The sequence below is a fragment of the Cygnus atratus genome, chromosome 8, assembly GCF_013377495.2.
Source record: "Cygnus atratus isolate AKBS03 ecotype Queensland, Australia chromosome 8, CAtr_DNAZoo_HiC_assembly, whole genome shotgun sequence".
Taxonomy (NCBI): domain Eukaryota; kingdom Metazoa; phylum Chordata; class Aves; order Anseriformes; family Anatidae; genus Cygnus; species Cygnus atratus.
In genome coordinates, this window is record NC_066369.1 from 6,861,218 (window position 1) to 7,330,952 (window position 469,735).

Sequence of the window (469,735 nt, forward strand, 5' to 3'; positions counted from 1 at the left end):
AGTACATGCTTACTCACTGCTGCTTTTTCGCTCTCCTTATTTTTTCTCGTGTTATGTAAGTTAGTCTCCCATGTCACTTAAATTAATGTGCATATATGGTACTTAGCTGTTAATAGGCAAATACCATTTTTAGATCAAAGAGTAGCTAATGAATAAGAAACACTTATTCAACAGTTGCTGACTGTAGTAATTTGCTGTTATGTATTGCATGTGCAGTCACCAACATACAAAATTATAGTATCAATACCAACTAATTGAGATGCTGTATATGGTAGCATTTAATGTGAAAGATGACTTGCTTTAGTCCGTGTTTTCCACTATGATTCATTGCTTTTTCTCTAGAACATATGGAGGGATTCCATTGCAGCCCTTTTCTTTGCAAGGGCTAGCATGAGCATAGCAAGGACTTGGCAGATTTGTTTGTGTAAGGATCACAGGAATGTAGAGGACTCCACTTGGGAAAAGTGACTCTTTCCTCTGCAAGTTGGATGAAGATTCTGTTCTCTAACAGAAAAAAAACAATATATATATATATATAAATAACATAATCTTTTAAGACTATTTCTTTAAATATTGTAGATGGAAACACAAACTAAATATTTGGGAATGCTTGTGGGAGACTTAGAGTTATCACATAATTTTAATTCCAGTAAGGAAAAGATGGAGCACTTCATACGTTTCAAGGACTTTTCTGGAACAATAAATACATAAACAAACTAAACTAATAAAATAAACTAATAAAAAATAAAGTAAGCTATTAAACGGTTAATTTGGCCTACTTCAAATGAGCATTAAACTTTTTATTCTCCTTATCCATGACCTGAAGCATCAGTCAGCAGAAACCAATTTTCATCTAACACACGGGCAAATAAAGAATGATACAATTGTATTTACGATTTAAGGGGATTCTGACAGCACTGGTTTCGGTCAAGCTGGAAATAACATGTAGTGGTGCATATATCAGAGATATAATCCATGTAATCTAGTTCCTGTTGGCTGAAGCTACTCAATTGGTGTCTATGGAGAGTGTATATGCTTGTCCTCAGATTAGTCCCTGCAGAGGCCGAGGAAAGAAATAGTCTATCACACCTCTGGACTGAACGCTTTAATACCTTCCTTCTGTTGCACCCTATGGACCCTGAGACACTTATTGTTATCAGAAGCAGAGTTCATGGAGTAATGCTGCTGGTGGATGCTCCAGTAAAAGAGGGAATAACCCAAACCAACAATACAAACCACTTCAGATTTCTGTATGACAAAAGTTCCCAACTAGTTTCATAAAGGCCCTAACGGGGCAAGATGACGGAGACTTCCCTACAGGCGCTAATGCAGGTAGACAATAATTTCATAAACTCTACAGTGGGAATGCACTGGAGAAAGTGCCAGGAGGATTTTATTCTCTGTGTGCATGTATGGGACATGCATCTTTCCCCTGAACAAAGAAGTGAATATAAAATGTTGGCAGCTGTGGAGGGTGGAAGCCATTGTCCAGACCCTGAGGGCACCAACAAGACTTAATGCCCCGAACAGCCTCACCTGGGCCCCCTGTCACACCTTCCCTGGGCCCAGGGCTCTATTTAAGTTCAGCCCAGGGCTCTTAGTCCCTATCCCAGCTATGTGTAGGTCTAGGGGTCCTTGCTGATGTTCTGGGGCCTGGCTAGGACTCCTGTTGTTACTACCACCATGTCTTGGCCTTGGGCCTGCTCCATCACCAAGCCATGGCCTCCCTTATTCATGATGAGAATTGGTATCATTTTGAGGAGTAAGATATGTATATTTGTTCCTCCTTTTCTGGAGGAAAGAACTTGGGATTCAAATACTGCATAACTATAGTTCATTTCTATAAATGACTAAAACTGTGTGCTGCTTTGTCTTGGGGAAGGTAAAATGGCTGCCTACCACTTCCTGGGGGCTGCTGGGTGACTTACACAGAAGCTGCTGAACCCAGGCAGAAGTCATTATGGGTGGCATTTGGTATCTCAGTAAAAAAAAATCCTAAAGCTTCTTCTCAGCTGCTGCCTCCAGCAGTAGGCTTAGGTGTGGTAGCACAGTTTGTGTGTATTTCTTCAGTGCTGCAAACAACTTTCTGCTGTGAAAGTGAGTGCCCTAACTGATTGTAGGGAGTTAGCTCTCCTTTAATGTGTTTAGACCATAAAAGGTTGTTTTCCCCTTAATGTAAGTTGGTTGCCCTTGTTCAATCTCTGTTGGCAGTAAGAAGGAGATAAGGGGAAGATAGTTAAAACAGGCCAACTCTTCATGTGTGAGCTGCTGCTGACTGGATGGCACAAATCTGTGCTGGGGGCCATGGTGGCTGTGCCCTGTGCCAAGTGGGTTCCTGTGCTGCTCCTTCCCTGCATTGGGATACAGCTGCTGGGCCCCATTAGGGCTGCGTCTGCTCCTGGAGAATCCTTCCCCTAATATATTTGTGCCTGAATACCATGAAGAGTTAAGAATGTTTGCATTTAGATCATTATCAGATATTTGTGGATGATATGATGATTAAATACGTAGCTTTCTTCTGAGGGGGATGTCACTCTTGAAGCCAAAGGAATTAAGAAAACAGGTGTGGAGCCTTTCTCATACTTCTTTGCTCAGCCCTACACAAACAGCAGTCCAATGCCTCTGTGTAGTCTGCTGCGGAATAGTTTCCTTTCAGCACTTGTTTGTTATGACTTAGCAAGCACTGTAAACAATCCTCTTCATATGATCTAAATGATTAGTGTAAACATTGAAAAACAGAATTTTACTGCTTGCAGCTGGTAATCGTCTACTAAAGGAAAGTAGAGCTTTTATAGTTTTTTTTTTCCCCCTCAAACTGAAAAGAAAACTTTAGGTTTGTTTTACTGTGGGATCTTGAGCCACTGTTGGTGTGAAAGGTTTTTTTTTGAGGTCTACAGACTCCTTTTACTATTTCTCTGGCAGTGTTGGTAATGTTTTCCCATTTGCTCTTGTATATAACTTGTGAGGTCTAACATAGCATCTAAAACTTGTCACTTCCCTGAATTCTACCCTTGTCTAGCAAGAGCTTTACAGAGCAATTTAATAGGTTAAAAAAAAAAAAAGGCTCTTAGCTTGGGTAGTCTAGAGCCTTTTCTTTACAACTCATTCAGCCTCTGTTCTGGACCCTTGTCTCCAGAGAGCTTTTCTCCCCTTCCTCATTGCCAACAGGATGATAAGCCACCTGCCTGCCTGGATCAGTGAAATTCACTTAGTTCTCGCTCAGAGGGATCAATATGTGCTAGTGGTGTATGGATTTCATGTGAAAACTGCCTGCTTGATACAGATGCATTTTTTTTTCCTTGGGGTAGTGCTCCAGGGTAGTATGCATCATGAGCTCTCTTGCTGTCTGTACATATGGAAAAAATAACCAACATTTTTGTATAGCAATAGTATTGTATAACAATGGAAGAGAAAAGAGGAATCTAATTGCAAAGTGAATATTGTTTTGCTGAGAAGCACAAAGTGCATCTCCTTTACCTACCTTTCTAACTGCCTGTGCCTCATTGTAACTATTTAATAAAGACCTTAGACTCTAGGGAAAGGTTTAAGATCTGGTTTGATTGGATATCAAGGAGCAATATTGCATTTATAACTCATCTCTGGTCTTTCTGCTTTTTTTTTTTTTTCTGTCAGGAAAAAAAGCAACAGAATCAGTTAAATAGTAATTAGTCACTTCTTATGCTGCTGCAGAAGAAAAGACTGATAAGGGTTAAGATATCTGTTTACTTCTGTTTTCCTGGTTAATTATAAATAAAACCTCTATTACCCTGTGTGACTTCTGTAAAATTCCCCTTATAGGGTTTGATTCCAGCTCCTCAAAGGCATCACTCTTGTTGCTGTTAATGGGTTTGAATTGCGGGAGGAAGGGCTGTGCTGCTCAGGGCGCAGCAGTGTGCTGAGGCACCCAGCTTTGCTCTGGAGTTTTAAAGGTTTCATGTATGAATTTTGGATGTCTTCCCTGTCTTCTGGATTCTGGTTCTCTGCCTGTGATAATGTCACTTTTACATAGTGAACCAGTTACAAATAATTCAGTTTTTGAAGATGGTCTTGGCTTCCCAAACGCAGTTTTAACAGCCAAGCACTGTTGTGTGGTTAACGTTTTGATAATGCAAGACTGATCCAAAGTGGTGAGGCAGGTGTTTTATTTTTGTGTTATACAGAGAGTGTGCTTTAATAGAATCCCTGGAGCATTTAAAAAATAATATGCACAATTACTTCATGTTTATTAATGATATGCCGATGCTAGCAGACCGAAGTTGTTTGTAGTAATCCTGACTCTGCACATGGACTAAATATTTGAGTCTGAGCTCACAGAAAACCCTGGATTATGCAGGTGTTTCTATTTGTGCTCTCTTTGTGAAAGGTAAATATAGTCTACTCTGAAGTGGGAAGTTTGGTCTGTCATACAATTATGGCTGTAAATATTAGTTGTGACTAAAGCAAATGAGTCAATGAGCTGTTTCATTGTCTTCCTTGGTACTGTGACTGGTCCGTGCCTGTAAAATGATGGCACAGTCAATGCTCTGTGGTTTGTGTTGCTAACTAAGGCTATGCAAAAACAATTTTTATCATTTACACCATGGAAAGTGTTACTGCATTACGCCGCTCGTGACAACAGGAAAATATTTCCCAGCAGAAGGCATCCAAATTTGGGGCAGGACTTTGAAATGCTTCTCTTAATTATCTTACATAATTATTGCTTTAACGTGTGGCAGATTGATATGTACCCTACGATGCGCCTTAGAGCTGCACCTGTCTCTAGAGTAAAGGAAAATAGCTTATACACCAAAAGCACAATAGAAAAACTAAAGCAGTAGTCTTAGTCTTAATTTTATTCAAATTGCTTGAAGAATAGTAAGAAAAATACCTGGGTGATACTTTCAGAGGTGAAATATCTTTTGCTTGAAAATGCAGCATTGGGCTCATGTTGTAGAAGGAGAAAAAGGCTGGTGGTCTTACTGTGTGCATGAGCGTTAGAGCTGAATGTGAGCAGGAGAAATAGAACACCCTTTTTCTTGTTTTGTCTGGTCTTTGTGTATGCCAGGGAATCACCTTCCTAAGCAGTCTCTTCCCTTTCCAGGCAAAGGGAAACCTCTGGTACACGGAGCTGCTTGGAAAACTGCAGTTGAATCCCTGCTATGCCAAGGGTTTGGAGGGAGTCACTTGTTGGGCTTTGACTGGATTTTCATGTTATACTGGAAAGGTGCTTGAAGAATATGGCAGGCCTCAAGAATCTAAAGGACACACACAGCTTAAAAGATTAAAAATACTCTTGAGTGTGACGTGTGGAAGGACTCGCTCCATACTGAGATACCTGTGTTGTAGGTACCTGTGTCTGAGCTGCCACCTACTCTGCTTGCAGTCAAGTCATTGTGTTCTTCAAGTACAGTTGATCTCTCTAAAACATCTGACTTGCAATGAAGTTATTTATGCTTTTGAAGTGCTTATTTTTCTGTGTGGACTGTAGACAGATTCTGGCCCACATAGCTGTGGTCCTGAGATCTGTGGTTCAGGAGATGCACTTCCACCCACCTTGTCTCTCCTATTGTGTGCCAAGCATGCTGACAGCACACTAAATTAAGTGCGCCGGATGTTTCAAAATATACCACTTTGCTACTGTAATTATAGCTTAACATAAAAACGAATGCACTTTGTTCCCTGTGTTTCTAGGTTACTGCTCAGCAGCTATGTTTCAGCTGGACACTTGAGCCTTAGAATGAAAATGTAAATTATCTCAAAATAAGCAACAGCTCCTTAGCAGGTGACATATTCTGCATATAAGGTTGCTTGGTTATTAGATGTTCATTGGCCTCTTTAATTGGCTTTTTTGTTTGTAGCATGGCAGCGGAAATGTATCTAGAGCATGGGTACAAAGCAGGGGAGCCTGATGGACTGCTGGAGGAAGGGTGTGCTGCCCGTGAAGCACGGGGATGGGGCAATTTGTGGGAGAAGCACAGTAATGAATGCTCAAGGCTAGCAGCATGCAGCAAGGAGGAAAAACTGGGTAGGAAGGGAAGATTCATAATGGAAAAAGCAATATGTTAGCCTGTCAAAGTTAGCTTATAAGGAGCGATGTTAGAATACAATGGCAAATACAGCTGCCACAGCGAGGTGTAAGATTTCTTGCTATGTATGGGAGTCTTCCATGCTATGTTGGAACGCTTTGAAAGGCTGGAAATGATAGCCTGGGTACTGTGTGTGTGCAGGGGTTCCCCTAGGTTGTAGCGGTGGGACTGATACCAGATGGAGGAGTGCGCAGATTTAAATATATACTCATTTCTGGGATGCCTGGGACTTCAGAGTGGTTTGACAATCATACGAGATGAAGACAATGAATCAGCACTAATAGGCTAGTTTTACGTTGGTAAGTCTGCTGACAGTATTGGAATTGATCCTGGATTTTTGTGATGTAAGATCAGACCTAAGAAGAGTTCGTGCTTGAAATTTGGGCTTCCATACTCTGTCAATTTGTATCACAAAGACTACATTATTCAGGCATGAGTTTTCACATTTAATATCATATTACATATGTCCCTTGATGAATAAAGGACTGTAATGTAATTGGGTTCAACCATCAGGTTAAACCCTCAAGAGAACAGAGTTCAAGCTGTTAATAAATTGCTGCAGAATTCCAGCATAAAATTGAAGCTTGGTAATTCCGTCTGTTGTTTTAATAGAGATAGAGAATTATTACTTAAATATTTCAGAAAAGCTCAGCTGAGTAACAACCAGAGATGTAGTGGGATGTGATTATTTACAAGCCTCTGAGCTGCCAACTCGCTGTGATGGCATGTTAAGACATAAAAATGACAAAGAACGATTTAAAAAACTTCATTTTATTTTTTTCTGTATACTTTCAAGCTTCCTCAGAAATTCTTTTTTCTGTGACTGAGAAAAAATTACAAAACTTACAGACCTTCAGCTTCACTAGGCACTGTTGCCAAAACCTTGCAAGGCCCAGCCTTGAGCTGAGTGCCTCATCTGTAGCATCTTGCTCAGAAGATGTGAAATTCAAGAGTTTCATTGGGTGATGTTGGAGTAGCTGGCAAGGGAATGAAGAAAATGTAACTGATGCTGGGCTGCTTTGAAGCTGAGTGGTAGGAGCTGGCTGGAGAAGGGAGGAAAAAATGGGTGAGCAAGCAGAACTTGTGGAGTAGGCAAAAATATTGTTCATTAAAGAACTTGAAATGTAGGCATTCTTAGTTTTTAGTTTGTTCCGAGAACAAACTTGTGCTCAGTTCAGTTCTTAGAGCGTAGAACTGCTTAGCTATGCAATACAGGAACTATAGCTGCTGTGCGTTAAGTTTGAGAGTGGCTGAGGGCTGATGGAGGCAGATGATGTTCGCTTCCACAAGGCTTTCTCTGTAGGATGCCATCAGTGGAGCGATGGGAGCGCTGTGCCCCTTGATGCCCGTTAAGCTGCTCCTCTTGGTGTCAGTGCCAGCTGCTCAGCCGCCTGGCCCGGAGACGAACGGAATGTGGGCTGCGGTGGTCAAAAGCAGTACTTACCTTTTTGGCCATAACCGCAGAGCCTCTGCTTGCTGCTGGATTAAAACTCAGGCAGGCAGCAGAGGATGTTGCCTATCAAGCCTGAATGCCGCCTTCATTACGAAATACAAGCCTGCTTCCTAGGTGAGGGGGTGTCAGGATTTCTTTCAATTAAAATTGAATTCATGTTTCTGTGCCAGGGTGTACAACATTTTTGCATAACAGAAGGCTTCTTTGTAGAAGTATATTCAAAGACTTAACAGTGTGAGGTTTAAAAATACATCGTATTGAATTTTTTAAAACCACCACGTTTTCGTAACTGGGTCATCTATCCATTAATTCATACCCTTTATTGCAGAGATATTAATATAGACTTTTTCACAGCATTAATCTCCTGTAATATGAATCTTTTTGCTTCTAAAATAAAAACCATTAAGCATTTGTTGGCTTGTGCAAAAATACAATAACGTGATAGCCTGATTAGATGTTATTTCATCTGCTAATGGTGCACAGTGGCTAAGAAAGGACTTAAATAAAATGGGAGAATTGCTCTATTAAATAACAATTAATTTATCCCTCTGAATCTATCCTTAAATAGACCTCCCACTTCCTTGGCAGCACTTTTAGGAACAGATTAATGAAAGCTGGGGATGATTTGCATATGCAAATTACGCGTGCAATTATTTTTGTAGTCATGGCAGACATAGGTGACAATGCAACTACCTTCCAGTTTTTGCCAGAATGTAGATGTGTCCTGTTGGATTTGGTGAGTTAATGCATGTGTTTTCAGCTCCTCATGTCTGGAGTGAATGAGGAAGGGTGGCAGAGGAGCTCCGGACTGCAGTCCGTATGCAGGCTGCCCCCTTGGCTGGTCAAGCTCTTGGTTCCTGTGCTCATTTTCTTCATCTATTCATGGAGCTGCTGCTACACCGAGCTCTACCTGAGCTACAGGAGGCTGCAGACACGGGCCTCAAAGAGCTGGAGCAAAGCTGCTGTCAGCCCTGGCTGAGGAGGTGGGCAGGGGCTGTGGTGGCCTGGGGCTGGCCATGCTCCCACACATGCAGGGGGATGTCCTCCTGACCTGGGGCTGCACATCTGTAATAGCACCGAGCATCTTGAAGGGAAGCGTCACAGCTTTTTTGTGGATCTGGAGCCGTGGTTTTAATGCAGGAGCTCTGAGAGGCATGGGGACAGCCTTTGGCTGCAGCAGTAACCTCACCATCGCAGGGAGAAGTCGCTGCTGCGGAGTGAGCTGGATTGGCGCTTGCACCCTGTGGGGGCTCCATTCTTGTGATGTTGGTGAATTTTCTCCCATCGCTTCAGGCTTTCTACAGAAAACAGCCTGTGTGTCTGTACGCGTTGCCGTAGCTTCACAGGGCCCTTCATGAGGGCGCAGCGATGCCCAGAACCACCGCGTGCAGGTCCTGTGCTGGTCTGCAGCAAATTGGGTTTGCTTCAGTGGAGCTGCTCCAATTTATGCCTGAACAGAATTAGGCCTTCTACATGTTTGGATTCAAATTATTGCTTGTCACAGCCACAGTGCAAAGTCATCTGACATGAATTCATTGGAGTACCGGGGATTGTCTGTGCTCTCATCTTGTCTGTTACTGTCAGAGAAATGCCCCAAACTGAAACATACCCAGAGCCCCTGCGCAGCGGCTCCAGCCTCTGCCTGCAACTCAGAGGAAAGGAAAATCTCTTGTAGGTAGTGAGCAGAAACTGGGTTGTAAATAGGGCATGAACTATAAGAATGTTAAAAATAATTCAGAGCTAAAGAAATAGCTTATGAATGCTTCTTGTGAGCTTTGTACATGCAAGCAGGTATTAGGAATTGCTGGGCTTTAGGCAGATGGAAAACTTTGTGTCTAATGTTTTCAATTGGCTGATTACCCTATCCATAAATATCTTTCCTTACCTTGCTTGCTGCTGTGTTATGACTTCTTACAGTATGCTAGGGACCCTTCTTGCTCTATTTTGATTTTTCTTGGTCACTTGTGGGTGAAATTCCTGGGGAGGCTGGCAGTGAGGGGCTGCGGCTAGGCTGGCAGGCCTGAGAGGGCTCTCCACAGAGAGCGGGCTGAGGCCTGGAACGGGGACTGGAAGTCTGGGGTCTGAATCCTGGCTGTGACCAGGATGCGTGTATGTGGATCTCATTCAGTATGACGAATGTGACTTATCATTGGCACTTAGACTCTAAATAGTGCTTCTTAAAAGTGAAAAGTAACTTAGTTTTGATGCTTTTTCTTCATTGTTGGATGGTTTAATACCAAAGGGTTATATACATGCTGGCATCATGCTTTTTCTTCATTCTTGAGTATTAGATGGTTTAATACCAAAAGGTTATATACATGCTGGCAGTTACAAACTCGTGATTTTAAAAGTTGAGGAAAATTCAAGAGAAATTTTGTGGTCCTCTTCAGACTCCCTTGCCAATGTTTGCATTATCATTCACATGCCCCTGGCATGCTTTAAGGGACAGTTGCTTGAATCCTGTAAGAATAGGAACATTTTAAATGGCAAAAGACACATTAAAAATCTTTCATTTCATAATGGAATAATTTGTCTAAGATATATATGTAATGTAAAATGTATTTACCAGAATACATTGCTAGCTAATGGACAAAAGGTAAGATTTTTGTGTTCTGTGTAAGAAGGTATGCTGTTCTGATCCAACAATTTCTCTACTTTTTCCACAAATAGAGAGGAAAGTGGGGATTTCAGATAGCTTTCTTGTGCCCTTTTTGCCCTTCATTTCAGCACTGTGGTCCTGTGGCTTCAGCAGGTCCGTGAGCCGCGCTGCTCTTCTAACTGAGGTGATTTTAAAAAAAAATCCTTGTGAAGTCATCCATGTGCCAGGAGCTGAAGGTTTGTGAAGGCTGATTGTTTTTTGTAAAAAGTTTTCAGGTTCTCCAGCATGACGCACTGTAAAGGTGCCTAGCATTCAGCAAACAGCTCACAATCTAGGGCGCTGTAACTGCGTAAGGACTCTAAAAATACCTGTTACCTTTGTCATTACATTGTGTGGAGAAAAGGCCAGTGGGACCATTTGTGGGATGAACCTCCTGTCTACTGAATTCCAGACTTCTTTTAAAGGTGCTGTCTGGTAGATCCTGTATGTCTATACACAGCACTAGCGAACAGGATCATGTATTTGGGGAGTTTGTGCTTATTTACAGCCTGTCTCAGTCCTCATCCCATAGACTCTCACAAGCCATTCTGTCATTGATCTCCGGGGTTTTGTGGAGCAGTTAGTCATCCAGAATTAACTTGCTCTGGCTGGCTTCACAGGCTGAGGTAATGGTACTCAGGTTTCCCTGGTCCCCGCTAATGTGCTTGCAGGGAATCATTGCCACTGGTGGAAAAAGTGAATCAAAAAGTTAACCCCCTTCTCTGATTTCTTTTTTTTTTTTTTTTGGTGGGCCTCTATGGATGTTTATTTTCTTCAGTAAACACAGGTGAGAGCCTGCACTGAACCTTAGAGCCGTAGTAACTATTCAAAATTACTGAATGCTTCAAGGTTTGGAATATTTTGACTAGTAAATTCAGGATTTGCAGCTGCATTTGCATTGGAAGCTTATCCCAGGAGTGATCAAAGGCAGGGGAACTTTTGCTGCTGTTTAGAAATAAATAAATAAAAAATGACCTAGGTGGTCTTTGACAAAGGTGATCAAGGAAAGGAGTACTTTCAAAAGCACCCACACTCGTTTCTGGAAGTGCTGAGCAGTTACCTGGAGGAGGTGGATAAGTGCCTTGAAAAACCAACTGCTGCATGTATCTGTGCTTTCATTGTCATCTGAAAATAACCCAGTGTCATCAGATAGCCAGAAGCTTGACAAAATCCGTTCAGTTTTGGAACTGACAAACTCTCAAGCTTTTTGAAGTGATTAAGCTGACTTTTAGTTGGAAGATAATGGTAAATATTAGAGGGCTGTGGTTGTTTCGGTCACAAGTAAAATAAGGTTCAGACATCAGTATTCATTTAAAAGGTGATGTTCCCATGCCATCTGGGATTAGTAAAGGCTACAGTTCTGCAGTTTCATGAATCATTCTGTATGTCTATCCAGTATCGCTGGCTCTCAGCACTATTCATAAAAATAGAAGTCCTCTGCTTCCTTTGAAATACAGACTTGAGAGTGTAGAGGGCTCCCTGCTTTTGGTTAGCACCTCATCTGAACGGGGAGTGGACAGGGAACCTCTCCCTTTCTCCCCTGTCCCATGGAAAGGGCAGACCAGCCTACTGCCGTGTTATCCTGCCTGCCGGTGGTCCTAGCTGTGAAGCCAGAAACAATATTCTGCTAAAACTCTTCTTGGATGAGCTGAAGATCAACTATTCAACAAAGTTTAGTACTTGCTGTATGTAAATGTAAAACACCAGCACTAGAATCCTCCCTGGACTACTGCTAAGCCCTTGAAAACTACAACAAATATTATTGAAACAAGCAAGCCCAAAACAAAACCCAACATTTTAAGGCAAAACAAGCCCTGGGCAAAACTAAGTACAGCCTCAGCATCCGTTATACATTACAGGATGCTCATTCTTATAGCTGCAGGTGATCTAGGTACTCCATAGCAACAACCTTGAAGCATTTTTATTAAAAACTGGACTATTAAAAAGTAATAGTTGCAGGGACTCTTCAAACAAATTTAATGTTTGACAGACTCCAAGAATTTTGGGAACTAAACTTATTTTTGCAATTAGATACTCCCCTAACTGATTTTTAGAGGGAAACTTTTCTTTTTACCCCGAAGCCAGCTCCCAGCTGAGGGACGGGTCAGCGGGGTGTCCCGCGGCGCTTCCCAGAGCAGCAGGAACAGGTTTGCTTCAGCAGGGGCAGCCGAAGCCTTGGCACGGGGGGAGCTGCCCAGCCTGCTGGTGTGCTCAGGGCACTGGTAAGGAAAATTAATTAGAACGTAACAGAACTGAGAGCTTGTACAGAAATCCCAAGTGAAATTAGCAGCTCTGTTGGTATTTTCCACTTTGGAAAACGTTGCTACTTACATTACTATTAAACCCCCCAACATTTTATAGGACCCTTTATGCTTATAATTGCAAGCTAGGTGGTGTCGAGCACCCTTTTTCAGCCACCTGGGTGGAATGGCAGTGGGGGGTCAGTCCCGCAGCTATGCTGGAGCCCAACACAGCCTGATGTGACAGTCTTCTGGCACCCGGTGACAGCCAGGCGCTGCCCCAGGGCAGCTCCACGCTTCGGAGCTGCTCAGTCACTCAGCCGGCGTGTCGGAAACTGACTGCGACGTTTCTGCACTGGAATGAAAATAAACGGAGAAACTCCAAACCTGCCCATGAAATAGTTATTTTCTGCTTTGCTGCGTTACGCACAAAGTCTGTCCTCCTCCCTTTGGCCAGCGTGGGTTCCTCCCACGGCCGGGGCTAAGCCTGGCACGGCTCCACGTCCCCCCTGGCAGCAGTCAGGAGCACTCTGCCTTTCTTCCGAGTTCATCGAGACTCAGGAGATTAATTTGGAAGGTGATGCCAAAGCAAGGGAACATACCTCTGAGGCCAGAAATGAGGTCCTGGTGCTGGGCTGCGAGATGGTCTCATCTAATGCTGATGTTGGTGAGGGAGGGAGACGTTTGTCTTCCCAAGGAAGCTGTAGCTCTGGAAGGGGTGGTTGTGCCAGTGTCCTTGCTGCGTGCCTGCCTGCTTGTGGGCAGCAGTGCTCCCGTGCACTGCTCAGGAAGCCACAGCTCAGCGTCCATGCAATGAGAGCAGAGGTCTGGTAGGGCACTGGGGCAACACGGCTGAACCTTGTCCTTGGAGCGAGCGCACCGGGCAGGCTCCTGTCCCTGAATGCTATTTCAGTAGAGCACAAAATAAGGTTCTCTTTAAACAGAAGGTCAGGTACTGGATTGGACAAGCCATAATTTAAATCTTAAAAAAAACCCTACCAGCTACTGCCCCTTGCTGTTGAGCCTGCTGCTCTCAGCAGCGATGTTCAGCTCCGGTGGAAAACTCTCCTCGCTGCTGGCCCCTGGCCAGAGGCCATCCTGCTCCTCCTCTGCCAGCTCTGCGTATTGCCTGGCCAGCTGGGGGCTGGTTCAATTTAAAGAAGAAAAAAAAACCACTCCAGTCTTTCTAAGCTTCTTCCAGATGATTGTGTCCAGTCCCTAGCAGAAAGGTGCCATTTCCCCTTCCCTCTGGAGGGTGATGCCCAACCAGACCACAGGTGCCAGAAGCAGGCGGGTGGGCAGCTTCCCTCCCTCTTGCCCTTCTGCTCTTTAGCAAAGCCTCACGTATGGTATGGGTGGCGAGCAAACCAAATCGTGATGTGTTGAGCTTTCTCCTGACTCGGGATATGGATTGGCAGATAGAAAGGCTTTTGAAAATGTTGTTTCAATTTCCTCTATGCTAAATGGAAAAGATTAGCTGGAGAATATACCAGGACTCATCAGAGTCATTTGGTCTCCAAAGCGAGACAGGACTCCTTACCAACTCTGTGTAAGAATGCTGGTCTGCATATATGCGTAGGTGTAATAAAAATCCTTGGGAGTATGGAAGATGAAACCTCGGCCTCTCTAAAATCAGTGGAAATTGCTGAGTGCAATGCAGATCTTCCACTGTAGAAGTCAGAGAGGCATCCATCAAACCACCAGGCTGTTGAGACCTAGAGTTCATAGGAATTAACAGCAACTTTCTGGTGTAGATTTTTAATTTTCTTGTTTTCTGGCGTCCTGGAGAAACACCAAGCTGCGTACACTAGGTCAGTGCCTTTTTCCCTCTTAACTGATGAGAAAGCAGATGCTGAAGTCTGCTTTGTCTGGCTGGTAACAAAAGGAAGTAGTCACTCAGCCAGGGGAATGTTAAAAGAGAAAGTAAATGAAGACTTAGAGAAAGATTAAGAGCATGTAGATCTCAAATAATGGGGAAATCTGCATCTCTGTCATAGCAGTAACAAGCCCCTGTGCTCCTGCAAACCATCACTTCTTTTCCAAGTCAGAGGAGAGGCTCTTCCTTGTTCTCCTGTCAGACCATGGGATGAGAAGTGCTTATCCAAGTGAGTTTTGCATTTACTTGCCTACGTTGCAGTATGGTGCCATCTAGAAAATGTCATCCTTGTTTCTAGTTTTTGAGCCTAAAATCCCAAGCTGTGATCTTTCATCTGGGCGGGCTGGCGTGCCACACAACCGCAGCTCTGTATGTAGCCTCAGCTTCGTGGAGCCCTCTGTGACAATGCAAATGCAAAAACCTTTTGCAGGATTTGAAATGCTGATTGCATTGGTATTATATAGGACATTGGGGACATAAGAGTCATCTGGCATTAGCTTCATACTGGCATATTTATATTCACATTTTTCTATTTATGATTATTTAGGAATAGGATCAGGAAATGGATATTGAAACATACTTGCCAAAAGCAAAGATGACTGAAACAGATGACGTGATTCTTCAGAGCAATTTTGTACAATCAGGGAAAGAAAGGAGTAAAGGAGAAAAACAGTTTACATGTCAGTTCTGTGAACTTCAGGGTTGAGAGGCCAGAAAGCACAGTGACAAACAACCTAACCCAGGCAGCAGCGAGAGTGTACTGTGAGAGGTGGTGACGATAAACTTGGCCACAAAGACCATCAAAAACCCTGCAGCGTAAAAGATCACGGTCCAGAGTTACCAGGTTACTGGACTGAAATCAGAACTGAAACTGGATGCCAGCAGGATCAGACACTTTGGCTCCACAGAAGAAAACTGGGCAAGAATAAAGATTTTTTCGTCCAAATGCCATGGCTCCAGTCCCTGGCTCTGGGAAAAACATGCACAAGAGCTTGGTTATTGTTTTCCCTGAAGCTGTATTGTACAACTTGGTAAAGTGCAAGAAAGTGCATTTACTTATTAGGGTATTTAGAAAAGGGGAGAGCAGTAAGCTAAAGACAGGAGCCTGAGGTGGAGGTCTGGAAGGACCTTTGGTCACTGGTTCCTTGTCTAACCCAAGCAACGACAGTCATTATTCTTTCGTAATGTATTATAAAACTAGTTGGGTGTTTGCTCTCTCTGCCCCTACTGGGAGGCTGTTTCAAAACTTTTCTAAGAAACCTTATTTCCTCTCTAAACCTCCACAAAGCCTTTTTTTTTTTTTTTTTAACACAATTGTTTTAACTGAGGCTGATAGCTTTCGGTGCTAGCAGCTTCCAGGACGGTTGGGAAATTGTGATCAGCTGCCCTCACAGCCTTTGTTTTGCTAAACTAGATGAACCATTGGTTTGTTACTACTGGAAATACCTCACCTGGCATAGGTGGTGGCTGTTGGATTTGTTTTTCTCTGCTGTGTCAGCCTTATCAGCTTGTATTAGCTACCATGCTTACTCCTAAAAATTGTTTTGGAAATGGCTATGATTTGGCTACTCCTGGAGCCCCTTCCCAAGCTTTCCCAGCTTACAAGTTCCAGATCGATTTAGCACACTTCATTTAAGGAAACTTCAAGGCTCCTTAGTATTCATATTTTTGCTTTCTTCAGGATGGTTTAGTTAGTTTCCCCTTCCTGAAGTATGCCCTTTTGAAATAGAAATCATAGTTCTAGACCTACATTTGTTTCTTTTTCCATTTAACTAGAATCCACTTCTGATTACTTAATTCAAATGTATTTTGAATGTGCAAGTCTTCTATAACATCATTTCTGTTGTGAAGTCTAAAATAGCCTTGTTTGTCAGTTCAATAATTATTTCATAAAGAAATCTGTCAGCTGCCATGTTCAGGAATAACTCTGATAAATCATTAGTAGAAGACACTGGTTCATATAAGCAAAGTTAAAAATGCTCATTATAGAACTGTTTGTATTCAGCTTTCTAATAAGAGAGTGGGTTTCAATAATAGGTTTATCTTGGTGACCTCTCTAGAACTTCTCATACTTCTTCCAAGTTATTTAAAACAAAATTTAAAAAATTGTCTATGCTATCCTTTCTTATTTTAGTATAGTTTATTACCACATTGAGAGATAATTCTACCTCTTTGTAGTATTTTCTTTCTTAAGCACCAGCTGTAGGTACCTGGCCGGGGTTAGGGTGACACGTTCCCTAGGTTTTGAAAATCTGTACATCATCTGTGGTCAGTCACACATCAGTGAGTTTGTGTCTTCATTTTTCTGTTCAAGTTTACTATATTGTATAAATGACAGTAAAGGCAAGCAACCATTTTAAGCCACTCAGAAATATGATATATAACTTGGATGTTTAAGTTTAAATATCCGTTGAGCAGCTAAGCTTGATGGCTGTGGTTCTAGGACTTTACACACTCGTGGGTAAGTCCGCCGCGTAGTGTCACTGACTGCGAGGTGGTTATGTGCTGCAAGAAACCATCTATGTGAGTGAAGTCACTGCGTCAGGCCTCCAGCTAGCACCCTCAATCTCATCTTGTGATCTGAGGTGGCCTTAAATGAATAAATCTATCTATCTGTGCTAATTAGCTATGTTATAACACTGACCTAGTGGGAAGACCTGCTAAACAACTAAGGGACTGCAGAAGGACGCTTTGTTACCTGAGTTCTGTTGGATTGGAAGAAGCTGTTTTTCAGACAAAATAAGCAATTGTTCACCATAGTGTTTGGTGCTGATCCGAAACACCGGGGCAGAAGCGGCATTTATGTGGTCTGCAGTTGCCAATATCTTGCCCTGTGCTATACAGTGAATTGTTTAATCTTCCTGTTTTAGGTTCTCTGCCTGGTGAATAGAGAATAATATTTAGCTTTCTCGTAAAGGTATGATGTTGGGATTAGTTCCTGTAGGCAGCTGAATTCAGCAGAAGAGGAGCTTTATAAATCAGGCAATCTAGACTTAAATTGCAATCTGGATTCCTCCTTTGGGACTCCTTTGGAAGGCAAGTACATTGAGACATTTTCTCTTGGCTTATGGTACAACAAAACTGCTGTACAAATATTAGCCAGTCAGTTTTTTTTTAAAGCATTTTCAACATGTCCTGTTTCTTACGGAGCCTATTATGGCTGACAAGACGATCAGAAAGTTGGGCTTTGAAGCATAGACTGCTTGTTCCTTGTTGCTGTTCTTCAGCGTTAGTCCTGGTTTGTTGCCGCAGGTTTACAGCGGAGCTGCTGTGCACTGGTAGAAATCTCTTGGAAAACATCTAATATCTTAATTTATATCAAACAACGAGGACTACTGTTCATGCTGCTTGTGGTCTTCATCATCACAGATGTCATCTTGATATCCTTTCTAATCAGCCGGGTAGAAATGCTTTCAGCCTGGGGTGTGCATACGAAGCAGAGAAAGAAGCAGTCAGAGGCTGCCTGGCAGAGGTGGGCTTCTCCGCGGTCCCTGGGGAGCAGGGGCAAGAGGCAGGCCGGGGGGTGGGTGGGAGTCGTGTTGAGGTTTTCTGTTTTTTTTTTTTTTCTTGGAGGGGGGAAGACAGGCAGTGCCATTTTGCCTGTGTTCCATTTTGCTTACTAAAGCTCTGCAGACCAGTAGCATATGTCCTTGTTGTAAACTGTAGGAACGAACTAAGGTGGCCCTACACTTGCCCCTGTGGGTTGTTTGTGTCTGACTGTATTGCCCTGGTCCACTTGTTAGAAATTGTTTTAATCAGTGTGACTAACTGAAGCCAATCTCTTGATGATCTAAGCCAATGGAGTCTTTTTAGCAAGTTTTGCTAGGCACCAGAATCTGGCAGCCACCCCAAAAGTGTATGAAGCACTCTGGAAGAGAAAAATTCTAGCCGGTTGCTAAAGGTAAGATTTTAAATGTGTAGCTCTTTAGATAAATGGAATACTGGAGATACTCCTGAAAATACTTAGGCATACACTTGACCTTAAGCATACACATAATTCCATTAACGTCAGTGGGACTATATATATTTCTAAAGTGAACCACCTGTGTGTTTGAGAAGACCAAACTATTAAGCTTCTCTGCATGCAGAATTTTATCCTGTGACTAAGTCTTTGTGTATCATGCTGTAAATTTACCCTGGAGCTTGCCATAAACTCAGTGCTTTTAAAGAGTATATTTGAAGAGCTCCAGTAGAGTCTCAAGGCAGTTATAATAGTGTGCATTTGATTTACAGCATGCCATTGAATTAGAAGGGTATTTGAAAGGGGATTTATGTTAAAATAATGTAGACAGTGATTTAGAGTGTGGATTGTGGCCATAAGTATGGGCAAAACAGAAGAGTTTATTGCAGAAAACAGCTCATTGCCTTCTGCGGAAAAAACACAGAAGTAGAAAATTTGGAGATTGTCAGCTTGGCTAAGTATATCTGTCAACTAAAAATACTGGTCAACACATGGCTTTTCAAAGTAAAGATGACTTTCAGCAACATTTTGTGTAACCAGCACTGGATAGAATCATCAATGAGCTGGAACAGTGATTTGGAAAGGCAAACCATGAAATCAATAAACCAGCTGGGACAATGAGTCCAAGAAATACACATTTCTTGGAAAATGACAGAGCATTCTGGCAAAAAGAGCTATAAACTAGAGTAGAGCTGAGAATTTTGCCAAATTCTTCAACAATACTGTGATGGCTCCTGAATAGACACATGCTTTGACCTGATTAGTAAACATTTGGGTTTTATACAAAAATGCACAACGAAATCTTAAAATAATATTTTCAAGTCTATTTTTTTATAACTCTCTAGATCCCTGTCAGTATTGTTTCTATAGTTTCTTATTGGAAGCCTAAAATGCAGAGCCAAAACATCAGCTGGCATAAATCACCTAACTTTTGTGAAGGTAGACTGATGTTAATGATCTGGGGCAAAATCTGTCTCCTCTGACATTTCTATTCCTGCGTGTAAGTGCAGGCTGTTATTTTGGACTCAAGAGGATTTTAAAAAACATGAAGCTGTTCTAAGAAATGGAAAAATATTATCAAGATAACAATGAACTTTACATGTGGATGGAGAAGAGCGTTCGCGTATGCAAAGTGAAAACTGGAAAAGCAAACAAACACAAACTTGTGTCAGGAGAGGAAGACCACAGTGACTCATTTGGTAACGAAGTGCGTTTGAATGAGCACAAAATGAATTTCCTGTTGCTGCACAAACATCCTTCAGTGTCTAAAGGTGCAATAGACGGAAGCAGCATAACCGTGTATAACTTTTTGATTCGGAGTGCTCTCTATATTTCTGTTGCAAACAGCTGATTTTGGGGGGTGCCAAACTTAACAGCTGACCTCTTAGTTTGGGGGCTTTTTGTACTAACGCTTGGAAAACAAACCAGTAATGATTCCCGACAGGAACTTGGGCTGTGATTCCCTGCTGACGGAATCTGATCAGACAGCTTTGCCCATGAAAAAGATCATACATTAATGCTTATATTCCAAAGTCCTGGTTTAAAATTCACTGGGCTCACTGGGAATGGCGGCGCTGCTTTCTGTGACAGCAGTCTCATTGGTGAAGTTATTGGTTCCCCAGGAGGAGTCTGCAAGGATACAGTGGATAAAAACTGATACGGGACAAATGCTGAGGACACAAGGGTCTGTGCAGTGAAGTGATGCATGAAGTATTTGTGGGCGGGTGTCTGGCAAGCTTCGTTAGCGGGCCAGGGGGAGCATTCTGCCACCACGAACGGGTGAAGGCAACTGTCTCTTGGAAACTTGACAAAGAGACCTTTGTGTTCTCCTCTCCTCTTTGGTTTAGCATCATCACACTCCTCTCCCTCCCCAGAAAATACCCCCATGGACAGCAGAGGACCCTGCGTTTCTGTTTGGGTGGAAGTACTGGTCTCCTTCAGCCCCCCCACCCCTGCCACACTGAATCAGTCTTCTGCTGGATCCACATGGATTCACACAAATTATGGCAGAGGATGGAGGGACCTCTCCTGCTCTTGTTTCAGGCACGTTGTATATTCAGCCAGGCATTTCAAGATCAATTTATACATAAGCTAGTGAATTAAAGTTTTTTTTTTTTTTATGGGAAAAAACAACTTCATCCCAGTGCTAAAGGCTTTAACTGGTATCTGTGCCTCAGTTCAGCACAGGAAGAGTTTGATGGCAGGAGAATAGAAGATGGATCTGAACAATAAATGGCAGCAGAACTGCATAGAGTGCTGGAGACTGAGGACAAGGAACTACCTAAAGAGAGAAGGAATCTGCTAACATAGGAATACGAAAGAAAAAAAAACACAGTGAGGAAAATAATTTTGAGAATATTTTGGGAAAATATCAGAATGGACAAGGTTGAACTGAGTGTAGTCAAGTCAAGATTTCTTCTTTGAATGTTCACATTGTACAAGTAGTTTAGTAATATTAACTTTTTACCCAAAAATGATTGCAGAACTTGTGAGCATCAAGAAAATATTCTCTGAAACATAAAATGCTAATTGACATTCCCAGGGTAATTCTCAGGCAGAGAGGACATTTACAAATTGTAAGTATTCCATAGGTACAAATGATTAGACAGGGAAATCTAAAGACATGCTAAGGACAGAGAGAAATTTTTAAAAAGGTTAATTAATCACAGTGTATTTAATTTTTTTTTCCTACTTTTGTGTATATATCATTGTTGTTTCATGTCATATAAAAGCAAGCCGGTCCATTTAGAAAAGAAAGTGCAACTTTTTTTGTCAGAGAACATTGGCAGGTTTCCCACCACTAGTTCTTATTCCTTAGGACACTGTCTTTTTCCCAAGCACCTGTTAGTTCTGTGATGTTTCTGCAAATCCCCTCTGTTTGAGGAAAAAGACAGCAAATTAACAGCAAAGGCAGCAGAGAGAAAACTCCCGAGCAGGTCACAGCTCAGTCAGTGCTGTCTCAGTTGTTCAGTCTTCTATTTGCCTTGCAGTACAGCTGCAGGACATATGTTTTCAATATAGCTTCTTCTAAAGCAGTGAGGGGATTGCAGATTTGGTTTTATGGTATCAAGAAAAAGATTCTCTGGCAGATATTTCCATGGCCTGGTTCTGCAAGTACTCATTCTTGGATGCATAATTGTGGGAACAGTCACCAGGAAATAGGGGAGGGAGTTGTCTGAAGACCCTTGCTTGTCCCTAGTTAATCGGCTGGGTGTTAGCATGGGCAGCTCTGTAACTTCAGCAGCAGAGCAGCTGTGGCAGCAGAACCCTGCTCTGTGATATCTCAGCAGCTCTGTTGAGCTACACGTATTGCTCGTGCAGCAGGACGCGGCAGATGGACTGGGGGGATGCTACTTGCTGTGCGCGTTAAAGGTAGTTCACGTTGGTTCCTCTGTTAATGTCCAGATTTGTTGGAAATACTGCTTGACTTCTTCAGCAGGCCGGAAATCATCATACAATAAAACAGAATGTGTTATTACTTTAACAAATGATTTCTTTTGGTTACTGTTGTTGCAAGTTGGTGACCGCATAATTAGAAATTTAAATTGTTCACTGATAGCATAACAGTTTTCTTGCAAAAACAGCAGAAAGCATCTTTAGGCATTTAGATCAGTTTACCAACACCACAGGCTATTTAAAGCCCCTCTCGCCATGTCTATTATGAAACAGCTTCTATGACATGAGTACTTTGGTAGCAGAACACTTTGCACTGTATGTAATTTTAATGTACTCTATAGATCGCAAAACTGAAAATAAGTTGTGTTATATCAGAATTACAGTATACCGTGTTTTCAGGATAAGTGAGGAGCTCATTAAGGAGGTCCTACAGTTCAAAACATGTTTTATTCACTTAACCAGTGCCTGGAAATATCCTATAGTTTTACTATGGAAAACAGAGAAAGGCATTTTTTCTTATGATTTTTTTTCATTAACTATATTGATGGATTAGACCTAATTCCACTCTCAAGTTTATAAATTGGAGAAAGAAATGTCTTTTGCAAGATTCTGCCTGTGTTTTTTAACACGTTCGAGGAACACTCATATGGGTTAGATCTCCTGAGTCTGCTAGTGGCTGATGTGTTCTATGAGAAAGAAAAATGACATATTGTTTTGTAAAACTATTCCCTGTGTCCTCCCACTTGCCAAGCTTACTATGTTATTTGAGGGGAAAAATACAGTTCAAAATGGTTTGTAATTTAATAGGAAATGTGGAACAAATGATTGAAACTGTGGGATCACATGTCTTTAATAGATATACTCACATGAAGTGTAAATGATGGCAACAGGAATATTTATTAAGCTATCCAAAATATTTTCACTTGGCAAATTTCAGACTAACTGGTCTGGGGAACTGCCCTGGCCTTGATGAACCTACGTACATTGAATGTTAATAATCAATACCAGATGAGATGAGAAAACTATGAAGCTCTGAATGATAACAGTTTTCACAATGCTTTTCGAAATGCTCTTCGGTGATCTTTGCCACAGAAGCAAGGTAGAGCCTGAGCACAAATCACTGTGTTTGACAGCTGGCATCAAAGAAACTAAGGAGTTAGCAGAACAGTAGGAACATGCCTTTAGACCACCTGATGCAGTGAAATTACATGCTAACACAAACAAGGTCCTTGGGAGATACTGTTGCTTTGTTTTTCAGGACATTGCAACAGAAATAAAAAAGCTTATTCTTGTAAATGAGCATTTCAAGATGACACTTTAATGTAGCCCATCAGTTGTCATGTGCTGCTAAGGCTGTCTTGGGGCAGAAGTATCACGAGAAGAACTGCTTCAAGGAGTGGTAGTGACGAGGAGGATGTGGTGGTCCCCACTTCTTCAGAGTCGACACCAAATCCAGGACTTAAAAGGATGCTGTCTCGCTTGATGTCTCAGTGTCTTGCCTCGAAGGCTCCGTCTCACTGTGTCAGCCTGCATCGTCCTGCTGGCTGCAGTTGCACCACAGTTCTAGCTGCATTTCCTGCTCTGTGCTGCTGGGTGATGCTATAGCGTGCGTGATGAGTTTCATCCTCCCTATCTTCTAATGTGTCTGCAGGGTTATGAGAGGTCTAAACATGCTGCATGCATAGACATGAATTACTGTTCAGTTCTGTTTTATCTGAGTGCCTCTTTATGACAGGTGCTGGTGCTCACAGAGAGCTTCAAGCACCTGGTATCCGCATGAATGGGAACAGGGCCGTGCACGAGCAATCCAGGCAGTTTCTGTAGTGTATTGAAGACATTTTCCTGAAGCAGGTGATTGACAGGGGACTAGGGGAGGTGCTCTGCTGGACTTGTTACTCACAAGTGAGGAAGAACTGGTTGAAAAGGTGCAGGTTGAAGGCAGCCCTCTTATCTGCTGGTTCCCCAGGTGCGCTAGCGGAATCTGTGGCGACGTGCAGCACCCACAGCCAGAGACAAATGCAGCTGGGGAGTGCTTCAACCCCTTGGTTGTACATGGGTCAGCGGGACCAGGAGGGAACATCCAAGGGGCTGACAGCACCGGCTGGTGTTAGCAAAGGCCAATGCAATCTGCATGGCGATTGTGGCAGACACCAAGCCCCACGCTCCTGTGACAGCGCGTCAGGGAATGAGCAGCCAGGGGCTGAGGTGGCGGCGAGGCAGGCAGGGCAGTGGACTTGCTGACAAGAAGCCAGGACATCGAGTCTCTATGACAGGATCTGGGCCAGGTCTGGAACCAATCCATCAGAAATTGAGTCAGCAGGGCAGGGGTGAGAAACAGGGAGGTAGGAGATGGGGCGCTGGTGTTGCTACAGTGCAGCTCCAACGGGGCCTGGTGCAGAAACCCCAGGGTACATGCAGCTCCCAGGGAAGCAGCAGGCAGGCCCTCACCAGGGCTGCCACTAGCTTTGATCACAGCAGCAAAACAGCTGACCTGGAGCTGTCAGCTGAGCTCCTGAAGCAGCTAGCATCCTAGAATGAGGTGGTCACTCAAGGTACAGGTGGGGGTTCACTGGCCAGAAAGTGGTACTGCAGAAAAAGACCTGGGGAATCTGGTGGGCAGTGTGGTGAATGTGAGACAGCACCATGTCCTTCCAGCAAAAACGGCCAACCGTGCTCTGGGGTTTATCAGCGAGAAGGTAGGCAGCTGCTGAGGGGAAGTCTTTGGTCCTCTCTTTAGGATTTGTGGGACTGGATCACTGCATTCAGCTCTGGGCTCCCCACCCCAGAAAGACACTGATGCACTGAAGCAAGTCCAGTGAGGGCCACCAGGATGGTGGTGGCTGGAGCAGGTGATGCACGAGGAGAGGCTGAGAGAAGAGTGCTTGTCCAGCACTGAGGAGAGATGGTATCGGGGAACCCACTGTCATCTGCAGCTACCCAGGGAGGGCACAGGGCAGGTGGAGCCAGGCACTCCCCAGAGATGCACGGAGGTATTGAAGACAAGTTGAAACATGAGGAATTCCAACTCGATACAGTAATTTATTTATTTATTTATTTATTTATTTTTGGTGAGGTTGGTCAGACACTGGAGTGGGTTGCCTGGGAAGGCTGCAGTATCTCCACCCTTGCAGATATCCTCAGAACCTGACGGGAGACGTCCTGAGCAGCCGCTCTTCCACAACCTGCTCTGAGCAGGAGGCTGGATGAGGTGACCTCTGGAGGTCCCTTCCCACCTGTGGGATTTCATGTGGCAGGGAGATGCTTTGGTGCAGTGTCAGTTTGGTGCTAGGGGAGCACACGGAGGTTTGCACTCAGCAATACTTCTAACTGTCCCAGGAACAGAGACATCATTCTGCTCCAACATCTGTTAATAATAGGGTACGAAGCAGAATGACTTTCTAATGGAACTATTGAGAAAAGCAACAGATGGAGAATTCTGTGCAAAATAAGTAATAACAATATGATTTAATTTCTGTGCCTGTCTGGCACTCTAAGAACAAAATGGCCTGATCCTGCGGCAGACTTCCAGAGACACTTGAGAACTGCTGAGTACCCTTTATTCCCATTTACATCAGCGAGGGCTGAAGTCCTGCAATCAAAAGGCGAGGTGGCTGGCTGCACTGGGGTGGCTGTTGCTGTCTTTCTGAATTCTCAGGTGCACCTTCTCAAATGCCAGACAGCATGGAGTCCTACTGTTTGTCTGCTCTTAAACTGGATCTACAGCTCCAGTGGTTGGAGTAGGCAGCTGGACTATCTCCAGTAATTAATGTCATCAGCTGTACAGTGCATGGAGGTACTGCCCCAGGACAGTCTTGCTTTTCTTGAGCTGTCATGCCCTTCTGCCCATCTTATTATAGCCAGTTATTAAACTCAGTATCTTCAGTAAGTATCCAAATAATCATGGCCGTTTACTTTATTAGTTGATTACTGGAGATTACACTCACATCTGCTGTGCTTAGAATCTCTCAGTTTAGTGCCTTCAGTATCTGATCCAGTGATGACTCAGAGATGGCAAATATATATATATAGTGATCTAAAGCCATCTGTCTGAACTGTTTATATCTATTTAACACAAAGATAACGGGGTCAATTGTCCTTATACCTTTATATGAAGAAAGCAGCAGCAGATGTGTGTGATATTTCAGTGATTTATCTGAGATCCAGTTGCATGACTCAGTTATAGCAACAGAGGTGTGGGAAATCTTCTTCAAAAAGCTTGCTGTATACCTACATTATGATTCATGTGTTGTGCAATGTCACTATTTTTTCATTACAGAAACAGTATTAAGCAATTAATTTTATGTTATTAGAGGAAAGGTGCCTTTTTCTAAGAAGAAATGCTATTGCTGAATTATCTGATAAAATCATGAGTAAAACACAAGGACAAATATGTGGCCTAAGACACTGGCACTGTGGGCTTCATGTTCTGTCAGCCACAATACTAGCACATGGACTAGAGAAGCTGCAGGACGTCCTGATGGGGAAACCTTACGGTGCTTTTTATTCTATGTGCAAATAAATATAAGAATTTGCCACCACTATTGGCTAATTGTAAGTTCAATACTGCTTGTAGATCTGAGAAATAGGCTTTTTATTATAACTGATTTCCATACAAAACATATGTCAGTGTATAGTTTTTCATAATTTTGCCAGTGCATACAGAGGGCCTTAATCCATGATAAATAAACAGCTGGAAACTGTTCTTTTAATATTTAGTATGGCCTGATTTACTCGTTTGGAATCTTTTTGGAAGACACAGCAGACAGTTTCCAAAACAGCTTGCACACTTCTAACACACTTTCATTTTAATAAAGTTCAGTTCCTAATTTTATGTATATTTGGCCTCACTGCAAGAAGCCACATTCAGAAGATTACAACAGTATGACTTTTTCTTTTTTTTTTCTTTTTTTTTTTTTTTTAATGGCTGATAGAAAATAATTTCTTACTGTCTTGAATAGAACTTTAAAAAAAAAACTTTCAAATACAGCAAAAAATCTTGCTCCATGGTAATTATAAATGAGTACAAGATTCATCAGGTAGCCAACAACCCACAGCATTTAAAATACATATATATATATATATATATATATAAGAAGTGTGAGGAGTATATCCTTGCCTAAAGAGAAGAACTGAATTTATTCAGCAAGAATGTGTTCAAGCTGGTAAGAATTTTTTACTTTCAAATGACGTGAATGAGTGATTTCCTTCTACAGAAGCCATGCATATTGAAAGGTATCGGCTCACCCCACTGCCTCACTAAAACGTTCATGCTTAGAAAACTATCTGCTGGACTGAAAAAATCTCCACAGTAATCGCTAACTGTGGGAAAGAGCTGGATACTTTCCCTTGGCGTGGCCATCAGTGTTTCTTGAACCTTCCTGGGAGGTTTTTTTTTTTTTTTTTGACAGAAGAGAGCAGTTCAGTTTCTCTTGTCAGTCGTTCATGTCTTTGAACATGCTTGCAGGGGGGCAGCTGAAGGTGCCTGACTTGTATCTGAGCAGAAGCTGGGCAAAGACCACTGCTTGTTTTCAGACACTCCTGTGAATAATCAACGTCCACTGAGAAATGCTCGGTATTCGCAGGCCGAAGCTGGATTTGGGCAGTAGAGCTGACAGGTGGTTTGTTCTGCTGTTAGGTTGTCAGGTCTCCTGTCTGAATAAATGAGAAATTCACACAAGGAATTTTCCTAAATTGTCTATTAACTGAGATTAGCATGCATGGAAAGATTATTTATCTTTTTTTCTAAATTTATATACAGACCACTGGTAAGACATTAAGACTACATGGGTAAAGCAAATGTCTGGTTAAACCTTCTGAAGGCTTGTAAATATTTACTAGTTATGTACTTGACATCTTCTGCAGGCTATGGCACTAGCTAACAAAAGGCACTAAAGATCAGATTGTGAGGATTTGCAAATGCTACCTACAAACAAATGCTTAATATAGCCGTATCATAAACATTTAACCTTTTGAGTATTTTAGCTCTTAAAACTCTGTAGTCTGGATGTGCATTCATATAAATTCCTTCAGCCTCTTTGCTAAACTTGCAATTTAAAGTTTTACTAAATACAATTTTATTTGTAGCACAAGCGTCTGATTTCAGAATCAAAAGAGATTATGACACTTGCTTTACAGAAAATGCATAGAATATTTCAAAACCTTTTCCAGATAGCAATAAAAACAGCTAAAAAGAAAAAAAAAGTATCATGCTTCTATCTCATACAAACTGGGTCATGTATTTTGAAGTCAGATAGCTTCTATGCAACGACTTGTCCTGTAACTGATCGTGACAAAAATGTTCATTTTAAATCGGCATACTAATGTAATCTGATGAGTTTGACAGCTACACCAGTTGACCTGATTAAGAAGACCTGCTTTCTCAGGCTCCTTGGTAGGACATATTGATTACAAAGCCTGGAAATCATCATTCCTATCTAAGCAGTGATCTCTACCTGGGTGCTCACTGATTAATTTATGACTGTGTTTACCTGGGCATGTATGTTTGGGCAGATTAGCCTTTGCACGTAGCATTGCTGAGGGGACATTGACAGCTACTGGGTTGTTGCACCCCTGAACTTTAATGGTGGCATGACAAAAGTTTCACGCGGAAGTCCTACTGAGTCACATCTCTACCTTTTCAAGGTATCACATTTACTTTGCGTTTTTCTCAATTCAGAAACTGTTCTTATGCAAGAAAACTTAAGCTTCTTACTTTTTTGTTTGTTTAGAAAAAATAATGCTAAAAGATGAAAAAGATGGTTGGATGAATTGTGCAAATAGTCAATAAATACAAAGAATCATTGTAGACTTATTTACTATATACGTTTAGTTAATCTTCACAGGCTTCTTGAAAGAGGTCTACTTTGAGTCAATGACTGTCTAAAGAAGCTGAATTATGAAATGACTTGGTGTAGGTATCTTGTGTTTCTTAAGTATTTTCTCTTAAATATTGTCTCATGTTAGTGTTATGGCTGAGAAGTTTAATCAGTAAATTGATGTTTGCAAATTTGCAGATTTGGAGGATTTCGTGTAGGGAGATTACATTGTTTCTGCATTTACAATTTGTGATGAGTATGCATAACAAACAAGGGGGTAAGAAAATCATCTCCAATCCCATTAAAATGAACAGCAAATTCTCTGTGAGGTCAGTATTTTGCTCTAAGAAATGTTTTCCAAGTCTGTGAGGTGTGATTAGGTGATTACATTGTTAGGAGATGCACTGGTAGCAGCTGAGATAGCATAAAACAACTTGAAGTCACTTGAAGGAACAAGGGCTAAAAGCAATCCCCATATTGGAAGAGTTTGTGGCAAAAGAAGAGGTAATTCTTGGTACAAGGTATATATTTCTGATCATATAAATGTGTTCCAGGAAATATTTTGTTATAACCATACAATAGGAAATTGCATCTCTTCCTATCTTGCCATTTTTGACAAACCTGTTTACATTCCCATGAGGGAACATCTTTTTTCCGCAAGCTCTGCTAACAGCGTTCTGCAGGAAATCTCCTTGCTGGTTTCAGTAGCATTTAAGAGGAAGATTTTTTTTTTTAATTTGTAGTATGTTTTACTATTGAATGAAATATACCTGACCAAGGAAGGTTTCTGTAGTACTTAAGATCCCTTAATTCGTTATGGCTGTGCTCTGGCTTACAGGGGTGATAAGAGCTCTCTTCTAATTCAGAACTGAGCAGGAAAAAAAAAAAAAAAAAAAAAAACAACTTTGGTGGAGTCAGTTGGAGTGCGAGACTTGACCTGTACAGAGGTGGAGTCAGTCAGTGATTCCTAAAACCCCCATAATTTCCTAGGATTGCCTCTGTTTGTAGGGTAAATCTTGCAGTCCCTGCGGGTTCCTCCCATGAAGCATACTTGCTTGCAGTTCACATGGGGAGGATTCAAATTCACCCCATGCTAAATGCTTAACAGAGAGCTGCTTGTTTCCACAGGCTGTGCTCTTCCTTTCTCTCTGTCCCCTCTACCTACTCCCTGCCAAAAGAAAATCACCAACTGTGTGTATGTAATGGTTTCAGCTTTAAAAAAGTGGTTGGATTCTCACGTAACTTTTCTTGCTTGCTCCACTGTTCCCAAGTGACGTGATGTGTGGCCATTCCTTGTCTGTTTCTCATATCCCTTTTTGAGATTTGAACTGCACTCTGCATAACTTTTATAGACCCAAACCCACATGGTTTTGATTTGGCAGAGAATGGCAGATTGCTCCATATTAGAAAGGATGTGGATGCTTGTTTTTGAATTTTGTTTGGTGTTTTTCAACTACGTCTCCTGTTGTTTCCATACTGAATTTGGTTATAAACTCAAATGTGTCCTACACATTTTGGTACGTTGATCCTTGAGTTAGAGCTGCCCTGTCGCTGTTTCCATCCTCTCCTTATCTGATTCGGGTGAAGTAAGCTTTTGTGTGTCTTTCATGCAAGCTCGTACTTATTGCGATGCGTGAATCAGTCAGGGAGAAAACGGAGACTTGCAGGTCCCGTTCGAATTGCAGCAAGCTCTCTTTTACTGACAGCACAGAAGGGCCAAACAGTGGGTATATATACCTCTAGGAGCTTTAGGCCTCCTTCACGTTATTACAGTGATACAAAGATGAGTAATGAGTATTTACTGCTGGTCAACTACAATTAAGATTGAGTAGGAATCTTCATCTTTAAATTACAAAGTTTTTAATTGCTCATATCTATGAAATAAGTGTTCTTCTTCCCTGTCCCCCCGCCTCCAGCAAATCCTCTTATATTACTCCCTACGCTAACCTTTTAAGGAGAACTTAGGCAGACTTCAGCCATTTTAAAGTTATACAAAGCATAAATAAAAATGCTTTGTCTTCTGGATTACCTGATAGAACAGCCAACACTGAAAAGTCCAAATACCACTTGTTTTGTGGTTCTAATTTGGAAAGGAAAAAGAAAAATTAATGAAAAGTAAGCTAGATGTTCGCAGCTTCAGAGTACGCTGAAGTAATCCATTCTTTGTGTAGCTATTAGAATTTTCTTTCAGTTTCTCCTTCTGCCTTAACCCTTTCCCAGCGTTAAAACAAGGCAGGAAGAGGTGGTTTTGAACACCAGCACCTTTCCTAAAGCCTTGTTTTTCATTAAAAAATAGTAATAAAGTAACTCTCCAGCTGCTGTGGTTATAAGGCAGTCTTGAAAATAGGAACTAAGTGTAACCTAGGCATAAAGGTCTCCTTAAGTTTTCGCAGAGACTGGAATAATGGCTCTGAGAGATGTGAGGCTCATCTTGTCAGGGTTTTATCTCGTGTGCCCTCTATTTTGCACGTGAACTTTCTCTACTCCTCCTGCAGGCAGGCAAGGCGTGAGGCAGTGTATCTATCACCTTCAGAAGATCCGGGCATTTTACTCTTAGTGACAAGGCATGTAGGTACTCTGGGAAAGAAACCCTGCCTGTTTTGTTTTTTTCCTCCAATTATAGTAAAATAAATTCTGAGGGACCTGATGGTCATATCTGCCCAGAAAGGCACCGGTCCTAGAGCCAGGCCAGGGCTGCACAGCAGATGTACCTGACAGGCTGTCAGACGGCTCTTCTGTCTGGAAAAGTGGCAAGCACCAGCAGTTTAGAAGAGTGAAAGAAACTCACAGCAGCCTTATAAAATATTTAATATAATCCAAAATACTGGTTTACTGAAATCCTGAAACACAGCTTTTTGTCCTCCTTCTGGTACGCTTCAAAATCGAGTTTTTTCCATGAATAAAGTGTCTCACTGTTTGGGCAATCACCCAATCCAAATTCAATCTAGCGAGATTGTTGGCCATTTTTTGCAGCAATGAGTTTCGAAATCTGTGTGTTTTATAGTGCATATGGGGACAGAGACGGAGGGCGGAAGGGAGGTGCAGAGAGGCGTACAGGCGCTATTCATCTCCCTTCCCATGTGCACTCTCTCAGTGTGCTGCACCCAGCTTGACTCGCTGCTGCTGCTGCTGCTGCTGAAGCCCTTTTATTTCTGCAACTTCCCCTGTGTACAGGATGCGGCCGCTCTGCCTCTGGCATCGCAGCCCAGTGGCTTGGGCTATCCGCAGTAGGGTCCCTGCTTTGCTATTCCCATCTCTGGGTGTGGAGCACGGGCAGGCACCGCACCCACTCTTTCCCTGCCCTTTAGTCCAGGTTGATCTTATCAGAGAAGTTAAATTTAGCAGCGGTGTGTTAAGGCTGCCTGCTTCCAGGGCCTCTCGTGGTGTACGATCCAGATTTCATGATTTCTCTAAAAGCAAAAACCCGAGCTATATGAAGTGCATGGTTATGTGTTACGGATGCAAAGTCCCAGACAATTTCATTTACTTCAGGGGGAGCTGCAAATGCTGTCTGCTAAACACAGCCAAGACTTCTTGTAAAACGAAGGCTGGGAAAGTAAGTACTTGAAAATCAGGAAACTCCCAAAGCTAACGTTTCTGCTGCAACATTCAGTTGGTTTCACTGCACATTCTGTACGTTTTATTATTATTTAATCTATATCCTGTGAGGTGTGTAGGATGTGTAATGAAGCCAAAACGATATTGCTTTGGAAAAGCTAGTACTTATAATTTCCTGGCTTTTGAATATTTGATTCTTTCAGCCTCGGTAATGCATTAATGCTGTTTTATGTATTTAATATATAATTGGCCTGAATCTTTTCCTTCTTTTTAACTGTTGATATTATGATTGATTTCTGGGGGTGAAACGAACGAAGCTTTCTCTTTGGCCTGGTGTTGCAGAAGCAGTTGTATGTATGTATGTATGCGCTTTCCCTTGCACCCATGCTATGTTCCTGCTGAAGGGAGCTCGGCGTAGGTGGGCGTTGGGCTGCTCAGCGCATCTCAGATGAGCGAGACTTGGAAGACTCTCAAGGATAGTGTTATTTCTTCTTCCAAACCGACTGGAAATACTCAAGGGCGTAAAGCTTTTTTAGGTGTGTTTACACGACTGCGTTTACTCCAGCACCTCCCCGAGCTGCTGCAGAGGCCGTGCAGTGGGGAGTTCGCTGCGAACTCCGCAGAAAGCAAGGCCAAGTTACCGCGGGTCAAGCCAAAGTTTATGGCCTTTAGCATGAAAATACTTCACTTTTTCACCTCGTATTAAAAGGGTCCGCGAGCGAGACACGCTCTCCGGCCTCCCCAGCCGGCCCGGGGCGATGCTGTCAGCCGGTCGCGACACCCCTGTCGCCGACAGAGCAGCGGGCAGCGGCGGCCCGGGGCCGGCTGGGCGGCCCCCCGGCTGCCCCGGGGCCCGGCGGCGGAGCAGCCCCGGGCCCTGAGGCTCAGGTGCCGCCGTGCCCGGGCCGCGGCGGGGCCTTCCTGGTTGCCAGAAGGTGCCGGAGCCGCCGCAACAGGAACTGAGAGCCGGGGGGAGGAGGCGGCGCCGCCGCCCCGCCGCAGTCGCGGCCCGAGCCGGGGGAGCGGAGCAGCCATGGGCCGCCGCCCGCCGCCGCGCTGAGCAGCCGCCCCCGGGGCCGAAGGGGGAGCGGGGCCGGCGCTGCCCTCTCGTCCGTCCCTCCCCGCCTCCCTCCGTGCCGGCCGGGGCCCGCGATGAGACCATGGACAGCAGGTTCAAGTGAGTCGGGGGCGCCGCCGAGGCCTCGGGGCCTGCCGGGCCCGCCCGGCGCGGCGGGGGAGGAGAGCAGGGGAGGGAGGCGGCGGGGCGCCCACCGGCCGCTGAGTGACAGCCGGGCGGCGGGGCCGGGCGGAGGGGCGACCGGCGGCAGGAGGAGGAAAAGGAGGTGGCGGTGGGAGCCCCGCGGCCACCCCTCGCCGCCTGCCAGCCCCGGGGGCCAGCGGGAGGAAGCGGCCCCCCGGCCTGGGGGGGGGGGCGCCCCTGGGCTCGATCGTAAAATGGTGGCGGGGTCGGGGGGCCGGGCTGCGGGGCCGCTCCGCCGCCTTTCTGTGCCGCCGCCGTGGCAGGTGCAGCAAGGGGGGGACCGGCAGCAAGCGGGGGACCGGCTACAAGGCCCCGTTCCGCAGGGCTGCAGGAACCGGCAAAAATCGCCGCCCCGCTGGGTGGGCAGGGAGAGGGCTGCTGCTGAGCAGCCACCGGGAGGGGAGGCGGCCGACAGCCCTCGGCTGACACTGCCACTTATAGGTGTTGTGGGTGTGAGGAGCGAACTTGGAAAGGGTTTTCTGGAAGAGCAGATTTAGGGTGGTGTGGTGAAAGGCTGGAGCCGAGAGCTTCCCCCACCAGTGTACCCGGTAGGACTGGAGCGGGAAGCCCTGGTTCAGTGTTTGCCACACGGTGACTGATTCACCTTAAAACAACCCAGGGATGCGTGGAGGGGCAAAATGACCTCAGCTTGGGCAAGGTCACGGGGAAATGGCACTTCATTTAAAGGAAGGACACGGACGGTCCACTTTTGGAGATAGCCAAGTGAAGCCAAGCCTCTCCAGTTTCACTCTGAACCTGCTCCCAGCTGGAGTAACAAGGCGCTGACCTGAACCCCAGCGTAACCTCCAGCCCCCTGGACTGAGGGGTTGTAACTCCGAGCAGGATTGGATTGCTTACACGCAGGATCTGTAGATCCTGCATTTTTCCAGCTAAATACTTGAAATTATAATGCAAGGGAAGATTGTGATATGGGAGGGTTATGTCTCGGTAACCTGAATTAGACTGTAATTGCATATGTCAGGTGATGATGGTGCTGAGGTCAGTGAAAGCACGAACTGAATCAATTAATTTGTGACAGCTGAAATTTTCCCCAGCTCAGCCTTTGGATTTCATTCAAAGCTGCCTTTAAAGAAACGACAGAGCATTAACTTGCTGCACCCTTTGTTTGAAGCGTTCTAGAAACTTGGAACCAAGTCCGTTTTTTTTTTAATCTACCTGAAACTCCAGTAGGAGCATTACCCGAAGAAAGGAGTTCAAGTGCGAGCCTTTTATGTGGTTAAATAGATAATTGATATGGGTGCGGTTATACCACTTGTTTTTAATATAAATAGCAGCGTGCTTGGTAGCCAGAGAGAGCTGGATGGTATAGCAATGGCAACTTGAACTATTTTAATAACAATGTAGTTTTGGATTAGGATGAGCACTACCTGCTTTAGCATGTGCCATTCATTACCATCAGGTGTGCATTTACCAAAAGGACGCAGCGCTGGCGGGGGTGGCTGCTGCAGGCGGGGAGGCCCCATCTCCGCACACCCTCTGGCTAGCTGGGTCGGGGATGTGTCCATCCCCAGGCACTGCCGCAGTGTTTTCTCGCTCGTGGAATTGTGCCTCAGATTCAGCCTATAACATTGACGCTGGCGATCAATATCTTGTCAAAGAGGAAGCTCAGTGATTCTCGGCCTTATGGTGGTGATCAGATGCATCCAAAGGATAGTGGCAAAAGTGCGGCATTAAAATGGAAGTTCAATGATGAACCATTCCTATTAAGTAGAAACAAAAGGCTACCTGGGATTCCCTTTAGTGTGTTTCAAATTGATCATTTGATAAGGATTTTAGTAGTACTTTTTTTTTTTCAACTGTTAAGTGTGGTGGAGCCGCCGAAAAGATATTTTGATGCATAAGGCAATGACAGTATCAAACAACCTAAATTATGTGATTTATTTATCTTCTTTGTTCTTTTTTTTTAATGCTGTACAGGAAAATGTGACTTCTTAGTTCTGTGGAGGAACCAATCTGATTTCTAATTTTATTTTAATGAAATTTTAATTTATTTTAATTTATTCTGTACAAACAGAACAGAAAAGGTGTAACACTGTAGAAAATGATTTACGCTATCTGAAACATCTGTATGATTAATCAATTGTGTTTGTTTCTCCTAGGGAAAATCCAGAACGTACCTTTGATTTGGTACTGAAGGTAAAATGTCAAGCATCCGAAAATGAAGGTAATGTACTGTGCCTATTGGTATTTATAGAAAGAAGAGATGGAAAAAAAACTCGTTTGTATCCTGCTCTAGTTTTGTCTAATGTTATGAACTGCTTTCAGATTGGGATTGTATTAGAAAATGACTGTGGTTACTGTATTGCCTTTTAAAATCTATTAATGTGTTAATTCATAGTTGTCATGCTTTTTTTTTATTGTTATATTTTCCTTTTGGTTGTTGTAAAAATATTTTTGCTCTGAGAAACTTGCAAAGCTTGGACTTGAAGCGTAGCTTCCACAGTTCTTAAGAAAACGTTGATTTTTGTGTAAGATTTCTTTTAGCAGAGCAATTGACTTCTGCCTATCGGTGGACTATTCATTTCAATTAGTATCACAGTGAGGAAGAAAGTTATTTTCCAAACAGCAAAAATAAATTTTTTTCTAGCTTGTGTTTGGCAGATGCTTTGGTGTGGTACATGACACAAACAGCGATGAGTTCTGACTTGCACTTGTATTAGCCGTTGGTTTCACAGCTCTACAAGCATGTGATAAAGAGATCTAGTACTACAAGAGTTACCTGAGAGAGGTTTTTTTCATCTTGGGTGTGAAAAGATGATGGGATTTCCAGTGCTAAAATTAAAGTAACCTCTATAATTTCCATTAGGGGAACTCAGGTCATGTTATCATCCAAGGTTACTGGCCTGCTAGAAACACCGGGAGAGAAGAAGTCTTGTTGGGGTCATGTAGCCATGTTAGCCTGTGACAGTTGTGTCTTAATCACAACTGTAAGTACAATAAATTACACTTTAAAATTGAGCGTATTTCTTATCCTGCTGTGGTAATGGCTGCTGTTTCTTGAGTTTACTGTTCTAGTAAGTTAGAAGCCTACGGAAGAGCTTATAGAAGTATATAATCCCTGACTATTTCATTTTTTTTTCTTTAGCCAACATTTTCATTCGTGGTGTAAACGGTACCTGCCTAGTATGTCTACAAAGCAAGTTTTTGTTGAAGCTAAACAATCATAGCTATTTAGGTCTTTCACTGACAGTCACAACAGGCTTTTCTGTACCTACTCTACTTTGTACTATCCGTTATCGATACCTCAAGTTCCTCTGCTCTTTTTTTTTTTTTTTCTTCCTTATAATGTTGTGCTTATTTAGTTGTAGAATGACATCTTGGTCCTGTTGCAGTCCTCAGTTATTTTATTTTATATATATATATATATATTTGTGACCAGCAAGCATCCTTCACTTACTGTCAGCCTTTTTGATTTGCTGTTAGTACAGTCGTGGTTTAGGGAATCAGACTGGGTTTCCTCACTCCGGTCATTGCTGTGTTTTATTTTGTATCGTGGTACACTTGTCTTCTGTTTGCTCACTCTTGCAGTTTTTACCTTGCTAATTTCATAGATGACAATTGTGAATCCTGCTTAGCTACTCTACTTCTGATAGATTGCTCCTTGTATTGCAGCTTTAGTCTCTGCCTCCATCTGACCTCCTTTTTGGAGACCCATTCGCATCTCAGCTCAGGCCCAGCATCAGGCAGCAGGTCTCGTTCAACTTCTCTCGTCCTTTCCCTCCTGAGAGCTAGACTGTTGATAATCCTGCCAGGTCTTCATCTTGAAATCTGGAAAAACATGTTTTTCCTTCTGTGATCAGAATGTGGACCTATAGCCGCCTAGTTCCTTTTATCTGCCTTTTGACCTGTGCCTTTTGTTTCACTTTATTCTATCTTGACCATCGTAAGAAACCGCTTTTTGTTACCTGTGGCTCCTGACTGACCACCTAGGCCTGAATTCTGGTTTTGGTCCCTTCCCGTGCCTCCGTAGGTGGGCACAGTATGCTGTTCACCAGTTGCCTTCTGTGGAGAACAGCACCTTTAGGAAACCTGTGTGTAGCCGTGAACAGAGTTAACGTGGAGGCTGTGCTGCGGGTGCACCCTCTTCTGTCCCACTTCTCAGCGCTGTCCTCGCTGCCCCGCATGGGCTCAGTTGCTGCTCACCCGAGAGGTGACCTCGTGGATAAGGAGTGGGGTAGCCGAAGGCATGGAGGAGGCATGCAAACAGGGTTCGAGTCTGTGTGGTGTGACCAGTGAGGGGCTTGTAGGTGTTGCGGCAGGCCTGGTGGTTGTATCGATTCCTGTTGCAGTCCCAAGGTAAGGACAAACGCTCAGTTTCTGTTTGCCAGTCAAGCTGTGATGGCTGATTGTTCTGGTTACCATCTTCCTGCACTTGGTGAGCCACCTGGGATTTGTTTTAATTTCTTTCATATTATACCTAATTCAGATAACAAACTCTTTCCAGCGAGGGCCTGACATTATATTTACATGTGGTGCTACGACTACAATAATGTATCAAATTAACATATCTGAATGTTAAAGTTATTTAAAGGAAATTCACAAGGGATAAAAATGTAATGTCTTCACCACCACTTTAGAAACAGAGCACGAGGCTTGTCATGCTAAACAGGGAGCTTTCAAGGTTGGTTTATTATAAGGCCTAACAAATTTGACAGTTAGCCTGTATTGTAGGTCTTGCCTTTAAATAGATTTTCATGCTAGGATAATCTTTTGAATATATCATACTTGAAAATGTGATCCATTCACCTGTTTCTTTGCTCATGCCTTTCTTTCTTATGAAAGAGATTTGTGTTTAAATAGGGGCTTTCTCCCTCGCATCCCATCTGCTCCTTGTACTTGATCCTGAAGCTATGTCAGGGTTGAATCTGTGACATCACTGTCATCAGTGTTGCCGTGGAAATATCACAGCCACCAAATTCTGATCTCCCTGCGTGAGTGAGCAGCAGGAGAAGCCGAGTCAGGAGAGAGGAAGACCTTACTGTGACCCGTGTATCTTGAGGCTTTTTCTGTTCAGGCTTCGCTGTAGCATGCATTCTCCTGAATTTTAATTTCCCTTTGCCAGTGTATAACTGTTCTAACAAATAAAAACTGAGGTAGCCCTACTGAATGCATAACTGTTAATAAGGTGATGGTTTTTATTAGGGTACTGTATGCCTGCATCAATGTGACATGATGAAAAAATTTTCAGTTAAAATTAGCATGTTTTTGGAAAAGAATTTTTAGATAACTTCTTAATTACAGCATAGCTCTTGAGGAATGTTATTTTTTTTCAGATCTGACAGTGTCCTAGGGCTCTTCCAGCTATAAAGGATCATATGTACATGAAATGTGGCAGGGTTTATTTGTATTATGAAATTTCATCTTAAATCTTTCCACTAATGATTTAAAATATTGTTTTCTGTTTGATGTAGGCACTTGAGGGGTTTCACGTAGGTTAATATAAATTTATCACTCTGCGTGTGGCATGTGACTCCTCAATTAGCTCTAGGCTCAGTTGGCTAGCATGGCACTAGTTATAGTTGGATCCAAATCTTGTTTTCCATTGGGTAGCTATTTTCTGTCATGTAAGGGTTGCTTGCTTACTCGAGTATTTATTCCTTAATACTGTGTTGTTGAATAAGTGGATGATGCTTTTGGGCTGCTCTCTCTTGCTCTTTCTTTTTTAAACTGCAGAAGTGCACAATAACAGCGCTGGACTGAGTAAAATAGTATACTTGTAACCTTTTCTCATTTGTGAGGCAGGAGAGAGAGAGGGGTTACTTCTTAGATAAATATTCTTGTATTTGAGCACTGCATTGAACTAGTAGCATGCATTTTAACATTTTTGCTGTTGTTGATAACCTTTATTCTTTGAGTTAAAAATCTATTTATTAGAAGGGCTTAATGCTTACTGCTAGCACAAAACAGAATATAGTTCTCTTACTGATATAGAATGTTGCCTACTGTATTTTAGTGTAAACGACACTTTAGATGTTAGACCACATCTCAGCTTTACCTTGTAAGTTGCATTTCAGCTGTATTTGATTAGACAATTGAGGCATTTATTCCAAAGAGGGGGAGAAAAGACTTCAGGAACATTGTATTGTAGCCAATGTCAAAACTTCCAGTCCTCTGCAGCCTGGTCAAAATTGTGAGCATCGATTCATGTTGTATGTTGAAACAGAGTGACTGATTAGTGTGGCAGGTTTTTCTTTGGAAAATTTATAGCATGGTTCTCACAGAAATTTGGAATGAACTAACTTCTGTTCACCATAGTTTGATAAGCAACTGGGAGATGGTGCTGAACTATTGTAACTGCTCAGTGCTGCAGCCATAAATTTGGCTTGCAGTGTCGATAGCATCTTGTGCAAAAGGTTTGACGTTGCCTCCCAGGCAGTTGCAAGTTATCGTTAATTCTCCCCTATGCTACTCCTTAGGGAACAACAAACAAAAGAAACAGCAAAAATGTTTGCCCATTTTTACATCAGCAGCTGGCCGTGTTAGATTTTCACTTACAGAGCCAAAGGACAACTTGGAAACAGGTATTATAGAAACTGTCATGTTATTTTAAAGACTAGCATTGCTCTTTAGGGTAAAAAGATACAAGTTCTTTGCTCTTTGGGCTGAATTGTACTTCCTAGATATCAGGAATAATGTGCTCTTATGGTCTTCCTGAGTGTGTAACCTTATGTAAGACTTGGTTCAAGATTGTACGACAGCTGCACATACAGCAAGACACATACTTCTGTCACTGTCCTGTCTCCCTTGAAAATGTTTGATCGCACCTGGCACTAGAAGATACACTTGAGCATAGAAATTGGCTAACCAAAGCAGTCTGCAGCTTCTTTTTCCTCTTCTTCTGTACACACCCTTTCATTGTAAAAAGTAAACTGATTTTTTTTAATTTTGTTTTGGGGAATTGATGTTTCTGAATTCTGAACACGGGACGTGCCCAAAGTAATGATTCCAGTGTTATCTTCAAGAGTACTGTGTATTTTCACTATTTATACGTGAACATATGTATATGCATGCACACATCTGCACTTTAGATTTTGGTTAAATATGCAAAGAAAATGTTGATAATTCAGCTCATTCTATGAACTGTACGCCGTATACCGATTTTATTAAAACTGTGTTGCAGAGGCCAAACGCAAAAGGCAATGCAAGTGTAGGAAGAAGTAGAACAACTATGTGCAACAACTTCTGTGAACATAAGGTCTTCTGCATTTTTTTTCCACGGCTTCCCAAGAAGAAGATGACTCAAGCTGGTTTCAGTTTGTGTGGTTAAGAGTACAGTTTGCTACACCTTCATTTTCTTCGATTATAGCACATACAAAAAGCAACAGAAAGAATTCTAGGCTAGAAAAGGCTCCGCTGTGAGCGTGCCTGTAAATCTAGGGAATTAAACCACTGGATGTCTTGGTTTGTGTCCAGGACTGCTTTAGTCCTGACTGAAGTTTTTCAAGTTTTACTTAAAAATCCCTTTGAAATAGCAGTTCGCTTTGTCTTCAGGTAAAGAATAATTGTTTGAACAAGGTTTGAGATTTGTCTGCTTTGCTTCTACACTGTAGGGCTAGATGCACCATTTTTGGAGAAGATTTTTTTAAGTTTGTGGTGAAAGAAGAGAGAGAGAGAAGGTGTTTTTAGGTTGTGGTGAATTGCATAAATAGCTCCTGTAGCTTTTCTTGCCTATGCCAGAATGACAATAACATTGTTCTTCAGTAAAAGTTCTTGCTACCATTAACTTATCAAGGAAAAGGTATGAAAATTGGCTCAATTCTGTATTGGTGGAGTTAAGAACTATATGAATTAAGTCCAGGAATTAGTCCAGAAGTTTAAAAGTCCTTGTATGGGCTTTGATTATAATCTATAAGTTACTAATAAGGTAACTTACCCGTGAATGGGAATTTTCAACTGCATTCAATTTTTTTCCAGAGTTGGGACCTTCCAGGAACTACCTATCTTGCTTTGGTAGGATTTCAATTAAGAATCTTCCAAAGCTGATTTCAGGATTGTGGTCAGAGCAAGCATTTACTTTTTTTTTTTTTTTAAGTTTATTTTCTTCACTGTAGAGAGATGTTTATGAACCACAAACACTCTGAGCCTGTGGGTGTAACGTGCTGATCAGATAACTCTTTTCCTCTGCCGCTTTTTTTTTTTTGCAGAGCATCACTCGAACATGATTTGAAATAATAAAATACTGCAGACTTCTTCATGCATTATGCTGATAGAATTATATTTTTAAAGAGCAATTAAAAATTTTGATATAATCTTTTTAAATTGCCAACCTTATTTCACTGTTGGTTTTAATTGGAAGGGCCTACAAAAAGTTAGCTTTGTCCAATATTTTAAAGCTGTTATGTTTGTCAGATGACTCTGAAGAGTATCTATACATTGCTATGAACTGGCTAAACTTTCTTACGAGTCGTATATTTATTTGTAGATTTTCAGTCTCAAATATTGCATTGCAATGTGAGAATGAGAAAACATCTTTAACTTTTTATTGGTCTAGAATGAAATTTGTACAGTGCCATTCTGAACCTGGGCTATCTGAATATAGTCTTCAATGAAGTTTTTGTATTTAAAAAAAAAAAAAAAAAAAGGCCTTCTTTCTAGACCCCTCTGACATTTCATTAAATTTAGCCCCCCACCCCCAATAATCCCCCCAACTCATTAGCTTCATGTGTTGGATTTTAGGTTAATGCTACTTCCACATAATGTTTTCAAACGGTGGTCTGGTACATAAAAGGCTTGGAAGAGGATATTTAACCTAGTCTGTTTTCTCCGCAGGATTATTGATTTGATTAGGAGCAGAATGTTTCACAGTCATTTGTTTAGGATTACAAAGATGTTTTGAGGGCAAATGCGGATAGTGCATGAGTTTGTGCATCTTTGTCATCTAGTTTGACAAACCGAGGAGTGCAAGGCAGAATTTGGCTGAAGCTCTCATGTATGAGCACCAAATGTGCTATAAGACCTTCATAATTTATAATCTTTTGTATAACTTAAAGCCCTCCAGTCATATCTAAATGAATGTATTCATTATATTGAAACTTTTAATTTAATTGGAAAGTTCTTCAGGGTATGAACAACGTCTTCCTGTATGCTCGGACTGTCACTAGCAAAGAGTGGGTGTTGTAGAATTAGGAACAAAAACAATTAAAGCAGCTATGGTTTTGCGTCTGTGTTTAAGATTTGATGTGTTTTTTGTTTTGATTTTTATGCGAAACAGAAATGGAGGGTTAGTTATTCCAGCTTTCAGCTTCTGTTCACAGATGCAAAAATGTGGAGGAAAACGTCGGTGCTTTTCAGTGCTGTATTTCCTATAGATTTTTTTGCCAACCTACAGAGATTCTTGGATGTATGTGTAATTTGGAGGCGGGTGCAGATATGCGTGTGTAGGAGGGGGAATGGTGAGAGCTGCTGGAGAAACAGGTCAAGGAGGCTGTGTCCCTCCTATCTCCCCTGCGTTCTTGGCCCAAGAGAGGAGAGGAGACCTCAGTGCGGAGGGCTGAGCCCGGTGCTCAGAGGACAGGGCAGGGAGGGCGGCCGGCCCCGCTCGGCTCCAGAGGTTCCAGCAGTCGTGGGTGCAGGGGCAGGCTGTGAGCTCCCTGGACGCCTGGGGGAGAGTTATTTCTCCTGGCCACGTCGTTTTGTTACCTCGTGCCACAGGCCACTCTCAGCAGTGTGGTCAGCTTGGGGACAGTGGATTGAAAAGGGAAAAAATCCAGTGACTTAACTAATACAAATATATTTTTTTTATAAAATGTACTTCCTATAAAATTCAGTACAATTGACGTATTAGTATTAAAATAAGCAAATAGAAGCCCCAGATGACAAACTGCATTGTGCAGTGTAGTCCATCAGTATAAAAGCTGAAGCTCCTGTGCTTGTTTCACATTTAATTTTAGTTTCGTTTTAGTGCTTAACTATTTGAGATGGCTGCCTGGGGGATAGTTTGCAGGCTTTTCAATTGCTTGCATTCAGAAGCGTTAAGAGTTCACAAATTTTTCTAAGCTAATGTCAGCATGCTTCTGCCCTCCCACACGCTGAACAGTCCATCTTACACAAAGTTTATCATCCTTTAAGGAGATAGGCTATGCTGATAGCTTTCCATATATAGCTAAATGGCTTGTCTTCTCTGTGTGGAGGACTTAAAATCTGCTTAAAAAGCTTTGAAAGTTGAACCCATTTTTAAGGTTTGTAATGTTTTTTGCAAAGCCATAAGGCACTGTCTCTCTAGCACCAACTTGAAAAAGCTGAAGCGTGGGGTTTCTTTTCTGATTCACAGCAATGGTCTGTGTAGTTTTTTTTCCTTCCCCACTTGCGATAGTAGTGGGGGATGCAGTACACATGCTCCTCGTGTAGCTTGGAATCGATCCTTCTGTTTGTAAATAAAGTAAAGCATGATCAGGGCTACAAAGACAACTGTTACATAGGCTGTTAATGGAAGCCTTTACAACAAAACAAAAAACCCTCCTGCAGACAAACAAAAACCCTAAAGCCAAAGTAAGTTTTCACAGTAAGGTGCTGGTTTTATTCCTTAAAATAACTTTGTGTAGTAAGAGCAATTTGTGTGCAGCACCACTTTGCAATCAGTGTGTTAAGTAGCTCTATTTTTATGGTAGGGTGACTTGTGATAACTCCAGGATCTAGGTAAATGCATGATATTTACAGACACATACTTGAAATGGAAGATTCTAAGTGATAGAGGAAACAATGAAATGCTGTAAGAAACAACTTCTTATATTTGCCTTTGATATTTTCCTTGTATTTTGGAACCGTAGCTCTACATTTGGAACCAAGGAACTTGGGTGGATGAAAGCTTCTTATATTTTATGAATCTGGTTTAGGAGAAAAGATTAAAACATAATACTGAACTTCATCTGGAAAGAAGAAGAGAGAAAGCAGAAGTGGTGAGGGGAAAAAAGGTCTGAACAAGATTTTGGGTGTGGTGTCTGTGCTTCCTGAACTGGGAAAGCCAAGGCAGCAGTTCAGAATCAGGCAGTTGTCCATTGCAAAATTCTTAGTCTTCGTTTGAAAGGTACTGTCCAAGTATTAAATCCTTAACTAGAAATCAGGCTTGAAGAACACCATTAGATTATGTTTGTTGGAGCTTGAACGTGGGTCTGATTTCTGTTCAAATTTGGGCGGGTATTCAGAAGTAGATTTAAATCTAGCTAAAAGTACAAGCTTGTGTCTGAGTCTGAGAACAGAATATAGCTTAGGGTTTCTGTATTTATTTAGGGTATATTTAACTTTTTTTTTTTAGTTAATTTCAAGTTTTAATCATCATAGAGGTATAATTATCATAACCAAGGTATTTTGCCATAGATGTAACCATTCACCGTTGCATTTTTCCTTAAGCTCAGAATAGGAAAGAATGACACAGAGTGATTAATGCTTCTGCTTGCGTTCAGAGAGCAAGAAATTCCTATTCATCCAACTTTAGATGTGGTTCACATCGAGGGTTTTATTTCTTGTATTGGTTGAACCTGTGTTAGAACACATATAAATATTGTAAGATTACGGTGCCAAACTTTTCCTTTTGGGAGGAGGCAGACCTTTTGCTCTGTTACGTGACATGCTAAATGCAGAAGTCTGCTGTCTTGGCAATTAACCTCAGTATTTATCAGCCGGTATTTAACTTAGCTGTGTTACAGGAGCAGAGTTGTGCTTGACACAGAGAGGCTGTGATGATAACTGTTACAAGCACAGCACTGCTACCCCCACGAGTTGCAAAGGAAGGCTTAACTTTTTTCAGGCAGCTACTTCCAGGAGCACAGAAGTGCTGCTGGAGGGTGCTGCGTGGGGCGGGCATCCTTCCTGCTTCGGTTGCCTCCTGGTAGCCTCGCGTTGCATGGTGCTCACCGTTGGGCTGCCAGGAAATATTTCTCACATGAGTCAGATAAGCAGGAACTGGTGGGATTTTCGTGCCTTCCAGTGTAGCATAAACTGTTGTTTCACTTCCCGGAATTAATTTGAAGTTGTTGAATGTGGTGTGTTTTTAAATAAATATGTTGCCAGATCCAGAATCTGGAGGAAGAAAAAAAAAAAAAAGCTAGAGATGCCCTTCCTCTCTCCTGCCGTCCTTCTGTGGCACATTGCAGTGAAGGCTTTTGGACTTCTTGGCTGCTTTCAGAGTGCTGTTGTTGAATCCAGGTTATGTTAAACTCCTGTCTATTACTTGAGAATATGGCTTCAACAGTTTAGCTCGAGCTTTCCAAATTTCTGTTCATGCAGTGAAGCTTAGCTCTTAAGGAAGAAACAAATACTCAAGGTTATATCCCTGTCATTCACAGTGACTTTAAGGCATAGCACATTTGGATGTAGATTAAATTTTCATTTTGTGTAAACAAAGTCCTGTCTAACAAGCACGGTTATGCTAGATTGGTGTCATGCAGTAATTTATAGAACTGAAAATAGTTAACGGTATTGTGACACAACATGGGAAATTTTGAAAAACTTTGTGCAGGAAAGAGTTTTGCTGGTATTCATATTCTAGGTATCTTCTCCCTGCTAAGAACATTGCCAGATGAAAAATGACTTCGGTTCCCTAAAGCAGATGAATTGCTTGCTACTACAGCTGAAATTAATGAGCTTTTCATTGTGTCACAGGTAGCTGTGATGAAAAAGTGGTTGTATACCAGCACAGGTAAAGTCTTCTGATACTGGAAACTTAATTTGGGAAGGTTCTGAGCATTCAGTTGCTGATTCAATCAAGCACTTTTAACTGGTGCATCTGAGTAAGCCCATTTTAGTCTGGGAGTGGGCCTGTCCCATGCAATGTAAGCACATGCTTACATCGGCTTTGGCGTGCGGTCAGAACCCCGTAGCATCTTGCAAGGTCTACTCTAAGAAACTGATACAAGCCTCAGCTGGGGAAAAAGTCAGCTCAAACTGGTGTGTGTAGCTAATAAGGAAGCAGCTGAAAATGAGAATTATCTTTCTCAGTCTTGATATAATATGCTGTATTTTACATGGAATAATTTGAAAGGTACTCACTTGTATTCTGGTGATTGTGTTAGAAATCAGTGCTATGGACGCTTGAGATAAAACAAAAAAAACAAATGGTGAACTGCCTCTAAATGCCTGGCTGAAAATATATTGCTGGCTGAAAACACTTTCCATTGTCAATTAAAAAAAAATAAATTAAAACATGCCCTAAATTCTCTGGCAGCCAGCGATGGTGACTATCTTCCTTTGAAATACACAGTGTTGTGTGGCACTGCCAGATGCTGACAGATCCAGCAGACTTCTTTGTCTTTTACGATACTTGTCAGACCTTGCAGTCCTTGGGGGAAATTTGCATTATTTATTCAACAGTGAACAAAACAGAAATCCTTTCAGCTCCTGTTATTGGGGGTAGTGATGGAGGAATGGCTAAAACAGAGAAAACAATAATAAAAATAAACCCAGCTACCGGTGGAGGAGGCTGGAGACGTAGTAGGGGGCGAGCTGGTGCTGGCCGTGGGGGGTGTGAACGTGGTCTCCTTGTACGTGATCTGCCGAGCGTGTTTTAAATAGGTGAGGAAGATCTGAGTCTGCAGCATGCTTCGGGGCTGTAGAAAGAGCAAAAGAGGTGCTTTGCTCCCAGGCCGACGTTAGTCAGCTCAGGCCGGCGGCGTGACCAGCTCGCCTGGCATGGAGCGGAGAGGTGGCTCTGCTCCCAAACCTGCGCTTCTCTGGGGATCCTGGGAAACTCTGTGGCAGTGACACGTGGTCTCCTGCAAACTGAAAAATGCTGTGTGGTCATCTGTGTAAAGATGGGGACCTTTTCTTGTGAGGTGCTCTCTTCCATAGGAATACTCGGAAGAGGCTTTGGCTTTCTGTTTTAACAGTGGATGTGCTTCATGTGCCATCCAAGCTTTAAGCTGCTCAGCAGCCCATTTACAGGGAGACAGACGCGTTCAGGATAGAAGCTTGCCTCTGTCTGCCATCATTTCAGTGAAGCGTGGCCTGGGGTCATTTTTGGTAGCATTGTAACCAGGTGAAGTGAACGTGTAGCCTTGGTACATGCAGCTGTTCTGGTTTCTTGCTGGGCACATAAACCAGGCAGTGCACAGGCCAAGTCAGGGCTGCTCACGTGTCCTAAAATCATAACGAGATTTTTATAAGCCAGCAAGAATGCATCTTGTACAGTCCTCGTTATATCTTAATATAAACAGGGAAACTTGATACTGATGTATGCAGCTGGGGTGCTGCTGCTCCTGCGTGCATCAGTCCTGGGAGTTCCTCACCTAAGCATCACCAGTACGTTTGAACTGTCAGCACACCTGGAGGCGTTCGTCTGTCGGCAAGCAGGACAGGAGGTCTTGCCAGGACAGAATGTGCCAGAACAGCATCAACAATAGTTGCAAGCGAAGAGATATTTTGAAGTGCTTTGTATGCAATGAGACCAAAATCTTTTGGATGTTTTAATTAATTATTTTATTTGTAATATTTGTTTGATCTCTGTTTAGTTAATGTTGCTTTGGAAATGTAAAAGAGTGTCTGTTATTTATCATAGCAGTTACTATAGTATCTCTGTGCCTGTGGGTCAGAAGGCAGCGAACATTGTGAAACAGATACAGATAGCCTAATCTGAGATAAAGACTGAAACAGTTAAGTGTTATGGGAAGTGAGGAAGTGCCTTTTACTGATTGATGTTCCAGAACCACCCCCCATTTTTTTTTTTGAAGTCCCAGCAGTATACGTTTGATTAATCTATTTGATGGGAATATTAGAAGTCATGTCATATATGAAAAACAAAAAGAAATGATAGCGTATGCTGTGTGTTATCCTAAATTAATAATCCTGTGACAGAACAATAGTGATCCATTACAATAACATAATACATCTTGGAAACCAAAGAAACCACATTTGAAATGTAAATCGATAGTTCTAAAGTTTAATTACCCAATAATATTCATGCTTTATTCAACAAGATTTCTGGAGTTTTTTGTTTAACTCTGCAGTGTATCAGCTAGACATACCGGAATAATGTACGTGTTGCAAATATGCTTGGTTAGGCAGAAAGCCAGATTTTAGTCTCAGATCTGCTTTGAACACCAGTAACTGAGAGATGAATTGGAAGTCATTATTTTCAATTTCATTAGGCTCTTCTAAAGGGAATGTTTACTGTATAGCAGGGATGGAAAAGCAGGGGTTTGTTGAGATCCACCAATTGAATCTTTGAATCTGAAATTCTCAGACATCATATGATATAATAATTATATTCATAAATTATATGGGCGGTGAAACAATAATGCTTTTGCATAAATAGCCATGTTAGAAGTTGTGGACGTTGATATAATGCAGAGGTGTATGAATGAAATCTGCTTTATGTATCATAAACCCTGGTCCTGTGCTGTGGGAAATAACAAGTAATTCCTGTGCACTGAGAGCTGACCATACGTGCCAGAGACATGGTGGTACGACAGATCGGATAATACGCAGTATTAGCCAAGTCTGGTTTGAAGTAAACAAAGAAGAGTTTTATAAACAATAAATGAAGTATCTTCGTAACTTGTGGGATTAGATAGCTTGGTAGTTATTAATACGATATAAAATCTTCCAGCTCTGGAACACGTTTATAGAGCTACCTCTGATGGATTGTGTTGTTTGTTTTTTTTTTTTCCTCCTTTTGAGTGTCCTGTTATTGTTCATTTTTGTTTCCCCCTCTGCATGTGTAAGATTGATGTTTTCATTTGGCTTAGCAACACTAAGGGAAAAGGATGAAGAAAACTCATTGTAAGGGCCAGACGTAATCCTAGATCTCTGTTGAGTTTTGCTGATGTTGAGCTTCAGCCAAACTGGAAAAAAAAATGGTTGCAGAAAGGTAAAATACGTGCTAGCAGGCAATGAGAGCACCACCCACCCCAGAAGGGGAGCAAAGAAAGCCAGCAGCACATCGCTGGAAGCCTGAGGTAAAAAAGCGAGTGTTGCTCTTAATACGCATCCAGGAGGTATTTTCTGAAGAAAAGAGAAAAGATGGAGCTCTTTTTTCCTCTTTTCTTTGAATAATATTTTTTCCAGGAAATAGCTGCTTCAAGTTTGAATCGAGTGGCTAACACTAGTGTATTTCTTGGTGGTAAGTCTCTTGTGCCAGTTGCAAGTGTTACTGTATTCTGGTCTATAGCCTCTCTTTCCCTGGCAAGCTAACAGAAAGCAAAAAATTAGCTCAGCTACTGCCTGGCTGCCCAGGCCTTGTGCTGGCACAGGCGAGGTTGTACTGAGGGGATGAGAGCTCCCGAAGCTGGCCCTGCAAAACTGGTAGGTGTGTGTGCTGGTCCTCGGTGCTGGAAGTTAGGATGCAGATGCATTATGGGGATATCTGTGCTTTCTGCTTTGGTTGTAGAAGAAACACCTAGATTTTTCAAATGGAACGAAAATGTCATTTTCCTGTTAGCTTTCCCTTATCTCTGGAGTAAATATTTGGGAATTATAATTTTTAGAATATCAGAAAATGACCTGAGACTGTTTATTTTGTTGACTAGCTCCTAATTAGCAGTATAACCTTAATGAGCAATGTCTTTGGCTGTGGCTGAAGAACCCTTCAGGACTCCCCTTCAGGCAGGAGCCCAGGCGGGTGATGCCTGTGGTCAAGCAGCCGTCTCGCCTTACGTGGGCTGTCCGCTGGAAAAGGCAGCGGGGAGCTTTTGCTGTATGAACTTGTAAACATGTTTGAGCAGTAAACAGCCTCTAAAAAAAGAAATCGCTGCTTTATACACTTGTTTCATTCAGAGAGGGAACCACGATTGTGTCCTCCTTGAAGCACTTAAATATTTACTGTTGAAAAGATGAAGCAAGACTATGTACAATCACTGCCTTAGCACCACAGCAGCGCTTCGGCTGCAAGTCTCTGTGAAAGTTATGATTTCCTGCTGACCTGTAATGTGAAAAAAGGTGTTCTAGGCTCTGTTGAGCTGTGAAACTTACCATTAAAACATGGTTAATGTTGTCCTGTGCAACAGCATGTTTACAAGATTTCAAGCTATTCATAATTGAAGGAAATCAGAAAATTCACAGCTAAAAAGTATGTGCAGTTTGCCCATAGCTCATCAAACCTGCCCCTAGGTGCTTACTGCCCTGTTGCCCTCCAAGGAGCAGCACCAGAAGGGAAGATGCTCTGCTTTCTGCCCACACAGCAAGGGGCTTGGGCGCATTGTATGGGAAGCTCCACGACGTGGCACTTCTGCCTCTGGGCCCTCGCTGTGGTAGGGTAAGCTGAGGAACTCGTGCCACCTCTCCTGTGGTCACTTACTTGCTGTGCACCTCTAAACCTCTCCTGACTAAGGAAGCCAGCCAGGCGCAGGTTTTGGTGATGGAAATCCAGAGAGTAATCAACGATGTGAGAGGGCGAGCGAGCACCCTGGTGCATGGCATCCCTCTTCGTTTCCTTGTTCTTAGAGGGGACAATATGGCCAAATCTAGGTTCTTCGAGAGTTCAGCATACCACACAGATGTATCAAACTTCAGTTAACAGAGTTTATTTGATTTCTGTCTCTTTTTACGTGAAGGCTTGCTGGGAGTTGTGAGGTAGATCATCAGACCCTCTTAGTTCAGACCGAAACTTCTGTTGCGTTCGTAATACGTTCATAATATTTCAGACCATCCGATGATTGCTTCATACCAGATCACTGTTACTTTTTACGTAAAATATGCCATTTTAAAATAGACTGATATTTTAAAGAACTATAAAGACGGGTGTTTATCATGTTTCTGTTCTTCATTACCAAAGCCTTCCTCCTGACTACTTAGCAAAGAAGTAAGGAACACTACCGTGCAGTTTTTTCCAAATGCCTGTAGACTTCCATACCAAAAGCAAAACAATGAAGTGATGTACTCAGCCTAGAACCTTTTTTGGGAAGAACTGAACTGTTTGTAGTCAACATTTTCTTAAGTGGTTTTCAGGTATTAGTGGAGAATTATATTCAGTAACCTTTTTCTCTTTAAATTTAGCTACAGGGTTTTGCAGTGCTTGGAATGACTCATGCATTGTACCGTGGCTTAAAAAATTACCCCGCTGTAAATTTAGAATTCTAACTCCCATTTTTAGAAGCAGCTTAAGAGGCTGTAACTGACTAATAGAGATCAAAATGATTAAAGAGGCCCAAAAAGATGGTAGGTAGTACTTTGTATATCTGTCATTGTTAAGAAGGATTTTAGATATAAGACAGTAAACTACACGTAAATGTGCGTGTGGTGTTTCTAGTGTGATACGTGTATAATTGTAAATTAATTTGATTATATGCTTACATATCAGGAATGAATAACAATTTAAGTAATGTTATCCCTAAGTATACGTGAAAACAAGACAGTAAAGAACAGCACATAGATGAAGGCGACAAAGTAGGTCAACCAAATCATCTGTGTGGGATGGTTCTTAAGTAGGTGTTTTATGTGTTGGGGTTGTAACTTTCTGTTGAAAAAATGTTTCTTGCCACATCAGAAATGAGATTTCAGCATTTTGTTCAGCAGTTTGATGGAGTATCCCCTTATCATACAGCAGTTGGTTCCTCGTTTTGCTGTGTTCTCGTTTTTGGTTTTAATTTTGTGTGCAAGTGTATGTGGGAGGAAGTTGTGACTGACGCTGTTCATTGGAGATGCTGTGTAATTTGAAGAAAAACAGAAATCTATTCTTAAATTCAACTTCTGTGTTAGATAAATTTTCAGTGCAAAAGAGAGATGTTGCTTCACATCATCGGAACAAGTAAAGTTTTGTGTTTTTTTTTCACTGTAGATCAGTCATGTGGGCCTTCCTTGTTCTTTAACGTGTACACGGTCTCTCTGTGAATGAGCGCGCCCACTTGTGCAGCTGCTAAAACAGCAGTAAATAAAAGCAGCTCAGGTAGCCAGGCAGGTGTTGCAGTTCAGTGCTTTGGAGATGCTGGCCAGCGTGACCTGAATTATCCAGCAAACTTCTGAGCCAAATGGGGCTCTGCCTTCCAGAAGAGGCGGCACGTAATAGAGCTGATACTGCTGCAGTGAGCTCAGTGCACCATCGTTGAAAGCGATGCTAGGGACAGGACACCCGCATCCCCAGCCTAAAATACAAACCCTGTCCTGCCGTCTGCAGCTTTCCTGGTGTGGGTCAGACACCAGGCTGCCTGGAGGGGAACAGCTGTGCCCTTGCTCGGCAGATGAAGCGGGACCTGGCTGGGGCAGGGCTGGAAGGGCTGTGTGGTCGGCTGGTTGCTGCCGCCTTCACCGTACGTGGGTGTCTCTGGTGCACCCCTGTCCTCTGCAGCATCCTGTGGCAGTCACTTCTGGAGCTGCGCTAGTTTGAGGGAAGAGTGCCCTTCTACTTGTTTTAAGCCTGCTGCTGCTGGTTTAATTGTTCTGTAGGTTTTGTATTACAAGAAGTACGGAAGAATTTCCTTTTCACCTTCATTTGCACCACTGATTTTTATCCCCACATCTGCCTGGCTAAACCAAAGCGTGTAGTCTGTTGAGCCTGACCATGAACAGATGCTTTTCTGTCTCAGTGTTGTTCTTTGCTATTCTTTTCTCAATCTTTTAGGGTTTTGGGGAGAGGATGTGTGTCGTGCTATGGGTTTCTGTAGCAGCAGCACACTGAAGTACAACTTTTTGGCCTGTGCTCTGAACCAAGCGTTTCATCAGCCTTAGCCAGGGTGAAGGAGCTACTGTTTATTGGTACCTCTCTTTCTCATAACAACATTGTAAATGCATAGAGTTGTAAAACAAGCACCACCACCCACAAACCACAGATTTTTAGTTCTGTCTGTTTTTAAAGCTTCAAATCAGTAGTTCATCTCGTTGGCTGTAGTGCTGGCTGTCAGAACGTTTGCCTGTTTGGAGTCATGCCATGGTGCTAAACGTGGGGTGGGGTGGGAGAAGAGAATATAAAAATGGCTCAAATTGTATTTTCAGTTTAGGATGAAGAATTTCTGATGTTCAGTTGTAGCTGCAGGGAGAATTTCAAAGTGTTTTGATTTTTACCATGTTAGTATTTTTTTCCCCTCTCAGTAACCTTGTTTAGAACTAAAAATAGTAGTGAATCACAAGTGAATCCATTTCTGTTATCACACTCCTGGGTTAATGCTCTGGATTTGTCCCTTCTCAGACTGTTTCTTCTCAGATGTTTTGTCTATCTGAAATCAGTTAGCATATATCCTCTCAGACTGGCCTGTGTGTGTGTGAAAATGTGCATCTTGTTGAGTCAGGCACGTAATAAATATCTATAAATGGGGAAGTTCTTCAGTACCAAAAGTAGGATTATAGTATAAGATCCCCCGTTGCTGTTCTTTTGACAGTTGTGTTGTTTCAGGGAGCTATGGCTCCTGTGTAGTACTGCACAGAAAAGTGATTTTTGTTTTTTTTTGTTATAGTTTCAAATGTAATGTCCATAAGTTCTCATCTGAGAAATCTCTCTTCTAGTTGCTGATTAAGTAAAACTAGTTTAGTACAGGCCTGAGGGTGTTCGTGCTCTTCTTTCGGTGCAGAAGGCATTGCTGCTGGTGGCTGCGGTGTGCAGTACTTGTCTCCTTGGGAAGTGGCCCACTTCTCAGGCTTGGGAAGGGTCCCAGATCCTGTAACATACCAAAGGTTGACTTGGATATTTTTCTAGCTAAAGGTATTGGCAGCTGCCTCACCTAGCAGTCTCTAGGTATGACTGCAGCTATCCTGTGTGACTTCTTTATTTAAAGGTCATTACAGGGAACATTAAAATAGGTGGGCTTCCAAAGCATGACTGTCCTGTGTGGCAGGGGGTGGTGGCGGCGTCTGCCTGAGAAGTGATACTCCAGAAAGACAGAGAAAGGTATCTCCTTATTTTTGTCTCCTTCCCAAGTGCAGCCTTTTCTGCCTGTTCAGAGAATTGAGCTTCCTGGCATTCCCGTCCTGTGGCGGTGCAGTTGCTGTAGCTTTTGTTCCCAGGTTCTCCAGTCCTGTTGCTTTCCACATACTGCTGCTATGACCAGGCCCCGAGGGGCAGTTGATAAGGGGTAAATACGACTATTTTTGCTCTTATTATTATATATTTAACTTTTTCTCATTTCATCAAAAACATGCTTTAAAAGACAACCATATATAAAACAAGCAAACACCTTCACCCCCCCCCACCCCCCCCATCAAACAACCTGTGCCAAATCCATATGCCTCTTACGGTGGGACGCTCTGGCTCTCTTTTCAAATAGCTTGCTGAAACTGGTGAAATAGATGCACACCCTGTGGCTTCTTCTCCCAGCAAAGCCCAGGAAACTCTTTCCAAAATACACATTTGAGAGAGGCTATAAAAGCTCCGCAAAGATGCAGAAATCAGTTTGTCTGCAATAATAAATTCTTTTCGGTGATTCACTGCATCATGCATGTATTCAGACACTAAAATACTGCTCAGATCTAGTTGTTTTTTTCTTCTTTGTTAGTTTGTTTCCTGGCCTGCTTTGTGGATCTTTTTTCCTCAATAGGAGAGGATATGTTTTTATTTGTTTAGTTCACCTCAGTAAGCTTTCTGGCCTCTGTGTTATTTATGCTCTGGAAATGAAAGTGTTATAAAGAAACAAAAGATAAATCATTGCAGTGTGTTTTTCCCCAGAAAATCCCATAGTTCATTTACACGCTATAGATACATTTTCTTGCCTAGTGTTCTCCTTTTTGATGGCAATTGATGCCGAGCACTTACACGTCTTGTTCCACACAGCCAAGTGTAAATACTTCTGTTGCCATACTTCTGTTGTTTTAACTGATGAAGATAATGAAGTCAGTGGACACAACTGATGCCATACTTCCAGTTAGGTCCAGAAGATGTTCTTGTTTTCCTATGCCTTAAGTTTTGCCTTAGTGTGTCGTTGGTGAATGTTGATAACCAGAATGCTAGACACTTGGGTGTAGTTTAATAATCTGTGTATTATTTTAAAGACACACATAAGCAATAGCTGCTTGCTAATAAAATGCATTTACTGACCCATGAGTGAGTTGATCCCTATGACTATTTAAAGCTTAGGTCTCTAAAAGTTTTTCTCTTATCTTTATGTTAAACAATGGAAAGTTTTACCGTATGTTCAAATAACGTCTTCATCAGGTTCACAACAGGATACCATAGTTAATTTTCAGTTGAGTGCTTTACAGGATTTTCTTTTTGCTGGCTGGTTGGGTGAAAGTCTAGACACTGTGAGACGAGGCGTTAGAGGGGCCTCACAATATAGTTATTGTGAATGGTAAGTAGGAGCAGCTTCCTCTGATGTACGGACTCTGTGCCCAAACCAGTAGTACAAAGGCATAGCTTTTGTTCCAGGGGATAGGGGCTAATCCAAATGCTGCACTCTGTGAAAAACCTTTTATAGGAGGGGGAGAAAAACTTGCCTTGGAGGTGAAAGGTCAGCAGTTTAACCTCTGACCATAAAATAAGAGACTAGTGAAGAATGGGCTGAACAAGAAGGAAAAATACTTCAAGTACTCTATTCTTTGTTTATCAAAAATGGGTCAAGCAAATGAGTGTCAGGAATGGTTACATGAGTTCTAATGGGACACAAGCGATTGTGAAGATGTGCACTAACTTAGCTGCACGCTGCTGCAGTTTGTAGCTTGTGTCTTTTCTGAGACTCCTGGTAAAGACATCCATCCCCACATGAAAATCTAAGCCATCAGCAAACCTTAAAAACCACAGTCAACTCTGCTCTCCTCCTCTCCAGCCCAGATCAGATTATTTTTTTTTTTTAAACCTTCGTTTGCATAAACTAACGTCATTTACCTTTTGCCCTTTGAACAGTTTCCTCTGTTTATGGGCTATTTTTGAAGTTCATAAAGAAGCATAACATTTCTCACCTCCTCACGTACTGGCTGTGCAGTGAGATGGGTCTCTGCAGTTAATGCCGCGGGACCTGGGTGGTCAGAGCTATTGTACAGCAGCAGGGGAGAGCTGTTCCCAATCTCCCTGCAAAGGGAATATGGAGGCTTTCGCCTCTGATCTCATTTTGGTATTATCAGTGCTGGGACTTTAGTCACAATCCAATTAGAAATGATGGGAGTTATGTTAACTAATAGTTAAGCCTCCCATATTCTCAGGTCCACCGGTTTGGGCCAATTGGTTACGCTGCTGGCAGAAGATACCAAGAGCGCTTAATGCAGTTGGTGCCTCAGAGCTCCCTGCCTGGAACACAGCCGTTCCTTGTGCTTCACTACGCCCAGCCCTTGAGAAGCACTGCTTTATCTTGCCCTGTCACTCCCAGCATGCCAAAAAGCAAGGAAGGCATAATGCCTAGCTTCTGCACTTCTGGAAGTTTTATACCTCACTGGCCAGAGATGTGTTTTATATATGAGGTAAATTCCTCTTCCTGCTTCACACAAAGGGATTAAAGCTAGGCTTTGTTGTTGACCCTCTTCACATGTCACATCTTCAAACATTTGCTTGTGACCTGGACAGCTTTAGGCCCCTTGCATTGAAAGAAGTGATCAGAAAGCACCGGCATTCCTCAGCCAGTGGCGAGCCTTCTCAGTGCTCAGTGAGATGCATTTTGGTACATGCTTGGTTTTGTTTGCGCCTGGACATAGCATGGCTTCAGACTTCATGCTTCCTCAGATCCTCAGCGAAGCTCAATACTTTGTTTCTCAATTTCATAGACATCCATCTCTCTTCTTTTTAATAATATTAGGGATAAATGTCTCAGAAAGACATTACTAAATGTACTTCCATGACCTGACGCATGTTCAAATGAGGGAGAAGAGATGCAATTCTCTTTAAATTCTTCAGAAACCCTTTGGGTTCACCAGTGTCAAACTACAGTGCTTTAGTGGTGGGCTTTTCAAACTTGCAGAGCTGTTTAATAAATCGGTTTTAAATGAAAGACTTGGGATTGCAGCTGTTGCTGGATGTACCTTTGCAGGTGATTCCTATGGCTAGGAAGTGAAATGAAGAACCCATTATACATCGCTATTTGGCTTGCTATTAATGGGTTAGTTTTGTAACTTTTTCAGTATGAATTGGTGTGACCTTCTAGGCTTTTCATATTGGATGGAATCGAAGTGTTTTCAACCAAAATGACTGCCTTTTTCCCTTTAGTGAAAAGCAGCAGGAGCCCTTGTGTTTTAGAGGAGGTGGCCTTCCACTGTTTTGTATTTGAATTTGGAAAACAAGGGATACAGATTTTTTTTTCCCTGTAATTACTTCTGGAATTTTTAAAAGCAATCTAAGCCTCTTCTGTACCTTGTGAAAGATGACTGGTGTAGCACTCTATGCAGGGTAATGTATTTCAGCTTCTCGTGCATTCTGTGTTGATGGTTGTTGCTGTTATGCAGGTTTATAGCTGTGTTCTGAAATATAAGCATCAGATTTATTTGGTGAATCGATGTTTTTGTATGAGACAACCTTAATTCATGCTGTTATTGATTTATTGAGAAGTCATTCCTTATTCTTTCATGTCAATAATAATATTTTTTTTCCATCTTGCTGGAATTTTGACTGGTAGATATCTGGTGCATATATATGCAGTATGTATGTTTTCCCCTTCCTCTTATTTTTTTTTTTCTGCTGAAATGCTCTTTTGGAAAATAGAATTAAGGTCCTCATTTAAGAGGCAGGTTCAGACCAATGGGCAGTCCGTCGGCCTTCCTTCCTGTAGTCCTTACCCACCTGCCCCCAGTGGGCCTGCAGCTCTTGCTCGCTCATGGGCCTGCTTCCTCACGGCCTTCTGGGCTGCCTCTTGCCCTCGTGCCCTGCCCGCGTTTCGGGTCAGCGAGGACCTGCCGGGCAGCTGCCTGCCTTGTGGGATGCCTTCACTGACAGAGTTCCTTCTGCTCTGTGTCCTGGTACTTGTAGGGCAGCCGGTTTGGAGGCAAGCTGCTGAAATAGGAGAGGACTTGTGATGCTGCCTTCTGGAAAAGCCCAACTTACAAAGTGCCTGCTGAGTTCTGAGCCCACGTAGGACATGCAAGTGCTGTGTGTTACTTTGAACTGTAGCTTTTTGTATTCTAGATGAAATACATTGTCCACTGTTATCGCACTGCTAAAATAATTTCCAGTATTTTCTGCGTGATTCTGCTGGATGAAGCAGGCATTAGACATTGAGCTATTCATAGGATAAAGTATTTTTTGCACTGCAAATGCATCATAGTAATTTTGTAGCTGAACATCAAGTGAAATTGTGAAAATTTACTACTTCAAAAATCAGTAAGGCAATGTCCCTCTTCTGCTTTGTCACTGAAGTACATGATTCCAAGAAATGTCCTGATGTTTCCTAATTATCAAGTGTGCTTTGGGATTAGTAACCTGTGTAGACTGGAACTCAGATCTCCTGCCTCCAGGACAGCAAGACACAAACCATTCTGGTTACAGCCCCTTTACATGTGCTGGGATGTAGTTCACATTCCCTGTTTTCCTGGCCCCATCTGGCACCTAGCAGGGAGTTCTGACCTGCGTAACTTAAACACCTGTGAGAAAACCCTTTGACTTGTTTTCTTCTGACTTGCTTTTACTTGTCTATATAAATAATGCCCCCTGCTTTAAAATAACTAACTCTGGATGGAAATATCCTTTTTTATGCCTCTAAATGTTCTTCTGAATCAAAAATAATTGCTTTTTCCAAGATCTCATGATATTTGGAAACGTAAGCAAATCATCTCTCTGCCTTCATGCTGTATCCAGTGAGTTGTGGGCATCAGCTTTGATGTGTACCCTATGTAATCTGTGTTTGTATTTCCCTGTTAGAATTCCTGGATGGAACCATGAAATCCTGGATCTGAGAATAGTATTAGGACCTTACAGAGCATTAAGCATCCTAATGATTTTCTTTGCTTCGATACATGTACTTTGCATTCTGAATGACAATGTATATGTTTTTATATTTCAAACAAAGGGATCAATGGGGAAAGGACTTAGTGGAGGTCATGCAGCAGGTACCTGGCAGGACTGAGAACCAGAGGGCACATCTTCCGCCTCCCGGTGTGCTGCCTTACTCACTGCACAGCATGCCATCTGTCTGGCAGCCTGCGTCCGCCTTCTAGTCCTGCTAAACCAGGGAGCGACAAATACTGTTAACGAAGCTGAATAAAAAAGAATATCAAATGAGTGGTTTGTTATTTTTCTTCCTGTCCTCTTTAACTACTTTACGACTCTTTGGAGCTTTGAAGCAGTTAGAGGGAAAGGCACAGAGAGGTGCAGCTATTTCAGAGTTACTGAAAGATCAGTCTGTTTCCCTGCAGGAAAACACCAAAGAAGTAAATAGCATTAACCTTCCACTGCATGTGTTGTTCACCTTTGAAAGGCTTAGCGAGGGAAAAATCCCCAATTTGGGAAGGTCCCTAGGAGTGCTGTGGAGTCTGTGCTCCTGTCTTGAGCAGCCCCCTTGGAGGGGATCCAGAGGGTCCCCGTTCCCTGGGCCACCAAGTGCCATAGCCACGGTGCCACTGCTCATGTGGGAGCCTGAGCCCCTTGCCCCTCGCCTGCGCTGTATGTAGCCACTGCCCAGGAAACTTCTGTGGAGACCCTTTCTTAACATTTTCTTTGTTTTCTATGGGAAAAATAACAAAGTTGGGTAATTCTTTGTAAGTGGATGAGCAAATGACTAGAATATCTTCAGTAACTACACAGCTGCTAGAAGGGACTTGTAACTTAAATGCTAGGGAATTTTTTTCCCCCCTGTACATGGCTACTGGATACTAAGCCATGAGTGCTTCATGATAGAGTGAGAATCTCAGCCGATTAGAGGACTATTAGCTGCTGGAGTAACACTGATCTTTCTGTAAGCAACCTCTTAACCTGTTTTTCATGTTTTGTTCTTCTCAAAAGTTCAGTGTTGACTTTTAAAGATTGGTATGTGGAAAACGTCAAAACATTGATTTTCAGCTGCATGCTGCCTGTCATAGACAGATCAGGGCTGAATGCATGTGGTCCAGCCTCTAAAATTTTTTGTTGTTGATTCTTGCCTGCATGGAGGGCCCTTGGGACAGATGGCCCCTCGCTGTTGATGGTTCGATTACAGCGATCACCCACAGCTTCTGAGGAGTGCGAAGAAAAGAAATTGCTTTCTTTGTCAAGGTGTTTTCAATTCAATTCTCACCCATTAGCCCTGTTTGGTTAAGTTTTGAATTACTCCATCAGGTGACTGATGAGTTTATTTTTTCCCCCAACAGTATTAAAATGGATTTGGTATAAGACTGAGAGCAAAGGCAAAAAATAAAAAAGATTTGTACTTATTGATCAGTGCTCCTTTGTCTTTATTCCAGTTTAAAATATCATGAACAATCAAGATAAAAATGAATACTGAATCAGAAGTGGCTAGGAAATATATATATATGTAATTAAAATACATTTTAATTATTTTAAATCCATGAGCTGTTCACACACAGGACATTATATGTAGTCTGTGGCTAAACAACATGTTCTTATGGTTTTAGAGCTTTTAGTAGCTTAGAATCATAGAATGTTTATGATTGTTTTAATTTAGTTTATAGCAGATTAATGTCTTAGAGAATTACAAACTGTCTGATGTAGTTGAAGCTTTCAACATCAGACACAGTGTGGATTATGGTGCCGCAGACCTCCTGAGGAGCAGGAAATCACCAGGCCAGGTCTGAGCTGTCAGTGCTATCTGCTTCCATCCTGTCCCACCGCAGCTAGCAAGCAAAAAGTGAAAGGTTAGAGTTTCATATTAATTGTAATGGGAGAATGAAAGCAAGGTAAGGGTAGAGAATTTGAAACTGTTTTTGTAATGTGCAATTATGTTCATTCTCTTTTGCATGTAAGCTGAGTACTACTAAACAGTCTCCAGCCTTGTCTCTCAGTTTATCATATATTCACCCCATCTCTCTGATTAAAGTAGTATCTGTAGTAAATAATTGAAATGTCATAAATAATCTAGAATAAAATAATGAATGGAGGATCTAACCCGTTCTCTTTAGATCCATCCTTGCTTGCAGCGACAGGGTCAGTGAGGTTGGCTCTGCAGAGCTGCCCTTGGTTGCTGCACCTGCCAGTGGCTACCTGAGTTTACCTTCCTTCCTCCTTGCACTTGGTGAAGGCAGGGCCCTCTGGGAAGAAGAGACAAAACATTGGCCAGCCTCTGATGCTGGAAGATGTGCCATGTTGCAAGCTGCAGTTTCAGCTTTGCTTGCAGTAGCCTAGCAGGAGAGAAGGCAGCCCAGGCTGCTTGCTGCTGCATGTGTAGCGCCCAAACCCAGCATCAGCCTCTCATCATGCTTAGAGCCTCAGAGAAAATGTTCCTCTTGATACATATTTGGATAATGATGTTATATATTCCATAATTATGTTACTCATTCCATTATTCCATTGTGTTATGTGTTCTAGTATTTCTCTGTCCTGAAAAAACTTTTATCTATCATCATGTTTTACTGCTTCCATTAGTTGGTATTTAAGTCAAGGGCTATAATTTGTAGGGAAGCCCTGCCCTCAAATATGAAACAATTGGGCTGTCACCAGGATGTGGCCCTCACCAGCAGAAAGTGGAAGGAACGTTGCTGCACCAATTAAGCAAGAAGTGGATGTTCATTATACCTTCTCCAGTCATGAGGGTGTTCCCCAGCAACACTATTTTCTTGAAGAAAACAAGAGGACTAGACTAATGTCTGCTTTGAAAAAAAATTATGGAAGCATTGAGTTCTTGGTGGAATTTTTTGCTTGTTTAATTCTATTTTAAATTCTGTAGGCGAGTAAACTGTATTGTGAGACTTTCTGAAAAATGTTTGTTAAAAATGGCTCGAATATTTTTTGGTATTTCCTCCAACCAGGAAGCTTGCTTGGCAGGGTTGCATATATCCTCAGTTTTATCTCCAAGCTGATACTAAGCTGATCTGTATTTCTGCTAGGGATTTAGGAAGTAGTAACCCAAGCATCCATAAGCTAATGGATATGTAGTCTCTTTTATGTTCCAGAACTGTTTTTGATTTTTCTGTATGCACTCTGCATGGGTTACACACAGCAAATATAACGTGAGATAAGATGTTTTTTCTCTCTCTGGTCAGCCAGCACTGATGTGGAAGAGCTGAGCAAAGGGCCACCTCCAGCCCCGTGACTGTGTGGTGGCTTGCTTCTTCCTAACTTACCGAGTGGACTCAGGGCTTGGCAATAACATACTGGGAACCCTTCTGGATCTTTCTCAAACTCTATCTTGCTAGCATTAATATATGAAAAAGCCATTTAACCCACAATATTTTTAAAGAACTCTAGGTCCTTTACCTTCATTTAAAACAAGCAAGACCCTGCATAAGGTGTCTATTTCCAAGGGGGTATAGGCATCCTTAGAGAGCTGGATGCAAAACTTAGATTTGGTTGCAAACGTGAATGCCCTGAGTCTTACTGTTTTCAGTTATTGTTCATTTCATTAGATCACTGCACAGCCTCTCTCACTGAAAAGTCTTTGACCAAGAGACTCGGTGATGGAAGAGCAGAAATACTTAGTTTTATAAACTTTCCTTGAACATTAGTACTGACTGAAGGCATAGTTGGTGCTCACTTGCTTGGTCTTTTGCTACCCCTTCAGTGAGCTCTGAGGTACTCATTGTCATGAGCTGTAATTCACTCATGATTACGAGTGAAAAATGAGAAAATTAAAAAATAACACTGTAGCTCCAAAAGGTGTACATTTCTTACCACATTTTACAAGATTATTCTGAAGACTTAGCGGGTAAAATAAAGTCCTGCTTATCTTGCAAAAAGGCCAAACGAAGGCTGGACATATTAATTCTATCTGTGTGCTGTCTGTGCAGTGAACTCTCACCCTGATTAAGGTTTTATCCTGAAGCATGGCTAATAGCATTGCAGCCAGAAGGCCCCTTTCTTTCTGTCCCTGGCTAGCTGAAACGACTTTCTGCTCTGTCCTTCTGGGGTAGCAAGTTCTTGGCAAAAAGGGATTGACCTGCAGCTCTGAAGGAAATGCGAGTTGCGGCTAGAAGTTTTGACCACCTATCTGCTCATAAAAGGGAAAACACATAGTTATTTCCTAGTCTGAGTGTCTGTTACAAACGGAAGCACTGTGAAAACGCTGAGGGGCCTACAGGTCAAGTGCCCGTGGGGCCTCTGCAGTGCAGTAGGCCGAGCCTTGTCAGCTGTTAGGTGGAGCAGCTTGTTCAATATTTGCACATTGTTTTCACATCCTTACTTTTCTGAGTACTTTGAGAAAATGTTATAATGTAAGTTAGAAATGGAAATACCTGAAAATAATTCTCTGATAGATTTTGTGATTGGCAAATCTGTTGCATGGCTTTACTGTGTGATGTACACGCATTAGATTCACACACTTAAATACGGATTGTGAAATACAAATAGATCATGGGTAGAAATGACCCGTGTTTCGAAGCTGTGGTGTTGCTGTGGTGTCACGGCGCTGTGAGCAGTGCCTGAGCTGGACTTGCAACTTGAGGAGTGGGTTGTGTCAGCGCAGCGCTGAGAGGAACTTAGTGGAGAGCTCTCATCTGAACAGCGGCTGCCACGGCTGCGGGTTGCTTCTTTGTTTTCCCGTCTAGTAGAAACAAAACGCTGAATTCCCATAAACGTGACCACTGGTATCCTGAAGCCATTTAGTAAGTTCTGTGTCTGTGAAAAGCTGCAGTTTAAATCCTGAGGCATTTGTTAAATCTGTGAGTAATTTGGTTTACTCGTAGTCTCGGGTACTTTGCAAGCATGAGTCGTAGAGAAACTATTTTAAGTCGTGGTACAGTTTTCAGCTTACTTGAAAGCCTACCCAACTTGGGTTTAGCTACAGTTAAAAGCAGTTTCCTTAGGAAAAGCTCCCTACTGGGCGGAAGGGATTTTCGTCTTATCCAGTCTTTGTAATTATGTGTCTGAACCTGACTGAGAAGTCATTGATACAAAAACCACATTTCTGTTTCATCGTTGTGTGTTTGCAAAGGCTTACAAGTGACAACTGCTGGGACCATAAATGCGGCAGGGTGCTAAAATGTCTTTTTTCTGTGCTCCTTTGCTTATGGAGCTTAGTGCTTAGTGTTTGTTTGTTGACACTTCTGTCATTTAGTCCACACCTTAGTTTGCATTAGAAAAGTTAAAAGGAAATATGTCAGAAGTCATACTTTCCAAATTTCTCCTTTGGTTCCAGTGAGAGTTAGGTAATCTGAGCAGTTTCTCAGAATGGGATGTAGGATTTGCAGTCAGCAGAGAGCAAGGAAGAGGCCACTGGTGAAAGGAGACCCACGACTCCTGCGTTCGGCCAGGCTGTAGCTTGGTTTTGAAGGCAACTCAAAGTTCAGCACCTCGCTACAATGTGCTACTGAGAGTACTGTGTAAGCACTTAAAAGCCTAGAAAAATCTGGGTGTATTAAGGTATGGCTATAAAAGGCGGTAAGTGGGAGCTCTGTAAGCTCTCTTGTAATGGAGCTGAGTTCCTCATCAGTGGTAGCTGAGCACCAGACCGGGCCTTGGTGCGGAGCACGCTGCTCTGCGGTGGGGCACTTGTTGCCTCCGTGTCCGCTTGCTGGAGTGGCAGCTGGGGGGAACTACGGAGGTAGTTCCGGAATGCTGATAAAGTATCAGTGAAAAAAAGTAAAGGTCAGGTGTGAAGAAAGAAAGAAAAGGGCTGATCCTTAACATTTGATACAACTTTGTAAATACATTTTAATTTATGAAAAGACTCAAAGGTGTGGATGCCTTCTGTAGCAAGTTTTCTGTGGTATAGGTAAAGTAAGAACAAACTTAACATTCCTATGAATTTTTTTTTTTTTTCCCCAATATTCCTTTGAGCAAAAAAATACCTGGACTACGTGATTCGCATAAAAGTGCACTTTCAAGTATTTTCTAGTGGCACCCTCATTTGCATATCATCTTTAATCTGTCAGGTTCTAAGTGTCGGAGAAGTTAGCAAGTGTTCCTTACTTCCACCTTTTTATGAAGTTTCCTCAATATATTTTGTCCTTGTTCTTTCTTTTGATTACTGAAGCCTGGAAGATAGTGTAGCTCCCTTCCCACGTTTCCGTGGCGTTTCGCCGCCGCTCCGGCTGCTGGAGCATGCTCCACTTTGATCCCCAGCACCCAGGAGCTGAGGACCACCACCGCCCTCAGATCTTCCTGACAGCAGCACCTCGTGCTCCTGCTGCACCTCTGGCACTTCATGTACAAAACTATTCGCAATTTAAGCTGATATACAGAAGTCTTTTTTGCAGGAAGTCATCAACGTGAATTCACAGATGAAATCTGATGAAAAAAGAGCAAAGACTTGCATTGCACGTTATGTTCATCTCTTACTTTGTTTCTGAATAACTCATGAAATACCATATCAATACAAAAGCATCTTAGTACTGTTTCAGTTTTCTGTCAACTTGTTCTCAGCACATAGCAGACTTTTGACTTTGAACGATAGTAGTATTATAAATGTAGAGAACTTTTTATTACTGAGAACTACTTATTCTGTGAAAATCAATTCTGCTTGTAACTTAAATGTATGTTTATAAAGCAGTTCCCTGAGGTAATGATAAGCCATTTCAGCTTTATTAATCGCATTCTTGTGTTCACGTTAGAACAGCGATCTGGAGCTTCTTTTTCAGACGAAAAAGAACAACTGTCTGCAGTAAGTTTAGCTTTGCTGCCTGCTTTTACCTCCCTGAGTTTTTTCTCCACCCCCATATCTCTTGACCCCATCTCTTCTTTTCCCTCTGCACTGATGGCTTTTTTCCGAAGAATATCTTTACAGCATCAGAGAAAATATAGCTGGAGAGGTACTGAGCAGCCATCTAGCCCATTCCTCTGTCCCAAGACGTGACCAACCCTGCTTGGCAGTTTTTGTCTATCCTGCTCTGTAAAACCCACAGGGATGAGGATTCCACCTCTCCAGGCAGAATATTGAACTACTTAATTAATCTGTTTCATTTTACCTTAACTGTGTTTTTCTGTCTCAAATTATTCTGTGTTGCTATCAAGAGAATTACCTGAGATGATGTTTCTCAGCATGTGTTTGTAGTTTCTCTTTCATTACCAAACAGAATGTGAGCTAATTAACTTATCCTGTTGTATTTTTGGATGATGCTTATAATCTGCAAGCTTAATGATACTGAAGAGCATTCTTTAGTTTATATTTAACCACTCAAATCTTGGGAAAATTACCATTCAGTAAGCTTTTCCTGTTGTTATTTATCGTAGTTCCGAATGCACTACTTTTCTAATTTAATTTGTCATGAGATATATTACTTCTATATTTTCTTAGCTTTGTTACAGAAATTAAAATGTGTTAAAAGTGGTTTTCCTAAAAATATGGATGACATCCTATAGGAAGTTACCTCTGTGAGAGCAGATTTTTGGAGAGGAATTACATTACCTTTAGGATATGCAGTGTTTTCCTCTTCTTTTAATATGTAACTTTTTTTTTTTTAAATGTGCCTCTTTTTTTCTGTTTATGTTGAGTACTCTGATTTTTGGTCCCTCAACATTCCTTTCCATGCTGGTCTGCCTTTGACTTTCACCAAGAATCTGCAGCACTGGGAGTAGCATCAACTCCTAAATGCGGTCCTCAGGAGCTTAAATAATTCTCTTCTGAATCATGTTACAAAAAGTATTCTTTTAAAATGTGTATAGATATGATATACATGATAGATTGCAGTGTAATAAGCTATGTCTAGTAATGTGTACGTGACCTGTGGCTTCGCGTTGGTGGAAAAAAGCAGGTAGAACACTGCTTGCTTTTCCTATTATCATCCCAGAAATGATAAGAGAGAGACGGTTTCGCTGCTCAGGAAGTAGGCAAGTCAGTCCTCATACTCTCCATTTGGCCTTTGTGCGGTTATTTACAAGGATGGTCTATGTTACTTGCTGTGTCTATCTTCTCATGGGCTTCTATGTAGTCATACAGGATCCTTCCAGCTCAGCTGCAAATATCTGTTCTGTGATCCAGCAGTGCTGTAAAATGAAGGACCTCACAGAATCTGCATCACGTCGTCTGTAACTTACCGAATTGTTTAAGCAGTGGTTTTGGAAAGGGACAGTGGAGGTGCAGCATACCAATTTGTTTTGAAAATTTATGCTTAATTCCTTTCTGGACATCCAAAATACCGACTTTTAGTTGGCTTTATCTAAAATATGTTTGTTTTCAGGGCTGAGCATTAGGTACTATAACTAGTTCCGTAGTGTTTGGTGAGTTCACTCTTCCCTCCCTTCACTCCTGCCCAGGTGCGTTGTGTTGTTCTGCCTGCCAGCACTCAGAAAAGCCTTTCTGCACTTCAGCACAAATGTTGTAGAGGAACAGACCGGTGATTCAACCGGTATTGTATTTCCTCCTGTAACGTTAAAACTTGCTGGAGATTACAGGGATGTTGGAGAGCGTATTTAAAATTCAAAATGACAGAGAAGTCGGGGGACTGTGCTTAGGATGTAATGCTATTCAGTTGGGACGAATATAAGGTACTGCTCTGCAACAGAAATAATGAGTAGGAGAAGCAGAACAACTGACTACATGTAGCAGTTCTCAGTAAGGAAATGTAATAAATTACAGCTGGCCACAAATGAGGAATATCATGCTTTTTAAAAACATTAACATAATGCTGAAATTTATTTAAATTAACAACAAAAAAAGTGGGGGGTTAGGGGAGAAGAGCAACATAGCTGTGAAGGAATCCTGCTGTTCTGTTCAGCGCTGATAAAACTTTGGGTGAAATGCTTCTGGATAGATGTAGGCCATTTGGAAGTGGTTCAGAGAAGTGCAAGGGTGATAGCCTAAAAGAAAAAAAAAACATGTATGAAGGAAGCATAAAGGAATTTGGGATTGTGTAGCAATGAAAAATTAGACTATGGGAGAGAGAATAGACAAGGGTGTGAAAGATCTCTGGAAGGAGAAAAGGCATAGTGTTCTTCATGAGGAATAATGGCCTCAGATTGCACCTGGGAAGATTCAGGTTAGATTTTGCAGAGAGTTTTGAATGATCAGAAGGAAGTCTCACAACAGACTGTCTTGGAAAGAAGGGAGGATTAAAATAACACATGATCATTGAGGTCCCTTCTAACACTACATTTTTAAATGTGGGAGTGCACAACTTTACATGTCCACTTCTGTTGGCAGAGAGCCAGCGTGGGTGAGGCCTGGCGGGCAGGCCTAGTGGGCGCTCACACTGCCTCCTCTCGGCTCGCTTACAGCCTCTGACAGCTGCTGCTTTTCATATTGCTACTGGGCTGTGGACCACCTCCTCCTGAATAATGTGCTTGTGGAGACAGAAAAACCACGTGTTTTAACAGATATTGCTAAGTTACAGTTATTTATGAGAGTTTTAAAAAGGGTCCTCTCTGGAGGCTTCCAAAGCTAAACCTGCTCTTTTTCAGAAGGGTTTCCCCCTTTTTCTCCCAGGCTCTGTTGGGAACGGTAATGCTGTGTGAGAGAGTGCTAAGCATGCTCCCTTGCCCCCAGAGCGGGGCCCTGGTTAAAGGCAGACAAGTCCTCGAGCTTCAGAGAGCCCTGCAGCGGGGCCCTGCTGGTGCAGAGGGGCCGGGGGGAGCCCAGTGCTGCTGCCCTCCTCCTGCCCTCCGCCCTGTGCTCCTGCTCTTCCCTCCTGAGCAGGGCATTCCCTGCCCACGCCTCTCTTCCCCAAACCCTTCTCGCTTCGTGCCACTCTAACCAACCTGTCCTTGCACGACCCCAGGTAGTGCTTATCCCTTGTACTCCCCCTCCGCCCCAATTCCCAAACACTGCCTCTTCTTACTCCTTCAGTACCCTTCTCCTCCGTGCCCATTCATGTAAATCATGAACTCACAATAGATTCGATATTCATCATGTTACTTTTATTTTTCAGCTAAATGCCTTCCGTTAAGCTTCTTTTAAGGTGGGAATTAACTTTTGATTTATTTCTAAAGATATAACCCAAATTTACAACTATTTATTTGTACTTTTAGGTGCTTGTGGAGGAAGGTTGTTCTGAGGTTGTTATTCAGCGTGCATACTTTAATTGATTGAAGCCTCATTTGGTGATTGTTAAAGCGCTTACCTTGTAACCTACTGTATTACTGCCTTCCAGTTGTATGAGGCCAAAGGTTTTTTGAAGCTTGGTATAGACATGGTATCTTGAGTACTTTTTTTCCTGATCTTGTAATGATTTTAGGTTATCTGTTCTGAATTGATTACCCCCCTCACATTTTTAAATTCAACCTGGAGTTAAGGCACATATGTGAAATAAGTTTTCAAATGAAATGCTTTTTCAGAAGCCAAAGCATTGCGCCAGCATTTTTTCCTATTCTCCTTTCAAACTTAGATAATGACTATATGCGATATTACTCTGGCATCACTAAATTAGAAATGTCATTATAGCAAAATTTTAATTAAACTCATGACCTTTAATTAAAAGCTCCCTTTTAGGAATTAGAATCTGTCATGTCACTTTCTGCAGCCTTGCAGCAGCTGCAGTGATCTTCCTCCTTGTTAAGGGAATGAGGGCTAGTGTTCTCCTCTCAGCACACACATATATTTAAGGGTTGTGTTAGATGCTTATAGTTTGGGAAGTCACACGGCATCGGTAAATACTGCGTAGGAATTCTATAGGTAGCGCTGCCCTGACACGCGCTGTGTGACCGGTTCGCGCGCTGGCGGTGTACTCGGAGAGCCCCCCAGGGAGGTGTGCTTACCAGTGCCGTGTGACACCAAACAGAGGGACTTGCAGGTGTTTCTGGCACGTGCACAGTGCGTATTTTCAGAAGAAATGTCTGTCGTGGATGCAGTAGGCCTAGGAATAAGTGATGTGTGTACATACACGTGTATATTTACATGTGCAACGCGAACATGTTTTACTAGCATGTTACTCGCCTCTTACTAGCACATTTGCTCTGAAATGGTGCAAAGCACTTGTCCTGGGAAGCCTGTTAGGAATGAAAAACAAGGAGAAACGTCATAGACCCTCAGCCGGCTATAACAACAGCTATTTCTGAGCAATTCTCGTCCTCTCACCCATAAAATCAGCATAAAATTGACCTAACATTGCCAGATCAGATGGAGTATCTGGAAAGTAATCCTCAGGGAAAAGAAAATTCAGTCTTTGTAAATCTGAAGATAAAGTGCATAAAGTTGCAGAATCGGATTATACTTTCTCTTTTTATTTCTAAATCAGTACCCTTTTGTCCCTTCCTCTGCAGCACTTGTCTGGAGTTGCCACAAAGATGTCAGATGCTGTCTGAGTCCAGCTCCAAAAGCAGAAACAAACATAATCTTTTGAAAAAAGTCCAGTCCCTGACTAGGATAATTATCATAAGATCCTAAGGCTTTTTAGAGGTGTTAGAGTTTCAGAGAGTGAAGGAATACGAAGAATATAGTAACTTTCTTTTTGAGGCAAAAGTCGCATCGGATTTTTTTGCTTAATAAAAGTGTTGCAAGTAGCTACTAAAATAACCACTTTAATAATCCATTAATAACAACAGCAAAACCCAGCTCAGGGCAGTTGGTAAAGTCTTAGAGTATATTTTTTTCCTGTATGTGTAGCAATGAATGCCTTCTTGATTTTAGTTAGGAATATTTGCTTGATTGTTGGCTATTTTGGGCTTTCAGGAGAGAGTATTCAGAGCATCGTTCTCCCTGGTTTAGGTTACATGAATTTAATTGCCTTCTCATAATGTATTATGCCTTCTTGCCTTAAAGCCAAAGAAAAACAAAGAGAATGAAAACACATGTTATACCTGCAGTTCAGTGAACTGGAATTTCCTTTAACGTTCTTGTCTTTATTATTTTAGGTGGGACCAAAGCAGTACCAGAGAGCAGTACGTCATATGAAGTGTAGATAGTAAAAGGAGGAGGACAGTAGGTTCTAGCTGCAGGTTTTGTGTCTGCTAGCAAGTTAGGGCACTGAAAGAAGTAACTGGAGGCGTGTATCTCGTTGCCAGTAGGTAGAGGGTGCTCCTGTGAGATGCTGGTCTATTTGTTCCAATGTGAAGGCATTATTCATTTTCTGACAGAAAAAATAAAAGGTAATTAGATCCAAGTTTTGCTTAATTCTGAGACTGTGCTTTGTTCCTTACTGTGATATTTTAAAATTAACCTTAGAGGTTTCGCTTTTGCAATTGACTTCCTTTTCTGAAGACTGATGTTACACTTCCACGAAGAACAGTGAAAGAAAGTAATTGGAAAATTTCTTCTAGATTTAGAAGTTTATGCAATAACTATTTTACAAATTGAAACATCAAAAAACCCACACAACCCCCTTTGATTTTGTTATATGTTGCTAAACTATTCAATAACTAACTGTATATTATGTAAATGCAGTTAACATCTGCCAAGCCGATCTGTTTCATGTCTAAGAAAATGAGAGCTTTAGACTGGCGATGCATTGTCAGTCGTGCTTCCTGTGAGATGATCAGCTCGCCTATTGACAGAAAATAGCTCCGAGTTCTTCAACAGAAGAACCTGTAGGTGGTAGAGCAAGAATGGGGCAGAAGGAGCAAGCAGTAAGGAATGGGACTTGCCATAGCTAATAACCAGCTTGGATTCCCAAGGCTCTAGCAAAGGTGTGAGGCAGTGCTGCTGCCCGGTGAAGCTGGCCTGCTCTCTTCCCCCTGTAATGCCTTGTCCCCCACTTTTCCTTCCTCCTTCTGGCCCCAAACCAAGGTTTTTGGGGAACTGGTCTAGTTGATGCAGACCTGAAAAAGCCCAAATGGCTGGTGTGAACTTGGTGAGTTCCCTGGTGTGGTTTGCAAGGAGCTGGTGGGGGGAGTGCGGCAGGATGGCTCATTTGCAGAGAAATTCAGGCTTGAACTGTTTGTGGATGTATGGCCTTGGATTTGCAAGCACTTTAAAGATGTTATTTTTGATTCTGTACAACATACAGTGCTTCTTAGCAAGTATTTTCTGAATTACTTACCATGCAGAATTTATCTGTTAAGGCGTTTGCTGTTCCTTGAGTTTATTGGGGATTACTGTTTACCTGTAATAACTTTCTTTTTCATGATGCTAAATCAGCATAAAAATGCGATCACTAACAGTACAGGCACTGAGACCTTCAGTCTGGTCACTACACAGAACATGTCTGTGACTTACGTACACAAAAAGTAAGAGAAAAAGCTTTTCTGCTTAAGTGATAACTGTACTTAGTAGGTCCTTTAGTATACTTTTAGACTGAGTGCTCTTCTCACTTTTCTCATTTCCTATCTGCTTCCAAAAGTTCTCGTTACCCATGGTAGATGGAGGAAGATTCTTTGTGCAAAATATATGAATTTCCATAAACAACTGCTGTGGAAGCCTCCCCAAATGTTCTTAGGAGAAAAAATATGGTTATTTGATCATTTATTACAAATACTTTTTTTTTTTCCCAAAATAATTAGTTTTAATCAAAATTCAGTCTAATTAGGTTGAGTTAATTGACAAATTAAGTTTTGCAGCATGTTCAAAAAACATTTTCGACCATTTGTTTAACACCTGGACCAGGGTGAAGGAGGGGTGCTTGCTTCAGTCTTCAACTTCTTGTGAGCTGTCCAGTGGCAAACACAGGCACAGCGGCTGCGTGTAGGATAGGAGAATTTGAAATCAGCAACTGGGAATGAAAATACCATCGAGGATGTTTCTCCTCCTTTAAAGCTTCATATGGTTGCTGCTGCAAATTGTGGGAAGATGAAGAAGGGTAGAAACCTCTGTACTTTGCCAAAAGTGGAGAAGTCTCCAGTTCTGATGTAGAGCATAGCAATAAGAAGGAAGTTTCTGATTTATCAGGCAGTGCTAGCTTTAAATGTGAGAAATGGAAATCCGAATGTTTCACAGACCTTGTCTCTTCCGAAGACAGGAATCCCAGCAACTCCCAAGGTAGCCAAAAGGTTGCAGTTCTCATCAGGCAGCTTCCCCTGGCTCTTACGAGTGACTTTCTCAGTTTTCCTGCCCCTGGGCACCTGGAGCTGTCGTCTGCAGTGTAGTGAGTGCCTGGAGTGCTTGCCTGACTTGGGCTAGGACATGCGTGGGAACTGGGGAACTCACGTTCTTGTCCAGGTTTTGACATGACTTGGGTTTCACTTTTAGGAAGACAGGTAATTTCACTCTTAGCATGTGAGCAAACAATTCTACTAATTGAAATCATGTGAATTTGTGAATATTTGTGATGCAGATTAAACAAGATAACCCAGGGAAGATACTGTGTTGTATGATATTAAAAGCTTTGGGAGGATAAAGAGTATAATTCAGTTTTTGTTGAAACATTGTGGTTCAGATTATTGTATTAGATACATTCAAAATAATATTATTTGTAGATTAATGCATAGCCTAAATAACAACAAGAGATTGGTTTGATAATCTGTTTGATATTGATTGATATTTGATAATAATAACAAGGAATATACAAAATATAATAGGCTAATGAAAGCTTTAAGATATAATGAAAATGCTGAATTTAAATGGCTCCGAACAGAAAAATATTCCAATTTATCTATTCAATCTTTTCCTTGAGAGTATTGGTTATATTGGTACTCTTTAAAATTACAAATGACCCTTTTCTGTACCTCACAGAGATTTTTTTTTTGTTTTCCCCTTTGTATCAGTTCATATTGTGATATTTTTTTTCCTTGAATGAAAAGAGGTTTTATGTTTTATTATTTTTTAATTAAATTAAAATGTGAAAATTGAGTACATGCTTAAAAAATTAAGTACTTAGGTCAAAAAGAAGAGTTAAATATGAAAACAATTCAGTACATTATAACCTATCGTACGTAAAACAATAAGCATGGTTTCATAAATATGAAACGTCTTTTTAATAATCCAGTATCTTCCTTAGTTTTTTAGATACATTTTTGTACTTGCCTCAAAACTTGAAGCTAAGCTGACCCTCTCTTTAATATTAATGTACTCTGACTGTAATACTCTGTTCCTTTGCCTCTGATTAATGCTGTCTGTCAATTATTTACAGATCCAGTGGTACTGTGGAAGTTCCCGGAGGACTTTGGAGACCAGGTTGGAAACATGAGATTGAACTTTTTTTTTATGTTAGAATAATGATTTAAAAAAAAAAAAAAAAAGCTCTCCTATTCAGCTATAGAAAGGCAGATGCTAATGATAGCAGTAAGGAAGTCTTCACCCAACTGGTGGCTCGGCGATTAGAATGCATTTGTGACAGGAATATGCAATAGTAGATTCTGAGCAATATATATAATACTGATTCAGTGTATCACCCTGTTTTTTAAATAGTTTGTTTTATAAATTGTTTCTGTTGAAAGTATTGGGATTTTATTTGTTTCAGAATTAAAAACATGGAAAATTTGTAAACAAAACTTTGCTATTCATCTCAGGAAGCCAAATGTTGTTATAAATTGTGTCAAAAAAAATCAAAACAAAAAAGATGAAGAGCTTTGCAAGGTTTTGTATGTCCTTTTAATGTCAGAACCTTTGCGTTCTGTTCCTTTAGTCCTTTACAATGCGCAATTTAGTATATTTTTTTTAATATTATTCTAGAGATACTCTAGTTATTTGCTTGGGGCAAAAAAAATCGTCAGACACTCATAAGAGATGATGCGCAAACTTACTGAATTTGATATCGTGAAAACCCTAGTTTTTAATCTATAATTAATCCTCAAAGGAAAGTTTACACATACAAGGCTGACAGATTATTTCACTGCTTATAATAATGGCAGAGCTGTTGTTATTTTTGTAGTATTTTTTTTCTTAAACTGCTTTTATTAAATTATTAATAATAAAAATAATGAAACAGGTATTATTGTTTCAGCAACTTGTAGATGAGTTTCTTCAATTGAAAGATTTTTATTTTCATAAAGAAAACACACAAAAACACTTAGCAGAATAAATGTCTCTGTCTTTGCTCTTCTTTTTAGACTGATAAAGAGTCCAACATATTCTACATTGGTAGTATCCCCACAGTAGATGATCTAGAAATAGTTTTGTACACTAGATCCTGATTTTTTTTTAAAATCAATAATACAAGATTCTATAAAGACAGCGGTAAGGTGATTCATGACGAAAGGAATAAATATACAAACATAGAAGGTAGAATGTCTAGTTAGGGAATAACATCAGTCAAACACGTGCAGCTTATAAGATGATGATAAATGGAATATGAGGAAAGCGTGCTCACTTTTTTAGCTCAACATCCAGCAAGTTTTGATAATTTTCTAAGCTGCAAGATGATAGTCTTCATTATGATTTAAATTCTTCTTTTCTGGTTTGTTTTGTTCTTTTTCTTTTTCATAAGACTTCATAAGACTTGATCTTAAAAAAAGGAAAAAAGAAAAAGAAATTATGTATGAAGAAAAATGGGAGCTTATTCAGTGAATCAAAGGTTATTCAAAGAACAGCTGGTGTAGAAATATGATTAGAAGGTGAAGCCCACTGAAGACTGGAAGGGAATCATATAAAGATGCAATAGACATACCTAATCTTAAAAACAAAACAAAACAACAACAAAAAAAAACAACAAGAGTCCTCAGGCAGTGATCTGCCTTCAAGCTCTGAAAAACCTGCACTTATCTCGGTGGTATAGGGAATCTAATATTTCAGGTAAATTGCTTCTGTTCCTGGAAAACAGTATGTTTTAATCCTCTTCCTTGCAAGGGAAATTTTCCTGTTGGGCTCACTGGATTTGAGCAGAATATATAGCAGCTTCTACAGCAAACTTTTGAGCCAAATGGTTGAGCGCAGGCTGTAGAAGCCTTCTGTGCACATGTGTATGTGTACGCATGTTGAACTCCATAGGTTTGGATTGGAGATCTGTATATCTACCAGATCAACTTTTTTTTTTTTTCCAGTGAGCTCTCGCAAAAACTACCAAGGTTAATTTCAATGAAAATCTGTTGGGGAAATTATTATTATTATTATTTTAAATGTTCTATCTCCTATTTTTCTCTATCCTATTTTCCAGTCATTTCTATTTTAAATGTAAAACGTGTGAGTTAGTTTTTGGATGTATCCCAAGGAATCATCTTTCCTAAAATCCAAGGGCTGTCTGTTTTCACAGTGATGTGATAACAGCGGGCAAAATATTTTCCTCTCTTCCTGAATTTTTCTGCAGTTTATCATGTCACCTTTTTGTTGCCTTCACAATGCAAAGAAAACTTGTCTGTGCTATTTTGATATATTCCTTCTCTTTCTCACATTCTTCCTCTCAGTATGCCTGAAGTTTCCAATGCTTTCTTATTCCTATACCTGTCTTATTCTTGCAGCCAGTGTATAGCACATCTTGATAAATTGTTGTATTCTAAAAGCTGAAAGGACCGTAGAGTCACAAGTTACTGTTTTACTGGCATTAAGGCTGTGAGCACAAGTTTGGCAATGTTGAAGCAATTCTGATCAATCGCTGCAGGAAGAATTTGAGGGTTCTGGATTTAAGCATATACAAGTCTTCAGTTTGAACAGTTATCCTCACAAGCACACATTGGGATGAGGAGTTGGTTATATTTAATGGAACATATATTTATATATTATATATATAATATGTATATATATATATAATATATATTTAATGGAATGGCCATTTAATGGAATATTTTATATTTAAAATATATTTTGAATATGTATGCCTACAGGCTCTATCGTGTAGTGTATTCAGAACTCCCCTTGGGCTCAATGAAATTTTTATGATAAGATGTGTGTATTCATCTTGGAATTCCTCTTTTGTTTATTCAGACTGGTTAGATTGGAGTTTAGTTTCAGCCTTGCAAGCTGATTTTCAAAAGAAACCCTATATAGTGAAAATTATAACCCTGTAATTTATGGAAGAAAAAATCTAATAGTTCTTAGAAATCAAGTATTTTCAAGTGCTTTAGGGAAGCAAACCAAATTAAAACAAACAAGCAAAACCTTTGCTTCCAAAATGAAATACTTCGTAACTATTTAAAAACAGAATGTGTTTTTGAAACAGCGTAACTTCTTAATCTCACCCGACATCTATAAATGCTGGCTGTGTTCTCTTGGCAATGGCAATAGAGGCGATGGCAGAAGCCCTGTTGATGGCAGATGTGTCTAGACACCTACAGTCCTCTCTTTGTAGCTCTTCTTCAAATAAGAATGTTCAGGATCCCAGTAACTTCATCAAGCTGAAGTGTTCCTGGGAAAGGAGCTAGTTCTGGCACGAGGAAAGGACAGCAGGAGGGTGCTGACGGTGCCAGAAGGCGCTAGTGGCTCTTCCACGGGCAGTGCAGGTTTCTGGTAGGTAACGTGTGTGCAGCTGTGGCTGTAGCCATCAGCAGGGACTGATCCTTTACAAGGGCAGTTTGAATGTGTATGCAGTGCACTGTAATTACAAATGCAGTTCACTATTACCGTATGTGAGATTTTTCAAGCTTTAGTTTGGTTTTTTTTTTTTTTTTTTTAATGTTTATAGTTGTGAAAGATGAGACAAGGATTGAGGGAAGTCTGTGTATCAGGGTTTTTCTGCCCTCTACACTAGGCTTCATCCTAACCTTTGTGTTGCCTTAACCTTTGAAGCATTTGAAGTCTGACATTTCTTAACAGCAGTAGTAATTACGGCTGTTCTGAATATTATTATAGCTGTGTAAGAATTCAGTACCTTTTTGATCTGGCTAGTTACTGGCCAAAATCGATTTCCACCTGCAGTAAGTCCTAGAATCAGTATATGATGTACTGAAAAACTGATTCACTGAATAGATTTTTATTCTTCTGTCTTTATAGTCACACAATTTCTTTCCTTGGTCTGCTGCTTCTCTGCTAGTGAAAAACATCACACCTAGAAAGATGATGCTAATAGCTAATATGGCAGGAAACCAGAACCCACTTTAGTAATAGGAGATACGACAACGGCTGGTGGACTAAAATTACGGATTAAAAAAGAATTGAGTGTCTGCATTAGACTGTTGATTACATTGCAGATTTTATCCTATCTTCTCGCACTCTCTGCTTTCTTAGGTATGCAGACTAAACCTGCCTTTTTGTCAGGCTTTTCTCATACCCTGCAGATGAGTAACCCATAAGGAATATGGCGTCCCACGTGAGGCATCTCTTCTTTTCCGTGAAGTTACGCTAACATTTCTCATGTTGTTATCTCGTATTTTATATCATATTTTCTGGGTTTTATTTTCAGTGTAGTACATGATGTGCTACAAAGTTAAAAAGTCACTGCTGAATTGTGAGCAATAAACCTCAGTCCTTAATCTGTGGTAAACCAACTACTGAAGCCAGTTATTTAAGTTTATATACATGCAAATCTATCAGTTTCATACACAAATTATATTTATATATAAATGTATATGCGTGCATGTCTGTAGATACCAGTTGTTTAAGACTAAATCTTGTGTAGTAATAAAATGTTAGCCTTCCCTCAGCAGAGCACTGATCTCACGCTTTACTTTGAATGTATGTATTAACTTCTGAAAGCTAAGCCTAGTTTAAATGAATGGCTGATGGAAGCCCAAGTGCTAAATTTCTTGGAGGACTAAGTACTTAATTGCACAGGTGATGGCAGCAATTATATAAATAAGGTCAATATGAACGAGATTATATATTTGTTTTAAAGATTTAAAGAATAGCATAGGTTTTATTAAAAAAAAATAAAAAAATCAAGAAGCCTGCTAAAGTCACTTGTCTGGGTCAAAATAATATTTGGAAGCCAGTTGTAATGATTTTGTGTTCCTCTGTGCTCTCCTAAGAGAACAGCATGAACCCAGAAGGTACGAGGCTGTTTACATTCTTTTCAAGGCTGCAGGCATGCTGTTAAGGGATGCAGCTCACCGTCTTTCTGCATTTGATGGCTTTGTTCTGTTATTCTGATGAGGCATTAAATACATGTTTCAAATGTTTATGTTAATTAGATAGGTACTTGCTGCTTGCTTTTTTTTTTAAATTCAATTTATTATTTTTTATTAGTAAATCCTAAAAAGGGTTTTAGGATTTTGTTGTTTGTGTATTAGTAAGTTTGATTCCTCCTTTCTCATGCCGGTGTATCCAAATACTAATCAATCTAATCAATTGCTTCTTTTCAAAAGTATTTTGGTCTAAATGTTACATGCTATTGTTTATTTAAGGATATTTAGGAACTTGAATCCCTGCGTAACTTTCAGGAAAATGATTAACTGAGCTGAGATGATGGCAACTCTGTGTGTTGCAAGCAAGCTCTGTCAGGTTAAGATAGTTTTCTGTGATTTCCTGAATCTTCAGGGCTTTTTATGTTTGAAATGTGCCTTGTTCTTATTGAAGAATACTGTGTCTGTATGGTAGCAATGCTTTCCATATATGCAAATCACAGTTGATAGACTACCAGCAGAAAAACGTTTTAAGGTGTAGTTATAAATACAAGAGAGTTGCTAAACTGCACTGTTCGAGCAGAGATGATCTATCCTGTTTTGGTAAATATTCTATGGAATAACTACTCATCTAGACATGCTGGGAGTACCCAGGATTGCTGAGACTCCAACGTCTCTCAAGAGGTAAATGTTCCAAGATGCATTCTCAGTGACTTTTTTATTCATCCCAACAGATAGAATAAATCTTTACTTTGACACTTTTATTTTTAAAAGCGTAAAAGCCCAGTACTGAAAACTTGAACTTTCTTGAAATTCAGAGAACAGGTGGCAACTTCAATTATACTTGTTTTCAGGATTGCAGCAGTTTTGTTTTATAGTGCTTTTAAGTTAAAAATGTTGATCAGCATATGGTACTGGCTAGCTGCACCTCTACCAGCTCTTTTGTTATCTTGTTATTGTTATAGGTCTTAATGACAGTTGTAAGCTATAGTTCTGGATGCAGGGGTTAGTCCACCCTGGGGAGGAGAGGGAGAAACAGCAGTGTGGATTATGGAAATATGAATTGATCTAAAAAGCAGCTCTCTTGTAACAGAATGGGACTCAAAGAAAGACTGGGGAGAAGCTGGTGAAAAGACGATGGAATATGATGTGAAAATGATCATTTGAATGCTTTCCTTTTCATTCCCAGCTGCTGTGTTCTGGTGAAAAGGCATGCATTTGTATATCTTAAGGCTGGGTGAAAAAGGGCCAGATGAATGGAATTACTTGTTAGATATGTTTTCATTTTGAGTCAAATTATGTGCATTTTAATAGACTGTATGCATGTTAGCCATTTTTTTTGTCATACAGCTGTGATATTGGGGGACTGCGTTTTATAAAAATGTTTTCTCTGTTTGTTCAAATAAGTACGTTATTAATATTTGACTGTCCTTCGCATATACTGTATCGGCCCACCGAAAATAACCGTTAGTGATTTGGCTTATTCTTAAAGTCTTCAGTGATGTGCCAAACCAAAGAAGAAAAAATTAATTGATGATTGAAACAGTGATGACAATCATTTGGAACATCTTCCAGAAAGACTGCCAAATTGTCATGTGTGATGCCGTTGTTGATTGACCTCAGTTGCCCTCAGAATATTCCAGTCTAACGTCACCTTATTCTGTATTCTATGCCTCCTTATACTTTCCCATCTACTTGCTGAATTTCCCCAATCCATTTTAGCTATCCTTATGTTGCCTTTGTTTTACATTCAGCATTGCTTTTTTGTCTCAAGCTTTGCTGTTCTTTAAGGAATATCCTAGCAAGCTCGGTTTCTTTTTTATTTTAGGTACTGGCTATAATATTCTTGAATCCAGTGTTTGGTTCTTGACTCTTGAAGTGTCACCTCAAATAATTAGTTTATATTTTGTTAAATGAAATAACTTTCATTTACATAGTTCTTACATTAGGTAAGTGTCTGGGGTCAAAGATCATAACCTAAGTATGATGAAATTCCAGGGCACTCTGGTCCCAAAGAAAGCTGCTGGTCAGACACATCGGGACCTGGAGAGGCAGCGGGCTTTGCCTGCAGCAGGATCAAGGGGAGCGTGGTTAGAGGGCAGCAGGTGGAGGGGCCCAGAATGTGTGGTCTGGGACCTTGGGCAAGGAGTAAGTGAAGTTGAAGCAGCTCCAGGAAGGTGATTAGGACAGGAAATACAGTAATCCATCAGAATAGAATAATTTCTGGTACTCATTACTTCTGTATACATTTTCAAGGCTTTGTGAACTATTGCACCTAGAACAGTAAAATCTTTTTCTTCTTCTCAGCTGAATTTCTGTTTTTTTGTGAGTCAGTCTGTAACTACAATGAGTGGTAGAAGTACAGTCAATAACAGAAGATGCACATCTGAGAAACAGTCATGTCTCTGAAGTTACAGTGCGTGCTTAGCTCTGCCCTTTGTCCTGCGGTACGTACTAATGGCCACTAGTAGAGAAAATACACTGGGCCGGTGCAGGCCCAGTTCTCAGACGTCAGACTAGTTAAAGTCAGGAAGAGGGAAGACCTCTTTCAATTTATAGAGAGATCCTGCAGTAGGAACGAGATCGTTGTTAATTTCTATGCGGTGAATATTCAGGTTATGCTTGTGAGTATGTTCCCTGCTCTTGGGCAGTTTCGTTTGGGATGCAAGGGAGACAGCTGACGGTGTTGCTGCACATGGTGGCCTGTGCTTCCTGGCCTGTTGCTGGGACTGCCTCCCTCTCCTCCAGCTGCTCGGGGCTGGCTTCTGCTACAGCAGGTCTTGGCTGATCTGATCACTTGGTGCTGAAGTGGCTGACGGACATGCACATGCCAAAATACCAACCTGAAACTGGTGCAAAATAATCTCTAGCGGAGATGCACTTGTAGGGGGCCAAATGGTCCTGACAGGCTCAGCCATAGGTGAAGTGAACGTGCGTTGCCTATTTCCTTGAGGAAAAATGTATGTCATTGTGTCTGTTGCCTTTATTTCTGTGTGGTAGAAGTCTATCTGTATCTCGTTCTACAAGGGATAAAGTGCAGTTTTAAAATTATGCTTGTTTCCTTCTTCCCTGTTGCTCTTTGGTGGTCTTGCAGTTGTTCTATTTCTTTTCTGTGTTTCAGCCCTGTCAATAATATCTGAGTTTTTGAATTCAGATATAACTGAATAATGCTTTTTCTTCCAATCATATTGTATTGCTGTAAGTGATTCTCATTGAGCTGTTTTATAGTAAAGCTTAGAATTTGGCCTGTGCTGCCTGTAAAATGAGGCATAGGTTTCCTTTATTAAAAATGTTGCAAATAGTTGTAATTATGAAACTATAATCGCAGCAGGTTCCTTAGAAACTGATTTCCTTTCTCAGTTCCTTTTCTTTTGTCTGTAGATTCATTTAGCTCAAGAAATTCAGCCCACGTACGTAATTGGTTTCACTACCCTTTACACTGTAATGTGGTTCACCTACTTCCCCTGCTACTGACACAGGCGAGCAAGCCAGTGTGCTCCTCCATCGTGCTATAAATTTAGAGGTGGGGAGCCCACTCAAGTGTTAGCTTTTGGACTGTCTCACCTCATTTATCTGCGTAAGTCGCTCTACTACAGATATTTTCTCTTGGCGTGACACCCAAATTATTCATTAATTTGTGTAATGCTTCATTTATATTAACAGCTTCTAAGTTTCTGAGTTGCCTGCAAGCTCAGGATTTCATCACAGCACGAGTATTTTTTATGAAAAAAAAAAAAAAAAGGTGGAAGGTTTTGATCCTGGAAGAACATCACCTGGTATTGTAAGACAGTTTCACTCCCCAGCCTCAGCAGGCCAGTTCTTGCATATTGTCCATCTGCAGCTCTGGTGCGGACCCCTCTGTGCACATCAGTAGTAGGTATCTACTTGGGCAGACCAGTCTTTCAGTAGAAGCTTTCTAGTCTAGGCAAGGAATGATACCTTACTGTCTACAGAGATTGCTGCTCACCTTCTTTCTGCCTCAAGACTCATTTTGTCTTTTAGGTAACTAACACAGTGCTTATTATAGTTTGAGTTTAGTTCAGAAAAAAAGAGCCATTTCATATGTCACATTCAGGCTGCCGTGCCCAATTTGCCTGTTGTAGTCATAATGTTTGCTTCCTTATGAAATGTTCCTTGGTGAAGATTTACATTACATGGTTAGAAAACTGAAGGACTCTAAAAGCATAAAGTGGTATTTCAAACAAGATGGTTTTGGTTTTGTTTTTAACCTATGAGCATGCAAAAAACAGATGTTTTATGGAAGAATCCAAACTTTTTACTGAAGATGCTAAGAGGAGACTTGAAAGAACATGGGTAGGTATCAAAAATGTTTGTTGGTTGTCTATCCAAAAGTTTGGCAGCCACTGATCATCTCTATTTAGAAAACAGCATGGTGCCATGCACATATAGAAAGCATTATCTAATTTATAAAATAAACTTGTTTATATTTTCTCCCTTTTGCTTCAAAAAGAATCATCTTTTCCCATATCTGACTCTTCATTCTGGTTTCCTAGCTGCTGAGTGTTGTGTGTTCTACCTTACTACTTCCCATCAAAAATGCAGTTGTTTTTTGTTTGTTTCTTTTACATCTAGTACCATATATAGTTTGAAGTCTTCAGTGAAAAACTAGAAATTATGGAGGAAAAAATATATTTAAGTTTGGAAAAAATGGAATTGAAATGAATCTGAAATGTATCAAGTGTCACAAATAGTGTGTGTCATGCTTGAAACCTTATGATTTATTCAGTATATTTTATTTTTATGGAAATGTAGCTGCTATTGTAGCATGCTCTTGGAGTTTTTTTGTTTGTTTGTTTGTTCTTTGTTTCCTTGATGAATGAGAAGAAAATCTTGGAAATAGCAGTCTTTTGACCTGGGAGTGAAGTACACCTGATATTATTTTGCAGACATTTTCGAGACTGCAAACTTTAAAGCGATATATTGAATAGGTAGAGTTGGATATGTAGAAAATAGGTTCATTTTTATCCTGAGATGTCAGAGTATTCCAAGATGGAATAAAAAAACCTAATGGTTATAGAACAAATAAATAACTAATTTTACTGTGTGATTTGTTCTGTGGTGGTTACTTTTTCACCACTGGAGAAAACAGCATCTGAACGGGATGTGCAGGAGGTTCTTAGTGTTGCTGACAAAAACGCATCTTAACTGGTGGTGTAAGCAGTGGCAAATCTTAAGACAAATTGAGTCAAACATGTTACTGTCCTCTGTGTGGAAATACAGATGGCTGATGACATGGTCTTCGAAGACTTACCTTGTACCTTATGTTTGGATTTCAAAAGTAATGTCTACATTTCTTCCGGTTTATGACAACTTCTCCATTGAGTTTCCAGATAATGTTTGAGATGCTGTAATTGAAATTGTATATTAATAAAAAGTCACTCTTCATTTTCCATACCACATGATGATAGAAAATTTTCTGTCATCCTCATGTCTTTTTCATACAAAATGCAGTGAACTAACTTTAAGATCTGCTGTCTGGAAAGTTAAATACTGCCCCCATAGGAATCTCAAGAGTAGAGATGGAAGAGCATATTTCCTCTTTCTCCTAGCTCTCTGATATTGCCTAGGGAATAACAGTCTCTCTGACATGAATACGGGAAGTAAGTGGATACTGTTTATTGATGCATGACATACAAATATTATATGCTTGCTAGGTCTGGATGGAGAAGTATTATTTCTCTTGCTCTGTATGCTTCACAAGTAAGAGGGGTACATGCTAACATTTCAATCTATGCTTATTCTAATAGGAACTTCCTTTGAGAAGAAGAATATTGTCAGTTTTTGTGTTTTTATTCTGAGCTCTGGGAGAGTCGAGGGTTTTCTTTAGTGAGTAACTTAACCTGTGCTGAAGTTCTTATTTTCTTGACTATTCTGTTATATTTAATTGAGCCTGTTGTTTGAAGTGAACTTGGGGTCTCTGGATGCTACAGTGGACAGTGAAATACGATTTATTTTTAACTAGTTACAGGATGAAATTCAGGAGCAATTAGACAAATGGAGAGTCCAAGATTTTGTAACTTAGTAAAAATCTCTGAACTTTTAAACTCACTTCAGTTTGTTTAGGAAGCTTTATTCTTCAGTCTTTCAGGACAATGAGCTTGATAATGCCTTTTAAAGTACCTGGGGTTAATTAATACATGTGCTCTTTCCTCCTTCTAAAGTGAGGAATGCTCTGAAACCAGTGAAGTCTCATACAGGTCAAATGTGTTGGGATTGAGTTAGGTGACTAGAAATGTGAAAATGGTAACTAAATTGCTTCAAACTGGAGATTTCTGAGCTTTATAGTGTTACGGTTTCAAAAAACAAAAAAAAGCCATGTAATTCTTGCAACAGTGAAGTGCTGTAGCCTTAAGGTACATTTTTCATTTATTTCTCAAAAGAACTTTGCATCTCTACCCTAAACCATTTGCATTTGATTTGTGTATTCTTTGCTTATGTGACTAAGAAGTGTTCAGAAAGCAGCTGATAATTTTCTTTACCTTACAGAATTACTGGACAATTGCAGAATGATGCACTTCGGAGAGAGGCACATAAAGGTTAAAAATAGTTATGGAGGCCTGATAATGACTTCCATACTTTAGACCTTTGGATTTCTGTGAATGTAATCTAACATTAATTTTTTTTGGTTATTCAAACCATTTGGGCCTTTCTTTATCGTAGCTACAATTTTCTGATGAGATTTTTACCAGAGGTAACTGCTAAGTCTTTGAAATATAACTGCTGCTGCTAGCTTCACAGGGGTCCCTGCTGTGGGTGTGTGCAGCTTCAGAGAAAGGAAAAGGAAAAGTCAGTGGAGAGGACAGAGCAGCTTGCCTTTTCATGGACTGTTTTATGGAGCAGCATTAGAATTTCACTCTAGTAGAGCCATAATGATGAAGGGCTCAATGCTGCAAGATGCTAAGTGGTCTGGCTTTGATTTAAGAATCAATCTAAATCTGTGCTTAACTTAAAGCATTTAAATATACCCACTTAAGTGACTGCTTTCAGTCAGAAATACCTGTCATGACAATCTTAAATCTCAAGTAGATCTCTTGTTTGCATGTTTAAACTGAAGTAAGGTGACTGAAAACTATGGTACGAAATGATGAAAAAAAGTCCCAGAGAGTAAGTTGGGTTAAGAGTGAAGACAAGAGGACGCTAGGAGCTGGATATGGAGAGTATGGGAAACTGGTGAGAGAGCCAGAAGAGAGACCTTCATTCTTGTGTTTCAACAGAAGATGTTTAGAGAGGTGAGTACGGAGAGGAAGTTCTAGGAGGAAGAAAATAAGAGTTTTGAAGGACGATTAGATGAAATAGTAAAGTAGAATAGCAAGTAGCTTTTGTCAGCAAGATGGAAAAGAAGAAAATGTTTGTTAACGTGATTAGAAGAAAGATAAAACTGGCAAAAAAGAAAATATCTCCTTTCAGTGAGGGGGTAGGAGGGTCTTCACAAAAATAAGGTAGAGAAGTAAAAAAGAAATAAAAACTAGGAACAAAAAGGTTGAAGAAATATAGAAAAAGTGCAAAATGTTTTATGTCTGGGTGGATGACTATTTATTTGTCTTATAGTTCATATTTCCTTGGCAAATTTCAGCCTCAAAACAGAATGAAGAGAGAATGATAAATAAATAGTTATTTGGCCACTAGTTATATGAATGGTTTTGGTAACCTGGTCAGGATAATGTAGTTAAATAATGCAAATTATCTTGCTTACTACCTGTTTCATTTAGGCCATGTCTTCCTGGGTGTGCTGACATGCCTCTGGAATGGATGCGGTGTGACTGTGTCTTAGGGTGAGGCTGTTCATTTCCTGAGAGGTGCTGGTTCCTAGGTAGAGCTGACCTAGGTGCGAATTTACCTGCTTGCTTGGGCATCATCTTATGGCACAGATAAACACGGAAATATCTGGAAGGTAACAGGACTCTTTCTTAACGACAGTGTCTAAAGTGCTGTTCATGAAGTGGTTCAGCATTCTGGGCACCTTGAAATGTTCCTGTTGGAGAATATTTTCAATCCTTTTACAGGGATGCACTTGAAAAAATTGGGGTTCTCTTTCCCGTTCACTTAAATGTAAACTGCAGAACATTATAAGGAAAAAAAAAATACTAGGGGGAATAGTTCCACATCCTTCTAACCTTAGAAATTAATCAGGTTAAACTTACGCTACTTAGTATCAAGTGATCAACTTAGTTTCTGTGGATTCATCAAGTCATCAGGCTTTGTCTACCTTAAAAGAAAAATGTAACCTGTTGAGGGGTGTAAGTTGAAGTGAAAAAAAGCCTCATGCCTACGTGGAGATGCGTTAAATATGCTGACTCCATAATATATATCAAAGCTGGTAAGAATTAGCTGTATGTATATAGAAACAATCACGGAACACTAAATAATTCTTACTTTTTAAGCATCTGTTATATTATCTCTGCGTAGAACCAGTGAGTGTGACCAGGCCAGGCTGGAGCTGTGTAGTGCAATTGGTGCAAGTGAATTAAATAAACCACTGGGCCATGCACCTGTGAGAGGGCAAATTTCTACAGCTATGCTATAGATATAGAAGAAATATTTTTCTTAAATGCTGTTTTGTTTAAGCTTTGCATGAGGGAAGCAGCATGCTGTAGTTCATAAGTTCATATGATAATAATTTTGTGATTTTATTTTTCACTGGAGTTTGTGTACGGAACAAGATGGTTATCCTTTGACTTGGCAATTAAACTCAATTGTATATGCAACTGTATGTGTTTATTCAGTGTTTCAAAGCAAGCATATATGCTTTAACTTGCTTTTTTCCAGCATGTTTCTCTTTTTCCTCCTGTACATAATTTCTTTCCTTTCTGAAACAGTGACCATTTTTTTTCTGAATGCTCCAATTCTGTGTGAGCCAAAAGTGGAAACAGTCATGAGACATCTGAATGAAGGATGGTTTGCTTTCTGAAGACTTGTACAACCTTTTGTTTTCAGGAACAAACACATGCTTTTATGAAGCTTTTAATATAAAATACAATAAATGCATTATTTTTTTTTGAGGATGTGTGTTTTGACTCAAGTGGAAGTCCTGGCCAGGCTATGGATCCGTGGAAAGGGTGACCCATTAGGAAGCAGAGCTCAAATTTTATTGAATAAAGAGGTTACTGAAAATGTTGACTTTAATTGCACACTATTAGTGACTGCGTATGTGAGTGTGTATATAACAGTCACTCGCATTTTAAACTTGTCTAGAAGCATCTTGGAGGCATCTTGTTTTCTTCCATTTTAAAAAATCTAAATAGCACCTGTAATTAAGGGAGAAAACGGAGCCCTGGAAGCGAGGTAGGACTTCCATCCATTGATCTGTGTAAACCCGGCTTACACTGTCAGGGGAAAAGCAGTCAACTGCTGAGCTGCTTTGTCACTGACATAAGCTGAGAGAGGATTTTTTTTTTTTTGTCTATACTGTTTATACACCAGTCTATAGACCTGCTGGCTGGTTGAATTTTAAAGAGTGAGGAGGTTTAAAGACTTGTCCCCCGAGGGATGCTCCTGCCAGTTGGGAAGCGAGCGGAGGCTGCTCTGCAGAAGTTGTGTGCACGTGTGCTGCCGGGGGGGCCGGGCAGAGCGGGGGCACCTCGCCGTCCCGCGGCCGGAAAACTCACACATCGTCTTCGGGTCACTTGGTCGAAATGCTGAGCTACTACCTTTGGTTTTGGTTTTGTTCTTCCTGCGTGATAGTTTATGCTGAGAGGATACTGTGGGGAACTTGAATGAATCCATTTCCGTACCCGATTCTAAGTCTAAGCTCATCAGGCAGCAACTCAAATCCTCAGTAGTAAGGAGAAAATGACTTCCTATAGTGTCACAACAGGTGCGGATTTGGGGAGAGTTTAAACAGAGCATAATATATTATTTCTTTGGAATGGGAGAAACAGTCTTTGTGAGCCTGAATAAGAAACTGGAAGTGTTTAGGAAATTTCTGAGTCAGAAGTTTTGATTAGTCTGTTCTGCTTTCCTCTGTCAGTTTATTATTACTGGTACCAGCATCATGTAGGCTTGTTTCCTGCCTGCAGAAATTCAGATGTTCCGCTCTGTTTGCTGCTCCTCGTGCTGCCACAGTGGGCACTCAGCAGCCGGGTGGTGCCGGAGCACTCTCCGTGTCCTGCTCCTTAGAACCCATTTTTTGTAATTGAGTTCATAAATACTCCTTCCCAAAGCACAATGCCTTGCTTTCCTACCCTTCTTTATCTGTGCTGAGAAAGCTGAAGTCTGAAGGATTTCTTGAACTCTCTTATGTGTCTTAGAAACTCGAGAAAAATTGACTTCCTTACAGCCTAGTGGAGCACATCATATACCTTTAAAATATTACAACTAACATGTGCATGTTTATTTAGAGGCTTTCTTTTTCTCCTTTCCTAAACTATTCATCCCTTGCTGATTAACTTGCATGGATTCTTCGTGTTTTACACTTTCGACTGAGCCATGCAAATGTTTGAAGTAAATAGTCATTGTGGTGTGCAGGAATTTAAATACATAATTTCCCCTAATGGGAGTTAACTGCAGCACACAGTAAACAGCGTGCTCAGGTGGGAGAGTGCAAACATCTCAGATCCAGTTCTGAAGCCCCCATCAGCAGCCCCAGAAATCTGCACTCAGCGTGCATTTTTCTGAAGACACACACCTCGCAGGATGACTTGTGTACCCCGGTATATTTGTCTCTTTGTTGGCCTGGTACAAAAGGAGAACTGTAGCTTTGCTGACCAACTGCAATGTCATCAATTGTCCCTTCTTAGCTGACGTGTCACAAAAGGTTTTTTTTCCCAGTTGGGAGCAAGGAAATAACTGTTTTTTTCTGGGTTCCTGTAAGAACACTGTTTAATACTTTCTGCTAACAGATCTGGCAATTCACTTTTTTTTTTTTTTAAGAGAAAATCATTGACTAGCTTGACAGCATTTTTATATTTTAATTAACACATTTTATTTGCCACTAAACAACTTCTTAAATAAAATTCTGTGAGAAAGAGCGGCATTATCCTTTTATATCATGGTATAAATGTGTAGCTCTGGTAGATCTGTCACCCCCTTTTTTTATGAATAGTGAGGCTTGCTTGTGAAAACCAAAGGGTTAATCATATAAATTTCTCCTTTGGACCAGCAGAAGATTTCCATCATTTTCAGCATTTGACCATGAAGGATGTATAGAGTTGTTATACCTCTCTGTAATTCATTCTGCTGCCAACTTCATTCCCTTTTCTCTGCCTGCATTTTAATTGAAACAACATTTGTATTTTTGAGCCAGGATCTGTCAGAAGTCCCTGTGGCTAGTCTGTGGTACAAGTAGCAGCAGACGTGGCTTACCCATATGGTGTGGTGCTTCTTGTAAAATCCATATGGCCTTGTTGAAGGGAATCCCAGCGGGGATGTGAAGGGTGTTAATACCCTTCAGGCCAGGCCTTTCCCTCCTGGGGCTTCTATGGCATTGTCTTTGCAATCTGCCGAAGCACAAACTTAATTCCTTTTTAATAATCAATTATTTCAGTCCAGGAACGTGTGCTGTATTTTATGCAATCTTATATTCCTTGAGTTTATTGTTTGATATGAGCATTTTGGGTTATTTTTTAAAAGCAAGCTGTAGGGCAGATGCTAGCAAATAGAGATAAAAAGCCTTTTCAAAATCCTAACTTTATTTCTTTTACTTGTGTTTACAGGAAGTGCTGAACAGCGTTCCAAAGTTCTGCTTTCCTTTTGACATTGAAAGGTATGTGGTACAGTTATTATTTATTGAAAGATATTTTATATAAAATGATACTTAGCATAATTGCAAGGAAAGATATAAGGAACAGGAAAATACATTATACTTCATAAGCTTGCACCTGTAGATGAGAAGAACATGTTCTTTGTTGTTCAAGTGTGTATTAAATCCTTAGGAGAAAATTATCACAGCAAAATGCAGAATTTTAGGGATATGTTCATCAGGATAGAGCAATATTCTGGCTCCCAGTTTTGTCCATTATAATTGTAAACACCATCTGCCTTAATATAAGGATATAACATAGTTTCCTTCAAACAGCAAGCATCTTGAAAAAAAAAAGAAAAAAAAAAAGGAATGTTACATGCACTGGTATATAGAAACTCACTGACCAGTACTGAGAACATGTTGTTCGAGTTCAAAGGAATTAAGACTTCAATTGCTTGGAATTAACTGAATATGCAATTGATTTTTCTCAGAGTAGATTCAAGACCGTTATTTATAACTAATTAGCTCTTACCTTTCTGGTATCAGTTATAGTGTGGCTTCCATGTAATGATGCCTGTCATTTAAATGGTTCATATGAAACAATTTTATTAATTAAAATATTTTTGTGCTTGTCAAAATGATTAATGGTAAGTAATTTAATCAATCATACTCAATTTCTGAAACTCATATTGTCCAACTCAACAAAGATTGAGTTAAAAGCTTAATTTGCATAATTAATGAAAAGTACACCCAGTTAGCGTGTAGGTTGAGCTGGTTTCAGCACAACATTGGCATCAGTTGTGTATGAGAGCCCTGCAAGAAGCTACCGTCAGTGCAGTGAAAGATGGTGTGTGGATAGAGGAAGGAAGGAAAACACACTGGAAAAATAAAGATTGTCACAAACACAAGTTTTCGGAAGTAAACTATGTTCATTTAGTCTTTTATAGTTGAATTTAATTAAGTTGTTTGATTTTTGATCTGGTTAAGCTCACTGTCTTTTAAGCTGTTTTAATGCCTTAACTAATACAGTTGTCACTGTTGGCTTTAAAGCATTCAAGTCTTTAATGTGCTTAAGATATATACAGAATTCTGTTTAAAATTGGTAATGAAGATGAATAATGGAAATAAAATTTGAGGATAACAGAAAAAGGTGAGGTTCTGTTGCTGCCATCCAGTGGCAAGAACATTATCAGTGGTAGCAAATAATTATTTTCAACAACTTAACTTGTGTTAACTGTTTCTGTTAAGCCATTCAGAAGACACTTAGTGGCTTGTATGAGACTGATGAGCTTAATCAGAGAACTGTGTGAATATATTAATTTATTTTAACTAAGTATCCAAAGTGTGTGTGTGGGGGTTGTGAGTATAAAAATTAAGGGATGTTTGTTGTTTGTGTGTTAATGGTTTTAATGCCCTTTGTCCTGTCCCCCAAAACTTTTTGAGTCTTGGTGTATATTTGGCTCATATTTGCTTGAAAAGCAGTGGTCTCATAGAGATGAAATTCCTACAAAATTCATAAAACTTGGCAGTTGGACAGAAGATGGGGAGAGAGTCTTGGAAGCTGAGTTACACTGACAGAACACAAACCTGGCTCGTTCTGTCTGGCCCGCCGGCTGCTCCGGCAGAGCACTGCTGTCTTTCAAGTCAGCCACTGGGAGCTGAGTTGTAGGGGATTTGTGAGAGAACTAAAGGCAATGTGGGGTCACAAGAGAGTGAAAGAGCATGGACAGGGAGGAGGGGCAGAGCTATTGTGGGGAACAGGATAGAAATGTTGGAAGCCCATTCAAGAATACGGGCTGAATGTTTACTGCCAACTATTTGTGGGACAACTTACGGCTGTGTGGTGTTTATGCTACTCAGTTCAGGCATTTTTATAGTATACACATATATTGCTACTTTTTTTTTCTAAAGAAAGCTGTTCAGGTGTTCTTTTTCTCCATTTTTTTTTTTGGAAAAAAATGGGACTGATACAGACAAGTATTGAGAAAAAACATTGCTATAACTCCTTTTCATGTGGTTTTCTTTTTGATGGATGTTGAAGATGTGACAAACACTTAGCTTTTTTTCTAGCCATGAACGTGCTTTTCGCTTGTTTGGTGAATGTTTATTTATTTTCTTGTATTGAGGACCATGATAGACCATACACTGAGTGCCCCCCACGTGTTTTACAGGCAGTTTCAATGACAAGTTCTGTACAGAAATCTTGGATTGAAGTGTAACACAAAGTTTCTGTTTCATTGATTGAGCGTGTTGTACTCTAGGGAACATAGTTTCTCAAACTGTATTATGTGTACTATCCATATATAAACCGCTTAGAGCACCTTCTGATCCTCCTAAGAGCTAGGAATTACCAGTGCAAAAGTGGAACTTCCACTGATGCTGCTGATCAAGATAGCTGGAATAAAGAACATGACTTTGTTCCATAGATTGCTTCTGGGCTTTCTCCTACCATGCAGCAGAGTTTGAGTGTTCTTTTTATTAAATAGGTAAATACAACTCATTTAAGTAGTAAAGCTCTATTCTTTAAATTATGGAAATAGCAAAGTTAAAGCCCTGCTAAAGCACAGTGGTAAGTCCATCATCACATATTTAACTCCACCTCACCTGTGATTAATTAATGAATGAATTGAGAAGTGAACGAAAGAAAATGTATTTTATTTTGTTTATTTGCTATGATGCAATGATCACAGACTGAGATCCAGATTTGATTCTGTCATAGTGCTTACTTCATCTCACCAGACATACTGACTTTATCTTTTATGTGGATGTAGTAAATAGCTGTACGCTATTTGTTCTAATTATCAAAATTGCATACTGTGAATGGTGATTAAAATCTGTAGGTACTCCCATTAAATTTAACCTGAAAGTCAAGCCAAAGAAGGCACAATAAATGATTGAAGTAATTGTGGACCATGACTTAAACTTTGAGTTTTCTATATAATTTTTTTTTATTATTGAAAGCAAGCGCATAATTTTTTGCTGCCTGGTATGGTTTACCTTTTATGTTGAAGGGATTAAGAAAGGAACTGTAATAGAAGTTCTTGAGCATTTATCCCAATAACCAATGTCTTCTTTTTGGGGGGACTAAATTATTTTAGACTTAATAAGTAGCACAATCGTATACCATTTTAAGAGTTCATTTGTAGATATTTATGACTTTGTTCCTTTTTCTTCTGCTACACACTTCGTTTCTCTGCTTCTGTTCATATGGAATTGTACCATTTGAAAACGAAGAGGTTTTTCATTTCCTTGTAATGTTTGTTAAGCCAGTTTTTTTCACATTAGAGAAATCATACTTCTTTTCTCTTGTTCCTTGCATCCTTTATGCAAACTCTGCATGATGTTCTTCGCGTCTTTCCACTATCAGCCTTCTGTATTTTCCCTCTCAACCTAAAACCTGTGTGTAACTTTGCAGAGCCCGTACCTCGATCTCTAGCTCCATCCATTTAGCTGGGTGATGGAGAAGCATGCCAATGCTCCCCTTGTTCTTTTTGGCCCCGCTTCAAATTCAGTCCTAAGTTGCAAGAAGTCTGTGTAAGGACAGGAGAAACCCAGGTAGTGGAGTCATGGGTCACAGAGCAGGCTTCGAAGTGGAGACAGTAGTCTCCGATTTGGTAATAGTAATAAATGGAAGAAGTCCCAACCTAGGGTTACTGGTTCCCTGAAATTCAAAGCCCTTTAGAAATTCTAAAATTTGAAGAACTCATTTCAAACATACTTTGTTTCCTAAACAGATTAATTTGGAAGAAGAGCAACTCTAATTGAGAACAAGGGATAAATGTAATGGTCAGACATGCTGTTTTTTGTTGGAGGAAGAGATTTAATTTCTGCCTTAATCAGTTCTCTCAAGGCAGCCTTAAAATGCAGCATGCACAATGGCAATAGTATAAACAAAAATCTTTCAAATGATTGTTTACCTGCTCCATGCATATCAAAGAACCTTTTCTGCATTCTGTAGATACTTAGGGAAATTTTAAAAACTATTTTTATTCATATAGTGAACTGTAATAACCTTGAAAGAACCCATTGTAGTCTACAGAGTTAATAAGTGTTTACACACATCCTTTGCTGTTGGTGATTTATTGTTGTTGAACTAAGACTAAATGTAAGCATGCAATGCAGGAGCTGAAAGGAAGTAAAAAGCAATGCAGAAGAATGAGTGAGTTCGGTGACAGTTTGTGGCACCTTGTGCCTGCTGTCTCCCTGCAAGAGAGCAGATCCCCTTGTTTTGACATAACCCACTAGGCTGCCATTTTGAAGTTTGGTCAGTTGATCCTGTGTTCTGTCAGAAAGTATAGGTAATACTTTCTGTAGGTAATTTCACTAAGTAACAATTGTGTTTTACACATGATGTTAATGCTAAGGCAAACTGCTAGAAGCATCTTTGCTGTGAGTTGGTAGCAGTTACAGGAGCTGTTACGTGCCACCAAAGTCAAAACTTCACCTCAGAGGCATAAGTCTCATAGCCAAAATTTGTCCACATTATATATGATACATGCAATAGATACATTAAATCTGTAGTGGTAGCACTTTTTGAATGTTTTATGTGTCAGGTTTATACATTTTGGTTGTCTACTGTTGTACAGAGATCTCTGGTCATCATTAGGTTGTTACTGTAAGGCTTACATATAGTCAGTTTTTCTTCTGATGAAGAGGAGTAAAAAAACAGGCATCCTTGCTGCCCCCAGCTCTTATGTGGAGCTCTCGAATTAGCAACCCGGGATTAAATCAATATTTTAAACTCTAATCAAAAAATGTGGTGCAGATGGACGATCGCTAGGTTCTGCTAGCTGTTCCTTGAAGCAAATGGAACCAAATGGAAACTTTTGGTTGTTTGTAGAGATTCAGCTTTGGAGTTTTCCTCAGTTTGAACATCCGGAACAAGTTACTTACACTCTTTTTGAAGTCTGCAGGATGCAGTTTTCAAGCTGAGCTGTTTTCACACTGACTGTCAAAACACGGAGTTGTATCTCCTAGAGAAGCCAAGGGAAGATGTTGAGTTGGAGGCGGTGAGATGGCACTGGGATTGCCTCCCACTGGACTGCCGTAACTTGGCTGAGCTATTTTTAATACAAAGAGAATAACAAAATTTAAATCTTGTTTTTAAAGTGGTCTTGTGTAGTGACACTTTTATACACGCTTTAATTGCAACACTGGATATTTTCCCATGTCATCTACCAGTGTTGGCAAGGGAGGAGGCAAATAACTTTAAGCAAGGGACCCTTACTGGTGTGAGGTTTTTCTGTGGCTAAGGAATTGTTTTTAAGCAGCAATGGAGACGAGTCATTGCCTGACATACATATACACAGTACAGAAAAACCAAAGCCTGCATAGATGGACATCTGTTAAGAATAGCTTTTTGTAAATCATTGATCATCCCCTTGGGTTAGGGGACCGCGGCCTGCCCACGCCAGACTAGTGGGTGACCGCCAGGCCCAGGTGAGGCCGCAGCAGAGCAGGGCACGGGTGAGGGCAGGAGGCAGCCAAGGGCGCTGTGCACGGTGTGGCTGCCAGTGCTGCTGCTGCTGGGCATTGTAAGCACCCAGTGAGGCACCAGGCTGCAGATTTCTGTGGAGATCTGCTTGCAGGAATAAAGAGACAGGTGCAAAGATGTGAAATAGCAAACTGGATCATTGGCAGGGGAGTAATAACATGCTGTTATTGATGGTTCTCTGTTGTGTCTGACATAATATACAGGCAGCATGCAAGGTATGTAAAAGAACCTGAAAGATGAAGCACTGAGAGAGCCGATGAGCATTTACTGTTTCTTAAAAGCACGCTGGGTTGTTCCAGTTTATTGAAGACAATCGAGGAAAATACTTGTAATGATTTAAGTGTAATTACCTAATGTAAAAGTCCATTTACTATCATGGATCTCCAGTGGTTCTACTGGACCAGGATAAAGATAACTTGTACTGTTGTTTATATTTAGCACAGGCTTTTATTTTGGCCTTGTCACTGAATGTTCTGAAGGGACAAGACCAAATGGAAACAAGTGGGAGATTCTGCAGTCTGGGTAGTAGCATCACTTGGCTAATATTTAAGTTGTTGTCATGTATCATTAAGCAGTATAGTGTGCGTGTGTCCCACATAATTTCTTCATCCCTTTTATTTTCTTCTACTTTCGTCTTTCTGAAGGGAAAATTTTTATATTTTATTTGTTGGAGCTTTTTGAAAAATTGCAGGGGATAAATTAAAAAAAAAAAGATGCACTTAGTGGAAGATGGTGAGATTTGTGATGGTTCTCAGCTTCTGCAGGAATTCATTTTCAGCTTGGTATGTAAGAATGAACCATACCTGACATATGTTAACCATATCACTCACTAGCAGCCACATAGGTATTCTGCTGAAGAAGATAAATTAAGAATGAGAAAATAACAGAGGAAAATAGAATTTCAGGCAGAACTACTGCATTTTACGTTTTCAAATCTCCCCGCACTTCCCGTTACAACTTTGCTTTTATTTGCTTTTAACTATGCCATACATTATCTTTTGTGGTTGAAAATGACGAGACTCTAAAGCTTGTTTTCTTTGGAAGGTGTTGGAAAAGTGCAATAGGTATTTCTGTGAGTAAACTGAAGATGCAATTGTGTTCTGAAATGCTTACACTAAATTCTATGAAAATCACCAAAATTTGACCACATTGAGAAGCCTTTGGAAGCGTTCCAGTTTTAGAGTTTAGTAATGATGTTTACTGACCAGTACATTCATCTGAGGCATACATTGTAATTCTTGCTTCAGAACTGGGCGGGACTTGCCTAAAGTTGTTGTCACAGCACTGGACGGCATAGCTGAGAGCTGCTCCGTCCTCTGCTGTCCTCTGGCTGAAGCTGACAGGTTGCACAGGAGAGAAAGGTGTCTGGCTCAAAAGCGAAAGGAGACAGGAGCCACGTCACAGCAGAGGAGGTGCCCTGATTGTAGAAGGAAATTGGGAAAAGGTTTATACTGTCAAACAGAAAGTGGGGGTAAGGAATGGAGGTTAGGACTAGGAACTGCAGAGTTTGAGGAATCAGAGGTGATGCTGAGAACAAACCACATTACCCTGTGCTGGCTGAGCAGGGAGCTTGGGGATAAGAGGAAATGGAAGACCACACAGGGAAATATTGTGCAAACTTACTCTGTCGCAGGTGGTATGTGTTTTGGTATAGTCTTGAAGATGCTGTTGTTTATTATTTTAGTTCTTGTGCTATTTGTTTTTGATTATTTTCTGTCTTTTGCATTTGCAGAATAGAAAAACTTGCACTGGAAAATAGGCTTAACAAAAAGTTTTCTATTGGGCAATACATAATGGAAAAAAAGTGGAAGAAGTGTAGGTGTGCATGGGAAAGCTACAGGTCTACAGAAGAAAAAAATGCTGGTTTTCTAATGCATGTCTTAAGCCAAGCCTGTGCTATGAAATTAATTAAATTATTTGTAGAACTTCAGACCTTTGTTTTGGTTGGCATTTTTCACTGTTGAGGTGTGCTCAAAGCCAGGAAGCTGCAGCAAGCTTGTGCTGCTCCTGCTTAGGCCTTACTTAGGAAAAGACCTTAGGAAGCGGCCTGCCTACTGAGCTCAGGGCAGTCCGGGGCAGTGTCCTGTCTCCAGCAGCACAGGCAGGAACATTCCAGTCTCTCTTTATGCAGCAGCTCCTTCCTCTCATCTTTATCTACCCTGCTCTATACTTTCTGTAACTCCTGTGCCTTCTTTTTTGTGATACGGGGTCTGAACCTCACATAGTCCTCAAGCTGGGGGCTCACCGAGGTGGAGGTGGCCAGATCCAGTGGATGGGGCTGCCGGGATGGTGGCAGGAAGCACGGATGAACAAGAGAACCGACCTCTTTGGTGCCCAGGGGAAGGTGTGGGGTGGAGGAGGCAGCCTGGACGGAAGGAATGGAGAAAAGGGTTTTCTGAGAAGGATAGTGAGGTTTGAACGTGGAAATGTTTGAGACCAGTGACTTATATGCTAGTGTTTTTCATGATTTGGTGTTCTTAAACTCTGTATCTAATTTTTCAGGGTGTCCCAAAACCAAGTAGGACAGCATTTTACCTTTGTGCTCACCGACATTGAAAGTAAGCAAAGGTTTGGATTTTGCCGTTTGACGTCAGGAGGCAAGGTCTGCCTCTGTATTCTGAGGTAAGTTGGGACAAGAAAAAATGAGTATAGAAGTGAATATAGGAAAAATACAATGAAAAATGATCTTTTGGAAATCTTCTGATAGTATTTTGTGCTTATCTGTCAGTATACCATTTCTGTACAACAGTGTTACCATTGATTTCAGCTGAAGAACAGTCTCAAGCCCCATGTGACTGTGTTCTTGAGTGAGGCTAAATGATTCAATTTCTGCTTAAAAGCTTTGCAGGCTTTGAATGTTATCTGTGTATTCTTACTTTCTAATGTAATCTTTGACAAGTATCCGGTCAATTTAACAATGAAGTGTGCTATTCTGTATTCCTGTCCTTGGAAATATGATTTTTGGGTGTGTCTTCTATCATCTTTAGCCAGACTATTTCTCTTATGAGAAACTCCAGAGCCAAATTAATTGTCAATGTACAGCATGCCGGTTTGGTGCAGAACAGACACTGAAGAAGAAGAAATTTACCCCAGCAAAACATTTTGTTTTTCTTTCTGTTTATTCTTTGTTCTCCTTGAAGATAATAGTTTTGGTAGTGAAAAAACAAACAAACAAAAACCCCAGAATTATTTAGTTAAAGCCTTTTTGTACTGTGCTTTATCATAAGGCCAAATTGCCAGTTCAATTAATAGCCTACCAGTCTGTAATGTTCATAGAAAAAATGGGAACATCCAGTTCGGAAGTGCATTAGGAGACCCCAACATCTGGGATTTTAAACAGGTTCTAAACTAATGTTGAGAGCCTGTGCACTGGACTTTTTGGGGGCAGGTAATTTAAAAATAAGTATTTGCTATAAATACTGTAAAAAATTTACTACCATATAATAAAAATAACAAATGGAAAAGATTTTATTTTGGAAATTAATTGGCTTTCTGTGATCCTGACAATACTTCTTTAATACTACTCTAGAAGGATTTAAGTCAGAATTTTGGAGCATATAATAGCTGTTTTCACTGTGCTAGGTTTTGTTGGTAAGTCTTGTTAAGGCCCAGAGAGAATATAAGTGTATGCTCTTAGCGGTTTTTTCTGAGCTAGCCTTTTCTTCCCTCATCAGACTAAAAACAAATGTTTTTTTACTTGTACTCCTAACACTGTCTGGGTAGCTTCTAATGTTGCAGTAACAATTCTTTAATCGATTACGCTCAAGTACGTACATTTCAATACTGTATGTAGTGCTGCAAAGCAAAGGATGCAGATTCTCAGTTGGTGTGAACAGAGGTATTTCTGTTAACATTTCCACAGAGACATACATCAGTTAAAGATTAGCCAATGGTCTGTTACTTGGCAGAATAACTAGGAATATGAAAAGTGGCAAGCTATAATTTTTCACCAAACCATAATCAAAACATTGCCTTTATTGCTTTTATTGTGACAATTTCAAATTTACAATGCTGAATGCATAACAGCACTAGCTTCATGGAATTGTACTTCTAGATTGGTAGCTCTTTGCTCTCCAATTTGTATGCCAGTTTGAAATAGTGTTTTGTTCAGACAGAAAGAATGTATCAGTATTTTCCTTTGATGCATTTTAGTACCCAGTCTGATTTCTGCTCTAAATCCAGGATTTGTTAGGAATGACCAAATGAAAGGAGACTTGCTAGCAGATTTCTTTCAGCGTTTCATCTGACTCTCCCTTGTAAATGTTAATTTATCTTAAAGTAACCAATATCAAAGAAAGTTTAACAAAGAGTTGCTGTCTTTATGCATAAAGATGTGTACGGGTATGCACACTTGCTCTCTTTTCTTCCATACTTCAAAATAGTGTCAATGTATATTCACGTTCTGAATTTACATGTAATGACTTGTGTATGAACAGTTCAAACTACTTGTGTCTGTCACAGATATGTACATAACAGTCATGGACTTTATATAAACACACAGATGCAGGCATACAGAAATACCAGGTCAAACTACTGCACATCTGCACATCTCCATATGCATGTATTTGTGTATCTCCACTAAGAAGAGGAATACATTCACACTGCTGGTTGGGGCTTTAACAAAGACAAACTAGAGAAAGTCAAGTATAGAAGACTTAACTAAATGGCAGTAGGTAACTGAAATCTAATTTATAATCTCTGAAAAGAAGAACAGGAACAAGCCAATCACAGCGATGAGAAAGAAATCCATAAAAATTGGGGCAGACTGATGAGTAGGGAACAGGATGGCTTCTCTCTTCTGAATGTCTTTTGAGAATGGTACTATGTCATATGTTAACCTGTGCCAGGCGTGCTAAAGTACTGGGATTTGAACTGGTTAGTGGGATTCTCAACTGTAAAGGGAAGGAAAGGCTTGTCCTCAGATTTTACACCACCAATGAAAAGCTGCTTGTGAGGTTAATTCTTGTAGTTTATCTCTTTAAAATTCTTTCTTTATCTGAAACATTAATTTAAGGAAATCAATTTTGAATTTGCAGCCACATAGTCATACTTAAAACTGGAGAATTTAAATCAGAATATACACCCATCTTGTAAAACATACAGAGAAATTTCATATGTACATTTTATATACACATGTATAAGAACAATATGAAAAGAATTGTCTCCCAAATCAGAATGTTCTGTTCAAGTTCTCTGTAAGCATGAATACAGTTAAATAAAAATGCTCCAATGTAGCTATCCCAGGCATTTTTAGTTGAAGAATTTAACCGTGGTACAGTATTTTCTAAAGTGATCATACGTAACTTGACTGCAGTTGCCAATTTCAAAATGCAAATGAGTGCATAATCACAGTAAGATGAGAAAACACATTTTGGATAATTCTCCAGAAGTTATGTGTGATTCCTTGAAAGTCTTTTTGTTAGTTTGTTTTTCTCTTTCAAACTGCATGGCTGCTTTGTGAAGCTCTCGGTGTGAATCCCTCTGTGTCACCTCTTCCATCTCTACAAACTATTGAACTCATGTAGCCCCTTAAGAACAAGAGGTACCACAGCAGGAATATTGTAATATACTCATATACTATACAGGGTCTTTTCTTCTAATTTTACTTTTTATATGCTAATTTAAATAATAATTTTGGCAGCTCAGATTTGAAGTGGCAAAGTAGAAACATTGATTTCATTTCTGAATAATACAAGGAGACTTAAATCTTTTGGTATTGTTTCTGTATATCTCTGCTGTTTGTAGCAGGAATAATACTTTGTGAATTTACATTAAGCTGTTTTTGAATTGTCTGAATGGTTTTAATACAAAGTTCAAATAATTTGACCGAAATTTGTTTTGTTAAAATCTTGAAACTGTTGATGGAATCTTGAGGTTGCCCTTATGTATCTAGAGAAATGGAAAATGCATCATTAAAATTTTCAGTCTTAGGTTTCATTAATTTTACGACTGTAAAATTGTCACCTACGTTTCCAAATGAAATGCTCTAATAAGGAAGACAGGTTTATGTGGTAAGCCTTTGTAGTTCTTCAGTTCAGACCACGCTTGAAAGTTTCTCACTCTTCCTTTAGGCAAATCCCTTAGAAGCAGAATGTTTCAATTTTACACATTTTGTGTCAATTTTCCAGACAGAAAAGTAGCCCCTAGACATTAGACATTTAGCTACGGAAAGGCAGTTTCCTTAGTTTTATTTGATTACTAAAAGTTAGATTCCTGCTGATAGTTCAGGACTGTTAGTGGTTACCTGACTATTTGACAGAAAACATTTCCTTTCCTTTATTTAACCTTTGACTCATGAATGTAAAAGTTTTATCAGAGCTATAGTAGAAGCACAAGTGAGGTGGAAGTCTACTTACTGCAACAAGGGTTATGCGTGACTTTGAATAAAAGTCTGAGCTCCTGCCTTGTGGCTCATTTGGATTAAAAGAAAATGTTAAGTATGTTTCTAATTAGCCATGAAATATCTTGTGCTCGTGTTCTCATGACAGGCAGTGGCTGTACTCTTAAATAAAGACCACTGTATTCTAAACCAGGAAATAGATGTCTTTTAAAACAATACTGCTTAGGTTTTGATATTTTACCTTATTGTGGGAATAATGTTTTGTGGCAACTTCATAAGAATATGAAGTTGTTGTATGTTTGTCTTATATGCTTGTTTCTCAAAAGAGTACTGGATGTAACATGCAGTCTGCAAAGACAATGTGTGCAATTAAAAAAAACAACACTCAATAAGCCAATGATGTTTTCATAGTTTAAGAAACTAAATTATTTTTATTTGAACCTTACACTTCTAGATACATTAAAGCCCTGCTTTTCCTCAGTTTTATCGACTGCAAAGGGGCTTCACTGATAACCTTTTGACATTTTTTAAGACAGCTAATTCATTATAAAATAGAACAATCATAAATAATTTTATGAATGTGTGCGACAGTAACATCTTTCTAGTAACAGACTTTAATTTTGATTTTATCCACTGTTAAGGTACATGTTAGTGTGACAGTTCTGAGTTAGCAGTAATATATTACAGGTCTCCTCTATTAAGTTCAGCAATTCTAAAGCCATTTTTGCAGAGAGTGCATTTCTGTACTGACGTGCTTGAAAAAAATGGTTACCCAACTTAACAGATGTCACTGGATATTTTGACTTTTCCGTACATAGACTTGTTCTACTGTGCTAAATAAAGATTAAATAATTTTTGCAAGTTTTGCCAACACAACAAGCTGAGAAGATTCCTTTACCCTAATGCTTCTGTTCTGTCACGCACACAAGTCCTGTATACAGCACTTTATCCAATGCAATATACTTACTGGATAAAGATGTAAAGCTTAAATCATGGGAATGCTCATCTATGAATAAATCTATTTACTAGAGTAGTCCAAATAAGTTAATGGGATTATTAATACAAGTGCTTGCAAAACCAGCCTGTGATATAACAGGAAAAGAATGTTGCTTGACAGCCATGAAGATGTTTCAAAATGAAACGAGCTTATATTTGGTCTTTGCGTTGAGAATCTGAAATCCCTCCTGACTGATAGCTGTCTGAATTATGAACAAACACAATCTGTGTTTGTTTACTTTTAAAAGCAGAGATGCATTGTGTACACACATACAAACACACACTTTATTGTTTGCAAACAACAACTGTAGCAATTCTTTATTGTACTGAAATAATAGCAATTAGTAAATACATAAAAGAAAAATATAAGAACTTGTTTGCTTTGCATTAGGTCTTCATATTTTTTTTTTACAGTAAAACAATATAATTAAAATTACTGGCATAAACTTTTGCAGTTGAACTATGCTTTGTAAGAGCTGAAGATGTGGGAGAAAAAAACAGGACAGATTTTGGTGGTCTTTGGTTTCATGCCATAGAATATAATGGAGCACTTGTTTTGATTGGTCTTAATTTTTCAGGTTTAAGTGGCATGTTGAAATTATATTAACCTCATATCTGTGGTTATAAGGCTGGAAGCAATTCTTTTTCCAGTATCTCAGCTCAAAAAGGAAACTGGCATTTTTAAACTATGTTCAAGTAGTCTGTTTTTACAACATATTTCTTTGTGGTTTTGTTACGTGGAGACATGGAAGTGCATCATCAGCCTGATTTTGCCAAGGGAAAGAGTTCTTGTATTGAGTACTCTGGTCAGCATGGCGTAACCGTATGAAATAAAAATCTTCCCTGGCTTTGTGCTCAGGTTTATTAATTTCAAATAATGAATTTGTCCTTGTTGGGCATGTATTTTAAAAATTGCATTTAATTTTTCTTTTCAAAGTAAGAGGGGAGCTGAGATCATAGATATAAGAAAGAAATATGGTTAATATTTTATCGAAGTAGGAGCATTTATTTTTATAGCATGCTGTTCATAAATACTCATTATGAAAAATGAATGATCAGATAAGATTTTAGAATAGTCTGCAGCAGAAAGAAATATGCTTGGGTAATATAGACTTCTGCTGCTGAGGTCATGGCAAACACTGGCAAGTTCTTAGATAACGTAAACTACTTGTGTCCAGTGTTATGAAAGTATTTTGCAATTTAAATCTTGTACCTCGGACAAAATGCTTGAGCTGTGTCCTGACCTCTGCTGCAGTTCGAGACTGATAGAATTGTTCAGTGACTCTTGCAGTTTTATTTTCCTGTCCAAGATAAAGCTAATGTGATTTCAGAAGGTAACAGAACAGGAGTCTGAGCTGGAATAAAACTCCAAGATGAGTTGTTTTAGGAGCTGTTGCAGTGAGTATTTTACAGGGGTGTGTAGCAGGCCCGTAAGCAGTGAGTGGCCATATGCAGGTGCAACGAAGTAAATGTTACGATTATATACAAATATTCTGAAAAGCAGATGCAGTAATGTCACACTTGAACTACTGTCAACAATACCAAGTATTAGAAATGTCTGTGAGCTTAAAGAGATTGATCAAGTTTCAATAATTAGCCATTACAGTGTATGGTAAAGTGTGATAAAGATATGAATACACTGGCTTAAAGATGTTGTTGCCTCTGTGTTCATTTGCATTTGCAAGAGTAAATTTGTGATGGTTCTGATTATTATTATTTTATTTTGTTTTAAGAACTAGCAGTTAGGCATTTATAAAGATAGCAAAGTAAGACTGCTATAAAATGCGTAACTATAATCATGTTCCCAAATCAGATGTCTGCTGTTCTCTTTCTCTGCTGTAAGAACTGGAGTCTATTTCTAAAGCCTGGGCAGCTGCTTACTGAGAACAGAGGTGTTAGAAAAAAATGTACCTCTTCACTCTGCTCACTGGGCAGGAGTAGCCTTGGCTTCTGAACCAACCCATAGCAGCTTTCCCTTTCCTGTAAGGGAAAGCGTTTAGGTTGTGCATACTGGGCTTCTCAGTTGCAATTAGCCTAATGTTTCCTGAAGTACGTTTTTGTCATTTCAAGGTATAACCACAGCATGCATTACAGCTTTTAAAAATGCGCCGGAATTATGTCCATGGATTTACACTGTGCTAAACAACCAAATATGTAGTATTGTTACGTACAGGTATAAAATGTAATAAAAAAGTTTCAGGCTTTATTTCTTCCCCCACCCCCGTCAAATCATGAACAACTAATATTATACTATTCATGGTAATGTCCTTTGTGATAAAGTTCTTAAAAAAAAAAAAGTGTTATTACTTCTGTATCAAATGCTTGAGTAGTTATTATGTGGTTCTGTAGCATGCTGTCTCTGTTGATGTCTCAGCTAAAGGTAACTGTTCTGTAAATAGAGTACAAAAAATAGAAATGATGGCACCATGTTTGGGTTTCTCTTCTTATGCTCTTCAGTTATGTTATATTTATCTTGGATTCTGTTTAACTGTTTGGGAATGTTGCGCATATATGCGCTGTGGACTTGTGTTAAGTCTGGTAATTACTCGTGTTAGTGTGCTGTGAGCTGTTGGTGAAGGCTCACATTTTTAGAATTTGCTTCTATGTATACGAATTACTTTATTGGGAGACCAGTATTCTTGTCTATGATGTGACATCTGTGGTATTCTTTAGCAGTGCACAACTTGTCAAGTATGGGGTACTGGCTCTGCCCAAGTAAAAAGGTTTTCAGTCTTCAGGGAAGCAGCAGTTGGGGCAGTCTGGCCAGGTACAACAGAATGTGGAATCTCAAAACTGCAAGTAAAGTTGCAAACAAAGCTACTGAAACTTGTAACATCAAAAGGTAGTAGGAATGTGATTTGAAACTGTCTGACAATGCTTAAAGTGAGCTCTTATGCGTTTAGAATAACGAGAAGCAAAAATATGAGCTAGTAGTCTACATTTACGTGGAACTTCAAATCGTTGTCCATTTTATTGTGCAAAGTGAAGTGGTATACTTAATGCATTTGAAGTATTCAGACATCAGCTTTATAACAAACAAAGCAAAACCAGAGGCTTGCAAAATAGATATGTTTAATAGATACAGTGTAAAGAAATATAGCTTTAGTAGTATTATCTGTCAGTGATGCACCATCAAATTGAAATTCATGGAGAAAAGTTTTATATGCATTTCATTTGTATGTAGAAATAAAAAAAAAAAGTGCAAGTCACATTAATTATAGTAGTATTTCATAAGCACTGGAAAAATACACTAATAATTTATTCAAATGGTTTTTTTTTCTTCCTCTTTTAGTTACCTGCCCTGGTTTGAGGTATACTATAAGCTCTTAAATACCCTGGCAGATTATTTGGCTAAAGAACAGGTAATTTTGCATATTCTGTTTCTTTGTGTTAAAGATTTTCCTTGTAATCATAATCACTATTTCAAGTGCTATAAGGGGATTCTACACTCTTTAAATCTTTTTGGTAGAATTCAGAAGCAAGTCGTTAAATTCATTGTATTGAAATTCAAACAATCTGAATGTACAACCACCCCTATCACTTGAATACCACATTAATCTTAAAAAGCTGCTGAGAATCTACCTTTATAAAGTGTCAGTCTTAGCATAAACAAGTCCTGGATGAAGTGTGAGCAAAGTGTCACATCACTGGAGAACTGTATGATGTATTGATTGTAAACTGTAGATCTCCAGAACTATCTGATTATCAGTTACAAACACTTTTTTTCAGAACTGCATAAAATATGATGTACTGTTTCACCCTTCATATTCACTAAGAACTACCTCTCGTAATTCTGTCATCTCAACTAGCAAGACAAAATTGCTTGCAACATTTGGTGAAGAATCCTGATAGTTTAGTTTGCATATTCATGAGCAATTAGACATATTCCAGGATTACACGGGAAGGGAAATACTGGCATCTGTTTCACTGAGAACATTAAACCCATACCTTTCTACCTTAACTATATTAAAGTAATAGATTGTAATTCGGGAGGAGGAGAGGGGGGCATCAGTAGTTTGCTGTATGCTGTAGATTGGAAAAGATGACGTTTCAAGAATAGATGAACTGTAGATTAAGCAATTATGGTGCATTATAGCAAATGCACTGTATGATGACTTTTTTATGTAAAATGAAAATGCAGTAGGAAAGTTAGGTGCTAGTTGGGTTAGTTAAATGTATTCTCTATTTATGGTCTCATGAATGGTGTACTGAATCTTTAAATGGAACTTTTATCTTTGGCCCTAACAGTAAAATGGTTATTAAGGTTGTATTTGGCAGAATTTTGGGGTAGGAATCATTTTCTCCTCTGCTTCCTGATCAGTAGTTCTGGCACTGCAGTTATTACTACAACCAATTTAAGATGCCAGGTTAAGTGTGTGTTGTGCTATATGCTGAGGAAATTGTTTTGATGGGTCAGAAAGCTTTAGTGGTGTGCGGAAATATTTTGTTGTAATGTCTAAATTCATTAAATGAATATGTATATTCTCATCTATATATAGCTTGTTGTACTGTAAATGGTAATTATTCTCTATTATATGACAATTAATCACCTTTAAAAAATATTCCCTATAGGAAAATGACTCAAATGATTTGTTAAAATCATTGTATAGCCATCCTGTGCCAAAGGCAAATGCTTTAGTCAGTTTAAGTGTGGTAAGTATTCTCTGTATTATTCCTACTTCTATTGTCTGCTACAAAATAGCAGCTATGGTTGAAACAAAAAAAACCACCTTTGTAAATAGTAAACTTACATTGCTTCCTATAATTAACTGGCTTGGACAGCCTTTTTAACCTTTCATTTTTCCTATGCAGAATAGAATTTGTCTCTGTCTGAAGTTGTTCTCTTAAAGTCAGTCATAAAGAAGCAAAAAATTGAGGTTTGCTCTATGGATGAAAAAGTAAACAGCAGCGGGGTCTGGCAGTGCTGGAACTACTTTTTTTGCTTCCAGCTGTTTCATGTAGATAATTTTGGTTTCTCTTGCTGTGAATCATGAAAAACAGAATTTGTGTTGTTGCTTCCCGTGTCTGAGTAGGTAGACTTATAAGACTGGACACGAATCTATGTAAGCTGCCTTCTTTCCCATCTTCCAGAATGACTGCACACACAAGTAAATGTGCACAAATAGCTACGACTCATTTGAGCTATCAAGTTGCAAGACACAGAAGTGATTTTTATAAAGTCTTCCCTTACATACTGAAAGATCATTAGATTATTTATCTTGACATTTCCTGTTACTTGTAATCCATTTAATTTAGAACTGAGCCCTGTACTTTACGTAAAGTAAGAGCAGGCTTTAGAAAACCGTTTGGCCCTCTTAGGAGGGCATATAGAAATGGAGAGGCTTCCACTGCCAGTAGTTGCTTACTCTTGCTGCTTAAAACCATGCCGCTTTTATTTTAATCTTTCAGATTTCAGTTTCCTTGCTATTCCTTTTTTCCTAGTCTGTAGAGCCCTAATATTTTTCTTCCTTGACCAGTACTAATCCAATATTTGTATTTAGAAGTCCTTCCAGTCTTGTGTGTTGTCTTTCACCGGAACAATATACTTGGTTTTAAAGCTACAGATGATTTTTTTTGTTGTTTTTTTTTTGTTGATGCCAAAATGTTTTTAAGTTAATTTTCAGAAAGTAACAGAAATTAATTTTTTTTTCAGAACTACAAAATATCATTTTATACTAGTCTATAGCGCCCTTCAGTATACCAAATACTATTTTGCCATCATTAATTGCAGTATTATAACCAATTCTAATTTGGCAACCCTAAAATACTTCATAACATGCTTTAAAAATTCTCCTGTGTTTTGGTTGGACATAGAGAAATTTTAAAGATTATTTTTGTTTCATTTCTTGCAAAGCATTGCTGCCTACTGCTGTCAGTGTGTGTTTCATCTTGCATAGAGCTTGCCTACCTCAGAATGAATGTTGTGAGCCTTGGAGGTTGTGGTAGATACAGCTGGAAACACTGGGATGACAAATTGCTTGCAATAGAGTTCGTGCTTGCTGGTTGTGTTTCAATATTATCTAATGTTTGATTTTTATTTTTTTCTCAACTGTCTCTTGTTCCCAAGTAGTTTGTTCCATTAAAATGTTTTGTAATCTTTTTAGCTGAACAATGATCATCTAAATGCAGGCCCCTTGCCAAATACTTGGCTGCAGGTACAGTTGAGCAAATACTGTGGGTTCAGACAGGGATGAGCAGGAAGGAGTAGGTTACCTTGAAACAGAATGGTTTTTTGGATCTACAGGCATCTGTTTTCATAATGCTCAGTGCTGCAGGGAGTAGGGAAATCTTTATGGCCACTTGCAACTCTAACTTTGTGTGTCTACTTTTTATATTGACGTCCCTATCTGGCTCCTTGTATATTGTATAAATAGGCTAGACTGGAACAGTCAGTGGTAATAGACTTAAAAAGAAGCTCCGGTCTGAAAAATAATTGTAGAAATGACACCATGAGTTTGCCTTTCTTTGTGCCGGGATGAGTCTAGATCAAATTTCATGATGCAGAATTAAAAGATTCTTCCCTCCCATTTACTCAGATATGCAGGGTAAGGCTCATGGACACCGAAGTGGGGTTTAAATAGCAGACCACAATAGAAGTTATGATTACATGTATGTAATCATGCATGATTGCACCGGTATCCGGATACATGGTATTTCCCAGTAATTCTTGGTAAGGAGGACACCAAAATGACTTGGTCCAGTTGAGGACCATGTTCTCTTCTCACAGTGCATTCCAAGTAACAAATACTCCACAGCTGAGATTTGTAATGAAACCAGAGCTTAAATATCATTTGGTTCACTTTTATTTTACCCATGGAGGGCCAGGACAAGTGCTTTTTCTTTTGTTGGAAAAGCTAGCTAAGTCAAGTCTGAATTCAAATAGGGGAGAAATATAAAAAATAAAACATATTTTCAGCCAATATTTTAAACTTGGAAAGCATTAGAGTCAGCTTTGGTCTATTTGTTGAAAAGCTAAAAAGTCAATTGTTCAATCTTTCTCTCATGTTGCCTAAGAACCAAGAGATGATTTTTGCAAGTCAGCAAGTTTTGAAAAAACAGCCTTGTCTTGTATCGGTGAGTTTAAAAGGCACTATCTAAAACCTATTGCAATGAAAGAAATAATTACTTGCTATAGGGTATCTCTTTTGATTTCAGGCTTATTTATACTTGTCCTTTGGGAAATTTTGCTGTTGTCTATAGCCTAAAAAAGCAGTCTAATATTAACGTACCTATTCTGTTTAAATCAGCCTAATTTCAGAGCTAAGTACGTGTGTGTTGTAATCCTTTCATCAAAAAAACCCACAACCAAAATCAAACCCTTAAACTGATGAACAAAAATTGAATTTTCTAGTGTCCCTTTTTACAGAAAACTTTTTACAGGACAGCAACCGTTAATTTAGTATCTCTTCCAAAGTCATGCTTCCTAGGGGAGTTCACAAAGATGTGCAAGGACTCCATACCACGTTATTTTTGCTGCTTTATGACTCTTAATGACTGCAGTAATGCCTCTTTGCTTCTCATAGTTCTAACTTCCTTTTCTGTTTAAAGAGTGAAATATTACTACTTTGTTAATTATAAGTAATTGCTTTTGAAACTTATTAAATTCATTACTCAGAAAATTTTTTGTTAAATTTTCTGTGACCTTATTATGTATAGGAAATAATTTTCTGTTCTCACCATACTTATGAAGAATATAAGCATTGCATTAATCTGAATATTTTCCTATTCCTGATTAGAGAAAAAAGTCTTACATGTTTTTCCTCTGTTGAAGCAAAACAATATATTGGAATATTAATTGTGTAAATGCTATGATGTTTATGGGATGCCTTTTTTAAACCAGTGTTTTTATTTTTATTTATTTTTATTTTTTTAAACTCTTGCCAGAAGACCTAATCTATGGAGAAAGTTTTCTATTAAATGCATCAAGCTGGTTTAATAAGAGCCTCCTACACAGAGTTGATCGTATTAATAAATATTTTTTTTTGCTTGAACAAAAGACACAATATCTTACAGACTTTCTTAATGTTTTAGTGTATGTTTTTCAAGTTTGACTTGAAAATGGACTGTTTGTGTTATAAATCATCATATAGCAGTGCATAGCTTAAGGAAAACAGTTTAAGAAAAATGGAAAAAAAAAAACATTAAAAAGTAACAGAAGATAAAAATCCAATAATTATCACATTTGCTTAGTATGCACTTAAGATTTTTTGTCCTTCAAGATTTAGACTAATTATGCAAAAATGTCTTAAAATTACTGAACTAAATCCATGTTTGATAGCTACTAAGAGCACTGGATTAATGAGAATAATTTAAATTACATCTGTTTTCAGTTTATTTTATATTTACATTCTAAATGGCCTCAAACTAAGATTCTAAAATTACTAATGTTTTTCATAAATCATTGTGGAATGTCAAGCTGTCAGACCTTGGATTTCTGTTAGCACATTTTTGATTCAAAGATGTTTGGAAAGAGATAAGAACATATATTAAGTAATAATATTTCTATTCTAATTAACTTTCATGTAAATGATTTTTCCTTACCCATTCTAAATTTACATTTTGTCCATTAACATTTTTTTTTGTATTTGCAACTGTAAAATCAATGCTTAAGCTAATCAATGCTGTTCTCAGGCTTGAATTAACATTTAAAGCTGTTTTAATTTTAGCGTTATTTCAAAACTGCAGCACAGTGATTTGTTCATTTGGTTTGTCTGCTATGCTAACCCAGAGATTGTCATTTCATGTTCTGATCTGCTTAATTCTTTGTCTAGTAGTGGTAAGAATACTGTTGGAAAAATGGCTATTTGCTAAACAATGATGGGGTTGGAAATCCTAAATGCTGGAATGCTGGATTTTTAAAGAAATATTTTTTGTTTGCTGTGTACATAAATTATTAATTATTTTTCTCCATTGATTAGCACTCGTATTTCATTACTCCTGATATAACTGGATTGCCAACAATCCCTGAAAGCGTAAGTATGCAGTTTCTTTTTTAAATATTTAGGAGAAGTATAAATCTCATTCTGTGGGTAGGGCTGAACTCTGCTTTTATCAATAGGAGATTTTTTTTTTCTAGGACTGTTTTCAGAATATGATTAATGTATATTATTATAACCTTTAGCTAGTAAGGTTACTGTTGCATTCATTGTTAACCAATATTACAGCATTATACAGGGCATTTTAGCACACCACTATATCTGCCTTTTGTTCATAGTTACTCAGTTTGTTTGCAGTTATGAGGATTATATATGCAAAACATATTCTACTCGTGCAGCTAGTGTTGTTTGAATACCTGCCCTTTAAACGGTGCATTATTAAGCTGCAAATACAGTTATCAAGATATGCAGTTTATTTTTTTGTGTAAGAAGGCATTGTTTCAGGCTTTCTGAAAACATGCTGTACCTGCTCGCATTTGGGTGGTAACCGTGCACCAGTCAAGGGTATTATTGTTACTTTTTTAATGAAGACTTGCATTCTGTGGCTGATAAATCCTTGATGGTGCTGCCAGTAGACTGCAAATGCAAGATGTCAAACCCTGTCCTCTATGGTGTGTTTAGATAAAAGCTACTTAATTAGGTGTTATCCAACTTCCTGCTTTTCCAGTTTTGCATTGTCTGGAATTGAATATGGTTATCTAGATCTGCATTTTTACACTTTGACACGGTGGCTTCCTCCCGAAAGCTAAATGGTTCGGTAGCTGCGGTGGGGTCGCTGTGGTACAGCACCACACTGTCCCTGGGGTGCACGTGGGACAGGCAGGGAAGGGCAGCAGAGGAGCCACGTGAGGACAGGCTGGGAAAACCCAAACCCGAGAGGAGCATGAGCAGCGAGGAGGGTGCAGCTCAGGCCTGGGCCTGGGCTGAGTGGAGATGCGTGGCCTTTGTTGCAATCCAGACAACTACAGGAAGGTGCTGGATTGAGAAGATAGGACCCATAGTGCAGGGGCTCTTGGGGCAGGACAGGGATTCATTTTCGGCCGTTTATTTTCATTGATTTCACCCCATAGAGTGAATTCTTCTATTTGTAAAAAAATCTCATATTCAAACTCATTATTTGGTCTTCTACTAAAGCATAGCTTTGGGAATTAGGAGGTGTTTTATATGTTCATCTTGAAGAAAAAGGGGGAAGGTTTCACTTTGAGTCTCTGGCTGATTGAGGATCTTACAATGGTGTTGCTGTGGATTTACTCTGCTGATTCTGTGGGAGAAAGGAAAAGTAAATATCAAGATGCCTTCGTATACTTATTTTTTACTCTGCTTATGGAAGTCCCATCCTTCCAGAATGATCAAAATGGATTGATACTAGCGGAGGGTAGGACAAGTAGGCGGTTAAGAGATGTGGTAATTATAATAAATCAGTAGTAAAATGGCTTTTCCTTTTTCTTTGTTCTAAGTTTCACAAACTTCAGAAGCAGTAACTTTACAGCTCTAATGCAGAAATAACTGACTGTCTCCCAAAGCAACATTGGTCTGTACAAGATTGCAGACTTTTTACCACAACTTTTGCAACACAGAATCAGCATATCATTATCAACTAAAATGTTAAAAGGTGTCCTAGATAAGTTGGACTCAAATTATCATGGTGCATCGGCCGCTGACGATCGGTTAAAGGTAGCACTTGAAGGACCACAGTTTCTTTCTAAATGCTGTATTTGTAGCATTAAAGCTCTCGCTTTCATCTCTTCCAAAAGTTTATGCAGCATGGACCAAGAATAACTCCGTACTCCATGTCTTTGAATTAATAATCCATTTGTGAATTTATGTGAAACCGGTTCAGTCACTGGATCTTCTGTCATTTCTTTTCAATAACTTTTTCACTTAATATTGAAATGCATCCAGAAAGGAGGTCAACATTCTGATCATCACCCAGCCTTTCACTAAGGCTAGGTTTTCCCCCAGTCCATCTCTGTAAGGAGCCAGCACGGCAGCTGCTCAGCGGCAGCTCAGATCCACACCGCACTCCCTGACCGCGGAGGGCAGCGAGCCAGGGGTGCTGCAGGCCGCAGCCGCCTCCCGGCCCCATGGCGCAGGAGCGCTTGCGCTCCCCTTGGGCCTTTACCCCGCTTGTCGTGCCCACGCTGGTTTTTGGGGCTGTAATCCCTTGCTGCCCTGTGTCGACCCCACATCTGGTGCAGGCTGGCAGTGTGACTGTTCTTTGGGTTGGTCCTTGCAATCAGTGGGTCTCCTACATTAACATTCAGTGGTGTGTTGTTTCTGAGAGGAGGTGGGGAACTGTTCTGATTGCAGGTGTATGGTAAAGAATACGTGAAATTAGGTAGATAAACTAGATATATGCTTCCTATGTTGTGAGGTCTGTTGGTATATTTTCATACATGTTTTCCAACACGTACAAAAATTTGCTGTTTTTCTGGGCATTTTTTTTTTGCTGGTGGCTGTTTTGGCATTTTCAGAGTTTCAGAATTTATATGTTTGGCCATATGCCATGCAGAAATACTGTGAAGTTCAGCTTGAGCATAGAGATTTCCACCCTTTTACCCTCACTTCCCCCTTCTTCCCCCTCCTCTGTGTTGTTTGAACTGTGAATAAGAGGTGCTGGTGGCTTTGCTTTTCATTAAACCCCATAGAGGTAGACCCACTACATTCTAACAGGGCTTCTGGCTGTTGTTGCTGTTTTTTTTTTTTCCCTCCCAACAAGCTGGTTTGCTGTACTTGAAGTAGAATAAAATGTGTTGACTTCAGGAGAGCAGGCAAAAATATTATGGTTTTATTATCATAACTATGATAGAACAGTTATTGTTGTGGTGGGGGATCTCTTCCTGGGTTGAAGTAATGGTTATCTTAATAGCATATGTGGCTACTGATATACATTTCTTATTTCTTCAGATACAGAAATAATACAAATCTAAATTTAGAAGCATAATCAAATAAGCAAAATATAGTTTTCCATTGGTTTTAAAACTCAGTCAATTATTTTTAGAGCATATAAATTTTAATGCTAAGTCATATTTTATATATATATATATGTATTTTTAAACCTACTAATTCTACTAATTGGTCAAAATTTTTGAAGTAATATATGAATGTTCCTCTTAGCCAACACTGTTGCTATATTGTTAACATCTTATTTATTTAAACAGAGAAACCTTACTGAATATTTTGTTGCTGTGGATGTGAACAACATGCTGCAACTTTATGCCAGTATGTTGCACGAGAGAAGAATCATTATTACCTCTAGCAAACTAAGCACTGTAAGTACTTCACACATCTCCTTTTAAGTAGAATATATTGAACATTTCACAAAATGACCTACAGACCTTTGTGGTTTTAGATATGTTCCATGTGTACTTATAAGACAATATCTACATACTTCTCTGATATATGGTTTTAGTCTGGCTCTTGAAGTACAAAAGTCTGATTTATATAAGACCTACTCAGATACATTAAGTCAGGTTAATTATTTTTCTTATCAGGAGATGAGAGTTCTTTAACTCTCCTGAGTTCATTTCTGTGCCTTCTAACCTAAAAAGAATTCTTAAGGGCTATTATAAGATCTTTATTATTCACTTGTGGCTTATTCCATTGGAGCTACTTGAAAGAAATCAAGGGGGCATAATAATAGCTGCTATCCTAACCTGGTAATAGGTAGATTCATCTTTGATAGAGTGGTTTGGGAGTGCATACTGTAATAGCTCTGATTTGGAGCAGCTCTTCAGACTTATAATAGCGTACAACTCAAAATAGCTGCTGCTGCTTCTTTTTTTTTATTTTTTTATTTTTTATTAAAGGTTTGAGGGTACTGTCCACATTATTTTTTTTAATGCCTGCTTTAGGCTGCTTGATAAGAGCGTTGCATTTCATTTTGAAAGTATATCTAAATATTCAGGCATTATTCTGTTTTACTATTTGCAGAATCTTATGTGGCTTTAAAATACCCTGCGTTTTGAATATATTGCCAAGATTCACTTTGCATTACTATGAGACTGTCACTTTATAACCAACTTTTGTCATAGAGCATACTTGTACACAATCTTGTACAAACTTGTATGCAATAACCTGTTATGCTCAGTCGGTAAAAATACCTTAATTTACATTTTTCAAAAGTACCTCATAAAACATGTTGTTTAATACTGTTTCTGTGGTGGAAAGTCAATGTTCTGTTCCTGAACACGGCTCATTCTTCTACCAAATAGATGAACAGTTATTTTCAACACACAGGGACAAGGTTGGATATAGGATTAAAAACTAACATTTTCAAAAAATTGCAGGTGCTAATTTCCAGTATATATGTGTGGTGTGTGTGTATATAAGGAGTGAGAATTTTTGGACTACAGATAGTGGATAAAACCACTTTAAATTCTTTTGAGTTGTACAACTCCCCTCCCCTCCCCTCCCCTCCCCTCCCCCTCCCCCTCCCCCTCTAATTTTTTCCAAAACACTACAATGTTAGGTCCCTGAATCTGCAATCGCTGTTGTAGTGAGGGGATGCACAAGGCCAGTGCCTCATGATGTGGTGATTTGCAGAATATGGAACTAAGTAACCCTGTGATGCTTAGGGAATGAAGGAAACCTGGGGTCATATAAGCAGAGGCCAAATGATCAACTATAAAACCTAAAAAGCAGTGCGTGAATGAATATAATCAGTCTTCAAATTACTAGGCTATGATATATTTTATTAGGCACTAAAGATTTTATCTTATGAAATTTCCATATTTTTCTTTTTTCTGTGGAACTGTCTAGCGGAAAATTTGGGCTTTACAATACAATAATAGGACTACTCCAGTGGGCGAAGGCAATTTCAAGGGAAAGCCCTTAGTAGAAGTTCTGGCAATGTGGCAAAAGCATGGATTTTTTTTTTCCAGTTTGCCAGTTTGGGACACAGCTTGGTATTAAAAAAATGAAAGACAAAATACACCGTAAAAAACCTTCAACTGTAACGATGCCCCAGTCAAACCTCTTTTACTGCTCCAGTAGTGAGGAAATAGGAATTGCGTTGGCAGGTCTGTGCCTGTGGAAGATTGGTTCTGCAGGTGGGCATGCATCAGTCTGCCTCACAGGATTTGCAATCATACTCTCAGCCTACATTTGGATCCTCTTAAGACTTGTTTTTCTTAGGCTCAACATCTCAGCTGGTCTCTGTTGCTATGATATGACAAGAGGAGAGACAGTATTAGAATTACACTGGGCTGATGTAGACTACCTTATTTCCATGGTCAGATTCCAAACTATTTAGAAACAATTACAGATTAACAGATGTAATACAGTCTTTGTGAGAAACTTTCACTTCGGTAAAATTCAGCTGTTTATTCCAAATCTTTTCATGAAGTAATAGTCATCACTGAAAATAATTTATATTAATCTCCTGGATGAGGATAGGTAGTGATAACAGACTTCCATAGTATCATTTGGATGTCCTGAGAGATGTCACCAAGCTGTAAGTGTGAGTAGTAGAGTGCAGACCAAGTCTGAATAGAGAGAGCACATCAATTTCACTTCCTTCTGGTTATTTTTTTTAGTGTGCTAACATTACATAAGTTATAGTTAAATGAAATTACTGCTGTGTCATGTAGCATTTTTCCACATAGCGCTTGGTAAATTTTCCCTTACACCAGTGAGGTATGGTAAAACAAGAGTAGAGCTGGCTTGTCAGGAGCTTCCATGAGAACGTACTAAACTCTTTCATAAACGGAACAAGAACTATGCTAGGCTTGCCTCTTTACAGAACAATATAATTTAAAAAGCAAATTAAACACTTCTTAGTGAAGAATTCAATTGAATAGCCAAGAATGATTAAATATGTTTTTGGCATAAGATGATACTTCAAAATGTTGGAATGCTTAATATAATACAAAGAAGCGAATGGAATATATGTGAACATTGACATGTGCTAGCTTTATGCTGTTTTGCTATTGTGTGTACAAAACACAGCAGGCTGGTACTTTGTGTTGCAAGAGATGCAATTTAATATTTCTAAATTACAGCTTGATACTTAGAAAGATAATTATTTCAAAAACGGTGCTCTCAAGTACAAGTTTCTGTTAAGGGAGTTGTGCCTTATCTTTGGGGCTAACTGAATACCAAGTGTTTATGTTAGTTCATGAGGACTGGGCTGTGATGTCACCTTCCAGTTATCAGCTCTGTTTCGGTTCACTATCTCAGGGCAGTGACTGATAACAAAAAAAAAGAAAGAAAAAAGGCATAATTCAAGGCCTTGCTTAGTTTGTCCTCACTGTTCTTGAGGGAGTGGGGTGGGCAGGGAAGGGAAGAGTAGAAAACCATATTTAAGTCTGACGTCTCTGTCCTATGAATTTCATGCTTTCGTTATACTGAAGTATATCAGTGCAGGGAGAAAGTGGATGCTATATTTAAAAAGGTTTACTTCAGTGGAAAAAGAAACAGAAATAATTTACCATTTTCAGCTGTTGTACAGTGTTTTTAATTAAAACAAAAGATAATTATCAATTTATCTAGAGGTGCTCTGATTCAATTTTCAGCTTATGTTTTATTTCAGCCAAGCATGCATCTTCTCATATTTACAATCACAATGTATTCTTTACATCTTTCTTTAAACTGATTTTCTGTGTTTATTACCCCCTTTAAAAACTCCTTTGGTGGACATCTTTGTCTACTTGTCATACCAATTACTACAAAGATATAAGTGGAAACTTCCCACTGCTCCTTTCTGTCATAGCTTCTGGGTCATTATTTGTCCTAACTGTTGATTCTTTTATTAGCTTGACTTTCCAACCACTTTAATAATGTGATTATCACCAACCTCACAGCTTGCTTGAGGCTTAGAGTGAGATAGATTCAGCTAGCCTGAGGATTATGTTCTGTAAGATCTGTTTGTAGCAAAAATTACCATTTCTGCTTTTGAACAGTAAACTATAAAAGAGAAACAAATTATATGACTTTGGAATAAATGAAAGAATGAATGAAACAAAGGAATTAATTTATTCACAGAGGTGGCTGTTAGTTGTTTCATTTTAACTGTAAAAGGAAGACCTTTTGTAAATGTCATACTGTATATTCTTACACAGCACCCATCACAACATCTGCATGTATTCTTGTTAGTTGTATGGAGCTGTAAGAATTTCAGTACAAATAATTTTTTAATTCAATCTACGATCAATTATTAAAGTGCCGGGGAAGGCTTTTGCAGGAAGGCTGAACTACAGCATTGATTTTATGCATGCTGGAGGCAGGCCCTAGATGTTGAGGCCCCAAGTGCACCTGCTGTGGTAGTCTACCAGAACATCATACCATACTCTCATGTATTCAAAGCAAAGGAATAAATCATGATTTTACAACAGTGCATCAGTTGACTTATTGCTGTTTTGTGACCGGAGGTAGGAAGGATTGCTGTTTAAAGCCATGTCATCGGTTCTCAAGTCACTCAAGCATGAAAGCTTGTCATATGCCTCTGTAATTGTACCTCACCAGCCTTTCTCTAACTAGTCAGCTGGGGCTGCGCGTTTTGTCTCAAACACCCGGCTGGCCAGTGTCTGACAGGAGCTTTCTCGTCATCCTGTCAGTAGTATGTTAACTAGAATGTATCTTCTGCGGCCTGCAGTGGCAGGTGGAAAGGATGCTACACTTTAAAGCAAATGTCTAAACGTTATCTCCTTTTTGACCAATATTTGTTTTAGGTAATATGAGTCTGATGTGTTTGAGAGCACTGTGGCTGCAAAGTTCTGCTTTGTGCTGGCTGTAGGCTTCACTGGAGCTCCTTGTAAAAAGGAACATATATGTCAATAAAAGATACAGACTTTTTTTGTGTGTGTGGTGAAAGAGCACTGAAAAAAATTTGCCCACAACATACATTTGTGGAATTATTTTTACTGCTGCTTACATTGAAAGACAGCTTTCTGCAGTTCCACTTGGTTGCAATAGTTAGTTGGTCTGAACAGTAGCTGCATATTCCTTGCCTCTGTAGTCTTGTTGAGGTACTGTCACGCTATCTGTGGTCACCTGGGGACTGGGAGGTTGAGGAGGCTCCTTGGAGAATGTAATACAGCTGGACAGCTGTGAGGGAGGGCAAAACCCTCCTTATTCTGACACATTATCTTTGTGCATTGCTTTGCTCCTTCTGCATCTGACCTGAAATCCAAGATTCTTAAGTTTATTCCAAAATCCATATGTCCCAAGGCAGTAATATCGTCAATTGAAACAGAAAACAACTCTTGGGTTTGTCTATTTCTTGCACTTCATTTAAATCTCTCTGTTGTGCGTATGTTGCAGATTGCTGGATATACTTAGAAAATCAGCCAAGCAGTGCTTTGTGACCAGGCCAGATCGCTGCGTGGTTTTGGAGTGCAGTGTGTGTTAGTGTGAAGCCTGGAAAGACAGAAAGCTCTTTTGTATTTTTTTATTTGAGTTCAAAGCTGGCTATTTGCGGAGCTGTTTCTCTGGCGTAAGCTAAAAAGCCAAAACAGTGGAAAAATTGGCTCCATACAGGCCTTTCAGGTTGGGGAAAACAATGGTATTAGGTGCTGTCATATATCTTAGTGACAGCATCACGTTGCCTTGTGCTGGGGTTATATTCCCAGTTCTGATTGAACCAAACTATAGCTTCCATTTTTTTTGTTGTACACTGCAGTGTGGTTGCAATTTTATCTAAAAATGTATTTATGAAGTGTTTGATTCTTTTAAAATAATACTGTCCCAGTAATACAAAAATTATAAATTTGAAACTAATTATTATCTCAAATTCCTTTGAGGTAGTACATATCGGGCAGAAATATGCAAGACCTAAATGTAGTTCTTGGAAAACAAAAAATGGGTAGGAATGTGTCATTAACTTGCAAAGCAGCACAGTTATTCTGCTGATACTCGGAGAGCTCCCAGAAGCATTGTTAGAATTCATTTTGGAATAATAGGTCAATTAGATCATTTGAGTAGATGAAGAGTAGTGTCATTTAATTTTTAAAAGTTAGGTATGAGTAGTCTAAGACACCTTGACCAGAGGTAAGGTAAGGTAAGCTGGACAGGGTGCGTGCTGTGGGTGCAGCTGAGGTCCTGCTAGGACATAGGCCTGCAGTCTGCTTCTAGCAGCGAAGTGAAGGGAGCAGGTAAGGGAGGCATCAAAATTGAGCCAAGCTCAGGAACTGGAAAGCTCTCCCAGTCCAGAAGTTCAGAAAATCTGCAGATTGCTGTTGCCACCTGTGTGCAGAATTGTATCACTGGGTTTCCTTTAAATCAAAACAAATACTGTAGAAGGAAAGCATACAGACTGGCATACAGACTGATTTACACATTCATTTCAAAATAAAGTTTTTCGCTCGTTAGCACTTTCAAAAAATAGAACAAATCCAAGATGAAGATATGGGGCAAGAGTTGCTTCTTTTGATTCATGTAATCTTTGGCAATTCAGTAAAAACTGGCAAACCAAAATGCCACGTAGAGCTGGAGCAGGCCCTGCTGTGGGCATTAACCCTTCAAGAGAAGCCTTTTGTGGTTGGGCTGCATGGGAATGGGAAGTGAAAGGGTCTGCATGCTGTTATGGATGGCAAGAACAGTCTCAATCCCTTAAAAAACAAACAAACAAAAAACTGCAGAAGTCATTGTGGTTGTGTGAAGTGAAAGATGTGAAGATGAGTTACTGAAGAGTATTTGAGCGTAATACCAGCTGTCTGGTCTGGTGTACCATTATGGCAAGGTTTCTCCTTTTTCACTAACTGCTGCTTTATTCCCCCTCCTCCCCCGCAAATTCACCAATGGTGAGATGAATTATAACATAGTCAGTGGTTATCTCTACTCTTGCTTGCAGTAAATAAGTTGTCTGTCAGCTATTCGCAAGGAAGCTGTTCCCTGCTGCTTCTTAATTAGTGTATGGCAGAAGAACATACCATGGAGTTACTCCGGGGGAAGGAAACATGAATAAAAATTATTTTCCTGGAAACTTTCCTTTGAGAACCAAGAAACATTTGCAGAACTCCCTTATTTTACAGGAGGGTAGCTCTTCCTCCATGGAGACAGAGTCATGATAGAGGAGGAAAGACGGGGGGAGTTACAAGATGGTCAGAAAAAAAGAGACATAAAGATGTATAGGTTCGTGTTCTTCTGTCTGTGTGTTTTTGTGAGAGATGAGGAGATAAAGCAGCTAGGAAATAAATTAATGACCAAATAAGAACAAACAAATTGTCAGGAATATACAAGATGAAACGAAAGAATGAGGAAACTGAAATTATTCAACATGATGTAAATAAGCATAATTAGTTATGGGATAAATGAATATCAATAGGAGATATGTTAACCTAATCTGCAATGTGTTAGGAATAAAAGCTGACTTGACCAAGTTTCAGATGTTTCATTTTTAACCTAAAAAAAAATTACTAAAAACCTTTGTGAGATGATGAAATTGAGTAACTGAATTAAGTTAAGTGGCTTTTCTTATGCCAAACACACCTGCTTGGGTATATACATACCTCAGATAATCCATAAAAGCGCATGTAGGTCCTTAGTGTAGGCACAGGATGCCAGCAGTATTCGTCACCGAGTCCTCACCTGTCTACTACCACTTCAATTTTATTTTCTGTTCAGCTTCCATTATTGAGAAACATGTCATTCCTGGAGCCATAGGCAAGGAACAAACCGTGTCTGCGGTCTTTTCTTTTCCCTTCCAAACTAATGCACAAGAATGATGCCATAATGCTGCTTTGTGAATGAAGAATTGCAAGAAAAGAATGAAATTGATTGCATATGAAGTGCTGTCAAATTCATGAACAATGCTTTTCTTTCTCTTCCCTTTCCTTCCTCCAGAATAAGGATAAAAAGAAGTGAATTAATATTAAAACAAAACCAAAAACCAGGATACATGCAGTTTTTTAAATGAATGTTTCTTTTCCATATTTTGTTTTCACAATGGGTAAAGTTAAAATTTTCATCTGTGGGCTGGAAATACATTTCCCTTTACCTCTCTCCCTTATGTGATTAAGGAGCACTGGGGGCTTCATCTTGCCAACAGGAAGAAAATGCATTATGGCTCATTTAAGGTCTTCCCTTTTTTCTTCTTAGAGGTTATGGGGATGGCAGATGGGAAACTGTTAGCCAGGAGCTAAATTAAAAAAATGCATGAGAAATGCCTTTGGTTCTCATGGCTTGGATAGTATATTCTGGTCTCTTTTGTTGCTAATTTTTTTTTAAATCGGTGACTTCTGTCCTCTTTCCAAGGACAGCAGAATAGATGAAGCTGATGATTTAGTCCAACTATTTATTCTTTAAAGCTGGAAAGGGATTTATGCTCTGTTATAAAATGGCCAAAGCAAGGGCTCCCTTCCCACTATTAACATCCAGCAGTTTTCACCTACCTGTTCAAGAAATGGATGAGAAAATGAGTTTTAGCAGATGTTAAGTATCTGTTACAGGTTTGGGGCCTGATTTTATTCTTGACCAAACAAGAAGTTTGGAGTCCCCTGTGACAAAGCTGATAATCTTAGGAGTTGTAATAAGGTAGAGGAGAGGCTTCCTTTCAGCTCTATGACCATTCCTCTCTCAGTGGTTTCACAGTAATTCTCATACGCTGGGAGTACTGAGGTAGCAGCAGTAAGAGCTGGGCCAGGCTGATGGTAGCTACTGGAATAGGGATAGTGACCCTCTACAATTTATTGCTACAGGTACTGCTAAGTAGATGAGTTAATTAAACAGTATCTTCGGCATCTTTCAACATATGTGTGGTCAAGACAGTGGGAGGCAAGCAGTTCTTTAGCCCAATGGCTCTGTGAGGGAGGAGGGAAGGAGCATACCAGTACCCATTTCTGGACGTGGTGTTGACAGAGATTGACAGTGTTTGAGGGATTTTCAGGAAATGGTTTTATCACAGTAATTCTTCAGTTACTTACAGTAGATTTTGAAGGGCTGTATGGTATCACAGGTTAATTTTACTTTAGCGTTTTGTCTAACTTCTGTTGCCATTTTTGGCTTTCAGACAAGATTCTGCTAATCAGATTCTGTGTTTCTAGCTTTTGCATTGTGGCGTGTGCAAATCTTGTCACCTGTGCTCTGCTTCTCTTTCTACCTTTGGTTACAGAAACTGCTTCAAATAAAATGATTTTAATAGATAGAAAGTAAGCACCAAGCAAAAGAAAATATCTTAAGCAAGATACTGAATAATTGTTTTAATGTTACTCATTGAAATTTTTTAAATAATAGGTATCAAGTAAACATAATAAGTGAGTCTGCAGAAAATCTTTCTGTTCTGGACATGTTGTAGGGCTTTTAGCAAAAAAGAAAAAAGGACTACTCATTTTAAAATCTACAGCAGAAAGGTTCATTGCTAAATTGAATATTGAATATTGTGTGCAGCAGATACACGCATTAGAATTATTACAGCTACATGAGAGAGGAGAAGCTGCAGTCTCCATGTTTCCAGGAGCAGATAAACCTGCTTTAGTTCAAGGCTTGAACTAACTGTTCAGACTATTCCAGTTCAGCACAGTGTGGATTTGGAACAACAGTTGTTCCTGAGCGGCTGCTTACTGCCATAAGGTGGAAAGGAGCTCCTTGTGCATCGTTTCAGTCTTGCTGCAAGTTCATAGTAATCAATTTACTTTAACTCAGTAATGAATTTTGCAAACAGACTTTGTAATGTGTTCTTCTGCTGTTTGGAGAGACAGTATTATCTGCCGGCACATAGTTCTCACATGTTTTTTACAGGAGAGAAAGATAAAATTATTGTGCTGGAATCGCTGCAGAGCTCCGGATAAAACACCGCATGCTTTTCTTGCAGGGTGATGAAAGCTTATATGGTTATGCTGACTAGAGTGTCTTAGCAGAATAGATCAGAAACAAGCTGAAACTTTGTTGTACTCAATGTTAGTAAATTCATTAACTAGTAGAATGGGAAAGATTTTTGTGTGTGTGTGTCCTATCAAAAGGCAGGGTTTTAAAATTAAATTTGTATTTTTTATTAGAAGATGTGTTGAACACTAAGAAGTTTTGTTAAAAGTTGTTTCTAAGCTAGTTGAGATCCATTGGCTTGAGTTTATGTAATTTAAAGTCCTTTTGTTTCAGCCAATTTTTAAAAACCCCTTATTTCAACCAATTTTTAAAGCCTTATTTATATTAAATAAAAGTTTTAATCTAGAAGAAATTGTTTGAAATGAAGAAAAAGTCTAAAAAAGTGAAAAATATTGGAAATATTAAAAAATCTGTTCAATGTTGACAAATGGGTTTCAAGAGACAAAAGCTTTATTTAAAAATTGCCAGTCCATTTTATTATGGTTTAAAACACAACGTTGCTAGGTGTTTTCTTTCCAGTGCAGTGGACTGTAGAAGTATATCTCAAAATCAGTCGCTGCATACTCAAGCTGTGTAGTGAGCTATCAACTATGCAGTAACTAGCCCATGCAGAAACGTTCTGATGCATTCTTAAAAAATTAAGATTTTTTAACAAACCGCAGAGTTCAGCAGTGCTATGTTTCTGCATATACATAAAAATTTAGTAAACTGTATTGGAGAGGTGTTTTCACTTTGTATATACAAGCTTATCTGATCTCCAGTAGTAGCTGGCAAAATAGGTAAGGTGGTACACAGCCTTGAAAATGACCTTATTATTTAGGATAACAACTATTTGTCTTCAAAAAGAGATTTTTCTAATCTATGCCATTTCTCTTAAAAATGTGCTTAAAGGTGGATTGTCAACACACAGGCTCCAGACAAATGCCTTTTTCTCTAAGTAGCATAAAGATCTCACCAGTCATACTTCTCACCACTTGGTCGAGCAACAGATGCTCATTTCTGCACCTTGGAGCTTGTGCTGCGCTGTCTTCCTTTCCCTCTCCTCCTCCAGCTTCCCGCAGGGTGCCTGCTCATGCTCTTGCTGGCTCTGCTCCCAAGTGCAGCTGCTGTTAGACATCCCCTCCCCAAATCTGGTGGTCGCCTTTATAGACCCCTGAGGGCCCATGCAAGCAGTCGGGCTCTACCTGCTCCTGCGTGCTTTTCAGTTCACTTAAACTGGCTACTTAGGACTTGCAGCATTATTCAGAGATTTTTAGTATTCCCCATTTTCTTCTATTTATAAATGCAAGTATGACAATTAAAAAGTACGTTATTTAAATAGCTAATGCCTTTGAGAAATGCAGCCACTGTTGAAACACTAAAAAACACAAAAAGAAGATTTACCAGAAAGTGTGAAATATTTTTATACGAAATCTACAATTATCATATGAGTATTTGCTTAAAGACAGAGTTGGCATGGTATTAAAAATGTCACACAGTTTGAAGAGTAGCAGTATTCATTAGCTGCTTGTGTTACAAGCTGTATACACCAGGAAACTATAAAACATATTAATGTCAAATTAAAATGTTTGGAAACCTACCACAGTAGTGTAGATGGAAATATTTGATGATTAAGTAATCAAATCTTTACCTTTCCTGCTAGAAATGCTAAGATTTAATACTTTTTTTTTTTAATGTTAAATAAATGCCAATCCGAATGCCATACCAAAATACAGATTCTAAAACAACAGTTAAGAAAACTTCAAATGTTTTTAATGGAATTATCTGCTTCCTCTGTTGAAGCGAGAGCTAAAATATAACGTGGACATATGCATAAGAGAGAAAAATATTTCTTTATGCAAAAAGTATTGTCATGTTAATTCATAATTTATGAATGCCTATTAAGAGGAGGAGGAGGATATATACATTGAGGGATCTCCCATATAACTCTGTGCTCAGCTTTATGGCAGTCTGTGATTGAAATACATGCTAATTTTTGTATTGGTGTGGTTTGAAATTTATATACTATAAAGAGCAGTATGTGGATGCACTAATTTTGCGGAATGGATATGGAATTACAAAAAGACCAAAAACCATAATATTGAGCTTGATTTGTGCTATCAGTTGTAAGAGCTAAACTACAGAGAGAGAGGATATGGAAATAAAACTCATAAATCCCACTATGTAGAAGAGGGGTAAGTGTTCATTTATTTCATCCCCCAAATCAATTAATTCTTAGTAACGAAACACTAACTATTAAAATAGCCTTTTTTTGTTAAGTCTAAACTGAGAGTAATTGCAGCTGTTTGACGTAAAGCTAGGAAACAAAATGTTAAGCTGAAATGAGCAGTTTAAGTACGGAATTATGATATCCTTGGCTTTTTGTAGCAGAGCTGTCAGGCTCGGGCAGCGTGCTGGTCAATAGTGACATTCTGCGTGTCAGTGAGCAGCCTCTCCTGATGCCTTAACCTGCAGTTCACACATTGCTGAAGCTCCAACTGTCGAACATTCAGGTCCCCTGGTACTACTGCAGCTTCCAGGCTCTCCTGACTGGCTCATGTTTCATTCTTTGGCAATTTGCCCTAATGATATCCCTCAGGAGCTTTCAGACCCTCTTTTCCATATTTAATCGTGTTATATTAATCTGAGTGCTGAGCAAACTATGCCGCACAAATTGTAATTGTCTGTGATTTTTGTTGTGGTGCTCTTATAATTATTTTTTTCCTTTTTAGTGTAAAAATATATATATATGAAATTACAGCATAATTTTTATTTACAAGGCAGCCTGGGTGTGAAAGCTTTAACTGCTGATCTGTTCCACCAACAGGGATTTTTTTTTTCTGTAAAATCCATAATATTTTAGCACTTGCTGTATGGATAGGATTTACATTTTATTTTTAGCTCTTCATTTTGCTGCAATAAAAGTACACGTCCAATAAAGAGCGGTAATAATCAAGTTAACCTCAGATAGTAATTTAGTTGTGATATAAAGCATTAGGACAGACTTGTCTTCTTCCATAAGTTTGGAGTCTTCTGCATGGGGCATTCCCTATGTGTGTATTGCTATTCTCAGACTTCATTAGGTGACGGTGGTAAGTAAAGCAGAAGGACAATATAGCATCAATAGCACAAATTGTTCCCTGGTTATAACCTATTGTGCCCTGAAGAGATTGTGTTAAGCCTTCTGGTTGGGTTTCTTAAATGCTGTTCTGAGCACACTTCTCTTCCCAATAGGTCTAAGTGGTGGTGTTTTTTTTTTTTTTTTGTGGTGGTGTGTTTTATTTGCTTGTTTTTTATTTGTTATTTATTTTTGCGAGGTTTCTAGTGTTTTATGTGCTGGATATAGGCTATCTCATTTTGAACACGGGTCTTGATATTTTCTCATTCCATGGACTCTGTGGCTGCTTAGTAACATAAACAAAATTGAGCGACTTCTAGCAGTAACATAGTGTTTGAGAGATCAAATCTGAATTCTCTATGTATTGCAAACTATTTTGTTCGCTCAAGAAGTGAACAAGAGCTAGTTACTAATCAGTTCCGTAGTAGTGCTTTTTCATTTTGTGTTATTATTTATTTATTTGAAAACAAACTAGCCATGTCCACATGTCCATTTTAAGTGGCGAGCAGATTATAACACTTTTTTTCTTGGTTAAGGAGTCTTCATTTTCTGGTGATGTTAGTGCCAGAGTTGCCAGTTTCTGTTTTGGGGAACTTAGAAGAGGGGATGGGCAATTTTGGAAACTTCTAATAAAGTTGTTTTGCTGTCACAGGGAATATTCACTTTAGATTTTTTTTTTAAAGGTGGTTTGGAAATAAAGATAGTGACAGAAATAGAATTTAATCCTACTCCTGAGTTGAGTGCACTTGTGCGACTTCGTGCAAGACCAAATCAATTCCATTCGTTCCGAACAGTGGAAATGTGGGTCCCTTCCCCTGCCCTTCCTGCTCAGCAGAGCTGGTGCTGCAGGGGCACACTCAAGGTCTGCGTGTTTGTGACAATACCTGGGCTTGTTGGCCGTGATAAATATCAACAAGTGCATGCTTATTTTCTTCTTCGGAAGAGCTGAGCAGGGCTGACTTTTAATTGACTTGTCCGTCTGACTTTTTGCAGACGTTGTACTTGTATGCATATATCATTTTTTTTCATAGATGCATTTAAGTAATTAAAAGTAATTCAAATGCTATAGTAGGCAGTTTGGGGATGTTAAGGTTCTTACATGTCTAAAAGTTAATTTAAGATTTTGTATTTTTATTTTTCATATTACTTTTGTTGCCAATTCCGTGTGTGCATTTTTGTTTTTAGTTAACTGCTTGTGTTCATGCGTCAGCTGCATTGTTGTATCCAATGTATTGGCAACACATTTACATCCCAGTGCTTCCTCCACATCTTCTGGACTACTGCTGGTAAGATAACTAACCTGTTATCCTCACTTCTGAGATTTGTACCTGTCTTATAGTTCTAAGTAACTCACGAAAACAGAAGCTACCGATCTGACTGAATGTGCAGGATCCGGTTTATGAAAGCACTTAAGTCAATGCTTAAATGATTACGTGAACATAGGTATTTCAGCATGCCTTTATATTGTTTTTGAATTGGTACCTTGAATTACAGTGCTGATTACTATCAACAGAGCATTTAGAATCCTGTTTATACTAACTGGTCATGTTTTATTGCCATGTTCAGTAATTTAAATGCAAGTGTCTTACAGTTTTCATTTATTTGATGTTTACTTTAAATTGAGGTAGATGATTCTGGTACAAGCATTCAGAAAATCAAATTGTTTAAAATCTCCTTTTGGTAATTCCAATTTTTTTTTATTGTAAGAACTCTTCTCTCAAATACTTCTCCTGATGTGTTGCTGTTCACATGACGGGCTTAATGTTTTTGGTAAATTTTTAAATTGGAAAAGAAATTGTCACTTTTTGAGTCACTTCTGGTCCTTCAAGGAATGCTGTTTCCTTTGTGATGGTCGTTACGTGTTATACCAGGCTAGTTTGAGGAAATTTTCTGTTCCAAATGCCTGGGTTTTAAGATTTCAAGCTAAGAAAAGATTTACTTTCTTCTGCTCATAATAGTGCCAGAGATACCAAATTAGCTTCCGTTAAGGAACTAATACAGGAGTACCTGTCCCTGGAGGCTTTCTCTTCAAATAGACCCTATGGATCTGTGATGGAAAAATGAACCATTTAAAACATTTTTACAGATCAAGACTTATTATATATAGTATATATGTAATAGATGTCGTATGTCTTCATCTAGGATAGTTCCTATGCTTCATCTGTATATTATTTATTGTCTTCAAAAATACCCCTTCTCCCTTTGCTTTCAACAGTAGCGAAGCCTTTCATCTTTAATGATAGTTTTCTTCTGGAGAAACTCTGTCCTACTTGTTTTTCCTCCTAGCTTTGATAAAATGCACCAAGATGGGGATATAGCTTGGATATATTTGTTTAGTTTTCGTATTACTTGAAGTTACTGCCAGAAGCTTTTTATTTTCTTTAGTATCACCCATAAATGCGGTTCTCAGAAGGTAGATCAACACCTTTATTCAAGCTGTACCCTGCAGAGTGCATTCTGAATACTAGAAGATTTTTTTATTTCCCCTCCTAAGCACACATAATGTTTTCAGAAATAATAATGTTAGATGCTGTACACAGCTCCTTCTGATGATGATAATACTTGAGATTCTAGGTCATTATGGCATGACCTGAGAATATTCTTTACTCATTAAAAAGAAGCATGGAGTTTCTTAAACTTGTGAAACTCATTTATATCCCTTTTTCTCTTCCACTGTATTACAATAGAAGGGGGAAGAAAGTTTCCTTTATTTAGAGATGTTCAAATGGAGACATAAAAGTTCACAAAAGGAAATGCACAATTAATGAATTTACCACAGTAACTATAATTCAGACTTTTTTTTTACCAAAGTTGTCTGTGTTTGTTTCTCTGTCTGATCATGTTGGTTTGAATGGTTCTTTTGTGAGATAGATTGGAATAGTGTAATAAAAACATACAATTCTTACCTTTCCTCATGTTTTGATACATTAACAATGAGTAAACGTTTTCCAGTTAGGTATATAATATGTCAAGTTAGAAAAGGTTGATGAATTTACAGGATCAAAGTGTATGTTAGACCAGACTTCGTGTGTAGTCCAAGAGGATCTTCCAAATTCAAAATGAACGAAATAATTTTCTAAATGTTTTTATATATTTTAATTTTTCATGTATTATTTTGACAGAGTAAAGTTATTTTATTAAATGCCTTTTCTTTTTCTCTTTTTAATGGAATCTATTTTCATGTTTAGAAACTACATTGTCATTGTTTAACTTAAAAATTGTTGGGATATTTCCCGTTTACTCTCAGTTGAAATAATACATTCTGAATTAGTTAAATAGTTAAATAAATACCAAATTGATAATTCTTTCATGTTAGTCATTCTAAGGGAGTATGGATATTTTTAAATAAAGATAAAAAGTGTTTAAATTTACTGCTTAAGTACAGATCCTGTTCCTGCAAATTATTTTGCTTGTTAATAATCAAATGTTTTGTGAGAAATCCACTTTTTTTTAATGACTTTAACTATAAATCTTTACCATTTGATAAAGATAAATGATACAATTCAATGGGGTTTAGAAATTCATAAATGGGGGTGCATTTTCTGGGCTTGAAAATAAGCAAAATACAATATTGAGCAAAACACCTTATCTGTATTAAAAAATCATTTAAATTCTTCCAATGTGCTTTGTAACCAAAAAGGATCTTGTGGTTCTATCAGGTAACATTATGTACAGACAAGTTTTAGACAGCAGAACAAATACTCTTTAAGTAATCCAAACCCACCAGCACTGAGCACTAGTGTGGACCGTAGTGCCATCAGGATTTGCAAGGTTATGAATACGTGCAAGGTCCTGTTTTTTGAACATACTGTGTTTTGACTTCAGAGGATTTTTTCCTTCACATAACTTACCTTGGCCTTAAGCTCTGCTATGAGAACTCCAATGTGAAAATTGGAACAACCATATAAAAAAGAAGATAGCAATTCCTTTTTCTGAAGGACAGAAAAATATTAGACAGCGAAAGGACTGCTCATTTTAGCTCTAGTAGAAGAGAACACAGAGAAATAAGTTTCCTACAATGTATTCTTGAACAGCAGTTTCTCAAAAATACATTTTTCTGAATATTTTTTTAAGAATTGATTTCTTCTGCACATTTCAGCAAGCAAAGAGATTGTTGCATTCATCCCATTAGGTGGCTTGCTTTCAAGGAAACTTTTACAGAAATTAAGTTTGAGCATTCATATAGTAATTATATTTGAATAAAATCAATTTTTGTAAAGGAAAAAGCTAATTTCATCAAATTTCAGTGTAATTTCTTGGCAAACTAAGTCACTGATATGCGTGTATGACAGTTTTGTCTGTAGATGGTAAAGCATCTGTTCTGCTGCTGCTCTGTTAAGAATATAATGCAATTAGAAAATTCAAGTTACGATTGTAGCATGCCTTTTTATGTGATTTGGTCTCTCCTGAATTGGGATATTATGCAAGCCTGTTTTCATGAGAATAGGACAATTATTTTCCAATTAACTTGCACGTTTTGCATAACATAGTAATTATTTTAGGAAATTATGCTGTGGATTAATAACATTTTTGGTAATAACATGCATAAGCAAGAGAAAAACTATATAGCAGCTCCCAGTAGTATCACAGTAAGCAATTTTATGTATGTTTTACAAACCTCAGTTGTTAGGGCTTCAGAGTTCAGCAGTAATAAAATTCATTGTTTGCTGAAAATTATCAAATTGACTTTCCATACCTGCAGTTTTTATTTCATGCATTTTCAAGATGTTTATCTAATTAGCTTTGTACATTCATTCTGTAAATATTTTAAAATTGGAATGATGTAGCTGTTGCTTTGTTCTACGGAATAGAGCTACACACTACCCTTTTTAATGACAGATTTATTAATGGAACAAATCATCAGCTATTACAAGTCAGTACAGGCCTGGTGAAGCTGCTAGAGCACTGTGCATAAAATACGTAGGTGATATAGCACTTCTTTTCACCATAGTTTCTCCAGTTCATGTTACTTGTAACACTGAGATATTCTGATGTGATGAACAAGAGGAGGATCTGTTTTGCTCAATATTCAGCGGAAGAATCCTCTCTTACATGTCAGCCACAGTTATTCAGATTTGTTTGCTTATACATACTCCCTAGGGTTAGACATTCTTGAAATTATAGAGTGTTTTCAGGCTAATTCCTCGCTGCATATAATGGAGGGACACCCCCTTGTTTTTAGACCGCAAAGGTATAAGGCCCTAGCCTAGCTGAAGTGGTCATGAGGTACTGAAATTTTTCAACACTGGGCTAAGAACGAGACATGAGAAGATGTAGGGGTCTCCATTTTCCCTTTGTGAACGTCTACACCCCATGCCTTGAAGCCTTAAGCCATGAGAGTTTGCAGTCTCAACAAACCTTTGATTTTTGGTAACGTAAACATAATGACAACCTGTTTTGATCTGTCAGTTGTTTTTCTTTTTTTTGTTTTGTTTTAATCAGTACTCTCCTGTGGGACATTGCTAATGTAAGCAAATGGATAATCCATAGTGAGTGTAATTTTTTTCTAAAAATGCCTGCAGTCATAGGCAGGTGAGAATTGCCACTTTCCTGCATGGAGTTGGGACTGCACTGGTAAGGCCCCAGGAACTGGCCCAGCAAAGCCTCTCCCTGTGCCTCAGGAAGTCAATCTCGAAGCAGTCAGTGCCTCATTAAGGCTCAGAGATGTAGTCAAATAGATGCAATGTGAGCTGATGTGTGTAACTGTTCATATAAGCGATCTTGCCTTTGATTTAGTTTTTAGGCCTTACTTTTATTTAGTTTTTCTCTCTGCTCCCTTAGTATTTCATTTCCCGCTGAGTTGCTTGAACCAGTCTGTCCATCGCTCAATTCTCTGGAGGGAATACTTTTAGTAATCTCACAGCACCAAATAATGTGATGATGATTCTTGGATGCTTTTTTCCTTCCAACACTGGATAGTGAATATATTCTTTATCAGTTTAGTGGAAGAAAGAGAAGATTGTAGAAAACCATGATAAATTAGCCTGACTAGTTCACTTTCCTGCTTGCATACTGCAGGAGGTCTCTTTCCAGAGTCTGTGTGGATAATTGTTTTATTTTGAGAATATGATGCCTTGTCTTATTCAAATTGGAAATGAGAAATTTATTACACAGTAAAAAAGATATTTTCTTTCAGCTAGTAATAATTTCAAGAGCACCTGTGTATACATTTAATACAAGCTTACACAGTGGATGTTAACTAGACACTGTACAAGCCAAGATTTTAAATATGTTTTGGTTTACAAATAGTTGTAGTTAAAAGATAATTTGATCGTTTTGTCTTTTTTCTTCAGTGCACCAATGCCTTATCTAATTGGCGTCCACTTAAGTTTAATAGAGGTAAGTTTAATATATACTTCTGAGTACTGATAAGCATGAAGTGTTTCTGCTATAATTGATAATTTTAATGGAAATGCTACAGAAAAAAATCCCTGTTTTTTTACAATCAAAATTGCAGAAGTTAAGTTTCAGATGCTTTAAGAAATAAAATTGTCTCTCTTTGAAATGATACTTTTGAAGTGTTTTATAGAGACATACAAGCTCTACCTCATGATTTATTTCTATGTCTATTTAATAGCTCAATGATAGGATTTTTTGTGCCTTTCTTAGTGGTACAACAACATATCAGATTTTTCCTATAATAGTAATAAAAACTTCTTCTGGGGCCATCATCATTCGGATTTCCTAGCTAACTTGTATTCCTGTTCCTCTGAAAATTTGAGTCTAACATTAATCCCATAACATTCATAACTATTCATTTAGAAAACAGTAATTTTTGTCAAAAAACAAGAGGTAGCCTTTCCAGATCTAAACATACAACAAAATAATAAATCCCACCTGAGTGCTAAGTAGTAGTAGGGTCATAAAATAAGTAAATAAATAAATTGCTTTGTCTCTTTCCATAACCATTTAATGACACGGTTAGGCCTACATGTGTAGTCTGATTATAATACAGAAGAGAGAATTCATTCAGGAGCTATGTTTCATACTTCTGCTAAAGCAACTTCTGAGGATGAATTCCCATTTGCTAAACCAGTGAAGTAGGTTCTCCCCCAGACTGAGCCCCTAGCACTTTTGTGTTTCCAAAAAAGAGCCTTCTATCATGTATACCTCTTAACTAGGCATAACCTTCTGTTCTCTCAAACCTAGTTCTTATGTTCTATATACATTGATTGTAATATCTTGACTAGGATCCTTTTCTATGTTCTGTCAGAAAATAACAAACCTGAAAAGAATTCAATGATTTTATTTTCAGATTATTCTTTCTGAAATTATTTTCTGGACCATAATACTGTGTTTTACTGTAGGACCATATAGAAAAGAGTTTTTTTTTTTTTTTTTTTTTTTTTTCCCCTGAAAGGAAAAAATGGTGTAGTTCTTACCTGCTAGTCCATTGGTGAAAGATTGTTTCATCCATTCTTCTTTTAATACTAGTAGACATCACATACGTGTAACTTGGATAAATCTGCAAATAATTACTTAGTTTGCTCTGCTTTTAATCTGATTATATGATTAATATCCTCTGATTTTCACAAATAGGAAAGAATAAAATGTTCTTATAAAATATATATATATACACAGTATACTTAACTGTTTTACGTAATTCTTGGTTTTCAATAATTAATTTCTTGAACCTGCATGTATTTCAGAGGTTATTAATATAACCTTAGTGTTTGATGAAAAGGAAGTGTTTTTAAAATCTATTTTGACTCTTCTGTCTAATTCAGATCCTACAAGTAAAGCTCAAAATCTTGCCTTTGCTATTATTATCCTTTGTAAAATCAAGATTTTTAATCTAGCCATTGTAATAAAAAGGAGGATTCAGGAGAATGCCATAGTAAAATGCTTTTCCACTATTTTTTCCTTCTACAGAGAGTAAAAAATAGATCGCTGGAGGATGTGGTTTTGCTAAATGTTGACACAAACACTCTAGAAAATCCTTTTAATGACCTGAACAACCTACCTGGTGAAGTGGTGAGTCTTACAGATATATATATTTTTTTTTTCCTTCTTAAATGGATGCTTGGATTACTGGTAGCTATTTTTGCCTGTTTTTGCTAACTGCTGTAAAAAGAATAAGGGGGTAAAAAGCAGCAACTATAGACCCCTACATTTGAGATTTTACATTTCTGACAGTTGAGGAGATGTTGAATGGAATATCATATTCCTTATTGTAAAAGTAGGATCATAATTATAAAGCTAGCTGCATTCATTAGGCATAGCTGCTTTAAACGCAAGAGTCTCTTCATCTCATCTTAATCATTATATTACAAAGTAGGCATTTCTGTCTGCCTAGTGGCATGTCTTGCAAAAGAACGAGAGAGTTTTTGAAGGCAAAAAGAAGAAGGGGGCCAATTATCGGCTTCTGCTTCCCTGCCACCTGCCAGCGCTTTCCTTTTAATTAATGATCTGATGGCACTGGTCAATATAATAAGAAATGCTTGTACAGTTGGGGTCAGAAAATTCAGGCTTTGATCTTCTTCAACTTTCTGAAACATTTATTTGTTTTCTCTAAATTATTTCAGTTTTATTTTAATCTCTTCTATCCTGCTGAGGGCTGCGTGAATGAAAACCTATACTGTTTGTCATTTGCTTTGGCAAAGCAAAGACTGCTTACTTAGAATTCTATTTGTAAATTAAACTGCAAACCCAGTTTGTCATAAAAGACATCTGATCCTTTTGAAATGACGAAAACTGTCTTTTGTCTGTAAAGGATGATAAATTAAGCGCCAGTTCTTTCTGGACTTTGATCTTGCAGAGGGTCCCCCCCTCCTTTTTTTTTTTTTTCCTATTGCCTATAGGGGAACATGTTCTGTATATCATTTTAAATAGTCGTAAAATTCACTTACCTTGGTTTTCCCAATAGAGCTCTAAAAGAATATCAGTGTGAAATCACTGTTTTGATTATTTAGCTATAGATGCTCAAGCTATCACAAATTGTCAGGACAAATAATTTTATATCAAAATGTGAAATCAGAGCTACATTTTCTGAAATTGTGAATCATTAAAACAATCTGTCTTAATCAAAGTGAGGCATTGGACTGAAATACTATGTCTTTTGTATTGATAATTTGTATGTATGTGGAACAACAGAAATCAAACTCTTGATGATTATATTAATATCAGTCCCCTTTGATTATAATAGTTTTAATACCTAGATATTTTTTTATAGATTGTCTGGTCAGTCTTCCTCTTGATTCATTATCAACTGTAGTTCAGAAATGTGAAAGAAATTGACTTTGATTATATAAAAAATATTCTGCTGTTGTGTGATTTTACACTGATCTATGAAAAAGTATATACACGTACAATAATTCTGAGTGTACTCTGTTGTATAGCTGAAGTAAATAATAACTGAAGTAAAAAAAAATAGTTATTTTCTGGTGTGTTGTTAATTTTAACTGACTTTGCATTCAGTGTAAAAGGTTGAGGTTATAATGTCACGGAGGTACGTAACTCTTGTCAAATAATAGCTAGATGTAGAATTGAGAATTAGGCATCATCTTCTGTAACATACTAGAGTTGTAGCTGGAGGTCCTTCGAACAGTAAAAAAAAAAAAAAAAAAAAAAGGATGTTTGTGCAATGAGGGGGACCTCATGTATTTTACAGCTGCATGTCAAAATGATCCCTAAATGAATAGGCTAGCATGAAAAAATAGGGGCGACAGTTCTTCATAATTTTAGGAGTATGTTTTTCCCCATGATGTGTAGATGTTACTATTATTAATGTTAAGGAAAGTTATCTAAGAGTGTGGATTATACAGTAGACTTAAAATATTTCGTTCCATATCTAATATTGAACAAAACAGAACAACTGTGCTTTATGCAAAATATACTTGCAGAACTTGTTTTAGGATTTTACAGTGAAGCTTTTAATTTAAATAGACCCATCTCTTTCTCTACTTATAAAAGAATTAAAAAAAAAAAAGGAAAACATAATATTATAGTTGGAAAACCTAGAAACAAATAAACTCATTAACTCATAAAATGACAGCACGCTTGTCCTTCTGCATTCAGCAGGGACAATGCAACTGCTAACATCTGGGTTAAAATGTATAAGATGTAAGGCTGTAGAATCAAAATGGTAAGTTAAAGCATTAGAGCAGATGTCAGATGCTTACATACGTGAAATATTTTAGCTTATATAAATAAGACTTGTAAGCATACGTACAAAGGTGGTAAAACTTCTGATGAAAAAATGTAATAAGCAGGAGTACCAATGAAGGGTGTTAAAATAGGATGAAGAACTGAAAATATAAAAGAAGCTCTCATCCCTTTGAAAAATTGATTCCAGATAGATTAACAGCCTAACAAAAGAAATGCAATATTTTTCAAAGACTTCTCTAAAACTGTTTCTTCTGTCTGAAGGAAACTGAGTAAATTCTTTCCTTGATCAGTATGCCTGATGACGTCCTCACTGCATAGGTATTTAACAGTTTACCCATGTATAAGTAATGTGTCTATGAAAATGTTCCCATTGTGAATTTTTTCAAGATAAATTCAAGATTGAAAAACATTACTATATAGCATTATCTAATAAACTGCGTAATAAATTAACTGAGATTTAAAGGCATTTTTAAATCATTCACTTAAGTATTTAAATTATAGTTACAGGCTAGATGACTTTCTATGCATGTGAACTCTATTATTCTGTCAGACTGACCAGTGGTCTTGACTGTGCAAAGGTCAGTGGTCACAGTTGTCCTGAATTACCAGTCCTTTTTTCATGCGGACCCTCTGCTGCGTTGCATGCTGTAATCTTCTTAATGGCTTCATTCCAATATTCACACATAATATTTTAGATTTATTGACTGTTAGAAATACTACCATGCCAGTAGCAGTTCCGCTACTCCTAAGGTATTTAAAATTGGAAAAATAAATCAGTGCAAGACTTTCAGGAATCCTTTGTTTTCTTAGAGGGGGGAAAAACCTTCTTTTCCCCTCTCTTCTGACAAGAACACTTGTTTTTAAATTTAATCATTTCACTGTGAATTTGTCTATTATTTTTTAATTAAAAAAATGAAAATAAGTAGCTGCTTCTGTGGGAGTAAATTTCCTAACGCAATAATACATAGATCACCACTTTAATAGAGTAAGGCAGTAGAAAAAGAACATTTGTGATGTATATAAATTAGTGTAGACTATAGATGTTTACGCAATTATAAACCTTGGGCCTGATTCTGCAATACCTGCTTGCAATTACCTCTGACAAAAAGATTAGTCCTTTTCTCAATTTGAACACTTTCAGAAAAATCTTGGAGAATTGAGGTTATCACAATTATCACATTTAGCAACCAAATCTTACTCAATTCACAATAGACTTTAAGCAGAAGTTTTATAAATATGATCTTCAGAAAACAATGGGCTTTATAGCATGTTAGCATCACTGTGTTTGTTAAATGTTAACTGTGAAATCTACAGAGCTGTTGAAAGATGCATAGCCTTTATAGCATGTTGTACGTATACACTGATACAGGACAGAATTCAAAGATTTTTTTTTTGAGTTTTTCTTTTGAGATTCCAAAAGTCACAGTATTTTAACAACACAAATTGGGCGATGAACATCACTGTTTTGAAGGTAGCATTTGAGAAATGGGCTGTAATTCATGTTGAAAATTAACCAGCTACTTTACAAAATAATTATTGAGATTTTTTTTGTAATTTTTTTTTTTACAATACCGTTAATCATTGTATTTTCAGAAATAACTAGCAGCATGTAACATTGCAACTAAAAAATTTTTTGGCAAAAATTAAATACCATAATTTAGTTAGTTTTTCCATTAGAAGATACCCAAAATATTACTAATATATTTTAGAAACTCAAAGCAGGCAGCAATGTTTGCAATGTTATGAAACAGCTGTTTATGCTGAATCTCAAACGAGTTGTTTGAGATTCTGTTGAACCTAGATATAATTTTAGAAACTAGACCATCAGATTGAAAAATGCAACTAGTTTTGAAAACATTTGCATTTAGGTAGATAATGAGTATTTTTGATTAGATGCTGGAGGGCTAGCTGAGATGCCTAAATCCTGTGTGTATAGATAATATCAAGTATGTAGAAGCTCTTTCATTAACAACGTCGATTTAAATCAACTCAGATTCTATTTTATTGTACGGTCTTGTTTTGTTTCTCTTCTCTGCCACTTATTACTTTTTGCTATTGAGAGTGTGCTTTTACTTTTACAGTGACCTGATCTGATGGGGAACACCGGAAAATAATGTAAAGCATAATAACTGTCACTGATATGGGAGAAATACTTGGGTATATCTTTTTCAGAGATCCAATAGTTTTTGGGAATCACAGTGCATGGTTCTGCATTCCTTAGGGCACAAATCTTTTGAATGTTTCTGTTCAGGCTTAAATTTATACGTGTGCTTAAGCTTTTGCAGGAAGAAAGGCTTTGATTAATAGTTATATCATTTTATGAATTTGGTTTTTTAACTTTTGTGGGTCCTTCCATTATTCTACTCACATGAATATTGAAGAGGTATTAGTCATGTCTTGTTTCTGATCGGGTAATTGTATTTTGGAAACTTGAAAAGGATGTAGGGTGACTATTTTAAAAAATTATGCTTCTTTTTTCAATGCCCAATACAATATGTTTTGACATTTTTCAGATACTTTGTATGTATGAAAGCAAACCCACATGCAAACCACAAGACTTCCTAAATCTCCGAAAGACTATTCTATTGATTTAGTCCTTCCCAAAGCTCTGATTGCTCTTCATTGGTAGTGTTTAACAGTCCTATGAAGTCACCTTCCTACGACAAGCAGTTGCTAGGAGAAGAAGACAAGAACACTTTGCTCCTAGTGTCAATTAATAATACCATTTCTGAAACAGATCATTAGTGCCTCACAGGAAAAAAGAAAAAAAAAAAAAGAGTTCTAATCCCTGTTGTTTGTTTGTTTCTAGTTCTGTATTTTTAAACTTTTCAAAAGGCTATTTCTGCTTAAGTCACAGAAAAAAAGGGAGAAAAAGAGTCAGGCATTCCTAATCATAAATAGGTAGATGGATTAAAACACATATAAGGAAAATACTGTGGTAAGGATGCCATTTGGGTGTTTTTTGGCTTCATGTCAGTACTGTGTATTTTCTTTGAAATTTTAAGAACGATTTATTCTGCCACCGTGGCATCACGTAAAGGGGGCTTACTCTCCCTTGACTTTAGGTTTGAAGTGATCATAATCCTGCTATGCACCAGGTCCTCATAAGTAGTTCAAAGCACCCATTCTCATATCTGTCCCTACTGTGTTGGCTGCAGTAACTGCTTATCACTCTGGTTAAAGTGTGGAGGATTTGCAGGCAGCCTACCCAGACGGGCAGCTTGGCTTTGCTGTCACTCGGTGGTTTGCTGAGCATGTCCACGTTTGCTGACTTCAGGTTGAAGGAACCCGGGTGGGCAGGCAGGCAGGCAGCAAGGGTGCTTCAGCAGGGGCTCCAGCTCTGGTGACTGGGAAATCAAGGCTGGAGAAACTTTTTGAACTCCAGAACAATCTTCCTGAGGCTAGAACTCACTCCAGGATAGCAGCCTGGGATTGCAGCTCCTGACTGGGTAGCATTCCTGCACATTTGTGCTGGAATCTCCTGCCTTCAAGCTGATAGTCCACTGGGATGTTCTTAATGTTGTTGAAATAATAATGTACCAGTACTGCAGTAAACTGGGAGATTTTTTTTTCTGTTTCTGTTGTTCTTTTTAATATATATTTGTCTAAAGCATCCTGATATTGATTTATGTTAGGGTATATAGGGCCCGAGAGAACTGAAAAAATCAGAAAATCCTTTTCCCTTGTTTTGTCCTGTAATTCCCCTGCTCTACATCTTCTTTTTCGCTGTTCCCTCTTGCCTTCTGTTATCTGTCATAATTGCCCCAAACTTTCAGTGCCCAGCATAACATCTTTTTTCTTTCAATTAAAATATATCCACTTCTGCTCTTTGGTCTTTACTAGTTACGTGCATTGTGCCCCTACCTCCCAGAATGACACAGGGAGAAGTATTCAATCAACTCTTTATCCATCCGTAAGGAAAGACACTAAATATTGATTATCCTAGAAACAACTGATTGCAGCCAAGTTGTGATCCTCCTTTCTGTTTTATTTTTGCTATTTCCATTAATACCAATCTATCAGAAGCTTCTCCACCGACATTGTGTCGCCAAACAGCAGTATGAAGCCTACTCCCTGTTTACATTTGTATATATAGGTAGAGCCTATGCTGGGGTTAGAAGAATTGTCTAAATGTCAATTTACAGGGAGATTTGATTTTATCACTGTTGAAACAGAAACTGAAACTCAGTTGTAACATGTTGCTGTAAAATTATTTCAGGTGAAGAAGACATTTGTTCCTCTTTTGTTTGGGTGTCCCTGTAGCTGAATGATAAGAAAGGTCATGTGTTTCCAATTCATTGTGGGACTGTATGAGGAAGCAATTATTTTTCACTTAATTTGAAAACAGTCCTAAAAAATACTGATACTCAGCCTCTGACCAACACAACATATAAGCCCATGATTACCTTAGATCTAGAACACTACCACTACGAGTATGAAGTCGCTCAATTTCAAGATAGGTATCCACATTCTTTTAGAAGTATTTCTCAAAACTCTTTATCATTTGATCAGGTCACACCATTCGACATATGTCTTCGGGGAAATATATGACCTGGTAGCTGAAAGGATTTTCAAATACATTTTGCAAGTTAAATTTCAGAGTTCTAGTTGTTATTACATTTTTGAACAGATAGCATTGAACAATTTTTCTGCTTTAAAGAAAAAACAAAACAAACGATCCCTTTGTTTAAAAAAGCTACTGAATTCTAACAATCACTTCACAGAAATTATTTAATGTAAATATACCAGTTATATTTTCTCATAGAGTATGCACGAGATTTTGTTTGTTTGTTTTTTATGAAACAAACTCCTACTGTAAGATTATGAGTATAAAAATTGTCTTTTTTTCATATCATTAAATACCAGATATAATGTAGAAGAGTGTAGATTTGCAAGAAAGTAGAGGGAAAAGGAAATTCTTTCATGTTTAAGCTGCTTTGTTCATCATGACAGAGACAACTTTCTAAGGCTGAGAATTCATTTTTTGACCTCATGTTTCTGTTTTTCTTTTAGTGAAACTGAGCTAATACTGATGGGCAGATTTCCCTTATGCAAAGTGTATTCCCCTATTTATTGCCCTTAAAATTAAATAAACCTGATTTTTAACAACCTTAAAATAATCATACAGTACAGAACAAAGAAAATAAAATAACATGCATTTGTTTTTTCAACCTTGAACTACTTAACTGCTTTTCATGCTCAGAATTATACTTTTTTTTTCTTTTTTCTTTTGAGGTATAAGGGAAAAACGTAAATGAGCCTTGGTGTATGCTATCCATGGGCTAAACGAATCAGGCTCTAAACTTTTATCTAGATCTATGGAGCCTGGATATAAATTGAAAAGATCACAGCTGTGGGGAAAAGACCTGTACTGTAAAGGCCTTTCTGCATAGATTATGAACATCATAACTCAATAATTTTTTTTTTCAAAACTATAGTTATAATTGGACCCAAAGGGGGTCTCTCTCTTTGATCAGATCACAGTAACTGTGACTTTACACTGGAAAATGTCACTACTGTGAAGGTTTATCACCTGTAGAGCTGGTCTTTTCTCTGATGCCATGTTCAGTTCTCATTAGCATTATTCAAAGTTTAGTTGTTAATTAGGTTGACACTTCAATTACAATCATCATCTACAAGAACAGTCATGACTGCTTGCATAAAGAAACAAAAAGATATTCATTCTTGCATACATTTCTAAAAGAGTGAAAGCTGTTTTGCTCGTAGTTTGTGCTTATAATGTTCTGTTTAAAGAGTAACTCTAAATGGTACTTTGTATAGTATTTAATGACAAAAATATTGCTTTCATGGTTATATTACAATACAAAGGGAGATAGAAACTTGTACTCAACATAATTGGAGCTGGCTTATTTCTCCAGATATCCCTCATGATGGTAATTAGCTGAATAAAACAATAACTGGGTGTAATTCCACATATCTTTAAATAAAATACTCTGATAATTCCAGAATTATAAGATCTTTCTCCAGAATCTCCGAGTAATAGCCATCTATGCCAAGAAAAAGGAAAATAGAGACCTCCTTCCAAAACAATGTCAAGCACTAAAATAAGAATAGCTTTTTTAATTTTTTGTTTTAACTATAGGTGCTTAATCAGAATGTTGTTCTCCTTTTTTTTTTTTTCCCCCTTTCATACGTTTTATCTTCAAGGACAATTCTAACAATAATGTACCAATGAATTTACACAAATTTTTCTCAACTGTTTGACAGCGGTATCAGCTACTCCCATGGTGCTTGAGAAATCGTGTAAGGTAGTAATTTGATATTTAAAAAAAAAATCCCTAAAACTGAATCATAAGTTAGCATTAGGAATACTTAAAAATAAGCTTTCTTAATATAAATAAAAAATATCCAACTGTCTTTATTCAAAATGAGAAAGTAAATTTTATGATCAGAGAAAGACCTGCAGAAAAGTGGCTCACATGCAGTTTACTGTAAAATAATTAAGCTTATTTATGTCAAGAGGCCTTGGGAAAAAAAGAGAGCATAAACCAATTTGCATTAGCACTCTACCATCATCCCCTGCCTTCATTTCAATTAACAGACCAGCAGGTGCTCTTTGCAGTTAAAAAGATAAGCTATCAAGGAGGTGGATGAATTTTTGGCTGACCTGTAGACACCATGGTTTGCCTGCTGATTGGGTTCGTACCTCGCTGTACCAATTTCTGAGGTGTTAATTTAACTGTTCCACTCTGTCATGCAGGTCTCGGCCTTGAAAAATAAACTGAAAAAGCAGTCTACAGCTACGGGTGACGGAGTAGCCAAGGCCTTTCTTCGGGCACAGGCAGCACTGTTTGGATCCTACAGAGATGCACTAAGATACAAACCAGTAAGACAACTACTATTTGCCTTAATTTACAAGAACGCAGGCTCATTCTTTTGCAGGAAAAATATAATGTTTGTCCCAATCTGAAAATGTTTTAAATCTTACTCTGAGCAAAAGAAATGCTGGCAATTTAGAAGACACTACCACCTCCTGATGGTGAGTTGTACTGAAAAATGAATAGTGGTCCAAAGTCAGCTATTTTTTATTTGTATCACTTCTAGAATTTATTTAGTATAAAATTGGATTGTATTAATGAAAATACTTACAGTTTACCTTGTTTAATGTGCTGAAGAACTGAAGAGGTTGTGCCTTACAGAGACTCAATTTTCTCTGTACTTCATACAGAGACTTTGTTGTGTTTGAGGCCAGAAGATTTTTTTTATTATTATTATTTCCTAGCAGAAGCCCGATATGACGAGTCAAACACGCATCTCTACTTTTATACACTTACCTTGATTCCACTGAGAAGATAGGAGAAATTAAAACCCAATCCATCCCATCAGAACTTGTATGCCTGAGGTTTTGCTGGTGCTCAGTAGATTAATGTGTTAGGGCTCTCATCCTTTCTGGTTTTTGAGGGTGGCACATACTGAGCTTTCTGGATGATAAAATAATTCATCAGAAACAACTTGGAGGTTAATTTCAAATTACTTTTGTATGATATTTGCAAACTACTGATTTTTCTGCAGTTTCATTTGATAGAAATGCACTGAAATGCTGTTGGCTGAATCCCTTGGGCAGGGAACTGTGCAGTGTTCCTTGATGGAAATGGATAAAATGGTTATTAATTCCAGATGAGATATATTTCTGGAGGAAACATATTGAAATACAGCATGGCAAGGTCGTCTTTCTACGCAAGTGGTTCTCCTAGAGGTGGTCTTTTTTTGACATGAGCATTTTACACCCTAGCCACTAACAAGCATTAGAAAACTATTGAGATAAAAAGGTAACCCATGTAGAAATGAAGTAGTATTTAAGGGTTTAGTCCAAGTATGTGTGTTTGACACTTGTTAAAGTTTTCTTTTGATATGGAAAATCAGTTTGCATAGTATATTGAAACAACTGTACCTGTTTTCAAAATCATGAGTACAACACAGTATGAGTTTCATTAAAATCAATCATTTCTACAAAACAGTTGTAGTTTATTCTATACTGGCGTTACCTGACACTGCTTTGGAAGGGGTTATATAATTGGTCCCTTAGTCTAAAGGTGAAGACACTGGTCAGTGTCAACTCATGGCAGTTTGCATTACAAGCAGTTGCATCAAAAGGTATCTTAGTCTGCGTTCAATGTATGCAAACAGAATGATGTCAGTCTGGCTGATGGCCTTAACCTCTGTTCTGATCAGAAATGGGCTGGAGCCAGTGCTTTGTATTACGGTAAATCTGTTGAACTGAAGGCAAGTTCTTTAGTTTTCTGGTTAGCATCTCTTGAATTCAGCTCTGCTTTCCATTTTATTTTGGTTTCTGCTGCCACATTTGTAAGATGTACATTTGTATTGTGTTGGAAGTAGTGCACCATATATCATTTCAGCTGGTAAACATTTGTCAAAGTGGCCTTTACACTCTTTCTTTCTGCATTATTCTCTTTTGCATTTTTTTGTCCACTAATTACGTGTAAGAGAAGGTATTTATGAAACTGTTGTGGCCTAATGGTGTTTTTTTTTGTTTTGTTTTGGTGGTGGTGTTTTGTGTTTTTTTTTTTTTTTTTTTTTTTAATATGTTATTTCAGAATACTGTCTGCTGGCAAATACCAGCATATCTTGGATTGGCATCAACTTGTCCAAAGACAGTGTGTATATTTACAAAAAAAAAAAAAAAAGGGGGGGGGGGGGGGGGGGCAAAAAAAAAAAGCGCCTAAGTTATTTTGAGCTGTGTTCACGTTGTGTTAACTAATAGTATTTTACAGAATTTTTGAATTTTTGTTGTGATAGGAAAAACTCCAGATTAGTAGACACTAAGAGGAATTGTCTCTTGGTTGTTCGGCTCATTTTCCATGAGCCTTTTGAACTAAGTTCAATGCCTTGTGAAGGGGGAGGTTCAAAAAATCCGATCACGTTTGACTGTATTGGGACTTTGTCAGGAATCTTAGGACATGTGAATTGGTGTTGCAAGGAAAATACTGTCTTTTGTCTTAGAGTCCATGATGCTAGATCTAATACGGAAAATCTAAACCAAAGTTATGGACTTTATTTACATTCTTTCTGGAGCATTCACATAGAAACTATGTACAGGGTATACCTGAATGAGAATATTTTCTATTATTTAGAAAAGTATTATGAAATACTTTTGCTATAAATAGACTTGTCATATTTTCAAAATCAAGACCTGAGAGGTTTTGGGGTACCATTTTTAGGATCACAAACATCCTAATGAAAAATAAAATTGTGTTTGGATAGTTATCGCTTGCTTGTAAGTTGAAAAATATGTTTATGTGAACTATTTTCTTTGCAACAGAGTGTTCTGTATGATTTTAACTTGAAACATGAAACAACTGTCATTAATATTCACTTTGAGTAAAGAACAGCTTTGATAGTGTCTGTACTCATCCAACACTTCTCTTCGCTCCAAACGCTGTTCATCACACTGAACACTCATTCTGTGCAACTGTTTGTTTTCAGCATAGGACAGATTCTCCTTGGTATAGCAATATGTCTTGAACAAACGTCTAGCAATTATTGAAAATAATGTGATTGGTGAAAGGGAAAATGGGAAGCTTCAGGGGTCTTGAAAGGAGTTCATGGGACTCCGAAAGACCATATGGAAAATTTGACTAATACAGGCAGGAATTACGACACACAATACATATAGGTGATAATTTTTTGTGTGTGTAATAAATGGTAATAAAAATCTTAATGCAGTAAAAGTTTCCAAGAAAAGCAGAAATAGTTGTTTTATACAATTTAATCATGATACTGAATTAAAAAAGAGAAATCAAATTTGATATAACTGCCAAAAATATTTTTATAAGAAGTTGCATTTTACATTAGAAACTGTTGCATAATAATAGTGGATCTGTAGAGTAAATCAGTACAGTTGGTGCTAAGGACCTGGCATCCACACAGTGTGCATTCCTAGCTTTATTGTGGTTCTTATTTTAGTGTTGACTGCTGAGTACCCACACTAGCTGAAGCTCATTTTCTGGTTTACTTTAATACAGAAGGAATCTAGTTCATGCATGATAGATGAGGATGACTGGAAAAATTGTTTTTATAGCCTGTTTTACTATCTCATCACCATTACAAGATTTTGATAGGGAAAAGAAAAAGAAAATTAAACAGATTTTCATCTTTGTTGACATCACTGCCATTTGATGAATGGCCGAAAAATAATCTGTGTATTCAGAAGAAAATTTCCTCAGTGGAATATCAATATGTTGTTGTATTAGCCTAGCTAGCAGCTGCAGTAGGAGCCATTGTGTGATTTGCAATGTCAGTGATCACGAAGAGTTCTGATCTCGAGTCTGTCCCTGGTGAGACATTGCAATGATCAGAGTATTGTGACATAAGTGCTCCTTATACTGTATAGATGCATATAAAAATCGAAATTATATTTAGCTTGGGTAGTCACAGCTTAGCCTTGAACTTTTTGTTGCTCCTGTTTTCTTTAAGTAGTCCAGCATTTGGGAATTTATCATTATGATTTAGTATTATCATATTGCATGTTTCATAATTGCAGGCAGAGGTGGGAGTTAAATAGAAAGTTTATAATTGTGCAGCTTGTGTCATTTTGTCAATCCGATGTATGGGCAATATTGTGTTTATTTTGTTTCTAGCTCTTTTTTTACTTTACACATTCTTCATAGGTGGTTTTCAGGCACCTTTGTTTGTATCAGATGAATGCCATGACAGTCAAACATTTTAGCAACACTGTGATGGCTAATGAAAGTTAGTCTTACAAATGAACTCGTGGAAACCTTGCAGGTGACAGAAAAGACTAGATTTTTTTTCTATTAAATATATGCCGTATGGTCAGATAATAAAGCACCGTGTGGTGTACAAATTCTTAAACAGGCAATATTCCACTGACAGTCTATGTCTAGAGATGGAAGGGTAGGTGAGAGACTGGGGAAGGAGAAGAAAAATAATAATGAGTGTAAAAGTATTCACCATAATAGAGATTAATTTTAACATTGGGAAAATGAACAAAGCAGGGAATGTGGTAGCAAACACCAGGAGGAAATGTAGGTCTGATTAAAAATTAAAATAAAATCCATCATGACAAGACAAATACGTTTCGAATGTATTTCAAATAAACAAATCTTATTTCTTTAAGACATGTCTATTGAAAGACTGTAGAATATAAGAAACAATAAGTTATTTTCTACTTCTGAAGAACTGGCTTTTCTTCAAGAATTAGCTAGCAAAAAATAGTCATTGGAAAAAAAATCACCTCCTCTTTTGGGGAAAAATTCATGAAAGCTCTTGATGTTACTGATGTTGAACCAAAAGAAATAAACTGGGATAACTTTGGTTTAAGTTATGATAATTGTAACATCAATCATCAGAAATTAAGAAATGAAGAGCAAAGGCTAATGGCATGGTTTGGAATTCTCGGCAGCAGGAGTTTATAGTCTGATCAGCACACCAGGGGGATGGGTAAGCTTCCACCTTGGAGATAGCACAACCTGTCAGACCTCACTTTAATTAAATGCTAACTGGAGTGGTTTGGGCCAGTACGGACACTTTTTAAACTAATGACATCAGTGCTCCAACAGATCCAGGTATTGTATTCAATTTGCAAGAAAGCAAAATAATGCAATTAAATGTTATATTATAGAAAAAAAAAAGATATCTTAAGATTAAGAATCTACCTGAATGCCTGGAAATGCGGAAGCAATGATTGCTTGTACTTTTCAGAATGAAACCTTTTGAGGACAAGTGTCTTGAAATGGACATGATTTGTTTGTCTATTCTGCCAGAGTTAGGCATAAAAAGTACAGTAGGGTGCAGAAACAGAAGGAAGAGTATTAAAATGCCAGAACATAGTTTGAGTTTAAATACAGAGCCATCCTGTGTAATATCTGTTATGCCTCTTTATTGTCACTTCCATAAGAACTTTATTTTATGTGTTAAAAGCCAAATTTGCATTAAGGACTGTATTGGTCTGTTATTGAATATAGAAGTTAATAGCAGTGTTAGTAGGGTTTAATTGTGACTGCAAAAACTATCAGCTCATCTGAATTGTTGATTAGGTAGATAGCAAGAAATGTGCAAATTTTGGAGTAATTTGTTTGCAATTTTAAATGGGACATTTCTAAGTAGAATGAGTATTTAAGTCATACTCTTATTCCCTGGACGTTTATCTTTGTATTTCAGGCCAACAGCTGAAATTTCATCTTTTTATTTCCTTGCTTTTAAACAGAGGAATTTCCATGTAAAAATAAGAATGTTGATATAAATAAGTCATGGTGATTAAAGCTTTTATTTTTTTGATAAATGACGCAATACAAAGGAAGTTATACCTACCTTATGCTCTTTTTTGTAATAAGCAAGAACTACCATATGAAACTGTACTAATTATAGCAATAGTACAAATAGTTAATGCAAGTCATTTCATGCTAGAAAGATATGAATGTTTTCTGAAATAATTAGAATGTTCACTCTCCTTTTTAAAGTTAAGCATACCTTCTAATCAAGATTACTTTTTGTTTTAAAAATACTGCACTGTTTTAGCTCTGTTTTCCTGTTTGAGGTCCGCATAAATAGCTTGTTTAAACTGTGAGTGTAGCTTAGAGTGAAAAACGCCTGCTGCGTGTGGCAAGCTATGAAAGGGGAGGAAAATTCTATAGCAACTGTTGTTGAAAGGACAGATATCTTGTTTGGGCATGGATTGTTTGGTCTGAGTATTAGCTGTCTACTTTTCAGTATAGAGTCCCTACTGGGTTTTGATCGAACTTGTTTTGAAAGTACATTGTAGATCAATACGGAAAGGGCCATTTGATGGTGTAGTAGTTAAATATCAGTGGAGGATTCCTCCAAAACTCAGCGTTTCTAAAGGTACCCAGCTGTATTTGCAGAAACAAGAATGTTACAAGCTTTATGTCCAAAACCTATTTTTGTTTATTTGAATAAATATTTTCATTTTAAAATAATACTCCAAAATCCCTAATGTTTACAGTAATAATCTTGAAGATTTGTTAAAGTTTTATTTGGAAAGCAATTTTGTTGCTCAGAGTATGGAGCAAATTAAAGCAAGAGAAGTTAACTGTGTTATTTAATGGAATTTCAGTAGTTACAGCAGATACTCAGAAAACAGTCTGGAATTTCTACAGGTTTCTTACTTTCTTTACTTTTTTCTTACTTTCATGTGCTGAATAGGTGGAAGCTTTAAGCTCACTCAAATTTTTAAAGCAAACTTTCTATCAGTAGGTTAAAATAGCATGGATGGCTTTGGGACGTGAACCCTTTATAGATCTAAATACATTCTCAGTTATGGAATAGCTTTGGTTATTCGGTTTCTGAACTTTACTGATAAGGCAACAGATGCACCAACGCATGTGTACTTAGTAAATATCTGAAGCACCCAGTAATAAAGAAAAATATTTGGGAAAATAATACAGCCATGCACCACAAATGTGTGTTGAACTACCATTTCCTGGCATTCTGCTACATGGCTCAGGCAGGAGAGGTGCCATCAAGTAGAACTGTCTGATTGTGCTCTCTTCCTAGGCTGTTGTGAAACGGAGAGCAAGAGTCTCTGTTTGCTCTTTTACTGGGAGATAAGCTCTTCTTTCTGTCTTTCATCTTTCCCAAGACATTTGGGAAACTGGCAGTGGAGACTTCGCTTGGTTTTTATTATTCTAAGGCGTGTATCTTGATAATGATATTATTTTCACTCTTTGGTCCTAAATTTAAGGTTCCATAGTGTGTTGGGAGCCATCATCTAGTCAGTTTTGCACTCCCACGTAGCCTCTGTATTTTCAGAAATTGTTTGTCATGTAAAGAAATATATAAATATGGATTTTTTTTCTCATTTGCTGTCTTGAAATTTTTTGGAAGAACGACTGAACTGAGAAGAGAGTCTGCCCTCAGGAACACCACGTCTTGTACCACCATATTTCACTGGAGACTGTTTCATTTGTTTTGATGCACTTTGAATTTGCTAAGTAGCTTGAGGTCATCTTCGTAAGACAAGAGTCTTTAGGAGCTCAAGATCAGCTAATGCAAAGTGGGTCAGCAAGGCAGTGCTATTTAAAGTACCACAAACATTTCAAGCTCTTTGGCAGATGCAGCATGTCCTGCATGTGTACAGTGTTCACCAGTTATCTCTGGATAAGCAGTAAGTGGAAAAACTTGTATGCTTGTCCTGGAGACTTGATCCATATACTGTATTGAGATGGTTTTGCATATCACAGCATTCCAGCAACCCTGAGAAAGGGGAAGGAGTGTGTTACGTAAATGTATAGCTTTTAACTCTTCCTTGGAGAATTCTTTTCTAAAACCAGGGATTCCATAAAGAAGTCAGACCATAAAACTTAAAAACAAGTTAAGCAGGAACTTAAGTGCTTTGCTGAGTAGGATTAGACTTCTATTTGCTTTTTAGGTACTTTGAATTTAGTATTGTGGTAAGATAGCTGAAATCAAATTTTTGATACATGGAGATGCCCATGAAAAATTAGAAAGAGTAAAGCTTTTGATAATATCAGAATAGGATTTTAAAATGACATGACAGTGGTTTTGCTTTGACATTTCATTGGATCTTACTTGAACCAATTAAAAAACACAATGCAAGGTGTAAAAAGCAGTGGAAAGTGATTTAGAGCTATCCCACCAAACTCACATAGGTCACATGCAGAAAATATGTAGTGATATTCTAGAAGCATAGAAGGGCACAGTAAGCCAGAAAGACAGGAAAATGCATGATGTAGCATGTGCGGTTAAAGTTAACCAGGGTATAGAGTGGAAAGCAATGGTGGTCAATGGGCACAAATAAATTTGTCTTCAAAGTGGACAACAGTTGGAGTCTGACAAGATTCCTGTTTTATTATCATGAAGATCAATATAGGAGGTGTCTTTGATCTTTCTTTTGAGTGGCTGAGGTGTCTTACTCTGTTGTGGGTGTTTAGTTTTTTGGTAGTAAAATATCCTAGAGGTAGATTTAGATGTGGAATTTAGTTGGATTCCAGTTTTTCTGTCTTAAAGACCTTTGGTTAATTGTTTCTAACCTGATGACTCTGTTTTGTATACTTGGATGGGAGGCCTTTTGGCTTTATAATGGAATCAGTTCATGTCTGTCATGAACTGCACAAACTTTTTAATGTATGTATTATTTATTCAGTTAAATCTAACAGCTTCAAATATTTATCACAAAGTAATGACAAGAATAACAATTTGAGAGAATGCCCATCAGTAATTTCCAGTGGTCTGTGCACACTGAATACAGCAAATTATAAAAGAAACTAATGGATAACATAGAATCCAATCTGATGATTTATAAATCTTTATTTTTTTTAAATGAGGCTTGTTTTCAGTAGTAAGATTTTCAACAAAGACTTTATTTTCAATTGTTTCATCTTGTTCATTTTTTTGTTCATTGTTCATCTTGTTTCATATTTTCATCATCCAAATGTTTTGATGTGGGTTTTTGATAAACTATAAGCTGTGTGCTTTTGCCATGTTGGGCAAATATATTATTGTAATAAATGTTAATCTGATCTGTTCAGACTTTTTCCATAACAATGTTCCAAAAAGTTTGTAGTTTTTGGTGTTGTGGAAAAAAAATATGTCAAAATTTATGTTTGTTTCAATAATTTCTTGTTAAATCGGTAGCGTATTTGTCAATCTTCTCGGATTCTGGTAGAATTCAAAAATAATTTGACAGATTCCTATTTTTGATTGAATTAGATTTTTTGTTTAGTATTGATTATTTTGTGTGCCACTGAATCAGAGTAATGCATGTTGAATTATTTGAAGTAGAGGACCTGCTATCCCTTAAACTTTGAACCACTTCCTTGAAATGTTTAATGAAGAGTGCGATAGAGGTAACATGAACCATCTGTAAACCACTTACTTTTTCCTTGCAAAGTGTTTTTTGTAGGCTGATGTTAAAGCTTCATAAACCAGAGGTTCAACTGCAACATGTATTTTGAGAACTATTTAAAATGTATGAAAATTTTGTTATTTTCTGTGTTTATGTTTGATGCATGTTTTTCAAGATTGCTCGAAAGGGAATTTTTTGTATGTATTGGCTATTGAGAAATTTATAATGGGGAATGTTAAATAAATTAACACTTTCATATACTGTAGTTACTAACTAACTTTTTCCATTTAAATTGTTTTAGGGAGAACCTATAACTTTCTGTGAGAATAGTTTTGTGAAGCATCGTTCCAGTACTACTAAACAGTTCCTGGAAACTGCTGTTAATCTTCAACTGTTTAAACAGGTATGAGAGGGTGAATGACCTATATTTAATTAGTTTCTTTTGAAACATATCCATATTTAAATATGTTTTCCTTTCTGTCAGCTTATGAAACTCTGAGATAAAATACAAGTATTTGTGTACAGTCAGTCATCTGTCTGTTATTCTATTTTTAAAACTTCAGTTATAATGAAAAAGAATTGGGAAAAAAAAAAAAGAAAACTAAAAATAACACCAGGCTGCAGAGCCAATGCAACATCTCTGCAGTACCAGTCAGCAACTCATCTAAACAAGAAAAATCATGGATCTCCCAGCTTGATGGGGGAACTTCATTTTCATCTCTCTTGGATCATGATCAAAAAACCTAAACAACACAGTGCTTGCTTAAATTGGACTTCAGCAGCATTTTATTTAAAAAACTGGATTCATACTGTAATAGTAGTTTTCATTGCTAGGACTTCTGAAGTATGCACACAGAGAATGTTACAAACCTGAGCCACAGGGGCAGCCTGAAGGATATTCTAGCTAATCTGTTAATACAGATTTAGAACTAACAGAGAGCAAGTTGTTGAATGCCTTGCACAGCTCAGTAATGGTTTTATCACAGTCTTTGAAATCATTTTTTCTTTCATTTTATTCTGTAAATCTTTTTCCTCCTTTGCATTACATGATCTCATTGCATCAAAAAGGTATCAAGAAACCTATTATTAGGTTTGTGAAAAATCGAGGGAAATCTGAAAGACTCAAAGTAGTTATTTACTTGCAAGTATCTGGAATGATTGAGGTATGGGAGTTCGTGTTTAACTAATCTGGTGGACTTCTTTGAAGAAGATATACTGCCATAATAGATAAGGGAAATTCACAGTATATAGAATCTTCTAATTTTCAAAAAACATTTGGTGTTAATCAGAGGCTAATGTCTAAAGTAAAGATTTATGTAAGGATGATAATTTGTAGAAGTCCTGTGAAAATGCTTTTTCTACTTGTATAAAAGTTAAAGAAATACAGATCATAGAAGTGGGCTCCTTTACTTTTACCGTGAAAAATCTGAAACTTTTTCTAATATCTAGTACATATGACTGAAATGGGAAGAAGTAGTAAACTGTGTTTACACTTTGCATATCTTAGGCCTGTAAGCTAGCATGAAACTTTCTTAACAGAAAGCTGCTTACAAGGGAAGTTTGTAAATCATTGTCAAGCTGCTGTAGCACTATCTTCAGCTGTAACAAAAAGGTTTAACTCCAGTGAAATAAATGGGCTTGTCAGTATGGCTCTGAACTTACCCATTACATTTTAGTGTGTTCATTTAAAAAGAATCAGTTTATAGTTTGTTTATAGCTTGTTTTTAATTTTATTCCCACTAAAGGAAATAATATATTACAGAGGATTAGGAAATACTAACAATTTTGTTGATGTGGTGGTTTGGTAGTAAACATTTTTTCATTTCTCTCGTTTGTTATGAAATGTTACTCCTACTTCTTCAGCTAATGCTCAGCCCAGCTGCATCTTTTCCAGCTCTTCCCAGTGACAAATGAGCTGTTTTCAAGGTTTTATTCAACAGAATAAACTGTATTTTATTCTGTTCTTGAAAATGAGTAATTGTTTGAGTAAGAAATAGTTCTTAGAAGCAGAGAATGGGCATTTTAAATACACTTTTATGCCATTTTATAAAATTTTTTGCTCTCTCCTCTTTTTTACTTTGTAGGTTTTTCATCTCCCCTCCCCAATTGCCCCCTCCCCCCTTAAAACTTGTTGGTTCCTCTTATTTAACCACTCTTTTTCATTTTGGATGTTGGGAGTATCTCTTCACCAAAATACTAGCAAATCACTGTGGGAATAAACTGTGGAATTACTTTGTGTGTTCTTCCCATTCAGGGTGTTTTCACCTTCAACATCATCCATTTTTACCTTCTATTATTATTTTGATGCACTTTCTATCAAGGATGTCCATGCGTTAGCACATACCAGTCTTTTGTATGAAAATCATTAACTAACCTGTAAATAGGATCAGTCCAACACTTGTCCTTAAATACCATTACTGGTGATGCTTCCAGTCTGATGCTTTCCCTTTTATTATAAGCTGTTACCTTCTTTTTGAGAAAGTCTTCATCTGGCTTAAAGTTCAGGTACTGTTCAAGTATTTAGCTTTTAATTGATCTTAACTAATATTTTAAGGTGGAGGCACAAAGCTTTTCTTACATACAGATAATGTGCATTTCCTTTATCTAGAAAATTAATTGTCAAAGAATCTGTGAGAACCTGTGTTTTGATAACCGATGTGCTATAACATTCCATTTTCCCATTTACCATTTTTCCACTTCCAAATCTGTTTGAGAGCCTAATCAAACTGTTAAGAGCAAACTGACAAACCAGCACTTACAATCTTTGTTTTTTAAGTAATGATAGTGTTGCTTCTACTGTGCTTCCTTTACCTTAATAGATTTATTAACATTTTTTGTTTTTGTTGGTATCTTTATAATCATATGACAGAGATTTTTTTTAACTTGAGTTTTATTTCTAGGTTGTTAGAATGTCCAGTTCCATATCTCATTCTTATTAGCCCTTTTATATTTGTTTCCTTTTCCAGCATCATAGTTTTTACTGAATTGAAGCAGAGTATTTTGGCAGGGGGGCATGCCTAGCCTCTTTTATGAAGCTTAAATGAGATCTTTTTCTCAAACCATTCTCTGACTCATAATTTACAGAGATGTCTTTTAAATGATGTCGATGCTTTTGCATTGTTGGAAGCTGAAAAAGACTGTTTCATTGCTCTGAAACTGAACACACCAAAGTGTTTATACAAAACATACATATGCCAGGAATCCATAGAAGTCATTTATAATAAATATCCTGATATGAATCAAAACTATAGGTACATCTGAATTTCTTTTTTATCATATTTTCCTGGTAGTTTTTTAAGCTGTCTTCTGCCCTAGAAAGATTTCATTAAAAAAAATAAAAAATAATAAAAAAGTGGTTATATTTATTTTACATAAGGGATATTTAATCACATTCTATTTTTTCATATGAAGTAAATAACTATTTTTTGTAGAATAAATATTCTTCGTTCCTGATTTAACATTCTGTATACTTATGTTACATCTTTTCCCTCCACCCCCCATCTTTGATACTTACACTATTATGTATGTTGTACATTTATTATCTGATTCTGAGCTTTAGGAAGGCTTCCCTTTAATTAGGGTAGCATTGATGGTAGATGATCTTTATATCAAACTTCAAATCTAAGCAATTAATACTAGCATCCCACGTGTCAAATACTTCTTTTGAATGTCCGGGGATAATATTAGTTAATTCTTAGAACTACAATGAAAACTGATGTTAAACTATTTCATTAAACAATATAATTGTATTAATAAAATAATCCGCAACAGTTTTTGGCACTTGTTTCTAAGATGCCAGGGAATGCTGTCTAGAAAAATAAATAATGATTACATGATTAGGACGTGAAGAATCACAAGCCTTTGCAAATTAATAACACTAGTAATTTCAATTTTCGTTTGCAAGCTTCATGAGAGAGCTCTCTTTTTCCGAATGTGTTGAGCTGCTATTGTGTGGAAAGTAAGATGTTTTCATTGCTTCTACCAAATTCTCGTCCCTAATAACTGGTGAATTTACTTGTAACTTTTACTGCTGCCTAAATAAAGGATTGGGCTTAGCTCACAAAACATCATCTCTCCTCCATCGCCCCCACTTTTTAGCAGCTATGCAACAAGGTGTTCTTAATTGGATGTGGTCTATATTTTATTTTCAGTATTCAAAATTAGTTAGGTATGGTAGTTCTATCTTTAGTCAGCTAGAAACCAAGAGTACCATTGGAGTTACTATTTTTTCAATAAAGTGGTAGTTAAGCAGGGGGTCTCTGGATCTAAAAATAAGAGAATGAATTACTTGAACTAACAGGCCCTGATTTTCCAAGGGTGTATGGCTTTGAAAAACAGGAAGAGAAAGCCATACAGTGTATGTATGACTCCAAGTGCTGTTGTTCGTTTCATGTAGTGATTAAAATGCAACTCATAACTGTAATTTACTGAAAAGTAATAATTACTAATACAGCTAGTACCACTATCGCTTTCTTTAAATAATTCAAGTATATTTTTGGTAGCAGATCTGTTTGTCAGTATTTACATTAAATACTCAATTGGATTAATCCTCTAAAAACTAAAATTCAGTCAGTGTCTCAGCCTGCTGTTGATAGAATTTTACCAAATGTTGAGTATCCATAAATCTTATGTTAGTTTATAGTATGGAATGAATTCGTAACATTCCCCAAAGAAGTAACACCTTTCTGTTCCAAGGCTTTCTCTCCTTCTTTTCTCTCCTTCCCTCAGCAGTAGCTAAAGATGCTCTTATCTCTCTTCTTACTGTGAAATAATCCAGTGATCCCATGGTGTATGACCATGAACCCAGCATATTTGGAAAAAAGCCAACTTGGAGGAAAATGAAGAGAAAAAAAAGGAATTTAGACAAGAAAGAGAAAGGACTGGTTATCTTTGTGCTTGCCTTATTATTCCTGCTGGAATTTTTGTATTCTTAGAATGTAATTTGTTTCATGTCACTAGTCTGCTCATTGACAAGCATCAGATTGTCACTGACATTGTTTGGATAATCTGTAGTAATATATGACATAACCAAATAATTAATTTTGGTCAGTTCCTATGTACTGTTTAGTACCAGTGAATAACTCATATTTCTTCCTACAAGATGAACTGTGTATAATTGGAAAAGTGCTTTCTCACTTATCTCTCAGACTTGAGTTAGCCTTTTCAAAATAAAAAAGGAGAGATTGCTTCTTGAAAGGTTTTTAAACCTTTAAAAATATGCTTGTAGTTCTTTGAACCCTGTTAATTCTTGAAAAGAATGTTTGCATCTCTTCTGAGAGGTTTAATCATTAGTTATCTTATTTTGACTCTTTCTGGCATATCTGAGTAATTTCAGTCTTTATATACGCACATTATGTGGATGTAAATCCACATACTCATGCAGCTGCAACCTGTGCATAAGCATGACTATTGCAATATGCATCTGTAGATGCAACTAAATTACTGTTACTGGTTAAAGAAAGGCAAACAGATCTGTTAGAACTTAAAAAATACAATGGAGGAAACCCTGAACTGTGCTCAGTTGGGTGGAGAGAATCTTAGGTGTCTGCCTTGGCATCATGCCTTAATTTGTTTTGACCTTTCGTGTGTCATATTCCCATACACAGGAGTGAAAGGTCCTTCAAGTTAGCTTACGTGCTGGCAATCAAAATCAAGTTGCTGCTACCACCATTTCTGAAACCAAGCCATAGCAATCCTCTGGTGTTTCAGTATAGACTGTTTTGCTCCAATTTCCCCTCACTTAACTGTCCTTATAGGGTCACTTCTAATGTAAAACATATATATTGAACTTTTAATGGGAATTGATTAGACATCATAGCCTATTGTGTCTTTGAACTGCACGGGGTGAAATGTTTCTAGCTGTTCTGGAACTGTTCTGTGTACTTCAACAAGTTTTACTTTGGACCCATTGAAGTGTACACAGAAAAGGAGGTCTGTTTATAGCTTTCTGTTTACGATAAGGAGTAACCTTAGGACTTTGGAGCAGAACATCAAGGATTTCTCAGATGTCTTTTATTGATTATGATTATGCAGAGCTAGCATTTGCAAGGAAATAAAATATTTTTATGCAATGAGAAAATCAAGAAAAACTTGAAAGTCATCAAAAGTACTTGTGAACAAACTGATTTGAAAGTTCATTGGCTATAAAATTTTACAAATTTATTATTAAATTTTGCACAATACATATAATTTACTCAATATACATAAAAAGTGCAGAAGCTCTGAAAGGAAGTGCCAGTGATATTTTTGTCTGATATTCAGATATTTCTTATGCTTGTAGCTGCAAAATCCATCTAAAAGCAATATATTATCCTGAAGCCATACGTTATCTTGAACATACAAATTCCATTGTAACATATACACTTAAACTTATAACACTCTAAAGAAATAGAAGGGCCAACAAAGTGTGACTTTTTTTTGCAGTTTATTGATGGTCGACTATCAAAATTAAATGCAGGAAGGGGATTCTCCGATGTTTTTGAAGAAGAAATTACAGCAGGAGGCTTTTGTGGAGGTACAGTTCTAATTTGTGTGTACTCATTGATTCTTTTTCTCTGAGAACTGTTCAACATGGTGATGTCCTTATGGTATCCTATACATTCTAGAAGTCATCTTTTTACTGTTTCAGTGTTTCCATTCATTCTTGGAAAGGTTTTAGCCTTCAACAAATCACTGCTAGGACATGTATTAGTATGAATATAGTTATGTCAATATATTAAATGAAGATACGTTGTTTTAATCCAGTAAAATAATACTTCGATTTCAAGAAGTGATGAAATGTCACTATGTTAATTGTATGTTATCTGCATGTTTATATTGCTTGATAAATTCTATGCAAACTATTTAAAAATAATCTTCAAATTTGTGCTCCTGATTTTTTTCTAGATAGTTAACATTTTCAAAAATACTCCTAACTTTTTTTTTACATCTAATTATTTCTGCAGTGCAGAAAATAGTGATTTCCTGACTGTTTAGATGAATACTAACTCTAGCAAGTGTGTTACTCATAAATAAATAAATTGAACATTTGTCTATCATCTTAGGAGGAACGTTGAAAATTATACCCTCTACATTAAAAAGAAAAATAAAGTATTATTCCTTGTGCTGTTTCCCTCAGTTGTATTCCGTGACAGTTGTTTTAACACTTCTTACGCTGGTTAGCTTAAAAGTTAACCCATATAGAAGAGTGTGTACTGAATCCATTTCTGATTATTACAGGATTATTGAATAGTTTCCTGTTAAACATTTATATGCTCTATCTGCTATATTGCTTTTTAAGGTACCCTATTTGCTATCGAAGTGTTAGATCACAACGTGCATGACACAGCACAAGTACTATTTTATGGTCAATCTTGAAAGTAGAGTACAAGTGTCCTTAACAAACGGAGGTTCTGTGATTTGAACAAATCCACCAAGTTGCACATGGCAGGTTTGGATGGACATCCTTTACAAGGCTGCCCTTATGTGGGCATATTCACAGAGGAGAGAACTTGGCCCACACAGAGGAATTGTGGAGTGGTGCAGTCATCTTTACCTTCTGCAGAATACCTTTGTTATACTCAGAGTACATCAGTCCTTCTGTTAAAGATTTTCAGTGCCTTCTCCTGCCCTCTGTGTCTTGTGCTATGATCTGGCACATAATGGCACATAATTTTTTTTTTCTTGATTAAAGTGCAGTTAAGTTAAACAGAGATTTGCTTCTTTTCTGCCATTACGGTGTAACTTATGCTGCTCTGTAAACAGATTTTAGGCATTGAGCATCCATTACTCAGATAGGTGATGTCAGTATTTGGAGTCCGTTTGCTCACTGCAGTTAGGGGGTCAAGAGGCTGCAATAAAACTGCATTAGAACTGAGATAAAGTTTGCTTTTGGGCCATGCACAGGCAGCTTGTGAACCACATCTCACCTGGCCATGCTTGCAAGGGGGTGCTTGGCTTCAGGAATCATTCTTGCTTAGATTGCACTGTGTGCTTACTTTTCAAGTCAGACAAGCTGTATATTGCTAGGTTGTGGACAAATTGCTTAGAGCACATATTCAATATTTACATAACTGCCTTCTCATTATCGTTATGAAGTGCAGGGCTAACAATATGCATGCAATAGAAGGTGGTGTTTTGTGATACTAAAGAAGTAGAACTGTGGTCTCTGCAGAGTGAAATCCCATCCACTTGATCGGATGGTCCGAAGTTAAAAAAAAACAAACAGACAAAAACGTAGGTGGAACCTAGCATTCAGAAACATCACAGAAAGTGAGCTGTAAGCTGTGAAATGAACAAGTGAATGTATTCTATGGTATAGAGAGTATAATTTAAAAGGTACAAAATCAAATGGAAAATGTTTTTTAAGTAATATCTTTTTAAATTCACATTTTCCCACATATGCAATCATAACTAAACCAGTTGAGAAAATCAAACTGGAAATTGGAAAATAAAATGTTGATTTCATTATTTTTTATAAATCTTTTTTTTTTTTTTTTCCAGTTAGCTGGTCAAGATTTATTTCCCTAAATGGTACTAGTGTCATTGCTAGTAGTACAAGAAAACAGTGAAAAAGTGAAAGCCTTTGAACCCCTGTTCTCATAATTGTTTATTTCAAGGAGTCTGCATTTTCTTGTCAGGAGTTTCAACTTTGGTATGCAATGTTAGCATTGCCTTTCTGTAAATGAATATATACTGGTCTTTTGTTGTTGTTGTTTTGTTTTTATTGACTTCTCTTAAGTCTCTACCCAAGTACTAGACAGTTAAAACTTGGTGATTTTCTGTGGTCTCTTGTACTATCTCAAGTAATTGTTTAAGTCATGGGCCATGAAAGATACAGCTCAGATACGGAAAGAGTGACAGCATGGGCCAGATGATATGTGAATATTGAATAAAAAAAGGAAAGTAGATACAGTTAACGTTTTACAATAATTTCTCCTACATGAGGACATGGTGATGCCATAATCCCTGGGCTTTTCTCTAGTTCTTTTTCCTTGGGATGGTACCATCTGCAGTCCATATCATTGTCTTACTTGAAAGTTTACCCAGGGGGATCATTATGCTTGAATGAAGTTCATTTATATGTTCTTTCCTCCATGCTGGTGTATTTTACTTTATTTTTTTAGAATTTTTAGCATTATGTTACTGTACTTTTAATTTTGCTTTGTACCTCAGTTGGAATTAAAAAAAATTAAAAAAAAAAGCGTGTGGTGAAGAGATAAACATTTACAAATAAAACAGAAAATATTAAATAAGAGAACCATTTTTTTCTTAGTGTATATATGTTCTTATCTTTAAATATCATGTCTATCTGTGATTAATGAATAATCCTCTAACAGAACTTTTTATGCAAATTGTAAGGAGGGTTGAAACTGTTAAAATATTGAATGTGTGTTTGATTTTGTTTTATGTTCCATTTTAATTTCAGGAAATTCAAGATCTTATCAGCAGTGGATGCATACAGTGAAGGTATATATGTTTTGTTGGTTAAGTAATTGATTTTTGAGGAAAAAGAAAACAAACAAACAAAAAAACCTATATCCTGGACTGCCTTTTCTTTAAGTCTTCGTCCTCTTCATTATATGTATGTATGTAATGGTAAGTGTTTGTTCATTTGCAAAGAAAAGTTTAAGAATATTCTATAGTAAACAACATATCTTTGGTATATGCAAGAATTATGTGTTTTTTTTTTCTTGGTGAAAAGAAGTCCCATCCTCAAAACAAATGCCAAAACACACAAGGTACTTCTGTAAACATACAGAAGTTAAGAGTTTCAATGCATTCCCTATCATATTGGGTTCCGTAACTGTGAATTAGTTGTGACAGCACAATTTGATATGAAGTTTATCACTTCTAGTAAACAGCAATATAGTTAATATGGATTTGTATAGTTTGACTAGCCGAAGACCCTTGGAGTAACCTTGTTATTCTGCAGGATTAGTAAAATATATTATTTTAGATTAACAGAATTCTTGTGTGATTAGTTATTTCTTTCAGGTCAAAGTATTTCGGAGTTACATAATATAAGATAGGAGCACATGAAAAATAGCCAGAACTTCTGAATTGATTTTGAAATGGTAACAGTGAATGAAGAATGAAGATACATCATTCTGTTAGAATGCATTGATAAATGTGTCAGCTATGATAATGACATACTGTAACCCTTGTGTATCTGCAGAAAGTAGGTTGTGGAGGAAACACAGCTGTGGTTATTCTTACCAATTTAAGATTGTTATTTCTTTATGGCACACTGTTGATTTCCTTGCTGTTGTCTTAACTTTTGACTTATGTTATAAATCTTACTAATATAAAATGTTTTATACATTGCAGAAAGGTGGTGCGCTGATCAACACAGCAATGACCAAAGCCACTCCGGCTGTGAAAACAGCATATAAATTTGTAAGATATCTATATCAAATAAGTATTACGTAAAAATGTCATAACTACCTACCACCTCTGATTCTTCCTGAATACTGAAAAACCTAAGTATTTTACAAAAGTTTTGCAGAAAAACACTTCCGCCTGCAGAATGCTTTTAGCTTCATTTGTTTTCTCATAGAGCACTAGGGTATAGAATTGGTAACAGCGTCTTCCAGATAGCTTGTACATAACAACAGATATTTTCAGAGTGTCAATGCACTGTTATTGTTTCAATCATAATACACACTGGACGCTTATTTGAATATCATTTAGGTGGTTGATACACGGCTGTAAATTAATCCTAACATGATGACGACATGATCAAAATATGGATTCTGAAAATAGAAATTCTCATTTACACTAAGGTCCGGTAGCAACTCATGCGTTGCAAAGTTAACATGAATCTAAAATATTTTGTAAATCTACATTTAATTTTAAATATAGTGTTACAGTATGTAGTCATATATAGTATTAACACGATGCAGAGAATCTTCTCTATTCAGAAGATCGTGCAGGAAAAATGGACTCCTGGCTTACATAGATGGAATTTCTCTTTGGCACTAAGTGCTGCTCTACTGTAAAGAGGTGGTAGAGCATCAAAAATGCATGCAGCAGTCTTTTTTGTCATTTTCTGTTTAAAAAATTATATCAGAATACTCATGTTTATCTAGATTTAATGCTTATACCTTTGAACTTTAAATATCTTGTTTTAAAACGCTGCCTAACCAATAAAGCATGTTAAATTAAAAGGTACTATCTGGTATGGAAAGAAAAAAAAAAGGCAAGAGATTAAAATGAAATGGGAAGTATTTTAAGGTTAGATTTTTAAATGTATGAGAAAAGACTTTCAGCTTCCTTTTTGCTTTTCCAACTGTTTCAATAGTTGGATGCATAATAAGTAGTCCTGAATAAATCAGAACATCAGTCTAAGCTAGTATACTTCAAGTAAAGTTTTCAAAGAGAATTTTTAATTTTACATCAATGGAAAAACACAGCAGTCATGAAGAGAAAAACAGGTAAATAAATTAAATATACTTCATATTCATGTACTCATTTATAATTCAAAAAATTATTCATTAACCGGTTATTTGGAAATTATTATTCTTTGGTTTATATTAGCTTAGGCAGTGGTTACATGATCTCCCAGCACTCAGTATTGGTAATAGTCTTTGATAATCAAGATTCTTCTAAGTGAACTGCTGTTTATTCTAAGGAACACTGGTAAATTTTTTAAGGATCTGTCTGTTTACAGTATTCTCATTTAATTTCTCATACTGTTGCCCTTCTCTAGCCTACTACTAGAGAAATGAAATATGCATTTCATAGTTGCTACATAACTATTTGGTAGCCTTGAGTAAATAATGTGATTGATACCATCCCTCAGTGTTAGAACAAAGTACTCCTAAGTGCATCCAAATGCAGTGAGTGTGAACTGCAAAGTTAAAAGTGGCTCTCAGTTTAGCATCTGCTACATGGCACCCCATTGTGCTGTTATTGAGCTTATAGATGTATGATTTAAGGATCAAAAAGGCGCTCTGACCTCTTGAATCAAGAAAATGATTTTCTTTTTCTGAATTTCCAGGTACAGAAAAACGTACAAAAATAGGTGGTTTCCATGGATTTATGCCCCCAACCATATTTTAAAAGGTCCTATTTTCAAGGCAACCTTGAAAACTTTTCTAGCTCTTTGCTATATTAACCATATTCATATAGGAAAAATACCCCTTCTATTAGGCTTAGGGTTTTTTTTTGTTTGTTTTTTGTTCCCTTCACCACAATATATCCTTTTTTGTTTTTTCCTCTCCATCTCCCTCTCTTCCTCCTTCATTCTTTCTGTTTTCACATAAGTACATGATATCCTGTATTGATAATTCATTTCTCTATTGAAGAACATTCTTGGCTCTGTTTTCTATGCAACAGTGATCCTTAGCTGACTATTTTAATACATACAGAATTGTCCCCTAAATAGCAGCACTATTCTGTTCAGCAACACTGGGCAAAATCTCCATCTGCATATGAAATCACTTCATTTCTCTTAAGATTGATGTTGCCCTGCAAGTTGCCAGACTGGAACACTGTAGCAGTCATCTTGAAAATCTTAACATTTTTCCAACATGCCTTTCTGCTAAAATAGCCTTTCAAATTTAAAGGACCACTTGCAATAAAGAACTGATGTTAAAGACCATTTTTAGCTCATCTTCAGTAATATCAGAGATTTTTTGAGCATATATGTTTTTACAACATTGGCATGCATGTACTGAAAAAACATCTTAGGTATACTGATAAAGCATGAATATATAAAACATACTGACAAAGCACATATGAAATTTGTGATAAATTATTGTCCTTCTTTTTATCGCACCTGGTGTGAAAAAAAAAGAAAAATAAGTAAAATAAGTATGGTATCATAAAGCATGTTCCATGACTACAGCCAGTATTGTACAGAGCTACTTAAGTCTTTTTTAATTTTCTAGGCAAAAAATCACGCAAGGCAAGGAATAAAAGAAGTAAGGAGTAAGTTGAAACACAAGGTATGTACTACATTTTTTTACTTTCTTACCTTGCTTCATGTATGTTTGAAGCTTATACTTTACAAATCACATGAGATTTGTGTTTTTAATGACTTTTGAAATGTGCTTAGCCCTTTGTTCAACAATACATTTTTCATAACGAGCCCTCTGGCAACTATCTGTCATTCTATGCATCCACTGAATAATCTCTTTATTGTTTGCATATTTTATCATAAAACAACAGAGGTCTTCAAAGATACATTAACAGCATGTATGTTTTCATAAAGTTGATTGCTTTGATATCACAATTGAAGCCTTTGCTTCAAGCTGAGAATTTGAGATGGAAATCTTACAGTGCAATGTATTTCAGAAGGTGTCGTTGTCTGGTTTACTTTTGTAAGGTATGTGAACAATTGCAGTGTTCAAAAATGAAGACAGTTTCATTTTGCAAAAGGAACATTGCAGAAATATCAGAAAAGGTGTTTTACACATTTTGTAGCTGCATCTCCTGAACATTTTGTTTCCACTTGAGATTTTTCTTTAGGAAGAAAGAAGCATTTTTAAAATATTTTTATGCTATTTTAAGAAAGCTTTCAAAAATACTTCCTAGACATTTGAACAATTCATCTTTTAAATGACAATGTTGATAATTTGGCTCCTTGAAAGGCTAAATTTGATTTTCTTACTACAGATGGTATTTTCATGACAGTAATGGATTGTGGCAAGATAATTTTGAATGCTTTCTGCATGCATAATATAAAGGGTACATTTGCAGATAACGATTATAAATAAAGAAATTTAAATCTGTTTTGTTGCATAGGAGAGTGAGGAAGAGTATGGAACTTGCAGCACTGGTGCAGTACAGAGTGCTTCAGTCTACACATCACATAATGAGAAAAGAGGAAACTCAGAAAAACGAAGACTTGCACAGGTAAGGTCCCAGAAACTTCTGTCCTTATTCATATGATTATGAGTAATTTTTTTTCCAGCTATAGTAATGCATCAGTGAATCTGTTTAAGATTATTTTACTGTCTGTGTTTAAATAGTGTGATTGAAAGGCTATGTTTATAGCAATACTTCTGTCATAGTATACTGCTCAAAAGTAGAAAAAAATGCTATTCATACTTCATCCCTGTTGAGAGGGGGTGAAAAAAAGAGATTTATCAGTATAGATCTGAGATTTAATTTAGGCTTAAATGCTGTTTTTGATAAAGGCTTCTCACAAAAAAATACCTTCTGCTCTATTCACAGATCTGTGTTAAGCTTTTTTTTTATAAGTTTCTTATAGTTGGACTCATCAATATTGCATTTATAATAAATTGATTTGGCAGTTGCATGGCTGTTAGCCTTGTTCAGATAGTTACGACTTATTAGTTTACTAAGTCATCTAGTTAATACGGTGTCAATCTTTTACCCTTTTGTTCTCTAATCCTTTCTAGTCTTGAACTGCAGTAACAGGTGTAATGTTTCAACTTCGGAAAGTGTTTTAATATCTCTGCATTCATTTTGACAGTTTTATCTCGAAGATATCTATAAAATAGGTTTTGTAATACTTTTTTACTCAACAAATGTCTGCGTATGTGTGTATTTTAATGTGTGGGTATAGATTTTATGTTATATTGTTATTACATTTTTTAATGCATGTAATGAATTTTTATATATGGATTTTTACTGCATATATTTTAGTCAGATACAAAATATAGAAATGCAGTCCAGCTGATGTAGTAGCATTTTTTTTAACTTTAGATAGTGCAATGGTAACACTGATTTGTGCATGTAATCAATTTAGTTTTGAATTAGTTCAGTTTTATCCCTAAAGTTTTTGAAATGTAGTGTAGAATTGATACAGGTTATCGCGAAATAATGTTGAAATTGTACATTAGGGTTAAGTCGTCATTTTTTGTAGTATTATAAATAACAAAAGGATTTTCTGCTTTAATTATTTAGGCAGTGTTTAGTTTGTACGTGTTTTCATGATCCCTTTAAAGCCAGTGATAAAGTGTTAAGCTATGTGCCCGCAGTGTATTTTTATGTATAGGCAACTGTGGTGCCTCCGTTCTTTCAGGAACTTCTGTACAGCACGTTTTCTTCACTGAGTTTCAGAACAGAAGATATCCTTTGCTTTATGTATGACTCTAGAACTGTAATGTTAATAACTGGAATGGGTTCTTAAAATATTACTTCTAATGGATAACTTATTTTAATATATAGCACACCACACCAAAATATGCAGATTAGTGTAGGTCGATCTACAATTGTATGTATCTGTGTAAACATGTAACACAAATGTACTCTTACAGTCAGTGAATTTCTATAGGCTGCTTTTATTAAGGAAATCTGCAGTAATTTACTAGTATGGTAGTAGTCCTGCCTGCTGCTAAGTACAGGAGTCTAGGGATACAAAAGAATATGATTTACCTCCATGCAATTTAGCATTTCTCTTGAAGGCTTGTTCTGGCACAACAGTTAAACTTCTGTATGCTTGTTTGTTTGTATAGTGCTAAATCCCTCAATATTATTCTTGCTGTTTGTATCAGTCATTTTGAAAACAAGACAGAAAGAGTGCATATAATTCCATAGTTCTGTATGCATTTATACGTATTACACATGCATATATGTATACACACACATACAGGTATGTACATATATAGTGTTTGTTTACAGGCAAAGCAGCGTAACTAATGGCCCACAATCTAGCTGTGCTGCATCCAGCATGTCCCAGGTCTTCTAAGCTCTCTTCCCAGATGCCACCTGAGCCCAGGCTGGGGGAAGGAGCAGGGTGGTCTCTCCCAGGAACTCTGGTCTTACACCATTTCCTTCCCCTCTCGTTTACACTGTTTTCCTCCTCCCCAAAAGCAAACAAAGCAAAGATTCTCCCAAATAAGTCTGCTGTTGCTTCTCTTATGTTTTTTTTTTTTTTCCGTTTAAGTGTTTGAATAAGATAAAATAAATGCAATTTCTTTTATAGTTAGGTGCTGATTTTAAACTTTATGCACAAATAAAAAATATACGTAGGTATTCACAAGTGCGTAAGAGAGACTGTTTGATTTAGTTCTGAATCTATAGCATAAAACAAGTGAATCTCATTGTTTGCTACTATTCTAAGATTTAATATTTTTCCTGTAACTGTCTGTTGCTGCAGATGAACCTTTCCCCCCAGATTTCTAAAATGGTACCCTTGAGCGTCAGTAACAGTAGTAGTGCTAACCTGGCAATTCATGCACTTTGATAGATATCTAAAATAGGGACTGAGTATTGATTAATTTGCAACATCAATGTATTTGAACCTAAACAAACAACAAACAAAAGAGAGTGCTTTTTAATAATCTTCTTGTTCCAATCTAGAGGCACCTCTGCTCTTTCTCTCTCTTCCATATTATTTTAAAACTTGTAAATATAGAGAATTTGTTACTATATTTTGTGTCATGTTAGATGCATATGTTGAGCTATTCATTCTCTAATGCTTGGAACCAATTAAATACTAACTAATAGTTATCTGAGGTACTGTAAAATGTATTTCATTTGAAACATTGTGTATGATACAAAAGTTTCCTTCACTCTAAAACACCATTTTAAATGTCGGTTTATAAGGGGATTTTGGGGACTGGGGATGTTTGCTTTACAATAGAAAGTGAATCTGCTTTTACCCCAATAAATAGTAGTTTGTATGTGGGTCTGCTAATTAGTACGGTTATTTCCTGTTTTGTTGATGAGGCTTTAATAAATGTCAAGGGTACAGCCATGAAGATCTCCCAATTAGGCTTTGCGTTTGTAAAACCCAGCCCCTTTGCTTTTGTGTAAAGATGACAGTTCCAACTGCAGCCTCAGCCTAACAGGGCTCAAGGGAAAGGATACTTCTCTGGTTTTATTGAAAACAAGGCCAGTTTGGCCCAGGGAGAATACCAGCACTGGTCACAGTGCAGAGCGGTTTTTAACAATGAATATTTACTAAGCTTTATCACTTCTGTCATAGTGGTTTTATTATATTTTCTTTTGCCAGATTGGCAATAGACTTTAAAAAACAAAACAAAACAAAAAAAAACAACAGTAAAGCAAAACAAATCATAGCATGTAAAATAGCTGTCAAAATCTAATTGGAGGATAAATAATTCAATGTGTTATTGCAAACTGTAGTGGTCAGCTTGCCCTCCTATAATTTGCATTTTGAAAATCTTTCCTAAAAAAAAAAAAAGTAAAAATAACATGAGCACACTCATGTGCCTGTGTGCACGCACACTCACATACACACAATTAATCTTTACCTAAGATGAATTGTTCTATCTCTGTAATATTCATTTGAGCTTACTCTTGCTTAGGTTAGCTGTTCTAGGCTTTTTATATGTGTGAGCTTAACTATATTGCAAGTCAACATTAACAGATGGATTGCCCTAAGCAAGGGAAAACCACAACAACAAAATCTAGTGAAAGTGGAGGATTGAAGCTTTTTATTGTTAAGCCTTATTAAAACCTTGGCATGTGCACTGCTGTTAACTGTTTCATGTCTAGATCTAATACCAAGTCTGATATATTTTATCTTCTACTTTAATTAGATAGAGAGGATATGATATATAAGAAATTACCAGCTATACATTTTTGAAATAAAAATTACTGCAAGCATGAGGTTGCTTCAACTCTTTTAGCAATATCTTGCCAACAATATTGCTGAGTTCCTTTAACTATTGATGAGGGAGGTATGGTAGTGCATGTATTAGACTACTGAGCATTCAGTTTTTGCATAATCCATTTTAATTCTGTTTTGTTACATACACCCAGGTAATGATTTCTAGGTAGACAAGGACCTAAATGCAGCAGGAGCTCTACAAAATTGCTCGAAATAAATAATTGAAAAGAGAATGTGTCTATTATGAACCTGGTTAGAATGCTGGGAAGATCTGTTTGATTTCATGAATAAGATCTTTGTAATTTTACTGTTACATCGGGTGATAGGGTAGCTTATTAAAAATGGAGCATTTAGGGATGTAAATAGTACTAATGTATTTAGTGGCTAATAAAATATCCTTGCAGATTTGCAGAATGCCAAGTAACAAGTACGAGTTCATTTTATAATGAGTAAGTTAGCAATGCTCCCTTGTCTCTAAGGAAAGGTATGTAATACCTGTACCTTTAGGCATGCACTAGTCTGCAGACGTAGTGGAAACTTGGGCATTTGGGTTTGAAGTGTGGATTTACCAGGAATCTCTGTGTGTCACTGCTACTTTAAATGCTTGTATATTGAAGAAGCCAAGTGAGCTACTTTCCATGACTCTGCAGGATTTAAATATAGTGTCTAAAAAGGTTTTAAAAACACTTTTGCATAAAGTAATAAAAGACAAGTTTGTCTGAACTTTTTCCTTAGTATTCCTGAACAGAATTACCTTTCTTAAACAAACAAACAAACAAACCCACACAAATACAGCTCTTACAGTTTTACTGTAGTATGTCATTAACTAGAAAGTATGTAATTCTGCTTGCAGTAGGTATACTTGGCTTCTCTTCAACAAAGAGAGCAAGTGTCAGGGAGGAGGATGTTCTCAGAATAACCTTACCTTCAGGAGTGCCGCATTTATCAATACCCCTACAATGGCCAGCAAAATAAGTGATATAATCATTAGCTACAGAGGGCTTCGAGTAACTGATTACCTCCTAACCTGAAAAAAGGTAGCGAGAGGGAGCTATTCTGAAGATATTTTTTTTTTCCGCAAACATAAAAGAGGAGAGAAAATGCTTGTGATAATGCAGTACTGAATATACATATTTTATATCAGGAGACTGAACCCCTTTAAGAAAGTAAGAAAAAAAAAAAAAGGAAAAAAACACACAGAAACCCACAATAATTTCAGAAATATAATAGCTCTGGTTAAGGACCTGTATCTATATTTGGATTCAGACAATCTGCTTGAGATCATATTTATACATAAAGTCCATAGAAAATACTGGTTACATAGCTGGAGGTAACTTTAGCTCTCATTGACTACAATTCTAGAAATTGACAGATTTCATAAATAGGAACAGCTAGTTTTCATGTAGTATACATTTTGTTTATGTGAAATACAGATTTGAAGTAAGCTTCAGTTGATCAGTACGTTCTGTTTCTTCAGCTAATATTATATAATTTGAAAATACTGTAAATATCATTTAGCTTCCTTTTAAGTTGGAGAAGAATCTTTTGTCTTGGTGTGTCAAGTGAGATCTCTTCATTCTGCAAAACAGTCAGATTTCCTTTTAATTAAAAATGAAAAACCTAAGCAGCAAAAATTCAAATTGTAGATTACGAGAGTGCCCTCTCGTGGCTCTAACACCTTTCCTCAGTGGTACATGCATACATGTATCCTCTGCCATGTATAAACCTTGTTTTTTATGACAGCAGACCATTTAGAAATCAAGCACTACATCCTCACATTATTGTTATTTTTTTTTTTTAACTAGAAGATTAGCAGGATTTAATTAACCTAACTATTTAGGTGCTTTCATGTATCATGCATAATTTTATTTTCAGGAATGCACCCTGCCAAGTAGAGCTATAATTACCACCTTGCTCAAAGCTTCCCCCTCGCAAGATGATAGTAGATACTGCCTCTGAGCAGTGACAGTGACTGATTTTCATTTAGTCAGTGAGCACATTTAAACAAAAAAGAAGCAATAGAGCTTTGTAAAGTGTATTTTGGTGTTTTTGTTAGTATGAGTTTTTTCCTGTTCTCTGCCCCAATCTCTCCATGGGTTTAAGTGAAGGAGTATTGCAAGTCTCTGGCAGGATCCTGCCATTCATTTTACACCTGCAAAGTGAAGTAAACCTTGCCTGTCCTTCTTCAAGTTTTGCAATAAGCATCACCTGAGATCTCTCTCCACTAATTACTGATTCCTTTTTTTTTTTCCCTTTTTTTTTTTTTTTTTTTTCCTTTTAAAGAAGTGTGGAAAGATAGGGTAATGGTCAGGAAATTGGTCTGGATTTTTTTGTTGCCCTTTGTGGTATTTAATGCAACACTTGCTTTTTTCAGGGCAAAATCACCAGCACATCTACCTGTGATCTATCCAAGAGAGATATTTAGACAATCAAAAAGTTTGCAGATGCTTTTTCTGGTTATTAGATTTTAGTTCTTTAACAGAAGGGCAGCCTTTCTGAGGGCCTTTCTTCCACAAGCGAGAGGGTCTGACAGAAAAAGGCTGCTTCACAAACAGAATTTATAGACATCTTTGTGTAACAGTGCTATCTTCTGCTTAGTTTGCTGTGTTCCTTCTATATTCCTGAAGAGCAATCATGGGTAGCATTCTGGCTCCACGTAGCAAAGCAGGGAACCAAAGGGTCAGTCCACCTGTGTCCATTCCATATTGCTTTTGCCTTCTGGCCTCAAAGTTTGGAGAGCACAACCTTATGTCTAAAGCTTCAGCTCTGGTACTGTCTGTTCCCTAACCTTTTCTTTCCCTCTCTAATCCTGTAACTGAGTAGGAAGAAAAAAAAAAAAGAATAAAGAAGTTCAATTAAAAAATAAAGTTTGCCCTGGGGGCAAAAAGAGGAATCAGTGGAAGGAACAGAAAGAGCCTTTCCTGCAGGGATCTCAGTGTCCCTGAATATGAAAGCTCAGATTAAATCCATCTAATTTTAGACACTGAAATGCCAAAGTTAGTAGCGATGCTTTTTCCACAGTAAGTAGAAAGACAGAGGCATGACCAAAGGGCATTTCAGCCCACCTAGCATCTGGATTGAATCCCAGTGCTGCCCTTTCCCGATGCTTATTATCTCATTTGTCAATAAAGCATCTGAAATTAGCGAAGAGTATGCATATCTGAGTCCCATCCGTGTTCCCAGGTGCCTTGCAGAGAAAGGCCCTCTTTGTCGAACAGAATACCCCTAGTGGCGTCAAACAGGTGGAGGGACTCCTCTTCACTGCCCGATTCCTCTGGCTGCGAGCCTTGGACAGAAATTTATTTAGAGGCAATCTTTCTGTTCCTAAGGCACAATCACTTTTTCTTTGCAAATGTGATTAGTCTGTCGTCATGCTTCGTACAGAGCTTCCTTCCATAGGCTCGTCTGTAGCTTTGATGGACAGAGTTCAGCACTGCTCAGGTTTTACCTTCTATAAATTTTGTGATATTTGGTCTTCTGATTAAATTTTGAAGTTTGAAGATATATGATGTTTGTGTTTGTGATCACGTCTGCTTCCTACATTTTACCTTCAGTCACTTGTATTGTTCATTTAACATGTTTGTGTTTTGTTAGTTCTTCCTTTCAGAGAAGTCACACATGATCTGTCATCAGCAATTCCAGCAGGGATCTTGCCATGTGATACTTATGCTGGTGCAAGGATACGATGCACATTTTAATGGAAGTATTGATTTAACCAGTAATCTTGTTTTTTACCTGCTTAGGAACGGTATCAAATAGATAGCATATTCCAGCCATGTAAGCTGGGTTTACAACTCTTCTGAATCACTGAAGTCGCTCTGTGCTCCCAAGCTACATCCCGGTCTCTGGACTTGCATGTTACCTCAGAAACATGCTCCCTTTCCTGTCTTCCACATGCCTTTGTGCATATGGACATCGATTAGTTATTCCTTTCTTTTTGTGCTTCTCTTATCTTCATCTTCTTACACTGGAAATCTCAGGTGTCATGTTTTAAAGGACTAATGCTTCTGCTTGTTGCCAATGAAAGGAAAGCCAGGCAGCCTTTGGATGCTGCACTCTCCACAGCAAGGATGCTGCATGGCGTGATGCCACAGCGTGTCAGCTGAAAATGACCATTTTTGCTAAGAATAGCCGCTGTGCCATGGAGAAGAACGAGACCGAGCTGGCTACTTGGGAGTGAGACCCAGCTTTAGGCAGAGTGGGGCCTCGGTCTGTTTCAGAGGGGTAGGAGATGGTGCAGGCTTCCTGAGAAAAACAGCTCTGTGATTCTTCAGAGAAAATGAAACTTTATTTGCTGTTTTGGGGAAAAGGAACTATTTCTGAAAAAAATATGAGCAGAAGCATGATTAATCCATAAAAATCAAAAGCAGTATTACAATATCCTCAAGTATCATCTGTGTTCAGGAGTATAAATGTAGAAGGTTTAGAGTCTGTTAATTTTTCACCACGCTAATTCAGAAAAGAAAGAATTAGAATATGCTTTCCATGACTAGGTACCTCAACAGATTTATCACTCCTATAACAAATCCTACCTCAGCACTGATACTAATGTTTCATTTAACTTTATAGAAGCAGTGGAGGTCTCTATTATGTCACAGCTTACTTGTAACTTCAGTATGTAAGAGTATGTAACCCATACTCTTATCTATAAATTTCTGGTTGACTGTGTCTTTAAACAGATTTGAGGGATTTCATGCTCTTGTAGGCTCTTTATTGCCACAGACGAGGATTTCTTTCTCTCATTGGGGACCTACTTCGTGGATTTATTTTTCTGCATCATTTTAGTTATCAGGATCTCAGAATCAATGATGCTTTTGTCTCATGGCATATAGTTGTGCATATTTCCAGCTACTCCGTGCTCTTTCAAATGCACCATGTGCATCTAAATTTGTTAAAGCAGGGAAGGCTTCTGTACTAGGAAGGATGGAAGTTGTTTAGTTTGTGCCATATCCTTGAAAAAGGAAAGGCATTGAAGAAGAGAAAGTTTGGTAACTGTACTTCTGTTTTATCTCTGTTTTTCCTCTCTTTCCCTCATCAGTCTTGTCTCTTGTGGAGTGTTAGGTGAAGTGCTTTTCCTGTGATCTCATTATCCATGGCTTTAGTTTTCAGTCCTTAACCGGAAGGAAAGGCAGTGGGTTGTGGTTAACTAGAAAGTCTGATAGTCTGAGATCTTTTGCCTCCCTACTGGAGGTGAAATTGTAATTATGTATGTGATTGCGTTGCAGAGGATAGATGAAATAAAATACAGAAACGTAAGTAAAAGTGGATTTTTGTTTATTTTTTTTCTCATACTGAATGATCTTTAAATTGTTAAGAAAAAGCAAGCAGTACTTCATATATTTAAACCATAGTAGATATTTTTCTTTACTTGAAACTCTATATGTGTTGATATATTGAGTAGCCAGTAAATGTGAAATTATATACGTGCTGCCATTTATCAAAAGATTATTTGTTTCTCACATTGAGGACAATTAATGGCAGCAGCCTTATTAAACTTCCTGCGTTACTGCTGATCAATAAGCACTCATTCCAGGAAGTTATGCTTCTGAAAGGTCTGGTGTTAAATAAAAAGCTGACATTTCAAAGATTGACTTTCATGCCCAATCAAGAGTGTAACCATCTTACATTTAAATCCTTTAGTATTCATGTATTTTGTCTGCATTTTTACGCCAAAGAAGCACATTTTGTGAGGCTACCAATAAGCAGAAAAGAGCAGTTTCAGGACTTACTCTCACTTTGTTTGGTTCTACCCATATTTATACTGTCAGTACCTTTTTTTTTTCTTCTTGGTTTCAGTGATCAGAATTTGCCACAATTTTAACAGACCAGTTGCAGAAAGATTTTGGAGTCAGGCAGAAACCAAAGAGGACAGATATGACTCCTCAGTCAAATGCATCACCTTTATTATTGAAATAACATTCAGGATTCAAGGCAGGTTGCCTGCAACCAGTGGAAAACGGAAGATTGCAGTAACAATGCAGTAAGTCATGAGCTTATCAGCTGCAGCCATACAATTCCCCCAGAACATGTGAGTGTCACTTCCAAAGCAAAACAGTACCAACAAGAACCCTCACACTCTGGGGAGCTGGGATGTCTGAACACATCCTTGCTCTGACTGTGGTTGTTCGTCTGCTGTGTTTTACACAACAGCGTAAAACAGTGGTTCAACAGTGGTGTGTGCTGAGCATAAGCTCATTGTGTGATAAATATGTTGAACTCTACAATATTCTGAGCAAGATGAGAGATGGGTTCTTGTGATGCCGTGTGCCTGAAGATAAGAAAAATACGAAATGCCTGATTTTGAAATGCCTATATTATGTAAGCCAGACTAGTTGAAAGAAGCAAAACAGTTAAGTAGTTTTTAAGAAGTTTGTTGCTTTAGTTTATAGAAAAAAACATGACAGCAGTCTATTAAGAATTTATAAAGTTCTGGTGCAACAAGAAAGGAGTATTACAATATCATTTCTCGCAGTAATGAATGGTCTGGTTGTTGTTAGAATGTTGATCAGGAAGGAAGCAGAAATCTGTTCTTTTTTCATAAAATGGTATAAAAGAAGGTTACACACTTCAAAATGCAGAAAAGACAGAAATTAAAAGCTTAAATAACTGCAAACAGCAGGATACGTCAGTAATGGAAGGACTTCTTAAATGACTTTGACAGCTTTTGCAGGTGCATGTACTATGTCACTTTGCCTGGTGGAGCATTGAAAAAGATTTATGGTTCTCCTTTTGCAATTTATTAAGAGTTTCTTTCTTTGTTTTTCTTTCTTTGCAAAGTAGTCTGGACATACCCCTCCCTTGCAGTCATTTTTATTACAGCTCCTAGAGGAAAGTCATCTATTCAAAAACATGTGTTGCTTGTTGTCTCAGTGGCTAACTTGCAGAGCTGTAAACTCTGGAGAATGTTGTTATTTACAGCCAGATATTCTCCTTCCCCCCCCCCACTTTTTTTTTGGTATAAAAATCCCATTTTATTTGATTTAGTTCTTGAAATTTGTCTTGTGTAATTTTGCACCCCTAAACATTTAAATTGGTAGTAAAAATAGTTTCTGAAAGAGAAGATTCTGACCATCAGCAACTAGAAGTTTTGTGGTGTTTTTTTTTTATGACGTGTGCTAAGTTATACTCCTTTGTATGATGTTATTCTTGCTTTCACTAACATGCTTGCATAATACTGTCTGTAGATTCTCCAAGGGGCCACATATGGGGGCCAAAAACTGTTATGCCTGTGGTGTTTACTGACTTTAATTTTATTCAGTTTCTGTTTGTCACAAACCCAATTTTCTGTCTATGGTCTTTGAAACATTATTTGTTATGTTAAAAAATCATGGAGTTACCTTGTGAGAATTTATTCCATTGACAGTGTTAACCCATCTGCAGATAAGCAAGCATCTCTTTTGTTTTTGTTTTCTGAAATTTCTCCATAGTTTTAAAGAACATTCTGTCCTGCAAAATCGTGTCTTTGCATTAATAGAAGTAAAAGTGATGGCAGCATCTAATTCAGATGCATATTCCAAGAAAGTGAGACAGAGTTTTGCCCTCCAAGAGTCAGTCAGGATTAGAGCTTTAACGTAAATGAATGTCGCGTCAGTCAGAATTTTCCAGAGGAGGTAGTGTATTACCAGTCTTACAGAAATAAAGTATTTTAATTGCCTAGTGAAGACAAATACTAAAATTTAAATACTGCCCTGGTGGCAGTAATCTCTAAGATAACCGATTAATAGTATCAATTAAGGCAAAATGGTTAACCTTCCCTTTAGTTACATGCAGTGGTGTGATTGATTACAATAATGATGGGAATCACTCAAAGAACTCACAAAACTGGGAAAGAGATTGAATTTGCAAAGGAAATTTAACTTGACTACAGCTACTGAAAGGAATAACCAAAATGCTTTTACTCATCTTGGTGTGGTCTGATTACCAGATAACTATCCTGGCATGAGAGGTGTAGCCACCAAAATGGACAGTGAGCCATCTTCTAATAATTTATTTTCTAATTGCCAGTTTATGTTGTATTTAATATACCTGTATTATATTCATGAAGAGTCTCCTAATAATTGGATCAGTGTTTGAGGTCAGTCTTTTTAATGTCGTTTGTTCTTTTCATAATATTATGGTTTTATGATTTTTACTGTTACTTGCACCTGGGATTTAAGTCCTGCATTTTGGTGCTTGATTCCATTAAACATTTCTAAATGTTTATTACATATGTTGATTCTTTGCAATAAAGTAATCATAGTCAAACCATTTCTGTTCAAAGGTTAAAAGTTATTCTTGTTTGGTGCTAACAAATTACAAAATGTTATTTTGTTACATGTCAAGTAAGTCATATCTTGTGATGACATATTTATTCAAAGTTGTTTTACTTCATTTGTCTGTAATATTTCCTAAACCTTCCTAGTTTCATATTCAATGAATAGTGCATCATAAATCGGTCCAAACTACTCCAATTCCATTGGGTACTATTTGTTTATTCCACTAAGATCAGCCAATGCAGGAAGTATGTTCTAAAAGGTATTTCTCTCTAAAATACATGAGAAGTATCAGTAGTATATTTGTTTCTCTGTGTTCTATCCTATAACTTTTGCTCAGGGTGAAGCTTACTTTGTTGTTTTTTTTTCCTAGTTTTTAATACTGTAATAATTCTCTTGCTTTCTGTTTTGTTTTTTATTTTTAGCAGTTTTTATTTGGTTTAACACATTAAGAACCCTGTTTCATCTTTGTCAACAAAAGATACAGAAAGTGTTATCAAAACTTGGTGCTTTAATTAAAACCTCTCTTGTTGAATGAGAATAACGTGTCAGCCTATAAAAAAATGTATATTAGGGCATTCCTGATTGTAATGGGGAAAAAAGGACAGTGTGTCCTGGTACATATAGAACACTGACAACATCTGTAACAGGTGGCATATTGAAATCCTCACAATACAAGATTTCAAAACTTCTTGTAATCTGAAGTTAAGGTTTTCTCCCCCATCAGGGGCTTGTTGTAGGCTTAAGCATTTGGTGAACTGCATGATGAGATGTGGGCAGTAACACTTTATATTTACATATGATTTTCTTTAAAGTTAGCTAACACTGTTTTCCCTTTGCACAAATTCTATCCATGTCTTTAAATTACGGCCAGTTTTCCAAGGCTCAAAATCACTTATGTGGATTAATTGCATCTATAGTTTTTTGTTGCTGTTGTTTTTTAATTAATATTATTTTATTTTTATTTTGTTTTTGGGTGGGGTATTGTTGATACAAAACAAATGTAAGAGATGCAGAGACCTTGAGACAGTCATTTGTGAAGCACAAATGGCTAAAATTCCTGACTTAAGTGTTCTGGCTGAGGCAGAGCAGTTGGTGTGCTGCAAATTCGCATGCTATCACAATGAGTACTCACTAACCTGTTCGATCAAATTGTTATTTAGCAAACAAAACCAGGCTGAAGACTTTTACTATACTTGAAAAAGAGTCTCTATGCAAGCTCCCTTGGGAAGCTCTGAACGTATGCTAACGTTGAGTTAACTGTAATTTACAGTGAATTATCCTGCGCAAAGGCATTCTTAGTGCGCAGTTATCAAGCTGGCATACTATCTACTCTGCCCTTCTGTTTAACAGCCTAATATAAATGCAGCTATGTAAAGAGACTCTAGGCTTCTTTTGTATTTACTACTTCAAAAATCCATACTGTGCTCAGCAGACCACATTAACCTCAGAACTTTGCAAATATTTCTATCAGAAAATAGTAAAACAGTGTTTTGTCATTGCAGGAAAGGGTAGGCAGTAGACTTTAGTGATGCTTTACCTCATATAGCCAGCCTTCTGCTAACCAAGGCTTTGCATAAATAATAATGCACTCTATAGGCCATGAGGAAAAATGGTTTTCTAGCCCTAATTGGTGATGCTTGAGGATTTCATGTCCTTTTCTAACAACCTTTAGAAGACTTGATCGATATGTGGCTTTCCTCATCAGGTGCTCAGAAAGTCTTAATGAGTATAGTAGCAGCTAGGTTCCAAATAATTAATGTTGAAATAGTTTTTTGTTGTTGTTGTTGTTCTTTTTTGTTTGTTGGTTGGCTTTTTTTAAAAACAAAACAAAACCAAATAATAATGTGAATTTTCTATCCTCCAGACACGTTTCAACCAGCGTCTCAGTAACCAGGATTTTGCCTTGGATGAAGATGATGATGATGAAATGGAGAGAACAAGCAAGTAAGAAGTCTGTTAGGATATATGTGTATGTATGGGAGAAAGGGAAAATAACTAGCATTATTTAGCAAACTTGAGTTCAAGTGACAAATCTTTCTCCTGTCCAGGCTGCTAGCTTGATTCTGAATCTGTAAGATGTCAAGTAGTGTAGGATTAAATCCTCTTTTAAAAGCGGGGCAGGCTATTATGTGTTTTAATTACTTTTAGTGGCTAGGAGAGTTTGATGTAATCCTCAGTCTTCACAGACTCGAGATAAAATGATAAGCTACATACACAAAGAAGCAATGAAATAATATTCATCAACACGGTGGGCAGCGACCTCAGCTAATCTGGTCTTTAGTCTGCTGTTGTGGTCATCACAATGGAAAGTTTTCTCAAGGGTCTAAAAAGAATGATTGCCTTGTGAATTTTATGTGAAGGTCTTACTATGTGTGGATTAAAAGAAAATCTGAAATTGAAACTTAACTTTTGTTGAGGCATTCTCTGAATTCAGAAGATGATATTTGATAATGAATATGTGGCTACAAAGCATGAAGGCCATTGAAAGCAAAGTCAAGCAGCCTGATGCAGGAGGAAAATGGGGGCTACAGAAGAGTTCAAAGGATGTGATCAAAACAGTGAGCTATCGAAACAGACTTTATGGTAGTATTCTGATCAGATATAGATAGACTGTTGTAGTGTGGGGGCCAGAGGTAAGATTATTGCAATGAGTGAAAGAGAAAATGATATGAGACAAAAGCACCCATTCTCTTTGTAGATAGGCAGTACTCGGGTAAATCTGCTCGTGTGACAGAGGAAGAGTTGCAGTATGAGAAAAAAAATATATGGCTAGGTCTGCTGGAAAGTTCTATAAATACTGACCTAAATAGAGGGTGTAGACAAGGGAAAAGAGGAGCCAAGTTTGGAATGACTAAAATTTGGAGGGAAGATATGGGAAGTTGTATTAAGGGTGACTTGAAATAATAGTTGTGGTGGTTGGGGAAGAGCAAAGAAGCAGGAATATTAGCTAATAGCTACTACATCTGCATTGGTACTGTACATTTACCTTTAGGTAAAATTGTTGAGCAAAAAGAAAAATGGGGTTCATTTTTAAGTCTTCAAATGTGTTCTGCTACTTACTTTCAGAAGTATCTGTAATAAAATGGCTTTTGTGTTCCCATCTGATGCAAAAGTTTTTGTCTTCAGGTTGTCATCAGAAGACAGTGAGGAAGCTTCTGCTTATTTTTATGATAGTGATGATTCTGGTGAAACTGGAGTAACTTCACAGCATCAAGGAGAAATGGATTTGCTTGGAGAGATTCTGGACACGCTGAGCACACACAGTTCAGATCAAGGAAAACTCTCAGGAGCAAAGAGCCTGGATTTCTTTAGGTCAATGGATGACATTGATTACAAGACTACGGTTAGTCTCCTGCTTTTATTCGAAAAACAGTCCCATTCACTTCATAGTGGAATCCTGCACTTGTGGAATCAACAGCATGAGGACAGATACTATGGAATAGTCTTTAGAATTGCAAGTGTGTCATTCTACTGCTACAAAACAGCACAACCATGCTGGCAACTTCATGATGTATTTTCACCAGCCAAGGGATTGATTACACTTGTGTCACACAAGTCATCTGGGGCACAGTATTTTTCCCTTACAGCATTAACCACATACAGAGTTGTGAATAAAGTAATAATATACTTAATCAGATAGTTTAATACTATATTTAGCTGTTCAGTCTTGTATTCCCTGATCTAGTTATAGTGTTTGTGATATAGTTTACAAGGTATTTCAATTTTTACCTTGCATCATTAAACTAGTCACAGTGATACAGCGATGTTTCCGTCTTAAGTTATGGCATCCACTGCACCTGAAACACTGCTAGAATAGTAATCTAAAGATTTGTAAAAGCGTACCTTTATCCTGTGCAACTTTAGATAGAGTTGCTTGGGACCCAGAGTGTAAGCAAACTTCTTTATGGGTCAGAGCTCTTGCCTACAACTTTAAAAACCCTCACCTGCTGTGACATTAGCTAAAAAGAAGTTGGTGTTTTTGAATTCAGGCTTATATCAGCTGTCCAACATTTACTGTTGCTGAAAGGAATCCTATGGTCAAAGATTTGTCACTGGAACAACGATTCTGACACAAATGTTTAAAAAGCTTGTAAAATTTGATATTATGAATGTCACATAGGGGTCACATTAATAAGCTGCCCATTTTTCTTTGTTTGGCTAAAAGATTTAATATTGAAAGTTGGTATAATTAATTACTGAAGCAAAGAGGAAATGCCATCTGGTTTCAGTTTTAGTCCAACTCCTTCTCATATTATGGTACAAAGTAGCAAAGTATGTCTTTGTTCACTGTCAAAAGTGCTTGTGCAAAGACTGAACGGACAGGGGAGCCAGACTCTTTCCTTTGTGCAAAAGGTGATCCCCATGATAAGAGACAAAATAGCCTGGCAAGGAAGTAAAAACAAAACAAAACAACAACAATAAAAAACTTGATTTGTAACATTGAAACCCAAAGGGTATATCCATGATTTAGGAACACACAAAATCCATTACAGTATTCTTGTTTCAAAACTGCCATTTTTTCTTGTGACATTAAACATAAACATATTCTTTCTTTCAGAACAAGTCAAATGCACCTAGTGAGAGCAACCTTACCCTGCTCTGCAGCAATGCTAATGATCAAGCAGACTGGAATCTCGGTCAGGATGATAGTGTCCTCCATGGGAAGCAGCTCCCTCCATCGCCAAGGAAGCAAGTTTCTTCTGTTGGACATAGAGAATCTCTCTCAAGACTGGAAGAAGAAAGTAGTGAGAAAATCTTTATTACTGACAAGATGGACACCTCTGGTGGTTGCATAACATCCCCATCTCCCGTACAATCAAGTGTCCAGTTTGCTTCTCTAGAAAGTTTCAAGGAAGGCTATTCTTCCTATAAGTGTGCAAAGCAGAATGAAACACTAAGCAATACCTCAGAAGATCAGCTCCCAGCAAGTCTTGCTCAACATCCATCCATTCTGGTCCCTTGGGAGAAAGATAGGAAAGAAGGAAATGAAACTCCAGATGAGGGTGGGCTTCTTCAAGAAGTGGTATCTTTATGTAAACTGAGTTCTGCTTTTCACTATGGTTTAAATATTTCAAAGGATAGCTTATCCAGCAATAGCAGTGGAAATAAAACGTAAGAAAACTATTAGAAGATAAACTTGACTCCCAGAAGAAATTTGAAGGGAGGCTACTCAGGACTCCATATAACTCCATGTAACATTTTAACCAAAATATTAAAAAGGAATAAGAGATTTCAATTACAAAAAAAAGTAATAATTCTCTTCAGCTGAATATGCATTTTCTGCTACTGGAACATTTGCTTCTATGTTTACCCAGTTCATTTGTTGGCTGTAGTTAGGTCCACAAAATGGAACTAAGTATATAAATGCACTCTTAAATCAGGTACTAGTTAGTCTCTGTGCTAAAAATACAGCAGGTGGATGGTGCTTCGTAGCATTTACTTCCTCTAAGCAGCAGGAAAGGTATCACCTAATAGGTAACCAAGTTTTGAAGGTACTGTAGTAATCCCATTAAGCAGGAAATGAACCAAACAATCTAGATTTGTTTGAAATGTACAAATGTTAATGCTTTTAACAAATAATAATTGCCTTAATCTTTTGAGAAAAGATTTATCTTAGAAGATGAATGCAAACATACAAAACAGCAATAATGATTTTCCATGGCAAGAATTTGCTTCAGCAAAGGCAAGGGGTGGGGGGGAGGAAGTCTTTTTAGATTAAGGAATAGCTTGTGAATATAACTTGGAACTTACTGCAAACTAAAACTGTCGCCCTGTCTTCCAGACTTCAAAAAGGTAGTGCATGCTTTTCTTTCTTCTGTAAAGTACATGAAGTGCTGAATTATAATGTGAAGTTTATGAACTTCTGTTTACAACTAAGACACTTTAAAGACATGTTATCCAGTTTCTCTAGGTAGACTATTTCATCTAAAAAATTTCAGAAAGGAACATGTAAGTGGAATTTATAGATTTCTATTTTTTATTTTTATTTTCTACAGTCTACTAGTATTTGAAAAATTATTTGTGCCTGTTTGGAACTATTTTCTTTTGATTCTTAGAAGCTACCTTTTGAAGGTAGTATGAATTACTGTTACTTAGAAGTCATATTTAGTTAAATTATTAAAGATTAATGACTGGGAATTACTTGTAACACTAGAAAACTGAAATAACTGATTGAGCTTAAGACAGTATATATCCAACTCTCATTTTAGCCAAGTTGAACTTCTAAAAATCTCTTTCCAAAGGCAGTGAAGGAGAATATATGGACTTGTACATTGTATTTAGAACAAGCATTTGTCCTCCTTCTGGCAGCATTCCTGAACAATTTGCATACATAGAGCGACGCTTTCTGTTCCCCTGCCTTTTTTTTTTTTTTTTAATTTCCCCACACACTTTTCCTTTTTCTGTATCTCCACCTTACCATACATACATTCCTTTCTCCAAAATAGCTCAGGGTAGTAAAGGTGTGAAGTAAGTTTCAGTAGATTATAGTTCTCAGCTTTGAAGGATCTTTTGTGATGCAGTTAGTAGAAGTAACAAATGGGTATAAAATGAACTGTGCCTGAGAATAATGTAATGCTCTTCTATACTGATGCCAGATTTTACTTTTTCATTTTCTTTCCCCTTTTGGCATGAATGTTGAGTCTTAGCCTCAGTGTCGGCCTGAGTGAGCAAATTAACGAGGTCAGGAGTTGGATCAGATTGTGCTTTAGCATCTTTATTTTTGGTTGTTTGTAGCAAAGTTTAATATCAGTTGCCATGATGAGATTTATGAATGATTTTTCCTCCTAGCTAGCAAAAATGGAAAGGGTTTTTCTGTTGTTGTTTTCTGGTTTTGGATTGTTTTGGTTTTTTTTTTTTGGTGCTTTCTTACAAGGCAGCTGACTTAAGGGAAAAGATCGATATCATTAGGCAATGTTTGATGCTTTACTGAAGAGATGCAAAGACATCTCTGCAAAAAGGTTCAGCTCTGCATTCCAAAATATTGGTATATCTGCAGACAAGGGAAGAGCCAGTACTTGTCATTGAGGGTAAGCCTCCAGAATTAACTTTTTTAATCAGTGCATTGAAAGTTAAAGTTGTAAAAGTGGAAATCTTAGGGAAGGGTCTGTGTCTGATTAGAGCATGAACGTTCCTGAGGGCATCTGCAATCTCCTGCTGGAGAATCTTAGCATTCCTGAGTCAGAGATTTTATGTCCTGAGGTCTGTACTCTATCCCGTGTTTTCCTGTAATGTGTATCAACATGCTATGTAAGGTGGAAGGGGACTTTTTTATTAATATAAAAATGTTATTTGGCAAAATATTTTACACTATCAAAAATCAAAAATAACATAAAAATTATTTAAAATCTTAGCTGTAACCTTTCCAGGTGGGTCAAACTGGATGTCTCAGGTGCTGATATGAGAAAGTGGCAGGGCAACTTCACAGATGCTTGTCAGGAGGTGGTATTAATGTCACAGTGGAGTGCATTCTTCTCTTTTGCTGGTACTAAATATTACCAAATGTAATTCTTTGAAGTGTGTCTAAGGGAAGATAGAAGACACAAAGGACTGTGTTCTTGTAGCACTTCTCACTTGTTCTCATTCATGTCCTTGCAAAAGCTGACAGGAATTTCAAAGTTTGCCTCTTCTTTTCATCTACATCTGAGACTGTTTCAGGCCACAGTTCTATCTAAGATCATGTTGTTGTCTTGATTTATTAAAGATAATAAGCAGTATTGATGTCTTATCCAGAAAATAGAATAATTTCAGAAATTATGGCCATCATGCCTTTCAAATCTATCAAACATATAAGTCCAGGAATGCTGCCAGAAAACGGTTTTAAAAATATCAATCTGATAGAATAAATCCTACTGCCTTTACATGAGACTTAGACACTGAATTCCTGTTTTCACATAGATTGTCCCATTCTCACTTCTGTGCAAAAAATATGGAAGCCTTATGAGGCTGCTAATATTCATATAGTTATTATGAGCATGAAATTGAAAGTTTAATACCGAAATCTCTCAAAATTGGTGCATCATGGTAATAATTCACTCTTTCATTGAGTGAAAATGCAGGCTGAATAAAAAGTAAATAGCTGAGTTAAAGATGGGAGATAAAATTCAGCTTACAGTTATTCTTTAATTCAGTTGCCATTAAAATGTTATTTACTGTGTTTCTGCCACATTTTCCTGACTATTTATAAAGCCCATAGTGTTTTCACAGTCATTAAATAGTATGTCTTTTTGGTTTTGAGCCTTGTATATGTTCAAAAATAACTTGGTCTTATACCTGTGTTGAATTTAAATGTAGGTACCTTTTAGGCGTGTAATTTTACAGAATCTTTTCCACTTACTATCAGTGATCCTTTAAAAAGGCTTATATTTGTGCCTTACTTAAACATCAGTACCAGTTACCAAATAGATAAAAGTCCAAAATGGTATTTCTGGTTCAACACTGTTCTCCTCTGTCCTCTGATAATATAAAACCGTCTATTGGCTACATATGCAGTATTTTTATTACTACATTGGATTCTATATTAAGATAAATTGTCCAGGTCCAGTACTTTTTCCAAGTTTTATACTTGTATCTCTCTTACTTGTGGAAATTCTTCTCATGTCCTTGAAAACCATCAGCATTTGTCACCAGCTATGGGTGAGAACTGATTTCTGCTCAGTCGGAGCTCCTGTGGTGGTCTTCAGAGGCATCTCTTTTTTTCTATCACATCAAGATCTCAAAAATCTTCCCATTCTTCCTGTTTAAGGGAGAGATACCAGGTTATTCGATTAAGCTTTGGAATCTCTTACTTACATTTAGGAACAGATTTCTGACATAGACAAACTAGGACTTGAATTTAGTATCAAGTTCATTTCACATACGTCTGCCTGAAATGAGCTGTAGTTCTCATTTGATTTGGAGGAAAAAATTAGGGGCAGTAGAAAGATTCCTGGATTGTTCCAATGAGGCAGTGAAGAAGAGCCTGAGAGTCCCCAAGAAGGATGATAACTTTGAGGAAATCCAGATTTTAAGATATTGTTTAATATTCTAGCTTGGTTGTAGTGATTCCAACCCAATCATATAGGTAAAAGGAATATTGTCTGTGTGATTAATCTCCTATGGGATGCCTGGAATGGATACGTTGTCCCAGTCAAAGCCTTCCCATCCATCCGTATAGAGTTGCACCATTGTGAAAAATGGCACAGATATTTAGGGAAGAACAAAAGAAGGAAGGACCTGGGACACAAAGGTGATCCCTACCCTCTATGCATGCAGAGGGCAGTCTTTGTAGTGAAGGCAATGGTTTGCTCTTCCATCCTGCATATTTGGGGGGTCATGTAACTCCTAAAAATAGACTTGTTCTGAGGGAAAAATGTAGTCGTAGAAGTTCTCATGTACCATTTTGACTGAAACCTTCATTGTCATTTAGCATTTCAGTGATACTGCTGCTGTTTGGTGAGGGGTGGGGTCATCAGAAATACCCGGCACTAGCTGAAGTCCCCTCTCAGGCACTGTAATGCAGACTTCAGTGGGAGTTTTAGACCCGTGCTGGGTGCTTTTCAAAATCCCACCCAATCTGTTAGAGAACTGTTTTGTAGATGTCTTTTCGAGTTTTAGAATGAGCTTGTTATAACGTGTGTTCTTGTAAACTGTGTAAAGTTCTAGGCAAAAGAAAAGGTAAGCCAGGTTTTTTGAACAGCTTCTGTTTTTCGACCTACAATCAGTTATACTCAGTCCTACTGAACAATCTTTCTTTGGTGCAGCTGTCTAATCAAATTGCTAGGAGCATCTCAAATCTTTTCTCTATGCATGTAATTTGAAGGAACATTTCATGCAATAAACAAAGTGCCAGCATGAGGCCCTTTTAAATGCATCCCCTGTGAAATACTGCCTGTAATACCCTGTCCAGCAGAAAGGAGCCTCGTAATGCTGACCTCCCTGGCTCTGCAGGGAGAGATCAAGGGTGGTCTTCATTTCCAAGGGAGTTAGTACCTTGTCTCTTGGTGCCAGGCCTCAGTCCAGGTGCTGTGAGACTCCAGCCGGTTTGCTCCCAACAGACTGGAATTTCAGCCTAAGCAAATGTGGCTACTAAAAATTGTGTCCAAGGCAAGCAGCTTCTTTATTGCAAAACTTGGTTTGGTAAAGGCTATCTGTTCCCACAGTGAATCTTTGGAGTGTGAATGTAGAAATGCACCAGCAAAAGCCGTGTGGATGGATATGTGACTTGTATTCAGTAACCTCTTCTTTGCTGCTATTAGATGTGTATGTCTTTGCCAAGCGTTGTTTACCTGCTAACAGAGTCGGGGCTGAACAGAATGTGTCCTTGTTCTCAGCCCAAGGGCATGGGTCACATCTGGTCTAGAATATGTCCTTGTCCCCACATAGGGGGGTGAGCCACGTCATGGTCTTTGGGCTGGATGAGAATAAAGGAACAAAAAAGGGATGGTATGGTTTTGTACAAGTTAAACCTGCCTCAATTACCTTTGTGTTGTCTGTTTCATGGTTTCAGTTGGTGGCCAGATGAAAGTACTTGATACAACTTTCCTGGAGGCTGCTAAACTTCTAAGTAGAGATGTCTGAAGAGGCCACAGCCGGCTTAGTCTGAGGGCCACCCACTGCCAGTGTAGGGCTGTCAGCATTTTTCCTGAGTTGGAGTATGAAGCAGGTAGCACAGTTGGAAGTTATTCCAAGGTTTACTGTAGTAAAGGGTACTCAAATTTATTTGTACTATTCCTTAGGTCAATACTAACAACATTAGTATTTAGAATCCAGTAACAGTATTAGCATTTGAAAACTAAGTTGAGTTCAAGTTTTTTATGGTTCTGTGTGAATTGACATTCTGTTTCTGTTAAAAATAAGGGAGCTACTTGTTTTAGGAGGGGAATGTGTTGACTTTCAAATCTTCAGTGAATTTTGTGCAATATTTCTCCTTGTTTCAAAGTAATTTAGTAGTTATAAATGTGCACATCTGCTTTTCAAGCAAATCTTTGAAATGGTATTTTTCAAAAATGTGTAAAATTACATGTAGCATTGAAATATGCTTGTATGATAAAAACACGAAGAATATATTCTAATGAGGCAAATGTATATTTTCAATGACCAGGCATGATTATGGATGTCACATTCTACAGAAATAATAAAGCCTAAGCCAATGTTCACATACAAGTAAGTGATTTTAAATTGAAGATTAAATACTAGAATTTATAATGTTCAATTTATCATTTGATCATTTGTTTAACATTGGTAAAAATAGGCAAGGAGTTAAGCATCACTTTTCATTACCGCCACCGAGGTGACTGTTCAGGGTGATGACCGTATTGTTAAAAAGAATGTAGTTTGTGACATCCCTAATTATCATAAGTCATTACTTAAAAGATCTACTGATGTTGCCAGTATACTTTTAATTTTTCGTAAATTAATTTCTTTGTATATTGATGTACATTTTGTTTTTACCTTTGGTTTTCCTTGAGACCTTCTTTAAATTAATTTACTTGAATGAGGCAATAAAGCACTGTGGAACAGCTAGTTTTTGTGCAGCCTATGCACAAGCACATCACGTCTGTTAATTCATGATATTTGAGTAGGAAGAAAAATTTAAAATGCTTACATGGTTAGCAAACTGACAATTTGTTTTCTTTAGATATGTGTCAGATATGATGAGAAATGCCTCAACATGGAACAGACACATTACATATCCCAAAACTTCTAATTTTTTTTTCACAACATTTCATTAGTGGCCTTTGAAAACAATCTGTTAATATTCTTGTGTCCTTTAACACCTGTAGGAAAGGCATAAAATACAGGACACTTTGAGATTTTATTGATCATTTTATTGATTTTGGAAACAAAGGAACCTAACCAGCACTGTGCTATAACAGGTTTAGAAAATTAGAAATTTAGTTAATCACTGACCTGTAATAAAACTGGAACCAAATCTCAAAATTTAATCCATCCTTTTGCACCCTCTGGACTACTGTTCAAAGTCATCTCAAGAATTGTAATTCAGACCTTAGACTACTATTGGTAGTGCACTGTGTATACGTAGTAAATAAGCAGTGTTTTTTGTTTTGTTTTATTTCCAAGTTTGTGATGTCCATAGAAGTTCTTGGTGAACTCCGCATTACCATAAAGTGCCCAACACTGTATTATAAAATAAAACTTAATATCAAAACTCCTTGGGTGATGTAGGTTCTTGTTTGATGGGTTGACATGAATTTTCATACATGTCAGGCATATGGATTAAAATAATATAAAAATACTGTCATAATTGGAAGTTTTTATCCATTGAATGTTCATTTCAGTTTCTCAAATACAGAGAAAACTGACTGTTTGCTTATTAATTGCAGTTTATACAATACAAAAGTTAAATACTGATGTCCTTTGTAATTCCAACAGTATATTAGTATCTTTTAAAAATCTGGTCTGTGATTCGCTCTTCTGAATTAAAAACATTTTGATATGCAGGCAAACTATGGAGGCTGTGATTTTAGTATTGGTATACTCAATCCACGACTGATGAAAGAATTACAAATTACATTCATAGAAAACAATGTGGGGTGTGATATTAACACCTGCTAATAGACTCATACTAGCTTACTCCAGCTAGCAGAATGATACCAGCTGTGAATGCTGGTAGCACAGGGATCTTCGCTGCTTGATAAAGCATCTTTCAGTCATTTTTTCCTGTTGCCAGTAGATGTGCCCACGTATTTATTCAGCTCTGAAAGCAGATGGCTGTGACAATGAATTTCTTGTTGCAGGTCCAGTGTATGAGCCAATGGAGGACATTAGGAACAAGGAGAAGCCTTCAATCTTTCTCGTGAAAAATAAGTAAGCAGAATGAGTGAGCATGTATGAAGACAATAAATCATTATGTTTCAGGTTAAGTTTGCTCACTTTCCTCAGTTTGCTATCTCAGTGCACTGAGAATGCACTTGCAACTTGCTGTCTACAGGCATTTCAGTTCATTAAATTCTTCCAAACTTGAGCACAGCAAAGGATCGAAAAAGAGCAGGTAATAAGACAAGTTAGTCTAACTTAAGTTGGCAAATTTTACACAGGTGGTACAGCAGGACTCTGTTCCTGTCAATAAAATGATAGCAAATGTCTGTCTATGAAAAATGAATTATTTCAGAGGGCTTTGCTCTAACAGTCACAGTAAGACCCTGAGTATGAACACTGGCATATTATGAAGAGTTGTGGCCATTTGGGGGAAAAAGGCAGCTCCCAAGTACTGTCATGTTTGGGGCTTGTTTAGGAGGAGAAATCATAAACGTTCCTCTTCATTAGTGTTCATCAGCTGCTTGTGCTGCAAAAGCAGCTGAGAATGTTGCTTTTGCAAGATACTTTTACACAATACAGCTGCAGCCATACCTGGATGATAGACAAAGCATTTCATTTTCTTTCCAGAACTCATTGTGTGTTAACTCATGTTCGTAAAAGGAAAAATAACTTTATCAAATTCATGGATTTAGATTTTTATTTGATGTGACAAGTGATAACAACAACAAAAACCTAAGCAATGCCTGAAGTTATGTTGGGGGGTTGCTGGTATTCAGATAAAACAAAGTAGAGTCAGTCTGCAGATTTTCATCAATCAAAAAAGAAAAAAAAATGCTAGCAGCTTCTTAAGCTTTAAAACCCCAGAGGTTGTCAATCCTGCTACAAATTCTGTATGAAATATAAACAAGTACTAGTTCTAAAAGCAAAGTTTGTGAACTACATTTGGATTATGCTATGGGCCATATATCATTTCCTTTCCATTGCTCCTATTTCACATTTCTTCTGAAAGTTGAAGGGCCGAGTCCTGATGGCATACTGCTCCACACATTCTCTTTTTCAGGTCTACTTCTTCCCGCAGATAATTGTCACTGAAGTGCTGCAAACAACACAACAGCACAACAGCAAAACCTACCAAGCAATACTGAAAACCAAAGGAAAGACATGAGCTACAATGAATCCATTAAACTCAGACCCTTTTCCTTTCAGTCTCATTATCTATTTTTAATTGTTAAGCCCTACAAAGTATTCAGTATCATGGATGAGATATAATGGAAAATGTGCTCTGCTGTGTAAAGCACAAATACCAATGCATTTGTCTACAGAAGTTTGTTTTTCAGGTGTGTCCAGTTCCATGAATAGCTCAACTAATGCGCTTTCCAAGGTGAGTTTTTTTTTTATAGTGGTATAAAATCACTTCATTTTGTTTGTCTTTATGCACTTCCCGAATAGTAAAGAGGAACGTGTGTTTGTGTTCATATGCATCTGTGGGTACAAGCGTATTGATTTAAATTCACACATTCATTTATTAAAACAAAACAAAACATATGTAGACAAGTTGAGTAACGATCAGAGAGGCCAGTTGGCTTCTTCAGTCTCTTAAACAGCAGAAGAGAAGATGTGAGGTGGACAGGGCTGAGGAATGAGTGTGGAGTACCAGAGCAAGTAACTGCTCCAGCGGAGGCAGTGCCAAGAATAGACATCAGCACAGAAAGGGAGTGGAGAGAAGATGGTGAGGAGGAGTAGGGCAACATGTGCTGAGATCTGCAATGCCAGGTGAGGCAGTCCACTGCAGGGCCATGAACGTGGGCAAACACTATGAAGGGAGGAGGAAGAGGAACGTGTGTTGTACGTGTTCCAGCCGGATGCTCTGCAGGGCGGAGTGTAATCCCGACTGAGCGGGTAGGGAATTGTGCTGATGAGGGCAATGTTAGAGAAATTAAAAAGTGATGGCAGCGCACATTTAAACTCTCCTGGGTTATGAACATGAGAGGTACAATGCTGAAGTTTGGTTGTGTGTATCACAATGGGCAGGGGGTGCTTTTGTGAAGCTGGATGGTTCAAAGGCCAAGAAATGAAATGTTTGACGTTCTGGTTTTAGCTTGGACATGCCCTTATTAAAACCTCCAGAGCCCAGCTCTTTTAGAGAGCATTTCAGGTTTGGTGACTTGATTTAAATTGTGGTAGATGACTGCTGAGTCTCTGGGTAGAAATTACTTGGAATGTGCCTTAAAAGTCATAGATACAGCAGAAAATTGTGGCTTGCTGCTCTCCTTGTTCTTCCTGCAACCCTTTGTTCAGTTCTGTGCTAGCCCTGGCTCCACATTTATTAATGCAACATTTTATAGCATTGGCAATTTTCTATTCACTGCTCTTTTTAAGAAAATAACCTGTTAATATAATACCACCTGTTTAGCAATGAGAAGGATTATGTACTTAAAATGTTCAGCTGAATAATACATACAAACATCTGACATTTGGCCTGATCTGAGAATAGGCGACATGCTTATTTAACGATTTTGAAAATGTTAAAATGGCGAGGTAGAAATTAAAATGTCATTTTAAAATATTTGTATTTAACTTATCTGATTCAGTCACTTTCTACATTTCCCCTTGGCATATTCGAACTGGGGGTCATGGTAGCAGCCTGATACTGTGGATACTTTGAACGATATCCTGAACACTGTTGGCATTTCAGCCTAATTAGTTGCATCCTATTTTGTGATTTGTCTTTGGTCCTTTGGGTTGCTGGCCAAGGATTTTTTTTAAGCATTTTTTTATGCTCATCAGTGTCTCTTTTTAAATGTCAACAGACCAGTACTTGTGTAATTGTGTTTAGCTTTTTTTTTTCCTCTTATTTCTTTTCTCCCCAGTGTCAGAAAATTTGACAAACAATTTCTACATCTCAAGCAGACTACACGAGAAAAATCTATCTCAGGACTGAGTGACAAACAGGGTCTGATCTAGTCAGTGCAGGTCTTGGGCTTAGCCATACATTTTCCTGGCCAAGTAAGTAGTCACCATTGCTGACAGTTTTGAACTGGGAAGATCTTTCCATGAGCTGGTTTAATCATTTTTGCCAGCAATAGGCCACAACACAGAGAGTGCAATCTAGCCACAGGGCAGACCTGCATCTCTCTTGGGCTGACTTCTGAAGGAAAAACTGATAGAGCCTCCTTCTCGCTGGGATCATGTTGAACGTTTTGTAGGTAGTCCTTGGGCAGCTCGCTCTGAAAGAAAATGCTTGGGCACCCGATGAGTTCAAGGTGTACATCGAGGGCTTGTACTTTTAGGAACCAAACTGTCAACCTGCCAATTTACTTTAAAGAGTCCTCACCAGACCTAATTGTGTGCCCAATGAAGCATTTTAGCATCTGGAGTCGCTGGGGTCAACAAGACATGGGGGTGCACTACCAGAAACCGAGGAAGAAAAGACATGTATCTGTTTGCTTATCTGTTTTGTGGTAAGTTTTTTTTTTTCTGCTGTCACTTGGCTCTGAGCGGAGATGACTCACTCTGGGGGTCTCACGTGGGCATTGCTTCAAGAAGCAGCACTGGGCAGTAGTACTGCAGGCAGCCTGAAAGAGGGCCCTGTGCGTTTTGCTCTGAACCCTGCAGAGGTCTGCAGGAGCACCTGGCTGCTCTCACACTGGCTCGCGGCACAGGCAGGGTGACCTGTCACCACTGGATGCACACCCACTTTCATTTCCCCATGTTTTCCTGTTTCTTGAGGAGATGATTAGAAGAGGCTAAAACTGCATTACTTCTTCAAGCTGTTTTACACTTGGAGGAAAAAATACTATGTACAACTTCCCCAGAGATTTAGGCCTTTCTAAGATTGTGCATTTAAGATTGTGAAATTGCTTAGGTGTGGCACATGAAATGCTGTTAATGCGTTGTGCCAGTTGCATGGAAGACTATTTATTTTGTGGGATGGAAAGCAGCTATTTAACCCGAGGCTGCCCTGTGCTGCGACTGCCTGCGTGTTGCAAACGTGCTGCGGTGCAAATAACAGCTGGCACAGGTGAGAAAAGCTCAGCCCCAGCGGCTGCGTGGGATTAGGATTGCTGTGCAGAGCTGTCCTGTCGGTTTGCTCTCACTCCTCCGATGCCTACCTTGCTGTCACTGGTTTTGAATCTCTGCTGCAAAATGAAGCTAAGCACAGGTGCCAAATGAAACTAAGTGGCTTTAAATTGGAAACACACATTTTTGTCATCGCTATTTATTACAATACATGCCAATGAAAATTGCAGTTTTGCTGAAACTACAGGGGAAATCGGAAAGGTCATGCACAATATTGAGCTAAGAAAAATGTCATGCTTTAAACCACACCACGAAGAGCATAAAAACAGATGAAGGCCTGTGAAGTTTTTCTCTGATCAAAAAAGATGATTTTAAGTCCTGATTTGGACATCGCAGTCTTGCTGGTGTTTTACACCATTAGATGAATTGCTGATAAATTGCTTTGCCAAACAACTTTGGGGAAAGAAAAATCTCAGCCTAATGAAAGCAGAACTGAAAAGCAACTTTTATGAAACCAAATGAAAGTATTAACAAAAGTTGCTCAGGCTGGTTAGAGCATGAAATCTCAATACATTTTTGTTTCATAAATATAGGAGCCTAAAACCAGAAGGAGCCTAAACCCAGAAAAAACACCAATGAAATGAGAACTCTGTTTGGCCTTCAGGACACCACCTGTGCCTTGATTCATAATTTATAGTCTGACTTTTGATGTGCAAGAGGCCTTCACACCTCACGGCATGCATTATAGATGGAGGCAGTTTAGGTTAAAACATGCTTTTACCGTGAGGCATAGGGTGTCGCCCGTTCTCCACATCAAATTCATGTGTGCAATTTAAACAAGACCTTACTCTGCTCTCCATAAATATGCACCAGATGCATCTTTTATAAATGTTAGGTTTTGCAGCATCTTGACACATGCCAGTAGTTTGAAGCCTGTGCGTGCTTCATTGGGGCATGAAAGCCCATCCACTCATTCAACTGTGACGTTTTGCAATAGGCAAAATTTTAGTGTTGTCAGCTACTCCCCGTTCAACTTTATTGACTTACAATGTCTAATCTGATGCTCAGGCTTTGAATTGTTTTCAGAGGTGTCAGTTTTCTTCATCTGTGAGGTGACTGAACAGAATAGGAAAAGGAGCTTTGCCAAAATTCTCCAATCGGTGATTACTGACATTGTGTGACATTACAAATGTGAGGTTTGTCCTGCAATGAGACTTGCAGGAGACTCAGGGCTTAAGTTGTATGAAACAGCTCAGACAGTTTTGGCTGGAAAAAAGAATTCGCTGTCTCCTATTAGGGGACAAGCTTTCTGTTATGGGCCTGTATTTATTATGGTTGTTTTTAGAAGTGTATCAGCTGTGTTCTTTATTTAAAGTTGTAACACGGGGGATGTTCATTATCGATTAGCATCTTCTTGAACAATAATCACTAGCCAGACTTCACCACCGCTGTGTTCATCTACTGGAGAAGACAGAAAAGCAATGCTTTCCATTTCAAACCCTCAAGGCTAGGTTATGATGTTAGTGTTAATTGCTTGGCAGAGAAAAGTCTTTTAGTGTCCAGTTACTAAAATAATGGCAAAGCATGGTGTGTTTTTTTTTTTTTTTGAGATGTTCTTTAAGGGTTGCTACTGATTTAAACTTCCTAGAGACCCTTGGCAAACTCAAATACTCCCACAATAACTCGTGCATTTGAACAATAAATGCACCTTCATTTAAACTTCTGAAAAATACAAAATTGTTCAGTCATTTATAGTTAGGAACAACTAGTAGTGCTTGATGTAGCCCTGGAACAGAATGGAGGGATTGCAGCCATCACCAGCCTGGCTGGAGGGGAGCTTGCAGTGCAACAAGAAGCATTACCGTCGCTGGATATGTCCAAGGGGATCCTTTCAGTTGCAGCTAGCTGCTGTCTTTGTGGCAGTATGAACCTTGGTTTCTGAGGTTATTGATCTTTATTGAAAAAGTAGCAGAGAAACTGTTGGAGTGAGCAGAATGCACCTTGTGAAAATGGGACTTGCATTAAGTCAAGAAAATTCTTGCTGCTCTGCCATTTTTCTGTCTACACTTGTCCACAGTGCTGGGAAGTGTGCAGTAATGTGAAAAGCAGAGCATGAGATTCTTGGATTGTATAAACTAGCTGCACTGAAGCTGTATTGATTCATGCCACCGTGGGATGTGGCACAGGACCTCTCCCTTGGATGAGCACAGTACCATCGATGGGTGCAGACATCAGAGGATGCAGCAGGTTACTGTGCAGGTTGCTGTGCACAAAGCACTTCCATCTTATTTCCACATATGGAAAATGTTCCTCCATCACTCAATTCTAAACAGCAAATCTGACTTTTTAAACTGCATATATAGTTCTGGCATGAGGATAATTTCCTTTGTAAAGGAAATAATGAAACAGTCTCATAAAGCAACAAATATAAGTTGCATGTGGCTCAATATAATCCTTATTTATTGGTCATTTTGATATTTACACAGCAAAATAGTAACATGAATACACCAACTAAGCTATAAACATACTATGTATATACAGAGAAGGAGCGGTTAATTTTACATAAGGTGGAGAAGGCACATTATGCAATGATACACCATGATCACTTTGAGCTGGCAGAATTCTGGCCACAATATTTATATTCTCGCTAATGTAAATTCTCCTGTAACTGTCAGAAGGCTCTCTTTGCTGCTTTGCAGGCTGGATATCACCTCTTTCCATGGGAAAAGGGAGTGGACAGTGAAAGGGGAGCGCTTCATCCTTCCCATGCTTCTGTGCATCTTCAGAGGGATCAGACAGAGCAGGTTGTGTCTTCTACCTTAGCACCTTCTCCTTTGTACAAGACTGTTAGAAGTGAAGAGAAAGTTCAAATGTATAATGCTTGGGAGCATATTACGTGTTTGTTCCTTGAATGGGTAGGCTGCAAGTGATTGTGAACAAATTATTTTACTTTTGGCTTTAAAGTCAAATGAGGAGATAGCAAATATATTTTCAAAATATTTTAGGTCTTCTGTGTGGAGACACACATTCTCTCCATAACTGTTATGTTATTGCTCTTCTCTGAATGCCCGTGCTTCTCTACATATTCTGTTATATCCCTGGGCTGAGAAGCAGTAAATGGCTTGGCATTTGCTCTATCAGTCCTAATCCTTGGCTTAAATTTTAGTAAAGATGTTATTTCACCTGTATAATGTATTCCCCTTTGTTTTAAACTGTTGTTCCTTGGCTGAGATATGGCCTGAAAGGGTCAGGCTTCCTCACCATGGTTGCTACAGCATGTTAAATAGCCACAGCTTTGGGCTTTTTTGTGCTTCTCCAGGCTGCTGTTGAACTTTTTCAGCTGCAGAGTCTGACTCCCTGCCTTCTTTGGATGTTGTTTCGTTAATTCAGCTTTGGTCCCTTTCTTGTTTGTTTCTTATAAGATTGTAAGTAGGGTTTTAAATATTTCACATTTTAATCTCTATTTGCAATAAAACTCCCTCCCTCGAAGTTACCCTACACCGATCTGCCTCAGTAGGCAATTTCCATGCCCTGACTCACCACTGTCCTCTTTTCCATGGCCTCGCTGTTATGAACACCCCGCTTCACCCTCACTGCATTTGAAAGATTGCAATCCAGCTTTTACTTCCACCTTCCTCAAGTGTCGTCTGCTTTCATTCCCTTTTCTCCCCTTACTTTTGTGTGAATTTTCACCACTCCTATTTTCATCATTTCCTCTCTGCTGAGACAGACAGCAGTCACTTCTGATTTATTCTAATCCTAGTTTAAAGGCTTTTCCCCTGCCTTCTGTCTCCCTGACTTACCTTCTACAAACCACACTCATGTTTCACCATGAGAATTTTCCCTTTCTTGTGCTTTTATGGGTGTCTTTTTAATACTTTAGTAGCATGTTCCTCCAGAGCTCTATTTGGTCTGTATGAAAACTCTTCAGGCTTTCATCTCCTGTCTCTTCCTTTCTCTGTACCCATTGCTGGGTATCTTTCTCAGCCCTATAGATTCTCTGCGTGACAACACTTTCTTGGATGTTTTATTACAGATTGTTTTCCCGCTGTCTCCAAAATTTCGTCTAGAAAGTCAAACCACTGAGCAGAACAGAAAATGAGTTTCCAGCCACTTCTTTATTCTTGCTGTGTCTTTCACTGTGAACAATAACGCTTTCCTTCAGGTTACTTCTCCATGCAAACTGACCTCCATCTTCAGGTGCTTTCTGTCTTTTGTCCTTTTTCTTTGAATCATATAACAATTTAGGCTGGAAGGAGCCTCTTGAGGTCATCTACTCCAACCTACTGCTCAAAGAAGGGTTGACTTCAAGGTTAGATCTTTATTACCTCCTTCTGCTGCTTTCTCTGAGTTTATTTCTATTTTTCTTTCTCCTTCTACATTATTCACTGGGATCTTAACTTTTTTTTTTCTTTTCTTTCCTCTTTCTTCTCCTTTTAGCTTATACAACCATTATCATTGAGCAGAAATGCAGGAACATAAAGCAGGTATGTGGAAGCATCTTCTCTGCATCTGCTTTACTAGTTCAAAGCCACTGCTGCTCCTTGCTCCCAGTTCCAATTCCTGCTTCTAGATTCCCCCTCATTTTCAGAGCTCTCTGTCCCCAAGTCCTTCCCCGCCTGCAACCTTTCAGCTCTTCTTGTCCACTTACCTCTTGCTTGCCCTCTTGTTCTCACACATTACCATCTTTGCCATCTCTGCCTAGAGAGCTGCCTCGTCTTCGGGTCTCAGTTTTTTCAGTGAGCCGTAAGCCACGTGTGTAGGAATCTGCACAAAGCACACCTCTGTCATGGCTCACCCTCACACACCGTTCTTTGCAGTCTCATTTGCTGAGCATTATCTACCACAAACCGTACACGCTGAAAATCAACCTCTTATTTTCTTCAAATATGCATGTATTTCGAGGAGTGATCGTGCCAAACAAACTTTATAGTATTCTTTATTATGACTTGGCAGTGTCTCACAGGGCAAGTGCTGGGCTGAACTAAGAGTTTCAATTATTACATAATGCCATGATTCAAAAAGATCTTCTCTGAATCTCTGTCTCTTACTGCCATATTTTTGGTAACTTTTTTCTTTCTTTCCTTATTGCCATTTGAACTCTGGATTTAAACTGCAGCTTTGCAATGATTGCATTTAAATTCATAAGCTTCAGTAGTAAAGCTGCAAACTGGGCTAGAATAAAATCTGTTGTGCATTTGTGTTGTTACTGCATTATGCTCATCTAAAATTCTGCTCTTTTAACTCAGTTTGAATTCTACCATCCACTCCCATCTACTGTAGTGCCTTGTTTTGAAAAATATCTGTAAGGACTTCAAAAATAAAAAGAAAGTGCTTGCTATCAGAATTACTGCTAATCAGCTAACAAGGAAATATGTGTGAGTGACATGAGTGACATCGATACATCGATCTTAAATAATCCCTTAAGGGAATCATTGAAAATAAATTATGTATTGATCATTAGTTAAAATGATCACTTAAACACATGGATACTGAGTGTGTGTGCTCTATAATACAACTCCTGGAATAACCATGGGAAGTTGGATGTGTGTATCTGGGATATTTCACAACCACAGGAACAGATCATCTGAGCTGCAAGAAAAAGAAAACACCACCATGAACTTTCCATTCTGTTGCCTCTTTATTGTAGGTTCAATTTGTATGGGAGCAATGAGTTTGTGCTTTAATTTCTTCACTACGTGTGAAAATCAGCTGGATGAGTTAGTGCTAAAATTTGCCTCAACAGTTAAAAAAAAAAAAAACACCCTTGATCTGGGTCTATTTTTGGAATATCTTTTCTTTCTGTAAGAAAGATCATTAAATGGACTTGAAGATTTTCAAATGTCTCTTTCATTACGATAGTTTTCCAAACTTTTCCAGTTAATCCATTCCCTTCTACACATTTGTGGCTATTTTTTATTTTTTTTCGACAAATAGTTGCAATAATTTTGCTACTGAGGAATACGGTGATATTATCCCTGTTTCAAAACAGGAAAATGCGGATACAAAAAATAATTTGCCTGTGCCTATATGGATGTCTGAACTCCAGGACTGTTGAGATGCTCTTTCATTATTTCCAAGCCAGTGCTCCTGCCTTCCTGGTATTTTCCATGAGCATTGAGAAACATTTTTAAGCATGCTTGCCTTTTTGGCAGCCAATATATGTTGGCGATGGGAAAGGCAATAGTTTGGACCATCGGGTAAAATAATAATGAGAAAATGGTGGTAGTATGCATGTGCAGAATTTGCTTAGAATGTTTTATTTTCATGTCTGCTAAAAGGTCAGGTTGTGTCTGCTGGATATTTCAGGACATAGTCGTTTATATTCAGAGAAATGCATGCATTTGTTGGAGGTGGAAAGTGAAATTCTTTTTGGCAGAAAATGGAGAGGCTTCAGAGAAAATGAGAGAACTGGAGGAAATAAAACCAATTACGTTTGAAACTTTTATTTTGGAGAGTTCTTGCACAGCTTCCTTTTAATCCCTGATTAACATATGAAAGTAGATATGCTGAGACACAGCTCTAGTACTAAACCCTTTGATAACAGAATTAGAAGTCTATGGTGCAGGGTTATTTGATTTGTCTGTATTGCCTTCTGCAGCAGTGATTGCTAGGCAGGCAAAGGAAAACACAAACGAGATGTGTTTTGTTACTCGTGTTGTGTCTGAGACAGGCACTTCGAAGTATCCCAGAAACCATTACTGTCTTTAATGCCTACTGCTGATTACCAAGGCTGAAGTTTCCAGTGCAAATAAAAATTGTCCTTGGACAGGTTGGTCCAAAACGGTGATAAATAGCAGTGGTTCACGTGAATGCTAGGAGATGTTTAGTATTATTGAAATTAAAAGGAAAATGCTGAAAATACTGAAAGCCCAAAGTCATTGTAATCTTTGTAGCAGGTGTTCCCAGTATCAGAATGCAAATGAACATATCTAACATATGTACACTGTCCCCATTCAGCCGTCTTCCAGGATGGAGGAGAGCCTTCCTCTAAATCAGTCTTTCCATCGGCGGTGGCTGCACCATGTTCCACATCTCTACGCGGGAGCCCTCCTTCTCCTGCCGGCTGGGGCTGTAGGTCCCTTGTGTCGCCCGTTTATTGGCAGCAATGACTGAAACCACAACTGCCAAGAAGAGGATCAATAACAAGGCCAGCATTACTGAGCCAATGGAGGTGAATATGTTCGAGATCAAGTCAGTTGTCAACTGGAAGGATTGAAATAATTGCAATATAATTTATGTCAAGAGAATACAGAGATACACTTGAGCTACCATGGAAGGAAAACAAAAAATCCTTCTATGGACAGGACTTTGCAGAAAGGACATACTGCTGAAGCGCCATTATTTTGAAGAGAAGTAAATTACCCCCTCCAGAGTTTGTTCGTTGGACTCTTTAGAAAATTGCACACTCACTGCTGGGTATTAACACACAAGGCAGAGTTGGATGAATTTCATGTAATGACCCTTTTAATTTGGCAACTTCCTTTCTGCTTGAAAATAGTCTGTCAGCTAATGCTTCTTGGACTGTAGTGGTAATTCAGCAATTATTTGCTTAATCACTTTAATAATAATTCATTTTCTTTAATTTTGTTGTGAACATGTTATTGCTAGTCTTTGCTACTGTGAGTTAAACGCAAGCTATTTTGACTGGCTATATAGTCAGTCACATTTCTGTTTCTCTTGCTGGAGAAGTCAAGTTTCTGTGAATACTTGCATATAGAAAATTTGCTTACTGTAAATATTTGTAACTATTCTACAGAAATTCCTGCCAGTATTTTTCTTCTACCAGCATGTTTGCATGAAATAAGCATATAGAGACTGCACATGAACATAACTGACATCTATTCAGTGAGAAATGAGTATCAGTTTATCTCACAAATGCTTTAAAATATTCATCCATCTTTTCTTCTACACATAAGCTTTGCAGCTTAATCTATAGAAACACAACCAGTACAGTATGGGATGAATGTAAGGATGCTATGACTTTCTGTCTGTTTTCATGCAGCAGTAGAAAACGTGATAATGTCAGAAGGCACAGTGCGCATAAACAAATCTGCCAGTTAAAAAGCTTTAGACCAGGGAAATTTTAGAGTAGTTGAATATTTTATACACATCTACATATGTGTTTTTTGTATTTAAGGTTTTGTTTTTAAATGTTGTGAGGGTAGCCGATGAAGTGATGTGGATGCTGCAGAAAAGTGGTCACTGCGGACAGAATGACCCTGGAAGGAACTGAACTTCTGGGCAGATTCTGCCATCCATCATTTTTTGATTTATATTACGAGTGGCAGCTGAACTGCCATAGATGAGTGTGTGCTCGAGGGTGAACTTTCAAATCCCAAAATATTTAGAAATGGAAAATAGCAGGTCAAAGCTAGGTTTCCCAGTTAGATACTGCATGTTACAGGATATTTTAGTGACCTGCTTACTCGTCATTTCTAAGGAAGTGCAATTATGGTTCTGAGAATGACTCTGCGTTCAGCAATGGATCCAATGTGTTGTTTCTGTGGCAATGCCCTGTGTGCCGTGCTTGGACTCACACTGCTCAGGTTGACAGTGCCAGAGGAAGAATGATAAAACAATCCTGCCTCTTTTTTCTCTGCACCTCCATGCTGATGTAAAAGGTCCAGCTATAATAATAAAAGCAAGTTGATCTCAGGCATTCTCTCTAGGGGATGCATAACGCGCCGGGGTATTATTTTCCTCTGTCTTTGATGCCTGTGTACAATTCCTATGATTTTTTAAAGCATTTTTTTTCCAATAGAAATAATCCAGTGCAAGTGACAGGCCATATGAGTCCAACCGTAAAATAAGGTGACATGAAACATGTTGGTCTTTTAAATTGTAGGATTGGGAAGGTCATTTCATCTGGAGATGTGTTACAGATATGTTTGAGAACTGAGTTTTTCTCTGCACTCTTAGACTCAACGAGAGTCTATGGAAGGACCTGATGTCTCAGAAAGACTGCAAATTTTTAATGCAATTTTTGTTCTCAAAAGCTGTTTATTATTTTCATTTTCTGCTCTGGGAAATTGAGGAACAAGATAGTTTAGGCCAACTCTCATCCTGGGGTTGAACCTGATGGTGGTGAAAGAAACGTACTACCATAAGCTGATGGATGGTATTATGTTGTATTCAATATGTGAACTTTCTGAAATTATTTTTCCATTTTCTTGTCCATACTTTTTTACTTTCTGCTGTAAGTATGCCTATATCTATGGAGACATTCTTTTAATGATATCTTTCAAATTGCACTTTCTTAAGGGTAAGTTTAATGCAGAGGAGTAGGGGAGAAAAAACAACTGTAAATTGTTAAAATGCAATCAAATATCTAAACCTCATTCTCAGGTTGAAATCTTTATAAAAGGATTTTTTTTCTCAATAGCTGCTTATTAGAGAAACCTTATTCATAGCACATTGCAGCAATCCACTAGACATTTTGCTGCAATTCTAATTTCTGTTTAATAACATTTATGGTGAGAGAAGATCATTGCATTTGGTTTGGTCTACCAGTGACCTGAACTTCAAAAAATACTGAAAATTGCACGTATTGCCTGTATCTGGGTTGGACAAAATACTTCCTCTTGAGCCAGTAAGTTTAAAAAAAAATAAGTTACCTCACTGATTAAAGTCAATTGAGCTCTTTTTTCTTTTTTTTCCCCATGATCAGATGATACACAGTCTAACTTTAATTCTGCTTTTATATCGTTTCTAATTTCTAAATACGAAAAAACTGGTCTTTATGCATTCATTTGGGTGAATTCCTATTAACCCAAAAAATCTACTGTCCCTTGTACTGTCCCTTGCTTCATCAGCCCACAGATCACTGCCCAAGTTTTACGATGTAGGTAGCCCCCTTAGCAGACGCAGTGAATTGATAGCAGAATTGCCAGAAGGCTCTGCAGTCTGGTCCCATCAAAATCAACTGCTTCTTTTGTAACTGATGGCTGAACAGTTCAGTTAATTTGGAAAATGAACTGGCTGATCTGGAAAAAGCATCAGAGAAGTTCTGTCTCTGATCATCTCTGTGTCTTTTCCTCACAGTATTTGATGGTGATGATACTGAACTAATCGTAACTGGTGATCCCAAAGAGAAAAAAGCATTGAGCAGTATTTTCAGAAACATATTGCTGCCAAAGCAAGACCACCTGAGGGCTCTTCTGACCTGAATGAACCTACAAGCCTTGCTAGAAGGTAACCAGTACGGGACCAGTTGTGAGAGTTCCCCTGCCCCTAAAACACAGTAGCTGTTGTTAAAAGCTATATCTTTACTGGTAATGGGTGCTGATGGCGAGATGATGTCATGTGTCATGGTAATACAAACAAAATGAAGTTGGCTAAAATTAGAAGGTCAAACTGCTTCTCTCTAAGATGTTTTACATAGCGTGTTCTATTTACGTGTCTTTGGATGTCAGCCAGAGCAAGGTTATTTGGCTATATTGCCCAAACTTATTTGGGTAAAATTAAAATAAAAAATAAAAATTAGTAATAATTAAAAGGAAAATATTCTTGAACTAAATTTTCATGTAGTGAATAGTTTTATCTGCAAAGACAGAAGTAAATGCAGGATTTATTTATTTTTTTTTTTTGAAACAAGGTCTTTCGACTTTTCACTTTTGATTTTATTTTAAAGTTGATTCTTTTTCTTTTTAAGTTTTTAGACTGTTAAGTTAAAAATATTTCAAATATTTAGATAAAATTATGAATAGAAGTTTTTCTTTTCATTTGGTTATTTCATTTGGTTGTAGACTAACTGTTCAGCCTTGGTTCCTTGATTTGCTCTGTAGATGAAGAGTTTGGGTCATGAATGCCCAGGTCACGAGGTAGCATATAGCAGTCTCCTATATGTATGGTTATCTTTAAACAAGATGTCTTCCAAACAGTTATTTTATGAGGAGAACATTAGAGATTTGCTATCTATGAATGTTTCCATGTGTGCCAAATGTCAAAGTCAAGTGGAACAGCACAAGGGAGCCAGCAAAATACAAAGGGCCTCTTCCTCTTGTGTGTTTTACATCAGCATGACTTAGCTGATCTAATCCTGCTTTATGTCAGTATGGGGGATGAGAATTACGGCCCCCGACACCAAGTGCTGAGCCAGAGCCAGAGAGGAGAGAGCTGTGGTGCCGGAGCAGCGATTGCTGCATGCGTGAGAGAGAAGTAGCACGAGCTGCTCGGGACACTGCTACCTGGGTATGAGCTTTGCATGGGAAGCATGGCTTGGGCCACAGTCTTTAGGATGTGAAAGCAATGGCATAACATGCTCTGAAAGCAGATGCATGCCTCTATTGCTGGGCATTAAGATTTAATCATCCTTCATTTCAGCACTCACATAGAAATATGCTGATTCTGGATGCTTTGCAAGACAGAGACATCAACATAAGCTTTAAAATACAGGAATTGCCCAGCCCTGGAGAATTCCCTTCTCTGTCATGTGCGGTGCTTTCTGGGAATTCTGCAGCTGCTCGTGTGCACTAGAGCTTTCGCTGGTGAAGTCCCCAGATCTGGAGTCCTGACACCACTCATGAGGTTATCACTTCATTCCCGGTAAGAAAGTCTGATCCATGCCATCCAGATTTACTGCTCCCAAATCAAAACCATTTGCTAAAGTAATGAGGGATGATTGGCTTGAGTGGTACTAATCCACGTCAGAATTACTTTGAAAGGTTTGGGGGCATATAGGGATAATAATGAGCAGCCAAAGAAAAGCCATTAGCATGATTAGAAGGCCCATAGATATGCTGAGTTTATTTCATTGAGGATTTATAACCATCTTATCAGCAAATTATCCCATTAAAAGTTGATTTCAAGTAAGAATCCCAGTGGTTCTAGAAGAAATCCAGTAAGTAATACGCAAATCAATTCTAATGAGATGCACTGATAACCCCAGCTTGTGGGACTACAGTTTATTTTCAACAGCAGCAAAGTGGCCATAAATCTATGGACTGACTTTGTTCCAGTATAAGTACTTTAAATGAGTGGCACATGATTTTTTTCCACCTTCACAACCAAGCACCTACTGCTCTGCCTTGCACCATCTGTAAAAAGTAGCTGCTCAGCCTGTGCTAAACACCAGCCACCAGGTTCCAGGAGCTGTGTGACCGAGTTGTTAGGCTGCAGATTTGAACCAGTTTTGAACTATTTAGGACTCTTAAACGGAGCAGATTCATGTCCAGTTGAGACAAACCCCGCACTGGCAATTGGAAATGACAAATTATTTTTTAGCTAAAAAAGGGAGGAATCTTCTCCCTCTGACACCATGTCCCTTGAGAGGAGGCTGTCCTGTCATCCCACACCTATCTCTTTAGTCCTCTGAAAATCTATCTGTACTGTGTATAGAGTTGTAAATAGTCTTGAATTTTCACTGATTGCCATTGTTGTTTCTTCCATCAGCCTCTGAGATATCTTCCTGCCATCCGCAGGAAAAGGCAATCCCATTGCTGGAGTACCTGAATGAGACCCCCCCACGGCTTGTTTGTAGCGGCATGGACATTGCTGAAGACAAAACCACTTTGATATGTGGAGAACAGCCACAGTATAGACAGCACACCTTGAAGAAGAATGTTCGTAGGTAAGTAACCTTTTTTTTTTTTTTTCGGTCTGAATGTTTTCTTAAAACAAAACAAAACAAAAACTTCATCTAGTATACATTTGTTTAAAAAATATAGTTTGAATAGTTTGTCTTCATTGCAATATGACAGTTTGAGTGAATTCCTTCCTGGAAAATGTCAACTTTTAGTTGTCTGACAATTCTTCATGAAATCAAAGCAGAAATATAGAGAGAATTCATTTTAGCAGCTATAAATTGATCATCTGGATTGACCAGTTATAAATTAGAAAAATGCAATCTGTTTTTATCAAGGAAGAATTATATCTTTAGTGCCCTGTGAGAAAATGAAGAAGTCAGAAACAATGGATAGCTATGATTTGGCTGGGCTTGCAAGGATTTAAGTTCATTGTAAGAAATTCTGACAGCCTCCCTCCTGTCATGTGAAGTCTCACTGTTGTGACACTTCAGAAGGTAGCGAGGAAGTTTGTTCTATAGTTTGTTTTATAGTGGAGCAAGAAATTGGAAAGTAAAGGTGGTAGGTGGCTCTCCAAAATGTTCTAGCTAATTCCAGAGCAGCCTTTGGTTAAAGCAAGGGTGTTATCCACATTGGCCTTGATCTTAGGTAGCCTTCTATTTACAATATTAACTTTTTAGTTGTAGCTTTCAAACTCAAAAGCCTACTTTTATGAACTCATATCTAACAAACAGACTATATACAATAATTATTATGTCTTTTAATACTTGGAGTATTGATGCCTGGTGTATATTAACTATTTAATGGAAGTGTCCCAGTCAAAAATAATGATGGTATTTAATAGGTCTGGGATGGTCTGTCTTAGGTAGAAGAAATAATACTTCTTTTTTCAGTAGTATACTTCGTGAGCTGAGCCATGGACTCAAGAAAACCCTTAAGTGCCTAAGTAGTGCCTTAAAATCTCCATTACATATTTTGGTGGATCAGTGTCTTGCAGAACAGAGTATTAAATGCCTTTTCTCCCAGGCAGCTGAGTGTTGGTTACACACAGAGAAATGATTTGGCTGGCAGTTTGGGAGGTAAGCTGTCGTTAAGCTGCGAGCTTTCTGAAAACTCCTTGATAGCATTTCTGCAGCAACTGCCAGTGCTAATTTTTGTAAGAGTGCTCCAGTTCTTTTTAAGATCATCTTGCTGGTGCAGCACAGATTAAATGTGCAGCTCCAATGTGTTGTTATGAGATGCCTTTTAAAATTCTATTGACAGCCTCTGGTGTAGAAACTTAACCATCTGCTGCAATTTGAAAGGGTAAGAGAGAAAATCTATAGCTGGTTTAAATCCAGGTAAATCATGCTGAGGAGTTTGTCCCATAGCTGCTAAATTGCAGACTAGACAAATAGTATGACAGTGTTTTAGTAAAGGTGTCAGTCTCTGGGGTGCAACATCACTTTCCAGCTTGGGAAATGCTTTGGGGTATCATATATAATTATTTTTGTACATGGCAACAGAGCAGTACATCAGGTATTGTTTCTATGTAGGGGATATTTGCATTACAGCTTTGAGACAGCAGATTCTATATGAATAAATCTTGGTGGTGGATTAAAGCCTTGCCAGGCAAGCTTCTCACAGGAAGGAATGGATAATATTTAAAATCAAAAGACTATTGTTGAAAACAGTAACTTTCTGTCATTGTCTGGCATCTAGCTGGTTTGAGTTTACTGCATCCACATAGTTGCCATGGTAAAAATTACTCCTGAAAAGGGATTTGGAAGAATGCACAGTAGTGGCCTTTTGAGGACATCTGTGTCTGTTGTCATAGGAGAGTAAAGGAGGTGGAGGTCAGTAGGTTAGACCCAAAAGCAGGAGGAGAAGAATAGGAGAAGGTGCTACAGTGCTGAAGATGAGGGCAGGACAGTTCCTGAAGAAAAGAGGTGAAGAGAGATTCAGCAGACAGAATGGATTAAGTGAAATGATGAGAAAGAGGAATGAATTTCACAGTGGTTTTCTTCATTGATTGTGTAGGTGTGGAGCAGACCAGCATGTGAAGGATGATACTGTAACATTGAAGATGGGGCTGATGAGAATGACAGTGTTTGGGTAAGAGAACAGGGCAGGAAATGACAACATATACTATCAGCAGCTATGCCAAGAGTGGAACTAACACATTTCTAATGAAAACTTCCGATTTTCTGAAATTTGCATGTTTTTTCTCTCTTTCTCTTTGATTCTAGATTCTCTCTTTTTTTCTTCTTTTTTTTTTTTTTCTTTTTCTGTATTAGGTAACATTACGAAATATTTTGCCTAGGTATTTTCAATCTGGCAGCACAAACCCGATTTAAGCGAATACCTGCACATTGCTTCTCCACCCCAATATGTATCAATGCACATTGTTTTCACTATGCATGATTCAGTTGTGTTTTGTGTTATCAATTTCAGTTAACTTTAATGGATTTGCAGAATCTGAACTGAGGGCACCGAACTGGTTGCTCAGAACTCCAATTTGCAGCTCACAGCAGCTGAGGTAAAAGATCTCTTCTTCAAAGAGCAAAGTTAGTGGTAGATGATCTTTTATTTCTGAAATCAGACCTTTGAGATCAGCAGTAAGCTGGGGAGGCAGTAAGCAGGGGGGGCGGTAGTGTACAGTAAAGTAGAAACAGAATTAGGATTCCTGTTCTAGTCCATAATTGACAAATACTTTCCATCCCTACTCTGTGAAGCAACTAAACTTACAATCTCCAAGACGTTCTATGAAATTCATTGTCCTATTTGTGGTATCCCTGCCCATGGCGGGGGTGGGGGGGGTTGTGGAAAGAAATGATCTTTAAGGTCCCTTCCAACCCGAGCCATTCTGTGATTCTATGATTTGGTGCTAAGCTTCTGCAAAACAGTCATGTGTTGCTACCTAGAATTAATATTATGCTGTCAAGTGGTGATGAAATAAGTAGCTACTTGACTGTTTCACACTGTCAGACAACAAGGTATCAAGTCAACAGTGAGCCTTTGTTGGTGCAGCACTTAGATTGCAGCCATCTCCTGCTTCCAACTGTAAATATTAATGGTATAAGTTAGACCTTTATTGGCTATATAATACTTGCCTTAGCATGTTACATGACACTGTCACGTTACTTAGCTAATTATATTCCTAGATAAAAATTTGGAGTATGTTTTTATCCTACTAGCCTGTTTTTTTGTTTGCTTGTTTGTTTCTCTAGTAGAACGCTGATTACAGAGAACTGTCATCATTACATTTTAGATTCAAGAAAGACTTTGGAAGGGATGCACACAGGGAAAGTGTAAATTAAATTCTTATAAAAATCTATAGACGTCTACATCAACAACAACTCCTTGGAACCCTATTTTAATCTTGATTCAGATGTTGGATTTGTCAGTGAACTTGCTGCTTCTTGTAGCTTTTTTTTTCTTTTCAGTGTACTTCCATTTTGTTGATGGGAGTGTATGAGTCTGTCTCTACCCAAGAACCTTAACTCTGCTCTCAGGGATTCTTGGTTCAATTACTGCACACCTAGTATAATATCCAGCCATTTTACTAATAGTGTCAGCATTCAACAGGTTTGCATTTGAACAGGATTTGGATAAAGCCAAATCTAATAATTGTTGTTTGGTGTTTTTTTTTTTTTGATATTTACTGAAGACGCAAGTGGTTTATGAAGTCTCTTTACATGTTATAGCCAGCACAGTACATGAGAAAAAGGTCTCAAGAAATACATCAGATTACTCTTAACTTTCTACTCCATGCTTTTACCTTACTGCCACCTAAAGATAACTAACAGAAAATACATTGGAGTTCAGATCAGAGAGATTTACTCTAACACTTTAGGAAGTAATGGGGGCCTTGTCAATGTCTGTCTTTTAAGAAGACTTCCTACACTTTCAGAAGGTTTTCTTGAAGCTCATACTTCTTAGACCAAAAAATAATCTGCTGGCTCAGCTAAATGAATTTATCTCTGCTCCTCCAAGGCAAGTCATTTTGAGTGTGAGTGTAACTCAGCTCTGTTTCTAGCCAGCTGATTATTTTGGATCTGTGGGCTCCATCTTTGGCAGTCTGTCATTTGCTTGGTGTTTGTGCAGCTGCTAGAACATGGAGGCAAGAGGTCATGAGCAAGAAGGATTAAGTTTGATAGACCATATAATGGATATCATAGAGCTGTTGCAGAGCAGGCATTTTTCCTATATAAGATTTCTTTTTGGAGGGGCATATGACATTCTCTGTTGCTTAAACTGCAAGCACATTGCACTTGCACTGGTAATAAATAATTCGTAAGTATATATTATGGGTTTAGAGGCTGAACTGAGTCTAAACTTCCATTTCCACGTGAGCTGACCTGTTATCTGTTGTCCAAGCACTGAGTCATTGCTCCTTCCCAGGAGGGCCAGCCAGGCCCTCACTCCCTGTGCTGTTGCCTGCGGGCTCAGCTCCTCACCCTGGGGAGATATTGTGGAGAGCTGAAGGGTCTTGCTGAGACTTGAAATACTCAGAGAAACTGAAAGGTTTGGGCTTGATCTCTCTTGTTATCTGTAACTACTTCAAAGCAATGATGACACATTTCTTTTGAGTCAGCACGTGGCTATTTTCAGTTCCTCAGGCAGCAGGGACAGAGCAGGTGCCACTGTCCATCCTTATACACCTGAGTTTGTTCTGAATGCTCCAATATTTTTATTTTAAGGCAGGGAATTATCCATGCTCAGATATAAACAAAAGACATCTAACAGCTAGCAAGCTAAAACTGTAGAATTAAACTAAGGACTTCCTCAGACTTCAGTACAGCTTTCTTATAGAGGTTATTGGTTTTGTCTTGAGTGTTAGAATAACCAGCAGTTTGTATAAATGGGATACTCAGGAGTCCATTCCTAAACATTGTGATGAATGCCAACAAGAAGCCTGTTAAGTACTCAAGCAACCATCTTAAGGGGATGATTTTTACGTGCTTTATTCAAACAGTGAAGTTACCTTTCCATGTTAAAATATTGCATGAATAAAATCTGTTGTAATTTAATCTATATTCAGATAAAATGGGTGTCAAATTCTTTCTCATTTGCAGTTTAATGGTGTAGAATTAGTTAATCTTTTAACTACAATTCATAGTTTATGAGGGCCAGGATGCTGAAACTAAGTAAAGTTTAATAATGCTGAGCAGTTATAAAAAAGATAATACAGTAATCTTATTTTAAAAATATATTTTACCTGAGAAAAGCAATTGCCAAACAGGCAATTGGTTATCTTTCTCATACAGTGCTTATGGGATCCTCATCTCAACACTAGCATTTTCTCCCTATTATTTCACTATTCAGTACACGTTGTAAACCTAAGGCCAGATTCCAGAACAAGAAAGGTAGCACTTCAGTCTGCTGTAGAGGATTTCTAGTAATTATAGATGTTTTCTTAATGGCTCCAACTTCAGTTAACTTTTTTTCCCATTTAAAATGATCTTTTTACTTATAAAGAGCCATATAGCCTTGCCTTTGCCAGGAGCTGAATAAGGCACAAAAGGGCTGAGTGTGGAGAGCCATGGCCAACAGGACAAGGCAAGTAAGAACCATGTGGTTCTTGGTGTGGGCCATGGGTTGACACATATCTGTATGGAGAGCTCAGGTCACTTAAATTCCTTCTTCCTTGAGAATGCAAGAGTCATCAGAACTGGAGATACCTGTGAGCTGTGAAATCAAGCAAGTTATATATAATTTAGGCAGAAGTGTCATACATTATGTCCTGGTTTCAGTTAGGACAGAGTTAATTTTCCTCCTAGTAGCTGGCAGGGTGCTATGTTTTGGATTAGGATGAGAAGAGCGCTGATAACATGCTGATGTTTTAATTGTTGCAGAGCAGTGCTTACACCAAGCCAAGGACTTTTCAGCTTCTCGCTCTGTCCTGCTAGCGAGCAGGCTAGGGATGCAGCAGGAGCTGGGAGGGGACAGACCCAGGACAGCTGACCCAAACTGTCCAAAGGGGTATTCCATACCATCTGACGTCATGCTGAACAATATATAGGGGTGGCTAGCCGGGGTGGGGGGGCCGGCTGCTCGGGGATAGGCTGGGCATTGGTCAATGGGTGGTGAGCAATTGCATTGTGCATCACTTGTTTCGTACACGTTATTACTAGTAATACTATTATCATTATTATTGTTATTATTATTTTCCTGTCTTAATAAACTGTCTTTATCTCAACTCACAGGCTTCACTTTCCTGTTTCTCTCCCCCATCCCAGAGAGGGAGGGGGAGGGTGAGCGAACGGCTGTGTGGTGGTCAGCTGCCAGCCAGGTTAAACCACAACACATTAGCATTTTCTTTTGGAAGAATACTTCTGTGTCCTTTTTTTTTCTTTTTTTTTAATATATCAGTGATTTGGGGAGAGGATGAAAAATGTTGTCATGAGCTAGGGATTTTCAACTCAAAACTTTCTCAAGCTGAAATACATTGTTTCAGGGTGCTGGGTCCAGGCTAGATGTGCTCTGGCCAGCGAGTGCATCAGGCCTGAATGTCTCTCCAGAGGAGTGGAGGTAGCTGGGTACTGAATGGAAATATTTCCATGCTATTTCCATGTAGAGAAGTTCACCATTTCAGAGAGTATTGCTTCATAGCAGGTTATACAAATAACGGTTAGTTTATATTTTCATTTCACGAATAGATACAGTAGACTCCAAACTGCTTACATGCTTGAGAATCTCCAAAATCCCTACTGTAGCATTTCACAGGGTCTACCAATAACCAAAGCTGTCTGCAGCAGTGAAAAATCTGCTTAAGCTAAATAATTACAAAGGTTTGTAAAGGACACAGCTGCTGAGTCTTCTGTTCTTTGCACTGAATTACAGCAATATCACATTGGTGTTCTTGAGAATAATCTATTTTACCAAATAGTGTTTGAATAAATTTGAGGACTGCTGTTTTTTGCTGCACAGTTTGGTACAAAGAATCTCAGATATTTAAGTAACAAGCTCTGCCTCTTATGTAAGTGACTCTGGATCAAAACACATAAGTGTTTCTGATCATTTGAAACCCAAATATTTTTAAAGTCCTCAAGAACAAGGATTTGTTTTATTGCTTTTTAGTGGACAAATATTCTAGAAGCCTAGTAAAGTGTGCAAATATTTTTTCAGACACTTTTAGGAATGGAGTTTCATAACAAGAACTGAAAAGTACTCTGCACAAGAACATACTTCACAGGCAGCGCACCAAGAGATACACAGGCAGATGAACATGCCACCCCTGCTTCATCTGGAAGCATCATAATTTCTAGACCTTTTGATAGTAATTATAAGCATATGATTAGTTTCTGAGGCATTAAAACCATTCTACCAAAAGTATTTGTTATGCTGAGCTAGCATATAGATAGTATTGATGACTACAGGACTACCACTGTCTATATAAAGTAGTGGCTGGAGCCGAGGACCATGGTTCCCATTTAGGAACCTAAACAAAAGGAGATAGATTTTTTTAAAGCATTTAATGTGTTGTACCTGAAAAATGTCCCTATTTGTTCTTTAGCTGGCATCCTTTATATATAAATATACCTTAGATGCAGGTATGTTCTGGTCTTTCTAATTGTAATGGTGGTGAACATACTTCCTCTGAAGTCAATTTCTAATCCGGTAATAAATTTCATGTAGTGCCTTGCACACATTTTGATTCTGTTAATTTTAGTGAAGAGACCGAATATCCAATCCCAAGAGGTTTCTGGCATCACGAACTCAGTATGAGTAAGTTTTCTTTTCCATCATAAGCTCTTTGACTTCTGCCCAGTTTCTTTTTCATTTCATAAGCATTCAGGGAAAAGTCAGGCTATATTTTTCAGCTTGAAGGTGAGGATGGATTTTTCTCTTCTTTAAAAACTTTTGGTCAGCTGTGCTATTTTGGGATTCATGGAATTAAAACAGATTTATGGTCTGATTTCAGTCAGTGTTTGGCCAATTTGCCTAGCAATATAAAGCATCTTATTGTGTAAAATGGCCCATAGGTGACTACTGCCTGCTCTTGGGGTATTTGTTCCTGCTTAAAAAAAAAATAATCTGTTTTTATATTTGAATTAATTGTTTCAAAGCCACTTCCAGTATACCCTTGTTGCTAAGCATGCTTCATTATTGGAAGCCAGAAGAAATAGATAAAAGAAAAAAAGAACATTAATTCTCATGAACCATACGAGAAAAAACATGTAAAATTTAGTATCTGAACAATGCAGGCATGGAGTGCACGAATGTGTTATAAAGTGAGCAATGACTGAAGTAAATGCCCATGTGATGTGAATGTGAGTCTACAGGGAAAACATCAGAAGGTGAGAAAAAGGAAAACAATGCCATTGCAACGTAAGGATGGTGTATAGACAAAATGTGTTAGTCTGAATACTAAATGTGTTATGTGAATACCCTACTTGAGTTGATTCCTCCTATACTGCAGAGTGTTATGCTGTCATATGTCATCTGGGCTCCCTTTTCTGCTCATATTTACCATGCACGTTAAATATTCAACTGCTTTTCACTGATGCATGCAGTAATGCTGGCCTTATGAGGAGCTCTCTTGTCTTTTCCAGCTAAGATGCATCAGATAACCTTACTGTCTTTGCATCCTAATGTTTTTGTACCTTATGTTATGACACATATTAAATATGTTTCTTGCAATATCCTTTTAGAAAATTTAGTTAAATCCTGTGTTCTGAATACAGACTAATAGAAAAATAGCAAAGGATATTAAGGGGCTGTTCTGCTCTGAGAAACAATTTTTAAAACGGCATTGTGACACTTGCAATGACTTCCAGAGCAGAACTGCTCATTTTACAAATCTAAAGATGTTTCTTCTTACTGTGCATTTGACCTGGCACAGGAATAAAACTGGGTTCTCTCCGCTCATACCATCAACGGTAAAGAGTCTGCCATGATGGGTGATCTACAGCCATGCGAATGACATGAAAACAAATAAATTCCAGCTTTTTCCCCGCTCAGTTGCACTGACCCTGCTAGGCTAATAAAAATATGAAAAGCTCACTTCTGTCACAAACTAATATTATTTCAATAACCTGTCATCAGACTGCAGTGAGTTTACCTGTACTGCCTGTGTTTTTCTCCAAAGAGCTGGCGTGCCGGAGCTTTTCTGTAAGTGATGCACTGCAGGGAGTAACCCCGCAGTACTGGAGAAGGCCCCTCATGCCTGCAGCCACCACCTGATGGAACCAGCAGCCTGCTCCAGTCTAGAGCTGAGGAGCATCAGGAAAGCTGACAGGTAAGAGGGGAATTCTGCTCCCTGGATGTTCTCCTACGCTGTGGTTTGCTCCCAGCTTGGACAGACAGAGAGCAGGAGTGTGCCAGGGGCTGGATGTGCTGCTGTGGTCGCTGGAGGATGAGAGCATCCATTTTGAACATGGGTTCAGTCGTCTGTGCTTTGGTCCTCAAGTATCACTGGCTTCAGTAGGACTTTGGGACATGTAAACAAGAGTGGTTTTAGGCATCTCCAATTTCATTAGGTTATTTTATTGAGAGGTAAGGACCTCAAATGCGGTGGAGTTAGCTACGCATAATGTGAGTTTCAGAAAATTAGTCCTTATTTTGAAATATTTTACTGTATATATTAGCCTTTCTCAATAGGCTGCAAGAGCACCAGAGAAGACAAAAGGCACACAGCAGATACACGTGCTCGTTTGCTAAGCCCTCAGCCCAGTGCTCTGTGGCCTTCCTCCACCTTGCTGCTGGGGGTCACCGGATGTCCAGGACAGTGCTCCGGGGGAGCCTGGAGCTGAGCTGCATGTATGGCAAGACCCTCTATTTGCTCCCTGCAGGGTACAACAGCTGGGATGAGCTTTTCAGTGAGCCAGAGAACCCCAGCTCTGCAGCAGGTGCTGAGGAGGAACAGCAGGTGGGTGGCTTGTCTTAAATCAGGGCAGTAGCACTTCTCAGTTTTGGTTGACTTACCCAGCCTTACTTCATCATTTTACTACACTCCTGGGGCTGGCTGCTGAGTAGTACTCTCTTAGTGTTGCCAACATTGAGCATTTAAACTTAGGCTAAGAAGAAAAACGATTACATTGCCTTAACATAATTGTATTTAAATATGTTTTAAAAAATAATAATCTGTGTTCTGTTTCTGACTTTCTGTGGCTCTTTGGACCTCCTTCCAGTTAGGAAGGCCTATCAGCTTATCTCATATCCCAGAGTCTGAAATCTGTGTGTTGGAGCATAAATGAGAGCCATCTACAGCAGAATCATTTGTTCAGATTAAAGGTGTTGACAGTATTACTACCCTTGTTTCACAAATGAACAAACTCTGAAGTATGGAAATGCCCTAAAACATCTGCAGTAGGAAAGAAAATCCAGGACAGGATCAAACCTACGATGATCACAAGGAGAAAAAAGTTCTTTCACCAAATACTTTTACACAAATGTGTAGATTTCTCCTTTGGGATTTTTTGTTTTTATTTCTCACATTTGAAGAAGCAGAACATAAATACTTCTCTTGCACTCCATCTCCTAAAATTTGAAAAGTTCTTTGCTGGAAAGAGAAGGTGAAATATTTTGTTTGTTTGTTTTGTTTCAAAGAATATAAAATTCTTCTACATTTTTGTAACCTCAGGACATAAACTGATGAAAATAATGGCTTAGAACTGATGCAATGTGAAAAGTAACCAGCATGGCTGTATTTGTCACTGCATTGCTCTATAGTTCTTGAAAAGAAAACGCTTTCCATCTTTTTGTATACTAGCAAGACAGATGTGTACAAGAGCAAGACAAACAAGTAAAGCTGTAGTGAGACTGGGTGTCATTGTTACATTCCTGTTGTCCACATCTTTTAGTTAAATGATCATTATGCATTAATAGCCTCAAAAGTATGAATATGTAAATAGGGAATGCATTATTCATGAATCACCAGGCATTAATTATTGTAATTAAGTATCATTTGCTACGTTCATATTACTAACCCTTGCAGTTAATGAATACATTAGCTAATCGCTGTAGCGCATATTCAATCAAAATTCCGTGTGCCTGTGCTATGGAAGCCTGAGAGAGTTTTACTGAATTTAGATTCAATATTGAACAAATCTTACATGCTTATCGGTGTATTTTTAATGACACTAAATGTGAATCGTAACCTCCAGTGCATGATGCTTGTCCTTGCGCCCAGGAGGACCGGATGGTACCAGCTGGAAGCAGGTATGAAAGCAACAGCCGTGCACATCAGAGAGCACAGCATTAGCTACCTTAAGCAGAACTTTAATTCTGGGACGTGAAATCCACCACCACTTTCAAGTTTCATGTATATTCACGTGTACAATAGGAGAGGGTATGCTTTGTGAGGAAGTGCTGTCCCGAAGGTGTAGCTGATGATAATGCTCGAGAAACCATTTCAAAGCACAGCCTGAGCTGTTCGCCAGTCAGCACGGGGACCACGTTTGCCTTTTGCTATGCACAGCACGGGCAGAGTGGGCTCTGGAGCCTAATGGGGCCTCAGGGCACTCTTGAAACACAAAGTAAAAGGAACAACCAATTTCTGCAATTTCCTTTTTTATTCTCTGGAGGTGTACTTCAGGTAATAGTTGTCCAACTATCACAGAGTGAACACTTGCTGGAGGTTTTTTGTTTGTTTGTTTGTTTCTGTGGCTATTTTTTTAGGCTACTATATAGCTTACAGTTTTTGAGGTAGAAATTGTGAAGAATTTTTCATTGCAAACAAAGGTTTTGTCATTTTTAGAGAAAATCACTGAATCAAGTTATAAAAATTCCAGTTCAAGTGCTAAAAGCTGATATACAAATAGAGTGCCCTCCCAGCTGAACCTTTGGGTGTTAGGCCAGGAAAAATATTTGCAATGAAGAAAAAGAAACCTCGTTTAATCACTGTGAGTCTGAAACAGATTTTTTTTTTTGCTATTTTTAGTTTCACCAACATACTGTAGTCACATGCATTTAGTAAACTGATTCTGGGATCTAGTTCCTTAAAAATTAAATGAACTGAGATTAAGAGAATTCAAATAATATTCAGCATTGAGGATACTTTCAAATTCACAAACACATGGGCTCTTTGTAGCTAAAACTGTGATAGGGTGCTGCTGGCAGAGCCTGAATTGCATTAGAGCAGCTGCAGAGGAGGGTCCCTCAGAACCTGGATTTTAAGGTTCAGAAGTAGGAGCTATCATCCAAAAATCACACAAAAACTAGTGCTTAGCATCCTTATTCTTCCAACTGTATTTTCACGTTTGTTTCTAAAACTTTTCTTTAAAATGGCCTAAACTTACCTTTCTTTTAAACAATATAGTTGATAACGTTATTTTAATTAATCTGGAATTTCTTTCTTTTTTTTTTTTTTTTCCCCTTAACCTTTTAAACTAGACCTGTGAAGTCTGTTCTCCACTGGAGATCTGTGCACGGGGGAGACCCAGCCTACGGGCTGTGACAACTCAAAGGGAAGGGATGACCTGTCGGAATGCTAACACAGACCTCCTAACACCCAATGGTTTGGTAAGTATTGACTTTTTTTTGTAAGTATTGTAGGGAGGAACCAAGTAGTAAGAGTCACTTTGAGCCATGTGGGCCCTTTATAAGCCCTTCCTCTCTGAGCTGTTGGTCTGGGACTGATGAGTTGTTCAGCTGTGCTGCACAAGATACTGGGGGCTGCCCAGGAGAGCGACTGCCCTGGGTGCTGCCAGCGATCCCGAGAGCAACTGGGAGATGGAACCACTGTTGGTGGGCAAAGCATGGCACACCTGATACAAATGGACAGAGCTGATAGCAGAAAATGAGGAGCAGACAGAGAGACAAAGGCAGAGGGTTTATTTTGTGCATAAAGGTAGGAAAGTCCTGTACACGTGCACAACATAGCAGAGCATACAGAAGTACAGAGAGGAAAGGAGCAGCGTAGCTGAAGTGGAGAGATGCTTCGTGATGACAAGGCATGCGAGGAAGGAAAGAATTCGAGTGCAGGAACGGAGAACATTTTTGCAGTGTGCACGCAGACAAAGACTGAACGGCTGCTCTGCAGGTAGTATATTCTAGATGAGTAACTTCCATATTCCTTTAAATCCATATAAAGCCCATATTTAATACAGCATGTACACTCACATCAAATTTCTAGTGTTAAAGAGAGTTTTGGAATTTCTATACAGATACATTTGTTAGTTTGCATACTGTGCTTACAGCTACAGTATGTCAGACATACTGTGTTAATACACGCGTTGGTTTCTAGATTTCTTCAATGTTAATACCAGGATGAAATTTTTGCTAACTGTAGTTTATCCATACTATGTAAAGTACATACCATCTCAATTTATTTATGTGGTATTTGAGATAAAACCAAAAAAATTCTCGTGATTTTTTATTTTGATTTTTTTTTTAAAAAGGTCGGTTTGGAAACCTTTGGTTAGAAGCATCTTCATAAGAATTTTCAGAATTCATATTTCCTTGCTTTTATTTAGCATTTGAAAATGGTATGATAGTTTTCATTTCAAATTATTTCTGGTGCCATCTAAATTTTTTGTTTCAATAATACTATACCAAGAAACATTTTAAGCCAGGATGAAATGATAACTATGGTCTGCAGTAAAATTTCCAGCATAATACACTGTTTTATTTTAACTCAGAACAAAGGGAATGTTTTCATTTTGGTTTGTTTTACCTTGGTATTTTAAACCAAAATGCAAACGTGACACTGAAGTATTGATTTCATTTAAAAAAATGTATATATTTTCCTCTGAAATTGTAAGATTGATCATACTACTATTTTCTGGAGAGAAAAAAAAAAAAAACAACCAACCAAAAAAAAAAAAACAGTTATCCAAAATTGTATTTTCATTGAAGAAAAAAAAAATCCAAAATACCGTTTGGTTTTGGTTTGTTGTCTTTGCCTGTGTTACATTTTTCAAAATGTTATAAATCATTCCCACTAAGAAAGGTAACTAAACCCTACAACTGATAGAAAACAGTTTTGTTTTTGACTCTGACACATTAATTTCATCCCCAGTGATGGAAAATACATTCCCATCTCATATTTATTGCTTGCTTCCAAAGAGGAAAGGAACTTTTAGCTGAATAATACTTTTTTTTTTTTTTTATAAGAGATCAAAAATAAAATTTCCCAAACCACTTTTCTGTTAAGATAAAGATAACAAAGAAGTTATCCTTGTGTAATACAATTGTTACAAGTAAATGTATTGTGCTTAAGTTTTCATGCTAAGGCAGGTCCTTGGTACAGGGGTACGTGACATCACAGGGATGAATCATGGTATTTTCCACCAACGTGTAAAAGAATGTGTTTTTTTTTTCTGAAAATGTGAGTCATCTTTTTAATAATACTAGTGTTGCTGAAATTATGCTCTGAATGGCGTTCAGAAAAAAATAACAAATTTGGGGACACTTTGGAAAGGTTGGAAATAAAAAGCAGAGGCTTGATTCTCAGGCAGTATCTTCTGCTGTATCCCACTGTGGCAAAACAGGAACCTCAGTATCTCATTTAGGACACACTGGAGTCATAAAACCTCATTGTATAACATCAGTTAGTTCTTCCTGTAACTCTGCTACCTGCCACCATCACTCAAGGACACTATTTTAAATGACTAAAAGGAGTACAGAACCTATACAAATATAATGTGATCATGAATGCCTGAAGAAATGTTTGCACAGTTCATGAATGGCTTTTGCATTAAAGCATTGTTTAGAAAAAGAAAAACTCACTTTTTACTGCTGTTTTTGTATGTAACAATATATGCCAGTGAGTCTACTCTCCCAAAGGCATCTACAGATTCAGATATTTTACATTTTTTACAGTTTTTACATTTTTGCTAAACCTCTCAGTATTCATAATTTTCATGTCCCTTATTTTCATTATTTAAAGACTCCATGTACAACCAATCAACTGTACTACTTTGATTTCTTCCTCAGAAGGAATAAAAGAATGATTTTTTGTCTGATGACACTCATATCTATTGATGGATTACATAGACTTAGCTGAAGTTGTAGTAGTCGTTGGAAAAAAAAAAGGCAAATGATTTTAAAACCTAATGTACTTAGTGACTTTTTCTTGAAAGAGGAATCAAAATGAAGATGGAGACAGCTGCAGCTTATCTCATTATAATGCATTGGAGGTGTAGAGGCTACTGGAGCAGAGGTGCAGGACTGGAGTTATCAGTGTAGGATTGCACTAATCCAAATGGATGTACAAGTGGGCTCAGTGTGTTGCCAACTGCTAATCCAAACCAGTATCTAATTATCCAAAAATACTATACATGATTTCACAGGTAGGAGACTAAACTGTCAAAGAAACAGCAGTGAACATAGTATGTGATGCAGAGATAGTGGCATCAGTAAGATTTTATGGTAAAATTAGCCACGCTGAAGGCAGTGGATCTTTGCCACCCATTGCAGCAGGGCTTGACTGCCACCATCAGTGTATTTTATAGTTCCCTTTAGTGTGCATTGCTTCTTCATGTGCCCCACTGCTCATGTTGGCAGTGTGCACATGGTGAAATGCTTGGGTGGAGGTGGGATGAGACACTTTTTAAGATCTGCTAGCATTTGATCTAAAATGAAGTGAAAGCACTAACACAGATCCAAAGTGGTTCATGAAATAGGCAAGAACTTGGTCCTGAGCATTTGCACCACAAAGTTCTCATCATTCACTTTGTTATATTATATTAAAGGGAACATGATGTTACCTAAGAGGTTTGTTTCCACGTTGCAACCAGAGTTGAAGAATGATTATATAAAACTGAATCTTTCACATAAGTTCAAAAAATATAAAATGATTTTTAAAATTCAGATGCTTGCATTGCTTTGCTAAGCTGTTTGGTCAAGGCATCTTCTGTTGCACTAAACCAAGAGTTAAAAGGCTGCTAATAGTCTTCCTGGTCACCCCACTCGACTGCTGGATCATCATCCATTCGCAGAATGAGATAGGAGAGAAGCTGAAAGAGATTCTGCCACAAGAGTAAAGAGACAAAAAAGGAGAGGTCGCTTACATCGATCTCACAGCGGTCCCCAGCGTAGTTCACGTCGCAGAGGCAGTGGAATTTGTTGAGCAAATTCTGGCAGAGGCCCCCGTTTAGGCACGGGTCAGAGCTGCACTCATCAATGTCCTTTTCACACCTAGAGGTAAGAGAGAAAACAGTGAGCCTCTGAAATCATGTACAAAATGCATAAAACTGGCACATTTTTAATTCAGAAGCTTTTTGGTGGGAGGGTGCTCTTTTTGAAATACGTAGTATACTTCCACATGTGTTTATGCTCTTATTATTAGCCATGCTTAAATCTTGAACTTCCTGGGTTATTTTCAAATACAGATAGATAAGCTGGAAATGTCTTTTTTGTGGAATATTTCCTGGTTAATGGTGCTTAGCAACATGAAATGTACATTGCTGTATGATTTTAGAGCTGGATCCAGCACAGCCCTGCTGAAAGCTTGCTTGTCCATTTTCATTGTTACTGCAAGATGAGGGCACATTTTCCTTATCAGTAATTTGGACCTAAGTCAAACACATGCATATTTTTTTTCACAACAGAGTGCCTCTGGGAATACTCACTTGCTTTTTTTTTCTCAATTAGAAATGCCATTAGATGCCCTGCGCAATCTCCTACCCAGTCTCTTTGAGGACATGGGCACCGAAAATGGTAAGAAAAGGAGATGCAGAGCAATGTTTTAGAAGTTTAAATATGTATCATTGCATGCTTTTGAGTTAATTCTGATGAGAAAGGAAACCTGAGCTCTCAATTTCTTAAAGCAACCAATTGAACATTAATGAAAAGTGTGTGAGATTTTTTGGAAACAAGAAATGAGTTGGTGCCTTTCTGCTCTGGCAAAGCTTCCCCCTTAATTCCCTACCTCCTTTTCTTAAAATAATGCTACTGGTCACTCCTATTTTTTCCAGATAAAGAATTATGTTTAGCCTTGAAGTTGAATGGGTGAAATTATAAGGAATTGCTTTGTTCAATCGTATCTATAACCACCCAATAAATTGTTACAGTAGAGAAGAGCTGTTCTTTATATTAAATGCTCTTAGCTGGTTTTCTTAATTAATACATGAAAAAGTTTCCACCACTTCTTCCAGTGACAAATTACATTCACATTCTTCAAAAGCTGAAATTAAAGTATTAATTCAATATGTAAAAACTGTATGGCTATGAACTTAACCTATGCAAAACTGGAAAACAGCTAGAAAACAAAATAGTCCAGGGCATGAGACGCCTGAATTCAGCTGAACTTCTGGAAGATTTGAAGTAGGTAATTAGGTAATTTTGATAATCCCAGCCTGGATTCAAGGAGTAAACTGTTTTCAAGAGACAGCGATATCTCCTTTAATAGAGAGTCATCTTTTCACGTTTCCCTTTCCACATATTATCAAGTTTATTCTTTTTTTTTTTTTTTTTTGGTTAACTTGTGATCCCCAATCAATTGATTGACATAGAAGGACACTGTGGCTTTCTTAGGGATGAAATATTGTCTTAAAGGACTGTGCCTGCTTTATCAGTCTAATCAATAAATATACCAAAGGGTTTTGCTTTGAATTTTCTTATCAACTGATATATTTGAAGTTGTTCTGAAAAAAAAGAAGTCTTGTGTTTGAGGTGAAATTTTCTCATTTGGTGTACTAACTTCTGCAAACGCAGAAATACTTCTGGTTTAAGGTGCAGCAGCCTGGAGGAAAAGAGGACAAATAGTCGATTTTAGACATTGGAGAAGAATGCCTTGCTGTGATAGTCAGTTATAGTGCAGTGTGCTTGGTACAAGGCTGCTGCTCAATATGAGGATCATGGGAACCATAAAATAGAGATTATTGCCAGCCAGTGGGATGGATGTAAGCAAGGCTCATTCCCAAAGCTGTAGTTAGCACGTTGTCTGGCAGGGAAAGGAAGAAGGAAAAAACACTTTCCCTCTACCTCGAAGTCCTGAGAAAAATACACACCAAAGAATTGCCTGAGAATATGCTCTTATTTTTTTATTACTATTGTTTTATTTTTTAACCTTTTTTTAACTGTTGTGGCATAGCACACAGACCTTCTGGCTGAGTTAAACAATACAGCACAGACGTGTCTGCCAACCACACAGAGCACTGAGTGGGTGGAAACTTTAATTTCATCCATCCTTTATGGCTTACTGTACTGTTTCCACAAAGTCCATGGATTAATAAGTTTTGAGAAAATTAAAACCTTTTGTTGAAAATTGCTTTGTGCTTTCAGAGCCAGCATAGCTTGGTGCTATTGAACTTTTGGATATCGTACTAAAATGTAATGCTAGTGTCTAAGAGCGAAAGTCATTCATTTTCTGTTCTGCATTCCCTTTCTATCCAGAAAGGTGCCATTACCTCAGGCTATATTATGACTGGAACAATGTCCTCATATGTTTTTACAGCACCTGATGCATTGAGGCCCTCAAGCTTCCCTATTCCCAAGCCTTTTGTAGACGACAAACAAAGGTTTAAGAGTGAATTGTGGCAATCTGCTACATGACACAAATTTTTCTATGGGAAAGGATGATGGCCTCTTCTGTTTCAGACTATTCTGTAAGGTGTAAAAAGTACTTCTCAGATTGACTTTTAAATAATAATTCTGTTTTCCTATTTTGATGTTCAGTAAAAAAACAAACCAAAAAAAAAAAAAGCTGCAATACCAGCAAGTATTTCATGTCATGCCATCCCTGTAGAATAGATTGTATATTCACAGCGGATACGTGTGAAAAACAAACAGCTTTGCATATTCTTGTGTCAGTATACTGTAGCTGATTTTATGTATGAGTAGGATATGTGCATTTATGTGTGTCCATACGTGAAAAGATAATATTCTTCTTTGCCATATACAAAATTGGCATGGAATCTGAAGAACAGGCATGTAGAAGAAATAAGATGTAGAAGAAATAAGATGTAAGATGCCGGCTAAGGAATAATGGATTGTCCTGGAATTGGTGGTGCTGTATTGGAATGACCCTCACTGCATTAATTTGTGATTCTTGTCTGAGTAAAAGTGCTATACTTTGGGGACCTCAAAGGCACTGAAGCAAGGAACTGCTGCATTTGAAAACCAACTTTGTCTGTATTTCTGCAGGAGGGTGATTCCCCTGTAGATGGTACGCTCTAGACCCTTCTGGAACAGTTTTTGGACGATTTGCTCCACACAGTGAAGCGTCTCACCGTTCTCCAGCAAATCCCGGCAGGCACACACACGCCAGCTCACCGCTGAGATCAGTACAGTTGCCGTAATTGAAACAGGTAAGATTTCTGTCTTCATTCCCACAAACTGTATGCGGTAATTTTCTGTACCTAGATAAATAAGAAGGCAATGGCAGTTGTTATTTGCTCTTTCCTTGTCCACTTCTGGATGTCTTGTGCTTTCTCACCTTCTCCTTTGAGTCTAGTCCATTGCTTTAGTGAAAAATATTGAGATCTACCTTGCAGATTTGTCTGAATGCAGAACCTAGCACTGCGAGTCTCCGAACAGAAGGCACAGTGCTCCTACTGACAAATACTGCCCAATGCGAACGGGGTAGGCGTCACATTCTACCTGCAGGTGACCACGCAGCCCTGGAGCTGCACACACCTGGTGCCTCCTTGGTTCTCCCCCTGGCAAGGAAACCCCATGGCTGTGTGTTTGCAGGCTGGTGCTGGGGGTTGGCCGCTGACTGTGCTGCAAGGGGAGGGCAGGGGTGGGTGTAGTGCTGCACTGTCCGTGGACGGACAGCAGGAGCTGGAGCCTGAGGCTCACATAGCATGCCGTGTTACTCATACTTAACCACCTGAATTGGGGTTTGCCTTTTCAAGGATTTTCTGGCAAGTTAATGATTCATTGTTTTTTTAGGAAAAACAAAAAAAAGGGGCAGTGCTCTGCCTAGGTTAGTGGCTTGGATCTGTGTGATAGCCAGATATCTTAGACGATCTAAAAAGAGGGATCTAACATACAAGATAGAGCATATTGGGCCAATATAAGGCATCTTCCAACTGATCCACATCTAACTGATCTCTAAAGCTTTCTGTACTGCAGATTCTTTAGATGTCAATTCTGCAGCCAAAATTAACGTGTAAATAGATGCATAGCATATAAAATACAGGTCTGTAACATACAGAAAGATTATTAGATGTGCATTTAAATGGCAGCACCAGTGGTGTAGTAATCCCTCAGATGACACCTGAAAAAATCACATGGGTCAGAGGTTGGACTAGATGATCTCGGAGGTCTCTCCCAGCCTAGATGATTCTGTGATTCTGTGACCTGCCTTGTTTATATTACCTGCAAAGTTTTCCGGTGAAGTTGCTAGCACACAGGCACGAATATCCATTAACCCCGTCTATGCAAGTGGCCCCATTAGCACACTGGTGGCCACGGCAGTTGTCGATGTCCTCTTCACAGTTTAACCCTGTGTAGCCGGGTTCACAAATGCACTCGTATGAGGCAATCCTGTCCGTGCAGTTTCCATGAACGCAGGGGCTGGAAAAGCATTCATCGATGTTGGTCTCGCAGTGGGTGCCGGTCCATCCCTGGGCGCACACACAGCGGTAGGAGGTGTAGAAGTCTTCACATGTCCCCTCATGCATACAGGGATCTGAGCTGCAGGCATCCACCTGCAAACAGCCAGTAAGAGCAGGGTTTGCAGATATTTTGAGAAATTGTTCCTCCTGAGGTTTTTTAGTGTGGACAGCAGCATTTTCAAAGTATGAGAGATAAATGCCACTGATTTCTATGGTGCTCATACATCCTCGCAGGCCATCCAGACTGTCAAAAGCCTTGTCAGCCACATAGATGTCTGTCTCTTCTCTTAAAAAGTTGAGGCTTCCTGTGGCAGTTGTGCTAGTTGCAGTGTCTTTCTTGTTATCTATATCAATGTGCCACCTCGAGAACTGGGACAGGGGCTCCACCATAGAGACCATCACCTGATGCCACTTCCCATCGCTCACAGGCAGTGAACTAGCGAGGGTCAGCTTATAAAAGCTGTTGCCGCTTTGCAGCTGGAAGAGTAGTTTGGAGTTGTGAATACTGATGGTAACAAACTCTGGCTCCTTCTCTGCATACAGCAGTATCACATCTGTGTCCCTAGTTCGAAAGCCAAATACGATATTGGTGAGGTCTCTGCTGATTTTTCCATTGCTTCTGTAAAATATCGCACTGCTTCGGCCGCTAAACACTGCGTTAGCAAGACCTGTGCAAAGATAATAATTGAAAAACCAGGCCAGCTTTAAAACAGTATGTGCGGACAGTATCTCTTCAGTGCCCCCATGCTCCCTGTCATTTAATTCCTTTTGTATCTGCTGAAAAACAACCAAATTCCAGCAGCGTTTCAGTGATCCTTGCTTGCCTCTTACAGCTACAGAGGTTACAGGGCAGTGCCAGCACCAGCGTCCCTGCTGCCACGGGAGTTGTGTGGCTTTGTGTCACCTGAAGCTCTATTTCTGGAGCTTTGAGTGCATTTCTCTGTGACTTGAGTAGGGGGACAGTGACCAAAGTCTGGCCTTATTTACTGTAATGTAAATCAGAAGTATCTGTAGTAAAAGAACCTATGTAAGTACATAACCATAGGTAATAGTTGGCCCTGCTTCTTCTTACGAGCACTTAGCAAAGAAATAATAGCAAAAGACCAGGTCAGCAAGGCTGATGCGGCTCAATAGCTTTTTATAGGCTTTTATGGACATAGCCAAATCTGACTGATGTAACCATACTGATATTATTTTAAATGGTATTTTGGGAAGAGGTTAAATGATTACGTTAGTTGCATGAGTATATTAAGATTGAAAAAGTATTTAGCTATTAGGTATTTCTTCTCATTGTAGTACTTGTCTACAATATCAGTTCCTGTATTCACATTTGTAATCAATAGGTAGGAAATGATAGGTACTATTTCCTTGCACTTCTCTGCTTCATTGGTGTTATCTCTTGTTCTTCCTTAGGCAGAGGAGTTGACCATGACCGTATACAGCTTAGACCTGAGGCTGAGAGTTTTTCCAAAGGAGACGTATTTGTCTGTTTGTTCCCTATGCATCAGCAACTAGTTTTTCCCCATGATATACCAGTCCACCACTGGGTGAACCTTTGTTCTCAATTCCTCTTTTCTTAGATAAGGCACTAAGAGGTTTTAGAAAGTATTTGGTTGGATCCCAATTTACTCTCACTGATGCAAAAAGGATGACGCTCATTGAAGTCAGCTGGCAAAAAGCCACTTCAAAATCGGTGTAGGAAGTCGTGCCTGTTGTGCTTAAAGCCAGCTTCTCCCGCTGCGTGCAGGCTGCCGCAGCCTCGCTGCCGGCACTGAGCCTGCGCTGGCGGGACTGGGAGGGCAGCAGAGGACTCAGTTTATACTGCTGTGAGTGGAAATTGATGGGCAGCATTATGGCAGTTTTATGGACGTCTTCACAAAGGTATTTGACATCTTTCATTAGCATGGTTTCTACTAAAATGCACTAACTCAGTGGACTGTAAATTTGCACATTCTGAGATTTATGAGAATTATAGACAGGGAGGAAAGACAGGAGGAATGTCTTCTGCTTGTACTTCAGACAAATTTAGCTCTGCAAGATCCCAGCACTGAGGTAAGGGGGAATTCTGAGCTTTCTCTGGGCTCAGTAAATCTCAGGAAAAAGAACCCCGGGGAACCCCAGTGCAAGCTTATGGCTGGGGAGCAGCAGCAGATGAGAACTTGCCATTCACTGCAGAGTAAATACTAAAGCAATTTACCTGAAACCTCCCAACGACGCAGGCAATAAGCACCATGAATTATTGTATTGCTCAGTGACTGTCTATCCCAATACTAATGCAGTCTTTCTCACAGGAGAGGTTTCCTCCAAGGAAACCATACCGAAAATGAAACTCAGAACTTTTCAAAAATTATTTCTTAAATTAATTCTAAATTATTTTTTAAACATTTCACAAAGCTGTTTTAGCTGTTTTTAAGCTTAAAAGCCAAAATTCTTCTGCTGAAATCTTATTAAATCCTGACCACAGCTAGGCATCTGGATGTGCTTTTAGTCTTAGTTGTGCCGCTGGGCATAAGGTTTTGTGGTTACTTGATGCTCCCCACTTCAGCTTCTTCTACCTTGCTTCTCTCTCTCTCTTTTCTTCTCTCTCTCTCTCTTTTTTTTTTCATAGTTGGAGTTCATGTTTTATTAAAATGCAGTAGTGAATTTTATGAGAGAACATATTTGATGTTGTCATTAAATATGTCTGTTATAGAAGGTGCAATTATTTTAATTTCAGCAATTATTTTAATTTCAGTTGTAAATTTTAACAAGTGATGCAGTGCTGATTCTAACAATCTCAATGAAAATAGCATGATACTGATCTGCTTCTTAATTGGCTATGGTATAAATCTTTTGAAGACCAACCTTCTCATTCCTAAGAGTCATGACATGAAGAATGTCAGACATTCTAACAGCTTCCATCAGATTTTGTGTATTTATCTTCCTTCACAGTGTCATTAAGACTTTCTTTAATAGAAAAAAAAAAAAAAGACAAAATATTTCTTCATAATCCTTCCTTGCCTTTTAAATTCTGCGAATAAAGACATTCAGGATGGCTAATGTTCTTAAGACAGCCAATGGCCATCACTTTTCAAACTAACAGACTGCCTGTAATGCAAGTGCTTCTTACAAAGATACTGGTTTAATAGCTGTACTGGTGACATTAAGGTGACTTTCTTCAAACATTTCCTTAACATCTTTCTTTAACATTAAAGAAAATCAAGTAATGCAATGTATGCCACGTAGCTTGTGTTTTCAAGAGGGTAGAGAACATCCTAAGGTTAATCCAACACTAGATATCCTCTTATCTCTTTGCAGTAGAGGGATGTGGGGTACACTTGCACTCTGGTGGTGTAGTGATCTATTCTGCAACCTTGACACATTGTGTTGAAAAAGTCAAATGTGAAGGTCATGCAAACATCAGTGTCTGTGTCATGGGGTCTGGCTGAAAATGCCTGTGTTTGGTAGGGCAGAATTTTCCAATTAACTTGACTCTACTTATAATTAACAGGATTATTATTATAATATAGAAATAGCATTTGAATGAACCTTGAAAAAAGTGAATATTGAGTTTTACGAAAATGCTGATGAAAATTTCAATCGTTTCTAACCTCCAGTGATGACAGGAATAACTGAAATGTACCTACATTCAAATCCTTGGTGCACCAGCTGGCATTGTGCTTCATGAGGACAGGGCCCAAGCTCACACCACTTAACTTCCTCGCATGCTTTCCCTGCTGTATTAGGGGGACATGTGCAAGTGAAGTCATCCCAGAGTGAATAGCATACGCCACCGTTATGGCAAGGGTTGGACTGTGGGGAAAGAGAAGAGACAACCTAAGTATGAATAAATCTTGGTGGACTCACAACTCGAAGGATATGGGACTGTTTGGCAAGAAGGATAATTCTGTTTATTTCAGATGGAAAGCAAATAAAGACCAGTGCTAAGACTGCATAGAGTAATTAATTGGTGAACAACAGTATTGTAACCTTAAAATATTTTCATTCTCTACTATGCCAATACATCTTGTTGCTGATATCCATCATATGTAATGTAACAGAATCTGCTTTTTCTAGCATTTCTACACATTTTCCTAAGATATCATTATTATCAAATATTGTATGGAAAAGTAAGAAATATTATTTTTTAATTACCCATGATGAACTTGTGAAAATGTTACAAAAAATGTCCTTCTTACCTTGCAGAGGTTGTCACCCATGCAGCCTCGGGTGACATTGATCAGGGTTCGGTTGATAAAAGAATTCTGAGAATTGATGACAGGGAAGAATTCCAGTGGCTGGTTATTCACTCTTACATCTTGGATGCAGCCTTTGAAATACCTGCCATTTCTATTAGTTTCTCTGTTATCTGGTAGGCCTCCGATGTAAAGAATTTTCTTACGCTGGGTGGATAGTACTGGAGTAGAAATAAAGCCTAGGTATTGAGAGGACTGGAACAGTTCAATCTTATTTGGTTCTATTTTTAACATTATTAAGTAGAAGTTTCCATCATTCATAGAGTGTTTCCCTAATAATTTTATGGAATTTAGAGCTATCACTGTGAGTTTCCCACCTTCTAAGTAGACTCTTATGTAGACGGAGGTACTGTTTCTCAAAGCCAGTAACAAGCCAGAAGATTTGCGTGTTCGGACAAACATTGATATATTCAGATTTTCATTCTCAGTGGCATCAGAAAAAGCAGCATAGCCTGAGGAGTCCTCAGATCCAAACCGGCCTGGAATATACTCTTGGGATTAACGATAGGGGAAAAAAGAGAGAGAGAGAAGGGAGAAAAATAAAATAGTTAGGGCTAAATGACAAAGACGCCAATACAATGATCAAATAGCTACTTCTGGTAATATTTACTTATGGTAGTAAGATGTGCTGGTATTAATGGATGTATAAGGACTTGATCCAGCCATAAAGGGCTTCTATTCCAAAACTCCTGTTGGCTTCCATGGCTGTAACATTAGGCCACAGTACAGGACCAGATGTTATATTATTGTGCATATTTTTCCCCTTTGTCATGCTCTGTGTAATGCTGTGTTTTCAAACAGTTAAATAAGGACAAATTTCTACATTTTCCTGGATTGGTCATCAGAAAGATAATTTTGAAAGAAACTAACTGCTTTGATCCTTTGATGACCATGGAAGTTAATATAATTCTGGATCTATGTGATTTTCTATTTTGCATTGATTTCAATCATAGAAATAGTCAAAAGCTGCTCAGCAAAAACCTCTTGTGTACAACTTCCAAACAGCACACCCATTTAGTCCTGTATAGGCTCCCCAGTTTTTCAACAGACTTTCAGTTGCTGGAGCTCAGTACGTGCTCATTTGAGTCCTGCTCATTCCTGAGTGCTCATAACACTACTGTGTCATGGGGAAAAACGATCCAGGATTGAGTAAGCCTTTTTATTTTTTTCTGCTTATCAATTAAAATGATTAAACCAAAACCATCTGTCTCTCTGCCTTACTCTCTATTTTCAGTAATGATTTTCAGACTTGTAAGGATACAAAATATGTAGTCCAAACCGTATTTTATTCTGATGAATCATCTCGTTAAAGCACAACAAAGTGTTTCTATTTTTACACTTCAAGTTTCATGATCTTGTCCTCAGCATTATAGACTTCCTGCCTAAACACATTCAAGAGCTATTTTTTAATATATCAAATTCATAGAAAGAACAAACCAAGCCTTTTTTTAAGTGCTCACATAGCTGAACAGTCAGTCCCCTTTTGCGCAGCAAAACTCCTAGAGTGAGACCTCATAGGCTAAGTTCCTGCCTGCAGCACTACTCTTTTTTTATGACTACATTAAAATAAGTAATGAAAATAGGGTACCGACTGTGAAGCCCCTAACAGACCCTTAATAATCACACTGCACTACTATGTGGCAAAGTAGTATTATTTAGCGACAGAAAAAAATCCCTTGTTTGTTCCTAAATGATTTCATAAATTAAATTTAAAAAAATAGTTCTATGCATAAGATTACCTTTATTTTTAGATGACTGTTAAAAATCTGGTATGTAGAAATATGCACTTTGTTGGAATGGGTGTTTTGAGGCATGATACCTCTTTAGCCGATACCTCTTCTGTAATATTGGTACTAGAGACTGAAATATTTTTTCATGTTGGTAAAAAGAAAATTTCTGCTAGAATTATGAATCATTAGTCTTCAAAGAGGTATTTTATGTTTACAATTACTTTGTTGTATTTCCCTCTGTTTATAAATACATACATATATATATCATCAGTCTGATCTGTTTGATGAGATGGCTAGCATCACCTTGGTCAATATTAACCTCTTGGGTCACAACATGTGGATGTTGATCAAAATGAGTCAACATCTGTTTGTTATTTTGTGTATGTAGAGAAAATATTGCTTCTTGTCAATTAAATACTTGGCAGGAACTTTTCTTCAAAAAGACACTAGCATTTCTTATGTTATCCTTTACCGCAAGTCTCCCCCACTGCCTTTTAAGAAACCTGTCACAGCCTTTTAAATATGGCATATATCTAGAACCTATGTATCAAAATGGCATGGTGCCATGATTTGCAAGGAATATTGTGGTCAGCAGAAGAAAAAAAAAAAAAAAGCGCACTTTCTAATCATTCTCAACAGTTCTAATGCCAGTATAAGCCTCTCCTGGCCCTGACTGGTTTTAATTTCGCTTCATATAAGGAGGCAAACTTATTTACCAGATGTTGTCCTATACTCCAAAGTTGCTTTCCAAACATTTGGATAAATTACAGCTAGACTTCAAAGAAGTCTGTTACAATTACCTCTCAGACTTTGTCATTTTGCAATAAGGGAAAAAAACAATATTGAAAAGTATTGATAACTATTAAGTATAGCATACAAAATGAACTTGTATTTGAACATTTTGAAATGCATTTCAAGCTGCAGCTTTCTGCAGCAATACATTCAATAGGCCCCTGGGGCCAGTCATTCAGCTGGTGCAAATCAGCGTGGCTTCCCTGGCCGCGGTGCGGCCCTGCCAGCCTACACCAGGTTAGTCTGTCCATTCTCATCTGACCACAGCACTGTTGTGGCACTTCATTTTTTTGATTTCTTGGTAAATGTATATACATATATATATATATTTATCTGTGTATCTACGTATTATTGTATGTATTCTTCTTCCCGAAACATTTGCTGTGGTTGAACACGTGTGCATGGTTAGTAAGGGGGCAGAAGGGGAAGCAGGGGCAAGGCACTGCAGGGAGGACGCAGCCCTGTGCATTTTTCAAAATCCCTAAAATGTTTGCCGAGGAAGGATTGCAGAGGCCACCCCAAGACATTTCTGAGGGGTGCTTATTTACAGCTCCAGAGTTACTTGCTGCCATTCCCGCACCAGATGTGGTACAGCAGGGAGCTGTGCAGGGACCTGCTCGTGTCCTCCCCCTTGGCCTCGGACTGCACTTGGAAAGATCACTTGTAGCAGGGAACGTGCTACAGGCATTGCCAGCTTTTGAATCCCTGGTCGTCACTGCCAAAGAGGCTGTTTTCTGAGATGTGCTCTTGTGTTCACTGAGACAGGGACACATCTTCCTCTGGTCACCAAACAGTTATCTGGCAGCAGCAGCCTCTGCCAGCCGCTGCCCAGAGCTATGTTGGACTCAGCTGAGATGAATGGGCCTCGGTCCCGGTCTCTGAAGCCCTGGCTTCTCCTCAGGCTAATCAGATTAAGTTAATACCATAATCCCATTCATTTTGTAAAATTGGAATCTCTCTCTCCTTTTTTTTTTTTTTTTTTTTTTTTTTTACTTGCAGTACTTTTGCTGGCTTTTTATTGCCTTAAATGAGTTTCTTTATAAAAGCCTAGAGAGCTTGAGGATAAAATTTTGAAAGAATGCTTTGAAAATAAGACTTCAACTCCAAGTGACTTGGTTGCTTTCTAAATTTTACTCCAGTGAACTACAGTTTTCCAGAGTTTATGGAGTGCTAAGAGTGCTGAGAAGATTTTAAAACTGGATGAGCAGAATCCACCAGTTTAGCCTGACTTTTTTGTCAGGCTGAAAAGCAGCCTTCCTGGGAAAGTAACTAGAAAATAATGAACATGTGCTACTACTAACCTCTGTGCTTTCTTACCAGTGGGCAATAAGTTCCAGAGATCCTAAGGCACGTGCTGGTTCATCACTGAGGTAAGCAGGCCGGTATGTTTTGAACAACCACTGAAAACACTAATGCCAACAGCGTGATCTTACCTGCTGAGCAGCGGGGCCCTCTGTAAGGCCGGTAGCAATCGCAGTGGTAACTCAGCCACAGGTTGGTGCAGCGTCCCCTATTCTGACAGGGGTGGTTTTCACACCAGTCCTTTTTAGTACATCCTGTCTTGACATTTAAAGATGATTCAGGTGATGCATTCTCTGCAGTAATAACATTCAAGTCTATTTCAATATCCTGAAGACAGCCTACAAATGAAGGTGTAGAATGTATATTATTGATGTTAAGTAGAGAGCTGCTGCTAACGTTCCCCACTGGTAAGCTGCCCAAAAATGTGCTCTGAAATGCAAGCCTCACGTGATCATTATCTATCATAGCAGAAGTTTTATTGACACATGATTCTGCACAAGAGCTGTCAAGTAAATTAAGAGTAACAGCTCTTGCCAAGGTTACCTCCACTGAATGCCATTCTCCATCACTGACATTATGTGAAATATGCAAAAGAGCCCGTGGCTGGTTTTTGACTTGCACAGACAAGTGTAAGTAGCCATTCAGTAACTCCAGCTTCACGAATGTGTCTTTCTCCCCTCGATGAAACAGAAAGGTTGTGGGTTGCACAGTCTGAAACCTCAGGTTTACATTATAGAAAAATTGCTTTTTAGGGGTCGTGGGATTCTTCAACCAAAGGAAACTGTTTCCTTGAAAAGAAAATGTAGTTATGGTTTCACAGTGTATTCCAGTATATCCAGGTGAGCATATGCAGCTGAATCCGTGTTGGCCATTTTTTAAATGTGGGATACAAATTCCATTATTTTGGCATTGCTGATCAGTACAGCCATGGAGAATTTCTGTGCAGTTCCAGCCACCATAATAAATCCCTTCTTTGTCTGCAGGTGGACAATGGCAAGTGTAATTCCCAGGAAAATTCTCACAAATTCCACCATTTTGGCAAGGGTTCATGTAACATTCATTGATGTCTTCATCACAGTGAATACCTGAAGAATAAACAAAGAATTAGACATTTTGGAGTGAACAACTAGAGCCCAGAATTGTGTTTTTAAGAACTTGTGCTTTCTTCAATTACCTTTAATTTAAGAATGAAATTCTCAGAGTGAACAGGGAGCTGTGCAGTGTAACAGTGAGAAATCCAAAGAGCATCCCTGAATCCTATCAAAATTGGGGTGAGATGCAGTGAGATGCACCTTGTCCACAATAAATGTGCAGTTGCACATTTCAGGAGCAGTTGCATACTGCAGTTCTTCACGGATGGAAGCAGAGGTGATGTCTGGTCCATCAGCTATGATCTCATACTGAGAGGAGAATTCACTTGGGACATGAGGATGTGAGAAAAGCTGTTGGAAGCGTTTGAACCCATGTGACCCAGAAAAATATTCCTGGTACTGTGTATCTACAGGGAAACATCCTTTACTTGTCCTATTTGCAAACTATAAAGTAAGAAAAGAGGAACAGAGTATCTTCCCAAACATCCCAGAGCTTGATGATTAAAGCATGGGTGATAGTGAGTCACAGTTGCTTTTCTTCCACGTAGTGCATGGCTTCTTGTGTATTGTGTAAAAGGAGAGCTCCTCATCTCAACTTGACTGGAATTTGATAGATGTAAACCAAGTATGCATAGTGGGTCAGGCTGCACAAAGACAAATCTGTTTGCCTTGTAAAACTAATCTGCTTATCCCTCTGCACTGTTGTTTATCTATAAAATTGTAATTATAGTAATTCTCCCTTGAACATTCAAGTGACTGATAAGTATGAAATGGATCAGGGAAAATCTGTTTCTTATCTCCCTTGGAAGCATTCAAAATATCCAAATGGTTTTTGAAGACTCATGCAAAATACAGCTCTTAGTATTTCCCCTGTTCTGGAGAAAAATTTGAAATGCTAGTTTGGAACTAACTGCAAAGTATCTGCACAGAGTAATTAATAGACATAATTATGCCTGTCCCTGCAGCAGAATTGCCTCAAGCAGCTCGTCACTGGCTTATCGTGTTAGGTGCCTGTAAATTAGATCCTGAGGTATGCTGGGACTCTCAGAGTTGCAGCGAGGTACAAGGCACCACACCTAGTTTTACATGCAAATTCACATAGAGCTTTATTTTTATAGCAAAATGCAGTCGTTTTTCATGGAAAATCACAGAGCAGCATTCAGCCACAACGAATAGCTTCAAATAGCAGCAGATAAACGTATTTACTCAGGCTAATTCCCCGCCTGCCCACTTTATTCAATCACAATTGTAACTAGACCTATCTCAGGGAGCGGTAAGTTCTGAGAGCCAGAAGGGACCTGGGAGTTGGCCGAGATTTGTTTTAAAGATTGGACAGAGTGAAGTGGTCATAGCATGTATGCAAAAGGCCCTCTTAGCAGTGATCTTCCTCACTACAGTCCCCTCCTTCAATTACAGCACATGATCTGAAGCTTCAAGCAGAAACTATCCAGCACCGTAGTGCTCTTTTTGGTCTGACAGTGGGGTTTTACTGCAGCAGCCTCTTTTCCAGCCAGGCTTGTATTTATTCTGATGTGAGATGTCTGTGTATACCTTAATGTGTAGTGGCATCTGGCAGAAATATGAATCATTAGGCCTGACTTTCTCAAAGTGACATGCACTTCCCAAACCTTTACTGACTGGGGGCCAGAACAATGCCTGCTTTACCCAGTTTGTGGCAATTTCTGTGTAAGCGACTTGTCCTGCTTTTACTGTTCTAGTATATGAAAAGTGAAGTTACCGTGAGCTGTTTCCTGTTTCAGTCAATGTTTTAGTACATCTCCTGCTTTGACATACAGAGCGATGTGACCACAGGTCTTGTGTACTACCCAGTTTTACTATGACAGTTGTAGAAATATCGGTCTCATTGGGTTTTTGTGTCAGAGAGAAAAATTAGTACAGCCTAAAAGCAGTAGGATTGGGTATGTATGCCTTGCCATAAAGCCTCAGAGTGGTCAGGGTGAACATAAGGATTTACAGACCAGGAGCTCCTATTAAACCTTTCATAGAAAACGTCAGACACGTGAATGGCATGCTATGGAGTCTGTCTAGATGCTTAGCTGCTGCATGTTCAGCTCTGAGTATATTTGTTTATTATCCCACAGCACCTGCAAGGCATCATCTTTGCCTTGCAGCTTGTGGTCAGTGGCACGTTGCAATAGTGACTTGTCCTCTGAAAGGGTGAAATAGATGCGTGAACTGAACCCAACTTCACAGTAACGTTCAGTGTCTGTGTTGTTTTCTACCTCATAAAATTGGAAGGAAAATTAATGAAATGGTTTCATGAACATCCTAAACGTGTTTGAAAATCATATATGTTTCTGCCTGTAAATTTAGATCACACACTAATAACACAAGCATGTGTGTCTAACAAAGAAATTAAATTTGTTTTATGAGAAGAGACATATTGGTAGTGCATTCTTTGCCCATGGTGAATAATACCAGTTACTAAATGCAAAGTGACTATCACAGAGAGACCTCAATATATATAATTTCATAAGCATTTCAGTGACTGAATATAAATGCTTATTTTTCTAAGTAATGGTATTAATATGTTGAAAAATAATGGTTTTGGGGGGGTACCTCTATAAATATTTGTTTATGTATACATATAAATATAGACTCAAATGTCTGCTATTTCATAATAAGATTAGCACAAACATAAATATAGGTCACACCAAAAGACAAGTAATAAACCATTTTTCTTCATAGAAGGAATAAATAAATCAGCTGTTCTTACAAGTGGTGGTTGATATTGCTTGTTATCTGCCAACTGCTATGCAAGCAAAGACCACTGTCACTCAAGATAAAAGCACTCTAGATAAAAGGATTAGTCAATATTTATAGAACTGTATAAGCAGTTCAAATAGCTCAGGTTGGAAGAGAAGTTAGCATTTAAAAAAAAAAAAAAGGATTCTGAAAAGATATACCAAAAGCAAGTGCAAGGGGAACTATTTTTCTTCAGTGGTTACATGCATTAGCTCAGCTAAACATGTTTCTGTTTTGGAATTGAAAACATTTTCTCTTCTAAATATATTATATGCCTACCTAGAATTTCAGATAAAGGTATTGTATTTTTTATTATATTTTGATAGATAATAGTTAATTTTTCCTCCTGTGAATTTTTATTCAAAACAGAGATGAAACAGCTCCTTTGACTCTGTTTGACAACACCACTCATACCTTTGTCTCCTTTTTTTCACTTACTACCATTATAGCGTAGCTGTTTTCTACCCATTAACCTCTTAATTGAACTATGTTTCATATTTAGCAGAAAAGCTTTTCTTACAGAAGCAGAATGACAAAAGCATTTATTCAAGCATACTTCTGCTAAATGCCACTAATTTTCATTTTGATTAAACAAATATATGCGTTACCCAAATTACACTTTTTATGCACACCTTTGGTTAGAAATCTCTCTACAGCCTTTCCCGTTCCTTGACACTTTATAAATCATCATGCAAGTACAAGCAAGCAGTCTGGATAGACGTGACAGACTCAATGCTACCTAAGTGCACATAACATTTCACAAAAATAAAATATTTACCTGTAAACATTGTCATTAAAATGATGTAAACCTGTATCCTAGTTGCAACCATCTTTTTCTGAAGTAAAAAGATTGTATAGCATTTACGCAGTCCACAAAGTAAATTTCTGCAAAATTCAAAACAGTTCTTGGTATAAAGGCTTCTTTTCCAGTATTAGCTTGCTCCACTTCTGTACCTGCTGATGTAGTCTGATGGTGTATTTTGTCCAAGCCAGATCAACAAGGCTTAAAGTAAGACTCATTAAACTGCTTACGTAATAGATATGTATTCTACTTACATGCTTTTTCAGAATGTTCAGTCCCAGTGTGCTCACACTGAACTCTGGCGATGTTTGACAAAAAGGCATATTTCTAGGATCTCTTCAAAACTGATTTGTCACTTTTTACTGTTTTATATTATTTTTCTTTTAAGAACTATATATATTGTTTTAATTTTCAAGAGGTTTATTTACCAAGATCAACCTTTTTACAGTCACTGTCATTCAGAAAACTGTATATGTCAATAAGCAGAAAGAAAAGACCTACAGTTGTGTCTGGCTTTGTTTTTGTTCCACTGGCATTCATTGTTCTGCTTGCTGGAAATTTATGTCTGTAGATTTTTGAGTGTGCTGAAGACAGAAAAAAATAATTTATTGAAACATTTCTCTTCTTCAGCTCTTAAGCAAGGCATTTTTGATTTGGCCCTAATTTAATTAAAAAGTATAATTATAGCATTCCATAGACTGAAGTATTTGTCTGTGTGACAATGCAAACAGCACTTTTTTTCCTTTCACTATACTTTATTTACCTGGTGAACTGATGATTTGCATAAAATATTGCTAGAACAGTATCTCTGTGATATCTCTGAAATACTTATAAAGCAAGAGCGTCTTTCCCTGGGTTGCTATTTATACAATAACTCCAGTGTATGACAAACTATGCATTCAGATCTTTCAGATCTTTTTTTTTTTTTGGTAGTTTCCCATTTTAAAACCTTAACCATGGATCCTGAAGTCTCTCTCAACCTATCTTGTTTTATTTCCTCCACATTATAAACATTATATAAATAATTTTATCACTGAATGGGAAATTATCTCTGTAGTCCACTAGTCAGGACTATGTGAGGTGGTATTCCAATGTATTTTTTTGGTTTTGCTCCCTGTGCTGTAAGTTGTGAAGGATCTCGCGGGCAGTACATGACATGGTGTTCATCTCCACTTGGGAAGTCCTGAGTGCTCTCTGGACCTCTGGTTTCGTTCTCTGTTTTCATCCAGGAACTGCAGCCTGGCCCTGAGAAATAAATGTTGATTTTTTTTGCAAGCAGATGTTTTTCAATTTCTCCCCCTCCCTCAGGTCATTTAGTCATTAATTAGGAAATTCCTGACCTTGTTTCAAATGTGTTTTTAGGTTTACCAAAAGACCTGTACACAAGATACAATTTTGGATTCAGTTAATCTACAGTGCAGTTACTTCCATCGTGGTGCTCAGAAAACTGCTTTTCCTTCCAGCCTACGATACAGACGTAGAGTGATTATTTCTATTATGAACACAAGTACCGCGGTGTGAGAATGTCATCCAGACTCTTTGAAAGTAGGTAAGTAATTTTTAAACAAAATAAAGTTAATGTTGGTAAGCTATTATGCATGTACTTGTCAGATGTCTGGTGCTACAGCTTGAAATAGCTGTAATGCTAAAAATGCATTTTTAGTTTGAAAATAACCAGAAGAAGTTGGAGGTTATCAGCCTCCTTTTACAACATGATCCTGACAAATGTTTTGAGGTAAGATTACGAACATATGCATTGTCAGCAAGTTGGGATAAACGTACATTAACACAGCTCAGTGAAAACACTGAGCTGATGACACTCCAAGACTAAAGAACGTCATACCAGGACATTTAGCAAACTGCTTGAAGCCATGTCAGAACCATCAGTAAGTTTTTTTTTGAACAAGTGTCAAGAAAAAGTGAGTTATAGAAGATGGTGGTTATGCTAATTATTGTAAGGTCTATAAGGTAGCAGTAATAAATATAATACTGTCTTTGATAACATTTTCATATACAAAATGAGGAAAATGATCTATATGAAACCACTATAAAAATGGGTTTAAAACTTGCATAATCCTGCACAGAAAGTAATTATCAGGAGTTCACTGTTGAACTGGGACGCTCTGCTACGTATGGTTTGGGATTGTCCTGTGTTTGCTGTAGTTGGTGTTTTCATAAAAGACGTGGATGATGGAATAGAAAGTTGGCTTATTAAGTTGTCTGTTAATGCAGGGTTAAGAGCAACTTTGTGTTAAAAATTAGCTTTTTGGATGAATTTAAGAAACTGGAGCAATGGTCTGAAAAAGGAAGGGCTAGCTAAGTTTGTATAGTCTCAGGCCAGAATAGTCATCAATCAAGTGGAATAATCACGTGAGCTTACAAAGCCTTGGTCACACTTTAGCAGGAATATTGAGTCCGCTTTTAGTTCTGCACTGCAAGGAAGGTTTGGATCAATTGGGAGGAAAAATTCAGAGAAGAGTAACGGGAATAATCATGGGTCTAGAAAATATGACTTGTGAGGAGAGACTAAAAAAGTCGTGCTATTCAGTCTGAAGACAAGAGGAGGAAAGGAGACCTGGTAACAGTCTTTCAGCACGGGAACACTCTGTTCCCTGAGACCATAGTAAACAAGCAAAGAATTCGTGGAGTTGTGCATCACTAAGGAAGATTCAAGTCAGACTTCAAGAAAATATTTTCCATGATGGTAAGGTAACAAAGCCCTGGCACAGGATGCCCAGTTGTGGCCATAGCATCTCGTTTGGTTCCTTAAAAATGGGTTAGATAACAGAAGTGCAAAGTGTGACACAGGTCAGCTAATCCCATTCAAGTCAGATAGGCAAAACAATGTCTGCATGTCTATTCTGTCAAGTCTATGTTTTCCATGATTCTGTGACTTCCTTGAATAAAATAATTCCCAGCAACTGAGCAGCAGTTGTGTCAAACTATATAAACATATATTTATGTACACATATCTAGGTATAGAATACAAATAGGAGTAAATGTTGGAGAAATTTAAACTCTAACAAACCGTTTAGTACATGCTTTATGGAAGATGAAGACAAAGAGCCTGCAATAACACTTCCTCTGCCTATATTTTACAGTTTTGGAAGTGTCTTATAAAATCCTACTTTAGGCAGAAAGAACGTTCTTTTTTTTTTTTTTTTTTTCTTCAAGGGACTCATTAATCCTGAGCCCAGCGGAAAGATCTGGCAGTGCATATATTCCTCAGGCATCCAGGTCTTAGCAGACAATCATGAAAATTCTAACTTTGCCACATCTGTGCTGATAATTGCAAAGAGATAATTACTCTTTGCTGGAAGGAGGAAATGCACGTTCATGAGTAAGTAAGCGCAAGGAAATAAATTGACCATCTCTATGTCATCATAATTAAAATTCATGCTTCTGGGCATAAATCAGTTGTCATGGAGGTCAGGAAGGAGGTTTTTCTCTTATGTACATCAGTGTAGATCAAGTAAGGGGTATTTAAACGGATTATATTCTCCTATTTTCCTTCAGTAAAGAACTGGCCTATGTTGGATATTGAACTAAATGTGACCATTGATCTGATCTAGTATGGCAATTTTTTGTCACTGTTTTAGGAGGAAAAACTCATGTGAAATGAAAGGCAGAATACAAGGTTGAGCTGGAGCATATGGAAACTTGGATACTTTAAAATAGGAGGATAATAAGCGTTTGCTAACATTGGGATAATTTGCACACGATACCTTTCACACAGAATTCTAGTTTTGTAAAAGTTGTAAGACTTGCTAGTTATTCCTTTATTGCAGACAAATTCACTATTCTGCTATTTTTCCTTTTGACATTTGAAATGTACATATAAAGTTAATACTGGTTAGGAAAAAATATTGAAATAGAAATAGAGCTGAGTGACTTGGCTTATTCATTAAATATGTCACTCTAGCTGAGGAATATGGAAATCATAATGTGCCACGGTCAGTATGGCATGCTGTAACTTAATCTTTTCAAATTTTTCAGGCCTGAAGCTTCATAGACTAGTTTGAATTTTCAGTAAAAATAGTTTTCTTTTTTTAAAGCAGTAAAAAACCCCAATCCCTTAATCTCTTCAATCATTAAAGGTTTTTTTTGAGAGCAAAAGTACTTGGAAATGTTTTTCCACTTGTTTCACATGTTTTGTCACACCTAAAACAGTTTTCATTAAAAAAAAAAAAAAAAGCCATGTAGGTGATTAGTTGTTTAGTGAGATCTGGTGTGTTTATTTTATTTTATAAATATTGGAAACAGCCGACTGATTTAAGCATTGGCTTCAGTTTCTGGGTAGCTCAGCCAGCCTTTTCCATGATCCTGCTTTGCAGGGCTCCTTTTGCAAGGCTGTGTGAGCGGCGCAGCCAGAGGTCAGAAACATATAGGCTGTGAATGGCAAGGGGCCATGTCCTAGAAGGGCAGCATGGCAAAACTGTTGCTTGTAGCCTACACCTTCGTCCCATATTTCGATTAACACAGCCAGCCATGTGGATCCAATTGTGGGATTAGGGTCTGAATCTGGAGCAAAGAGAAACGTGGTGAAGAAATATGTCCCTGCATGGCACTCATTTTCCTTTCATTTCCCTACTTCTAGAGTCAGCTTTATATATAGGTAAAAGAAGCAGCTGCTGTTGTGGATGACTGATGGAGGTAGGAATGAAAACTGAGCAGTGGCAGCCCAGTTTTCCCAGGCAGCATCCTTCCTGAGTGGGTTTTCTGGTTGCGGTAACGTGCGTGCAGCTATGGCCATGTCATTGACAGGAGCTAGGAAGGGCTGATGAGAGGAAGGAGGGCTGTGACAGGGAGAGCATGAGCATGGGGTGTGGCAGGTTAAAGTGGAGAAAGGCGATAGATAGATTAAAAGGAAGAATAAAAGAAATAAGACAAATTTAAGTGGAGAAAGATGATTTATAGAGGATACCATTAAGATAGAAGAGATTTCTTACTTAGCATGTAAAATTTTGGAGATTAAACTGATGAAAAAGTAGAGAAAAATGTGAGAAGGATCTCAATATAAAATCTCAATATAAAATAATGAAATAAAAGAATCAGTGGTACCCCCAAAGATACTTATGTTGGCATTTGAGATAGCCACGCATAGGGGCGCATGGGTAGTATGAGGAGCAGGCGTGTATTTGTATGACCACAGATATATATAGGAAATGTAAAGGAATGCTTAAAAAGACTGCAGATCATATATGGGATCTATACAGTGATTGGACCTAAAATATAGAAGTGCAGAAAGGAGGCAACAGGAGCAATGCCAAAGACAAATGACTAAAAAAAAAATTATAAAAATAAATAAGTCCTTGCATTTTTGTAGTGAAATAAAGGTAGTCATGTGCAATGGAGCAGAGAAGTCTGGTCACCTGGTCCAAACCTCCACTCAAAGCAGGGTCAGCACACTATCCAGAGAAGAAACTGGAATGTTTACTGGGTTTCAGAGAATTTGATGAATTTATACCTGGTTATGCATTAGGTATTTGGAAGCCAAAGACAGTTATTTTGTATTCTGCTTCCAGAACACTTTTTGTGTGTTCTTTAAGCTGAAAAAAGAGTATAGATAAGTCAGGTATTTTTCATGTTTTACCTTTCAGAAGACTGTGGTAAGACTGCTGAATTCAAAGCATTAATAATCTGATTTGCATTTTTTGTAGATTTATGAGCTTGTACATACAGATGATGTGTGTGCATTTGAACTGAAGTGTATCCAGAGGGATCTTAAGACAACCAATACCTTTGAGTTGTTTAATTAGATTGTACAAGGTCATGTTTCATTGACTTAAAAATCTGTTTGGAGCATATGATTCACTTTGGAATTGGAAAACAAATTAATTTTTGCTCCTACAAACACTTAAGAGCTTTAAAAGAGTGCTTGCTGTTGATGAACACATCCATTGAGAAATGTAGGCTGCATCTAGTCTCCGCTAAGAGGGACTTCTCTACCTTGTCTCTTGTTGGCTGCTTCCTGTTTGTTTTAACTGAGGTGGGCAAGCACAGCCACTGCGCTGCTTGGTGTGGAACGGCCTTTGCCCAGGAAACGGGGCTTTGAAAATATTCAGTCATTTGCAAGATTTTTCATTTTGCTAAAACCAGTGTGAGCGTCCACAACTCACAAAAGGATTGCATTTACATAACTTCACTGTCTGTCGATATTAAAAGAATCTGAAAAAGCCATCAGGCTAGAAAATCATAGTTTTAATTGGGCCTATAGAACTTAACTGAGAATGGAGACCCAAGAATAGAAAAACTTAAAATATGTACAAGTGAACATACATAGCATGCGTGTGCATGCTGTGTGTATTTTAAGCAGTGTATAGTATAGCTGTATAAATTGCATGAAGATTTTCTCTATTTACGGCTTGTACAGTTACGTTTCTCTGTTTTTGCTTGATGTATTTGAACATCCTTTCTTGTCACTTTATAGGCAGAAAATCTAGTCTTTTACACCAAACTAAGTTTTTATAAGGCTGTTACTCTACCTGATGGGTTTTCTTTCCTGTGTAAATAAGCTTTTGCTTGCTATAGACTAGATGGAGATGCAAAAGACCTTGGATTGTGGACTGTCATCTTTCAATCAAATTTAAGAGCAGTGGGAATAGTAGGTCATGCTCTCCTGACTTTTTCATTTCTTTCATTCCCTTCAACATGAGTTCTTTCGCAGTGTGAAAACTCACCTGAACAATGGCATTGCTTATCCAAGGTTTTGTAGGCTTAACATATCTTGAAGCTGCAAAGTGTGACACCCAAACTAGCTTCATTTTCAGTAGATCGCATAACCATCCCACTGGCAAAGTGATAACATGGACTTCAGCTAATATTTTATGTGCATGCCATAGACTTGTGACCATAATTTTCAGGGATTACCTGGGTCATATTACAGGTGTGTGATTTAGCTAGATTAAATCCAGCTTTTGTTTGTCTTCAGATGCTACAAATAACTTCATACTGCTGTGCAGACATACTTACAACACACTATTTAAATAATTTTCTCTATTTGTTACTATAGGTTGTATTGAATGCAATGTTCTGGCCTCACACACAGGCCTACTAACAGATTCTTAATCCTCTTTGTTAAGAAAATATAGTGCCCACAGCCATAATAGTATTGATCATCATGATACACTGTAACAGTGTCATGTTGTTACCACAGCTAGACTCCAAGAATTACAGCAGTGGGAGAGCAATCTGAATCAGATCCACCAAATCTACTTCTAGCAGTTAATTATCAGCACAAAGGAGTTGTCTATACTAGCCTTCTTTTCTTTTATGAGACAGTTTTTGGAAAGTGCAAAATTCAGTGTCAACCAGGGAAAGAGTGCTTTCCTTACTCCATTTCTCTCAAATGATCAGCAGAAGTCCTTTTCTAAATTAATTTAATTATTTTTTTAAAGGTAACAGCACCCAGATGGTCAGTAAAAGGCTTGCTTAACTTCTTTGAACTTCTCCTTATTCCTGAAGAAATCAGTCAGGATGCCTGAACAGAGATGGATTTTGCCTTATAGCCACCTGGGTTTATTTCAAAGAATCCAAGTGAGTAGAGAGAAGAATATTAGGTCTTATCACTTCTGTTCCTCTTATTGGCAAACCTTGAATAATTAAAAGCTAGATGCTACAGGGAACAATTCATGTAAAAGAGCTTTTACCTAGTGCATCACATAGAACTAGTTTTGTTGTTCACTTTACCAACTTGTTTTTATTGCTCAGTGTCCAAACATACTTTTTGTTTCCTTGAGAAGACCATAGACCTGGGATTCATCAGTGATAACTAATTGCCAGCAAAGTATAAACCTTCCAAGTCCAATCCAAAAAAAAAAAAAAAAAGGAAGAAAAAGAAAAGAAAAATGCATTAGTGATCATTCTTTTGTTGATTGTGGATTTAAATGGGAATTTTACAATGTATACAAAATTGGGAAGAGCAGTGGATACACCAGATGGTTGTGCTACCATTCAGGGGGACCTCAGACTGGAGAAACAGGCAATCTTCAGACCCTGATGAAGTTCAGTGAAGGGAACTGCAAAGCCTTGCACTTGGAGAGGTGCAATCCCATGCACCAGGAGGTGCACCAGGCTGATTGGCTGCAACGCTGGTGAAAAAGTTGACCATGACCCAGCAACATGCCCTTGCAGCAAAGAGGTCCAACAGCCTCCTGGGCTGTATTAGGACAAGTGCTGCCAGGAGGTCAAGGGAGGTAACCCTTTGCCTCTTTCAGCACTGATGAGACCACATCAAGTCTAGGTCTGGGCTCCCCAGCTACAAGAAACAAGTGGCCGTCCTGCAGCATGTCCAGCAAAGGACCATGAAGGTGATTAAGAGATTGGAAAGTCTGTCTGTGAGGAAAGGCTGAGAGAGACAGGGTTGTGCAGCCTGGGGAGGAGAAGGCTCGGTGCGGGGATCTTCTCAGTGCATGTAAATACCTGCAGGGAAGGGAGAAAAGAAGACTCTTCACAGTATAGAACCCAGGGAAGGCACAAACTGCCCTAGCTTACCCTGCTTAGAGCAAGGGGTTTGCACTAAATGATTTCAAGAGATGTCTTCTGATTTCAACAGTCATATGATTCTGTGATATATCTCTCTATATATACATACAAACTTATCTTTTCAAGAAAGGATGGTATTACTGGTCTGTACCATCATTGCAGGCAATTGAAGAGAAAGTAAATTTTAAAGGCATGAAATAGTTTTCCAAAGAAAAAAATAATAATAATGATTAAAACTTCTCCTAACAATTCACCTTTTTCTTCTCCTTGAACATCTATATTTTGTTTGGGCTTGCTCACATGATTGCTTTCATGAATACAAGTCTGCTTAAGATCTGATCACATAACTGTGAGTCCCAGTTGTGGTGATAACCTGCTTTTATGTTTAAAAAGCTGTATGTTGTCAAATAATTGTTTACAATGGGAACAGTGGGAAATCTGAGACATGGCTGTACTGTAAAAATTAAGACTATTTGGATTCTTTAATCCCTTCACCCTGTATATAGGCTTGGCAGTGTTAATTCAAGAAGGTTTAGAAGATTATGTGCATGACGGCCCTGAGGATTTCCATCATTGTGATTTTCCTTCCAACTCTTTTTTTTTTTTTTTTTTGAAGAGCGTAATGACCTATGACAACCAAGCTTTATTCTCTGTGGAGTCTGACATTGCTTCTGTTTAATGGATCAGACAGTTTGTGATACATCAGTACAAGGCACTTTCTTTCCCGCGTCATCCTAGGGTACCTCTTCAATATTTCCCATCTGTGCTGACCTGTGCAATCAAGAGGTCGTGTCCTGAAGTCAAACCCAGAATCGAAACACTCACTTCTACCACAGGCCAGACTATTAATGTAATCCATTTAATTTACATCAAGTTGGAACTTGACATTCAATTTCTCAGTCCAGAAGCAATTACTTTTAAAGGAACATGCCAACAATATTGCTTGGCTTAGAATAGAGAAAGTTCAAAAGGGTAAGAAAAGTTTCACACCATAAATAAAGAATTGATTATACTTGAAAACAAAGTTTGTAATTACTACTGACGTTTCTGAGCCTAGATGAGGTGCCTTTTATGCTTTAAAAACTGATTTCATTTATGCCATTGGCATTATGGGAAACTTATGTAAGGGTCTAAAATAGTCCTTTGCTGATATTTTAAGGACCAAGAAGAAAACATGAATATTTTTGTCAAGGGAGAGTGCAAAATTCATGGTGGGTGCTTAGCCTTTAGCAGGACTGGAAGTCCTCTGCCTTCTTTCACCCAGATAGCTCCACCAACAGGACTACTAGCATAATCAGCAAAGCCCAATACTTTGGGATGAAAATTATGTTGTTATTCTTGTGCGAAAGCCAAGCCTCCAAGGTGCTAACAATTTTTAACTAAGAGTAGCCCTGATCTGGATCATCAGATTATTCTTCTGTACTTAAAACCCTGGTGCTCGTTTTTTCCATATTTTTTGCAGCTCTGAGTGGACTTTGCATGGTGGGCCGAAGACCTATATCCCTGAAGTCCATGCAGAAGGCTCTGCTACTCAAACTGTGCAGGGTGAAATCTGAAAATTAATAGTAAGAATTTGGACTAGTAAATAGGGTTCATCACAAACACTTTGAGCAATAGCACCTACCAGATTAGGCTCTAATGACTGCGTTGAAATATCAACTTAAACTAGATTTTTGCTAATGTGTAGCAGATGCTACAAATGCACAGTATTTCATGCTCCCTCTACTGGCTAAGAGCTACAGGAAGAGTACAGAGACCTTAGCTCTGCTGGTACTAAAATGCTGATGCTAGTTTAAATAAATTGCATATTTTCACATATTAGGTCAGCTTATACTATTTTGTGAGTAATACAAATAACAGTTTACTAAGTAAAGCCCTTCGCTGAGGATGAATCGGGATGCCATCCCACTGCCATGGGTTATTTGGAGAGGTTAATAAGTAAGAAGTGGTATTTCAAAGGTATGTAAAAAAATCTATGGGCATGAAAACAGAGTAGTTAAGCTGTATAAAACCTGTAAACTATACCATAACTAAGTGATAAATGGCTTTATGCTTTTTTTTTTTTTTTTTTGAATGCCACAGCCAGGTAACAGCAGCCTGGATACTTTAATCATAAATAATTTTACCCACACATCTTGACTTTTTTTCTGAATATTGGCCAATACTGCTGGCATAACAAATATATACAGGTTTGGCACGCAAACATTACACATTTCCCACTGTCAGAAGCCATGCAGTTAAAATAATTAATTAGTAATGAAGACCAACGTAAACTCTGCTTATTAATAAACATACACATTGCATGCTTCAAATCTTGAAGAAACGAATGAAGACAAATCTTTCATTCTTACCACAAAACAATCCAGCCAGAAACCTGTACACTTCAAAATAGAAATGATGAAAGTTTTGGACCTTTTTAATTAGTGATCAAAGAAAGGGTTTCTATAAGCAGAACAACAAAGTACTCTGAAGCAGCTATTATGTACGTAACTACATATATGTGTATATATATAGACATACCAGTATATATGTGCATGTGTACAAATGTATTCTTACATGTGTAAGCATATGATTCAGAACTACTTGTCCATGTGTTATTTTTGAATGAACTCCTTCAGCTTCTCTAATGTCACTCCTTATTTCCGCTGTTATGAGGGGAAAGAGAAGTAATGCCTTTTAAATGTTTGGCTGTATAATTTACTGTATTTCCAATAAACTAGATTTTAATAGGCTTCACAACAGTGAGATAATTAAGGCTGTTTTCAAAATCATCTATTAAGTAAAACATTGAACTATTAAATTGGGTCATTTTGCTTATCACTTGACATTTGACCTTAAATATTCTTTTAATTAGAACATATTGAGGAAGTAAAAGATATTAGTCCCATAGCACAGGTCTCCCATTTACTGTCTACTCATTAAGCACTTTCTACAGATAAGTGGAAACTGTACAACGTGTAGATTTAAAGTTTGTTTTGGTTTGAAGAGCAAGTTGTGCATCTGCTTGACTTTGCAACTTGACTGTAATTTGACCAGAATGATGTAGCTTTATAGGATGCAACACTGAAACGCATGTGCTATAAAGTAGATGCTGAGGTGGAGAATCAAATTCTTAGGAGGATCAGCAAAGTTCTGCTGTCAGTTCAGTATGTGCAATGCCTTCAGTTTGTGTACGGTTATAACTTCAACCACACTTTAAACTTTGCTTTCATTAGCAGCTGTCCTTGTTTTCAGTCTGTGTGCATCCACAGTGCAGCTCTGTGTATGTGCAAGAAACACCTCTCTTGAGGAAGCATACAGGATTATCTGTAATGCCAGGGTGCGGGAGACATGTAGAACTAGCATCAACGCACAGACCAGGAGATACACAGCAGTTTCTGTTTATATTAGGGAAATGATGGCTACTGTTTTTTCAGTAACAAAAAGGGTACAGCAAAGTGAGTCCTATGTTTGGTTCCAGGCCGCATAACACCTCGCTGAACTATTATGCTCAGGCAAAGCAAACAAGAAATGAAAAGCTAGAGAGACTGTTCAATAGGGAAAGGTGGAACTGAGTGGGTTCATAAGCTCAGCCAAGAGGTGGCTAAACTCGATTATAGGAGACTATAAATATCACAGATATACCAATTAAAAAGGCTAGGAAAGGTTTATTCACAATATTCAGAAAGAAATAAAAAAGATAAGTAGGCACAGCCTGAATAAACCCCCAGGAGGAAAATTCTTACTGAATATTTGGACTATTTTTAGTAAATAGTCAGTCATATAATCGAATGACCCACTAGGAAGGACTGTCATGAAAATAATGAGTGCTTGAAAAGCATTATTCCTGCTGCCAAATAATATACAACTGTCTTTTTTTTTTCTTTTTTTTTTTTTTTTCCTAAGAGCACTTTCTGCAAGTACTGGACTTAGGATTCCTTACATCTAAGGATGTTTTCTGTCTGCTTATTGCAAGACCTGAGTGCTTATGGCTGAAAATCCATTCATCCCTTCCTCCTCTTGTTCAAGGAAAAAAGATTTTCATGCTAGAAAGTGTTTATGTGCAACGATGTTTAACACAGAGAGATGTGCCAGATTTCAAAATATCCACTGCTTGCAGGCTCTGTCAGTCACGTCGGACTACATTACGCAACTTCGCATATCAGTGTAACTAGAGAAAATAGATCATAGTAATGAAGGCTCAGCTGTGAAATTTTAAAGAATAAAACCCTATACTTGTTCTGAAAGTAATATTGGTAGATGCTTCCTAGCATTTTTAATTCCCTGTATTTCTAACTCAAAAGAAAAAAAATAAATAAACCCTTGATTTTTGTGCATTCTTTTGGTGCTGAATAATGCAGAAGTGAAGGCTGTGATCTCTGTATATTTCCAATGCAACTTGCAACAAAGAGAGTTATTTCTCAAATAATACATATTCCTCATGACAAAATATACATAGCTATATTAGGGCTCTAAATATGATTCTCAGAGTTGCAAACAAATTGTCAAGTCTTGGGGCTAATTCTGGAAATTTTTGTCATGAAGAGTTCCAGAGCTCCTTTCTTAATGATCACAGCTCAGCTTTTACATAATTTTTACCTAGAGTATGATTGCCTGTAAAAATACTCTTCCATCAAATGGTTCTTTCCTACAACAGGAATAATAGGGTCAAGCTGAAGCTTTCAACAAAGCTGCATTTTATTACGTTAAAAGGGGTCCTTTGCATAGCTGGTGCCCATGCTAAGTTCACATTATGTATCTAGGATCTGAAACTATTTCAGTCTCAACTTAGAGCACATCAGATATAGTAACTGGATCTGATAATGATGTACACATGTATTTTAAATGCATTCTTGTGAAGCTCCACTGTTCATTAGGTAACATCATAGCTTATGAACATATTGAACTGTAGTCTTTTTTTCCATATTTCTAAAGTGGGAGTAATACTTACGTACTTCACAGTAATGGTATATATGGATTTGCTTGTGTTCATGAACTGTTCCAATTTCAGTGAGTTTAAATCCAATTTGCAGAATATTGAGGTAAATACAGAACAAGTCATAACTTTCTTCAGATATAACCAAATTTCCAGCGCTGCTATCTGTGTTGTAAGAGGTATGTTTCTTTTATGGTGCAGAGTGTGCAAACTGCAAGTGCAACCTCAGCTTTTCTTCCAGGGGGGCTATCCAGAGACAGGCTAATCACACTAAGTTCATAATGAGTTTGGTCTGGAAGTTAAGCACGTGAGAAGTGATTAGTGCTTATTGCAAAGAAAACAGCCTGATGAATAGTGAATAAAGAGCTAGGCAAGAAACTGGTGAGTATGCTGCACTCCTGGATACTGAAACTGTCCGCAAAGCTGTCTGCCTCTTTCCCTGGAGTTGTGCACAGGCCAGGGCTAAAGGACGCACTGTGATTCAAAGAGAATATCCTGAACTGTTCCAAAAACTAAGAAAAAAGAGGAGATGGAAGAGCTCAATGACAAAAGTAGAGGAGGAGGGGGAAAACTCAAAAGGAATCAAATCTGATGACAACATGAACAACTCCTTACCAGAATGCTGCAGATTGAAGAAAGGTTAAAAAGTATTAGAGAATAGGATCATTAAAGCCTGTCCAAATGTTCTTTCAAGATCAGAGGCTTTAGGAGAGATTGAAAAAGTACTTTAAAGTGCTAATTGTCTGGTTTTTTTTGTTTTTTTTGTTTTTTTTTTTTTTTTTTTTTTTTTGTGTGTAGGGTTTTTACAGGCAGCAAGTGCCTGCCAGGCCCTGAGGGCATCCTGTGTTGGTACAGTGCTTGCTAGGCTGGTCTTGTAGTGCTGGAGCTGCCAGGGGCTGGCTGGGAGCAGTAAGACAAGGTCCTCCCCCTCCTTCCACCCTGTGGTTTTGAACACATGAATGTATGAAGGAGTTCACTTCACAGAGTTGTTAACGCAGATAGACAGGGCAGCACTGTAGAAGTAGCTTTAGGAAAATAGGAACTTTTTCCCCATGTTCAGAAAATGGCAACACCTTTCCATGTTTTGCTGCACAACTTCCCAGTGCCAGCAGGCCACTTAGAGTCTGATTTTTTTTAAGGGATCCTTTCACAGCAGTCTAACAGTGTGAAGGGTTGATTATTATTTCTAGTGATTATGAATTGAATTTGGAGGGAAAAGATATATGCCCTTAACAGCCTCTCTAGAGTTTCCAAACTGGTAAGAAACCTATGTATCCATCAAACTCTAATTCTTTTTATTTGTTTGTTTGTTTCCCATGTTTTACTTGTATTTCTCCTTACTGTATTTCTCCTTAATAATAATTTCTCCTTAAACCAGCTCACCCTGAATGACTGCTTGATAGTAGCACCATTTTCCTTTTTAAACCTTTGATTGTATAGGAATAATCACAATGTAACAGCACCTCCTGACCTTTTGGTTTTGAACTTGAATGCTCACTTTGCCTGCAGGGGCAGCCTGAGTCCCACTGAAAAGGTAGGAGGTGCCATGGACACCTCCCCAACTTGGACTGGAGGCAGGATCATGAAATTATTACGCAGAATCCATGTGCTCGCCATCTCTTTCTGCCTCTGGAACAACCGGGTGCTGCAATGATCCACCCTGCCATAGTCATCTGTTAAGACGTGGTTGCCATAAGCCATAAGCTCCCTCAGCAGTCATTCTTGTCAACCTACCCTACTGCTTTCTTTGTCAAATTCACTGCCAAGCCATTTTCACAATCACTTCAGTGAAGTGCCACCTTGACCTCCTGGGCCATTTCTTTGTCTGACAAGCCACAAAGTGAACCTGGCATGACTAGGCATAGTGATCATAGTGCAGATGGGTCTCTTTGACCTAACTTGCTATAGCTTGTCAAGTTTGGCTACCCGTTGTTATATATTTTTGGCCTATAAAAGACCGGGAGAAAGTGCAGCCCTCTGTTTTCCTTCTCTATCAGTGGAAAAGCCCTCCCAGAGACAATGAAGTGCTAAAGTAATCAGGAAGAACCACGTCTTTTCCCTTGGGACCTTGAAGAATTTAATATCGGGAGGGATCTAAAAAATTATTTTCACAAAAGAGGATTGGGAAGGGAGCAGAAAAAGCCTACCAGCTCAAGCCAGCCCAGCTTCTCTCTTCTTTTGTCTCCCTGCAATGAAAAAAGTCATGTTTTTTTCTCTGTATCTCCTTTGTTCTCCTGATCCTTTCCTTGGGCAAAGAAAAGGAAAGCAGGTGAATGCCCCTTGAATAGTCTTGTCTTATAAGTCTTCAGAATCAAGATAAAATAACCTTTTAAACTGTGATGATGGCCCATGAAATAAAGTTAATTAACCTGCTGTGATAGAGCAAGGATTGACTGCTGTGGTGTGAACAGCTGAAGGACAGATGAGGAAATAAAGAAAAAAATTGGAGTTTGGGGACAAGATGAGAACTCTGCTATACATCTGATTTCATTTTTGTAAGAATCACATCACTTTATACATCTAAGATAGTTGGCAGCTCTGTGATCATTGTACTAATGGTTCAGAATGGGATTTTTTTAAAAAAAAGAAACCTTACATATATGTGCATGTTTTAAGCTTCCCAAGTTAGCAACAATGTACCTAGTATCCTACCCATTATTGGTAAATAATATTTATGTTTTGTATAATACTGTCACACACAAAAAGGAGGCTAGAGGAGAGAGAGCTATGGCTGGCTGAGACAGTCTGCCATGACATCTGCCAAATGGTCTGCCTGTAGCAGCATCTAAAGATGTGCAGAGAAATGGAAGCGTGATGCTTTGTGTGCCTGTGTTTCTTTCATCCTGGCTGAAGTGCAAAACCAGGGTCCAAATGAATCTCTTTTTAAGCACTGGTCCCATGATGTTCACAGTTCAGTATTCGAGTTGAGGTTTTCTTTAGTTAGCTGAGTGCTCAGTACTCTCCCATACTGGCCATTTATCTGCCTCATCTTCTGGCTCCAGGAGACAGTTTCTTTCCCTCATGCATATGCCAGAAATTCAACACACATACGACACCAGTCTGATCGTATCATTTTCTCTTGCAGCAGTCCAACAGACTGGGAAAGGGGCCAAGGAGATTTAAAAGGGAAAAACAGGAAACGACAAACAAACAAAAAGGGCAAAGAAATGCTCAGGAACTCTTCACGCCAAAGCAAGCAGCAGTGCTGGTGGCGCAGCTGGCACACAGCAGATAACAAGACACCAGAAGCGGTAAGGTCCTCGTCAGCCAGCGCTCGTTTGCATGTTGGCAGGCAGCAGGCACCCTGCCTACAAAGGGGTTAGTGGGCTCTGCTCCTCTGACACTCCTGCTGAAGCCAAAGGGATGATCTTCAGCCCTGCTGGTGGCACTGTCCCACCTGAGGGCTGCTGTTGAGGCACGGGGAGCAGGACCGCCTGCCTCGCACGCTCACCTCTCCTCGGGCTCAGCTCAGCACTGGAATGTGTCACTTGACAGAGCTTGCAGGTTCAGAGAGTCTTTAATTCTGACATGGTGTTAAGTTTATTACAACCTGGTGAAATGAGTCACTACCAAAGCCATAGCTCTGCTTTCCTCCTTTCCCACGTGTTTTCATGAGGAAAGGGAGAAGCTGAACCTTTTCAAATAACACTCTGTTTAAAAAATGTGCAGTGCTAGAGCAATACAATATATCCATGATACGAAAGGATAAAGTTCTAGGATAACTGCCGCCTTTAGCTAGCAGTAACAAATCACAAGACCTTTAAAAGAAAGCTCAGTCTATTAAAAGTACTTTTGTGCTAGGGGGCTAGCAGACCAAGGTAATATCAAAAATGTAGGGCTTGCTACTGCAGAAGTACTGAAACCTCTTGAAATCTGAGTATCCCCAGGCCCTTTGACTTAGAAGGGAGCTGGAGAAGTTTAACCCTTTGTAGAAGCACCTCAAGAATTTTCTGTCTTTGATGTGGGATAAGGCATATATCTAATGGACTCAAAAAAACTCCTGGCTGGGATAAACTTGCCACACCAGGATTATTACTTTGTATTATTTAGAATCAAATTGCATAAACAATTTCCTCAGCCTCTCCTTGTAGGACATGCCTTCAGCTCTTCTGACATGCAAGGAGGCTGGGGTTCATTTTGAGCACTTTCCATTCTCAGATTACCTGGGGGAAGGAGAAAGGCCAGAGAGAAATGCTCAGTGCTAACAGGAGGACTGGGGAGGCTAGATGTATTGTACTTAAGAGCATTGCTGAATTCCCGACCTTTAGCAATGGTGTTATTCCCATGCAAATCAGTTTCCTCACATTAGCCCAATCTCCACCAGCCAGGTCTTGTTCAGCTGTTAGAGCACAGCCTAGGACCCCAGGGATGCTTGCTGCCAGCTAGAGCAATGCTGCTGTTTTCTCTACAAATATGCAAGTTACCTGACTACCTTATATTTCACACAGGCCAGGAAGAAAACAATTTAAAATTTAGACCATACTGAAAAACACAGGTAGTGAATGAGCTGACAAGAGTAGCAAGATTAACCTTGTCTTGACATTAGTTTGCAGCCCATTGCTGAAAGGCATTTCACCAGCAGCTTTTACAACCATCCCAGTTAAAGGTGGTTCTTCCTGGTTCCAGCTGTCTAAGCACACTGTTTGCTAAGAATAATTTATATATATATATTTCTTTTTTTGGGGGGGGCGTTGTTTTCTGTGTATGTTTTTTGTTTGTTTGTTTTGTTTTTGCTAACGACATTTATATATAGCATCCAGCAGGTATGCGGATAACTGAACTTATGTGAAGGCTTTATGTAAAGTCATTTGCATGTGATATTAGCAGGAATTGCAGAGTCTCTAAGACTTCTGTCAGCCACGCTATCTCTGGAGAGCTTTCAATTTTATTTAGGAGCTTATCTAGTAAAAAAATAATTTAAGATTAATAGATTTAATAGATTCTGACACTTTTTTTTTTTCATTAGATCACGAATCTCAATCATTTAGAGTATGCCTGCACATGGGTCCACTGACCCCTGGGGGAGTAAGGGAGCCCCCTTGAGTGACTAAAACCAGCAGAATCCTGACCCAATCAAGCAAACGAGGCAGGTATAGGCAATAGAAGGAAGTGAGAGGATAAAGAACGGTGATGGCTAAACAAGGAACCGCCTTCTGAGTGGTCATGCAGAGCATGGGAGGTTTTAAAACAGAGCAAGAGGGGAAGGAAAAGAAACCTGACAGCTGGACACCGCTAGAAGGAAGCAAAGAGAAAGAAGTAGCATTTGAAGAGAAGTTGGAAGAGGTAAGGGTCATAACCGGGGGACATAAGCCTGAGCAGAAGCCTGATGTTATGCTCTCTTAGGCAGAACAAAAGTACAACAGCAACACTTAGTGACAGGATAGGGAAGGACAGTTATGGGGATGGAGCAGAACAAAAGCAAACAGGTCTCACCGTGCCTTTGAAGAAAAATCAATTGGGAATTCAGAGCACAAGTTGTACTCTCTGTATGCTTTTGTATCTGTTAAGCTGCAGAGATCAGTCGTGCAGCCTGGTGGGAGACACAGGGGAAGTTTAGCAGCTGTGCAGGAGATGAATGGAATGAGAAAGCGAAGACCAGTTAAATTAATCCAGCTACTAATTACATTCTCTACAGAAAGAGTAACAGAATGGAGTGGAGACTCTACACCCAGAACCAAAGCCACCTTGCTAGTGTCTGTGCAAAATAGTACAGGGTGTGTTAAACACAAAACTTAACACGTCTTTCTTAGGATTATGATTATCTGCAATTTTGTTAGTTGTTTTTTTTTGTTTGTTCTCTTCCTAAGAACACAGCTGCACACATAATTTATTTTTCATTTAAGCTGTACAACATCATCAACACATTAGATTGCAACATCTTTTGTAAATCTGGTGTTATGCTCACACGGAGGAGTGCTCCTGGCAGTCCCCAGTGCTACTGTGTAGAAGTACAGGAGTAGCGTAGAGACAAAGGCTGAAAGACTGGGAGTTGTACTTCATGGCTGCTTCATGAAAACACTCTATTATTATTATTTTTTAATACAATACCTGTATGCTGTGCATTTCAAACTCATGATGAAACACTTGCCAACATAAGCTGATGGTATTTATGGTATAATTCAAACAAATGTGACTGAATAATGAGGCTTAGCAGGCAGGGCTGTGGGAGAGACTGCATCTCTCTCTTGCTGTGTGGACTTGGCTTGGGGGTCAACCCCGGAGCCTGATGCTCTCTTGCTAGCTTCACAACCTATGCAACAAACCCTTCATCCCAAATTACGACCAGAACATATGTATCGTGACCGCCAGAGGGACCCTCTGCACTATGACGCCTTAACACCCAAAACTTATTTTACAGATTGATTTACAGCACGCCTATACCACGGAATACTGCAGGATGTTACTTCCTACATTAACCGAAAGAACCTTACCAGTAAGTCCCGGTTTACAGCTACAGACGTAGCCCTCTGCCTTGTCGTAGCTGAAGTGGGAGGGCAGCACTGGGATGCTGCCGTACCAGCGCGCCCATGAGCGCTCCACGCACTGTGCCTCGGCAGGGCACGGGTTGCTGCTGCACTCGCTGATGTCGGTCTCGCATCGGGCACCAGTATAGCCTGGTAAGAACAGTTGGAAGAAGGGGTTTAATTGTTGGGCTGCCAATTCATTCCTGACCTGAAAGTGTTATTGTGAGTATATGCTGCGATGCGCTTGGTTTCAGAGTCTGTCATGTGCTAAAAGTGCCTCTTGAAGCTCAGTAGCTGCATATTGCTATGGCTGTTCTGTGTAAGCTAGCTGAGCTTTGCTGTGCTGTATGGACCTGGCTTCTTATTAGGAAGTAACGTGGAGACTTGTGTGGGTAACGAAGCACTGTGTTGTGCTGCTCTCAGGTTGTGTAAAGCTTTCCTTGCCTTTTGCACCAGCTCCCAAAGACAGGCGTGCAGGGAGTTGGTCTTTGTATTTAGTTCACGTGCTGAAAGATTCACAAAGTCTCTTGGAGAGCTTAGTGGCTGTGTTCCCACTGGTGTGCGGGAGCACTTTCCCAAATGACTGGGTATGCAAGCCTTGCTGGTAGAGGAAAACACAAGAAAACACAGCCCAGTGTGTTTTCACCCCAAGCTGTGAGATAGCAGAGCATGCATCGGTGATATGAAGGAAAGCAGTTTGCCAATATAATGCCTAGTTTAATTTTTATCTGTGAACAGGACAACTAATATTTTGCACTGAAAAGTAAGTTTTTAAGACTGATTTATATGTCATGCTAGTGAAGAGCAAAAAAGGGTCAGCCACAGCAGTGATTTGTGTACTGTGTGGGTTGATGGATTACACATCAAACTGGGAGGTGGATCCCAGCTCCAGCTGAGTCTCCTGTTTTGACTTGGTGATACTGGCCCTTGCTCTGAAGAAGAAAGCTTTCTTTTTTTTTCTCCCCCACTTCTGCTGTGCAGGAAACCAACAAATCCTTATCTGGGGAAAGTGAGCAGTATACCCACAGGGCTCTGTCTCGTGATGAGGAATGAAGCCCATCTAGCACCTAGCTCTTAGAGCATTTTTAAGGCCACATAGTTTCAAGTTTTGTATCAGCACATGATGATGACTTATCTATTACATAAGGAAAGAGGGTGTTTATGGGAGAACTTGGAGCTTACCTGGCCAGCAGTGGCACATATAACTGTCAGCGCTGTCCTCACAAGTGGCATTATTGTAGCAGGGTTGTGACCAGCACAAGGGAATTAGGGTCTCGCAGTGCAGGCCCATAAATCCAGTACCGGTACAGTTGCAGCTGTACCTGCAACGCAGAATAAAATGTTTAGTCTAGCTGGAAGTCAGCAGATCTGGGCTTTGATCCCAAAGGGGCACAGACTTGCTGTGCTGCCTCAGCTAACAGCTCGCACGGCAGAGTCCAGGCCCGAGATGTCCTCCAGTGTTACAGGAGAAAACCTAGAAACCAGGAATGAAGGTCGAGCGTTTTCCTGAAATAGGTGGCTTTGCCCAGGAGGGGACTGCTTATGAATTCAAATAGGTTTTGACAGCTCATTTCTTTCTAGAATTATTGATTTTTTTTTCTTCTTTTTTAATTTGAAAAATATTTCTGCCCTTTCCAGTGCAATTTTTGTAGGCTTAACATTATTCACAAAATGAAAACGGGAGAGAAAGTGAGTTATCCCTTTCTCTTAAAAATGGACAAAAAATAAGACAGTAATTGATCCTAAAATATCACTAAGTGGTATTTCCTCTTTGTTGGAAAGCACTGTATTTTTTGTTGTTGGGTTTCAATACAGAGATGTCAATTACTTGTGCAGTTCCGATAGTTACAGTTCAGTACAGATAGCTTCCTTTTGACAGCAATGCTACTGCTATGGGTTTAGGTGTAAACAAATTAATGTATATATATACAATTATAAGAAATACTGAACAAAGTGAAAGTAATCTCTATTGTCTAAACTTTTTAAAATTACCTAATTATAAAATACATGTATCTTATGGCCTTAAGCATAGGAGTTAAGGTCAACTTGTACGTGTCATAAGAAAAGACAAACCTTTGTCAAATAACTGATAAATGCGCATGCTCGGATGACCTTTTTTTAGTAACTATAAGAAACAAAAATATTTAATTATTTTGCTTTATTTTACATTAAAATGATATACTGGCTGTTGTACAATTGAAATTGTGGGGGAATCTTGCTGAACAGTAGAAATGTTCAATGATGTGCAACTGGTTTTAGAAGAGGTCAAGTCCTACTTTGCTGCATTCCCAAAACCTCACTGGAAGAATTGGTTTGAGATTTGGGAGGGAACTTAGTTTGGTATTTGTATTCATAGCTTTAAATGCTAAACCTGTCCCCTTGAGCAATGCTGTGATAGCTGGTGGCAAACACACAAGTCTTGATTGTACTACATCATTAGTCAGAAAAGGAAAAACCTGTTTAAAGTCTACAATTCTTCATTTAACACCCCCTCCTGAAAAAAAATACCATAAAATGGCTAGTTACCCTTCTGCTTTGAACTGCTTTGTTGTCCAACCCTTTTCATTGTGTAAAGAAGCTCCAGTAGTTCTGCAGATGTCCTGCAGTATTACAAGCCAATTAAAATTGCTCTTACATGCACCTCAGCTTTAAAAGCTCAGAGGAAGAGGACAGTGTGATTAAGCCTGGCCTGCATGAGCACCACAGTTGCTCACCTCACATGCGTATCCTCAAAAGCTTTGCAGGTTACCCACTGGCTCTGCTGTGAACCAGTCCGGAGCAAGGTGACTTCCCTGTCCTGCTGTTGTGCTTTGGCTATGCTGGAGAATGGGATTTTTTTTTTTGTCCTGATCAGTCATTCAGGGCTGCCACAAAGCAGCTCCACAAGGTTGGTGCCGCGTCACCACACTGCTAGCGTTCCTAGAACAGGATCTCTTCCCCTCTCATTCAAGGCAAGCATGCCTTTTGCTGATGTGACTTTGGGGCTGATTCTGGGACATGAATATCTTCAAAACAGATTTGTAAAAACTGGAAAGCAGACGATAGAGGACAAATCTTACACTGGCAAGGGTAGCGCCTCCATGAATACACTTACTGACTTTTGGCTATTTTTCTGTGATGTAAACTTGAGCTTACACACGTTTTCAGTTTGTAAAATCTCACGCTGAGCATGCAGAGTCGATGCTAGTGAGTGAATGCCAGAGCTCCGGCTGCCGGGCTGCGCTTGGAGCAATGCATAGAGCTTTTAACATCGGGCGGAGAAACTTTTCAGCCTCCCTGCCTTTCCTTTGGTTACCCTGAGGGCTGCAGGTGGTTTGGAGGCAGGAGCTGCTGCGCGCTTCGCTGCGCTCCCGCTGCGCGCCCGCCTCCGCCGCGCACCCGGGCGGACCGGGAGGGATCCGGGACAGCCCCGGGACGGCCCCGGACTCACCCTGCGGCTCGGTCGTGGCAGCGCCCCCCGTGCCGGCAGGGCAGGCTGGCGCACTCGTCCACGTCGTGCTGGCAGCGGTGGCCCTGGAAGCCGGGAGCGCAGGAGCAGGAGAAGCCGCCCGGGGCATCGCGACAGGTCGCGCCGTTCAGGCAGGGCTGCGACAGGCACTCGTCGATCTCCAGCTCGCAGTTCGCACCTGCGGAGGCAAAGAAAGCAGGGAAGCCCCAGGCTTAGCGAGATGCTCGCTTTTAAGGCTTGGGAGGCTTCACCAAAGAGCTCAGGTGTTATTCATGACAATAGGTAAAACAACTTTTTTGTTAGCTTGACCACTGGAGCAGAATGAACTAGTTTTCAGATTACTCCAACTGTGCCACCATCGTATTTATATAATACAGACGTGATTAGTAATTTAATGACCTCAGAAGAGCCCATTTAAAGCTGCACAGTTAATTGAATCCATTGGGAAGCTGTCGGTTTCCCTGTTTTCTGCTTAGTTATGTCTGTTTGCTTTAAAGATTTAGCAATGTGTAACTAAACCGGCCTACGATGCTGCGTTCCAACAGGTCAGACTCTCAAAGCTGCTCTTCAGAGATAACTGATGAAGCTCCATCAGTTCTAATGGTACTTTACAGCTATGTTTGATAGTTGGCAGGTTACGTACACAATCCCTTTTCTTGTCTCTAATCCAGTCTAGGATACTCTAAAAAAGATTTGATTATACCTAGCAGCTCCTGCTCTGATTATTCGAGGGTTCTGTATGTTTGTTTACTTATTTCTTACTTTGGGTAAGAAACAGTGATTTATTAAAAAAAAAAAAAATTATTTTCATCTGCCAAATCAACTTGCTTTACCAGCTACAGTATCAGCCACAAAAATTTAAACCATAGGCTTAAATTTTAATTTAGAAGCCACTTTTAAGTGGACTTCCCTGTCTTTTGTTTGGCTAACCAAAGCAGCAATAGGATTGTAAGTAGTTTTCAGGGACGTTTCTTACTTGAAAGAGAATCTGCAGCAGAAGAAGATTCTGCAGGGATTTTTTATTTTTTATATATATATATATTTTTTGGATGAAAGTTGCAGTCCAAGATGGGGCAGGCTTTCAAAAGATGGGAATGGCCACATTGTGATTATTGGTATTACCTTAGCAGTCTGTTTAGGAGCTCAACTGTAATTCTTTATACTGCTTTTCCAGCTCTGTCCTGCTGTGAAATTTGTGCCTTCTAACTAGGAGCATTTTTCATAAAACACTAACTTGTTTTTTTAGACATTGCTAATATCTAGCACTGTTCCTTGATCACTGATTTGTTTTGATCGTTTTGAATGTAGCATCCATGTTTAAAAAGGAATAAAAATCCATATTATGGCTAAATATCTAGAAATATCTTGAAATAACAAAACAAAATTCAAAGATGTTAGCTCATAACATTCATTGTATTTAATCTTAAATCTCATTAAAATACATGCACTTTTTCATCTTTCTAGTAGTTATGAAGCATTATTACTGTAAACTTCGAGAATATATTCTTACAGCTTCTTCTGTATATAAAACACTCAGTGGGTAGAGTCACCAGTCCCGGGCTTCTGGCTCATGGCTCGTGGATCTGGCTAGCCACGGCTTTCAGTGGGAGCCTGTGTGAGATCCTAGCACAGGAACGATCCCTTATAGCTTTATGGTAATGTACATTACATCCAGACATAGTGAGCAATCCCTCTGTGGTCATTGCCCTGTGAATTCACTGTAATTGTAAACAATGTGTTTGCAGAAGTATGTCTAGTGACCGTAAATCTGCCAGAGCTTGTTAACAGCTTACTGTGAACACTAAAAATCATGTGACAAAACAAGCCCTGCTCAACTGATCCTCAGTTCAACCAAATTTAAGACTACAGGCCTGAGAACAGCCTGATGATTAACATGAGACCGTAGCGTTGTTGTTTTGGTTCACGTCTTTAATCTATCAAGCCCAGTAACCTGCCTTCGGCAATGTTGCCTCAGAAGAAAACTTCTCTCTTTATAATACACCCAGCCAATGTGATACGCCACGCAAACAGGGGGAATTCCTCCCTAGCCTTTAGTGAGTCTGCTGTCAGATTTTCTTAGATGTGAGGAGGAAAGATGAAAAGATTAGATCTGTATTTGCACCTCAGCCTAACATTCTGTCATGAATATGCTGTATGCCAAATATCATATGCCAGAAAGGGGGGGTAAGGCACCACCAAGCCCTTCCGCTGTTACTGTGTGGGGCTAAGCCATTAAGAGCAGAGGCATTCCCTCCTTGCGCAGACAGTTTCAGCATAAACCAAGCCCCACGAGTGCCTTGGGTTGAAAGACTGAGAAGGGGTATTTGTAACTTTTTTGGTTTCTTTGAAGAACTAAGATTATTATTTCCTTTACCACTTGCTTTTCAAATAAGTCCTACTGAGCACTTGTGCACAGCACTGTGGGAAGCAGCAGACAATTGCTGTTGGATGGACAGTGCCATTTGCTACTGATGCAACACTACCATGAGCTGGGAAGGGAGACGTGTGCTTGAGGTACCTCACCCCACAGTAGAGGCTGCAGTGCCTCTGTGGGGGAGGGCAATGGGACTCCCTCATCCTTTCTCTGAGTACAGATCTGTATTGACCCACTTCGGTGCTTAACTGAGGAGACACAGGAGTGCTGCTGATGAAAGAGGGGAGGAGGAGCGCGGGCAGGTACTGCAGGGGCAGGTACTGCTGCCCCACTTCTGGGCAGGCAGATGGTGTAAGGTGGAGGCAGAAGCATGGAGAGGCTGAGTGCAAAGGCAGGCATGAGGACAGCAGCAGTAACGCTTTGACTCAGCAGCAGCTTTTGCCACTTGGTGATTTTGATAGAGTTTTGGCATAGCGCCTATGTTGAATTTCAATACAACAATTTATACCTATGACTAGCTTGTGGAGTAGATGTTTCTGTGCTGGTAGTTTGACATCTGGGTACCTAAAGTCTGTGGGAGTTTTCATCTTAGTGCCTAAGACTTATGATGCATCTACATTACTGATAAGAATTCTGTGCGAGAACTAAGATTCATCAGGTAATAATTTCCTTATATTGTACAGAATTCATCACAGTTACATCATAGTAAAAGGTATTACACAAAGATTGGATCTCGCCCATTGTACCTATTTCATCTGATGCTGGAATGCTTTTCCCTGTGTAAAAGGCCTGCTGTTGTCTTGGACTCAGACTGTTTTTTGGAGCTGCCCCTTGCCCCTGGTAGTTCACACTAAGCTGTTCTCTGGCAGTGGAGGACTGGCTTCAGCTGAGCCCAGCAAGGTAATTAACATACTTAGCTGTGGGTAGCTAACAGGCTGCGGCACTAGGCCCTGCTGGGGTGAATTAAAAGCAAGTGCAATTAGGCCAATGGAAGAAAAAAATGCATTTGATTAAGGTAGCCAGCAAAACTTCGGTGAGGCAGTTGAGCTTCATTATTTAACAGCTGCGTGACACATGTCTTGTAAATAATTTCACACATGCAGAGCATTATCATAGAAACTGCAAATTTCATGCTAAATTTTCCAGTCTTTGGCTCTTAGTGCGTTCTAACCTCTTCCATTTGTGTAAGAATTATGTGTGACATTTCTCAGCTATTTTGAGAAGTACTGCAGCATACCAATCATACAAAATAGCAGTCATAGCCCGTGAAACAAGTAGCAACTGCAGCCAGTAACTCAAGCATTTGGTTAACATTACTGCCATAGATTTACTGTGCATTCTCTACCTCCATATCAGGAGATGTAACCTTTTTAACATCTTAGGGAAATGAGATGAGGCTGGATGATTTCCCACAGTAATTCATGGTGTCAGGCCAGGATAATAATGGTTGGCAAGATCCCCCGACTGAGTAAATGAGGATTTTTATTACCGGTGGGGACACCTCAGGGTTTTCATCCAGTAATCCCCCTGGCTTGTGCATTTAGCACAACTCACAGCAAGGTGCAGAAAACAACAAAAAAGAATGCTTCTGATAAATCATTTGGTTAAGTAGCCTTTAAAAGCTGGTGTTTTACTGCTGAAGGAACAGTCAGCTACTCCTTTACAGAATTATGATTAGTGTCTCTACTGCTGGGAGCAGTGTCGGAGCTGTATGTTAAAGCACTGCAGCCTCTTCTGCTTTGTTTTAGACGTCTTTTCCTTCACTGGCTCCTTCATTTCTTAACTCTGCTTGTGCTGAGTGCAGAGCACTCCGAGTGTTGCTGCTTATTCTTTGGTGAGACCAAACAGCATCTGCCTGGAAAACAGCAGAACTGCATGATAAAAGCGGGGTGACTCCAGCACGGTGAGCTCCCTCCAGCAGTTTGTGTTGATCTAAATCTTCATTTCTCTTTGTCTGGGCTTTATTATTTTATTATGTTTTCTCCCTCTGCCTCTAAGGTGTATATTCTGTCTTTCAAGCTGAGTTTGTGAGCTACAGATCCAGACCTGGACACTACTGACAGCACAGGTTAAACAAATACAGTTTCCTGGATACCACAGGAGGTCTGGGCTGAGTCTGATCATTGCAGAGTAGCCATGCTGCTTGTTAATAGGCTTTTCCTTCCTTCTGCTCTTTGGCTTTCCCCTGGTTGTGTAGTTTTCCCCTCGCTTGGCCCGGGCTTGGACACCCGCTGGTAGCAGTGGGGTAGAAGGAAGGTAACAAGCTTCCTTCAAACAACATTCCCCCTGCTCATGAGGGACGCTAACTGAGGGCTGGCTTCCAACAAGAGCTGCGTCAGACACTGGAAAGCTGCTTTTTACCTCTGACTTCCCCTCCTGCATGGGGATTTTGGGATAGAGCTGTAAACCGCATCTCTTATTCATTTGAATCACTTGAAGCAATAGCTGTTATTTTTTCCCTTCTTGTGCTGTAAGATGCTTTTTTCCTTTGCTTACCTGACTGGCAATCTATCACTAAAATGCATCCCCTTTTCTCTTTTTAATGATTCAGTGTGCTCTCTCTTGCTGTCCTGTCCCTGAATACAGCTTTGAAATTTGAAGGGAACTGTCTCCTGCAGCCATTATATGTTCTCCAGTAGAGAAAGTATACAAGGTATGGGTATGATTTTTCTTAGAAATGGGGCCAGATAAAATGGAAATTTATCAAAAAATGGGTAGTTTGGGAACCTGATAGTACTTTTCCTTCTGTATAACTTAGGTAATGTTCTAGTTCCACGTGAATCCTCTGTTTCTGGTTGGACAGAGGAAAGGAAGCCAACAAGGTTAGTCAAAGTTAAGTTTACACAGGCTAAGCAGTGAGTTCAGAATATGCATGGCCTCTAGGCAGGGGGAGGATGGCTTTTGCAGATGCAGTGGCATGTTTTTGATTTTTCTGTTTCTGCTTGGAAAGCTAAAAACTTGGCTGTAAAATATCTATTTATTTTTTCTTCTGTCAGAAGGATACATTTTTTTCCTTAGTCCTTGTTGTCTTACCCTTTTCTGGTTCTGAAAATGTTTCTTTTGTGGCTTTTATACTACACTTACTCATTTTTTTGTATCAGAGTTCATAGTTTGCATTGATACTAAACCTTCCAACTCAACTGGAAGGCCAGTATATGGCAAAGTACAATGTTATCAACTTTGAACTGCTAAAAACCTGCAGAATAAGAATTGAGTGTAAGGATATTTTCTCTTGATGATATGAACAGCTTATCTCCATTCTTGACAAATGTACATTCTTCTAGAATGTCCAGCTGTAATTTCTAATATTTTATGAAATAACCAACCTATGCGGCTATTATGAAATAGCCAACCTACGTGCTCCACAGAGGGAGACACACTCTTTTGAATGCCTGGAAACCACTGCAATATTGGTCTTTTGTTTCCCAGAAAAGAAGCCAGAAATGAGTTTTGGAAAGTTTTGCTGAGGCAAAAAGAAAAGAAATCTAACTGTGGCTTCAGCCAGACTGAATCATGGAGTGGATCAGAAAAATAATAGAAGGGGAAAAATTAGTTATATTATGTGACATCAGTAGAGCATACAGCTTAGAAAAGTTTTGCAGAATGAAACCAGAAAGGCATAGCCATCCTGAGAATTGATGTTGAGGAAAAGTGATAGATTAATTTATTTGGCCTTGAGGTCTGGTAAAGTAGAGGAGGAGAAAAAGGCCTATTAGCGAATGTGCATAAAGGAAAACTGATAGAAAACATCTGAATAGGGTGCTTTGAAAATTTCTGAACAAGATACCTTTGCTCAGAAAAGGTGGAAAAATGAAAGAAAAGTGTTTTAAAGGAAAAGACTCCTGCAAAGCAAATGTCTAGGTTTAAGAGTACTCTTTGTTGTGATTAGCAAATCAACCAAGTCAAAGTAGATCTAATTTTTATCACTGCCAAACATAGGTTTTGTCTGTGGGCTAAAAATTATGTATAGCACTCTGAGGACATGTGTTTTGAGAATATTTTGTTTAAAGGAAAGTTAACCTGGGCCTGTGACACAGCTTGATGTTTAAGAAACTGCTCTGTAGTTTCTGGAAAATGTGAGATTTCTTCAGTCTTTCTCCATCCAATATCACAAGTTGCAGGTGATAAGATAGGTGATAAGATAACCCATGATATACCAACAGCCGCTGAGGCTGAAGGCAATGTGGTAATACAGGTATGACTAAATAGGTGTGTGTGTGTATGGTAGTAGATCTTAGAACACAAATATGGCAATTCTCCATGATACAAAGAAAAGGTTGTTTAAAATGGCACTTACCTGTATACCCAAGTGGGCAGACGCAGTCGTACTTTCCTATCTGGTTGAGACACGTTGCGCCATTCAGGCATGGATCTGACACACATTCATTCACTTCCAGGTCACAGTGCTTGCCTTGATAGCCTGGGACGCAGTAGCAGGAGTATTCATCGACCCCATCCCTGCACACAGCTCCGTTGTGGCATGGTTCAGAAATGCATTCATCAAAATCCATTTCACAGAGAGTACCTGTGTAACCTGCGCTACAAAGGCAGGTGGGCCCAGCCACGCCATTTTGGCAGGTGCCTCCATGTTCACAGGGGTTTGTGTCACACACGCTGACGGCTCTTTCACAAGTAGTCCCATTATACCCAGCAGGGCACTCACAAGTGAAGCTGAGGTTTCCAGGAGAGCTTAAGCAGGTAGCATTTTGAAGACAAGGGTTTGAGGAGCAAGGATCAGAGGTTTTATTGCAGAGTTCCTCCATAGTGTCAGGTGGTACATCTGCACAACGGCAAGTGTCGTCCCTGTGACCAGCAGCGCACGTAGAGTTCTTTTGGCAGGAATTTGACAGGCACCTGGTATCATTTCTCATGCAAAGTGACTCTAGGAAGGAAACAAAAAAGATCCTGAGGACTTCTACCACATTTGGAGTAAACCAGAGTCAAATAGGTGCAATTATTACCACATTGTTTCAAATTTAATAGCTCCAATTGCTGGATTATGAGAAGAAAACAGGGCCAGTAAATGTGCAGCACATATTGGTAGACTAATAAATGTAAAGTGAAAACAGTTATGGAAATATGAGCAGAATTCTCACTTCCAGCAGCCATGGCTGTAGTGCCAGGACTGTGAATACATTATTTAACAACGATATTGTCACAACAATATTTGTGACTGTCAACAGAGATGACCAACAACATGGAATGCATTTACATATGTTTAAAACAGGTGGTGTGTGTGTTTTTGTTTTTTTTACTAGAATGAGGAATTGAACAACATTTTTCAGTGCAATACCATTTTGGATTCTTTTGTGGTGGAAGTTTTATTGTATTGGAGTTCAACAAAGCTAAATGACTTGGGTACGCTTTAGTCTCACATGACTGACTCAAACTATTACGCACTTTGAGTTGGTTTTGACTTCTCAATTATAAATACTACTAACTTGACATCTGTACAGCACTTCCACCGTAAAGAATCTCCCAAATACCTGAGATTCAAAATAGTACTCTGAGAGCCTTCCAGCCTCTGAGGCTGGAATGACATAGTGGACATGGTATAAATATTTCCCTTATCCCCCAGGAACTGAGCTCCTGGCATCAATTAAACACAACTTATAGTTGCTGCTGCTGTAAAGACTAACAGGTAATAACAATAGCTATTTCTCACTTCCCAATGAAGGAAGAGTGAGCTGCTACCAGTATTGTTCATGAAACACAACTGAGAAACACTAATAGAGTGAGAGTAGTGAAGGGCATTCTTTCCAGTAAAAGAAAAGAATTTTGCTATGAAAATGTGTAATTGTTTTAAACCTGATTAATTGTCTCCATAACAAAATGAATGTCCACGTTTGGCTAAGCAGGTATACCACCTTTAACTGAGTGCTAGTTGTACCGAATAATAGTGAGGATGGCTAATGCTGAGTGATTGAGGTAGGTGTGCTGACCTGGGCTGAATACTCTGCAATCACAGCTTCACTGGTTTGGTATGGGCCAATGGAAATGGTGTTAATCATCGGTGTGCATCCTGCAGCACTTAGGAATCTCATTACTTGGGGATATGCTGGCTCCAGGCTGTGGAGATGGTAAGACCCAAATGGAACTTTTGCAATCCACATTTTTATTGGGACTGTCCCACATTACAGAGCTTTCTTTTCAGTCTGTCTACTTAAAATTAATTAAAATTGCATGTTTGAAGAAATGTTGCAAATTTGAAGGATTTAACTGTGATTAATTTGCAGCATTATCTAACTATTATGCTATGTAAACTGCAAGAGGTAAGGTCAACCACTGAAGTATTTCTTAAGTAGGACCACTGTGACTTGAGAAGCAATTCAGTTAATTACTACTGCTTTTCCAGACATGATATGCCTGCAACATCTCAATTTGTTATAATTACTGTATGTGAGAGAAAATGAAGAATTTGCCAGTTTGCAGTTTTGATAGCAACATACTAGCTTTAAGCAGTGATTAAAAATCTGCATACTTCACTGAGACGTTAACAGTGGATGAAAACTGAGGGAAGAGAAAAGGAAGCCCTAAAAGCGGAGTCAGTAGTGAAGGCAATCAATTTGTCTCCAAGGTGACACTGCAATGGGAAAAATATAGAAAGGTAAACCTGTTCTGGAATTTTTTAACAAGCATTTTAAGTTCAACACCTCTGGCTTTTATAAAAACAAGTTTCTTATGCAGAAATTGCCAACAGACAATACAATATAACCAGTATTCCTCAGGGATGCTTTTGTCTGATTTGTACATAAAGCTTACAGCAAAGCAATACAATTTTTCAAGTTTTATCTTTATTTTCATTTTTTTTTTATTATGTATATAGTTATTGATGAATACAAGGATTCTGATGGGCTTAGCAGAGATGTAATCACTGCTGAGTTTTAGCTTGCTTGTGATTTAAAAACTAGGACCAAGAGTTTTTGTTAGGGGTGATAAGATTCAGCACAACTGCACCTTAAAGAGGTGATCATCAAAGGATAATTTATCAAACTGTGTTTATCAAATGGTATGCAGTTTACCAGGGCACCCCATGATTTTTTGACAAAAGTCATATTCCTAAATCATATGAGTGCTTCAGAAAATCCTTGGAGCCTTCATAGTTAGAGGATCTATTCTCCACTTACTTTCCCACCTATGTTAAACAAGTTATTTGCAGTACATCCCTTCCTCCCCGTCAACATTCAGTTTTCCTGCAGCTCTGGAGCCATGTGGAAGGATGGAATTGGAAACCTAATGCTATTGGGAGCTGCATGGAAACAGCAGAGGAAGATCAGAGCATGTGGAAGCTGAACACACCCATGCTATAGGATGTGATGTGGCAGATTGTGATTGTGTCTGATGAAAAGGCTAGCTCAGTTTGAGCTGATGATTAAAGAATATTTTCTACTACATTTACAGAAAGAGTTGTAAGGGAAATAAGTGTTTAAATGTATTTGGAGGCTTTATTTTTGGTAATGTTGCACAAGGATAATCCGAAAAGGCCTTGTGTGGTAGCTCTGACAGGCAGGGGAGTCATTTTCATGCTTACCCACTCAGGATCACTTCAGTAGTGACTTGTTCTGACAGATTCTTAAAACTTACATGTAACATCAGAAAAATGGAAACAAAATGCTGATCACTTTGATTTACACTGACTGACACTTGAGGTAATTATCTGGCTCTTTATAAACATTGATACATTAATCTAATTACTAGAGGAATTTGTGCCAAGCATTTTACCCCATGGTTAAGTCCTTTTCATGCAGTTGAGATATTTGGCAGTAAAATTCCTTGCAGTAAAGCTTGCCATCTACTGGAAAATCGTCAGTATTGCCAGAAACGGCAGTATTCTCTATCTTTTACAAGAGCTGGCACTATTAAATGTAAGAAATGCTGAGAGACAGTAATTTTTTTTTCCTCATAAACAAGATTACTTAAGTTAAAGTGCTGCTGTTCGTTACATAATCTCGATTATTCATATACTAATCAGTAATAAAAAAACATGATTTTGCTGTGGTACAGACATCTCAGTGGTCAGAAACTGCTGTAATGAAGCAATACAATATTGTTTGGGAGGTTGGAAATGCATGAAAATGAATATAACAGGGCAAAATTAAATTAGTGGGAAAGGTAACAGGGTGGGAGTTCTGAACAAGCTGAAACAATTTGGCACAGATCTTCTGAATCCTCTCAAAGAAACCAGTGTTCTTCAGTTATGCAGGTAATGTTAAGGAGCCTGATCTCAAATCTTTCCTGAGAATGTGAAGTATTTTTTTTCTAGATTCTGTTTGAATCAGAGCTAGAGCATTCATGTGTGCTTTTCAAAATATATAATATTAAATTGATAAAAGTAAATTGCCAGTTCTCCAGTTCTGAGAATCTGATTTGCAATCTTAGCCATTCAAAGTCCACAAACAAAACCTAGTAAGCTGTGTTGGGTTGTTTTTGGCAGAAATTTCTTTCAGTAAAAATTTATTCTTTCTTTCCGTGGCTCTTCGCACAAGTTGGTGAAATATTTTAGTCAGCAACAGAATTTAAAATCAAATTTCAGTCACTGCTAATCACATTGTTATAAACTTGAGTTCACTTGAATGTGGTCCTGCCTGCACTTTGCTAATCACCTCATCATGCCTGGAGACTCCTTGTAATTCGCAATGCTATCATTCAAATGTGCCTTTTTTCCCTGAAGGAGGACTCCTGGCTTGACAGAGGTTCTCAACACTAACAGCTTCAGGGTCTTTTTACATATGCTGCAGATTTTTTCTGAGCTTCTTAACAGAGGCAGTCAATTTTCTAGGGAGAAAAATAAACAAACAAGAATACTATGAGGAGATAGCTATCTTCTTGATGCCCGTACTCATCAACAATGATAAGTTTACAGTGGTTTGGGGAGTATTTTTTTTTTTTTAAACAGCTATTACTTCAAACTTTTGAACTAAATTTTGGATTAAAATGAGGAAGCCACACCAGCTAAAACAGATAAAATAATTCACAGCGAAATATGACTTTTTGTTTGTAACACATACACTTTGGAAAGGAATGGGTACTGGAAAACCATTCATGATCCAGCAGAGGTAAACTAAGGCCAGATACTGTCTTCTAATACCTAAACATTGTTAAAAACGTGAATATTAAGGTATTATAGGTCTGCAGTTCTGTCTCTAATCTTCCTTTCTCCTGTTGCAATAGACCATTTGCTGGCCTATGAGTTGAGAAATTAAACTTTAAAATATTCATGGAAATATAAGGAAACAATGATATAATTGCAATTTTTTTTTAATTGTTATAAAACCAAAACAACAACAGAAAAGCAACCTAGGAAATATGTGTTGAGGTTTTTTTGTTTTGTTTTGTTTTTGCTTTTTTGTTGTTGTTGTTGTTCTTAGTTTCCCAAAATACCTTATACTATTGATACCTTGGTTGTGGTCACTGAGAGAGAAATTGTTCTTGGAACTAATAAATCAACAGTTGCTTCCCTTAGTGTTGTTATTTCAATGTCTCCCATCGACACAACAATAGCATATAGCATTTGCTCACAATTGAGGGTTTACCTTATGATCAAATAAATTGAATAAAGAAATCATTGGATAACTTGAGGGTAGTGAGGGCTTAGGTAGTCTGATGTCTTGAGTGAGAAATAAGAATCTTTGATGCTTGCATTAGTTTCCTATTTAAAATTTGTCTCTGAGATTTTAAAACAAGTGTGTGAAAGTGTCACTGAAATATCAAGCTCTTCAATTTTAGTGCGATCGTGAAATAATTAGCATTTAACTGGAAATATTCAAATATATCCCAAGGCATTTAGTGTTGCATTGAAGAGCACGTAGCTTTGGTATAATTAGGCATATCACAGTTTTTCTGCACTGCACCATGACATGGAAAATATAGTTCATCACTATGACAATAACTTCCTTGCAAAGACAACCTTAAAGTTGTGGGTGTGCATATATATCCAATCTTATGTATCTTGAAGAACCAGATAAGCAATGAGTACAGCTGCATAATCACCAGTGACAGAGATGGGATCGGATACTTTTGCCCTGAACTAAAAGGTAGAGTTGCCATTCATGGATCAGCATTTGACAGAGGGGGAAGAAAAGGACAGAACAACATGCCATGCTGGATAAAATGGAGTCAGGTAAGGGGCTGTCTGAGCCCTCAAAACAGCTTTTCCATCAAGATTGTCTGAGAATAGATCACTTCATTTTTTTTTCCCCACAGTTCTGATTTCCAGACTGAAATCTCAGACTTCCTAAACATTGCACTAACACTATTTCATCTCTACTCAGTCCATCTCCAAATATGTTTGTCTACTGTCCTAATTACGTAATGTAATGAGCAGCCTGTAGATACTGTGGTATTATTTCTCCTTTGCAAACTTCACCTGGGATGGAAGTGCCTGACCTGCTCTGTCCACAGCTGGAATTACTACTCCATCTGCTCAATGAGGAGGTGTACCTTGGGAAGGTATGAGCAAACTTCTGACAAACTAACAAGAGCTTGTCATTGGGGCTGCAAATCCTGTGGTCATAAAGGGTTAATCTTGAATCCCTAACTTCAGTTGTGTGTCCAAAATGTCATAGCATGTTGTTATAGAAACCACTTTCAGGCTTTAAATCTTGAATCACGAATATTACCATAGTAACCGCTGCTACACACAGGCACAAAAGAAAAAAGGTGGTTACTCAAAATATTGCATTACTATTGAAAAAGACGGTTTTCTTTTCAAATACATTTGTATCAGCAAAAGCAAAGTAAATTAACAACATACCTGAAGCCGAAGTATTATATTAGCATCAGAATAACAACCGAATAGCAATAAAATTGTTGAATGTTGTTTAGGAAACACGTTAAGATCAAAGCTATTTGTCATTCAAATTACAGAACTGGTTATTAAATCAGTGTCTCTATGTCGTCCTTCTCCTATCATTTCTGCAAGCTCATGCTAACTTGGTGCTGCTCCCCAAGAATGAAGGATGCTACTGCTTGCTGTCATTTTCTTTTGCTGTCTTTTTACCTCTGTGCCATCCCAGACTTATCCTACGAACACTTCAGCAGCAGTCCTTACAGCCACACCTACTGACACCTAAGCACAGCAACAATTTGACAGGCTTTCCTACAAAACAGCCGTGTGGAGACTACCCAGCGAGCCACAGCAAGGTGTGCTAGTTCAAAGGCGCTCACTTGGCACGCTTTCCAGCTGGTGCAAGAGTGATAAAAAGAGAGGAGTGAGTGCAGCTCATTAGCTCGTGAGTTGTGTTGTCAGCAGTGGGCAAATGGAGCAAACATCTCCGAAATGAGGTAAATGCTTTCTTCTCGCAGTCCCTGTTCACTTTTATCCTTTGCTTCAGCGCACTAAATACTTTTTGGCTCTCACTTTATTTTGTATCATACTGCAGTGTCTATGCTGGGAACAGGAGGAAAATCAGGCCCGTGAGCTCAGCAGGCATCCTGCAGACTGACTTTGGAAGATTTTTGGTCCAATTGGTCATCAAGGCATGGTACTACTAGCAAAGCCATAGTCAAGGGCAAGAACACTGGTTTCTTATATGAATAAATGAGTTCATCCACTATTTTCTTTTACCTTTACACCTAGTGCACCACTGCAGTTTAATTTGATAGTGCGTAGCTGTCATTGTGCTTTTACTGTGCGCAGGGATTTTTGTTTATATAAGATGCAGGCCCAGAAGGTAGCTGATACCAGTTGCAATAAGTGGCATAAACATTGATCAGAAACTGAACCTGGTTCTGCTGTGCAATCCCCACTACTCTATATGCTCTATTGGAATATAACATTCCTCTTTAATAGTTTCATGGTATGTTCTTATCTTTTAAGTCTGGAGAGGAGTAAAGACAGGAGTGTAATGATGATCATTTTTAGTTGAATTCATGCAGCAGAATTTATTCTTAATGCTACAGAGCAGGATTCCTCTACACAGGGACATGGGAGATCAATGGGCAAGTGACCAATAACTGCAATATGTGGTGGAGGGAATCTGGGGGACAGCTTCAAATCAGCTTTTCTATCAGTTCTTTGGAGGCAAAGAACATGGATAATCAATTGTGCTAAAAATCTAAAACAATTTTAATTAGGTACTAAGGATTCAGTTGATGCCTTTCTTGCCTGCACTGCTTCTAGATCTTCAGTAAAGCTAGGGACATCCTCGACATGTAACTCAGGACACAGAGCCATGTGTGTAAAGGTCTCATCTGTGAGAGAAAATGTTTTGTAGAATAAAAGTGATTTTTTTAGGGCTGGGAATGTAGTCAGAATCATCTCTTATACTTCAGAATGTTATCGTGTATTGCCTGCCATTAGCAAGTTTTTTTGGCACACTGATGATCTTGTTTGGATGGGGGGGGGGGGTTGGAATTCTTTTGTGAAAGGTGTTGCTCCTGCTTTACTCTCAAGAGTTAAAAGATGGGAGCATCACACCTTTTAAATTTAATGGAAGCACAGTCTGGCATTTCCAAACCTGTCAATGTGAATCCAGGGATGGGGGCATGTGGTGCTGAGGAACTGGAAAAATGAGAGCAATGCTTGCAGCTAGATGGGTACCACCTGCATTCACAGTTTTGATAAAAAGGAGGGGGAAAACATACACCTTGGAAGCAGGCACATAGCAAACTAACAAGAGAAATGGTGCCAGAGCCCAGAGGGGCTGCAGAAAGACAAAAACATGGTCTCGCTTCTCTGCATCAACAGAGAGATTTTCTGAAACATGGGGAGTAACAGCATAAACTGTCAGTTTGTGAATTTGGGTGAAATCCAGTGACTCCCAGTTCTGTCTGAATTCCAAATAATGCAAACGGGGAAGTGAAGGAGCTGTTGCATCTCCAAGAGGCCAGATCTTGCGCTGAGAGACACCAGGCCTCATGGCTCCTCTGGTGTCCAGAAGCGGTTTGTGGCTCCGGCTGCTGCTGGGCTCCTGGCTCCTGCTGCCAGGGGCTCAGCTCGGTGGCCTTCTTAATATTGCCTCTTAATATTTTTCTTAATATGAGAAGGCATACACTAGCACATAAAGGTACATAGCTGCAAATGTTTGTAACACCCATTCAGGTGTGATTTCTTTTTCCCAGTCAAAACTAGATACGTTTAAAGGCCTCAGCGTTAGAAATGCATCAAAATCTGTAATATACGGCAAGAATTTCTCCTTAGGTGAGGGATATTTTCACATCCACTTTGTTAGTCACGGATTCAGGATCTTAGATTTTCATTTCCATAAGTCATGGTTAAATTTTTGCTTCCGGAAAATAGGTGTAAGCTCATTGGTCAAATGCTGGTAAATCATAGGGAAAATGTTATGGTCAGGTGTATGAACAGGCATATGTTGACAGCCAGGTTTTGATGACTTCCAGTCAACATTGTCTGCACAAGCGCTTGTTTTTACAGCATCTGGATAACCAGAAGATGCCATTGAGGCATATTGTGTCAGACATGCCATATCCTTTCTGCACAGCCAAACCTCTAGCAACAAAACACACATTTAGAAAATGATGTTTTTTAACATACACTAGAACGGGCGAAAACCATGACAAAGTGCATGTTGTGGTTTAGCCCGGCTGGCAGCTAAACACCACACAGCCGTTCGCTCACCCTCCCCCCTCCCTCTCTGGGATGGGGGAGAGAAACAGGAAAGTGAAGCCTGTGAGTTGAGATAAAGACAGTTTATTAAGACAGGAAAATAATAATAATAATAGTATTAATAATAATAATGTGTATGAAATAAGTGATGCACAATGCAATTGCTCACCACCCGTTGACTGATGCCCAGCCTATCCCCGAGCAGCCGGCCCCCCCCACCCCGGCTAGCCACCCCTATATATTGTTCAGCATGACGTCAGATGGTATGGAATACCCCTTTGGCCACTTTGGGTCAGCCATCCTGGGTCTGTCCCCTCCCAGCTCCTGCTGCATCCCTAGCCTGCTCGCTAGCAGGACAGAGCGAGAAGCTGAAAAGTCCTTGGCTTGGTGTAAGCACTGCTCTGCAACAATTAAAACATCAGCATGTTATCAGCGCTCTTCTCATCCTAATCCAAAACATAGCACCCTACCAGCTACTAGGAGGAAAATTAACTCTGTCCTGGCTGAAACCAGGACAGTGCATAAGGGTTTTATAGATTTATTCCATCCTCTAGCTGGCTTGCAATGCTTGCTTTGAAGTCTGTAAGGAAGCGAATGTTTTAAAGTTTCTAAGTGCAGAGCTGTGTACTGATGTGTGCAGATGTGGGGACTGCCTCCAGTAGGTTCTCAGTAACACAGCTGAGGACTAAACTTTGCTGAAGTCAACAAAATGCAGCAGAACAACGAGATCAGCTCCAACTTTTGACTAGCGTCACACTGATGACACAGCCACCGGAGCGCATGCTGTCCCTCCAGGCTCGCTGAATGTATAGTCCTTTTCTCACTCAATTTCAGTTTCATGCAATGTAACAGCACTCTTGTATCAAAATCATGATGCTGCTTCTCTAGTCTCTTCAGACTTTAAAAAACAATCAGCCCTGGGGCAGATTAGCATTATTTTGCTGGATACACAGAGCGCAGTGATTTAAATGCTACATGAATCAGAAGAAAGCCTCAGTGCAGCTACAATGTACAGAGTGCAGAGGAATCAAAGTCAGTCTTCTGCAGATTAGTAACCTTCATAGGGGAGTTCACATCCTAGCCCTTTCTGTTATTTACTAAATCCTTTTGTATAGAAATCAGCTATGATTTCTTCCTTACACGAGATAGTCATGAATTGGGATTTAGAGACTACTTGAGGAAAGTTGCAGCTCCTGTATTGCAGGGCAGGCTACAGGTGAATGGGAAGACTGGCGCAACCAGAAACTCCACCTGCTGAGCTCTGATGCTGAGAGCTGCTACCAGTGAGGCCAAAACCATCACCTTGAGATTGGTGGAGAATGATGATATGGTTGTGATCTGTACCAGTTGCTCTTACTGACCTCCCACAGGTAAAAATCAGTCATAGACCTGAGAGAAGGATGCTACAATGTGGGGTTTTCCAGTAGGAGAGAATGCTACAGTTTCAGGTAAGAGTGAAGCTCCACCATGGTCACTGCTCCAAGGTGACCTCTGTGGTAGCTTCCCTCACCTCCAAGAGTAGCAGATGGTAGGCATATTGTGGCCTCCTAAAAATATTCTGACTTGAAACTGATGATGAAAGATTTAGTTCATGGCTTTACATGAGGAGGTTATGTCTTACTTCTAGAGTAAGTTCAGAAACAGATCCTAAGAAGACTCTAAGCCACATGAAATTACATTTCAGACTAGTCTTGGTCTGCAGACCATCATGGTTTCCTGTCCTCTTTTTTTCAAGAACGGTTTGCTTATTAATGGCAAAACTGTATGTTGACCCCCAACACACTGCAGGGCTGTCATTCCAACTTTCCGTAACAGCTACCACCCTTTCCTTGCCCATATTACAGTCCTAGATAGGACTGGCTAAACTCTTGCTCGATGACACCTAGGACTCAATTGCATCTGATTGCAATGCAGTGTAATCAAATGAAACAAAAAGCTGAGAGAGAAAAAATAAATAAAACTCATATTGTCTTCTCTGTCATAGGAGAACTTGTCTTGAATGGAGTTTGAGGGACAACGGAAACTCTTTTTCCACAGAGAGATATTTGTGAACTTCTGGAGGCTGCTAGGAAAATCAGAACTCTTACTAGAGTGGAGTTACAAAGTCCCCAGTTTGACATTTACCATCCTGTACAGATAAAGAGCTGGTTTTATCACATGGTTATTCCTGTGGTTTGTTTGGCTTCCTTTCACTTCAGAGCAGAGCACGATGACTGGTCTGTGTAGTCGTGTTCACAGTAAAGCGAGCCGCTGAGCTCGTGCCCCTGCCAGGCCAGGCAGGGCTGGTGGGCCTCTGCCATCATCAGCCCTGGCATATTTTTGTGTCATAGCACAGCTCGGGCTGGCTGGGTCACCTGATGTTTCCTCAGAGTTCAAGGCTGTATGTGCCACTCTAGTCCAGATGCTCTACTGAAGGACAGTTCTCCTTCCCTCACTCCTACACAATAACAGAAAAGACCTGAGAGATATTTTTTGTTTACAACCCCCCCATCTTTATGCCTGGTGCTTGGAAACTTCAGTATTGTGATATATCATCTGTAGAAGTGCCGGATCATTTAGCAGTACAGCCATAGCCAAAGGTGTTTTCCAAGGCAGTTGATTTCTTTACAGCACTAATGTCTCTATTCTAACTCAAAGCATCAGGAACCTGTCCTCACAGAGAAGTGGGATGTCAGACTGGCCTTTTATCCTGAAGTTTCCTCGAGGTAACAGATCACAAGCTCGTCTTCGGTTTTGTGTGGTTGCCCACAGCTCAAGTACGGGATGTTTTCTGCAACTTGTTGCCTGTCAGGCCCAGAGCACATTCCCTCTCCGGCCATCTGGCTGCCAGGGTTCAGGGCCGACGCTCACGGGAGTCACCCGGCCCAAAGTAACAGCAAGAATAGGAATTGAAAATCCCCTCTGCCATTAGGGCTTTCTCTGAAACCTTTGTGAGGTGTTTATTGTAGAGGTATGGAAAAACGAGATTCACCAGCATCAGGGCATGCCCAGGAGCCTTCTGTGGGGAACACTAAGGAATAATTCCTCTCACATTAGAGGAATATCACTAAAAGGCAAATTGTTTCAATAAGCCTAATGAGGGGATGTGTTTTAGCATAAAAACTCCTGCCACTAGGGCATTAAATACCTCTTATAAATGAAAAATATCCAGCAATCCTTCATCAAAATTAGAGCAGCGTGGCATTTGCCAGTAAAAGGGTATAAAATTTTAAGGCATGACTAAACACTATATAGTAGCAATCAGTATAGTGCTATCATTTTTGGGGGGAGGAGTTTTTTACTTTCTCTGTTCATAATCTCATTTAATTCCTCTATTTTATTTATGTAAGCAACAGATCCGACTCCTCTCTCCTTCCTTTCCCAATTCCCTTTCCTACCATAGATCTTTTCCAGTCATTCCTCTTCTCTTCCTCTGAGACCTGAGCCAAAGCAGACTGGGGTTTGCCAGGCAGCAGTGGGAAGTTACAGGAACTTGGTGAAAGTGACTGTAGTAGCTGTAGCCCCAAGATACAGGGTCACCAGGCACCAGCCTGGCAGCGTAACCCAGATGCCTCCAGAGCTGTGCTGAAATGCTCACGCTCTAGAATGATCCAGGGGACAATGAAGCTGCTCTGGACTGCTGTTCCCCTGGAGATATGCTTTATCCCTCCCTGCTGCAGTGACAGTGGAGCCTTGTGTCACACAAATCCTCTCACAGGACACAGGGAGAAAGAATACTGTATTTTGGGTGCAGAGCCCTTTCTCACAGTGATACCTGTCCTGCCTTACCAGTACAGAGGACGTTATAGGGCAGGATCCTGCCCCTACTTTGTATTAAATTATGCTATATAAATAAATGAGATCCGTGTAATAATAAAGGGCTGACCAGAAAAAAAATAAGAAAGATTTGATGGCAATAATAAATATGTGATAAATATCTAATGACTGTCTCACGGGGGGCATTTTGGCCGAGAGCTCCACGATGGGGCTTGTTTGATGATCCCAAAGGGCACCACACAGCATACTGTGCTGAGAGGCTGCAGAACAGATTGGGAAGTAATTCGCGGTACTTAGCACCTGGGGATTCTCAAAAGACATTTTCTCTTAGGATCACATTTCCTTTGATCGGTGGGATTAATTATGGACAGTCTTGGACAGAACAAGGCACTGCCACTGTGCTCCTAAAATGGTGTCTCATTTAAAAGGAACAAAATATCTTAATTAAAGGGTCAGCTGTGGTGTCTTTTCAAGACGCTTTGGTATTGATTTGACCATGGTAGACTACTTTAACAAATATTATTCCATTAATAATCAAGGGAGATCATAGGCATAACAGCTTAAGAAGGGAGTACTAAAATGTTTGTCCTTTAACTTGCCAGGGCAGTTAGAGCAACACCATCCAATGCAGCATTTGGAGTATAAAATATACGGTTCAAAAGTGGTTGTGCTTGTGTGGGGCCCTCTCCTTTGTGTCTTATTTATTAATTGCATAGAGCCATGCTTCATCATGTGATCTCAGATATCTGTATTTAAAGCTTAATTTTACCTCTGGATAAATGGAAGCATATTGTTTCTGCTAATAATACTTTAGACTAATTTTGCTTCTGTTCTGCTTTTGTCTTTCCTGTGCTTTAGTCATCATGTTTGAACAAAAGAATTTTGCCACAAAATTGATGGCAGCTGTGGCAAATAGCAATAAACTGATGAGCATCCATTTGTAGTTGTGCATGCCCAGTTTACTCTTAGTATTGTATGTCCATAATTACATATTTTGATTTATTTTTGTCATCTACTATCAACAGAAATTACATTTGTTGACTAGGAGAGTTTTATTTCTGTATATTCTGTTGCAGCAAGAAATTTTTACTAACATTTTCTTCACCTTGCTGTGATAAATATACCTGCTTAGATGCACGAATCACTATATTTTCCATGTACAGCATGTATGGCTTACATTCGAGAAACCAAAATGTTAACTTTATCAGCAACCTGGGGCAGATACCTGTTGGGGCAGCTACACAGAGCCAGCTGCAGGTTAGTCAGCAGATTACAAATCAGCACTTTTGCTCCCTTGCCCCTCCTTGGCTCATTAGGATGCTAATGGGGTGGGTGGTGGGAGGTGGCTGAGGTTTCTTGTAGCTCTGGAGCCTGAGCCTCTATCTGGTTATTCAGGCATCCATTGGCAGGCTAGTCCTGCAGTTTGGGAGGCTTTAGTGAAGAACCTATGCTCTGTAAGGAGAAGTTAATGCCTAGCTGCCAGCTCTACTGTCCCGAGCACTGAGGCAGCTGGCCCTACCCAGGCAATTTGGTGCTCTGCTCTACACAGAGCTACTTGTTCACCTGGATCACGAGGCACAGAGCTTCTCTGAGGGAGGCCTGGGGCTCTGCAGCAAAGGAAACCAAGCTTCAGACTACCTCCCTTCCTTAGCTACCTTAGGGGCAAGAAAGCAAGCTGCAGTAATGGAGCATGAGAGGGAGAGCTATGCTTGTAGTGGAGAACTCATGCTTGTCTGACCCACAGGAACCGCTGCGTGTCACCTGCTGGGCGATGCAGTCTGCCCTGCCGATGGGCTCTGCTCTGCTTTGTGGTAGATGTGCTTTCACTGGGCTTTTCAGGTAAGATGCGGATTGTATGCAAGTATCATATAGTTCTATAAAGGAGTTGTTGTATTAACTAGGTGTTCTTAAAAGTACTAAGACATTTGGATTAGTATCAAAGCTGCCTGTGTGCAGAGATCTCTTGTGTGTGTGTGTGGGGGGAATAATGTGATTCCTAATGATCAGAATTCTTATTCAAATTGATGTGTTTCAACCATTTGGCAAAATAACTAAAGCCTGACTTGTCAAAAACGTATGTGGTCTCTAAGCACTTCATTGTGTCTGTACCTACCCACAAAACAGTTAAGAAATTGTTCCGTTAAGAAGTCCACAAAACAGTTAAGAAATTGGTCATCATGAGCTTCACTAAAAATGTGATTGAGATCCTCAGAGTAGCTCCAGATTTCCAGGTTTGGGTCTATTCTTTACCTACTTTTACCTACGTTTATTGACATCGGTGAATTTCCTGAAATCTGTTGTCCTAGCTATTGTACAAACATAGACCTAAAAGTTTGTTCCCAACTTTTTAAAATACTGAAAATCTCAGGCACGTTGACAATTTTTCGAATGGTCAATATTTTCTATGTGTTTATTGCTCTCTGGCATCTAAAAAATGCCAAATGTTAATGTTTTTACTTTTGGAGTTGCTATAGTGACCTGATTTTATTTCTAAGTGCCTGGCTAAGCAATGCCTTCCAGGAGTGTTGAGGGCTTTATCTGCATGTACAAGCAATACTGATGCACGGGATACCAAGATTCTTTCAGACTTGTACACCTGCCCTTCAAAACTTTTTTCTCTCTTTTCTTTGATCAGATTCTTTGAGCAGAGTTTCACTAAACGTAGTTTGCTTTTTTTTTTTCCCCCCACTCCTAGATTATTTGGTACATAAAACTTCCTAGTTACTTCACACACGCTGATTTTTTTGCCTCCTACAACAACATTCAACAATTGTTAGATCGATTGATAGGCAATACTTTCTTTCTAGGCTACATCTGTAAGTTGTGTTTTATTATTAGCAAAGGGCAGTAACACTCCAGCCACTCTTTCTCATCTTTTCATCTTTTTTTTCTGGCTGCCCTGAAGAGGGCTGCAAATTAGTTGCTGAGGAGTTCCTCAAGTCAACACCTCATACTATTCTAGCAGGCTGCGTGCCCCAGGAGGTGAGCTGATGTTGCTTTCGTAAAGGACCTGAATTCAGAGCAATGAAAGTGGCTGTCACTTCAACATCTGAACTTCAGGTACGGAATCCACAACTGCCAACTGAGTTCTTTGAGCTGTTTTTTTGCCAGCCTTGGCTGAAGCTTTCATAAAGCAGCTTTTATTAAAATCTACTTGGAATATGATTTTGAAAAAGCAAGATCTTCTTTTTGCTAGTGTACAATTCTTCACAGTTCCCTAACAATTTTCATAACAATTTCCTTCTCTGCATTGCCATGGCTGCTTGCTATAGTGATTGAGTCTTCGTAAGTGTCAGAACAATGTCAAGATGATGTGAAGACAGTGTCAAGGCAAATATATAAGGGTGATGCTTTGAAGTAGGGAAAGAGAAAACTGTCAGTACTCAGTGCTCCATAGAAAAAAATATTTCTGTGATAAAATCATTGTCACCATAAACAGGAGAGAAGAAAGTGGGGATATCTAGGTTATTGCGTGAACACGTCTGGGTGACAACTTGGAGTTTGACTGAAAAAAACAATTTGCAAGGGTGCTTTTCCTACCTAAATCCAGTCCCGTATTTTCTAGACTGTTCCCTATCAATTGGACACCATTCTGATTTAAGCTTCTAGTTTGTAACAAGAACGCTTTCTCAATAGTCAAAGAACAGGGATTCAAAAAGGCTCTTTCAGGGTGAGGTGCAGCTCACTTTTAGAATAGTTTCCAGTTTTTAAAATGAAGCACGGATATCACAGTGAGTCTATGATTTTTTTTTTTCTTTATGCGTGTGTACGGTGCTTTTTCTCATTTAAACTCTGGGGGGGAAAAACCATTTTTAGTGATTTCTGAATGTCTTTATAAATCCCACTGAAGAGGTTTAAAAAAAAAAAAACAAACACAAAAAACACTCCTACAGTTTCCAGGGTTACGTTACCATAAGCCTCTCAAAATGCTTCGTCGGTAGTATTTTCAGATATGAGAATTGGGAGTGGGCTATTTAAAGGTGAAACTGCTAAGTATTTCCTAAATATCTCATTTACATATTTATTATTATTTTATTGTAAGGAAGAAGGTTGAATAGTTAGCAGGTTTTCTGACCTGTTGCCTATGAAATAACTGAAAGTAACCATTTAAAACACTTGATAGTTTAATGTCATCCTATTCCTGTATTATGTCTATTTGCTATGTATGACCACATTAAATCTAAAAACATCAAACTTGGGTGATGTTTTTAAGATGAACTGCAAATTTTGTCCATAGCTGCAGCAGCAGTGCTCTAAGTAAGCTGCTTAAACTTATTGTACCCTAAGTCATATATTTCTGAATGTTGAGTTTCCCCCTTGCCTGGACAAATTCTTTTTAACCTGAAAATAATCTGCCATTTTGAGTCGAGCATCAGCTGGAGAAGAGTGCCTCAGATGCCTCCTCCCATTAGTGTTCACACCTCAGCCATTGCATGCCTCTAGAAATTGCTGCATCTCACCAGTCTTCAGAAAGGGAAGACTGTAGGATGGCATGTGACTAGAGAGTGCATCGATCCCTTCGTAAAAGAAGGCTAAGAGTTATCAAAGTGGTGTGCAAAGGAAATTGTTCCAGTTAGCAATGGAAAACAGCACACAAGGATTGGCTATATTTATTGCAAGAATGAATAAATAATAATTGTATAAAAAAGAAAGCTTGCTATATTATAGGTCTCAAGTTTCTCTCAGGCTCATTACAAATCTGGAAAAGTGTCTCCCTTCCTATGTAAGTATATATATATATATAAGCATGTGTTTATAACACATGAAGTGAGAAATGTAAGGTCTAAATTTAGTAGCTCGAACGTGGAACAGGAAGATAATTTTGGATTGTATTCGCAGCTTTCCCACTGAACAAGAGGTATTCACCTCACCCTTCTTGAACTCAGGATTCTCACCTGTAAAAATGAGATGCTGTCTACTTACACACTGACGCTAAATCTACTTATGTTTTGTAAAAACAAATGCCTCTTGAGTAAAAAAATGAAGATACTTCTATGGGAAAAAAATCTGTGTATTTGCAAGGAGAAGAAATAATCCAAAAGGAGCCTATTCCTCTACACTTGCATGACTGTGCTAGCTTTTAGCACATTCACAACTTTAACAATAACTTGAAAGTCAGTAAAATTCTTTGAGAGAGACTAAACTTAAACTCAATATTTAGCTGTAAGTGCTGGGAGGACAAATGAGTTTTACAAGGTGAAACGCCAGTCTGACCTTGAACATGAAAGCAAAGCCCTCACTATTAGCACAGGAAAATGTTAGATTCAAAGACTTCACTTGAGAAGCAGAACTAATTAGAGAAGATTAATAGAAATGAGGCATGTAATAGCTGGAATAGGGCATGACTGCAGTATGAAAGGCTGAATCACTGGACCTCTCATCAAGGTCAAGATCTTAAAAACACTCAATTTTTTTTAAAAGGCAAGTGGCAGGTTTTGCAGATGTTCCTGGGGCAGCTGAGCATTCATTACTATGTTCTGCAGGAGCTTCCCCTGTCTCAAGACTGTCAGCCTTGATGTCAGGATACATTTCTGAGCTTGGGGGGACTGTGTTTGCATTCAGGACTGTTTGCATTTCTACTGCTCTGTGGGGGGACTGAAGAGGTATTGTACCAAGTCTGCACTAAAGTGGTAATGGAGTGGAGATTCTGGATTTTTGTATGAAGCTAGTAACTGTTTTTTCTTGCACCTTTTTTTTCAAATGAGGTCTGAGATATATTTCAGAATCTTCTTTTCCCATCTTATTTTCCATCCCCCATTTTTTCTGTCACTAACCAGCTTCCTGCAAGCTCTAATAATCTCTTTGTTACTGAATGTTAATAAATGTTCCAGGGTCGGTTGGATGGCTTTTCTGATTTAGGCCCTGAAGTGACTGCTATACTAGCACCACAGTAATGGCCTCAGCTCAACTTGAAGTGGCTCACAGGAAAGAATCACGGAACAGATGAGGTTGGAGGGGGCTCCTGGAGGTGATCCAGTCCAACCCACTTGCTCAAAGCAGTGTCAACTAGAGCAGAAAGCTTAGCACCTATTACCGATGGTATGTTAGTTCCTCATAACTGTCCATAATGATTTATTTAAAAATCACCTATATCCTAGAAACCAGGCTCACTGTAAGCATGTGTAATCTCGTGCCTATGGTTAACAGAAGTGCTGGTGCTCATCAGTGACTGCAGAAAAGACGCAGTCACCCGTGAGGACCCAGCATTCCTTGGGCTGATTCAGGGCCATGGCGTAAAAGATGTGCAAGGTTAAAAGAAGACAGGAAAATCAGTCTCTGTTATCCAAGTGTTTATAGTTATGTTAATAAAAGTAAGAGAAGGCTTCCTCTGTCTGTAGAGAAGGTGACACCACAAGTCTCACTGAGGCATAATTAAATAGCATTGGCAGGTCATCATGTGGATTTCTGCTAAAGCAGTATATTTCTATGCAAGCCTGAAGAAATAAAGATACAATTCAGAATGCAAAAGTTTCTAACTGGTTGCCATGTATGCTATACAGAAATTCCTGTAAAGTCCAATAACAGTCCTCATCGCAGTCTACAACTTCCTCGCAAGGGGGAGTGGAGAGGCAGGCGACCTATTCTCCGTAAACACCAGTGATAGGACCCATGGGAACGGTGTTAAGCTGAGGCAGGTGAAGTTTAGGCTGGACATCAGGAAGAGGTTCTTCACCGAGAGGGTGATCGCACACTGGAACAGGCTCACCAGTGAAGTAGTCACTGCACCAAGCCTGTCAGAATTTAAGAAGAGATTGGACTGTGCACTTAGTCACATGGTCTGAAATTTTGGGCAGACCTGTGCGGTGCCAGGAGTTGGACTTGATGATCCTTATGGGTCCCTTCCAGCTCGGGATATTCTATGATTCTATGATAACAGCATCCATTTGGTTTTAGTAGTAATGGAGATTACTGAGAGCTTAATTTAAGAGTTTAGATACAATGAGCAGAGAGCAATGCTGCCAGCCAGTCAAATTCGTTAGTGAAGATTAATAAGTGTAGTCCTATTTCTGATTCATCACAAGTATCTCAAAGAACATCATTCTCCACCTGCTTGAAAAGAAACCACTCCTGATTGCATCCACAAATTTTCTGTTATGTAAAGAAAAGCCATGCTGGCCCTAACTGGACAGCACAGCAGCATCTTCACTGAAACCAGTGGACTTTTAAAGGTGAACCAGATTAAGTAAAACTGAAATCAGCTCTGTTGAATGCTATACATGGAATATTGGAAGTACCTACAACATATGGATCACTTACTGCAGCAAAACAATTGGGAGCTGGGGGATGCAGGAGGTCTACTCTAAGCAGTTTTCATAAGTCACTGGACTGTGAGAATGCTTACAGAGATCTTCAAGGACAGAAAGTGGCCATATGAATTTGAGTAAATGTGCATTTTCCCCCAATGAAGTGCAGTATCTGAAGGAGCTCTTATGGTTTTCAGGCTAGAACATAACCACAGTGATAGACTGTTTTTGTTCTGCTATGTGTGCAGAACTGCAGCCTCTTCTTTCTTTCCGTCACTTGTTGGGTTATTAGGTTGGTCTGCTGGAAAGATTCCCCAAAGGTGTTTAGTGTCAATCTTTTCTTATGTTTAATTGCATGAAGTTTTCACCTAAATACTCTGTCTTTTCACTTGTCACTAGCATAGACAATGGCGGAAGTTCTGGGATGTCTACTTGTTCTTCAGTGTTCTTTGGAATCAGTCATTTGAATGCAGAAATAACAATTGATTTTAGCCACCTCGCTCTTCTTGCACTTTGCCATGAGCTCTAGAACGGCTGGATGTTAGACTAAATTGAATCAGACATTTAAGACATACTCGAGAGAGAACAGTACAGATAGTTCTTGTTACATCAAGCAGAGGGCGTTTTTACACAGATAGAGGCTTGCAAAATGTTCAGTACCATTAGTGAATAAAGACATACAAATGTCAGCAGTCTTTAGTGTGAGAGAAGGAATGCGTTTAGCTAGAAAGTTTGAATTGGTGAGTCCTACGAAATGTTGTCCAGATTTACTTTCTGCAGTTGTATTGTAGAGGCACCTATTTTCTGTCTCTTCTCATGAGATATACTGCTCCAAATAAGTATGCGAGTAGACAGCAAAGAGTTTTGGTTTATCATTCCCACCAACACATTCTTCATATTTTCCTACATTTGAAGATAGCTTTACTTTCAACTTTAACTATTGTTTTGTAGGCTGAATTGGGACAGAGGTTACAAAGGCCACATGCATCATCTTTCCATTCAACATTACTGATGTAATTTCTGATATATCGATGCCATTCTCTGGCTTCTTCCCTCATTGTCATTGCTATCCTGTTATGCAACCTTTGTTTGCTTAGCTTAGGAGACTTGGTGCATCTTCTTTCTGTACAATATACATTAGGGCATCAAAGGAAGGTAAGGGGCTGCTGGAGAAGAGCAGCTACAGTTTGGACTGCTGTACACTGTATCAGACTTCAGCAGTGTTTTTTCCCATCTCAAAGCTCTTGGAGTCCGCAGACTCAAAGAGGAACTGCATGCTACATGGCCTGTAGACTCCATATCTTGGCTGTTGCAACTGAATTACATCTTCTGTGGCACGTAATCAACATTTCCAGAACTGTGCATGTAATCCTGAGCTCCACTTTCCCATTCCACCCCACCAAAATGGGATCATCAGTGGATTGTTGTGGGATATTTAGCACTGCATTTAAGAGAGACCCTGGAAAAATGCCTGCATAAATAACAAGATGTACATGGGTAGGTACAGACAGAACTCCTTTTTCATGCTTTGAGTCAGCTCTAATCCAGGTGCCATTCAGCTGTGTTAACGTGACCCAGAGCCTCAGCTAACATGTTCTGCAAGAGCTCATGCTGAGAGATTCAGCACAGTGCTAACACAGCTGCACCACTGCTGCACCAGACCTGGCTGATGTCCAAGCAGCAGCACAGTGACATGCATAGCTCCAGACATACTCTGAGGTTCTGTTTCCAGCTTTCAGGAGGTTGGTGAGTTATACCCCAGACTTTTTTACTGGTTACAGACCCTGCTTTCATCTTTCTGCAGCGTGGGCACTTAACTTTGTTCAGGTTCACGGGTGGTTAGCCACAGCAAGGGCAGTACTTGGCTGCTTAAGCACCTACGAGTTGTCACAAAGCTTAGCAAGACACACTTGAAGCTACTGCTGCATACAGATGTTTTCTCAAGGCTAGATTATTACAGTGCGAGTTTTGGATTCCGTACTGTGATTAATTCATCAGTGCAGGTTACTTAAATTACAGTTGTTTGCATCTGCACAGGTTGATGACTGTCTATCTTTCTATGTCCTTGCTTTGACTCCCTGCCAAATTATGTCGTTTTCAATGTCTTCTAACTCACAGTGAAAGAAAGGAGGTGAAGTGTTACAGTCAAATTCTGGGCCCTCCTTGTGGAACAAAGCTAATGAAGTGCTCTACCATCCCTGCTAGAAACCCCAACAAGGGAGAACAAGAGCTGTCGAGGAAAGAGTATGACCAATGTATGCTGCCTTTTGTCTCCTTCTGTAGCTCTCCGGGCAGCCTGAATCTGAATTAGAGCAGCTCTGAGCTTAACTACTTCAGCGAGCAGCCAGCCTTTGGTATTCCCACTGTGAAGGAATGCATCTTGTTTTCAGACTCTGACTAATGCAATTAAAGATGCTATGTCTGTGCCTTTATTCCAGGAAAGGTTAAGGGAATAGGATTCCAGTATGCTCAGCCTTGGGAAGGGAAGCAAGAGCAGAAAGAAACAAGGAGCTTCTCCCCTTAGCATCCACCCAGGCCACAATTATTCAAGCACAGCACTTTCCAGCAGAGAAGACTGCACCAGGCAAGTGCCTTGCCTGGGCTCTGCCTCTGAGCCTTAGCTGCTGGAGCGGGGACATTACACACAGTGGGTTAGCAGCCCCAGCCCATGCCCCTTTTCTACCCACAGAATTATTTAGCCCTAGAAATATTTTGATTTCTGTCCACGTTGATGAGATTTCAGGCAGGCGGGCGCTGCCCCAACCCTGAAGTTGCAGCAGCAGCGACTACAGGCTTGCTTTGTTGATGCCTGGAGAGCATCATGCTGCTGCCACAGCCCAAAGGAGCCCTTTGGAGCCCGAGTGGCAGCTGCGTGGTGCATGTCACCGCCTGCCAGGCTGCCTGCAGAGAAGCCTTGTCTATTGTCGTGTTTGTCAAAAGGCAGAAGCAAATTTTCTGTTGACCCATTTTATGGGTGACTAAAATATAATCAATATAAAGTAAACAGAAGAATCTCGTTGGGAAAAGGCTTATCTGGGTGTTTCACTGTTTACTGCTCTGAGAGGGCTTTCACGTGTCATGGCTCTGTGAGTGGCTGAGAAAACAACAGTGAGGACTGATTGAAACACGTTAGTCTTGGAAAAACAACAAATTAATCTGTAATATCAATCTAGAAAGTAATACACATCACTTATCTGTTTGCTGCCTACTGCCTGTGACTCTAGATGAGTCAATTAGGTTTAGAGGCTTCCTGTAGAAAATGTAAATATCAGGGCCTTTCTTCCCTTTTTGGGCCACCATAGAGTAAAAGGAATAATCAGCGTTGCTTAGAGATTGAGGCATTGTCTAAACAGTTTTTTTTTTTCTTTTAATCCTGAGATGTGAATTATAAAGAAAACAAAGAAGCATCATTGAGAGGTTTTTGGCCTGCAACCCCCTGTAGCAGGATCAAAGGCACTTAAACTGCTGTCGCTCAAAGTTATTTATTAGAAGGAATATGTCACATATTAAGTGTTGAGGGGAATGGACTAATGCATGTTGCTTGGTAGTTGGCACTATATATATATTTATTTTTTTTAAACCTTGGCATTTTTTAAATGTGAGCTTATTGTCATAAAAAGTTAAGCTTCTCCTAGATGAACATCAGGGTGAAGAACTGTAGAATAATCATTATTTGTTGTAGTATGTCAGGAAAGATCAGTTGAAAGAGTTTTCTAGGACTTTTTGTGGTATCCCTTTTGCTGCAGTAGGTTCCTGTCTTGCACTGTGCTTTTATGGGAAGTTGGCTGTAAAATTTAGGTTTAGCAGGCAATCCATTTTTTATTTTTCTTCAGCCCTTTTACTATAAAAATGATATTATTAATTATCCATTTATTACTATTACCTTGTATTGTACTGCCAATATATTAAGTATACTTCAATTACAAGTAAAAAAAAAAAAAAAAAAGTGATTTGACTCCAAAATCTGGTAGTCAAACTATGGCTATGTATACAATCAAGACATGATTTCTAGCATGGGGGCTGTCTATCCATATAGGAATGAGTGCCTTCAATAGCATAATAATAAATGCTTATGTAAGTACCAGAAAATCGAGTGGATGCTTGATATCTCAAAGAATGAGAGTAAACTATTTTCTAGCTGAAATGTAGACAGCGTTGTTGATCGTGCACCAAACGGGGCTGGGTGCCTGGCTGCCTTTGTTTTGAGCAGCAGATAGTCCCCAGCTGCGGTGCCATCTGCTCGCCTCGGCCAGGAGCTGTGCCCTGCCTGCCCCCAGCCCCAGGGCGGGCGGGGACCCCTGCGTCTCCATCACCTGAGGTCTCCGCAGGTACCCCGGTGGTGGTGCTGACTGCCCTCCGGCTGCGTAACGCCAGCTGTGAAACAGCAGCCTGGGCACGCTCCAGCAGTTACTTATCTAATCTGTTCATTAAAATGTTCTGATCTGGAGATTTGATTATCCTGCAATTGGGAAAGTTTGCTTCAGTCTTGCCTGCTGCATGTGGAATTTACGGCATGCAACTGTTGGCATCGTTTTTCTTGATTGTTGTTCCCTTTTAGGTAGGAAAGACTGTAATCATGTCCTCCAGGCTTCTCTCCTGTGACCCTTTCTCATAGGTCACATCTTTTTAAATGTATTCCTATTTCTTCTGTCCCTCTTCAGCATTTCCCTAATTGCCTTTCTCACAAAATGGGATATATAGTCTGTACTGAAGAGTGCATTGATGTCTTACATGTCATAACAGACAGTATTTGCCTTTTTGTATAGCTTTTCGATAGGGACATATTTAATTTGACCATCTATGTATGCCTGCTATGAATTGGTCTGTTTATTCCGACAATTCACTTTTGTAGTATTTTGAAGGAAATAATATCACTGCAGTTATACAGAAGTTTATGAAGTCTAACAAAAATTAACAACGCTGGATTCCTGTCTTGCAGCTCTGTTAACTGAGACAAGGTTACAAAGAGAAAAGAAACAACCCATGCTTGCCAGAAATACGCATTTTAATCCAAAAATTGTCAAAATTACTTTCAATACTTGCACTGGCAAGAAAAAAAAAGTGCTTTCACACTGATGTTGGCCCGGTCTGACTTCTGGTGAGATAAAAGATAAGTCAGCAGAGCTGTGCTCTGGCTGTGGCTAAAACCAGGCACCACGGCAGCAGAGCTTTGCTCAGGTGGACACCAGGGATCTTCCTGCTTCCTCTAAGTGGGTTTTGCCCCACTGCAGAACTAGAATAGCTTCACTAACTCCTCTCAGTCTGCAGCACAGATCTACTCTGTGTCCACGGTAAATTTATGAAATGGGTATAGAGAGCTCTAAGTCACTTATGGACAATTTTTTAAGAGAAAAAACAATCAAACAAAAAACACCTGAGCCATTCCTAATGAACTTTCCAAATTGTTTAAAAAAAAATAGGAAACAAAGGCCACCAAATCCCCCCCATGCACCTGTGACTAGCTAGATATAGTTGTAAGCTTTGGATGGACACACCTTTGAATGGTTTATGTATATATTAAAAACAAATTAAATACAAATGTGGTTGGGATGTTTTTAACGTCACTTCTATGCAAGTGGAACAAGGTTGACCAAGTTACTTCCTTGTTCAAAAATTATGGGGTTACTACACTACCTTCTCAGGATTTTGTTTGATTCCAGAGACAAAGGTGCTATCCATAATGAGATACATAAATGAAAAGAGGGAAAACCAAAACCTTGTAATTGGGTCAGGAAGCTGTTGCTTTAATCTCTCTTAGGATGATGGCAAGCATCTGAAAAACATTTCATTTTTGATACAATACGGGTGCAATGTAGAACAACGAGAACAGAAGGAAAAGCCATAGGGCTGCTGGTGCTTGTGCTCCAGCATTGGTGACTGCAGCCCTGAATGGCACTGTGCTCCTCAGCAAGCTAACGAGGATCTGCTGAAGGACTGCCTCTGCTATGAACACATCCAAAGCTCATCTGAACAATGCTCTGCTAGAAAGCTACTTGCATCATCTGAGTGTGCGTGAGGGATGGGCAGTATGAGCAAAACCACAAGTCTCTTTATAAGTAAAGCTTTATTCCTGACACTGTAATTAAGCATTAATTAGAAGTCTAGTAATGGGAATAGTTGCAGGAAACTAGAAGAGCTCCTCCACAGGGAAAAATTGCATAGCCTCAGTGTCTCAGAGGGGCAGAAAAGGGGTGAAAATAAAGCTTGGTTGATGCTGATAGCAATCTCAAAGGAAATTCCATTCCTAATTTATCAGCATTTGGGGGAACAATTACAAAATCAATAGGGATTTTCTCAGCTCAGGTGAAAGGTCATGAAGTCACTTGAATGGTTAAAAGATTATATATAGTTTTGAAATTATTTTTGCCAAATGAAAAATATGATAATGCTGCATTATGGATAGATTATCCATTACAAAGGCTGTTGAAAATAGAAATATAACAGGGAAATATGTCTTGTTGCAAACTGGCTTAAGATTAAAAAAATTGTGAGCTTGCACTTGACCCTAGACAGAATCACCTCCAAAATCAATGCCTAAATTATACCTTTGTCATAATTCTCCCCACTTTTTCTTTTTTTTTTTTTAAAGCAACTTTCTTCCCAGAGCTATATGCCAGAAAATGCTCTTAGACAAGCATTTATTTATCAATGCTGTTCTGGGTTTGGGACGTGCTTCCTGTCAACTATGGCATCTAATGATTCATGGTCTCTTCTCAGGCAGAACTGACTCTGCATCCACCACAGATTAATTTTCCATAGTTTTAGTGTAATTTTTGGAAACAAATTGTTTGCAATTAATGCAGCATATAAACCTCAATTTATATTGAGGGCTTACATACAGAGCTACAATAATCATAACCATGAGCAGCATCTTCACATTAAGAGAACTGGAAAATTTACTTCACTTGTAGGGTTTTCTATGATGGTTGTTTTAGATATCACCTCAGTTAAGTCTTTCCAGGTATTGCATTAATCAATATACCATGAAAAGTGGTGTATTCCAGGAAGACAAGTCGTCCTCTAAAAGATTCTGTAACCAGTTTTCTCAGAGATAAAAGTGAGCCTTGTGGTGTTCTGTAAGAGTTGACCTTCTTTAAATTCTTTTAAATATTTAAATTTAAAGAGTTAAACTCTTTTTTAAAGAGTTCCTTCTTTAAAGCTGACCATTACTTCCTTCTTCAACAAATCTGGTTTATTGGTTGTCACAAATGAATACAAATAACAGCTAAAAAAAAGAGGTAAAATGGAATCAATTCTATGGCACATCAGGCAGCAAGAATTCTGTCTGGTGCAAATTCACTTCCCAGAAGCAAACAAAGTAAACTTTAAGACTGCCAAAATCCATTCTTTTTAACATACCAATAAACGGTAATCATAGTGATACATTAAAAAGTGGGCTAGTATTTCAGTAGAGCAATTCTGCATCACAATTTAATGTCAGATATTTTAATACATATATAATTAGGACAGAAAGAGGAATTAATTTCTACTGCTCTTCAACACCATTGTGATTATTTCACGTCTCATATTTCCCTTGAAACACCAACTAAAAGTGCAGTTTTTAATTGTCCCACCATCCTTAAGATCCAAGAAAACCAGTGTCCCTAATAGAAAGGTTTTTGCAGCAAGAAAGTGTTTACTGTTCATGTCTGCTAAACACTTGTATTTGCTGATCGGTTGGGGTGTACTTGGCACAGGTGTCAGTCATAAAAGCCTACATCAGGATCTGAGTTAAATATTGGATTTTAACAGAACCATGCATTCTTGGAACTTCTACTACAATAAAACAGGAACAAGTAACACCAAAATCTTTTTTTTTTTCTTAACATGTTTCCTAGGACATAGTTCTCTCTGCTTATGATAACGTCACTTGGAGGAATGGGTTTGGAAACAGAACTTCGCAGGAGTGGAACTATAGGTAGTCTTTTTTTTATTAAGTGCATGCATTTATGAGCATCCATACTTGTCTTTGTGCAGGTGTTGCACCTGACAGCATTATGCATCTTTTGGGCCTCTGGTAGACTATACTGAAATGCTTTTTGAAGCATAATTATGCTCAGAACTATATAATGAGAATTAAAGTTTAAAAAAAAAATAAAAGTATTGTTTGTTGGAATTGTTGTTTTTGTGATTTACAGGCTGTAATCCTGTCACTGTACAGTCTGATGTTAAGTGGTGTTAATAGTGACAAAAAATGTAAAGTATCATTTTTACACATCCTGTGTTTTCAGAAGGAGCCACAAGTGACAGGACTGTTCTATAATACTTTCGGCTTTACAGAAGCTTTATGTACAGCCAGAAGATTTTAATAAAAGCTTACCACCAGTTTAATTCTTAGTATGGTACAGGAATTAAAGAATAGTATTTCATAATCTCCCCCAAGTACATATGAACTAACTATTCTACAAATAGGAGGGAACACAATTATTTTTGAACAATTTGTTTAAATTTCTTTAGTTCAACCTATTACTTTTATGCTATATTAGAATATTTATGTAACAATTTTCCTGCAAAATGCTTTAATTTAATTGCAACTTTTCTTAAAGGATCTACTGTTCTGTAGTGTACCATCTATGTCTCACTGTATCCTGTAGTGTCCCATCTGTATCTCCCCCACTTCTCAATCAAGCATACCACTGTTCGCCTCAGGAAAATGGATGAGCAGGAAGAAACATTATAAGCAGGTATGCTTTAGGAAAACTTGTCTTCTAAATACTATGTATTTCCTGAGTTGTTTAGAGTAAATAATTATGATAAACTTTAAGTAGTACCTATGATCAGAATATTTTGGGGAAAGTCAAGTCTACTCAATTGACTTAAAAACAACCCTGGTTGATACAATGTTTATACACATTGGAAATCACCTCTGTTCTGCTTTATTCTCTGCTTTTTGCTCTTGGTCTATCTCAGCTTTAATTTTTAAATAAGGAAGTCAGTCAGTAATTGCAGTCAGTTCTTCTGCATCGACCTGCTTTACCTGTTCACAGTGCAGTTTTTATTAACAGAAGTTCTCAGGAGTTTCAAGTGGCATACAGACTTTCTTGAGAGAAAATACCCCCAAGATTATCACGTACAGTGCACAGATAGATGCTCCTGAGCCTGATTCTGGCTCCCGCTGTAGGTTTTGCACACTGGTATATCAATTTGTATTTTATCAATTTGTAACAACCACGAATCTACCTGTGGAAAAGCAAGTCCTCCAAGACTGAAAAGCCTCTAGCCTGAGACTGGCCATATGGCCATATCCCAGAGAAAAAAACTCATGCCACATCTGAAATGTCACCCTAGCCAGCTTCTATGTTAAGGAAAAGACACAAGATGACATATGACTAGTTTTCTTTCCTTTGATATCCTATGTTAAGCAAAGCTTAGCCAAAGTCCAAGCCAAAACCTGTAATCTTTTTTTTTTTAACTGATTTTTGAGAGGCTTTTTTTCTCATTTACGTCCTAGCAATGCTTTCTTTGTGTGTGATGTTTTCAGTGTGACTGTTTCAATTTTATAAACACCTGATTTGTTACCTCCATCCCTGCAGCATTTATGGTTTGTTCTAAATTACATGCCTGGTTTATAAATGAATTTTATTAATTATCGCCATTCCTGTTACTTCATTTTAATTAGACAGCAGATTCTGTCTCAGACTTTCTGGTTGTTCATCCTCGTGTGCACAGATTTTAAAAATCACTTTTTGAAAGTGGAAGGTTTATACTCTCTTTTCCTGGAAAGCCCTGTTGCAAGATAATTTAGAACATTTTGGCTTTGCTGATTCACATCAATTGATGCCTGACAAAGAAAACTGCAAGGATAAAACTGTATTTTTTACATCCTGTATGTCGTTTTTCCTACATTTCAAAGTAGGTATTTTTTCAGTGCCAGTTGATCTAACTGCATCTGTTTGCTTTTCAGTCTTTAATTTAGTTTGGGCTGTAAACTATCCAAGTAACAATTTGAGTGATGCAGCAACAGAAGGTGACCCAGATTACACAACACCGCACGCTAATGCCAAGTCTTCTTGTTTAATGGCAGCTGCTCAAAGCTTTGTCTTACTGCAATTCACATTCAACATACGCAAATCAAACAGCCTCCTCAGACAGACACACATCCTGCCTGTCTTCATTTTAAGCATGTTTAAGAGCTACTGCTTTTCATAAACATACATCAGCCTCACCAGCTGAGGCCACTTAGCCTCCTTGGCTTGGATTAACTCTCAGCCATCTGACAAAATTGTCAAGGAAACCCATTGTGACTTCCAACACTTCGCATACTTCTGTTTATGTGAAAGTTTGCTGTAAATATTTTTTCTGTTAAAAATAGTTGGACTTTTATACTCTCTCATAATGGAGATATTTAGTACCCCAAATATCAGTTGTTTAATAACTACTTTCTGGAGAGATTTTAATTAAAAAGCTAAGAGAAAGATTATATAATAAAGCAATGGGTGCTGCTAAAATACATAGCTTGTACAGTTTTAGCAAAATACTTTTATTTTTAAAGAGTTAAGTTTGAGTTTACTGGATGAATGGTATCAACATGCTAGAATTTTATCAGAACGCTTTATTGCTGTACTTTCAATATGTGAAGCCAAGTATTTAAAATGTTTTAATTCTTCATTTAAGAAAAAAGTTTAAGTGTGAAGGTCAGGAAAACTATCATGCAATGCGTTTATACAATTTAGTTTCCTGGACCAAATTTTTTTTGGCATTTCCGTCAAATTTTTAAAGCCTTCTGACAACACAAGCTTCCTGCTGGAAGTGCACGTCTAGCAAATCTACCCAGAGGACATGTCAGAACAATAAGAAAAAGAACAAATCTTACTTTTTAAATGGATGAGCAGCAAAAAACTGAGGTAGAAGATGAGTAGAGAGTTAATTCTTGAATGAGCCATATTCATCTTGATAGGACATCCTCCACCGAGTTGTCTGTTCTCCAGAGGGCTGATGCTGATCCTCACTGTTTTCTCCTCATCTCTGAAAGCAAGGTACTACCAAAGGCACTGAGCCCACTGTAACCCATCTTTGCCTGTGACCCTCCTCAGCCCGTTCCCTGCAAACCTACAGACTTTGCTTCAGAAGGCAGTTGTTGTTAAGGTTTTACTTCAGCAGGTCTGAGTGATTTTTCAAACCTGGTGCAGATTTGTCTGTGAACTGGACTGGAGTCTTTCCCCAGCTTTCTGCTGCAGGAGTGTCATGAACGGTACAGCGTGTCTGGCTGACACAGCACAGCAGATGATGCACGGGGCTCTTTTAATCTTTCAGCATGCATTATCTTCTATTAAAGCTCCATTACGTCTTCTGATTCATAGTGTAAACACTTTATGCTTTTTTTGCATAAAGTCAGCTAGTAAACACTTCATGCTTTTTGCATTTTTCTGTATCATAACCCTATTAGTACATGAAGATTAAACAATCTCATATTCAGGCTTTTTTTTTTTTCAGTTAGATATTAGCTGATTCTCTGCCAGAATCTTTTGTTTTGTTGGTTTGGGATTTTGTTGCTTGTTGTGTTTCACTGGTTTTATTTACTTTTGCCATTTTTATTTTTTAAGAGGGTACCAACTGGGAGCTGGTACAGGCCCTTCATCAGGACAGGTCCATTAGTTGTAACTTTGAAGCTGGGGGGACCTTTCATTTGCAGATTCAGACTCATCAGTTGATTGCAGCTTTGTTTACAGATCTTAAAGCCTTGTCCTAGCCCAGCAGAAGGGGAGGGGAAGGAAGATGACAACAGCCCCAGCAGCCACTTTCAGATGCTACAACCCTAATAGAAACTTTAGTCTTCCGGTACCTTACAAGCCCATGTGTTGTTCAGCATGTATGTTTACAATGGGTGGGCTATACCATGAAATCACAGCAGTAGCATCATTCAGGCCAAGAAAGAGATGACTTTTCTCTTTCTACCATCTTCACTTCTACATGCCTTTCTGGCGTTTGGCCCTCAGTGCTTCCTGCTTTCTCTCCTTGCTGCTGTGCAGAGACCAGGCATTTCCGAGCCCAAGAAAAAACACAAACATCTGCTTGGCCATTGCTATGTTATCATGCCATGAAAGAGATAAAGCTCAGTTTATGGCAGTTGTTTGTAATGGATAGTTACTTTCATATTCACTCTTTCAGCTCAGTGAACTGAATAGTTTTAAAACTTTCCCTGTTTCAAGGCCCTTCTTTCATTCCCAGTTCGTTCATGCACAGTTGCCGCTCAATAACCTTGTGGCACATCTTGCCAGACCAAAGTGTATGAACAAATCCCAGGTCTTTTGAAAGTTCTTAAAATTGGGTTGCTTGTAGGATAGCCAAACGAGATGGCCAGAAGAGCTGCTTTTTCATCCTATTTGAAACTTAACTCTGTGTTTCACAATGCCTATTTCAAATGTTTCTTCTTCCTCATGTGCTATGCATATCCCAGAACTTAATGGTGAGCAAACTAAATTAATTTACCATTGCTCCAATTCCTAGAAGTTGCTGACAGGAGAGGGTTTGAATTTCCACAGTGCTGATATTCTGAACATCATTTGTACATAGTGAAACATAACATCTGAATGTAATTTCAATTCTTTCAGTTTCTTTCTCAGTGCAGCTTAGCTTTGATGAAATTCTGCAGTCATACAAGTCGGAGGCTATGTCATTTTCTCAGGGAAAAGGGCTGGTGTTGCCATTTTCTTTCACCTAAGTGCTGCCCTTTCTATTCCTATTGCTTCTTTGCAATAATTACAATGTGGTGTGGTATCAGACTATACTGGTCAGTGTAATGTCCTCTAAAATATTTTATTGCATCTCTGGCCAGCCAACTTCATCACCCAACATCTTTTGCTGCCAGCTATAGGCAGTGAGACTGGTGTTGCTTCAATTTAAAGTGCAATTTTTACTAACACCATTCTGTGCCTTCTAGGTCAAATAGAACTACAGGTGATTTTCTTAAGTAATTGATCTTTCTTCTAGTCTGTAAAATGTTACGATGTTTTTAATCTAGATTATAAAATAAACAAACTACTGCAGTTAAATAATCCACATTAAGTGTATAATTCCCTTGGAAGTAGGCAACGTCTTTACACAGTTTACAAATTGTTTGTTGCTGACTAACCTGAAACTTTTATTAAAAAGATGTTTTTTGGTCACTGGCAATTAAAACACTGGTCAGAAGCAGGTGGGTGATTTCATGGAAGAGTGGAACAGTGATGAAGATGATGATACTGCCTAGAGAGGTTATGAATATGCAAAACTCAGCTGGATAAGGTCCTGGGAAGTGTGCTCAAGCTGGATCTGCTTTGAGCAGGTAGTTGGACTAGGGATCTCTGGAAGTCTCTTCGCACCTATATGATCCTGGGATTCTCTTTTCTCTGAATATAGCATTAGTTTTTTTCTGTACGAGCTCCAGCCTATTTTAGATCAGTTCGTAACTTTGCATTCCTAATGCAGAAAACTTCTGGTTTTATCGTACACTGCTTGTTTTTCCAAGGCTCTTTGTTTTTTCTTGCTAGCATTCAGCCATGCTCTTTTATTTTTACCTTTTCTTTCTATCTTCTGTTAAGTACTTGCCAAATTTCATCATAGTTATGTGCCACTGTTCACTGTTAGTAGAATTTCATTTTATGAAAAGCCTATGGAGCCTGAGGGCATGGAGTCACTCAGCCGTGCCATCCCTTGGGCCTTTGAACCACTAGGAGACATCTCATCCTGCACATTTTGGACATGTATGCTGGTTCACTCATGCAAACTGTCCTGTTGAAGTCAGATAAACACATCTGGAAAGCTGCTTTGAAGCTCGTATCAGAAAGATGAGGAGGATTTGATCTGTATAATTGTAGCTGCAGCTAAAGTACGTCACGGCAGGTTAATTCTAAACCATACATTTTAAAAGAACAGCAGTAGAAAGATACTTTACTTATCCCCAGTGAAATGCAGGTGCACTCTGTATGAACTTACGAGCACGTATCTATATTGTCATCTTGTGTGGAGCGTTAGAATACATTTCTGAAGTATTTATTGGAAACTCTGGATGATGGAGCTTGCTAGAACAAGGCATCTGACCAGATCATCTTCCTGTTCATGATGCTCATACCCTCTTTAATATACACATAGCTAGCATTATTTTTGGTTGGAGTTCTTTGGATAATTATGAATGGACGAACCAACATGTAAATGGTCTTGTGGATAGAGAATTGTTTTGTAACAGGAAGTTGTTCATTTCATTAACAAAACTGCTATAATCTATTTGCATTTTAACTAGGCACCTTGCAACAAGATCAGCTGTATGTGCATTGATTTCATACCACACTTGCAAAGTTAACTGCCTTTAAGAGACAATAAGAAATTCACTTGGCCTGTGCTTATCCACTGATAAATATTTTATTATATTGTTAGTCTGCAAATACTATGTTTAAGCTTACTTTTCTTTGCTATTAATATGTACAATTATTTTTGTCTTCCCCCTTTGAACTCTTGCTTTGATCTTTTTTCCCTCCTTTAGCCTGAGTAGCAATTCAAAGCAGAAGACATAGAGCATGGGCTTTCAGTATTATCAATCTGCAGATTACAAATGGGTTTATGAAACTAAAGGGTTGTATTTTAAAATGTAAGATTACAGAAGCATCAAGTTAATTTACTCAAAGGTATCTTATTTTGGGTGTAACAGAAATGGCAGGAGTGATGATCCAGGCACTGCTTCCAACCGTGTGTTCAACTACAAGAATTTCAAGCCATGGTTGATAGCAGCCGGTACTTGCTCATGGTCAGTCACTACTTCAGGTGCACACTGTTCAAATCATTGCATTTCTGGAAAGGTGTTTGAACTGTTTGTTTTTTCATACAAAGTCTCTCCTGAGTATTTTACGCTTAGCCAAACTGCCTCTGTGAGGTACTGCAGGATTCCTCTGGGACTTGCAGAACTCAACAGCGTGTGATTTAATTACCTTATCGTTATCTCTGAAATTTGGAAAATATCATTTTTATTGTATAGCGTGTGGTTGATAACACCAATGAAGCAATTCCACTGCTAGACGAATTATAGGTCAGGCCTTGTCAATGTAGATGAAAATTTGCAATTAGTATTCTGTACCTGGTTGCTAACGAACCATCTAATCAGGAAGTTTCTGTGTACCAATTATCTTCCTGCAAGTGTCAAGGTCACAGGAGTGCTTGATGAAATGATACACGTAGGGTTTTTACAACAGCACTGATACATTAAGTGCTAAATGGATTGTAAATTTAGGTTTTACTTCTATGCTTTTTGCTTCAGCAGAATATACACATTAACAGACTTACAAATCCTCTTCTAATTCTTTTTTTTTCTTTCCTTCAGAGTGAGATAAGTCATACCATAAAAATTGGAATTAAATTGAAAAACCTGTCTGTGTCAGAAGGGATAATTGTACAGGCGAGAAACATTTTCAAAGGTGTTTGGAAGATATTTGAGCTAGTATGCTGCATTGCTTCCCCTGATCAATACTAAGCCGTTCCTGAAGGAATTCAGATCCCAAAACTCCATCAGGCAATGGTGGAGAGGAGGAGAAAGAATGAGAATCAAGAAGCCAGGATGAGTAAACAAGGTGGCTTAATTTTAGTGCACACTGGACATGTAAACATTGTACATTAGGTAAATGCTGTGGATGATAGCAACAATTGTATGGTGAGGTTGAGAAGTAGGTGATGTAACTAAAACTGTAATAGAAATTTTGGTCTTAGGAAATATCCCGCATTGAGAAAACTGGCATCCTCCTTCCTTTCATGAGCAGAGCACTGGGCTGGGGGCCAGGAAACCAATTCTTTCCCCAGTTCAGCCTGTCAGCACTGTGCTGACAGGTGAGGCAAATCACATTTGTTGGCAGTGATAAATCATTCTGAGGTATTGCAATTTGACATGGAAATGCAGAACACAGTAATCATTAGAGAGTAATATTTGTAAAAAGCAAATAGAGAAGTTTCTAATTTTTTCCTGATCTCTAATATCATTTATATTTTTCTTTTTTTTATTTTTTTTTCATTCAGTCATTGTATTGACTATTTGTGACAAGGTTTTGAAAAACATCTGATGATCTGGGGCTCTTTAATTTACAGGTTTCCAGTTGAAGGATGTGACTTCCAGAAAGTGCAAAGCAAAAATTCCCTGCAGGCATCTCTGAAATGTTTCAGCATGGGTCTTGGCAAGTATTAAATTCCTCTTGGAAATGTTGGCCTCTGTGCTAAAGTATTAGATAATATTATGGGAACAAAAGGTAATAGTAAGTGCCCCAAAGTGATATCAAGTTCCTGCTAAGTATCGGTTCAGACAGCATTCATCTTAATGCCAATGCATTTCTTATAGGCTGCAGTTTTGTATCAAACTACGTCCTGAAAGATTGTCAGTTTGAATTATACTGTTCACAAGGTAAAATGAAATATTCTGGCTTCCAAACTTGTGTTGATTTAGAATATTTCACACCTATTTTATTCACTGGGAGTGATACTGACTTCAGTGACAATGACATCCACGTTGACATGATGTCACCCTGTTCCCATGCCAGTGAAATGTCCCCTGCATGGAGATGGCACAGTATCTCTAAGCATCATGTTGGGTGTGAGGGGGGGAAATAATGGTCATTGCAGTTATAATTCATTTGTGTTCTGGTAGTATCCAGGGGTCTCCTTAAATCATCAGGTGGTTTGTTGCCGAATTCGACAGCTTAACTGCATCTTAGATTCCGTGTGTGGGTATGCTGAGATCTTTGCACATGTTGAATTTCAGAAAGCACTTTCTATTTTCCTAAGTATCAAGATTTCTTTTGGTAAAATAAGACATTTTTATAGCGTCTTCCTCCAATACAGTGAAAACCTTGGTGACTGTGGTTGTTGCGTACAGGCAGCTGCTGAGAGTTTTTTCGTCTTAGCACCCAAATTTGAACTTTAGCAACTGTGTTCCCCAGGCGCTGTTTTGTGGGACTTGGACTTCTAAATATGGGCCCCTGAGACACTGGGGTACAAGTGTTTCTAAGCCCGCAGTTCTAAGGTAGTTAGTGCTATCACAGAAATACCATTGTGCCATCAGAAACTGCATCTAATACCTTGACTACACACTAGATGTTTTGCTCCATATAGAAGCACCTACGGGAACAGACATGCTAGCAGCAGTAAACAAGAACTCCTCACAGTGGCCGCTGTCTGTATGTGTTCCTCATGCTAGTAGGGTAAGATTTCCTCCTAGCATTCAGCCACACAGAGTAAAGGACTTGACCAACCCACTGGGGTAGCAGAGCGAGGAGTGAAACTCCCCATCCCCACCAGGACTTATGAAGGACTTGCTACAGGTCCTCAGCTAACCTACGGGAACAACTCACATGGTTGAAGAACAGCAGATGCGAGCTCTTTTGAAAATATAGTCCTGAATGTTGCTAGACAGTAGAAATGAGCTGTAGTCTCAAGATGCAGCTCACACAGCTCTCTGTTTTCTTAAATAAAATTAATCCGAATGAGTGAAACTGTCTGGCAGAATCTGACTACTGAAGAAGAGATCAAACTCAACCCATGCAAACCTTGACCATGCCCATTCCTACAGCAGCAAAGTCAGACTTCAGTATTAATTTAACGAAGTAGATTATTAAAACGTCCTAATGTAACATACTCTTTAAAAAAGGCAGGAAACTAGTAACTTAAATTATTACCCCAACTTTCATTTTGATATGATAATCACAACTGGCTAACTGGTCAAGAAATGGGATTAACTTTCTGAGGACTGTGCAGGCAGAAGTTACTGTATTTGCTATACATTACATTAGCAGTTACGGAGACCACTAGTCTAACAAACTGCGCCATTTTTGGCCGCTTAATCTGATTCTGTAACAATTTGGCATTTATTTAGGGCCATACCCTTCTACCTGTCGGAAGTCCCCGCTGATTTTGAAAGTAGGTGTTGCATTTGTAATTCAAGACAGGAAGAAAAGCTTTTGTATCTGGGCAAACTTGATGGAAATCCTGCAAGTTCCTTAACAATAATGAGAAAAATGTATCCACTCACATTTATCATACAGAAAAATAAGCACAAGTGTTTTGGACTGTATGTCACGGCAAATGTGAGAGGTGTTTTCCAAGCACTGAGAAGGAATATGAACTTAGACGGCCATTTCTCTTAACAATTCAGTCTTTGAATTTTTGGAGCCTTTTAAATGGAAGAGGTGTTTTGGTTTTTTATTTTTGTTTGTTTGTTGGTTGTTTTGTTTTTAAATGGTCTTTTATTTAAAAATTGCTGGGAAAAAAATGTTTTCACAATTTAAAAATGTATAACCTGCTTGCTCATTTTTTTCCCCTGTGGACAAGTAAAATAATTTCTAAAGTGTTTTCAAAAGTTTGAAAATTAAATTAAGATTCCTCCAACCAAACCTTTCAACTAATCCAAGCCACTTCTTATATCAAATATTTTCAAGGCAATAAATATTAAAGATTTCAATCTTTGGTTTAGGTTGGCAACAGGAAAATATTTTCGGTAAGAAAGAAAAGCATTCTCACTCCCAGATTTCCTTTGAAGTCTCTTCTACCTGTCTTGATTCAAATAAAGGGCACTAGTGTAAGCAGAATTTCAAAAACGCTCCTAAGAGGAAAGGCACTGCTTGTGGATCTTTATGAAAGGCATCCAGATATGTCAGCCCTTTCACCACCATTTGCAACAGAGCATCCCTCCACAGTCATTGTGGGTGAGACCAGTGAAACTGCACTACGCTTAACAGATGTCACAAAAAATTCTGCAGTAGAAAAGGATCTTGAGAGAACATGATTCCTCCAGAAGAAACTCTGCGAGCCTTTGGTTTAGAAGTGCTACAAGGGCTCTGAATTTTGTCTAATAAAGTAAAACTAAGAACTGTTTCTCCCCTTCAGCTATTTTTACTGGAAAAGTATACTTTCTAAAATGAATTAACATCAATCTTGGGAAAATAGGTAGCCACAGCAAAAGAGACGTACAACTACCCCAAATGTAAGAATTTACTGAAATGGTTTTAGGTCCAGCAATACCTCAGGCAGCAAGTTGTTTTTTTGTTTGCTTGCTTGCTTGCTTTGCTGTGTTTGTTGTTGTTTATTTATATATATATATATATATATATATATATATATAGGTATAGGTATAGATATGTTTTAATTTATTTTATATAAAAAAATAATAGTCCTGTAATAATCACCTTGTAACAATGACTTTAATTTTAACGTCATTGTTACAAGTTGATTATTTCAGGATTACTGCAAGTGTTGCACTTTGGAATGACTACAGCAAGACATCCTGCTGTTGTATTTATACTAGCATTTTACTAACTCAGTTGTCATTTATTTTTTTTTAAATTTTTATTTTGGTTAGTATGTTTTTTTTTTAATACCTTTTCTGTAGCAATTTCTTGTACAAGCTTCTTTGGTTAGTGATGCATATTGGATCACTAGCTGAGCAGAATTAATTCTGTATTTCCAGTCATTTTTAGTTAAACAGTTTTCTTCTGTGCTGCGTGCTTGCACAATGCACATGGTAACTACTGCTTTATTTGACTGAAAGCAGCTTTGTCTCACTTCAGGTTTTTAGCAGCAGCCAGTCTCAAAGCATAATTAATCTATTTGTGTTCTGCCTCTTGATATCAGAATCAGAATTATATTTTCTTAGAAAAAGAAAAAAAAAGATTGTAATCACTATTCAAATATATTAAGAAATCATATAATATGTACCACCTAAAATAAAAGGTGGTCCTGAAATTTATACCACACTGGTGCTTCAGAAATAGATGTAATGCGTTCATTATGTAGTGTTTTTTTCTTACAGTAAGCGGAGTAATACAAGCTGTAAGCTTCATAACTACATCCTTTCATCCTGACTGTAAGTAAATGGGCAATGCATCATAGAATATGTAAGCTGGACTCAGACAAATGAACAAGCACAGATAAAAACACTCATATAACCCTAAAATATCCTTCTGGTTTTAGAACTGGGTGTTGTGGGGGGTGGGGGAATACATTTTGTAGATTATACGTTTAACTTTAAAATTCAAAATAAATAGCATCTACAAATTATATGGATAGTGATTAAGGAGAGCACAGAAGAGCATTTTAATCTCCTTCTACACCTTGAAACATCATGCCTCTATAACAGAGATAAGTCCAGATTGCCTGACAACTGTAACCATGTGAAGGTTCAACACAAAGGAAAGGAGAAGAGCTCTGAAAAGCCTTGATAAACACTGAGCTGGTAGGCCTATTGGATTGCATTTTACTCCTAGCCATCCTTTTAATTACATAATGGATATTATCAGAGGACGCAAAGCGTTAAATACTGTTGGTAATTTGTTGGTTTCATATGTTAAACTTCTAACAAAATGCTATTGTCATCCCTCTGATTTTTTACCCCATTCAGGAACTTCTATACATTATAATTTATTGCTGAAAACATCTTCAATAGTGAAGGGTTTTTTCCTCTTAAAGAAGAAATATTGAGCACATGGTACATGTATGTTTCTACATATGTTTCTATATCTATATGTATTTTAACCTGTGTGTGAAATTCTGTTTTCTGATGGGCATTGGAAGTGTGGTGCAACTGTGTGACTGCATGGTTCAAATGCCACAAAGCGTCTTGCGGCCAGATCAAGCTGCTGTAAGCTGGCTCTTGTAGTGTAACAGAAGTGCTGTGTTACACATATAGAAAAGGAATTCTGTTCTACTGGTATGGAGAGTTGTGTGAAATGGCTGTTTTGTGGAAAGAAGTATTACTCTTTTATAAGTAATTCAACAAGGTATTTATGTCCAGGCATAAATAATCTGGATGTGTTGCTGCAAAACAGATACTGAATAACAGACGAAGGGTGTTTAGCACATATGGAACTTAATATTAACACAATTGGACTGCTTATAATATTTAAAAAGGCCCTAGATTAAGCTTATTATAGACTTGGTAATTCAAAATGAACTAGTTCTGTACCTCTTCTTTGTGGCATTAGAAGCAATGCATTCCTTAGGCCCTTGGAGGGCAATGACTCAGAGCTAACCTGAACAAGAATGGACCTTGGCACGCTCAATGCCTCATTTATTCTGCGCTGCTGAATCCTTACAGTAAACTATTCAACCCCTCAGTACATCAGTCTAATACACAATCAAATATGCCCTCAAGTTTCAAAGTAATATAAGTGTTGAAAACTCCCTCTACCCTTGCAAAGGTACTAGAAAAGACCTAGGATCTTAAGGGTAAATCAGTACAAGGCCTTCACCTGAGGCCTTTCATGACAGAACTCCTAACTTCATGTTCTCTGTAAATGTGAAGTGCTAGAATGATCTTCAGGTGTCTATGATGACAGAGAATATACATTAACATTTTGAAAGCAAAATGCAGCTACTGTTCTTAGGGGTGAAAAACAATGTTTATGAACAGGATGGAGAGAGAGTCTAGAAAGGCCCTGACTTGTATTCTGTGGCCCAACAAACAGCACCAGGCCTGACTGCAATAATACTCCAATTACCAAACTCTAGGGGAGGATAGCTGGCATTTCCCTCTGTCCGATGATTTAATTGGGCTGTCAGCTAGGGATAATTAGTTTCTGGTTGACTGAAAAAAGTGACAGTGACATCAGCTCTCTGTTACCCTTTATTATTTAAATTCTTGTATCGTAACAGGGCCTCAGCACACAGGCCGCTCCTGCGGCATTTACAAGTCTCTCATTTTGCAGGGCAATGGAAATGCAGCAAAGTAAGACACACAGAAAACATTTTGAGCTGTTTACCACATACGTTTTCATAACACAAGGACTTTTGAGAGCCAAGATTATTTCTGTACAGGAAAGTCTGGTTTTGCTTGTTTTACTGGAAATTTGATAGTACTGTTACAGATGTGACAGTCTAAAGCTATAAACAAGGCAAGGTTTATAGGGAGAGGCGATACCTTCCATTAATCCAGCTGATGTGACTGGAAAAATAAAGATAATTTTGGGCACATGAACCCTTCTTGAGATCATGTACCCAAAGCTGGTCTGTTTTTAGTTCACATGGTCACATACGCTATCTGAGCTATTAAAAGTATTAAATTTCTCTCCAGTTCTTGCCTTGCTTATAGGAAAATACCTCTGATGCTAGTAGCGTATTATCACAAAAGGTTTAATTCATTCTGTTGAAAGCACAGTCCAAAGCAATTGATATAAATTCTTGTTTCTTTTTTTTTTTTTGCACAGCATCAGAAAGATGCTTTCATTTATATTGATTTTTGTAACAATGCTTGAGCTTCTCCATCAGCAGAGGAGAACACCAGGTTTTTCTCCCACTGTTTTCTTTCACTCAGCTTCCACTCTCCTCCCTTCCCTTAGGCTGTTGAGAACTAGTGGAGCAGGCAGAAATGGCAGCGCCACAAGCATTGGCAGCAATATACGCAGGCAGTTTCTCTCAGGGCTTCTACAGCTGGTATATTTTCAAAGTGCAAAGGGAATATAGCACACCAATGACTCTTCTTGTAGACTTAGAATCCATTTGTTTGCTGCTTAGTTTTCCAGGGAGTTGACATTGGATGTTCTCAGTTCCATGGTTCCTCACGCAAATTTTATGTGTGAACGACAGTGGAGCTACAGGACTTTGCAACAGTGATGATGGTGAGTCCTAGTCACGCAACAATCTGCACTGTTACCATTTTTCCACAGCAGAGCTCTGAACGGAAGCTGAGAGCAAGCCTAGTACTGAGGAACATTTTGGTACAGATCTAATAAACCTTCTGTTTATTCAGACCCCACTGATCTTCTTGTTCCTTGCCCTTGCCAATTCTAATTTCACCTAAGGTCTGTGCTGGATTGAAGTTCCAGGAGGAAATCTGCTTTGTGGGGTCTGTATAGCTATGTGCAATGTTCATGCTGCCTTAACTCCCCAGAAAAAAGGCAGCAATGGCAAACATCATTGTTATTCAATCCATACTCACTGATAGAGAATAAAGTCCCTCTCCTCTGCAGAAACTGGAGAGAGCCCAAGTAGAGGTACTGTACTTGCCCGTCCCTGGGTTAAGCTCCTTGGATGGAGTGAGGCAGGCAGATAGAGTAAGAGTGAATCTGACCTTCTTCTCTACGTATTTCAGTTGCTGTAATTTAAGGCAGAGACGAGAGGAGAAGCCTGATGAACAGGATCCACATGCCAAACATCTATAACAGTATGACAAGCCTCCAGTTGATTAGTGCCCCACAGAGGCCTGGATTGAGAGACTGGGGTGGTCTTTTCATGGCCTACCTGAAAGAATTTCTTGGCAGTGGTTCCAGCTTTATTCAGCACTGTTGGCTACAAAACTTGTTGCAGTCTCTAGACAATCTTATAACCCTTTCACTTCACAGACTAATTTAAAACACTTGTGTATACGTGATGACTGGCAATAAAATACAGAAAAGTCTTGGACTAGAGGAAATACAGGCTTTGTGGGTTCCCAGTACCCCCACACGTTACTGCTGAAATGCAGGGAGCAAACGCATCTGGGATACAAAAACTATGAATGACAGTGTGGATCATGTTTCAGCAGTGTCATAGGCAGTGAACCTAGAGCAAAGTAGTGCTAAATTTCCTACAGAAATACACACTTGCCTTAGGTAAGTGTAATGGCCAAAGTGAAGGCAGCAGACTGTTTATGCTACTAGATGTACAACTGGGTACACACAGTGAACAGCTGTTAAATAATATATAGAGAATTTATTGGAATTACTTAGGTCTTAAAACTTGAATGCTCTCTTTAATGTAATTTTATTTTGTCAGCTACATGCTTAAAATCAGAGATTATGCCCTATGTACTTGTTTAAACTGTACTTGATTCAAATATTCAAATATTTGTCACAGTTTCACTGTATCTTAGAAGTGAAGATTTTGAGCTGAAGAACAAGTATTTCAAGATGGACTTCCTCCTCTGACATCAAACCCTCTTGCAAAAAGCCACTTCCTAATTTCCAACATTTCAAGAATATTTGTGATAAATATACTGTCTTGGAAAAACCTAAACAGATGTATTTGTAAATTACACAGACTCACGGAGATGAGCAAGTGCTTATTCTTTGCTGCTGCTTCTCTTTAGTTAACATAAAAGTCAGCCTTTTTATCTGACAGATATTCTATTAATGAGCAAGAAAATTCAGCATGCATAAATCTTGGAACAACAAGGATTAATACTGTTAAATTTTGCCTGTACTATTTTAACTATAAAAGAATTAATGCTGAAAGAGCCATAATGACCCAAGAGTTCAAGGACATTTTGTTTCTGGAGGATAATTATTGTATTGTAGCGATGCCAGTCATGGTAATGGATCACTTAGCATTGCATAATTTTCTTTGAACTAAATCCTTCATGTAACATAAAACAGCAAAAGGGGGGGTGGGGGGGAAAGAAGTGTTGTGTAGCATTTTGCAGAGTCAAAATGCCCATTGAACTTGTAGACTGACAGTGAGGACAAATGTGGATGCTTTGTGGACTGCCACGCTCATCACAGAGCAAATAATATTAGCAACAAACAACTGAAAAGGTAGTTATCTAGAGGAGAACTAAGAACAAAAACAAATCTAGAGAATAGCAACAGAGAAATGAATGATATGGTCAAAGAGGTTGAATTTAATTCTTAAAGTGGAATGGGAAGAAAATTTTAACTGCGGGCCAAAGTCCATGCTGTAAAGTTGAGGTCTAACTTCTACTTATTTTGAAGTGGACAGTGGAAGCCAACTCTGGATGCTGCTGTTGGAAGAAATTATGCCCAGAATATTTTTATTTGGCCATAATTCTTCATATTTACCTCTAAAGCCTGGTACTGCTTTTGTTTTTAAATGGGAATACTAATGTAAAGGGTTTCCACTAACAATTCAACTTTATGTCCTTGAAGTATCTCCCTAGTATGTACAGAAAGGTTAAATCTAAGAAAGAAAAAAAAAAGTGCCAGCCAACAGGTATGGAAAATTCTGGTCTACCACAATATAGTAGTTACACACTGAAAAATAACTGAATCCTGCTACTGTGCACACTTATTCTCAGGGTGCTCATCCTCCTGACCTGGAAGTCTGGGACGAGGAGCAGAACCCCCCTGCAATTCAGGCAGAAACAGTTACAGACCTGCTGCTCCACCTGGACTGTCACAAGTCCATGGGGCCAGATGGGATCCATCCAAGGGTGCTAAGGGAGTTGGTGGATGTGATTGCTGGGCTGCTTTCCATCATCCATCAGTGGTCATGGTCATCTGGAGAGGTTCCGGATGACTGGAGACTTGCTAATGTGACACCCATCTGTCAGAAGGGTCATAAGGAGGACCCGGGGAACTACTGGCCTGTCAGCCTGACCTCGGTGCCAGGAAGGGTGATGGAGCAGGTCATCTTGAATGCAATCACACAGCATATGTCGGACCACCAGGTGATCAAGCCCAGTCAACATGGCTTCACAAAAGGCAAGTCCTGCCTGACCAACCTCATCTCCTTCTTTGACAGGGTGATCTGCCTGGTGGATGAGGGAAAGGCTGTTAACGTAGTCTACCTAGACTTCAGCAAGTCTAGCCGCCTTTGACCATGGTCTCCCATGGTATTCTCCTGGAGAAGCTGGCATCCCATGGCTTGGACAGGTGCACTCTTTGCTGGGTTAAAAACCAGATGGATGGCCAGGCCCAGAGAGTGGTGGTGAATAGAGTGAAATCCAGGTGGCGACTGGTCACCAGTGGTGTTCCCCAGGGGTCGGTGTTGGGTCCCATCCTCTTTAATATCTTTATTGATGATTTGGGTGAGGGAATTGAGTGCACCCTCAGTAAGTTTGCAGATGACACCAACACTACAGGCTTGGGGCAGAGTGGCTGGACAGCTGTGCAGAGGAAAAGGATCTGAGGGTGCTAATTGATGCTCACCTGAACGTGAACCGGCAGCATGCCCAGGTGGCCAAGAAGGCCAATGACATCCTGGCTTGTATCAGGAATAGTGTAGCCAGCAGGACCAGGTAGGCGATCGTTCCCCTGTACTCTGCTCTGGTGAGGCCACACCTCGAGTGCTGTTCAGTTTTGGGCCCTTCAATACAAGAAAGACATCGAGGTACCCATGCATGTCCAGAGAAGGGCAACAAAACTTGAGAGGGGTCTGGAGCACAAGTCTTATGAGGAGCAGCCGAGGGAACTGGGATTGTTTAGTCGGGAGAAGAGGAGGCTCAGGGGAGACCTCATTGTACTCTACAACTTCCTGAAGGGAGGTTTGTGGTAAGGAGGGGGTCGGCCTCTTCTCCCAGATAACTAACAAGACTCCAGGAAATGGCCACAAGCTGGGCCTGGGAAGGTTTAGATTAGATATCAGGAAAAACTTTTTCCCTCAAAGAGTGGTCAGGCCCTGGAACGGCCTGCCCAGGGAGGTGGCGGAGTCACTGTCTCTCACGGTGTTCAAGAAGCGCCTGGATGAAGTGCTACGAGATATGATTTAGTAGCTTAGTGGATATTATTGGTGATAGGAGGATGGTTGGACTAAATGATCTTTCCAAGCTTGTGTTTCTATGATTCTATGATTAGGGATGTGGTTTAGTGGATGACATCGGTGGTAGGGTGGTTGGACCGGATGACCTTGGAGGTCTTTTCCAACCTTAATGATTCTATGATTCTGTAACTATGCACATCTCAAACCTGTTCTAGTTAGTCCTGCTGGCAAAATAGTGTTCACCAAGGTTGTACTTTCATCATATAATTCACTCATGAAAAACTCACATATATTTATACTTCCAAACTGAGGATGCTTGCTATAGAAACAGAGCCAAGAATGCCATTTACCTGGCTTAATTAGATTTTTGCCTTCAGTGAAAGCAAAATCATAGTACTGTTTGCTGTTCTATTATCAATTTTTTTTTTCCACTTCAGGAGTAGTAACTGGAAGAACTGACAATTTAAGGTACTTGAAACAATTAAAATACTGATTTTAATGTACTATTACAGTGACAAATTAAGTTAAATGATGGTAAACTGTAAAATGAATGGGGATTTTGAGTACTTATGTAGTAACAATCAAGAAGTGACAGATGCTTTGAGAATTTTCAGAATTTTTATTGAGGAAAAAAATATGTGAAAGTTATGCACCGCTTGTTACGCAAAGTGACGACCATCGCTACTTTACAAATCTCTAAGTACAGGGAACTTGCTGTGGTGCAGGATTTGATCCTGCACCCTCCCTGAAGCCCTCAGAAAATGAAGCCCGTTCCAGGGGCCGCTGCACCGCCCGGTGGTCGCAGGCCGCAGCCCCGCCGCTCCTCAGCGTCCTGGCGAGAGGAGAAGCACAGAGATGGCGCAGTACGCGAGGGCTTTGAGTAAGAGATGCTGTAAACGCGAAAACAACGTCTCTGAGGGAGGCTACTGGTGGGCTGGGAGCCCGGAGTTGCTTATGAGGACAGCTGTTCCAGCTTTTCCACATTCTTCTGGAACACGCGGGCCTCTGCGCGTGTTCGCGCAGCTGCCTGAGGCGGCATCGATCCCGCGCGGGAGCCGCGGGCGCATGCTCGGAGGCGGCCCCGCCGCTGCCTCCCGCCCGCCCTCCGGCGCAGGGAGCGCGGCTGCGCGCGCCGCCGGGACCCGGAAGCGGCGGAAGCGGGCGCGGGGCGCAGCGGCCTGCAGCGGCCCAGCGGGCCCGGGGAGCGCCCGGCGCCGCGCAGGTGCGTGGGGGCAGCGCGGGGCCGCCCCGCGAGGGGGGCGCGCCCGGGGGGGGAGGGGTGCGGCCATTTTGTGTCCCGCTCGGCGGGGCGTCGCGGTCGTCCCGGTAAAAGAGGCGGGCCCCAGGCGCCCTCTTTGCCCCCAAGCTCGGTGCTGCGGAGTGGGGAGGGCCACTATGGGCCGAGCCCGGGCTCCGCGGTGGGTTTGTTGGAACGGGAACAAAGGCCCCGGTGTTTCCCGAGGCCAAAGGGAGGCGGGGAGCCCGCCGCCGGCTTGACACGGGGTGGTGACAGGCGCGGGGAGCGGCCTGGGCCGGCCCCCACAGCCCTCCGCTGCTCTCTGCAGCCCTGCCAGCCTGGCAGGCCCAAGGGGGAGCGAGCCCCCGGGGAGCGAAAGGCAAGGCGAAGCTGCTCGGGGTGCTGAATGCAGCGTACAGCCATCGCGCCGTGTTCCCCACGCTGTCCGCGGCGGGGAGGAGAGCAAAAGCAGCCTCGGTCGCCGCTTTAGAGCTAATAATAGTCGGCGGCGGTTCCCTCGCTTGCAGCGTTACGTGGTGGCCTGGAGTGGGAAGCAGTGAGATTTTAAAAGTTCAGTAAATGCTTAAGGTATGCAGCGTAGATAAAACTGAAGTGGCATGCAAAAAGCACTCAACCCAGAAAAATTTACAGTTAAGTGCTAAATGCTGTTATTGTCATCATTCTTTTGTAGATTATGAAATTCATGTTCAGTGTTTTCTCAAGGAGGTCTGAAGCAGAAGCGAGTCCTCACGAGAATTTTTTTTCGATCACCTATGAAGCTCCTGATTTTAAAGTTGCACTTCTGCAATGAAGAAGAGGAGACGGCTCGCTGCAAATCTAAACGAAAAGGTTCATCTTGGCCATGAGAAAGATACTTCAGATCAGATTCTTGTAGTAGACTGTGCTCAAGAAATTGTTGCAAAGTCTGCAGAAATAGCCCCTGCAGATCAGCTCGAATCTTCCCAAGAATTTTCACCATCTTCGGAACAAAGGAAGTTACTGAGCTCCTTACAGTATAACAAAAATCTACTTAAATATCTGAATGATGATAGACAGAAGCGTCCATCATTTTGTGATTTGCTCATCATTGTAGAAGGAAAAGAATTTAGTGCTCACAAAGTTGTAGTAGCTGTTGGGAGTAGTTATTTTCATGCCTGTTTGAGCAAAAATCCAAGCACCGATGTTGTCACACTAGATCATGTAACTCATTCTGTCTTTCAGCACTTGCTTGAGTTTCTGTACACCTCTGAGTTCTTTGTGTATAAAAATGAAATTCCACTGGTGCTGGAAGCAGCAAAGTTTTTGGATATTATAGATGCAGTGAAGTTACTAAATAATGAAAGTGTTTCTAGCGTACAGTCTGATGTGGTAACTGATGTACCACCAGTAGAAACACTCAATGAACTGACTGGTAAACTGTTAAATAGTCATCAGTGCACTTTTTGTGGTCGAAATTTCTGTTACAAGAAGTCCTTAGAAAATCATTTGGCTAGAGCCCACAGATCCCTTTCGCTGGAAAGAAAACATGGGTTAAAAATGGTTGAGAAAGCAGGCTTTTCTACTAGGCGATCTACGAGAAACCGCAAATGTCCAGCTAAATTTGATAACAGTGACAGCGAAAGTGGTGATGCATCTGACAGCAATTTGGAAAAAGTTAGTTCTGACAAGGAAACATCTGATAGAAGTGAATTTGAAGACAGTGGAAGTGAAAGCAATGTTGATGAAGAAGGACAGGAGGAAGAAATGTCAGGTGAAGATTCAGACACTGAAGAGCAAAGTGAAAAGGAACATGATACTGAAGAGGGTTCTGAGACAGTTGATTCAGTGGGAAATATTCCTGAAGGCTTAGCTCCAGTTGTCATTCAGAGCGGTAGCAAAAAACTACTGCAGTGTCCCAAGTGTGACAAAAAATTTGATCGAATAGGTAAGAGCAAGTTAGGTAGTTCTTTCCTTTTTACCATACGGTGGTGCTATTTGTATGGGACATAAACTGAGGTGATGGTTTCTCTTTCTGAATGTGAGGATCAGAATTTCTGGATTGCCCTGTGAATCCAGTCATCTGCTAACTTTTAAAAATGTATTAAGTTGTTATTTGTGATGCAAACCAATTTCAGGAAATGAACTGAGGGCATTATTTGAAAAATCTGCAAATGCTAAATTTGTTTTTTTGTTTCACTGCTCTGGATTCTAGTTGTTAGCATGCTATATGCAAGCAGCTTTGAAAAGGGAGGGAAGTGTAGCAAGACATTAAAAGATAAGTTGCATGAAGTGTGAAACCTGTACTGTATTTTCTGCTAAGTTAACTTCAAGTAACGAGGCTGTTAATTTATTACTGTAAATTTATTACAAAGTTGAATTATGGTCATATAAGGTGGTAACGCTCTTTAGATCACATGCACTGGGAAAAAAACAGTTCCTTATAGTATTAGGATTCTTTTTTTTTTTTATAATAGCTGCATTGTGTCTTTTATCATTTTGAAATATATAAGTTTAAAAAATGGAGTAAGGTTGATGGTGCGTGTATTAGTTACTACTTAAAGCAGCATGTTTAGTTTGCTCTTGTTCAAAAAGTTGTTTGATATGACCCTCAGAACTGTTTTGCTTTCCTGACTTTTGCAAAAAAAAAAAAAAACACTATTATAATATTAAGATATAGTTATGAATTGGTTTAGTTTTTATGTACATCTTTTCATTTTAAATATACTTTATAAACGTTAATTAGTTGAGTTTATCAGGAGTCTTGTATGTAGTGTTAGCCACGTTTTACAGTTCATGCAGCTTTCAGTGGTGTAAGCAAGTAAAAATCTGAAGATCCATGTGGAAGGCACCCAGCCCTTGCTGACATTTGAGAGGGAGATTACAGAATGAAACCCCAAACAAGCATATAATAAGTGATAATCTGTTGTAGTTTATGCTAACGGATTTTTTTTCTGTTGTGTAGGCAAATATGAGAGCCATACACGTGTACACACGGGTGAGAAGCCTTTTGAATGTGATATATGTCATCAGCGCTACTCAACAAAGTCCAACCTGACAGTGCACAGAAAGAAACACTCTAGTGATACGGACTTCCATAAAAAGGAACACAAATGTCCTTACTGCAATAAGCTGCATGCAAGCAAGAAGACATTAGCAAAACACGTAAAGAGGCAAGTATGAGCAAGTTTGACTTACATTTCTGAAGAACTATTTTTTTTTTTACTTCAAAAGCTACGATAAATATAAGTATGCAAACAGTATGTTTTTGCTTTATTTCTATAACTGGTTTTAAGTAAGTATCTTTTCAAAGGACCTAGGGATTAGCAGTATGAACTAACTTGCCACATAGAGAATATGGGACTTGACTAAATAGCAGTTGCAGAGCAGTTCTGTAGTAGTTGTGCCGCAGGTTTTTGCTATCAATTTTCGAATGCTCACATTACCTATTGCAGTCGATCAGAACACAACAGTCTTAATAATTACCTATGTTTTTTTAATTTGAGGGAAGAATGAAAGATCTTTGGTTTTAGATGATAATGCTATACTGTTGATGATAATAGATAAACCATTTCTCTGCAGATTTAGGTGAATGAATTGTCTATGACAGTTGTAATTATAAGGTATTAGTAGTATTAGTATTTACATATCACTTTTCTCTCTTTCTTTGTAAATATCCGTAAAGCATTGTAGTTGAAACCGTCCTTTGTCTTAGCAACTATCGTATGAGGTTCTACAGGACTCTATAGTCAACATTGCTTTTCAGTTGTCTTTAGAATTGTTTAATTATCAGTGTTTTGTTCTGTTGTTTTGATGATCAACTTTCATGACACAAAGTTGAGAAATCGGTATATAGTATTTGAGTGATCTTCACAGAAAATTAGGAATACTTTCAGCCTCTGTCTTTCTTGTAGATTTCATCCAGAGAATGTACAAGAATTTCTTTCTATTAAAAAGACAAAGAGTGAAGGTTGGAAATGTGATGTAAGTATTATTTCAGTACTTTTATTTTTTTGTATCGATGCTGTGTTGTTTTGTGACCCGAATACTAAAGTGAAAATAATGTATGTGTTTCTATGAAATCTCAGTAAGCTTTGTAAGTTATACTATAAATTTCATTTTTATGCATGGATTTAAAGGCTGAATTTAATTTTTTAGGTACAGTTTGTGACTAAATAGACAGTACCAAGTTGAATTCTGAAATATTTTGAAGGCCCTATTATTTTGTGTGATTAGCTATTACTTTTATTAAAATACACTCATTTCCAGTGAGTGTCCTAACTTGAGTGTTAAGAATACTTTAAAAACAGAGTACTTGCTCTTCTATTAATTACACACTTCAAACAATGACCATAAAGTGTATGTTTTAGGAAGGCTTTGAAAATGTATGTTAAATATGAGACATTTTCACATTTAAGCTGCACACGTGTCAACAGAGTTGTAAATTTGTACTAAATTTTTCTGTAGAAGTAAAATTGTAGAATCGTTTCCTCATTTTTCCCAGGAGATTCTTATGTGTGAAATTACATCTACTGTAAAAAGAAGTGTGTAGAACTCCCATTCGTTATCAGTCTGCTGCCAAATAATGTTTTCAGGTTTAAAATGTATTTTTTGTTGTTGTGGTTTTTAATACAACCAGTATACTTTTTTTTTTCAAGGCAGCTGTTTTGTTTACGCTAACTGCTGTATGCCCCTATATGTCTAACATTAGTTATGTTACAGACATAAGTCTGTTGCATCGCATTGTGAAACATTAGGTGCTATAACATGATGTAGTTACTAGTCTTGCTTTGTTTATGAGCTTCGGTTTATGAACATGCATGAGGAAGCTGGGAGATATCAACTGCAGGAATTAGTGGTGTTCATTCTGCTGGTGATTGCACCATGGTTGGAGGTACTCCATAGTTGGTCAACTTCTGTTATCTTCCAGAAGAAGTTATGTTGAATGAACAGGTTACAGATTCCATTTGCTACTAAGTAAGAAGCACTTTAAGAGCAGGAATTAGTCATGCGCCATTGACATTCCTTTCTCAGAATACACTCTTAGCAGATTTGGTAAACTCTGATGTATGGGGTTTTTTATTTGTTCTTACGTGAAAATTTTAAGTTCATGTTAAGTAGAAATTTTTAAAAAGTAGGCTGCTGCTCTTGCATCTTTCTTCATGTGCTTGGAAAATGGACTTAGAGAATTGGAAAGTAGAGGTAGAATTTTGACTTATTGCAGTTAAAGTTCCAAAGCCTTAGAAGTTGTGACTTGGTTTTCAGGTTGTTTAACATGTTCTGAGGGCTGAGGTGTCACAGATGTAAGTTCCACGATTTCTTTAGCTTGTTGGTTTATGCTGTAATCCATGTGAGAACATCAGGAATTACTGCCTATACTTTATTTTAATCCTTGAGGGGTATGAACAAATTCACAGAAGCAGTTGTGTATTGATAATAAAGAAAAGCAAGAAGGCTGTTATGCTTTTCACAGCTATGGGATTTTCTTACACTTGTATTTAACATTAATATTTTTTTAACAAATAAAGCTGTTGCACTGGATTTTCTGAGGCTAAAAGTGTTATTCAGGTATGCTCTCAAAAATTGATTGCAAGATATAGCATAATGGGAGTTGGGTAAGGCTAAAATCAGCTGTTGTCATAAACAATGGCAACAGTTGCATGGGGAAATCTGTAAGCACCATGTTGATTTATGTTAGAATGTAGAACCCTTGTGATAGATTGTATAATACCTAGTTTAAATGCTTGAATTTGAGATGTGACATCAATTCTGTAACTGAACAGCATGCTTACTTTAGTGACAACTAATAATTCTTATTCCTATAGGCTTTGATTAATTAGAAAACAATCCTAAAGAGTCATGTTATTTTAAAGTTGCTAAAGTTCTGTACCCCTAATGTATGTTTTGGGGTTGGATTTCTTTGTTGGTATTTGCATTTTCTTTTTAAATACATGCTATCAGAAAATTTCCCAGTGGAAATAAGGGACAGGTATGATTCTAGTTCTACAGAACTTTTACCACTGTCATAGAATCATAGAATCACTTGGGTCAGAAGAGACCAAGATCATCTGGTTCCAACCCTCCTGCCATAAGCAGGGATGCCACCCACCAGATCAGGTTGGCCAAGGCCCCATCCAACCTGGCCCTGAACACATCCAGGGATGGGGCATCCACAACTTCTCTGGGCAATCTATTCCAGTGCCTCACCCTGTCCCACAGGCCTGTTTCAGCATTTAAAACCGATCCCAAACGGCTTGCTTTTGAAGGTTTATTTTCTCTTGAGTTACTATTTTGAAACACCCTAGGAAAAGAGTCTGTTAAGTGTTGGAGTCAGTAGAAAGAAGGGAGGGTGGAACATGTGGCTGCTCACAGCAGGTGCCAGTAGTTAGTTTGATTTAGGCTGCCATGGATCTGTATCCTAATTTATATAGTACAATCCACTAGGGTATATGTAGAACACAGGTTTTTCTGATGTTGACTGTAAGGCTTTACAAGTTTGGATGAAGTATGGCTTTGAGGAGTGCTTTTAATTTTAATTTTATATTGCTGCAGTGAGCAGGTGAACTAAACTGTTAAAGTTTATAAATAAAAAAATAAATAAATCTGGTTTTAACTGAAGTATCTTTGACATATTTTGTTATCATTTTAGATTTGTAAGAAGTCCTTCACTCGCAGACCTCATTTAGAAGAGCATATGATCCTTCATTCTCAGGATAAACCCTTTAAGTGTACCTACTGTGAAGAGCACTTTAAATCCCGCTTTGCAAGACTGAAACATCAAGAAAAATTCCATCTCGGTATAGAAACCTCCTTCTGACATGTAAACAATAGATTTAAAGTAAAACCTTCCCCTTGTATGTTGTGATCAGTTTGGTTTCTACTTAATACACTCCTACTTTTCCAATTCCTTCTCTTTTGAATTTTTCTTTGTAATTTTCTTTTCAGCTGTTTTTTTTTTTTGAGGCATTGTATCATATCTACATAAATGAAAAACTGGGGGAGAGGAAATTACATGTAGTTTCATTTTAAAACTATTTTGTATAAATTGTTCTCAACTGTGAAGTCAAATTCTACCTGAAGTTTTCCAAAGACCTTTTCCTTACTATCAAGTATTTATGGCACTTAGGAGCTAGGGAACAGATTGTTGATAGTAATGGAATTTTGGTTTTTGGAACCGTCTAAGCGGGCTTAAATATTTTGACTACTGATTCAAAATTTTTGTTTTGTGGTCATGACACATGACAAAATACCTGGCATTAGAAATTAAAGTATACTGACCATACTAAACATTTATCATTTGTTAGACAAAGGTTTTTGTTTGTTCATTTTGTAAATAGATCATTTTTTTCCACAGGTCAGTAATTTGTGCGTCTTATTTGGTTTAACTGACAGTCTGTGCATATCTGTTTCCTTGTAGGGCCTTTTCCCTGTGACATTTGTGGCCGTCAATTTAATGATACAGGAAATCTGAAACGCCATATAGAATGTACTCATGGAGGAAAGAGAAAATGGACGTGTTTCATCTGTGGAAAGTCTGTTAGGGAACGGTAAGAAATTTCACGACAGCTTAAATTTCAGTGTAACAGAGAAATACTTAGCGTGTTTTCTTTGATTCTGAGTATGTTTTAGCTTTGAGTTTTTAACATACAGGAAAAAATTTCAGAGGGGTAGTGTATCAAAAAGTAGTGTCAGAGCCACAGGTAACATGTAATTTTTTGAAGGACCTTTAAATGTAAGAGTAAGAACTGTAAGTAATTAGTTATGAGGCAGAATTATATTAAAATCGTCCTACCTCTACTTCACTCTAGTTGGGGTTCGTGTGTTGTGCCAGAACATGTTGCATTTATTCGAGAAAGAGCTTTCTGCTGTAGATGTTTTGGTAAATGCGCTGTTGAAGACAGGAATGTGAGGAACACTGGTGAGTGAGAATGACTAAGAAGGAATTGGACTTTTTACAAACACAGTTTCATGGAAGATGGAATAACACTTTGCTGCTTCTCTGAATGGAAGATGGAATAATACTTTGCTGCTGCTCCTCTGAGTTTAGAATACTGTTAACCTAACGTTTTGAACAATGGAAGTTCTAAATGTTTGCTAATAAATTCTATACTATTTTTCCACAAATATAATGTAGCATACATAAAATAGAAATAACATGTAAATACAAAATAAACTTCTAAATACAGCTCAGACCATTGGTAGCTAGAGCATAAAAAACTGTAGAAATTAGACACACCCATTTCTATTCTAGGTATACAAAGAAAAGAATATGAATTCTAAAAGGTTATTTACATGGCTTCAGTGCAGGTGTCTTGCGCTGCTCTATAAAGGGAGGGATATCTTTAAAGTTTTCCAAAAAGTGACTTTTATTCATGTTCTGAAACAATAATCCTTATTTTTTTCCTTTGGACAAAAGATATTTTTATTTGACAAAAGTCATTTCAATAAATGACTAAGATTCTGGGTAGTTCTACTTGTAGAATCTTTTGAAAGGGTTTATGCATCCTGTATTTTTTTATTTATTTATTCTCCCCCATCATAAAAGTAGACTTAATTTGTATATGTATGTACATGTGCATATATATAGCTCTATATATTTAAATATGCTCTGTGAAGAATTAAGTTAAATAGACTTCCATGATTTGGATTTCCTTCTGTTTTGACATTAAAGTCTGGCTTAAATATATATAGTAACAAAGAGATTATTACGTAGAAAATACTGTCAAAATTGGTGTTTTCTTTGTGTTCCCAGATATGTTAAACATACCTGTTCCCAGATATGTTAAAGTTCCCAGATATGTTAAATATCTGTTTAAATATCTGTTAAATTTAGATATCGGTTTAACATACCTGTTTCCAGATATGTTAAAGACCCAGCTGATTAAGTAAACAGTAGATAGGTTGTGGTACTACCTTTGAGTGTACATGTATGTGTTTGTATCTGCATAAATTGAGGCAGTTACTTGGATTCCTCAGTTATTTTGACCCATCAGAACTAAAGAGGCAGAAAATGATGGCCTATTTTACTTCCAAATGTCAGTGACACTGTGTGCTTAAAATTAAATTTTACTGCCTTTGTTAAACAGAACAACTTTGAAAGAACATCTGAGAATTCATAGTGGAGAGAAGCCTCATCTCTGCAGTATTTGTGGGCAGAGTTTTCGTCATGGAAGCTCTTACAGGTATGGAATTTTATTATATGCAATGCTGAAGTGTCTCACTTATTTGATGGTTTATATATATTCATTTTATCAACATAATTATTCAGAATGTATGTGTTTTGATTTATTGTAATTCTGGCAACATAAGTAAATGCTTTAAACATGATTAAATACTGAAAATATATTAATACGTGAGCAATCATTCATTTTTTAATTCAAGGCGTATTAGTGATTTCAACACAGAATCCTGTACGAATTTTGTATCAAAGTTGAATTTCTTGCACTCGTAAAAACTTCTGCATCTTTGATAATGAGAGGGAAAGTAAGTGGAGGACTAAAATATGATAAATTAATTTCGGATATGAGAGTTTATTATTTGTTGCTTTTTAAAAGCAGTTAAGAATACCTCAACTAGACGTTATTTCCTGACATTTATGAGAAGCATTTTCTGGTATTTTGCATTGAATTTGCCATACAGATTATGTTAGGAAAATTGCCTTTTATGGTTATGTTTACGACTATAAATTTGCTAATCTTGAGCAGTGACATGGAAGTAAACTTGTCTCCATTCTAACACAGACTTCATCTAAGAGTCCACCATGATGACAAGAGATATGAATGTGAAGAATGTGGGAAAACATTTATTCGGCATGACCATCTGACAAAACACAAAAAAATACACTCAGGTAGGTATTTTCTTTGAAAATAGGCTAAGCAAGAACTGATTTGATATAAGATCAAACAATTAGAGATTTTTTTCACTGTATATGTATGTGATGTGTCTCTTGCTATTTTTAAGGTCTCCTTCAGTAGCGTTAATCTTCTTACATGTTTTCAAGGTTTAAATGCTAAATGTTTCCTCCATGTTAACCTAGAAAGCTGAGGGACAGTCAAAAACATGTAACAGTGAATTGCTTTAAAATAAAAATTAAAAAAAAAAAAAAGCAAAAGTGAAAAAGGAGGATTTTTTTAATGAGTTCAGATTTCTTTTTTTAATAGCAATTGTGTGAAACATTAATATTACAACACAGAAGAAGCTGTCACAGTCTCTGTCAAAGTTTGTACACTGATCACTTTAATGTAAAAGTATCAAAGAGGTGTTTCTGAAGTTCTCTGGCATGGGGAAAGGGGGAAGAAAGGAGGGTGGTGGGAGTCAACCCTAAGAACAGCCAGATGAAGATGATCAGGAGGAAGAAAAAAAATCATAAAAACATCTTTGTGTTGCACTGAGAGTGGAAAGGTTTTGAAATGTGTAGGAAGAGCAAAGATTCACTAGGGACTTTTTCAGAACAGAATCCAAAGAGAACGTGACCTTCTAGGACGAAAAATTCTTTCTAGGCAGCATGAAAATATGAAAGTGATCAGAGTCTAAACTTCCTGAGCCTTCATTTTGAAGGACAGCTTCTTTCTTAGTGTTTGAAATCATGATGTCTGCTATAAAATAAAGAAATCTTTTTTGAAAACTCAAGTACAAAAAAAAAAATCCTCTTTTCTACTCTATTTGCTTTTTCCCCCCTCTAGAAAGTTACATTCTTTGACTGTCCACACTCCTCCTACTTACATGAGAAGAAACATTCTGCCACTTTGTGGAAGATCTCAAGATGACTAAAAAAGAATCAAGATTATTTTAAGCAGCAGCATAAAAGGAAAAGGTAACTATGTAAATCAGGATAATAATTTAAAAAAAAGTAATATGTTGCAATTTTAAGTTCTAAAAATTAGTAACTGGACATAATTGGTATGTTTAAATAAACTTCTCTTTTAAGCCTCTCAATTATTGAATGTTACCATGTTTCAGGTTGTAAAGAAAAGCGTAGATTCCTAAGTCATTAATTAGTACCTCTCATGCAGTGGGTGTCTGGGGAAGTGTCCTTTAACTCATTAAAATGATTCATGCATAGGAATGCATGAAGAGGCCAGTTACAGTCACAAATAACAAGTGGTTAAAACCTTTACTCTGGCAGGACCACTCTACTTCTTGAATTTTGTTCTTTGATAACAGAAAATCCTTTGGTATAAGCATTGCGTAAGCTGTGGAAGAGGTTGATTGGCTGGACTTTGTTTCTAAACGTTGATCTAGTGTGTGTTACAATTACAACTCTTAGACATAACATGGTAGCATGATTCCGAATCAAACATTCACCTAGTAAGTTCTGTAAGAGTTAACCAAAATTTATTGAATTTTGCCTTTAAAGGTGAAAAAGCACATCAGTGTGAAGAATGCGGAAAATGTTTTGGCCGTAGAGATCACCTCACTGTTCACTATAAAAGTGTTCATCTAGGAGAAAAAGTTTGGCAGAAGTAAGTATGGGTGTCATTTTTTTTAACTGCATAAAGCATGTTTGTACTATAACTGTTTTTTTTTTTTTTTAAGACTTGCACATTCGTGCAGAGTTCCAGTAGTCTTTGTGTACGTCATGTCTGTTACCTTAGTCCTTGGTAGACATACCATTGTGTTGGTTTGAAATGGATGTCAGAAAATTGCCTACACAATTTAAGCAAGATGTTTTCTTTGTAGCATAATAAAGTTAAAAAAAAAAAATGAAAAAAGATCAAATTTTAATCCTATAGAAGTCTATCAATTAGTAGCTGTCTCAGTGTTGTTCTAAATGGGTGGTTTGTTGTAATATTTCTTACTGTTGTTGCATACTAATTAAGACAATTATTAAGACATAATTTAAGCATTGTGAGAACTCTCCCACACTTACCTATTTTCAGAAGCTGGTAGTAGATTAGTAGCTTTGAAAGGAGATAAAAACTTTTAAAAATCTAGGTATGTCTATAAATTGAAAATACAATAAGTTTTTAAATTACTGAGTTCCAAAAATGAGCCGTTCAGAGATTTTCAAATTAACTGAGACCTAATTGTTTTTCAAACAATATACTTCAGCTGTTTGTACTCAGCACTTGTGTAGAAGCCATTATAAACTTGTCTGTGTTGGAAGCACAATGCAGTGTCTGTTTATTGTATGTTTGTTTTTTTGTTGTTTTCTTGGTAACCAGTAGTTTAAACTATTCTTGGTACTTAGTTTATGGCATACTTCAACCAGAATGAAAGTCCCTTGTGGATGTTGGTCAAAAATGTTTTGGGGAAGGATACATTTGGGGTCAGAAAAGAAATTTTAGTGGTGTTTGCTCTTTGAAAGATAATTGTCAGTCCCAGCAGAGAATAAGTTCTAGTATAGAGAAGAATCCAATTGGTCTTACTGTTACGTAGATGATGGGAAGTATGAATGTAAGTGAGGAAATTTGGAAAGTTTGATATTCGACTATTTTGCAGTTAAAGATTTCAAAAAGGACTATGTATGTAGCTTAATTGTTTGTTGTTTTAGAAAAAAAATCTAACATGAAATGTGTTTTCTTCTTTAAAGATATAAAGCAACATTTCACCAGTGTGAAGTCTGTAAGAAAGTTTTTAAAGGGAAATCGAGTTTGGAAATGCATTTTAGGACACATTCAGGTAAAAAAAAATGCACAGGAATGTATACTTTTGCATCAGACTTGATGCTGTTATTTAATCTATTATGGTTGAGCATTCAGGGTAAGAGTAGCAGGATATGGCAAGCCTTTTTATTCTTGTTTATGTATGTTGGCCCTTCCTGAATACTACCTTCTGGGTGTGTAAGTTGAAGTACTGAGAATCCTTAGCAATCCTTGGCTTATGGTATACTCTCTATACCTCTTCCTTTAATTTACTGTTGTATATTCTTGCCAAACTTACCCAGATCACCGAATCAGTTTTGTTGTCCAGAGAAGACGACATTTCAACTGGTAATCTGAACAAGGATTTGAAAGCCATTTGGAAAGGTTTATGTCTATATGTTTGGCTTTATGTTAAAGAAATTCATTGTCCTTTCAAAATGTGAAGTGCAAATTAAGCTTATTTAATAACAGTGCTATAACAGTTGAAAGATTGTGGGTTTTTTATTTGGTTTATATCTGATTATATCTTTACGTGTATGGAAAACCTATGTATTGGGATAATTGTTGGTAAGGAGAAGAGTTTGCCGATATAATTTCTAAACTTCTGATGGCTCTCTTAGTTCCTAAATTATTGTTAAACGTATGCTCCTTGTTTTCAGTGCACTCATTTTACACTAGGTTTATGTGCCATAATCCATGCATCTATTTGCAAGTTTATGTGTGAAATAATGTTACTCAGAATAACTTTAAATCTCTTCTGCACCTTTCTAGGTGAGAAACCATACAAGTGTCAAATCTGTAATCAGTCTTTTAGAATTAAGAAGACATTAACAAAACACATGGTTATTCATTCAGATGCTCGACCTTTTAATTGCCAACACTGCAATGCAACGTTTAAACGAAAAGACAAGCTGAAATATCATATTGATCATGTTCATGGAACAAAGGCTGCAGAAGAGGCATTGACATCTTCTTCAGAGGAAAAGCTAGTCTCCTTACCAGTACAGTACACCTCTGATGACAAAGTTTATCAAACTGAGGCTAAACAGTATGTGGAACAGTCCAAAACATATCAGTCTGAAGCCAAAACTTTGTTACAGAATGTACCTACGGAAGTATGTGTGCCAGTGACTCTGGTACCAGTTCAGATGTCTGATCCTCAAGCTGACCTAGTACAGCATACGACTCATTCACATGGCATTCTTCCTCCGCAGCCTGAGCAGGCAGATTATCAACGAGCAGCAGATCTGTCATTTCTAGAGAAATATACTCTTACTCCACAACCTGCAAATATTGTTCATCCTGTAAGGCCTGAGCAAATGTTGGATCCTAGAGACCAGTCATATCTTGGAACTTTACTGGGGCTGGATACAGCTCCTACTGTACAGAATATTTCAAATAATGAACATTCATGATCAGAGCATAACATTCCACCTAATTTACTGAGCCATTAGCCAACAGAAGGCTGATATGGCAATTAAGATTTCTATTTTATATTTTATTTGGACTCATGAGTCTTCTGCATAGTTTTTGGAAAAACAGGTTTGTTTACATAATATTTGAACATTTAGGCACACTGATGCATACTGAGAGAGTGTTTCTTGTGATTTTAAGAGTTTATAAAAATCTTATAGATGGTCTTTTAGAAATTATGCTCTGAAATATCTTTTAAGGATGGTTGCTGAAAAAATATAGTTACTTATCTGACTATTAATTTAAAAAATCGTTTGCCTTTTTGTATCTCACGATGAGTTAATATTACATGTGTAATAGAAATCATACTGGAAGAATAAGGACTATATCAGATTCATTAGAAGCGGTAAGGGTAGGCAGGGGTACAAAACACAAACTTCAAATTATGCTTCACATATGAATTAAGATTGAACCCTCAGGCATTTTTGGAGGGTTTTCAAATCTCTGGTTTTAAAGATTCTGGAGCCACGTTAGTGGATATGGGAATGAGATAATTCTGAAAAGCAATTCAGTTATTCCATTAACACACAAAAGGGGGAACTGTAGAGAACCCCCTAAGAATAATTAGGCTACCTAAATAAGGCATCTTACTTCTTTCTTGGTCTTTAATACTGAATTATATGGGAAGATGTAGACAATGCTATTGTCTAATTTTCTACAGTTAGTCCTATATAATTGTAGTATGCATTTTTTCTTGCTTTTTTATACATATTTGTCTTCTAAAGTGTGCCCCACACTCTAACTCTGAAAGAAATGTTACATAACCTATGATCAGTCATAAACAATTGGCATGGTTTATCCTTGTTAGAGCATAAATTGTACTAGTGTCCCCCAATAGTATGCTTGTTTTCAAGCTGTCTGTGATGAAGAATAAATTTAAAGGCAATTATTTCTAGAACAGCACTCAACCTTTATTTAAAAAAGAAATAATCAGTAATTATAAATCTCTTGTGAGTTGCTAACAAAATTGATTTTTCACTTGTACTGTTTATAAACCGAAGTCAAGCTCTTGAGTGTTCTATGTCTTTAGTTATTTTTTTTATTTACTAGAAATAAGGTTTAAAAATCCATTTTGAACTACAAGTCTAGTGTAACTTACCATGAAATATAATTTAAGCTCATCAGGCTATTTTAAATCTAATTTAAAAATTACACTTCCATGTTTGTTTTGCGAAGATCATGCCAAAGAAGGTATCTGAAGTCATTTTATAATCTTTATTATTCCTCACAAGAATTACATTCTAAGGCAAAATTTTCTCCATTTTCCCTAGAAATCTGCTATTCTTAAATTATTATTTTAAAGTAACTTTAAAATGGGAAACTGGATGTATGTATATTATTGTAACTATTGAATTTATCCACTGACCTGAACACCACTGATCTGTCATGAAAAGCTCTTTTATCATCCCAGTTCTGTAAACTCTAAATAACACTGAACGTGTTAAATACTATTCATATACTTTGTTGTTAGATTCTTTTAATCCTCATCTACTTCACTGTTCAGTGGTTTGCAGGAGAGGGGCCAGAACTGTCCCAATGTTCATACTTTGAAGCTTGTGCCCTATTGGATTCTTGACACACCAAAGATTTCTGTTAGCTGTTAAATAGTGGCAGAGTTGTAGAATTTTAAGTGTTACCGATATTTAAATAGGACTTAGCCAAAGAAGCACATAGAAGTCCTAAACTTTAAAAGTTCAGTTTCTGAAACAGGACTGCATATGTTTAACTGTTCTATGTTTGTATCTATAAAGTAAAATTTAGAGCTGTGCTTTGGGAATGTTCAGACTGACATGCTGTAAATACGTCTGGTAAGAAGCTGAATACTAGCGATTACACAGCAATAATGAGGCCTTTGAATGCCACCTTCCAAAAGGACACTATCAAGTACTATCCTTCCTGCTTTCGAACTCCACCTCTATCTCATTTCAAAAATAAAACCGTTTCTGTCATCTTTACACTCCATGGCTTGAAAATTGCTGTTTTATGTGTAGTTTTCAAGTTAACATGTATGTATCATATCCATATTACCATGAGGACGTGAAACATGATTTCCAACATCTGTAACAGTACAATTAAAAATAAACTCATCAGTGGGGTCAGTGCAGTTCTCAGACTACAAAGCCTAACCCTTTGTTATTTCTTGTCTTTTCTGTCCTACAATAGAAGTAAGTATTGTAGGATTTTGATAAAACAGTGGCTTAAGTAGTTGATAACTACTTTTTCTTGTAAGGTCCAGTCCTTTTGCTAGGCAGTCTAGTAAAATACTAAAACAGAATTCAGAGCACATTTACTTGATAATGTCCTTTTTAAAATTCTTTCATGACTGTGCCTTTTATGTATATTCTGAATAGTGGCTTTGTGTCTAGTTCAGTTGATTATTCAGAAAGAGTTAAGGTCAGTATCTTCCAGAGGACTTCATGTTTTTGGGTGCCCAACAAGAAATAGACTTTAAAAGGACTTGTTTTTCAGAAGAAAAAAAAAGAGCTCTAATCTTTGCTGTTTGGGTGACCAGAATTACTAGTCATTCCTGAAAAAAATTACCTACTATTTCTTTGGTGATCTTTTATTTGCAGATGGCAGATTCATGTTTTTACCTGCTGGTCAGGCTGGATCATTGCCAGTTGACAATGAAAGAAAATAGGAAAGCTTATGTACTAGATACATAGTTGTTTTTTTTTGTCTGTTTTTTGTTTTAATATCACAAGCCGTAATTTATGGCTTTGCATCTATTTAAATTCATATATGAGCTAAGCACATTTTCATGGACTGGTACTTCATTTGGTAGGTAGAAGTAGCTAATCTCTGCTTGACGGAGGATGGTTCCTCTTAGGTGTACTGGCGTTGAAGGACAGATCTGAACCTCGCAGCTGCATGGGTCAAAACTCCTTAGGTGTCTCGTACCTCCATTTTAATATGTGTGTACTCATTCAATAGTGCATGTCCTGTTAACCTGGGGGGCATTTTTACAATAAAGGCTGTGTTGTTTTTGGCAGTAATTGACTCAGCTGGCTGGTTTTTGCCAAAGAGGGGAAGAAGCAGGTGTCTCTCAAAATGTCTCTAAAGATTGATCAGTGGCACATTGTAAAATGTTGGTCTTTTCCACATGCTGACCTTTGAGGAGAGGCATAGAAAGTCCGTGTTGGTACTGTAAACTGCTGCGTAGTTCTGAGAACTTCCTGCACTCATTCTGTAAACATTGAATTCCTTGGATTTTGCTAAACAATTTTAGTAATTTCTCGTTGTTGACTGGATTACTGCCCTTATTTCTTTAAATGGATTTTATATTCAGTTTTATTTATTTATACTGGAATTTCCTCCTTGAGCACTGACACTTTTCTACAGAGGTATGGCTGTAATGGATTCTTTTTATTCTGAACATCAGTAATTATAATGATGATGATACACCTTTTGTAAGGTTGGGGTTTCCTTAAAACATATAGTGTTACTTTAGCCTGAATTGTAATTTGGGTAATTATTTTTGAAGATGGGTCAGGTCAAAACACAATGACAGAGGATTTATTTGCTGTCAACAAAGTGCTAAGCTCATTTTCATAGTAACAGATGTGAAAGTATTCAGAATACTGAAGAATGCTTCAAAGGAGTCACATTGTGTAACATGCTTGATCAAATGTTGAATGTTGTTGAGTGATAAGGAATAAATGACCCTTAAGTTTGTTTAAAAAGTAAGAATAATAATTTCTTTGTAAAAACTCATGGAAAGAAATATTACAATTCTGAGAAGGATGTTGCAGATGAATGATTTTTTTTTTCCCCTTAACCAAAAAGATGTGTTTTTTTTCTCTTTTTCTGTACTGAGCATACATGCTTACTAGATTCCAGGCTGCATGTTCTTCATATGACTTAAGGGAAGTCATTTTTTTTTCCCAGTATCATCTCCCAGTGATATGCATTGAAGAAGAATACTTGCAGAATATAGTGCAGGGCAGTCACAGTGTTTAAGCCCATAAGGATCTTTTTCATAGTTTGTAAGAAATGTTTTGGCTTAAAATGATTTGAAGCATTAAAGATGGTAGTAATGGCATATTTTTTTGAATCCTCCATTACCATTTTGGTCATGTTTAAATGTCAGTCGTTTTTTATGAAACAATAAGGTGAAATAAACTCCATATTTTGTCACTGGTATATGAAATACTGTGTTTTAAATGTGGTCTGTGTAGGTTGATATTTTAGGTGGAAGACTTTAAGTACAGTCGTCTTTTTAGGAGAAATTCTTTGCTGTAAGAAAAAGTTAGGAAGTGTACTGTAAACGTAGAAGTACTCAGTCCAACGTGTAATTCTGTTTGTTATGGAGAAAGTGAAGTTCTTTTGTCTTAGCACTGCTTGCTTCACAGGAGTTCTTGCAGTGTTACTTGGTATAAGTTTTGATTTCTGCCTTTTTTCTTTGAACGGTGTGGAAACGCCATGTCCTGTACATCTTTCACTTTTAAAGCTCTTGAAAGATAAACAGATGAGGCAACTTGGTCACGTTTGTGCGCGTCTCATTTTACTTCTTAAAATATTTCATAAATTAAATTTATTTTAAAATACGCTTCGCTTCAAGTGATTTTTTTTTGTTTGTTAGCACAGAGGCGAGCCCAACTTTATTTGTATGTTTAATTTTGAGCACGACTCCAGTCAGGCCGCGGGCCGGGCCCTGCCACCGCCTCAGGGCGGTGCCGGGCCGTTTGAACCAAACGCCCCGCGCCCATTGGCGGCGCAGGGAGGCGGGGGCGGAGACGCCGGGTTTGAAGCGGGGGCGGAGGCGCGGCCGTTGGGAGTCGGCTCGGTGCTGGTCCTGCTTCTGCTCCTGGTCCTACTGAGGGGCCCGGGCATGGCTGCCTGGGAGCTGAGCCCTGCGGCGAGCCCTGGCAGGCGGCGCTGGGCCGAGGATGAGGAGGTCCCCGCCGTGCTGGTGCTCAGCCACTTCTCCCGGCCGCCCTACCTCAGCTTCGGCAGCCTGCGCGTCGGCGCCTCCCGCACGCGGCTGCTGGGCGTCCATAACCCCAACGCGGAGGAGGTCGAGGTGGTCGTGGAGCGCGTCCCGGCGCCCGCCCGGGGCTTCAGCCTTGAGCGCCGCCGCTTCTCCGTGCAGGTACCGGGCGTGAGGCGAGGCGGCGCCGGGAACCAGGGGGCCCCTGAGGGGAAGCCAGGGGGCTCGTCGCAAAAGGGGGGCGAAAATTAGGAATAAATGTTTGCAGTTCGTAAGGAAATATTACTTATGGCTGATCGAGCCCGTGCTGACTTGTAGCGGGCAGTTATGACAGGCGTGTGCTTGTGGTGTGACTGGAACGTGGGAGGTTGGAGGGAGCTCTCTGGAGGTTGCTCGCAACACGGAGCTTAAAAAGCAGGCTGGACCCTCGCCCTGTGGTATTTGGGTAGCTACTTCCTGTGGTAATTAATAAATATTAGCTGTTGTATGCAGTAAAACCTGCCAAAGCGCACGCTGAATTAGTTATTATGTCTTCATGAAATGGACCTGCCCAGAGGCGGAACTCCTCATTCAGGTGCTCTTTCAGGTCACTTTCACGCTCTTTGAACTTGTCTGTGGTGTAACCAACCACAAATACAACAGTTGGTCTGTTAGTATTGAGATCAGCAGAGTGCTGAAGTGATCTGGTAGGTCACTGGATGAAGAACTGTAACACAGATCCGGCGCAGGGCTCCACGGCTTCCCTGTTTGTTTATTTTTTTTAAAGTCTGCTTGTATTTACATATACTGGGGTAAAGTTGACGTTTAATAATCATTTGTCACTTCATGATGTCAAAATATGCATTACTTCTGTGTACTGGTTTTCATTTGCTTTGAATACTCTATCTTGGATGTTCGAAAAATTTACATAAGTGCTATGTATTAAACATTTCTTTCTCTCCATTAGTCAGGACAAAGAATCTTTGTGTCTGTAACATGGACACCACTAGAAGAGGGCAAGGTCAGAGAACTGATAACTTTTGTTATTAATGGCATCGTAAAGCATCAAGCTGTGCTCCTAGGTGTTGCTGAACAGCCGTTGAAGAAAAAAGTGAGTATGTTTTTATTGTCTGAACTAATTTTATTATTTTGGCGTAGTTGAAACATTGATTTTATTAGTTAAAAAGATCAATGCAGGAGAATTAAAAATGGATAAATGTTGTTTGTGGGAGAATCCGTTATATTTAAACTTTTTTTCAGCAGGCTTGGAATATAGATACTGGTGTATTATATTGCTTAGAGAATAAAACATGACAAAAAAAATCAGTCGTGGAAATAAGTTATAGTGAGTTTTGGACTAGGTGTGTTGGTTTTACCTTCTTTTCTTGATATACTGGGTATTAATTTTATTGTGATGCTTAGTCCTGTGATGTGTTTTGATGTCTGTTCCAGTTTATGGCAATCACAGGAAGGTTTTGATTGGAAGTGGTGTCTGAAAATTGTCTTATCCAGCCTTCTGCTGAAAGAAGAACTTTAAACTAGCTTATCCAAGGCATTGCCCAGTCAAGCCTTGAGTGTTTGCACTGAGGGAGATTTCACAGCTTCTGTGGACATCCTATTCCTATATATGTATATAGGAATGTATTGTTATATATGTAATAATATTCCTATATATATTATTGTATGTTGTGTATAATACAATATGTATAATATTATATATATAATTTATTATTATTATATAATCCTATATATAATGTTCGCTTCTACACACAAATGTATGTAGAAAGTCAGCATACTAAATTTTATTTATGGTTCTTTTTCAGAAGAGTCTCTGGGAAACTATAAAAAAGAAGAACACTGCAGAAACATCGAGTTCAATAAAAGTTAAAAAAAGAAATTCAAATGTTAAAAATGTTAATAAAACCTTTCAAGTTTCTCAGAAGGTAGACAGACTGAGGAGCCCACTTCAGTCATGTGAAAATCAGAACACAGTGCAAAATAGTACATCCCCAGGAAATGACTCTCTTGCTGGCTCAGAAAATAAATTGCCTTTATCTCCTATTTCACCTGTGCTAGAGGAATGTCATAATACTGTTTGCACACCACTTTCAATGAGAAGATCTACTACTTTCTCGGATATTGCTGCTGCTGTACGTGAGGAGTTACTGCCCGAAATAGACAGCTATAATATCAAGAAATCTGTTGGTAACCATGATGAATTGAAATCTGAAAGTGCATACAATTTTACTGGATTAGAAAAACCACTGATTTCAAATAATGAAGCAATTCTTAATTGTACAATCTCACCTGTTTGCACTCCAGAACATTTGGCATCTGTACCCGTTTTAAGTACAAGGAGAATTTTAAGTCCAGATTCTTTTGTAAATGACAGTTATCACGCTGATGTAGATACAATAGAGCAGTGTGTTCCAATTCTGTCACCTGATCAGTTTGTGAAAGACAGTTTGTCAGATGTACAATCAAAGACTCCTAAACCTGAGACGGTTTTAATATCTTCTGCTATGGAAACTTATGTCGTGAAGAAATGTTTGCCCCCAAAATGGAAAAAAAATGGAGACAGAGAGACAAAAGCACAAGTCCACGTAAACCACATGTTAAATGAAGTCTTTGAGACACGTAACGTAGAATCACAGATACTTCATTCTAGCAAACCCAAAGAAAATCAGCCCAATTTTCCTTCTACAGAAGAGCTCCAGACGCTCAATTCTCAGGCAGAGCAAGCAAAAAAACGCCCAGTTCTTTCTGCCACAGTTATCAAAAATAAGCCTGATGCTGGTGAAGAAAGAAGAATGGAAACCCTCCAGCCAAAATCTAAAAAATGCCTTAATAGCGTAATAATGGATTGTGAAAATGTTGTGCCTGTATATACAAAGGTAGAAATAGTGAAACACCTTCCAGTTATAGATTCAGTTTCAGCTGGAAACAAGTGTCACAATGAAAAAATAAGTTCACATCCTACTGGATCAACTTCTTTGTGTCGTAAGAGGAAAAGTGAAATATATATAGAAAAAAATAGAGTTACAGGCCCAGTGTATGTGGAAGAAGTGGAAAGAAAAAGAACTCTAACTAGCATGGACAATAAAACACATACCTCTGTGACACCATCAGCCTTCAAACCTACAAACCGAGGGAGAATAGGGCTGAAAAAGAAAGCTGGTGAGCAGTATCTTTATTCACCCTCTTTGGAAAATACCTTTGATTATGAAATTTGTATAGCAAACTGAACTGTCTAGCAACAGTCAAGGATATTTCATCTCACCAAAATATGGGTTTTTGCATTTTCTTTTTTAGATATTATCTGCATTTTACAAGGTTGAAAACTAGGTCAGAGTTTTGGTTATGTAATTGGCTTAAAATTTACTCGATTCTTTTGTAAACCTTGGCAATGACAGCAACAGGAAAAGTATTTGGCAGTTCCTGGGCAGGATAATTCAAATATACAGGAAACTTGCTCACTTTACAAGATTTCTGTCATGTGTACACTTAACATTGTGCATATTTTAATTCATTGCTGTTGTCGTGTATTTTCAAATATGTTGTTCATGCTGCCTGTTGTGTTTTTTTTTTTTTTGTTTGTTTGTTTGTAATTAGTCTGGTATCAGCCTCGTGCAGATCTGTCTTTACGGTTTGCCAATACTTTGTTGCTTGAAGATCAAAACAAGTTGACTTCTTGAATTTCAACATACTTTGGGTTTCAAAATGTTCCACTCCCAAATATGCTTTGGAATACAAGAAGAATGTGTGTCGCTAACTGAAGGAAGCACTCCATTTGCTGAATCTTCATGCAACCCCTGCAACATAACTACCAGGAAAAAATTATTACGGCTTTCAGATTAAAATAGCATGTGCTGCTTTCTTCAGTTCTTCAGATGATCTATTCTATCTAGATTTGATTTTCGGCCTCGAGTTCAGGCTTTTTAAGACAGTCTACATAAAAACTCACTAGGTCTGTGTCCACCAGGAAAAGCAGTATTACCTACTAGATTATTTCTGTTCCTCCATTAGCATAAGTGTAGGTGGACTGGACAGGAAAGTATTCTGTGAGCCTAAAATTTCTTAGGTGTCTCTTGATCCTGGCTGTAAAATGCAAAAATGACAACAGCTTTGAACTACACTCTTTTTGTAGCAATTTTTTCTTGCAAAAAAATAACTTGGTATTTTAATCGCTTTTGGAGACAGCGCAGTAGGTGCTGCTCGTAGTAGCGGAATGTGAGTTTTCTTTGTGAAGCCTGAAAGTTAACTTTGAAACATCCATCCTTAGGGTAATCCTCCTGAAATCCAACTTAAAAGGAATCAAAACATTATTAAAAAGTTATTAGAATTGCGTGAGAGACTGGAATAAGCATGAAAAAAAGCTAAGCATGAGTGCAACCTGTAATTTATGATCTATTTTTTTCATCTGAAATAGCATCTTGTTAGTGGGTATCAGGCAGCAACCATAGACCATTTGCAAAAGCATACATTTTTTAGTCTTCATTTGATGTCAGCATAAAGCGATTGCATTAAGCGTGTGTTTTCATGTACTGAGAGTTAGAAAGTGTGTATCTATTTTTTCCCTGTGTTTTAAGTCCTACTACTAGGTGGTAGATAAAATTTATCAGCTAATACCTTGATGCCTAAGGTAATACAATCAGGCTGCTACAAAATGAACATCAATGTAGCATGCAATCTAACTGTGGGAAGAGGTCAATCAAGCTCCCAAAAGTCATGCATTTTACCCAGATGTTCATAGAATACACAATTTCACATATCCTAATAAATATTTCTACCAATTGGCTTTGTGTTTCTAGGATATGATAATAAATCTAAAAACCTTAAAATGAAGGTATTTACAAATGAAGGGGAACACTTTTTTTTTTTTTTTTTTTTTTTAGGTAAGCAACTTATCTCTAAACTTATCTCTAAGGCTACCCTATGACTATCTGCAGGGTACAGAAAATTTTCTGCATGTTGTGTGTTAACATGTTTTGTTGCTTGTTTGGCTGAGATCAGGGTGCAGTATTTGAGTACATGTAGTGGTAAAACCAGGAAATACAGTAGCCCTTATTTGCTCTTAACTGTTTTTCCCATGTTGATTGTAGACAAACTACTTTGCTTAAATTTCTCCATCATCAAGAGATTGCTAGTATGTTGAAGGTGTTCGTAGGGAATCACTCCAGTTCTTTGCTGTACGAGTGACATGAGCCTTAATATGTTAACTTTCACTGACATCTTCATCACTGATGTGTGTTAATACTTGTAGGTTCTTCCCTTCAGAGAGCGTCAAAAACTACCAATAAAATTAGTAAACCCATTGCTGGATTGGCTCAGTCTCACCTGACATTTTTGAAACCAATGAAAACAGGTAGGCAGACTTCTGGCATTTAGTAGAACAATATCCACTGAACCGAATATCACTATAGCTGTACTGCTGTTGTCTGTAGTTGAGACCCAACTGAGTAGAGTTGGGATGAAATAGAAGGTTGTACCCACAGTGGAAAAAATAACTAGTAGAAAAATTCATATACCTTTCATAATGCATTTGCACCGCTCATAAGAAAATTGATTGCAGCACACGGTCAGCTGAATGTAAATGTTACTTTCCTCCAGTTTTGCATGTAAGTGTAAAAAACTACAGGTGTGTTCCCAGGCAACTGATGGATATTAGTGAAATGCTTCTTCCCCATCTGATAAAAAATGAATGTAACAGAATACCTAAGAATAGAAAACTACCCACCAAAATGATACTGATTTTGCAAATCTATTAATACTAAGTTGATCTGATCAGAAAAATCTATTTATAAAATGGTTGTTCCTGGCAGTAATACAACTTGACTTGGTTTTGATCCAAGATATGCATTAAAATATATTTTAAAAATATATTTTTAGATATTAGAAACACATTAGATATTGAAAATAATAAGAATATGGGTTCTTGTATTTGTTCTAGTGCTTTAATAACTTAATGCAGGATTTGTGGCTAAAATTTATTTAATGACAGCCGATCTGAAAGTCACTGAAGATTCTAACAACCTGTTTTTTCCTGCTATAGTGCTAAATAGAGTATCAAACTTTAATATTTTCCACGATAAGACGTATAATGCTTATCATACATTTCAAGAAAGGCTATTCTTTAAATAGCAATCAAAGAAGGAGGGACTTATTTCTTTATTTATTTTAAGTCATTCCTAGGCACCCAATGCCTTTTGCAGCTAAAAATATGTTTTATGATGAACGTTGGAAGGAGAAGCAACAACGAGGTTTCACATGGTGGTTAAACTTTGTACTTACCCCTGATGACTTCAATGTAAGAACAAACACCTCACAAGGTAGAGTATAAGAATTTTCACTTTGGCTTTTAATGTTCTTAAATGTTACATAAGGTGCCTTATTCATATTAGTGAATAGGGGTCCTTGTTTAACAGTAACCCCAACTCATCATTTTACTTTGTGTAGCATTAAGCTTTTCTATAAAAGTAGATTTTTTTTTGTTTTTCAATTTTTGTATATTATATGTGTTTCCCTGTTCAACCTTTGACTTAATACTGCGATAAGCTTAAAGCAAATATTTGGTGATGGGTTTCAGTGGCAGTTGGGCTAAAAAATATGGAGTATACTAAACCGAGGGCAATTCTAACATTGGAGATGGTGCTGTCCATCCCAACAGAACTTTATAGCACTTTAAGTCTTTTCTGAGTCGTATCTTCCCCTTGTGATAAGTACAGATGATGCACTTGCTCATGCCAAGCGCAGCGTACCCCACACGGGAATGGGAAGCATGCATTGGAACAAGGAATACACACTGGAACTTGTGGCTGCAGTACCTCTCTGTGTGTGTTGAGTGGGGAATCCCCACCTGCTGAGAAACACTAGAGTTGCCACTATATTAAAATGATGATAATGTACTTCTCTCTCTGTTTTCAACCTAAAATTCTGAAGATTGTCGAATTCATTTTAGAACTGAATTTCCAGCCCAACCCTTATTAGCCCATTACTTTAGGAAATAACTGTTGTTATAACAAATATGTGGCTAATATTCCTGTACCTGGCAAGACATATATAATGCAACAAACGATAAGCTTCCCGAGGAACCAAATTGTTACGCAAAAGTAAAATAACATTGTGAACATAGACGGGGCAAAACTACCTTTGTTTGAGATGTAACGGCATACTTTCTGTGTGTGCATTTAAACAGTAAATGCAGCTGCTCTTATCTTGGGAGAAGAGAACCATCATAAAACCAGCGTTCCTAAAGCACCAACAAAAGATGAAGTATCTTTAAAAGCCTATACTGCTCGTCGTAGACTGAATAAGTTACGACGTGATGCTTGCCGTTTATTTACATCTGAAAAAATGGTTAAAGCTATTAAGAAGCTGGAAGTTGAGATTGAAACTCAACGTTTGCTAGTTCGTCGAGACAGACATCTCTGGAAAGATGTAGGTAAGAATGACAAAAAAAAAACTGCATACCTTATTTTCTTGTAAGTAGAAAAAAGATTACTCATACGCTTAGTTGATTTAATCTAAAATAGATTTTTAGCAATATTATCTATAACATGAAGTGTTTGCTGGATGTAATATTATAATATGCTCTCTTGCAGGAGAGAGGCAGAAAGTCCTTAACTGGCTTTTATCTTACAACCCTTTGTGGCTGCGTATAGGTCTGGAGGTAAGTGCAGAATATGTGGTCTATAATCAAAGTTTTAGAGAGATCTAACACCCTTTCTAGTAGGGAGCGTTTCGGGTTCCTTTATATTTTCTGTTTTATTAATCCAAGTAGGTTCAACTTAATTATAGTGAGTTTACATGTCTTTTGCTTTATTATAACAGACTTGCTTTAAAAACTTTTACCTTATTAAAAAAAGAAAATATTCAATCAAGAAAAGTGAGAATTAACTCCCTGACCAATAACAGAAGAGCAGTTCACAGTTAGTTTGACTCTTAGAGGAAAATGTGTCTTTCTTAAGAGAACTACTGATTGATTGATTCCTGAGATATAGATGATCAAATGTTTTTATATGAGACAGAATCTTCTGAAATTTCCTTTGGTTCTATCCTTTAGTCAATATTTTGAACAAATTGATTTTTAGAGGCTAATTACCATTTGCTATTAAAAAACGTCAGTATTAAATTATATTCACAAACACATACATTGTTTAAGGTCATTTTTAACGGTTATGCTTTTTTCCCTTTTCCTTCATATTAGACTGTTTATGGGGAACTGATATCTTTGGAGAGCAATAGTGATGTTATGGGTTTGGCAATATTCATTCTTAATCGCTTGCTCTGGAACCCTGACATTGCAGCAGAATATAGACATCCCACTGTGCCTCACCTTTATCGAGAAGGTAACGGGTATTTCCAAAAACAGAGTATTTGTAGCACTTAATTTTTGAACTGACACTTAATGGGTTCTATCTTTTTAGGTCATGAAGAAGTTTTGTCAAAATTCACACTGAAAAAAATGCTGCTGTTAGTTTGCTTTCTGGATTGTGCCAAACAGTCCAGACTGATTGACCATGACCCTTGCCTCTTTTGCAAGGATGCAGAGTTCAAGGTAAGAGAGCTGTGATTTGAAGTCTTTGTCCAATATTGTTCTATGTATGAATGTTCTGTGACTGAATGTAGGACGCATATTTTTATGCCTTTAGGTGCATTTCTTTAACAACTATTGGCTGTTGATGCTTTTATGTGAACGTTCTCAGTATACGGTCTCATGGTTATGAAAAAAATTCCCAAGAAATCTTTGAGGTGTTGGTTCTGTAGAAAGGACTCTGTTATGTTACATTAACTTGCTTTCCTCTCTGAAGTTAAGCTTCTGCGATATTTTTAAATATCACTGTAGCATACTGCAGCTGATCTTAAACTCCAAGTAAGTTTGGGCTTTTCTCTTGTCTTTTGTTGTTTTGCTGTAATAAGAGATGATGCAACATCTGTCATAGAAACTCTTTGATTAACAAATGTCTTTACTATGCTGAAATAAAATTTTCTTTAGTTCAGTATGTACTGTGTAGACAGACTGTGAAAAGTGCTTATTTTTTAAAATATTAGTATTTAAGGTGTGTGTTCATTTGTTTGTTTGTTTTAAGACAAGTAAAGACATTCTGCTGGCAATTTCTCGAGACTTCCTGAGTGGTGAAGGTGACCTTTCCCGTCATCTTGGTTTCCTGGGACTACCCGTCAGCCATATTCAAACTCCACTTGATGAATTTGATTTTGCTGTAACAAATCTGGCTGTGGACTTACAATGTGGTATTCGTCTTGTGTGCGTTGATACAGAATTATTTTGAACTATTCATTTTCTTTTATATAATACTTAATATGAGCTTAGCTAAGCTATTAAACTGTGAAATTCCCTTTTTTAGGAGAGCAATGGAACTTCTCACCAAAGACTGGAATCTTTCAAAACAGTTGAGAGTTCCTGCAATAAGTCGTCTACAGAAGATGCATAATGTTGATATTGTTCTTAATGTCCTTAAGGAGCGAGGAATTCACTTGAAAGATGAGAGTGGTAAGGCCTAGAAATCAGAGTTATTCTAAGCCCATTGTAGGACTAGTGCACATTTCATTTCTTTGTTTTATTTAATAGGTGCTTCAATTGACTGTAGAGATATTGTGGACAGACACAGAGAACGAACATTAGCACTGCTGTGGAAAATTGTCTTTGCTTTCCAGGTACTACTCAATTACTTTCTTTTTCATTTCTTACTAATTACAAGTGAGAGATAATGAAAACATCAGTCCTTCAGCAATTATTTGTTGTCTGTGAAGGCTTCTACTAATCAAATTTTAAACTGTGGAACAATCTACTTTGTACATTCGAAGTGCAATGCAAACATTACATGACATCCCTAACAGTACATTTTAACATTTTAATTATGGTCTTTCTTGTATACCTTCATAAAAGCTTTTGTAGGGAAAAAGCACACACACGCACAAAAAAAAAAAAAACACACAACTTTTGAGCTTCTGTTGTTATGCTACCAGAACTGATAATTAGACTAAAATAATGTTGGTCTCCAAATGCTGATAAGTTCTTACTAACTGAAAAGGGAATGTGGGAAATCAAATTTCGAATCAGCTTGTGAGGTCACTCTGACGGACAAGTATAGAGTAAGCTCTATCTTTTTTACCATATCTTTTTATTTTATCTATACTGAAGCTATATCTTTTAAACTTTTTTTCCAATTATCTTGAAACAGTAAATTTGAAGAAACGTTCAGTAAGCTGGTCTAACAGTTTCCCACAGAACAGTGAGAGTGTGGGTTTAAGTTCTTTATTTCAAGCAGTCGGTAGCTGCCACTGACACCTATGCTGGCAAATCCAGATTACTACTACTGATTCAGTGTGGCAGATAGTGAGAGTGGTTTCTCTCTAAAATGCTATATATAAAACTTATACTTGTCTGCTACAATGCGTGGCAAAATAAAATATTTCTTTTTTCTTCCTAATAGGTGGATGTTTTTCTTAATGTGGAACAGTTAAAAGAAGAAATCATGTTTTTAAGGAATGCACATAAGATAAAAACACAATTGGGCACTCTCAAACTTTTTTCAAATTGTTGTAGAATACAAGATGATAACAGTCATAGCTCCTCACCTCAAAATTACAGTGAAAACGTGAAGCTGCTGATGGCATGGGTTAATGCTGTTTGTGGATTTTACAATATCAAGGTAAAATGCTTACTCTTTAAAGAGCACAATTCTTCAATTTCAAATTCTTTCATGTGTAGTAACAGCCAATGGTAATTAGTTTTAAACATTCTTCTCAACTTTATTTAATCTGATTTGGAATAATCATCTTACTATGGATGTACCTGCACAAGACAAATTTGAGTAAAAGGATTTCCCCTTCTAGCTAGTCTCATGTATAAAAATGCCTTTTAAAAATGTAGTTAAAGTGGAGTTCTAGTTGGAGGTGTTTTTTTTTTTTCCCAACAGGTATTCATCCTAAACATATTTGTACATAAAATTTTCACCATTAGTAGGAACTGTTGAGCATTGAACTAATGTTTAGGCCAAGGAGGATTCTTTTCCTCAAAGGTGTTTGTTCAAAAGGGTCGTGTTGCTGGTTGTTCCCTCTAAGAAGAGAAGCCCTGTTCAGACTTGACTGATCAGAGTACTGTCATGGTTGATAGTTTTTCCCGAAGGGCAAAATAGAACATTTGAAACTGATGCAAGTCCAGGCCTTATTTCTGCACTGAAGACCTTAAAAGCTATCTCTTTTGAAGTTTCCTGGGGATCCTTCGATGGAAATACCACTTTCTTTTTTGTTTCTTAAGTCTCTCTTTTGAAGATTCACTGTATAGTGATTCACACTAATGTTGCGGGTTTCTTAAAGCTATGTGCGAATGTACAGTGAATGTTCAAAGGAAGCACTAATTTTGTAACTTTTTGTCTAAAATAAATTTGCAGAATTCATACTTTGTCATTTTCAAAGGTGCAAGATGAAAAATTCTATATCCAGTTTACACCAGTTAACTGGTACCAAAAATTCAAGGAACTTGTAACTTACTGTATTTTATTAAACAGGTGGAAAATTTCACAGTCTGTTTCTCAGATGGTAGAGTACTGTGTCATTTAATTCATCATTATCATCCATGTTACATGCCTTTGGAAGCTGTGTGTCAACGTACAACTCAAACAGTAGAGTGCTCAAGAACTCGTACGGTGGGACTAAACTTATCCTCCTCATCCTCAGAGTCTGATACTTCTCTAAATGTTATGGAAGGAACATTTGACCAAAGTAAGTTATTTAATGTACGAAAGTTCATGTTAAATCTATTTCTCTTGTATCCAATCTGATCTGACAAATATTTTCTCTTTGCAAAGCTGTAACAGCCTCAGTCATGTACAAGGAATTGTTAGACAATGAAAAGAAGAACTTCCAGCTGATCAATACTGCAGTTTCTGACCTAGGTGGAATACCAGCAATGATTCATCACTCAGACATGTCAAATACAATACCTGATGAAAAGGTGAGATAGGTGCCTTTAGAGTTGAAGTAAATGTGTCCTGCTCTCCTGTGTGTAGTCTTTAACTTGCTGCTTTCTGTGTTTAAATAGGTTGTTATTACCTACCTATCATTTCTGTGTTCGAGGCTTCTAGATCTTCGGCAAGAAACTCGAGCTGCTCGATTAATTCAGTCTACTTGGAGGAAATACAGGCTGAAAAAGGAACTGAAACTTTCTCAGGTACTCTTTGATTGTGCAATCTCATAGCTCCTACTTTGAGAAAAACTAAATAAAGAATATAAGTTCATTGTTTGGAGTATACAGGTTTATTAGAATAATAATTGTATTTAATTTTAGTACCATTATTATCCAAATTTATGGGCTTCTTGGTAATTACTAAAAAAAACACGTTTAAGACTATTTTAAGGTAGTTAGTTTTGTTTAAAGGTGATTATTCTTTAAAGGCTATTGTTCTTCAGGGTTTCTTTTAGTTTCTAACTAAAGCGTGGCACCCCTCAAACACATTTTCCAAGTCAAATATGAAACTGTTGCACTGCTTCCTTGAAACAAAGAGTTGTTCCTTTTTGATTCCTATTAATTTCTCTTTGTAGTTTTGTAAAATTAAACTTGCACATAACATAACATAACATAAACTTGCACGTTCAGGCGCTGAACCAAAGTGTTTTGAGTCAAGTTGCATGGTAGTTTCTTTCTTACTTTTTTGGTAGTTATGTCAGATCTTGTCATGGCTTTAAAACTATGACACCATTAAGGCTGATAAACACCATCACTGTATCTGAGATCTTTTAGAAACTCAAGCAGTGTTCAAGTGAAATATTTTGAGAATCTGTGACGTAAAGGGGGGATTTATTTATTTCCAATTTCTTTATTTTTTATTAAAAGTGTACAGCCTTAATGCTAATTATAAAACATTTCCTTTATAACTGTTTTTCAGTAGTGAATAGCAAAGCTGCTTGAGGGAGATGTAAAAAACAAAACACACGAGCTTTGCAGACATTATTTTGATTTTAATCTTGCAACGTGTGCAAGTATGCTCTGCCATATTACCATGTGGATAGCCTACTAGTAGGGATCTGACAAGACGAGCTACTTACTGAAGTATTACATCTGTAAGTTGCATTTTCCTGTTGCCCTGATGTTTATCAGTCTGTTTCTATGGCCTTTGGGTTACTATGAAAACACTGATATATGTAAACAAAAATCTGGGCTAGATGGACATGATCCAGTGTGACTGTCTTTGTACTCAGGTTATTTCAGTATAGCTGGAAAACACTGGTATGCCAGTTAATATGGATATCTTAAACTCTTATGAATGGAAACTAAAATTGAGGTTTAAAAAAGGTTTACTAAGGAGTGCTAAAAAAAACGGAGCAACAAGAACTATCAAGGTGGGAAGATGCAGATTTAGGTGATACCACACTTTTACAAAAAGCTTGGTGCTGAAGTAAATGTTTTCTGTTTCAGAAAAGTTCTTGCCGTAGAATAAAGAAAAGCTGTGTAATCAACAAGCCTAATTTTTATATGATTGCTCTAGATAGTTATTCTAATACATCAAAAGATGGGTGGAAATTGCATCCTAACTGTTCAGTGGAAATTGACTCTTTGTAGGAAAGAGACAGAGCTGCTTGGATAATTCAAAAACATGCAATAAACTTCTTGTCTCATCGACGTATCTTGAGGAAAAACAATGCAGCAGTGTTCATCCAGAAGCACTGGAGAAGATACTTAGCCAGGGTGAAGTTTTTAAATCTGAAAAAGACAAAACTGGAGGAAACCAGAAGTAAATCTGCCACAGTAATTCAGGTAATATGATATAAAATGAGATTACACATCAAGATAATATGATATAAAGTGAGATTCAAGGAAAACTCTCTGAAACCTATAAAAAAAAGGATTGCTCAGGGTCATTTGTGCTGCTTACAGCAGCAGCTGTTTTCATGAAAACATAATACACTTTTTTCGCTTTTTGAGATGTTTTGGTAATTTTCTCGCTCTAGAGAGAAATGGTAATATAAAAGTCTATACTTGTTCTTTCTTAGTAAATATTTTGTGCTGATATGCCATAAATATTAAAACACTGGACCATAAGCCAGGCAATGTAAGGACCAATCAGATCATTCTGGCTTGCTTCTTTGCAGCTGCTGAACACCAGTAAAGAAGCCAGACAAGAATTGGCCACCTAATGTTATACACCTGCAGTGGGCACTTTCAGAATGCCAGAAATTAGTTACCAGCTGGTAGTTAGTAGTTGATAGTTAATTCAGTTTCTCAAGATACTTTCCCAACTGTTACCCAAAGCCATATATTACATTCTTAGGACTTTTTGTAATGGATTTTAAAGAATCACTGATTTATCACATAGTTTAACAGGGAATCTTTTGTTGCCAGGGTAAATTTAGCACTTTTTTTCTGGAATTTAAAGTGCTAAAAAAGCAAGGTTTCAAGCATTTGGACATTGTTTTTTATGTAGGTATCTAGGCTTATCTTCATGGAGGTTAAGTAAAAGTACACAAATCTTAATAAGTCTGAGGACAGTAGTTGTCAAAATTAGACTTAAGCTATCATAAAGAAAATACTAAATTTTCTGTTTTTTCCTGCAGGCTTTTTGGAGGAGATACTCTGCTAGGAAAAAATATTTGCAGCTAAGATACTATGTTATCTTTGTACAAGCAAAGAGAAGGATGGTGATGTCTGTTTCTGCATATAAACGAATTGTTTGGGCTACTGTTACAATTCAGAGACATCTGCGGGCATCTAAGTTGGCAAAAGAAGATCGACAAAGATATGAAATCTTAAAGTCTTCAGCACTTATTATTCAGTCTGCATTCAGAAGATGGAGAAAACGCAAAATCCAGCAGAAAATTAGAGCTACTTTAGTGCTCCAGACTTATTTCCGAAAATGGCAATCTTCAAAACTGGCTAAAAGAAAGAGAGCTGCCCTTGTCTTGCAGTCTTGGTACAGGATGCACAGAGATCTGAAGCGTTATCTACATATTAAGCAAAGCATTGTCAAGATTCAGGCATGGTACAGGTGTCAGATAGCTAGACGTATTTACCAGCAGCACAGGGCACAAATAGTGACCATTCAGCAGTATTACAGAGCTTATAAATTAGGAAAAAATGAGAGAGGGAACTACTTGCGAAAGCGTGCAGCTGTAGTAGTTCTCCAAGCTGCTTTTAGAGGCATGAATGCACGTATACTATACAGGCAAACCAAAGCAGCTTGTGTTATTCAATCAGTATGGAGAATGAGACAAGAGAAACTAAGATTTTTACAATTAAAAAAACACATTACTACCTTGCAGTCACACGTGAGAAAATACCAACAGCTAAAAAGATACAAAGAGATGAAAAATGCTGCTTCTGTAATTCAAGCTTGGTATAGGGCATGTGTGGCTTCTAAAAAAGCAGCCTTGTCTTTCCAGAGGATGCGTCTGGCTACTATTGTCCTACAGTCTGCCTACAGAGGAAGGATAGCTAGGAAAGAGGCGCGCATATTGAGATCTGTGATAAAAATTCAGTCAAGTTATCGTGCTTATGTTGTCCGAAAGAGATTTAAAGACTTAAGAGATGCAACAGTGAAAATACAAGCTTTTGTAAAGATGAGACAAGCACGTAGGCATTATTGTGCGTTACTGGAGGCAACACTTTATGTCCAGCAAAGGTATCGGTCTCATAGATATGCTCTTCAACTTAAAGAAGATTATAGAAAATTGAAGGATGCTTGCATAAGAATTCAAGCTGTAGTTCGAGGCTATCTTGTCAGGAAACAAATACAAAAGTGGACAGAGACTGCAGTATTTCTTCAGGCACAATACCGAATGAGAAGGGACAGGACACATTATTTAATCATCTACAGAGCTGCTGTTGTCATTCAAAAACACTACCGTGCATACCAAAAACAGCTCTGCCAGAGGCAGGAGTTCTTACAAGCTAAAAAAGCAGCAGTGTGCTTACAGGCAGCCTACAGGGGTTATAAAGCACGCAAAATGCTTAAACTTGAATATAGAGCTGCTATTAAAATTCAGACTGCTTTTCGAGCTCATGCTGCGAGAATGAAGTATCAGGCCGTGATTCAGGCCTCCATTGTGATTCAGAGATGGTACAGAACTTGCAAGACTAGAAGCAGGCAAAGATTGACCTTCTTAATGACAAGAGCAGCTGTGCTTTCTTTACAAGCAGCATTTCGTGGCTGGCAGGTACGAAGGCAGATTCGAAGACAGTGTGCTGCTGCAACAGTAATACAGGCTGCCTTCAGAAAATTCATAGCTCTGAAAAGATTCAGACTTATGAACCACGCTGTACTAATTATCCAAAAACATTACAGAGCAAATGTCATAGGCCAAAAGCAACGGCAAGAGTATATTGAGCTGCGTAACTGTGTAGTACGTCTTCAGGCCATATGGAGGGGGAAAATGGTGAGAAAAAAAATTCAAAAGGAACACCATCTCGCAATGATTATTCAGTCCTATTACAGAATGCATGTAAATCAACTAAAATTAAAAAAAATAAGACAGTCGACTTTAGTGATTCAGAGATACTTCAGAGCTTACTATATGAAAAAACAACAACGTGCACTTTATCTAAAAACAAAGGCAGCTGCATTAGTCTTGCAGTCTGCTTACCGTGGGATGACTGTGAGGAAACAATTGAGGAAACAAAGAAAAGCTGCTACAACCATACAAACAGCATTCAGATCATACCTGGTGAAAAAGGACTATGTAACACTTAGATCTGCAGCTATAGTAGTTCAAAGGCACTATCGTGCAGTTATTCATGCTAAATGGCAAAAGCAAAAATACTTATCTTTAAAAACAGCTGTAGTCAAAATGCAAGCAATTTACAGAGGTGTGAAAGTCAGACGACAAATTCACTGTATGCACCAAGCAGCTATTTGTATTCAAGCCATGTTTAAGATGCATCGCATAAACATTAGATATCGGGCAATGAGAATGGCAGCAATTATAATTCAAAGACAATATAGAGCATTTTGTTTAGGTAAAGTACAACGTAAGAAGTACTCGGAGCTTAAGAAATCTGCCATTATCCTTCAGGCTGCCTGTAGAGGCATGAAAGTTCGACGAGACTTAAAAACTATGCACCAGTCAGCAGCAATGATACAGTCTTATTATCGAATGCACAAACAACAAAGGGATTTCAGAAACTTGTTGCTGGCAACTAGACGGATTCAGCAGTGGTTCCGTGCTTGTAAGGAGCGAAATGCACAAGTTCATAACTATATGACCATGAGAAGTGCTACGCTTCGCCTCCAGGCTGCATTCCGTGGCATGAAAACAAGAAGACTTGTAAGAACTATGAGTGAATCTGCTGAGCTTATTCAAAGAAGATTTAGAACTTTTCTCAGAAGAAAACATTTTATTTCCCTTAGGACAGCTGCTATTGTAATTCAGAGAAAATACCGAGCAACAAAACTAGCAAAAATTCAACGTCAAAAATACCTCTCATTCCTTAATGCTGCTGTTATCATACAGTCTGCCTACAGAGGCTTTGTGGTAAGGCAAAAAATGCAGCAGATGCATCAAGCTGCTGTGGTCATCCAGGCAACATTAAGAATGCGTAAAATTTACATTTCTTACCAAGCTCTAAGGCTTGCTTCGGTAATCATACAACAACGTTACCGTGCTTGCAGGGAAGGGAAGCGTGTCAGAGAAACATATTTAAAACGGTACAATTCTGTTTTAGTTCTTCAGGCAGCCTATAGAGGAATGAAAACAAGATGCTTCTTGAAGAAAAGGCATGAGGCAGCACTTACAATACAGAGAAACTACCGAATGTATAGGCAGTACCACCACTACAGAAAAGTTCAGTGGGCAACCCAGCTAATACAGAAGAGATACCGAGCGAATAACCTAAGGAATATTGCAGTACAGCGCTACTCTTCATTAAAGAAAGCAGTAATTTGTATTCAGAAGGCTTTTCGAGACATGCGTTTAAAAAAACAACTTCAAGAAAAACACCATGCTGCTATTGTTGTTCAGAAAAAATTTAAAGGTTTCAGAGAACGTCAAAGGTATCTCTCTCTTAAAGCAGCTACTCTTGTCTTTCAGAGAAGATACAGAGCTTTGATTCTGTCAAGGCAGCACGCTCAGGAGTATCTTCATCTTCGCAGAGCAACTATTCTTATACAGGCTGTGTACAGAGGTATCAGAGTGAGGAAGAGTATTGAGCATATGCATTTAGCAGCTAGTACAATACAGTCAGCCTACAAAATGCACAGGAATAGAAGGTCCTATCAAAATATGAGAATTGCAGCTATTGCTATACAGAACTACTATCGATCCTACATTAAACAAAAGGATCAACAGAAGGAATATCTGACAATGAAGAAATCTGCTCTTGTTATTCAAGCATCTTATAGAGGCATGAAGGAACGACAGAAACTGAAACTTATGCATGCTTCAGCAACTGTAATACAATCTAGTTATCGAATGTATGTACAACATAGGTATTATAAACAGTTGCACTGGGCAGTCAGAGTTATACAACAAAGGTTCAGAGCCAAAGTAGCAAAAGAAGCTGACATGGAAAACTATGCAAAAATAAAAAAGGCCGTCATTTGCCTACAGTCCTCTTTTCGTGCTAAAAAAGCAAGGCAGTTGTATAAAACCAATCTTGCTGCACTACGCATACAATCGTTTTTCCGAATGCATGTAGAAAGGAAGCGTTTTCTTGCAAAAAAAGCAGCAGCGATAATGATTCAGTCTGCGTTCCGATGCCAAAGAACAAGGACTCGCTATAAATTGATTCAGAATTCAATAGTTGCTATTCAGAGGTGGTACAGAGCATGCCACAGGGCTCGTTTACAGAAAGCAGAATACTCTGCTCAAAAGCAAGCAATAGTAATTATTCAGTCTGCCTGCCGTGGAATGAAAGCAAGAAAAACAGCAAGACAAATACGAGCCGCAAGGAAGATTCAGTCTTTTCTTTGGATGGCTGTGCATCGCAGAAAATTTATTCAACTTAAAACAGCAGCAATTACATTAGAAGCCTATTACTTAATGCATAAAGCTAAATCACAGTATGCAAGCTATAAAAAAGCAGCAGTTGTCTTACAGCGATGGTACCGATCCCGCTTGATTGTAAAATGCCAAAGAACGACTTACTTACAAACCAGGAAGAAAATTATCATTGTGCAGGCAAGGGTCAGGGGATTCATCGAACAGAAGAGGTTTCACAAAATGAAAGAAAGCGCAATAAAAATTCAGGTACTTTAAAATGTACAATAGTGTTTTTGTTTGTTTTAGATTAGTGCTATTATTTCAAACATATATGTTAAAACAGAATTAAGTTCTGAAGTACAGTACATCAGGTGTGTAGCATTTAGTATTGCAGAGCACAGAAATGAGTCTGTCTCTTGTTTTGGTTTTCCTTGCTGAAGCATTCATTTCAAAAGTGATATTCTCTTCCTTCTTTTATTTCCACTAAAATTTAACTATTTAAAATTGGAACTCTGACTTTTTTTTTTTAAGGACTTCTTTGGCCTGACTAGCTTCCACCTACTTAAATATTAACAGCTTAATTCTTTTTTTTTTTTTTTTTTGATTGGCATGCAAATGAAAGCTGTTTTGATGTGTTGACATTAGTTGGCACTGGTACTAAGTATAAAGTGAAGTAAATGGAACAAGTACAATTGCTGTATTCCTTAAGACTTCCTGATTTATTCTTGTCTTCTTGAATAACCAAAGTATAGTGGGTTTTTTGTTTGCTTGTTTTTAAAACATTAAATAGATCCAGAATAATTTTGGTGCCTAGCTAACATTTTGACAAAGAATTTGAGGAGACATATTTCATTCTTAGGGAAAAGTGATTAAACACTTTTTTCCTTCCCTCATTGATGGGATAACATATTAGTGTGGTTGGCAAGAAGTAATGAGAGTTGCTCCATCTCCCTGTAGCAAGCTAAATATCTGTCTAGTTAAAAAAGTCAAAGAGACCTGTTCCTCTGATGTGCTTTTGCTTTTCTTTGAGGATAAGGGAGGGAAGGTATTTCTCCTTGTTATTTATATTAATTATGATTTGTACTGGGAGTCATTTTTATTTTAAATTAATATTCTGTCGTTCCTTCTGAGAGAAGTTTTACATGACTTCCCTTGCTGTTCTTAATTATTATACCCTAAGGTAAAAGGAAAGAGGTTTGTCTTCAGGACATTACTGGAATGAAAGGAGGGCTTTTTTCCCCAGATCAGGAAGGAAAGGGAAGTAATCTCTAATAACTGTTCAGGTTGCTATTACTATCCTGTTGGAAAGCACAAATTTTTTTTTGGTAGATAAGAAAACAAGTGTGCCTTCCTCACTTCTGTTCTTTGGAGGGTTGGGAGGGAAGTGGCAGCCTTTTAGCTATTTTTCTGAATATTTACCATTATATATCCAGAACAATACAAGTATGATGTTTTCACTTAAAAAGCAGAAAACAATTAATTGGGAAATCAGAGCTATTTTAAAGTTAATTATACTGTTGGTTTATAACAAGTTAGTTACTGTAGCAATAATTAAAAATATTCAGTCATCTTCAACGCAATGGTCAATGCCATGCAAGTGAGTAAATATTCCAATATTGTGTTTGGCTTTCAAGGCATATTTTCGTGGATTTATTCAGAGGCAACAATACGTTCGGTGCAAGTCTTCTGCTTTATTAATACAGCAATACTACAGAGCGTATCGGATGCGAAATGTTGAACAACAAAGGTACAATCAAATCAAAAGAGCTACTATTAGAATTCAGGTAATCCCAGAAGGTGTTTCTGGGTATTGTGGGTTTTAATTTGGGGGTGGAGAGCGGTGTTGGGATGTGAGTTGGTTTTTTTTTTTTTTTTAATCTTTCTTTTACTTATTTCTTCATTACATAATTATTTACAGACATTAGTGGCATTTGTGGTATTTCCTTAAATGCGTTTTTAGTTGTTTTAGAAAATGTCTCCTGAACGTATATAATACTGTAGAGCTAGGAATCCTAAAAGCCTTTCATGCTAACGGGACTTTTTGTCTTTTAATTTGGTTTGTTCCATTAAAAAAATTCAAGGGTGTGTGTTTTTTTGTTTGTTTTTGTATGTTTAATAGGCATCATACAGAGGATATAAAGCCAGGCAGTGGGCTAACAAAATGCGAGCAGCAAAAATAATTCAAGCGTGGTTTCGAGGCTACAAAGCACGAAAGGAATATGCATCTCTAGTAAAAGCTGTACGTGTTATTCAGAGTCACTTCAAAACAAAACGGCAGAGGACCTGGTAATGTTGAATTTGACATAAATTTTACTTTTAAATATAACTCTACTTTTAATTTTTTTTATTATATAATTATTTAGTACTGCTTTGCACTCTGGCAAATACCTATACATTTTCAAGCTCTGATCCTCAAGCACATATGTAATATGCATCAGTCCTGTTGATGCTAATATAATTATTCTTTTGCACATGATTTCTCTTATGTTTAAATATTTCTCTGGACTGGAAGCTACCTCACAATCTTAAATTTTACATAGTAGGGATTTGGAAAGACTAGGGCTTGATTCTTTTTTTTTTTTTTCCTATTTTTATAGGAATGATGTTCTTGATATTGTTAAAATTATAATGTAAAGTTAACAGGATGAAAAAGCTATTTCTTTATAAGCACGATGGATTAGTTAAACTACTGTTTATTTTGCCAAAATGATTTTACAATAAATGCTCTCCTAGGTCAGACGTGTTTCATCCCATTCAGAACAGTGTTCTGCCAGTAGCAGTAGAAAATGCTGGCTGGGGAGAGTACATGAACCTGACCACTTTCTGAGGTCTTCCCTCAGCATCAGTGTTTGTTAGATTATGAATGCTAGAGCTTATGTCCTTGCCTATTGTCTTTAATATCCTTCTAAGGACTTGTTGTATGTCAACTTGTGTAATGCTTTTTTAAATCTGCTGCTGCCCCCACAGCTTCTTTTAGCAGCAAGTTCTGGAAGTACCTACTGTGGGGGAAAAAAGAAAGTATTTTAAACCAGTCTTTCTACTGAGATCACTGGCTATTCATCCCCTTGTTTCAGTGTCGCAAGCTTTGACTGATAACAGCTTTACTTTCAGCATATCTATCTAAATTATTTTGTAAACCTTCACTCTTTCTGTGTCTGTCTCTCCCTCCCTTCCCATTTTTTTTCTGATCTGAAGCATCTAGTCCTTCTAAGTTTTACCATCTTGGTCAGTTGCTCCATCTTCTGTATTTTCTTCATTCTTCCTTGACTCGCTCCATCCTCTCTGAGATGTAAAGACCAGAACTGCACATCATCCTTAAGACAGGAGTATGCCAACATCTAATATAGAAGCAAAATTTTGCCTTCTGACTTATTACTGGTGTCCTTCCTGATGATGCCCTTACAAGTTTTTGGCTTCCATTTTACACTGAACATCATTTAAAAAAAAAAAGGTGATATTGGGAAGAAACAATTTATTTTTTTCTCTTCCATTTAGTACTTCTGTGTTTTCTTGGACTATTTTAGTTATTTCAGAGTGTTTAGGTATTGATTTTTAATAGAGATTGTATATGCATATTTTATAGATATAATGGCTTGTCCAAGCTGCCTTTTTCATTTCCTCACTTCCTGTCTCCAGATGCTACATGTTCTACTTTAAACTTCATACTTAAAAATGTTAAGTGTTCTCAACTTTTAGGAAGCCTAAAATGCATTTTCATGTTAGGTTTTTGAAAATGAAGTTATGTGCACTTACTATTCAAAGAAGATGGAGAACAACCCTTACTGCAAGAATGGTTCAGCTTCAGTTTCTGGCAACTAAGAACGCTGCAGTTAAGATTCAGTTGGCATATAGACAGTACAGGGCTAGAAGACTTTTAAGAAAGGTATGTTTTCACTTGCACTCTATGTCATGGTTATATTAAGTTTTCAATGTATTTGTGAGTTTTGTCATCAATCTGGAAGTGTACAAAAGAAAAAGGTGGTGTCAGAACAAAGATTGTTCAAATCTAAACTGCTTTATCTTTAAAATATTCAATTTCTTTTTTGCTTAGACCAGCTAGGTTGTCTGTTGTTTTTGAACAGTTCCATTTTGTTGAATTGTCCTTGTTTATGCTGATAACATAAAATGTAAAAATGATCTGTTGACCTTATTGCTTACAAAGAACTAAGTTATACCAATATTTTGACCACCTTTAGGTAAGGGAAAAGACATTCCAAATTGTGAAAGTAGATTTTTACATAAACTAGTGTGGTGTGAGTTTGCTTATTTCCTATTTTATTTTTATTCTTTATCTGTGTTTTAGTTCTAGAAAAAAAAAATCCTTCATAAGAAAAGAACAAAAACATAAATGTTCATTGATCGGGACAGGAAAGAACTAAACTTTAATTATCAATGCGCTATTTAAAATCTTTTTCAGAAGCTTCAAGCTGCATGTTTGATCCAAGCAACATACAGATGTTTTAAGGAGAGAAGAAAATTTATTCAACAAAAAGCTGCTGCTGTGATCATCCAAAAACATCTGAGATCTTGGCAGGAAGGCAGGCTTCAATTTATGAAATACAATAGATCTAGAAGAGCTATCATTAAACTGCAAGCATTTATACGGGGTTATTTAGTCAGAAAAAAGGTTGGTGTACTTCACATTATAACTACTTTTGGTGTAAAATATCTCCATAGCAATTTTAGCATTAATTCTAGCTGGCAAAAAGAATAACTTTTTTTTTTAAATGCTTGTGAAATCTTTTTGGTTTACCCATAAACTGATCCTTTACACTCATGCATGCTTACAATGAAACTGTTCTATCTGTTAAAGTTGTTACTTACAATCATTTCTATGTGTTACTGTTCAGATTAGAGAGACCTAGGACTGAGGAAAGGTATCTTACTTAGTTCTGAGGTAATGACTTCAGCGGTCATTATTCAGCATCTTGCTGAAGTATACTTTGCTGTGTGCTATGGTCTTTGCATAGATGATCAGTTATCTCTGGGTATGAAAATTAATGACGTTCTTTTTTCTGTTTTCCTTGACAGATTTCAGAACAGAAACAAAAGAGACTTCTTTACTTCATAGCAGCTGCATATCATCATGTCTCTGCAATTAAAATTCAAAGGGCCTATAGGATTCACCTCATCTTAAAGCTTGCACAAAACCATATCTCATCTGTTCTTATAATACAGGTTAGTCTAATTAAGGTTGAATCTTTTCGTGTAACATAGTCTAATCTATTTTGTCAGCTGAGCTGTAGCACTAAGATACGGTAGTTCCTTCATATGTGAAAATAAAGCTAAAACACAGAGACTACAGTTTATTAAATAATGCTGCTTATAGCCAGCTAAACATAATAAAGTAGATCTCAGCAGGCTTTGGAGGTCTCCAGAGTGGTCACTAGCTTAGTCCCATCGGCGGAAGGAGTTCAGTATTAGATAAATTGAGAGGTAACAGTAAACAATTAGACAAGCCTTTGGTAAGATTTGGCATACAGAACACTATTTCCCCTCTCTATAGAGGGGAAGAAACAGACCTGGGAAACAGGAAGTGGAGTAGTGGTTCTTCCTAAAAGACAGCTGAGAAAAAACCAGAATGCTTCCCTACCTGCTCCTAGCTGAGGAAGAGTTCTGCAGTTGAGTTTATTTTGCAGTCATTCATTACAGCCACCACTAGGCAGATCGCAGCAGAGTCATGGCGGTCAGGTGAGTGCTAGGGATATTTAGTGCCTGTATGTCAAAACTCATGTTAAAATAGTTCTTTGTTTTTTACCAATGCTTGTTTAGGAAGGGAAGTAAGAATTTAGGGAGAAGTCTTAAGTAAATAAATAGAAATCTACTTTAATTTTAAACAGAGATGGTTTCGAGCAAAAATGCAACAGAAAAGATTTCGAAGAGATTATCAAAGAATCATTCAACTGCAACGTATGATTCGAGGCTGGCTAAATCGCAGAAATGATGCAGCAACCATAATCCAACGAAGCATACGAAGATTTCTTGCCTGCAGACGTAACAGAAAATTTGCCATTGGAATAATTAAATTTCAGGTAAATACCTGTTAAAAGAAAACTGCAGTTTTCTTTGTTTTTGTTTCATGGGCTTTTGGAGAGAGGACTAATGTAAATGTTTACATTGGTTGTTGAATTTATCAGTTAAATTACAAGACAAGCCAATTTCAATTCAAAATTAAGTGCAAACAGATGAAGTAATATTAAGCAGATACTGTTTGATGTGACTTTCGGGAAGTGTGAGGGGGTATGTATACATTTGTGTTTGTTTTGTTCTTTTGTTTTGCAAATGCACTATTTGGAAAATTAAACACTGAATGTGATTATTGGGTAGTTACTTAAAAATGAATAACCAAAGTATTTAAATAGTTAATCAGACTTGTATTATGTTGATTTGGAAAGCTAATGGAATTCTGTTCTATTGTCTCTTCTGTTCACAACTTTTTGGGGGGGGGGCTTTATGAAATTCCTTTTCTATAGGCGTTGTGGAGAGGATATTATTGGAGAAAGTGTAATGACACAGCAAAAACTAGAGCTTTAAGGCGCAGTTTGGAACAGGCTAATGAAAAGAGCAAAGAAGAAAACAAATTGTGCAACAGAACTGCAATTGCTATTGAATACCTTCTAAAATACAAACATCTTTCATACATTCTTGCAGCATTAAAGCATCTAGGTCAGTATTTTGTTTTATTATGGAATCATATTAAATCAATAATGGTGTTTTTTACTTCTTTACAAGTTCTATTTAAATTTAAGTGAAAGATCTGTAATTTTGAAAATAAATTGCTTGAACTTAAGAATCTTCTTCAAATGTTCTATGTTATAGAGGTAGTTACCAGACTCTCCCCACTCTGTTGCGAAAATATGGTCCAGAGCAGAGCAATCTTCACTATTTTTGTTCTGATTCGAAGTTGCAACCGGAGTGTTCCATGTATGGATGTGATCAGATACTCAATTCAAGTTCTACTTAATGTTTCAAAGGTAATGTTAATATTTTCTTTTGCAGGGCTATGAACTGTAGGCTACTTTATTGCAGTTTTTATTTATCCACAAAATTGCTGAATGAATTTAAAACAAATTGAACAATTTTGAAAAGCAAAAATAAATCTGAGTTTTAATTAGGTTATTTCTTAGGAAAATTAAATAATTACTACATTTGGTAAAAGAAAATGCTTCCATGGGCATAAAGTAGTGAATTTTTTTAAACTGTTTACATTATTAGGATACCCCAAGTATTGTGTAGAAACGGGTAACTGTAGTAAAGATAAACTGTCAAGTTCTTAAAGTAAAAACATATATGTTGCAGAAGATAGGATACTTTTCCAAATTCATGTCAGAGAATAGATCATTTCTTACGGAGCTGATCATTTTCATAAATACTTAAAGTTGTAGTAGTACTGTAGATATTGACTCTGGATTGATCGATCTAGAGTTTTTATTCTGAACTTTATAAAACTTTAACATAATATTTTGATCTTATATCCAAGTTACAGACATTTATTTTCAAATACATTTTTCTTATTTCAGGAAAAAAAAATATTCAGGCTACATCTATTCTTAATTTTTTCTAAACCTATTGTAATTTGTTATTCTATTTTAAATGTAAAATCCAGTTCTGGGGATTTTTAAATGAGGGGTTGGGAGCAAAAGGGTAGCTTTTCGTAACGCATTACAATGGCATAACATGCAAACGTGATTTTTATCACTTGGATGCCAGACCAGCTGCAAATTTGGTCAAGGGAAGAATGTGGATTTTGCTTTTTCATCTAATCTGAAAGTTATGTTGAGGATCTGTCTATATAAGACTTCTTGTCTCTTTCTTGTATATCAGTATGAAAGAACTACTCAAGCAGTTTATGAAGTAGAAAATTCCATAGATACGTTACTAGACCTACTGCAAATGTACAGAGGAAAAGCTGGGGACAAAATTTCAGAGAAAGGAGGAAGTATTTTCACAAAGACTTGTTGTTTGTTGGCTATCCTTTCAAAGGACTCGAAAAGAGCTTTGGTAAGACTTAGTGTCTTGTTTTTAATAGTTTGATTTAATGGTATTTTGCTTTTCATTTATGTTTTGGTGTTGTGTTTTTTTTCTTCTCTACTAATACCAATTACAGCTGTAAGGTTAATTATAACTAAACTCTGTTGATGGGAAAATGCAATTCCAGGATGCTGAAAACAGTTATTACTTAGAGTTCTGTATGCCCTCGTCACTCAGAGCAGGTCAATATGTCACTGAATTTCTGATCCTGCAATCCTTGCAAGATTGTTATTGCAATCACTACTTTCCACAGTTTTTAATGAGTTTCTGTAATCATAGAATGGCTCGGGTTGGAAAGGACCTTAAGGATCATTTAGTTCCAACCCCCCTGCCATAGGCAGGGATGACACCCTCAAGTTGCTCAGGGCCAAGTTACTTAGCATTAGATACAGTTTATTTGCTGCTTAATTAACTCTCCCCATCCCCCCATTTCTGAAAGTTTACTTTTGCTTTTCAGATAAGGTTAAGATCATTATTGTCTGTAAAAACAGGCAATATAATTGCTCATGACTTCATGTTGATACATTCTATTGTAACAGAGACATAGCCTGTTTTTGAAAGAAATTTCCTTTGCTCGTGCTTATTAATAGAATCTCCAACAAGATTATCAGGATAATCTGAGTTCTATGCTACAAATAGGTATCATCTGTTTATCCGTCAGATAGGAGCACTTAAGTTATCCAGTCACCTCTGACAACTGTGTTAATCTTTCATTGATACGAAGATGCACATAAACACTAATTTGTCTCTGTATCACTTGTTGCAGACATATGCCAGTGACATATTAAAATGGTTAAAGTGAGAAATTAGTAAAATATGACCTGCGCTTTTTTATTTTTCTGAGGTCTCAGGTGGTGTTCCAATTACATATTTTGATAGCAATAGACCACTGATTTGTAGTAGGTGTGCTGGTTTTGAAGCAGTTTCACTGTACTTGTGGATAGAAGTTCAGCTTACATTAAAAATGTTCAGTTTTCATTGAATAAAGTAGATTTATTGATCTAAGTTGCTTTCAACTTTGTAGTATTAACTATGTATTGTTTTCACCTTTTCTCAGGAAATCCGAAGCTTGCCAAGAGCTGTTGCTTGCATTCAAAGCCTCTATAAACTTACAGCTCGTAAATGCAAAATGGATGCAGAGAGAACACTTGTGAAACAGAAGACAAACCCTTTAATTAGTGGAACTTCCTTTATTCCAGTAACTCCTCTGAGGACAAAAACAGTTTCAAGGTAAGAGCTTAAAAATTAGTCTGCAGTTTTTGCAGCAGCAATATGCCATTTTAATAAACCACTGTTATTTCAACAGAATTAAACCAGACTGGGTTTTGAGGAAGGATAACATGCAAGAAATTGTGGATCCTCTCCAAGCAATTCTGATGGTGATGGATACACTTGGTATTGCCTGTTACTGAAATGTAAATAAAATATATGAAAGTGTTTTTGTACAGTATGTATGTAGGAGGCAGCTAAATGGTTTTAAAATAAAACAAATGTGTTAAACTACCCTTTAATTTTTTTTTTTCAAATTGCAGAGAACTTTTTTGCGACTTTTTTGTATTGTATACAGCTTTTGAAATCCTATTTTGTACTGCTAGCAAAAACAATTGTACAATAAAATCATTTGTTCTTGACAATTTTTCTAGTGCGGTAATGTGTTGTTCTTATGCAACTGTGAGTCTTACCAATAGCATTGTATTCCTCAGTCTGATAAAGTATTGCAGAGTTGTTTGTGTGGGACAGTTGTGTTGGCTTATCTGACCTGGAGAGCTCTAGATAGGAAGGACAGATAGTCGGCTGATTTTGAAACTGGTTAGTGATTTCAGGGGCTTGAGTTCACTTTCTAGTGAACTTTGAGAGATCATGAGTGACCATGGGAACATTTCTTTAATGCTGCAAGGTTATGATTGAACACAGGGATGTTATAAGGGTGAATTTAGGAACTCACCTGTTACTTTAAGGGGAGGTTATTCTGGGAGTGCTTTCTTCCTTTGAAGTCAGCAGTACATATAAGCATGGTTCTCATCCAGCTGAAGAGATGGTGTTCATCACAGAATCTCCCTTAAATTATGTTCTATTGTGCCTTGAATTTGTGTTTTCTTAGAGCAAATCTTCCCCCAAGGTTTGGAGATTGTCTCCTAAGGGTAGAATTTGATGCTAAATCAACATGTAGCCATTAGTCAATCAGTTCAGAGAACCATAGAATCATTAGGTCTGGAAAAGACCTCCAAGATCAGCTGGTCCAACTATCCCCCTACCACCGATATCACCCACTAAATCATGCCCCTAAGCACCACATCCAACCTTTACTTAAACACTCCCAATAAAATCATAGAATCATTAAGGTTGGAAAAGACCTCCAAGGTCATCTGGTCCAAACACTCCATTGTTAAGAAATTAATCTGACTTCCTTAGGCAATAATAAGGTTCCATTTCTCTTTGGTTAGAAAAAAAAAAAAAGACCTTAAGGAGATAGCTGTATGCTACAGAACATAAGGATAGGTAATAACAGTTCTCCTTAATGTAAGAGCCTCCAGAATGAATAATATATAGGATAAAACAGAATGGTTATATGGGGAAAGAGTGAAAGTGTGGGGGGAGAAGGGGAGATTTATTTATTTTCCCTCTTATTGTAGCCAAGGTAAATATCCTGATAACAGAATGCCCTTTAAACTTGGAACTCTAGAGGTTTTGAGGGGAACAATGTTCAGTTAGTTTAAGTTTGTGGCCTGTTTTCACTGTAAAATGATAAATTCTATCTTTGCTGATATAAAGCATGCCAAATGGAAGAAGAATTCTGCAAGTCTAGTTAGGCTATTTGGAGAAATAAATAAAAATAATGTTTTCAGTGAAGTAACTTGTGTTACAAAATACTATGGACATTAGAGCATTTGTGAATACCTTTGAAAATTCAGTTAATAATTTACCGAAGCAATATTTGGAGTTTTCGCAGATGGTGAAAACTATTGATGGAGACGGCAATGAAGATGAGATTTAAAGGCTGTTTTTTCTTCCTAGTTATGATGAATTCAGGCAAACTCTTTGCAGAAGGTAAGAACACTGAATTCTGTTAATAAATACACATTGAATTCAGAACATGCAGTTTAGTTGTCTTAAGTGCAGTGTCTTTCATATCTTTACCAAGAATAAACACTGCTTTTTAAATACAGTTTTGTGAGATGGCTGATGATTATGATTCAGTTGCTGCTGCTTATCGGAGCTACAGATTCATGTCTAAGCTGTAAAGCTGTAAAATAGAAAGGTTCAGACTTTTTCAGAAAAGTTTTCTTGTGGAAATGTATTTGAGCCATTTTGAGGCACTTATACAAATTGAATTTTACACCCCTAAACATTATATATACTGACACGTTTCAGTAATTGGAATGTTTTGGCTGACCACTGAGCAAAAGAGCGGAAGTTAAATGGAGCCTGCAGTAACTAGTTCGGGGAGATGTTTCACATTTCTTATCCCTATTTTCAGTACTGTTTTAAATTCCTGGGTTTATATAGGTTGCATACCACCTGAACTGCAACTTCGCAATGCTATGGACTGTTCATTAGGGTACACCTCCATTAAGTAAAAGGGTGTCTCTCTTTTTTCATTTCCTTTTGATCTACTAATGTGTATTTCACTCCAATGTATTTGTTGCTACTACCTCTGTCTTCACCAGAGTTTTGTCCTTATGCAAAGCAGTTGAAATTACACTGGTACGTTTTTGAAAGTCAAACAAAAGGTATGTAGGTAGCAACCACTTCTGACTTAAAACTACTTTAAAATCTTAATGACCGAGGTGTTTTTTTTTTTTTTTTTTTTTTTAAGATATGATGCAGGAGCAGTGTGGGAAAGGGAAATACAAGCAATGAGATTATCTGGGCACTTTATTGAAAAAATTGTGCAGCAAATTCTGGTGACTTGATTGAGGAAAGGTGCAATAATTTATCGAGGTTCATAGATCTTCATTTAGCTTTTAAATTTTGAGTCTTCAGATTAGATTGTCTTGCAATGCCATGGAGAGATTTTGAGACCCAAGGGATAGTTATACAAGAAATCCAAGCATAAATATTGTTGGTTCTTTTTGTTTGTTTTAATTTTCCTCATATGTCTCGCTTTCTAGTCCCTTCACCAACTTGGTTGCTTTTCTCTGCACATGCTCAAGTAACTCAATACCCTTCTTGTAATGAGAGGCCCAAAACTCAACACAGCACGCCTTTGTTAGCTAATCTTGTAGAAAATAATGTGATCGGTACGAAGATGAAATTCGCGTTCCTTTCCTAGGAGATATCCTAGAGTTTAAAACGCACTGGAGCCTCTCAGGTAAATGGCATGTTAGTATGTCATTCTGTAGCATTAGAATTGATACATACACTGTGGTAAATGTTATAGCAATGGGTAGTATGGGAAATGTCTATTTCCTGAAGACCTTTAAAGAACATTTTCCTGAATTTATGTGAAGAAATTATGAGTTTGTGGCGCAATAGCATAATTCCTCTCTTTTATATATTTGTTGAAAGTAAAATCACATTTTTGTTCTGGATTTTCATTTTGGTGAGAAAACGAGTGGTAAGAAGTCGTTCTGGATCAATCAGAAACTTCTGAACAATAGGCTTATGCACTGTATAGTAAAATGAATTGTTTTGCTTACTGTTTTGCTTAGTGAGCAAACATTATGTATTCTTTAATTTTCAGATGTCAGAAATAAATATCCTCCACCACCACTTCCTCCTCATGCCTATGTCATCACAGCTAGGAGAGTTCTTTTTGTTTGTTTTTGTTTTCGTACTGAAGTGTCACATTCAGCACTAATTTGAAATATTTCCTTATTACTGCTTTTTTTTTTTTTTTTATTTGCTGTTCTGCTGCTTCTTTGTTTAACCTCTATTTCTTCTTTCTTTTCCCTTACCACTGTTCTTTAACACACTTCCATCAGCAAGTATAATTCTTATATTACCTCCTGGCAGTTTGTCATCCTTATTCAATTTGTCATTCTTATACCATGCAGCTATGGCATAGCTAAGTCTTGGCACTGTATTTTAGAGCATGCCTCAATACAGTTATTCAGTAGAGGGTGCTCATACTTACATCTTCCAGGCTAAAAAGAGTCAAATGTGTTCTGCATCAGTTTTGCACAGTTCATGTGAGCAAGTTTCATTCTATAGGTGATATTTCTGTGAACCTAAAGAGCAAAAGCAGATATAATTCTGATATATATTAATTTCAGTGAGTCTTATAAAAACTTTCATGGTTAAGATGAGGTTTAATAAATAAGTAAACAGAGTAAGTATGGAAACTTAGATGAATCATTTTTGTTTTAATAATGACTGCCAAAGAAATTAGCAGTGACCTTGTTAGTATTCACAATTTCATTCATCTTGTTTGAAAGCCTGAATCAATCCAACTGACTTTAAAAAAAAGTAATGCAAAAAAAATCTTGTATGGGATGAAATTTTTAGTCAGAAATGTTTATCATCTCTTTGCAGATAAACTTTGTGATTTGCCACATATAGAAAATGGAAAGATTGCCCCATACTATTATAATTTCAAAAGTTACTATTTTCCTATGCGTAAAGAGAAAAAACTTTCCTATTCTTGTGTTGCTGGTTATACAACCGAAACTGGGACTCAAGATGGAAGAATAACTTGTACAGCAAAAGGATGGTCTCCAGTGCCACAGTGCTACAGTGAGTTAGCTTTATTAAGTTCATTATTGCTTCTAGTGGGAAGCTTTCCTAGCTCAATTTCCTTAAGCATACAGGATCAGAAGCTGCAGAACAGAAGGGATAAAATGCATAAGTTAGGACAAGGTTAAATACATTATGTATACAAACTACATATGTTCATATATGGAATATTTTTACAATAATACATATGATAAGAGCCCCATTAGAAAATATGCTTTTATAAGAACTTCAAGAAAGTTGCCCAGTCTACCTTATTTCTGGAAAATTAATTGACAGTTTCGTCCCAGATATGTATCTGAGCCTCCATAGCTCTAGATTCTTTGGTTCTCATGTTCCATGATATTAACATGTGTTTGTATCTGATGATTGTGGTAGAGTTTCTTCAACAGATCAAGAAAATAAAATGAGATGGAGATGATTAAAAGCCCTTTTCCCTTGCTTATTGGAGAACAATATTCCATTAATTCTTTCTTCCTAACCAAGCTGTCTCTTTTCATTTAGAAAAATGTAAGAAGCCTCTTTTGGAAAATGGCTTTTTTTATGGTACAGAAATGTCCTTCAAAATACATGAGAAACTGCAGTACAAATGTAATCTAGGCTACCACGCTCCAAATGGTGGTACCGAGGATACAGTACAATGTCAAGTGGATGGATGGTCCTCACAGCCAAGCTGTACTAAAAATTTTGGTAGGATTGTGCATTTCCCTCCTTAAATTTTTTTATATATAAAATTCTGCTGTCCTTGCTGTGCCTGTCTTGTCAAATTGCTGATGTTAGGACACTTGGATACTCCTCAAGTAAGTTATCAGCTGTACCTTGTGCGATGAAGTTCTCAGATTTCACACATTAGTTGTTTAGTCAATTGGCATAGATAAAGTTATATGTAGATGGGATTCAGTATAGATTAAATAATATTGTTTCAAATCTATTTCCAACCAAACTTTGTTCCCAAACAAAGACTGGAGAACCTGTGTAAAATATAGCATTTTTAATCATTACTTGCAAAGTCTTTTCCTCTGATATGATCACTTTTAACTAAAATTTTTGATGAGTAACTTTAAATGAAAAGAGCAATTAACATTATGCATATGTTCTATTTAAGAGTCATGCCAAGTACCTGATTTACATCATGGCTATTACTTCACAACCCAGCAAGAGCTTCGAGTGAATGAAACACTGCTATATAAATGTGATGAGGGATATCATACTGCAGGAGGAAACACTACAGAAGAAGCAAGGTGCCTAGCACGTGGGTGGTCCCTTACTCCAAACTGCACTAGTATGTAGTGGGCATGAAAATAATTGTTTGAAATGTGACTTATTCTACAACAGAATAAAAATTTACAAACAGGCTTGTTTTATAAACTGTTGACTTTTTTTTTTTTAAGGTAGCCTTCCAGCCTCTATCAACTGTTTTTCCCTGCTTTGTGTTTTCTTCCTAGAAATAACTTGCTACCCTTTGAATGGAATAGAACATGGAAGTTTCTATCCTGTGAAGAAAATCTATGAAGAGGGAGATGTTGTTCATTTTTTCTGTGAGGCAAATTATTCTTTCCATGAATTTGACCTAATTCAATGTTACTATTTTGGATGGTATCCAGATCCTCCAGTGTGTGAAGGTAGCTTATTTTTACATTTGTAAAAAAAAAAAAAAAAAAAAGCACAATTATTTCTTTGTAAAAAACCACAAAGAAACAATTACAGGGAAGATACTCAGCCCTTAAAATTCAAGGTAAACCATGTTCACATTATGTGAAGGATTAATCGAGCCTGTCTAGGAGCTTCATGAGGTGGAAACATACTTCTTGAGGTGTTAATTATTATTTTATTTATTTACAACCTTTTCCTAGCTTGTGTTATTCAGTGCTTTTCAGAGTTTTGCAGCCTCACCAAACTGTATGTTTTTGACGGAATTAACTAGAAGGGCCATCCTGAGGAAGAAACATGCTTTTGGCAATTTTATCGCTTCCATAGTCTTTGGGGGATACTGGAAATTCCCACAGCACCCCTCTCCCCGCCCCCCACGAAGATGAAATTCGTGTTCCTTTCCTAGGAGATATCCTAGAGTTTAAAATGCACTGGAGCCTCTCAGGTAAATGGCATGTTAGTATGTCCCCCAGGCCTATGTTTGTTCAGGATTTTTTCCCTAGGTGAGTGCAAAAAAGGGGTAGCACTCAGGAGAAGTGAGTACATGGCCTAAATCTAGTTTTGAGGATATACCAATCTCAAGCTTCATTTGGGGATAGGAAATGGGCTGCCGGTATTGCTGCTTCTGTAGCATTAGAATTGATGCATACACTGTGGTAAATATTATAGCAACGGGTAGTATGGGAAATGTTTATTTCCTGAAGACCTTTAAAGAACGTTTTTCTGAGTGTATGTGGAGAAATTATGAGTTTGTTTATAACAGTGCAATAGCATAGTTCCTCTCTTTTATATATTTGTTGAAAGTAAAATCACTTTTTTGTTCTGGATTTTCTTTTAGGGAGAAAACAAGGGGTAAGAAGTTGCTCTGGATTAACCAGAAACATCATCTGAACAATAGGCTTATGCACTGTATAGCAAAATGAACTGTTTTGCTTAGTGAGCAAACATTATGTATTCTTTAATTTTCAGATGTAAGAAATAAATGTCCTCCACCACCACTTCCTCCTCATGCCCACGTCATCACAGTTAGGAGAACATATCATAATGGTGACAAAGTTCGTATACAGTGTCAAAGTAAATTTGAAATAAGAGGATCTGAGGAAATTCACTGTGAAAAAGGAAAATGGACATCACCCCCTATTTGTATAGGTTAGTACTTCTGGCACCTAAGTAGGAATAGATCTTCAAACAATGACTTGATTTTTCCAAATAGCCTCAGTTTACATATCTGCAAAGCTGTTTGTTCTCCTTTGTTAAATGTGTGAGAGTTAAAATGCTACATAATTTTGCAGCCAATCCATTGTTCACAGATTAAGAGAAGAGGATGAGCTAGATGGATTCAACCAGAATCCATGTTGTGTAGCTCTACCTTGGAATGATGATTTTTATTACATCTTATAAAACATCAGTGTCTGATTTGTGGTTTTTGTTTGCTTGTTTGTTTTTGGGTGTTTTTGAAAATGAATTATTTTTGAACAAGCTGGTTCTAAGTTTCTGCTGTGGTTTTAGGATCTATAAATAAACAGGAATCTGAGGCAACATCACTCAAGCTAGATGCAGCAATAAGGACAAGCAAAACATATCACAGTGAAGAAATGAGTAGGTGAACCTTGCTTTATTTGTTAATTTAATAGAGAATTCAACGGCCTCCAATACTGTTATAGGCATTTTTATGACTAACCTTACTACTTTTTTGCTATATCACAATTCCTTACTCTTGAAAATGTTTGCATATGCTTTATGTATAAGTAGCTGAGTGAATGATTGTTGTCTTCTGTGACTGTAAACTACACTTATAAGTCTGTCCTGTATATGTAATTTTATTTCACGTGTTAGCGTTTACCTTCAGTAATTTTGTACCCCTTCTGTTGATAATCTCTGAACATGCAGATTCAAGAGTATTTTGATCCTTTGTTTAATAATTCACTGAGGTTTATTCTGAACTCCATATGGGTTTAACATTTCAAGCAACAAATAAAGACAATCTCAGCACAGAAAAGCAACCAATCCATATTGACTGTAAACCAGCAGGAGTCAAGACTGGACATAGGTGAGGAGTGTAGAAGGAACAGAAATAGTCTGAAAAATCAGTAAGCTAAATCTAGAGTATCTGAAACTGAAACTTCTAAGAAGAAGTTCACTTACATACACTTTTTTGGTATGAAAATTTTGGACCAAAGTCTGTTGCTATGCTGATGCTTTCAACAGTGTTAATATTATTTTAAAGATCTAATTGCATCTCTCCCTTCCTTGTATTAGAAATACAGCAGAGCTGTACCTCTCCACCAGTGATTAAAAACGGTGTTCTTCTTAGCCCTCTATTGCTTAGCTACAAAAATGGTTCTTCAGTAGAGTATGGTTGCCAGCTTTACCATTTTTTGGATGGACCTAGCACTGTTTACTGCAAACAAGGAAACTGGACAGAACAACCGGCTTGCTTAGGTAAGGTTTGTAAGGAAAAACAAAAAGTGACATGTAATGTAGAAAGGCAAAGCTGGAAAGGACCTCTAGATAATCTTTTAATGACTCCCTTTTCTCTTTCATTTGAGCTAACAGATTTCAGAAACATGAGGCTGAACCATTATCAACTACACCTAGCCCACCGCTGCTAAGTGTCTTCTGGCCTGTTCTTAGTTCCTCTGTTTTCCTGAGTGAAGAGTTCTAGAACTTAGCTAGCCCCATTATTTTGGAAGGTTTTCTAATTTCTTTGTCTCCCACGTCCCCCATTCAGTGGATTTCTTCCTGTCTTTCGAAAGATGTTTAGAAGAAATGACTGCAGTCATTGCCTAGATAGTTTTTTGGTTAGGGTTAGCAAGGAATGTGACTTGGACTTTCATTTTTAGACTTCCAGCCTTTGTTTTTGTTGTGTCCTTGTATCCACCACTTAATTCTGGACTTCCTGATTTTTCCATGTTGCTCTTATGTATGCTGCTCGAAACAACATATAGAACTCCCACTAGGAGTTTACAAATGTAGGCAGGAATACTACTTCTGATGACTTACAAGAGTTCTTTGTTTATCCTTCCTTCCTTCCTGTAATGAAGTGATTCCTACACCACACATCCACTTGCCCGGCATCCTTTGCTGAATGTATTCACTTTAAGTTTTTAATCTACAGTGAAAATGCAAATAAATAACTGATTCTGTTTAAATTATTTATTTCTAAGTGAATAAAACATACTTACTCAGGATTGAAAGGCCCAGGTCAGCGTTCTTGGATCTCAATGATCACATTTAACAAATTCTGTGAAATAATGAAAACTCATCAGCTATGAATATTGTGTATGTTCTAAGCATCCTGTTAACTGCATTATCCTATCCATGTCTTCTGAGATTTCTTTTCAGTCCCCACCCAAACAGTTTGGAAATAGCCTGTACTGTAGGTAGTTTGGGGAAATATCCGTGCCAATATTTTGTTAGTGTTGTTGTTAGAATGTGCGATAGGTAATTTCTCCTTGCCTTTCCTTCAGAAAATCATTAATAAGGGCCTCTGTCAAGCACTGATTCTCTTGAGACTTGCAGAAATTTATTTTTTCAACTGCCCCTTTGTCAGGCTTTATTAAAATGGAGCAGTGGATTCAAAAGTTAGAGGTTAATTGTCTGACAGAAAGCTAGGTTACCCAATTTGATCCTGGCACTAAGAAGTCTGTCAGAAAGCAACCAAAACGATACTGACCTTGAAGAGCCTGAAAAAGCCTAAAGAAAACCACAAAATCCTGGAACAAAAAAGAAAAAAGGGGGAAGATTTCTAAATACTTTATACAGTGACAAAACACAGGGGAAAAAAAAAAGGCAAACAAAGAATTGTCAAAACACTTATTTAGGTTAATAGCTTAAATTTCCTGTGTATTAGCTCCTACTGTCGCAGAAGGGCTTGCCAAGTGTGACAGGTTGGTTTGGATGGATTAATATTCCACAAATATTTCATAAACTTTTCAAGTTACAGTAAACAAGTTCTGTTCTTCTTCAGTGGTATACCCAGGCTGCTGTATGTTTGCAAATATTTGTAGAAACCCGATTGTATCTGAAGTGTGTTTTCTGAGCTTATTATTTTTGAATGTTCTTTCCGTTACTTCAGCCTATTTCTTTACTTTTGCTTTCTGTTTAACTGTGTTTTTAGTTCTATTTCTTGCAAGATTCCAAAACACTTTATAATTACTGATTTAGATATCTCTTTCTCAATTCCTGCAAAAGGCAGTTAAGAAATCACTTCATAAAATCACAGAATATCCGAGTTGGAGGGGACCCACAAGGATCATCAAGTCCAACTCCTGGGTCCCCAAAGGACCACCCAGAAAAATCAGATCATGTATCTGAGAGCATTGACCAAACTTGATTGCTTTTATTGAACTATGCTTTTATTTCCCAGATCCATGCATTCTTAATGTAACTGCTATAAACAATAACAACATAGAGTTAAAATGGAGACAGGAAGAATTGATGTTCCTACATGGTGACCTCATAGAGTTTGAATGTAAAGAGGGATATGATTTTCCCCAGACTACCCTTCCATCTCCTGGGAGGACGCAGTGTAACCATGGGAGACTGAAATACCCAAAATGTGTCGTTAAAGGTAAAGCACTATTTTTTTGCTCGTTCTTTTGAGTTCATCAGTGTCAGACTATTTAGAAACATTTGCTCCAGCGGTGGAGGCCTAGAATGTATTCTCAATAACAATAAAAGTTTAGTATCCGACAATACAGGTACACACAGATATCCCTAAACAATACAGGTACGTTGATAAGTATATCTGAGCCTAACAAAAACAATACAACTTCCTTGGATGGGAAGGCCGTAGAAGGGAGGAAGGAGCTGTTCTCCAAGCACAGGGAACTCAAAGCTCTGTAGAAAGACAGCTGTAAACAATGAAATGCGCACAAGGGGTTTCTTGTGGTTAGAATTAGACGGGAGGTTGCATTCTGATTTGAGACATAATGCAGTAGTAATGAGCGTACACTGAGAGTTGATAGTTATCTAGTGTTGGCAGTTTAAAGCTGCTGATTGGTAAGTTTCTTCTGTTGAATGCTTCACAAAGATTTTTGATGTTATTCCAGCTCCTATGGAAAAATGTGACTCTCCACCTTCTATTGCAAATGGGGCTCTTACTCTCCCACCCCTGACCCAGTATGAGAGTGGTTCTTCAGTTCAGTATAGTTGCTATGACTATCATTTCTTGCAAGGATCTGAGAGAATCTACTGTTCTGCAGGCCAGTGGACTTCACCACCAGTTTGTATAGGTAGGCATGAGAAGATACATAAGCTTTTATTTCTCCTATTGAGATGCTTTGCATTTGTAAATTGAGTATTGTCAGCTGGAACATTAAGATCTTAACTTCATTTTTTTTCTTTTTTTTTTTTTTTGTTTCATTTAGAGATGACAGCTTTAACAGATGCAAGAGTAAGAGTTTGGCTATGGTATTAGATAAGTCTGACATGTCTGCAGTGTCCAAAAATACAGTGATGTCACGTATAATATGTTAAGAGAATGGGGAATAATTACCTGCATTCTCAGTGTCAATTCCAGTCACAATGACATGATTTCAAAAATAATCAATTTATTAACACTGACTATGTCTCTATTCTTTAGAGCCATGCACTTTGTCAAAAAATGAAATGGAGAAAAATAACGTGTTGCTGGAAGGGTTTTATGAGAACCAGGTTTACTTTTACCATGGGGATTATGTTGGATTTTACTGCAAACAGAACCATTTTGGAGAAGAATCTGGTACAACTTTATTTCAAGTGCAGTGTAAGAGAGGACAGCTAGTGTATCCAAGATGTGTCGAAAGAGGAAAATAAGTGTGAACTTCAGGCAAGTTCATAGGAAAGGTATGTTGTTTATCTGGTATTAAAAGGTGCATTAACACTGCTTCATATTTCAAGATGACTGCAGTCGACTTTCAGAAATGGGTGTTCAGTGGCATAGTTGAATCTGAGCCAAAGTGGGGGGGAAGTGGTATGTGGCACGAGGACTGGGAAATCAGCAGAACAATGCAATGTTGACACACCATGTGTGGAAATTTTAGGAAGTAGTAGTTCTTTGAGGCTTCTAATGCTAAATTTGAGAATGCATCACAATCTGGAGAACTTGAGCAAAACACCATTACAAGAACATGCTGAACAAGTACTGTCCTGTGTTGTAAGGATCTTGGTGGTTTTGACATGATTGCATTTATGACACCAGAATATACCTAAATTGAGAGATAATGTTGTGCCCTTTAAACTGTAATTTAACAGTGAGAGAGGAGAAGCCCATTACTTTTGTACAACTCAACAGCACCCATGTCTCCTTCCTTAGGTAAGAAGTCTCCAAAGGACGTGGCTCAAGGGACAAGAAAAGGAGAAAGCATTTTGAGAGAATGTGTGTAAGGGATGAAAACATTTAAAATATAGAAATATGTGAGTTCCACTCAGTAGTTAATAATTAATCTTAAATAAAAAGTGAAGCAAACAGCTTGATTTGCTATTTGAGAACATTTCAACTATTCAAATGATGCCCTGTAACTACTTTGTAGGATTCCTTTGAAACTTGCACGTTTGTACTCTTGGGGCTCTGGCCTGTGAGAATGTTGCATGGCTGAAGATCCAATGAAAATTCAGGAATACAGAAAATGCTTGCCTCACGTCAATTTTGTAAAATAAACACAAAAATGCACCGTGTTCTCCTATCACTCTGTGTGTCTGAGAAGAGTCTGTCTCCCTTTCTCTGTAGTCTCCCAAGAGAAAGCCAAAAACAGAAGGAAGGTCTCCTCCCAGCTTTGTCATCTTAAACATTCAGCAAAGAAAGGGGGGGGGGGGGGGGGTTGGTTTGTTTGTGAAAGGCATGATAAGAATAACTATTTTGTGTTTCTGTCAGTGCCTTTCCTCACATAGCAGAGCCTTCTAATAGCATCAGAATAGCCAAATATCTCAGTTCTGTTGTTTCATGGCAAAAGTGCTAGTTTGGGAGCAGGCAGATGATATGATAATGTTTCTTCACCGAGTTTGGCATGTGCAAATGTTTTCAAGATTGGTCTTGTATTTGTTAACCTTTCTGCTTACGTAACAACCTTGTGTTTATGCAAGATTTCTGCCAACTTCAGCAAAAAGCCATTCAGATGTATTTATAGACTGTAATTTCTGTATTCCGGTTAAGTTCTTGCCTCCTCCTTTGAGGAACTCGGAATGAAGCACGTGAATATTTGGGAAATCTAAGAAGACCCTTCTTTTTAAAGAGCAGACCTAATGGAAAAGGATTCAAGTCTTTCTCTGGAATATTTACTGAGAGTAACGTTCGGAGCGATGTTTGAATAGATGGTGGTTTGCTTTCTGAAGTCATGATACAGAATTGCTGGATTTTAAAAGTCAGTCAGTTCTCATGGGCCTTGGATGATTACAGGATAGTAATTTCCGTGGGTTGGACAGAACAGGAGGATAGTAATTTCTACTGTGACCTTTCTGTTCTACAGCACATACAGATCTAAGACCCCGCTCCACTGATCCAACGTTAAAGCGACACCTTGGCCCCAGGAGAACAGCCACTCCATCCCATGGTCAGGTGCTGGATTCTGGCTGCCCCTGCACGTAGTGGGCTCAGACCCCTCCACAGTGTTGGACACCTGTACATGGAGTTCCTCTTCCTCCGTCCTGTTGTTTCCACTATAGGCTGTCAGCATAAGCTGCTAGAGACCTTTCTAATCACATAGACCCTAACCACTTGGTTTCATCTGTATGTGAGTCCAGATAAGGATCGTCACCAGAATCTCTACAACCCTCTGGTCTCCCCACCCCAGTGTTTTACAGAAATTGTGAAGTTGGCAGCTGGCAAAAGAGCAAATTTGTCCACTGCAGCCTTGCTACCCAGCTTGTAGCAGGTTTGTCTTTTCAGAGCTGGGTAAATACAGCCATGTTCTCCCTTACCTGAGCCATACTTTCAGGTAGTCTTCAGCCCGTGGCATCAGTGCAGCAGGCTGTTCTTGCTGAGCATCCTCCTGTACTGGGTCAAAGCCAAAGTGATCAAACGCATCCTCTTCTAGGAATGGTCGTCTTCTACTTGGGTGTGGAGATCAGATCTTTTAAAATCTGCCTGTATTTTCTCAGGCAAAAATAAGAAAGCATGATCTTGCGTAGGCAGAACGCTTGTGCTTTTCTTGCTTTGTATAAATAAACCTACCTACATGCCTTTTAATGAAAATTATGCAAGCATATTAGAGCTGACTGGAAATGGCTGCTGGATCAACAGTTGCTGTTTTAGGAAGATAATTCAGTGTTTTCCAGGAACCGAGTTACAAATGATGCCTGAAGTTAATGATCTATTCGCTGGCAGGAATGGTGGCAGATAATAGAGCACAGACAGGAGTGGCCTGTTCTCCTGGGCTGGGACCATGGTGTCAGTTTAAAGCGGACCAGAGGAGCAGGGCCTTTTGGTGCTATACTAAACACAAAGGCTCCTGAGTGGAGAGCCCGATCTTTCTGAAGCACAGGAGGATTAGAAGGTGAGGAAGTGAGACAGAGAGATGGCCCACAGTGATATCTGAAAAGCTTTGTCATATACTGTTTGTGGGGTTCTTTGCTTCATATGGCCTTTCACAAGGGCAGCTGGGATGGGGCTTTGAGCAACCTGGTCTGCTGGGAGGTGTCCCTGCCCATGGCAGGGGGTTGGAACTGGATGATCTTTAAGGTCGCTTCCAACCCAAACCATTCTATGGTATTGCGAAACTGCCAGGACTCCACAAACAACAGTGCTTAGGGTCGTGTTGGGCTAGTAATACAAGTATTAGACTAGTATTAACGTAGTAAGCGTTAGTGTTTTCGTTAGGCTGTTAAGGTTTCATTAAGGCTGTTGATAAATTCCTGGCTCCACATATACGGTAATTTTTGCCCGTAAAAAAATTTTATGTTATGACACTGGAAAAACGAGATGTGTGCTCTATTGTGTTTTATGAACACGCCGTGAGTCTTTGCTGATGGGTTTCATAAGTGTGCTGTGTCAAGTTCAGTCTGAAAGGTTTTGCGAAAAATTACTGAAGAATTTTTGCAACAATTGCTTGCTTTATATCAGTGCGGAATGACTACCGTGTCGCAAGAAAATTAGGGGAGGAGTTTGCAAGGGCAAGCCTCGGAAAGGTGGGAGTTGAATACAAGTATATGCAATTTGGAGTAGAGAAAACAGCAAGTCTTCTGCAGAGGACATCTTTAATTTCTAAAGCTTGGAAATGACACTGCTGAGCCTCACCACAGGGTTTCTGCTGTGGATGTGTTGTGCTATACATAAAGGTAAGTCATTAAATGGAAATCCATGCTTTTAACTGATGTGTAGTGACCGGTGACAATCAAGAATAAGGAAGTGAAAAATAAATTATTTGCCACTTTTAATAGAACCTGTTTCAGAAGTTCTGAATGAGCATTATATTTTAGAACAGTGTATTTGAGAATATTTGCTTTTTTTTTTTTTTTGTCCGAGTTCGCTTCTTTGCTTTGTGCCTGAACTTAATGGCTCACATAACGAACCTGACTTATTACAAGACATAACCCCCTCAACATACATACATATAAATTCCTTTGTATTTCAATTTAGCTGCTGTTATTCTGAATACATGCTATTAAAATGCAGAATTCTGATTTGATTTTAAACTATTATACAACTCTCAGGGTATTTTGTCATTTCAGTAAGTTCTGTGACGAATGCAGCCTGAAGAAGGTCTTCACTGAATATGTACCTTTACTAAAATGACTGGTTTTAAACTCTATAATTGATCCATTTTATACTATTCAGCATATCAATACTCTTCTCTCTCCACACAGGCACATCTTAGAAGTGCTTTCCATGCACATACTTTATACCTTGAAAGAACGACCCAAGTTCTTTCATTTCAAAGTGATGGAACTAATTCTGGTAATTTGAGACAAACTGATTTAATCAAAGAATTAAAGAAAATAGAGCATCATGGCTGTAAGTGTAAAACTCTAGTTTAGTATAACACTGGAAAACAAGAGCCGTTCTCTGAGAAATTCAGAAGTTTATTCATCTTTTCAATTCAAGTGTTTTTAGTTTAGTAAGTGCCTCTTATGTGAAGACTGTGAAAATAGTATAGAAGCACACAATTTCTTAGAGCAAGGAGATTTATTAGTACAGTCTATTCCCAAATGCAGGGATGTAGGTTATCTGCATATTATTCAACTCCTGTGTAGCACCATTCTTTGGAGATCTCATTACTCTGCAGTATCTACCAAATGAAGAGAATTTTTATATATTTTCTGCTGGAACAGCATGCGAACACCCACTCGTCATTCATTTTGAAGAAATTGGTGGTAGGAATAAATCAGGATATAAACAACAACGTGCAGCCAAATAACAGAAACCTGTGCACAGCTTCTGCAGGAGCAGCATGTGAAGACCCACCTCTCATTGAGTTTGGCAAAATTGTTAGTGGCGTTAAATCAGGATATGAGGAAAATGACAGAGTGCAATACACATGCAACCCTGGATACGCTTTATCAGGATCAGAATGGGTAACATGCCATGGAAAAGTCTGGATGCCTGGACCACCTCAGTGTTTGGGTAAGGGTAATTTTTTTTGCTGTTTGACTTGGCAACGGTGGACATTTCTCATTCTCTTGCACCATGTACCATTGCAAAACAGCAACTGGGAGCCAGGATGTACTACCCCAAAGGCTGTTCTGCTGCCATTGCTGTTCACACCTCATTGTTTTCTCCATGGAGAACTGTGGTAGCTGTGACCCATGTGAGATGCATGAACCCTGCAGAATGAGTGCTGTGGCTCTGGTGCCAGCAGAAATGACAAGGGTGATGACAGTAAAGACTTTGTGTATAACATAGGCACCCTGCAGGGAAAGTCCTTTTCCATAACCTCTGAGAACAGTGGATAAGTTGGAAGGTTTGAACAAAAAATCAAGGTCTGTAACTGCCACGGTCTTGCACAGTCCTGTGGGGAAAGCCTTGTTGAGCCGCCTCTGCACAAGCAGAACCCCTTGGGAGGACGTGCTATGCATGTGGAAAGGAAGGCTGACAGCTTTTTGTTCTTCATCTCCTGCACCTCTGGCTGAGGCATCCTTTGCCTAGACAGGGCGGAAGGTTAGAAGGGGGGCTCTGGATTTCCTAACTAACTCCTCCTGAATGGTAGCTCCCTTGTCCTGCTGCAGTCCATGACCCTGTTTTGAGTTACATTGAATGTCTGTGGTAAACGGACAGCAGGAAGAGTCCTGCAGGTGCTCCCGTTTTCACCCATCTGTTTTAGGATGCTTCTTCTTGGAGTCTTACTTTTTTGGACCCTGCAGTAGTCTTCTGCATGTCAAAAGAAATAACCCTTTCATCTCACTTGATCTATGTATGTTATCCAGTGGCTACGTGGTTAGTTAAATTCCTCTAGACAGTGGCATGGCAGGTAGTAGTGGCTGTTTAAATGGTTGTTCTCACTGTTGCCCAGGATTCATGTCACTAGTAACTTCCTAATTCACATGCCTGGTATTCAATGTCTGACCAATAGAAACACTCATGGCCAAGACAAAACGAGGGGGGAAAAAACATCAAGTCATGTTGGGAAGGCAGTAGGAGATAAATAATATTGTCTGGGGCAAAACAAGATGATTCCATTAATTGTAGTTTGCGTTGGGGAACACATGAGTCCAAGTCTCTCGAAGTACTGCCTACGTGGTCCTCTGAAGAATTTGTGGCTAGGCCTCTGTTGCAGATAAACTCTGATAGCTTTCCTTCTAATGGGTAATGTTCTTCCAGGGGAAGGTGGAAAATGTGGCCCACCTCCAGATATTGAAAACGGAGACATCCTTTCCTTTCCGTTGAAACAATACCCCCAAGGTGCAACTCTGAAATACAAATGTGCAAGTTTCTACGTCCTGAATGGACCTGAGCAAATCACTTGTACTGACGGGCAGTGGACAAATCCCCCAGTTTGCTTGGGTAGGTGGAAGCTCGTGCTGCGTGGCCAAGAGCTGTGTGAGCTGCTCGTTGTCTTTTTCTCAGGCCCTGCGGGCGCTTCACTTGTGAAGCAGCACTTGTGCTGGGGCTGTGATGCTGACAGGGCAGAACAGCAGCTGGTGCTTCTCCTGTGCAGAAGGAATTGCCTCTGGAGGTCAGCTCGTGTAGCCGCCTCTGCTGCCTGCTGTCCCTCCCTGTGCCCAGTCACCAACAGATCCAGGAGGAGGGGAGTTTGGCTGAGCTGCTTCTGTGGGGGGAGCTCCACCGGTGTGCCATGCTTCTGAGCTGGGGACGCTGCTACAGTCCACAGGCTGTGAGGAGGGAGGGTGGGTTGGTGTGAGTGCAAGGAAATCCAGGGCCACGAGGAAATGAATTTGAGAAGTGCTGGGACGAGGGCAAGGAGAGAGCCCAAAAAAGACTCAGGGCAGCTCATTGCTGCCCGCTGAGTGCTCCCACCCCAGGCTGTGCTTCCCCCTTGCCCTGTGAGACTGTCAGAGGGCAAAGGCCTCTCCACAGCGGTGTGTGGCGACTCAGCCATCATCATTTTTTCCCTTTTGCTTTGTTGGACACATGATGTGTTTGCATGAACTGATGACATTCTTCTCTTGCCTTTTCCAAGCGGCTTGTACGGCCTCTGAAGAAGATATGGACAGAAACAATATTGAGCCGAGATGGAGAGGAGAAAGAAAGCTGTATTTAAAATCGGGCGATTTTATTGAATTTGATTGTAAAATAGGATATGTGCAGGACCCAGCATCTTCCCCATTCAGAGTGCAGTGTATGGACGGGACATTAGAATACCCACGGTGCAAGCCAGGAAGTAAGTCACCTCTACTCTGTCACTGCTTAGCCACTGCCTTGTTGCAGTTATAGTGCAGCAGCTGAGAGGAAAGCCCATAGCAAGTGTGCCTGGGGAAGTAATAGCGGAGCACCAAGGTGTGAGAACACCATGCAAAGCTGCAGGCCATGAGGTGAGGTGCCCCCAAGAAGCCGCCGACTGGCGTACGTGAGCTGGAAAGGCTCCTGGGGAACGGGCTCACTGGGGCTCATCAGGGTTACTGGTGCTGGGTCTGCCCGGCCGCTTCCAGGCAAGACGGAAGGGCTGGTAAGTTCCCTGCAAGTAGGGCTTCCCTGAAATTGGAAGGTGCCATTTCCCTGACTGTGGCAGGGCTGAAGAGCAGGAGACCATTTCCTTGCAGGCTCTCCCAAGCCTGCCTGTGTAGGCAGGGCTTTGTCCCAGCGTTAGGGGTTGAAAGGGTCCTTGAATGATTATGTAGCCCAATCCCCTGTGGAGCAGGTACACCTAAAAAGGTTTACACAGGAATGCATCCAGGCAGGTTTTGAAAGTCTCCAGAGAGGTAGACTCCACAACCCCCCTGGGCAGCCTGTTCCAGTGTTCTGTCAGCCTCACTGTAAAAACGAGTTTTGTCTCATATTTAAGCGGAACCTCCTATGTTCCGGCTTGCACCCACTGCCCCTTTTCCTGTCATTGGGTGTCACTGAGAAGAGTCTGGCTCCATCCTCCTGACGCTCGCCCTTTATATATTTATAGACATTAATAAGGACACCCCTCAGTCTCCTCTTCTCCAAGCTAAGGAGACCCAGCTCCCTCAGTCTTTCCTTGTAAGGAAGATGCTCCACTCCCTTAATCGTCCTCGTGGCTGTGCGCTGGACTCTCTCAAGCAGTTCCCTGTCCTTCTTGAACTGGGGCCCAGAACTGGATGCAATATTTTCCTTTTTATTTATTTATTTTTTATCTTCCCCAGAGGACTGTACAGTGCTTGAGATGGCTATGGAGAGGAACAATATTAAACTCAGACAGTCAAGGAGAAGATCTTACACATATCGCTCTGAGGAGTATATTTTGTTTACATGCAAGATTTCCTACCAGGAAGTTTCGAACCCAGAGGATTTTAATGCACAGTGCCAGGATGGAGTGATTAACTATCCCAGATGTGAATGTAAGTGCTCTGTGTGGAAGGTACAGTGCTCTGTAGAACTGAGGATAACAACCCAGCAGTGCAAACTGATAACCTCTTTGGAGCTCTACGGTTCAGCAGAGAGCCAGCTTGGCTGCTACATCTGTGATTTTCAGAAGCACTCGGGTTCTCAGCAGAGGGCCATGGCCTTGCAAGGAGGCTTTTTGTGGCATACGGTGTAGCTACAGAAATGTTGGCTTTTTCTAGAAGCTCTGACTGTCCCTGTCATCTCCTGAGAATGTGGAAGGTGTTCTGCTGCCATTGTCGTGTTAATTCACATTCCTGGGGTTCACAGTGTTTAGAAACACTCATGGCCAAGGAAAAAAGGGGGAAAAAGTCAAGTCATGTTGGTAAGGCAATATTGTCTCTTGCGCTTAAGAACATCATCTGGGCAGTAACAAGATGATTCCCATAACTGTAGTTTGTGTAGGGGAACATGTGAGTGCCTACAAATCGAGTGCAGAAATGTCTCTTTTCAGATGTGACGTGTGAACCTCCTCCAGAAATTGCTGGTGGAAAAGTTCAAGGTGTTAAAAAGCCAAGGTATTTGCCTGGGGAGACAGCTCACTATCAGTGCTGGCAAGGTTTTCAGATGACGGGGGCTTCCACCATAACATGTCAGAATGGGACCTGGACCGAGCTGCCCCAGTGCAAAGGTCAGTTCTCTCTCTCTCCATGCAGTAGACTATCAGTGAAGACTGCCCTCAAGCTAGCTCAGTGGCATTTAGGTCTCCAAATTTCAGTCTCAGGACTGTGAGCAAGTGCAACAGTATCCGTCAGACTCAGGAAAAAGGGATTTTCCCTGGTATCTCTCCATTTGTGGTGGCAGGATGTGTTTAATGGAAGTCTACTAGATGAGTAATCTGGATGGCTTCACTCAAGGAGTGCCACATCTGGAAAAGCACCCTGAGGCTGAGAGCAACTGCTGGCCAGGTCTGATTTTGAGACTCCAACCTTTCACTTCTGCAAATCTGCTTTCTGAGAATGCCTAATGGGAAGAGAGTGAGGAATTGTGCTGCCTGCGCTGGAGAACAGAGCTCACAGCTCTCCTGCCAGCTGACATCCAGAAAATGCAAGTGGTGCATTGCCTTCGTGAATGCCGTGTAATTGACTCCACTGTTACATTACCTGCGGGTCGTAGCTGATGGGTGAGCTAACACCTGGTACCATGTTGGTGCCCAGGATTTCACGAGCACATTGAATAATCTCATTTGATTTCATGAGGCATGTGCTAGGTTTCAGCACATGAACAAATGCAGCTTTTCTTGTCAAGGTGACAGTTTTCTCTCTGCTTTCCTCCAAGTCTCTCGAAGTGCTGCCTACGTGGTGTTCTGAAGAATTTGTGGCCAGGGCTCTGTTGCAACTGAATTCGGATGGTTTTCTTCCTAATGGTTAATTTTCTTCCAGGGAAGGGTAGAAAATGTGGCCCACCTCCAGATATTGAAAACGGAGACATCCTTTCCTTCCCATTGCCAGAATATGACCAAGGTCAAACAGTGAAATACACATGTGCAGGTTTCTACATCCTGAAAGGACCTGAGCAAATCACTTGTACTGACGGGCAGTGGACAAATCCCCCAGTTTGCTTGGGTAGGTGGAAGCTCGTGCTGCGTGGCCAAGAGCTGTGTGAGCTGCTCGTTGTCTTTTTCTCAGGCCCTGCGGGCGCTTCACTTGTGAAGCAGCACTTGTGCTGGGGCTGTGATGCTGACAGGGCAGAACAGCAGCTGGTGCTTCTCCTGTGCAGAAGGAATTGCCTCTGGAGGTCAGCTCGTGTAGCCGCCTCTGCTGCCTGCTGTCCCTCCCTGCGCCCAGTCACCAACAGATCCAGGAGGAGGGGAGTTTGGCTGAGCCGCTTCTGTGGGGGGAGCTCCACCGGTGTGCCGTGCTTCTGAGCTGGGGACGCTGCTACGGTCCGCAGGCTGTGAGGAGGGAGGGTGGGTTGGTGTGAGTGCAAGGAAATCCAGGGCCACGAGGAAATGAATTTGAGAAGTGCTGGGACGAGGGCAAGGAGAGAGCCCAAAAAAGACTCAGGGACGTTCATTGCTGCCCGCTGAGTGCCCCCGCCCCAGGCTGTGCTTCCCCCGTGCCCTGTGAGACTGTCAGAGGGCAAAGGCCTCTCCACAGCGGTGTGTGGCGACTCAGCCATCATCATTTTTCCCTTTTGCTTTGTTGGACACATGATGTGTTTGCATGAACTGATGACATTCTTCTCTTGCCTTTTCCAAGCGGCTTGTACGGCCTCTGAAGAAGATATGGACAGAAACAATATTGAGCCGAGATGGAGAGGAGAAAGAAAGCTGTATTTAAAATCGGGCGATTTTATTGAATTTGATTGTAAAATAGGATATGTGCAGGACCCAGCATCTTCCCCATTCAGAGTGCAGTGTATGGACGGGACATTAGAATACCCACGGTGCAAGCCAGGAAGTAAGTCACCTCTACTCTGTCACTGCTTAGCCACTGCCTTGTTGCAGTTATAGTGCAGCAGCTGAGAGGAAAGCCCATAGCAAGTGTGCCTGGGGAAGTAATAGCGGAGCACCAAGGTGTGAGAGCACCCTGCAAAGCTGCAGGCCATGAGGGGAGGTGCCCCCAGGAAGCCGCCGACTGGCGTACGTGAGCTGGAAAGGCTCCTGGGGAACGGGCTCACTGGGGCTCATCAGGGTTACTGGTGCTGGGCCTGCCCGGCCGCTTCCAGGCAGGACGGAAGGGCTGGTAAGTTCCCTGCAAGTGGCTTCCCTGAAATTGGAAGGTGCCATTTCCCTGACTGTGGCAGGGCTGAAGAGCAGGAGACCATTTCCTTGCAGGCTCTCCCAAGCCTGCCTGTGTAGGCAGGGCTTTGTCCCAGCGTTAGGGGTTGAAAGGGTCCTTGAATGATTATGTAGCCCAATCCCCTGTGGAGCAGGTACACCTAAAAAGGTTTACACAGGAATGCATCCAGGCAGGTTTTGAAAGTCTCCAGAGAGGTAGACTCCACAACCCCCCTGGGCAGCCTGTTCCAGTGTTCTGTCAGCCTCACTGTAAAAACGAGTTTTGTCTCATATTTAAGCGGAACCTCCTATGTTCCGGCTTGCACCCACTGCCCCTTTTCCTGTCATTGGGTGTCACTGAGAAGAGTCTGGCTCCATCCTCCTGACGCTCGCCCTTTATATATTTATAGACATTAATAAGGACACCCCTCAGTCTCCTCTTCTCCAAGCTAAGGAGACCCAGCTCCCTCAGTCTTTCCTTGTAAGGAAGATGCTCCACTCCCTTAATCGTCCTCGTGGCTGTGCGCTGGACTCTCTCAAGCAGTTCCCTGTCCTTCTTGAACTGGGGCCCAGAACTGGATGCAATATTTTCCTTTTTATTTATTTATTTTTTATCTTCCCCAGAGGACTGTACAGTGCTTGAGATGGCTATGGAGAGGAACAATATTAAACTCAGACAGTCAAGGAGAAGATCTTACACATATCGCTCTGAGGAGTATATTTTGTTTACATGCAAGATTTCCTACCAGGAAGTTTCGAACCCAGAGGATTTTGATGCACAGTGCCAGGATGGAGTGATTAACTATCCCAGATGTGAATGTAAGTGCTCTGTGTGGAAGGTACAGTGCTCTGTAGAACTGAGGATAACAACCCAGCAGTGCAAACTGATAACCTCTTTGGAGCTCTACGGTTCAGCAGAGAGCCAGCTTGGCTGCTACATCTGTGATTTTCAGAAGCACTCGGGTTCTCAGCAGAGGGCCATGGCCTTGCAAGGAGGCTTTTTGTGGCATACGGTGTAGCTACAGAAATGTTGGCTTTTTCTAGAAGCTCTGACTGTCCCTGTCATCTCCTGAGAATGTGGAAGGTGTTCTGCTGCCATTGTCGTGTTAATTCACATTCCTGGGGTTCACAGTGTTTAGAAACACTCATGGCCAAGGAAAAAAGGGGGAAAAAGTCAAGTCATGTTGGTAAGGCAATATTGTCTCTTGCGCTTAAGAACATCATCTGGGCAGTAACAAGATGATTCCCATAACTGTAGTTTGTGTAGGGGAACATGTGAGTGCCTACAAATCGAGTGCAGAAATGTCTCTTTTCAGATGTGACGTGTGAACCTCCTCCAGAAATTGCTGGTGGAAAAGTTCAAGGTGTTAAAAAGCCAAGGTATTTGCCTGGGGAGACAGCTCACTATCAGTGCTGGCAAGGTTTTCAGATGACGGGGGCTTCCACCATAACATGTCAGAATGGGACCTGGACCGAGCTGCCCCAGTGCAAAGGTCAGTTCTCTCTCTCTCCATGCAGTAGACTATCAGTGAAGACTGCCCTCAAGCTAGCTCAGTGGCATTTAGGTCTCCAAATTTCAGTCTCAGGACTGTGAGCAAGTGCAACAATATCTGTCAGACTCAGGAAAAAGGGATTTTCCCTGGTATCTCTCCATTTGTGGTGGCAGGATGTGTTTAATGGAAGTCTACTAGATGAGTAATCTGGATGGCTTCACTCAAGGAGTGCCACATCTGGAAAAGCACCCTGAGGCTGAGAGCAACTGCTGGCCAGGTCTGATTTTGAGACTCCAACCTTTCACTTCTGCAAATCTGCTTTCTGAGAATGCCTAATGGGAAGAGAGTGAGGAATTGTGCTGCCTGCGCTGGAGAACAGAGCTCACAGCTCTCCTGCCAGCTGACATCCAGAAAATGCAAGTGGTGCATTGCCTTCGTGAATGCCGTGTAACTGACTCCACTGTTACATTACCTGCGGGTCGTAGCTGATGGGTGAGCTAACACCTGGTACCATGTTGGTGCCCAGGATTTCACGAGCACATTGAATAATCTCATTTGATTTCATGAGGCATGTGCTAGGTTTCAGCACATGAACAAATGCAGCTTTTCTTGTCAAGGTGACAGTTTTCTCTCTGCTTTCCTACAAGTCTCTCGAAGTACTGCCTACGTGGTGTTCTGAAGAATTTGTGGCCAGGGCTCTGTTGCAACTGAACTCAGATGGTTTTCTTCCTAATGGTTAATTTTCTTCCAGGGAAGGGTAGAAAATGTGGCCCACCTCCAGATATTGAAAACGGAGACATCCTTTCCTTCCCATTGCCAGAATATGACCAAGGTCAAACTGTGAAATACACATGTGCAGGTTTCTACATCCTGAAAGGACCTGAGCAAATCACTTGTACTGACGGGCAGTGGACAAATCCCCCAGTTTGCTTGGGTAGGTGGAAGCTCGTGCTGCGTGGCCAAGAGCTGTGTGAGCTGCTTGTTGTCTTTTTCTCAGGCCCTGCGGGCGCTTCACTTGTGAAGCAGCACTTGTGCTGGGGCTGTGATGCTGACAGGGCAGAACAGCAGCTGGTGCTTCTCCTGTGCAGAAGGAATTGCCTCTGGAGGTCAGCTCGTGTAGCCGCCTCTGCTGCCTGCTGTCCCTCCCTGCGCCCAGTCACCAACAGATCCAGGAGGAGGGGAGTTTGGCTGAGCCGCTTCTGTGGGGGGAGCTCCACCGGTGTGCCGTGCTTCTGAGCTGGGGACGCTGCTACGGTCCGCAGGCTGTGAGGAGGGAGGGTGGGTTGGTGTGAGTGCAAGGAAATCCAGGGCCACGAGGAAATGAATTTGAGAAGTGCTGGGACGAGGGCAAGGAGAGAGCCCAAAAAAGACTCAGGGACGTTCATTGCTGCCTGCTGAGTGCCCCCGCCCCAGGCTGTGCTTCCCCCTTGCCCTGTGAGACTGTCAGAGGGCAAAGGCCTCTCCACAGCGGTGTGCAGCCAGCATCTCAACCGTCATGTTTTTTCCCTTTTCTTTTGTTGAGAATGTCTTTCCTGTTGAAAACTCAGAGGGTGAGAGCACATTGCTGGAAGAGGTTTGTGATGTGAAGAACATCTGTAGGCCTTGGGAGGGTGTGGGGGTGTGTGGTTTGAAATGTATATGTTGTGCATCTGTATGAATTGATCACATCCTTCTCTTGCCTTTTCCAAGCGGCTTGTACGGCCTCTGAAGAAGATATGGACAGAAACAATATTGAGCTGAGATGGAGAGGAGAAAGAAAGCTGTACTCGACATCAGGAGATTTTATTGAATTTGATTGTAAAATAGGATATGTGCAGGACCCAGCATCTTCCCCATTCAGAGTGCAGTGTATGAACAGGACATTAGAATACCCACGGTGCAAGCCAGGAAGTAAGTCACCTCCACTCTGTCACTGCTTGGCCGCTGCCTTGTTGCAGTTTTAGTCCAGAAGCTGAGAGGAAAGCCCATAGCAAGTGTGCCTGGGGAAGTAATAGCGGAGCACCAAGGTGTGAGAGCACCCTGCAAAGCTGCAGGCCATGAGGGGAGGTGCCCCCAGGAAGCCGCCGACTGGCGTACGTGAGCTGGAAAGGCTCCTGGGGAACGGGCTCACTGGGGCTCATCAGGGTTACTGGTGCTGGGCCTGCCCGGCCGCTTCCAGGCAGGACGGAAGGGCTGGTAAGTTCCCTGCAAGTGGCTTCCCTGAAATTGGAAGGTGCCATTTCCCTGACTGTGGCAGGGCTGAAGAGCAGGAGACCATTTCCTTGCAGGCTCTCCCAAGCCTGCCTGTGTAGGCAGGGCTTTGTCCCAGCAAGCTTCTCTCCTGCTTCCCTCTTGCAGCCACAGCTGCGCCCCCTTTGCACCTGTGGCCTTCCCAGCTCCCCTCTGGTTGTGCTGTGCTCTGGTGTGTGTGGAGGCAGGGGGGTCAATGCCCATTGCAGGCCTTCACAGGCTTCTGCAGCACGAAACCTGTGCTTGCCTCCTCCTACAGTTTCCCCAAGCCCCGATTACTGCGACATTGCTGAAGGGTATGAAATGGGCTTTTGCCTTTCATCATTGGCACTGTGCGTTGATACGGGAGGGGACAGATGCAGCAGGGATGCAGCACAGGAGAATAAGTAAGTAGTTTCAGTCACTCAGCTGGTACCAACAGCTTCAGAGGATCAGTTGACAATACGAGGTCTACAGGCAAATTACGGAACTACTTTCTCTTGTGGTGGTGGCTGTTCGTATCTTTTTCTATTTTTTCTCTTATTTTTTTTTTCTTCCCAAGGGAACTGTAGATTGAGTGAGACAGAAATGAAGAGGAACAATATTAAACTAAGACAGTCAAGGAGAAGATCTAACACATATCGCTCTAAGGAGACTATTTCATTTACATGCTATTTTTCCTACCGGGAAGTCTCAAACCCAGAGGATTTTGAGGCACAGTGCAAGGACGGAGTGATTAACTACCCCCGATGTGAATGTAAGTGCTCTGTGTGGAGGGCACAGTGCTCTGTAGAATTGTGGACAAGAAGGGAGGGTCAGCTTTAGGGGCCTTCACTTAACCCTCTACCAGTTTGTGTCTGTCGTGGGGCTGCTCCTGTTCCAAGGGGTTTGGGGAATGAAATTGAAGCAATGGGAATATTAGGCAACTTTGCTGTCTGCTGCTCTCAAGAAACATGTCTATGTGCCAGCCTTGGTATTCATTCCTTTTCCACTTTTTCTCTTTACACTGCAGGGTATTTTGGATAAATGGAAAGGACATGAAGGAGCCCAGCTGGAGAAATGAAAGATCCTTTGACCAACCCAGTGATTTGAGCACAGTTTTCCCTGGAGTTTGCTGTTTCATTGTGCTGTGTTTGCAGATTAGCCAATGTTCTGTGTTGGAATTTGCCTTTTTATTTTTTTTTTCCTTTGAATTGTTGTATGATTGTCTTTACAATTAACCATTTTTGTAAAGGTATTTGCATTTTATTCAATTCAAATGACTGTACTTCCTTCTTACTTTTGTTCTGTATTGATCTCACTGTTATTTTATTAACATTTGCATCCTGAAGTAGGCTGGCTTTGGTGGCATACTGAGACATGAATTAAAGCGTGCAGCTAATTTGCTCATCAGCAAGTAGTGTGTGTGTGTGGTCTTGTCTGCTCCTAGCTTCTTCTCCATGTGCTTGCCTGGGAATTTAGCCTGGGTCATGGCAGAGATGAGTGTCCTTACAGCCTCATCATGATGTGAAGGTGAGTGGTCTCCTTTAAACAACTCAGGGAAGTCTGTGGATCATAGACCCCAATTCTTATGCAGGACTTGAGCCTCTGTGATATTTGGTGGGAGGAGGTATCAAGAGTCGACATAGGCTAGGAGTGTAGAGGGAATAGAAATACATACATTTATATACACTTTTTTTTTTGATTTTTTTTTTGACCAAAGTCTATTGCATAAGCTTCATATATGAGTAGCTGAGTCTATTGCACATGCTTCAGCTGAGTGAATGATTGTTGTCTTCTGTGACTGTAAACTACACTTATAAGTCTGTCCTGTATATGTAATTTTATTTCACGTGTGTCCTGGTTTCAGTTAGGACAGAGTTAATTTTCCTCCTAGTAGCTGGCAGGGTGCTATGTTTTGGATTAGGATGAGAAGAGCGCTGATAACATGCTGATGTTTTAATTGTTGTAGAGCAGTGCTTACACCAAGCCAAGGACTTTTCAGCTTCTCGCTCTGTCCTGCCAGCGAGCAGGCTGGGGGTGCAGCAGGAGCTGGGAGGGGACAGACCCAGGACAGCTGACCCAAAGTGGCCAAAGGGGTATTCCATACCATCTGATGTCATGCTGAACAATATATAGGGGTGGCTAGCCGGGGTGGGGGGGCCGGCTGCTCGGGGATAGGCTGGGCATCGGTCAATGGGTGGTGAGCAATTGCATTGTGCATCACTTATTTCGTACACATTATTACTATTAATACTATTATTATTATTATTATTATTGTTATTATTTTCCCTGTCTTAATAAACTGTCTTTATCTCAACTCACAGGCTTCACTTTCCTGTTTCTCTCCCCCATCCTGGAGAGGGAGGGGAGAGGGTGAGCGAACGGCTATGTGGTGTTTAGCTGCCAGCCAGGCTAAACCACAACAACGTGTTAGCGTTTACCTTCAGTAATTTTGTACCCCTTCTGTTGATAATCTCTGAACATGCAGATTCAAGAGTATTTTGATCCTTTGTTTAATAATTCACTGAGGTTTATTCTGAACTCCATATGGGTTTAACATTTCAAGCAACAAATAAAGACAATCTCAGCACAGAAAAGCAACCAATCCATATTGACTGTAAACCAGCAGGAGTCAAGACTGGACATAGGTGAGGAGTGTAGAAGGAACAGAAATAGTCTGAAAAATCAGTAAGCTAAATCTAGAGTATCTGAAACTGAAACTTCTAAGAAGAAGTTCACTTACATACACTTTTTTGGTATGAAAATTTTGGACCAAAGTCTGTTGCTATGCTGATGCTTTCAACAGTGTTAATATTATTTTAAAGATCTAATTGCATCTCTCCCTTCCTTGTATTAGAAATACAGCAGAGCTGTACCTCTCCACCAGTGATTAAAAACGGTGTTCTTCTTAGCCCTCTATTGCTTAGCTACAAAAATGGTTCTTCAGTAGAGTATGGTTGCCAGCTTTACCATTTTTTGGATGGACCTAGCACTGTTTACTGCAAACAAGGAAACTGGACAGAACAACCGGCTTGCTTAGGTAAGGTTTGTAAGGAAAAACAAAAAGTGACATGTAATGTAGAAAGGAAAAGCTGGAAAGGACCTCTAGATAATCTTTTAATGACTCCCTTTTCTCTTTCATTTGAGCTAACAGATTTCAGAAACATGAGGCTGAACCATTATCAACTACACCTAGCCCACCGCTGCTAAGTGTCTTCTGGCCTGTTCTTAGTTCCTCTGTTTTCCTGAGTGAAGAGTTCTAGAACTTAGCTAGCCCCATTATTTTGGAAGGTTTTCTAATTTCTTTGTCTCCCACGTCCCCCATTCAGTGGATTTCTTCCTGTCTTTCGAAAGATGTTTAGAAGAAATGACTGCAGTCATTGCCTAGATAGTTTTTTGGTTAGGGTTAGCAAGGAATGTGACTTGGACTTTCATTTTTAGACTTCCAGCCTTTGTTTTTGTTGTGTCCTTGTATCCACCACTTAATTCTGGACTTCCTGATTTTTCCATGTTGCTCTTATGTATGCTGCTCGAAACAACATATAGAACTCCCACTAGGAGTTTACAAATGTAGGCAGGAATACTACTTCTGATGACTTACAAGAGTTCTTTGTTTATCCTTCCTTCCTTCCTGTAATGAAGTGATTCCTACACCACACATCCACTTGCCCGGCATCCTTTGCTGAATGTATTCACTTTAAGTTTTTAATCTACAGTGAAAATGCAAATAAATAACTGATTCTGTTTAAATTATTTATTTCTAAGTGAATAAAACATACTTACTCAGGATTGAAAGGCCCAGGTCAGCGTTCTTGGATCTCAATGATCACATTTAACAAATTCTGTGAAATAATGAAAACTCATCAGCTATGAATATTGTGTATGTTCTAAGCATCCTGTTAACTGCATTATCCTATCCATGTCTTCTGAGATTTCTTTTCAGTCCCCACCCAAACAGTTTGGAAATAGCCTGTACTGTAGGTAGTTTGGGGAAATATCCGTGCCAATATTTTGTTAGTGTTGTTGTTAGAATGTGCGATAGGTAATTTCTCCTTGCCTTTCCTTCAGAAAATCATTAATAAGGGCCTCTGTCAAGCACTGATTCTCTTGAGACTTGCAGAAATTTATTTTTTCAACTGCCCCTTTGTCAGGCTTTATTAAAATGGAGCAGTGGATTCAAAAGTTAGAGGTTAATTGTCTGACAGAAAGCTAGGTTACCCAATTTGATCCTGGCACTAAGAAGTCTGTCAGAAAGCAACCAAAACGATACTGACCTTGAAGAGCCTGAAAAAGCCTAAAGAAAACCACAAAATCCTGGAACAAAAAAGAAAAAAGGGGGAAGATTTCTAAATACTTTCTACAGTGACAAAACACAGGGAAAAAAAAAAAGGCAAACAAAGAATTGTCAAAACACTTATTTAGGTTAATAGCTTAAATTTCCTGTGTATTAGCTCCTACTGTCCCAGAAGGGCTTGCCAAGTGTGACAGGTTGGTTTGGATGGATTAATATTCCACAAATATTTCATAAACTTTTCAAGTTACAGTAAACAAGTTCTGTTCTTCTTCAGTGGTATACCCAGGCTGCTGTATGTTTGCAAATATTTGTAGAAACCCGATTGTATCTGAAGTGTGTTTTCTGAGCTTATTATTTTTGAATGTTCTTTCCGTTACTTCAGCCTATTTCTTTACTTTTGCTTTCTGTTTAACTGTGTTTTTAGTTCTATTTCTTGCAAGATTCCAAAACACTTTATAATTACTGATTTAGATATCTCTTTCTCAATTCCTGCAAAAGGCAGTTAAGAAATCACTTCATAAAATCACAGAATATCCGAGTTGGAGGGGACCCACAAGGATCATCAAGTCCAACTCCTGAGTCCCCAAAGGACCACCCAGAAAAATCAGATCATGTATCTGAGAGCATTGACCAAACTTGATTGCTTTTATTGAACTATGCTTTTATTTCCCAGATCCATGCATTCTTAATGTAACTGCTATAAACAATAACAACATAGAGTTAAAATGGAGACAGGAAGAATTGATGTTCCTACATGGTGACCTCATAGAGTTTGAATGTAAAGAGGGATATGATTTTCCCCAGACTACCCTTCCATCTCCTGGGAGGACGCAGTGTAACCATGGGAGACTGAAATACCCAAAATGTGTCGTTAAAGGTAAAGCACTATTTTTTTGCTCGTTCTTTTGAGTTCATCAGTGTCAGACTATTTAGAAACATTTGCTCCAGCGGTGGAGGCCTAGAATGTATTCTCAATAACAATAAAAGTTTAGTATCCGACAATACAGGTACACACAGATATCCCTAAACAATACAGGTACGTTGATAAGCATATCTGAGCCTAACAAAAACAATACAACTTCCTTGGATGGGAAGGCCGTAGAAGGGAGGAAGGAGCTGTTCTCCAAGCACAGGGAACTCAAAGCTCTGTAGAAAGACAGCTGTAAACAATGAAATGCGCACAAGGGGTTTCTTGTGGTTAGAATTAGACGGGAGGTTGCATTCTGATTTGAGACATAATGCAGTAGTAATGAGCGTACACTGAGAGTTGATAGTTATCTAGTGTTGGCAGTTTAAAGCTGCTGATTGGTAAGCTTCTTCTGTTGAATGCTTCACAAAGATTTTTGATGTTATTCCAGCTCCTATGGAAAAATGTGACTCTCCACCTTCTATTGCAAATGGGGCTCTTACTCTCCCACCCCTGACCCAGTATGAGAGTGGTTCTTCAGTTCAGTATAGTTGCTATGACTATCATTTCTTGCAAGGATCTGAGAGAATCTACTGTTCTGCAGGCCAGTGGACTTCACCACCAGTTTGTATAGGTAGGCATGAGAAGATACATAAGCTTTTATTTCTCCTATTGAGATGCTTTGCATTTGTAAATTGAGTATTGTCAGCTGGAACATTAAGATCTTAACTTCATTTTTTTTCTTTTTTTTTTTTTTTGTTTCATTTAGAGATGACAGCTTTAACAGATGCAAGAGTAAGAGTTTGGCTATGGTATTAGATAAGTCTGACATGTCTGCAGTGTCCAAAAATACAGTGATGTCACGTATAATATGTTAAGAGAATGGGGAATAATTACCTGCATTCTCAGTGTCAATTCCAGTCACAATGACATGACTTCAAAAATAATCAATTTATTAACACTGACTATGTCTCTATTCTTTAGAGCCATGCACTTTGTCAAAAAATGAAATGGAGAAAAATAACGTGTTGCTGGAAGGGTTTTATGAGAACCAGGTTTACTTTTACCATGGGGATTATGTTGGATTTTACTGCAAACAGAACCATTTTGGAGAAGAATCTGGTACAACTTTATTTCAAGTGCAGTGTAAGAGAGGACAGCTAGTGTATCCAAGATGTGTCGAAAGAGGAAAATAAGTGTGAACTTCAGGCAAGTTCATAGGAAAGGTATGTTGTTTATCTGGTATTAAAAGGTGCATTAACACTGCTTCATATTTCAAGATGACTGCAGTCGACTTTCAGAAATGGGTGTTCAGTGGCATAGTTGAATCTGAGCCAAAGTGGGGGGGAAGTGGTATGTGGCACGAGGACTGGGAAATCAGCAGAACAATGCAATGTTGACACACCATGTGTGGAAATTTTAGGAAGTAGTAGTTCTTTGAGGCTTCTAATGCTAAATTTGAGAATGCATCACAATCTGGAGAACTTGAGCAAAACACCATTACAAGAACATGCTGAACAAGTACTGTCCTGTGTTGTAAGGATCTTGGTGGTTTTGACATGATTGCATTTATGACACCAGAATATACCTAAATTGAGAGATAATGTTGTGCCCTTTAAACTGTAATTTAACAGTGAGAGAGGAGAAGCCCATTACTTTTGTACAACTCAACAGCACCCATGTCTCCTTCCTTAGGTAAGAAGTCTCCAAAGGACGTGGCTCAAGGGACAAGAAAAGGAGAAAGCATTTTGAGAGAATGTGTGTAAGGGATGAAAACATTTAAAATATAGAAATATGTGAGTTCCACTCAGTAGTTAATAATTAATCTTAAATAAAAAGTGAAGCAAACAGCTTTATTTGCTATTTGAGAACATTTCAACTATTCAAATGATGCCCTGTAACTACTTTGTAGGATTCCTTTGAAACTTGCACGTTTGTACTCTTGGGGCTCTGGCCTGTGAGAATGTTGCATGGCTGAAGATCCAATGAAAATTCAGGAATACAGAAAATGCTTGCCTCACGTCAATTTTGTAAAATAAACACAAAAATGCACCATGTTCTCCTATCACTCTGTGTGTCTGAGAAGAGTCTGTCTCCCTTTCTCTGTAGTCTCCCAAGAGAAAGCCAAAAACAGAAGGAAGGTCTCCTCCCAGCTTTGTCATCTTAAACATTCAGCAAAGAAAGGGGGGGGGGGGGGGGGGGGTTGGTTTGTTTGTGAAAGGCATGATAAGAATAACTATTTTGTGTTTCTGTCAGTGCCTTTCCTCACATAGCAGAGCCTTCTAATAGCATCAGAATAGCCAAATATCTCAGTTCTGTTGTTTCATGGCAAAAGTGCTAGTTTGGGAGCAGGCAGATGATATGATAATGTTTCTTCACCGAGTTTGGCATGTGCAAATGTTTTCAAGACTGGTCTTGTATTTGTTAACCTTTCTGCTTACGTAACAACCTTGTGTTTATGCAAGATTTCTGCCAACTTCAGCAAAAAGCCATTCAGATGTATTTATAGACTGTAATTTCTGTATTCCGGTTAAGTTCTTGCCTCCTCCTTTGAGGAACTCGGAATGAAGCACGTGAATATTTGGGAAATCTAAGAAGACCCTTCTTTTTAAAGAGCAGACCTAATGGAAAAGGATTCAAGTCTTTCTCTGGAATATTTACTGAGAGTAACGTTCGGAGCGATGTTTGAATAGATGGTGGTTTGCTTTCTGAAGTCATGATACAGAATTGCTGGATTTTAAAAGTCAGTCAGTTCTCATGGGCCTTGGATGATTACAGGATAGTAATTTCCGTGGGTTGGACAGAACAGGAGGATAGTAATTTCTACTGTGACCTTTCTGTTCTACAGCACATACAGATCTAAGACCCCGCTCCACTGATCCAACGTTAAAGCGACACCTTGGCCCCAGGAGAACAGCCACTCCATCCCATGGTCAGGTGCTGGATTCTGGCTGCCCCTGCACGTAGTGGGCTCAGACCCCTCCACAGTGTTGGACACCTGTACATGGAGTTCCTCTTCCTCCGTCCTGTTGTTTCCACTATAGGCTGTCAGCATAAGCTGCTAGAGACCTTTCTAATCACATAGACCCTAACCACTTGGTTTCATCTGTATGTGAGTCCAGATAAGGATCGTCACCAGAATCTCTACAACCCTCTGGTCTCCCCACCCCAGTGTTTTACAGAAATTGTGAAGTTGGCAGCTGGCAAAAGAGCAAATTTGTCCACTGCAGCCTTGCTACCCAGCTTGTAGCAGGTTTGTCTTTTCAGAGCTGGGTAAATACAGCCATGTTCTCCCTTACCTGAGCCATACTTTCAGGTAGTCTTCAGCCCGTGGCATCAGTGCAGCAGGCTGTTCTTGCTGAGCATCCTCCTGTACTGGGTCAAAGCCAAAGTGATCAAACGCATCCTCTTCTAGGAATGGTCGTCTTCTACTTGGGTGTGGAGATCAGATCTTTTAAAATCTGCCTGTATTTTCTCAGGCAAAAATAAGAAAGCATGATCTTGCGTAGGCAGAACGCTTGTGCTTTTCTTGCTTTGTATAAATAAACCTACCTACATGCCTTTTAATGAAAATTATGCAAGCATATTAGAGCTGACTGGAAATGGCTGCTGGATCAACAGTTGCTGTTTTAGGAAGATAATTCAGTGTTTTCCAGGAACCGAGTTACAAATGATGCCTGAAGTTAATGATCTATTCGCTGGCAGGAATGGTGGCAGATAATAGAGCACAGACAGGAGTGGCCTGTTCTCCTGGGCTGGGACCATGGTGTCAGTTTAAAGCGGACCAGAGGAGCAGGGCCTTTTGGTGCTATACTAAACACAAAGGCTCCTGAGTGGAGAGCCCGATCTTTCTGAAGCACAGGAGGATTAGAAGGTGAGGAAGTGAGACAGAGAGATGGCCCACAGTGATATCTGAAAAGCTTTGTCATATACTGTTTGTGGGGTTCTTTGCTTCATATGGCCTTTCACAAGGGCAGCTGGGATGGGGCTTTGAGCAACCTGGTCTGCTGGGAGGTGTCCCTGCCCATGGCAGGGGGTTGGAACTGGATGATCTTTAAGGTCGCTTCCAACCCAAACCATTCTATGGTATTGCGAAACTGCCAGGACTCCACAAACAACAGTGCTTAGGGTCGTGTTGGGCTAGTAATACAAGTATTAGACTAGTATTAACGTAGTAAGCGTTAGTGTTTTCGTTAGGCTGTTAAGGTTTCATTAAGGCTGTTGATAAATTCCTGGCTCCACATATACGGTAATTTTTGCCCGTAAAAAAATTTTATGTTATGACACTGGAAAAACGAGATGTGTGCTCTATTGTGTTTTATGAACACGCCGTGAGTCTTTGCTGATGGGTTTCATAAGTGTGCTGTGTCAAGTTCAGTCTGAAAGGTTTTGCGAAAAATTACTGAAGAATTTTTGCAACAATTGCTTGCTTTATATCAGTGCGGAATGACTACCGTGTCGCAAGAAAATTAGGGGAGGAGTTTGCAAGGGCAAGCCTCGGAAAGGTGGGAGTTGAATACAAGTATATGCAATTTGGAGTAGAGAAAACAGCAAGTCTTCTGCAGAGGACATCTTTAATTTCTAAAGCTTGGAAATGACACTGCTGAGCCTCACCACAGGGTTTCTGCTGTGGATGTGTTGTGCTATACATAAAGGTAAGTCATTAAATGGAAATCCATGCTTTTAACTGATGTGTAGTGACCGGTGACAATCAAGAATAAGGAAGTGAAAAATAAATTATTTGCCACTTTTAATAGAACCTGTTTCAGAAGTTCTGAATGAGCATTATATTTTAGAACAGTGTATTTGAGAATATTTGCTTTTTTTTTTTTTTGTCCGAGTTCGCTTCTTTGCTTTGTGCCTGAACTTAATGGCTCACATAACGAACCTGACTTATTACAAGACATAACCCCCTCAACATACATACATATAAATTCCTTTGTATTTCAATTTAGCTGCTGTTATTCTGAATACATGCTATTAAAATGCAGAATTCTGATTTGATTTTAAACTATTATACAACTCTCAGGGTATTTTGTCATTTCAGTAAGTTCTGTGACGAATGCAGCCTGAAGAAGGTCTTCACTGAATATGTACCTTTACTAAAATGACTGGTTTTAAACTCTATAATTGATCCATTTTATACTATTCAGCATATCAATACTCTTCTCTCTCCACACAGGCACATCTTAGAAGTGCTTTCCATGCACATACTTTATACCTTGAAAGAACGACCCAAGTTCTTTCATTTCAAAGTGATGGAACTAATTCTGGTAATTTGAGACAAACTGATTTAATCAAAGAATTAAAGAAAATAGAGCATCATGGCTGTAAGTGTAAAACTCTAGTTTAGTATAACACTGGAAAACAAGAGCCGTTCTCTGAGAAATTCAGAAGTTTATTCATCTTTTCAATTCAAGTGTTTTTAGTTTAGTAAGTGCCTCTTATGTGAAGACTGTGAAAATAGTATAGAAGCACACAATTTCTTAGAGCAAGGAGATTTATTAGTACAGTCTATTCCCAAATGCAGGGATGTAGGTTATCTGCATATTATTCAACTCCTGTGTAGCACCATTCTTTGGAGATCTCATTACTCTGCAGTATCTACCAAATGAAGAGAATTTTTATATATTTTCTGCTGGAACAGCATGCGAACACCCACTCGTCATTCATTTTGAAGAAATTGGTGGTAGGAATAAATCAGGATATAAACAACAACGTGCAGCCAAATAACAGAAACCTGTGCACAGCTTCTGCAGGAGCAGCATGTGAAGACCCACCTCTCATTGAGTTTGGCAAAATTGTTAGTGGCGTTAAATCAGGATATGAGGAAAATGACAGAGTGCAATACACATGCAACCCTGGATACGCTTTATCAGGATCAGAATGGGTAACATGCCATGGAAAAGTCTGGATGCCTGGACCACCTCAGTGTTTGGGTAAGGGTAATTTTTTTTGCTGTTTGACTTGGCAACGGTGGACATTTCTCATTCTCTTGCACCATGTACCATTGCAAAACAGCAACTGGGAGCCAGGATGTACTACCCCAAAGGCTGTTCTGCTGCCATTGCTGTTCACACCTCATTGTTTTCTCCATGGAGAACTGTGGTAGCTGTGACCCATGTGAGATGCATGAACCCTGCAGAATGAGTGCTGTGGCTCTGGTGCCAGCAGAAATGACAAGGGTGATGACAGTAAAGACTTTGTGTATAACATAGGCACCCTGCAGGGAAAGTCCTTTTCCATAACCTCTGAGAACAGTGGATAAGTTGGAAGGTTTGAACAAAAAATCAAGGTCTGTAACTGCCACGGTCTTGCACAGTCCTGTGGGGAAAGCCTTGTTGAGCCGCCTCTGCACAAGCAGAACCCCTTGGGAGGACGTGCTATGCATGTGGAAAGGAAGGCTGACAGCTTTTTGTTCTTCATCTCCTGCACCTCTGGCTGAGGCATCCTTTGCCTAGACAGGGCGGAAGGTTAGAAGGGGGGCTCTGGATTTCCTAACTAACTCCTCCTGAATGGTAGCTCCCTTGTCCTGCTGCAGTCCATGACCCTGTTTTGAGTTACATTGAATGTCTGTGGTAAACGGACAGCAGGAAGAGTCCTGCAGGTGCTCCCGTTTTCACCCATCTGTTTTAGGATGCTTCTTCTTGGAGTCTTACTTTTTTGGACCCTGCAGTAGTCTTCTGCATGTCAAAAGAAATAACCCTTTCATCTCACTTGATCTATGTATGTTATCCAGTGGCTGCGTAGTTAAATTCCCCTAGACAGTGGTATTTGCTGATGATATAAAAGGCATCTTTTTGGTGGGAACAATCCACTCATTCTATGTGTATCACATTACCAAAAGTTTCAAGTTTGCATATCTTTTCAGAAATATCATGTGGAAGGATTCCAGCAGTTGCCAATGCTGCATATGAAGGCAGGAGCAAGGAGAAGTATGAACCTGGTGAAACAATTCGCTACCAGTGTCATGAAGGATTTCAGGTCACTGGTCCCCCTGAAATTTTTTGCAGAAGGGGAAATTGGTCAACACCACCATTTTGTGAAGGTATAGGTTGTACTTCTAAGTAGTCTATGACCCTTCTTAGTCTTTCAGGAGCACTAATTAATATAACGCCAACCCATACATGCAAGTGAGTCAGACCAGTAGAGCTGATCATTGAGTTGCTTTTAATAGACTGCTACAACACCTATTTTTCTGGTCCCTGAGAAGCACCAAGCAGGACTGATCAGCAAAGAAATCTTTTCCCCTTCTGGTCTGAAGCCGGTAGCCACAGCTTCGCTCACTGCTTAGATCAAGCAGTCAGACGGTTATGGAGAAAAGGGTGTTGGCTGCAAGGAGTGACATAGCTGGTAGCCTTACATATCTTAATTCCGTATCACTAGAAATTTCAGTCTATGAAAGTTACCTTCAGATAGTAAATAAACCACTTCATTCTCCAGCGCTTTGGCACACAATGCTGTATGGCATCAGTCTGCACATTCGGCTGGTCTCTGCAACTCCTTTCCTCTTTTTAAGTCACTTTAGGCAAAAAAAAAATAATTGCCTGGTGAAGCGTTGCAGAATGAAAACCACAGTAACTTCCTTTCCTACATGTAGAAAACGACCTATCTTACACAAACCATCTGTCCTCATCAGGAACAATGACGCTTGTGAATGCGCTATTCTGTGATAGCCATATTACTGTCCTACTATTCTTAAACGCACCTCTCTTTTCAGACGTCAGCTGTGGAGCCCCACCTGAAGTTCTCAATGCTCATATTACCAGCACTCAACAGCAGAGGTATCTGCCTGGTGCCAAAGTGCATTATGAATGTGTAAGCAATTCTCAAATTATGGGTGTAAATTATGTCATTTGTTCAGATGGACACTGGACAAAAGTGCCAAGTTGCAGAGGTAGGAATTTGTGCTTTCATTATGGCTGTTAGCTTTGTGGGGACTGTTTGGATTACCTAAATACTAGAAAGACTTTACCTTTTTTAGTTTTGTTTTCTTTGTGCACTGCAGCTTTGTACCTACTACTGCTTTCTTGCCCAGAACTTTAATTTAGCTTAATGCTTCTAGAAATACTATGGGTATTTTCATCAACAGCAAAAACATCTTGAAGAAAAAAGGCCTAGAATATGCTGACTTGTTATTCTTCTCTGTGATACGAGTAATTTCCAGACTACACCATTTTACTGACCTTCAGTAGAAAGATGTGTAAGGGCTCCTCCGTTGTGTTCAGCCCTGTCAGAGAGTATCAGAATGGCAGAAGTATTAGAGGAGAGAAACAGGTGTTCTTCTCTGAGGCTCCACTATGACAGAGATCCCAGCAGAGCCTCAGGAACTAAAACATGCAGGTCGGCTAGGGTCTGCAATACAAGAATGTTCCTCTGAAGAGGAGCTGTGCTGTCCTCCTATTCCCTGCTCAAATCTCTGGCTGGAGGCTGAACAAGTGCAATTTGGCGTTCATAGGCCTCCATGGAGTCAACTTTACTTACCTGTCCATGAGCACTACAGGCTGATAACTTCTTCCAGAGCTCTACAGTTCAGCAGAGAGCCAGCTTGGCTGCTACATCTGTGATTTTCAGAAGAGCTCGGGTTCTCAGCAGAGGACCATGGCGTTGCAAGGAGGCTTTTTGTGGCATACGGTGTAGCTACAGAAATGTTGGCTTTTTCTAGAAGCTCTGACTGTCCCTGTCATCTCCTGAGAATGTGGAAGGTGTTCTGCTGCCATTGTCGTGTTAATTCACATTCCTGGGGTTCACAGTGTTTAGAAACACTCATGGCCAAGGAAAAAAGGGGGAAAAAGTCAAGTCATGTTGGTAAGGCAATACTGTCTCTTGCGCTTAAGAACATCATCTGGGCAGTAACAAGATGATTCTCATAACTGTAGTTTGTGTAGGGGAACATGTGAGTGCCTACAAATCGAGTGCAGAAACGTCTCTTTTCAGATGTGACGTGTGAACCTCCTCCAGAAATTGCTGGTGGAAAAGTTCAAGGTGTTAAAAAGCCAAGGTATTTGCCTGGGGAGACAGCTCACTATCAGTGCTGGCAAGGTTTTCAGATGACGGGGGCTTCCACCGTAACATGTCAGAATGGGACCTGGACAGAGCTGCCCCAGTGCAAAGGTCAGTTCTCTCTCTCTCCATGCAGTAGACTATCAGTGAAGATTGCCCTCAAGCTAGCTCAGTGGCATTTAGGTCTCCAAATTTCAGTCTCAGGACTGTGAGCAAGTGCAACAATATCTGTCAGACTCAGGAAAAAGGGATTTTCCCTGGTATCTCTCCATTTGTGGTGGCAGGATGTGTTTAATGGAAGTCTACTAGATGAGTAATCTGGATGGCTTCACTCAAGGAGTGCCACATCTGGAAAAGCACCCTGAGGCTGAGAGCAACTGCTGGCCAGGTCTGATTTTGAGACTCCAACCTTTCACTTCTGCAAATCTGCTTTCTGAGAATGCCTAATGGGAAGAGAGTGAGAAATTGTGCTGCCTGCGCTGGAGAACAGAGCTCACAGCTCTCCTGCCAGCTGACATCCAGAAAATGCAAGTGGTGCATTGCCTTCGTGAATGCCGTGTAATTGACTCCACTGTTACATTACCTGCGGGTCGTAGCTGATGGGTGAGCTAACACCTGGTACCATGTTGGTGCCCAGGATTTCACGAGCACATTGAATAATCTCATTTGATTTCATGAGGCATGTGCTAGGTTTCAGCACATGAACAAATGTAGTGTCATTTGACTCGGACACTGCCCAGCTGGCAGCTGAACGGGGTGCAGAAATTTCAGATGAATTAAGACCGGGGTCCATATTGTTGCTGAGCATAATGCCAAGTGCAAAGAGCAGCATTACTGATGCCAGTGACCCAGTGCAGGATCTTCTCAAAGCAACGCCCATTAGAAGACCCGGCTTCACAGCAGGGTGGTGCTTCAACAGGTATAAAAATCCAAGAAGCTGCAGGGCCCGACTTTCAAAAGTAAGAAATCAGGCATAATGCATTCATGGTGGCTTGTGTAGACTCCCCAGTGGCTGTAAGCGATCCACAGAGACAAAAAGCTATCCCACTAGGAACTGAAATGGTGCAGCCCAGTGTAATTTTTTCTGGTTTGCAAACTGATCCACTCTTGTCCTCTTGTCATTTGTTCAGATGGACACTGGACAAAAGTGCCAAGTTGCAGAGGTAGGAATTTGTGCTTTCATTATGGCTGTTAGCTTTGTGGGGACTGTTTGGATTACCTAAATACTAGAAAGACTTTACCTTTTTTAGTTTTGTTTTCTTTGTGCACTGCAGCTTTGTACCTACTACTGCTTTCTTGCCCAGAACTTTAATTTAGCTTAATGCTTCTAGAAATACTATGGGTATTTTCATCAACAGCAAAAACATCTTGAAGAAAAAAGGCCTAGAATATGCTGACTTGTTATTCTTCTCTGTGATACGAGTAATTTCCAGACTACACCATTTTACTGACCTTCAGTAGAAAGATGTGTAAGGGCTCCTCCGTTGTGTTCAGCCCTGTCAGAGAGTATCAGAATGGCAGAAGTATTAGAGAAGAGAAACAGGTGTTCTTCTCTGAGGCTCCACTATGACAGAGATCCCAGCAGAGCCTCAGGAACTAAAACATGCAAGTCGGCTAGGGTCTGCAATACAAGAATGTTCCTCTGAAGAGGAGCTGTGCTGTCCTCCTATTCCCTGCTCAAATCTCTGGCTGGAGGCTGAACAAGTGCAATTTGGCGTTCATAGGCCTCCATGGAGTCAACTTTACTTACCTGTCCATGAGCACTACAGGCTGATAACTTCTTCCAGAGCTCTACAGTTCAGCAGAGAGCCAGCTTGGCTGCTACATCTGTGATTTTCAGAAGTGCTCGGGTTCTAACTAACTCCTCCTGAATGGTAGCTCCCTTGTCCTGCTGCAGTCCATGACCCTGTTTTGAGTTACATTGAATGTCTGTGGTAAACGGACAGCAGGAAGAGTCCTGCAGGTGCTCCCGTTTTCACCCATCTGTTTTAGGATGCTTCTTCTTGGAGTCTTACTTTTTTGGACCCTGCAGTAGTCTTCTGCATGTCAAAAGAAATAACCCTTTCATCTCACTTGATCTATGTATGTTATCCAGTGGCTACGTGGTTAGTTAAATTCCTCTAGACAGTGGCATGGCAGGTAGTAGTGGCTGTTTAAATGGTTGTTCTCACTGTTGCCCAGGATTAATGTCACTAGTAACTTCCTAATTCACATGCCTGGTATTCAATGTCTGACCAATAGAAACACTCATGGCCAAGACAAAACGAGGGGGGAAAAAAACATCAAGTCATGTTGGGAAGGCAGTAGGAGATAAATAATATTGTCTGGGGCAAAACAAGATGATTCCATTAATTGTAGTTTGCGTTGGGGAACACATGAGTCCAAGTCTCTCGAAGTACTGTCTAGGTGCTGTTCTGAAGAATTTGTGGCTAGGCCTCTATTGCAGATAAACTCTGATAGCTTTCCTTCTAATGGGTAATGTTCTTCCAGGGGAAGGTGGAAAATGTGGCCCACCTCCAGATATTGAAAACGGAGACATCCTTTCCTTTCCGTTGAAACAATACCCCCAAGGTGCAACTCTGAAATACAAGTGTGCAAGTTTCTACGTCCTGAATGGACCTGAGCAAATCACTTGTACTGACGGGCAGTGGACAAATCCCCCAGTTTGCTTGGGTAGGTGGAAGCTCATGCTGCGTGGCCAAGAGCTGTGTGAGCTGCTCGTTGTCTTTTTCTCAGGCCCTGCGGGCGCTTCACTTGTGAAGCAGCACTTGTGCTGGGGTGCGACGCTGACAGGGCAGAACAGCAGCTGGTGCTTCTCCTGTGCAGAAGGAATTGCCTCTGGAGGTCAGCTCGTGTAGCCGCCTCTGCTGCCTGCTGTCCCTCCCTGCGCCCAGTCACCAACAGATCCAGGAGGAGGGGAGTTTGGCTGAGCTGCTTCTGTGGGGGGAGCTCCACCGGTGTGCCGTGCTTCTGAGCTGGGGACGCTGCTACGGTCCGCAGGCTGTGAGGAGGGAGGGTGGGTTGGTGTGAGTGCAAGGAAATCCAGGGCCACGAGGAAATGAATTTGAGAAGTGCTGGGACGGGGGCAAGGAGAGAGCCCAAAAAAGACTCAGGGACGTTCATTGCTGCCCGCTGAGTGCCCCCACCCCAGGCTGTGCTTCCCCCTTGCCCTGTGAGACTGTCAGAGGGCAAAGGCCTCTCCACAGTGGTGTGTGGCGACTCAGCCATCATCGTTTTTCCCTTTTGCTTTGTTGGACACATGATGTGTCTGCATGAACTGATGACATTCTTCTCTTGCCTTTTCCAAGCGGCTTGTACGGCCTCTGAAGAAGATATGGACAGAAACAATATTGAGCTGAGATGGAGAGGAGAAAGAAAGCTGTACTCGACATCAGGAGATTTTATTGAATTTGATTGTAAAATAGGATATGTGCAGGACCCAGCATCTTCCCCATTCAGAGTGCAGTGTATGGACGGGACATTAGAATACCCACGGTGCAAGCCAGGAAGTAAGTCACCTCCACTCTGTCACTGCTTGGCCACTGCCTTGTTGCAGTTTTAGTGCAGATGCTGAGAGGAAAGCCCATAGCAAGTGTACCTGGGGAAGTAATAGCGGAGCACCAAGGTGTGAGAACACCATGCAAAGCTGCAGGCCATGAGGTGAGGTGCCCCCAAGAAGCTGCCGACTGGCGTACGTGAGCTGGAAAGGCTCCTGGGGAACGGGCTCACTGGGGCTCATCAGGGTTACTGGTGCTGGGCCTGCCCGGCCGCTTCCAGGCAAGACGGAAGGGCTGGTAAGTTCCCTGCAAGTGGCTTCCCTGAAATTGGAAGGTGCCATTTCCCTGACTGTGGCAGGGCTGAAGAGCAGGAGACCATTTCCTTGCAGGCTCTCCCAAGCCTGCCTGTGTAGGCAGGGCTTTGTCCCAGCAAGCTTCTCTCCTGCTTCCCTCTTGCAGCCACAGCTGCGTCCCCTTTGCACCTGTGGCCTTCCCAGCTCCCCTCTGGTTGTGCTGTGCTCTGGTGTGTGTGGAGGCAGGGGGGGTCAATGCCCATTGCAGGCCTTCACAGGCTTCTGCAGCACGAAACCTGTGCTTGCCTCCTCCTACAGTTTCCCCAAGCCCCGATTACTGCGACATTGCTGAAGGGTATGAAATGGGCTTTTGCCTTTCATCATTGGCACTGTGCGTTGATACGGGAGGGGACAGATGCAGCAGGGATGCAGCACAGGAGAATAAGTAGTTTCAGTCACTCAGCTGGTACCAACAGCTTCAGAGGATCAGTTGACAATACGAGGTCTACAGGCAAATTACGGAACTACTTTCTCTTGTGGTGGTGGCTGTTCGTATCTTTTTCTATTTTTTCTCTTATTTTTTTTTTCTTCTCAAGGGAACTGTAGATTGAGTGAGACAGAAATGAAGAGGAACAATATTAAACTAAGACAGTCAAGGAGAAGATCTTACACGTATCACTCTGAGGAGTATATTTTGTTTACATGCAAGATTTCCTACCAGGAAGTTTCGAACCCAGAGGATTTTAATGCACAGTGCCAGGATGGAGTGATTAACTATCCCAGATGTGAATGTAAGTGCTCTGTGTGGAAGGTACAGTGCTCTGTAGAACTGGGGATAACAACCCAGCAGTGCAAACTGATAACCTCTTTGGAGCTCTACGGTTCAGCAGAGAGCCAGTTTGGCTGCTACATCTGTGATTTTCAGAAGCACTCAGGTTCTCAGCAGAGGGCTGTGGCCTTGCAAGGAGGCTTTTGTGCCATATGGTGTAGCTACAGAAATGTTGGCTTTTTCTAGAAGCTCTGACTATCCCTGTCATCTCCTGAGAACGTGGAAGGTGTTCTGCTGCCATTGTCGTGTTAATTCACATTCCTGGGGTTCACAGTGTTTAGAAACACTCATGGTCAAGGAAAAAAGATGGGGAAAATAATCAAGTCATTTTGGTAAGGCAATATTGTCTCTTGCGCTTAAGAACATCATCTGGGGAGTAACAAGATGATTCTCATAACTGTAGTTTGTGTAGGGGAACATGTGAGTGCCTACAAATCGAGTGCAGAAATGTCTCTTTTCAGATGTGACGTGTGAACCTCCTCCAGAAATTGCTGGTGGAAAAGTTCAAGGTGTTAAAAAGCCAAGGTATTTGCCTGGGGAGACAGCTCACTATCAGTGCTGGCAAGATTTTCAGATGACGGGGGCTTCCAACGTAACATGTCAGAATGGGACCTGGACAGAGCTGCCCCAGTGCAAAGGTCAGTTCTCTCTCTCTCCATGCAGTAGACTGTCAGTGAAGATTGCCCTCAAGCTAGCTCAGTGGCATTTAGGTCTCCAAATTTCAGTCTCAGGACTGTGAGCAAGTGCAACAATATCTGTCAGACTCAGGAAAAAGGGATTTTCCCTGGTATCTCTCCATTTGTGGTGGCAGGATGTGTTTAATGGAAGTCTACTAGATGAGTAATCTGGATGGCTTCACTCAAGGAGTGCCACATCTGGAAAAGCACCCTGAGGCTGAGAGCAACTGCTGGCCAGGTCTGATTTTGAGACTCCAACCTTTCACTTCTGCAAATCTGCTTTCTGAGAATGCCTAATGGGAAGAGAGTGAGAAATTGTGCTGCCTGCGCTGGAGAACAGAGCTCACAGCTCTCCTGCCAGCTGACATCCAGAAAATGCAAGTGGTGCATTGCCTTCGTGAATGCCGTGTAATTGACTCCACTGTTACATTACCTGCGGGTCGTAGCTGATGGGTGAGCTAACACCTGGTACCATGTTGGTGCCCAGGATTTCACGAGCACATTGAATAATCTCATTTGATTTCATGAGGCATGTGCTAGGTTTCAGCACATGAACAAATGCAGCTTTTCTTGTCAAGGTGACAGTTTTCTCTCTGCTTTCCTCCAAGTCTCTCGAAGTACTGCCTACGTGGTGTTCTGAAGAATTTGTGGCCAGGGCTCTGTTGCAACTGAATTCGGATGGTTTTCTTCCTAATGGTTAATTTTCTTCCAGGGAAGGGTAGAAAATGTGGCCCACCTCCAGATATTGAAAACGGAGACATCCTTTCCTTCCCATTGCCAGAATATGACCAAGGTCAAACTGTGAAATACACATGTGCAAGTTTCTACGTCCTGAAAGGACCTGAGCAAATCACTTGTACTGACGGGCAGTGGACAAATCCCCCAGTTTGCTTGGGTAGGTGGAAGCTCGTGCTGCGTGGCCAAGAGCTGTGTGAGCTGCTCGTTGTCTTTTTCTCAGGCCCTGCGGGCGCTTCACTTGTGAAGCAGCACTTGTGCTGGGGCTGTGATGCTGACAGGGCAGAACAGCAGCTGGTGCTTCTCCTGTGCAGAAGGAATTGCCTCTGGAGGTCAGCTCGTGTAGCCGCCTCTGCTGCCTGCTGTCCCTCCCTGCGCCCAGTCACCAACAGATCCAGGAGGAGGGGAGTTTGGCTGAGCCGCTTCTGTGGGGGGAGCTCCACCGGTGTGCCGTGCTCCTGAGCTGGGGACGCTGCTACAGTCCACAGGCTGTGAGGAGGGAGGGTGGGTTGGTGTGAGTGCAAGGAAATCCAGGGCCACGAGGAAATGAATTTGAGAAGTGCTGGGACGGGGGCAAGGAGAGAGCCCAAAAAAGACACAGGGAAGCTCATTGCTGCCTGCTGAGTGCCCTCACCCCAGGCTGTGCTTCCCCCTTGCCCTGTGAGACTGTCAGAGGGCAAAGGCCTCTCCACAGCGGTGTGTGGCGACTCAGCCATCATCGTTTTTCCCTTTTGCTTTGTTGAGAATGTCTTTCCTGTTGGAAAACTCAGAGGGTGAGAGCACAATGGTAGAAGAGGTTTGTGATGTGAAGTACACCTGTAGTCTCGGAGCGGGAAAAAAATGTATGCATGGTGCATTTTTATGAACTGATGACATTCTTCTCTTGCCTTTTCCAAGCGGCTTGTACGGCCTCTGAAGAAGATATGGACAGAAACAATATTGAGCTGAGATGGAGAGGAGAAAGAAAGCTGTACTCGACATCAGGAGATTTTATTGAATTTGATTGTAAAATAGGATATGTGCAGGACCCAGCATCTTCCCCATTCAGAGTGCAGTGTATGGACGGGACATTAGAATACCCACGGTGCAAGCCAGGAAGTAAGTCACCTCCACTCTGTCACTGCTTAGCCACTGCCTTGTTGCAGTTTTAGTGCAGCAGCTGAGAGGAAAGCCCATAGCAAGTGTACCTGGGGAAGTAATAGCGGAGCACCAAGGTGTGAGAACACCATGCAAAGCTGCAGGCCATGAGGGGAGGTTGACAATACGAGGTCTACAGGCAAATTACGGAACTACTTTCTCTTGTGGTGGTGGCTGTTCGTATCTTTTTCTATTTTTTCTCTTATTTTTTTTTTCTTCTCAAGGGAACTGTAGATTGAGTGAGACAGAAATGAAGAGGAACAATATTAAACTAAGACAGTCAAGGAGAAGATCTAACACATATCGCTCTAAGGAGATTCTTTCATTACATGCTATTTTTCCTACCGGGAAGTCTCAAACCCAGAGGATTTTGAGGCACAGTGCAAGGACGGAGTGATTAACTACCCCTGATGTGAATATAAGTGCTCTGTGTGGAGGGCACAGTGCTCTGTAGAATTGTGGACAAGAAAGGAGGGTCAGCTTTAGGGGCCTTCACTTAACCCTCTACCAGTTTGTGTCTGTCGTGGGGCTGCTCCTGTTCCAAGGGGCCTGGGGAACGGGAATATTAGGCAACTTTGCTGTCTGCTGCTCTCAAGAAACATGTCTATGTGCCAGCCGTGGTGTTCATTCCTTTTCCACTTTTTTTCTTTACACTGCAGGGTATTTTGGATAAATGGAAAGGACATGAAGGAGCCCAGCTGGAGAAATGAAAGATCCTTTGACCAACCCAGTGATTTGAGCACAGTTTTCCCTGGAGTTTGCTGTTTCATTGTGCTTTGTTTGCAGCTTAGCCAATGTTCTGTGTTGGAATTTGCCTTTTTTTTTTCCTTTGAATTGTTGTATGATTGTTTTTACACTTAACCTTTTTTGTAAAGGTATTTGCATTTTATTCAATTCAAATGACTGTACTTCCTTCTTACTTTTGTTCTGTATTGATCTCACTGTTATTTTATTAACATTTGCATCCTGAAGTAGGCTGGCTTTGGTGGCATACTGAGACATGAATTAAAGCGTGCAGCTAATTTGCTCATCAGCAAGTAGTGTGTGTGTGTGGTCTTGTCTGCTCCTAGCTTCTTCTCCATGTGCTTGCCTGGGAATTTAGCCTGGGGTTATGGCAACAAAGAACTGTCTAGTGATGTGGCCACTCATTGAGACCTCCTGCAGATAGTTTGCTGTGGCAGTGCCTTTAGTTATGTAATACTGGGGATGTGACACTCTTAGTGAAAGCCCCCTTGTGGGGCTGTCACATCATGGGGCCACATTTCAAAGAAAGGATTTGCATTCTTTGAAATTTGTGCTTAGCTTCTTGTTGTTTCTCTCTGTATCTTTTGAGGATGCATTTCAAACCAATGGAGAAAAGAATAGGCTGTTATTTCTTCATTTATTGCACTGGAATTAAGCAATTCATGATTAATGTGTCTCAATGTTTTTACCTCAGTATGTAATAGAATTCTTTCCTTGTTTAGTATACTTTTTCACTTTAGATCACTTTTGATTATATCTTTTAATAAGTGAAGATAGTGTGAGTTTTGATAATGGAATGAAATATTAATGGCTTGGTAGGAGGCATGGTTTTAATATCCTTCGTTGTCAGTAATGATTTTTTTATTTTTTTATTTAGCTGGGAAGTATCAAACAAGTATCTTTCTCTTCATACACTTGCTCACTCAAAATATTGATCAGAGCTTGAAACAGAATTGCTCTTCGTATAAAATTGTATAACTTTTTCCTTGATGGTTTGTTAGTTTTGGATAACTACCATAGAAAGGTACTTTTTGTTAAGAATGTGTTGTGGTTTAACCTGGCCGGCAGCTGACCACCACACAGCCGTTCGCTCACCCTCCCCCCTCCCTCTCTGGGATGGGGGAGAGAAACAGGAAAGTGAAGCCTGTGAGTTGAGATAAAGACAGTTTATTAAGACAGGAAAATAATAATAACAATAATAATAATAATGATAATAGTATTAATAGTAATAATGTGTACGAAACAAGTGATGCACGATGCAATTGCTCACCACCTGCTGACTGATGCCCAGCCTATCCCCGAGCAGCCGGCCCCCCACCCCGGCTAGCCACCCGTATATATTGTTCAGCATGACGTCAGATGGTATGGAATACCCCTTTGGCCAGTTTGGGTCAGCCGTCCTGGGTCTGTCCCCTCCCAGCTCCTGCTGCATCCCTAGCCTGCTCACTAGCAGGACAGAGCGAGAAGCTGAAAAGTCCTTGGCTTGGTGTAAGCACTGCTCTGCAGCAATTAAAACATCAGCATGTTATCAGCACTCTTCTCATCCTAATCCAAAACATAGCACCCTGCCAGCTACTAGGAGGAAAATTAACTCTGTCCTAACTGAAACCAGGACAAAATGTGTCATGAACTTTGTGTCTTTCTAGTTCTACTATATTTGTACTTCTCTTTGTGTCTTATTTTATAGAATACATATCTTCAACAACTTAACAAACTAGTATATGTCTCCATCTGCCAGCATTTTATCCGGCAAGATTATTTTTCCTTAATTTTATAAATGTATATATCCATATGTTGCTGTTGAAGCTGGTGTATATTCTTTCAAGAAGACAGTGACATTTATTCCCGTTATCAGAAGGTGAAGGTCTCCTGTTCCTGTCAGCCCTGCAATGAAGCATTGAAATGGGGAATAATTACCAATCATCATAATCACAGTTTATACTGAAAATTCCTTAAATTAGGCAATATTTATGTAAATCATGGTACCAATGTTTTGTTTTGGGGAACAGATGATGGAAGGACATCTATTTTCAAGAAAGTCTGCATCATTCTTGTCAAATAGTGGCTGTCATTTTTAACAGTCAGGATAAATAAGGAAAATAATTTTCCTTTTTTAGAGGTAATATTTCCATCTGATTATTTGATAGAAGATTTGACTTTCTTTTCTTGATTGTTACTTATGATGGCCATCTGACAGGATTACTGCTGCCAGCAAGGAGGTCTTTACTGTGCGATCACCTTGACCTGGATATTTTATTCAGGACCAGAGCAGGTAAATTACATGTATATCAGCATATTTCATGTATGTTTGAAATAATATTTCATTATCACTGGAATCACTTCATTGATGTGTACAGATGGATGCTATGTCGCACTTCAGATACTATTGTTGCTCACACTTGGTTGCAGACTTTGGGCATTTAGCTAGATAGATTTAGCTGCATGCTGTTCACATTACAAAAAGGAGTGTTTCATTCATTCTTTTCTAGTCCGAATTGGAATTCCAAATATTCCTTTTTTCTCCTTTTGTTTTGAGATTGGAATACTTTCATGTGCCTCTAAGACTAGAAATGAGAAGACTGTAGTTCTTACTTTAAGATCCAGTAGAAAGCAAATGAAATTTCTGAAAATAATGATGGGACAAAACCACTTCAAGTCTGTGAACTGCTGTCTACCTAGAACTCCCGTTAGAAGCAGTGAGACTGTTTGCTAGACCAATATGTGCTTGGTTTTGATTGGGATAGAGTTAGTTTTCTTTCTAGTAGCTGGTATGGTGTCATATTTTGGATAGAGGGTGAGAATAATGCTGATAACATGTCGATGTTTTAGTTGTGCTGAGCAGTGCTTACACAGGGCCAAGGACTTTTCAGCTTCTTGTGCTGCCCTGCCAGCTGGGAAGCTGGGGATGCAGTAGGAGCTGGGAGGGAACAGACCCAGGACAGCTGACCCCAACTGGCCAAAGGGACCATATAACTGGGACCATTCCATACCATGTAAAGTGATGCTGAACAATAAAACTGGGGCAGAGGGGCGGGGGGCAGCCCTTGATTAGGGACTGGCTGAGCATCAGCCAGCTGATGGTGAGCAATTCTACTTGCCTCACCTGCTTTATTTATTCTTTTTGTTATTGTTTTTTTTTTTTTTTTTTGGGGTGGGGGGTGTGGTCTTTTCTTTCCTTTTCATTTTCTTTCTTATGTAACTGTCCTTATCTCGACCCATGAGTTCTTGCACTTTTCAGTTTTCTTCCCCATCCCGCTGGCAGGAGAAGGAATGGTGAGTTTACAGCTGCATGATGCTTAGCTGCCTGCATGTCAGGTTTAACCACAACAGTCCTCTTGACACCCAATGCAGGGCATGAAGGCTTGAGACAATGACAGATCTGACCAGAGCATTTTAGAACAAATTTGTTATAAGCATTATAACTGTTTAATAGTTGCCAGTCACAATGTGGATATATTTGTTTATAATGTTGATTTATTTGCTGTCAAGGTTGTTTTTCTTAATTCCTTTCCTGTTGTTTATCAACTCTGGGGGCTCGCCAAATTTTATGTTTTTGTCAGTGTGTATAGAGCATGTGCTCGTGTTACACTGACTGTTAACGTAATCTGGTATTTGTACTCAGTATTGCCATCATTCTTGCACCTCAGGAACCTTCTTATGGAAACTCTTATCATGTAGTCTTTACCTTTTCTCCTCCAGGCTAATTACAATAGCTCCTGAAAATCTTATATATTCTTGGGATGTTCAAACTAGCACAATCCCATTGCTATGTCTCCTGCATGTGTTTCTGGCTTTGGCTAAGGTTAAATGGCTATTTAACAATATCACCCAGAGATCTGCCCTGAGGCAGGATGGTTATGGTTGGCAGGGTGTATGGGAGGATATGGTCAAGTACCTATCACAATTGTCACTTTCCAATGGTTTTGGACTTCATCCCTGAACAAATGCAGAATCCTAAAAAAAAGGATAGAATTTTTTTAAAAAAGTATGTCCCTAGCCAGAGGTTTATAGCTCTCTGCACTGTGCTGGGGCCTGGCCTCTACCTATCAAACAAAAATCAATGCTATTCAGCACCCTAAAGAAGAGAATGCCTCTGGATCCAATCCAGAGCACTACATCTACTGCAACTCTCACAGCAGACACGGCAGCTGAACCAGAGAACTGGCCTGTTCTTGTATCAATTGCCCTTATATTTAAGAAGAAACAATGGAAGAGGAAGCCAATTTGTTTAGGAAAAGAGGAAACTTCTACTAGGAAGGGGAAGGAGGAAGAAGTGGATGAGGCAGACTGCTGCAAAACAGGGCCATCACAAGAACAGGAGGGGGAAGAGGCAGATCTCATAAAAGACAGTAACCACCTGATACCTGTGGATAATAGCAGTAAAACACCTCTATAACACCCCCCCCCCCCCCAGCAATACATCAATGGCACACAAACACAGAATCTCAGAATCATTTAGGTTGGAGTAAACAGTGTGTTGTAGTGAGGCTTTTGCAATTCTTAAAGGTGGAAGGAACTCATGGAGTAGAGCGCTAGCTCTTACCAAGCAAAATTATCATGGTATCTTCTTCCTAAGAAGAAAATAAAATTGCATAACTGGATAGAGTAGCTTGGTGATCCAGCTGTTGTTTGGTTCTGACTGCTGCTTTACTTCATCCATTGTGCCCTGTTACCTTCGTCCTCTACTTGTGTTGCAGAGCTTTGAACTCCTAACCCAGTTGTGGCAACTTAGTTCTCAAGTTCTGGAAAGCTAACAGCATCGTCATAGATGCATTTATCACAGTTTCTGCAGGTTAATATTTGCTTCATACTGAAAAGACCTTTAAGATCATCAAGTCCACCTGTTAACCTAGAGCTGTCACGTGTACCACTTATCCATGTCCCTAAGCACCACGTCTATGCGTCTTTTGAATACCTCCAGGGATGGTGACTCAACTACTTCCCTGGGCAGCCTGTTCCAATGCTTCACAGTCCTTGCAGTGAAGAGGGAAACCAACCTAAAACTTACCTGGCACAACTTGTGGCCATTCCCTCTTGTCCTATTGCTTCTTGCTTGGGAGGAGAGACCACCACCCACTCTGCTACGACCTTCTTTGAGGTAGTTGTAAAGAGTGGTGAGGTCTCCCCTGGGCCTTCTTTTCGCTAAGCTATGTAAGCCCAGCTGCCTCAACTGTTCCTCATAAGGTTTGTTCTTTAGACCCTTCACCAGCTTTGTTGTCCTCCTTTGGGCATGCTCCAGCACCCCAATGTCCTTCTTGTAGAGAGGGGCCCAAAACTGAACATATTATTTGAGGTGTAGCCTCACCAGAGTCAAGTACCAGAACCGAGACAATCACTTCTCTAAGCTTGCTGACCATGCTATTTCTGATACAAGTCGGGATGCTCCTGGCCTTGGCCACCAGAGCACACTGCTGGCTCATATTCAGCCAACTGTTGACCAATACTCCCAGGTCCCTTTCCACGGGACAGCTTTCCAGCCACTCTTCACAGAATCACAGAATTGTAGAGGTTGGAAGGGACCTCAAGAGATCATCGGGTCCAACCCCCCCCCTAGGGGGGGAGGTTCCTAGAGCAGGTTCCCTAGAGCAGGTTGCCCATGGAGGCATCCAGATGGGCCTTGAATATCTCCAGAGAAGGAGCCCCCACAACCTCCCTGGGCAGTCCGCTCCAGTGCTCTGTCACCCTTACCATGCAGAAGCTCTTTCGCATGTTGGTGCGGACCTTCTTGTGATTCATTTTTGGGCCATTGCCACTTGTCTTGTCCCCACAAACCACTGAAAAGAGGTTGGCCAAATCCCTCTGTCTCCTACACTTCAGATTTTTTTAAAAAATTAATAAGATCCCCTTTCAGTCTTCTTTTCTCCAGGCTGAACAGACCCAGCTCTCTCAGTCTTTCCTCATAGGGAAGATGTTTCAGGCTCTGTATCATCTTTGTGGCCCTCCACTGGACTCTTTCCAGGAGATCCCTGTCTTTTTTTTGTGCTGGGGAGCCCAGAACTGGACACAGTACTCCAGGTGAGGCCTAACCAGGGCAGAGTAGAGGGGGAGGCTCACCTCCCTTGACCTGCTGGCCACGCTCCTTTTAATGCATGCCAGGATCCCATTGGCCTTCTTGGCTGCCAGGGCACACTGCTGGTTCATGGCCAACCTGTTGTCCACCAGGACCCCCAGGTCCTTCTCCGCAGAGCTCCTCTCTAGCAGGTCATCCCCAGCCTGTACTGACACATGCGGTTGTTCCTTCCCAGGTGCAGGACTCTACACTTGCTCTTGTTAAACTTCATTTGGTGTCTTCCTGTCCAGCTCTCCAGCCTATCCAGGTCTAGCTGAATGGCAGCACAGCCTTCTGGTGTGTCAGCCACTCCTCCCAGCTTTGTATCATCGGCATACTTGCTGAGGGCAGACAGCCTGTATCATTGCATGGGGGTGTTGTGTCCCAAGTGCTTAACCTGGCACTTAACCTTGTTGAACCTCATACAGTTGGCCTCGGCACATCAGTCAAGCCTATCCAGAGCCCTTGAGCAGATCAACACTTGCACCTAACTTGGTGTTATCTGCAGTCTTACTGAGGGCGCACTCGATCCCCTCCTCCAGATCATTGAAAAAGATATTGAAGAGAACTGGCCCCAGTACTGAGCCTTGTGGGACACCACTTGTGACTGGCCTCCAGCTGGATTTAACTCCATTCACAACTCTTTTGGCCTGGCCACCAGCAAGCTTTTTACCCAGTGAAGCATATGCCCATCCAAGCCACGAGCAGCCAGTTACTCCAGAAGAATTCTGTGGGAAATGGTGCTAAAAGTTTTAGTAAAGTCTAGGTAGACAACATCCACAGCCTTTACCTCATCCAGTAAGCATATCACCTTGTCATTAAAAGGAGATCAGATTAGTTGAGTAGGTCTGGCCTTTCATAAACCCAAGCTGACTGGGCCGGATTACGTGGTTGTCCTGTATGTGCCGAGTGATGGCACTCAAGATGATCTGCTCCATAATATTCTCTGGCACCAAAGTCAGACTGATAAGCTTGTAGTTCACTGGGTCCTCCTTCCAGCATTTCTGGACATGGAAATCACATTTGCTAGCTGCCAGCCAACTGGGACTTCCCCTGATAGCCAGAACTGCTGATAAATGATAGCTGCTTGGTGAGCATTTCCAACAGCTCCTACATTACCTCTGCATGGATCCCTTCTGGCCCCATCGAATCTGGCACAAGGCCAAGAAGGCAAGCCTGCCTCCCAAGGAATCCCAGTTGCTTTCATTCCAAAATCTCGCCCTTCCATGAAATATTGCAGACGCTCAAGTCATGCATAAGAATTGGGGTCTATGATCCACAGACTTCCCTGCGTTGTTTAAAGGAGACCACTCACCTTCACATCATGATGAGGCTGTAAGGACACTCATCTCTGCCATGACCCAGGCTAAATTCCCAGGCAAGCACATGGAGAAGAAGCTAGGAGCAGACAAGACCACACACACACACTACTTGCTGATGAGCAAATTAGCTGCACGCTTTAATTCATGTCTCAGTATGCCACCAAAGCCAGCCTACTTCAGGATGCAAATGTTAATAAAATAACAGTGAGATCAATACAGAACAAAAGTAAGAAGGAAGTACAGTCATTTGAATTGAATAAAATGCAAATACCTTTACAAAAAAGGTTAAGTGTAAAAACAATCATACAACAATTCAAAGGAAAAAAAAAAGGCAAATTCCAACACAGAACATTGGCTAAGCTGCAAACAAAGCACAATGAAACAGCAAACTCCAGGGAAAACTGTGCTCAAATCACTGGGTTGGTCAAAGGATCTTTCATTTCTCCAGCTGGGCTCCTTCATGTCCTTTCCATTTATCCAAAATACCCTGCAGTGTAAAGAAAAAAAGTGGAAAAGGAATGAACACCACGGCTGGCACATAGACATGTTTCTTGAGAGCAGCAGACAGCAAAGTTGCCTAATATTCCCGTTCCCCAGGCCCCTTGGAACAGGAGCAGCCCCACGACAGACACAAACTGGTAGAGGGTTAAGTGAAGGCCCCTAAAGCTGACCCTCCCTTCTTGTCCACAATTCTACAGAGCACTGTGCCCTCCACACAGAGCACTTACATTCACATCGGGGGTAGTTAATCACTCCGTCCTTGCACTGTGCCTCAAAATCCTCTGGGTTTGAGACTTCCCGGTAGGAAAAATAGCATGTAAATGAAATAGTCTCCTTAGAGCGATATGTGTTAGATCTTCTCCTTGACTGTCTTAGTTTAATATTGTTCCTCTTCATTTCTGTCTCACTCAATCTACAGTTCCCTTGGGAAGAAAAAAAAAATAAGAGAAAAAATAGAAAAAGATACGAACAGCCACCACCACAAGAGAAAGTAGTTCCGTAATTTGCCTGTAGACCTCATATTGTCAACTGATCCTCTGAAGCTGTTGGTACCAGCTGAGTGACTGAAACTACTTATTCTCCTGTGCTGCATCCCTGCTGCATCTGTCCCCTCCCGTATCAACGCACAGTGCCGATGATGAAAGGCAAAAGCCCATTTCATACCCTTCAGCAATGTCGCAGTAATGGGGGCTTGGGGAAATTGTAGGAGGAGGCAAGCACAGGTTTCGTGCTGCAGAAGCCTGTGAAGGCCTGCAATGGGCATTGACCCCCCTGCCTCCCCACACACCAGAGCACAGCACAACCAGAGGGGAGCTGGGAAGGCCACAGGTGCAAAGGGGGCGCAGCTGTGGCTGCAAGAGGGAAGCAGGAGAGAAGCTTGCTGGGACAAAGCCCTGCCTACACAGGCAGGCTTGGGAGAGCCTGCAAGGAAATGGTCTCCTGCTCTTCAGCCCTGCTACAGTCAGGGAAATGGCACCTTCCAATTTCAGGGAAGCCACTTGCAGGGAACTTACCAGCCCTTCCGTCCTGCCTGGAAGCGGCCGGGCAGGCCCAGCACCAGTAACCCTGATGAGCCCCAGTGAGCCCGTTCCCCAGGAGCCTTTCCAGCTCACGTACGCCAGTCGGCGGCTTCTTGGGGGCACCTCCCCTCATGGCCTGCAGCTTTGCATGGTGTTCTCACACCTTGGTGCTCCGCTATTACTTCCCCAGGCACACTTGCTATGGGCTTTCCTCTCAGCTGCTGCACTATAACTGCAACAAGGCAGCGGCTAAGCAGTGACAGAGTGGAGGTGACTTACTTCCTGGCTTGCACCATGGGTATTCTAATGTCCCGTCCATACACTGCACTCTGAATGGGGAAGATGCTGGGTCCTGCACATATCCTATTTTACAATCAAATTCAATAAAATCTCCTGATGTCGAGTACAGCTTTCTTTCTCCTCTCCATCTCAGCTCAATATTGTTTCTGTCCATATCTTCTTCAGAGGCCGTACAAGCCGCTTGGAAAAGGCAAGAGAAGAATGTCATCAGTTCATAAAAATGCACCATACATACATTTTTTTCCCGCTCCGAGACTACAGGTGTACTTCACATCACAAACCTCTTCTACCATTGTGCTCTCACCCTCTGAGTTTTCCAACAGGAAAGACATTCTCAACAAAGCAAAAGGGAAAAAACGATGATGGCTGAGTCGCCACACACCGCTGTGGAGAGGCCTTTGCCCTCTGACAGTCTCACAGGGCAAGGGGGAAGCACAGCCTGGGGTGAGGGCACTCAGCGGGCAGCAATGAGCTTCCCTGTGTCTTTTTTGGGCTCTCTCCTTGCCCCCGTCCCAGCACTTCTCAAATTCATTTCCTCGTGGCCCTGGATTTCCTTGCACTCACACCAACCCACCCTCCCTCCTCACAGCCTGTGGACTGTAGCAGCGTCCCCAGCTCAGGAGCACGGCACACCGGTGGAGCTCCCCCCACAGAAGCGGCTCAGCCAAACTCCCCTCCTCCTGGATCTGTTGGTGACTGGGCGCAGGGAGGGACAGCAGGCAGCAGAGGCGGCTACACGAGCTGACCTCCAGAGGCAATTCCTTCTGCACAGGAGAAGCACCAGCTGCTGTTCTGCCCTGTCAGCATCACAGCCCCAGCACAAGTGCTGCTTCACAAGTGAAGCGCCCGCAGGGCCTGAGAAAAAGACAACGAGCAGCTCACACAGCTCTTGGCCACGCAGCACGAGCTTCCACCTACCCAAGCAAACTGGGGGATTTGTCCACTGCCCGTCAGTACAAGTGATTTGCTCAGGTCCTTCCAGGATGTAGAAACTTGCACATTTGTATTTCACAGTTTGACCTTGGTCATATTCTGGCAATGGGAAGGAAAGGATGTCTCCGTTTTCAATATCTGGAGGTGGGCCACATTTTCTACCCTTCCCTGGAAGAAAATTAACCATTAGGAAGAAAACCATCCGAATTCAGTTGCAACAGAGCCCTGGTCACAAATTCTTCAGAACACCACGTAGGCAGTACTTCGAGAGACTTGGAGGAAAGCAGAGAGAAAACTGTCACCTTGACAAGAAAAGCTGCATTTGTTCATGTGCTGAAACCTAGCACATGCCTCATGAAATCAAATGAGATTATTCAATGTGCTCGTGAAATCCTGGGCACCAACATGGTACCAGGTGTTAGCTCACCCATCAGCTACGACCCGCAGGTAATGTAACAGTGGAGTCAATTACACGGCATTCACGAAGGCAATGCACCACTTGCATTTTCTGGATGTCAGCTGGCAGGAGAGCTGTGAGCTCTGTTCTCCAGCGCAGGCAGCACAATTTCTCACTCTCTTCCCATTAGGCATTCTCAGAAAGCAGATTTGCAGAAGTGAAAGGTTGGAGTCTCAAAATCAGACCTGGCCAGCAGTTGCTCTCAGCCTCAGGGTGCTTTTCCAGATGTGGCACTCCTTGAGTGAAGCCATCCAGATTACTCATCTAGTAGACTTCCATTAAACACATCCTGCCACCACAAATGGAGAGATACCAGGGAAAATCCCTTTTTCCTGAGTCTGACAGATATTGTTGCACTTGCTCACAGTCCTGAGACTGAAATTTGGAGACCTAAATGCCACTGAGCTAGCTTGAGGGCAATCTTCACTGATAGTCTACTGCATGGAGAGAGAGAGAACTGACCTTTGCACTGGGGCAGCTCTGTCCAGGTCCCATTCTGACATGTTACGGTGGAAGCCCCCGTCATCTGAAAACCTTGCCAGCACTGATAGTGAGCTGTCTCCCCAGGCAAATACCTTGGCTTTTTAACACCTTGAACTTTTCCACCAGCAATTTCTGGAGGAGGTTCACACGTCACATCTGAAAAGAGACATTTCTGCACTCGATTTGTAGGCACTCACATGTTCCCCTACACAAACTACAGTTATGGGAATCATCTTGTTACTGACCAGATGATGTTCTTAAGCGCAAGAGACAATATTGCCTTACCAACATGACTTGATTATTTTCCCCCTTTTTTCCTTGGCCATGAGAGTTTCTAAATACTGTGAACCCCAGGAATGTGAATTAACATGACAATGGCAGCAGAACACCTTCCACATTCTCAGGAGATGACAGGGACAGTCAGAGCTTCTAGAAAAAGCCAACATTTCTGTAGCTACACCGTATGCCACAAAAAGCCTCCTTGCAACGCCATGGTCCTCTGCTGAGAACCCGAGCTCTTCTGAAAATCACAGATGTAGCAGCCAAGCTGGCTCTCTGCTGAACTGTAGAGCTCTGGAAGAAGTTATCAGCCTGTAGTGCTCATGGACAGGTAAGTAAAGTTGACTCCATGGAGGCCTATGAACGCCAAATTGCACTTGTTCAGCCTCCAGCCAGAGATTTGAGCAGGGAATAGGAGGACAGCACAGCTCCTCTTCAGAGGAACATTCTTGTATTGCAGACCCTAGCCGACCTGCATGTTTTAGTTCCTGAGGCTCTGCTGGGATCTCTGTCATAGTGGAGCCTCAGAGAAGAACACCTGTTTCTCTTCTCTAATACTTCTGCCATTCTGATACTCTCTGACAGGGCTGAACACAACGGAGGAGCCCTTACACATCTTTCTACTGAAGGTCAGTAAAATGGTGTAGTCTGGAAATTACTCGTATCACAGAGAAGAATAACAAGTCAGCATATTCTAGGCCTTTTTTCTTCAAGATGTTTTTGCTGTTGATGAAAATACCCATAGTATTTCTAGAAGCATTAAGCTAAATTAAAGTTCTGGGCAAGAAAGCAGTAGTAGGTACAAAGCTGCAGTGCACAAAGAAAACAAAACTAAAAAAGGTAAAGTCTTTCTAGTATTTAGGTAATCCAAACAGTCCCCACAAAGCTAACAGCCATAATGAAAGCACAAATTCCTACCTCTGCAACTTGGCACTTTTGTCCAGTGTCCATCTGAACAAGTGACATAATTTACACCCATAATTTGAGAATTACTTTCACATTCATAATGCACTTTGGCACCAGGCAGATATTTCTCCTGTTGAGTGCTGGTAATATGAGCATTGAGAATTTCAGGTGGGGCTCCACAGCTGACGTCTGAAAAGAGAGGTGCGTTTAAGAATAGTAGGACAGTAATATGGCTATCACAGAATAGCGCATTCAGAAGCATCATTGTTCCTGATGAGGACAGATGGTTTGTGTAAGGTAGGTCGTTTTCTACATGTAGGAAAGGAAGTTACTATGGTTTTCATTCTGCAACGCTTCACCAGGCAATTATTTATTTTTTGCCTAAAGTGACTTAAAAAGAGGAAAGGAGTTGCAGAGACCAGCCGAATATGCAGACTGATGCCATACAGCATTGTGTGCCAAAGCGCTGGAGAATGAAGTGGTTTATTTACTATCTGAAGGTAACTTTCAAAGACTGAAATTTCTAGTGATACGGAATTAAGATATGTAAGGCTACCAGCTATGTCACTCCTTGCAGCCAACACCCTTTTCTCCATAACCGTCTGACTGCTTGATCTAAGCAGTGAGCGAAGCTGTGGCTACCGGCTTCAGACCAGAAGGGGAAAAGATTTCTTTGCTGATCAGTCCTGCTTGGTGCTTCTCAGGGACCAGAAAAATAGGTGTTGTAGCAGTCTATTAAAAGCAACTCAATGATCAGCTCTACTGGTCTGACTCACTTGCATGTATGGGTTGGCGTTATATTAATTAGTGCTCCTGAAAGACTAAGAAGGGTCATAGACTACTTAGAAGTACAACCTATACCTTCACAAAATGGTGGTGTTGACCAATTTCCCCTTCTGCAAAAAATTTCAGGGGGACCAGTGACCTGAAATCCTTCATGACACTGGTAGCGAATTGTTTCACCAGGTTCATACTTCTCCTTGCTCCTGCCTTCATATGCAGCATTGGCAACTGCTGGAATCCTTCCACATGATATTTCTGAAAAGATATGCAAACTTGAAACTTTTGGTAATGTGATACACATAGAATGAGTGGATTGTTCCCACCAAAAAGATGCCTTTTATAGGATCAGCATAGTCAATCACTGCCTGTGAATATAAAAGGTAGCATTCAGAAACTTAAATATTAGTACCCTAAACAGATGCTAACTTCAGGCAATGTAAAGATTTAGATTCTGTTTCTAGCCCTGCCAGAAAACTTTGGGAAAGGCTTCTGTCCTTTACTATACAGAAGTGATGTCTATCATTGAAGCACCAAAGTAATTTCTACTCAGTAGTGAACTCCGTAGAAAACAGATCCTTGGATGATAAGGATGTGCCCATGACTCATCTGGCAGAGACTGACTCTGAACATAGATTGCAAATATACCACAGGAATACATAAAAAAATAAACTGTGTTCAACGGTATCAGCCTTGCCCCCCACCAGGATTGCTTTGAAGACATTCATGAGGAAAAATAAGATTCCATAGCAAAATATGGAATTACTGTTTGTTGCTACAATTCAAGCTCCAGTTTAAAATTATTTCAAATTCATTGCTAAGTACATCTCAGGAAAAGTCTTGTTTGACATTACCGGAGCATGTAGGAGCTGAAGTCCAGTTTCCCATAGAACAAGTTATCTTTGATGGTCCATCTAACTTATATCCAGGATGACAAACCACATTTAGTGTAGCACCAGCCAGATAAATTGTTTTCCCTTCTTTTTCCATTTTTAAGTTTTGATTTTCCAGCCTGAGATCATCTACATATTCTACAGGTTGCGGTGGCAAACAGGGATTTTCTTTAAAATATGGAGCACAAAGACAAACAGTATTACAAGACAATTAATATTCCAAAGACATGCAGTCTAAAACAGAAAAGGAAAAGAAAAAAAAATCCAAACAAAAATTAAGTGGCTTGAAAGTAAGATGAAGAAATATGTAAGATTCACAAAGCAAAACTCCTTTCCTCTCTCCCTCAAAGAAAATCCCAAAAGGATTTGTTTCTTTTTACTTTGAACCAAATTAGAGTCATTTCCCACATCTTGCCAAGGAGATACAGTTACAACTTAATAAAAAAAAAATGATAAAAATCATAGACAGAGAATCAGAAGAGATGTTGTTTTGTCCTGGTGAAAGTGAGTTTCTAGAATTGTGACTAAATTAAGCTTGTCCACCACTAATAAAATTATACCAATGTCATGGGGGGTTTCCTGATGACATAAGGAAAATACCAGAATGCAGCAGAGCTTAAGAAGTATAACCTACCTCCCCAGACACAGAGTGGATTAAACCTCTACAAACTCCTCCTGAGCTGGGGTTGTCCCACTATGCTATTCTCTTACATGACTGTAGAAGGGGTGAACATAAATTATGTTTCATATACATTTTTGGTTACTAGCGAATTAGGTTTCATCAGCTGACACATCAAGTTGAAAGCATACATTTCTCTGAATTCTCTGAATTCCGCAAGACAAAAGATCTAATTACAATCAAACTTCTTGTTTAGTAACTGTGACTGAGAATTTTATTGCAATATAATTTATTTTATGAGCAGCTCAAGCACTTTTTTCATTATTCTTCTCTATGTCTGACACATCAGTAGAAACAGAGTCTCCCAAGCAACAAAAGAGAAAAGAAACCATAGGGCATTAGAATTTTGCAGCTTAAAAATACAGGCTTGCTTGGCATGTTGTGCACATCAGTCACCAGCTCGCACCTCGTTTGTCCTGCGCTCATCTATCTCCTACCCATTTCTGAAAACGCTTTCTTCTACTTCTTAATGAACTTCTGCTTACAAGATATCATCTGCATCAGCAATGTTTGAACAGTTGGCTTGTGGATTCCTCAGCATTCCAAGCACGAATACAGGCTGAGCAGAGACTGTATTGAGAAAAACCCTCAGGAGAAGGACTTGGGAGTGTTGGTTGATGAAAAACTCAGTATGAGCCAGCAGTGTGTTCTTGCAGCTGAGAAGACCAACTGTATCCTGGGCTGCATCTAAAGAAGCATGGCCAGCAGGTCGAGGGAGGTGATTCTCCCCCTCTACTCTGCTCTTGTGAGACCCCACCTGGGGCACCCAGCACAAGAAGAGCATGGACATATTCAAATGGGTCCAGAGGAATGAATGCCATGGGGATGACCAGAGGGCTGGAGCACCTCTCCTACAGAGTCAAGATGAGGGGGTTAGGGTGGTTCAGCCTGGAGAAGAGAAGGCTCTGGGGAGACTTTACAGTGGCCTTCCAGTACCTAAAGGGGGCCTACAGGAAAGCTGGGGAGGGACCCTGTCAGGGAGTGTAGAGATAGGACAGGGGGTAATGGCTTTAAACTAAAACAGGGTAGATTGAGATTAGATACTAGGAAGAAATTCCTCACTCAAAGGGTGGTGAGGCACAGGAACATCCCAGAGAAGCTGTGGATGCTCCATCCCTGGCAGTGCCCAAGGCCAGACTAGATGGGGCTTTGGGCAACCTGGTCTGGTGGGAGGTGTCTCTCCCATGGCAGGGGGTTGGAACTAGGTGATCTTTAAGGTGCATTCCAATCCAAACCATTCTGTGGTTCTATGATTCCTTAGAACAGATGGCCAAAGTTATGCCATATTATTTATACTTGTATTACAGGAAGAAGTCAGAAAAAGGAAAGGAGAAAAATCAAGTAAGATTAAAGACAGAAAAACAAACAAACAAAGACTGCTAAAACTACATCCAAACAACATAAACAAACACACGGCTCCTGAGGAGCTGCCTGAAGGTTTTATGCTCCATCTCAGATGAGTCTGCCTAAATAAAAACAACCAATCAAAACACCCCACAAACATACTACCCAACAGTTGGTCAACTGCACCTTCTTTAGCAACTTACATTCTATTGCTTTTCTGCACAATTACCTGTTTGTGACAGTCTTAACAATAATAATATCATCATTCTGCTAATGATGAGTGCAAGTACATAACACAGAAGTTCATAATAAAACAAAGAGAAAAAAAAATCCACTACTGACCAACGCAGCGTGGTGGTGACTGCCATCTCCCATTTATACATGTTATTTCATTCCCACCAATGAGCTGGAAACTCTCAAGACACGAAAAAGTTATTTTACTCCCATTCTTGTAATTTCTTTCAATTGGTATCTGTTTAGCACCACGCAGCTGAGGTGGAGGTGGGCAACTGTTTTCACCTAAGGACACATATGCACATCATAACAGAAAATAAGATAAAGTGTAACAGTTCATCACAGATTACAATACTAACAACCAAGAAAACACTGGCATTAGATAAGTCTTCAGTAGCTACCTGGAGCTTCAGCTAGTATCATAATCATTTTGTTCTGCCTCAAAAACACCAGAGCTGCCTTTAGGTGCTCATGTTTTCAACATGTATTCACAGAACACATGGTCAGAAAAATACACCATCAATATATTTTTCTACATCAGAATTTCTTCAGTAATGTAAGCTGGTAGTCCCCTCTCTCCCTTACACAGCTGCACAAGCTTGTGTGCTTTCCCTGACTCTCTCTGTATGGTGAGGTATTTCAGGAAAACTGGTCCAGCTTCTGGGGTTCTCTTGGTTGTTTACAGTTTGTGTGGTTGGTTTTGTCAGTTTTTCTTTCTGATTGTTTGCTTTGTTGTTGTTATTGTTGTTGTTTTCCCCAGACATAGCTAATAGTAGAGTTAAATGAGAACCACGAAAGGAAACAAAGAAATAAATGTGAATTTTGCCACTCAAGGAATGAGGGGCAGCTCCTGTCATAGGAAAGGAAAAAAGAGGGAAAGAGGTAGATCTGAGCAGGAGGAAACCTCAAAAGCTTGGTTTGTTGCTTCACATGGTCTCAGAACACTGGGAAGGTAGGGACTGTTTTTGAAAGAGAATGCTAACTCGAGTGGCTGACACCCTATGCACTTCTTCCACTTCCACACATCCCTTCCCATCGATATGGCATAATCAAAGCAGGCAATGAGGCCATGATTGTTTTTACTTTTTTACAGGCAATATCCTGCTCTACCTATGACTCTTGCAGGCAGTCCTGCAGGCATCTGACCTTTGGTGTGCATTAGATTAGGGCAGTCTGGCCAACTCAGCTTTTTTCCTGTTGTTTTGCTAAGAAATGACTGGGGAAAAAATAGAATAAAAAAAAAATAGCAATAGAAGAGCTTTGAATTTTAAAGAAAATAAAGTAACTTTGGCTGGAACTTGAGTTATGTGCTACTCCCATTTCCACCAGGGTACAGCCCTTTTGGAAGAAAAAAAGCTTAAATTTATCTTTGAACCTTTTCTCACAGCAGAAGTGACAGGGACAACTGTTCCAATTGTCATAGTAGATATTGTTAAGTCTGCTTCACAAAAATAGTGTGTCTGAACCTAATTCACTGTTCAAATCATTCTCATCATTAGTTCCCATGACTATCCCTTAGCATATAGTTGACTACACACACATATATAAGCGTGTAAGCATTTCTATTTCAGACTAGTGGCACAGAGATACTAATAAGCTTTAATAATGAGCATTTATCATTCCAATATAAAAAGAAGAAATCGTATGCATTGTAAAACCACACCTGTACAATCAATCTCTGGTGACCATTTTCCAGACACACAAGTTGCCTCTTTAATATTGTTGTCAGCTGATGTACATTTATACTGTATAACTTCATGTGGCTCAGTCTCCTTTTTTGGCTTGGAAAAAGAACTAGGTTGTACAACCTCAACATCCATTGGAGGCACACAGCGATGCGATGTAGCTGAATAAAATCAACGCAAACAGCTAAAGAACAGATTTGGTTCAGATAAGATGTACATATGCATTCACTGATGAAGAGGTCATTAGTTTCCTAATGCATGCCCATGTGAAGATATTTTTTCATTTACAGTAGTTTGAAGTAACTCCTAAGATTCCTAGATTACAGAAACAAATTTGTGTTCTTGCTATCTAAAGCACAGACTGTTATTGCTCACAAAATTATTTTAACAGGATCCCTTCTGCTGAGTCCATTAACTGAAAAACTAAGCATTCATTTCTTCCTCAAAACTACAGAAGAGCAGTAAGACAAACAAGAATAGAAACCTTCTTCTGCTTGCAGAAACAGGAGCATGGAGGTAGTACTATTCTGCACTAAATATATACCAGGTATCAGTCTCCAGGGAAAGTGTATGTAAGTCATAACCAGGTTTTGTGTCCTTGACTGGTGATTCTGAGAGTGAGAAGACAAGCTAATGCGAAAGCTAAGCAGATTGTATTTTGTTCCAGATTCAATCCTCAACATAACTGCAAATACAGGTACAGCGTATCCAAATCACTGAGAAATATAAAATCACTTCTGTAGAAAGGGAAACTAAGAATAGAATATAATAAACTGTATTTCACTAAAGATAAATAAAAGCCAATATACTCTAGTCAAATTTATTCCAGCCAAAACACCTTCTTGTACAATATCACTTTTTTTTTTTTTTTTTAAAAAAAAAACAAAAACTTACTGACTCCAATGCATTGGTTTTTTGCCTTAGGCAAAGGGTTTATTTTACATCTTTTAAAAAGACTTTACTTTCAACAGTTTATGCACTGTGAAACTAAATGGGAAGGTTAGAAAAAAAAAAGAGAAAACTACTGATCAGAAATGAAAAGGACTAATCTACATAAAAATGGCAAGGATAAGATAAGACCAGCACATCATGGCTATTACTACTATTTCTAATTTCTATTAGGATTTTTAAAAATTAAAGTAGTACAAATCTCCATGTAATTAATACAATAGGCATGTGACTTTATTGCTGGTACGTCCCAAGGCTTCTGAAGGGTCTTTGTTGGAGAGGAACACTGGAAAATAGGTAAAAAAACTACTGTCATAAGGTCATTGCACACCAAAGATGTGCAGTGCCATAATTGATGTGCCATCATATTTGATGTTACCCACTGTGTAACTATCCATTTCTTTCCCCAGACTGACTCAGAGTATTTACTAATTTGTACCTTCAGAGTCTTTCCAGGATGAAGGACATGTTCACACTTAAAAGAGCAGTAAATAAAAAAGCACTTAGTTGAGATGCATAAAACTACAGTATCTCTGGCTACATATTGATTCCTGAAGTTCTTGAAATTTTGAATACAACAATGTTAAACTCATATCTGAAATATTATGGAAACAGATTACCATCACAAAGAGGTAAAGGCTTCCATTCCCCATTAAGACATTTTGTCCTCATTCTTCTAGCATCACCTTTTTTACATCCATATAATACTTCATCACCATGAGAAAACTGGGGCTGGTCTTCCTGGTGAAGAACAATATTCGGGATAGAGGAAGGTGAGCCACATGGTGTTTTGTCTTCTGTTGAAAAGAGCAGAAATATTCCACAATTTTACTGGAGTCACATTTGAATATCTGAAAGATTTTAAATAAAAAGAATTACATTTGCATTTGGTGAGTCAAACCTACTCCTATTAACTAGCAATACCTTCTACAGAGCTAAGGTATGTATATAATTTAGCCAGTTTACTAAATCCCTTTCCAGACCTTTCCCTTCTTTTTCCATCACTGTGATAACTCCACAGCTTGCTCCCCAAGAAGTTTCAGCTAAGGTTAATTTCCCAAATTCTGTTTTTCAAAGATACATGAATCCTAAAGTGTAAGAAAACCTTCAATTAATCCAGGTCATCTGGATCCTGATTCTGATTAATCAAAATTATATTCAGTTACACACCTACACATTTGTAATGTGCACTTTCAATTAGTGTTACTACAAGAGCCAAAACCCACTGTAACATCACGTAGCAAGCTGCAGGGCTGTCATCTCTATGTGCTAACTGTGGTTCCTGCTGTGGGCTGCCACTGTTGCTGTGGTAGTGAAAGTAAAGGCTAATGGTTTGCACGGTTGAGTGCAGTATATGGGTATTTCTTCTGAGCGAGGAAAAAGGGATGTAACAGGGTAGGGGCATACAGCCAGTTCTGAACAGGGAAGAGGAAAGACCCATGGTAATGTCAGAAATTGTGTTTGAACAACTTTGCACTCAATCTTGAACCACTCTTTTTTTCCAACTTGTGCACAGAAACTGTTCTCTGTGGAACAAATATCAAAAAGATGTGAGCAATCATTCTCCTCCATGCTATACATTTTTAAAACATCAGTATTGCTCTTGGAAGATGTGTCAGAATTCAGACAGCCAGAGACTACCAGACTTTCCAAGGGAATCACAAGTCTTTTGGGACCTCTGTCAGTACAGAAGATTCTGTTGCTAATGGATTTTAGCCTGGTTTCTAAGGAAGGAGACCCACATGATTGCACATCCCTTTCTGCCTGTTCCCAGACCCAACCCCCACCCCCCTCCCCCACACAAGTAGCTTTAGAATCTCCTGAACAGTTCAATAAAACATGGAAGATGATAGGTATTTGCAAAAGAAAGTTCTCATGAGCTCTGAAAATGAGGGGCAGCTGTGGCAGAAGAGCCACCTGTTGAAGATATTTCCGTTTGATCTCTCCGTACACAAACAACACAAGGATCAAGGCTTGAGGAGATAAGTATCTTGAGCGAGTGGGTATTCCTGCATATTAAGACTTATTACAGGGAGAATAAGGAATTTGTATGGCACTTAGATGAGCAGTGCAGTTGATGTAGAAGATGTTTTGTAGGACAAAGTAAACTAGTCCATGAAAACACAACGTTTATTGGTTCTCTTCCTTAAGAACACTGCTAATTATTTTCTGTAGCTACAGATTTTCAACTTATTCCATTCCACTTCAATTCTGAGACACTGTCTTAACAAGTGAATGGTAGTTTGCACTCCTGCAATTGACATCCATACTCTGTGGTCTGAGGTACACCATCTAATGACATGCACAGAAAGTCGGTGCTTGTGCCTAGGCAGAACACCTGACTGTAGAACCATTCACCATTTCAATATCAGCACTATAAAAAAATGTGGGACACCTAACTCTAGCCTAGGGAAGAGAGCAACACAATGCATATACAGTCATCACATTTGCAGCCCTGAGCCCCTGAAACATACAGTATTGTCATTGCTGGAAACAGGTGATGGCATTTGTACTGAGCTTACAAAGCCTCAGGATGGAGGCTTATCCGGCTTACTTTGTCAGAACATGTCCTGACCTACCTGGAGACTTAGTTTTACTTGTTTTTACAGTAACAGCATTTTTTTTTCCTAGTGATCAGTTGGCATTAGCTCTTTTACTTTACTTTTGATTATCTTTGTATGGCAACACCACAGTTTTTTATATATAGAATTATATAGGATACCAATGCAAGAAGGAGGAGGTGACCACTGTCCATCAACACATTCTATTTCCTTTGATCCAACCAATTTAAATATGGTGTCACATTCATATTCTGTTCTACTCCCATGCTGATACTGTTGCAGAGAGCCAGCAGCAACACTTCCATTGGTAATCTCAGGTGGAGGTCCACAGCCTCTGGGATTCTCTGAAATCAAGATATTAATTTTATGCTCTTTACTCAGTACTATTAGCACACTTACATATTAAGTGCAACACAAAATAAACTGAGATTCTTGCTTAAAGTTAAGAAAAATCCACAGAACAGGTTAAACAGGCATTGACTATTTGGATTCATGTTGGGCTGCAGCTCACAGTCTGAGATGAGTGACCCTGGCTCAGTCTACTCTCTTACTTGCATGTGCTGTCAATTTCCTACCGTGATAAAAGAAACAGTTGATGAAACCAAACCATTTTTAAGAGAAGAAAAGTGTTACATGGATATCAATTTCACAAAAAACAAACAAACAAAAAAAAAACTGCAAGAAACAATGGCATGTTATGCAAATCACCCAGAAAGCAATGTGTACCTCTAATGGAGTGAACTCCTGCCAAGGGAGCTTAATATGTTTTTGAGCTAAAGAGCCAACAACACAAAATATACTTGTTTTCAAATGCAAAAGAGAGTGAGCAAAAAGAAGGATGAAAGACAACAACGTAACTGATCAAGCAGGAAAGAAATGTGAGAAATATGAGATGCTCTTGCCATCTTGAGCTTCCTTCAGAGGAAGAAGAAGGGAAGATATATTCCCCTATGCATGACATTGTTAATCCTACAGGATGAAACAGGAATTTCATAGTAAAAAGCCTTCACTGTTTTTTTTGCCTTGAGTTCAGCTATGTATCATATCCAAAAACTTTTTTTTTTTTTTTTTTTAACAAAAACAGGATAGAGTAAGAGAGGGCATTGCTCGAATAAATAATTCCTGGCTGCCATATTGCAGCCTATTTATGTCTTTTTGAATAAATAATATTTTTTCATACATTGCAGTGAAATTTTGTGCAAGCCATTTACCAGCTCACTTTCAGTTATTGCAGAAGTCCAGTTGGCATAATTGAAGATAACAGAATAAAGGCAACAAGAAAAATATTTGGGCTGATTACCAGACAAATGTTCTAGACACGTTCAATGTTTTTACACACAGAAAAGTGAACATCATTGAAAATCCAACTGCTCAGACTCTCATGAAATAGCAGAATAATACCACTTGTAGACCAGTACCTGCCCTTTTAGAGACAAGGTACCCACAAAAGTCTTCAGGACCCAGGCATTTTCATACATTTCCTACCACAATAAAGTCAACAGAAGAATTACCTTTACATGTTGGTGGTGATGGAGACCATCCAAAGTAATAGCACTGAGCAGAGGCAGGTCCCACTCTTTTGTATTTTTTTTCACAGAAAAAATTCACAACATCTCCATTGCTATATTTACCCTCCCTGGGAGAAATATATCCATTGGGCAATATTGGCATTTCACATTCTATTGCTACAAAGACAAAATATTTTAACATATAGTGTAAGACCTACAAAAAGTACGTGAGACACTACTACTAATGGAAAAGGGGGAAACCAGAAACAAAATATACAGACACACAGCCCTGAAAAAACCAACATGGAGACAATGACAAGATACAAACTTCCCAGTCACACTAATTGGTTGGCTATCAAAAAACTACAGGCACCACTTTCAAGATACTCAATCTAGTCTTTGCAACTAAGATTAAACCAGGGAGAACCTGGATGGGAAACACCGCTGGAATTGACACAGCCATACAAACCCATGAGGGGACATGGAGGGGCAAGTGAGAGCAAGGAGAACAAAGATCGGGATAGGCAGAAAAGAGATAAAAGGGACCGGTTGTGTAACACTGTGCCAGTCAGTACGCTTGCCTGGCCGAGCCCTGCACCTGATCACTGCAGTCTGTCCTATCATCTGCATTTTATTAAATCTGTTCTTAACTCTCTCACTATGTAATGTCACTCTCTATCCCCATGTGTCTGTGTGCAGCAAGGTCTAGGTGCTAGCTACTGGTGAGAGCTACTGTATGTGTGTGAGTAAAAAAAAAATGGTGCCAGTTACTTAAGTAGGGTTCCAGTGCAGCTACTGGAGCCAGTGGGAGTCTTTACCTTCCAGCCACTGGAGTGGGAACAGTATGTCCCAAAAAAACAGCTACTGGAGGGACACTGGTGTGAGTGAGGCAAGCGAGGGCCTTGAGGGCTCCATGAACACATGTGCTTGTGAACCTAGCAAGTGCTGTGTGTGCACCTTGACTAGTGAAACTCTATCTTTACCAGCTGAAGAGGAGGAAGGGGACGTAGCTGTCTATGTTTTATCTGAGTCCTGTATGTACGTGTTGTTGAGGGCAAGCCTTGCCTGTGGCAATTCATGTGGCTGTGTCAGTGTCCTGTGTCTGTGAGTCTTGGATATGTGCTCAGCTTTGTTACTGGTTGAACCTGCAAAGGGGAAAGCGGCAGCTGCATCCCTTGGCCTTAGCAGAGGTCCCAGATCCCTGTGGCACTGGGCTGGATTCCAGCGGTCAGGCAGGAGTGATTCTGGGCCAGAGCAGGTAGAAGAGGCAGCCATGCTCTTGTCATGACTTAGCAATGATTAGAACAAAACCAGAGGAAAGAATAAAGCTTCACAAAGTTCATACAGTTACACTGGTCAGCAAGCACAAAAATATTTACCAAGACACTTGGGTGCTGGTTTCCATTCACCATTTATTTCACAACTTGTAGTACCAGTTGTCATATTATCTGCAGTTTGATATCCCTCTGAACATGAATATGCAATTGTATCTCCAGGCAGGAACACACTTTTATCTACATGGCCATCCAAAACGTGAACATGAGGTTTTCTACATGATCCTGTAGAAAAAAATAATGTTAGTGCATTTTGCAATCCAGAAACATTGCCTGTTGGAAACATCATTGCTGTAGGTACTTTAGTGTGTGCTAGGTTAGTGGACAATTCAGGATATTTAAAACATTAAACATTCTGCATTGCCAGCATATGAATTTAGAATATTATATGTAATGCATTCACATAGTATCTATTGCATTCTGCATTCTAGAAAGGAGGAGTAGAATCTGGCACAAATACTTCTTCCTTGGATTCAATTCCTTTCGTTCCACTATTTATTTTTATTATAGGTGTCATATCACACAGTTTGTACTCCTGTTCCCCATGGCCTTTTGTGAGGTGATCAGAAAAAAACAACTGTGTAAAGTCAGTCTGAACCAAAAGGACAGGAGAAAATGCTAGCTAATGGTGGTCAGTATTACAAACCTTGGCATTATAACACTGGAAGATCCAAGTTCCTCTTTTAGTGTCCTATACCCCTGTACAGGAGAGGAAAGGACTTCTAAGAGGAGAAGGGCAACAACAGTATGGAAGTATTTTCAGAAAAGAACACTCTGGTCTTTTTCAAAAATGTGCTTTCTAGCCCCAGGGCAGAAAGCACAGCCTAATCTTTTATGCACAGTCATAACATCTTTCCAAATAATGAATCATGTTTCTTATTTGGTCACTTTTAAAGAAAGTTATTGACATAATCCTTTGGCTCACAAGCATTTCTTCATAAATTGTCCCTCACAAGTGTGAAAGGTTCTCACCCTCTTATCAAAAAGACTGGAGAAACTGAGAGTAAGATTGGGTGTATGTACATTGTATCAGCTAAAATCACTGGAGAGGGCAGTGATTATCTACTTCATAACACTGAGGTTCGAAAAAAATAGCTCACCTAGAAGACAGAAGATATTTTCCCTGCATACTCACTTCCATTTTGCTTTCTGTCTTTAATTCTTGGAGCCCCAGAGAAGTTCATCTCTGGAGGCTCAGTCCTCTGTTTGACTCTCCCTCTGCTCTGTAAGAAACCTCTACCAATACAGATGAAGAAAATCAGAGTACATAGGATATCTTGTTTGCACCAGTGGTTGCAACAGGGAGCTCTGAAGTTGTACTACTCACGGATGCACTTTGGAGTTGGAGTCCAGCCATTCTCTTGACACTGTATCTCTCCTGTGTCTTTTCCTTCTGGAGTTACAAAGCCATCATGACACGTATAGGTGACTTTTGCCTGCAAGCCAAATGTACCCGTTGCCGAGGGGAAAGAAGCATTGTCCAGCACAATATTCTTGCATGTTTCTGAAAGACAAAATTCCTTTCCAGTAAAACACTGCTAAACTACATACTTATAATACCCAGAAGATGGAGGACAAATGAAAACAGCAGTAGGATTTAGAACAATTTTAAGAGCACATTATTTTCTGCTTCTGTGTTAAGCTCCGTTCCTCGGGTACAACCAGAATGTGAAAAGTCAAAATTCAGTGTTACTAACTGGTATTTATATATTTATTTTTGGTATCTACAGCTGTGATGCTCACTATTGACTAACACTAAGAATTATCAAATTTTATTTTGCTTGCTCATTGGTATGTGAAAATATCAGCGAGCGGCTGTCCAAAACATTCTACGGTAGGTGTCTCTTTCATGCTGGAATTGTTTCCTTAAAAAATGTTTTGATGGTCTAAAAGAAGGAAGTTAGGTTGAATTATTTCTTTTGTCCATATAAAATTGTTATCTAAAGTATCTAAAGTTTAGGTGAGACATCCTAGCAATTTCAGGCTTGCTGCAAGTCAGGTTCAAAAGCTGGAAAGGGTATTAGGAGAGAGAACCTTCCTGTTCCTCCCTCCTTCCAGTATTATGTCAGCTGGAAGGCAAGCAAAAGGGGATGAAGTGGCATAGATAGAGGCTCTAAGGAGAGAAGAAATTACAGGCTGTTCAAAGGGAATGATTACCATTTATTACATTACTGCACTGCTGGGTTATAGAAAATTTCACTACTGAAGACCAAGAGGGTCTGACTCCCATCCCAGAGCTTACAGTCTAGGAGAACTGAATGAGCCTGGTGTGGCCATTTTACAGGGCATCATTCTGCATGTTTGTATAGCTACTGACCTCAGTAGCATGCAGGGACTCAAGAGCTGCATGAGATAGCTGAGAGAATCATGGCACTGTGTTTCAGTTGTAAAGCACCTAGACTTAGAGTTAGCCCAAGCAGCAGTGATGGATTAATGTGGGTGATGTGACGATGGATTTATTGTTTTTTAGCTAGAAATTGTGACAAAATGTAAGCACACTCACTCTTACGGATACATCTTGGGAAAGGTGACCAGCCATTCTTTGTGCATGTAACTTCACCACCTTCACTTTCAGTACGATAGTCTTGGTCACAGACATATTGAATTCTTTCACCTTCCTTGTAAGTATAACGATCAGAGTAGAAATAACCATTTACCGGGTGTGTTACAGAGCACATTTCTAAAGAAGAAAGGTAAGTACATTTAACCACAGTAATCTGAACAGCTAAAACTCAGGTACAATAATGTTTAGGAAGACCATTACCAAAAAAGGTGCCTCCTAGCACCTTTCTTTATCATTCTATTCCCCAAAGACATCCATGCTCAAATCTGAATTAAAGTATGCTTTCTTTCACTGCCCTGAGGTTAACGTATCACAGGAACGGGAGTTCAAATGACCCCATAAAGCGGTAAGAAGTGATCTAGTAAACATTACTCCTTACCATAGTTCATAAGCAAGGCTGGCTAACTGCACTGCATCTAGTGTCATGAGCACTAGCTCTGGTACGGTCTGCTAAGTCTCTCATATGTTGACACCTGTGCTGAGACATTTTTTGGCATTTGCCCTCAGGAGATTTTACCATCTCTATGCAAATGCATCTCAAACCAGCTGTAGAGATTTTACCAACTGCTAAGCATGCTGGCCCTACGGATGGATGAAGGAATGCTGTGGCTCTGTTATTGGAGTAACTGGTCCTTTCCTCTGGGCAGGACTCCACTTGTCCCCTGCACTGACCGCCACTCCGCTCAGGGCAACAGGAGAAAGACCAACCTTTTGTTGATCTTTCAGGTCCTATCGATAGGTAGGAACTGTACTCTGACTGAAGATGTGGGATAGGAGAGAAGGCCTCGGCTCTCTGGTTTAAATGTTTTCTATTGCTGAAAGATTAAACCAGTGTATCTGAATCCCTTGCTGCAGCCATACTCACTCTCAGCTTATTGCGAGAGCATGCCACCTGGCCAGTCCCAAATGTTATCCAAAAGGACTGGGCAATGGATCCCAGACAGCAACCTCTAGACAAAGTGCCCAAGCCACTGAAGGAATAATACATTTACACAGAGAAGATGTTCTTAGAATGTCTTGCTGCATGTGCAGATGAAAGCAGATACATGCATGGGACCCAGAAGCCATAGATGAAAAACATTTCCTAAATCTTATTCTTATTTTTTTTAATCTCATGGATAGGTGCAGGAGTAAAGAACGTCCCAAATCCAGATTTATCATTTCAGCCTTACTCACTTCAGAGTGCCACTTATCAAGTGGCTGAGCTCTGCAGACAGGATAACAGTCTGGGTGAAGTTCCAGGGTTCAACTCAAGCAGTTATACTTTAACAAACTGTACGTTGCTGCTTCTTGCATTCCATCAGCACAATTTCTGCTGCACAGGTCATCAATAATCATAACAAAATTGAGCATATAGTAGAAGTGCACTTACTGAGGCATTTTGGCTCTGGATTCCAGCCCCCTTTAGAACAGACCATTCGAACGACTCTTTCTCCACTCGGGGTTGAGTAGCCATTACGACAGTGGTACTCAACATACTGCCCAATCCTCATTGGAAAGTAAAAGCGTGCCATTCTTTCACTTATCTTGCCATTTTCTATCACTGGGTAGTCACAGGGTTTCTCTTGAAATAGAATTTAGCAGCAACAGTATCAACACATGGGTGACAAACAGTTCAGCACACAAAGTCCTAAATATTAGTTCAGATACCACTTCATTATTTGAGTGTTTCCTGGAACTGACAGAATCAGAACTGCACACCTTGGCAGATCTCAAGGAGTGCAGGATCAACCATGCTGTGCTTCTGGTGTCTTCATCAATGTCTACAGCTATGCTGGTTGCCTGTTTTCATTGCAATCAACAGAAATCCAGTCCATCTTCTTAGTGGACTCTAGAGGCTGATTCATGAAACCAAATGTAAGTATTAATTCTATGGTGAGATAACACAGTTTCTTCACAGGGTCTCAGCTAAGTGTACTATACTGACAATGATGGGAACCCAGGCAGCTAGCTCAGATCTAGACACTAAAGTGCAGATTCTAACAATTGTTATAACAACTGTCACCATTTTTATTTGTCACTTCTGGGATCTTACACCAAAAGCTCTTCCTAGTTTTAAAACATAAGTGATTTTTCTTTTGTTTTCTCAGTTCCTCAAAAGAGCTTTTCAGGAAAAAGTCAGGCTTAGAAGCAGCTTTCACTCAAAGATTACCCAGGGTGTCCTGCTTGGCCAAGGCAGCTAGGTTCCTCCTGAAGTGCCCTGAACCAAAGCCCATATGCTGGGGGAGAGGGGTATGAGGAGGAGGGATCAGCCACTGAACAGACCATTTAATAATGAGATAGGTGGTCTCCAAAATATTCCTCAATTTCAAAATCCACAAACAGAGAAATGCTTAATCCACTTGTTAACAAGGAACTTTTCTTGAATAGAACAAATTATCTTACCCAAAGGTTCATTTACAAGACTGATTTTGCCAGGGTTTCTATGTTTCTATGTTTTTCTTTCATTTTCAGTGATCAAAGAGCAAAGACCGATAAATTATGAAATTGCTGACTTCTGTTTTTCTACTGCACATAATGGGCAAAACTATCATTGTAATTAATGGAAGTTTAAGACAAGAAGGAACTCATTACCAATCAATCAAGAGTATTTTGTTTTGCCATTTGACAGATTATAATAAAGCTGCAATTGTTCATAATATATCAACACAAAACTGCAACCAAAATTCTAAAGCTCTGGTTAACATGATGAAACATACCTTCCAACCATCACCTACGCATTGGTTTGGATACTTTAACACTCACTGTGTCCTCTTATCTTGACTGGCATGCTACTCCTCAGTTGGACCACAAACCCTGCTGTCAGGGAGCTGACTATTGCACACTTTCATATATAATTTCACAAATATAGTAGCAGATAATACCCATATTTATAAACATAATGTACATTTAGATTATACCATTGCTTCTTAGCTGTTTTTTCCAAGCCATCACATTAAGTTTTATAACACCAAGAAACACAATGAATAAGCATCTTTTATTTCCTGTGGTGCTGAAGTTTTTCTCTTGAGATATTTCCAGAATAACAATTGTGTATATTGTGCTTTCATTCACAAGAGCTACTTACCAACACAATCTGGAGCAGGCACCCAGCCTCTGCTGGTGCATTGAGCTGTATTTTTGCCAGACAGCGTTCTCAAAAGATATCCAGGATCACAGTCTATTGTGATCATAGCCCCTTCTCTGTAGCTGTCTTCCTGAGGTCTAAAGTTCCCATTGGGAACTCTTGGAGGAGAGCATAAAATTTCTAAATGGAAAGAGAAAAATACAGTGCTAATTTGAAGAATGCCTTTATATTAGTTGCAGAAGTTTTTATCTTCACAGTCTATTGACCAAAATTGCATAAAATAACTTTCAAACGGAGATTTCTTAGGGAGCGAAGCAAACACATTATTTATAAACTGGAGCCTGTCTTTGGTTTTGTTTTGTGTTTTTTGTTTGTTTGTTTGTTTTTCTACTTGTAATTCAGAAAATCGCACCAACACACTCAGGGCTGGGAGGGGATGATTATACAGTCACCACAAGTTGATCCTCCTGTGGAATGAAGGTGGATGAATCAGCTGGATCCATGTGCTGCTTAATCATCTAGGCTCCGTGATAAGTCAAATAAGATCTATAACAACTTCATGGTAGCATAAAGTTATAGGAATAAAGCAGGACAGAAATTATTTTATATTTTCCTACTATAGAATGACCTTTGAGAGGATTTATAATTGAATACAGCCCAAGTATCAGAGCCCAGTATATCCATGTCTGGAAGAATGCTTTGTTTGTCACTTCTCAAAAGCAGTATGCTGTTAAACCATAGGCAATGCATATTAATTAGTATCATTACTAATCTTGAAGCAGAAAGTTCAAGGACTGAGTGGGCACTAGGACTGACTACTCTTTATTTCTACAGGAGTCTTTCTGGAAGAGGTCCCAGGAAGGTGGGTGGTACATAACATCCTGTAACATTGCCCTTTTGCAAACATTTTTTTTTCCAGTTTCAAGTGTTCTTTGGCAACTTCTTGAACATGATTCGATACACTATAAAGATTTCTCCAAAATATATATCAAATTATCTCAGCTAGGACATCATGTGCATATGTCTGTTTGTGGGATTTGGAGTTCTAATTAAAGTCTTTAAGTGCTGTAGCTGAGTGAAACTAAATTAAAATCAGTGACCCAGAGTGCTGATGTCCAACAGGACTGACCTCAGAAATCACGGATTTGTCATCTGAACTGCACAGAAGGCATTGGGAGTTAGAAGGCATGAGGGAGTTTCATCACTGTAAATATATGAATTTGTAGAGATCCTTAGACAATTTCTGATAGGAAGTCTGAACATCATGAATAATGTGGTTGCTCAATTACAGTTCTGGTAATATTAAACAAACTGCTGTCCTCATCGTAGGCTAAGAGTCATGGACAGTGGCAGGATTCACACAGACCATGTTACTTTAGTCTCTGATTATACATCACTTCAGGGCCAGATTGGTTCTTTAGGTTAGTGAATTTCAGACATACTGTACCTAATTCTTGACATAATGTCTGTGTAGAGAGCACGTTTCAGCTAGCTTTGTATATATTGCAACACTACAATCCCATTGTATTTTCAACCTAGACACTCACGGCCATCAATGGACAACTTACCCTTCTGAGATTGGACTACTTCACATTTGCTCTTATTCCTATGGAAATGGCCATAACCATGTCAGACTGTTCTTCCTACAACCCCGTCTTACTATTTCCTGATCTTAAGTGAGGATTTAAATTTGAAAGGTATTTTGAAAGGTACTTTTTGTAATTTCCACTCATTTTTTTAAAAGGTGCACAGTACACTAACAATTTCTTACGGAAGTTCTATCAGTGAAACAGAGATCATTTTCGAATTGTTCCTCTTTCATTGGAATTGGTTCATCAGAATTAGTAGCCCAGAAATTTCAAAAGCAAATGTAACGATGAGCAAACAGGTGCTCAGTCTACTCAAACTATGGTAAGACTCAGGGACACTCACGAAAAATGCAGAAATCAGTTCAGTAGGTCAGGATAATGTACTATTGTCTTCAAACCTTCTGTTGTTTCACAGGTTCATACAGGGTGAGATGCTAAGTGGCATTTTACTCTCTTAAAATTACAAGTAGCAGAGTGTTGGCTATGTTGCCACAGCATCTCAGCTACTGAACACGGAAGACTTGAAGATGCATAAATTTGTAGCTCCCCCTCAGAGAACTGCTGGTGATTCATAAGCAAGTAGGTCATCAAGCTGGGACTATTAGCTTCCCCCAGTTTTATCCATACTGCTGCAATTCATACGGTATCCAGTATTTAACCCCCTCTTTTTATTTCCAGAACAGCCACTGACTTTCGCCAGTTATATTCAAGTTAAAAGCAGTATACTTGAATTTCACTTAAGAAGGTATCATGTCTTGATTTCCTGTGCCATTAAAAATTTCAGATTCCTTCTATAGTTTTAACTTCTCCAGTATTAGTGTTTTTTTCTGCTTGCTTAAATACTCCTTTTAGTGTCTGATTTTCTTCCATCCCTTCACTAAAGCATTTTCACTGTATTTTGTAGAAGGTAAAGAGATTCAGCTTTATCCTTCCTATTCAAATTAAGAATTATTTATAAACCAAGAGTATTTTTGCTATGTTATCCCCACCAATTCAGAGTCACAGAATAAAAAAGGAACAGGATAAAATTAAGCAGCTTCTAATGCTGAAGTATTTCATTATCCATCTCATTTATGCAGTACATGTGAGCAATTCTATCTTCATAGGCCCATTCAACTATGCTCAAGTATACGCAAGAAAGGCTGAATTAACCATTTTTTGCTATGGCCTCTCATGGAAAACTCATATCCAGTTGTTTTGTCCCTCAAATCCCTAGTCCTTCCAGATCTTCATGGTGTATTGGGAAGATGTGGATGATGATTATTTAAAAAAAAAAATCAATAAACTAGTGATAATGATTATGATAATAATGAAATTACTTCCAAATACAACCAGTGTCCAAAATAACTTTAGGAAAAGGCAGACCAGTGCAGTAGGGGGTTGGATGCCATCCAGATTCAGTACATAGTGCATCTGCTCTTTCACCAAATGTGTATCCTTTTTCACAACCAAACTGCAGTTGTTCAGACTCCTTGTAAGATGACTTTGAGTTACGCACAAATCCATGAGGAATTGCTGGTACATTACAGATAATATCTGAAGTTGGGAAAGACAAAATACGTAAATTTTTATCAATTTTTATTTGCTGAAAATAAATGTTTACTGGAATATATATATACAAATATATTTTCCACGTGACTTCACAGAAATTATGTCAACATAAACACTTTCATTTGGAAACCATCTGGAACTTATTTGAGAACTCTTCAATGACCTGATTGTAGGTGCCAAGTAGAAAGTACAGTGTAGCACAGCTACAGTAGTAAACTGATTCAAAAGACAGCTTTCACGGCTATGCTTTGTTTTTAATGGCTTTCAGAATCAGTATATACAGTATGGGACATTCTAAAATAAGCAACTAGGCTAGCTGAAATTTAGGATTTTTCATTTTTCAGATAATTTCATTTTCTTGTAAGGAAAGCCTGAAGCTCTCTCATGTTCAGTGGATGATTAGTAAAATTTTAGCATCAACAGGAAAAAAAGCATTAAACTATCTGGCAAACTGACATTAGAATACCTAGCTATCTATAAAAGAACCCCAGCATCTTCAGCTCCTTGACAAACCAGTAAAACTACTGAGATCTTGCTGTTTCCAAAATCTGAATTCCTAAAGTCAGATAATATTCATGGCTTTGCTTCCTAGGCTATGGAGAAGGACACCAAAGGGTTATCCTGGATTCGTCTGCTGGATTTACTTTATACTTCCCCTGAGATATATTTCATCATACCTGTCTTCGTTTAATAAAATTCACTATATTCTACAAATGGTGCAAGGACATGTGTTTAATCCCATTTATGTTGTTCAAATTAAAATAAACGGGTGTTTCAAAGAGGCAAAATTTAGCTCTGACATTGTGAACAGACATACATGTATCTGACATCCTAACAAACACACCTGGTCTTATGAACATATACTTCCAGATGAGATAATATATAAATAATCTAAGAAACTTGATGGACCAAATATTTGACAGAGGTTGTTACTTCCTGTGGTTCACTCTTATGTACTGACAAGCCAATCCCATACAATTCCAGTTTGCAAAATGGGAGGAATAACCCCATTCACCACGACAGGCTGGGGGCCAACTGACTGAAAAGCAGCTTTATAGAAAAAGACTTCACAGTCCTAGTGGACAAGTTGAACAGGAGCCAGCATCCCGGGCTGCATTTGGACAAGCATTCTCAGCAGGTCCAAAGATGTGATCTTTGCTCTTTACTCAGCACTGTTAAGACCACATCTGGAGCACTATGGCCAGGTCTGAGCTCCCCAAAACAAGAGAGACGGACATTTTGGAGCAGGTCTAGTGAAAGTCACAAAGATAATTAAGGGAACTGACAGATAAAGAGAGGTTTAGGGAGTCTACAGAAGAGGTTTATTGGGAATCTTATTAATTGCATGGGAATGCACAAAGCTGTGCCAGGGGAGGTTCAGACTGGACACTATGAAAAAATTCTTTACTGTGAGAGCAGTCAAACACCAGAACAGGCTTCCTAGTGAGTGGTTGATGCCTCTTGAACATTGACGGGAAAGGGGCATTTGGATGATGCCCTTAATAATATGCTTTAACTTTTGGTTAGCCCTGAAGTGGACAGGCAGTTAGACTTGATGATCTTTGTAGGTCCCTTCCAACTAAACTATTCTACTGTATTCTATATAAATTTCTGACTGTGATAGGTGAGGTGGAAGTAAAGATGATGGAACCATGCCTTCTCATTGGCAGGAAGTGACAAGATGAGAAGCCACAGGCACACAAAGAGGTACAGGAAATACCACTTAAAATAGGAAAATAATTTTTACTTGATGGTAGTCAAACAACAGACTGGGTTGCCCAGAGAGGCTGTGAAGTCCTCATCCTTGTGGATGTTCAAAAGCCTACTGGACATGATCCTGAGCAACTTGCCCTAGCTGACTGCATTTTGAGGGACCTCACCTATTCTGTTATTCTGTAGAAACTGAACATGAATTAACCTTCTAACTTGTCAAAACACAGTAGTTTGAAGAAAGAAAAATCCATCATGATTTCTTTGCATTTTATGTAGCTTACGAACATGAATGAATTAGAATTATACTTATTTTTTAAACTAGGTTCATATAGATTCAAAATAATTTGTAATTACTTTGGTTAAATAAACACTGAAGTGATGGAATCTTATGTAGGTACTGAAGCTAGTTTCAAAGAATTGAATGCAGCCTGGCAAACCATATAGCTCGTAGTGAAAATGCAGAACAAACAGGTGGTCCATTTTGACTACGTTATCATACAATATTCTCTGATTTCTCTTTCTAATCCTACTTTTACAAATATGTAATAGACACTGTTCACAGACAAACTATGCTTAATTGCTGTGCAATAAAGTGAAAGCTTTGTAGTTTCCTAGGTGGTAACCAGTCCCTAGAAGTCTGTGCGAATAAAGCTTATTGCAGATAATAGTGTTCCTTTTACCTTGGCATTGAGGTACATCACTATCCCATCTTCCATCAGAAGAGCAATGTATTTCTTTAGATCCAACAAGCCTGTATTTTTCATTACATTTAAACTCTACAACCTGGCCAAAGGAATATTCTTGGTTTAGCTCAAATGCACCAGTCATAACTATTCTTCCATTTTCTGGTGCTTTTACAGGTAAACACTTTGCCACTGGAAAACAAAATAAAGCAAAGCAAAACAAAACAAAAGAAAAAAACCAGCTATTTGGTTGGCTATTCTCTGAAATATATTGATGCACAAAAGTTACAATACAGATAAACCACTGTAATTACCTTAAAATTTAAAATATATATAAATTTGCTATGTATTCTGATGCCATTTACAACAGACATTTCAACCTAATGAAAACTCTTCAGGCATGAAAGGAAAATTTTATAAGGACTTTGAAACTGCAGTATCTTGTTGACATGACAAAAAAAAATGTTGGAAAACATTGCTCTGCATTGTGCAGAGAGCAAGCTGTATGCCTAAAATTGAGGACACTCACAATTCAGTCAGTTCAATGTGGAATACCTGAGACCAGTTATTAGGAAATCTTAATTAAAAAAAAAGAAAAAAAATCTAAAATTACAAATTACTTTTAAAAGTTAAAAATTATCTCTGGGAAGAAAGGAAACTTTTTATAAAGGAAATTTTTATAATCACACAGGTTTGAAACTGATGAAAAGGTTTCCAAATTCAGGGAAGTATCTAAGCTATCCAGTTTATTTGGTTCTGGGGACTGGATGTCTTTTATTCTCATTCTCTCCTACTAAGGTTGTTCCACTGTATGCTAATAGGGAGGAAAACTTTAAACAAAAACTTAATAGCTAAGATATTCACAATGGCAGAAGAAGAAAAAAGCTATAAACAACAGACTTTCATATACATGTGAAATGTCTTATCCCAGCTGTCTTTTATAACTGTGTTTCACAGATATCTACACATTTGGGGTCTTTATGTGAGGCAGAGCTTTAAGCCTGTCTGAGAGTGACAAGACTTAGTTCTGTGAGTGCTTTTTGATAAAAGCTTGAGTGTTTATTGGATTAAAATGTCTGAGGAGGCACTGTAAGAGATTCACTATTGTACAACTTGAGTTTAGACATCTGTATATCTATGTGAATTAATACTAGGGTTTTAATCAGTGAATATTGTTGAGTTGTTATTAACACCATGAGAAGTCATAATAGTCACAATAGACAACAGCAGCCCCACAGAGAGTAGCAAGATCACAGGCAAGTTCTAGAGAGTATCAGACAGATTAAAAAAATAACTTTGATAAAGAATTAAATGTCAAACTCCACTTACCTTCACAGTGAGGGATATCATTGCTCCATCCATCTGCCAGACACTCACGGTAATTTTTTTGGCTAAGCATCTGGTATCTTACAAGAAAAAAAAAGTAAACAATAAATTACTGTCTCGTGACAGAAACAGCAGTGCTGCTGTTTTTGAAGCAAAGAAAGTAGGTTTCAGATATTCGAGTACACACTAACCAAAACATAACAAAAGAAAACAGTATTTTTCCGCTTGTCTCCCCTATTTTGTTTCTTTTACTTGCATATGATAAAAATACAAAACCAAAAAAAAAAAAGAATCATAAAGTAGGAAGTAATTGGTCAGGTATATTCTTCATTATAGATATACCAAGTTTTGTCTAGAAAATAAATGACCTAAGGGTGATTTACATAATCATTAGCTAGCAAAGTAAATCTCATGCTGTCTATGCTCCAGTATGAGTGAAAGCCATGGGACAGCCATACGTATTCCATGCTTTGCTGAGTTAGTTAGAATTCTTTTAGGTTTGAGGGCATCATAGCCACAACGACATTGCTTCTGCTTAGTCTGGAATACGGTCAGAGAGGGGTTACAGCTAGTCTGAAATGACAGAAGAACTGTCTGCATTTAAGGAATTAAGGAGAACATTGATTTTGCAACTCATATTTGTACTAGACTAGATCCAGTAATACATTCCAGCAACTCAAAGTGTGCAAAAGCATGGCTAAACCACTTCATTGTGCTTATGGCTGATTTGCATTTCATGAGGAAAGAATGTAGTTATAAGCATGTTTACCTAAGCACAATACTATATATTTGCCTTGCTACAGTTTTCATTGGAAAAGATGAATAGAGGGAGAAGAGAGAATTTCTTCCAAGCAGTCAGTGAAGAGATGTTATCCAGTCTTCAAACATTTTTTACAATGCATTTTGTTTCATAACTCACAGAAATGATTTAAGCAGGACTTAATGGTTGTGGTTCTGAATAGGTGATTCCATTGTACTGCCTAATGACTTCTCCAGACAACTGCATAATGACTGCCTGCTGAGAGCAAAGATTCCAGCATGAGAAGCTGTGTTTCCATCAGCTGGCTGGTCAAGTCATGAGGCAGCTTTACAGGCAGACCATTAGTTTTGCTTTCTACTTGGACAACCATGATTTCAAATGAGCTACAGCCTTATCTGTTTTAGACACTTTGGATGACAGCTTCATGTGTGTGAAGTACAGTTACTTCAATACCACCAGACACGAGAAACAGTTATGTTTAGTATTACTGTGATCTCACTATTTTAAATTAAACAATAACTAAATGTTCTTAAATATTAGTAAATTGCAGCTGCTTTACAGACAATAAATCTATTACTGACACTTCTCTTATCATTAAAACCTTAAATTAACTCCCATATACTGAATTAAATAATATTACCCATCATTACATCTGTACTCCACTCTAGCACCAAAGACAAACTCATTTCCACTGGTAAGTTGAAAGGAACCAAACTCAGTATCTCCGGGATGTCCACAGGGCTTATCTGGTAAGAAAGATAGAAAGAAAAAAAAGTACTTACACCATACACAGAGTCAAAATTTGAAAGACAGCACTTTTCTGTTAATTAGCAGAATGTATTTCATGCAGAGTGTACTGTCAAAAATGCTCAGCATTAGCTCAATTAACCTCCTTTAATGAATCACTGTTTTCAATGAGAACATATTAGAGTGAGAATTGTTTTTATTTATTTATTTTTTAAAAGTAAACAACAAATTAGGAGCTTTCAATCCTTTAAAAAAAGGCAGATCTCATCTTAAGTTTTATGATACATTTAATGGCAAGATGTAACTTCAGCTTTTCATACACTTTCTGACATAAACTGGTCCAAATCTTCCACCACAGAAGCAATCCATGACTGGAAATGAAATTTCCTCAACCTGATGGGGATTGTGTTGAGTAAAGAGAGATTACCTGAGGCCACAGGAGTCCTGTGATCCTCAGCCCTTTCTGCTCAAAGGACTGTAAAATAAACTACATGGCTAAACTATATTAGGCCTCAGAAGAAATCCTTCATGATCCCTGTCAAACTAGTCATTTTCATTTCTTGGATCATATCAACATCCTTGTTTTTTCCAAGGAAGAGGTGTTTGAGTAGGCCCTAGACTTTCTCCAGTGTGACACAGAGGAAATGGACAACCCCATGACCAACTTCACTGTTTAGTGTGGCCCCTCATAGAAAGGGGATGTTATCACTTAATCTGTGCCAAATCACCACTTTTTACCTTCCACCCGCACCTTGCCAATGTCAGCATCTGTTCACTTGGTGGCAGTATTTCCTAAAATATGTAACTAAAAAGCTACAGCAATTTTTGTGTAATTGGAAAGATCTGTGTGCACTGAGTATTTATATAAATACATGTAAAAATAAGAAGAAATTAACATAATTTAGCACAAGAAAGATAAAATTCTGACTGCAAGATGCCAGAAAAATAACAGAACTGTTTAACTGTTTTGTTTTGTTTTTTAACATGCTAAAATATAATTCTTCCATAACCTGCCATTTATAGGCAATATACAGTGACTAGTTATTTTTATTTAATTTAAATGCAGAAAGGTCCATATCAGCTGTTGTGGTATTATTTGTTGTGGTACCTTAGCTTGTGTCCCAGATATACTATAATTGTATCACCTAACCTAAACCAGAAACACAGCTGCACAGACATAGATAGAATGGTGCTAGAATGAAAAGTGTCTTGGATATTCTTAAAAGAAGATTCTATTCTGATAGCAAATGCACAGATTGGGTTGGTAAGGCTGGCCTAGCATAAATGTTCTGTAAAGCAAAAAAAATATTCCTTTGACCTGGAGAAAAGGAAATTCCACAAATGTTTCCTTTTGCATACATGCCTTTTAAGATGATATTTTAAAGGATGCTGAAATAAATAAACAATGTACAGGTAAAGGTGCAATTGAAATTTCACATTAACATTGCTGGCAAGGTATGTGACATGCCAGGTCAAATGTTTGTATGTATTTTGCATAAATACTTACTTCTGCATTCTGTCAGTGGGTGGCGTTGCTTCCATGCTCCGTTATCACACTCAAACAAAATTCGTCCATATTTTATATATCCAGGCCGACACCTGTATGTTACTTGAGTACCATGTGGATAGGGAGGGTTGTTCCATGTTTCAGTAGGCACTTCTTTAACTCTCCTAGGAGGAGATTGTTCACAAGCTAAAAATTATAAATAAAAATATTGGTGACTGAGGAACATGCTACAAACTGCAAAATATTTTTACAATAGAAAATGTAGCAAGAAATCCCGGTAACATTTGTAATCAAATGAGCATATCTTTTCTACTTAATCAGCATAAAAAGGGAAACTACCAAGAATCCATATTTTGTAGGAACAAAAACTCCATACTGTATAGTTCATTAATCTATTTTAGTTGCAAAGACTGGGACCAGATATTAGTGCCCCAGCTCAAACCACAAACATCTCTTACCCTTCCATCAGAGGGAGCTGATGGGGGAGCAGTCCCTTCATTGCCACAGAGAAAAACTTTATGCACTCTGTAGATTTCCTTTCCAACTATTTTCTCCAGGTGCCACCGCCATCCTTACTGACATTAAACTCATGTGCCACTTGATCAAGTTCAGTCAAATCTCCCCTTGCCTTCACATTCCCTAAACTTTCTGTCAGGCTAAAGTTATCTGATATTCCAAAACATTTCCCCCTGTCCATGAGATTACTTCTTATGACATGTTACATGATGTAATCAATTCTGGGTATTCACTTTGACCTTTGTAAGCTTCAAAGCATTTTGACTCAGTTTGGGGGGTGAGGGCTGTCTGATATTTCTCATTAGCTCAATATTATACAGTCTTCCCCAAAAGTTCCTTACTGGGCCTTCTTCAGTGTTGAAGAAATGTACAGCCAATGTAAATTTACAAAATGAACCTGAATTAGTTTAATAGAAGTTTCTCAACAGTTTCTCAACTTCTTAATAGAAGTTTCTCAACAGTTTGAAAGTGAGAATAGTCAGACTGAAGGGGAAAGAAACAAATGTTGGGAAGATGTTAAGAAAGACAACAATCTAATGTTAAGAAGGTTAAGAAATGTTTTTTGTTTGTTTATAATTCACTGACCTGATTTCAGTGACTAATTCTTTATGCCTGGGTGACTGAAACGTACTTATTTTAAAGGCTGAAGCTTTACCCATAGAAACAGACTCTAGACAGTCTAGTTGATTAGATACAAGTAGTCTGCTTTATATCTGAACATCAAAGGTGAGAATTCATCAAGAATAAATTAAGCAATCTCTGAGAAATTAAGACTTAGAAAAGAAATGAAACCTCCATGTAGAAAAGAAATAGGAGAATAAATGTTCACTAGGCAAAGATATTTCTTGGTGAGTGAGATTCATTACTCAGTACAGAGCTGGCACCAAAATCCTCTCACCAGTTTAGTTGTCAGGCCACAGGTTTGAAAAAGCACCAGTGCTGTTACTGGTACTTTCCTACAGATTGTCCAAGTGCTGTGAAAGTAGGACTACAGGAAAAATATTTAAGATCTTTCCTCATGCAAGGGGTGTAGGGTTATAGCTTGCTGAACTAAACTGGCGACATTTCAACCAGAGATTAAGTAATGGGATTTCTAATCCAAAGTGAGCAAAATAAATCCTTATTCTTCCATATCAAAGTGTGCAAAATGAATTTTACTTTAGTTAAGACATACACCTGAACATTCACTGTTTCTATTTCAGTTTGTGGAATGCCTTACAAATCAGAGACAAATTTTTGGAAAATTCTTTAAAGCTTTGGGAAAAAAATATTTTTTTAAGTATAATTTTAAGTATTCTGTAGCTATGATATTTTGAAAGTATGAAGAAAATAACACTCATTGTGAGATCTAATAACTTTCTTTTTACTGGCTTAAATACCCAGGAAAGGTAGACAAGCCTTGAGGATACTGCTGAAGTGATAAAGGAAGAGTTTAAATTTGCTCACAGGTTCACATTTTCTCCAACTCTTTTAGCTATTCTAATAACAAGCATGTTCCTTCCAACCAATTGTTCTATCCTGAGTATATAAGATTGCTCTGTCCACCAGAGGGTATTACCCTACTATCAAAAGAGAGAGTAGAGACTCACTTTTATTAACAAAATTCATTCAGACACATTTAAGACACATTCACATTTTAATACATTCCCCCCCCCCAAAAAAAAAAAAATGCGGGAATAGGTGAAATGAATAGTACTCCTCTAGCCGTCACCATCTTGTAAGTGTGTTAATAATTGCTATTTTAGCCACCCCCCCCCCCCCAAATTGCCTATAGTGTGGCGAGACAAGGAATTTTTCCAATTCTACATTTTTCATTAGAACTCCTTACAATCAATGCTTTCAGTTTTTAAGCTGAGAAAAATTCTATGATTTAAAGAATAACTTAATAGTTAAACACGTAACCAACTTTTCTTATAGTCTATGCCTGCATCTGCTTATTAGCAACTGCAAGAATATTCAGATAGCAGCAAATCTCTGCAGCACATCAGTGCAGTGATCATCTCACATTTAAAGCAACACGTCATTTTCAGATCCTGTTTATAAAAAAAGTCATAGAGAAATGGCACATGGTATCTTAGCTGCCTCTGATTCAGACATTTAAACTTACTGCTTTCATCCTCATTTGCTATAAAATAACTTTTTTTTTTTCAGGTTTAATTCCTCACAGTTTGATCTCTTTAACCTATTTTTCTCATTTCCTTCCCACAAGAAATGATATGTTAAAAATTGGTCTATGAATCAATCTTTAGAATGTACCTTTAGAATATTCTAAAATATTCCTATTGTACATATGAGTAAATTGCTTAAAAAAATACCCCCCCCCCCCCCCCCCCCCCCCCCCCCCAAAAAAAAAAAAACAAAAAACAAAAAACAAAAACACATTGTGTTTATCATGACATAGTGTGCCTTGGTCTATTAAATTTCAATAAGATTGACATTGAATATGCTATGATTTCTCCAAACTGCTAAAAAGTTTTCATATGGCAGCAAGTAAGTCAAGCTTAAGTTGAAGGTAATACAGGATAATGTTGGATGTCCAGATTGAATCGGCTTCTGCAACGATGGAAATCTGCAACAGCGCACTTGGGTGATGGCTGGAAAACCACAGGCTATTCAGTAGAGGGAGAGCTTCTCTGCTGTATTCACCCCTTACGTCTGAGTTGTTACACTTTTATTGACCATTGTGCAGACTAGGGACTCCTAAGTCTCTTCACCATTACTAAGACATATTTGCTTCTGGATCTCATTTCAACTCTCTGATTGTTCTTCACCACTACTGCCCTGATGTCAGACTATACCATAGCAAGTGTTACTCTGAAGTGCCACAGTATGTGTATGTATTTCGGACCACAGTTAATTATTCTCTCTTTTTTTTTTTTTTAAATGCAGTTTCTTGGTAATTTGAGAAAAATAACTCTGCTGACAAAATGTACTTCAAAACTATATTATGCACTTTGATCTGGGTACTCAGTAAAATTGGGATTTTTTATATTTTTATATTATAAAGCATGGCTTAAATGATTCAAATCATTTTGTGGACAGCTGGAATTAATGATTTAGTACATATACGTGACTTGATCTTGGTTAGAAATAGCTCAAACTGCTTTCTCACCATTATTATGCCAGTAGCAATTTCCAGAAAGCCAAGCACAAACTATGAATTCAAGTAGAAGTATATTTCAGCCCTTGTGCAACAACCTAACTCTCAAACAACTCACACAGACTTCCAATATGAAGCTTGAACTAAGAACCCAGCATGGCCCATGGTAGTAGTTGTCCCAGATGGATCAAATATTGCCACATTTGCATTCCTTTGCTATCTCTTTAATCTAAAGAAAGCATTGTGAAAAGAAAACACAAATTCAGGCAAACTCTCTTTTCAAATTCCAGGACCTTTCTAGACTACTTTGCAAACAAATTAATGTTTAGTAGTTGCATTGAAGCAGCATTTACTGTAAGTATATGTAAAAAAAGATGGTACAATTCATTAACATCAATATTTTTCACTTTTTTTTTTTTAAAGTAAAATCTATCAGATTGCCTTGATTAATAAAGTCTTCAAAATCTTCACCTAAAATTAAAACAACCTGAACTGAGCACAGACACACTAGCTCCAAAACAGACAGTGCCCTTTCTCCAACAGTTTAAGAAAACAAACAAACCCCCTCCCCCCCCAAAAAAAGCAAACAAAACTAAAAACCCATACGGAAAGCAAAGCAATTAAATAATTAAATGGGCACTAAAAAACATAAATACAATATCAAGGAAAATAAATTGAACAGTGAAGCAGAAAACATCATTAGAGCCTTCTGGAAAAACACACAGAATACTAGCTACCTCTTTAAACATATACAAAAGCATATCTGCATACATTTATCTCATTTAATCGATGAAAATACCACAGAACAAGCTGTCATTCAACAGCTATTTTGTAAGCTAAGTCAGTCACTAAACATTTATTTTTCTCAGATTATCTCATAGACTATTCCAGACAGAAAAAAAAAAAAGAAGAAAAAAAACACATTTATTGAATATTCTCTATTTTAATCTACTGACTATTTACAGGTTTTAGATGTTAGAATAATTAAAAATATAACAAATAAATGATTTGTCTGGTTGTAGTTTATAGAGATGATAACCATTTAAAAAAAATGTGCAACAGTTTAGTAACAGCAGTAGTTATCCAATAAATAGGTGAAATAATACCCATGACAAGATACTGAATCCTGTGTTAAATATTACCAGAAGAAATCTCAATTACTGTTGACAGAACTTCATTAAAATAGGCTTTAATTTGAACATTTTATTTACAAATTGTTTTAGTAACAATCTTCCTACGCACTTTAAGAAAGCAATTTTTTTTTTCATATTAAAGCTTACCTCTTTCTGCAGTACAATATACCCAACATAGAAGGAGAGCTGTATAGCCCAGGAATGACATTCTAGTGACTCAGAAAAGGCATTCAGTACTGTAGCCAACTTTTTTGATTACTTTATGCACTCCTATTTTACTCACTGAGTGACTTCAGGGACTGACCTTGCAAACCATTTATACTGTGAGTGATTTCAGCAGTCACTTCCCCTAACCCTCTTGCAACACACAAGGGTTTATTTTTTTTTCCTCTCCAAATGTTGCTAAATAAATAAATAAATAAACGCCTGGCAATTTTGGATGACACTGTCCCTCCCTGTGGTGTGCTTGTTTTTACATCATACCCCCCACCCCCCAAAAAAAAGAAGTTGTACATATAATTTTTTTGATGTTCTGTCTTACATGTTTAAAAAACAAACCAAATTAATATTATATGTGTGTAAAAATGAACATCTCTACTACATACATTTAAGACCTATGTTGAAAATAACTGAAATACAAAGCAGACTAAAATACAAAGTGATTTACTAACCCTTGGTTCTTGCATAAGATAGCCCACTACTCAGATCAGAGGTAACATATTTCATCAAATAACCCTCAGTGATACTGAAGAATTTGTTTCAGTATCACATGAGAAATTCCAAGATGGAGAAGATGTGAATTAGTGTAATAACTGTAATATGGATAACGAAGTGTCCAAATAAAAACGATACGGATTGTGCAAAAAGATGAACCACATGGTAAACCGAGCTAACAGAGGAACTCTTCATGGATTCATGTTAGCAACAGTCTTATTAATAATTTCCCTAAATGTCTTGGCTTTAGGAGAAGTGCACTCCACATAGAAGGGGAGTTACTTGACATTGAGAATTTGGAAAAAAATGTAAGATTACAAAGCGTTCTCAGGAGACAGATGAAAAAACAGCTGCAGACCTCTGTATTGGGTTTATGTGGCAAGGTTTTGGTAGTGGGGGGCTGCAGGGGTGGCTTCTGTGAGAAGAGTCCAGAAGCCGCCTCATGTTAGATAAGGGCCAGTTTCAGCCAGCTCCAAAGGGCCCCACCGCTGGCCAGAGCCGAGACAAAAGAAGTTGTTTGCGCCTCTGTGAGAGCAGATTTAAGAAAGGGAAAGAAACTGCTGTGCAACAGCAGCTGGGAGAGTGAGGGGTGAGAAGCAGCCCTGCAGCCCCCAAGGTCAGCACAGGAGGTGCTCCCAGCACAGAGCAGAAGTTCCCCTGTGGCTTGTGGAGAGGCCCCTGGTGGAGCAGGCTGTCCCCCTGCAGCCCATGGATCCCACATGGAACAGATCTCCACGTTGCAGCCTGTGGAGGAGCCCCCGGTGGAGCAGGTGGATGTAGCCTGGAGGAGGCTGCGGCCCATGGAGAGCCCCCACAGGAGCAGGCCCCGGGCCGGAGCTGCAGCCCGTGGAGAGGAGCCCACGCAGGAGCAGGGGGTCTGGGGGGAGCTGCCGCTCGTGGGGGACCTGTGCTGGGGCAGTTTGCTCCTGGGGGATGGACGCCGTGGTACGGAGCCATGTGGGAGCAGTTCTTGAAGAGCTGCTGCCTGTGGGAAGCCCACGCAGGATCAGTTTGTGAAGGATGGCATCCTGTGGGAGGGACCCCATGCTAGAGCAGGGGCAGAGAGTGACCGTGAAGGAGCGGCAGAGATGAAGTGTTACAGACTCACTGCAGCTCCCATTCCCTGTTCCAATGCGCTGCTTGGGGCGAGGACGTAGAAGAGGGTACATGGGGGAAAGGTGTTTATAGTTTGAGTTTCTCACTGCTCGAGCTTGTTAGTAATAGGTAATAAATTACATTAATCTCCCTATGCTGAGTCTTTTGTCCATGACAATAATTGTTGAGTGATCTCCCTGTCCTTATCTCAACCCTTGAGACCTTTTCATTGTATTTTCTCTCCCCTTTCCCTTTGAGTAAAACCACCACAACCACACACTGGTACGTAGTGATGTCTGACTGGCATGGAGAATACATAGATGTGTGCTCCCAAAAAAACACGTAACATATCCTCATGATGACTGGCTTAGGTAGCCTACCGGTATAGGTTAAGAGAGTGTGTTTAGAAGAGAGATCCCAAATCAAGCCTGAATTCCAAAGCAGTGAAAACTTTTTTTTTTCCCTTCTCAAAATACAGCTGGAGTTTTTTTGTTTGGTCTTCTATTTATTTACACCTAGACTGTGTTTCCAGTTACCGGTTCAAAGGAATAGCCTTACTGAAAACTAGGATTCAGTTGTTTCATCTACAAGAAATCTGCCAGACAGTAAAACACCTCTTCCTTTCCCTCCCTCCTTCTATTGTCAAGTGGTTCATAAGTGGAAAATGATCTCTTGCCCTGCTCCATGACCCTGTGATGATTGGTCTGCATCCATTTTGCAGGTACCGGCGCATACCTGATCGATAAAGAGAATTTTTTTTGCGCCTGTCTAAACTGAGTTCTAAGAAACATGTCCTCACAGAACAGCACTGACCAAATCTATAATTCTTTTTGTTCTGTGATACAGAACCATGGGCTTCTGCATACAACAGTGCTCTTAACTGCACCAGGATAGTCTCGTTTGTCTTCTCTGTGCCAATCTCACTGCACACATTTACATGTTTCTGTACCAGTGAGCTGTTGAGTCCAAAAGCAAGTTTCCTTGCAGTGGGAAGGACCTACTCGCCAGTCAGCCTCACCTCACTGTCCAGTAGGGTCATGGAAGAGATTCTTCTGGACATTATGCTGAAGTATATGGAAGACAGAGAGATGATTAGAAGCCAGCATGGCTTCACCAAAGGCAAATAGTGCCTGGCTAATCCAGTGGCCTTCTCTGATCGAGTGACTGCATCAGCAGAGAGGGAAGAGCAACTGATGACATCTGTCTAGACTTCCTGTAAGGCCTCTGATACGGTCCCCCAGAACATTCTTGCCTCTAAATAGGAGACATATGGACTTGATGGATGACATGTTAGATAGATAAGGAATTGGCTGGATGGTCACATCCAAAGAGTTACAGTCAATGGCTCAGTGTCCAAATGGGAACCAGTAACAAATGATGTCCCTCAGGGGTCCATACTGGGACTAGTACTGTTTAATATCTTTTTTAATAACATAGATAGTGGGATTGAGCATACCCTCAGGAAGTTTGCAGACCACACCAAGCTGATTGGTGCTCTTGATAATGCTACAGGGAAGGGATGACATCCAGAGGGACCTTGATGGGCTTGAAAAGTGGACCCACGTGAACCTTATGAAGTTCAGCAAGGCCGGGTGCAAGATCCTGCACCTGGGTCAGAGTAATCCTCAACATCACTACAGACTGGGTGATGAATTGATTGAGAGCAGCCCTGCAGTGGAGAACTTGGGGGTTTTGGTTGATGAAAAAATGGGTATGAGCTGGCAACATAGGCTTGCAGCCCAGAAAGCCAATTGTATCCTGGACTACATATAAAGCAGCATGGTAGTAGGTTGAGGGAGGTGATTCTCCCCCTCTGCTCTCATGAGAGCCCACCTGGAGTACTGTATCCAGTTCTGGGGTCCCCAGTATGAGAAAAATATGGACCTATTATACAAGGTCTATGGAAGTACAACGAAAGTCGCTGAGAAAGTCACTGTCTTCCAGCAAGGAACTTGTGATGCTTAGTAATAGCAGTTCAGTTAGTCTCTGCTGGAATAGCATCTCCGACTGGTATAATTTCAGCATATTCTGACAGCATGCTTGCTGTCACACCTGATTCTAACAATATCAATACAGCTTGTAGCATTCTAGAAACAGTCACAGTTTTGCTCAAAAATCTTCACAAGAGTCCTATCCTACTATCTTAATAGTGAGATTATCTTTCCATTGTCAACAACTATTTGTCTCTCCCACTGGTAGAGAACTCCAATTCATGACATTACATATCACGTAATATCTCCAATTACAACCTAATGGTGTAACAGGGAAAATTTGCCCAGTTTGCTTAGGCATGTAATTAACCGGCAACCACTGAGCTATACATTCGGGATCAGTATCAGCAATACATCAGATAGGACACTTAACAGAAAAATGCTAATGAGCACCTAACAAATTTCTAAATGTCCTTTCACTACCAATCTCCAAAGTTTGTATTCATACATACAAATCCATGTGCACCTACTCACAAAGAGTTATATGCACAGTCCCCCTCTCACATAGCTCCTGTCGGAGATGTGGGTTCTTAACGTGTACTTTTACTGCTCATCAAAATCTGTTAATGCACGTACTGGGGAGTAAGCACCACCCAAGGTCACAAACACATACAGGTGTGCACACCTACATGTTGCACCCTGAACTGTCTCTACCCTCACTGGATGCAGGTTGCTTGTATTTGATGGGGGAGATGCTCCAGCTGGCCTAGGGAAAAGTCATGATGCTGGTGGGCCAACATTCAAGATCGTTAAGCCCAGCTGCTCTGCTTTTGACAGCTGCTCTGTTCCCACTGTTCTCCCTCCTGCTACAAACTTTCCTTCGTTCCTTGTAACACCTGTCCAAACTGGGACCTCCCTTGTTTCAAAAATTACTCTGGAACTCCCTCGTTACTGTTTAAGCTGGCTGATAGTCATCAACCCTTCAAACGTGATGAGCTGTGGCATATGCAGTCTCATACGCTTTTAGGTGCTTTAACTCAGATTCACATCTTAATGGCTGTTTTTCAGGCCATTTCACTAAGGGTGGTATACGTAAACACCCATGCAAATAGAAAAGCAATTTTAGGATTTATTTGAATATTGCTTTATCTTCTCCTAATACAAAGTATATATTAACATGTTCAGGTAGGATTTTGCAGCCATGAGGGGAGACCTATCATGTCCACTTCTAAATTTGTACTTTAAATGTTATATTATAAATTTGACATTTTCTGTAATTTTTATTACAAATTATTGTAACTTTACTATAAATTACAAGAATCTTTATTATAAATTTGCAACATGTAAGTATGCACACCTGTGTACATGACCTTGTGTGGTGCTTACTCCCCAGTATATGCGTTAACAGATCTTGATGAGCAGTACAGGTACACATTAAGAACCCACATCTGTTTAATTGCCATCTCATTCTCCTAGCTCAGTACTCTGTAGTCAAAAGAAAAGCAAAAGTTACTTGAAAAAGTGCTCTTTGCAAAAAAATGGTCTCCCACATAAAAGCGGTTGTCACTACCTCTAGTTTAAACTAAGTTCTATTCACAGCCAAGTGAAGATCTACTGGAAGGCAGTTCAGAGGATATCACCATTTCCTCCCACGTTGCTCTGCCCTGCCACAGTGCTGCCATACTAATTGTTCCTATAGTTTCTGTACTGGTCACCACGGACGTTGGAGCACTGTGGCATGCAAGGGCCAGGGGTAGCCCTGAAGTGGATACAGCTCCTTTTTGGATCTGTGCTATGGTGGTTCAGCATATAAGAATACATAGATCAGGTGATATTGAATGCCCTGTGTCTGAAACAGCATTACAAGGTTCATGCTTGCAATACAGAATCATGCTCACCAGGCTATGTAAAGCAGGCCGTCTACCTATCAAGGTTTCAGTTTAACTAAACAATTGAAACAAAAACAAACACAAAACCTTCTCCAGTTTTTGACGCTTTGAGAGGAATAATCAAATTGAAAATTCCCCAAATTTCTCCTTCTACCCTAGCTTTACAGTGACCTTAAAACTCTGTTCTCACTTTGGGCTATTTCTGTCTGTTATCGTTTCTGAATCACTATCAAACCTTTCGCTCCAGCAGAACAGTCTGTATACTGCACAGTCATTTACCAAATGTGGAAAGAAAGGAAGACTCCAAGAATATTTTTTCTTTGAAGTTTAAATGAACATTTTTCCTGTAGTTTTTGTATGCCAAACATTGCAGTATTGTACTCCAAAAGGTGTATCAGGCAGTAAAATGAAGAGATGCAAAATCAACATGAGAAACACACAGTAAGAAAATAAATAGGATCATTAAATCTTTAAAGGTTTATAAGAATAGCAGGGTACTTCTTTTGGAACAAGCTCCTGGTATAGTCTGAAGCTGGTGCTGCTGCTTGTAGTTACGGTCACAAGCTTTTGTAAAGTTTCATTATTTATTAGTAATATACCGCCAAAGGCTGTGCCCTCTTGAAGGACAACTAAAACTATCAGTAACTACTCCTGTTTGCATGTCCAGCATACAAACCAGCTACCTAGCAAAGAGATGACATAAGCATTTCTTTCTGTAGAAACACTGTAGAAACTTACAGGATGTTGATGGTTATTTAGGCTATGGTCATACACAGACTGCCCTCCTCATTCTCCTTATGGTAAGATTCAGAATGAACCAAAACTGGATATTATCCCTAATAGCTAAGAATCTAATAAGCCACAACAAATGTACATTTAAACAAACAAAGAGGGTTCTAACCAATACGTTCATGTTGGCCTAATTTACTACTGAGATCTTTTTGAGAAAAGGACGCGAAAGACATCAGAGTGGCATTGCTATGGTAGCTCCCTTGCAGCAAGGGAGAAGTAAGAAAATGATGATGCTTTCAAACGTGTGGGAACAGAGACTGTTGTTAGGGAAAGATGCAAGACAGAAGTAAACATTTGAATAGAAAATGACACAATAGAATACAGAAAAGTCCAGGCAGCCCTTGGAAGTGAAATGGAACTAAGTAGTGGATCTTTTATCTAACAGATACAATGTTATGGTGACAAAAATGGGGAAGGTAATCGAGGCTGCCTTTAGCTGAGCAGCAATAGACATAAAATTATGGGCCTAGGAAGGAATACATTTTAGATTATATGAAATAAATGTGCAAGAAATAGATCTAACTAGATTTAAAATTACAGTCTCAAGGTCCTTCGGGCCCTATAATTGTTGCACTGCTCAGCAACATGCCCTTTGCTTTCCACCAACCTCACTAAGCACAAGTATTGGGTAAAAGTAAAATAGAATGCTACAACCAACAATTAAAGGTCATTTTGCCCTCTTGCTACTCAATAAGAACCCACTTAGGCAACATGCCCTGAGCTATAGCTAAGTTTTATAGTGGTGATATATATGCTTTTTAGACATGTAGCCAAAATTGCCGTCTACAAGCTTTCATGCTTAAACCCATTAAGGCATCCTCTAGCTAATCATTTTACACTGTTGTAATTTTCAGTCCTATACTCCATATTAGTAAACAATAGTTTTGTATTGTGGTAGTCAAAGAGGGGAATCCTCAAAACAGAGCTCTCACCAGTGTCTGATATTGGCTTGGTTTAGCCTCTCACATCCATTCAGACTGCTGGATGCTGTGACCCTCAGTCCAGCACACCTAACTTTTTTCCTACAAGACATCTATGTTCTGTACTTCAGAACACATCTATGCGCTCTTTCCATTTGAGCTTTGCACCTATTAGTTTCTTGCTTTTTAAAAAGATAGTAACTTTTTTTTTTAAATAAAAGTACTGTTTTCTAACTGAGTATACTTCCCCCCCCCCCCCCCCCACTATTGAATCTCTATTTTCTGAGATAAATAATATTTATCAGGAAAGGCTCTTCATTTCAGAATTATAACTAGGCACATTTTAACAGATAATGTCATTGTGATTTTTTTCTATTGAAAATTCTACCTTTGGAGGGTATTTTGGAAGTGAAATTGCAGATAAGTTAATCAAATATTGTTTAAATACAGTTTACTTATCTAAACCACTGTTCATTTTATGTTCTGTGAATAATGAGTCCCCAAACTTTCCATTCAGCTGGCAAAGCTGCAGAATTGTCTCATGTGCTTTCCAATGGTGCCAGTACTCTAGGCCCTTGTTCCAGTCTTAACTGTGAAACCACACAGACGTACTCAAAGAGAGTTGATCAACTTGCAGTAATGTGAAAGTAGAGTTTGAAAAGTTCTCATTAGCTACATAAACATTCAGATATTTCTTGGTTCTGGGATAGGGGAGTTGGAGGGGATATCTAAGAAGTAAGCACCAGGGCAGAAAAAAAAAAGGTTCAAAATAAGTTTGAGTTTTTGTCATTTATTTTTCAGTTAAACATTTTTTTTTAATCAATAGGAGAAAGCATGCCAACTTTACAAAGAAGGCATTTCCTCTTACTGTTTTTCACTACAGCCTAGACTACTGGCCTATGGGAAGCGTCTCGTATATGCCTACTTAGTGAGTTAACTGAATATCAAAGACAATATTAGTCTATCATCTTCCTTAAAAGGATAATACGTGCAAATTACTGCTGTGTATTACAGAACCATTTAAAATAATTTAGTATGCACTTGTTTCATACATACCCTTTTCTTCTTCACCTTTTGTTTGAGAAGCTTATCTTTAAGCAGTGTTCTTTCTTGTCTAACCACAACCTAATAACAGTATTTAGAAGAATAAAAACAGTAGGATCATAAGCTTATCAGATATGTCAGAAACATTTATTGTCTCTGAATCTGGTATACAATTGAAAAGCAATGGAGGGAACAGAAATTAAGAATTGTGTCTGATAAAGACTATTTTATCTCCACAATGCAAAGGACCATCAACACTTCAAGACATCAAAATGCACCAGTTTATCATGGGCAACATTCTACTCTGTTTGCAGTCAGGTTTTGCTTTGATTTACCTGAAGTAAGTATCAACAAGTAAGTTGTAAGTATCAACACCAACAGCAAAGAATGTTCCAGTGTCAGTAAATAAACTAGGTAATAATAAAAACATACAATCTTTTTGAGGAAGGTATCAAAAACTAACCAGATAATCTGATTTACTTGATTGCAGCAGAACGCACAATTCAGACTTAGGTAAATGGGTAGAACATCTTAAATTAAAAACAGTATTAATAAATAATATATACCTCCATATACACTGCAAGTGTTCCAAAACATACAGAAGTCATTGACATTGTGCCAGCGTATGCTTTTACCCATACACCACCAAAAATATGAGTAACCTAAAAAGGAAACTTAAATGCTTTTTTTCTATTTTCCATATCTTAGTATGAGCAAAGACTTAAATATAATCACTAGCAAAAAACTCAGTAACAAAGTTCTTACTCTGCCTCCCTTAATCTTCAGGGTTAAGCACCTGGAATAAGTTACCCACCTGTACCCAATCAGTAAAAAAGTTTAAAGAAGAAAGATTAATTTAAGTCTATTTTCAGTTCCCAAGACTGTGTCACAGGTGTTTCTGATGCTTCTCAGGACTGCCATCCCCCGAGATTACAAACTTAAATTTGTTCCTAGAAAGAAGTGAGTGTGGCTCACAGCTTTTCTTTAACACTTAAGCATAGCAGAAAGAAATCCTAGCTTTAGCATAGTGACCCAGTAAAACAGCTTGTGTA

General features: G+C 39.1%; 9 protein-coding genes across 19 annotated transcripts; 7 read left to right on the forward strand and 2 right to left on the reverse strand.

The window, feature by feature from the left end:
• The first annotated feature begins 32,983 nt into the window (after positions 1 to 32,983).
• Positions 32,984 to 192,282, forward strand: DENND1B (DENN domain containing 1B). 2 transcript variants are annotated; one of them, XM_035537601.2, is made up of 23 exons: positions 32,984 to 33,179; positions 35,384 to 35,448; positions 74,007 to 74,050; positions 90,477 to 90,526; positions 98,502 to 98,621; positions 106,628 to 106,697; positions 107,908 to 107,988; positions 110,350 to 110,409; positions 112,254 to 112,307; positions 115,433 to 115,543; positions 129,313 to 129,413; positions 134,421 to 134,466; positions 136,000 to 136,101; positions 144,956 to 145,081; positions 154,362 to 154,463; positions 160,484 to 160,574; positions 163,467 to 163,507; positions 164,369 to 164,437; positions 166,933 to 166,989; positions 167,789 to 167,899; positions 181,710 to 181,789; positions 182,972 to 183,188; positions 184,404 to 192,282. In XM_035537601.2, exons 1-23 carry the CDS (start codon positions 33,163 to 33,165, stop codon positions 184,959 to 184,961), a joined length of 2,373 nt encoding a protein of 790 aa, XP_035393494.1. In that variant the 5' UTR covers positions 32,984 to 33,162; the 3' UTR covers positions 184,962 to 192,282. The 2 variants fall into 2 exon arrangements, with proteins under 2 accessions (XP_035393494.1, XP_035393496.1); XM_035537603.2 differs by lacking the exon at positions 110,350 to 110,409.
• Positions 192,283 to 203,614: 11,332 nt separating this feature from the next.
• CRB1 (crumbs cell polarity complex component 1) lies at positions 203,615 to 273,534 on the reverse strand. Its single transcript, XM_035537429.2, has 12 exons — positions 273,384 to 273,534; positions 272,281 to 272,865; positions 265,592 to 265,787; positions 263,344 to 263,483; positions 262,129 to 262,311; positions 237,771 to 238,724; positions 233,759 to 234,306; positions 233,207 to 233,372; positions 229,342 to 230,248; positions 228,249 to 228,377; positions 225,087 to 225,213; positions 203,615 to 203,830 (listed from the first exon to the last, which is right to left on the reverse strand). Exons 1-12 carry the CDS (start codon positions 273,532 to 273,534, stop codon positions 203,615 to 203,617), a joined length of 4,302 nt encoding a protein of 1,433 aa, XP_035393322.2.
• Positions 273,535 to 320,021: 46,487 nt separating this feature from the next.
• On the forward strand, positions 320,022 to 337,160 carry ZBTB41 (zinc finger and BTB domain containing 41). 3 transcript variants are annotated; one of them, XM_035537267.2, is made up of 11 exons: positions 320,022 to 320,124; positions 320,831 to 322,063; positions 323,081 to 323,288; positions 324,030 to 324,099; positions 326,765 to 326,912; positions 327,533 to 327,662; positions 329,202 to 329,297; positions 329,856 to 329,962; positions 331,472 to 331,577; positions 332,648 to 332,736; positions 333,471 to 337,160. In XM_035537267.2, the coding sequence occupies exons 2-11, from the start codon at positions 320,947 to 320,949 to the stop codon at positions 334,112 to 334,114; spliced, it is 2,715 nt and encodes a 904-aa protein (XP_035393160.1). In that variant the 5' UTR covers positions 320,022 to 320,124; positions 320,831 to 320,946; the 3' UTR covers positions 334,115 to 337,160. The 3 variants fall into 3 exon arrangements, with proteins under 3 accessions (XP_035393160.1, XP_035393162.1, XP_035393161.1); XM_035537269.2 differs by having other exon boundaries at positions 320,029 to 320,124; positions 333,555 to 337,160; XM_035537268.2 differs by lacking the exon at positions 320,022 to 320,124 and adding an exon at positions 320,185 to 320,727.
• A 1,734-nt stretch (positions 337,161 to 338,894) lies between these two features.
• On the forward strand, positions 338,895 to 367,683 carry ASPM (assembly factor for spindle microtubules). Of its 2 annotated transcripts, none has more exons than XM_035537271.2 (29): positions 338,895 to 339,264; positions 340,049 to 340,192; positions 340,905 to 342,258; positions 344,345 to 344,446; positions 345,264 to 345,410; positions 346,277 to 346,522; positions 346,683 to 346,750; positions 347,288 to 347,429; positions 347,508 to 347,638; positions 348,171 to 348,346; positions 348,447 to 348,592; positions 348,671 to 348,756; positions 349,536 to 349,754; positions 350,613 to 350,826; positions 350,913 to 351,058; positions 351,146 to 351,274; positions 352,664 to 352,858; positions 353,656 to 358,281; positions 359,649 to 359,798; positions 360,134 to 360,300; positions 361,738 to 361,897; positions 362,432 to 362,641; positions 363,046 to 363,192; positions 363,855 to 364,046; positions 364,488 to 364,680; positions 364,834 to 364,988; positions 365,839 to 366,015; positions 367,103 to 367,275; positions 367,352 to 367,683. In XM_035537271.2, exons 1-29 carry the CDS (start codon positions 339,004 to 339,006, stop codon positions 367,455 to 367,457), a joined length of 10,362 nt encoding a protein of 3,453 aa, XP_035393164.1. In that variant the 5' UTR covers positions 338,895 to 339,003; the 3' UTR covers positions 367,458 to 367,683. The 2 variants fall into 2 exon arrangements, with proteins under 2 accessions (XP_035393164.1, XP_035393165.1); XM_035537272.2 differs by having other exon boundaries at positions 340,908 to 342,258; positions 367,352 to 367,606.
• A 1,346-nt stretch (positions 367,684 to 369,029) lies between these two features.
• On the forward strand, positions 369,030 to 379,803 carry F13B (coagulation factor XIII B chain). Its single transcript, XM_035537509.1, has 12 exons — positions 369,030 to 369,093; positions 371,521 to 371,721; positions 372,223 to 372,408; positions 372,824 to 373,000; positions 373,164 to 373,340; positions 374,338 to 374,517; positions 374,878 to 374,967; positions 375,628 to 375,810; positions 377,738 to 377,941; positions 378,423 to 378,605; positions 378,956 to 379,197; positions 379,667 to 379,803. Exons 1-11 carry the CDS (start codon positions 369,030 to 369,032, stop codon positions 379,165 to 379,167), a joined length of 1,857 nt encoding a protein of 618 aa, XP_035393402.1. The 3' UTR covers positions 379,168 to 379,197; positions 379,667 to 379,803.
• Positions 379,804 to 382,482: 2,679 nt separating this feature from the next.
• Positions 382,483 to 395,124, forward strand: LOC118243407 (complement factor H-like). 2 transcript variants are annotated; one of them, XM_050712214.1, is made up of 14 exons: positions 382,489 to 382,623; positions 383,720 to 383,908; positions 385,103 to 385,285; positions 385,923 to 386,123; positions 387,070 to 387,264; positions 387,762 to 387,938; positions 388,690 to 388,872; positions 389,509 to 389,709; positions 390,654 to 390,848; positions 391,346 to 391,522; positions 392,274 to 392,456; positions 393,212 to 393,412; positions 394,293 to 394,487; positions 394,743 to 395,124. In XM_050712214.1, the coding sequence occupies exons 1-14, from the start codon at positions 382,563 to 382,565 to the stop codon at positions 394,754 to 394,756; spliced, it is 2,355 nt and encodes a 784-aa protein (XP_050568171.1). In that variant the 5' UTR covers positions 382,489 to 382,562; the 3' UTR covers positions 394,757 to 395,124. The 2 variants fall into 2 exon arrangements, with proteins under 2 accessions (XP_050568172.1, XP_050568171.1); XM_050712215.1 differs by lacking the exon at positions 387,762 to 387,938 and having other exon boundaries at positions 382,483 to 382,623.
• Positions 395,125 to 396,259: 1,135 nt separating this feature from the next.
• On the forward strand, positions 396,260 to 400,745 carry LOC126913392 (coagulation factor XIII B chain-like). Its single transcript, XM_050712328.1, has 6 exons — positions 396,260 to 396,360; positions 396,538 to 396,752; positions 398,680 to 398,883; positions 399,365 to 399,547; positions 399,898 to 400,139; positions 400,609 to 400,745. The coding sequence occupies exons 1-5, from the start codon at positions 396,260 to 396,262 to the stop codon at positions 400,107 to 400,109; spliced, it is 915 nt and encodes a 304-aa protein (XP_050568285.1). The 3' UTR covers positions 400,110 to 400,139; positions 400,609 to 400,745.
• Positions 400,746 to 411,335: 10,590 nt separating this feature from the next.
• Positions 411,336 to 416,119, forward strand: LOC118243469 (complement factor H-like). The gene is made up of 6 exons (XM_035537516.2): positions 411,336 to 411,425; positions 412,303 to 412,497; positions 412,997 to 413,173; positions 413,925 to 414,107; positions 414,845 to 415,045; positions 415,744 to 416,119. Exons 1-6 carry the CDS (start codon positions 411,386 to 411,388, stop codon positions 415,755 to 415,757), a joined length of 810 nt encoding a protein of 269 aa, XP_035393409.2. The 5' UTR covers positions 411,336 to 411,385; the 3' UTR covers positions 415,758 to 416,119.
• Positions 416,120 to 423,310: 7,191 nt separating this feature from the next.
• CFH (complement factor H) lies at positions 423,311 to 460,605 on the reverse strand. Of its 6 annotated transcripts, XM_035537510.1 has the most exons (24): positions 460,446 to 460,605; positions 455,550 to 455,735; positions 453,936 to 454,041; positions 452,539 to 452,615; positions 451,207 to 451,401; positions 448,628 to 448,798; positions 445,674 to 445,853; positions 443,979 to 444,170; positions 442,547 to 442,723; positions 441,371 to 441,547; positions 440,089 to 440,268; positions 438,713 to 438,886; positions 437,363 to 437,545; positions 435,261 to 435,437; positions 433,671 to 433,853; positions 432,116 to 432,292; positions 429,712 to 429,918; positions 428,939 to 429,115; positions 428,090 to 428,266; positions 426,872 to 427,048; positions 425,938 to 426,120; positions 424,999 to 425,199; positions 423,928 to 424,122; positions 423,311 to 423,686 (listed from the first exon to the last, which is right to left on the reverse strand). In XM_035537510.1, exons 1-24 carry the CDS (start codon positions 460,504 to 460,506, stop codon positions 423,673 to 423,675), a joined length of 3,927 nt encoding a protein of 1,308 aa, XP_035393403.1. In that variant the 5' UTR covers positions 460,507 to 460,605; the 3' UTR covers positions 423,311 to 423,672. The 6 variants fall into 6 exon arrangements, with proteins under 6 accessions (XP_035393403.1, XP_035393404.1, XP_035393405.1 ...); XM_035537511.1 differs by lacking the exon at positions 426,872 to 427,048; XM_035537512.1 differs by lacking the exon at positions 429,712 to 429,918 and having other exon boundaries at positions 460,446 to 460,589.
• Between the last annotated feature and the right edge of the window lie 9,130 nt (positions 460,606 to 469,735).

Excerpts from the sequence above, each read along its gene's own strand:
- DENND1B (XM_035537601.2), top strand. Across the intron at positions 181,790-182,971 it reads GAAATGGAGAGAACAAGCAA|GTTGTCATCAGAAGACAGTG; the intron begins GTAAGAAGTCTG and ends TTTTGTCTTCAG. Across the intron at positions 183,189-184,403 it reads ACATTGATTACAAGACTACG|AACAAGTCAAATGCACCTAG; the intron begins GTTAGTCTCCTG and ends TCTTTCTTTCAG.
- CRB1 (XM_035537429.2), bottom strand. The coding sequence starts at position 273,534 with ATGTCCACTATGTCATTCCAGCCTCAGAGGCTGGAAGGCTCTCAGAGT. Across the intron at positions 272,866-273,383 it reads GAAGTCAAAACCAACTCAAA|AGTCACTTTGCATGAGAAAT; the intron begins GTGCGTAATAGT and ends TTTCCTTCCTAG. Across the intron at positions 228,378-229,341 it reads TTCACCGGAAAACTTTGCAG|GTACAGAAAATTACCGCATA; the intron begins GTAATATAAACA and ends TTATTTATCTAG.
- ZBTB41 (XM_035537267.2), top strand. The coding sequence starts at position 320,947 with ATGAAGAAGAGGAGACGGCTCGCTGCAAATCTAAACGAAAAGGTTCAT. Across the intron at positions 324,100-326,764 it reads GTGAAGGTTGGAAATGTGAT|ATTTGTAAGAAGTCCTTCAC; the intron begins GTAAGTATTATT and ends TTATCATTTTAG. Across the intron at positions 327,663-329,201 it reads GGAAAGTCTGTTAGGGAACG|AACAACTTTGAAAGAACATC; the intron begins GTAAGAAATTTC and ends TTTGTTAAACAG.
- ASPM (XM_035537271.2), top strand. The coding sequence starts at position 339,004 with ATGGCTGCCTGGGAGCTGAGCCCTGCGGCGAGCCCTGGCAGGCGGCGC. Across the intron at positions 362,642-363,045 it reads GTTATTTAGTCAGAAAAAAG|ATTTCAGAACAGAAACAAAA; the intron begins GTTGGTGTACTT and ends TTTCCTTGACAG. Across the intron at positions 364,047-364,487 it reads TTGGAATAATTAAATTTCAG|GCGTTGTGGAGAGGATATTA; the intron begins GTAAATACCTGT and ends CCTTTTCTATAG.
- F13B (XM_035537509.1), top strand. The coding sequence starts at position 369,030 with ATGAGATTTAAAGGCTGTTTTTTCTTCCTAGTTATGATGAATTCAGGC. Across the intron at positions 369,094-371,520 it reads AGGCAAACTCTTTGCAGAAG|ATAAACTTTGTGATTTGCCA; the intron begins GTAAGAACACTG and ends ATCTCTTTGCAG. Across the intron at positions 375,811-377,737 it reads AGAACAACCGGCTTGCTTAG|ATCCATGCATTCTTAATGTA; the intron begins GTAAGGTTTGTA and ends TTTATTTCCCAG.
- LOC118243407 (XM_050712214.1), top strand. The coding sequence starts at position 382,563 with ATGACACTGCTGAGCCTCACCACAGGGTTTCTGCTGTGGATGTGTTGT. Across the intron at positions 387,939-388,689 it reads CGAGCTGCCCCAGTGCAAAG|GGAAGGGTAGAAAATGTGGC; the intron begins GTCAGTTCTCTC and ends ATTTTCTTCCAG. Across the intron at positions 389,710-390,653 it reads CCCACGGTGCAAGCCAGGAA|AGGACTGTACAGTGCTTGAG; the intron begins GTAAGTCACCTC and ends TATCTTCCCCAG.
- LOC126913392 (XM_050712328.1), top strand. The coding sequence starts at position 396,260 with ATGGGTTTAACATTTCAAGCAACAAATAAAGACAATCTCAGCACAGAA. Across the intron at positions 396,753-398,679 it reads AGAACAACCGGCTTGCTTAG|ATCCATGCATTCTTAATGTA; the intron begins GTAAGGTTTGTA and ends TTTATTTCCCAG. Across the intron at positions 399,548-399,897 it reads TTCACCACCAGTTTGTATAG|AGCCATGCACTTTGTCAAAA; the intron begins GTAGGCATGAGA and ends TCTATTCTTTAG.
- LOC118243469 (XM_035537516.2), top strand. The coding sequence starts at position 411,386 with ATGGACGGGACATTAGAATACCCACGGTGCAAGCCAGGAA. Across the intron at positions 412,498-412,996 it reads TAACTATCCCAGATGTGAAT|ATGTGACGTGTGAACCTCCT; the intron begins GTAAGTGCTCTG and ends GTCTCTTTTCAG. Across the intron at positions 414,108-414,844 it reads AAATCCCCCAGTTTGCTTGG|CGGCTTGTACGGCCTCTGAA; the intron begins GTAGGTGGAAGC and ends GCCTTTTCCAAG.
- CFH (XM_035537510.1), bottom strand. The coding sequence starts at position 460,506 with ATGTCATTCCTGGGCTATACAGCTCTCCTTCTATGTTGGGTATATTGT. Across the intron at positions 444,171-445,673 it reads GCCTGCTCCAGATTGTGTTG|AGAAACCCTGTGACTACCCA; the intron begins GTAAGTAGCTCT and ends TTCTATTTCAAG. Across the intron at positions 442,724-443,978 it reads TCCAGAGCCAAAATGCCTCA|AAATGTGCTCTGTAACACAC; the intron begins GTAAGTGCACTT and ends TTTCTTCTTTAG.